Source organism: Equus caballus, chromosome 13 (assembly GCF_041296265.1).
Source record: "Equus caballus isolate H_3958 breed thoroughbred chromosome 13, TB-T2T, whole genome shotgun sequence".
In the NCBI taxonomy this organism is placed as follows: domain Eukaryota; kingdom Metazoa; phylum Chordata; class Mammalia; order Perissodactyla; family Equidae; genus Equus; species Equus caballus.
In genome coordinates, this window is record NC_091696.1 from 51,672,725 (window position 1) to 52,214,751 (window position 542,027).

The 542,027-nt window shown below is 54.1% G+C and overlaps 31 protein-coding genes, 6 long non-coding RNA genes and 6 other non-coding genes across 184 annotated transcripts; 22 read left to right on the top strand and 21 right to left on the bottom strand.

Annotated features, from left to right (window-relative positions):
* Nucleotides 1–1,405: 1,405 nt before the first annotated feature.
* Nucleotides 1,406–28,041, bottom strand: TBC1D24 (TBC1 domain family member 24). 21 transcript variants are annotated; one of them, XR_011424379.1, is made up of 11 exons: nucleotides 27,885–28,041; nucleotides 12,438–12,543; nucleotides 10,501–11,581; nucleotides 9,842–9,859; nucleotides 9,206–9,364; nucleotides 7,879–7,942; nucleotides 6,839–6,934; nucleotides 6,343–6,565; nucleotides 5,686–5,878; nucleotides 3,719–5,040; nucleotides 1,406–2,769 (listed from the first exon to the last, which is right to left on the bottom strand). XR_011424379.1 is itself a non-coding variant. In XM_023616538.2 (10 exons), the coding sequence occupies exons 3-9, from the start codon at nucleotides 11,463–11,465 to the stop codon at nucleotides 5,724–5,726; spliced, it is 1,680 nt and encodes a 559-aa protein (XP_023472306.1). In that variant the 5' UTR covers nucleotides 11,466–11,581; nucleotides 12,438–12,543; nucleotides 27,885–28,041; the 3' UTR covers nucleotides 1,406–5,040; nucleotides 5,686–5,723. The 21 variants fall into 21 exon arrangements, 11 of the variants coding, with proteins under 11 accessions (XP_023472306.1, XP_070087252.1, XP_023472307.1 ...); XR_011424378.1 differs by having other exon boundaries at nucleotides 3,533–5,040; XR_011424376.1 differs by having other exon boundaries at nucleotides 7,750–7,942.
* A 1,071-nt stretch (nucleotides 28,042–29,112) lies between these two features.
* On the bottom strand, nucleotides 29,113–31,799 carry NTN3 (netrin 3). The gene is made up of 6 exons (XM_023616537.2): nucleotides 30,744–31,799; nucleotides 30,485–30,673; nucleotides 30,250–30,399; nucleotides 30,065–30,115; nucleotides 29,883–29,957; nucleotides 29,113–29,580 (listed from the first exon to the last, which is right to left on the bottom strand). The coding sequence occupies exons 1-6, from the start codon at nucleotides 31,669–31,671 to the stop codon at nucleotides 29,231–29,233; spliced, it is 1,743 nt and encodes a 580-aa protein (XP_023472305.1). The 5' UTR covers nucleotides 31,672–31,799; the 3' UTR covers nucleotides 29,113–29,230.
* A 3,103-nt stretch (nucleotides 31,800–34,902) lies between these two features.
* Nucleotides 34,903–42,135, bottom strand: TEDC2 (tubulin epsilon and delta complex 2). Of its 5 annotated transcripts, none has more exons than XM_005599055.4 (11): nucleotides 42,006–42,135; nucleotides 41,819–41,917; nucleotides 41,541–41,611; nucleotides 41,021–41,426; nucleotides 40,466–40,519; nucleotides 39,725–39,812; nucleotides 39,452–39,563; nucleotides 39,243–39,344; nucleotides 38,602–38,792; nucleotides 38,167–38,269; nucleotides 34,903–35,157 (listed from the first exon to the last, which is right to left on the bottom strand). In XM_005599055.4, the coding sequence occupies exons 1-11, from the start codon at nucleotides 42,029–42,031 to the stop codon at nucleotides 34,922–34,924; spliced, it is 1,488 nt and encodes a 495-aa protein (XP_005599112.2). In that variant the 5' UTR covers nucleotides 42,032–42,135; the 3' UTR covers nucleotides 34,903–34,921. The 5 variants fall into 5 exon arrangements, with proteins under 5 accessions (XP_005599112.2, XP_005599113.2, XP_005599114.2 ...); XM_005599057.4 differs by lacking the exon at nucleotides 34,903–35,157 and adding an exon at nucleotides 37,731–37,775; XM_005599056.4 differs by lacking the exon at nucleotides 40,466–40,519 and having other exon boundaries at nucleotides 42,006–42,108.
* Nucleotides 42,136–42,208: 73 nt separating this feature from the next.
* LOC138917189 (uncharacterized) lies at nucleotides 42,209–51,728 on the top strand. The gene is made up of 3 exons (XR_011424885.1): nucleotides 42,209–42,557; nucleotides 50,517–50,948; nucleotides 51,069–51,728. It is a non-coding gene; the product is annotated as an uncharacterized lncRNA (long non-coding RNA).
* CCNF (cyclin F) lies at nucleotides 43,298–65,336 on the bottom strand. The gene is made up of 17 exons (XM_023616550.2): nucleotides 65,235–65,336; nucleotides 63,996–64,150; nucleotides 62,640–62,746; nucleotides 61,604–61,671; nucleotides 59,675–59,868; nucleotides 59,194–59,247; nucleotides 58,261–58,365; nucleotides 57,870–57,947; nucleotides 54,854–55,005; nucleotides 52,558–52,722; nucleotides 50,499–50,622; nucleotides 50,007–50,187; nucleotides 49,565–49,652; nucleotides 47,493–47,592; nucleotides 47,270–47,397; nucleotides 46,064–46,233; nucleotides 43,298–45,350 (listed from the first exon to the last, which is right to left on the bottom strand). The coding sequence occupies exons 1-17, from the start codon at nucleotides 65,248–65,250 to the stop codon at nucleotides 44,869–44,871; spliced, it is 2,367 nt and encodes a 788-aa protein (XP_023472318.1). The 5' UTR covers nucleotides 65,251–65,336; the 3' UTR covers nucleotides 43,298–44,868.
* Nucleotides 65,337–68,237: 2,901 nt separating this feature from the next.
* ABCA17 (ATP binding cassette subfamily A member 17) lies at nucleotides 68,238–181,481 on the bottom strand. 29 transcript variants are annotated; one of them, XM_070232403.1, is made up of 31 exons: nucleotides 180,666–180,832; nucleotides 163,086–163,171; nucleotides 162,446–162,707; nucleotides 155,469–155,596; nucleotides 154,098–154,257; nucleotides 152,340–152,599; nucleotides 147,942–148,058; nucleotides 146,900–147,017; nucleotides 136,891–137,064; nucleotides 128,609–128,781; nucleotides 127,239–127,382; nucleotides 124,938–125,067; nucleotides 121,755–121,909; nucleotides 120,288–120,443; nucleotides 119,838–120,048; nucleotides 117,700–117,850; nucleotides 104,006–104,104; nucleotides 95,873–96,035; nucleotides 93,938–94,241; nucleotides 91,753–92,026; nucleotides 91,381–91,585; nucleotides 90,295–90,514; nucleotides 84,426–84,584; nucleotides 81,820–81,998; nucleotides 81,032–81,157; nucleotides 79,991–80,185; nucleotides 71,359–71,546; nucleotides 70,090–70,260; nucleotides 69,620–69,810; nucleotides 69,404–69,477; nucleotides 68,238–68,899 (listed from the first exon to the last, which is right to left on the bottom strand). In XM_070232403.1, exons 2-31 carry the CDS (start codon nucleotides 163,137–163,139, stop codon nucleotides 68,606–68,608), a joined length of 5,235 nt encoding a protein of 1,744 aa, XP_070088504.1. In that variant the 5' UTR covers nucleotides 163,140–163,171; nucleotides 180,666–180,832; the 3' UTR covers nucleotides 68,238–68,605. The 29 variants fall into 29 exon arrangements, with proteins under 29 accessions (XP_070088504.1, XP_070088505.1, XP_070088507.1 ...); XM_070232404.1 differs by lacking the exon at nucleotides 180,666–180,832 and adding an exon at nucleotides 181,141–181,445 and having other exon boundaries at nucleotides 68,401–68,899; XM_070232406.1 differs by lacking the exon at nucleotides 180,666–180,832 and adding an exon at nucleotides 181,168–181,379 and having other exon boundaries at nucleotides 68,401–68,899; nucleotides 163,086–163,167.
* ABCA3 (ATP binding cassette subfamily A member 3) lies at nucleotides 181,438–234,037 on the top strand. 5 transcript variants are annotated; one of them, XM_070232423.1, is made up of 34 exons: nucleotides 181,471–181,729; nucleotides 183,030–183,183; nucleotides 188,078–188,282; nucleotides 189,271–189,505; nucleotides 190,435–190,506; nucleotides 190,690–190,954; nucleotides 191,930–192,057; nucleotides 192,754–192,919; nucleotides 195,859–196,118; nucleotides 198,156–198,272; nucleotides 198,567–198,687; nucleotides 205,224–205,397; nucleotides 207,679–207,860; nucleotides 209,799–209,942; nucleotides 210,485–210,614; nucleotides 210,803–210,957; nucleotides 211,230–211,385; nucleotides 211,625–211,835; nucleotides 212,780–212,930; nucleotides 215,493–215,591; nucleotides 216,726–216,912; nucleotides 217,755–218,058; nucleotides 221,851–222,124; nucleotides 225,250–225,454; nucleotides 225,812–226,031; nucleotides 226,417–226,575; nucleotides 228,042–228,214; nucleotides 228,838–228,966; nucleotides 229,082–229,276; nucleotides 231,071–231,258; nucleotides 231,753–231,923; nucleotides 232,203–232,393; nucleotides 232,549–232,622; nucleotides 233,107–234,037. In XM_070232423.1, the coding sequence occupies exons 5-34, from the start codon at nucleotides 190,453–190,455 to the stop codon at nucleotides 233,236–233,238; spliced, it is 5,115 nt and encodes a 1,704-aa protein (XP_070088524.1). In that variant the 5' UTR covers nucleotides 181,471–181,729; nucleotides 183,030–183,183; nucleotides 188,078–188,282; nucleotides 189,271–189,505; nucleotides 190,435–190,452; the 3' UTR covers nucleotides 233,239–234,037. The 5 variants fall into 5 exon arrangements, with proteins under 5 accessions (XP_023472319.2, XP_070088524.1, XP_023472320.2 ...); XM_023616552.2 differs by lacking the exon at nucleotides 183,030–183,183; XM_023616553.2 differs by lacking the exon at nucleotides 189,271–189,505 and having other exon boundaries at nucleotides 181,510–181,729.
* A 7,626-nt stretch (nucleotides 234,038–241,663) lies between these two features.
* RNPS1 (RNA binding protein with serine rich domain 1) lies at nucleotides 241,664–251,826 on the top strand. 8 transcript variants are annotated; one of them, XM_070232428.1, is made up of 9 exons: nucleotides 241,912–241,990; nucleotides 242,812–242,862; nucleotides 244,997–245,184; nucleotides 245,425–245,580; nucleotides 246,789–246,980; nucleotides 247,283–247,385; nucleotides 247,700–247,853; nucleotides 250,103–250,244; nucleotides 250,929–251,826. In XM_070232428.1, exons 3-9 carry the CDS (start codon nucleotides 245,114–245,116, stop codon nucleotides 251,026–251,028), a joined length of 918 nt encoding a protein of 305 aa, XP_070088529.1. In that variant the 5' UTR covers nucleotides 241,912–241,990; nucleotides 242,812–242,862; nucleotides 244,997–245,113; the 3' UTR covers nucleotides 251,029–251,826. The 8 variants fall into 8 exon arrangements, with proteins under 8 accessions (XP_023472335.1, XP_023472337.1, XP_070088529.1 ...); XM_070232431.1 differs by having other exon boundaries at nucleotides 241,933–241,990; nucleotides 242,812–242,837; XM_070232430.1 differs by lacking the exon at nucleotides 241,912–241,990 and adding an exon at nucleotides 242,167–242,380.
* A 1,361-nt stretch (nucleotides 251,827–253,187) lies between these two features.
* On the top strand, nucleotides 253,188–264,605 carry ECI1 (enoyl-CoA delta isomerase 1). Of its 3 annotated transcripts, none has more exons than XM_023616570.2 (7): nucleotides 253,188–253,437; nucleotides 253,521–253,634; nucleotides 257,302–257,429; nucleotides 261,053–261,199; nucleotides 262,192–262,313; nucleotides 262,412–262,590; nucleotides 263,861–264,605. In XM_023616570.2, exons 1-7 carry the CDS (start codon nucleotides 253,386–253,388, stop codon nucleotides 264,025–264,027), a joined length of 909 nt encoding a protein of 302 aa, XP_023472338.1. In that variant the 5' UTR covers nucleotides 253,188–253,385; the 3' UTR covers nucleotides 264,028–264,605. The 3 variants fall into 3 exon arrangements, with proteins under 3 accessions (XP_023472338.1, XP_070088534.1, XP_023472339.1); XM_070232433.1 differs by having other exon boundaries at nucleotides 253,295–253,339; XM_023616571.2 differs by lacking the exon at nucleotides 253,521–253,634 and having other exon boundaries at nucleotides 253,296–253,437.
* LOC138917190 (uncharacterized) lies at nucleotides 255,696–257,289 on the bottom strand. Its single transcript, XR_011424888.1, has 2 exons — nucleotides 257,186–257,289; nucleotides 255,696–255,729 (listed from the first exon to the last, which is right to left on the bottom strand). It is a non-coding gene; the product is annotated as an uncharacterized lncRNA (long non-coding RNA).
* Nucleotides 264,606–265,373: 768 nt separating the features above from the next.
* On the bottom strand, nucleotides 265,374–268,648 carry DNASE1L2 (deoxyribonuclease 1 like 2). Of its 3 annotated transcripts, XM_070232443.1 has the most exons (9): nucleotides 268,295–268,394; nucleotides 267,753–267,872; nucleotides 267,302–267,462; nucleotides 267,123–267,211; nucleotides 266,941–267,024; nucleotides 266,738–266,838; nucleotides 266,553–266,662; nucleotides 266,168–266,419; nucleotides 265,374–265,721 (listed from the first exon to the last, which is right to left on the bottom strand). In XM_070232443.1, exons 3-9 carry the CDS (start codon nucleotides 267,443–267,445, stop codon nucleotides 265,668–265,670), a joined length of 834 nt encoding a protein of 277 aa, XP_070088544.1. In that variant the 5' UTR covers nucleotides 267,446–267,462; nucleotides 267,753–267,872; nucleotides 268,295–268,394; the 3' UTR covers nucleotides 265,374–265,667. The 3 variants fall into 3 exon arrangements, with proteins under 3 accessions (XP_070088544.1, XP_023472325.2, XP_023472324.2); XM_023616557.2 differs by having other exon boundaries at nucleotides 267,753–268,648; XM_023616556.2 differs by lacking the exon at nucleotides 268,295–268,394 and having other exon boundaries at nucleotides 266,553–266,665; nucleotides 267,753–268,247.
* On the bottom strand, nucleotides 268,648–279,175 carry E4F1 (E4F transcription factor 1). Of its 2 annotated transcripts, none has more exons than XM_023616554.2 (14): nucleotides 278,973–279,175; nucleotides 276,118–276,269; nucleotides 274,951–275,053; nucleotides 272,314–272,507; nucleotides 272,060–272,180; nucleotides 271,727–271,879; nucleotides 271,453–271,622; nucleotides 270,809–271,018; nucleotides 270,429–270,537; nucleotides 270,056–270,273; nucleotides 269,625–269,823; nucleotides 269,411–269,553; nucleotides 269,276–269,338; nucleotides 268,648–269,187 (listed from the first exon to the last, which is right to left on the bottom strand). In XM_023616554.2, the coding sequence occupies exons 1-14, from the start codon at nucleotides 279,133–279,135 to the stop codon at nucleotides 268,831–268,833; spliced, it is 2,355 nt and encodes a 784-aa protein (XP_023472322.1). In that variant the 5' UTR covers nucleotides 279,136–279,175; the 3' UTR covers nucleotides 268,648–268,830. The 2 variants fall into 2 exon arrangements, with proteins under 2 accessions (XP_023472322.1, XP_023472323.1); XM_023616555.2 differs by having other exon boundaries at nucleotides 270,429–270,534; nucleotides 278,973–279,152.
* LOC106781578 (uncharacterized) lies at nucleotides 278,576–280,035 on the top strand. Its single transcript, XR_011424887.1, has 3 exons — nucleotides 278,576–278,750; nucleotides 278,894–279,249; nucleotides 279,599–280,035. It is a non-coding gene; the product is annotated as an uncharacterized lncRNA (long non-coding RNA).
* Nucleotides 280,036–283,550: 3,515 nt separating this feature from the next.
* On the top strand, nucleotides 283,551–286,450 carry PGP (phosphoglycolate phosphatase). Its single transcript, XM_023616560.2, has 2 exons — nucleotides 283,551–284,266; nucleotides 284,370–286,450. The coding sequence occupies exons 1-2, from the start codon at nucleotides 283,627–283,629 to the stop codon at nucleotides 284,693–284,695; spliced, it is 966 nt and encodes a 321-aa protein (XP_023472328.1). The 5' UTR covers nucleotides 283,551–283,626; the 3' UTR covers nucleotides 284,696–286,450.
* Nucleotides 286,244–286,303, top strand: MIR1842 (microRNA mir-1842). Its single transcript, NR_032927.1, has one exon. It is a non-coding gene; the product is annotated as a microRNA mir-1842 (primary transcript).
* A 139-nt stretch (nucleotides 286,451–286,589) lies between the features above and the next one.
* On the top strand, nucleotides 286,590–295,489 carry BRICD5 (BRICHOS domain containing 5). Of its 12 annotated transcripts, none has more exons than XM_070232437.1 (6): nucleotides 286,590–287,540; nucleotides 287,715–287,840; nucleotides 288,047–288,202; nucleotides 288,273–288,374; nucleotides 288,630–288,783; nucleotides 288,886–289,084. In XM_070232437.1, exons 1-6 carry the CDS (start codon nucleotides 287,490–287,492, stop codon nucleotides 288,978–288,980), a joined length of 684 nt encoding a protein of 227 aa, XP_070088538.1. In that variant the 5' UTR covers nucleotides 286,590–287,489; the 3' UTR covers nucleotides 288,981–289,084. The 12 variants fall into 12 exon arrangements, with proteins under 12 accessions (XP_070088538.1, XP_070088536.1, XP_070088535.1 ...); XM_070232435.1 differs by having other exon boundaries at nucleotides 286,618–287,540; nucleotides 287,688–287,840; XM_070232434.1 differs by having other exon boundaries at nucleotides 286,618–287,540; nucleotides 287,688–287,840; nucleotides 288,047–288,374.
* MLST8 (MTOR associated protein, LST8 homolog) lies at nucleotides 288,945–294,261 on the bottom strand. Of its 4 annotated transcripts, none has more exons than XM_023616558.2 (9): nucleotides 293,045–294,261; nucleotides 292,335–292,527; nucleotides 292,116–292,167; nucleotides 291,870–292,032; nucleotides 291,345–291,420; nucleotides 291,110–291,262; nucleotides 290,059–290,183; nucleotides 289,730–289,893; nucleotides 288,945–289,592 (listed from the first exon to the last, which is right to left on the bottom strand). In XM_023616558.2, exons 2-9 carry the CDS (start codon nucleotides 292,461–292,463, stop codon nucleotides 289,474–289,476), a joined length of 981 nt encoding a protein of 326 aa, XP_023472326.1. In that variant the 5' UTR covers nucleotides 292,464–292,527; nucleotides 293,045–294,261; the 3' UTR covers nucleotides 288,945–289,473. The 4 variants fall into 4 exon arrangements, with proteins under 4 accessions (XP_023472326.1, XP_070088527.1, XP_070088528.1 ...); XM_070232426.1 differs by having other exon boundaries at nucleotides 292,894–293,105; XM_070232427.1 differs by having other exon boundaries at nucleotides 292,755–293,082.
* Nucleotides 295,490–299,557: 4,068 nt separating the features above from the next.
* Nucleotides 299,558–315,987, top strand: CASKIN1 (CASK interacting protein 1). 3 transcript variants are annotated; one of them, XM_023616572.2, is made up of 20 exons: nucleotides 299,558–299,958; nucleotides 305,618–305,669; nucleotides 305,776–305,873; nucleotides 306,073–306,218; nucleotides 306,312–306,407; nucleotides 306,534–306,664; nucleotides 307,202–307,310; nucleotides 307,391–307,499; nucleotides 307,595–307,689; nucleotides 307,840–307,957; nucleotides 309,020–309,121; nucleotides 309,227–309,315; nucleotides 309,390–309,474; nucleotides 309,561–309,652; nucleotides 310,428–310,538; nucleotides 310,617–310,718; nucleotides 312,153–312,291; nucleotides 312,371–314,395; nucleotides 315,039–315,453; nucleotides 315,749–315,987. In XM_023616572.2, exons 1-20 carry the CDS (start codon nucleotides 299,865–299,867, stop codon nucleotides 315,846–315,848), a joined length of 4,308 nt encoding a protein of 1,435 aa, XP_023472340.1. In that variant the 5' UTR covers nucleotides 299,558–299,864; the 3' UTR covers nucleotides 315,849–315,987. The 3 variants fall into 3 exon arrangements, with proteins under 3 accessions (XP_023472340.1, XP_023472341.1, XP_023472343.1); XM_023616575.2 differs by lacking the exon at nucleotides 299,558–299,958 and adding an exon at nucleotides 304,930–305,244; XM_023616573.2 differs by lacking the exons at nucleotides 310,428–310,538; nucleotides 310,617–310,718 and having other exon boundaries at nucleotides 299,714–299,958.
* A 1,688-nt stretch (nucleotides 315,988–317,675) lies between these two features.
* On the bottom strand, nucleotides 317,676–337,325 carry TRAF7 (TNF receptor associated factor 7). 15 transcript variants are annotated; one of them, XM_023616578.2, is made up of 21 exons: nucleotides 336,969–337,325; nucleotides 329,033–329,148; nucleotides 328,764–328,821; nucleotides 326,637–326,728; nucleotides 323,774–323,890; nucleotides 323,229–323,321; nucleotides 322,995–323,028; nucleotides 322,172–322,355; nucleotides 321,938–322,072; nucleotides 320,980–321,197; nucleotides 320,833–320,906; nucleotides 320,554–320,602; nucleotides 320,346–320,473; nucleotides 320,063–320,145; nucleotides 319,331–319,370; nucleotides 319,081–319,197; nucleotides 318,878–319,000; nucleotides 318,613–318,732; nucleotides 318,394–318,525; nucleotides 318,168–318,287; nucleotides 317,676–317,997 (listed from the first exon to the last, which is right to left on the bottom strand). In XM_023616578.2, the coding sequence occupies exons 2-21, from the start codon at nucleotides 329,108–329,110 to the stop codon at nucleotides 317,983–317,985; spliced, it is 2,010 nt and encodes a 669-aa protein (XP_023472346.1). In that variant the 5' UTR covers nucleotides 329,111–329,148; nucleotides 336,969–337,325; the 3' UTR covers nucleotides 317,676–317,982. The 15 variants fall into 15 exon arrangements, with proteins under 15 accessions (XP_023472346.1, XP_070088546.1, XP_023472347.1 ...); XM_070232445.1 differs by having other exon boundaries at nucleotides 321,944–322,072; nucleotides 336,969–337,125; XM_023616579.2 differs by lacking the exon at nucleotides 336,969–337,325 and adding an exon at nucleotides 331,280–331,793.
* Nucleotides 337,326–337,472: 147 nt separating this feature from the next.
* LOC106781572 (uncharacterized) lies at nucleotides 337,473–338,056 on the top strand. Its single transcript, XR_001378230.3, has 2 exons — nucleotides 337,473–337,707; nucleotides 337,934–338,056. It is a non-coding gene; the product is annotated as an uncharacterized lncRNA (long non-coding RNA).
* LOC111767654 (small nucleolar RNA SNORD60) lies at nucleotides 337,748–337,830 on the top strand. The gene has a single exon (XR_002799466.1). It is a non-coding gene; the product is annotated as a small nucleolar RNA SNORD60 (small nucleolar RNA).
* A 735-nt stretch (nucleotides 338,057–338,791) lies between the features above and the next one.
* On the bottom strand, nucleotides 338,792–345,047 carry RAB26 (RAB26, member RAS oncogene family). Of its 2 annotated transcripts, XM_070232454.1 has the most exons (10): nucleotides 345,005–345,044; nucleotides 344,733–344,904; nucleotides 343,519–343,629; nucleotides 341,036–341,077; nucleotides 340,876–340,942; nucleotides 340,604–340,656; nucleotides 340,151–340,216; nucleotides 339,990–340,046; nucleotides 339,824–339,900; nucleotides 338,792–339,727 (listed from the first exon to the last, which is right to left on the bottom strand). In XM_070232454.1, the coding sequence occupies exons 1-10, from the start codon at nucleotides 345,037–345,039 to the stop codon at nucleotides 339,625–339,627; spliced, it is 783 nt and encodes a 260-aa protein (XP_070088555.1). In that variant the 5' UTR covers nucleotides 345,040–345,044; the 3' UTR covers nucleotides 338,792–339,624. The 2 variants fall into 2 exon arrangements, with proteins under 2 accessions (XP_070088555.1, XP_070088556.1); XM_070232455.1 differs by having other exon boundaries at nucleotides 339,824–339,921; nucleotides 344,733–345,047.
* A 12,191-nt stretch (nucleotides 345,048–357,238) lies between these two features.
* Nucleotides 357,239–403,682, top strand: PKD1 (polycystin 1, transient receptor potential channel interacting). Of its 6 annotated transcripts, none has more exons than XM_070232457.1 (46): nucleotides 357,239–357,591; nucleotides 372,209–372,280; nucleotides 372,380–372,451; nucleotides 372,787–372,956; nucleotides 373,307–373,978; nucleotides 374,107–374,290; nucleotides 375,429–375,649; nucleotides 376,070–376,185; nucleotides 376,618–376,744; nucleotides 377,077–377,324; nucleotides 377,905–378,660; nucleotides 379,581–379,712; nucleotides 379,904–380,079; nucleotides 380,323–380,456; nucleotides 380,805–384,421; nucleotides 384,630–384,779; nucleotides 385,956–386,099; nucleotides 386,260–386,539; nucleotides 386,658–386,871; nucleotides 386,953–387,124; nucleotides 387,533–387,685; nucleotides 388,358–388,502; nucleotides 388,590–389,210; nucleotides 389,492–389,648; nucleotides 389,973–390,225; nucleotides 390,328–390,523; nucleotides 391,795–391,965; nucleotides 392,046–392,189; nucleotides 392,269–392,479; nucleotides 392,579–392,705; nucleotides 393,669–393,785; nucleotides 393,878–393,927; nucleotides 394,182–394,366; nucleotides 394,470–394,563; nucleotides 398,074–398,192; nucleotides 398,270–398,472; nucleotides 398,548–398,742; nucleotides 399,077–399,327; nucleotides 399,726–399,838; nucleotides 400,078–400,225; nucleotides 400,330–400,455; nucleotides 400,701–400,875; nucleotides 401,164–401,454; nucleotides 401,536–401,670; nucleotides 401,744–402,049; nucleotides 402,145–403,682. In XM_070232457.1, exons 1-46 carry the CDS (start codon nucleotides 357,377–357,379, stop codon nucleotides 402,616–402,618), a joined length of 13,032 nt encoding a protein of 4,343 aa, XP_070088558.1. In that variant the 5' UTR covers nucleotides 357,239–357,376; the 3' UTR covers nucleotides 402,619–403,682. The 6 variants fall into 6 exon arrangements, 5 of the variants coding, with proteins under 5 accessions (XP_070088558.1, XP_023472351.2, XP_070088559.1 ...); XM_023616583.2 differs by having other exon boundaries at nucleotides 399,188–399,327; XR_011424889.1 differs by lacking the exon at nucleotides 400,701–400,875 and having other exon boundaries at nucleotides 399,188–399,327.
* MIR9141 (microRNA mir-9141) lies at nucleotides 384,431–384,575 on the top strand. The gene has a single exon (NR_128175.1). It is a non-coding gene; the product is annotated as a microRNA mir-9141 (primary transcript).
* On the bottom strand, nucleotides 403,676–442,469 carry TSC2 (TSC complex subunit 2). Of its 16 annotated transcripts, none has more exons than XM_005599062.4 (42): nucleotides 442,345–442,469; nucleotides 441,632–441,803; nucleotides 440,517–440,603; nucleotides 438,578–438,688; nucleotides 437,511–437,655; nucleotides 436,373–436,490; nucleotides 435,369–435,417; nucleotides 434,840–434,965; nucleotides 434,409–434,482; nucleotides 433,109–433,235; nucleotides 432,133–432,276; nucleotides 431,032–431,169; nucleotides 430,327–430,430; nucleotides 429,772–429,853; nucleotides 428,408–428,563; nucleotides 427,816–427,932; nucleotides 423,956–424,078; nucleotides 422,945–423,051; nucleotides 422,562–422,712; nucleotides 421,096–421,218; nucleotides 420,409–420,543; nucleotides 418,842–419,031; nucleotides 417,872–417,965; nucleotides 417,585–417,687; nucleotides 417,160–417,254; nucleotides 415,785–415,913; nucleotides 414,210–414,371; nucleotides 413,780–413,932; nucleotides 413,527–413,639; nucleotides 412,781–412,996; nucleotides 411,176–411,379; nucleotides 410,398–410,466; nucleotides 408,972–409,102; nucleotides 407,992–408,491; nucleotides 407,658–407,733; nucleotides 407,315–407,401; nucleotides 406,225–406,411; nucleotides 405,712–405,851; nucleotides 404,481–404,559; nucleotides 404,320–404,411; nucleotides 404,131–404,229; nucleotides 403,676–404,016 (listed from the first exon to the last, which is right to left on the bottom strand). In XM_005599062.4, exons 2-42 carry the CDS (start codon nucleotides 441,767–441,769, stop codon nucleotides 403,846–403,848), a joined length of 5,445 nt encoding a protein of 1,814 aa, XP_005599119.2. In that variant the 5' UTR covers nucleotides 441,770–441,803; nucleotides 442,345–442,469; the 3' UTR covers nucleotides 403,676–403,845. The 16 variants fall into 16 exon arrangements, with proteins under 16 accessions (XP_005599119.2, XP_005599124.2, XP_070088564.1 ...); XM_005599067.4 differs by having other exon boundaries at nucleotides 414,210–414,374; XM_070232463.1 differs by lacking the exon at nucleotides 440,517–440,603.
* Nucleotides 442,469–448,547, top strand: NTHL1 (nth like DNA glycosylase 1). Of its 5 annotated transcripts, none has more exons than XM_023616593.2 (7): nucleotides 442,545–442,696; nucleotides 443,118–443,221; nucleotides 443,694–443,932; nucleotides 444,682–444,852; nucleotides 445,734–445,893; nucleotides 448,138–448,243; nucleotides 448,321–448,547. In XM_023616593.2, exons 3-7 carry the CDS (start codon nucleotides 443,858–443,860, stop codon nucleotides 448,442–448,444), a joined length of 636 nt encoding a protein of 211 aa, XP_023472361.1. In that variant the 5' UTR covers nucleotides 442,545–442,696; nucleotides 443,118–443,221; nucleotides 443,694–443,857; the 3' UTR covers nucleotides 448,445–448,547. The 5 variants fall into 5 exon arrangements, with proteins under 5 accessions (XP_001915373.2, XP_070088572.1, XP_023472361.1 ...); XM_070232473.1 differs by having other exon boundaries at nucleotides 442,548–442,696; nucleotides 443,671–443,932; XM_001915338.5 differs by lacking the exon at nucleotides 443,118–443,221 and having other exon boundaries at nucleotides 442,469–442,696.
* Nucleotides 448,548–449,393: 846 nt separating this feature from the next.
* NHERF2 (NHERF family PDZ scaffold protein 2) lies at nucleotides 449,394–463,275 on the bottom strand. Of its 7 annotated transcripts, none has more exons than XM_070232475.1 (7): nucleotides 462,632–463,275; nucleotides 458,346–458,546; nucleotides 452,916–453,095; nucleotides 451,481–451,634; nucleotides 451,359–451,402; nucleotides 450,776–450,841; nucleotides 449,394–450,542 (listed from the first exon to the last, which is right to left on the bottom strand). In XM_070232475.1, exons 1-7 carry the CDS (start codon nucleotides 462,677–462,679, stop codon nucleotides 450,384–450,386), a joined length of 852 nt encoding a protein of 283 aa, XP_070088576.1. In that variant the 5' UTR covers nucleotides 462,680–463,275; the 3' UTR covers nucleotides 449,394–450,383. The 7 variants fall into 7 exon arrangements, with proteins under 7 accessions (XP_070088576.1, XP_070088577.1, XP_023472355.1 ...); XM_070232476.1 differs by having other exon boundaries at nucleotides 450,779–450,841; nucleotides 462,632–462,770; XM_023616587.2 differs by lacking the exon at nucleotides 462,632–463,275 and adding an exon at nucleotides 461,061–461,434.
* On the top strand, nucleotides 455,024–472,017 carry LOC138917192 (uncharacterized). The gene is made up of 4 exons (XR_011424891.1): nucleotides 455,024–455,186; nucleotides 463,269–463,429; nucleotides 464,304–464,431; nucleotides 471,881–472,017. It is a non-coding gene; the product is annotated as an uncharacterized lncRNA (long non-coding RNA).
* On the bottom strand, nucleotides 466,819–468,015 carry NPW (neuropeptide W). The gene is made up of 3 exons (XM_070232567.1): nucleotides 467,998–468,015; nucleotides 467,272–467,875; nucleotides 466,819–467,023 (listed from the first exon to the last, which is right to left on the bottom strand). The coding sequence occupies exons 1-3, from the start codon at nucleotides 468,013–468,015 to the stop codon at nucleotides 466,905–466,907; spliced, it is 741 nt and encodes a 246-aa protein (XP_070088668.1). The 3' UTR covers nucleotides 466,819–466,904.
* Nucleotides 472,018–474,791: 2,774 nt separating the features above from the next.
* ZNF598 (zinc finger protein 598, E3 ubiquitin ligase) lies at nucleotides 474,792–486,701 on the top strand. 2 transcript variants are annotated; one of them, XM_023616594.2, is made up of 12 exons: nucleotides 474,792–475,095; nucleotides 480,428–480,540; nucleotides 481,257–481,386; nucleotides 481,699–481,910; nucleotides 482,022–482,239; nucleotides 482,686–482,803; nucleotides 483,351–483,547; nucleotides 483,752–483,836; nucleotides 483,934–484,709; nucleotides 485,238–485,388; nucleotides 485,497–485,641; nucleotides 485,732–486,701. In XM_023616594.2, the coding sequence occupies exons 1-12, from the start codon at nucleotides 474,877–474,879 to the stop codon at nucleotides 486,083–486,085; spliced, it is 2,718 nt and encodes a 905-aa protein (XP_023472362.2). In that variant the 5' UTR covers nucleotides 474,792–474,876; the 3' UTR covers nucleotides 486,086–486,701. The 2 variants fall into 2 exon arrangements, with proteins under 2 accessions (XP_023472362.2, XP_023472363.2); XM_023616595.2 differs by having other exon boundaries at nucleotides 482,686–482,794.
* On the bottom strand, nucleotides 475,459–480,429 carry LOC111767588 (uncharacterized). The gene is made up of 3 exons (XR_002799412.2): nucleotides 478,449–480,429; nucleotides 477,212–477,317; nucleotides 475,459–476,025 (listed from the first exon to the last, which is right to left on the bottom strand). It is a non-coding gene; the product is annotated as an uncharacterized lncRNA (long non-coding RNA).
* Nucleotides 486,702–488,707: 2,006 nt separating the features above from the next.
* Nucleotides 488,708–493,373, bottom strand: SYNGR3 (synaptogyrin 3). Its single transcript, XM_001498185.7, has 4 exons — nucleotides 493,111–493,373; nucleotides 490,706–490,943; nucleotides 490,220–490,362; nucleotides 488,708–490,138 (listed from the first exon to the last, which is right to left on the bottom strand). The coding sequence occupies exons 1-4, from the start codon at nucleotides 493,207–493,209 to the stop codon at nucleotides 489,929–489,931; spliced, it is 690 nt and encodes a 229-aa protein (XP_001498235.1). The 5' UTR covers nucleotides 493,210–493,373; the 3' UTR covers nucleotides 488,708–489,928.
* A 2,832-nt stretch (nucleotides 493,374–496,205) lies between these two features.
* On the bottom strand, nucleotides 496,206–499,801 carry GFER (growth factor, augmenter of liver regeneration). 2 transcript variants are annotated; one of them, XR_011424892.1, is made up of 3 exons: nucleotides 498,559–499,669; nucleotides 498,197–498,393; nucleotides 496,206–497,283 (listed from the first exon to the last, which is right to left on the bottom strand). XR_011424892.1 is itself a non-coding variant. In XM_014730251.3 (3 exons), exons 1-3 carry the CDS (start codon nucleotides 499,526–499,528, stop codon nucleotides 497,121–497,123), a joined length of 1,140 nt encoding a protein of 379 aa, XP_014585737.3. In that variant the 5' UTR covers nucleotides 499,529–499,801; the 3' UTR covers nucleotides 496,206–497,120. The 2 variants fall into 2 exon arrangements, 1 of the variants encoding a protein (XP_014585737.3); XM_014730251.3 differs by having other exon boundaries at nucleotides 498,749–499,801.
* NOXO1 (NADPH oxidase organizer 1) lies at nucleotides 499,439–504,183 on the top strand. 6 transcript variants are annotated; one of them, XM_070232484.1, is made up of 13 exons: nucleotides 499,439–499,564; nucleotides 500,341–500,419; nucleotides 501,118–501,213; nucleotides 501,311–501,409; nucleotides 501,561–501,748; nucleotides 501,854–501,959; nucleotides 502,049–502,129; nucleotides 502,286–502,361; nucleotides 502,463–502,640; nucleotides 502,814–502,995; nucleotides 503,090–503,203; nucleotides 503,514–503,631; nucleotides 503,716–504,183. In XM_070232484.1, exons 6-13 carry the CDS (start codon nucleotides 501,894–501,896, stop codon nucleotides 503,981–503,983), a joined length of 1,083 nt encoding a protein of 360 aa, XP_070088585.1. In that variant the 5' UTR covers nucleotides 499,439–499,564; nucleotides 500,341–500,419; nucleotides 501,118–501,213; nucleotides 501,311–501,409; nucleotides 501,561–501,748; nucleotides 501,854–501,893; the 3' UTR covers nucleotides 503,984–504,183. The 6 variants fall into 6 exon arrangements, with proteins under 6 accessions (XP_070088585.1, XP_070088584.1, XP_023472371.1 ...); XM_070232483.1 differs by having other exon boundaries at nucleotides 501,118–501,409; XM_023616603.2 differs by lacking the exon at nucleotides 501,118–501,213.
* A 145-nt stretch (nucleotides 504,184–504,328) lies between these two features.
* Nucleotides 504,329–510,807, bottom strand: TBL3 (transducin beta like 3). Of its 3 annotated transcripts, XM_001498025.5 has the most exons (22): nucleotides 510,628–510,807; nucleotides 508,996–509,047; nucleotides 508,821–508,916; nucleotides 508,687–508,734; nucleotides 508,434–508,575; nucleotides 508,276–508,360; nucleotides 508,020–508,190; nucleotides 507,862–507,937; nucleotides 507,689–507,782; nucleotides 507,431–507,612; nucleotides 507,195–507,336; nucleotides 507,036–507,094; nucleotides 506,846–506,949; nucleotides 506,185–506,332; nucleotides 505,867–506,097; nucleotides 505,723–505,793; nucleotides 505,481–505,637; nucleotides 505,351–505,409; nucleotides 504,979–505,082; nucleotides 504,817–504,888; nucleotides 504,567–504,725; nucleotides 504,329–504,481 (listed from the first exon to the last, which is right to left on the bottom strand). In XM_001498025.5, exons 1-22 carry the CDS (start codon nucleotides 510,666–510,668, stop codon nucleotides 504,360–504,362), a joined length of 2,415 nt encoding a protein of 804 aa, XP_001498075.1. In that variant the 5' UTR covers nucleotides 510,669–510,807; the 3' UTR covers nucleotides 504,329–504,359. The 3 variants fall into 3 exon arrangements, with proteins under 3 accessions (XP_001498075.1, XP_070088580.1, XP_070088579.1); XM_070232479.1 differs by lacking the exon at nucleotides 508,996–509,047 and having other exon boundaries at nucleotides 510,628–510,737; XM_070232478.1 differs by lacking the exon at nucleotides 508,996–509,047 and having other exon boundaries at nucleotides 508,821–508,872; nucleotides 510,628–510,732.
* Nucleotides 510,808–510,848: 41 nt separating this feature from the next.
* Nucleotides 510,849–517,785, top strand: RPS2 (ribosomal protein S2). 4 transcript variants are annotated; one of them, XM_070232487.1, is made up of 9 exons: nucleotides 510,849–511,265; nucleotides 515,554–515,661; nucleotides 515,843–516,022; nucleotides 516,108–516,197; nucleotides 516,494–516,601; nucleotides 516,854–517,027; nucleotides 517,110–517,269; nucleotides 517,479–517,570; nucleotides 517,667–517,785. In XM_070232487.1, the coding sequence occupies exons 3-9, from the start codon at nucleotides 515,846–515,848 to the stop codon at nucleotides 517,745–517,747; spliced, it is 882 nt and encodes a 293-aa protein (XP_070088588.1). In that variant the 5' UTR covers nucleotides 510,849–511,265; nucleotides 515,554–515,661; nucleotides 515,843–515,845; the 3' UTR covers nucleotides 517,748–517,785. The 4 variants fall into 4 exon arrangements, with proteins under 4 accessions (XP_070088588.1, XP_070088587.1, XP_001498024.1 ...); XM_070232486.1 differs by having other exon boundaries at nucleotides 510,862–510,907; XM_001497974.5 differs by lacking the exon at nucleotides 510,849–511,265 and adding an exon at nucleotides 514,134–514,339.
* Nucleotides 511,882–514,181, bottom strand: RNF151 (ring finger protein 151). Its single transcript, XM_005599069.4, is given in 5 exon segments — nucleotides 511,882–511,970; nucleotides 511,972–512,423; nucleotides 513,066–513,162; nucleotides 513,490–513,635; nucleotides 514,027–514,181. Coding segments are annotated over 5 exon segments (813 nt in total). The 5' UTR covers nucleotides 514,108–514,181; the 3' UTR covers nucleotides 511,882–511,933.
* Nucleotides 515,233–515,359, bottom strand: LOC111767660 (small nucleolar RNA ACA64). The gene has a single exon (XR_002799471.1). It is a non-coding gene; the product is annotated as a small nucleolar RNA ACA64 (small nucleolar RNA).
* LOC111767652 (small nucleolar RNA SNORA64/SNORA10 family) lies at nucleotides 516,655–516,788 on the top strand. Its single transcript, XR_002799464.1, has one exon. It is a non-coding gene; the product is annotated as a small nucleolar RNA SNORA64/SNORA10 family (small nucleolar RNA).
* LOC111767653 (small nucleolar RNA SNORA64/SNORA10 family) lies at nucleotides 517,296–517,424 on the top strand. The gene has a single exon (XR_002799465.1). It is a non-coding gene; the product is annotated as a small nucleolar RNA SNORA64/SNORA10 family (small nucleolar RNA).
* A 118-nt stretch (nucleotides 517,786–517,903) lies between the features above and the next one.
* On the bottom strand, nucleotides 517,904–520,985 carry NDUFB10 (NADH:ubiquinone oxidoreductase subunit B10). The gene is made up of 4 exons (XM_001497957.5): nucleotides 520,393–520,985; nucleotides 518,883–519,021; nucleotides 518,490–518,629; nucleotides 517,904–518,062 (listed from the first exon to the last, which is right to left on the bottom strand). Exons 1-4 carry the CDS (start codon nucleotides 520,538–520,540, stop codon nucleotides 517,959–517,961), a joined length of 531 nt encoding a protein of 176 aa, XP_001498007.1. The 5' UTR covers nucleotides 520,541–520,985; the 3' UTR covers nucleotides 517,904–517,958.
* A 1,584-nt stretch (nucleotides 520,986–522,569) lies between these two features.
* On the top strand, nucleotides 522,570–529,993 carry RPL3L (ribosomal protein L3 like). The gene is made up of 10 exons (XM_001497904.6): nucleotides 522,570–522,771; nucleotides 523,270–523,462; nucleotides 524,795–524,963; nucleotides 526,166–526,301; nucleotides 527,833–528,019; nucleotides 528,114–528,274; nucleotides 528,479–528,580; nucleotides 529,125–529,220; nucleotides 529,437–529,556; nucleotides 529,851–529,993. Exons 1-10 carry the CDS (start codon nucleotides 522,769–522,771, stop codon nucleotides 529,905–529,907), a joined length of 1,224 nt encoding a protein of 407 aa, XP_001497954.1. The 5' UTR covers nucleotides 522,570–522,768; the 3' UTR covers nucleotides 529,908–529,993.
* A 402-nt stretch (nucleotides 529,994–530,395) lies between these two features.
* On the top strand, nucleotides 530,396–533,884 carry MSRB1 (methionine sulfoxide reductase B1). The gene is made up of 4 exons (NM_001170424.1): nucleotides 530,396–530,501; nucleotides 532,108–532,256; nucleotides 532,579–532,693; nucleotides 533,762–533,884. The coding sequence occupies exons 1-4, from the start codon at nucleotides 530,447–530,449 to the stop codon at nucleotides 533,791–533,793; spliced, it is 351 nt and encodes a 116-aa protein (NP_001163895.1). The 5' UTR covers nucleotides 530,396–530,446; the 3' UTR covers nucleotides 533,794–533,884.
* Nucleotides 533,885–542,027: the final 8,143 nt, after the last annotated feature.

The window sequence follows — 542,027 nt, forward strand, 5'->3', positions numbered from 1 at the left end:
ATGGTTAAATCCAGTGTTTACAACGACAATAAAACAAAGCACTCCCGTGGCTGGCTAGAGGTGGGGATGTAAGCTGGGACACGATTACCATGGAGCAGGCCCAAAAAGGGGCCCATGTGAGGTGGTGGTGGGAGCAGGAGAGGGGTGACACGTGGCCAACCCAGCCCACCCAGCCTGAGGGAGCCAGGCCTCTGAAATGGCAGACACAGCTCTGCACCTCCACTTCCCCGGGCCAGTGCATTCTCCACACCCCACTCAGAGAATGGGTCTTACCCAGTTCTAGCCTGTGTCACAGTGTCTTCATGTCAACCACAAGATGGTCCTAAGCACGCTTCTAGTAAGGAGTTACCACAGGGAATGTCGGGGACATCCCCAACTGTCTGCCCCAGAAATGTGCACTGCCACGTGAGACCAGTGCACCCATCTCTCATCCCTAGATGGACACCACAGCACAGGCAGGAGCATGTGGGGCTCCTGCTGTCATCAGCTGACAGTTGGGGACAGAGTGAGGGGTTATGGGGTGGGGAACAGCATCATCTCCCCTGGGGCCTCAGGGAGAGTCTCCTGGGGCAGGACTGCAGCCCACTGAGGGGTGGGCAATGGCCGAGCTCTTGGTTCCGAAGAGGAACTGAGAAACAGCCGGCCCCAGAGAGCCGGCAGTACTGGGGTCAAACCTCTGTTGCCCCTGGGCCAGGCCACCTGGGGCCAGCAGGAGGAGGAGGTGATGAATCACAAGCTCATCACAGGAGGCAGCCCAAAGGAAGAGGGAGCGCAAGAGCGTGTGTCCGCCAGAGTGGAGGAGAGCAGCGGGAGGAGGGAGCACGCAGCAGTGTCACAGGAGGGCGGCAAGCCGGCAGCAGCTGTAGGGAGGGCAGGAGGGCGCTCCAGCACGGCAGGGGCTGGATAACAGCGGCCTGTTTTACTTTTTATCATATAGGGACACCCAACTAAAATGCAAGGTGTTAGAAAAGACATTAGTGTTGACTGCTATAAACTTCCAGATAAAATACTCTCATTTTGAATATGCATGACTTGTTGATACTGAGTTTCACGTGTGACAGGGGCGCATGCAATTCTTAAGACACTTCGACCCCGATTCCTGACGCGGCTCCGCTCAATGCTCACATTCAGGGGCGTATCTGTATGATGGGGCGCTGCGAACAAGAGCTCGCCAGCCAAACTCAGAGGCGGGCACACGCAGTGGGTTGTCTGCTCAGACCGAGGGGCCTTTTCTCATCGTTCCAGTGGCTAATGCTGTCTTTCCAATTCTTCTTCAAGGGAGCACTCCTGCATGCCCAGTGCAGCCTTCTCCGCAGGTGGACGTTGTCAGGCCTGGAGATGACGCACCCTGGATTTCCCATCCCCCTGAAACACTTTCATACCAAATATTTCACAATCATGTTGCTCCATTAGTTCTCGTTAATTTTATTTAAGCACTTAACACTGAACAAACATAAACCACTTATTTTCACTTTTCCAAAGTTAGATTTTGCTACAAAGCCACACATTCACTCACTACACATTAGCATGTTTTCATACGGTCCTCGAAATTTTGTTTTTACATTCATTCAGATGCTCCAAAGCATCAGTCCAGTAATCCATTTTTCAGCCAATAACCATCCTATACAAGAATGGAAATGTAAAATTATTCATGCAACTTTTCCTCTTCAATCTTTAGCTCATAAGCTTTTGACAAAACGTGTCTTTCGCCAGTCAATGCACTTCAGTATGAAAGAGAACAGAGGTCTGCTCCTGTGTCTTCCCATGAAGATAGAAACAGGGGCCAGGACGGCTTGGATTACATAAGCTTCACCATGTCATTGAAGGCACCACAGGACCACATCAGACCTGCAGGCTCCCTCCGACCAGGGGTGCTTCTCGCCGATAAAACGGCTGCTGACTGGTGGGGCTAACTGAGCAGCCAGGTAACTCACCTGTGGATTCAGCAATCCAAACGGGAAGGTTTTTGTTAGTTGGTGTGTCTCTATGTCATGTCACAGGTCAGTGTCTGCATGACAGTGTGTCCACTAATTTGCTTCCTTGGTCCCAAGCGCAGTGGTGACAAATTCCACACAGGGGGTGGTAAAATTAGCATGCTTGCAAGGGTGTGAGGCATTTCATCTTTAGCAACTAATTCCCGATGCTGTACCTAACTTCTCCAGCACAATCTGACATCAACATAACAAAGATCATAATTTTTTTTTTAAACCACAGATTATTTTTAAAAATCCACACACTTTTCTGCCTTACTTAGATGTTGCAGGGTGAAGCACCTGTGAGCTGTGCTCGCTAGTCCTGCTTCACTTGGTAACTTCTCCATGCAAACTTGACATTTAGGCAGAGGACAAGAACAATCAAGATATACGAATACATGTTTGAGACAGTTGCTGTACTGCCTAATTAGTGGCAATTTTTTTTTTTTGACCAGTGTTAGTCTTGTGAATTTTATGACATTCTGGATTTAATAAAAATGTGGGTAAGTTAATATCCTTAAAAATTAAATCTAGGGGGGCCAGCCCCATGGCCAAGTGGTTAACTTCGCACACTCTGCTTCAGCGGCCCAGGGCCAGTTGGGATCTGGGCATGGACATGGCCCTGCTCACTGGGCCATGCTGAGGTGGTGTCCCACACGGCAGAGCCAGAGGGACCTACAACTAGAATCTACAACCACGTGCTGGGGGGCTTTGAGAAGAAGAAGAAGAAACAAGAGGAAGGTCGGCAACAGATGTAGCTCAGGTGCCAATCTTTAAAAGAAAATTAAATCCATTCCTGAAACAGAAAAAAAGACTGTAGAAAAACTGAATCTGAATAAAGACTGTAATTTAAGTTAACAGCATTATATCAACGTTAATCTCTCTGTTTCGATACACAACGTTAATACCGGGGAGCTGGGGAGGGCGTATGGGAACGCCACACCATCCCGTGGCTCCTCCGTGAATCTGAAGTTATTTCAAAGTAAAAAGTTACAAAAACTGAACCTATTAAATATAAAACACTTGAGGAGACTATAAAGGCTTTACGGCTTCAGAAAATGGATAAGAGAAATTTGAAGACCTTCTGAAATCTTCAGAATTTTCTAAAACAAATTGCCCAGAAAAATTTAAAACATAAGCATGCAGCTTACAAAAAATAGGAAAAATTGAAATACTAAGTTTAATTCAATAATTAAAACTCTGAAAAATTCATAAAATACAAATGACTTACTCTTAGATTACAAATTATTATTGAAAAACTGATTTTCTGAAGCCCTAAAGGCATACAGTCCACTTTAACGAATCATTTAATTTAATGAACTGATTTCAACTATGTCCAATTTTTTGTTTTTAAAATAAACCTTTACATATTTCTAGAAAAACAAATGATAATTCACTATGCAATTCATAAAACTTTGGCTAATTTTTAACGTCAAAAGCTAATAATAAATAATCATGAAGAAATAGTAGAGAACATTAACAAAATAAATTATGTTCTGTTTTGGAACACAATATGAGATAAGGACAATAATGAGAAATAAAAGAATAATCACACATACCTTTTGGTTTAGGATAAAAGGAAGGAGATATGAAATTCAAATAAACTGAATCTTTTGCATGCACACACAGGATCTCATGATATATAAATTGTGACTGAGTAGCAACTGCCGTCCCTGGGCTGGATCTTGGCAAAGGCCTGGCACGACTCTTGGGGCAGCCACAGAGAATCCTCCAGACTTACTCACCAGAAAAATAATCTCCCAGTTCACGAAGTTTGCAGAGGGAGCCATACAAATGGTGCTCGAATATACCTTCAGCTACTTCTAAAACACTGTTTTTAAAAGGCCTTCAAAGATCCAGTGACAAAGCATTGACAGGCATCGCGGGGGTGCAGCCTCCTGCACCCCATTTGGTGGCATGACTCAGGGGAGCCCTTGGAGGTCCCTCTGGTTGAAGAGACTGACTTGGACCCTTGGAGTTCATGGAATGAGACTGTGTTTAATGAACACCAAAGTACAGGCGAGGTCTGTGGAGGCAGAGAGGAAGGGGGAGCAACGAGGGCTGCAGTGGCCTGGGGGTGGTGAGCCGAACACTGCCTCCCAGCACCTCTCCCCTCGGTAGGGACTCACTCTGTCCCCCTCAGAGTCTCTTGATAGTCCCATAGGGGTGGGAACAGCAGAACGGGATGACTGGCTCCATTTTACAGTTGGGGAAACTGAGTTCGAGACAGGTTCATTGGCTTGCCCAAAGCCACACAAGGTTCCTGGTCCTTCCTTCTGTAGCACCGTGGCCTGGCTCAGAGGAGGTCTGAGTAGGTGGGCAGGGGAGGACGAATGCCCCATGGGAGGAGCAAGCAAAGTGTGCAGATGGGCAGGGGTGAGTGTGTGGGGACACGAGGGGGCTGGCAGGAGCCACGTGCCAATTGGGTTGGGGACACCGTGGCCCCAGCATGACTGCTAGGGTGTCTGTCTGCTTTTCCCTTCTTCCCTCCGGGGCGGCCAGGCCCTCAGGACCAGCTGAGGGAGGTCACAGGGCAGGAAGGCCACTCCCTGCAGTGTTCACAGGCCAGGCAAGGCAGGGAGGAAGGGGAGAGGTAGTGGCACAAGAAATCCATGCTATATGGCCAATCACGGTGCTGTGAGAGGGACGCAGAGGGAGGACACATGCCATGCAGAGGGGTGCGTGGTGAAGGTACCACCTGGGCAGGGAGCTGGGGAGGGTGCAGCCTGGCACCTGGGTGTGTGGGGCCCAACAGGGGAGGTGAGCAGGGCTGGATGCAACGAGCACGCCATGCTGAGGAGTCTGGACAGAAACTCAGGGGCCAGGTGACTGCAGTGACACGCAGGTGAAATGGGGCAGCTTGGGAGACTGCAGGGGAGCTAAGGAGGCCCCAGGCTGGCAAGGAGGAGGGCTGAAGAAGGCTCCATGGGTCCAGGCTTCTCTGGGCAGGCTCCTGAAAATGGAGCTGGCTGGTTTGGGGTTGGTCGCAGAGGGTCCCTCCCAGGGCTGCCCTGGGCAGCCTCTTCAGGTGTGAGCACACAACGAGGTCCAGCAGAAGCTTCAGGCGCTGCAGAAACACATGAACACACATGTCTCCTCCAGGCCTTGATCCTCCCTCAGGAGGGGCCCAGAGTTGAGCACAAATCCTGTCCTCTGCTCTTGCACCTTGACATTACTGTCCAAGAGGTGGCCCCAGGAGGCCAGAGCAGGGAGGAGAGAACTGGGTCAGAAGCCCCAGGTAGACCCACCTGCCAAGGAACAGTTCCCAGAGTATCTGTCTCTTCTCGGGACCAACACATGGCTGGGGAGCCGCCAGCAACAGGCCTGGCAGCCGGCTGCAGGACGCTGCTCAGGAGCCATGCTAAGAGGCACCAGCAGGGGGGGCCATGGACCCACACTCGGAGCAGGTTCCTTCTGCCTTTCTAGTCCCTTCTGCTGGCACCAAGGGACTAAGGCTCAGGGGGTGCATGATACAACCCCTCCCAGGTCTTGGGCACAGGATGCCTCCACAGAGGAGAGCCAGGCAGTACCAAGTCTGAGCAGGTTCCAGCAGGGTGAGGAGGAATAGGCCTGGCCAGCTAAGGTCCTAGCACCCTACCCAGCCCAGCACCAGAGCCCCAGCAGCATCCCGCACGTGGGGGGTCTTCATTCACTGCCTCCTCCCTGAAGACAAGGCCTGGTGACCGCCCCGCCCCTCCCCACCCCGCCCCACCTGACAGTGGCAGCTGGATCACCATGGGCGCAGCCCTGTTACTGGGTGTCAGGGTCTTGGAAGGCCCAGGCCTCCACGGCAGCGATGAGGAAGTTCTCAGAGCAGAGGGGCTGGTTGTTGAAAGTGTCACAGTGGCCCGTGCGGCCCCGGTTCAGGTCCCCGTCGATGTAGAGCGCCTGGCCACCCCCTCCGCCTGTGGGATGCTCAGTCAGTGGCTGCCCCTCTGTGAGCACTGCCCCCCGAGGCACTCTCTTCTGGCACCTGAGCATCTCCACTTGGAATGGGGCAAGTCTCGGAGCTGTGCCTGCCCCAGCCCTGCCAGAGGCCTTTCTAAAACCACAGGGCTGACCTTGGACCCTTCAAAGGCCCCTGGCAGGGTCCAAGCTCCAGGTAAGACCCCACTCCCCAGCCCGTTTCCCCAGCATGCACCCTCCTGTCCCCACTCCTGCCCCTCATGCCTACTCCACCCCCTAACAATCCCACTCTCTTCCTGTGCCATCAGGGGGGTCTGCCTGTCCCTCAGGGGAGGCGCCTGCCAACTGGGTCAGCAAGGACTGGCCCAGGGACTTCAGCTGCCTGTGACCCTGCACCCTCCTCCCAGGCTGAGTGACCAAGGGCAGGCAGAAGCCTGGCCTGAGGTGGAGGGGAGGTGCCCACCTACGATGAGGCAGTCATTGCCCCCGGCCATGAACATGGACTCGGTTTTGGATGGTAGGTTGAAGTGCCGAGCAGCCAGGAACGGTGAGAGGCGGTCAGCGGGGTCTGAAGACATGGAGTGGCAGTGTGGGGATGCGGCGGTGGTGGTCTCCAAGGACACTGGCTTGGTCAGCTCTGGGTGTTTGATGACCACCCACTCGTAGCGCTGGACCTCGGGCTGTAGCTGAGGGCAGAAGGTCTGTGTAAGGAGCTGGCATATGGTGCCCTGCAGTGCCCCTCCTGCCCACTTTCCCCCGCAAATCTTCACCAGAGCCCTGTGTGTGCCAGGCCCCATGCCAGGGGTGGCAAGATGGCACCACACACAGCAGACAGGGCCAGCCTGCTCACATGGAGCTGGTGGTCTAATGATCATAAACCAGAAGGAAACGGGAGAGTAAACAGGGTCACATGGCGGGGAGGGTGACAGGGCAGAGCTCCCGCAGGGAGACACACTCACCCTAAACACAAAGCACTCTCCAGTCCCAAAGAAGCCCAGTTTGCCTCCAAACTTATTTCTCTCACTCCAGTCTGTTGACAGGTAAGCTCCACACACCTGGGAAGAAAGGCCCGAGTGAGGCTGTGCCCTGCCTGCCTGCAGGGGCACCCCTGCTCTGAGCCTGCTGAGGGGCTGTGGGACGGTCACACACTCCCCGACTTGAGGGCAAGGGCAGCAGGTGGAGAGTGGTGTGGGGAGGTCAGAGTTCAGAGGGTGCAGGGCTGGCAGCAAGGTGGGGTGGTTGCCTTGCTGCCATCACTTTGTTTAGGATATTTCCATTTCCCTCCTTGGCCCCCGAGCATGGGAACAAGCCCCATGTGCACACTTTGATTTAGGACATCAGCCCCAGAGACGTCCCTCAGATGGAAGCTTCCAGGAGGTACTCCTACTCAAAAACATTCCCCAACCCCCCCATCAGTCAGCAGAGCACTTGATTTCACCATTAGAGAGTCAGTCTGTTGAGTGGCTGCAGGGTTTACTCAAAGTGTCTGACAATCAGTCACCTGCTATAACAGGCGCAGTCTGGAATGGGTGGAGGAGCCTAAAACTCCCATGGGGCAGGTTTGGGAGCCTCTGAACAAGGAGCCTCTACCGCATGCAGACGCCCCTAGGATGAGGGCACACAAGCTCTGACTTTTCCAGACGTCTCAGGTACTTCCTGGGTGACAGCTACTACAGAGGACAGGGCTCTGAGAACCAGCTGTCAGGGGGCGGAGGCTGGTGGGGACAGCTGACTCACCTGGCGCTGGCTCACTAGCCATTTCTGCAATGCTCCTGTAAGCTGCCAGGCTGTTTCTGCAGGGGCCTAGACCCCCCGGGGAAATGGGGAGGCCCTGGGTACTTGGGGAGGTCAGACGGGGCGCTGGATTCACCTCTCTGTGGAGAGCTGGCTTTGCGCTGTGCCCCGAAGCACAGGAAGCCTGGGTGGAGGCCGCAGGAGAGCAGACTCCCCAGAGCTCAGCATAGGCCAGGACCCCAGGCTCCCTCTGGGCCCTTCTCACCTCCTTTTGCGTGGTCTTGATGAGCAGGAGGGTGGGCTCATGTCCTTCACACTGGAAATAGAACCTGGGGGCAGAGACCACACGTGCCAGCCCTGACGGCAGCTGTCACCCCTGCAGCCCTCCCCTGCCACCTCTAGCCAGCCTCTGCTGACCAGTACCCATAGCATCTGAGAAATCTGGGCTGTCTGGGGGTGGACGGGCCTGGGAACTGTGTGTCCTTCTCTCCTGGGGACCAGGAACAGTGGCCAAGGACCTGGCATCGCCCAGCCTGAGCACTCTTCTCAGCCAAGATAGAGACCCAGCCAGGCAGCCTGCAGGCCAAGCAGTCAGGCACCTCAGGACTGTCTCCCTGTATGACGCAGGGGAGAAGGTGCACAGGAGATGGCCCCCAGCAGGCAGAGCCAGCCATGTGCCAGGTGCCACTGGGAAGCTAGAACCAGAGGAACAGGTCCCTGCTCTAGAAAAGTTCAGAACGTCCTTAGGAGCCCGAACACGTGGGAGCTGGGTGGCACTGGGAAGCGCATGAGGAGGCCTGAGGCTGCCACAGTGGCGGTGCCAGGTGTCCAGGGCTTGGCTGGCATCCCAGGTGGCCCTACTTGGCCGTCCCTCAGAAGGCCTCCCACATCGCACAGAGTGGGGGCTGAGTGAATGCAGCTCTGGCTATGCCATAATGCTTGTGGGGCTCAGACGGTGCCTGCCATGTGGGCTGGGCCAGTTCTGCCTGTGTCACCTCTGCCAGGTCACCTGTGACCCAAGCCAGAGCTTCTGAGGACACCTGCTGTCTAAGACTCAAGGGGGGCACTGCCCCTGGTACAGCTGCCTTGTGAGGCATAGTCTGGACACCAGCCAGGGCCCCGCACAGGCAGAGCCCCACAGAGCCAACGTGGACCTGGCTTGTGGACTGACAAGGTGGGGGAGGGGGAGGAGTGAACCAAGGCCTGTTCCTCGACTGGTCCTCTCCCACAGGTCTGGAAGCTCCTGGGTGGGAATTCTGCCTCCTGTGTCCTCACAACACCTACCCAGGGACCTGGAGCCATGGCATATACGGCAATGAGCCCTGAAGTTTGAGTGGCCTGGGAGTGAGAGAAGCCCAGAGAAGGGGCTCCTCATTCTAGGGCCCCCCAGAAAGAGGCAGGGCCTCGCCCAGGTGCCCATATTCAAAGGCCCATTTCCATCCACCACAGCGACTTCCCAGAAGAGCGGGCAGGACTTGAAGCTGGGCAACTCCACAGCTCGCTCTGCCCCTCCTTACAGTCTGGCCCTTGAAGCCCATGCCTTGGGGCATTGGGAGGGCAGGCCCAGCCTCTCCTGGCCTCCTGGGTGTTACCTGGTCAGGCTGTACCCGTGCTGCAGTGAGGAGAAGAGCAGGAGGGGCTGGCAGAGGGCAAACCGCTCAGGGACCCAGGACCAGATGTCTCTCATCTCCTTCACACTGACGATCTCCGAGTGGAAGTTCTCTGCGTGGACAGCCAGGTGCACAAACTGCCTAGGGAGAGTGGGGAGTGGGTCAGAGCTGGGCAGCCACCCCAGCCCTGACCACGCCCCCTAGCCCGGAGACCTGCAGAACCCCTGGTGGGAGCTAAGCTTGGAGGGAGCCTGTCACCTATTCAGGAAGGAACGGGGTGGAGCCGATCCCTGGAGCCCCATCCCCTTAAAAGAAGGGAGAGCACCCAGCCTGGGTGGAGACAAAAGCACCTTTTCTCTAAGAATGGGGACAGAGAGCAAGTCAGCTCTGGCAAAACAATGCTTTAGGGCTAGCCAAGCACCCGCAGACAGCACAATTGAGGCAGCTCAGCAGATAGACAGACAGACAGACAGAGAGATGGTGCCTGAATGTTGGCCAGGCTCAGAGGCAGCACTGCTGAAGCCAGCCCTGAGAGCCAGAGCAAGCAGCCAGGCCCTGGGAGAGCAAGGCTGGAAGGCAGAGAGAAGCCAGGTGTGGAGATGTGGTTTCCAGACCTACCTTTTAGAAAGTGAAACACTGAAAAACAGGAGGAAGCAATGGACACGGAGAAAAGGAAGAAAAATAAAACAGACATGGAGAGGTTAGTGGCAAATACTGATGCGCAGGACACACCTGCCTTTGGCCCAGGAAAAAGACCTCCCACCTATGGCATAGTCACAGTGTCCGCCCCAAGATGGTGTCAGGACACTGTGGGCCCTTCCCTGCTCCCCAGGGGGCTGTGCTCAGGGCAAGGGGGGGACACACCCAGCAGCCACAAAAATGGCCAGCAAGAGAGCCCAGAGCTGGAGGGGTGGAGCAGGGGCTGCTCTGAAATGACCCAAGGAGGCCAGCCTGGCCAAATGCCGGACCTTCTGACCTCACAGTATCCAGCTTCCACCTCAGCCATGGGCCTCATGCCTGAGGACAGGACCCTGTACCCTCTGTGTCCACAGTTGCCTTGGCAGCCTGTGGCTGTGGCCATGAAGGCTCTTTCTCCTTTTCTGGGGTTTTCTATCCATGCATGCACGGCTGGCTGGCTCAGACAGACCAAGAGGCTGGCAGGACAAGCTCATGCCCCAAGCCGCCAGAATGCATTCTACCAAAACCTCGCCCTACGTGGGCCCCTCACAACCTGCCTAGGGGCCAGCGACACCCACAGCCTCAAGGGACCTGCCCACCTCTTCTGCTTGACGGTAATACCCTTCTGCTTCAGAGCTTTCTCATTGGCCATCTGCAGGAGCTGAATCTCCTTCCGAGAGAAGAGACGGATGGCAAATGCTTTCTCCAGCAGCTTCTCGGGAGACACGGTCTTGGCGATGTCTTTGACAAAGGTGCGAATATCCTGCTTCACGTTGTCTGACTCGAGCGGCTGCCCAGCTCTCACCTTGTGGAAGAACTTGAGGATTGCCAGTGCGACTCGGTACAACACCTTGTAACCTTCCACCAGGAAGACATCAAAGACACGAGCAAAGTAGTTGAGGGGCAGCTCCCCGAACAGCCAGCGCTGCCAGTCCGCATAGACCTGCAGGACATCCTCTGACACAGCCACCATCAGCTTGTGGGCCGCCTGGCAGTACTTGTTCACCAGGTCCCCAAACGTCATGCAGGAAGACTCAAAGGCCAGGAAGCTCTGGTCGATCAGCTTCTTGCTGGGGTCGTTGCAGGCCAAGATGCGGCAGGCCTTCTCGAAGCACTCGGCCTCATCAATGCTGTAGTGGAGCAGCAGGGCCACAACGGAGGGCAGGGCGGGGCAGAAGGAAATGTCAGGGAACTGGTTGGCAATGCACAGCAGGATCTTACGCACAGCGCTCTCGCCTCGTGTGTTCAGGCAGTAACTGGGCACCTGCGTATTGTCCACAAATTCAGGCAAGGGCAGGCTGCTGCTGCTGTGCTTGCCCACAATCTTGCTCACGATGTCGCTGTACACGCTGGCATCGGGCGTCACCGTGCGGCAGGGGATGTCCCGGATCAGGCGCTGGTACACCTTTCCCCTCAGGGCATAGCTGCGGGCCCAGTAGCCCTGGCGTGCCAGCTGCTTCAGCTCCTGCAGCTCGGTGCAGCTCAGCTCCTTGGGCCCCAGGTCCTGGATGGCAGCATCCATTTTGTCTTTGTCCACAAAGCAGTTGTACCCCGGGGAGTCCATAGTGCAGGGCACACCCAGCAGGAAGGCCCTGGGCTGCCAGGAGGGCGCAAAGAGCAGCCAAATCCTCCAGCCCCTTCTTCGAGGCTTCTTTGCTAACCTGTTTGCACTCCCATACTCTGTAAGATTAAAAACCATGCTTAATACACATGTACGAAGGTTCCCATTTTAAAGAACATGTTTTGTTTTAACCTTTCTATAAAGTATTACAAGGCCTTCCATTTAAGATAAGTGGGTATTTTGAGAATTCACTATGAACTCTGGAATATAGCTTCTTTTCATGGGGCTTATGAAATTACTGGAATAGGTAATATGGATTCTGAGTAACAAGAGGCTAGAGATGAGTTTCCAGAAGGGCTTTGAGAGTCTGACCCTGCTGAAAACAACTCTTTGCTTGGGGTTGGGTGGCCCACCAAGTCCCCACATACCACCCTGCAGCCTGCCTGCTGGCCTTCTGAAAAGGAGCTGCTGGTCAAGAAGACCCCAGTAAGCCAAGAGACGCTGCCTTTCAGCTGGCCTTTAACCAGCTGCGTATCCTGAGAAAGACACACATCTATGTTGCCTCACTGTCCCTGGGCTGGAATCTAGAGGCCAGTTCTTAACTTTCTAGAAATACCAGCTAAGTTTCAGGCAGGCACTCCAGAGAAGAATCACTGGTGGGAGTAGATATGAGGACTGAGAAATAAATGGAAGGTGTTACAGGTTCAAAACTAGACATTTCTGGGTCCAAACGAGCCAGAAGTATTGAGGGGATTTGGTGCTCTCTCTCCATTATGGGCAACTATGGAGATTCAGGTAGACATAAAAAAAAAATGAGTAAGATATGCTATTTGAGACTCTCTAGCTGAAGTGTCACTGCATGTGGACAGCGAGGCAGAAGTCTACCATTCAGAATACCACAATTTAACATCTGTTTTTGCCAAAGGCTACCGTAGGCACAAACCACAATAGTCTGCCCGCATACCTCAGACTAACCTTTCCGCTTGGGGTGGGAAAAGTGTTTGGAGATGTCACAAGGGTTTGCTTCAGAGAGTTTTGGTAAATGACCAGATCACTCCAGTTTCTCTTGCATCTAGAACATCTGAAAATATAAAAAGCAAATAACACCTTAAGAACATTGAGTGGAAAGAATTACAGCGTAAAATCTGTATGTGTGTGAAGACGTCCTGAGAAAGTACCTTGATACAGTATTTTTTCTTATTTCAGTAAAATACGCATAACAAAATTTACCATCTTAACAGTTTTTAAGTGCACAGTTCAGTGGCATTAAGTACATTCATATATTGTGCAGCCATCACCACTGTCCCTCTGCAGAACCTTTTTGTCTTCCCCAATTGAAACTTTGTCCCCATTAAACTCCCTCTCCCCCTCCCCCAGGCCCTGGCACCCACCCTTCTACTTTCTGTCTCCATCAATTTGACTGCTCTAAGTACTCATATTAGTGGAACCATACAATATTCGTCCTTTTCTGTCTGGCTTATTTCACTGATCATAACGTCCTAAAGGTTCATCGATGTTTATAGCATGTATCAGAATATTTTTTTTAATTTAAGACTTTATTTTTTTAGAGCAGTTTTAGGTCCACAGAAAAACTGAGAGGAAGGTACAGAGATTTCCCATATACCCCCTGCCCCTACACAAGCACAGCCTCCCATTATCAACATTTCTCACCAGAGTGGTACATTTGTTACAATCGATTTACCTACATTGACACATCATAATCACCCAAAATCTAGAGATTAATGAGAGTTCACTCCTGGTGTTGTACATTCTGTGAATTTAGACAAATGTAAAGTGACATGTATCCTCATTACAGTATCATACAGAGTATTTCCACTGCCCTAAAAATCCTCTGTGCTCCACCTATTCATCCCTGCCCCCCCATTTACTAGAATTTAATTCCTTTTTTTTATTATTAATGTTAGAATTTAATTCCTTTTAATGGCTAAATAATATTCCATTGTGTGGGTAGACCACACGTTGTCTATTCACTCATCTGTCGATGGACGTTTGGGTTGTTTCCACTTTTTGGCTACTGTGTGCATCATGCTGCTGTGAACACGGCGTACAAGGGTCTGTTCAAGTCCCTGCTTCCGGTTCTTTGGGATATATATCCATTGATACTGTTCTTATAGGGGCTTCCTCGTGGAAAACATCAATTAAAATAAGGTTTTGTAAGAACATCCATTTAACATGTCTCACTGGAAAAGCCTTGCCCACAATAGGACCAGGCCGGCTGCAGTGCTGGAACCTTCTTCCTTGGAAGACAAGAAACTCTAATGGCAGTTGATCCATTTGCTCTGTCCTGGGAAGGAAAGCAGTGAGGGTTCCCCCTCCCCCAGGTTCTGAAGGCCAGGCCAATAGGCCCACTCACGTCGTCCCCACAGCTACACCCAGGCTGCACTCCACCATTTTCCCCGTGTCAACTTCCTACAGAGTTTAAATCCTTCATTCTAGGCTCTGAGCCCACTAATGTCTGGAGGGACCCCAGGCCCATCCTGTCTGCATGAAAAGAACCAGCTCCTTCTCAGGGCAATAAACTTGTTTATAAACAGAAAAGGAGCTGGACACGACAGTGCCAAGCCTCACTCAGCCGGCCTCCGATTCGGGTTGAACATTAAACTGGAGACTTGAAGAACGGCTGCTGCACCTGGAGAGTTCCTGCCGAAGGCCCTTCAGGGAGCAGCAGAACCACGGCTTTGTTTCTGCAGCAAGTCACCCAGGGCCGTGCTGGATTCGGAGGGACTCCAAGACAAGGACACGGGCAGGAGACCCTGAAGGAGCCCCCTGGCCCCCCACAGGCCTCCTTCCCAAGCCCCTCCTAGAAAGGTGTTTCTAGGGCTGAGGTGTCGATAAAACCAGCTTCAGGGGTTTTCTTAGGGTTTTGGTTTTTTTTAAGATTCCTTTTTTTTTTTTTTTTTTAAGATTTTATTTTTCCTTTTTCTCCCAAAGCCCCCCGGTACATAGTTGTGTATTTTTTAGTTGTAGGTCCTTCTAGTTGTGGCATGTGGGATGCCACCTCAGTATGGCTTAATGAGCCGTGGCATGTTGGTGCCCAGGATCCGAACCTGAGAAACCCTGGGCTGCCGAAGCAGAGCGCGCAAACTTAACCACTCAGCCACGGGGCCGGCCCCTCTTAGGGTTTTTTTAACATGAACGCATAATCACAAAAATGCCAAACAATACAAAATTAGAGAGTAAAACTGTAGAGTCCTGTTCAAGTTATCCCCTCAATCCTACTCCCTCTTCTGCCGACAACAGTCACTGTCCACATTTTAGTGCGCATCCTTCAAAACCTTTTTCTTGCATTTCCGTGCACACACATTCACAACCAAGTTAGACTGTTTAAGCTGGCTGTCAGGATGGGGAAGTCAGGGGGCAGGAAACAGATCAAAAACGTGCCAACCTGCAGGCAGACCCTCCCGCTCAGAGGTAGGCGGCAGAGCTGAAGCGACACTCCCTCCCAGTGATTCACCTGCAGCTCTCAGCCGTTGGGCATCGCTGTCCACACCACCTGCCCCCAGCAGGAAACAAGGCTTCACTTGTTCCCCACAGTCCCCCAGCTCCTGACAAAGGTGCCAAGCCCGAGGAAGGCCATGCTTTCTTGTCCACACTGGGCAGCTGGGGGTAGAGAAGGGAGACAGGAGCTGACGCAGGAAATGATCGAGTCCAAAGTCAGACGGGCCTGGCTTCAAAGTCCGGCTCTGCCACTTGTTTGCCCCAACCTCAGACAAGCCAGGTCTCTTCCTGAACAGCAGATGCCCGTCTGTAAAACACAGCATTAGTCCCCAAGCGACATCTGTGGGCTGAGCTCTTACTCTGGGCTCACTGACTGGGGTGTGGGTGACATGCCACGGCAGAAGGCCAGCAGGGCCCAGTCAGCAGGTGCCTTGGAAAACGACTTTCCCTTCGCCTCAGGAGGGGGAGAGAGGGAATAATTTCTCACCACAAATACTGCACTCACCTAAAAGCCAACCCCCTGCCCCGCAAGTTCACTGCAGAGGAATGGGGGTGGGGACAGGGCTGGCTCTCAGAGGTGGTACCTCCCCATCAGCTGTGGGAGGAGGCCAGCTCCAGCTGCTGGCAGCTCCGTGAATTTGGAACATAGGGAAGTACTTTGTGTCTTTCGTCCTCAGCTTTGGGCCTAGCCTGCAATTCCAGGAAAACAGGAAAAATTCCACTTAGCATCCTATTAGACTCACAAGAACTGCAGACAGGATCATTTTGGACAGCGGGGGACACCACACAGCACTCTGGAGGCTGGCAGCTATTTTAGCTAAGGTCGTCAGGGCAGACCTCTCCCAATTTGCGCTGAAGCGATGAGAGGGAAGCAGCCAAAAGGCTGAGGAAAGTCACTCCGGACAACGAGAAGAGCAAGTGCAAAGGCCATGAGGCAGGCCCGGCCTGGTGCGCTCCCAGAACAGAAGAGCGTCCAGCACGGCCAGGCCACGCAAAGGAGAGCAGTGGAGACGCCTGCAGGCCAGACTGCGCGTGGAAGAACGGAGTTGAGATTTTATTTGAAGGGAAGGGATGTGATCCAACGGATGTGTTTAAAAGCCAACTGTTGTGAGGATTAACTGAGACTGTTTATAGAAAGCACTCAGCCCAGCCTGGCACACCAGGGCAGCTCAGGTGTCCCAGGGGCATCTTGTTGTTACTGCTCCTCAGGGTCTCCTGACCTGGCACTGGCTCAGGGATGTCTCGGGAGTGACGGTTCCAGTGGGTCAATGCCCCATCCTGCCGAGGGGCCAGAGCACGTCTCCTCCTCATGGGGGAGGTGCAGCCACAGAAGGCCGTCTCCAAGGTTCTCCCACAGGCTCAAGCAGGTCCCCTGCTCTCTCTTCAGAGACAGTCCCTCCAGCAGCCTCTCTGACAGACCTGCTTCCTCTTCCTTGCTCATGCTGTAGCTTCCCCACCCCCTCAAGTCCCTTCCAGTGACCCTCATGTCATCCTTTTTCCTCACAAAGACTGTGCCTGTTTTGAGAGTTCAGGCTACCTGATGGGAAGCAAATATTTCTTTAAAAAAAAAAAAAATGTAAGTGGAAATGAGTGACCTCTATTTCCCCCAAAATGTTATCTTGCTATGTCAGTGATACTTTGGTCCAGCTCTCCGTTCTGTCTTGATGACCACTGTGCCCTCTGGCCAGAGTACACTGCCCTGAGTCCGCCAAGAGCAAGTCCACTGCAGGCTCTGCTGAGACCCAATGTGCAAGGGGCACCCTTCAGCAGCTCCAGGCCCGCAGTCATGGCCCCCTCCCGATGGGCCCGGGCCAAGGAAGCTTTTTCTGGGAAAGGGACTTCCTGTGACACAACACTTCGGCCAGGAACCCCGCACAGGAGCTCGAATAAACCACAACTCTGTCTGCCATGGTGAAGCCCCCAGGAGTGCCCACAGGAAGAGGGAAGCAGCCAGCTGGGGGAGGAGCCCAGGCCCCCGAATCCGCCAGCTCCACTCTATCAGGTGTGTAGCCCTCCAAGCAGATCTCTGACCAGGAAGGGGTGGGAGGAGAACACGGATATGGGAGGGAGGACAAGACCTCACTGTGGACAGTGGGACAGGCGACACCCAGGACCAAGCAGCTGGCATCTCCTATTCAAGCAGGACCACCTCCCACCCCCATCCTCAGGGACCACGGAATACAAGTTGCACAGTGGCTGGCTGCCTGGTGATTTAGCTTCACAGTCCTATTTCCTTTAATCCTGAGGACAACCCCACGACGCGGAGACTTGCTCCACTTTACAGACGAGGAAACGGGGATACAGAAAAGTACCTGGGGGTCCCAAGCACAAGGAGAACCAACCCAGGTCTGTGAGGCTCCAGAGCGCTCATGGCGACCCCTCTCCCACTGCAGGGACACAGGCACCCAGGACAGTCAGCTCTGCCCATGCTGCCTCTTCAGCAAGTTCAGGGCTGGCTTCTCAATGCCACTACTGTCCCAAAACATCGAGTGGGGTCTGATGAGTCACAAGATCTCTGCATTTCTCATCTCTTAAGTGGGGACACGGGAACATGATTTCCTCAAAACAACTGTATTTGAAAACAAACTCACTTTCATGTGACAAAAACAGACCTGCACATTAAGCCTGGGTGATTCCATCTTAATCACCTGCCAACACTGGGTGCTGCGTCCCCAGGCCACCTCTCCCAGGTGCCCAGCACACCATCATAGCTCCTCTTGCTCCAAACTTTTATTCACTTGACAAAGTTCTATTGAGCTGACTTTTCCGTGCCAGGTCCTGGGCAGGGCACCAGGGATAATAAGAGAGTAAAAGATGGCTCTGGAGAAGGCCAATGACCACAGCACATGAGATAAGTGCCTTGAGAAGCCAGGTAGGGTGGTGACAACACATGCGCACCACAGAAGGGGCAACAGTACCCCAAGTATATCAAGATGGGGAGTTGGCCCTGTGTCGGGGTGGGGACAAGTGCATGAAGGAGGGCACAACAGGTTGGGGAGCCTCAGGCAGGCGGTGTTGTGGCCAGAGGTAGGATAAGAGGGAACCAATGGCCTTGCATGCCAGCTGCTCTAGGAGATTGGATGTTGCCCCCATGCATGAGGGAGCAGGAGGAGAGTCCAAGCAGAAAGTGACATGATCAGATCTGCATTTTAGAAACATCTTCCTGGTGGCTGAGGAAGAAGGAGGGCAGAGTCCAGAAAAGGAGGCATGAGGAGGGCTGGGCTGGCCAGGGAAGATGGAGAAGACTGGGTGGACCCAAGAGATCGCCCAGGGGGTGGATTCTAACAGACAAGGTGACCCAAAACCGGGGACAGAGAATCAAGGAATGGACAGAGAATTCTGGCCCAGGGATGGGTTCTGGTAGGGCAGAGGTGGCACTCCACTGGGCAGTTTAAAGTGCTGTTACGACATAGACCTTCAGCCTCTCAGTCAAAGCCATGGCAGCTCAGGTTGGAGGCAGAACCCTGGGCTGCTGTGCTGAGGTCCTGCCCAAATGCCCAGCCCTCAGCCCACACTGGCTCCTGGACTTCCCTGTCACCTAGCCGGCCTCACAGACAGCACCCCCTACACACACCTAAACACCACCACAGGGCCAACTAGGGCCCCATCAGGCAAGACGCAGCCCTGTGCAGAGGGAGGCTGTCGCTCACCAGGACTCTGACCCATCCCTACTGGCCTGGCCTGACCACTGCCCCCACCCTGGCTGCAGGAACAGCTCACAGTCTGAGGACCCAGGGCTCAGCCTGGCCGGGCCTTAGTCACTGTGCCACAGGACAGGGTGCTGTGCTGTTGGTGTCAGCTGTCGTGTCTCAGCGCTTCCCCTGCAGTCTGAGCAATCCTCCGTCTGCTCCCCAGGAGCGGGACCAAGAAACAAAGAGCGAAGAGGAAGGAGGCTGCGGCTCCAGCCCAACGTGATGTGGGGGAGCCTCGACACCCGCCCACGCAGTAGGATGACCCGAGGGGGAAGGAGGACAGTGAGGTGCTCCGCTCTGGGCCTGAGGAAATCCATGCCACAGAGAAATGCACGCTCCTGTCAGACAGTATCCCCTGGAGTGCAATTCAGAACCTTTGGGTTCTCTAGGTAGCCCCTCAACCTTGCTAAAGGCTGTCAGCACAAAAAGGAAATAGACACCATCAGTCCCCAGTGAAGTGGAGCCTGTAGACAGGTCAAGAGGCAGCAGAATGACAAGTCCCTCGACACCTACTTGGCACCAGGACACAGGCAGGCAGAGGTAAAGCCCCACTCCAACCCTCAGGGTGTGCAAGGTTGGGATGAGAAAGATAGCAATTACAGGACACGTTCACTGCCTGATAAGGAGATGCTCAGAGTGCAAGGAACACGGGGCATTGGCCAGGAAGGAATAGGGCAGCAGGACAGGGACGGCGTGTGGGAGGGGAGGGTGCGCCTGGGTGGCTGAGAGTGCAGCTCAGCTTGTGGGGCATCTGGGTGGGGGCAGAGCCGGGGGCAGAGCCTCCAAGGGCGCCTGGGCTGACCAGTCAGGTAGGGCAGGTGGAGCTGTGAGGAAGACAAGATGGAGGGAGGTGGGGGGTCGGGAGATAGCTCAGAGGCCATCCACTTTGGACAACAGGAAGGGTCTGGGTGTTTGAGCAGGACACATTCCAAGGCAGGTGATGACCACCTTCTCCCATCAAGTCCGAGTCAAGTTTGATTTCCTCATGAGAGGCCTAGTCCTCTCACCTACCCCCCCAAGCCCCGGCGAGAGGCCAGGGAAATGCCCAATCCCCCCCAGCAATCTGCTGGAGGCCTCAGAGGCCCAGTTTCAGGACTTTGTCTGGAACCGTGGGTGGAGGACACTCCTTGCCCCACCCCAGGCCTCAGTTGTAGGACGATTCCCAACTCTTTGCGTGACCAGTGGTGACAGTGTCACTGACTGGGATGACCACCATCACTGAGCCCCACACTCCCCTACCTTGCTGCCCAGCTTTTTACCCACTTCACCCCCACTGCTGCCTGTCTTCTCGCTCTGGAACTTGTCTGTGGGAAACAATCCCCCAATCTCCTCATCCTCTCCCTCAATGCACTTTCCTCTTCCTGGGCAGACAGCAGCAGGCTCTCCTCAGGACCCGGCCCCCCCCCCCCAGCTCTCCTCAGGACCCTGACCCCACTCCAGGCTCTCCCTAGGACCCTGCCCCACCTCCAGGCTCTCCCCAGGTCCTGCACCCCTTCCAAGTTCTCATCAGGATCCAGCCTCCTCTCATTTCAGCTCTCAGCCTCCTTCTCTCACTGCCGTCACTGCAGGGCATTTAAGGGTAGAGTAGGCAGCCCTGGCTCGAAGCTCCCGGACTTTAGAAGCCTTTCCATCGCTACCACTGTATCTACCCCTGGTTATCCTGAGACCACTCTACCTGGAGGACGCATATCACAAATACCTCTCCTCACTCTTTCCTAACCCCTTCCTGGAGCTCTTTACTGCCTGTGCACCCCCCCACCCCCCGCCATCTTCCCTCACCTACTGCACCTTCAGAGCTTTCCTTCCTTGCCCGCTCAGCCTAGACCCGTCCCACTAAGCCCCAGCTCTGGCCCCTCCTGTGCTCATGTCTTGGCCACCCAGCAAAACCCGCAGGAGAAGCCAGCCTGAAAGCACACTTCCCCACACCCGAACACCAACCGCAGAGGGAAAAAATCGTGTTGCCCTGCTCACACCCTGGCAGCCCTTCTCAGCATGCCTTGACAGCACCCACTTCTATTCCTGGCGGCACTAGCTTACAGCTTCACACCTGCCCTCGGCCCTCACTCTCCCACTCTCCCCCAAGAACGGGGTGCCGAGCAGGAGCTTCCTCTCTTCTCTGACCATGACTTTGATCTGCACCCCCCACCCTTGGTCCCAGATCTCACCTCCTGGGGACCTCATCTCTCCTGTATTCTTTTTATTTTTTAAAGATTGGCACCTGAGCTAACATCTGTTGCCAATCTTCTTTTCTTCTTCTTCTCCCCTAAGCCCCTACGTACATAGTTGTATATTCTAGTTGTAGGTTCTTCTGGATGTGCTATGTGGGATGCCCCCTCAGCATGGCCCGATGAGCAGTGTGTTGTCTGCGCCCAGGATCCGAACCAGCGAACCCCCAGGTAGAGGAAGTGGAGCTCGAGCACCCAACCACTTGGCCACGGGGCTGGCCCCTCTCCTGTATTCTTTTTTTTTAAAGATTGTCACCTGAGCCAACAACTGCCGCCAATCTTTTTCTTTTTCTGCCTTATCTCCCCAATCTCCCCCAGCACACAGTTGCACATCTCAGCTGCAGGTCCCTCCAGCTGTGGCACGTGGGATGCCGCCCCAATGTGGCCCAACGAGCGGCACCACGTCCACGCCCAGGATCCCAACCGACGAAACACCGGGCCACCACAGTGGAGCGCGCGAACCCAACCACTCGGCCACGGGGCCAGCCCCTCTCCTGTATTCTTAATGCTCCCTCTCTGCTGTTATAGACAGACCTCGAAACAGCCACCAACAGAACTCAACGCTCCACCCAGCTCTGCCTCTCTACCCTTCTTCTTTCCTTCCTAGTCAAGCTCCTGGTGAGAGCAGGCTGCACCCGCCTCCCATCCCTCCCGCCTCCACTGCCTGGCAGCCAGCTCTAACCTTTGGGCCCTTATCCCCCTGAAGCACGCAGCTGACCACTCCTCTCAGCTCTCCTCTCCCTGGGCCTCCCCTGTGTCTGTCTGTCTCTTCACCTCTCTGGCTGCTTCTGCTCCTGCCCCTCCTCCTGTCTCTTAACTGTTGCTTTTGCAGGAGTCCATCCTCTCCTCAGCCTAGGATCTTCTTGTGAACTCAAGTCCCACACCTCCACGGCTCTCCCAAGCTCTGCATACTCCCTGGGCTTCAGTGCAGCTCAGCTCTGAGTCCCAGCGTGCTCTGCCACACTCTCCACAGAAACCCTTTCCTGCCCCCAACTCTCCCTTCAGGATCTGGCCCTACCTGCCCTCTAACAGCAGCTTCAGGAGCCTTGGCCACCAGCCGCAGCCACACACACAGGGGACGTCCACGGTTGGGAAGGAGAAGAGGCAGGGCACACCTGCTCTCTTTTCTCCTCCCGGTCCAATCTGCTTCAAGCCTAAACCCAAATGCTCCCTCCTTTGCTGGCCCTTCCGACCTCCCTCCTGGGCAGGGCTGCGGGCGCCCTCGCTGCACTCCACCTCTCCTTGTCCAAATCTGCTTTAACTCTTGGCATGCCATTGTGATGACCTGCTTAGGAGCCCAGCTCTTGTACTAGACTGTGACTTCTGAGTCCAGGTGTCTCACGCCGTACCCAGTGTAGCCAGGAAGGAGGAAACAGATGGAGACTCAGAAGAATCCCAAAGCACTTGGGCCCAAGAGGAAAATTTAATCCTAAATAATAACAACAGGGAGCATTTGCCAACTTGCTCTAGGCATGTCACTGTCCCAGCAGGCATCTTCACATGGCGGGAGGCAGGCGGTGCCCTGCCTCAGCCCTGAAGCAGAGCACAGGGATTTTTCAAATATTAATGACAACTGGCATTCCACAGTGACTACCAGGCAGTCGGTTACCGGGGAACTTGATAGTGGGCACTTTGCTGGTGGCACACAATGGAGGGCACGTGCCAGGTACAAAGGGGTGTAACCATTAACAAGACATTAGTCACAGCACCACAGGCCAGTTGGCTGGCCCATCTGCCTGCCACCCAGTTGGAAGTTCAAATGCAGGTCTTACCAGAGGCGCCTGAGCCTACGGCATGGCACCCCGAGCAGGGCAGAGCCCCAGCCTTTGTTAGCCACTCAGAACAGTTCCATGCATCCCTTCCTTGGGCTGAACACTTTTCCCCCAGCCTGGTCTGGCCTCCACACAGGCAGGGGCTGGGGTTGGAATGGGGCCCTGCTCACTCAGGATCTTTATCTTCCGAGCTCAGAGAGTGCACCCAACAGCAGGTCTGGGAAAACATCCCCCAGGGCACAGGATAAATCAGCTAGCTGCACAGAAAGAGAAGAAGAGGAAGAAAACTTGGCTGTCAGCAGCGTGAGAATTCTGACTGGTCTGAATTCCAAGCAAGGTACCTGCGACAGGTGTGCCTCAGAAGGCCAGGCACATAGCAGGCTCTCAGCAGCACTTCTAGACTTGATGACAGAGCCGGCCTAGGAGGGAGCCTTGTAGGTTTAATCATTTTAATAGGCATTTGAGACACTTCCTGAATGCCTGTGTGCCAAGTGCTGGAATACAGATGCAAGGCCCAGCCCCAGCTCTCAGTGAGCTTCTGGCTGTGGGGACACGGGGGTACTGACCATGCCAACTCAGGTGCAGGTGCATGAGAGGAAAGTACAGCGTGTCTGGGCCCCCAGCCCATGAGGAAAGAGGGGACAGGAAGGTTTCCCTGAGCCAGCGCCTGCCTCAGCTGGGCCCTGAGGACGAGGAGGCCTTTGCCCAGGAAGCAGCAGAAATAGCGTGGGCATGGGACAGGGCCTCAGAGAACACAGCCACTCAGGGGTTGGCGCGCCCTTCAGCTCTTTAAGGAGGCAGGCTGGTGAACGTCATTCATGGCTCAGATTAAAAGACAGTTCCACAGTCTAGCCTTATGGGCTCCAAGCAGCCAAAAGGCCTGAGACAGAGGCCTGGGCTTCACTGGGCTGCTGAAGAAGGAGAGTGCTCCTGTGTGCTGGGAGGTTGGGAGGGGACAGCTCAGAAGGCAGGGAAAGATACCAGAGGCAGGAGGGGATAACATATACACCTAGATCCTTCTAAGGCCCACAGGTTTACCAAGAGATGAAAGCTGGAATGACCCTGACTGGAAAAGGAATCACAGGAGATAATTAGGGAATGAGGACAAAAGGACTCAAGGAAAGGCTGAAGGGAGAGACGTGAGGGGAGCTTCTGGTGGGGCGCAGGTAATGAGCTGCATTTAGAACACTGCACAGCGGAAGGGCTTTTATTGGGAACAGAACTGCCCACTGGCAAACAACAACCCTCAATGTGTGTGGTATCCACTCAAAATTGTGTAACAATTAGGCAGACACACAGTTTCAGATTATGGGAAACAGGCCAAGCCATGCTCAGTGTGTTGTCAATCGCCCATAAAAGGAGGGCACCACTGGGTGGGATGGAGGGAGAAACCATGACTGCTCACACCTGATCCCTGCCAGCAGATCCTTGTGTAATATCCAGGGGAGACTGACAAGGCCCCATGGCCAGGCGGGGGACATAACTGCACAGGACAGAATGAGATCTTGTCTCACATGCCCCTGAGTAAGCAGGTTCCATCAGAGACAAAGATAACTGTTAAGAGCCCCTGGTGCACTTATCCAGAGGCCAGGCCAGCCCTGAGGGGCCATGTGCATCTGTGGGCAGATAGGGCCTCCTTCTGCAGTATCAGCATTTGCTCACCCTCTGACTCGTGGCCCCTCAGTGTGGGAGAAGACTGGGGAGTGGGCACACACACTTGGCCTCTGTGTCCTCAACAGTCTTCCCAAAGTCCTGCCTGCTGCCAATGCTGATGCATCACAGAGAAACTGGGGTCCAGAAAGGAGAGTGAGGGACCATGAAGATTCTGCAACCTTGGGTCTGTCTCTGGGTCTGAGAAGGCCTTTTTTCAGAGATCTAATTGTGAGAATACTCTGAGAGGACCAATCCTCAGTCCAGAGTGAAATGGGGTCCTTTGAGACGAATGACAATCTGGAAGTTCCCCCAAAAGGCAAATAAACACACGACAGGAAGGCCCCTGGGATCCATAGCGTGGTTTTGCACCTTTAGTGTCCTACATTTTGCTGTTTACTCTAACCAACAAACTGGGGTTCTGTGACAGAAATAAAAAGCCTACCATCCTGCCCCCATGCCGCACAGAGGCCAGGGTTATCAGACTTCTGTCACCTGACTTCCTTGGAGTTTTACGGACATAAGACATTAAGTGCCTCCAGGGCTCGGTCTTCTTTTTTTCACTCTATACATCCTCCTGGGAAGGCCCAACCCGCACCTTGGCTTCAGTGTCACACAGGAAGGAGTCCCCAAAATGCTCTCCAGCCCAGAATGCTCTCCCTGGCTCCAAGCCAATAAACATCCACCTACCTCCACAAAGTCTTACCGACCCTCAGCTCAGCAAACTCAAAGTCAGCACCTGCCCCCAAGCCTGCTCCCTTCCGGCACACTCTGTGTGGCATGGCGCTGCCAGCTGTCAGTCACCCAGTCTTGGAGTGTTCTCTAAGTCCTCCTTTCTCCGGGACCCTTCCCATCCCTTCAGCTACTTGTCCCATGGTCTTGCTCTGCTTTCTATCCCGTCACCCTTCCTCAGTGCTTGGCCTTCTGTCTTGTGATATGTGCTGCAGTGGTCCCTTAACCACCTCCGACTCAGTGCAGCCCTTCACCAACCCATCCCGGCCACCACTGCCCAGTGGAGAACACAATCCGATCAGTCACTCACAAACTGAAGATCTCTTGGTGGCTTCCCACCGCTCTCAGGGTAAAATTCAAACTCGGGCCTAGTACTCAAGGGCTCTCCCAATCTGCCACCAGTCTAGCTCCTTACCTTCATCTCCCTCTCTTCACCCCACTGCCCTTCTCCCAACAGCTGGTGGGTGGGTGGTAGCCAAGCCCTTGTTACTTCACACATGCTGTCCCTTTGCCTGGAAGTCTCTTTGCCTCATACGGTCTTGCCACTCCTATCCGTTCTTCAAACTTTAGCTCAAGCCCTTCTCAGAAGCCCCTCGTAAAGGCCAGCTGGATGCCACTCCTCTGTGCCCATAGCAAGCTCTGTCTGCCTCCACGGGGGTGCCTACCACAGGGCCACAGTTTGCTGGCCCGTCTCCTCGCTGCACTGGAAGCTCCTTAAGGGCAGAGACTCACTCCACTTTGTAGCCACAGACCACAGAGCGCAAGCCCTCCTCACGTGAAATAGGATTTCAACAAACTTGTGTTGAAAGAATAACGAAAATCATCAAATAATGAATTCAAGTTGATCCTTAGTAAAAAGCCTGAGGTTTTGTTTCTTTGATATTATCTTCATTTGGAAAGTGACACTTGAAACAGCCACTGAAATTGCTGCTTCCAGTTGAAAAGGGCTTTTTTTATTCCACGTACAGAGTTGTCATAACAGAAAAGGTATGCTCAAACAGGTAAAACATTGAACAGGGTAAATGTTAAGTGCTTTTTAATAACCTGATTCATTGTCCTTATGTATTTTAAACCAAAAGCAAACACTTAAATATGTCTTCTGAGGTTGGCTCAGACCATAATGAGAATTAGGAGCAATGCTGCATGCCCAAGGTCACTTGGCCTGCTGGACAGTCCTGGCAGGTGTGGTCAGTGAGAACTAGCGAGGCCCACCTGCAGGCGAACTTGCAGATCCAGGGGGTGAATTTTATTATTGTTATGAAAAGCCTGCCTAGATTACTAGATTACTTCTACATTCCCCGAAGGTCACCCTTAACCCAGATGAAAACCACTGCACTAGTTTTAGCACTTTGGTTCATTTTAACCACCATTCAGAGAGAACTCCTGGCCCACTCCATGCCCAGCAATGGGCGAACAAAGATGAATTCGACATGGCTCCAGCCCTGTTCACAGGGAGAGACGAGCTTCTAAACAGAGCACTCCCTAGATAAGTGATAAGCCTTCACATAAACGCTTTATCTGAGAGCTGAGAAGATTAAATGAGGACCAACCTTCAGAAGAAAAGGAAGCACACGGGGGTCATACCACCTGCTAGGAATGGTAACAGTAAAACCTTTGTGCAAGGTGTTGATCTTTTCTTAGCTGGGTTTGTTTCTCTCACCACACTTGTCTTCAAGACCATTAAGCAAACATTCGCAGGTGCCTACACTATGCCTGGGGATAGAAAATAAAGATGGAGCCCTCACCCTCAAGTGGAGGAAACAGCTACGTCTGCAGAAATTGCCTAGAAGTCCCGGCTGACTCCAAGCAAACATACAGCAAAATATGGAAAACCAACTTCGAATGCTTCTACTGGCCCTGGAAAGGCAGACAGACTCCTGCCTAGGAATAAGCAGCTGAGGAAAGACCAGAACACCAGCATCATACGCACAGCCACAAAGGCCACCAGGCCTGTGCCTCCCAGGCATAGAGCTGACTAACAGTCAGCCTGGGCCTCTGCACAGCCCAGTGGTCCTCAGACAACCTTTGACCTTTAATGTCAGCCCAGCAAGTAGTAATCCAGGAGGCCCACAGCACAGCTGTTTCCATACTGAGGTCACCAATGAAAACCTGTGGCCAGGCCACCAGCACCCCTGCCCAGAAAGGACGGTGACCAGGTGCAGCCCATCCCTGACCTCCAGCTGCGCCTACTCGAGGTTCCGACAGCCAGGGGCCCTATGCAAATGCTTCCGTCTCCCGGCCCGGCCTGGAGGACAGTTGCCACCTGGCACAGCGGCCAGGCCAAGGGGGCGCCAGCCAGCGGGCTCGGAGGCTGGCAGACACCTGGGCAGCAGGTGGGCAGGCGCGTCGTCGCGGGGCGAGCGCAGGGCTAGGTGCGGGGGGCGGGGGGGGGTTGCAGGTCTTCGAGGGCAGAACGGTATCAGAGAATCTCGCAATCCCGAGTGCAGAAGAGGATTTCCTACCCCGCAGAGACGGAAAGTGCCCCAAGGAAGGAGTGACACAGAGACAGCTCCTTCCGACGCCGCCTCGCCCTGCGCCGCCGGAGGGCGCGCGGACAGCGGCTGCTGGGGGCGCCGGCTCTGCCCCCGGGCTGGGTGTCTGGCGGGGCCGAGGTCGGCTTCGGTCGGCGGGGCCGCGCCGGGGGCGGCGGGCAGTGCCGGGCGGGTGGCCTCGGACCCCGGGCGCGCGGACCCCCGACACCCGACCCACGCCGCGGCGGCCCCCGCACCCCGCCTGGGACCGAGGCCCCGAGCCCGGCCCCGCGCCCCCCCTCAGCACGCCCCCGCCGCAGTGACAGCCGGCGACCCGGCCCCGCAGCCCCCGCAGCCCCGAAGCCCCAGCGCCAGGCGGTCACGCCCCCACCTCCACCAGCCGGGCCGGCCGCGCACCCACCTCCGCCCGCTGCGCCGCTGTGCCGCTGTCTCCTCAGCTCGCCGCGGGTCTGAGCGCGGGCCCTTCTGCGCACGCGCGCACGCGGCCCCGCCCCCGCCGAGCACGCGCTGCCGCTGCCCACCCCGGGCGCCCGCGGGTCTCCGCCGCAGCGGGTTCTGGGCATGCGCGCTGACGCCCCGCCGCGAGGCAGCGGGAGCCTGCGCCGGTCCGGGACAGGTCCCGGCGCGGAGGGGCCGGGGCTCGCGCGCGGCCCTATTGGGCGCGAGCTGAGCGGGCAGGGGGATGCGAGGCCCCGCCGAGCGCCCGGCCGGGAGCATCTGGAGCTGGGAAGGCTGCCCGCCGGAGTCGCCGCCGCCCCGCCGGGTCACGCGTAGGCCTGGGAACGCGCGTTCGCGTGGGCACGACGTCGGTTCCGAGCGGTCGGAGAAGGGGCACCGGGGGTCCTTGGGGCAGGACCAGAGCGGAGAAGCCCTGAGGCCGAGACAGCCGGACGGAGACAAGAGACAGGGACACAGCAGGCCAAGAAAAAGGCCAATCACAGGCAGAGCCGCAGCGAGGACAGGGACACGGACGCCGAACCGGCAGACAGGGCAGGCAGAGGTGACAGGCGGGACTGACGGGGTTCCAGAGGTCGCCGTCCTTGCTGGGAGAGGAGTCACAGCGCCCTCTGCGGGTCCTGGCGGGGGGCGGGGGAGCCAGTGTCACCGAGCCCTATGGGGGTCCACAGCTGTCTGTAGTGGCCACAGTGCCTCTTGGGGAGTCAGAGCGCTCTCTGGCGAGTCAGAGTCCCTGGGGGTGGGGGAGTCACAGCGGCCCTTAGGGTGTTCTCAGATTTCTGATGGGTCCTGGCGTCACAAGACGGTTCATAACTGTTGGGGGAGGGGGTCACCATGCCTTTTAGGAAGGTGAGAACACTGAGATCACAACATCACGGGGCGGGGGGGTCACAGCGACCCACGGGGTGTTCACAGAGCCCCGAAGTGTTCGGCCCCACAAGTGAGTTCACAGCCTTTCCGGGGTATCACGGTGTCCCTTGGACGGGGCAGACAGTGCGAGGGTGGGGGAACCGAGTCTTCGGGCATCACAACTGCTCAAGGGAGCCTCGAAGCAGCCCTGTGGGGATATCACATCCTTCTCTGTCGGGGCGGGGTGTCGCTGCGTCCGTCACACCCCATCTGGGCACAGGCGCCAGGCACCAAGGGAGGCGCCCGGCAGGGTCTGGGCGGGGGCCCAGATGGCGACACGCGCGACGCGAGCAAAGACTCCTCGGCAGGCGAATGCACTGGATGAACGTGCGCCTTGATGTGGGAGCAGCGCCCCGCCCGGACCCCGCCCGGCCTACGAGCTCATGCCGCCCCACAGCGCCCCCGCCGCTCGCGCCGCTGCAGCCTCCGAAGACGCCGCGTCCACGCGTCCCGCCATGGCAGCACGAGGCTCCCGCGGGCGGCGCTGAGCCCGGGCCCCCGGCCCCCAGGGTCCCCTGCCGCTGCCCCCGGCCCGCCCCCCAGCAGCAGGTAGCGGTGTCCCGGCAGTAGGCGCGGGCAGCCGCAGGCCGCGTCCCTCGCCGGCACCCACAGAGCGCTGCTCCCGCGCCGCGCGCGCTCCTCGCCACTCCGGAACACGGCGAGCACGGCCACCGGGAAGCGCGTCCACGAGCCGCGCGCCTCGCCGCGCGCGCCCACCGCCACCTGCACAGCTGTGGGAAGAGCGAGAAGGGGCGTGGTCAGGAGGGGCGTGGCCGGGAGGAGACGGGTCGCGCCGAGGAGCAGAGGGCCCCGCAGTGGTGGGTGGAGTGCAGAGAAGGGACACAGAGAGGACATCCACCCAAGAGGGGGGGCACAGAGAGGCTACCAGGGGCTGACGGGGAGGGCCCAGCGACAGCGGCGGTCCTGAGGGATGGGGGATGGCCTTGGGGACCAGCAAGGGTCAGGGTATCCAAAAGACAAGTGGGAAGGGCAAAGTGAGAAGGTGGGAGCAGGAGGCCTGAGGGCGGCCTACCGTAGTCCTTCCTGCAGAACTTCTTCAGGCTGATGCGGTAGCTGCCTCGGGCGGGTTTGCAGTGCAAGTCGCAGTCTGTGGGGGCAGGGTGGGAGGCTGACACAGACCCCACCTCCTTCCCCTGCCCGCCCCTCCTTGCCTCCGCGGACATGCCAGTCTGGGACTGTTCTGTGTCCACTCACTCTGGGGCTCCACAGGGTTGCTCTCCTCAGTGGGTCCAGGGACAGGGGTCTCTGCAGAGAAGGTGGGAGAATGGGCTGCATTTGAGGGGAACAGAGGGGTCTGCAGGGCTTAGGGGACAGTAGGCAGCAGCAGGGAGCTAGGGTGGCCTCGGCTGAGGCGGCTTAAGCAGGGCAGGGTCACTCACTAACGCAGGGTGCCACCGGAGAGCGGCTCTGCTGGAAGCCAGGGGCGCAGCGGTTGCAGGTGAGGCCGGTGACACCATCCTTGCAGGGACATTGGCCTGTTGTCTGGTTGCAGGTTTTGCCAGCGGCACCAACAGGGTGACAGTCACAGGCTGAGGACAGAGGTGAGATGGTCAGAAGCCCATCTGGGGATGTGGGAAACTGGAAGGGTGTGCAGGTGGCTGGTGGCAGGCTCACCCCTGCAAGCACGGCGGTCACTCAGGGCACGGCCCGGGTCTCGATAGAAGCCCTCTCGGCAGTAATGGCAGTGGCGGCCGGCGGTATTGTGCCGGCAGTTGAGGCAGACACCGCCACTGCGGCGGCCAGACAGTCGGTACAGCTCCATGTTGAAGCGGCAGCGGCGGGCATGGCCATTGCAGGAGCAAGCTGCAGGGAGGGATGGGTCAGGGGCAGGCTGGCCAGGTCCAAGATCCCCAGGCCACCCTCCAGGCCTCACCAAGGCAGGCGTGGGCTTCCCGAGCCGTGGCTCTCTGCCATGGCCTGTCACAGTAGAAGGGCTTGCAGCGGCCGCAGTCAGGGCCCTCGGTTCCATGTCGGCAGTCGCAGATCAGGTGACCCTGGGTGTCCAGCAGGCACCTGGAGGCATGCCCATTGCACTTGCAGCGCCCGCCCACCTGGAGCTCAGTGGCTGAGTAAGAGTAAGGGACCATGGTCTCAGAGTCCCTGGTGTCCCCCAGCATGGCAGGCCTTGTGAGCACTACTCGAATGTCTGTGGCGGTCACCCAGTCTTGGAGCACTGGGCTGCTGTCCAGATCCAGGCCTGGCGGGCTGCCATCCTGCACACTGAAGGCCAGAAGGCCACCACCATCAGGCTGGGCCTGGGGCTCAGGGAAGCAAAGAGCTTCAGGCCCGGGGCCAGCTGGGCCATCGGCAGGGGCAGGCAGGCGGCCATAGTCCAGGCCACAGTGGGAGGAAAAGAAGCCCAGCGGGGCCCAGCTGCGCCCATGATCCTGTGACTTGAGCAGGGCCACCGAGGCAGGGGGTGCTGAGCAGAAGCGCAAGCTCACGAACACCAGCTCAAAAGCCTTGCCCAGGGGCACTGTGAGGGTCACGTTGAGGGGCGCCTTCCTCAGCGAGTCGGAACGCCAGCACACAGGGTTTGCGGTGCTCCCTGCGGAGGTCAGGAGGGCGGCAGGGTGTGCCCGCCGCGGATCCGAGGCGTCGCAGACCCGCGTGGCCGGCCGCCCGCATGTGCTGGACGCCAGTACCTCGCGCCCCAAGGCCGCGTTCACCAGGCCGGGCACGCAGCTCCGGGGCGCGCCTCCCTGGTCATGGCAGGGGTCGGCGGGCGCTGGCGGCCCCGGGCTCAGCGCGGCCGAGAGCGTGCCTGCGGTCAGCAGGAGCCCCCAGGGCAAGCTGGGCATGGCCGGAGTCGCCGTGGGTCAGCCAGCCGGCCGGGGCCCCACGCCGCCGCCCTCGGGGAAAGAGAGCCCGGGTCCGAGGCTCTGCCCGCCAGCCCGTAACACCGAGCAACCAGAGCCCCCGGGCGGCCCCAGCCGGGGCCCAGAGGTGGGAGCAGCCGCGGGCACGCCCCGGGCCGAGCGCAGCAACGGAGATGTTGCCGCGTCCTGTCGCTGGGCCTGGAGCGATGACAGGCGTCGCCCCAGCTCCCGGCGCCTCCGCCCGCGGAGGCCCCACCCGCCACCCGCCGCTCCCACTCACCCACCGAGGGCCGGGTCGAGCAGGTCTCCCGGCCTCCCGGGAAGGGCCGAGGGCGGGCGGGGCCTGGGGCGCCGGGGCCGCCGCCTCCTCCCAGCTGCAGCGAGGGCGGGCGAACTGTGCCAGGAGGGGGTGGGGGGCGCAGCAGGCGCAAGCCTGGGCCCAGCCGGGGGCGGGGCTGCTCGGGCCGGGAAGAAGGGAGGGGAGGGGAGGGGGCCTCGTCGGCAGAGCCAGAATCAGAAGCAGATTCAGACACTGGCTGGGCCAGCGGGGGAGGGGGCTGGGAGGCCCGGGAGCCGGGGGAGGGGCCGTGGAGCCAGGAATGCGCTGGCAGGAGGGGTCTGGAGGGGGCGGCTCAGCCACGCAGCCCGTGGGGGACCACCCAGCAGGGTCCCCGGCCGGCAGCCAGGCCTTGACTGCTTCTGGGGCTGTTCCACGTGCTGGGCAGGGGTCTGGCCACCTCCTCCCTCAGGCCTATTAGGCAAGCTGCACCCTGGATCTGAGCGCTGGAACCCAGGCGCTCCCCTGAGTTCCTACAGGGCACACTCAGGGCAGGGGGAGCCAAGCAGGGCTGGTGGTTGTGGGGTACCCCAAACGCAGTGGTCTGTTCTAGTAGAAAGAACCCAGGATTGGGACCAGGTCTGATTTTTGAATCCAAGCTGCTCCAATTTCCAGCTGTGTGGTTCAGATTCCTTAACCTGCCGGAGCCTCAGTTTCTTTATTGGCCAGATGCCTGTTATTCAACTTTGATAAGTTGTTGGGGGGATTTGATGAGCTGCATAGGTATTGGATGTAGCCAGGGGCTCAACAGACTTGAGTCCCTCCTGCCCTGTGTTCAAGAAGGACTCCCCGTAGCCCCCCACTGGGGACTGGCCTGAGCTCACCTAAGGGTCGAGGCCAAACTCTTGTCCCAAAGCATCCCTGGGTCTCTGAGTGCAGTTGCATCACTGTGATGGTCCTGCTCTTCCAGAACTGGCAGGGAGGAAGTGGAAGCTGTGCATGTATGTGGGGGAGGTGAGTGGGTGGGTATAGCCCACTAGCTGTTAGGATCTCTTGGGTTCAGGGGCTTGGTCAGCTGTTGAAGACCTCTGGGGAATGATAGGGAATGGGGTTTGATCCATGGGGACGGCCTGGTTTCAGATGGCTCAGTGTCAGAACCCCTGAGCCTGGCTCACATACCAGCAGATTTGGGTAGGGAAATAGACAGAAGCCCAGCTGGGGAGCCTGGGCACCACCTGGGGATGAGGAAGCTACAGCTGAGAGTGGTTCCAGCCAAGAGGGGCCAGGAATCACTCTGGACAGAGACTACTTCCCCACCACCTTTAGGTCCTTGATGGGGCAGGCCAAGCCTCCTAGGAAGGGTTTTCCCCACACAGAGAGTGCAGGGAACTCGGGCATACAACCCATGTAAGAGCAGCTCTGAGGTCTGAAGTTTCAAAACGGAGGCTGACCCCAGGCCCGGCCCTGCAGCCAGTGAGGGACACCACGTGGTGTGTCTGTGTAGGCGGAGCTGCCACCCTCGGCTGAGGCACTGCAAGGACCAACAAGAGGTTAGAGAGGGGCAGAATCCTTGTGCCATTTAGGAGAGAAGGTGCCTCCCAGGGGAAAACAGAAGGAGAAGAGGAGGGAGCAGGAGGGCTGCTTGACCTCAGAGGAGCAGCAGGAAGGAAGACAGGGTGATGACACCCTCTGAGCCTCCTTTCCCAGGCCTGATGGGCACAAATGCAGGGGTGAGCGATGGAGGGACTGATGGGATGATGGGAGACTTTGAAAGGACTGAGCCAGGAGGACCAGAAGGGCTGCTGGCCTCTCCCTTCACCTTTGGCAGCAGCAGGAAGGCTGTGGGTACCCCTGCTCCACAGATCAGGTGCCATGGGGCCCCATATCTCAACTTTCCAATAAAGAGAACGTGTCTCTTATAACAAACAGCCGTGCATGAGTGAGGCCATTGGCAAGGTGCATGTTCTGCTCTGGGATGGGTCAAGTTCAGAAACAGCACCTTCCCAACCACCCTCTTCAAGGTTCTTCTGGTCGTCGGCCTCAAACTCGGCCTGGGATGAGAGGAGCCCTGGTGGGAGGATGGGGGCTGTGACAGATCCTTCTGGGACTATTAGAAGCAAGAAGGTGACCCACTGGCCACAGTGGGGATAAATGCCCAGGCCCAACACAGGGGTTCCACAGGGCCTGAGACAAGCGTCCAGGGAAACCCTGGCTGTCTGAACTTCAGGACTCCTGCCAGGAGGGAGGGAAGCGGGAGCAGTCTCTGCCCCCCTTGTCAGCTTTGCGGGCTTTGTCTGCAGCCTTGCCTCCTCGGGAGTTGGGGCTAGGGTCTGCAGAACATCTGGTGGCTTCTGGTGTGGGTGGAAGGAGGCCTCCGGGGCTCAGCCTGCTGCAAGTGTTCAGTGAGGTCAGCAGGCAGGGAGCCCAGGCCCTGGCACTCATTGCACCACCAGTTAGCTCCCCAGGGAGAAGGCTGCAGGTCTCTTCCCTGGAATGGCCTTCTGCACACATTCTCTTCTGGGCCCCAAGGCAGCTCTGGCAGATGGTGTGCTGGGTGTTAGGAAGGGCCTTCCTCCCAGCCCCCAGTCCAGGCTCATTGCTCCTTGTGGACTCATCACCTGGCCCCAGCCAGACTAGGGCCTCTCACACTTCCCATCTCTCTGCTGGGCCTGCCCCTCCTGGCATCTTAGAAGAGGCTCCGCGTCGCCGCCGCCGGCCCTACCTGCAACTCCTGATCCCCCACCCCCACTTAGAGTGACAGCCGCTAGCTTTAGGGCATGCAGGGAACCTATCTGGGGGAGAAAGGACAGAGGGGGCCTGACAGTTCCAGGCTTCAGAGAGCTGGGGTCTTACCCTTAAAAGGCTGACTGATCAAATACTCCCGGCCTAGCTAGCCCAGGACCTACTGTCCCCGACAGATGCTTGCAAGCCACCACTTGTTCACGGATCGCACATTTATTGAGCGCCTATTATGCCTCGTGGGGATTCCAACCCAGCGGGAAAGATGGACGAGTTGGGGAGAGGGACAAAGCAGGCTGAGCCTCGCCCAGGAGGGTGGCCACGCCGAGTTCGCAGCCCCTCGCCGCCCTGCACAGCCGGCAGGGCCTCGGTGCCGCGCAGACTGCCGCCCGCCCCGCGCTCAGCCAGGCCCGCTCTGCAGTCGCGACCAGCTCTGCGCGCCAAGCGAAACGCTGAAAAGCAACGTAGGGCGGAGAGAGGTGAGAGGAGAGCCAAGTCGGGGGAGGGGAGGGAAATGACTCGTAGCCCTCTCCACCCGGGTTTCCTGAGGGTTAGGAAAGGAACGGTTTGGGGAAGGAATCTGGGGAGGGGGCTTCCGCGACCCGGGCGCCGCACTGCGCTCGCCGGCCTGGGTGAGGTCCGTAGGGAGGAGGCGTCAGGCTCGCCGTGACCTCGCTGGGGAGGGGGCCTCGCGTGCCGGCTCAGGGCGTCCCCGGCTCGCGCCGCCCCGCGCGCGCGGCCCTCCGCCGCCGCCGCCGAGCGCGCCAGCACAGAAAGGCTGCGGCCAGGAGCCCGAGGCCCGCGCCGAGCACGGCCAGCGCCGAGCCCTGGGCCAGGTCCAGGCGGGGTCCGCGCAGCGAGAAGGTGATGGCCGTGGCGGCAGCGCCGGCCAGCAGGGCGACGACGCCGAACGGCAGGACGCAGCGCGGCCACGAGCCCCCCGCACCGCCGGTGGCCAAGAGCAGGGCGCGCAGGGCCCCAGGAGGCTCGGGGGGCGCAGGGGACTCGGCAGGCGCCGCGGGCGGGGGCTCAGGCGCGCTCATGTCGCGCTCGGGGTGGGTGTGGGGCACCCGCGCAGCTCCAACTCCAGTCCTCGCCCGCCACGCCAGAGCCGATTGGCGGGGATGCGGTGACGCCACCGGGAACGCCAGGGAGAGGAGTTTGCCGTCACCACCTCCTGGTTTGGCGCGGAATCGGGGGAGGTGGGCGCTAATCCTGAGGGGTTCTCCCTTTCCTGCTGTGGGCGGGTGTTTTGGGGCCTACCCAGAACTCCCCCGTCACGCTATCCGTGGCACCTCCCTGCCCAAGGCCCAGGGGTCCACAGCGGTCCGCAGGACATCACCAGTGCCCAGGACTGGCCCCGAATAGGTGGGTCACTGAGTCAATAACCTTTGGGTGCCCACCTGGGCCTCCCTAGGGATCAAGGTGGACAGCACCCCTGCTCTTGTGGGGCAAAGATCCAGTAGCGAAGGTGTACAATAAACCAAGTGAACCGGTGGATGAAATAATTCTGGAGACCACCTGCTATGAAAATGGAACCTGGGCTTCAGCAGGATGTTGGTGGGATTCACCCTGGGGATTAAGGGTTCCTTGAGACCTGAGCACCTGGAGGCAGCAGTGAGTGGCCAGGAGGGGGGTGGTTTTCGCCCAGGCTCCCCCTTTCCTATGGTTCCTGCCCTGGGCAGTGGATGGAGCTGTTTCACTCCCTGGAGGTCCCTCAGTGCAAGCAGGACCCTGGTTTTTCATGTCCTATTTTGGTCTCTCATCTGGTCCCTAGCAGCCCTCAAGACCCAGGACTCCATGTCCAAGGGTTCTAGCCAGCTGGACTGTGGAGCCCTTTATAAGTATAGTCTCCTGCCAGGGGCCTGGAGCCACCCTCAACATCGGCCAGTTCACCCTCATACCTGCAACACTTCACTTGGCCCTCAGCCTGGGCTTCTCCAGAAGCTACCTGCCTCCTGTGCCTGAGTCCCCTGCGGCAGAGGCTGGTGTTATTTCCTGTCCACACAAAGGCCAGTGCCCCAGGTCTGAGGATTGTGCTTGGTCCACATGGATGTTCAGGAAAGGTTCACTTAAAGAATGCCATAGCCAGGGCTGGCCCGGTGGCCGAGTGGCTAGGTTCGCACGCTCTGCTTTGGCAGCCCAGGGTTTTGCCAGTTCGGATTCTGGGTGCGGACATGGTACCACTCATCAGGCCATGCTGAGGTGGCATCCCACATAGCACAACCAGAAGGACCTACAACTAGAATATACAACTATGTACTGGGGGGCTTTGAGCAGAAGAAAAAGAGGAAAAAAAAGACTGGCAACAGATGTTACCTCAGGTGCCAATTTTTAAAAGAAAACAAAAACAATGAATGCCATAGCCTCCCAGCCTTCACCAGGGAGCAGCACAGCCCCCTACCCCACCCCCAGCCTCCTGGGGCCCTGCATGCACTGCTCTTGGCCACTGGGGACACACGGGGCTTGTGGCCACACTACACCCTGCCATTTGGCATAACTGTCCTGATGGCCAGCGCCACCACCATGGCCACCACCTTCTCACTGCGTGGACCCTGCCTGGACCTGGCCCAGCACGCGCCGCTGGTCGTGTTCAGCATGGGGCTTGAGCTCAGCATCTTCACACGTCTCATTCATTTTCACTCCAGCCCCAGGGGTAACAACCACTACACCCAGTATGACAGTAGGGACAACACTGGGAATTGAGGCTCAGAGCCCTCAAGAATCTTTCTCAAAGTCCCACAGCAGCAAACGGGTCACAGTGTAAACCCAAATCTGTGACTGTTGTAAACCCAGAGGCCAGGACCTTGACCTCTACATTTTCTTGCCTTCCATGAAGCAACTGATTCTCCTTCAGCAGCGGAGGGAGGAGTCTCGGAGGAGGTGACAGTGGAGCAGGTAAGGGGTGATGGGTCTGTTCCCTGGCAGCAGCTCAGATGAGGGGCCCACAGTGGCCAGAGCAATGACCCAGGAGAAGTTGGTGGGCATGGGTGACAGGAGAGATGTGGTATAGCTTAAATATGTATTACTTTCTAAAATAGTTTTAATGTCACACGAGCGGCTTTTAAATCTAAAGCGAGAAAAAAAAAGGTTGCTAAGAAATACCCGCCTTGGGCCTCTGGTCTCCTGGAGCCTGTGGAAGGCCAGGCTGAGCCAAGCCTTGCCCAGCAGGTTTAACAGCTGTCACAAGGGCCTTAGGTTCCTCAGGAAGAGCCAGGGAGCCATCCCCATCCCAACTCGGAAACATGGCTTCCCAGGGTACAGGCATCTCTGGTCCCACAGCACCACTGAAAATTTCCTCAATCCACATGTACTTAAACCTGACCAGGGAGGGTGGGGCTCTCCCCAACGGCTTGCTCTCACCCCAGGGACCTGAGGCCTGGGAGTAGGGCTGGGGGGGGCTGGCCATGGGAGGGCTCAGTCAGCAGGTTCATCTCGCAAGATGGTGAGGAAGTGCTCACCTCCCTCGCAGAGCAGGCTGTGCACAGCCCGGCACAGCGCCAGCCAGGGTGGCCCCAGAGGCTCCTGTGTGCTCACCAGGGGGAGGAGTTCAGCCATCAGGACCTGGGGGCATGGTGCAGGGTGAAGGTTTCAGGGGGCCCAGTCCTGGGTGGCTGGCCCAGGGACCCCACAGGGAGGGTGGGGCAATTCCAGGGCAGCTTCAAGGCTCCATACTCCAGCCCCTGTCTCCTCCCAAAGCTCCATGCTCTCTCCTGCTGCTCCTTGCTGGTGTTGTCTCCAGCACATGCACAAGCCCAGGGGCTCCCACCCTCCCGGTAGGTCCTAGGGGAAAGTGCGCAGACCGACTCTTGAGGCTGCGCCCTCATGAGGCTCCATACCCGGAGTCCTCCCCACAGCACCCAGTCACCCAATCCCCACTGCTACTCTTGAAGTACCTTTTCCAGGTGAATCTGCTCGTCCAGCATGGCTACCCGCAGCCTGAGGGACGCCAGGGTCTGCAGCTCCTGGGTGCTGGAGTAAAGAAGCAACTGGGGGCTCCAGATGGAGTCTGCTCCTCCTCCACAGGAAGATGGGGCACTGGGGAGTCTCCCCTCAGGCCATGGCGCCAGCTGGTGTTCCATCACAGCTGTGAGGACAGGGGGATGTGGCTTCATGAGGTGGGGGTCAGGCACCTCCTCCTCACTTGCCTTCAAGAGGGTGTAAACTCTGTCTTTGTCTCCTAGATAAAACCCTATTGTCCAAAAACAACCATCTCTTACAATACCAAGAGAGTCATCTGCCAGTACCTGTCTGATTCTCACATGCCACTTTTTCAACAACTGGATAAATAAGCAATCTACTCAGTGACAGGGTTCTGTATGTCAGCAGAGGGAATGGAGTCGGAGAGCTGTCTCAGCTGGTCCCACAAGGGCAGCTGGTGAGAACTCAGGATGAAGTGGGGTGACGTGGGGAAGGGTCTGACTGCCTCTGCTCTGGAGCTGCTGTTAAAGTCCCAACACTGCCGCATGGCTAGAGGACCTTGACCCCCGACTGGACTTCAGCACAGGTGTGGGTGTGCACAGGGTTGGGGTCTCACCCGCACGCAGTTCCTGTAGCCTGTGGAGACACTGCCCTGCAATGGCCTGCAGCCCCTCCAGGGTGAGCAGGCAGTGGTACTCCTGCATCCAGTCCACTGGGTCTGTGCAAGAGTCAGAGAGTACAGGCCGGGTGCATGCCGGTCCTGGTGCCCTCCCTGAGCCCAGCCCTTCCCATCCCGACTCGAGACCAGCATCAGGGCCCACTCACCTGCTGTGAGCTCTTCCCCCATTCGCTGCCTCAGCAGTGAGCAGGCCTTCCGCAGGCGCCCCACCTCTGCCTCCACCTCGGCAGCACAGAGCCTGGAGCTGGGCCAGCCTGACTGGACACAGGTCAGGAAAACTCCCCTGTAGCCAGGCCCTCCCCGGCCCCACCAAGGACAGGGTCCAGGAGTTGCTCCTCAGACTCACCAGGTTTAGAGCCAGAACCTCCCCCTACACTCCCTCCCCCAGGCTCCCTCAAGCCCAGCACGGATTTGGCCACCTGCATTTTCCGGAGGAACTGTGTCTTGGCGGTGGTAGTGGCATCCATGGAGTCACCGGTCTCTGTAGAGCTGAGTTGGGCCCACAGGCTGGGATGCACAGACGGGTACCCCGGGAACCAGAGAGGGACACGGTTATTCCGCCAGCTGGGCTGGGCCTCTGGAGGTAGGCAAGGGCCAGCCAGGGTAGGGGTCCCAGCCTGGGGTGTGTGGCTCTATTGAATGCCAGGAGGGGGCCTGCAGGCCTCCTGGGGAAGCGAGAGGACACTGACCATGAAAAGGGGACAGAGCTGATCCACTCTGGGGAATATCAGGAGAAAATTCAAGGAAGCAAAGGAGAGGGGTGGGTAGTGACTGGTAACTGGGACAACTGGTAAGAGCTCTGTGTGCTGGCTTGAAAGGCACCACCTCATTTAACCCTCAAAACACCTCTGCGAAGCTGGTACCATAATTTTCACCTCCACAGGGAAGAAAATTTGGGACTTGGAGACACCAAGTGAGACACCAAGTGGCTTGCTCAAGGTCTTGCAGCTCATGAGTAGCTAAGCCAGGGGACTCAAAGCCCACTGAGTCTAAGGTGCCTATGACAGTGCTAGCTGGACAGACTTTTAATGTGGAGAGTATCCTCACCCGGTAAAGAAAGCAGAGGGACCTGATGGACACCTTACCAACATGGCCCCAGCTGCTCTCCACATTCCCCTGGTCTCCCCTCGCCCCCACCCAGCTGCAAGATTCAGCCTCACCGGGAATTCTGGGAAGCCGCCTTCCTGAAGGCCATGGGCAGCCGCAGCAGAATCCTGCAAGGGAAGCTGGTACTCAGAGCAGCCTCACCTCACTTAGGGGCTGCAGGACCCGCTGCCTGCTCAGAACCCAATCAGGGAGGAGGCTTACCCCCCCCACCCCAAACCCCGGACGGGGCTTCCAGAGTGACCATGGGAGTCAGCCCAGGCTAGGTCCCCCATGGCTGAGTGAGGAGAGGGCACCAAGACCAGAGCCCAGGCCCTCAGGGCCCAGCTGGAGCCTCCAGGCTGGCTGGATACAAGGATAGGGCACTGGACAGTCAGGGAGGAAAGTGGGACAGGCACTAGCACATCAGACCCAGCACCTTCACAGTCAGCTCTTCCACTCTGCCAGCTTCTGGACATGGGCCTCATGAGGTGGCACCAGGGGATCCCCTGGCCCACATCCAGCTCAACACCCTGCCCTCCCTGTCACCCCAAATCCCAGACTCCTGCTGCTGGCTAGGGTCTTAGCAGGTAGAGAGAGCAGTTCCTGCAGTAAGGGTCTGGGAAACCTACCCCTTCTGCTTGAGTGTGAAAGCTTCTGGGGCCTGAGGAGCAGCTGATGGGGCCATTTCTTGGTCCCTGAGGCCTGGTTCAGGCTTGGCAGCTTGAGCCCCTCTCGCCTTACAGGTCTGATCCCCCACTGACAGAAGCCTGAGCTCAGGGAGGCCCTTGGCAGGCACAGTGGTCTGGCGAACGCCCCTGGGGGGTTTTGTCTCTGATGCTCGGCGGCCAGCCTGGCCTGAGGCCCGGGGTGGGACAGAGGCTGTGGTGGCAGGAGAGACAATGGACCGAGACTTCCGGCTGGGGGCCTCGTCTCTTCCTCCAGCCTTAGAGAGGCCTTTTCGCACTCGTACAGCCTTCTCCAGTGCCTGGGTCAGAAGCTCCAGCTCCTTGAGTTCTTGGGGGCTGGGTGTGCGTGCTGCAAAAGCCAAGAGTCATGGAGTGGGCCTCACCACTATCCCCAAGAGGAGTCCCTCTCCACTGCACGCCAGAAGACAGGCCAGGGCAGCAACTGGTGGTGGCCGGGGCTTACCTGGAGGCCGGGCCTCTTCATTAGTATCTGGTCCTGGAGTTGGCTCCAGAGCCGGGGTCTCGGCTGGTTCCCTGCGAAGACACAGGGCAGCCGCGGCTCGGCCAGGAGGACCCAACAGACCCCACGGGCCCCCTGGGTTCGGAGCCGACCCCAGCCTCGGGGCCTGCAGGGAAAGGCGGGTCACGGACGACCTGCAACTCGGAAGTGGGCGCGGCCTCCCGGCCCGGGGCTCTGAGTGAGGTCTGAGGGACGAGGGAGGGTGGCCGGGGTCCGCGTACCAGACCCGCAGCAGCCGCCGGGAGACGCGCAGACTCCGCTCCAGCTGTCGCTGTCGCTCGGCGCAGGCGTCCAGGGCGTCCCGCAGCTCGGCCAACAGCCTGGGAGGGACGCAGCGGCGGTCAACACCCCGCCGGCCTCGGGGCGCGCCCCCTCCCGCCCCCGCTCCCTCTGCCGCGCGAGCCTTACCGGCGCGAGCAGCCGGCGGGCAGCATGAAAGCGGCAAGCAGCTGCTCACAATTTGCCGCCCCCCCCCCCCCGGAAGGTCCCGCCCCTTCCTGGCTAGAAAACCGTCCCCTTCCGGCCTGGCTGCCCAATCCCGAGCTCAGAGCCCAGGGCCCGCCCCTCGATAGCCCAGCCCGTCCGACTGTGGCCCGCCCCGCCCCCGCCGCAGCTGAGAGCTGATCTGCGGGTGGGAGGCAGGGCCGGCGGAGGGACCTCGGGTGACACGCAGGTTTCTGGTGTGGACAATTGGGCAGATGGTAGCACCTGTGACCGCTTAACGATTGGCTTCGTCTTTGTCCTTACTGAAGACGCTCTAAAGCGGAGCCGAGTTGCCTTGCTGACCCCCCAGCCACCAAAGACAGCGGCGAGGCAAGTGGAGGCGCCCAACAGATGTTTACTGGGGGAACAGTCGCTAATAGTGAGGATGACTTGTGTGTTGCGAGCGGGGACAAGGAAAGAGGGAGTGTTGACTTGTGGACATGCTAATGAAGTGAGGACGTCCAGTGTAGGCACCAGGTAGGCACCTGGGCAGAGGGGTGAAGCCCAGGAGATGGAAGATGTGGCACATGAAGCAATGGGTCTGGGCACGATGGTCCAAGGTGGGGCAGGTGTGCATGGACAGGGACGGGTGAGGGATAGATATGGAAGGGGATGCTGGCTGGGAGCAGTGATGTGTACAGCAGGGCCCAATGTCATTGGAAGTAACAAGAATAGACACTAATGCAAACCTTGCAGGGGCTGAGAAATCTCAGGGGGTAGCTGGAGGGACAAAACACTCGGGGAGGGAGGTGGTGTTTAGATGGAGAGGTGTCCATTTCATAGTCACTAATAGGAAGGTGCTGAGGCACAGGGGACAGAGACATGAAGGAGGGAGTTGAAGGTGCAAGGCAGAGAAAGGGAAGGGGCTCGGTCGGGACCCAGGCAGCCTTAGGACTGCTCTTAGAATGGGCCCCTCCATGGGCAGTTGCCTCTTCATGCCTGGTGGGGGGAGGCTGATGGCATTCCCAACAAAAATGAGATTCTCTGAGATTCAGGGAGACCCCACACCACAGTCAGGGGGCACCAAGGTGACCATTAGGATTTGGAGAGATGCAGGGAGACTCCACACCACAGTCACACAGTATTAGGTCCCAACCGGGGTGGTTTGCTCCTATAGGTGCAAGCTGGGAGAAGGCAGAAAACTGGGTCCCTCCAGAGCTGAGATTTTGATGAGGGGCCGTGGACCAGGGATGAGGCAGTTCAGATATGCACATCACTTGGCTGCCACTTATCCTCATCACATTTAATCCTCACAACACCCCTGTGAGGTAGGTATTATTGTCTCATCTTATAGACAAGGAAACTGAGGCTCACACATGCCCAGGGGCACACAGTCGACAGGAGAGGTCTGCAATCCCACAGCCAGGGTCCCCTCACACCGCAACCATGCCCCACCCAGGGTGGTCAGAATTCTCTTACAGTAGCAAAAAGACAGCTCACACAGGGTCATCAACACACACAAAAAAAACACCCAGAAAATCTGCCATGGAGTCAGCATCTCCAAGTCCCTGTAGTTCTGGTTCAAGAGCATTTGGGGGACACTCCTGGCAGGCCAAGTGGTTCTTTCTGATATTTCAAGAGGAAACAAAAGCTATCACAGCAGGGTGAGTGTGTAGGTGGTCGACCCAACTGGGGAGAGGTCAGGGTCAGTCTTTGGCAGATCCCTCAGGTGCTTTGACCGCTGCCCCCACTGGGGAGCCTGAGTCTCTATGGCTCATTATTGTTGGGTACCCTCAGCAGATCCACCCTCACTCACAGGCAGGGACAGCTCCTCTGAATCTCGCTGTTCGGCATCTTGGCCAACTCAGATGTCACAGATGACGCTTATTTTTTTTTCTGGCTAACATCTCTGGGAAAATTCTTTTTGCATAAAGAGTGTCAGGATAGCAATGAGGGGTATGAATCAGATTTTCTTTTTTTAGTTAAGCCTAAATAATGTTAAGAATCTCTTGTTTTTTAATTTGATACCTTCTATTTTTAATTTTTCTTTTGTTTTCATCTCAGAAGAAGAATGAAGAATGGTAATAAAGACAGGTAAAGAAATGGCCCAGAAATTCAGTGCAAAGAGAGACGTTCCTACGAACACTATCTGTTGGAGACACAGACGAATCATTCTGGGAGGAGGGATAGATTCTAACACGAGCTGAGAGTGCAGAAGGGAGGGAACCTGTGGCCATGACATCAAGGCCCTGGCCTGCAAAAGGTCAGGGTCTTCACACCTGGCAGTCACACACAGTCCATACTGACGTGCAGGGCAGCACCCCTTCACCACGGGACCTGCCACCCAGTGAGGAAGGGAGCGGATGCCCAGGCAGGTGGACTCAGGGATGGTGGTGGGCTCAGAGCTATCAGCTCACCCTGGAACCCAAAGCGAGAGAGATGCGGGGAGGGGTAAGCTGTGCCAGGCTTCCTGGTCACACATGTTCTCCATTGTGAAAGCTGTTGGCTTCTGGGATAGGGATCAGTGGGACTGGGAAGATCAGGATGTGGGCTTAAGCTTCCTGGAGAAAGCAGGATGGACACAGGAGGGGACAGAGAAATAGGCTCCATGTGGTGTGACATGATTGCTTGGAGGCTAAACTTTCCAAAGAGAAGGATCTGAGGTTTTTGTTCTGATTCAGACATTCTAATGGCTCACATAGGACTCCCCTGGAGAAAGAAACTTAGTGCTCCAAGTTCTTCTCTCTGTTCCCTGTGCGATAGAACAAGTCTACAAGCCCCCACCACTTGCTAATGCAACGCAGCCCTCCTTCGGCAAACTTTCACTGCGGCAAAGGCTCTGACACACTCACAGCTTCAGGAAGCCCAAGTTCATCTCCTCCTCCCCCTCCATGCTGTGGGCGGATAGGTTTTTCCTCTTCACCTGTTGCTGGGGAATGCTGCTCTCTGGGGGGCTCGGGGGACGACACTGTAAACATGACTTCCTGGTGTGATGGTGGCAAGGCTGCGTGTTCGAGTCACTGCCTGGGGACAGCACTGAGGTAGATAGGGGAGGGCCCCCTGAGCTGCTGTCCACAGAGTTTGTGGGACTCGCACTGTTGACAGAGGAGTACCCTGAGGTCGTGATGTCCTTGCCTGGCTCCTTCCTGCTGCAGAGACGGGGCTCAGGCCCTGGGGTCGGAGGTGTCTGGGTTCCTGGCACCAAAGCCTGTGGATTCTGGTGTCCCTTGTCCTCTGGGCAGGCCTCTTCGTCACTCGATTCCTGGCAACAGTGCTGCTCTGGGTTCAGGTAGACCACCGTGACATCGAGAATGCCACTGGGAGCTGTCACTGTGGGAGATGTCAGAGGAGAGGTCAGGCCACAGCCCGAGCATCATGGTGACCCCCTGCCCGGTCAGGACCCCAGGGTCCAGCTCTCAGTCAGGACTGGTGTGGCTCTTGGTCACACATGCTGGACCTTGCTTGACAGTCCTGCTCCCCTTTGGGTAAGAAATTGAAGGTGAGGTGCCTCCTTCAAGCTTGGGGTGGCACTCAATGTGAATTGGGGGACAGTAGGAAATGACAACAAACTGGCCATCTAATAATCTGCCAAGTCGACACAGAAGCAAGCAATTGGAAAAATCGATAGAAACTGCTTGAGCTGGGCTTCCTGTGCAGAAGGCAGCCTGAGAACATGGGGACAGAGCCTCCGACAGCCTGCCCTGAGGGATGCATGAGGCACAGAGCCCAGCAGGGTGGTCAGGGCACATCTCGCACAATGTTCTGGAAAGATCTTATTGTGAATTCCAGACAAGATCTCTTCCTCTTCCCCTTTTCTGGCGAGGTCCTTCCATCAACACAGGCCTAGTTGGAGCAGGACACAGTTTTGGCCTAAATTCTCTCCTCCCTGTGGGCTGGGAGAACACCCCTCCTCCACCCCCACTGTGGTATTCCAGGATCTCTGTTCTCTCACGTCTACTTGTGTGGAATGTGTTCTTCTGCAGATAGAACACCTCACCCCTCCTGGCCCAGCACCTGGGTGGCAGTGTGGCCGTGGCACTCACCGTCACCCTCCTTCTCGCCCTCGCTCTCCTGGTCGCCCTCATAGCCAGAGCAGTAGTCCAGGCTCCAGTCCAGGAAGCTGCCTAGCAGCGTTTCCTCCTGGCTGGACAGCTCTGCAGTGGGCGTGGTGACGAAGCTGCCTCTGTCCTCCTGGAGGCTGTTCTCCCGCTTCCTGCGAGGTGGGAGAGCCAGGAATCTGGTCACAAGTGGCAGTGTTGGGAGGCTGGCCTGGTCCTTGGGACCTGCCCACCCTGCCCCAGTGTGCTGTGAGCAGGGACAACAGAGCCACCCAGTGCCTGCCCTTAGGAAGCTCACAGCACAGAGTCATGGAGGCACAGTTGGCAGCACAGTGAAGGTTCTGCTCACCTGGACTCTGCAGAATCAATAGGAGTTCTTCAGGTAGGTGAGGTTGAGAGGAGAAGTTATTTCAGATGGTACAGCCAGGAATTGAGATGGGAAAGACAGGAGTACATGGGATACACACAGGAGAGAGGGTGAAGATGAGAGTGGAGACAAGGGTGGAGCAAGGAAAGCTCTGAGGACACTAATCAGGTTACAGCTGGAATGGGGGGAGTGACAGCAACACCGAGGAGCAGGGCAGCCCAGGATGGCATAAAACTGGCATATGGCTGGGCCAGAGCCAGAGCTGGGTTCAACTTGTGCTCAAGACTATCCTCCCTCAAAGGGAGCCAGGTTAAAGCAAGACAGACAAACATGGGTGCCGGCCCTGTGGCCAAGTGGTTAAGTTCACGTGCTCTGCTTTGACGGCCCAGGGTTTTGCTGGCTCGAGTCCTGGGCATGGACATGGCACTGCTCATCAGGCCATGCTGGGGCGGCATCCCATATGCCACAGCCAGAAGGACCCACAACTAAAAGATACACAACTATGTGCTGGGAGGCTTTGGGAGAAAAAGGAAAATAAATAAAAATAAATAAAAATAGAACAAAAAAAGAGAGACAAACATGTGGGAGAAAGAGGACGGGGCTGTGGAGAGTGGAGCGCAGGCCCAGGTGCCTGAGGCCTGGATTCAACCCCAGCTTCAGTTTTCGTGGGATCTGCTGCTTCTCCCTGCTATGCTTTAGGAGTCCCTCGTGTAAAAGTGGGTAACGGAGCCCCTCAGATGGCTTCAGGGGTCACGAGGGAACCCAGGCCTGACACACAGGAGCCAACACGGCATCGTATCATCACAGACATGGGGCTTACTAACCGCTTGGTCCTCCTTCCAGAGGGAGAGCTGAGGAAGGCATGAATTTCCCCTGTGCTGAGGAAAGACGCAGGTTCTGGGCTTTCCTGTTTCACTCCGAGAGCTGTACACAACTGGCTGTAGCTCAGCACCTGCGAGGAAGCCAGGGTCAGAGGCGGGGAAGAGGCCCGAGGGGCAAGCAGGGCCCATCCCACCCCGGCACCCTGATTAGACCCCCGGGTGGCACCTCTTCCTGGCTGATTTCTTCATAGCGCTTGTCCTCGAATCGCTGCTTCACAGCAGTCAGAGAGACTTGCCTGTAGTCTTTGGGGGCGTCATCATGGAAGCTGCAAACAGAAGGACACGTTGTAAGGCACAGCGGGACACAGGCGGGGGCGAATGTGGAGCTCCAGGACAGGTGGCATCAGCACTCCAACCCCAAGATCCTCCCATTTGAGCCTCCGCTCACTGAAGTGAGAGGGGACAACACACTTCCAACAAAGCCCAGAGATGGGAGGTAAACAGGGCACCGCTGCAGAAAAGTCTGGTGGTTCCTCAGACAGTTAGACCCACAGGCACCCATGAGCCAGCACTTCCACTCCTGGGTGTTTTCTGAAGAGAAATGTGAACATACATCCACAGAAACTTGTACACAAATGTTCACAGCAGCATTATGCATAGCACCCAAAAGGGGGAAAAACCCCAATGTCTACCAGGGCATGAATGAATAAACAAAAGTGGTCCGTCCATACAGTGGACAATCATCACAGTGGAAAACACTATGTAGTGAAAGAGGCTGGTCACAAAAGCAACATCTTGTAGGATTCCATTTCTACGAAACGTCCAGAACAGGCAAATCCATAGAGACAGAAAGTAGATGGATATTTGCCTAGGGCTGGAGGGGAGGGGCTAATAGGTAAAGGGTGTGGGGTTTCTTTCGAAGGTGGGAAAAATCTTCTAAAATTAATTGTGGTGATGGTTGCAAAACCCTGAATATACTAAGAGCCTGTTGAATTAGACACTTAAAAAAAAAGTTTAATTTGTAAATAAATGTTTCTAATTTATCTGGTTTGAAAAAAAATAACTCCTCCAGGTGATAGGGAGACAGCCTGGCAACAACTTTTGGTAGCTAGCATCAGGGAACGACTATTTGCACTCCTAGAGTGAGCAGCTGTGGGGTCAGACACACGCTGACCCGTCGACCATCACCAGCGCTCTCCATCCATCAGCTACGAGGTTTGCGCACCACAGGAGAAAATAGGGTGGGTCAAAGCACACGCCAGCCCCCAAGCTGACAGGTCCCCATGGCTGGAGCACGGTGGGGGCAGGCAGAGGGAGAAGCAGCAGATGGGTCAGAGAAGGGGCTGGTCAGAGGGATTTGGGGCTGTGCCCAGAGAGTTCTGATCTCATTCCAGAAGGTATAAGCAGAAGGGACAGGTTTAGGCTCAGAGGCGGCTGGGGGAGGCCGAGGGGACCAGATCCTGAGATATGTGAAACAAGTGCATTGACCCTGAAAACTACTAGGGTTGGCCTGAGGTCTCTGCTAGGATGACCAGGGCCTCATCCACCAAGCACCAAATGCAGTCTAGGAGGAGGAATGGCCCAGGGAAGAGAGGGGATCCAGCTCGGACGAGCTAGCAGGGGCGTCTGGGGCTCAGGTCAGAGGTCGGGGTTTAGATGTGCTCTGAATCCTGGAAGTGGTTAAGTCTCCCAGTGCGTGTCTGGGAGAGGCAGAAAGCAGGATGACCAGATCCTCCTTCCCTCAGGCAGGGGAAGGGGATGCTAAGGCAGATGCTGAGGCAAGTGTGGCCTTAGGAGGAAGATGGAGGTCACTGGGGCCTTTACCAGATTGCATATGCTAAATGTGGGGGTGAGGGGAGCTGGGCCCAGAGTGAGTAGGACTGAGGAGTGGAACACGCCTGCCAGCCAAGCTGAGGTAGGAGGAGAGGAAAAGGGCTGCAGCAAGAAGCAGACTCAGTCCTGGTATGTGCCGACCTCTGAGCTAGAGGACAACCTGCCCCACACTGAAACCACCACCAGTCAGGGGCACGGCCTCATTTTCTCCATGATGTTCTGCCACCTGTGGAATTAGGTTTCGGTTGGGAGGGGCTGCTGCACACAGATTCAGTGTGAAAAACACATGAAATAAGCAACATGGACCTGGAAATTTTAAATGTCAACTCAGACATACAACTCACTGCAGGAAGGTCTGTGTGGACCGACAGCCCTCCGGTGAGAGCACAGTCCTCGTGGTACTTGAGAACACATCCTCTGTGGCAGAGGTTGGGTCAGGGGACTCACTTTCTTCTACAGACTTACCACTTTTGATGAAGGCTCAGGACACAGGGTATGAGGTCTTCACAGGAGAACCCGGTGAGGTCCCACAGCCGAGTGGTCCAGGGCTGAGCTGGAGAGAAAGGCAGGAATGGCAAGGCTGTTCTGACACCCACTCACATCCCACAGCCCTGATGGTTCTGTTGTGGAGTTTCCCAGAGCTCAGGGTTGAAAAGACCCCGTATATAAAGCATGCGTGCTCATTGTCAACAGTGTGGGAAATATTTAAGCTAGAACCATCTCTGACCTCACCCCAGAGAATGGCTTTTAGTCCATTCTGGTGTTTTCTTCTTGGGGAGGGAGGGGCACATTTCTTTTTCTCCCTTCATCCCTCTTGTATTTGAGCATCATCTCCAGACCCCGGGAACCTCCCAGGCCCCAGGCTCAGCCTGTGCTGAGTGGCTGGCTAGAAGGGTGGGCTCCTTACTCTGCCCGTGTGTCAGCCTTGCCAGGAGTAGGGCGGCTGCAGCCAGGCGGGCTGGGGCATAGGCGGCCAGGCTGGTGTGCAGCAGGGAGAGTTCACAGAGGAAGCTGCACAGGTGCTGGGTTCTTGGCGCCATGGGGACCAGTGTCAGCAGGACATCCTTGTAATCGACCACAGTGGGAACCTACACGGAACAGGGAGATGGACACGGTGTCTCAGCACACAGAGGGCTCTTGTACCCACTCAATGGGGAAGCTGGTTCTTGGAAACACCACTCCAAGGCATGGTCTAGTGCAGGGTCTGGCCCGAGTGATGTTCATGCTGGATGCCAGAGCATGCAGTGATGAGAAGCAGCTGTGGCCTAGTGTCCTCTGGGTCCAGGATGACTTCCCAGGGCTGGAAAGCTAACCGCCATGCGGATATGCACTTGGCTCCTCCCATCCCCTCACATGACCCCAACTTTGATTTAAAAGGAAAAAGCAAACAGCCACTTACTCGAATCTTCCCTTCCAGGGCAGAGATGATCTCTCCCATCATCCTCACCAGGTCCTCATACTTGTATGTGTTGTCCGTGAGCCACACAGCCTCTCGGATTGTCAGGATCTCTTTGCTGATGAACCTGAAATGTCAAGGAGCAGTTTGAGCACTGAGCCCACTTCCCTCAGTGACAGAGAGAGGTCAAAGAGTGGACCAGCTACCCACGGCTGCTGAGGGGAATTGAAAAGGTCATATGCCCCTGTCATAAGGGCCTGGAAAAGAAGAGGGATTAGTGCCACGGACCAGCAGCAGTGGGAGTGGCTGGACTGCCAGGCACACAGATGTTTCTGTAAAAGGCACCCGTGAATGATGCAACTGATCAAGCCTCTTAATGATCTGAGGAATGAGGGTTTGCCCTGCCTTGTGTCAGCTTCTACGGAACACATATAAAACCCACGTTTCATGCAGGTGAGCCAGCAGAACCAGAGCTGGAGGCTGTTAGGACTGAACAAAGCATGGGGTCTGGCCACAGGAATCTTGATTGTCCCTTAAGCAGGTGGTCACCCTGTTCTCTACTCTCTCCACCAGAGCCAACTACCAGGCACCATGCTGGTCCAGCAGGCTATAGAGGGCACCTCCCACAGCAAGCCTGGACTGGGGAAAAGCCGACAGCCACTCTGTCCTGACGACCCTGCAACTCCTATGTTTGCTGTTGGCTTGACCAAGAAAGAGGATGGGAGGCACAGGGACCACAGGTGCTGAAAGGATGAGATGCAAGTGGGGCTGATGAGAGCTCTGCGCTCGGAGTGGAGATGGGGGCATCCCAGCCTCTGAAATTTTTTTTGGCAATTATCTCACTGCTAGCCATTCTGTGGTCTGGTAACTCTGTCTCTGATTGCAAGAATGTAATTATGCCGTTTAGATCCAGGGAGGCAGGGGCTCTGTCTGTTCGGCCCTCTCTGGTGAGAGGACCTGGAGCGCTGGGTTCCAAGAGCACATTTGAGAGGGGGCTGGATAGTGTGCAGAGTCTGCTCGCTGACCCTGAGCCCATGCTTCTCCACCTGTGGTCATGCGACCCTGCTTCCACAGCCACCCAAAGAGACTACACTTCCCAGTTCCCGTCGTGGCCAAATGGCTGAGTTTACTGCAAAGGTGGACACTGTGGCCTCAGGGGTCATGGGGGTGGTGGTGGCAGAAAGTAAGACAGGAGCTGGAGCTCCTCTGTGACCTCATGAAACAGAGAAACTATCCCAGTGATGTGAGTCTGAAATCCCCGCCTCTGGATTACTGCGCATAAGACCAACCGGTCTCTCTGGTTCACACCACTGTGTCGAGGGCCTGCTCCTCACCCCCCAGCCTCACAGACAAGGGCAGTCGGTCTGGAAAGCACTGCCCAGGGGACATGGTGGACCATGCGGGGGACGTCAGGTTTAAGAAACAAGAAAATGCAAAATATATGGTGGGAATCACTGTCCATATTGTTTCCCAAGGCAAAACCGGAGCAGACAGGATTGATTGAAGGATGGCAGATTTAGGTAAAATGTAAGATGGTCCAGTTCGAAAAGTCAGAGCTGCCAGGGGTGCAGGCTGCCATGTGAGGAGGATGCACCCTGTCTGTGTGGTGGGAGTGGGGTCTTCAGGGTGTTGGGTGGGGAATATGAGATCCTTAACTGCAGGTCTCTGACAACACAGACAGAAGACCTTGACTGCCAGGAAGCGGTCTTTCTGTGATCTTGGGAGGACAAGGGAGGACGGCAGCCGACTGTGACCCTCCCTTGTCTCCACGTCGCTCTCAGGAGCGAGGGGTAGAGGGTCCAGCCTGAGCCTGCCCGAGCGAGACCACACTCTGGGTCCTGAGACCGCATGCCAGGACGAGTGGCCACCTACACACTGAGGTTCAGCTCTATTGTCCGCATGTGGGGAGGACTACTGGGCTTGAGCAGTCCCTAAAATTAAAACCTCTGTCTAATGAGGTGGGACACTGAAGGTTTATCTCACTGAAAAGCCAGCTGGTGAACTGGGCAGGGCCAGCACGCTCTGCGCTGTCCTGCAGGCCCAGCCTCGGGGGGCTTCTCACCGGGTGCAGATGACCATGCAGGCGATGCCCAGCAGCTGGAGCCTGTACCGGGGCACCAGCCTCCTCCGCAGGTACCGGTCCACACATTCCACAGTCAGGTGAAGGCACAAGCTCGTGAAGTCTTTCATGGTGGCAACTTCTACCAGCCAGTCGATCAGAATGTACCTGCGAAGAGTACCATCCCTGAAAACTAAGGGGAGCATTCACGAGTGTCCTGTCCCCCATTCCTGCCTGGCCTGTCTGTCCCAATGGTGTGAGCTGGCCATCTGAAGCATCATCGGATTACCCAGGAACCCATCCAAGGCTGAGATGTTTTGTCCAAGGAGGCCCCACATCTCCTTTGTTCCTGGGAGGCAGGTGGGCTCACACATTTATATACCCTATCTCCCCTCACCCCAGGGGCCCCCAGGCACTAGATGAACCTGGACCCTCACAGGTAAGGGGGCAAGGCTTGTCCACTCTGTAGGGCTGTGGACGGATCACAGGCAGAGAAAAGTCACTCACAGGTGGCAAGACCTCCGGCCCTCCTGCAAACCCATATTCTCCCTGCAGACCCCATCGGGGTCATTTATCACAACCCTTTGCATCAGATCAAAGAGCCAGGAACACAGCTAAAGCAGGATGCACAGAGCCCATGCACTGGCTTTCTCAGTCACCCAGCAACCCTGACAGAGGGCATGGCTGACAGAGCTGACAGACATGGGGTCCCTCCTTGAAGGGGCTAAAACCTGGGGCCAGGGACACAGCCTCATAAGGGAATGCTGTGTGCAACAGCCAGGACACCCGAGTACAGTAAATGCCTTTCTGAACAAAGGAGAGGAGACACTGATCCTTAAGCCAAGGGGATGGAGAAGACAGAAGCAGGAGAAAGAACCGTGATGCCGCAGGATTCTGCACAGACAGAAGGATTCCAGGTGTCAGCCCGGAGAGAAGCATCTTCCATAGGCGGAGGGAAGGAGGGAAAGATGGGGCCAAGGTGGTGGAATGGAGGGAAGGGAGGAACAAAGGTGTAAGGGATGGGGGAGAGGACGGGGAGAAAGATAGGCCTCTCTTTTCTTCCAGGAGGAGGAAGGCAGCGCAAGCATCAGGTGCTGGAGGTTTAAACCAGCCACTCTTGGGGACAGAAGAGGAAGTGCCTCTACCGAGACAGAATTAACAAGCTTAATGATCCGACTTATAAAAACAGACTAGCCAAATGGTACACTTTAAAATGGTTAAATCTGAAACTAATATAATGTCACATGTCAATTATACCTCAAAGAATAAGAGAAAGAAAAAGTTGGCTGTTGCCTGGCCTAGAGTAAAATGGAAAGATGCTCTACTCAAGGTTGAAATCATGTTAATATTTCAATAAGGTCACTTTAGTTCTTGAAAAGGAAGAAAAAAAGTTAAATTTATGTCAATCTCTGCCCACACCCACACACAAAAAGAAAAGCAACAATCCAAAACAAGGCAGACTGAGAGGGGCACAGGAACCATCAGCAGGTCCCTCCCAACAGGAAGGGGCTGCCACCACCACCGGCACAGGACTCAAAAGCACAATGGCTTGGTGACAGTTAATGTGAGAGCAAAGGACACTGCATCCCCGCACTGCATGTGAGAGAGACCAAGCTTCTCCACGGAAGGAACGATCATTTTAAAAACGAATGTTTACTGAGAACTTACCATGAGCTGGGCATTGTCTGCTGGAGCACAGCCAGAGCCTGCCCATTATAAATCCAAAATGCTTTGAAATCTCTTACGTAAGAATTAAGAAATTCTTCACATTTTCTAATTTACTTTCTAACACATTCTGTGATTGAGTGAAGAAGTGTGTTATCTCCAAACCTCGGAGGAAAACGGACCTGCAGCAAGTGGCAGGTCATGCTGGGGCCCCGAGGCTGCCGGGCACACTACAGCTGTCCCCGAGGGCTTGGCTTCCTCCATCCCGCCTGGCTCGGATGGCCATGGCATTTTACACACTGCACTCATGCTCATAGTGATGGTCATAAAGAAAAGGTGGTTTTTGGCTTCAGAAACTAGGGATATGAATCCTATCATTTCAGGAAGATGTTTAAGATGGTTTAACACGTTCTGAGACTTAAAATGGAAAACTGGAGAGATCAGACACTCATGTGGGATATTTCCAAAGCCTTGGATAGCTCACACACACACTTGAATGGGGGAACCTGGTGGGGCTGACAACACATGGGGCCCTGGGACAGGTAGCTCAGGTGAAACAGAACAGACAGCTCCCTTTGTCCCAGAGACCAGTTGTCACTCTTTCTCCTGATCAGTTCTGGCTCGAACCCCTCACCTCATTGTGTCGTTGAGTCCCTTCTGCACGGAGAAGACCTGCTGCTTACTGATGGCGTGGGAGGCCTGAAACAGCTGGCACACTATCTCGTTGGAAGCTTTTGCTTCTAGCCCAAGCTGGTGTGCATTTGCACAGGCTTTGGCTAAAGACAGCTGAGGAAGGAAAGACACCAGCATGAGCATGAAGCAGTGAGCTTTGGGAGCATTCTATTTCCAAATGCAAAGGGCTGTTGAGTAGAAGATGCGTGTATCCACGTTCACCCTACTCACACCTTCTAAGCCTTTTGGAACCGGTATGGCTAAGATTTTAATTATTCTTTTTGAAATAAGTAATATATCACATGATAAAAAATTCTTTGTTTCTCTGCCCCCTACCTCTACAGTAGTGAGAGCTAGCTGCTCAGGGGAAGCCAGAGAGCAAAGTGGCCAGAGCTAGCTGGGGGCTCAGATGCCCCGGCTTTAAAACCCAGGTCTGGGGCCGGCCCGGTGGCGCAGCAGTTAAGTGCACATGTTCTGCTTCGGCGGCCTGGGGTTTGCCGGTTCGGATCCCAGGTGTGGACATGGCACCGCTTGGCAAGCCATGCTGTGGTAGGCGTCCCACATATAAAGTAGAGGAAGATGGGCACAGATGTTAGCTCAGGGTCAGTCTTCCTCAGCAAAAAGAGGAGGATTGGCGATAGATGTTAGCTGAGGGCTGATCTTCCTCAGAAAAAAAAAACAAAACAAAAAACTCCAGGTCTGTGTGTGACCACAGGCAAGTTGAGGGCACTTCTCTGTACCTCAGTGTCCCTTTTTAGGAAATGGCATAACAGCACCTGCTTTGGCAGATGGATGTGAGGATTAACTGACATGTGTTGAGCACTTTGCTCAGGATCCCCTGGCACCCTCTAAGCCTTCAGATGGTTACTATCAACCATTTCTATGTATTTCCTTCCAGATTTTTCTATGCATTTGTAATAGTGTGTATAGCATTTGTAATCATGGCGTATATGCATTCTATTTTTCCTCTGCCCACCTAACCATAATGTGGTCCTTCTGATAGGAAACATCCGTAAGTGTGCTATAAGTGTGTTTCACCTGCACTGCCTTTTAGGGTGTTTCTTTTCTTTTCTTTTCTTTTTTTTTTTTTTGAGGAAGATTAGCCCTGAGCTAATATCCGCCACCAATTGTCCTCTTTTTGCTAAGGAAGACTGGCCCTGAGCTAACATCTGTGCCCATCTTCCTCTACTTTATATGTGGGATGCCTGCCACAGCATGGCTTGACAAGTGGTGTGTAGTCCATACCTGGGATCCAAAGTGGTGAACCCTGGGCCACCGAAGCAGAATGTGCAAACTTAACTGCTTTGCCACCGGGCTGGCCCCTAGGGTGTTTCTGATTAGTCATTTGGTGGAACATCTTAGTGCAGCCTTTTGGAACTGCGCCTGTCTGCTCACGTGCTCAATCCACAGGAGCCGCTGTGCTGAGTCTTGCTACCCATGCCCAAGTGCTTTCTGAGAGGCCTGCACTGACTTTCACATCCACTAATAGGAATACTCTTTTAGCACATCTTGGCCAGCAAAAACTGCTATCCTTAAAAATGTGCATTTTCAGGGCCAGCCCTGGTGGCCTGGTGGTTAAGTTTGGCGTACTCTGCTTCAGCGGCCCAGGTTTGGTTCCCAGGTGCAGACCTCCACCGCTGGTCTGTCAGTGGCCATGCTGTGGTGGCAGCTCACATACAAAAAGAGGAAGACTGGGAGCGGATGTTAGCTCAGTGCAAATATTCCTCAGCACAAAAAAAAAAAAAAAGGTGTATTTTCAGAAGTTATTAGCTATCCACTCAAAAACACACAGAGTGTATGCTTATATATAATTTGGTATATGTACTTGCTGAGCTATAATAGATATATAATTTGCTAACATGGTCAGTCACAATCTCGTTTAAATGTGTGCCCTTTCAACTAGCAGTGAGGTCTAACCTTGCCTGTGTTTCGACCAGGTGCATGTATTTCCTCTTTTCTGAGAGTGGACTGAGGCCGTCTGAATCCCTATCAGGGTCTTACTATTCTTTTTTTTTTAAGATTTTATTTTTTTCCCTTTTTCTCCCCAAAGCCCCCCGGTACATAGTTGTATATTCTTTGTTGTGGGTCCTTCTAGTTGTGGCATGTGGGACGCTGCCTCAGCATGGCTTGATGAGCAGTGCCATGTCCGCGCCCAGGATTCGAACCAACGAAACACTGGGCGCCTGCAGTGGAGCGCGAACTTAACCACTCGGCCACGGGGCCAGCCCCAGGGTCTTACTGTTCTTACCAATTAGCCTGAGTTTCAGATGGAACCACACTGCTCATTGTTATATTTCCCATAAGTTTGCTGACTGCCTTTTTGGACATTTATGTTAAATATAATTTAAACATTACAGTACTCTATGACATGTCAGGTGGGCCAGCTACTGCTCTGTGATTTTTTTCCCCACATGACTCTCAACCACCCTCTTGGTGGGGAGGCAAGAGTGAGCCTAAACCTGCTTGGATTTCTCTGATTTGTCTTGAAACCACGACTTAGAAATAGTAGAAAGGGGAGAGTGTATGGAGAACACCAACTACAAACCCCTGATGTCCTGGTTCTAACCCTGGAGAACCTGGTGAGCAGGTCAAATAGGAGACCAGGACAGCATTCCACAGGCCCATGTGCTCTAAGGAGCCTTAAGTTCTGCTGCTGAGACCAGTTTTACCTACAGGACAACTTTAGGGAGCAGTATGAAGTTTGATAGCAGATGTAGTCCACATGCACTTAGAAATCAAGAGGCTGGCTGGCTGGCTCAGGGGCAGTGGGCTTTGAGGCAGTGGGGTGGAGATGGGCAGACAGGAAGAAGCACTTCCAGGCCCTGCTCCCCGCATACCCCAGAGGTAAACTCCTTTAAGACCCAGCTCCAGCTGCGGGCCAATCTTACTGCCTCCTGAGTGGGAGCCCAAGCAGTGTCGCCCCCACGGTCCCCACAAGAGGAGATGTTAAGGAGAAAGGCCAGCTCCCCCCGCCTCACCTGTGCTTCCCAGCAGCCTTTGGCAGCGTAGTCCCTGAGTTTCCGGAAGCTGTGGAGGCATCGTCCGGGATCTGACATCTGCCAACAGGAGAAAGTCACCATGTCTTTATAGGCTTGTGTCTCTGGAGAAACTCAGAACTGACCCATGGGCTTCTTAAATGTCCCCCCAGCACCCCCAGAGGGTGCTTTCTTCCCAGCCCTTTATCCCCAAGGTGACAGTGGTAATTTTGGGGTAGTGCTGAGAATGGTTCGATGACCAGCGGCTCCCAGGGGCCCGGAAGCTATACGAGGACCCCCCTGGTGCTGAGAGAACCTTGTCCAAGGGCCAGTTTGGAGACTGTGCCCTTGGCCAACATAATTCCTCCTCCCAGCCAGATCTGGGTCCACTCACGTCCATCCTTCTGTCACTTTCCCAGAGGAAGTACGAGCTGGTTAAACATCCCTGATTAGCAGACTCTTCAAACAGGTCACGGGCCTGCTTCTTTTTCTCTTCATCCTAGAGGAAGTCCAAGCACAGTTTATTCTCTTCTTATTCTCTGCTTTCTGCTAAATCATTCTACTAACCATCTTCATCTCTCTCCATATCTCTAAGCAATCTCACGCATTGTTCTTATCTTTGATAAGATGAGTTAACTAAGTCTGAGTAGAAACCACTTCTCTAAAGATACAACTGGACAACTAATATGGAACATGAACTCATGAGCTCGGCCCTCCCAGGTCCGGCTTCTTCCTGCAGGAGGTTTGTGTTGGCTCGGCCTGCAGGCCCCCAGCTCGACTCTGGGCCACCCGAGGGCCAGCCCTCCACACTGAACCACCCAGATGACAGGTTGGAGGCTTTCCCAGGGCCCCCCAATCTCCTCCCTCATGCTCAGTGTCCCTCCCTGCTGCTGTCAGCACACCTGTCACCAGAAGCCACTACCTTCCCTTTGCTTGCTGTGGAGGGGATTCCTCACAAAGCTCCTTAAAGCTTTCTCAAGTGTCAGAGGTCTGCAAAAGGAGTGGGAGAGGCCCGCCAGTAGCACAGCTGTGAAACAAATAAGCGCGTGGTCTGGGGCGCACTCGGAGGCTCTGCCCAGCCCACATGGCCCTCATGGGAGGGGCTGACACCCTGCCGGCTCCTCTCACAGGCCTTGCTTTGGCTTTGAACCCTGGATGCTTCCTTCTGCAGCTTTTCACTTACTTCCTGGTTCTCAGTGTTTGCAGCTGCCAGAAAGGTGGATAGCACAGAAATGCAGAGCTGCTGCGCTCCCAGGCTCTGTGCTCACCTGGGTCAGGGACGCATCAAACAACGCAGAGTCCACGTGGGATGGACAACTGGACTCACCTCAAAGAGATTCAGCACTCTCCCCAAGCAGTGCAGTATGGACGCTCTGTGAGTCTAAAAAAAAGGGAGAAGAAGGAAGTGTGATTATCAGCAGAGAGAACTTCCAGGGGGCCACCCATGTCAGTCTGGGTGTCCTTGTGGCCCCTGCCCAGCCCCTCTGTACAAGGGACCACTCTCTGATCCCAGGCTTCAACTCTGACTACTTCTTGGAGCCTCGGTCCTGTCTTTCCAGCTGTCACCATGCCTGCAGTCCAGCTCTGCATCTGATTTCCCCGGCCCCGGCTCTGAGGCCGCCTCTCTTGCTGGTCGTTCCCAGAGGCTCCCACGTCCACACTCTCAATTTTCTATGCCTCCATTGCCCATAGGACCCTGACTTTACATGGTCCGCAAGGTCTCCCATCAAGGTTTTCTCACTTCCCAGGACCTAGGGAGCTGGCACTGCCCACAGCCTGCCCCACGGGCACTCCTCGCCAGGACTTACTTTCTGCAGCTGGCACTCTGCCCTGAGGCTCTCGTGAACCACAGCCTTGCAGCAGCTTCCAGACACTGACCACGGAGGGCGGATGAAGAGCCAGATGAAGGGTGCAGCGCTGACATTCAGTCGCTCAGTGAGACTGAAGAACTGAGAGGCCTTCAGGCCATTCACCTCTGCACGGGCCTCATCAGACACAGACACTGCGGAGACGGACAGAACGTAACCCAGGGATATCTCTGGAGGACAGATGTGGAAAGTTCTCCACGTTTTTTTGAAAGTCTAAAACCTTAAGCCCACTGCGGTGCAAAGTGAGAGGGAAGAGGCCTCTTCAGCCCAGGGGCTCCTCCCTTTCCTTCCGCTACTTTGTGGATCACCTGTTCCCGCCAGGGTCCTTCCACTCACCTGGATTCTGAAGGTCAGGGAAGGTGCTCCCCCCGGAGGCCTTATATGCCCACCCTCCCTTCTGCAGGGAACCGCTGTCTGACCTCCTGCTAATAGGTACAGTGGTTTCTTTTTTGGGGTGATGAGAATGTTCCAAAATTAGATGGTGGTGATGGCTGCACAACCCTGTGAATATACTAAAAACCGCTGGACTGTACACCTTAGATGGGCGAGGCGTATGGTTTGTGAATTCTGTCTGGGAACCACAGTCTGACAGGAGGACAGGGGCAGGACTGCTGCTCTCCTGAACCTGGAACAGGACTGCTCATCATCTCTATCAGTCACAGCAGTCCTGTCAACCAGTCACGTGCAGGGGCCACCTCTCAGCAAGATGCCAGATCTTTTAGAAGCAGAAAAATGGCAGTGATACCAGAGTCTGGGAGCCAGGCTAGACCATAGGCTGGTTCCTTGGTGCGCTAAGCAGACAAGTAGGAACTGAGAGAGGAAAAGGCCGCACGAGGTTCTTTCAAGGAACACCTGCCTCTTAGGGGTGAAGGAATCCAGGCACCAGGCCAGCTGTGACCCGCTGTACGTGCCTCCCATTTGGAGCCTTAGCTACCTGCAGCATCAACACCTTGTGGAATTAGGCATGCTTTGATGCTGCCCCAGAGTTCCACAGAGGAACTGTGGCCAAGGAGAGGAGCCAGCATTCACACATGGCTGCAGTGTTAACTGGACAGAGGGCAGGCAGCTGGCTCGCCTGAGTAGCACCATTCTGAGCCTCTGTTCAGAGTCATTCTTTGCAGATCGGAAATTAAAGTGTTCATTAAAAACAAGAGGTAAAGGTCAGCCCCGTGGCTGAGTCGTCAAGTTTGCATGCTCTGCTTCAGCAGCCCAGCATTTCCCCGGTTAGGATCCTGGGCGTGGACATGGCACTGCTCATCAGGCCAAGCTGTGGGGGCATCCCACATAGCACAACCAGAAGGACCTACAACTAGAATCTACAGCTATGTACTGGGGGGCTTTGGGGAGAAGAGGGAAAAACAAAAGAAGATTGGCAACAGATGTTAGCTCAGGTGCCAATCTTTAAAAAAAAAAAAAACAAGAACTAACACTCCCAGGGCCGGTCCCATGGGTGAGTGATTAGTTTGCGCACTCCACTTCAGCGGCCCAGGGTTTCGCCAGTTCACATCCTGGGTGCGGACATGGCACCGCTCATCAAGCCATGCTGAGGCAGCGTCCCACATGCCACAACTAGAAGGACCCACAACTAAAAATACACAACTATGTACCAGGGGGCTTTGGCAGAAAAAGGAAAAATAAAATCTTTTAAAAAAAACGAAGTTAACACTCCGAAGCTAATAAACTCAAAGTTCATCAATGGGTCCCTAGTAGGGCACCTCAGGGCACGAGCTCCCAAGAGGAGACGGTAAGGCAGACTGCCAGACATAGCAAGAATAGCAACTAAACCGCTAACACTGGGAAGGCTCATACTCATTGTAAAACATCCACACCGAGAGGAAGGAGACCAGACCCAGCCCTGCGAGGACTTACGGCCTTCATTGTAGAGGTAGGCTATGCCCAGCTTCACAGCAGCTTCAAAATTTCCCTTTTCAGCAGCCCTAGCACATTAACACAAAACATCACACAATTTTATTCCATAAAGGTTACGTTCCACTACAGCACTTGACAGTAGAATACTTGGGTTTTTTTTTTTTTTTTCGGTAATAGGCAGTCAAATATCAATTATCCATGATGTGCTACGACATGAGTGAACTTTGAAAACACGCTAAGTGAAAGCCAGTCACAAAGGCCACATGTTGTAGGACTTCACTTATATGAAATGTCTAGAAAAGGCAAATCCACAGAGACAGAAAGCAGACTAGTGGTTGCCTAGGGTTTGGGGTATTGCAGGGAAAATAGGGAGTGACTGCTAATGGATGTGGGGTTTCATTTTGGGGTAACGAGAATGTTCTCAAGTTAGTGTTGATGGTTGCACAGCTCTGTGAATGTATTAAAAACCAGAGTTGCACACTTTAAATAGGTGAATTGTATGGTATGTGGATTATGTCTCCGGCAGCCTGCCTGGGACCATTGGCACACATGGATGGTGGGTCTAGTCACTGGCACACTGAGGCTCCCGGGCCATGGGGCTCATGCCTGCTCTGGCCCTGCCTCTGGGTCCCAACTCCAGCAGGGGGGTGGGATCAGCCAGGGAGTGAAAACCAATAGGTTTTAACTCACATGGTTCTGACCAAAAGAGGGCTGAGTGAACTTTGCACATGCAGGTGACCTGCATTTGACTCATGTGGGACGGGTCACAGCCCAAGTGGGACCCTTCAGAAACACTGCTGTGACTAATGAGAGTCAGGCCTGTACTGTGGTGTGGATGACTGATGACTGTGCTGGAAGTTGTATGACTCAATGGGTGAGGCCAACAGCCCCCATCCCTCCCTGGGGGAATAAGGCATTGGAGGGGGCTACAGCAAGAGGAAAATCGTTCCCAGGTCAGGCCTTGGGACACAGGCCGGCATACCAGGGTGGCCCAAAGATGGGAGAAAACCAAGCCATTCTCAAGGTGCACAAATACCTTTCAAAGAGCTTCAGGTTCTTTGGAGAAGGCCACAGCTCCTGGAAGCTGGCACACGCCCACACGCTGGCATGGTTGTCCACCAGGTACTTCAGGTGGGAGTGTACCTGCAGAACAAAGGAAGTGGGGTGGGGTGAGGGAAGATTATCCAGGGACCTCCTGGAAGCCGCGTTCCTGGAGCTCTTCAAGACAGGACATAGACAGATGTAAGGTCTCCTGCCTCTCTCCACACCCCAGTAGTAAAGGCCCCTAGTCTCTGTGTATCAAAGTAACAGCTGCTTTGCATAGAGAAAAAAGCCCAGAAACAAGTTTCTCTGCAGCTCTAAAGGTGGGGATGGTGGTCCCGGGATGGGGAATAAGCTCTAGGCTGAGAAAGAGGGGATGACGCCTCTGCAAGGGTGTGTACCTGTGAGGGTCAGGAAACCAAGTCGAACTACAGCAGGTAGGACAGAAATCTGTTTTGTGCTTCTCTACCTGGGGCCTTGCTAGTGGGAGCACGGCTGGAGCCTGGAGGTCAATAGGGTCTCTTGGAAAAGACTGACACATGTGACAGCAGCCCCAGGTAGGAGCTGGAGCCTCTGTCCTGGGCAGAAGCAGGAAGTGCCTAGGCCAGGGCCTTAGCACAGGTGAGTATTTTAAGCCCTGAAGTTCCCACTGCCATTGAAGTCAGCGCCCCTGGATATTATGACCACAAAAGAGGTGGCTTTGGGAATCGGAGAAGCAGGTTCTTGTCGGAGTTTTCCCACTAATGTGCTGTATGCCCTCAGTTAAGTCACTCAAAGTGAGGCTGTAGTTCCAACATCTGCAAAATAACTCCCAGAGTCCCTTTCAATGCTAAATGTACATGGGATTTGTCCTCAAGAATATACTTCTCTTTTTTTCTTTTTGGTGAGGAAGAGCGGACTTGAGCTAACATCTGTACCTATCTTCCTAAATTTTGTATGTGGGATGCTGCCACAGCATGGCTTGATGTGTGGTACATAGGTCCGTGCCCAGGATATGAACCAGCAATCCAGGCCACTGAAGGGGAAAACTCGAACTTAACCACTACCTCACCAGGCCGGCTCCTAGTTTTATTCTTTTTAATACTATTTCTTAAGGGATGCAAATTTCACCACCATAAAGGGTAGTTTCGGTTCAAATAAATGTTGCAACAAGCAGACTCAAATCTTTGTGTGCTGCATTTCAGCTTTCTTCCCTGCAATCAAAACAACCTTAAACATCTATTGACAATACCGTCCTTATTTCCTCTGCCCCGTGTTGTAGCCAGAGTTTTGCTTGACATTTAAGAACATGAAGACTTGATGGTATAACGAACAACGCTTGGGCTGACACTATTTTCATCTGGTAACTTACAGCTCGGACAGCGAGGATGTCCCCAACAGAAAGCCATTTCAGGATATGAAAGAGCACATCTTCCGGGAGACTCAAGATGGTTAGGTTTCGGGGTCTCCTTCTTATTCTTCGCTTTAGAGGATAACAGAAACACTTGGCACACCTACAGTGGATCACTTAAGGAAAAAAAATCAGAATGGTCTAAGTGATGTGTTGGAAAGGATTTGTGATGACATGAAAAGTTACATCCGAAGGGTGACTTAACAGTTACTGTCCCCTACCTCACAAAAGGAACCAGCCATACTTCTAGCCTCAAACGAAGATTAAATAAAGGAGTAGTAGTATATGAATTAAAGAAAACATCTTCATTCATTCAAATATTCAATAAATATTTATCGCTATTGGGAAACTTTCTGAAGCAGAGCCCAGATGACAACCAGGAAGGGGAAAAAAGCAACCAACGCTGAGGATGGTTCTCCTCGCATTTCACTCTCAGGAGAGCCCGTCCGACACTTGATCTCTTTGCTTTTATTTGCACACATGACTAAAATGCATCTTGCTCAATAAGAATCTGTGGACCCAAAATGTCTGGTTTTCAAATCCAAACTAGGAGGGTCAGCCCTGCCGAGAAGCAAGAGGCTGCACTTGGAGGCCAGGCCAGGCCCAGCTCTGCGGATGTCAGAGCTGCCTAGCCGAGTCCCTCCACAGGCAGTCCTTCCAACTTCAGCTCCAGTAACTCCTTTCTCATCTAAGCAGACGACAGAGCAGCTCTCAGGCTGGAGCCTCTCACCTACAATTCAGCTGGTTTCCTCCCTCCAGTCTCGACAGGAGGCGGCTGCTCTGCGCCTCCATGACCCCCTCCGCAGGACTTCTTGCCCCCTCCCCTCGCTCTTCACCTGGGTCTTCCTATCAGCAATTAACGTGCTGCGAAAGCCAAATGTACAAGCAGGGCGACCAAGTCCCACAGATTACAGGAATTTTATCACATTTCCCTCATTCCTTTGCTCTAGGACAGACACGGAAATGCTTAACAGCCACGGTAAGAACCGCTGACACCACAGCCGCACTCGCGGCCCCCGGCAGGTGCGAGGTCCCGCGCGGGGCTTTCACACGGAACCCGGCACCGCCGGGCATTTAAACCGCGCGCCGGGCGGGCGCCGCCGCGACGACGCGCACCCCGGGCCGAGGGGCTCGAGCCGGCCCTGCTCAGTCTCGGGCCGCCCCCCTGCGCTGTCCCCGCCGCCCGCTCCCCGCGCTTACCGCCGCCACTCCCCATCGCCTCTCGCGCCGCCGCCGTCAAGGCCGCCGCCGCCGCCGCTGCCCGAGCCGCCCGCCGGCCCAGCGCACCGCCCCACGCAGGCGCAGACCCGCCCCGCCGCCCGCCCGAGTTTTCAAATGCACCCGGCGCTCCCATTGGCCGGCCCCGGGGGGCGCGCGCCGCTGGTCTGCCGCGCCCCGCCTCGGCCCCGCCCTCCCTGCCGGCTCCGGGCGCTCACAATTGGCCGCGCCAGGACGCGAATTCGAACGCAGGCCGCTGATTGGTGGAGCCCGCGCGGCCGCCCCGCCTCCTCGGCCGGGGCGGGGTCCCGGAGGAGCGCTGCTCGAGGCGGGCAGAGGAGTCTCGGGGTCTGCTCGGCCCGCGGGGGCTAGGGCTTGAACCTCGCCGCTGACTCGGCCGCAGAGGACCGGGCGGCTGGAACCCATGGCGCGCTGTGGGCTGTCAGTGAAGGTCTGTACGGCCCGGCCGCGCCTCCGGCCCCGAGGTCTCGCGGAAGGCGCGGAGCAGCGGAGGCCTCGACCGGCTCTTCTGTGTGGGCGCAGGCGAGCCGGCCCCCGCGGCTGGCGCCTCGCCAAGGCCTCACGGGACGTCTGGCACTCACCCCAAGGCCGCACGCCCTGCTTAGCGCCCGTGCTTCGGGCGAGGAGACCCCTGGTTCGGTGGCCGAGCCACTGTTGGCTTAGATGCTGAGGTAGAGAGTGGGGTGGCTCGAAATCTTCATTGACTCTGCCAGCATGTTGACTCTTTCTTCCTATGAAAAGTGGCTCACCCTGGACCCCCTCCTCCGTCCCTGCTCCAGGACAAGCCCTCACCCTCACTCGGACCCCTGTGCGTCCCAGTGTCTCCTCCTCACTGCCACCTGGGAGCCCTTCCTAAAATAGAAGTGCACACCTGCTTGATTTACTGGCCGCTGCCGGCACAACTGTGCATTCCGTTTCTTCAGGTATTGGGCAGTGCCCACCCAGCCTCTCTTCCAGGAACCAGCTCCAATCCCAACTCTTTCGTGAGACATTCTGATGAAGAAAGAAATGCAATCTTCTGGGAGAAGTGTTTGATGGAGGAGGACAGGATGGCTTTTCCCGGAGAAACCAGGAAATCTGGGTCAAAGCTCTCCTCCCCGCCTCCCCCTATGCCTCAATCAGCTGTCTTCTCTCCTCTGTCCCCCCATGCCTCGTGCTCACTGAACCCCTTCAGGTACTTGGTCTGTGCTTGGCACTGGGGCAAGGCTCCATGCCAGTCTGGAGCAGGAGACAGAGAAGTAAATGCATGATCACAACACGGGATATGAGTCTCAGTGGTCCCAAGGAAACAAGGGGCTGAGGCCCTGGAAGTTGGGAATGGAGGAGGGGGCAGGGGTGATGTACCCAGGAAGCAGGGTAGATAAAGCTGGGCAAGCTTGGGGCTTGCTCCCCAGATGTCCCATGTTCCAAGAAAAAAGGAGGGGGAGGAATCCACAGTGGATCCCTCAGATTTCTTATCCTGTCTCAGCCTTTGTTTCCATTGGTTACTGTTTCCCCATTTGTTACTTTGTTGTCTTCCTCCCCTGCAGTATTACTTTGTTACAGTACGCTCTGCCCCGTTAGATTTGGTACCTCTTGAAGGGACTAATAAACTGGACTCAAGAATGAGCCAGTTGTCATTCACCGCTCTCACTCCTGTGAGACTACGTTGTGGAGTCCAAAACAGCATCTCTGTTCACTCAAAGTCCCCCAGTTGTCCTCTGTCTTGTTCTTTATGTCCTTAGCACTCTTTTATTCATAGGTAAAGTTTTCTTATTTTTCAGGAAACAGCTGTTCTTCTTTTAGCTATGCTGCAGCATGCCTTCCCTCCTCCCCCGCCCCCGGACCCCCACCCCTGGCAGTAATAGCCCCTAGGGCCAGCCCAGTGATGAGCCACTCCCAGCAGGCGTGAGAAGAGCCCATTTCCCACTGGGTTTCAGGAAGGTGAGAGAACTCATTGGAAAAGTCTAGATTGTCAGGAATTTAGGAAGTCCCTGGCTGGAATAAGATGGCAGTTGAAGGCCTGAGGGTGAATGAGAAAGATATTCAAGGGTGGCAGGGTGCAGAGGGGAGAGTAAGGAAAAATGAAGTAGACTGGGATCCTGAGGCATGCCCCCATTCAGAGAGAAAGGAAGAGCAGCCTTCAGAGGAGGCAGAGAAAGGGCTGTGGAGGGACGAGAAGAGCCAGACACAGTGGGGAGGGGCTTTCATCAGAAGGGGGCAGAAAGCAGAGCAGTCACATGGAAAAGGGATGGAGAAATCAGCGCATGCGGCTGCCTAGGTTGTGGTAATGCTGTAATTTTGGGTGAGTGGTGACAGGAGGTAGGACGTGTGGGGAGGGACAGCTGACACCACTTTCTGAGAGCTTGGCTGAGAACAGAGGGAGAGAACTACCTGCAGAGGAGGAGCTGAGGCAACTTTAGAGGGGCCAGTGTGACCACACTGGACAAAGAAAGGCTATTTGACAGGGCACGTCTCAGAAGAGAGTCCTCATGACAAAAGTACACAGCCACATCCACACACACTCACAGGCTGGCCAGTGTGATGGTCTGGAGCACACAGGCCTTAGCTCAGTGCTTCTCACACCTGAGCTGCATCAGAAGTACCTATTAATATGGGGCTCATTAAAACACAGATCACTGGGCCTCACCCCCAAAATTTCTCATTCAACGGGTCTGGAGTGGGGTCCAAGAATCTGCATTTCTAACAAGTTTCTGGATGATACAGATGCTGCTGGTCAGGAACCCCACTTTGAGAACCTATGCCTCAGTCAAATCTTGGCTCTACCACCTGTTGATCGTGGACAGTTGCTGAATCTCTCTAAGTGTCAGCTTACTCATCTGGGAAATGGTGCTAAAAATCATGTCCACTTCATGGGTTGATGTAGGATCACATGCAGGCTCATGCCTAACATTTGCAGCCACCAGGGCAGAGAGCAAATGGAGCCCCACAAATACAAATATTTAAATATTGAAAAATTGTGACTTAGGCCAGCAAACTCATCAATTTGTTCTTTCCTACCTTCATAAGTATAGCATCATTACAACCACAGTCACCCCCAGGCCACTGCTCCTTGAGAGGACACAGCAGATATTTCTCTGAGGCTGCTTCCATGGTCAGGTCTCAGTGAAGCCACAGGCCACCCAGGTGGGATTCAACAGGATCTTTTTCCACAGAAACACACCTTGGTTTTTCACCAGGCCTCTAAGGCTAGTGGCCTCAATCTGGTGAGAGCCACTCTCACCCCTCTGCCCCTGAGCTGAGCTCACTGGGTCCACAAGTTGCCTCTGTGCTTCTTACAGCCCATGACAGGCTGTATGCATCTGGGTTAACCTGGCACTAGGAACTCTTTATTACAGCAAGACATTCTTTGAGGGAAGTAGGGAGGTAGGCCGGGAGTGAGGCCGGGAGGGAGGCCGGGAGGGAGGCCGGGAAGGAGGTCGGGAGGGAGGTCTGGAGGGAGATCTGGAGGGAGGAAGAGATGGTGATGAGGAGTCTGCCAGCTCTGTTTGCCCCTGTTTGTTTTCCCCTTGAGTTGGGGGCACAGGGCAGGTGAAGCTCAAGAAGATGTCCTCCAAAGAGATCTGGTTGACTGAGTAGTCATCCAACATATACTTGCTCTTGGCTTGCTCCAGAGTGCCAAACACCTGTGGGAAGGGAGGAGGCCGCTGTGGACAATGGGCACAGGGGAGGGGAGGGGAGAGGAGGCAGCAGAGGGTGGAAAGACAGAGGACCTCTGGGGTTGTGAGAAGGCCCCCAAAATGCCCATCCCTCTCTCAGCTGCCCCCAGAGCACCTCCCAAGAAGTCAGTTCTATGGAATTTAGCTGTCTGTGATCTCAGGGAAAGGGACCCTGAGTGGGAACAGTGCCAGACGGCAGAGGCCCTGCGTGGGTCCCTAGCTTGCTGTGTGATGCTGGGCATGTGCGTCCCCTCTCTGGCCCTGCTTCTCTCTGTGAAATGAGGGGGCGGGAGAAGCTGATCTCTGAGGTCCCTTCCAGCTCAAACATCTTAAGTTTTATGAAGTCCACATGAACGTTGCCATGGAGACGTCAGAGAGGAACTGCAGCAGCACTGACTGACTTCCACTCGAAAAGAGAACAAAGAGAAAGAACAGAGGTGTGCTCCCTCCGATGCCCAAGTATGTGCTCACCTTCGCCCAGCTGAGGTCATCACCGGGCAGGTGATAATGGACCATCCCTTGGTGCTCATCTTCCAGGACACTGCCTGTACAAAGGAGAGACTATGTCCCTGTGAGGGCCAGGGGAGGGTGGCCTGGGCCTACAGAATCTTGGCCCTCATCCCAGGGATCAGGGACATGGGACTTGCAGGGGTGGGGCACAGACACCCTCTGCTCAGCATCACACACCTGGGAAGGTCAGGTCCACAAATGCCTTGAATTCATCCAGCGCCTTCTGCTGCCCATCACTCTGGACCTTGGCCCGCAGGGCATAGCCGCTGCCAAACTTGCTCTTGAGATGCTGCGGGCTGCCCAGGCACTTGAACTGACCCTGTGCCATGATGGCCAGCCGGGTGCACAAGGCCTCACATTCCTCCATGCTGGGGAGAGAGGGTGCTGGCCTGACACAGGGCTGGGGGATGCTGATGCCTGCCTTCCATGGCAAAGCCCCGTGCAGATGGGAGGGTGTTGATGCCCAAATCAGGCTTTTCCCGACTCCCGAGCTCAGAGTGTAGCCCACATGGCAGAGCCTGGGGACTCTCCTCACAGACTCTGCACCAGCTGCTGACAGGTCTTCTGTCCAAGTAGCCCCTCCTAGCCCACCCCTCCCACAGCCTCATCTCAGCTCTTCCACTGACCTACAGAGACCCCGGTTCTACCTATGGGAGGTGATGACAATGGCCTTGCCAGACTTGCGGGCTCTTGCCACAGCGCCCCAGAGCAGGCGCCGGGCCACAGGGTCCATGCCAGTGGATGGCTCATCCAGGAAGATGACCGCAGGCTCTCCAAGCAGGGCAATGCCAGTGCTCAGCTTCCGCTTGTTGCCACCACTGCGGGCAGAGGGAGAAAATGTCAGGGTGAATAGCAATTGTCAATCTCCAATAGTCCAACCCTTCCCCACTTTTTGTTCTCTGTTCAGAAAGTGTTCCATCCCCCCTGGTGGTGCTTTTAGTAACATGGCCCACCATAGTCCCCCAGGGGGACATTGTGACTTGGCTGTCCAATCAGCATATAAACCATTCTGCTGGACCCAGGGATCAGTTCAGGGCGAGTACATGTTCACTGAGCCTTCTTTGAGGGCTCCTGTGGGTGTTGGGGATAAGGGCACAGGATCATTTTAGCTAACTTTCTTTTAACAAACGCATAGCATTTACAATGTGCAAGGCGCTGTTCTAAACTTTGCAAATGTTGACTCATTTAATCTTCAAAAGATGCAAGGAAAAAATTTCACAAGGTTGTAAACTATCATAATCTTAATAATATAAAAAGATGCAAGGAAACACAAAAACTTCCTTGAAACTGCAGTCAACAGAGAAGTAAGAGCAAAGCACAGCATCATCTGACCCTTGGGCACCTCGGACTGCCCAATCCTGGGAGCGGGGTACTGGCGCAAACCTCCAAGGGGCACTGTGCACCACTCGAGGGGAGTCCTGGGACTCCAGCAACGTGTGGTTTCGCTTTGTTTAAGCTAATTGGAGTTGGGTTACTATCACTAGCAACATAAGACAGGAATACTCCCAGGCTTCTGAGCAGAACAGCAGCAGCTCAAATGTCTCAGACACAGCAGGAAAAGGTAATGTGTGCTTCAAATTCAGGCCTACCAAAAATCAGAAGCCCTTTGTGAAGTGGCAGAAAGAAAGGTTTGTCCTTACTCTGCCAGGACAATAAACCTTGTGGTGCCCTCTGCTTGTCCTCAGCCACATAACTGCCCAGGACCAGAAGGAAGCAGTACCTCAGGGCAGCCTAGGCCATTGACCCATTCTTATGGGGCAGCGAGGCCACCTCCCTACTTTTCCACTCAGTGGCACGGACGGCACAGCTACCCCAAGTCCATAGCTGATGGGCCTTGCCCAACACCCCAGCACTGAGAAGTGTCAGCACACTCCTACTACTGGAGGTGGAAGGGCCAAGGGAGCCCCACATCTCACCTGTAGGTCTTCACCAGCTTATTCGCATACATGTACATGAGTAAGTCATCAAGAATTTGCTCCACATAGGCACTGATGTGGTGCTCAGGGATGCCCCGGAGCCGGGCATACATAATCAACATCTCCCGGCCCGTCATGTAGCCCAGCAGGGAATCAAACTGGGGGCAGTAGCCGACATGCTGCCGCACCTGGGGTTGGAACACAGCCAGAGAGGGAGGCACATCAGAAGGAAAACTACCAACTGGGCAGGGGCTCAGACACCTGCTCTGGCCTTGCCCCAGCCCAGGCTCCTGCCTTTGCTCTGTGCATACCCACATTTGCCATGTGAACAGACGTGCTGTGGGGGTGAGTGGGACGACAGCGACATTAGGGAGCCTGGGATATGGCGCTTGCTGGTGGTGTCTGTGAAAGGGTGTACATGGGGCTGGAGCACTTACTTGGCACCCTTCCTCCTGCCTGCCTAGCAAGAAACCTCAGTGCCCAGCACCTCCCTACCTCTTGTCACCTTCCAAGTGTCCAGTCAATAGAAGATGCTTTATTTTTTTCCTGTTTAAAAATATTTTCCATGAGACCTGTAATCCAGGAATAGATATTCTTTGTAAAATAGTCATACAAAGGTTACTGGAATCTCTCATCAGGGGCCTGCCCCAGGCCCAGTGTGGTCAGGTTGGTGTGCACCTCCAGACTTTTATTTTTTTAATGTTACTTTTTTTTTTTTAAGATTGGCACCTGAGCTAACATCTGTTGCCAATCTTTTTCTTCTTCTTCTTCTTCTTCTTCTTCTTCCTCTTCCTTTTCCCTTTCCCCCTCCCCCTCCCCTTCCTTTCCTCTCCTTCTCCTCCTTCTCCTCCTCCTCCTTCTTCTCCCCAAAGCCCCTCCAGTACATAGTTGTATATTCTAGTTATAGGTCCTTCTGGCTCTGTTACGTGGGACGCTGCCTCAGCATGGCTCGATGAGTGGTGCCATGTCTGTGCCCAGGATCTGAACCAGCAAAACCCTGGGCCGCCAAAGCAGAGCACGTGAACTTAACCACTCGGCCACTGGGCTGGCCCCCACCTAAAGACTTTTCTTGCTCCTCAGAGAGAACCAATTTTGGGTTGTTTTTGCCAGATAGTATCATACTGTATCTACTTTTCTGCAACTTGTTTTTCTAACACAACATTATGTCTTAAAGATCTTCCTTGGTCAGTAAATAGAGACCTACTCCAACTCAATTTAACTGCTACTTAGTCATCCAGGGACAGTTTCTAGATTTTACTTAGCTGTTCGGGCACATATGAGTTTTTTCCAAATTTTCGCCATTATCAAATTGTAGCAAAGCACCCTGGTTTGTGCCCATGTTCAAGTGCTCCCCTAGGGTGGATGATGGAGATGGTAGGGGACCATTTTTTAAAAATAATCAATGTTCTTCCTTCCCTTTTCCTCCTCTCCATTGAAGCAGCTGGACAGCTCTGGGTTCCACCATCTGGAGAGAGGGTGCAAACCGGAAAACCACTTGGAGTGTCTGCTTAGAGAAGAACGTTTGCAGGGACATCACACAATTAAGGGCATGGCTTTGGATTCCCAGACTGGGGCTTCCCCTGAAGACAGATGTCACCAGGCCAGAGGGAACTGGTGAGAAGAAAAACACAGATGACTTGCATAAAGATGCTTCAAATATTTCACTATTAAATATGATGATTTCTGGTAGACTGCCTTTATCAAGTGATTTTAACCTAATGTTTCTTCTATTTCCAGTTTGCTAAAAAGTTTTTTTAAATCATGAGTGGATACTGAGTTTTTATCAAATGGTCTTTCAGCATCCATTGGTAAATATTTTTTTCCTTTCATCTCTTAAGGTAGTGATTTATTTTGGTGGATTTTCTACTGTTGAACCTTACTTACATTTCTGGGTTAAACCTGACTTGATCATAATTTTTACTCTTTCAGTATACTGCTGAAGTTGTAATGTTAAAGTCTTATTTAGGGTACTTATGTTCCTACATGAAACTGGCCTCTGGCTCATTTCGGGTACTGTCCTTGACTGGTTTTACTATCACTTATGAGTTGGGTAACACTCCATCTTCTCTCCTATGCTCCTGAAGGGGTTATACGAGAAGGAAATTATCTTTTTGGTGGTGGTTGGTAGACTTGGCCATCAATCCCTTTCAGCCTAGACTCTTTCAAGAAGGAGTAGATCTTTGACCATTATTTCAATTTTATCTCCACTTTTGGTCTGTATAGGTTTCCTATTTCTTGAACCAATTTTTGGATAGAAGGCTTGAAAATGTTGTAATTTGACTCAACGAAAATGAAGAAATGTGACATTTCTTACACGCCTGAGTTTGGAGTAAATCTTTTGCCATGAGGACTCATCTAGGATGGCCAAGGAGCCCTGTTTAGCACATAGTGGCACCACGGACCAATGATGGCCCCACAGTAGAGCCAAATAATTCTGAGGCAGTGAGTGACTCTGACAGAAATGCATGTGGACTCTCAGAAATCACTGCTGATTCTTGGCATGTCAGCAGATTCTGATAAGAATGTATTTTAGAAAATACGAAAGAATGCTTAAAAATACTCATACAGACAAATGGTGGTGAGCAGAAATCTCACAAAGAGAGAGAGAACAAGGATGCAGTTTTGTTAGAGTTTTCTAATGAGACTAACTCATGTGAGATTTCTAGGAGAAAACAGAGAAACAGAGGAGCAGAGTTAACTATATTTAAATTCCGTATTTCTAACTATGAATTTTCACAGACTGCTGGGAGATAATGTGCAGATGGGTTTCAGGAAGACTGAAATCCAATTTCTTGCCAGCCTGGGCAGGATAAGGGCCTTGCAGGTGGATATTGTTTGATTTTAAATAATATAAAGAAATGTAACATTTCTTATCATCTGAGTCTATGGAATAGATTAATGCTTTCTTCCATGTAAGCCTCAGTAAACATCTGTTGGATGGATGACTGATGACAATAAGGCTGATGGAAGATCTGCCCAGGACCATTTGCTCTTGTCCTCTTTTTTCTTTTCTTTTCTTTCATTCATTTGTTCATTCATTCCTTCCTTTTTATCACAGCTTTATTGAGATACAGTTGACAAATTTACCACATTCACCCATTGAATGTGTACAATTCAATGTTTTTTAGCAAATTCGAAATGGTAGATCCATCGTCACAATCAATTTCAGAACATTTTATCACCCTCAAAAGAAATGCTGTATCTATTAACAGTTACTTCCCATTTCCCCCAATACTCCCAGCCCCTGGCAACTGCTAGTCTACTTCCTGTCTGCCTATTCTGGATATTTCATATAAATGGAATCATGTAATATGTGGCCTTTTGTGACTGGCATCTTCCACTTAGCATAATGTTTTTGAGGTCCATCATGTTGTGTCATGTATCAGTACTTCATTCCTTTTTATGGCTGAATAATGTTCCATTGTATGGACAGATCACATTTTGTTTATCCTTTCATTTGTTGATGAATATTTGGGTTGTTTCCACCTTTTGGCTATTATGAATAATGCTGCCATGAACATTCATGTACAAGTTTTTGTGTGAAAGTAGGTTTTCAATTCTCTTGGGTATACACCTAGGAGTGGAACTGCTGAGTCATTTGGTAACTCTATGTTTAATCTTTTGAGTATCTTCTCTGATAATCTTAATCTTTTAATTGGACTCTTTAGTACATTTATATTTAATTTAATTACTGATATACTTGGATTTGAATCTACCATCTCTTTTTTTTTGAGGAAGATTAACTCTGAGCTAACTACTGCCAATCCTCCTTTTTTTGCTGAGGAAGACTAGCCCTGAGCTAACATCCATGTCCATCTTCCTCTACTTTATGTGCAGGATGCCTACCACAGCATGGCGTTTGCCAAGCCATGCCAAGTCCGCACCTGGGATCCGAACTGGCAAACCCCGGGCCACCGAGAAGCGAAATGTGCGAACTTAATCACTGCACCACTGGGCCGGCCCCCAAGTCTACCATCTTATTCATCTATTTGTCCCATATGTTCTATGTTTCTTTTTCTCTCTCACTTCTTGTTTTATGTCACATTGATTATTTTTTTCATTTTTCTGTTGTCTCCCTCTATTGGCCTAAAAGGTATATATATCTCTCCCTCCTCCAATTCTTTCGGTTGTTCCCTTAGAGACTAAAACATGCATCTTTGAGTTAGCAATGTATAGTATTAACTGGAATTTTACTTTCTGCATGAGCAAGGTGAGGACCTTAAAATACCTTAACTTCATTTACCCACTCCTGACTTAAAACCATTATTGTTGTGTATTTTAATTTTATAAGTACTTTAAACCTCACAAGACATTATTGCTATAGCTTTGTTTAGTCAAAACTCACACATTTACCTTTATATTGCTCTTCATTTCTTTCCACATCTTTGAGCTTCCATCAGGGATAATTTTCCTTCTGCCTGAGGATTACTCTTTATTATTTCTTTTCATGCACATCTGCTTGCGATCAATTCTCCCAGTTTTTGTTTATCTGAAAAATGTCTCTTTTTTCATACCTTCTTTTTACAGTATAGTTTTACTGGATACATTATTCTAGGTTGGTTGTTATCTCTTATACCACTTGTGATGTGTCATTCTATTGTCTTTTGGCCTTTCATGTTTCTGTTAAGAAGTAAGCTGAAAGTCTAATTGTTGCTCCTTTGAAAGTGGGTCCTTTTAAGATTTTCTTTTTGGTTTATTTTTCAGCAGTTTTACTACAATGTTCTAAGGGATTTAATTCTTTTAATTTATCCTGCTTAGGGTTAATGGGGCTTTATTTATTTGTAATTCAATGTCTTTCACAAATTTGGGAAAGTTATGGCTATTAATTTTCGGGGTTTTTTTTCATTTTAAGTTGATTTTATTTGTAGGTGGCCTTTAAGTGTTTTCGATTATTGTGATGTATTTGGTAAGTCCTCTGCCTGGCCAGGAGCAATAGTGATCTCTTTTGTAAACTCTGTATGGTAGATTAAATTTAATTAATTAATTAATTAATTTTTAAATTGCAGTAACATTAGATTATAACATTATATAGCTTTTGGATGTACATCATAATATATTCCGAATTCTGTGTAGATTACACCATGTTCACCACCCAAAGACTAATTATAGCCCATCCCCATCCCCTCACATGTGAGCCTAATCACCCCTTTTGCCCTGCCCCCCCCCCATGTGGTAACCACCAATCCATTCTCCACGGTTATGTGTTTGATTGTCATTGTTTTTATCTTCTACTTATGAGCGAGATCATACAGTGTTTTACTTTCTCCCTCTGACTTATTTCACTCAGCAAAATACCCTCAAGGTCCATCCATGTTGTCACAAATGGCCGTATTTCATCATTTCTTATGGCTGAGTAGTATTCCATAGCATATAAATACCACATCTTCTTTATCCATTCGTCCCTTGATGGGCACCTAGGTTGCTTCCAAGTCTTGGCTATTGTGTATAATGCTGCAATGAACATAGGGGTGCAGGTATCTTTATGCCTTTGCGTTTTCAAGTTCTTTGGATAAATACCCAGCAGTGGAATAGCTGGATCATATGGTAGATCTATTCTTAATTTTCTAAGGAAACTCCATACTGCTTTCCATAGTGGCTGCACCAGTTTGCACTCCCACCAGCAGTGTACAAGGATTCCCAACTCTCCACATCCTCTCCAACATTTGTTGTTTCCTGTCTTGTTAATTATAGCCATTCTGACCGGAGTGAGGTGATACCTCATTTTAGTTTTGATTTGCATTTCCCTGATAACTAATGATGTTGAGCATCTTTTCATATGCCTGTTGGTCATCTGTATATGTTCTTTGGAGAAATCTCTGTTCAGATCTTTTGCCCATTTTTAAATTGGGTTGTTAGTTTTTTTGTTGTTGAGCTGTATGAGTTCTTTGTATAGTTTGGATATTAACCCCTTATCTGATTTTTGGTTTGCAAATATCTTCTCCCAATTGTTAGGTTCCCTTTTCATTTTGTTGATGGTTTCCTTTGCTGTGCAGGAAGCCATTAACTTTTCAAATACTGCTTTGCTTCATATTTGTCTCTTTTCCTCTGGGACTTCAATTATATATATATTAAACCTTCTCACAGTATCCTCTGTATCCAATTAGTTAAATATTGCTGCATAACAAATTGCTCCAAAATTTAGCTGTAATTTATTGTTTCATGCTTTCTCGGGGTCAGATCAGGAATCTGGGAGCAGCTTAGCTGGGTGGTCCCGGCCAGGGTTTCTCAGGAGGTTGCTCTTAACCTCTCAGCTGGTCCTGAAGTCTTTGCAGGCTGGAGGATCTGCTTCCAAGCTCACTCACGCGGTTGTCGGCAGGCCTCAGGTACTCGCTGACTGTTCCTCACCACATGGGCCCCTCCACAGGGCTGCCTGAGTATCTTCCTGACATGGCAGTGAGCTTCTCCCAGAGTGAGTGATGCGAGGGAGAGATTGTACCCAAAACAGAAGCTGCAGTGTCTTTTATAACCCAATCTCAGAAGTGACATACCATCTCTTCTACAGTATTCTGTTGGTCACACAGACCAACTTTCGTACAATATGGGAGGGGACTACTCAAGGGTGTGAATACTAAGACGTGGGTAAATTACTAAGGGCTGTCTTGAAGGTATACCACAATATTTCTTACCTCACTTTATGTATTTTATGCCCTTTAGACTCTCCACAATTCATTCTAAATTATTTGGGGGGGGGGGTGCAAATTTTGCAAAACTGTTTGTAGAAATCATTTGAGGCCTAGTATGATATCATCTTCCACCAGAGAAGATTTACATTTGCTTCTGCCAGGTGCCTGGAAGCATTAGCGATTTAGGATCACATCAGTTCCATTTTAGGGACTGATATGAGTCCAACCTGTTTTGCAATCTTTGTATGAGCTTGTGTAAGTATAGTTCATCCCTGTGGTACAGCCCTTAAGAGTCCCAACTCAAAGAAAGGATGCATTTGCCAGGCATCCCCCTGCCCAGGGCGCTCACCCTGAACTCCAGTGCCTGTCATTTCAGCATCAAGAGCAACACTCAGCTCTCAGCCACCCAGGCTTGAATTGGTCACCTCCCTGAGCCTGTCCCTCCAACCTCCTGGCTCATAAGTCTTCACTATCTTGTTAGCTCTCTGAAGTCTTCAAAGAGAGTCTTTAAAAATTGGTTTAAAAAATTTTTCTAGTTATTATCACTAGGAAGAGTGCCAGAGTCACTTAATTTGCCATTACTAGGATGCTTGTCCATAATTTTTTAAATAATAAAAAATTAAATTAACAGTAAGTGTTTCATAGCCTGAAGAGGCTTATATTGGTTATAACTGTTCAACCAAGCTATGTATACCAAAAGATCGTAGAAAATGGTAATTAAGAGGTTGGAACTAGCCTGTGTAGATTCTTGTGCTTTCTCTCTGAACATTATTTCACTCATGGACATTGAAGCTTGTTTGATAAACTTATTGGCAATAGTACGGTTTGTGCTGCAAATAGTACAACTTTGCTTATGCCTCTGTAGTGTGGTCTCTTCATATGCCTTTCATTGAATCTGCTGTATACTGACCACAACCTCTGTTATTACACTTTCCTCACTGCATGGCAATGGCTCATTCACAGGATCATGAGCTCCTTGCAAATGAGAATCACTAGGCCTCACACAATTGTTGGCACGTATCAGGTGTCCAGAAATTGTTTCATTGAGTTAGTGCTGCCAGTAATTGAAGTAGAGACTCCAGGAAGGTCAGGTTTGAGGGATACATAAGAAGTTCAATTTAAAATAGGAGATGTCTGAGTGAAGCCATCTAGAAGGTATGTATATGCAGGTCTGAAGCACAGGACTGGGGTTGAGCTGGGGACGTAGCTACTGGGGAGACATCAGTAAACAGAAGATAATGGGACTTGGAGTAACGAACAAGCTCAGGCAAGGATAGTGTGTGTACATAAGAAAGATGGTGGGCTCAGTTGCAGCCCTGAAGAACACCACAGTCTAATGGGCTAGATGAAGAAGATCTACCACAGGAGTCTGAGAAGAAGTGTTTGCGACAGAAAAGAGCCAGAAGAGGGGAAGCTGTAGAAGTAAGCAAAGGAAGGCTAGAGCTTGAAGGAGGGAAAGATCAGCATTATGAAATGCTGCAGAGATGGCAAGAAGATAAGCTCTGAAAATTAGGAACAGCCTCAGCTAGGGTGACTACAGTGGGAACAGAGCTGGGAAGAACAGATTCCTGGGCTATCTGGGAGGGAGCGTCCATGGACTATGGTTGTTGACTAGATGTCTTGGGTGGTGCCTTGGACAGCAGTGGATGTGTGCTCCTCCCTCCCCCAGCAAGCACAGGGAGACGGGGAGGAAGAGGTTGGGGGTTTGGGGACAGCTGATGGCTTTGGGGTTCCATTGAGTTTCAGGTACCTGTAGGACATTCAAGAGGCAACGTTGAGTAAGCAGCTCAACATATGCTCTGGAGCTCAGAGAAGAGGTCTGGGAAGGAGCTATGGATTTGGGAGTCACAGATGAACCTGATACGTGGAATTTTCAAAGATCAGGTCCATTCCAGTTCTTTTACCCCAAGCCGATGTAACACCCCCAGGTGTATTTCAGTGCCCTCTCTTCCCAACACACCCACCCTATCCCCAGGGTGGCGCCTCCTTTGTCCTAGGTCACACCCTACCTTCCCCAAGTGAGAGCTGAGGTTGAGGCCCTTGACAAAAGCGTCCCCAGAGGTGATGGGCTCTTCTCCTGTAAGCATTTTGAAAAGGGAAGTTTTCCCAGCTCCATTGAGGCCAAGAAGGCCAAAGCATTCCTCTGCTTGAACAGTGAAGGATATCTTGTTCACAGCCAGTGGGGGCACCTTCTTGGCATAGACCTGAGATACCCAAGACAGAAGACACACAGTGAGGAGGCCTGGAGTCAGCAATCAAGAGCTACCCTGTGCTCCCCACACACAGGTTCTGGCACAGGTCCCAGTGGCCTTCAGGGCCCAGGGGCTCTGATGGACCTAGGCTTGGATTTGCTTTCTCCTCCAGGTGCTGCTTCCAGCAGGGTGAGTGAGGTTTTCTCTCCTCCTTCTGTCTCTGCAAACTGAGCAACTAGTTTTCTAAGATAAGTCTCTTCCCTTCTGTCCTTGAAGCAAACAAAACCCCTTTGATGTTTCCTGAGTTGCTGTTGGTTTTTTTAACCACCAGTAACTATAGGGAAACAAAGAATAAGACTAATAGACTTGGAGAAAATGCTACAAAGTTCCTGGATGTTTGAAGAGTCTCTCAAAAAATTCTGGCTGGGGCTCAAGGAGACTAACCAGGTTTGTTTGAGCTTTTGGAGCATTTTCCCCCACCTCAACTCCTCCACAAACTGTCTTCTAGATCCGAGAGAGATTCAACCAGTCACGTCCAACCTTCGAGGCTTCCTTGCTTCCTGGGGTTCATGGTTTTGGTGCCCCTCCTATCCCAAACCCTCTTGTCTTACAGGGGATCCCAGAAAAGACAATGGAGGGCTGAGGCGCCCGCTTCTGTCTTTGGGCCTACAGACAGATTAAGATGTGACTCATCCACAGAGGAAACCTCCTGAGTCTGTCTCCACTGAAGCTCACCTGAGTCCTTTGCCAGCACTCCAAGCCAGCAGGCAGAGCCTGGAGCCCTCTGCTGGCTGCTTCCTTATGCAAAGGGCCCACAAGAGTAATGGTCTTTGCTTTTTAAGCCACATCTGACTTTACCTTTGACACTTCTTTAAGAACCAGTGGGTTCTTCTCACACAACTTTTCCAAATAAGTCTCAATCATTTTCGCCTCCTCTTCCACATCTTGGTCTCCAGGCACTGCAACTTCACTGTGCAACGCTACCTGCTTTCCCGAGACAAGGATGGAAATTGTGACTGCTTTTGCGAGGGTAGGAGAGAGAGACAGAGGGAACCACAGGGACTGGGTTCTCCCTGGGAAGGCCTTGAAAGTGCCCCAGCTGACCTACCACCCCTTTCTCAGTGGCAACTATAGGTATTCAAGACTGAATGCATATTGACTTGACCATGATATGGTAGATATGGAAACTTCACAAGGCATTGGCTTTTGAGGAAAATTAAAAGACTTGAAGCCTGGGGATGCCAAGGTATAACAAATGTCAGTTTCTACAGAGTTTCCTTGGGGGGCCTCAGTTCTGGAAGATATTCAGACCAAGAACGGACAGAACAGATCTTTCTCCTATTTGGCTCCTGGATGACTATAGGGAAGAGGTGTTCTAGAAAGGGGACTGGATTTAGGAAACCTAGGGTCTTATTTATACTCGGCTGACCAGAGCCACAGGAACCAAGCCGAAAATCTTCCTCCCTCATCCACCAGGTCCCTGGGGGTCCTGGGCATGAACTGTCACCTCTCTGCCTTCAGGATAGATTAGATGGTCTATAGGCTCTCTCGGATGCTGAGAATCAGGCCACTACAGACCACAGGAAGAAACCTATGGAACCAACCCTTTGACCTGTCCTTAGAGAGTTACACTCTGATCCACTCACCAATTTTCCCTTCTTGTAGAAGCCAGAAAACCTGGCTTTCAGTTCCCACAAGACATTGGTTTCAATGAGGAAAAGCAGGATAATGTACACAGGTCCCAAGATGGCAAGGGCTGTCACATACTTCCCTATCCCCAGAGACTCCCAGGCATAGATGTTCTTCTGGAATATATATCCCTCTACTAAAATGGGATAAACAGATGTTATCAAACCTTGGGTGATATTCCAAGCTTTTGCTCACCTGTTACATATAGTAGGTAAATTTCTATTAGAACAAATATCACTTAAAAGAAGCATTATTGTCATCAATGGCTATTACCACATCTCAACAGACGGTAAACATGAGTATTATTTTGTTTTCCTTGCTATAACCAATGTTCTATAAAAATAATGCAGTAAAGCAGAAGACTTCTTTTCTATATGACAGTTATTTGAAATGCAAAATATTTATACGTTTGGTTCTTCTATCAATCATTAATTGCCCTGCAACTTCAACTGACAACTCATGCAAAAACACTGGGGAGCCTCTATTCTCCTCTTTTTAATCCGATCTGCCTTGAAATTTTTCTTTTAAATACATGTATTTTAAAATGATACAATAAATATGCACTCAGTGGGAAAAAGAGAGGTAGAAAGTAAAGATACTTCTCTACTCCCCAAAACTATTGTTACAGTTTGTGTATAATCCTTCCATACTTTCCAGATATAATCTCTTTTTTTTTGGCTTGAGGAAGATTACCCCTGAGACAACATCTGTGCCAGTCTTCCTCTATTTTTCATGTGGGTTGCCACCACAGCATGGCTGATGAGTGGTGCAGGTCTGCACCTGGGATTGGGGCCCACAAACCCAGGCTGCTGAAGCAGAACACACTGAACCCAACCACTATGTCACAGGGCTGACCCCTAGATATAATCTTTTAAAATGCAAGTGGAATGATACTATGCATTATCTTTTCCAACTTACTTGTTTCATTTAATAATATATAGGGGACATTGACCATATCAGGACATAAAGATCAAAATAATAAAGATCTCTCACAAAGGTACATACATGGACAATTATGAAAGCCAGTATTGTTGTAATGTTGGTCTGTAACTCCATTTTTTGTTTTCTACATGATTTAAGAAAGCGGTGCATTAAAAAAACAATTATTAGTCAATGTTTCTGGAGTCACAATACATAAAAAATAAAAATGTATTGTTACTTCAATAACTGAAAGGGAGTGGGGGGCCAGCCCCGTGGCCAAGTGATTAAGTTCGTGCACTCTGCTTCGGTGGCCAAGGGTTTCACTGGTTCGGATCCTGGGCGCAGACATGGCACCGCTCATCAGGCCATGCTGAGGCAGCATCCCACATGACACAACTAGAAGGAACCACAACTAAAAATATGCAGCTATGTACCGGGGGGCTTTGGAGAAAAAAGGAAAAATAAAATCTTTAAAAAAAAAAAGAATCCTTTGAAAAGGAGTGGGGATGGGGCTGGATAGGAGTAGTTTTTATATGATATTGAAGTTAAGCTGGTATAAACTCAAATTAGAATGTTATAACTTTAGGATGTTAAATGTAATTCCCATGGTAACCACATAGAAAATAGCTATAGAATATACATAAAAGGAAATAAGAAAGGAATTTAAACATTTCACATGAGGTACCTAGAGTAGTCAAATCCACACAGACAGAAAGTGGAATGGCAGTCACCAGGGGATGGGGCAGGGGGAATAGGGAGTTAGTGTTTCATGGGGACAGTTTCCATTTTGTAGACGGAAAGGTTCTGGAGATGGATGATGACGATAGTTGCACAACAATGTGAATGTATGTAATGCCACTGAACTGTACACTTAAAAATAGTTAAAATGGTAAACTTTGTATATATTTCACCACAATTTTAAAAAGTAATTAATTTTAAAAGTTGTTAAAGAGGATGTAGACAAATTGCAACCCTCATACATTGCTGGTAAAATGTAAAATGGTGCAGCCACTATGGAAAACAGTTTGGTGGTTCCTCCAAAAGCTAAACATAGAATTACCATATTACCCAGCAATTCCACTCTTAGGTGTATACCCAAGAGAATTGAAAACACATTCACACAAAAACTTGCATATGAATGCTCATAGCAACATCATTCATAATAGCCAAAATGTAGAAACAACCCATATGTCCATCATCTGACGAACGGATAAACAAATTGTGGTCTATCCATGCAATGGAATATTATTCAGCTATAAAAAAGAATGAAGTAGTGACACATGCTACAACATGGATGAACCTTGGATACATTATTGTAGATGAAAGAAGCCAGACACAAAGGACCACATATTGTATGATGCCACTTACGTGAAATGTCCAAAACAGGCAAATCCACAGAGACAGAAAATAGATTATTGGTTGCCAGGGGTTCAGGGGAGAAGGGAATGGGGAGTGACTGTTAATAGATAGAGTGTTTCCTTTTGGGGTTATAAAAATGTTCTGGAATTAGGTAGTGGTGATGGTTGCACAACCTTCTAAATATACTAAAAACCACTGAATTGTATACTTTAAAAGGGTGAATTTCATGTGAATTATATCTCAATAAAAAATGTAATTAACAAATTCCATTTGCAATACTCACAAACTTCATTGCACTCAGTGTGACTCAGGTTCCTCATATTGCAAAATTTCCGTAGTTCAAAGTTGTAATATAAGTTGGAGAAAGCCATCCCCAGGCAGTGGCCTGGAAACAGTAGGAATGTGTGATCCAAGGACTCTGAGACTGCTTTGTAGCCTAGATCTGTGAGGGGAACAGAATATACTAATTCTACTTGCAGGAAGAAAAGTGCACATCCCTTACCATCTCTCTGAACCCACTGTGCCTGTTTATCCTGTATAAAAAGTATGTTATCTATATCTATCACTCCATCTATCTCTGCACCATCACACTCCCAGGGCCCAGATGAGATATCTTGTTCTTCCTGACTCCTGGTATTCCCTCTTCTGCTGTAGTCATTCAACTTCCAAGCCATAAGTATTTTTCTTTTGCAATACTTCTTGAACCTGTCATTTTATTTCTGTTCCAATTTTTTATGCAGATGCATCAGAAAGAGCTTGGTGTGTTTGGGAAACCCAGCAAGAGCAAGGCTGCAGGATGGGATACCTCTGTGGAAGTGGGGAATTTGAAGGCTAGAGGAAGATGAGGTTTACAAGGGAGCTCGGGCCAGGCGGGAGTGTCTCGTGGGCCAGTTGTGGAGTTGTTTGAGGGTCATCTGATAGACAGATAAGGAGGACATAGTCCCTGCCTATATAGTCTATGGAGAGAAAACCATCATTTTTTGAAGATACCATACATTATCATGTACCTGGAAAACCCGTGAGAATCAACCAAAGTACTATTAGAAATAAAAGACAAGTCAGTAAATTGGCTGGTTATAAAATAAATATACAGAAACCGGGGCCTCTTAGAGGTTAAGAGAAGCCAATTTTTAGGTTCATGTTACATTAAAAAGTGAAGAAATGCCAAACAGGTTATAAATAAATTGTGGTATATTTTAAATGTTTATTTCCAACAAAGAAACAAAATTGCTTTACAAATAATTATGCTACTCAGAAGCTTATTAATTTATAAGAGGATTAATTCATAGTCCCCTGTATGGGGAATGGCCCAGTAATGGGACCATGTTTATAGATCGCAGATGTAATTGAGCCTCACTCTCCCCACAGGCTGCTTCGTGCTTATCCCTAATGCCTCCATGTGCTGCCAGGTACCATCCTTCACAAACCTCAATATATCTTCAGTCACAAAAAGGAGAAACAAAGGGATGAGGACAGAAGCTCTGATTTCAGACTTCGTGACAACTCACAAAACCAGCTCCAAACCAATGGGTACTTCAGGGGAGAAAGCCCATGGGCATCTGACTTACAGTTATAATGGGGAGAGGCTGAACCAATTATAAAAAATGAACTCCACTCTCAGGACTTGGATTAAGAGCAGTATAGCTTTTGGGTACCAGTCTGTGAAATTCCTGTCAGTGGAGGCCACTGTGATGTAAGACGAGTTGACCTTGGCTATGAGGTCTCCCAACCAACATTTCCTGGGCCAGGACCATGAAACTGTGCAGCAGACCAAGGTCTACCCAAGGGGCATGAAGTGCAGCTTGGGGCAGAACTCACAAGTCGTGGTGCTCCACACGCTCACTGAGTTCTGGGCCCCAAGGCCTGAGAGTCACGGCTCTGGTGACCAGACATTGAGTTGTATCCGAGGAGATAATACCGCAGTAGGACAGCTGCAAAGCGGGCAGATGTACACTAGGAGGGAGCCATACTGGGTCCTACCCTCCTAATTTTCTCTCTTCAGAATTCTATATTTGGAAATCTAGCCTGGAGGCTGAGGTGGAGGGGAGAGGAAAAAACTACCAGAACATCAGCATTGCAGCTCTTATATGGGATAGAGAAAAACTTAACCACTAAACAGGGCTAAAGAGCCCAGCCTAGGAATTAACAGTCAGCCGTGGGCTCCCCCGAGACCACTCCTGCTCTGAGATCTCCAGGTCCTTAAGAAAGGAGTGATTGAAATCTGAGAGGGGACAATACCTCCTTCCCAGTGCACCCTAACCAGAATCAGAGAAAGTGTTCACCAACAATACATCTAATCAGAGGAACAGATATTTACATCTTCCACTTGTTTTCCTTCCTTCTTTCTGTCTGGATCCTATTCTAAAGTTGCTGAAAGACTGAAGAGAGGTCACAAACTATCAATATCTAGCCCTCCAAACAAAGGTGACATTTTTTTTGCTACACTCCTGGGTTGGATCCACTCTTTTCTGGATCTTGCATCTTCTTTCTTGCTTTACTCCTTCCCTTTGCTGGCCTTTATCCTTGATTACTTTCCAAGAAAGTGATATGGTAGGTAAAATTTCTGTTTGCCCATCTGAAGTTGTCTTTATTCTATCCTTCCACTTGATTGATAATTGAATTGAGTCTAGAACTTGTTGTCTTCTAGGAAGTTTAACGGTGTAGGTGTTTTTTCATTCACTGTTGGACATTTGAAGGATCCCTTCAATGTTCAGATTTGTTTTCTCAACTCTGGGAAATTTTCTTGTTTTATTTCTTTGTTATTTCCTCAGCTCCATGTCCTCTGTTTTCTTGTTCTGGAGTACTTGTCAATTGAATATAGTAACATCTCCAGGACGTACTCTCACATCACCTGCCTTTTCTCTTATCTTCTCTATTTCTCCTATCTTTTTACTTTATTTTCTGGGTGTTTAATTGACTTTATTTTCCAACTCTTCTGCTAAATTTTTATTTTGGCAATCAGCTCTTTCCTGTTCTCAAAGATTTTTTTCTTCATAGAATTCTATTGTTTAATAGATGCAATCTTTCCTAAAAATCTTTGTTTTGTTTTGTTTCCTGTGTTTCCGTAGCCCTGGGTTTCATTTTTGTTGGTTTGTTTTAGTCTCTGTCTTTTCTACAGCCACCATCCTCAAATATTCAGTGACCTTTGACTATTTATTCACAGGAACAAATGAGGCACCAGGAGGCAAATTGCTAGCTTGATGTATGGGGGGTGGGGCAGATACATTTTAGGGCAACCAGGCAGGGTATCAGTCAGATGTGTAGGTCTCTTCTGAGAGCAGTTTCAGTTCATCCAAAGGTGGGATCTCTGATTTCCGACGTGACTGCCTGTGTGTTCTATGCTTCCAGGTGGGAAAGTGGGAACAGGGACAGTGGAGACGGCAGACTGTTTTTAGTCCTGCCTTCACTCTCTTTCTTTGAGGTCCTAAGCCTCTTCAGAATTCTGTGGTGCTAAATTGGGTCCTTGCTCAGCCATTTCTCCCTTTGAATGCACTTCAGATGCTTCTTCACCATGAATTCATTCATTTTTATTTCCTTTGTTATAATGCTATTGGGGTCTCAGGGAAAAGAGAGCTCAGATTTAGCTTTTATGTTCTTTTTTTTTTTTTTTGGCAAGGAATTTTCGCTCTGAGCTAACATCTGTTGCCAATCTTCCTCTTCTTTTCCTTGAGGAAGATTACCTCCAGCTAACATCTGTGACAATCTTCCTCTATTTTGTATGTGGGTCATTGCCACAGCATGGCTGATGAGTGGTGGAGGTCCACACCCAGGATCCAAACCCATGAACCCGCCTGCCAAAGCAGAAGGCACTGGACCTAAACACCACGCCACAGGACCAGACCTTAGCTTTTATATTCTTCTTATATATTCCCTAGCTTTTATATTCCTCATTTTCTGTCCACTGCCATGGTAACAGCATCCTAATGAGGTTCCTAGGACGTGTGTACAGAGGCCAAGGTCCAGCCTCTAATGGTTTTCTTCTCAGGGAGAAGGGAAGGGGCCCATGGAGGCATCAGCATCCCTTTCCCCAGACTAGAGGTGGAGCTTCTTGCCTTGTGCCAGCCTCCCTACCCTGACTCCTCTGATTTCTACTTAGTTTTTTTTTTCTTCCAATGTTGGTTGTTTTTGTGTGTGTGTGTGTGTGAGAAAGATTGGCCCTTGAACTAACACTGTTGCCAATCTTCCTCTTTTTGCTCAAGGAAGATTGTCGCTGAGCAAACATCTGTGCCAATCTTCCTCTATTTTGTATGTGGGATGCCACCACAGCATGGCTTGATGAGTGGTGTGTAGGTCCATGCCCAGAATCTGAACCTGCAAATACCAGGCTGCCAAAGTGGAGCACTCAACTTAACCACTACACCACTGGCCAGCCCCTGAATTCTACTTAGTTTTTAAGTCAGAAGCTGCCTCCTGTTAAGTAGAAGAAGGTCCTTGGTCCTTGTTACTGCTGCATGGGAAGGAAAAGAAGAAATAGCATGAAGCAATCCATGAAGAAATGTATCCCAGAAAGGCCAAGGGATCCAGAGAGAATGTCCAGGGTCAAGCATGCTAGCTTGGTAATTCTCTCTGAAAGCTCTATCCTCTTCAGGGCTCCTCAGTGTCATTGGACTTGCAGTATTTGTCCCTCTGGGGCGGGGTTGGGCGGCAGAGGAAAGGAGAAAGGGAGGAATCCTTAGGTCCTTCCTGGAGATTAAAGCAGTGTTTCTGAGTGATTCCCTGGACCACCTATGTCGGGATCACCGGGATATGTCTTTCAATGCTGATCAGTGAATCTCAGATGAACACTACGGTTGAGAACCACTGGGTTAGGGTTCCCTTAGGACTTCCTTCGCTAATCCCTTTTTCTCTGCTTGAAGTATGCTTTTTGTTCTATTTCAACCATAAAGTCAAAAGCTGTCACTTTTCTGATCCTCTCAGATGAAAACAATTCTGACTCTAAAATTCCACAGGTGGTATGTGTGAAAACTAAAAAGGACACCACAAAACTCTGAGAGTTAGATTAGTAAAATAAATTCAAAATAGATAAGACTATATACATGTAAAGTCCTTTAAGATATAGAATGACTCCCAAGATGAAAGCAGAGGGAGCTGTTAGCATATTTTTAAGTAAAAAACCCCAACAAACCCAAAAGTCAATTTAAAGGAGGTGGTCAGCATAAAAATAAATGAAAAAGAGCATTACAGAGGTAAAATATGAATGTGTGTATCCAGCCCTGATCCAGAGGGATGGCAGCACCAACATGAAGATGTCGGTGTTAAGGTACACAGTGGGCAATGGCTCCTCTTCAGCTCCTTTTACTCTAATTACACAATCACCAAACAGCCTTCTCCCAACTTTGGCTTATTTATTTACTTATTACCATTTTTAAAACTGAGGAATAATTTATTTCAGAGGAATGCATGATGATAAGTGGACAATTTGGTGAATTTTGACAAATATTCATGCCCATATAACTACCACCTCTATCAAGATGGAGAACATTTCCATCATCGAGAAAGTTCTCTAAGATCTCTATTTAGTCAACCTAGCCTCCCCCTAACTCTGAGGCAACTGCTTTTCTTTTTTTTTTTTTTAGGAAGATCAGCCCTGAGCTAACATCTGCTGCCAATCCTCCTCTTTTTGCTGAGGAAGGCTGGCCCTGAGCTAACATCCGTGCCCATCTTCCTCTACTTTATATGTGGGACGCCTACCACAGCATGGCTTGCCAAGCGGTGCCATATCCGCACCCGGGATCTGAACTGGCAAACCCCGCGCCACCAAAGCGGAAAGTGTGCCCTTAACCGCTGCGCCACCGGGCCGGCCCCTGCTTTTCTGATTCTATCACCAGGACTCATTTTGCCTGTCAGTGGGATCAGAGCGTGCCCTCATCCGCTCAACACCATGTCTTCATATTCATCCATGCTCCTCCACGTGGGAAGCAGCTTGTTCCCTTTTTGTTGCTGAGCATAGTCCACTGGATGAATCTAACCACTATGTTTATCTGTTCTCCTGGAGATGTGTGTTTAGGACACTGTCAACTTGGGGCTCTTCAGACTACAGCTCATACTTTCATGTGACACACAGGAGACACACACTTTCATGAGTACAACTTCTGTGGCTGCTGGAGGAAGAATTAAATGTCTGGGTGATGTGTAGATATAACGGTCCTCACCTTTTTCACTTGTGACTGTGACAAGAATAAAGGGGCAAATGCTCAAGAAGATGAGCACTATGATGAGCTTAACAAAAGCACCACCTGCATTGTGAAAGCAGAAGCTGGTCAGGTAGATGAAGGGGATGATAGCCCAGCCATAGAGCATCAGTAAAAGAATGACAGCCAGGGCATTTTCTTGGTGTGTAAAAGCTTCTTCATTGTAGCACAGAAACACCACCTTAGAAAAGGGGGAAGAATTTGGAAAAGTCACTAAGAGTCAACCCCAAGCATTAGAGAAAGGATAAGATATTCTCAATTTTGAAAATAAGGTCTTAGCAACACTCCACAGGTAACTCCATTCACTTACGCATCCAACAGTACAGAGATAGCTGCTCTGGGCTCTGTTTTCAAGGAGCTCCCCTGGAAATCAGTGCAGTGAGATCAGGGGCTCAGAGATGTTTACAAAACACATAGGCAGAACAAAGGCGGACAGGATCCATTCTGCACAAATGACCAGGGAACCCTCAACCTGCACAACTCAGTCACAGCCAAGCCCTGCAGCCCTGAGTGCCTTGGTGAGCGACTGTTGGACTGTAAACACACGTTCCCAAGGCGCATGCTTGAGGCAGCAGTTCTGGGGATGCTGCCCATTGCAGACCTAGAGCAGCCCCTCTGCTCCTAATAATGCTGGGACCTGAATCATCTTTTTTTTTTAATTTTATTTTTCCTTTTTCTCCCCAAAGCCCCCTGGTACATAGTTGTATTATACATATATATTTTTTTTAGTTGTGGGTCCTTCTAGTTGTGGCACATGGGATGCTGCCCCAGCATGGCCTAATGAGCGGTACCATGTCTACGCCCGGGACCCGAACCGGCGAAACCCTGGGCTGCCGAAGCGGAGCGCATGAACTCAACCACTCAGCCACGGGGCCGGCCCCCTCAATCATCTTTTACTGAGGGTCAGCAGTGAAGGTGCTTTCACACTCTGGGTTGCCAATCAGGGGCTGAGCTGACAGCTTAGAATTCTGGTCTTTTTCACGGGGTCCCCAAGGCAAGCTCCCTGTGACCTGCTGGGGAAGGATCCCAGCACCATGCAGCCCTTACCAACAGCAGCAGAGTGGAGATAAGGAGGGAGACGAGGTCCCACAGCAGAGCAGAGAACCAGAAAATAGCCACATAAACTCCGCTGATGAACTGGACGTGCTTGGCCTTGACAGCTCTCTCTTTCACTGTCAAGATGGAAAAAGAGCTAGACAGGAAAGCTATTCCAAAAAGCAAGCTGATAACAAGATAATGTCCTCTAAGGCCCCTGTAAAAGATAGGACATGAGGAGAGAGGTAGCAGTTTAAGTAGACTGCCCACAGCAAATAAAAATTTGTAATTAAAACAAGACACAAGAAAGAAAGAAATATGTGGTAAAGGGAGAAGCACTGCAGATGGGAAAGCTTCAACCGAGAGAAGGGAAACTGCACGTACTGGTACAAGAAATCCTCTGTGGTCTCCACAAGTGACATAGGCTGAGGGTTGTTGACGACCACAATTGACGCCCTGGCACCAGAAAGCAACTTGAAGAGAACGTTGTCCACCAGCGCCAGCGCCACGGCAGGGGAATGGTATGCCTGGTTGTTGAACAGCGCTGTCACTATCGTGTTGTTCCCCACATCTTCAAAGGAGGCTGCCACTATGTAGTTCTGATCAAAGCCCTCAGGCTCCTCCTCTGCCTTTTTCAGTAGGAATGCTTCTACTGAACCTAGAAGAGAGCGAAACATCCAAGAACCTCACACCAGGCCCAGTGAGGCAGAGAGGACTCACCATTGGCCTGCCCCCAACCCTGCTTCCCCTGGGCATCTCATTACCAACCCCACCCACATCTGAAAGCAGCTTCTCCTGACATGGCCGTGCCCTTAATCCCAGTGATCTTTCCCCGCAGGGCTGCCTCCTGCCCCAGCCCCAGGGCTCTGGGGACTCAGTAAAGTTTCCCTTTCATTGACTGGGGCAGTAAGAAAAAAAAAAGCCTTGTCTAGTCACCTTTTAAATCTCTTTCAGCTCTGTCTACTCCCCTTCTCCCCCATGGCCTTGACGTGGCCTAGGCCCCACTACCTTTGCTGGGACTCTGTGGCCCTAATGAGCTCCTTGCTTTCTACCCAGTGCCTCCAGTCTCTGTGTGAAAGGACGCATCTGATCATGTTGCACCCCACCAGACAACTTCCAGTGACTCCCCACTGCCCTCCGGATAGAGCCAAACCCCTGCACGTGATCCACAGTGCCCAAACTCAGTTCACATCTTTACGTTCCAGCCATACCTAAGGACTGACCATTCCCCTCATTTACAAAGGCTCTTCTCATGGTTTGGGATATTTTTCTATGAGTCAATTCCCATTTATATCTCAGGCTCTTACTCAGGAGCCTACTCTGGCCCTCCAGGGCTGAGACACGTCTATGTGATCCTATAGCACTCCAATCATCATCATTATTGTCACTTTGTATTGTAACTACTGTCACTTATCCGTACGACCTCTGGGCTGGAAGCTCACCAAGGGCTGGTAGCAATATTGTTCGTCACTGTATTTTCAGCACACAGTGCCATGTAAAATATATGACTAACCTAGAATTCTGGAGTCTTTCATGCTGGAAGGGATCTTTAATCACAGCAACAACAATAATGACAATCCTACCACTGACTGAAGGCTCACTGAGTGCCAACTATGCAAAGCCCTTGATAGGCGCTCCCTCATGGAATCTTCCCACAGACACTGTAAGGCAAGGTTTATAATTCTCTCCGTTCTGCATATGAAGAAACCAAGGTTTGGAGAGGTAGGGTACTACGTACCTAACCATTTTGCTACATCACGTTCTGCATTTGATCTCTTTATTAAAATAATTCCTTTAAAATTTTATTTTTAATCAAAACAACACATGAACATAATTTTTAAACTAAAATAATTATACAAGACTTATAATGAGAAACGGCAGTGCCCTGGCCTACCCTTCACCACCCCTAGTGCCTGCTCACCAGAGGCAACCACTTTCAAATCTTTTAGCTGGTGTTTCTCCAGATGGCTAAATAGCACATTTATCTACTGATATCATACTATGGAAACGAGAATTTTGTTCTCTTAAAACTATCCCCAACCCATACGGTCTTCCTATACCCTCTTCTCACCCTAGATTTATATCATAAATTTGGTTAAATCAATAGTCAGTTTTGACATTATTATGACTAAGTAAAAATTATTCACAGCTGAGCCAAGTACTATATTACATATATATGTGTGTGTGTGTGTGTGTGTGTGTTTTGCACAAATTTCCTCTCAGGAGCTAATGTCTTCCTTTTCTCATTTGCTTAGTTTTTTCTACATCTATCACAAAGTCATCCACAAATTCCCTTGAAAGAGTGTAACTCTCCTCTCAATACATTCAAACCTATCAGATAATTTATCAATTTCACTTTTGAACATGCTTTAGTCCCTAGAAGGACACAACTTGGTCTCATCTAGGAACCCTCCCTTTCCTGTCATCTGGGGTTTGAAAGATGTTTTTCTGACATGTCTGACTATTCAGTCTGACTTCAGGGAGTATCACATGGCCTGGAAGGACACGGCTTTACTACAAGGAGCAACAGACCTGCTTCATGCCCTGTACTCCTGGGCCTGGTACTTACTCAGGATCTCCAGAGGAATCTGTTCCTCAGCTATAAGCATATCTGTAAAATGTTGTGAAAGCCGAGGACCCAGCCTGGAATTTGGGGAAATAAAAAATGGAACAGTAGTTTGACCATATGTTTTTAGGGTCAGCTCCAATGGGACATCGTCCACGTTTATTTGGAAGTTGAGGATTGTGAGGCTGAGCATAATGATTGCCAGAGGCACCAGGATCTGTAATGACAGCATCAACAGCCAGTTGCGCCAAGAAAATTTAGCCCTTTTCAGGAGCATGGCATAGAACTGTTGGCAGAGAAGATCAAACTACGATAAAGAAAAAAAAGGGAGATACACCATTAACACGGTCACAGACAGAAGCTGGCAGGCAGCTAAGTGGCCTCTGGCTCATGTCTAATTGTATTCTCTCATGTTATATCTAACATTTTGATTATGTTCAAAATTTGCTTCAAGTTAAAATTATTTGGCCTAATGATTTGATTGACATTTAATAGCAGAAAAAGAAAGCATAGATTAGAAAGAGTACCGGAGAACAGCCTAAACAGATACCAAATGCAAACATGATCAAATTTTTTTTTACCCACTAGATTGGCAAAAATTTTAAGTAGATGCGGATGTGGGGAAAATACCACTCCTGGGGTGTTAATTGGTACAACTCTTTTAGAAAACAAACTAGCTGAATGAATAAAGTTTAATTTAATATTCACAAAGTCTTTAACCTAGAAACTCCACTTCTAGTAATGCAGTATAGGTATACTTGTATAAGTATGACCCGTGCACAAAGATGTCCTCTGTGGCACTGATAGTAAATGTCAAAGTGCGTAGTCAAGTGCACTGAGATCCCAAGATCTAGAGTTGGGCCTGGGGGTGGGAGATCCTGGAGATTAGCACCGCATGCTCCCATCCAGCTTCTCTGTGGTGCTACACGAGCTGTGACAGGCAGGGGGGCCTTCAAGCCTCAGGTGCCAGTGTTCTTTGTGCACCACTTGTCACCCAAGAGCCTTTGTGGGAAGAGGCTTGGTGGTCAGGTTTGAGCCAGGCATTCCTAAGTTCCTGGCCCAAAACACCAAGGAAACCCTGAAAGTCTCTACCAAACACCCCCTAACTTTCCCACATTTGACATGATGGAGACTACATTCACCTCAAGCATTCATCAAAGGCAGTGCTATTGACTTGTTTGAGGTTTCACCCTGAGAAAAATGTCCAGGGAAGATTCCAAAAGCAAAGCTTGGCCAGATGGAGTCCGGATAACTCCTTGCTGGGGGTTGGAGAAGAGCCTCTTGTACAGGATAGGTGGCTGGTCTAGATGACTTGCAAGACCCTTTTCAACTTGGAGGCTCTCTGAATGACAGCTTCCCCTTTAACATGTGATTCAAGATTATGATACAATGAAACTAATCTCTTCACTAACCCATGAAAACCAGTCTCATTATTTTACAGTAATACCATGTAGATAGCTAAGTCAAGATCACTTTATAAAATGCACATCAATATTCTTTTTTTCAACATTAAAGGACATTACATGTTGTCCATATATTTCATAAAAATATATTAAAAAAATTTTAAATTCCAGGTGGTACAATACATGATCTGTTTCACAGTAAAAGATTGAAAAGAAAGATTACATATGCTTGTTGGCCGGGAGATTTGGTGATTTTATTCTTTCTTCCTCCTGGTGAGAGGAATGGTCAAGATGTTTTCTATGATCTTTTCTGATACTTTCTTCCGTTGGGTTAATCATGGTCAGAAAACATCAGCATTTTGCCTTCAAACTAGAATACAGAGCATGGTATTGCTGAAACCTAGCAGAGCCTAGCATTTGCACATTTTTTTAAGTCTCTGTAAAAGGATTATATACTTCTTGACAGAATAAGAGCAGAATTCCAAGGATTAAACCAAAATCGGCTTTCTTGCACACATTTGAAATATTTGCTCACCCCAGTGTTTGGTTGGATTGGCAGACCAGACTGTATTGAGAAGATCCTTGAATGAACACCTTTAATTCTGTTAACAGGCACTCTGTTGATCAGTTGTTGAGAGTGGACAGAGGAAAGCCTGATGGCTTGGATATCTGTGCTGGAATCTACCAACTTATTAACCCTAAACCAAACCAAAAACAAAAAGAAATACAAATTCTCAAAGTCACAACACATATCATTTTTTTTGGATTTAAAGAATAAAAGTCACGTAAAATTTGAAAAAAATAAGGAGTTAGGATAAGAATAATGAGAGGAAAAGGAGCTGCACCTAGATTATATACTGATAGTAAGTATATACTGGCCAGAAAGTTCTTAAATAGGCACTGAGTAAAAGTATTGAATTAACTGACTAATGGCTTTTCCAAACAACTGAGGCAACATTAGCATTAATAAATTTCATTATTTTCCTTAAAAGATACCACATGCAAATTAAAATAAAAAACAAAGCATCTATTTTATGAGCAAAAACTGTAAATTATAAAATGCAGCACTGCTGACACTCTAAGCTAGGGGTTGGTAAACTATGGCCAGTGGGCCAAATCCAGTCCAAGGCCTTCTTTTTGTATGACCATGAACTCAGGATAGATTTTACATTTTTAAACGATTACATGTTAGACGGTTATCTAAGTACCTACATAATATCCTTGACTACGTCACTAAGCCTACATAGCCTAAAATGTTTACTATCTGGCCCTTTAAGAAAAAGTTTGTCGAACCCTGCTCTAGGCAAAAAGATGTATTCACTGTTGGCAGCAAACCGTTAACAAGTCAAAACATATTTTTATTCATATTTTTGGACCTGTTATTCTACTCCTAGGAATTCATCACAACAAAATAATCCAGTAAATTGTGGCTCATTTGCCCTCCAGTACAATTCTGTAAAAGACAGTGTATTTGTTATCTATTGCTTGACACAGATTATCCCAAAATTTAGCAGTTTAAAACAACAGCCAACATTTATTATCTCACACACTTTCTGTGGGTCAGGAACTTGGGAGTGGCATAGGTAGGTAGTTGTCTCAAGGTCTCTCATGAGGTTGCACTCAAGCTATGAGCCAGGGCTGCAGTCAGCTGATGGCCTGACTGGGGCAGGAGGATCCACTTCCAAGATGCTGCCCTCATATGCAGCAGGCAGTGGTGTGCTACCTGGTCTAATAGCTAACTCTCTGAGTGTAGTTCAGATAAGAATGTTGGTTGATATTTTAAGTAACATTAATGATTAAGATAAAAGTGGAACAACAAATACAGAAGTCAGAACTTTACTCATTCATCTGTGAGGTGAGCAACATTTTTGTTGAACTGAATAATACTTTTACTGAGAGAATATTTCCTCAAATTTTTATGCTATTCTTAATGAAATGGGTCCAGATATGACACACTTTTAAGCTTAATTTGCATTATCTACATTTTCTCCATCACTTTCTTAATCTAAACAAATAACAAAACAATAAATTAAACCCTAATTTATAGTTTTCACCAATTTCCATGGTGAAAATACTCTTGCCATGGTTGATATCAAACTATCAATATAACACTTCCACTATACAGATCTAAGTAGATGTAAATAACCTCAAGAGCACTGATAACAGTAAATTGTAGCCAAATCACGAGGAAATGAAGTTTTGAGTATTACCATTGGTGATATTGTGATTTATAATAAGAAATACATATTTGGTCTTTGTCCCCAGTCCTGGCAAAGAACTCCTAAAACCCTTGTAACTTCCTAAGTGATGAGAGTGATAAAGGTGTCTTTGGTTATGTTAATTAGGTGGCTTTTGGAAAGCACCAAAGTATGGGGGCTGGTTGCCAGGAGAACCAACCATGTGATTAGAGAAGTGTAACTTTCAGTCCCATCTCCCAACCTCCTGGGAGAGAAGGGGGGCTGGAGATTGAGTTCAAGTGCTAATGGTCAATGAGTTAATCAATCATGCTTATGCAATAAAACCTCCATAAAAACCTAAATGGACGGGGCTCGGAGAGTTTCTGGGTTGGTGAACACATGGGGATGTGGAAGCTCCTTTCTCACAAACTTCACCCTATGTACTTCTTCATCTAGCTGTTCATCTGTCCCCTTCACCATACTCTTTATCATAAACTGGCCATGTAAGTCAACGTTTCTGAGTTCTGTGAGCCATTCTAGCAAATTAATCGAACCAGGAGAGGGGGTTGTGGGAACCTCCAATTTACAGCCAGTACATCAGAAGCACAGGTGACAACGTGGACTTGCGATTAGCATCTGAAGTGAGGTGGCTGGGGGGCCGTCTTGTGAGACTGAACCCTTAACCTGTGGGATCTGATGTTAGTCTCCAGGTAGATAGTGTCAGAATTGAGTTAATTGCTTGGTGGTGTGAAAACAAAAAACACTTTGGAAGTCGTATCGGAATCACACCACTGTTTTCACTGTGATTTATTTATTTATAAGTTTATGCAATTTAACTTTAAGTAATGGCTGTGTTTGACAACTGGCTCACAAAATTCTTGATAATTTAATACCTGGCTTTTGTGAGCCAATATGAGCCAGCTCCAGCATACCGCTGGCAGGAGGTTTCAGCTCTTTGTTAGCTGTTAGCAAAAGGCTTTAGTTCCTCGCCACATGAACTTCTCCCTAGGGCAGCCTGAGTATCATGAATGGCAGCTAGCTTCCTCCAGACTGACTCAGCCAAGAAAGAGCAAGACAGAAGCTACAATATCTTTCACGACCTAGCCTTATTAGTCACACACTGTTAATTCTGCAAAGTTCTATTGGTTATACAGGTCAGCCCTATTTACCGTGGCGGGGGTGCTACACAGGTGCTACTAGAAGTCAAGGATCACTGCAGCCATTTTAGGCCTGGCTCCCACAGATGGCAAGCCCTGGGTGCCCTTCTGCCTTTGTTGAGGCTCTGCTTTTGTCCTTGAGGGTTTCTCCCTGACTTTGCTAGGGTTCCTGCTCATCTCTTCTTTAGCTTTCCTGCAAATTGGGAGATATTACTGAGAATTATCATGACTATTGTTGCCTTCCTTCAATACTTCATCTGGTACCTGAGGTGGGTATGTAGGGATGGTTAGGAGCCACACAGTACTTCACCACAATATTTTCTCCCCAAATTTCATGACATAAGGTTGTATTTTCAGTTTTTTCCTCATTTGGTGTCTGCTAGTAGAATTTTTTTTTTTTTTTTTTTTTTTTGCTACTTCAAAAACAAGACTGTCATTTATTAAGGCTGAATTTCAGGAGGAAAGGAGGGGAGTTTTCAGTACTTTGGGAAAGCCTATCATTTGATACTTGAAGGAAGTGTGGTGAGGTTGGTGACCGCCACACCACAATTCCTTCAAACATCATAAGCTTTCCCAAAGTATAACCTAAGAGCTCCTCTGAGAGTTTCCTCACTGTGGTAGAGAGTCTCTAAGGTGGCCCCAATAATCCCCACCTCCTAGTATTCATACTCTGTCATTAACTCCTCCAATTTCCCTCAGTTTTAAGATATAACTGACATATAACATTGTATAAGTTTAAGGCGTACAACATAATGATCCAATATACATATATACGTGAAATGATTTCTACAAGTTTAGTTAACATTCATCACCTCATATAGTTACAAATTCTTTTCCTTGTGGTGAGAACTTTTAAGATTTACTCTCTTAGCAACTGTCAAATATGCAATACAGTATTGTTAACTACAGTCATCCTGCTGTACAGCCCCAGAACTTATTCATCTTATAACTGGAAGTTTGTACCTTTTGACCACCTTTACCTAATCGCCACCGCCCCCTGCAACTGCAAATCTGTTCTCTGTTTCTATGAGTTTGGCTTTTCAGATTCCCTATATAAGTGAGATCATACAGTATTTGTCTTTCTCTGACTTATGTCACTGAGCATAATGCCCTCAAGGTCCATCCATGTTGTTGCAAATGGCAGGCTTTCCTTCTTTTTTACGGCAGAAGAGTATTCCATAGTGTGTGTATGTGTGCGTATCACATTTTCTTTACCCATTATATGTCAGTGGACTGGACACTTAGGTTATTTCCACATCTTGGTCATTGTAAATAAAACTGCAATGAACATTGGGGTGCAGATATCTCTTCAGGACAGTGATTTCATTTCCTTCAGATATATACCCATAAGTGGAATTGCTGGATCATATGGTAGTTCTATTTTTAATTTTTTGAGGCATCTCCATACTGTTTTCCATAGTGGCTGCACTAGTTTACATTCCCATCAAGAGTGCACAAGGGTTCCCTTTTTTACCACATCCTCCCCAACACTTGTTATCCCTTATGTTTTTGATGCCACTCATTCTAATGGGTGTGAGATGATATCTCATTGTGTTTTGATTTGCATTTCACTGATGATTAGTGATGCTGAGCATCTTTTCATGTACTTGTTGGCCATTTGAATATATTCTTCGGAAAAATGTCTATTTAGATCCTTTGTCCATTTAAAAAGTGGATCATTTGGGTTTTTAAAATTTTTTTTTTAAAGATTTCATGTTTTTCCTTTTTCTCCCCCAAAGCCCTCCAGTACATAGTTGTATATTCTTAGTTGTGGGTCCTTCTAGTTGTGGTATGTGGGGCGCTGCCTCAGCGTGGTTCGATGAGCAGGGCCATGTCTGCGCCCAGGATTTGAACCAACGAAACATTGGGTCGCCTGCAGCAGAGCATGCGAACTTAACCACTTGGCCACTGGGCCAGCCCCATGGTTTTTTGATATTGAGTTATATGAGTTCTTTATATATTTTGGATATTAATCTCTCATCAGATGTGTGGTTTGCAAATATTTTCTCCATTCAGAAAGTTGCCTTTATTTTGTTGATGGTTTCCTTTGCTGTGCAGAAGTTTTTGGTTTGATGTAGTCCCACTTGTTGATCTGTGCTCTTGTTGCTTGTGTTAGTCTCCTCTCTTTGATTGTGAGCTAGACCTAGTGACTCACTTCTAACGAATAGAATTCAGCAAAAGTGATAAAATATCACTTCCAAGAAAAGTTACCAAATGACTATGGCTTCCATCTTGGTCACATTCTCTCTCTTTCTCTGATCACTTAGTGTGAGAGAAGCCAGTTGCCATATCATAAGGTCACTCTGCAACTTGGGAGGAGGCCCACATGATGAGGAACTGAGGCCAATAGACAACGAGGAACTGAGGCTGGCCAAGAATACAGGAGCGAGCTTAGGAGTGGATCCTCCCCTAGCTGAGCCTTTGGAGCCTGCAGCCCTGGCTAAGAGCTTGACTACAACCTCACAGGAGACCCTGAGCCAGAACCACCTATCTACCCGCTTCTGGACTGCTGACCAACAGAACTTGAAAGGTAATAAATGTTTGTTGTTTCAAGGCTGCTAAGTTTTAGGGTAATTTGTTATGTATCAATAGATAATGAATACAAGCAAAAAAAATATATAACAGGCATGTGACAGATGAAAGGTAAAAATCATGTATAATTAGTAGTCCCAGGAGAAGAGAAAGAGGATGGATCAGAAGCAATATGTGGAGAGATATTGGTTGAGAATTTTCCAAAGCTGGCCAATACCAGCAAACCACAGTGTAAAAAGTGCTAAAAATCCTAAGCAAATAAACACAAAGAAAACCGTACAAAGGCACATCATTGTAAAAATGCTGAAAACCTAAGGCAAAGAAAAAAGAATGTTAAAAGCAGCCAGAGGTAATGGACACAGTGCATTCAAAAATGACAATAATACTGGCAGCTGACATCTCAACAGACGTAAAGGAAGCCAGAAAACAACAGAATGGAATGGACAAGCAAAAAGAATATTATTTTACTACAATAAGATTGAATGCAAAAGGATGGACAAAGACAGACATAAAAATTTTAACCAAAACATAGCTAATATAACTAAATGAATGTTAAAATGTTCAACTTACCAGAAAAATATATAACAATTCTAAATTTGTAGGCACCTGATATAGGAGCTTGAAAATGTAAAGCAAAATTTGACAGAATTAAAATACAAAATATTAGCTCTCGGTAACACAGAGAATAAGCAGACAATTTTTTTTTAAACGACACTGAAAATTTGCCGAATACAGTTAACAAACTGGACCTAATTGCTATATACAAAATACTGCACCCAACAATTGAAGAATGCACATTCTTTCAAAAACATAAGAAGTTTTACACTGAATGTGGGCTGAGCCATAGACTCAAAAATTTTGAAGGAAAGAGACTATACAGAGTATGGGCTAGGACCACAGTGAAGTTAGGTTAGAAATCAATTACATAAACAAAACAAACAAGGCAAAATCAAACAAAAAACATTTTTTAGAAATATCCATTAATTTGGAAATTAAGAAATACAGTTCTGGGGCCGGCCAGTGGCATAGGTTAAGTTTACGTGCTCTGCTTCCGTGGCCTGGGGTTCGCATGTTGGGATCCTGGGTGCAGACCTAGCACCGCTCGTCAAGCCACACTGTGGCGGCATCCCACATAAAATAGAGGAAGATTGGAAGAGATGTTAGCTCAGCAACAATCTTCCTCACAAAAAAAAACAAGAAAAGAAAACAGAAATATAGTTCTAAATAAGCCATAGGTCAAAGTAGAAATTACCACAGAATACTGAAAATATTTCTAACTGAATGGTAATGAAAATACTACATACCAAAAAATTGTGAAATGCAAGTAAGCTAAGCTCAGAGGGAAATTTATATTAACACATATACATATGGCTAAATGTGAATATGTATATGGCTGAAAATAAACTATATAAAAATTTATCTTAGAAAGATAAGGGGGAAAAAAACCCAGCAAATTAAACTCAAAGAAAATAGAAAGAAGAAATGTGGTTAAATAGAATGAACTATTGGTTGTGATAAAACAACACTTTCCCCCTAACAACTCAAGGATATCCATTCTCACTACTTCTGCTCAACATTATACTGAAGCTCCCACCAGTGAAATAAGCAAGTAAAATGCATAAAGATTGGAAAATGAGAAGTAAAACTGTCTTTCAGATGACATGATAGTTACATACAAAATACTGAGGAATCAACCCAAAACTGTTTGAACTAATGATAAGTGAATTAAATATCTCTGGGTAAAAAGTTAATAATAAAAAATCAAATGCTTTATATGTATCAGCAATTAAGTGGAAAATGAAATTGAGAAATTTATTTCCATACCTTCAAAAACCATAAAATACTTAGAAATAGATTTAACAAAAGACATGCAAAACTTCTGAAAACTACAAAACATTGCTGATAGCAATTAGAAGTGACTTAAGTAGGGGCCGGCCCCGGGGCCGAGTGGTTAAGTTGGCACGCTCTGCTTCGGAGGCCCAGGGTTTCGCCGGTTGGGATCCTGGGGGTGGACACGGCACAGCTCATCGGGCCACGCTGAGGCGGCGTCCCACATGCCACAGCTAGAAGGACCCACAACTAAAAATATACAACTATGTACCAGAGGGCATTGGGGAGAAAAAGGAAAAATAAAACCTTTAAAGAAAAAAAAAGAAGTGACCTAAATAAATGAAGCTATATACACTATCTATGGACTGGAAGAATGAAAGTTCTAAAGACGTCTGTTGTCCTCAGATTGATCTATAGGTTCAACTTAATATCAGTTACACTCCCAACAGACTAAAAAAAATTATAGACTAGAACAGGTAAGTTTGTTGAATAATATTACATTCAACATTTTCTCCATTAACCAATATCTCTATTGTTGAAAGTACTACTAAGAGGCTGGAAGACCATTCAGTGAGGATATTATAGAAAGGATTCAGGGCCGGCCAGGCAGTGCAGCAGTTAAGTTCACACGTTCCGCCTCGGTGGGCTGGGGTTTGCTGGTTCAGATCCTAGGTGTGGACATGGCACTGCTTGGCCAGCCATGCTGTGGTAGGCATCCCACATATAAAGTAGAGGAAGATGGGCACAGATGTTAGCTCAGGGCCAGTCTTCTTCAGCAAAAAGAGGAGGATTGGCAGCAGATGTTAGCTCAGAGCTAATCTTCCTCAACAAAAAAAAAAAAGAAAGAAAAAGAAAAGAAAGAAAGAAAGAAAAAGAAAGGATTCAAGCACTGGGCAATGTTTAGATGGATGACCTTTTAAGATTCCTTCCAACCCTGAGATTCTTGGAGTCTACAGTTTTATACTTGCTTACCGAATGAAGACTTCTTCCATAGTAGTGACAGAGGCCCCAAAACTGGCGATGCCCAGGTCTACCTGCCTCAGTTCCAACTCAGTAAATAGAGATTCAAACCTGGAAGGGAAGAGCAGTTTTACTCCTCAGAGGTGGAAGGTGAATTCCTTATTATCACCCTTGGCTCCCTACAGGGGACAAAGCATGGGCTATGGAGTCAGGAAGATATTTGCTCAAATCTCAACTTTGTTACTCTCTAGCTTCATGACTCTGAACTTGAACAATGAGGGTAATAGCATTTACTTCAAAACATTTCTGTAGGGATAAATTTAATACACATCCAGCACATTGTAGGTGCAAAATGAACATTAATTCATCTCTCTTCTTTTGAGTAAAAAGAAATAACAGTACTATTTTTGGAATGCTTGCTAAATGCCAGAGGCCACTCTAAGCCCTTTTCCAAGTACTGAGTCTGTCAATCCTCTCTACAGCTCTCTGAGGACAGTGCTATGAGGTTCACACAGCGATAAGTAGCAGAGCCAGGACTCAAACTCATGCCGTCTCTCTCCAGGGACAGTGCTTTTTTTTCTTAACTGTTATGCTAAACGAGGAAAGGAGCTAAATTCTTAAGTCTGTTAACCTCGAACCCTTCCCTATACATGCCTTCCATTTATTTCTAATTGAATGAATCATGGCTGTTTGTGTGATATTAAAAAATCCATGACGATCTTCTACAATGGAGACTTCTATTCTTACACAACCCAGTGTCCAGCCCAACAAAGAGACTTTAAGAAACCCTATTCACACGCCGGATGCCCAGTAGAGGCCTGCACCATGTATGCCTCTGCAGGCAGGCGGTGGTTAAGGACTTGGATTGTGAATTGACTGGATTCGAGTCCAGATTCTGCCACTTACTAGTTGTGTGACTTTGGGTTAGTTATTTCACCTCTCTAAATCTTTCCTCGTCTATATGATAGATATTAACTCACAGAGTTGTTATAAAGATTAATTGAGATAATGTAAAAACATTTAGCAAAGTAGCCAGTCTGTTACAAATTCATTATTTATAACTTCAGTGTGTTCAATATCTTGCTCTTCATTCAGTTTCTAGTTACTGAAATTGTGTTCATGCAATTGCTACTGTCTTGCAATAAGGTCAATATGTCTGTTTTTTCAGACTTGAGGCAAAATTTACAGATAGTGAAATGCCTTGTTCTCACCCCAATCGAGATGTAGAACATGTCCCTCACCCAAGAAAGTGCCTTCATGCCCCTTTCAGATGATTCCGTCTCTCACCCTCGGACAACCACTGTCTTGATTTCTATCACCATAGGTTAGTTTTGCCTGTTCTTTATCTTCATGTCAATGGAATCATAAGTCTCTTCTGTATCTAGTTTTATCTATACAACATGTTTCTGAGGTTCAACCATGTTGTTGTTGCATGTCTTTCATTCTTGTTAATCGTGGAGTAATATTCAACGGAAGGAATATACCACAAATCGTCTATTGGTTCTCCTGTTGATTGACATTTGGATTGTTTTCAAGTCAGGATGCTTATGAATAAAGCAGCTATAAACATTCTTCTATATGTCCTTTGTCTGGACATATGCTTTCATTTATCTTGGGTAACATGGTGAATAAAAGATGGCTGTAAATTCTTTGCTACTTCTCCCATCGAGAGGTGGAGCTTAATTCCCATTCTCTTTAATCTGGGCTGGCCTTAGTGACTTGCTTGACTAAGAATGCAATGGAAATGATAGGGTTAGGTCAGAAGAAGCCTTCAGGCTCTGCCAAGGCTTCTCTGAGAGCCCTAAACCATCATGTAAAGCCTGAGTACCTTGAAACCACCATGGTGCAGAGGACTTGTGTAGATGCTCTGGTCAGCAGTCCCAGCTGGGCCCAGCCTTCCAGAAATCCCTGAGGAGGCACCAGACATGGGAATGAAGCCATCCTGGAACCTCCAGATAAATCTATTTGCCAGCTCACATTTTCTTAAATTCTATGTTCATGGGGACTATTACTCTGTAACTTTTTATTGTCATACTGTTTCCAGGTTTTGGTATCAGAGTTGTGCTGCCCTTAAAATGAGTTGGGAAGTGCTCTCTTCTCTGTTTTCTAAAAGATTAGCATTATTTATTTCTTCAATGTTTGATAGGACCTGGAATTTTTCTATTTGGATTCCCAAAATTTGTTACTGTAAATTCAATTTTATTAATAGATATATGGTTATTCAGGTTTTTCTCTTTCACTTTGTGTTAGTTTTGCTAAGTTGTATTTTTCAAGGAATCAGTCCATTTTATCTAAATTGTCCAATTTATTTATGATATTTTCTTATTATCCTTTTTTAACTCTATGCTCTGTATGCATAGCTATTATTTCATTCCTAATGCTGGCTACTTGTATTTTTTCTTTAATGACTTTGGTAGGTGTTTATCAATTTTATTAATGTTTTTAATAAACAACTTTTGCTGTTTTTTCCCCTCCAAGTTTTAATAAAATTTAATAGTTATTTTCTGCGTGTGTGTGAAGATTGGCCCTGAGCTAACATCTGTGCCAATCTTCCTCTATTTCATGTGGGATGCTGCCACAGCGTCGCTTGATGAGCAGTGCTAGGTCTGCACCTGGGATCTGAAACTGTGAACTCTGGGCTGCCAAAGCAGAGCGCATGAACTTAACCACTATGCCACCAGGCTGGTCCCAAAATTTAATAGTTTTTACTAATTCATCAAGCACATTGTTTTTTTAAATTGAGGTCATAATAGTTTATAACATTGTGAAATTTCAGTTGTACATTATTATTTGTCAGTCACCATATAACTGTGCCCCTTTACCCCTTATGTCCACCCCCAAACCCCATTCCCTTCTAGTAACCACTAATCTGTTCTCTTTGTTCATGTGTTTATTTCTCTTTCACATATGAGTGAGATCATATGGTGTTTGTCTTTCCCTGTCTGGCTTACTTCGCTTAACATAATACTCTCAAGGTCCGTCCATGTTGTTGCAAATGGGACGATTTTGTCTTTTTTATGGCTAAGTATTATTCCATTGTATATATATATACCACATCTTCTTTATCCATTCATCAGTTGATGTGCACCTGGGTTGCTTCCCTGTCTTGGCTATTGTGAATAGTGCTGTAATGAACATAGGGGTACATAAGTCTCTTTGAATTGTTTATTTCAAGTTCTTTGGATAAATACCCAGTAGTGGGATAGCTGGGTCATATGGTATTTCTATTTTTAATTTTTTAAGAAACCTCCTTACTGTTTTCCACAGAGGCTGTACCAGTTTGCATTCCTTCCTGCAGTGGATGAGGGTTCCGTTTTCTACACATCCTCTCCAACATTTGTTATTTTTTGTCTTGGTGATTATAGCCATTCTAACATATGTAAGGTGATATCTCAATGTAGTTTTGATTTACATTTCTCTGAAGATTAGTGATGCAGAACATCTTTTCATGTACCTATTGGCTGTCTGTATATCTTCTTTGTAAAGGTATCTGTTCACATCCTTTGCCCATTTTTTGGATTGAGTTGTTCGTTTTTTTTGTTGTTGAGTAGTATGAGTTCTGTATATATTTTGGAGATTAACCCCTTGTCAGATATATGATTTGCAAATATTTTGTCCCAGTTGGTGGGTTGTCTTTTCATTTTTTTTTCTAGTTTCCTTTGCTGTGCAGAAGCTCTTTAGTCTGATGAAGTCCCATTTGTTTATTTTTTCTTTTGTTTCCCTTGCCCGAGTAGACAATGGTATTTGAAAAAATCCTTCTAAGACTGATGTTAAAGAGTGTACTGCCTATATTTTCTTCTAGGAGTTTTATGGTTTCACATCTTAACTTCAAGTCTTTAATCCATTTTGAGTTAATTTTTGTGGATGGCGAGAGATAAAGATCTACTTTTATTCTTTTGCATATGGCTGCCCAGTTTTCCTAACACCATTTGTTGAAAAGACTTTCCTTTCTCCATTGTATATTTTTAGCTCCTTTGTTGAAGATTAGCTGTCTGTAGATGTGTGGTTTTATTTCTGGGCTTTCAATTCTGTTCCATTGATCTGTGTGTCTGTTTTTGTACCAGTACCATGCTGTTTTGATTACTATAGCTTTGTAGTATATTTTGAAGTCAGGGATTGTGATGCCTCTAGCTTTGTTCTTTTTTCTCAGGATTGCTTTAGCTATTTGGGGTCTTTTCTTGCCCTGTATGAATTATAGTACTCTTTATTCTATTTCTGTGAAGAATGTCACTGGGATTCTGAATGGGATTGCATTGAATCTGTAGATTGCTTTAGGTAGTATGGACATTTTAACTATGTTTATTCTTCCAATCCATGTGCATGGAATATCTTTCTATTTCTTTATGTCATCATCAATTTCTTTCACTAACGTCTTAAGTTTTCATTGTATAGGTCTTTCACCTCCTTGGTTAAATTTATTCCTAGACATTTTATTCTTTTTGTTGCGATTGTAAATGGGATTGTATTCTTGAGTTCTCTTTCTGTTGGTTTCCTATTAGAGTAAAGAAATGCAACTGATTTTTCTGAGTTGATTTTGTACCCAGTAACTTTGCTGTAGTTGTTGATTATTTCTAACAGTTTTCTGATGGATTCTTTAGGGTTTTCTATGTATAGAATCATGTCTTCTGCAAACAGTAAGAGTTTCACTTCTTCCTTGCCAATTTGGATACCTATTATTTCTTTTTCTTGCTTAATTACTCTGGCCAAAACCTCCAGTACAATGTTGAATGAGAGTGGTGAGAGTGGGCACCGTTGTCTTGTTCCTGTTCTCAGAGGGATGGTTTTCAGTTTTTCACTGTTGAGTATGATGTTGGCTGTGGGTTTGTCATATATGGCCTTTATTATGTTGAGGTACTTTCCTTCTATACCCATTTTATTGAGAGTTTTTATCTAAATGGATGCTGGATCTTCTCAAACGCTTTCTCTGCATCTATTGAGATCATTGTGTGTTTTTTATTCCTCATTTTGTTAACATGGTGCATCACATTGATTGATTTGTGGATGTTGAAACAGCCCTGTGTCCCTGGCATAAATCCCATTTGATCATGGTGCATGATCCTTTTAATGTATTGCTGTATTCAGTTTGCCAATACTTTGTTAAGGATTTTTGCATCTATGTTCATCAGCAATATTGGCCTGTAATTTTCCTTCTTTGTGTTGTCCTTTTCTGGCTTTGGGATCAGGGTGATGTTGGCTTCATAGAATGAATTAGGAAGTGTTCCGTCAACTACAGTTTTTTGGAATAGCTTGAGGAGAGGTATTAAATCTTCTTTGAATGTTTGGTAGAATTCTCCTGAGAAGCTATTTGGTCCTGGACTTTTTCTTTTTTTTTTTCAGGTATGATGGCCTTCTTGATCATTTCTTGTAGTCGGGGGTCTTGTGGCAATGAACTCCCTAAACTTTTGTTTATCTGGGAAAGTTTTTATTTCTCCATCATATCTGAAGGATAGTTTTGCTGGATAGAGTATTCTTGGCTGAAAGTTTTTGTCTTTCAGAAATTTGAATATATCATTCCACTCTCTCCTGGCCTGTAAGGTTTCTGTTGAGAAATCCACTAAAAGCCTGATAGGGGTTCCTTTGTAGGCTGTTTTCTTCTGCCTTGCTGCCTTTAATATTTTTTCTTTGTCATTGACTTTTGCCAGATTTACTAATATATGCCTCGGAGAAGGTCTTTTAAATTGATGTACTTAGGAGTTCTATTAGCTTCTTTTACTTGTAATTCCAAGGTTTGGGAAGTTCTTAGCTATTATTTCTTTGAACAAGCTCTCTGTTCCTTTCTCCTTCCCTTTTCCTTCTGGAATAACTATAATCCTTATGTTGCATTTCCTAATTGAATCGGATATTTCTTGGAGAATTTCTTCATTTCTTTTTAGTCTTAGCTCTCTCTCCTCATCCATCTGAATTACACCTATATTTCTGTCTTCTAAATTGTCAATTCTGTCCTCCATTATATTAGCTCTGTTATTCAAGGACTCCAGATTTTTCTTTATCTCATGCATTGTGTTTCTCATCTCCAAAATTTCTGACTGGTTTTCCTTTATAGTTTCTTTAAAAAAAATTTTTTTTGAGGAAGATTAGCCCTGAGCTAATATCTGCCACCAATCCTATTTTTTTTTTTTTTTTTGCTGAGGAAGATTGGCCCTGAGCTAACATCCATGCCCATCTTCCTCTACTTTATATGTGGGACACCTGCCACAGCATGGCTTGACAAGCAGTGCATAGGTCCATACCCAGGATCCGAACTGGTGAACTCCAGGCTGCCATAGCAGAGTGTGTGAACTTAACTGCTGTGCCACTGGGCCAGCCCCTTCTTTATAGTTTCAATCTCTCCTGTGAAGAAGTCCCTCTGTTCATGAATTTTATTCCTGATTTTATTGAAATGTCTTCCTGAATTTTCTTGTAACTCATTGAGGTTTTTTATGATAGCTATTTTGAATTCTCTATCATTTAGATTATAAATTTCTGTGCCTTCAGGATTGATTTCTGGGTGCTTGATATTTTTCTTCTGGTCTGGAGTGTTAATATACCTCTTCATACTATTTGATGGGGTGGATTTGTGCCTTTGCATAGTGGAGGTATCTCGTTGCAGATTCCATCTACCACTACTGGGTAGGGGGCAGGAACTACGTATTCTGAGCCTGCCACGATCCCTGGCAGCTGTGCCTGACCTTTGGTGGCTATGCTGACAGAGCCCATCTCTGTCTGCTCACCACCACTACTTTACACACTGTACGCACCAGCACTGTGGCAGGGGTCCTTCACTCTGGCCAACTGGCTGAGCTGGTGTGCTAGGAGGGGGAAGGGGTGCTTTCTTTTGCATGTGATCCTGGGGGCACTCCTGCTTTTCCCTCACTATCTGCCCTCCTGGGCTGCTTGGCCTAGTGAATACACCCCCATGATTGTTTTGCCTCCTCTGTGTGGAGCGTTCCCATGGGGTGTGAGGGAACTTGGAGAGTGAAGGTGTTTCCATGGAGGACTGCTCCCTCCTCCCTCTCTTCTCAGGGCCACGCATGGTCCTGTGTCCTAGGTCACTGCAGTTGGGGGAGGCAGAGGATATCCCCATACCTCCTTCCATTGTCTCCTGTAGGGTCCAGCACCTCCACCTTCAGACATATGGCTGCATGGGTCTCTCAGATATCTATTGTGTTGTGTGAATGTCCTCTCTTGGTTTATGAATGTCCTTTTTGTTGTATCTTAGTGGGGAGAGTCTAACAGAGGAGCTCACTCCACTGTGATACTAACATCAGTCCATAACTTTTTGCATTTTAAGTTTTCTATTACATTGTTTTCTCTCCTTATATTTATTATCTCTTCTCTTCTATATACTCTGAGCTTAACTTTCTCTTCTTTTTCTATCTTCTTCAGTTGGAAACTCAGTTAATTGATTTTAAGCCTTTCTTCTTTTCTAATGTAAGTTTTTAAAAGCTGTATATTTCCCTCTAAGTGAGACCAAGTTAGCATGAGGGCCTGCATGTCTAAACCCAGCCCCTCATCTTATTCTCACAGTGTGCTTTGGAGAAATGCTTAGAACTGTGCCTAGGCAAGCTAATCAGTAACCAGTAGAAAGAATGACTTGTTAACAGAAAACTTAAGTCCTCTGCCCAAACTGTTCCTTCTCTCCCTGATAAGAAAATAACTAAAGGTTTTTTAGATTCCTCAGGAATATCGCATTCAGCAGATACAAAACTTTTGTCTACAGAGAGGCACCAAATGGTCTGCAGTCATCCATCCTCTGACACTCCTGAGCCCCCTCCCCAACCCTATATGCCTTATGTAAGTTGTTTCCAAATCAGTTCCCCTTTAAGATGTTTTTTTAAGGACAATAATCTGCCATCTTCCAAGCAGCTGGCTCATTGCTTAATACAGTCCTTTCTCTCCGCCACCTTGCCTTGTGACAGACTGGCTTTTGTCTCACCGTGAGCAGATCGAGCCCTATTCAGTATCATAAGCATTGCTTCAGCACATCTGAAAATTTTTGATATGCTGTGTTTTCATCATCATTCAATTCAAAATATAAAGTGGAGGAAGATGAGCATGGATGTTAGCTCAGGGCCAGTCTTCCTTAGCAAAAAGAGGAGGATTGGCAGCAGATGTTAGCTCAGGGCTAATCTTCCTCAAAAAAATTTTTTTTTAAATTTCTCTTTGACCCATAAGTTATTCAGAAATATATTATTTAATTTCCAAGTATTTGTGGATATTCTAAGCATCTTTTTGTAATAAATTTCTAACTTAATTCCATTGTTGGTATGTTGAGGAGTCTGACTCCTGGTTAAAAACCTATGTGTGAGAGAGGAATCTGGGAAGACGGCAGAGAGGGAAGGATCAGGAATCTCTCTCTCCACCTAGACAACAACAACACTGGCAGAATCTGTGTGACGTAACTAGTATTGGAAGTTGTAGCCAGAGCAATTAGGCAAGAAAAAGAAATAAAAGGGCATCCAAATTGGAAAGGAAGAAGTAAAATTATTTGTTTGCTGATGATATGATCTTATATGTAGAAAACCCTAAAGATTCCACAATGAAGTCATTAGAACTAATAAATGAATTCAGCAAAGTAGAAGGATACAAACTCAACATACAAAAATAAGTTGCATTTCTATATACAAATAATGAACAATCTGAAAAGGAAATTACAAAACAATACCATTTATAATAGCATCATTCCCCCCCCACCCCCAGAATTAACTTAATCAAGAAAGTGAAAGACTTGTGCAATGAAAACTATAAAACATTGCTGAAGAAAATTAAAGAAGACATAAGTAAATTGAAACACATCCCATGTTCATGGACTGGAATACTTAATATTTTTAAAATGTCAGTACTACCCAAAGTGATCTACAGATTCAATGCAATCTCTATCAAAATCCCAATGACACTTTTTGCAGAACAGAAAAACTCAGCCTAAAATTCATATGGAATCTCAAGGGACCCCAAATAGCCAAAACAATCTTGAAAAAGAACAAAACTGGAAGACTCAGACTTCCTGATTTCAAAACTTACTACACAGCTACAGTAATCAAAACAGTTTTGTATTGGCATAGACAGACATATAGACCAATGCAAGAGATTAGAGAGCCCAGAAATAAATAAATAAATCACATATATGGTCAAATGATTTTTGACAAGAGTGCCAAGATCATTGAATGAAGAAGGACAATCTTTTCAACAAATGGTGCTGGGAAAATTGGATATCCACAGGCAACAGAATGAAGTTGGACCCTTATTTAACACCGTATACAAAAATTAATTCAAAATAGATCAAGGGCCTAGATGTAAGACCTAAAATAATAAAACTCTTAGAAGAAAATGTAGCACAAAAGCTTCATGACATTGGATTTGGCAATGATTTCTTAGATGTGAAATCACGCACACAGATAACAAAAGAAAAAATAGACAAATTGGACTTCATGAAAATTTAAAAATTTTGTGCATCAAGAGATATTATCAACAGAAGAAAAAGGCAACTCAGTGAATGAGAGAAAATATTTGCAAATCATATATCTGATTAGCGATTAATATCCTGAATATATAGAGAACTCCTAAAACTCAACAACAACAAAGAAATAACCCAATTCAAAAATGGGCAAAAGGCTTGAATAGACATTTCTCCAAAGAAGACATACAAATGGCCAATGGAATGGCATGTGAAAAGATGCTCAGCATCACTAACCATTAGGGAAATGCAATTCAAAACTACAATGAGATACCACCTCATACCCATTAGGAGGGTTACTATAAAAAAAAGAAAACAACAAGTGTTGGTGTGAATGGGGAGAAATTGGAACCCTTGTGCACTCTTGGTGGGCATGTAAAATGGTACAGCTTCTGTGGAAGACAGTGTGTCAGTTCTTCAAAAAATAGAATTACCATATGATGCAGCAATTCCACTTCTGGGTATATACTCAAAGGAATTGAAAGCAGGGTCTTTAAGAGATATTTGTACACCCATGTTCACAACAGCATTAGTCACAATAGCCAAAATGCGGAAGCAACTCAAGCGTCCATCTACAGATGAATGGATAAGCAAATGTGGTATATACATATAATGGAATATTATTCAGCCTTAAAAATGAAGAAAATTCTGCAATATGCTACAACATGGATGAACCTTGAGGACCTTATGTGAAGTGAAATAAGCCAGACACAAAAAGACAAACACTGTACGATTCCACTTATATGAGGCATTTAGAGTAGTCAAAATAGTACAAATAGAAAGCATAATGATTGTTGTCAGGCGCTGGTGGGGAGAGAAGGGCAAGGAGTTATTGTTTAATGGGTATAGAGTTTCAGTTTTACGAGATGAAAAGAGTTCTGGAGATGGATGGTGGTAATGGTTGCACAACAATATGAATGCATTTAATACCACTGAACTGTACACTTAAAAATGATTAAAATAGTAAATTTTATGTTATGAGTATTTAACCACAATTTTTAAAAAAACACACAAACCCTAGGGGCGATTTTTCAGACCTGACCACAGGCAATCACAAAGGCTTTACCTGGCAGGCCTCATAGGGAAATCTGCCCTCCGCCTCCCTAGACTTGGGGCACACCAGTGCACTGCAGTCTCTGAAGGGAATTTCAGTCAAGGACTCAGGCCCTCTAGCTGTTCATGCTGTCATTAGCATTCCTAGCCCCTTCATTCCCCGGTCTTTTTATCTGAAGTCTTGGGCTGAGGTCCTCTTCAGGCACCTCTAACCAAGCTTCCTTATCAGGGGAGGGGAGGGGAAACCTTGAAGATCCTTTCCCCACTGTGAAGTTGGTACTCAATACTTTTCCACTCATAGTCCTCCCCCCTCACCTTCCCACCAATCTCAGGGGTCATAACACTGCTGGAGACTTTTCTTTGGAGCTCCCTCAATAGTGAGAGGGCCCTCACATCTGTGCTGATCCACCTGACCCTTGACCAGTGGGACATTCTATGGGGAAAAATGGAATTGGAGGGGGAAGGGGAGGAGTCCACATTTTCTCCAGTTTCCTACTCTTCCTTATCTCAGTATAGGATTAAAGTAAAGGATTTACTCATCTCAGTAAAGGATTAAAGGCTTAACTCTTTGGCTCTTGCTTTAGTCATCTATGCCTATACCTTGCAGTTCAGCTCTCTCTCCACTCAGCTGAATTCCTGATGTTTGTGTGCTTTGCCATTCAGAAATTTAAAATCAATCAATCCATTCCTTTATGATTTTGGTCTTGGTGTCATTCCTATAAAATCCTTCCTCACTCCAGATTATAAAAATATTCTGTGGTATATTTTATAGTACTTATATAAATTAATTTTTAACATGAAAAAATTTAGATAATCTGAAATTTATTTTGGTGTGAGGTATTTTTAATCATGTTGAGAAAGTATCTTTCAAGGCTTATTATTATAACTTCAAAAAATAGCAATAGATGTAGAATTTTAGCAAATGTATCTTTCTCATTATGTGGATGATTACATGGTTATTTCCTTTTGACATACTAATATGTTAAATTATATTAATTAATCCTAATAACACATAATCCTTTCAACATGCTGTATTATTCTTTCAATGAACTGTTAAATTAAGCTGGATTAGTAAAACAAAGTGAGGAATTTCTATATTTTCTATTCTTTAGAAGAATTTAAATAGAAACAAAATTATCTTTTCCTTAAATATTTGGCAAAAATTAACAGATTTATGAAAAACCGTGGTACCTCCTGTGTTAATTTTAATAAAGTGATTTTTTTAGATAATTATCCACTTTATTCAGGTTTTCTAATGTATTCACTAAAATTCTGCAAAACACTGCCTTCTAGTTCTTTGTGGTTTTTTCCCAATTCTCAATTCTAATTTTATGTATTTATGTATTTACGTGCTTATTCTCCATTCATCTTCATGAGGCTATTCTTCCCTAGTGTTCTTTGCAGGGTCCTACTCCTTATTGGAACCTCAAAATTTAGGACTGCTTCAGGAATTGCTCATCAGCCCTATTTTATTGTCTACATTCTCTTTCTACATGACTTTAAATATCTCTATGCTGTTGACTCCGGAGTGCATTTCCAGGCTAAACCCTCCAGCTCTAGATTCATATACATCCAACTGCCCTCCTGATGGCTTCACCGGCGTGTCTCACGAGGCTTTCAAATGTAAAGATTCAAAACTGACCTTTTCATAATCACCCCTCCCAAATCTGTTTGTCTCCCAGTCCTTCCCATTGCCACTTGGGAGTAGCCAGAGGGGTAGAAATAAAACCAGCAACCAGTAAAATTTCCCAAGGAATCCAAAAGAGACGAGTGTTTCCTAAAGAAAGGAATGGTTAACTATGCAGTTATGTTTCAGGGTTAAGTATGATCAGAGTAAAAAGTCATTGCTATTTTAGTTCTTAGCTTCAACAGAGGGTTCACTAGTGCTCATTTTATTATTATACTTCATAACCTACAAATAAGAAATATATATTTGTTTGTAGGTATAAAATAGTACCAAATAATTATTTTTTATTTTTTTGAGGAAGATTAGCTCTGAGCTAACATCTGCGGCCAATCCTCCTCTTTTTGCTGAGGAAGACTGGCCCTGAGCTAACATCCATGCCCATCTTCCTCTACTTTATATGTGGGACGCCTGCCACAGCATGGCTTGACAAGCAGTGCGTAGGTCTGCATCTGGGATTCGAACCAGCAAACCCTGGGCCACCGAAGCAGAACGTGTGAACTTTACTGCTGCGCCATTAGGCCGGCCCCACCAAATAATTTTTTTTTTAAGAAAGAAGAAAAGTCTCTACTGCCTTTGGTATGATGGAGGCTGATGACGATCTTGAAAAGAGCAGTTTGGATGGAAGGGTCTGGGTTAAAGCCTCCATGAAGTGGACTGAGAAATGCATGGGTGATGAGAAAAAGGAGGCAACGTGCTTCGACCACATTTGGTGAAGTTGGGCTGTGGAGGTAATGGGGCCTGGAGTGGTAGCTGGAAAGAGGCAGCTCAAGAAGTTCCTTCTCCAGAGTACGCTAGTATGCGCACAGAAACAACCTGTAGAGAGACACACGGATGACAGGCCAGAGAGGGGATAATCAAACACAGGAATTCTTGAGAAGGTGAGGTGAATGGGATCTTGAGCTAGTGCTGAAGGACAAGAATTAGATAGGAAGAGTAACACGTCCTCAGCTGTAAAAAGATGGAAGAAAGAAAAAACAAGTGCAGAAGCAAGCAGGTTTGTAGGTTTGCAATAGTGATAAAATAGAGTTCTTGTTTGATGGTTTTTATCTTCTCAATGAAGTACAAGGTAAGATTCCTATCTGAGAGTGACATGGGGACTGAGTAGGAGGGGAGAAGGAAGTATTGTGAGCCAATCTGAGGTGTGAAGTAATTAATTTAAAGGAAAATCAAGTCAAATCTTCATCTGAGCTCAGTCATTTGAATGCAGGTAATAGAGTTCACACAATCAAGGGCCCCTATAAAGCCATATTAAAGAATTTGATTTTAACCTTAAGGCAATCGGGAGCCATCAAGGCCTTTTAAAGGAGGGAGCTGTCATGATCCGAATCCCTATTTTCAAATGTGCTCTCGCAGGGATGTGGTGTCTTTCCAGGAAATACCAAAGGCCTAGGGGTCTAGACCCTTACGGAATAGAATGCATAGGTCTGCGCCCAGGATCCGAACCGGCAAAACCCTGGGCCAGCGAAGTGGAGTGCGCGAACTTAACCACTCGGCAACAGGGCCGGCCCCAGTCCAGCCTTCTTAGGTCCATACCTGTGCACACTCTCTTTAGGAAGTATAAATGTTAATTCTTCTCCAATGCTGGACTGGAAAACTGCATTTGGTATGTGATGATAAATCAGATGAGAAATCTGCTCTGTGTTACAATGAGGTTTTTTCACTAAAGTCATATAATATCCTGCACCTGAAACAACATTTAAAAGACCATGAAACAACTCTGAATGAACTCTTATAGTCACATTTAGTTTTCTGTAGCTTACAATGGGACAGCTCCATGAGAAAGAGAAGCTGGAGAGCCCTGTGGGGTCAAACATAAACCACAATGAACTTGCCTCTGAAGGTCTATAATGCTATTCTTGAGAATCTTGCCTTCTACTCCATAATTGGGAGGTGATAATGGTGAATTTAGCAATGCTAGGCAAAATAAACAAGGGTTTCATTAAAGGCAACCCTCCCTTTAAATGATAACTAACTTGGGGAAGTGAAAATTTAGCAGGCAGAGGCCTTGAACATTAAAGTAGAGGATAAAGATTCTTCTATAATAATTAAATCATGTTTTTGAGGATACATACCTTATGGCATTCTAAACATTCTTTCAGAAATTAGTAACACTTGTTACTACTATGCTGGCAATATAGTCATTCAACAAACATTTCTTGAGCCCCTATGATGTGATAGGCACTGTTCTAGGTACTGAGGATATAGCAGCGGGCCGAATAGTCAAAAATGCCTACTCTCATGGGGCTTTCATTTCAGGGGCATGAGACAGATAATACGATAAAGAAGTAAAATTTATAGAATATCAGTGACACGTGCTAAGGAGAAAAATAAACAGAGGAGGGAATATGGAGTATCAGGGAGTGATTTTAAACAGGGTCATGAGGGAAGGCCTCACTAAGAATGTGACAGCTACATAAGGACTGCCATCTGTTGACTTGAGGAAGACCAGAAGGCATGGCAACACATGGGTCTGGAGGAAGGAGGGGGCCTGGCATGTTGGCTCAGCCAGGAGGCCCGTGTGGTTGGAGCAGAGCCAAGAAGTGGAAGGCAATAGAAAATGAGGTTGGGGTAATGGTACCAGGCCAAGCCAGGTCCCATGCCACTCCCAGGACTCTGGCTTTTACTCTCAGTGGGAGGGGAAGTCATTGGAGGACTGAGTAGAAGAGTGACATGTTCATTCTGACAACTGGGCAGAGGCCGAGGGTGGGTTAGGAGGCAACTACAATAATCCAGGTAGGGGGATGGTGGCCTGGATCAGGGCACTAGCAAGTGGTAGAGGTGAGAGGAAGGTAAGGCCACCAGAGTTTGCAGATGGATCAGATGTGGGCTGTGAGAGACAGAGGGGTCAGGGAGCCTACAAGGTTTTGGCCAAGCTCCTAGAAGAATGGGGCTGTCTTTACTGGGGGGCGTGGGTTTGGTGGGAGAGGCTTTGGACAAATCTGATAGATTAGTTCAACATCTATGCGGAGGTGTGGAATAGGCAGTTAGACACACAAATCTAGAGTTCAGGAGAGATATCCAGGCTAGAGACACACATTTTTCAGCACAGAGAGGGTATTTAATGCCAGGAGACTGGATAAGATCACTAAGTCATTGGGCAGAGAAAGAAAAGCGAAGCAACCGAGGCACTTCCATGTTTAGAGTTAGGACTGATGCAAAGGAGCAGCCAGAGACACGGGAGGGAAACCGAGAGAGGAAAACAAGGGGAGGATGGGACATTGATGAGGAGCACAACCAGTTGTGGGAATAACTTGCACTTATATAGCATGTTTGCACACACTATCTCACTCTTTGAAGACATAGTATCTTAATCTCCATTTTATAGATCAGAAAACAAACTGTAAAAAAGGATAAACTACTTGGCCACCCGGATGAAGAGGCAGTAAACTGGCAGAGTGGAACACAGGCACAGGGCTTCTGACTGCAAGTCTCAGAGACTCTTTTCACTTCATTCTCTCCTTATTCTCACAAGACCCTCTGCCAGGGTCCTCGGGTCTCCATCCAGAGGCAGCAGAACAGGAAGTCGAGGGACGGTCTCTCACTGCCTGATCTCAGGGTTCTTCGTGAAAAGTACACGGGCACTCTCTTCAGCACAATGGGCCAGTGATGCTGACCCCGTGATGGAACAGAGGTTTGGCTGCCTGCCCTGCTTCCCGCCCTCAGCTGCTCACCGTATTTCTGTTTGAGGAACAGCGATGACCCGCAGCACTGCAGCTCCCCCTTGGCCATGATGGCGATGCGGTCCCCCAGCAGGTCAGCCTCGTCCATGAAGTGGGTGGTCAGCAGGATGGTGCGATCACTTTTCTGCTGCTGAAGAAGGTCCCAGATGGCCCTCCTGGAGACAACATCCACGCCTGAGGTGGGCTCGTCCAACAACAGCACCTGGAGGGCAGAGGAACAGCCTCCTGACGATGGCAGAGCCACGTCCCAGGCCCAGGCTGGCTGTACTATAGGCCCTGTGTGGCTCGAGTTCCACAAAGATGCAGCACTACTGCCCAGGTCAGACTGCCCACCCAGGGCATCCAGTGTACTCTGGACCCTGCTGCCCCAAGTGTTTGTCCACTGTGTGTGGGGGCCCTGACCTGTGTCCTTCAGGAGGCTGGGCCACACTGCCCCCGTACCTTGGAGCCTGCTATAAGGGCGATGCCGATGGAGAGCTTGCGCTTCATGCCCCTGCTCAGGAACCTGCACCGCGAGTCCCGCTTGTCCTCCAGACCGAGCATGTGCAGCATCATTTTGACTTCTTCAGGGCACTTCTGGCGTGACAATCCTTTCAGCTGAAACAGCAGGGGACAGAGAGATCCGGCAGGGGCTTTGGACAGGAGGCTGACCCATCCAACAAGCATTTTGTTTGTATATACATAAACTATACAGAAGAAAGATACATAAGAACTGTACTGCCTTCAGGGAAGGGATGGACAAAAAGCTTTTGCATTTTGAACCATGTAAATATATGACTTATTAATACTAAATACAGCAGTATATGAAAAGGGTTACACACCATGACCAAGTGGGATTTATCCCAGGAATGAAAGGAGATTCAACATATGAAAAAAATCAATGTTAACTGTTGTATAATAAAGAAGTTGGCTGGCCTTTGTCCCAGACACTGGGAGGAGCCTCTAAATCCCTGGAGTAACAGGTGTCTTTGTTATTCATGGTAGCACCCTGGGCCACACCTGAGTTTGTGCTAATGAGGTGACTTAGGATCTGGAATGGTTCTTAGCAGCACTATTCACATAGCCAAAAGGTACCATCAACTGATGAATGGATAAACAAAATATGGAATGTAATTCCAATGGAATATTCTTCAGCCATTAAAAGAAATGAAGTATTGACATATGCTATGGATAAACCTTGAACACATTATGTTAAGTGAAAAAAGCCAGACACAAAAGGCCACATTTTGTATGATTCCATTTATATGAAATATTCAAAATAGTCAAATCCACAGAAACAAAAAGCAGATTAGTGGTTACCACGGGCTGGGGGGAAGGGGTGACTGCTAATAGATACAGGTTTCTTTTTGGGGTGATGAAAATGTCCTGCAGTTAGATAGTGGTGATGATTGTACAATATTGTGAATATACTAAAAACCATTTAATTTTATATTGTAAAATGAGCAAAACAGTGAATTTTATGTTATGTGAATTTAATCTCAATTTGAAAAATAAGGGGCGGGCCCTGTGCCCTAGTGGTTAAGTTCGGTGTGCTCTGCTTTGGTGGCCAGGGTTCAGTTCCCTGCTGCAGACCTACAGGACTCGTCGGTGGCCATGCTGAGGTGGTGACCCACATACAAAACAGAGGAAGATTGGCACAGATGTTAGCTGAGGGCAAACTTTCCTCAGCAAAAAAAAAAAAAAAAAAAGAAGTAAAAAGTAAATACATAAAATTAAAATAATAGTTTCTAGAAACACTTTTGGTCAAAAATCTTAAATGTTATGCCCCTCCTCCTTCCCAAATGTTTGGGGAGTAATATGCAGAATAGGTTTCAAGACTCTCTGAGGTTGAGTAAGAGGGCTGCATGCTATCTTACCATCCTTGCAGATAGATACAGATGAAACAAAGCCTGTCATCCTCTGACTCACCTGAGCGTAGAAATAAAGATGTTCTGATACTGTCAAGTTATCAAACAAGATATCATGTTGGGGGCACAAGCCCATGCTCTTCCAGATTTGAACCATGTCTTGTGAAATTTCATATCCATTGATATATACCTGTCCACTTGAAGGGGGAATAAGACCTAGAAACAAGTGGAAGAAATATCCCAAAGTTACCTCAATCAGAGCACACAGCAGTACAAAGGCTTAATGGTGCCCTCTGCTTTCTTTGCTTGTTCTTACACAGGCTACCCTATTCTTTGTCATAGTCAACCAGTAACATCCAAGGAGTGTATGTTCTGTGACGGTGTACGAGGATGTGTGGGGATAGTAGAGATAGGAGACGTCCTTCCTGCTTTGGAGGAGTTCCAATCTGGTTAAGTGAATAAAATACACATAGGTGTTTGTAAAGCAAATTACATTGCTTTAAGCATTAAGTAATAATGTGAATGCATAGTAAATACGGTTAAGGAGAAAAGTATTTTGGGCATCTAACAGTTTTGAATTCAGATCCTTGAAGGCAACATCCATGACTGATTCATGTCAGATTCCCACTAAGCCCCAGTGAATGTGTAAGCGATTGTACTCACTGCCCAGTGGACATCAGTGTAAAACTTTGCAACCTGTCCATCTGCATACTGTCTTTGTCTTTATTCTCATTTTCTCATTCTAAGTATATTTTTCAGATTGATAAAGGGCAACAAATGTCTATTGCAACAAGGTTAGGAGAAGAAGAAAGTAAAACAAAGGTTATACAAATCCCATCACAAAAGATAACTGCTGTGAACATTTTGCTATATAACTTTATGTATTTTTTATGCATATACTGACTCACACATTAATTTTTTGCAAAAATGGAAAATATAAATTCTGGGTTTTTTAACTAGCTTTTTCATATAACGATGTATTGAGGCCATTTGTCCTTATCAACAAAAATCTACATAATTTTTGAAGGCTAAAAGATTTCATTGTTATGGATAGACTCTATTTATTTATTCAATCCATACTGGTAGGTGTTTAGGTTATTTGCAACTTTCCACAAGTATAAACATGTGATACAACTTTGCTTGCTTCCCCAATTATTTCCTTTCTCTAAATCAATATAAGTAGATTTAGTAGGGAAAAGGGGACAAGATTTTAAAGGTATTTGATACTGCCAAAATACCCACTGATGGGGTTTTTAGATCTTCCATTTTGGTTGTGGATACTAAAGCATCCATGAGTTTTTGGGAAAAAAAGGAAAAAAGGTGATACTATTCTATAGTAAACATAAAAGTCAGGGCCGGCCCTGTGGCTGACTGGTTAAGTTCGTGCGCTCTGCTTCAGCGGCCCAGGGTTTCACCAGTTCGAATCCTGGGCGTGGACGTGACACCGCTCATCAGGCCATACTGAGGCTCTGTCCCACATACCACAACTAAAAGGATCCACAACTAAAAATACACAACTATGTACGAGGGGGCTTTGGGGAGAAAAAGGAAAAAAATAAAATCTTAAAAAAAAAACATAAAAGTCTTTTTTATGTATAGTCATAATAAGAGAATAACTCAATAGAAAAACTCACAGAAGAACCAAAAAACCACATAACTTCAGTGGGTAGAGAAACAGTGTCTAAAATTCAAAACATCCCTGTGCCAAGTTTTGGGCCCCTTTGCAAACAACATGATATAGAAGCCCTGTCATGGCTGATGTCCTGGGCAGTCAGTCAGATTTTCCCCTCCCAGCTTAGCATTTTCAGGGCTACTGAATCTCATTGTGCCTCTTTTAGTGGCGTCACTTTCTCCATGGCAGTGTTGGCCTTTTCCTATGATGTGTCACTGCTGGTAGAAATTGTGGCTGAACTTCTCTGATATATCATTCATGGTCTGCATTTTGGCAGAATCTGCAACTACATGAATTAATTAATTCAGTCATTCATTCAATGGTATTTACTGAGTGCCTATTCTTTGCCAGGCACTATTCCAGGTACTGTGGATCCAGAAGTAAAGAGTATAGATTCCTTGGGGAAAGGGATGGGGGGACAGAGAAGTGACACACATATACACAAACAAACCAGATAAGTACACACTGTGATGAATACTGGGAACAAAACAAAAGGGAACACAATGAGGAAGAGTCCGTGGGGTGCTGACATCAGTTGGTCTCCTTAAACAATGCTAGTACCTGACTTGTCTCCTTGATCACTTAGTCTGGGGGTCTAGCTGGATCATCTGTCAGGCACTGAGGACCTCACAAGGAGGAGAGGCCTTCCCTAAATGGTCACACTGTTAGGAATGGCAATGCCTATAGCTGACAGAGGATCACCTGTCTAGAAATGCCACTGCACTCCAGTCCAGGAAACCAGCCAGGCTCAGTCCCCAGTCCTGATGCACACAGAGTCTGTTTAGTTTGTATCTACTGGGCTAAAACTTGGTTTTTAAAGTCCCAATACCAGAGGAGTGGCCAAAAGCACCTCAGATGAGGTTTCACTATTTTGCTGCTCTTCCAATGTCTTCAATGGAAGGTGCATCAGCAACCTATAAGGAGAATCGTGGCAGCCTGACTTAGAAGTGCTAATAGCTTCCCAGCAGTTCGGTGTTCTGTGTGCAACAAAAAAGAACTGCTTGACTCTCAGAGCTCCTTGAAGTTTGGAAATGCATCTCATTGGTTTTGTACAGAGCTTTACACAAGTTAAGCCTTCAATAAATATATATTTCTTGAATGAATGAGTTTTCAAATATCACAGAATATTATTTTAGTTGATGGAATGTGAGAATTATTTAGGCATAAAAATTATTCTGAAATGGAAATAATTTTAGAATAATTCACCAGGTATCAATCTAAAAGAGCCCTTGGCAATCAAAAGCAAATGGACGACTTTTTTGGTTGAGAGATTAGTGGTGCCTCACTGTACCAGTAAGTTCTATCTGGAAAGAAACATGCTAAGCAGTGTTCACAGCTCCTAGATAGTGTATGAAATTAAGTTCCCCAGATTGACTGAAAGAGCCAAAGATTTCCTTTTCCTGGTACATGGTAATGTGAACAACCAGACACTACATAGATGGTAAAAAACAAACAAAAAATGCTTAATGTTAAAATGTCAGTGAAATCTAATGAGGGGAGATGGAGCCAAAAATCTAGATCTGTTCAGTGATTGCATAAAGCTTCCTTAGGAGGGCTGGCCTCACACAGTACCTGTGAGTATGGAGCAGGTGGTGGTTTTGCCTGCTCCGTTGTGTCCCAGGAGAACAGTGATCTGCCCCTGGTACAGATTCATGGTCAGATCTTTGACTGCTATGTGTTCATTCCTTCCTTTGTGAAACACCTGTGGAAAAGTCAAAGTGTGACTGACAGTGTAACATGTACACACATCTGGCATTTCTGAAGAACCTTTGACAGGTTGAGCACCCACATCAATTTCCCTTGAAGTTCATCAGTGGGAATCCAAGTGGAAATCTATATGGGGAGCCCCTTTTTTCCAGAGTTTAGCTGCCTGGAGCTACTGAGGAATCCAATGGAGCAATCCCTGGGGGATTTTCACTGGTTCCTGGAAACTGGTGGTACAGAACCTGAACCACAGAGGCCAGAGCTCAAAGAGGAAGGGCTCAGAGCTTGAACAGGGAATTTTATCCTTGCTTCTAGAGCCACAGTTTGCTGTGACTTACCTGGCTAAGCCCTTGAGAGAGGGCACCCTGCCTCTTGCGGGGGAGGTGTTGATCTAGGGAGAAAATCCCAGACAGAGCAGCCTACTTTCTAAATCAAATGTCTCCAGTATTTTCAATACCATTTATTTTTTCTTATTTTACAAGTAATTCATATGTAAGAGTATAAGGAAGAAAATAAAATCACTCATAATGCCACCCTCAGATATTATACCACATTTCAGTATATGCCTTAGTTGATTTCTGTCCTGTCTAATGGCATTTGGGCCAGACCTGGGGTCTGGAGTGCAGACATTATGGTTGAGTGGGACTCAGATGTCACTTCCTCCCACAATTTATCTAATTACATTTGGGAGCAGGGTGCTGCTGAAAGAATCTGGCAAATTTCCCCCGCCCCACCTCTGTTTGATGGTGATTGTTCTGAATCAAGTAGGACAGTCCTGTTCCCTGACTTCTCGGTCCCCCTTTTGCAGCAGAGGTGGACATGGGATGGAATTCTGGGCAATTAGAATAAGGGGTAATCTACTGAAGGGCAGGAAGAAAGGAAAGAAGGAAAGAAGGGAGGGAGGGAGGAAAAAGTCTTGTTTAAAGAAAGCCCTTTGCGGGCCAGACCCAGTGGGCTAGTGGTTAGGTTTGGTGTGCTCTGCTTTGGTGGCCTGGGTTTGGCTCCCGAGCGTGGACCTAAACCACTTGTTAGTGGCCATGCTGTGGTGGTGGCTCACACACAAAATAGAGGAAGAATGGCAACAGATGTTAGCTCAGGGAGAATCTTCCTCAGCAAAAAGAGGAAGATTGGCAGCAGAGTTAGCTCAGGGTGAATCTTCCTCAGAAAAAAAAAAAAAGAAAGAAAGCCCTTTGCTCTTATCTTTCCCTATAGACGAGTTACAGAAGTCATCTTGCAACCACAAAATGATAAGCACACAGATGAAAGCTAATATGCTTCAATGGCCCAGGGAAAACAAGTGAAAGCAAGCAAGCAGAAGGAACTGTGGGCTGGGATGGCTTTGCTGAGCAGCTGAAATCATGCTGGAACCATCTGCCTGCAGACTGCTTACATGAAAAAAGAAAAAAAAAAATCCCTGTTTCTTGAAGGCACAGTAAACTGGGTGAAGACTCAAACATTCCCAGCTGCTATTGCAGTACGTGAAGAAGTGGAACCATCACCTGTGGCCTGAATCCCCTGGGCTAGGATGTGAGCCACTTAATCCCACAGGCAGAAGAAGGCAACACAGAGTGTTGAGCTGGCCCCTCCACTGTGACAGCACTGCAGCATCAGTGGTACAGAGGATACTGCCTCTCCATAGGCTCATCATATTTGAAGAATGGAAGATTCCAAACAAAAAAAATAATAATGCTCTGAGGACACTCCAGGGCACAGAGCATATATCCAGGCCTCCTGTCCTGGGAGTCCTTAGTCAACACAGGGCCTGCATGTGTCAATGCTCGGCAAACACTGGGGAAAAGACAAGCATGTCTACACTTGGAAGGCAGCATGAAATCTGGCTCACCATTTGATTTGGTTATGTAAAAGTGCTGGTGGATCAAGTCAGCAGTCAAACGGCTGAGTTCCAGTGTCCCCAATGAGGAATGTTTGGCATTACGAGGATGGAGGGAGACTGTTGCAAGAGAGATCATCTGAACCCTCCATCCAGTCATTTAACTTTATGACAGGAAACAAGCCATTTTACATTATATTCCTAATTTTGAGGATAACATTAGAGAAGGGAATTAAAACTCTATCATGAAATGTACCTTGTAACCACTGTCAGAATAAAATGGAAGTCTCTATGAACTAATTTCTTAAGTTCTTAGAAGGAGATTTGTGAGCTGATACCTTGTGTAGATGTTGGATTTCAATTCCTTTCATCAAATTGGTAGGTTCTTCCTGAATGAACTTGTTTTTCGGAGCTTTCTCAGGATTCCCCACATCCAGTACTGACCGCGTAAGAGGTTTAGATTCTCCACGCCAGTAGGAGGGCTAGAGAGGAAGTCAATTTACATTAATATGTTTAGGTGAACTGATTGTCTTCTTTTGGAAAATAAATATTTTGGTAAATTAAAATCTGCCCCTCCCAAGTTTCCTGGTATCTAACATTTAATGGTGCCTGGAGAAGTCAAGCAGCTTGCTCATGGACTCACTACTAGTAAACTGCATTTCAACCTATAACCCATGGTCCTGAGGATGCAGCTACAAAAGACTCCTCATTTCCATGCCCCTGGTGTATGGGGAAGCCATCACGTCAGCAATCAGCATCCCTGTGGGCTGATGCCTGGAGAAATACTGGACTTGACAATCTACCCACTTCTCCACACTCCAAGAAGGGCAAGCATGGCAGCCTTTGCATAAGTTCAAAGTGAATACCTGTGCAATTCAGACAGAATCAGTCACTTTGCAAACCTGTGGGGCAGGGCCACCAGAGACTACTGCAGGAGGACTGACTCAGGTATGATGACCTCAGCTTTGTAAGAAAAATGTAGGAGAAAAGTGATTCTGAGAACTTCATGGGATTGTCAACGAAGCTGTGCCCCCTGCCAGCACCCAGGGGTCACAGAGGTCTCAAAGAGCTTCAGGGCCATCCCAATAGCCCAAAGAGGAAAGAAGCAATGGAGTCCTGAGGCCTTCAGTAGGTTGGGGGTTGTGTCCCGTGGGACAATGCGGGGCCTGACATTTGAGTGGGCGCATGTAAGACATCAGTAGGCTTTCTTGGGGGACTTTGCATAGGGCATCAGGGGTGGGGCAAGAGTCAGACAAACTGAGACTTGTGTTAATTATGCCTCCTTGGAAACCACAAGCTAGTAGGTTTGGGGTGAACCCAGGTTAGCGAACACAGCTTAGATTTCCTGGAGTTTGAGATTTTAATCAGGACACCACCAAGACGGGTAGGAATATTGACAACAAGCTATAAAAAGTCTAACATCAGGGCTGGCACAGTGGCACAGCGGTTAAGTGCACGTGTTCCACTTCGGTGGCCCAAGGTTCACCAGTTTGGATGCCGGGTGCAGACATGGCACCACTTGTCAAGCCCTGCTGTGGTAGGCGTCCCACATATAAAGTAGAGGAAGATGGGCATGGATGTTAGCTCAGGGCCAGTCTTCCTCAGCAAAAAGAGGAGGATTTGCAGCAGATGTTAGCTCAGGGCTAATCTTCCTCGGGAAAAAAAAAAGTCTAACATCAATCTATAAAACAGCAGCATCAGTACTCACCATGACAAAGAAATACCAAGGTTTGGGTGTGCCATACTCCCCTGGGAAGACAGACTCCACGTACCAGGCCACCAAACTGTATAAGAAAGAGTCTAGCAGGAGCATCAGCAGCACCTGAGTGAAGTTAAACTCTCCATTTACACTTCCCATGTTCCACCATTGGATGCCGGTGCCTGTTCCAAAGGAAGGAAAATAGTCACCACATCAAAGACAGAGAAAGTTTACCAGAACTTCCCAATCAAACAATTGGTGACCGGGCCAATGACAAGACTGGACTATTTGTGTCTGGGGCATGAAGGGACGAACGATAGGCACAGGAAAGGGGAAAGCTGGAGTTAGTTTCTCCCATTAGATAAAACATTTTTATTATTGCCAAAAGGTAGTAATACTTTCATGGGCACCAAGAAATAGAAATCTGGTCATCTGAGACATATCTCCATGCTTTTGCACATGCTGTGTGGAAAGCCCTTCCCACCCTTCTCCCACCTTCTTTGCCTGGCTAATTCTTACTCCAAAGGTCAGCACAGGTATTTCCTTACCCAGCAAGCATGTATACTCCCCTCTCCTTGTCTGAGTTATATGCCAAGCCCATGGGCATCCGGGGCACCCTATGCTACTTTTATCATAGAAAGTCTCGCTCTGCACTGGGAATCTGCTCACTTATCGCTGGTCCCCGGATGTGTGGTCTCTGGGGCCAGGGACTGTCTTTTACCTCAGTATCTCCAACATCTGACCCAGGGCCTCATATGCAGCAGGTAAACATACTTATTCCTATACATATTCCATGAATAAAGGAAGGAATTGAGGAAGGGCTTGGGGTGAATTTCTGGATGGAGATAAGTATCCCATGTGATGCCAAGTATCTAACCTGAATGCAAGTTGACTAAACTTTTCATGTAAAGCATTCAATATACTATGCATCTGCTGCTACACGGCAGGATTGAGAAGCTGGAAACTAGCAACACCACAGGAGAGATCTGAATACTGGTGAGCAGACAAGATGTGCTAGACGAGTACTCCTCAAATTTTAATGAGCTTACTAATCACCAGGGGATTTTGTGTTGATTAGGTGTGTCTGAGTGGGCCCAGGAGTCTATGTTTCTAACAAGCTCTCTGGAGGTGCAGATGCTGCTGGTCCACAGGCCATGGTGTGAGGGATGAGGGGCCACGTGACCTCTGAAGCCCCTCCTGGGATGAGAATCTAGGACTTGTGTCTGTCTACGTGCCATGCTTTCCACCGTGGCTTATAAACAGATCTTGCACACCTTAGGACTGATTCCAAAGTTGCAGGAAACATTAAATACACTCAGCTCATGAAAGCCAGGTACATCCTCATTCAATCCAAGTCTGCAGTGTCCAAATGGAAGAAAGAGACAAGGTTCCTTCCCCACTTCAGTAGACACTTGATTACTAGTTAACTTTATTTATTGTGAATATATATATATCAAAGAGTACATAAAACAGAGTTTAACAAGCAATTACAAAGAAAATACCTGTGTAAAACTACCATCCAAATCAATCACCCCAGAAACCCCAAATGAGCACACACCCATGACAACTTCATCCCTATCTTGATGTTTGTAGGTAGCATCTAGTTGAATTTTGCCTTTTGATCCAAGCTGATGGTCTCTTTTTAATTGGCATGTTCAGATCATTCACATTTAATGTGATTATTAATTGGATTAAAATCTACCATCTTGCCAGTTCTTTTCTATTTGTTCCAAACTTTTCTTTGTTTCTTTTTTCCTCTTTTTCTTCCTTTTCTTGATTAATGGGGAATTTTTCTTTCATTGAGGTTATGATAGTTTACAATATTGTGAAATTTCAGTTGTACATTATTATTTCTCAGTCATCCTATAGGTGCACCTCTTTACTCTTTGTGCCCACCCCCACCCCTCTTCCAATGGGGAATTTTTTTATGATTCTATTTTATTTCCACTATTGATTTATTATTTATACCTCTAAAATTTTTTTGCTGCTGTTCTAAGGTTTAAAATACACATGTTTAATTAGAAGACTCTAATTAAAGAGTCAATATTAAAGAGTCAATATTCAAACAATATTATACTACTTCACGTGTAGTGTAAGGAACTTACAACAAGAGATTCCCAATCCTTCCCTCCCACCCTTTGGTACTGTTGTCATACATTTTACTTTTATGTAAGCTATAAACACAATACATTGCTACCACGATTGCTTTAGACAGTCAGTTCTCTTTTAAAGATTTTTATTTTTCCCTTTTTCTCTCCAAAGCCCCCCAGTACATAGTTGTATATTCTTCCTTGTGGGTCCTTCTAGTTGTGGCATGTGGGACGCCGCCTCAGCGTGGTTTGATGAGCAGTGCCATGTCCGCGCCCAGGATTCGAACTGACGAAACACTGGGCCGCCTGCAGCCAAGCACGCGAACTTAACCACTCGGCCACGGGGCCAGCCCCTCAGTTCTCTTTTAGAGTAAAAAAATCCACAGAAGGCTAAATAAATTGTATTTTCCATATTCAGTGCTCTTAATTTCTTTGTGTAGATCCAAGTTTCTGTCTGATGATCATATTCTTTTTGCCTGAAGAATTCAACATTTCTTGTCATGTCTCCTAGCAATCAATCCTCTCAGCTTTTGTTTATTTGAGAAAGTATTTCTCTCTAATTTTTCACTGAGTATAGAATTCTGAGTTGACAGGGTTTTTCTTTCAGCAATTTAAGAATGTCAGTTTTTTTCTAACTTGCATATGTTTATTGGCTGTTTGGATATGCTTTTTCATGAAGAGCCTATTCAAGTCTTTTTGCCCCCCTTTTTTTTTTTACCACAAAGTCTGATGTTTAATTGATTTGTATGAATTCTTTAAATATTCTGGATACAAGGCTTTTGTAGGTTAAATATGTTTCAAGTATCTTTTCCCACTCTGTAGTTTCTCTTTTCATTCTCTTCATGGTATCTAAATTTTAATGTCAAATCAATCAGTCTTTTCCTTTATGGTTAGTTTGTTTTGCGTGTCTTGTTTAAGAAATCTTTTCTACTTCAAGTATATGAATGTAGTCTCCTCATTATCTCCAAAAAGCTTTATAGTTTTTGGACATTGGAATTGATTTCTGTGTTTGGTGTGAATTAGGAGTCCAATTTCAGTTTTTCCCATAGGGTCCTTCAATTGCTCCAGCACCATTTATTGAATCCCACTGCTCTGTAGCATCATCTTGGACATTTAACAGAGCATTTGTCTAGCCTTTCTTTCCTGTTCCATCAGCCTACTTGTCAATCATAGTCTTAATTACTATTGCTTTGTGATAAGTTCTTATATCCAGTAAAACAAGTTTTCCCATCTTATTCTTCCTTAAGAGTTCCTGGCTATTCTTGGTCCTTTATACTCCCATTTAAATTAGAGAATCAGCTCATCAAGTTCCATTAAAAAAAAACTGCTGGAGTTTGGATTGGCTAGGCATTAGATGTTACTTCCTTCCACAATTTATCTAATCATGTTTGGGAGCAGGGTGCTGCTGAAAGGAATTTGGCAAACTTTCCCTGCCCTACATCTGTTTGATCATGATTTTTCTAAATCAAGTAGGACATTCCTGTTCCCTGACTTCTCTGTCTTCTTTGCAGTAGAGGTGGACATGTGACAGAGTTCCTCTCCCCATCCCACTTCTTTCTGACTCAACCAATCTTTTGGTTATTGCATTTTCTATTAAGTTTGAAAGTTATACACTGTTTCTAGCCTTTCAGTGGTTGGCTCAGTAATGAATTGCCAGGTCCACTTTACGTAGGAAAGTCTAAAGTTAATCAATATCTTTTTTTTTTTTTTTGAGGAAGATTAGCCCTGAGATAACCACTGCCAATCCTCCTCTTTTTGCTGAGGAAGACAGGCCCTGAGCTAACATCCATGCCCATCTTCCTCTACTTTATACGTGGGACGCCTATCACAGCATGGCTTTTGCCAAGTGGTGCCATGTCCACACCCAGGATCCGAACCGGCAAATCCTGGGCAGCCAAGAAGTGGAACGTGCGAACTTAACCGCTGCGCCACAGGGCTGGCCCCAATCAATGTATTTTCTCTCCTTCCAGAAAGTATTTACCCCTTTGATTTCTGACTTTATTCCCTCAAAAACCCCTCTTATGTATTTTAATTCTACCTCTTTAAAAGAAACCATAAAGACATCTTTATTACTATTATTATTTTATATAGTCAATGTATAAAACCACTGTCTTCATGCTCCCACTGTTGACCCTTTGAAAAGCAATTTGTCTTCTTTTTCAGGCTACTTTTAAGATTTTTCTCTTGACTCTGGTGTGCTCAGTTTTAGTTGATATGTCTAGTGTAGATTTCTTGTTGTTAATCTTATTTGGGATTTTCTGGGCTTCCTGAAATCCAGTTTGGGAACAGGTTTGGCTGCTATCTCTTCAAATGTATTGCCTCTGCCCCATTCTTTCCTTTCCTATTGGAACTCTGCTTAAATGTATGTGAGCCCTTCTTATTCTTTTCTGCACTTCTTTTAAATTCTCTTGCATATTTTTTATCTTTTTAATTCTCAGTACTGCCTTCTAGATTATTTCTCCTAACCTACTTCCAGTTCGCCAATCCTCTTTTCAACTGTTTCAAATCTACTATTAACCCATCCACTAAGTTTTTAATTTTGTTGATTGTATTTTGCATTTTCAGAGAAGTATTTCATCCTTTTTCATACTCCTGGGTCACTTTTAACAGTTCACATTCCTGCAGATATTTTTAAGCTTGCCTTTATAAAAAACATATAATGAACATTATTGTTTTATAATCTCTGTTCTGATAATTCAAAAATGTGAGGCATTTGCAAATCTGTTTTTACTTTCTTCTATTTCTGTTGGTTCTCATTCATGGTGATTTATTGCCTTACGTTTTTAATTACTTTTTACCATGTTGCTTATTGCCCTTGAAAAACTATTTTTGAGGATTCATCATGATATAGGATGAAAGTGCTTCTGCCAGGCACCTGAGTTGGGGCTCAGTCATTCCAGGACCACCTTAAATCAGTTCACTGCTTGAGGTTACCTGGACTACTCATGTAAGATGAACCTGGACTGCAAATCCACCAAAGAATTAGCTTGCAACAATTTCTCAGAGGGAATTTTTTCCTTTTGTTTTTCTTCTATGATATGGTCAGCACTGGAGCAACTTTCCCCAAGGTCCTCTCAGTTATTATGGGTTGGTGTATGGACACAGAGATACTCCCCTGATTCCTTCAAGAAAGCTCTTGCCTCAGTTGTTGGGAGTGCCGTGGTTGAGGGCTTTCAGTTATCAGCTTCCTCAGGGATATCTCAGCTGCAGAGTTGCCTAGCCCAAGATCATGTCCTATCTTGGATGGCCCCCATCCAGTGACCAATGGAGGCAGAGGAATAAGGCCCGGCCATTTCAGCCCAGTGCAGGATGCTCAGACAGGCCATTTTAGCTCATAACTCTTCAACGCTCTCAGAACCATATTGTAGCTCTGCCTAATTTTGTTTCAATCTCTTCCCTTCCACAGGTGTGGTCTCAAGGGTATTCCCTAATAAACATATTGCATACTAAACTCCATCTTAGAGTCTGTCATAGAGAACCTAACCTGTAACTATAGAATTTATTTCTGGGTCATATTTATCCTAAAGATATAGCCCTCTGGGGCCTAGATTAATGTGGGAAGGGTCTCATATTATGCTCTCCAACTAGGTGGAAACTTGGGCCTTGATGTCAAACTCCCTTGCCCTGAAAGGCCATCCAGATGGCAGCCCAACATTTTCCTGTTAGTAAATGACCTCTGAGAAAAAGTGGCTTTGGTGCACTGTTCACCTTTTGGGGTCACGAATTTACCTAAGGCTTTGACCTAGTGGTTCTTTACTATCATGTGTTAACTCTTTGATTTTCTTAAGGGATGTTCTTAGATTAAAAATCTATGCCATATTTTTCATTATTTTCAACAGGAAGGATGATCTGAATAATTTAGACACAATTGTTAGAAATGGAAGACTAGATAATTTTCCTTGTAACGACTCCTGAGGAAGCACTTCCCATTTTTCCCTCTCCATAGAGCATTGACTAGCGCACTTACCTGCCAGAAAGCCAAGGAGTCCTATTTGTTCATTCACTTAACAAATACATACTGGGTGCCTACATTTTATCAGATCCTAGTCTAGACACTGGTGACAGAGAGTGGGAAACAAAATAGACCAGATTCCTGCTCTCACAGTTTACTGTCACCAGATGGTAATCCCTCCTCCCCACTCCTCTGCTTTCCATGAGGAGGGATTTTCTCTAAATCTGCTAGCCTCTTGCCCCACAGTTTACTCTCCCCACAGAAGTAGAATGGTAAAGGCCTAAACCAGGGGAGGGGTGAAATTGTGTTTCTTTCTTCTTTTCTTTCCATTCCAGAACAGTGAAAGGCAGCTAACTGAGCCAGTGTATCTGGTTTGTTGCCTCAAACTTTGTCTCAGATGGATTGTCCCAAGGAGGAAACTGGGAGGTGGGGAGTCAGTAAGTCCACCTGATTCTCACTCTAAGCTACATCATCCAAATTAGTTATAAAATGGATATTTTGGTATTAATACAATGACATCTTTGTTTATTTCTCAATTGATTCAGAAATTAAGAGAGAAGAAGGGTGCTATTTATTGGGCCTCTTCAAAACTAAAAACAATCTAGTAAATAATAAACTAATAAATAAATCAATAAATGAGAGCCTTGAGTGACAAACCCAGCTGCTCCACAAACATGCAGGTCCTGATTTTAAGAAGAGGCCAAATGTTCCTGCCACACAACCAGAGAGTGGGCCCATTAACTCCTAACCCAGAGCTCTGATTCATGTGGTATAGTGATTCCTGCTCAAGATTAGAACTGAAAGCTCTGCATGAGACTTACTGAGAAAGTGAACAGAGGAATTTCATCCGTTCACTCACTATAAGGCCTGCAATCTGATTTGAGCAGATCGCTCAGATGAACAGGAAAATCTAATCCAGCAAAGGTAGGAAGATTCTAAATAAGAAATCTTGTCCTTGGATTTCTACCATTTCATCAATTACATCCTTAGAGACTCCTACCTCCTTATGATCATGCGCATCTGAATTTCCTTCATTTATAACAGCAGACACAGCACTTGTGAGCCATCCTGTGCCTTTCACGAAGGAACACTGATCATAAGCTCAATGAGGGCAGAGTGCTTTCAAATCAAGAGAATCTTAGTGTGGGAACAAATCTAAGAGTTCATCCAGTCCAACCACTTGCCCAATTCTCTCAACTTCCAACAGATAGGCTCCATAAAGTACCCATTCATTCACTAACATGTAAAAATCAGATATACCACTTTAAATCTACTTTTTCCCCAAGAATATTTGTAAATTGTGGTCTCATAATTGCTATGCTAAAAAAAGCCAACTCACTTTCAATAAATTTTGGTTAACTTAACATCCTTTATTAAATTTTAAGCACCTTCAACCCATTTAGACCATCCCAACTTAACAAAGAAATTCATTGGTAGATGATGTCTCTAATCAGGTCATTGGAAATTATCCCAATCTCAGTAAGGGGACCCACAAACTAGATCCAACTTATGACTCCTATTCCTGCTATCTTCTGCTAACCCAAGCTGTGCCATTTGGAGCTAGGACTCTGATGATAAAAGTTAACATTGAGCAATGAAGGCGCTTGCTGGAGTGTTCACAGCAGATCATCTCAGTACCATTTCCATTCAGGAAGTACTAAAACCTCACAGAGGTCAATGGGTCCTACATTTTGATTGACATGTTGGCTGCAGTCTTCTGCAATGACTGTAGATGTTCTGAGGAATTCTTCAAACTCCAGAAACATGAGGCAAATGAAAACTTGGGGTTGTACTTCCAACTGTGGAAGTTGTAAGGGAGCCAGAACACCTCTGATGGAAGGTCCCCTAAACCAACCTGTGAAAGAAGACCAACTCCGAAGGTTATAAGAATAAAATATGATATATGTAAATAGCACTCAATTATATGTAAAGTTCTAAAGTGTTATCTGAACTTCTAATCATAAATCTATGTATTTTATATCTATATAATTATATAGGCATATAATTTCCTAAATCAGTAATATGTTTTAGTTTTTCTCCCAAATTACATTGCAAGTTATATAGTATGACCCATATCTTACATTTCTTTAGTGTTCCTTATAGTATCTTCCATAGTTGTAAGCATATTGTAAATGCACAGAACACTGAATGAAATGTGCCAGTTATGTTTATTTGGAAATGAAGTTCAGCTTTGCCTTCAGCTATGGCAAAGCATCAAGGCAGTTTACCTTGGGAAAGGTAAGGCTCACCTCTTATCTCAAACCTGGAGATTAGTCGGACTCCCAGTGCCATGGCAACATTTGAGAAGAGACAAAAGGCAATCTTTTCGAAGTGGCTCCTCTGGGTGTAGGTGAAAGCAAGGTACAGGTAGGGGAGATAGGTGAAGAAGAAGATGATGCCTCCTGCGGCAGTTGCAACGTGGGCTGCAAATTCAGAGGGAAGAAACAAAGAATTTCATCAGTAATACCCAAAGAAGTATGACACAAGTCCCTTTCCACCACCATGGTAAGGAAAGTGTCTCTGCACCTGTCTCAGCATTTCAGGAGGGAAGCAATCTTTTTAAAGAAATTTTGATAGAAACCTTTTATAGTTGCACTTTCACTATGGAAAGACTAAGAGCATTTGTGGCACTTAAAAAAATGAGTCAATCCTTATATAAAGACACAAATGTCTAACTACCTAAAACTTCCTCTGTCTAAAACTACATTAATAATATCTCCTACAACAAAAGCTCTCTTCTTCAAAGATGAGTGGTAGATTGTATAGCATCTATTAAGCATTGCCTAGTACTGTGGTAAGCACTTTATATACAGTATCTTATTTAATCTTCATAACCTCGCTGTTTGACAGAGGAGAAAACCAAGGCTTAGCTACATTAAATAAATTTGCTCAATGTCATGGAGCTAGTAAATTATGGGTTAAAGATTCAAGGTTTTCCAGGCTCTAAGCACAGTGGTTCCAGATTTGGAGATAAGGCCAATCCTACTGAAGTCTGGGAGATGAACTCAAATTAAATGCAAACATTTGACTTCCAGGAAGATAAGAGAATAAGGATTGCATTTATACAAAAGAAAGAGCTACAGTTAAGGTACCAGGCAGCCCTCTGCTGAACCTGGCCACATGAACTATGGCTACCTTAGATCTTCTATAACTTCTCTGAATTTCAGTTTCTTCCTTTGTAAAAGGTGATAGTAATTGCTAAAGTTTACTAAGTCTTACTATATACCAAGTATTATTCTCAGCATTTTAAATGTAACATCCCATTTAATCCTCATAACTAAGTTATAAGTACTATTATTTTCCAAATTCACAGAAGGGGAAATGAATGTACAGAGTCTATTAATTTGTTCAAGGTCAGGGTTCACATTGAGATGCAAAAAACAACACTCTTAGGCCAGAGTAAGAGCTTTTGACCTCATTGAGGAGGGGATAAAGGCTGCTGTCCATTTGAGGGGAAGGAAAAGGTTTGAAATAGCTGTCTCAGAGAGATGTGGGACAAATGGATAAGGGAATGTGGTTGGATTGCAAGGCAGTGTCAGAGGACTCCATTTGAGGATAAGAGGCCCAAATGAAAAGACCAGTCCACACAGTGGAGAGTTTTTCTCCAGCCAAGTTTTGCTGCTCAGATGTAGGTGCAGAGTAGGCAGGGATCTGAGTTTAACCAGAGTTGAGGTTTTGCAATAAAAGTTCAATGGAACAACCCAATTACAAAATGGGCAGGGGACATGAACAGACATTTCTCCAAAGAAGATATACGGATGGCCAATAGACACATGAAAAGATGCTCATCATCACTAATCATCAGCGAAATGCAAATCAAAACTACACTAAGATATCACCTTACACCTGTTAGAATGGCAAAAATATCCAAAACCAAGAGTGACAAATGTTGGAGAGGCTGTGGAGAAAAGGGAACCCTCATACACTGTTGGTGGGAATGCAAACTGGTGCAGCCACTATGGAAAACAGTATGGAGATTCCTCAAAAAGTTAAGAATAGAAATACCTTATGACCCAGCCATCCCACTACTGGGTATCTATCCTAAGAACCTGAAATCAGCAATTCCAAAAGTTCCATGCACCCCTATGTTCATTGCAGCATTATTCACAATAGCCAAGTCATGGAACCAACCTAAGTGCCCAGCAACTGATGATTGGATAAAGAAGATGTGGTATATATATACAATGGAATACTACTCAGCCATAAAAAGGACAAAGTCCTCCCATTCACAACAACATGGATAGACCTTGAGGGTATTATGTTGAGTGAAATAAGCCAGACAGAGAAAGATGAACTCTGTATGACTCCACTCATAGGTGGTAGTTAACATATGGACAAAGAGAACTGATCGGTGGTTGCCAGGGGAAAGGGGGCTGGGGGGAGGGCACTAGGGGTGAAGTGGTGTACCTACAACATGACTAATAATGATGTACAACTGTAATTTCACAAGGATGTTAACTTTCACAGCCTTAATAAAATAAAATTTTTTTTTTAATTTAAAAAAATTAAAAAATCAAAAAAAAAAGTTCAATGGATAGCTGACAGGTGTAATTTAAAGGAGTTATCATAGTAATGAACCATGGGATCTGAGATGGGTAAAGAAGCAAGTGAGGCAAATGATGAGACAATGGATGGTGAAAAAAAATGATAAGGCCAATGGGTTAGAGGTCTTGATGGAGGTCAAAGAATTACTGGAGGAGGCAGATACAAGAAGAAAGGAGCTAAAAAGAGACAGTGGGAGTCAAGAATGGGATGTTTGGGGCTGAGATTCTGGCTACCTTCAATTATTGGTAAGGCTAAGGTTTAGGGGATGATTGTGGGAGCACGGGATCACTAATATGGAGTGGGAAGAAAAGATCATTGGAATGAGCAGGTCAAGGATCTAAGAGGAGATGGAGCTAGACCACCAACAATGGTCACAACAGTAGTTAGTGAGAGAAACACAGTGAGCCAGGAACTAAAATTCTTCAGTGAATAAGGGGGAGCAACCAGGAGCCACAGATGATTTCAACAAAAAGTAGCACTTGGTTTAGTCAGCTGACACCCACTTCAAAGGGGCTGAGGTTTTTGAGCAAGAAAGGAAGAATGATTTGGAGGCAGAAATCAGGAGCAAGGCTACACCTTTGTACCTTTAGGCCTTGTGGTTGTCCAGGGTTAATGGATAAGTACCTTAGCAATCTTTAGTGATGACCAATGAGGTATTTTCTTGGGCATTGCTACAAATCATGGATTTTTACATAAATCATGGATTTTTGTATTTTAGATGTTTCAATCCATTGCAATCATTATTCTTTTTGATGCTCAAAATGTCTTATCTTAGGTGAATGGAAGCACCTTTAAGTTGGCTCTTTCATTCTTTAGACATTATCCCCATTGGTTTTGAGAGCTTCCTTGCGGTGGTACAAAATTTCCAATGTTCATATTATACTTTTCCTACCAAGATCTTGAATCAGCTATTTCTCCAAGGAGCTCTGGTTCCTCTTAGAGGCATTCAGAGGCCACAATCTGTGCACTAAAGGGTTTATTGCTAACGGGTTGTCATTGTTTTTAGGTCTTTTCAGTGGATATGGTGAGGAAATACATTTTTTAAAAAGAAAAACAGTGAGTTCATACTGATAATTCAAATTAATGTTTATGATTATAGGATTTTCCTTAACTTCTTGGGCATTTTTTCTGTATTTATTTTCTTTCTCAGAAAATCTTGGTTTCTAAGTTTTTTGCTTTATCTTCTGATATATCTGTATTAGTTTCAAAATAACAATACTACTACTACTACCAACAATAAGACTACTAAATACAGCTTAAGATGTCTTTAAAGTTCTTTCTACCTTTAAAATATTTCTCACAAAGGACATATAATTAAAATATTATGTTTTAAAGGCATTTGAAATAATTCTTTTCTTTGTGGTAATAAGCTCCCCACTTGAAAACATTTATTTCTGTTGGTTTTCAATTGTTACAAATTGCTTTTATAATTTCCTTTTTTTTTTTTTGGAGGAAGATAAGCCCTGAGCTAACATCTGCCACCAATCCTCCTCTTTTCGCTGAGGAAGACTGGCCCTGAGCTAACATCCATGCCCATCTTCCTCTACTTTATATGTGGGACGCCTATGGCAGCTTGGCTTGACAAGTGGTGCCATGTCTGCACCCAGGATCCAAACAGGCAAACCCTGGGCCGCCAAAGCGGAACATGAGCACTTAACCACTGCACCACTGGGACAGTCCATATAATTTCCTTTTTTATTTAAATTTTTCCCAATCATTTACATGGTGGTGTAGGCAGAATACAGATTTCCCAGAGACGTCCAATCCTAATCCCTGAAACTTGTGACTATGTTACTTTACATGGCAAAAGGGACTCTGTAGATGTGATTAAGTTAAGAATCTTGAGATGACGAGATTCTAAATTATCTGGCTGAGCCCAATGTAATCACAAGGGTCCTCATAAGGGGAGGTAGATGTGTCAGAGTAAGAGAGATATGATGGAAGCAGTTGTCAGAAAAATAGAGATTTGAAGATGATATGCTGCTGGCTTTGAAGACAGAGGAAGTGGCCATGAGCCAAAGAATGCAGGCATCTTCTAGAAGCTGGAAAAGGCAAAAGGAAGGATTCTCATTCTCCCTCAGTGTTTCCAGAAAGAACACAATCCTGATGATGCCTTGATTTTAGTCCAGAGAAACACACTTCAGACTTTGGCTATAAGATAATAAATATGTGTTGTTTTTAGCCACTAAGTATGTAGCAGGTCATCACAGCAGCAATAGGAAAGTAATACACGTGGTTTAGAAGTCAAAACTATACAATAATTAACATCTTAAACTTATAACAACCAAGTTTAAATAATACCACTTATCTTCAATATATACAAAGACTCTGCTCATATACAGCAGTGTTTCTCCCCCTTATATTGTTATTGTGACAGAGTCTGTCTTTGTATATTATGTGCCCATTAACATAGATTTATAAATAGTTTTATGCATTTGCCTTATAAATCATATAGGACAAAAGAGGAGCTACAAACCAAAAGTACAATAATACTGGCATTAGTTATCTTTACCAGTGGTCTTTATCTCTTCTTATGGCTTTGAGTTACTGTCTAGTGTCTTTTCATTTCAGCCTGAAGCATTTCTTGTAGGGCAGGGCTCCTGGTAATAAACTCTCTCAGGTTTTGTTTATCTGAAAAAGTCTTAATTTCTCCTTTCTTCTTGAGGGATAGTTTTGCTACATATAGAATTCTTGGTTGAGTTTTTTTTTCCCCTTCAAGATTTAAAATGTCATCTCACGATCTTCTGGACTCCATAGTTTCTGTAGAGAAATCAGCTGTTAGTCTTTTTGAGGATCATTTTTACGTGAGGAGTCTCTTCTTGCTTGCTGTTTTCAGAATGCTCTTCGTCTTTGGGTTTTGACAATTTGAACGATTCTTGGTGTGGATCTCTTTGATTTTATCCTGTTTGGAGTTCACTGAGCTTCTTGGGTTTGTGGATTCATGTCTTTCACCAAATATGGGTAAGTTTTCAACCATTGTTTCTTCAAATATTTTTTCTGCTTCTTTTCTCTCTCTTCTCATTCTGGAACTCCTATGATTTGTATGTTGGTATACTTGATGGTGTGCCACAGGTCTGTCAGGTTTTGTTCCAACAAGAAAAAGCCCAGGACAAGATGGCTTCACTGTTGAATTCCATCAAACATTTAAAAATGAATTAACACCAATCCTTCTCAAACTCTAGACATAAAAACCAATGGAATATAAAAGAATCTAGAAATAAACCCTCACATATATGATCAATTGATTTTCAGCAAGGGTGCCAAGACTAATTCAATGGAAGGACAGTCTTTCAATAAATGGTGCTGGGAAAACTAGATATCTACATGCAAAAGAATGAATTTGGACCCTTAGCTTATACCATATACAAAAATTAACTCAAAATGGATCAAAGATCTAAATTTAAGAGATAAATTATAAGACTCTTAGAAGAAAACTTGGGGGAAAATCTTCACAACCTTGAATTTGGCAATGCTGTCTTAAGTATAACACCAAAAGCACAGCATCAAAAGAAAAACTAGGCTTCAACAAAATTAAAAACTTTTGTGTATCAAAGAATCAAGAAAGTAAAAAGACAACCCACAGAATGAGAGAAAATATTTGCAAATCATAAAGGATTAATATACAAAATACATAAAGAACTACAACTCAACATTAACAAAACAAACAATGCAATTAAAAAATAGTTAAAGGACTTGAAAAGACATTTCTCCAGAGAAATTGGAACCCTCATGTACTGCTGGTGGTCAGATAAAGTGGTGCAGCTGCTGTGGAAAACAGTTTGCTGATTCCTCAAAAGTTAAACAGAATTACCATATGACCCAGCAATTACACTCCTATGTGTATACCCAAAGGAACTGAAAACAGAGACTCAGATACTTGCACGTGAATGTTCATAGCAGCATTACTCACAATAACCAAAAGGTGGAAACAACTCAGTGTTCATCAACAGATGAATGGATAAAGAAAACGTGGTATATCCATACAATGGAATATTATTCAGCCATCATAAGGAATGAAGTGAAGTAGGACTCCAAGTGGCTATCCAGTTGTCCCAGCACCATTTGTAGAAGAGACTATTCTTTCCCTCACTGAACGGTCTTGGCAACTTTGTCAAAAATCAATTGGCCGTTAGGTGTATGGATTTATTTCTAGACTCTCAATTCTATTCCATTGGTCTGTACGTCCATCCTTCTGCCAGGACCATACTGTTTTGATCCCTGTAGCTTTATAGTAAGTTTGAAATCAGGAAATGTGAGGCCTCCAACTTTGTTCTTCTTTTTCAAAATTGTTTTGGCTTTTTAAGGCCCCTTGCAATTGCATATGAATTTTAGGATTATTTTGTCCATTTCTGAGAAAAAGGTACCTGGGATTTTAATAGGGATTGAATTCAATCTGTAGATCAGTTTGGGGAATACTGACATCTTAATAATATTAATTCTTCCAATCCTTGAACATGAGATGTCTTTCCATTGATTTAAGTCTTATTTGATTTCTTTCAGCAGTGTTTTGTAATTTTCAGTGTACAAGTCTTGGTCAGATTTATTCCTAGGTATTTTATTTTGGATGCTGTTTTAGTGGAAGTGTTTTCTTGATTTCCTTTTCAGAATGTTCATTGCTAGTGTATAGAAATAGAACTGATTTTTGTGCATTGATCTTATATCATGCAAATTTGCTGCATTCACTTATTAGCTCTAATAGTTTCTTTTGTGGATTCTTTAGAGCTTTCTGTATATGAGATCCTATCATCTTTGAGTAGAGATGGTTTTACTTCTTCTTCTCTAATTGCATGTCTTTAATTTCTTTTTCTTTCTAATTGCTCGAGCAGACTAGAACTTCTAGTATAATGTCAAATAGGAGAGGGGAAAGTGGGCATCCTTGTCTTGTTCCTGATCTTGGGGAAAAACTTTAAATCTTTCACCACTGAATATGATGCTAGCTGTGGGGTTTTCATAAAGGCTCACTCTCAGGTTGAGGAAGTTCCTTCATGTCCTGGTTTGCTAAATGTTTTTATCATAAAAGATATTGGATTTCACTATCAATTGAGATGAATAAAACTATTCATCTTTTCCTTCATTCTATTACGTAGCGTATTACATTGAACACTTCATATGTTGATTCATTCTTGCGTTCTTGGGATAAATCCCACTTGGTATAGTGTATAATCTTTTTAATATGCTGCTGGATTTAGTTTGCTAGTATTTTGTTGGGGATTTTTCCATCTATATTCATATGGGATATTGCTCTGCAGTTTTATTTTGATGACTTTTCTTGCTTTAGTATCAAGGTAATGCTGGCCCATAGAATGAGTCAGGAATATTTGTGTTTTTATTTTTTACATTTTTTATTTATTCTTTTTTTTTTTTTTTTTTGCAGACGATTAGCACAGAGCTAACATCTGCTGCCAATCTTCCTCTTTTTTTGCTGAGGAAGACTGGCCCTGAGCTAACATCTGTGTACATCTCCCCCTACTTTTTATATGTGGGACGCCTGCCACAGCATGGCTTGACAAGCAGTGCATAGGTCCGCACCCAGGATCCAAACCAATGGACCTTAGGCCACCAAAGTGGAATGTGCAAATTAACTGCTGTGCCACCGGGCTGGCCCTTGTGTTTTTATTTTTGAATTGTAAAGTTTCTTTTATTTATTCTGGATACAAGTCCCTTATGATGTATATTACTTGCAGATGTTTTCTCCCAGTCTGTGGGTTGTCTTTCCACTGTCTTGATGGTATACTCTGAAGCACAAAAGTTTTTACTATTGATGAGGTCCAACTTATCAATCTTCTCTTTTATCACTTATGCTTTGGGTGTCATATCTAAGAAATCACTGTCTAATCCAAGATCACGAAGATTTACGCCTGTATTTTCTTTTAAAAGTTTTATAGTTTTTATATATAAAAGTTTTATATAAAAGTTTTTATATAAAAGTTTTATAGCTCTTACATTTAGGTTTGAGCTAATTTGTGTGTATGATGTGATGTAGAGGTCCAACTTCATTCTTTTGTACGTGGATGTCCAGTTGTTCCAGCACCATTTGTTGAAAAGACTATTCCTTGCCTATTGAGTTGTCTTGACCTCTTTGTCAAAAATCAGTTGATCATAAACTTTGCATTCAGTGGTATACTTTTGCTTTCACTTGGCACTCTTCCCTGCTATTTGCTTCCCTCTCTGGTCCTGATTTATTGTGCTTTTGACCTCATTGTTTTTGTCTTTTATTTCCAGCCGTGTGCTCATTTCTTGTACTTGACTGCAAGTTCAACTTGTCAGGTTTCAACTTTTAGCATTCCTTTAGCCCTGGGTTTCAGGCATCCTTTGATACTCATGCTCCAAGCTCCCCACATAACTCTCTTATTTGACCATCACCCCTGCCATGTTTACCCTAAAGCTATAGAGGGGGAAGTGGGAAATTAGGTATAGAGTTCAAATCAGAAGTCAATGTCCAGGCCCATTCACCCCTCAAAGAATCCATCCCCATCTTGTCAGAGCCAATATTTGCCAGGGCCCACATGTTAGAATATGCTATTTGACGTAAAATATTCACAAATGTAAATAATAAACTGCCAGGCTCCTTGATTTTTGCCCAAGTTCTCTTGAACCTTCTCTTTTTTTTTCTTATCATCAACTGCTGGACCTGTCCTCCATTAATGTTTCTGCCTATACTTCTCTAGGTTGAACCACAATTCAATTCTTCTGCACTCTGACTTTGACTCCACTTCGTATTATTTTTGCCCCTTGTGGTTCATCAATTCTACCAATAGTTTTAGAGTTAACACCCCTCTTGACAGAATCAAATTCCCAGGAATTCCTCTCTTACTATGGTATTTTAGAAGCCACCTTACTGTTATTCCCCAGCTTCACAATCAAGACCTAGAAAATTGGGGCTGGCCCCGTGGCCAAGTGGTTAAGTTCGTGTGCTCCGCTGCAGGCGGCCCAGTGTTTCGTTGGTTCGAATCTTGGGTGCGGACATGGCACTGCTCATCAAACCACGCTGAGGCAGCGTCCCACATGCCACAACTAGAAGGACCCACAACGAAGAATATACAACTATGTACTGGGGGGCTTTGGGGAGAAAAAGGAAAAAAATAAAATCTTAAAAAAAAAAAAAAAACTCTTCCTACCTTAAAAAAAAAAAAAAAAAAGACCTAGAAAATTATCTGCCTGGATGTCTTACCCCTCATTTCTTTCCAAATTGGGACTTACTTTCATCCATTTGAAATGATATTTAGAAGCCAAATAAAGCTTAAAAACACACAAATATGGAGGGGCTGGACCTGTGGCCTAGTGGGTAAGTTCAGTGTGCTCAGCTTTGGTGGCCTAGGTTCAGTTCCTGGGCGCCGAACTATGCCACTTCTCAGCAGCCACACTATGGTGGTAACCCACATACAAAATAGAGGAAGGTTGGCACAGATGTTAGCTGAGGGCAAATCTTCCTTAAGCCAAAATAGGAAGATTGGCAACGGATGTTAGCTCAGGGCAAATCTTCTTCACAAAACAAACAAAAAAACGACCACCAACAACAAAAATACACATATGGAGATGTTTCTATATGTGTTTAATGGGGAATAGAATTATTCCATTGCTAAAATAACCATAAAAGTGATAACTTGGCCATGGATAAATAATAATTAATGCCATAAGTAATGGGAATAGCAATGCTACCAGAGAAAGGAGTCATAAACACACTCCCTGACAGAAAATTGCATCAGGACTCACCTTTTTGGAAGAATGTGCTGACCATGAATGCAAATAAAATTGTAGCAATGGCAAAACACATTAGAAAAATAAATATCAAACTAGGGTCACTGTTTCTGAACACTGCCACATTTTTTACCTACAAAATAATCACAGGTGCACATAATTTTTACATGGAAAAACGAGAAGATGGCATAAAACACCCTTAAAACAATGCAGAAATATAAAAAAATTATCTTAAACTAAACAATATATATAGATTTTCAAGGCAGACCTTTGATTAAGCTTCCATTACTAGCTACAAATTATGCTCTGTACATGTATCTTTTTTAAGGAAAGCATAAGTTTGAATTCAATTTTTGACCCAATGTGAATTTTTTTTCTTTAATAAGGGAATTTATCCCATTTGTTATTATCATTATTACAGACAATTTTAGAATTCCTTTTGTATTTTATGGTCTCCTTTTTTTAGTTTTCTGGCCATTTTTTTTGTGTTATATATTTTTCTATATAGTCTGATTTTCTCCCCTTCCTTTGTCGAAATTGCCCCATTTTGGTAATTTAGAAGGTAAATTTTCACATACCCAAATAGCAAGCTATAATTTAGTCATTAAATGCAAGTTAGCAATTCGGAACACCAAATTCCATTGACAGGATAGAAGGAAAAATTAACAAGATACCATGGGCATAAAAGAATGTTCTTATGTTTTACAATAACTATTTTCAACTATTTATAGAGTATAAAATTTGTGATGTTTTAAAATTTATAAAATAATCTTTTGGAATTCCACTTTGCTAATGAAATTAACCACACTCATGTCCAGTACTTGAAGACCAGGGAACTGAAGGGAGGGCAAAGCTCTCCTGGATCCTAAAGTTTAAATGCTTAATCCCCCCAAATTTTAGCAAATACCACCACAAATCAACCTGTAGTTTTCCAAGTGTTCGATAATAATTGTGTTTTCATCATCTACTGAATCTCAGCACCACCACCCTCATTACACCAGATTTCTTTCCCATCTCTTCATAGCTTAGGATATCATGAAGGATGAGAGAGACGTACCTTTGTACAGAAGAGAATGGTCATGAAAGAAACAACAATGAAGGAAGAAATGAAGAAAATGATGAACCAAGCAACCCAGTGTTGCCAGTTGACCAGTCCCATTGCACACATGTACTCCTAGAAAAAGACAAAGAACCAGACATTACATATTCGAGTACTCAGCTCCAACTGGTCTGCTTTAGCTGTCTATTACGGAAACCCCGGCAGACTGGGATGAAGGGTCATACGTGTGTCCTGGGGAGAGGTGGCTGGTTGGGGCGATGGAGACTGAGTGGGTTGGAAAGAGACCTACAAACCAGTGAGTGGCATTTATCTGATCTAGATATGGTGGAGATAGTTAAAATTGTTCTTCTTTTGCAATGGTAAGTATACTGTTAGTTCATTCATTTATTGAATGCCTACCATAAGTGAATGGTTTCTATGGCCCTGAGGATAGAATCTAAACTCCTTGGTATCCTATGCTGTAATCACACAAAACTTCCTGCAATTCACTGAACATGCCATGATCTCTACGCCTGTTTTTCCTTCTTACACATGTTGTTCCGACTCTTTTTCTCTTCACCTAGCAAAATCCTACTTGATTTTCAAAACCTAGTTCAAGAGTTACCTGCTCTGTGAAACCTTCTCTGGTCAGCTTTCCCATCCTCCACATAGTCATAACATCTATACATTCCATTACCTTAGCACTGGGGATTCTTTTGTAACATTTGGCTTTATTGCCATGAATCACCTGAGGGAAAAGACTGTGTCATTTATATCCATATCTCTAATGCACATGCCTGGAAAATATAAGTCACTTAATAAATGTTTGATAAGTGAATAAATGCAAAGCACTGTGCTAAGTACCACACAAGAAAAGTGAAAAATATAAAAGGCAGAGCTACTGCCTTCCAAAAGTTCACAACTAGTACTGGAGATACATATATAATAATACATAGATAACACATAGATGACAACGCTGTCTACTCCACACTCTAAGTACAGGGATAGCCTTTTTAAGATAGGAACTGGTAGTAGGTTGATGAATCAAAAACAAGTTGGTTAAAGCAGGGAACCACAAAAATGATACACACATAACTTACAATTTTATTTTCACTTATAACATATAAATGTATAATATGTGCCAGTATTCTGACATCAGAGCACAAACTCTTCTCTTGATCCTCATTCTAGGATCACAGTCTTGAAAGTGAACCGAGGATATAAATACAGGTGTGAAGCAACCTAGTATAGACTCTGTTTGGGTTTTTATAATTTTTTCCCCAAATTTTACAGCAGTTTCACCCACATGAAATTTATAACATGTTTCTTAGAGAGCTGCCTTACTGAATCTTTCCAAAACAGTCAACTAAACTTTCAAAGGCAACTCCATTCCATTTCATCCATTTACATAATATTTAATTAAGTTAAAAATTATTAGAACAAGTACAGGTACAAAGAGATTTAGGAACAAACTCTGATAAGCATAGAACTCAGCAGATGAGAGGAGATAAGCCTCCGTGTACTAGAGGAAAGCTTACTAGCTGCAGTGTGCTAAGAGCTCCAATCAGAAAGCTTTACAGAGGTGATGGAGTGTCAGTTAATTTGGGAACTGATTACATGGAGATCAGTTAAGAAAGCTCCATCTATACTATGGAGGTGGAAACAAAATATTTTGGGAAGATGGATGAATTTAGAAAGGCTTCCTGAAGGAGGTGAACTGCAATATGAATTTTCAAGTGAAGGGCATTCCAGAGCAGCCCACCTACAGGAGGAATAGTTTCTAGCATCTATTTGAGGAACAGAAAAAGGACCTATTCAACTAGAGAGAAGAGCTTATGCTAGGGTCAGAGAAGAGGTCCAGGCGGCTTCTAAATTAAAGATAATCCATTTTAATCCTGTTTACCATTTACATAGTCAGAACACACCAAAAATAGATCTAAGTAGTGACTAGCTCTCAGAATCCTGGTTGTATTCTGTGTTCAGAGAAGAAAGTGACGCCAGTTGCTCCCTCCTCCTCCCAATTCTCCCACTTTGGTCCCAGGGACAAACACTGTCAGGGCATTCTCCCTTAGAGAACAGATCCCATATTAATGAGTCCTCCTGGAATATAACTTACCTGCTCCTGGGTCCTTACCAACGAAGAGTTGAAAGGCTTGGGTTGAGTCTCAGGCTATTATCTGAATAGAAAGGAAGAGCCAACCCCATCGATCCTATCAGCCTCCAAGGCTAAAGGCTTTTCTAGAACTCCCCAGTGGACTACCTTTTCCAGACAATTTGTCCAGCAGAAATAGAGCGTATTTCTCTCTGGCATATTTCATCTAAGATTCCACTTGGAAAAGCTGAGCTTAATTATCAGAAATCTGTTTTACTTTGCTTAGGGAGAGATATTCTTCACCTGAGAATACAAACTGTTTTTTGTTTTTTGGTCGTACTGTCCTGTATAAAGTCATCTTGACGTTATTAATCTCTCTGTGCCTCAGTCTACCTCCTCTGCTAAAAAAGAACAGTAGTAGTAGTTATCTCATAGAATTGTGCATCAGTCAGGGTCCCTAAAGGAAACAGATACTATGCTCAAATCAGAATAATTTGAGGAGAGCTTGTTTATAATATGCCTCATTACAAGTGCGTGCACAGGGATGGGAAAGCCTACAGGACAGTGCAGAAACCTAGGGTTAGTGGTTACAGAGTTATTACCACCCTTGGGCCCAAGGGTGAGAAGTAAGAGAGGTTACCAGAACCCAGGAAGGGAAAGAGTCTTGTAGAGCAAGGTACATTTGGAAAACAGTGACCTTCAGCTAAGGGACAAATCGAGCCCAAATATGACCTGTAGGGAGAGGGCCTGGGGATCAGGGGGAAAACCCTGATCTCAGCCTCCTACTTCCTTCCTCTGAGGTCCTGCCAGGCTCCCTCCAGTGGGAGCACGTTTTGGAATGCCTGCAGGTCAGCTTTCAGGGCAGAGAGCAAGGTGGAGAACAGTGAAGAGTGGATCTGGAAGGCCAAACATAGCGCAAGCTGCTAGGAGGGTGAAATGAATTAAAGGCCCAACAGTGTTTCAGAGAGTGCCCAGCATGTGGAAAGCACTACGTTCAAGTACTGTTAAGTCAGCTAACAACAGCATATTTATGTCATTTTGTTTTAGTTGGATTTTGTTTCTTGAAATATTCTAATTTCTTTCTTTTAAAAGGAGAAGTGATCATAGTCACATTTATTATTACAACTGCCATGTTTGGTCTTCTTCTATCTTGTTTAATATTATGCTCTCTCTTCTGTCTGCTTTTTTGTGATTTCTTTTGTTTTCTCTTTTGGTATATGGACTACATTTTTTAAAATTTTCTCCAGTGTTTTAGAAGTTATATGTCCTACTTTTAAATACTTTTAAATTGGTGGTTATTTTTAAGTTTTTAAAAAGTGTTCTTTAACTTATATTTGTCCAGAGCAGACTCAAGCATGACATGGGAAATACATGAATAATTCAACAACCCAAGTGCAAACATTTCCCTCCACCAATTTGTTGCTGAGACAATTTAACAAACAGGAAAGAGAAATCTCCCTCCTACATCTGGGCACTAAAAGGGAATTCCAACAACACACCAGAAGCTTCTAGTTTCCTAGGGGTTTTTCAGTTGGTGCAGAGCCAGGTGGAAAGGCCTGCCAGCTAGGCCACTGTCCCACTATCATCCATCGCAGCAGAAAGCCAGTTCCCCCTGCCTTTCCACCATGTTAACGTACTCCCACAGGCAGCCTCACCAGGCAGCATCAGTTAGACTGTTCCTTACGACTGAATACACAAGAAGACAGAGCAAACCAGACATCATTGGTAAGGCCACGCATGGCTAGGGAGACACTGGCAGTCTATTTTAATATATAGTCATAAGAATCAATAAAAGGAGAAGAAAAGCAAAGAGTGAGAAGATTTTTTTAAAAGAGCAAAAAGTGAGGAGAGAAGTAACAGGAGAGAGTAGGGAAACATGGGAGAACAGAAAGTAGAGTAACAGCAGGACCAACCTTGTCTTAAGTTGTCTCTTCCTAGAGAACACTTCCTGTCTACCTTACAGCAAAATGAGAGGGAGTTAATTTTGGATGATTATTCCCCTCCTGTGTGTTTATCAGTTAACCATTCCACAAGCATTTCTGAGCACCTGCCATGTGTGAGGCAGTGTGCTAGAATCGGGAACCACTAGGCTGGACATTCTCAATGCAAAGATTCATGTCATAACAACTGATGATGCACCTAAGTTGCAAGCAGCTTAAAACGATGAAAGAACATTCAAGTTTCAACTCACCTTGGAGGTTGCTCTGATACCTAAGCAACCTCTTACCTGCCTTGGCCTCATTCCTATTCTGGTCATTTTTCATTAGCAGCCTTCATACTTTCCTGTGCTGGGAGAGGCATACATCTGATGTAGATGGAGTTACCTTCAGTTTTCTCTCTTTCTCCAGAACAATGGAATTGATGATGATGAGCTCACTGCAAATGAAACTGAGCAGCAGGAAAAGAGGGAACTCATTCTGAAGGACCAGGAAGAAGTTGTCCTGGACATAGGCTCCATGCGGGAATCTCTTCACAAGCACACTGAGATTCTCAAACATCTTGGTCATCACATTGTGAGCATGGTACTGCATGATGGCTTTATCCACAGCATGCTGGATGGCCAGAAAGCCTTCTTTGTTGTATCCTGCATGAGAAAACAGTGGATATCAAGCATAAGAGATTAAGAAAGACTGAAGATGCAAAACAATTGATAATTCAGATGGATCATGGTTAGCCATTCATAAAGACATACAGACAGGGGTAGGAAAGGCATCCCTATAGTCCACATGCTACAATATGGACAAAAGAGCAGAAAGTCACAGTGGAATCCCTGTGGCTGAGTGATGGCATATTTTATTAGAAAATAGGGTAAAGAAGTCCTGGACAGACCTAACAAGGGATATCCAATACAACAATCTTCCAGGGTGGGGCCACATCTTCTCCCCTAAGTACTCAGGCTTCAGGGAAACAGTGCCTGTTCTGAAGTTTTGATCATCCAGCACATACAAGATGGTTAAATTCAAAGCACTCAGGAGACACAGCCCCTCTTACCTGCTGTGACCTGTCTCTGAGTTGTCACTACTGTAGTCTGAGGGTTATGGTCACTGTTTGCTGTCAAGCCTCAAAAGCAGTCTTTACCATAAGCAACCCTTGTTTCAATATAGCATAGGTGGTGTGCTGAGGTCAGTTTGGAGAAAATTAGGTTGAAAGGCAAAGATCCCTGGTTTGGGGATCTTCTAAGAGACAATGGCCCCACCTCCAAGCAAGGGTTACCAGCCCTCCATACAGGCAGAGCTCGGGTGGGGTATGTCGGCATTGTAGTATAGGTGACTAAGGTCTTCTGATGGTCTAGACCTAGGCAGACCCCTACATCTGTCAGGATGAAAAAGGGAGGAACAAATTGTTGATGATAAAACTCTGGGAACTATTACATATTCTTGATTGTATATAGGAGAATTTCCACCACAGAACTACTGATATCTTTTCTAGAATCACATGAAACTATAAACCCTTGGACTTGGATTTCCACTTGGTGGGCTTGCAGGCCCAAGGCTTCAAGTCAATTGTGTGGTCAATCTACAACAAGGTGCAGACTGTCAGCTTAATTTTCTAAGAGCAGTTAGTTCCCTACAGGGTGGTCACTATAAGCCCCTCATAAAGAAGGAGACTAAAAATTTACAGTGAAGTGCAGAGTGAGTCCCTCAGGAGAGGTTCATGGGCCTCAGTCAGGAAAATGACTCTTATTGTAATGGAAACAGGACAAGCAGGTCTCTTGTGTGGTCCCACTACTTACTCGTAGTCTGCAGAAAGTTAAAGGCATATATACATCTTTATAAACAGAAAAGTTAATACCTACAGAAACATAAAGAAGGGACTTGTACTTCTTGTTCCTGTAAAATGCTTCCATCTTTCCCTTAAACAATTCAATGTCATTACAAAATCAAATGCATAACTTCTGGTTTAACTTACTCTAGAATGTAAGCATTTTACTGAATGCCACTCTAAATGTAACTCCTTCAACCTCTTCTGAAATGTTAGTTTAGCAAGTGTTCAGACAGTAAAAACAACAAAAATGGCATCACAAATACATGCGGCAGGATGAAAGTGGCCTTGTTCATGGTAACACACATAGGCTTCCTCACCGGGGGATCCCCCATCCGAATAGTCAAAGTTCCGGGGTTCTGGGCTTGGATTAGGAGGATAAAGAAAGGATGTGCTCCAGCCTTTTACATCATCTTGGAATATTGCCATCGAGACTTGAAAATTCCTCTGAATGCTACTGAAGCGCAAGTAATACTTAACCTATGAAATATAAAGAGAAAACAAATTCGGTCGTGAGATCCTGAAACTCAGAAAAGGCACAGGACAGAGCAAAGGTGTGCTTGACATCAGCTGTGACTGGAGTAAAGGCACCCACACTGGCAGATGTCCCTCTGAGGGGCACACTGCAGCAGTGGTCTTCCCTGCATTCTGCTGCAACCTTCCCAGGAAAAAGACAAGGGCCTCCTAAGCCCCCTTCAGGAAGGGAGAGCTGCAGAATAGTTCTGAGCATGGGCTCTGGAGCCAGACCACCCAGATCCAAACCCCAAATCCAAATCTCCTACTGAACAGCCATGGCACTTTGGGCAAGTTCTTAATCATCTTGCCTCAGTTTCCTCATCAGTAAAATGCAGGTGATGTTAACAGTACCTACCTCAGAGGCACTGTAGGATCAAGTGAGATGGTCCCTGCAATGTGTCTGGCATTAGTAATTGCTTGCAAACTGTTGCTGCTTATTTTATTAACATATCTGTCTCCATCTACCAACATCTCATGCAAGTTCTAACAATTAATCATTAGATAGACTGTGTAGCACAAAAAAAAGCTATGTATTAGTGGTTTTCCCATCCCAAAACAGAAACCAAATATTCCTATGTTTAAAATACTGCCTTTCCTTAAACAAACAAGATCTGAACTACCAGGTCTGAAATCTGTGAGATTAGTAATAATGACAACAATAACTAATCCTTCTGGAAAATGTTTCTGTTCCCCAGGCTCTGTTCTAACCACTTTATAGCCCAAAACTCATTTAATCCTCACAAAAGCTCTCTGAGTTAGGAACTATATTATTAATCCCACTACACTGATAAGGAAACTGAGGCCCAAAAATGTTAGTAGCTGTCCCAAGGTTAGACAGCTAGTAAGTTCAGAGCTGGGATTCAAGTCTATGGAGTCTGGCATTGGAGCTTGCTTCTGTAATCAAGCAACTGAACAAATGCCATCCTCTACTCTCAGGATGGAGGCTTGCTCTGAACAAGTCTTCTCTTTAAAAGAATCTGAAAACTGGAAGGGACCTCAAAGTCCAAGTTGTAAGATGTGGAATCAGGAGCATTCTCTTATCTCCTCCAGAAGTAAGACGACAGTCAGCTAACACAGAGGAAAGAGATGGGCAGCTCACGTAAAAAACCTCCTTAATGAACTCATGCTCCAGGCTGGGTAGCACGATAAGCTTGTTATGGAAAAGACGTTCTTACCTCAAGTGGCAAAGGTTCCTTGCTGTCACTGAAACTATGATCAAAAACAATTCCAGCCAATGCATAGAAAGCTTTGGGATCCTCGATTATGAAACGTTCAAATGAAGGTACGGAAGAATAGCCTAAAACTACAGAGGGAAATATCTAATCAGTGAGTGGCTGGTGGGAAGGCAAATGCTGCCCAACCACCCCCTTTCTACCTAAGGAGATATGGGACTGCCAGCTTCTCACCTAAGGCGTGGCAAACCTCATTCACTCACTCATTCATTCTGCAAACACACGAGCACATACAAGATGCCCGGAGCTATGTGAGGCAGTGGGAATACAAAGTCAAATGCTAATGGTCTAAATTTCTGTGTGGTTCTGAGAGCTCTTGTGTTCCAGTTCTTCCTAGCTAGGCAGCACTTAGGGCTACAGTCGAGGGGACACAATAATTGCCCATGTTAATGAGGAAATATCTCCCGCTCCATTTCAGCCTTCTCCTCACAGTTATAACAAACAAAAGCGGAAAACAAAATCACAAAGAAATTCAGCTGCTTTGATGAGAGAAATAATTTCTACATCAACTGCCCTTACATTTGACTGATGATTTAACACAGGATCCTCCTTGAAAATAATTCTTCCTCAGAACGTTGAAGGTGTTACTCCATAATTTAGCATGCACTGTTGCTGAATGTAATGCCTAATTCTTTTGTAGGTAACCAGTTTTCCTTCTTTGAAAGCATGTAGGATTTCTGTTCCTTTATCCCTGGGTTCAGAAACATCACTAATTTGTGTCCAAGTTTGCCCTCTTTTGTTTTCCTGCTGGGAACTAGTGAGCTTGTTCAATCTGAAACGCAGGTGTTCTTTCAGAAATCTTTTCCATATTGCTTTGCTGTTCTCCCAAGTTGTCTCCTTTTCTTCCTTCTAGAAATCCCAGTAGATGAAGGTGGGACTTCCAGATCTGGTCTCCATGTCTATTACCTTGTCTTTCATATTTTCCATTTCTTTGTCCTTTTGCTTTACATCTCAGCGGTTTCCTTGACTTTATCATCTAGATCACCACTCGGACTTCAAACATGTCTATTCTACTACTTCCATGAAAGTTATTTTGATAATCATTTTTAATTTCCAAGTCCCCTTTCAGTTTCTGTCATTGTTTCCTTTTCATAGGAGTCTGGTTTTGCTTTGGAGTGGCAATATTTTCTCAGCTGTCTCTGAGAATACTAAGGAGAATTTTTTACGAACTAGATCTGAAAAAAATAGTGTATGCACATGGTAAAAGATTCGAATGATACTAAAAGTTAAATGCTGAAGAGTCATTCACCTACCACAGGTCCCCAATTTCCCCATCATGACACAATCTCTGTAAGCCAATTTTTTTGTATGTTAAAAAAATATATATATGGGGCCAGCCCAGTGGCGCAGCGGTTAAGTGCGCACGTTCCACTTTGGTGGCCCGGGGTTTGCTGGTTCCGATCCCGGGTGCAGACATGGCACCGCGTGGCAAGCCATGCTGTGGCAGGTGTCCCACATATAAAGTAGAGGAAGATGGGCACAGATGTTAGCTCAGGGCCAACCTTCCTCAGCAAAAAGAGGAGGATTGGCAGCAGTTAGCTCAGGGCTAATCTTCCTCCAAAAAAAAAAGTCTATGACTTATACTTCTCGCTATGATGGAGTAACAGAGACTGAATTTACCCTCCTACCATAAATAACAAGGAAATTGGACAAAAAAACTGAATCAAGTTTTTCAGACCATGGACAATAAGTAGCACAGCATTATGATTCTTGAGATTCAAGGTGATGACTAAGATTACCCTGGATTTCTGTCTGGAGGCACATTTCAGACCACAGAACAGGGCGGGGAATCCCATGCAGAACACAGCCATGCAGCTAAGCTGACAGACAGGGATTAGTGTTCAAAGAGTCTGAAGTGGCTGAATGTTGCAGGGCAGAGTTCCTAAGAGTAGAAGACTATGGAGAGAAATACCCCTAGAAATCAGCACAGAGGACCCCTTTAAAGAATACTAAGACATACCCCGCCTGGATGACCAGGGAGGTACGAACTAAATGGTGCCCTGAGCCTACCTAAGACCAGGAGGCAAGTTCTGACCAGCCAGTGTGGAGAGTCCTTGGTGATCACTTGAGGTACTCAGAAGAGAACCTAGAAGAATCACATCTTAGTAGTGGGATAAATTATCTTTAAAGTAAAAGCTGTTCTACATCTTCCCCCGCAAAAAGGTTGAAAGCTAATCTTGAAAGGCTTGTTGATGAAACTGAACTTTAACTTTCTACCAGAAAAAAAGCCCATTCATTAAACAAGAACAATCACTTGATCCACAACATTTGAGATTTGATCTTGGTTTCAAGTTGCGTGATCAAGACTTAAATTCTTTCTCTTCTTTCTTCAGCATTATTTCCGTGATGTCCTAAGACAGATGCTAGCAGTTCCTGGACTATAGACTTTCCAGTTAAAGTTTGAATTGAACAACGAGGGCCATGTCTCTTAACCTCTCTTCCATATTTTGTCTTTTTCTTTCTGTGAGTTGCATTCTCCAACTTTTCTTCAGATCCATCTTTCAGTTCACTAGTTTTATGTTCAGCTGAGTTTTACATTTTGATTATTTTTCATTTCTAGAAATTGTTTCATTTTTTCCCCCTCAAATCTGCTAGGTGACTCTTTATAGTGACATGCTATCTACAAATACTTTCCGGGTGTCTTTCATTTCTTTAAATCTAGTAAACATAGTGACTTTATAATGTGAGACTAACAATTCCACGATCTGAAACCTTTCTAGTTCTGTTTTTACTGTCTGTCTCAGTCCAAGTCTCACTCCATAGTATAAGAGGTTTTCTGTTTTTGGACAACCAGGTGATGTGAATTGGAGCTACAGATCTCAAGGATGGGAGCCCCTGCTGCTGTGCTCAGTTCTGAGGCAACTTTCCTTGCAGTCCCTCAGGAGTGGGATTGAGGCACGTTTTCTTCTGGCTCAACCTTACACTAAGGGTATAGGCATTTGGAGTTCCAGCTTTATGGGGAGATGGTCTCCCATGAGACATCCCACCTGGAATTGGCCTTGACTTTTTCTTCTTTCCCTCTGTGCCTTACAAGGCTATGAAAACTACAGCTCAGTTTCCCCTAGTATGATGTATGTTTCATCAATAGCAGTTGAGGGACTCCATTGGCTTCTTTGGGTTCTTTCTTTCACCTAGATTTTTTATTTAGGAAAATATCTAAGACTATGGAAATATGTTAACGACATAGTAAATAAAAAGCAGACTACAAAATAGTTTACACAAAATGATCCTATTTCTGTTTATTTACGTGGTTAGAAAAAGTGCAGGAAGGGTGTACACCAACATTTTAAATAGCACTTATATCTGGATGATAGGGTTATGAGTTAATTTTCCTTTTTTTCCTATATATGGGGTTTATTATTATTATCTTTTTTTTGGTTCTTTTGTTTCCTTAGCCTTATTTGGTTTCTTTTTATTTTATTTTATTTTAACTTTTTATTACGATTATGATAGTCTACAACCTTGTGAAATTTCAGTTGTACATTATTGTTAGTCATGTTGCACGACTTCACCCTTTGTGCCCTCCCCCCAACCCCCACCTTTCCCCTGGTAACCACCAATCACTTCTCTTTGTCTATCTGTTTAACTTCCACCTATGAGTGGAGTCATACAGAGTTCGTTTTTCTCTATCTGGCTTATTTCACTTAACATAATACCCTCAAGGTCCATCCATGTTGTTGTGAATGGGACGACTTTATCCTTTTAATGGCTGAGTAATATTCCATTGTATATATATATATATATATATTAGGTTCTTTTTAAACACACACACACACACACATGCACACACATTTGGTTAAATTGTGAAAAATAGCATACATACTGGAAGGTATACAAAACACAAATGTTCTATTTATGAACAGTTATGAAATTAACATCCAAGTAATTACTTCTTAGATCAAGAAATAAAATATTTTTACCCTAGATTTTTTTGTCTGATAGTTCCTTACTACCTAGCTAGTTCTTTAATGTTTTCAAGAACATGTTTTTAATATTTATCCAACATTTGTTTTTCAACAGGAGGGTTGGTCCAAATAACCTAGTCTGTCATATTACCAGAAATGGAACAGCAATAATCTCTTTCCCAGAAAGTCCCAGGAAAAATCTTAGTGGTTCTTTGACTCTTACTGAGTTAAGTGTCCTGCCTGGACAATCACCATAGCAAGGGGACTGCCAAGTGCAGACTGTGCAGACACAGGTTACACCTGCGCCCAGGGTGGAGTCATCACGGGCTGAGAGTGGGAGACAGATCAAGCCCCCAGGGAGAAATAGGCTGTGCACAAAAGGGTGAATAGATGCTGGGAAGAAAAAAAAAAAACAGATGTCTACCACAGTTTGGAAGGAATTTTCAAACTATTGTTCATTGTTACTTCTAGGGTATAGGATTTGCTTAGGGAAATGGCACGAAGATGGAGCTTTAATTTTTATTCCTTATTTTTTTATACTGTTTGAAAATTTTAATGCAAAGAATTCTTATATTTATTGTAAATTTTAAGGCTTTTTTTTTTTTAATTTAAATTTCAGAAAAATACATCCCAAATCATTAATAAAGGATGCTTCTGGGAAGTGGGATTTGGGATGGCAATTTAACTTTTTACTTTAAACAATGTATCATTTCATGTATCATTTTCTAGTATGGAGAAAGGGAAGAAAGGAAGGCAGGAAGCTGTTTGAGGACAAGAAGTGAGCAAATAAGACCACAATGGGAAAGCAGAAAGGCAGAAATAGATGAAGATTACAGTATCACAGGATTCAAAGCAAAAGAGAATTTCAAAGAGGAAGTGGTTGAAATAATCCCTGTTATAGTGAGGACAAACAGAATAAAGACTGGAAAGAAAGCACTGGATTTGGTAATTAGCAAGTCATCAATGACATTTTCTTAGCAGATATCAGTACAGTACTGAGGACAGAATATAGATTATGATGAGTTAAGAAGTGAGTGAGAAGTAATAAAATAGAAATAAACTTTCAAGACATTTATCAAGAAAATACATAGTCTGAGGCAGGATCTTAAAGAAAAGACACAAGAGGAAATATTTTCTCTTAAAATGGAGGTGATTGAGGTTCATTTGAGAGTGAGGTGGAAATTCAGCCCAGATGGAAAGACTGAATATTTAGAGAGACGGAGAAGCTACTAATTGAGAAAGTTCCAAAAGAGGCAGGAGGGCCTCGGATGAATCATTTCTCACTCCAAAATTTATCTTGAATTCACCTACATATCTCCGTCTCCCCAATTCAAGCCCTCATCATCTTTTTCCTCCCGAATGTCTGCAAATACCACCCGCTTCCAATCACTCTTCCAGAAAACAGCCATTGAAATCTCTTTTAAAACAAATTACATCACCTAAGCTTTCTTTAAACCCCTTCAACAGCTGCCTTTTGCACGTAGAAGAAAACCCTAACACTTTAACAAGGCCTGCAAGGCTCTGGATTATGTGGCTTCTACAGACATTTCAAACCTCATCTCAAATCACTCTCTCAACTTACTTCAGCCTCGCTTGATCACTTTCAGATCCTCAAACACCTCAGGGCCTGGCCACTTGCCCCCCTAACTGGATAGCCCCTGACTCCTGAAACCCATCATGCTTGCATTTTGCATGACTTGTTCTTTATCATCATGTCTTAACTACCTTATCACCTCCCCAGAGAAGATTTCTCTGTTTGTTTTTTTATTTCATAATCTTATATTTATAAAAGGTAACCGAATTAGAACAGTATTTTAGGATACTATGCAAGCACAAAGCATAACTTTCAAAACAGTGGTTCCCAAACATTTTACCACTGAGGGCCTTTAAAAGAATTGTCCCCATTGAGTGGCACTCAGAGCTGAGAGAGAACTCTTTTTTTTCACTTTGTACCTTATTATTAAAGTATTATGAGAATACTTTTTCAAAAGCGTGTGTGACAATTATAGTAATTCCGACAAATTACTCTGCATTTTGTAGACTCCACATTTTGAAATTTTTTATCTACCTAACTGCACGAATTCATTCAGTAACTATGTATTGAGCACCTACTGTGTGCCAGGCACTGTCACAGGCCCAGTGATGAACAAAACAGACAGGGTCCTCTGCCCTTAAGGAGGGGGAGCCTAGCAGGGAAAGGCAGACAGTGCACAGAAAGCAGGGAGTGGAGAAGTAATTACACATTTATCAAAATGCCACTAACATATCCAACAGGGTTCTGTGAGAGAGGAAAAGGCAGGGGTAATAAACCTTAAAGCGCTTTGGCTGCCTTCCTAAGCACCATTTCAGCGGAAACCTGAAGGCTAAGAAGGAGCAACCCACAGGAAGGGCTGGGGCAAAGCTTTGTGTCAGACGGGAGGAAAAGCTCACAGATTCTAGGAAGTGAATGGTGGCAACGTGCCCAGAGTGTGGAAGCACAAGGAAGACCGAAGTAGGTAAGAAAGTGGAGAACTCAGGGCCAGAGCCTGGAGAAGGGTCTGTTTATTCTCAGTACAATGGAGCCTGGCCAGATCCTACTGACCTTTTAAAGATCTTGCTGGCTCCACGTAGAAACTGGATTAGAAAAGGACAAGAGGAGATGGAGAGAAGACAGTTAGAAGGTTAATTCAGAATCTCTGAACGTTTTCCATTTTTCGTTAGAGACTTATTATAACCGAGAATCAGAGCTTCTGATTAATATGAGATAACCAGTGTCACTATAGTGAGTTAAAACAAATACTTAACATCTTAATTAGCCTCGAAGCCTCGTGACATAACTATACAAGTCTCCAGCGTGTTGCTTGAAATAATAAAAATGCCTTGTGGCTGCTTTTCCCCAACTACCACCTCTGCTGATTCTTTAGAATTTGGAGACCCCAGATTTGGAATCACTACAGTAAGAACTCTCAGGAAAAAACTTCAAACTATACTTTATAAAAATGCCCTCCCTATCCTTATCCCATGTTTATCTCTAACCTTCAAACTCAACATCAAAGGCTTGCTCCACCATCTCAATGATAGTCTTCAAAGTTTCACTTTGGGAAGGGATATAAATTAGTTGAAATTTATTTTCCACAGGAAAGTGATGGAAGAATTCTGGCAGTGAAGTGACATCAACTGCACGGTAATTGGTAGCAGGGTATTTTCTTGGCAAACTAGCGAAACGAAGATACATTATAATTGTAGAAAATAGTAACGGCATCAAGATTTCAAGGACTGTTACCAGAGTCTTCCGTTTCTAAAATAAAAATGAAAGCTATATGTTAATCCAAAATAGAACACAAGCATAAGCCGCTATGTGGCAAAAGTTCTTCCATTAAGAACCCTTTAATTTCTTCCAGCCTCCTTGCACAACACACAAAAAAGAAAAAATAGAATGAGAATTAGTTGGAAATATCTGCTTTTAACTTTTCTAACCTATATGGCTAGAAAGCAATAACAACGTCATCTTTAATAATTAGGGTTAACAAAATTACTATGGAAACATTTGCAGAAAAGGGCCCCTTTACAAGTAAAGTTCTTTTTTTCTTTAATCCACTATTAGCAACCAATTTAACTTCAACATTCAGCCCCTTCCAAGGAGACTCACATTTTCCCCACAGATAACTATACCCACCTTCAAGATAAAGTTCTTCCAGAGAAGAAGTTTTAAGTTCCTGAACATTGCCATTTTTATAACTGAAGAGGAGGGGTCACCACTAGCTGGGGAACAAATGGGGGAAACATTATGCATAATACAAAAATGTTGAGTTACCCTGTCAGCCTTGAAAAGCTTGAGTTTTCAGAGCATCATGCTGGATTACTTTTCCTCCTTCCTTTCTAGCAGTACCTTCTCAGTCTTTTTTGCTAATTCCCCCTCCTCTCCCCAACCTCTAAATATTTAAGTGCTCCAGGGCTCCATCTGTGGACTCTTCTCTTTTCCAATGACACTCACTCTATAGGTGACCTCACTCAGTCTTTTGGGTTTAAATCCATCTATACGCTGATGACTTCTAAATTTATATCTCCAACCTTGACCTTGCCTCTAACTCTAGACTCCAATATTCAATTGCCTGCTTGGCATCTCCATGTGACATATCCAAACTGAGCTACTCATATTTCTTCTAAAACAGATCATCTTACAGTCTTCCTCACCTCAATTAATGCCAGTTCCATTCTTCGAGCTATGCAGGGTTATTCTTGACTCGTCTCTTTCACATCCTGCACCCAGTTTGTCAGGAAACCCTATTGGCTCTACTTACAGAATATGCCCAGAATTCAATCCCTTTCACACCACCCTGCTCTCATCACACAGCCCCATCTCTTGCTTGGATTTCTGCGATAGACTCTCCAGTGGAATCAATGCTTCTGCCCCTGCCACCCTGTGATCCATTTATCATGCAGCAATAAGAGTGATCCTATTCAAGTCAGGTCACGCCCACTCCTCTGCTCAAAACTCTCTAATGGCTCCCATCTCACTCCAAGGAAGAGCCTTGCCTTGTGATGATCTACAAAGCTCTATGGGGTGTTTAGCTTTCTCGTCTCATCTCATCTCAGCTACTTTACTTCCCCCCCCCCCCCCCCCCCGTCTTCTGTCACAGGCCTAGCTGCTAACCTATAACAGACAAAACATAATTCTGCCTCAAAATCTTTGCACTTGCTGTTTCCTCTGCCAAGTGCACACCTCCCTCATGTATCAACATGGCTAGCTCTCCTACTTCTTTCAGATCTTTATTTAAAAGTCACTTTCTCAATGAGGTTTTTCTTGATCATCTTATATAAAATTTCAAAAACATTAAACATTTTGTATAAGTCTTCCCTGCTCATTTTTTCTTAGCACTTTTAAACTATTTAACATGGTATATATTTACTTATTTACCTTATTTAATCTGATTTCCCTACTAGGACGTATACTCCATGAAGGCAGGGAATTTTTTTTTCTTTTCTTTTTTTTTTTGTTTTTGCTGAGGAAGAGTTGCCCTGAGCTAACATTCATGCCAATCTTCCTCTATTTTTTAGTATGTAGACCACCAGCACAGCATGGCTGCTAACAGAGCAGTGTAGGTACACGCCAGGGAACCAAACCTGGGCTGCCAAAGTGGAGCATGTTGAATTTAACCACTAGACCACTGGGTCTGGCCCTGTTTTTTTTTTTTCCCACCACCACTAAGTCCCAGACATAAGAGAATGGCCAGCACATGATAGTCACTCAGTAAATATTGAATGAATAAATAATTAAAGGGTATGCAGTTTTTGTAGGGATGTGGTTGGAGCAGACATGATTCTAAGAAAAGAAAAATACTTTGGATAGTAGTCAATTCTCTTTTCATTCTTTGTTTCCCAAGTGAAATATACACTTTAATTTTCAGATACTACTACAATGAGATTTGCATTTCTAGAAAAACATTCTTCCAGTGAGGAAACAAAAATGCATATATTTTTACTCAGGTTAAAGCATCTCTGACATTGCATGTAAGAAACTAAAGAAACAGCATTGTGAATACACTAAATATCACTGAATTGTATACTTTAAAACGGCTAATCATATGTTACATGAATTTCACCTTAATAAACAAAAAGAGTTAGTGTAATGATACATTTATATTAGCCAGCTATTGCTGTTAAAATCTCAAATGACAAACGAGACCCAGTAGCCCACAACAACAGGCATTTATTTCCTGCTCATGAGTCTTTCAGCAAGTTGTGGCTCTGCTGGCCCCCTAGGATTAATTGCACTTGTCCTCAGGTCTTGTTATGGGGTGAATTGTATCCCTCCAAAATTCATGTTGAAGTCCTAACCCCTAGCACCTCAGAATGTGACTATATTTGGAGACAGGGCCTTTCAAGAGGTGATTCAGTTAAAATGAGGCTGTTAGGATGGGCCCTCATCCAGTCTGATTGGTGTCATAATGGGAAGAGGAAATCTGGACACACAAAGAGCACCAGGGATGCATGGGCACAGAGAAAAGACCATGTGAGGACACAGCAAGAAGGCAGGCACCTACAAGCTGAAGAGAGAGGCCTCAGAAGAAACCAAACCTGCTAACACCTTGATCTTGGACTTCCACCTTCCAGAACTGGGAGAAAATAAATTTCAGTTGTTTAAACCACCTGGTATTTTGTTACGGCAGCCCTAGCAAACCAATACAGGTCTGCTCCATGTGTCTCCTCATCCTCCTCAGACCAGCCACTAGCTGGAGCGTGTTGTTCTAATAGCAAGAGGTCAAGCCAAACCATACGAATAGGTTTAAAGCTTCTGCTCACACAACACTTACTAACCATTCCGCTGGCCAGAGCAAATCACACAGCCAAGCCCAATGTCAATGCAACAGGGAAAGAAACTCTTGACTACTCTAGTGGGAGGCACTGCAAAGTCACATAGCGAAGGGCATGGACATAAAATTTAACACAAAGAAAGAGTGAAGAACCAGGAACAATATCCATTGACCAAAACACTCAACATTTCATCCTTTAAAAAAATTTTTCGGGTTTTTTCTTGGTGAGGAAGATTCGCCCTGAGCTAACATCCATTGCCAATCTTCCTCTTTTTTTTCTCTTTTTTTGCTTGAGGAAGATTAGCCTTGAGCTAACATCTGTGCCAATCTCTCTCTATTTTGTATATGGGATGATTCCACAGTATGGCTGATGAGTGGAGTACGTCTACATATGGGATCCAAATCCACAAACCTGGGCCGCCGAAGCAGAGCGTGCAGCACTTTAACCAGTTGGCCACAGGGCTGGCCCCTCCATATTTAATTCTTTAGAAGTTGGTGTTAGAATTTGCCAACCTTAACCCTCACCATCTAGATGAGGAGGTATTTTGGCTCATTACTGGCCCAACACAGATGAAAAATAATAGCCAGAGACAATGAGAAGACATGGTTTTCTCCAACCACAGTCACAGTTCAGGGAAATGGGATAGGGAAAAAATAAAGAGCAGATGCAGGTTTTCATACTAAGCATCTTTTAAAATTTGTGATAATACAGATAGATTGCTCCTTTTAAAAGAAGTTTATTTAGATGCTTGTAATGTACAACAACCAGCAATTATGCATTCAAGTAATATCAGTATTGAAGGTGCTGTGTCTGGGCAAATGTTATCATAAAAAGATCGATCGGTAATGAAGCTCATCTTCATGGAACTCACTAGTGGAAAGTAATCCTCGTAAGAGAAAATAATATATACAAAGGAAAACATTATAGTACAAGGTAGAAAATGAGAATCAAAAGAGATACACTTAAGGATAAACAAACTGACCAACGAAACAGAACAAAAGCCCAGAAAGAGACCACAGATATATGATCACTTGATTTATAACAAAGCTGACATTGCAGGACATAGGGAAGCCGGGTTTTCTCAATAAATGGTTCAGGGTTGATTGGCTATCCATGTGGGAAACAACGTATATTGACTCCTGCCTCCCACCATACACAAAATATCAACTTCAGACATAATACAGATCTAAATGTGAAAGGTAAAGAAATGAAGCTTTTAGGAAAAAATAGGAAAACATATTCATGACTTTGAAGTAGGCAAAGATTTCTTAAACATGACTCCAAACCGCTAAACATAAAGAAAAAACTGATAAACTGAATTATATAAAAATTAAGGGGGACGGCCCAGTGGTGCAGTGGTTAAGTTCGCACGTTCCGCTTCGGTGGCCCTGGGTTCACTGGTTCGGATCCCGGGTGTGGACATGGCACCACTTGGCAAGCCATGCTGTGGTAGGCATCCCACATGTAAAGTAGAGGAAGATGGGCACAGATGTTAGCTCAGGACCACTCTTCCTCAGCAAAAAGAGGAAGATTGGCAGCAGATGTTAACTCAGGGCTAATCTTCCTCAAAAAATAAATAAATAAATAAAGTTTTAAAAAATAAAATAAATAAAAATTAAGAAGTTCTGTTGCACAGAAGACACGCATAAGAGAGAAAATGCAATCCAGAATGAGCAAAGATATTGACAATACATACATCTGACACAGGACTTGTATCTAGAATATTTAAAGTGTTCCTAAAAGTCACTAAGAAAAAGACAGACATCCCAATAGGAAAATAGGCAAGAGACTTGAACAGACAATTTCCAAAAGAGAGTACCCAAATGGCTAATAAACATATGAAAAAGTGCTCAATCTATCCGGTTATCAGGGAAATGCATTTTAAAACCAAAGTGCCAACACTGAGATGGAGATTTCTGCACAAGAAGTTTACTTGTTTATTTCAAGCACTCTCGAAATCAGTACTTTCGAAGAGTGAAAGAAGCAGGCCCGGGTAGAGAGAAAAGTTGGGCTGCAATGTAGTCAAAACAAAGGCTTCGGTCATTTCTACATGATCACAACAAAATACAAACTATGAATTATCAGCCGCAAGTTCAATTATAAAGACAGGATTCAAACAGATCCTGGATAAGCAGGGAGGGGATTAAGGAAAATCCATTTATGCTATATTCGGGAAAAACATGACTGTGATAGGAAAAAAAATGGGCTGAAAATAAGCAACACAGCAACTATTCAGAATTTCTACAAGAACATTATTGCTAGCCCTTGACCCAGCAATGCCACTTCTATGACTCTATTCTACAGACACACCTGCACAGGTATGAAGTGACATATGTACGAGGTTATTCACTGCAGCACTGTTCATACGAGCAAAGGATTGCAAACAGCCCAGTATCCATCAATAGGGGATTATTATATAAACTACTGCATATCTAAACAAGGAAGTAATATGCAATCTTCAAATGAAGGAAGAGCTCTATTACTGGCTTTCTTCTAGGATCTGCAGGATATACGTGAGAAAATAAATTTCTGTTGTTTAAGCCACCCAGTCTTTGGTATTTGTTATAGCAACCTGAACTGACTAACACACCATTCTTTATGTCAGGGATATGAATTATCTGCATCTTGGATATCTTTTTATCGTTTCTATCTATAATCTTATCTCTATTTCTTTTGTCCCTGTTCTTTTTCTAACTTATTTTCTCACATTTATTTTAAGTGAAAAACAGAAGGTACAGAAGAGTTATATACTTTGCTACTGTTTAAATAAAAAGGGAGAATAAGTATATGCATTCACATATTTTAAAAAACAAAACATTGGAAGGATAAGTAAGAAACTAGTAAAAGGGTTCCTAGGGTATAGGACCAGGGACATAAGCCCTTTCTTCTGATTTTCAATTATGCAAATGCATTACCTATTGACTTAGCTGAATTTCCACTAGAAGCATATCTGACCAGCATGGTAACTGCACTTTAATCCCTGGGAGTCAGTGTAGAACAGAAACCTGAAAGGTGTACCACCTGAGGGGTGAGGAAGCTGGGGTATTTATAGACTGACTCCTGCCTACAGCCATAACACATTAATTGAGGACTGCTCCCCCAGATGTTAATTCTCAGACACTTCTGGCCTGCCACATGTCCAGAAGACAAAGCCCTCAGGCAAAGACATAGAGGTATTGGCAGTGGAAATCTAGTGTTGCTATAATGATCAGATTGAGAGGATAAGGGCAGGGCCCCTACAGCATCTAAGTATTTTAAAAATTTCAGTAAATTAAAATACAGGCAATAGTGTTGAAGCAACAAAATGTTTCAAATCTGAAATGAGTTTTGAAAGAGAAATTAAGCTCTCATCCTAAGTGAGATGAAACTAGAGACTGAAGAACTAATCTATACGCTAGAAATAGTAAGGAATAAATCCAACGTTACAGAAGACAAACAATTAAATGGAAGACAGTTTTGAGGATATCGCATAAAAGGAAAAAAAAAAGGACAGAGACAAAAGAAATAGAGATACAGTTATAGATAGAAAAGATAAAAAGGTATCTAAAATGCAGATAATTAGTATTTCTGAAATAGAGAATGATGTATTAGTCTACATGGCCTGCTATAGCAAATATTTTAAACAACAGAACTTAAACAACAGAAACTTCTTTCTCACAGTACTGAGGGCTACAAGTCTGAGATCAGGGTGCCAGCATAGTCAGGTTCCAACGAGAGCTCTCTTCTTGGCTTGCAGGTGGCCACCTTCTCACTGCGTCCTCACATGGTGGAGAGAGAGAGAGAGCTTTCTCTTCTTCTTCTTATGGGACCACAGTCCTATTAGATTAGGGCCCCACCATTATGATCTCATTTAACCTCAATTATGTAAAGACTCTATCTCCAGATACAGTCACACTGGGGGCCAGGGCTTCAACATATGAATTTTAGGGGGAACACAATTCAGTCCATAGCAAACGGCATGAAAAAAAAAAAAGTCTATGTAAATGTGTTTGTATTAGAAGAAAACACATCTCAAATGAAGGAATAACTGAATCTGAAAAATTAAAAAAAAGATCCACATATACCAGTAAAAGCCTACATAGAAGTGTAAAACTAGAGACCATCCTGGTGAATCACTGAACTTCAAGAATAAAGAAAAATTCCTACAGGCAATCAAAGCAAAAAAAAAAAACACAAAATCACTGACCAGAGGGAGAAAATCAGGCCAGCCTCCCTCAGTCCTCTCCCCAGAGACCGTCGGTAGACAGTACAGAAATATCCTCAAAGGATGCAAAGAGCACAACTCTAGGGCATTATGATCAGCCAAGCCAACAGGCAAGCATTTTCAGGCATGCAAACATCTACAGACTCATAAAACCTTCTTGAAAAAAATTAGGATAAAATGAAATCAGTGCTGAAATTATTCCAAATAATGGGGCAACTTTCATAAGAACGCGCTGCAGTGGGCACTGAATCTAACAGGCATCTCAAACCTAATCACAAAGGTACTCTTGATTTTATTCTCCATGCCTTTTCTACTATCCAGCTCAGTGAGTCGTAAGTCTATACCAGGTGTTTAAGCCAAAAATCTTGTTCATCTCATTCCATTAACTATCATATCAAATCCATCAGTAAGTCCTGATGATTCTGTCTCTGAAATATATCTCAAAGCCATTCACTTCTTTCCTTATCTCTTCTACCAGCCTAGTCCAAGTCATGAAATTAAATTGAAATACCAGGTAGGAATTCTTTCAGTTATAAGTAATGGAAGTCCAACTCAACCTGGCTTAAGCCAAAAAAAAAGGGGGGGGGGATCTATTGCTCACATACACATAACCCAAAGTCCAAAGTGGAATAAACTATAGAACACAGCAGAATCCAAGTGTTCAAATAATGTAACCAGGGTTTGTCTCTCTCTATTCTACTATCCTCTTTATGTCCTCTTGTCAGGCAGTCTCTATACACATGGGAGCCAAGATGGACCCCAGGAGCTCTAGGCTTACAGCAAAAATCCCAGAGAGAAGAGTGTCTCCTTCCTCGTAGCTCCAGCTAATTTCCCAAGAGGACTCTGCTTGGCTTAGCTGGGGTCCCAGCAGGGTGGCAGGTGGGCAATGAAAATGAGGGAGGAGGGGTCAGCACCTCCTAAACCACATGGAATGGTTACTCCCCACAGACATAGACGCATACAAAGAAGGTTCCTATTACCAGCAGAAAGGGGGAGAGAAAGTATACCTCCTTTGCTGCCCAGAAAAGAAATCCTTCCTGCATATAAAATTTCAAAACTTCTCTGCTTAGTATAATAAGCCATTTATGTACAACATAAAACATACTTGCTCCCTCTCCAAAAAAGATCTACTAGGTTTTGTGCAGTTTCTGCATCCAGGATCAAGGCTAGGCTGTCTGGGCAATAAACATTCCTCTCACTCTGGTCTAGATGTGACTCCCCAGGGTCTGGCACTTTGGGCTAAAAAATGAGAATATGACCACCCAAGTCATCTAACATACAGTGGAAGAGGGAAAACTGTTTGTACCCACCATTTGTTATGGCCTTCATGAGAAGGGAACTAGAGTCAATGCCCTCTTCTGAGCAGCTGTGGCACCTCAGTAGCCTGCTTCCTATTGGGGTGGTTTGGGGAAATACCTAGGGATTACCTCAGGGGTTGAGCAATTACAGGACTTTGTTTATTAACTTTTTTCTCCCTTCTGAAAATAAAATTCCAGTAAAATATCAGTCAGCTGACAGTCAATTTACATTATGTTGGCTCCCTAGGCTAGAAACTAAAACCAGATACTCTGTCCAACTACAGGAATTGAGTCTTGATAGCAGCCATAGAGTTCTGTTTCTTACCACAGATAACGTCTCTCAGGTCCTCAGTTTACTGCTTCAAGAGCCTCGGCCCTTGACTCCAAACAATGACTGGGGTACTGATATGGTTCACTGCAATTAGCTTAGTGGAGTTCTTGTCGAAAATACTTTCTGGATGGAAATTCATCGTTGTTAGTATAATTCTGACTTAAAAGTGTGCACTCAAATCATCCTTGGGATCAAAATGTCCACCATATGAAAAGGAGGTCAATAGCAATCTAAAACTCCTCTAAAAAAATAAAGTCTATTTTAAAAAACTGTATTGACAAAACTGTATCAACAGGAAAATTCTTAATCCTAAACCCCTTCATTATTAAATTAGAAATAAAAAAACCCACATAAATTAAAAATCAATTAGAAATATGTGCAATTTTTTTATTACCCAGACCATAACTGGCTAAATGGGTTCAAGGAACTAGCTCTGTGCACACACAGCTGTAAGAGCTTCTTATAGGTCATTACCATCTTTATCACCCACTGTTACAGATGTTAAGGATGTATATGATGCTTTAGCTTAACAATAGTGCTGCTGATGACAGAAAAGAAAGGCGGTACCTCCTAAGCAGAAGCTAGATGTAATCAAATGCTCATTTTATATAGGCATATGTTTACAAACATTTTTAAAATACCATGGTTGAGATTCTGGCAAGAAAAAGATCACTGTTATATTACATGTGACTATCTTTAATCTGTGACAACCCCTCACCTTTGAAAGAATTGTTTCTTATTGTGTTTTCTCAACTCTAAATTTCTTAGAAACACAGATATGCTTGTATAGCAGAAAGTTTGAATTAGAACAGGGGAAGAAGAACTGATGGGGGGAAATACACCCCCCCTCTTTAATAGTGGATTAAATAAATAATCCACTATTACGCAGAATCAACACAAAAAGGGAGCCAACATAGTGACCATTAATTAAGAACAAAAAGGTAAAAATAACCAATGATGTATAGAAAATTAACCACTTGTATAACTTTCTGTTAATAAATTTGTCAACCTGTCTGGCTTGGATTTATTATCTAGAAAACAGAAATTACCAAGTTAATACAGGAAGAGTTTTTTTAAACCTAAATACTTCTTCAAATAAACTGAAGAAACTGAGAAAGTTGTCAAACAGCCCTCAAAGCAGTGCAAAAGCAAATAACGTAAATGGGTGAGTTGTTTCCAGCTACAAGCAACAGATCATTCTGATGTTATTTAAATTGATCCATAAACATAAAAATACAAAACTTCCAATTTTTAGAAATCAGTTTAGCATAACAGAGATATCAAAATCTCACAATGATAACATTTAAACAAACTAAAGTCCATTCTCACTGAAGAGAAGAAGACATGAAAATCCTTGATAACACAAAGAATCCAGAAGTGCATTAAAGGAATAATACATCATGAGTAAATGGGAAATTCATCATAGAAATATAGGAATGATTCACTATTTTCACTATTATGATATCTGATAAGGATTTTAGGCTGGTTAATTTTAAAACTGCAGATGAGAAGTAGGCTCCGAGGAGTGGAATTTGCTTGCCCTTTGTTGGGAGGCATTTGCATTTGTGGGGGGAACCTCCATCTGTGGAGATGCCTCCCTCTCTGTGCCAGGGGGAAGGGGGATGGCCTTGTCTCTGGAAACTCTTAATGGGGAAGGCAAGAACTTAAGTTGGTTACTGTCTGGCAACCTCATGTAACTGATTTAGGGTGGTGACTTCTGGCATTTACTTAATCTGATTTGATTCTTATCTAAAAGTTGTGGGACCACCCAATGGCCAGGCCCCCCCCCCCCCCCCCGCACTGATACCATTATAACTTTTTTACATGTTCTTTCCTTTGTCTTGTAAAGAGATGGCTCACATACCTATGCCTTAAATTTAGCCTTACTCTCCACCCATGTGGGCAGCAGAAGTGGCAGCAGCAGCAGCTCCTCCTGCCCGTGGGTTCTGTCCCCATGCCCACGGCAGCAGCAGCTCCCCATGCCAGCAGCAGCTCTGACTGCCCATGGTCCTGTCCCCATGCCAGCAGCAGCTCTGACTGCCCATGGTCCTGTCCCCATGCCAGCAGCAGCTCTGACTGCCCATGGTCCTGTCCCCATGCCAGCAGCAGCTCTGACTGCCCATGGTCCTGTCCCCATGCCAGCAGCAGCTCTGACTGCCCATGGTCCTGTCCCCATGCCAGCAGCAGCTCTGACTGCCCATGGTCCTGTCCCCATGCCAGCAGTAGCGGGGGCAGCAGCAGCAGCTCCTCCTGCCCGTGGGCCCTGTCCCCACGCAGCAGCCTGACTGCCATGGGTCCTGTCCCCATGCTATTCCACACTATTCTCTAAATAAAAGAGCACTACTGCCAGATCTTGAGAGTCCAAGAAATCTTTCTTTCAACTCCTCAGCTCACCGACCCCGCATCAATATCTATTAGTATAATTCACCATATTGATTAGTTGAAGGATTAAAAACATATTACTACGTCAATAAATTCCAAAAAGGCATTTGATAAAACTCACTACCTATTCCTGGACTTTTGTTTTAAATCTTAGAAAAAGATTGTCTACAATATACTAAAAAATATGTATCTCAAATCAAAAGTGAAGATATTTTGTGGTGACTACTATAAGAATTCACAGTTAAGACAGAACCAAGACCAGAATGCCAGCTGCAAAACTATTTTCTAACATTATTCTGGAAATGCTAACCCAGGTCAAGTTGTGAGGGCTGTTCCCCACATAGTGGCATGTGGCCAAGTGGATGAGATTGGGGGCTGAGATCTAGTCTGTGTTCCATTTACCCTGGCACAACGTTGGGTTAACTCGCAGAACGAGCACCCTTTGCTAATTGGTCCACTCAGAGGGGTACCTTTATCTAATCAGTCTTCACAGTTGGGATGCCTTTTTTTTCTTTCGTCTCCCCAAAGCCCCCTAGTACATAGTTGTATATCCTAGTTGTAGGTCCTTCTGGCTCTGCTATGTGGGATGCTGACCCAGCATAGCTTGATGAGCGGTACCAGGTCTGCACCCAGGATCCGAATCAGCGAAACCCCAGGCCACCAAAGCAGAGCATGCAAACCCCACCACTCAGCCACGGGGCCAGCTCCTTTTTTTTTGGCAGGGGTTGGGGGGAGGAATCCTTTAACTACTTGGTCCAACCACAGGAGGTGCCTTTATCTAATTGGTAGGTGTCACCTTTTGACAATTCCTCCACAGGCACAATATGCTATATGAGCTCTTGGTGGCCCTGTGCTACTACAGTTAGGAGATAGAATGAATCAAGAAGCATAAACATAGGTGAAGAGGGGACTAATTTGTGGTTATTCGTACTTTATAAAATTTTATACACAGAAAAGCCAAAAGAACAACTGAAAAACCATAAGAAAGAGGGAAAGTAAGGTAAGGTGACTGATTATAAAATTAGTATCAAAAAAACTCAATAGTGGGGCTGGCCCAGCAGTGTAGTGGTTAAGTTCACGTGCTCCACTTTGGCAGCCCAGGGTTCAGAGGTACATCAACCCATGCTGTGGCTATGTCCCACATACAAAATAGAGGAAGACTGCCACATATGTTAGCTCAGGGACAACCTTCCTCACGGAAAAAAAAAAAAAAAAAAAGCAACAATAGCTTTCCTACAAACAAATCAGCTGGGAAAATATATTCCAGGAAAAGATCACTTTCACCTAGTAACATCAAAAGAAAATATTTAGGAATAAATGTAAGGAGAAATATTCCTATATAACCTATACAAAGAAAACTGTAAAACTCTTATCAAGAGACATAAAATAAGGCTTGAGTAATGGAGAAACATATCTTTCCTTCCATAGGAAGAGTCAATATTGTTAAGATATTAAGTCTCCTAAAAAATCTACAAATTTTATATAACCCCAATAAAGATATCAACAAGATTTTAAAAACTGATTCCAAAGTCCTTATGAAGGATAAAGGTGTGAGATTAGCCAAGAAAATTCTGAAAGAGACACATAAGGACCAGACACTATCCAAATATTAAAACATGTTGTTATATAACTTCATTAATTAAAACAGTATTTACTAGGATAGTAATAGCTCAGTAAAAAAGTAGAAAGAATATATATACACACATACCCAAGTATATATGGGAATTTAGTACGTGATAAAGATACTGAAGAATATTCTGATATTGAAGAATATTTTCAAATAAACTGAAGAAATATGATCAATAACAGTACTGATGCCTATTTGTTCAACAATTTAGATGAAACAAATCAATTCCCTGAAAGACACAAACTACCAAAACCCACTCAAAAAGAAACAGTAACCTGAATAGTGCTATATCTACTAAAGAAATTATATTTGCAATTAAAAATCTTCCAAGAGGGGCTGGCCCCGTAGCCGAGCGGTTAAGTTTGTGCGCCCCGCTGCAGGCGGCCCAGTGTTTCGTTGGTTCAAATCCTGGGCGTGGACATGGCACTGCTCATCAAACCATGCTGAGGCAGTGTCCCACATGCCACAACTAGAAGGACCCACAACGAAGAATATACAGCTATGTACTGGGGGGCTTTGGGGAGAAAAAGGAACAAAAAATAAAATCTTTAAAAAACTTTTTAAAAAAATCTTCCAAGAAAGAAAACCCAGGCTCAGATGGCTTTATTGACAAATTCTAACATTTAAGGAAGAAATAATAATAATTCTACACAATCTCCTCCAGAAAATAGAAAAGGAGGGACTATGTCCCAACTCATTTTATGAGGTCAGCATTACCCTGATGCCAAAGCCAGACAAAAACATTACATGAAAGACATACAATAAAAAACATAAGGCAAGAAGAAATAAAAGTATCACTATTCTCAGATGACATGATTTTCTACGTAGAAAATCCCAAGAAATCTGCAAAAGAAATCTACAACTAACAAATGTGTTTAGCAAAGCCACAGGAGACAAGGTTTACGTACAAAAATCAATCGTATTTCTATACACTAGGTGAAGAACAAATGGAAGTCCAAAGGTTTTTTTTTTTTTTTAAGTACCTTTTGCAATGATACCAAAAAGATGAAATACTTAGGAATAAATCTAACAAAATATGTGCAGAATCCATATGCTGATGAAAGAACACTAATGAAAGTTTTAAAAAAAAGAAATGAAAAGGTATACCATAGTCATGGACTGGAAAAGTCAATATTAAGATATCAGTTCTCGTCAAACTGATTTATAGATTCAATGCAATCCCAATAAGAATCTCTGCAGTATCTTTTGTAGGTATCAAGAAGTTGACTAAAATTCACATGAAACGGCAAAGGGACTAGTATAGCAAAAATCATTTTGAAAAAGGAATAAAATTGGAAGACTCATACTACCTCATTTCAAGAGTTACTATAAGGCTACACTAATCAAGACAATATGGCATTAGCTGAAGCACAGGCAGACAAACAACAGCCCAGGGACCAAATCCAGCCCACTACCCATTTTTCTGCAGCCTGAAAACTCAGAATAGTTTTGAGTTTTGACACCTTTCAATGGTTGGAAGAACTGCCCTCAACAATTATTACTGAACACTGAATAGCTTCTCAAGTTACCTCGTACAGAGATTGTATGTGAAACTTATACTATGGTACAGTCATTTTGACGACAACCAATGTTGTTTGAATCACAAGTAATGGTCAGCTGCTTTATGCACTTCCCATGCTGTTGAAAGATAAAACAAGAAGTGGAATCTCCATTCCCACACAAATGTGCAGCAGATGTATCTTCCAAGCTCAAACTACAGTTCCAGTAGCATTTTTTCAGACTTCAATGTTAAGTGCAAAGGAAATTTTCATATTTCAAAATCCATTTAACTGTGCAATTGAGGAGCTTTCACCTAACCTTCAATTGGATGCAATTAATCTGTAATGTAATGACATGCAAAAAGGCAAAAATCAAGAGAAGAACCTAACAGAATTCTATTAATGTCTTTCAAGACATGAATGGGCTCAATTAAAAGTATATGTTCATGGTGAAATACACAAAATCTTGTTACACATCAGTATTAACAGATGAACATTTACAATCAATTTTGATGGTAGAGAACACTATCTTTGAATTCCAGCTAAGAAATGTTATCCCATAAAAAAGAACTTAATTTTTCTTATTAATAAATATACACTATTTTTTAAAAGTACTCAATTGTTATATTGAATTTCACTAATAAAAATTTTGTGGATTTTTTTGTCCCTAATATAACAAGTATCTATGATATATCCTCAATTTTGTCTCTTGGCATGCAAAACCTAAAAAATTTGCCTTTACAGAAAAAAGTCTGCCAAACCTTGAGCTAAAAGATCAAATATACACATACATCAATGGAATAGAAAAGAGAATCAAGAAAGACCTACACAAATATTGTCAAGTTTTGACAAAGGTGCTGTTCAATGGAAAAAAATAGTCTTTTTAACAAATGGTGGTAGAACAAATACATGTATGGGGGGAAAACCACTTTGATCTATATCTCAATCATTATACAAAGTTAATTCAAAATAGAGCACAGACCTAAATGTAAAACCTGAAACTACAAAACTTCTGGAAAAAAAACACAAGAGAGCATCTCTGTGACCTTGGCTTAACAAAAGCATAAAATAAAAATTGATGAATTGGACTTTATCAAAATTAAAAACTTTTCCTCTGCAAAAGACTGTTAATGGAATGAAAAGCCAAGCCAGAGACTGGGAGAAACTATTTGCAAATCACCTGTCTGACAAAGAAGCTGCACCCAGAATATATAAAACTGTCAAAACTCAACAATAAGAAAACAAACAATCCATTTTTTAAAGATGGGCAAAAAATTTTAAGATGCTTCACCAAAAACGATATATGTATGGCAAAAGAAGTCCATGAAAAGATGCTCAACATCATTAGTCATTAGGGAAATGCAAATCTGAATCAAAATAAAATACTACCACATAGCTACTAGAATGACTAAAATTTAAAAAAAAAAAGTGCTGGAAAAGTTACAGAGCAACTGGAACTCTTATATTGCCAGTGGCAACGTAAAATGGCACAGCCACTTAGGAAAATATTTTGGCAGTTTCTTATAAAGTTAAACATACACTTCCATACAACCCAACAATCCCATTCCTAAGTTTTTACCAAAGAAAAATGAACACTTTCAGAAGTAAAAATTTTATTTTTACACAAGAACCTGTACACACGATTATAGAAGGCTTTGCTCATAATCTCTCAAATATGGAAACTGAGCCCTTGCTAGGTGCTAAGCACTTTAAGTATTCTATGTTTTGATGTGTTGAATCCTTACAACAATCCCATGAAGTGGATACTATGAGATTCCCATTTTACACAAGGAAACCAAGGTACAGAAAGGTTAACCAAGATGTTAACAGCTGGAATTAAGTTGTAGGCTGTGTGGCCAGAGTCCATAACTGATTTTAACCACTACAATAAAATGGCTCTCAATCACTGAATGGAGTAGTGTACAGCCCTTGGTCTAGAATGCATCTAATTATAACATTGTTCCTATGGAAACAATTGGAGAAGCCTTATTCTAAAATTCTGCATTGAATACCAGGAACTTGGGCACTACTGTACAAAAAAATATACATAGGAGCTGATTGGCTCATTTTAAAAATGTATATACACTGTAGATATGTATTAATCTATACATATCAGCCAACTCGTGTAATGACTAAGTTTATTGCCTTTTGTAAAGCCATAAGGTTTATGAGTGTCATCATCCAGTTTAACTTTTGCCATCAATCTTGAGAAATGTCTGAGCCGTGGTAACCCCAATGGGTATACCAAGCAACCTTTCAGCACATGTTCATGGTATGTGAACGTGAGTAATTTACGTACCAGAGAGTGTTAGAGAGCCCAGGAACCTGAACACCTGGGTTCCAGTCTCCGCCCTACTGTGTGACTGTGAACAAATTATGACCCTTATCTGCCTCCACTTGCAGGGAGAACACTAGATGGAGTATCTAGGTTTGGTTTGTTTTTTCCATGGTGGGACTTGAGTAGAAACTCAATGAATTTTTCAGCAATTGTTGAGGAACATCAAAAGGGGCCAGCCCGCTGCGGACTGTTGTTTTTGTACAGGAGTCCAGAGCCTGCAATCTTCGCACATAACAATCTTCCTTTGCCAGGGACCTTCACACCCTCTCAGCTCACGGTTAGCATAATTAGTAATAACTACAACAGCAGTCACCCTAACATGTTCAAGAACAAAGATGCAAAATCAGTACTCTCTGCAGCTGTCTGTCTTCATCTGCGTGGGCCTTCTTCCAGGACCCCCACCCTCACCTTCCAGCTAGGGGAAATTCTGAGTCAGCCAGCTGCGACCCTGGATTTGGGTATGGAGAACGGGGATCAGGTTTAGAAAGGGTGGGAAAAAACTGCAAGGTGCAATGAATTCAAGTTGGACATGGCAAGGATTAGTTCTGGAAAGAAAAAAGCTCGAGTGAGGAAGAGGCAGGCTGAAGAGGACCAGTCAGAGTCTGCTGACAGGCACACGCGCAGGGAGGGAGGGAGCGCAGGAGGCACGACGGGGAGAGGGGGTTTCTAAGACGTCTGCAGCACACGAACAGCCCACTCCCCCAGGCAGCCTGGACCCGCCTTCAAGCGCCGTTTTTCTGCCCGCTCCTTACAGAGCCCAGGCTGTGTAAATCTCCAGCTGTACTCACGTTATACTCTCATTTATTTGGCATTTACGCGCCAGGCATTGTAAGGAGCACTTGTGCATTTTCTCCTTTGACCTTAAAAAGTACAATACTTTTGAGCTTGGAATTATTACTACCGTTTTAATTTTAGGGATAGAAAATTGAGGTTCAGAAAGGCAAAATGACACGTCTACACTAGCTAAGGAGTCCGGTCAAGATTTGAAGGCAGGTCTTCGTGACTCTTTCATTCAACCAATATTCAGCGAGTGCCGCCTCTGTGCCGGGCATTCTAGGCCCCCGGGACTAGACAAAGTCCCTTTCCTCATGGAGCCCACTTTCTGGTACGGGCAGAGGGAGCAAGAGCAAGCAGGCAAACACGCCGCCTCAGGCAATGAAAGGCGTCACGGAGGAGACAGAACGGCGCATGGAGACGCTCGCCCACTAATCCACAGGCCTCTCCGGGCGGCAGGACAACCAAGCCCCCGACTCGGTCATTACTTTACGGTTCCCTCAGCCGTGTCCTGATCCCGGAGGCTCGCTGGGAGCGGGGCCGCGGTCGGCCGCCAGCAGGCTGCGCACCAGTTGCGACCGCTGCCAGCAACCGCCACCGCCGGCCGGGGGCAGCCAAGTGCGTCGGGCGGCGGGGGGGGGGGGCGCCGCCGGCTGGGCTCGAGCCCCGGCGCTCTCGCGGACCTAGGGGCCGCCCCGCCCCCGCCCCAGACCCTCCCGCCCGGGGACCCCTGCCCGGCCTCGGGACCCTCGCTCCCTCAGGCGTCCCTGCCCCTGCTCCACGACCCTTCCATCCGAGGTGACCCCGACCGTAACCTGCGACCCTCCAGTCCAAGGTGACCCGACCCTAACCTGCGACCCTCCCGTCCGAGGTGACCCGACGCTAACTTGCCTGAGGAGACCCCAACCCGGCTTCGGGACCCCTGAAACCTCTCTGCCCTGCGCCCCGTGACCGTGGCCATACCCCGGGATGCCGGGCCTGCCTGCCCACCCCCACGGCTGGCCGTGTTCCAGAAAGTTCCTCGCCCATCACGGCGGCGGTCAAGGGAGCCAGCGCCCTCTCCGTGAGAAGAGGCCCCGCGGCGAACGAAAGACAGTGCTGAGGGGAACTGAACAGTCGGCCAACGCAGGTCGAGGTTCCAGCGACGGCTACTTCCGCGGCTCGGAAGCCCCTGTGTACCACACGACTCTCCTCACGGGTCCAAACCCTCGCCCAGGCCCGTGCGTCGCACGCCCCCTGCCGGCCGTGACGCTGGCGCGCGGGGCACTGCGCAGGCGCGGGCGGGGGCGGAGCGTCCTGGGGCGGGACGGGCACCCGCAGGGGCGGCCCACTGCGCACGCGCGAGCCGGCCGGCGCGCCCCCTGCAGGAGCCGGAGCTGCTGGGTCTGTCCGTCCGTCCGTAGCGGGTCGCAGGCGCCCCCTCCCCGCCTCGGCGGCTTAGCGGCTGTTAGCACCTGCCGCCGCGAGGCCTGAGCGGAGCCGGGGGCCGAGGGAGGGGAGCCCCCGCGAGAGGGCAGCACGCCGGCCACTGCCGCCCTGGCGCCGAGGGTCGGTGAGTGCCGCCGGGACCCGCCGCGCGCGCGCGCTCGTTCCCGGGGCTCGCGGCTCCGGGGCCGCCTCCCCACCCCGCTGCGGGCCGCCCCCAGCCCCGGCCAGCATGCCCCGGCCCCTCCTGCGGCCCTGCAGCGCCCCCGCCCCGCCCTGGCCGCGCCCTCCCGCGCCGGCCCAGCAGGTGCATCTCCCTCAGGGCAGGCCGCCCTGACTCAGGCTTCCCCTCCAGCCCGAGCCTCTGGGCGTGTCCCCTCCCCGCAGGCGACTCTCTAGAGCCGGCCCCCCTCGGAGAAACTTAACCTTCGCGGAGCTAGATTTCGCTGCGGAATCCTTTGTGGGGAGCCCAGAAGGGTGGACAGACATTTACCACATTAAGACCCGCTGGCATTCATCCAGCAGACACTTTGAGCACCTGCCTGCTAGAGCCACGCAGCGTCCCAGGCTGGGGAGCCCCGGCAGGGCCGCAAAGGATGCTGCTGGCTCATCTCTCCTTACGGAGATTCCCAGGGTGGATTGGAATGCTTCCCCATACCGGGGTCCGCCCTGCTCTCAATCCCTCATTCGCATGAGCCTGAGAATGGGGGTCCAGTGGTCCAGTGTTAATGGTGGAAAGTGGGGGACAGAAGGAAGGGAACTCCTTGTCTAGGCGGTGGGGTCCATGGTCAGTCTATGTTTAGTATGAATTCGTGTTTAGGCATTGGCTCTTTCTGGCAGTAGACTGTAAGCTTCTTGAGGGCAGGGACTGTCTCCTGCAGGAGGACTTAGGACAGATGTATATTTGTTGCATGAATGCGTGCCTCCTCCTCCCTTCCTTGGACGTTGACTCATTAAAGCAGTTTCCTCATAGGATTATTTCTGTTTGTTTGCCCCTTTTCCTCCTGAACTTCAAGCTCCCTGGAGGCAGGACTGGATCCTGTAGGGACTTGAATTCCCAGCACATAGCTAGCACCTGGCACATGACACACACTCAAGAAACACTGGTTACATGAGTGGCTGAGACCATGTAGCAGTGTGGAGACCCAGGCAATGTGCAAATGGGAGAGTTAGACTCATTTTCTCCCAAGCAACTGTATCATTAGATTTAGAACGTTTCTGTGCTGCCTTTTGTAAACTTGAAAAGATTAAGGCTGCTCTCCTTAAGAAAGTTTGTATCAAGGGAAATGTAAGAGAAAGAGAAAATAGGTAAAAAGGGACACCCGGGGCATCGCCTTCCCCTTTTCTTAACTTCTTAGAGAATTTTTAAAAATTGAATGCTTGCTTGTTATATTTGACAAAGAGGATGACACCGTTCTTTCTCTAAGGTGATCGATCTGCCACCGTTCTGACGAGACAGCCTTTTGGAACAAGAGAGGGTAGCTCAAGTTGTTGTTAAAAAGACACTAGTCTTCCACAGTGCATGTGCCAAGCAGTCTTGTGGGAACCTATTTTGACTTAGTCCCCACTGGGAAGGCCCAGGTAAGACTCCCTAGTTGACAGTTTCTTCTCCAGCCCTACTTCCTGAGATGACAGTAGCCTCCTCTCGTCAGGCCACGTTGAGGTGGCGTCCCACATCCCACAACTAGAAGGACCGGCAACTAAGATAAGATATACAACTGTGTACAGGGGGGGTTTGGAGAGATAAAGCAGGAAAAAAAAAAAAAAAAAGATTGGCAACAGTCGTTAGCCCAGGTGCCAATCCTTAAAAAAAACAAAAGAGCAGAACCTCTCGACCCTGGCTGCACATTAGAATCACCTGGGAACCCAGCCTCTCCATAGGTGGGCCTCTGACATCAGTTTCTATCTTAAAGCACCCCACAGGATTTCATTGTGCAGCCAAGACAAGAAATCCTGAACCAGGATTGTCAGTGGCTGCTTCACAGTGGGGTAGGACTGGGCTGGGAAATGATAGGTAGGATTTCAGAAAGTAGAGACAGGTCTGGTGGGTGATATTCCAAGAAGGCAAAACCACAGAAGGCCCAGGCACGTGTGGGAAAGTATAAGGTGTGTCACTGCCTGTCCCCCCAAGTGGCTCAGAGTTGTTTGCTGTGTTTGAAGAGATTTGGAGTCAACAGGCAGACAGGCATCTTTGCAGGAGCTGAGTAGTAGGCTTGCTGCTGCCTTGCTTCTGACAGAAGAGCCATGGTTACCTCTCCCCGGGGATTCTCCATTGCCTCATTACCTCATTTCCTGCACCTAGAGAGCCAGAGCAGCTAGCAGGATGTGGAATGGGACCGAGGCTGCAGCAGGGGTTAAGAAAGCCAGCAGCTCAGATTTTGTGGAACTCTCTCCTGATAGCCACCTTTGGACCACAGCTTTGACTTTAAAATATACCGCACCAACCCCTGCCTAGAGCTTCAGTGTGAACTCAGAGCCATGTGATCCTGAGGAGATGGCCAGCCGATGCTGGGCAGAGAGGGTGGTAGTGTTGAGTGTGAGACCAGCAAACTGCGTCTCCACCTGGGCCTCCCAATGCAGATGACCACAGCCTTGAACTCGGCCTCATGGGGCTCTCAGACAATGACTGAGGCTTGTGGATTTTAACCCACCTCGTCCACACAGGGGCCACTTGTGTAAATAAGTCATCCACAAGCTTTTTTCTTATGCACTGTTGTGTATGAAAGAATTTGAACATGCACCCCCGTGTATTTTATTTACTTATTTATAAAATATACAGCCATATACTACTGTCCTGAGTATTATGAACATAGAAATATACACAAATACAGACCTTTTAAAGGGATGTGAGGCAAAGTGAACATGATTAAATCTTCTCAGTGTATTAATGATACAAAATCTATTATATAGATGTGTGCTATTTCTAAAAGGAAGCCATGCGATCAAGTCTACATCCCATTTATAAATTCTTAGTGAAACAGGCCCAGCATTTGACGGTCTGGTTCTGAGTTCTGTTTCTTTTGGTTGCCAGTTCTTGAGGCGTTCGCAGGGAAGTGCAGTGCGCCTCATGAAGGCACATGGCCTCTGTTGTGACTCCGGGCACTTGTTTCTCAATCCCACTCACCAGTCATGCCAGGCGTCTTGAGGAATTTGGGCTGGTAAATGTTCTGGGGCTGTCAGCCAAGGTGGGAGTTCTGGATCCCAGAGCTTTTGGTGTGCAGGTGTCAGTGTTGGCGTAGACAGTGCTCTTGCAGCATCCTCGGCAACACAATCATACAACTGTGGAAACCTCTCTAAACACCCATTTTCATAAATGCTCGGTTCTTGGCACAGATTATTTTGAAAAGCCATAACTCTCACGCCTTGCCACCTTTTCTTTGAAGGAGAGATTTGAGTGCATTGGCTTAAAAGAAATAAGCTAGCTGACACACCGCTGCAGTCATTTGTCATTGAAAAAAAAGTCTCCAGATTTGGAACTTTTCATGAAAGAAAATATCTATTTCCTCCTTAAGTTCTAAGTCACTAGATAACCAGTGAACTGCCGTGTCACAAAAGGTATTTACAGTCCCTTTCCAAATCACTACAAAGTATTGTAAACCTTCGGCTATTTGAGTCTTTGTTTTTTTAATGGCCACAACCATGATATCTAGCAGCGTGTAAACTCCAACACATCTGAGAGGCTTAAAGCAAATGAGTGGGCGAGGGTCTGCCATCACCCCCGTGTCCTGGAGCCCATCCTCCTCTGTCAGGGGGCCATGACTGCTGACCACAGGCCAACAAGAATGCCACGCTCTGTCCATGTAGTCAGTATTAGTAAAGCCAATTTTTTCTCATTTTTAAAGAAAAATAGGTACAATTTCTCACCATTCCTTTATTCTAGCAGCTTGTCTTGCTCACCCCACTTGGAGACCAGTAGTGGGGTTTGGTGGCGGGGACCATACTCTATAAATGTGCCTGCTATTTCCAGCCTGTTTTTTACAGTGTTTATTGGTATTTGGACACTTCACCTGCAGAATCCATTGAATTAGATGTTTTCACATATTACTGTGCACCCCCCCCCCCCCGAAAAGAAAGATCATGTACTAGGTAAAAGATTAAGCAAAACAAACACTCCCAAGCAGCATTACTGCACATTTGGACACGCCCCCTTCCCCGCCCCAGCTCCCTTCTTGGCTCAGCATCCAAGACCTTGGGCAACTTCCCTTTCTGGCTCATTCCCTGCTGCTCCCTCCCCAGCCACTCAGAACTACTTGCTGTTCCCCACACACATTCTTTCACTTCTCCATGATCTTGTGATGCCCTCCCCACCCCAACTAACAAGAAACTCCAGACCAGTCTCCCATGTCATCACCTCCTCCCGGGTGCCTTCCCAGAACTCTCTGTCTTACACACACACACGCACACACACACACACACGCAATGATTTCCGATCTTCTCCAGAATCTCGTGATGCCTTATTTGGCTTCAGTCATAGCAGTTACAGTACATGCAAGCATTTTCAGACTGCAACCTCCTTGGATTGAGAACATTGTGATTTTCATTTCTAAATCCTTGGTACCTGGGACAAGTGCCCATCCTACAGTAAGCACTTGGCAAATGTTTGTTGGATGAATAAATGCTTTTTGTCTTGTGTATCCAAAAGGCCACAGATTCTACTGCAGACTTTAAGTACCTATCATGCCTTCTTTAGCGTCTACACACATAGACCATTAAGACCACTGACTCCTGTGGATTCCCCATGTCGATAAGGAAATGCCTTCCTAGCAGACACGGGTCCTCACCCACCTCGGTCCTCAGGAAAAGTGCCAAGTCCTGGCCAGTGCTGCCAACAAGGCCATTCTCTATTCACCCTTGTGCTAAAGAGGCAGAGCTGTGGTTGTCTGCTCTGTGTCACGTCAGGAGGTCCACCTGTGGCTTTATTGAGACCCCCCCCCCCCCCTTCCAACCCATGCCTTCTTCCAGGCTGTGCAGACTGAGGCTTCCGTGGAAGGAGATGCACCGAGCTCGGGATACGACAGGAATACATGATGTAACACGGTGTGTGCCTGGCACCAGGACCCTGTCCACTTCTGCTTGCTGGTCTTGAGGCCTGCTTGGCAGTGACCCCCCTAGAAGTGTTAACACCATTCTGTTCCACATGTGCAGAAATAAAAACTTCTTTTGCATGGGGACATAAAAATTGGAGGTCATATTCAAGCCCATAATGAAAAAGCCCACAGATAAACAAGTGGAGGTGTCTGGACGCCTCACGATGCCCTGAAGAGTGCCACTTGAGCGGTGGGCTCCTGGACAACCACGGCTGCCCGGGAGTGGCACAACCCATAGCTCTTAAACTAACAAAAGTTGCAGGAAAAACAATTTTTAGAGGAATCCTATGTACCATCAGGAGAGTTCTCAGAAATCAGTAGCCCACAGTATGCACTCACTCTGGACCAATTCAGCTTCTCACATAAAAAGCAAACATTGAAATACTCAATGATTTGTGTAACGTTTAATATTTTAACAGTAAGCAAACAAGTGTTTTAGTAGGAAAAAAAGCTTTCCCTTCCTTTCCTGGTGTGGGAGGAGTGAAGTGAGACTCTGCAGGGGAACGTTCTCAGATGTACCCTTGTAGGGCGGCGGTGGCAGCTTTGCAAGAGGCCCAAGCCCTAGTGTTTGTGTTAGAGTAGATCGCGCTTGGGCTGGTTCTGGATCTTAGCCATCTCCACTTCTGGGGACTCTCTGGGCTGCAATGTCAAGTGTTTTAAGGAACTTTAACTTCCTTTCCTCGTGTACATTTGCTTTCATAACCAGAAAGCTTTCCAAATTTTGTAATTCTGGGAATCTCCTCCTTTAAATTCCTTTTTGCTCAAACAGAACAGATGCAAGTATAGCATTTGGTGAGACTTCAGATAAAGCTGGGCATGCCCAAAGCAGCAAGCTGGGTGCTGCCGGGGGGGGGGGAGGGAGGGGGGAACAGAAATCAATAAAATACCTGTTAAGATGGTAGGTCTCCAGGGGTGTTTTTTCCTTTTGATTTCTAATGTTATGTTCTAGGAACAATATATACAAATTTTATAAAGATGTTTACCGCTTTTAGGATACACAAGGGTGTAGTGGTGTCATTGTAAAAACACGGACTTGGGAGTTCAAATCCTGGCTCTGCAGCTTTCTTGCTGTGTAATCCTGGGCCGGGTACTTCTTCCTGGTTTCTTCTTCCATAATAAGGTGATGATCCCAGAAGCCGGGGCTGGATTTGGAGGCTCTGTAGATATAAAAGTGTATAATGTGAAGGCTTCCTGTGTTTTAATGTCCCAGGAGAGAACAAAGAGCCACCCCTGCAGTCTCTCTTTTCCTAAATCCACGTTTCTTTCTTATCAGATCTGCTCTAAGTAACAGACTTGAGATCTATTTTGCTTTTTGATTTTCTGACTTGGTGAGAGGTGTTTTATGATTATTTTCAAATTATGCTCAAGCGTCCTCCATTTGCCTGAAGGTACCGGAGAGTCATGCCAGCGAGCCCCACGCTGCTCCTGATGTCCTGTGAGGCGTCAGTGCTCCAGAACCCCAAGGCCGCCCTGCTGCACTCGAGAGGCCTGCCGGCCCCACCTCTGAGCCCTCTGGGCAGGGCCGCCTCCTCCTGGCCAGTCCTCCCATAGCCCGGAGGGAGACTGCAGCCAGGAGCTTCTCCCAGGACTCAGGTCAGTCTCCAAATGCTGCCCTCCAGCCTCAGCCTCATGGGAAGGTAGACAGATGGTCTGTCTTTCTGCCCTCTCCCTACCCTGGGCCTAGAGAGACAGGATTAAGCATGAGATGTGTCCTTTCTTGGCCAGACTTTTCCAGGAAGGGAAGTTGTCTACTTCTGTGGCCAGAAGTCTTCTTTGAACTGTGACCCTTTACATTCCCCTCTTGGCAGAGGACGAACGTTCATCGCAGTCATCTTGGTCATCTCGGTCAGGCCAGGCACCCGTCCACCTATAGTGGGGGTGACCAGCCTCAGCTAGAGGCACTGCCTTCCCCTCTTAGACTAAACCACTTCCAGAAAGCTTCCATAAACCGCAGGCCTTTGTGGGTATCATTAAATCTCTGCTCGTTTATCAACTGTCTACAACTGATTTTAACAGTTTTTCCCCCTTGTTAATTTAAAAAGAATTTGGATAATTTATTAAGTTGCTGCTTAATAGAGCTTCATTATTTTAGCTTTAATTTCTTTACTTTTTTAACCAGGTGGTTAATTAAAAGCCGTATTTTACATTAACTTGTAAATAACCTCTTGCAGTTGTGTTTCCTGCAAATATTTATTGACTACCCTTTAAGGCATAAATTTTGAGTAAGTGTTATTAGACAGATATGGACAGACACATCTTTTTTTAAAAAGTAAGAGTTTAATTTCAAAAAGAAGTTTAATGGAAATGATCTGCAACTGACTGAAGCCAAAAGTAAAACTGGCTGTTTTAGAAAACAAATAAGCTCTCCCTCTGCGTGCGCTGGGTCTCAAGGTGGGCTCTTTGGACAGTAGTGTTAGCATGTGTTAACTGATGAATGACTTACTAGCCGCTCGTGTGAGTTTTCTGTGCTGGCTTAACCTGCCTAGTGGATGGTGTTGAGTCAGTATCAGCCTGAACATGGAGTCGATCCGTTGAACTCAGCTCCTCTCCTGTGAGTCACGGTGGCCTCTTCCCTTTGAAGGACTGTGAGCTGTGAAGGGCTCCTCTCGCTCCATCTGCATCCTTGGCCTGTGGACAGTGACCAGGAGCTCTCCGGGGCCTCCCCTCCTCCACCACCCTTGCTGCCCACCTTAGGTCGGAGCAACCTGATCTTCGCCTCGGCCTTCATGCCCACAGCTTCTGGAACGTGGTGCTTCCATGTTCTGGGCATCGTGGGGTCTTCCTGAGCTAATTCAGACCACCTCCTTTTCTAGCAGGTTAGCAGCTAATGAACTGTGGACTCAGTGTCTCTCCTTCTCACACTTGAAATCTAGTGAAATGGATTTTCTAAATTAAGGGAGACCTTCATAAACCTCCGCTCTTGTTTCTGCTGTCACTTATGTTTGGTAATCTCTCAGCAGACTTTCCCAGCCCTATGTGCCAGATTTAAATGTAACATTCGTACGTGACATGGGATAGTTTTCTTTGGAGGAGAATGACCCCTCTCACGTGGAGGCTCACATCACATACCAATACCCATAATTGAAGCAGGTAAAGCTGGTCCTTAGAGTTCAAGGCAGGAGAGCACATGCCATCATCTCACCCACCTGTCTGCCTGCCCACCCACTTGTCTTGCTCCCGGATAAGCAAGGCCAGTGAGGGCCCCTGAGGGGCAGTAGGCCTCCAACACAGGTCTCTCCTCCACCTGCCCCCTACGGTCCCCTCCAAGTCTTAGAAATCACCCCACAGCCAGGACACTAAGCTGAATTTCCTTCCAGTGCTTCCATGATGGTTGAGAGTAAACACAGTCAAGGAGGGGAATTCCATCAGCCTGAATATTTTGCTAAGAAATAGCACATTCATATGAGCTACAGAGAACATCTGAATACTGTTTATCAAATGATAAATACCCCTCCAGCTGTCATGTTGCATATAAAAGCCTGTTGTTGATCTTCCATTTCAGGAAGGAACAAAGTCAGTTTCCTAAAAGAGTGTATGTTCTTTGTACAGAATAGAACTGATGTCTTTCTCTCTAAGGTGCTGTTTTGAGTTAAGGTGGTACAAAGAAGGTGAGGAGAAACACAGAGAGGAGGGCACAATGCTCAGCAGAACATAATCTTCCACGCTTTCCCCTGCCCTCCCCCAAACACTCACAGTTTACGTTTTCATCACACACCCTAACTTTTTGTCTTTGGTCCATAACCAGCGTCCTTCCAGCGAGAAGATGGCAGTGCTCAGGCAGCTGGCACTCCTGCTGTGGAAGAACTACACTTTGCAGGTAGGTCTGACCCTCGGGGACACTGTGGGAAGGAGGGGGTGCCCATCGTGGGCACGGTGGGAGGCAGGGGCTCAGGGCAGAAGAGGAGGCTGGGGGAGGGGACAGCCCAGAGGGAGGGGGCTCTGTGAGCCTCGTGCCTCTGCCTCGCACTCCGTCAGCGTGTGCCTTCCATTTCTCTTTTAGAAGCGGAAGGTGCTGGTGACAGTCTTGGAACTCTTCCTGCCCTTGCTGTTTTCTGGGATCCTGATTTGGCTTCGCTTGAAGATCCAGTCAGAGAATGTGCCCAACGCCACCATATACCCTGGCCAGTCCATCCGGGAGCTGCCCCTGTTCTTCAGCTTCCCTCCTCCAGGAGATACCTGGGAACTTGCCTACATCCCATCCCAGAGTGTTGCTGTGAAGACTGTCACAGAGATGGCCAGAAGGACACTGGTGATCAACATGAGAGGTGAGGCGATATCACTGTGGGGTTCAAGGCCCAGGAGGCAGGGAGGAGCCCGGGTGAGGAGCCACACCAGCATCCAGACCCAGCATCTCCTGGCTGGCCATGTTGCTCTGGGGAAGTCCCTTGATTCCGTGTCATGTCTTATAAAACGAGGACCAGGGTTGTGAGGGCCGCGTGAAGTAAATGTGTGACAGCTTTAGCAGCACGGGGCTCTGGAATCTCACCTCATTGTGTGGAAATAGGCATCCATATTCCCAAGGAGAGCGCTTTAATTACAAGGGCAAAGTGCATTTTGAGTGCACAGTGCCAGGAACCTTTTCTGCAATGTGGTTTTGGGAGGACAGCTCTAAAAAAGTCGTTAGGAAACCTGTTGAGGGACACTCCCAGTAAACGTGCCAGTTGCCTTTTCTAGCTCTTTGCTTTCAGGATAAAAAATATTACCCCTCTTTTTCCCCCTCTTGATTTTGGCATATACTTCCTGTGACTGGTTTAATTCAGTGCAGCAAACACTTCAGGAAAGGTCCTCGGTCCCTCACTAAGTGATTACAGTAAAACCCTTTATGTCGAATGGTATCTGGGTGATAGAGAAACAGTTTAATAAACTATACTTTAGTGTTTACTTGAATTTTTAAAACACACTATTATGGTTGTGAGAAAGAGAGGCTGACCCTGACCGCAGAACTTAGTGTAGGGGGCCGCCTGCATGGAGGAGGGCTGTAGACTGGGCGTTGCCGCCAGCTCTGCTTCCAGCTCTCACCAGAAACCCAGGGCCAGCTGGGATGGCCAGGTTCTGCCCGTCCTCACAGCAGCCTGTCTCTCTGCCAAAACAAAAGCCTCCTCGAGTCTTAGGAAAGGTTTACAGAGCCCTAGAGAAACTTGTCAGTTTGCAGTCTTTTATCTGAAAATGACCTGAAACGTCCAGATTTTTCAAGTGGAGCAGACAATTGGGCAACGCACGGCTCTGCTGCTCTCCCACAGCTCGCGGCTTTCGCTCGGAGAAGGACTTTGAGGACTACATCAAGTACGACAACCACTCCTCCAACGTGCTGGCTGCCGTGGTGTTTGATCACGCCTTCAACCACAGCAGGGACCCCCTGCCGCTGGCGGTGAGGACCCTGGCTCCTTGACAAAGCCGCACGTCCTCCCCTCTGAACCAGTTCAGCCGGGAAAGTGCTCTGCTGGCCTGGGAGAGAATTCCCTACTTTTCTTTGGGACAAGTATCGCCATCTGGGTCCCCATGGAGGGAGCTTTGGTGACATTTTAGCCCATCAGGCCAGACAGTTTAGAAACCTCACCTGCCTGAAGAAAGTGGCCCTAGACTGTCACTGCAGGCCCCTTTATGTCCTCTCATATGAAAGGTACTCCTAGTCTCCAGGCCTCTTTGGATAGAGTCAGAGAGGATGGTTAGGAAAGTAGCAGATATTTGGGACTTGAATATGATGTGGCACTAAAATCTCTGTTAGGTATTTAAAACAAACAAAGAAAAAGAAAGTTATTTGCCTGCCAGATGACATTAAGACTGGGAAACTATCAAATCCCTCAGTGTTATTTTGGTCACCTTCCACCAATTATCACCAATGCCATGTTCTCAGAGTTCACATTGGCAAGAGAAGGGTGGCGAACAACACCCCAGAGGTGCCCTGTGGGGCTACCTGCCCCACTTACTCTGACATTCTGAGGCCCTGTAGACCTTGGTGGGGGCTGGGAGAGTGATGGGTTCTCAGTAATGAGAGTCCCCTGAACTCTCATTTGCTTTCTCTGTCAGGATCCCTCAGAGCAGTTGATTCTCTTTGTTTCCATAGGTGAAATACCACTTACGTTTCAGTTACACACGAAGAAATTACATGTGGACCCAAACAGGCTCGTCTTTTCTGAAAGAGACAGAGGGATGGCACACCTCTTCCCTTTTTCCACTTTTCCCAAACCCAGGACCACGGGAACCTGCATCCCCTGATGGCGGAGAACCTGGTGAGAAGCACGTTTAGTGGCCGCGTTACCACCTGAGGTGCTGACTGGTGATAATCACGTGGGGGGACCTGTCTTGCATTTCTCTGCAGAAATGCTTTTCAGGAATATTTGACCTTCTTCTTTGTAGGAGAAGGAAAAAAACATCCAGTAAAACTGGCTTCTGAAAGCCTAGTCTTTGAAAACGGCAGAGGCATTCTCCCTATTTCCTGGAAGACACGTGCTCTTGAATGAAACATTTGTATTTTGGTTTTTTGGAAGCTTCAGGTTGCACTGAGTCTTTTGAGCTTGGTCTTACATTTCGCTTCTCTCTCTGGCTGTCTCTGGGTACAGTTTCATAGGCTTTGTAAGCTCCATGGTCCTGGTGTAACTGTCATGGTTTAGTCGAGTCAATGGACGTTTGTGGAAGTTGGGTCTTGGCCAGCTGTGCCCTTGCAGTGCATGTTGGTCTGTCCCGTGTGACTTTGGCAGGCAGTTGGCATGTTTGTCTCCTTTGAGCTGTGGTTGCATCTTGGAACCGAGCTCAGAATGGCCAAAAAGTAACTGGGACCCAAGAGTAGACTTTGTCCTCAGGCCAAGACCCAACTGTGGGTTCTGGTGGTATCCAGGGTGTTGTGAAGAACACAGGATTCCACGGGCCTGCAGGAGGCAGAGCTTGTGTGAGGTTTAGATGGAAAGACACAGGAATGTCCCTAAACAGAACGCCAGGCAGGCAGTGGAATGTATCGCTAGTGCCAGGGCCTGTCACTAGCCTGTGTTCCAGGGCAAGGTTTTAAATCCAGAAGAGAGACTAAGGTGAGCAAGGTGAGGTGAGGTGTGCGAGGCCCCAGAATGAAGCCCTGGACAGGCCACCAACCGGGGACAGGAGAAGCCGCATCAGCTGTCATGCCTGCCACCTGTGGTCAGCAGCGAGAGAGATTGGCTACTGTGACCCGGGTGCTGGGCTGTCCCTTCTGTTTGTGGGGACAATTTCCTAAGCTTGGAAGGAACAGACAAAAGAAAAAGACCTTTTCTCAAAGGAAAGGACCAACAGATTTCGCTATGTACAAACTGGAAATTTACCAAAAAAGAAAAAAACATAACACTGATTTTTTTTTTTTTTTTTTAAAGATTTTATTTTTTCCTTTTTCTCCCCAAAGCCCCCCGGTACATAGTTGTGTATTCTTCGTTGTGGGTTCCTCTAGTTGTGGCATGTGGGACGCTGCCTCAGCGTGGTCTGACGAGCAGTGCCATGTCCGCGCCCAGGATTCGAACCGACGAAACACTGGGCCGCCTGCAGCGGAGCGCGCGAACTTAACCACTCGGCCACGGGGCCAGCCCCACATAACACTGATTTTAAAAGCAGGCAGGAGACTGGGGAACCATTTTGGCGAATGACAAAAGGTGACGATCCTCGTTCTTTAAAGGGCTGGTCAGTCTAGTCAGTTAGAAAAACACGAAGGCCCAAGAGGTGCGGCAAGGATGTGAGTGTGGCCCCCAGCAGGCACTGGGTAATGTAGCCTGGTGTTCTCCCCAGGCCACCCCTAATGTCCATACCTTAACACCCACTGCTTCCCCTGATAAGAACTTAGCCCCTGGGATAGTCTGAAAGATGGAGAAAAGCCACATGCACAAAGATGTTCACCATTGCTTTATTTATGGTCATAAAAATTTCAGCAATGGGAAATGATTGATTATAGAGTGATGGCTTCATTCCTCAGAGTATTGACAGCCACAGAAGTTGTGAGGATGAGGACCCTGCCGTAACTTGGCAAAGCCTCGTGAGAGAGCAGTGGGAGAGCAAGCAGGCAGGATATTTCATAGAGGAGGCAGTGCAATGTTATGAAAAGACACTGACGTTGAAGCCAAAGAGACCAGGGTCCCATCTTAGCTGTGCCCCCTCACCAGTTGTGTGGCTCAACTCCCTGGCCTCAGTGGCCCCACCTGTCTGATGGGGATATCATTAGCTACTCTGCAGGTTTATTCTGAACAGGAGAACTAAAGCTCCACCCAGCAGAACAGTAGGTAACGTTAATTGAGCACCTACTATCACAAACCATAAAGAGACTTAAACCAAAGGGACACAGTAGAAACACACAGACATGGTAACCCTGTGTTGGGGTGTGGTTGGCATATTGATTTTCTCTTTTCTAGAGGCTGGAACCCAGGCATCTGACAGTTCCATGTTAGAGGACATTAGATGTTCTAAACGTCACTGTATTTTATGAATGAGGGTGCCCACACCATCCAGACCTGCACTCCAAGTCCTACTCTGTCTTCTGGGCTCAGGCCTCAGGCACTCAGGCTGCCTTTTTCTCTCCTGAGGCTGTGCCTGCTCCTTCTTTAGGCTTGGTCTCTCCCAAGCGTAGTTCTGGACTGAAATACCATATCCCCAGTTTATCATCCCTCCCAGGCCCTTTCCACTTTAAGAATTTTGTTACAGACTACTTGGGGAGTCAAAAACGGCCCGCAGGGAGAACCACAAAGCACGTGAAGGTCTTACAGTAGGGGGCTTTGGGCTGTGGTGTCTGCCTCCCTGTGAGATGGTGACTCAAGGGTGGTTGGAATTAAAGTTCTAATCAGCTGGCCTCAAGATAGCAAAATTATTATTGATTATCCCAGTGGGCCCAGCGTAATCACAAGGGTCCTTAAAAGTAGACAAGGGAGGCGGAATAGGTCAGAGAAAGACGTGACAACAGAAGCAGGGTCAGAGAGATGCTGCTCAGCCGGCTTTGAAGGTGGAGGGAGGGACTGTGAGCCAAGGAATGAGGGCAACCCCTACAAACTAGAAGACTGAAGGAAACCTTAGGGGCATTAGATGATGTTGCACCATGGTCTTGATTACCAGGAGACCCTGGTACGGCTCAGGGCATGCAGCTCTCTGAGCAAGCAGCACTCGTGATGTTGCTTTTCCGACACACGTTGACCCCATGTGCTGCAATGTCTTCTGGTCCCGCACTCAGGGTACATCCGAGAAGGCTTCCTGGCCGTGCAGCACGCCGTGGACAGAGCCATCATGCAGTACCACGCGAACGCCTCCACGCGCCAGCTGTTTGAGAAGCTCACCGTGATCGCAAAGAGGTTCCCTTACCCGCCTTTCATTTCGGACCCCTTTCTCGTCGCCATCCAGTACCAGCTCCCCCTGCTGCTCATGCTGAGTTTCACTTACACCTCACTCACCATTATCCGGGCTGTCGTGCAGGAAAAAGAGAAGAAACTGAAGGTGACCTCTTTACCTTTGGCTTTAAAACAATTTGGCAAGTTGGTTCTAGGCACAGGGCTGCTGTGGAGTGGTTGGGTCTCATGTCCTGTTGTCAGGCAGGGGCAGCTCCTGGATGTTGGGGCCACAAGAGCCGCTGGGCATGGGGCAGACTCCCACCCTGGCTCCAGCCCATCTCAGGCTTCTGTGAAGTCAAGCCTGGTATATCCAGATTTTAAAAGCCCTGATAAAGCACCATACTTTGTGTGCTGTACACTAAGGACTGAACATTGAAAAGACAGCATTTGGGATATATTGGGTTAAGTAAAATGCATTGTTGAAATTAATTTCACTTGTTTCTTTTAACTTTTTTGATGTTGCTACTATAAAACCCTAAATTATATATGTGGCTTGCATTCTGTTTCTATTGAACAGAACCACTCTAGAGAGTAGGTCAACACAAAGTGTTTAAATACGTGGCTGAGCAGAAAGCTAACTAACTTTGCACATAGATCAAGGACAACTGTAGTTCTAGCCTGTTGGGCACAAGGTAGTGTGGAATTTAAAAATATCAAGTGTCACTCTAAGGGAAGATCATTGACTTATTGAGTACACCTGAACAAATAGTGTCACCTGTAAACTCATACCAATGACACTAGCAAAAGTATCCCAAATTTGTGTGAAATTCCTCCTTTGGCAGTGTCTGCAGTGCCAGTGACATGACAAAGTGTCTTCAGTGGCACCATATCTGTGATTCTGGAGCTTTTAAACTACTGCAAACAAGGGGCTGGGGGACTGATGAGAGGTGGCTGCTGTCTGCTGCAGCCTCTTAAATGACTTTGATCAAATGGTGCGATATTGGAGTGGACAATGAAGTGGTTCAGAAAAACAGTATTTGTGCACACACATGCCTACAGATAGGTTGATCAAACTGATGTGGCAAAATGGTAAGTGATTACTGAATCTAAGTGGTGAGTGTATGGGTGACCATTGTACCAATCTTCCCATTTTTCTGGAGGTTTGAAATTGTATATAAGCAGCTGGAAGATCAGCCCAGTTTGGCGCCTGGCATGTAGAAGACACTTAATCAACCCTGGTCCCCTCCCCTAGACCAGCACTGTCCAATGGAACATTCTGCCATGATAAACATATCCTGTGTCTGCTGTCCACTCGGGTCACCACTGGGCACTTGTTGTTAGCGTGACTGAGGAGCTGAATTTTTAGTTTTAATTAATTTCGGTTTAAATAACCACATATGACCTGTATTGGAAGGCACAGCTTTAGGTGTCCCGTCCCGTGTCCCCCCAACACTGGCGAGGAAGGCCTGTCCTTGGCATCACTAAACTCCCGTCCTTCCTTCAGGGGGTGCCCCTCACAGCAAAAGTCTAGACCCGTCATTTCAGAATAGCAGGAGGTGAGGCAGAGCCTCTGGCTTCTAGAGCGTTCCCACAGCATCTGTTGGTCCTGAAACAGCTCTGGGGCCACATTTCACAGCAAGGACATTAGTGTGGTTGGTAACCCGTAGAGTCTCTCTACTAGACAGTGGAGGGGCCGGGCTCTGCTCTCCTGACTCAGAACCCCAGTGCCAGTAGCCACACCACATGGCTTCTTGGGCACACTTGGGTACCTGGAGAAGACCAAGCACAGACCAAGAGTTTGGGATTGCTCCATAGAATGAAGAGTTCATTAGCTTCATCAGCACAGATTGAGCCCACGTCAGGCCCTGACTGAATCACAGAGGCAGTCATGGCTGGACCTCAGCTCCCTCCCTGGTGGGCCCAGTGGAGGAGACAGACGAAGTCTTAGCTCTAAGTGAGGGAGAGCAAGGCAGCTGCTGAGTAGAGGTCAAGGGAGCACACTAGGGTGATGGGGAGAGGTGGGCTATGCTGGCGGGGGAGCAGGGAAGGTGTCCTGCAGATGTACAACACCATGCATCTGCACAGACACCCACACACTCAAAGGCTTTAAGGAAAGTCAGTGGGAGGAAGGCGCCTGGTGTGGCAGGCAGTGGGCGCTCAACCGCAGCGGGAGTGTCAGAGCATGTGTCACTCTCTCCCCCAGGAGTATATGCGCATGATGGGGCTCAGCAGCTGGCTGCACTGGAGCGCTTGGTTCCTCCTTTTCTTCCTCTTCCTCCTCATTGCCGTCTCCTTCATGACCTTGCTTTTCTGCGTCAAGGTGAGTGTGGCTTCGAGAGAGGGTCTGATGTGAAGAGCATGGCGTTCAACAGGAGAGCCAGAGGCAGCTGTAACAGCACCAGGGCGCTCCCAAGACTCCATCTGTACGGATTTCAGGGGAAGTCTGCCCTTCAGTAGAGAGGACAGTGGCCTTCTCACTCACTCAGTGTAGCCCCATCTCCCATCCTTACCACTTTCATTTGTGGCCAGGAATGTTTAAGACTCTTCCTGGTTTTGTCTCCACCTTCCCTGCCACACCTGTCCATGCTGACTGATGGGATGGGACGCTGTGCAGGTGAAGAAGAATGTGGCAGTGCTCACACACAGTGACCCCTCACTGGTGCTGGTCTTCCTGGTGTGCTTTGCCATCTCCTCCATCTCCTTCAGCTTCATGGTCAGCACTTTCTTTAGCAAAGGTGAGTCATCCTGCCCCCCCCGGGAACAGAGGACAATGGGGTGATCCAAATCTCAGAAAACTGGGTGGTTTTGTTTGGGATGAGTAGAAATAACCCAGAGACTTTGAGGGGGAGGGGGTTGTACTCTGTGCTTTCCTTTGGATTCCATTTTCTGGGTGTTGAAGTACGTGCCTGAATAGTTCTGTTAAGAAAGCTCAATGAGTGATTAATTCTTTTTTACTTTATGTCTGTAGATATCTTTATTTTGCCCTCACTCCCGAGTAATATTTTGGTTGCATATAAAATTCTCCATGGATGGCTATTTCCCTTGGCAGTTTGATAATGTCTTACTACCATTGGATATCCATTATTGTTGGGGAGAAGTCTCCTGACAGTCTAGGTGTGATTTTTCTTTATGTATGAATGTTTTGATATGAGGAATCACGTCCTTTTTCAGTTCTACAAAATTTCAGTTAGATATCAGATTCTGCTGTACATTATTGCCATCGTTCTCTTCAATTAGATCTTTGTTGGAGCCTTCAGTATGTTCTTCATGTCTAACTTCTTTCTTTTTTTATTGCAATAAAATACACGTAACATAAAATTTACCACCTTAACCATTTTAAGTTTACAGTTCAGTAGTATCAAGCACATTTATATTGTGCAGCCATCGCCACCATCCATCTCCAGAACTATTTTCATCCTCCCACTGAAATTCTGTCTCCATTAAACAACAATTCCCAATTCACCCCTCCCTCTAGCCCCCTGGAAACTACCGTTATAGTTTCTATATAGCCTCTATAAATTTGACTCCTCTAGGTACCTCAGGTAAGTGGAATCATACAGTATACAGTATTTATCTTTTTGTGACTGGCTTATTTCAATTTGCATAATGTCTTCAGGGTTCATCCATGTTGTAGCATATGTCAGAATTTCCTTCCTTTTTAGGGCTGAATAATAATATTCCATTGTATGTATATACCACATCTTGGTTATCCATGCATCCATCGATGGACACTTGGGTTGCTTCCATGTTTTAGCTATTGTGAATAATGCTGCTATACAAATATCTTTTAGAGACCCTGCTTTCACTTCTTTTGGGTACATACCCAGAAGTTGAATTGCTGGATCATATGGTAATTCTATTTTTAATTTTTTGAGGAATAGCCATACTGTTTTCCATAGTGGCTTTGCCTTTTTATGCCAGAGTCCAGCTCCAGCAGAGTCCAGGTTCCTGAGGGAGAGACGGAGTCAGCGCAGTGAAGGAGGGGATGTGAGACTTGAGTCGGTGCAATCAAGTCTGTCTTTACTGTGCACAAGTGTCGTTTTTATATTTTTCAGGATTGGTACAGAAATAGCTCTACAAATATTCTCAGAGAGATAAAGAAGTACAAAGCAAGTCTGTCTTTACTGGTTTTTACAGCGTTTTTATATCTTTTTTAGCAGGGGATAAATATAGCAATACAGATGTTCTTGCAGAGTAAACCAAAAAGCAATTATTGATAAGTATAATCTTACAGGGAACAGAGTTAACTTTTAGGGGGGCAGAGGTTAACTACCTTTTCCTGCACAAAAGCAACTTCAGCAATTAAGAAAAGACTTCTACAATGTTCGCCGAACGCATGCAGGGGAACAATACACTTTTCAACAACTAACACATGGAGGAACACTCTAATCAACCACAGAGGAAGAGGTACATCCACTCCCACCAGGGAAACTGGGGGAAGAGCAAAACATCAACCAGAAGGAGGCAGCTGCTTTGATCTAAATACTCTCTTCAGTACGAACCCCTCATTAGGGAGAAAAGTTCTCCCACTATCTATGTGCATCAGGGGGAACTTGCCCCTTGCGATATTCTGAAGGCTATGCAGGTGGTCACGTATTTTTCTCAGTACCAACCCCGCGAGGGGAGCATGCTCTTTTCTCTAAAGCGGCCATCTGGAAAATTACAGCATGAGTAGGAAAATGGGGTATAAGACAAAGGGAAGAAAAACAAGTTTTTAAAGTTCAGCATAGCTTGGGGGAAGGCCAGCTTTTCATTTTCTTGCGGAGGGGCACCCTGCACCCCTCGGCTCTTCTTGATCGGCTGGACCCTGTCAAACAGCCTATCAAATGCTGCCTCGGCCCCCAGCATTTTTACATTCCCACCAGCAGTGTACAATGGTTCCAATTTCTCCACATCCTCACCAATGCTTGTTATTTTCTGGGTTTTTTTATAGTAAACATCTTATTGGGTGTGAGGTGGTATCTCTCAGTCTTTCCTTCATGTCCCTTGACTTCTTTTTCATACTTTAAAAAATCTCTTAGTGCTGAGTTCTCTGTGAATTCCTTGGAGTTGTCTTCCAATTCCCTAATTCTCTCTTTGACTGTGTATGTTCTAGAATGTATCTCATCAATTGAGATTTTTTTCTATGAATGTATTTATGTTTTATCAACTACCTAGTTGCTTCTTGTACGTATCCAGTTATTCTTGTTTCTTTATCCATTTTTGTGAGAAAAAATCCTTTTTTTTTTTGAGGAAGTTTAGCCTTGAGCTAGCATCTGCTGCCAATCCTCCTCTTTTTTGCTGAGCAAGACTGGCCCTGAGCTAACATCCATGCCCATCTTCCTCTGCTTTGTATGTGGGACACCTGCCACAGCATGGCTTGACAAGCAGTGTGTAGGTCTTCACCTGGGATCCACAGCAGCGAACTCTGGGCCGCTGAAACAGGACGTGCAAACTTAACTGCTGTGCCAGCAGGCCGGCCCCAAAGTCCTTCTTTTTTTAATGGAAGCATTTCTTCATTTACTCCTGAAAATCCTTGACATTCTTATTTTGAGGTCTTTCTCTTTTCTACTTACACTCATTCCCTTGGAGAGCTTTAACATGTGGTTAATTCCCAAATTTAGATCTCCAGCTTAGGCTTCTCTCCTAAAATTCAGAATCATACTCAACAATTTCCCTGAGATGCTCAATATGCACCTCAATCAGAGCATGTCCAAACCTGAATTCCTGATCTTATCCTCAAAACCTCATTCCTCCATCTCTGTTAGTGGCACTCCATCCTTCCAGTTGCTCACACTAAAAACCTTGGAATCATCCTCGACTCCTCTCTTCCTCTCTCATCCGGCTCCATGTCTGGTTCACAAGTCCTGTTGGCAATAATGTCAAGATACACCTGAACTGCAACCGCTTCTCACCTCCTCCACGGCCTGACCCTGGCCAAAGCCGCCATCATCATTGGCCTGGTTTATGGTGATGGTCTCATCACTGGTCTCCCTACTTCTGCCCTTGCCACCCTTCAGTTCTCAATGTAACCAGTAGTATGATCCTCTGGAAATGTAAGCCAGAGCCTGTCACTCTTCTGCTCAAATCCTCCTGTGACTGTGGGTCTCAGAGGAAAAGCTGAAGCCACTGCCCAGCCCAGGCCTCGCCTGCTGCTGCTCTCCACCCACTTGCTCCAGTCCCTGCACACTCCCTTCTCATGGCTCTTGCCTCTGCCTAGGTCTCAAAGTGCAGTCCATGGACTCTTGGGGGTCCCTAAGGCCCTTAAGGGGGTTCACAAAATCAAAACTATGTTTGTAATAAGACCAAGATGTCATTTGCCTTTTCTACCATGTTGACACATACCCTCACAGTACAAAAGCATCAGTGTAAAACCGCCAGCCGTGGGCACAAAGCCAGACAGGCCTCAAACTGTACCAGATGTCATGTTCTTCACCACCACACGCTCCAGGAAACAAGCAAAAAAATGCAAGTCTCCCTCAAGAATGTCCTTGATGGAGCAGTAAAAATTGATTTTATTAAACTTCAACTCTTAAGTATAGTTTTTAATATTCTGTGTGATGAAAGGGGATGTCCACATAGAGTTGCATGCTGAAGTAGTTTCATCGTAGTGTGATTATCTCCAGGGAAAGCACGTATGCGAGCAGTTGTTTGAGTTGTCAGCTAAACTAGCTGCTTTGTTCATGGAACACCATTTTTGCTCAAAAGAACAATTATCGGATTATAGTCTTTCATACTTGAGTATTTGCCAGACATTTTCTCACAGATGGGCTGTCTTTTAAGGAAAACAACTGACAGTATCTTATGTTAATTACAAAATTCGAGCTTTCAAGCAAAAAATAGAATTTTGTGAACTTGAATCTACTACTGTAAGCTTCCCAGTAGTTTTTTATGAGATTGGTGATAATATCCCCAATGTGAGTTTTTTAATGTTTAATGAAATGTGTCAGCATCTGGAAGATCTGCATTGCTCAACAAGCAGTGTTTTCCCAATGACCAACGCATCGTGTTACAAGATCACGCGAGAGTAATAACCCATTCACAGTGCAAGATAGACCAATGCATCGTGCTACAAAATCACGCGAGAGTAATAACCCATTCACAGTGCAAGATAGACCAATGCAGCATGCTACAAAATCACGCGAGAGTAATAACCCATTCACAGTGCAAGATAGACCAATGCATCGTGCTACAAAATCACGCGAGAGTAATAACCCATTCACAGTGCAAGACAGACCAATGGATTTTCATGTAACAGATTGTGAAAAGGTCCTTAGTTACTTTTATTCCACATGGCACCTAAACTAATCTTTAAGAAACTACCACTTAGTGAGTGGTAGTTGAGTGGTGTAGTATCAAAAAAGAATATCCACAAAGATCTGAAAAGGCTATTCAAATACCTCTCCCTTTTCCAACTACTCATCTTTGTGAAGCTGGATTTTCTTCATGTACTTCACCCAAAACAAGGTACAGTCATCCCTTGATATCCACAGTGTGTTGGTTCTGGGAGCCCCCAAGGATACTCAAGTCTTTCTTTTTTTTTTTGAGGAAGATTAGCCCTGAGCTAACGTCTACTGCCAATCCTCCTCTTTTTGCTGAGGAAGACTGGCCCTGAGCTAACATCCATGCCCATCTTCCTCTACTTTTGTACGTGGGATGCCTACCACAGCATGGCTTGCCAAGCGTGGCATGTCCACACCCAGGATCTGAACTGGTGAACCCCTGGGCCGCCGAAGTGGAACGTGCGCACTTAACCACTGTGCCAACTGCCGGCCCCTGAAGTCTCTCATATAAAATGGCATAGTATTTGCATAGAACCTACACACATCCTCCTATATACTTTAAATCATCTTTAGATTATTTATAGTACCTGATACAATGTAAATGCTACATAAATAGTTGTTATACTGTATTGGTATTTAGGTTTAGGGAATAATGACAAGACAAAAAAGTCTGTATGTGTTCGGTACAGACACAACCATCATAGGCCTTTCAGCACATGGTTGGTTGAATCTGAGGATGCGGAACTCACATATACAGAGGGCTGACTGTGATACAACAGAGTGAATGCAGAAGCAGATATGAGAATCCAGCTGTAATCTGTTTAATGAGATGTTACACAGTGCCACTCTTCTCACTAAATTGTGGGAAATATAGTTGTTTTCCATAAAAATATTTATGTTAACTTGTGATGGGTTTAAATTTTTTAGTATTTCTAATACTAAGAATATATACACACATATATGTGAATAAATAACTCACATCAACAAAAGTTCTTTAACATCCTTAAAAATTTTTAAGGGCAGGGGCCAGCCCCGTGGCGCAGCGGTTAAGTGCGCACGTTCCACTTCGGCAGCCCGTGGTTTACCAGTTCAGATCCCGGGTGCAGACATGGCACCGCTTGGCAAGCCATGCTGTGGCAGGCGTCCCACATATAAAGTGGAGGAAGATGGGCATGGATGTTAGCTCAGGGCCAGTCTTCCTCGGAAAAAAGAGGAGGATTGGCAGATGTTAGCTCAGGGCTAATCGTCCTCAAAAAGAAAAATTTTAAGGGCATAGAGGGGTCTTGAGACCAAAGCATTTGAGGGTTCAGCATGGACTAAAACCCCACAGTTCTCCCCACACCTCCACAACCCAGTCCTCACCTCTTTGAGGTCTTTCCCACGTGTCACCTTCTCATCAAAGCCTTCCTTGGCCACCTGGTTACAATCACATCCCCCAGCCCAGGGGACATCTTTTCCCACTCTTGTCCCCCTCATTGCTGTGCATGGGGCTGCCCCATCCAGCACATTCTCTTACTTGTTGTTTCCTGTCTGTGTCCCCACGGGATTATAAGCTCCAGGAGGGGAGGGGGTTTGTCTGTTTTGTTTGTGGCAGTCTCCCTGGGGCCTGGAACAGCTTGGTACAGAGTAGATGCTCAGCAAGTGAACGAGTGAATGAGATGGGGCAGACCAGGGAAGAAGGAGGGCTGGGGGAAGGGGGTATGTCAGGTACACAATATCAAGGCAACAGGGGCTGAAGTCTGCAGGAGAGGGCTGGAGAAAACACTGGGTTCCCCAGGACATGGAGGACATGTGCAGCCCCGGGCAGGGCCACATTCCCTAGGGCATGTGCCCCCATAACAAGGAAGAGGCAATGGGCTGAGCCTAGAGTCCCCCAGTACTGGGGCTTATGTCCCTGTGTTGATGGCTGATGCCTTTGTTTGGATGGAGCACAGGCTCCCTTGTGAACATGTTCTTGCAAATATTCTTACATGTTCTTAGCATACTTGTCTTCCTCTCTCCACCTGTAGCCAACATGGCAGCAGCCATAGGGGGCTTCCTCTACTTCTTCACCTACATCCCGTATTTCTTTGTTGCTCCTCGATACAACTGGATGACTCTTAGCCAGAAGCTCTTCTCCTGTCTCCTGTCCAATGTTGCCATGGCAATGGGAGCCCAGCTCATAGGAAAATTTGAAGCAAAAGGTGAGTATTTTCCTTTTCACAAGCTGCCCTTACTGTTTCAGTTACACTGAGAGAGTCTAAACAGAGATGCCTCCCACATTCAGACTCCAGCTTTGGTAACAAACAGGCACATCAGGACAGCTAAAGGAGCTGCACTTTTGGAAGACAGGTCCTCGGTGATCGTGCAGACCAGGAGGCATGACAGGAGCCATAGGGGAGGTGGGTCACAGACAGCACAGTTCGGGAGACAGAGGGTTAAAGGCCAGTCCAGTGTGACATCGGCCACCACTTGGCCAGAGTTAATCCCAGCTTTGGGTTCCACTTGAGGCCCTGCCTGGATGCCAGCTGTTACTGCAAGAAAACCCTAGACGTGAGGATCCACATCTGCCCATGGTGGGATTCAGCTTGATGACCTCTGAGTCTCTTCCTGCCTCTTGAGGCATTCTGAATTATGACACCAGAGGCCTCAAAGTCTGCAGGTTTTGATTCACTCCTAGCTCTTGGTAAAGTGGTAGAATTAGCATCTCCCCCTCTTCCTGCTCCCCAGTACCTCCTTCAGTAATTGGCAACCAGGGCAGGGAGGCCTGAGAGAGAAACAAGTGACAGATCAGATCATTATTTTCTTGATTTTTCTGAACTTTCCTGATTTTTAAAATATGATGAGGGTCGAATACACACTGCTTTGGGCTGGCTTTTGCCTGTGGACCCCCACTTTGCAAACTCCGCAGTAGCCACTCAGATTTCAATGGATGAGTCAAGCCTGCTCCTCTAAAGGGATGAGAGGGCACCTAACCCCTCACCCCCTGGGAAATCTCTGGAGAGGGAGAGCTCACCTCCTAGGAGAAGCCCTCATTCATTTCCTGATCACGCAAACCCTTCTCCAGGAAGGGCCTTGGAGAGGGGAATGGACTCAGGCCCAGCCCTGCCTCTCTCTCACTTGCTTTGGGTCTAAGAGGAGGCATAAGGGGTGAGGATGAGTTTCTGCGTGGCTGATGTGCTGGCATCCATCTCCCTGGAGCTTCTGCGGGTTGTTCTGGCCCTAGTAGCAAGAGGTGACATATAATCTCCCTTCTGAATGCCTCACCTGTGTGCATTTTAAGAGCATCTTGGCCCTGCCCCATTCAGATGGACCTTTTTTCAGGCTGAGTGCTGTCATTTGTTCCAGCCATGCAATTCCTAGCTGATGGAGCTTCCTAGTGATGGGGTATGGAAGAAGGTAGGTGGGTGGCCACAGGAACCTTCAGTGTGGCTTTATCTTTAGTTAGAATTTTTTCTTCAATTGGCAATGTCTTCTAACACTTTGGCTTTTAACTACATGTATTGCTGTGTTTGGTAGTGTGTGATAAAATGTAGACCTTTTAAATGCCCAGTCCCTTCCAGGATTCAAATACTTTTTAAAAAGCCACTTACAAAGAGGAATCTAACTATATGGCACCTTTGTTTTGCAAAGTTCTATACCAAATGTTCTTAAAACAGACAAATTTCTAGTTGTTTGAAAGAGAACACTGACCGAGGCCAGAGAGCAGCCATTTCCATGGGGGCCCTCGAGCCAACAGAGGGTGCTCCGGCCACACGGAATCCCCAGGCATCATTTAGATGTGATGTTACAAACCAGAGAGAAGACGGAGCACTACGAGTACCACTAAATAGAACGTTAGACGTGTCTGAAGTGTTTCTGTGTTTGTTATTTTTTTAAGATTGGCGCCTGAGCTAACATTTGTTGCCAATATTCTTTCTGGTTTTTTTCATCTTCCCAAAGCCCCCCAGTACATAGTTGTATATTCCAGCTGTAGATCCTTCTGGCTCTGCTATGTGGGATGCCGCTTCAGCATGGCTTGATGAGCAGTGCCATGTCTACGCCTGGGATCCGAACCAGTGAATCCCTGGGCCACCAAAGTGGAGCGCGCGAACTTAACCACTCAGCCATGGGGCCAGCCCCTGTGTTTCTGTGTTTTAAAAAGACTTATATGAAATGCATAGTGTTCCAGTGTTGGTCCTGCCCCGAATCATGTATATGTAGATGTGTATGTGTATATGTTGGTACGTGTATATGTATATGTGTGTATGGATGTGTATATGTGTTATAAATCAAAAGTGAGCCCGTCTAGTCTGTTAATGAGCTGTTGCTGGTTCTCCAACATCAATTTTGTAACTTGCTATTGTCTTAAAGCCTTAAAGAAAGTGATCAGGTTTGCTGCAAAAGCAGTAGGGGAGGAGTCATGCTGGCCTTGCAGTGACATGTACACGCATGCCATCAGGGGCTGTAGGTCCATCTCAGCCCATTTCCTGGTGTGTCTTCCAGGCACAGGCGTCCAATGGCGAGACCTCCTGAGTCCCGTCAATGTGGATGATGACTTCTCCTTTGGGCAAGTGCTGGGCATGCTGCTGCTGGACTCCATCCTCTACGGCCTGGTGACCTGGTACGTGGAGGCTGTGCTCCCAGGGCAGTTTGGCGTGCCCCAGCCCTGGTACTTCTTCATCATGGTGAGTTCTGACACCCCCGCTCTTCATGCTGGCCACCTCTGAGGGGGTAGAGGTGTCCCCAGCACTCACCTCGGGCCCCCTTCAGTCCCTGACACATGACACCTAGTTGGGCCTGGATAGAGGACTTGCCCTGTGCTCAGTCAGTGAGCAGTGTGTCCTAAAGGCCCTGAGACCCTCCACTGCCCGTGATGATCCCTGTGCTCCAGGGCCTGGGAGAAGGAGCTCGTGCTGGCCTACCATCCACAGGACCAGCCCACCTACACCTCCAGCCCCTTGCTTGAAACAATACTGGGTTTTCTGCCCATAAAGTAATACAGCTTCTTATAAAAATGATCATGTTGCTGGAATCTATAGCATAATCCCACCCCCCAAGAGATGAATGCTGCTGACACTTTGGTGTGTAGTTCTCCAGATGTTTTCTATGCTTCTGTTATCCCGTAGGACAGATGTATGTGTGTATAACATTTATAATTTGTTTTTAGAAAAAGGGGGCCATATTTTTTAAATGCTTGAAACTTGCTTTTTTTTTTTTACCTAACAGTACATCTTAGATATCTTAAGTACGTATGTGTGTGGATCTATTTATAAGTAAACTTTTAGATTTTTATCTATATATATATTTATAAATTTTGTTTTATTTATAAATGTATTTAAATTTATACATTTTTATGAATCAACTTCATTTTTTTTCTTTGATGATGAAGATTGTCGCTGAGCTAACATCTATGCCAGTCTTTCTCCATTTCGTATGTGGGATGCTGCCACTTCATGGCTTGATGAGCAGTGTGTAGGTCTGCACCCGGGATCCAAACTCGCGAACCCTGGGCCACTGAAGCAGAATGTGCGAGCTTAACCACTATGCCACTGATCTGGCCCCTCAACTTCATTTTTTAATGACTTCACAGTATTCCGTGTATGTGCCACCGTATATTTAACTAATTCCCTATTGATGGTTAGTTAGGTGGCTCTCCATTCATTGTTCATTCTTTGATTCAACAAATATTTATCCAGTGTCTACTATGTGTTTCATCAAATTTTAAATGCCAGTGATTCTTAGGGGTACCATTACTTTATCACTAAGAGAGAAAAATACAGTTAAACTATGGCATTCTGTGATTTGTAAGACACATTCTGGTTTCAGAGTCACTTAAAACGTGAGAGATGTGTTCCCTAAAATCAGTGGAATATGATGAGCCAGAATTATTCCAGGCACTGGGAACACACAGGGAATACAGGTTCACCCGCAGAGCTTATCTCCGGGGGCGGTTCTTCCAGGGCCCCATTGGCACCTTTCCCGTGACCCTACCCACAGCACTGTCTTACTGTGCCGCAGGCTGCCCTCAAGCTCGGGGAGCATGGGCGGTTTGTGGTTGTATTGTCACCCCTCACATAGCCTTTCACTGTGATGGCTACGCAGAGGGTGGAGGGTCGTCCTCTAGGCAGGGCAGGGAGAGGCCTCCTCAGAGCAGAGGGAGGCTTGGCCCTTTGTCTTCTCTTGCTTATTTCATGAGCTCCCCTGTAGTTGAGTAAGGACACAGTCAGGATGTGGAGGCACAGCCTCCTTCATTTTGACCCAAAGTCCCCCTGGACTAGAATATTCAGTAACCTCTCTTTGTATGCAATGTCATTGTTTACTTTTTCTCTGTGTCATGTCTGAGTTGATAGGCATAGTAAGCCTGTAAGTTACCATTATGCCCATATGGCAGATTGGGAATCTGAGCCTGAGAGCTTCCCCAGGGTAGAGGGGAGAGGAGTCATGCTGGATCTTGACCCCCACCCTGGGCCTCAAATCGGCATCTTCTCTGCAGCACCATGCAGGGAGACTGAGGGCTGGGTGTGTTGTCTATTTAGCATGTTGGTTCGTTGTTTCTCTGGTTGACACAAACAATATGAATTGATATGAATTGGTCTTTGAGCCCCATCTGGTTTCCATCCTAGCCCTCATACTGGTGTGGACGCCCAAGGACAGTGTTCGGGAAAGAGGAAGATGACGATGACCCTGAAAAAGCGCTCAGAACCGAGTACTTTGAGGCTGAGCCCGAGGACCTGGTGGCCGGGATCAAGATCAAGCATGTGTCCAAGGTGCCACACCCTGTGGGGACTGCGGGGTGGGGGACGGCAGGGCCCCAGGCAGCGAGCCCTGCTGCCTTGCCCAGGGCTCTCTGAGCTGGTGATGATCCTCCAGGCCTTGTTGCCTCCTGGATCCCTGCAGCTGCTCTCTGACCAGCTCTCCCAGGCAAAGTGTCCCCAGGGCCCAGTTCTGAGTCAAGTCGGCAACGCATGCCACCAGACTTAACCTGTCACCAGCCTTGCAGTGAACTCTTGCCATTCTCACTGCACTGCAGTGCCTTGGCCTCGTGGGCCTTCTTATCCTGCTGAGACAATGAGGGTGTTGGGGACCAGTCAGGGGTTGGGGAGGCCAGAGAGCAGTAGGAAGCAGCATGGCCTCCAGTCAGCGCTCTGCCCAGAACTTCTCATCTCTCTGTGCAATGATCGGTGACCCTGGGTATAGTCTTATTCTGAGACCCTTGGGTGCATATTCCAGAGGGGGTAGGAGGGGCCTGTCCAAGTGAGGTCCCTGAGGGGCCCCGGAAGTCCAGGGTGGCCCTCTGCCTTTCCTGCAGGTGTTCAAAGTGGGGAACAAGGGCAAGGCAGCTGTCAGAGACCTGAACCTGAACCTGTACGAGGGGCAGATCACTGTCCTGCTGGGCCATAATGGCGCAGGGAAGACCACCACCCTCTCCATGCTCACAGGTGAGGGGCCACCGCCTCTGTCTCCACCACAGCGGGGAACAGGGGTTACCGGCAAATTCACTCACAGGTGGGCTTCTCGGTAAAGCAAAGCGAGACCTTGGGAGCAAGACCACGGTCTCCCACCACGTGCTGACTGTCAGGGTGTGCGTGCTGGACTTAAGCCCCTGGGGTCTTCTGCTTGGCCCTAGGCCTCTTCCCCCCGACCAGTGGACGGGCGTATATCAGTGGGTACGAAATTTCGCAAGACATGGTTCAGATCCGGAAGAACTTGGGCCTGTGCCCGCAGCACGATGTCCTGTTTGACAACCTGACTGTTGCAGAACACCTGTACTTCTATGCTCAGGTGAGCTGGCGGGTGACACGATTCATAGGTGGTTGTGGTTGTTCAGTCGCCTTGGGTTCCTGAGGCAGCCAGGAGAGCCCTTAGCCTCCCAGCAAACTGAAACCTGTTCTGAGGAGCCCCAGATCTGGAGTAAAGGAGGCAGGGAGAGAAGTCAGGATGCCAAGTCCAACACATAAAGGGAGGGAGACAACGTGAAGGCCAAGTGGCTTGTGCAACAGGCCAGGCACCTGTCAGAAGCACCTGCCGGATCTCTCTGTCCCCTGCTGTTTCAGCTGAAGGGATTGTCACGCCAGAAGTGCCCTGAAGAAGTCAAAAGAATGCTGCACATCCTCGGTCTGGAGGACAAGCGGGACTCGCGGTGCAGGTTCCTGAGCGGGGGCATGAAGCGCAAGCTCTCCATCGGCATCGCCCTCATAGCAGGCTCCAAGGTACAGGGGCAGTGAGGCCCAGCCTCCTGAAGGACGCAGGTCAGAGCCCCCACGCGCAGTGGACAAACACTTTGCGTAGCAGGGTCCAGAGTACACTGGATGCCCTGGGTGGGCAGTCTGGCCTGGGCGGTACTGCTGCATCTTCTTGGAACTTGAGCCACACAGGGCCTATAGTACAGCCAGCCTGGGCCTGGCACATGGCTCAGTCATCATCAGGAGGCTGTTCCTCTGCCCTCCAGGTGCTGATGTTGGACGAGCCCACCTCAGGCATGGACGCCATCTCCAGGAGGGCCATCTGGGACCTTCTCCAGCAGCAGAAAAGTGATCGCACCATCCTGCTGACCACCCACTTCATGGACGAGGCTGACCTCCTGGGGGACCGCATCGCCATCATGGCCAAGGGGGAGCTGCAGTGCTGCGGGTCATCGCTGTTCCTCAAACAGAAATACGGTGAGCAGCTGAGGGCAGGAAGCAGGGCAGGCAGCCCAACCTCCGTCCCTTCACAGAGTTAGTGTCACTGGCCATTGTGTTGAAGAGAGTGCCCATGTACCTTTCATGAAGAACCCTGAGATCAGGCAGTGAGAGGCCGTCTCTAGACTTCCTGCTCTGCTGCCTCTGGATGGAGACCTGAAGCCCCAGGCAAAGGGGCTTGTGAGAAGAGGAGGGAGGGAAATGGAGCAGATAGTCTTGAGTTGATTAGCCTGACCAATGGAATAGCGGTTGAGTGCCAGGGCTACCAAGAAGAGCAGTGCCCTTGGAGAGGCCAAGCACACTCACCAGCGTTATCGCTCTCAAACAAGCAAGTGGCTCACCGAGAAGTCCAGGGCTGGTGGGTGGTGTGTGGAGTCAGCCCTCTCTTTGCTATGTGAGCATGGCGTCCCTTCTCTAGGTTAGCTCATGGTCCCACGTGGTGCTGGCATGGCGGGTCCCATCCATGTTCTGCCAGTGAGAAGGAGCAAAGATAGAACACAAGTGCCCCTCCGCTTAGACACCCTAGGAGTTGCACACCTTGCTTCTGTGGCTTCCCCTCACCAGCACATAGTCCCGTTGAGCAGATGGTGACCTAATATGGTTACCATCAAGCTGGGGGAAGGATAGAGAGGGCGACCTTCATCCTGGGATGCCATTAGGGAGAAGTGAGGAGAACAAGTCTTGGGGACAATTTCTGCCACAGCCTCTGAGAGTAGAAGTCTGAAGTCAGGCTCAGGCTTCACCTCTTTACCATGCCTAGCACCCATTGCCAGCTAGGGGGTGGAAAGCAAGACCCTCAGGTGAAGCACTCCAAGAGGCATTCCAAAGGTGTCCTGCTCTCCAGCCCATGTCCCATGAGCCAAAGCCCAGCTGGGCCAGGAGAAGTAGAAGACAGCCTCACATGGGGCTCCATGGTGTTCCAGGCGCAGGCTACCACATGACACTGGTGAAGGAGCCTCACTGCAACGCCGAGGGCATCTCCCGGCTGGTCCACCACCACGTCCCCACCGCCACCCTGGAGAGCAGTGCCGGAGCAGAGCTGTCATTTATTCTTCCCAAGGAGAGCACACACAGGTACGCGTCCCAGAGAGAGCACACAGGTCCGCGTCCCAGAGAGAGCACACAAGTATGGGTCCCAGAGAGAGTATACAGGTATGCGTCCCGGAGAGAGCATAGAGGTACGCGTCTCACAGAGAGCACACAGGTACGCTTCCCAGAGAGAGCACACAAGTATGGGTCCCAGAGAGAGTACACACGTATGCGTCCCAGAGAGAGCATACAGGTACGTGTCTCACAGAGAGCACACAGGTACGCTTCCCAGAGAGAGCACACAGGTACGCATCCCAGAGAGACCACGCAGGTGCGCTTCCCAGAGAGAGCACACAGGTACAGATCAGAGAAGGGGGCTCAGTGGGCCTTCAGGACTCCATGCCTAGTGTCACCTGTGACCTATCAGGCTTGACCAGTGGGCATCTCTCAGCTCCTGTGCCTGTGATGGTCAGTGCATGGTGAATCTGCTTGCTGGGTCCAGGGTGCTAGGCCTCCCTGTGCAGCGAGGCTGAGAGAGACCTAACTTGTACATAAGGAAAGAGTGTGACTCGTCAAAGGGGTGCTCACTGCGTTGGTGTCTTTCACACACAGCACGTGGCTCGCTCCTAACACGAGTTAAACGTACGCAGCAGTCCACTCAGAATTATTTGTGGAATTGTGAATTTGTATATCTTCTTGGCCTCAGACTTTGAGTCATGGACATGTGCCTCATAAACAGAGTAGGCTACCAGTGTGGGGAGATAAAAATCAAACTCTTGATTCACATTCAGAAACTTTGGGATGTAAATCTTAAAACTACATTTAATCTTCCTACAAACCCGATTGAGTAATGTGGTATCAATAACTGCATGGTGTTCCCTGACTCAGAGATACCATAGCTTATCTGAACATCTCCTCTGTTAGCATATGCGCACGTTTTCCAAAAAAAATATGCTAGTGAACATCCTTCTAGAAGACTCTGCCTAGATCTCCAGTGCCCCCTCAGAATAGATTCCCAAGCGTGGGGTAAACATTACCAAATTCCCTTCTAGAAAGGAGTTGTGTTGGGCTTCCCCATAGCAGGACAGGAGAGTGTCCATTTTACTCCACAGCGGCCAGCTTTGAGTAAATTTTTTTTTAATATTTATTTATCGAATGGGTGAGATGGCACACACTTGCTTAATTGGCATTTTGTATTTCTTCCATCTGCCAGTGGGAGCTTGACACTCCCAGTAGTTACTGCCCTTTAAGCATTGAGTCCTCTGGATACTGTGTGTTCATGTCTTTTACTCATTTATCAGTCAGAGTGTTTTATATATTAATATCAACCATTTTGCTAGCAACTTTTTCAAATTTGTTGTTGCCTAATTTCGTGGGATGTGTTTTCCATGCAGATATTTTACATTTAATGGGTCACATCTTTTCCTTTGTGGTTTCTTCTTAGAAAGTACTTCCCTTCTTTAGGATCAAATGAATATTCACCCATTTCTTTTGATTTGTGATGTCATGTAGGTGTCTACTATTAAATAATGCCTAACAGGCCAAAGTACTCACAAGATGCTATGTGGGAAAAAAAGGAAACAAAACCCAACTTTTTTTTTGTTGAGGTCACACTGGTTTATAACATTATATAAATTTTAGGTATACATCATTGTATTTCAAGTTCTGTGTAGACTGCATCATGTTCACCACCAAAAGTCTAGTTTCCATCCATCACCATATACATGTGCCCCTTCACCCCTTTTGCCATCCCCCCACCTCCTTCCCTTCTGGTAACCATCAGTCTGTTCTCTGTATCTGTTTGTTTGTTTATCTTCCACGTATGAGTGAAATCATACAGTATTTGTCTTTCTTTGTCTCACTTACTTTGCTTAGCATGATACTCTCAAGGTCCATCCGTGTTGTCACAAATGTCAAGATTTCATCTTTTTTATGGCTGAGTAGTATTTAATTGGGTATATATACCACATCTTCTTTATTCATTCATCTGTTCATGGGCATTTGTGTTGCTTCCAAGTCTTGGCTATTGTGAATAATGCTGCAGTGAATACAGGGGTGAAGATATCTTTTCAAATTAGTGTTTTTGTGTTCTTTGGCTAAATACCCAGTAGTGAAATAGCTTACAGTAGTTCTGTTTTTAATTTTTTGAGGAATCTCCATACTGTTTTCCATTATGGTTGCACCAAACCAAATAACCTGATCAAAAATTGGGCAGATGATCTGAACAGACGTTTTTTCAAAGAAGACAATACAGATGGACAGTAGGCACCTGATAAGATGTTCAACATCACTAATTATTAGGGAAATGCACATGAAAACTACAATGAGATACCACCTCATGCCCTTCTGAATGCTCTTTTTACCAAGGCAAGGAATAACAAGTGTTGGAGAGAATGTGGAGAAAAGGGAACCCTCGTACACTGCTGGTGGGAATGTAAATTGGTGCAGCCACTATGGAAAACCCAATTTTTATTTTTTTTGAAATGACATTTCAAGGAGCTAACCTTCCTTTGCCCTTCCTGCACTCTACATAGAGGTAACTATTTAGGAACGAATTATCTAGAAAGTAACTGAGAAGTGACTCATCATTCTGGGTCTTTTTTTCAGGTTTGAAAGTCTTTTTGCTAAACTGGAAAAGAAGCAGAAGGAGCTGGGCATCGCCAGCTTTGGGGCGTCTGTCACTACCATGGAAGAGGTCTTCCTTCGGTCAGTAAACATGTATTTCCATCAGTCTAGGACTCAGCCATGTGGATGATTTTTTTCAAAGTGTAATGATAAAACAGTCCCCTTGATTTTCATCTCAAACACCCATCTAAGGGTAGATGCAGACTGGGGTGGGAGCAGGGCAGTGGGTCGTCTGTCAGAGCCCTGTTCAGATCATGACTCTGTTAGTACCACTTGTACAAACTCAGCTAGGTGCCCAACACGCACAGCAGTTCAGAAAGCAGACAGCAGCTGTGCTCCGGTCACCAGACACTTCAGCCCGTCATTGGGAGTGTGTGCGTGCTTCCCGTGGGGTGCCACGCATCCTACCGGGCCACAGCAGCGACAGGCTTGCTGAGCTCCTCTCAGGTCTAGATGATAATGCCAGAGTGTGCCTCCAGCTATGGTGAAGATGTAGCTGTGTGGTGTAACATTCAGCATTCAGACCCTCAAAACTGCAGGGTGAGCTTGAGACAATTCACGCATTTATCAGACGTTTCTTGAATGCTTATTTGGCCAATATGGCATAAGAACTAGAAATACAAAAATAAATGTGAGGTAGATGTTTTCCCTTGAGGATCCCATGGCCTAGAGGAGACTGTAGACGCAGTGCCACACGAGTGAGGCTGCTGACCTGCTGCACTGTGGCCCCAGCACAGTCGCAGGACCCACCTGCCCTCCACAGACTCATCCCTGTCATGCCTTTTCCAAGGTTGTACCTCTGGGCTCAGCTTGGCAATGAGCACCCTAACCCATGGCTTCCTGCACTGGCTATGAGGTGGCCTCCCGGTGCTGCCATCATGCCCCAAGCCCCCTTCTGCCTCCCAATAGCCCCAGTTATAAATACTGGCTTAGATCAGTCTCCCTGTGTCACTGGGAGTCCTCATAGGCAGGGGCCCTGTCTGGTTGTCTCCCTCTCCTGGACTTCGCTTGGCTGCAATAGCTGGTATTCTGGAGATATTTACTAATGAGTGAATGAACAAGGGAATGAGCCAGCTGGTGAAGCCAACAGTATTCTGCTCTAGCACCTCTGACAGTTGCCCTCTTCCCACCTCACCGCCCTTCTCAGGGGAAGGACAGCTTAGCTTTCTCTCCAGGGAGCTGTGTTAAGACCAGGCCTTGTGTGTCTCGGCACAGGGTCGGTAAGCTAGTGGACACCAGCATGGACATCCAGGCCATCCAGCTCCCTGCCCTGCAGTACCAGCACGAGAGGCGGGCGAGCGATTGGGCAGTGGACAGCCACCTGTGCGGGACGATGGACCCGACCGATGGCATTGGCGCCCTCATTGAGGAGGAGTGCACCGCCGTCAAGCTCAACACTGGGGTGGGTGCTCGGGGCCTGCCCACCGGTGTGGGAATATTGGGAGGCCTCGGAACTCCACATGTCAGGGTCCACAAGAGCAGACATGGGCTTCGGGAGGGTCAGTGCACTGGGAAGAGGGCAGATTATAGCTCTCACTCCTAAGGGTTGGCGGGGAGTAGGAAAACCCAGAGCATTTTAATCAACCAGTTGTCATTTCTTGATATTCTAATTGGCCACTCACAAATAAGAGCAAATGTTTGCTTATGATGCTATCCGTGCTCTGTTTACTGGGAGCTTGCTTTGCACCCAGCACTTGAAGAGGTAGAGGGCAGCACTTGTCCCATATTACATACAGGAAACTGAGGCCTGGGCCAAGGTTGAATGGCCAGTACGTGGCAGAGCTGGGATCTGCGGGTCGGCCTGACTCTGGAGCCCTGTGCTCCCCACACTTAGAGGACAATGAAGGGTTGAGGTTGCAGAACACAGACAGCTGGGGAGAGGGTTGTCTGTCTGCTCCTGTGTGAGCAGGGCCAGGGTCCTCCTACCAGGAGCAAGAGGAAGGCAGAGGCAGAGGCTCCCCTGTGGGATCGCAGCTGCTCCCCTCACATCCTACAAAGACAAAACAGTCTGCCCTACCCGAGGCTGTTGTGAGACCCCAAGCCCACATCAGGACCTGCAGGGATGCTTACATGCCTGTCCTCCACATCATTGACTGAGCCCTGTGAGAGGCCCTGGGGCCCCAGGCCACAGATGTCAGCTGAAGGCCCCAGGCTCATGTGGGGACCACACCTGCTGCTGGTGAGCAGGGATCACATGCTGGCTCCTGAGTGCCACCCATGTCACCCTTATCCCTTCTGCTGCAGCTCGCCCTCCACTGCCAGCAGTTCTGGGCCATGTTCCTAAAGAAGGCCACATACAGCTGGAGGGAGTGGAAGATGGTAGCGGCCCAGGTCCTGGTCCCTCTGACGTGTGTCACCCTGGCCCTCCTGGCCATCAACTACTCCTCCGAGATCTTTGACGACCCCCTCCTGAAGCTGACCTTGGATGAGTACGGCAGAACCGTTGTGCCCTTCTCGGTTCCTGGGACCACTCGGCTGGATCAACAGCTCTCAGAGCATTTGAAAGACATGCTTCAGGCCCAGGGCCAGGAGCCTCGTGAGGTGCTGGGTAAGGGGCATCCCTGGGGGGCTTGGGGCCTGAGCGGTGCTGTCAGAGCCCCACTTCTAGTTGAAGGCACTGTGGACATTTGGGGCGGTTAGTTCTCTGCTGTCCTGTGCACAATAGGATGTTTAGCAGCATCCCTGGCATTTCCCCCACTCCCCTGCCTCGTCGTGACAACCAGTAATGCTTCCAGACATTGTCAGGTGTCCCCTGGGGGAGAAACTTGTTGCACTCAGAGAAAGACACAAGGCTTCATCTCTGGGGCTAAACTGTGCCCACGTGGTCACTTACTGAAATTGTATATTTCAGGACCATTCATAAATGAAATGTGAAACTTTCATGATTTTCTTTTGGTAATATTGGTTTATAACATTATATAAATTTTAGGTGTAAATTGTTAATATATTTTGAATTCTGTGTAGATTATATCATGTTCACCACCCAAAGACTAATTACCATCCATCACCACACACAGGTGCCTAATCACCCTTTTCGCCCTCCTCCCTCCCCCTTTCCCCCTAGTAACCACCAATCCAATCTCTGTTGCTATGTGTTTGTCATTTTTTTTAAAGATTGGCACTTGAACTAACAACTGTTGCCAATCTTTTTCTTTTACTTTTTTCTGCTTTTTCTCCCCAAATCCCCCCAGTACATAGTTGTATATTTTAGTTGTGGGTCCTTCTAGTTGTGGCATGTGGGATGCTGCCTCAGCATGGCCTAATGAGCGGTGCCAAGTCCGCGCCCAGGATCCGAACCAGCGAAACCCTGGGCCGCCAAAGGGAGCGTGCGAACTTAACCACTCGGTCATGGGGCCAGACCCCTTTGTTGTTTTTACCTTCTACTTATGAGAGATCATACGGTATTTGACTTTCTCCCTCTGACTTATTTCACTCAGCATAATATCCTCAAGGTCCGTCCATGTTGTTCACAAATGGCCAGATTTCATCATTTCGTATGGCTGAGTAGCATTCCATTCTGTATATATATCACATCTTCTTTATCCATTCATCACTTGATGGACACCTAGGTTGCTTTCAAGACTTGGCTATTGTGAATAATGTTGTGATGAACTTAGGGGTGCACATATCTTTATGCATTTGTGTTTTCATATTCTCTGGATAAATACCCAGCAGTGAAATAGCTGGATCATATGGTAGATCTATTGTTAATTTTTTGAGGAATCTCCATACTGTTTTCCATTGTGGCTGTACCAGTTTGCCCTCCCACCAGCAGTGTATGAGTGTTCCCTTCTCTCTGCATCCTCTCTAACACTTGTTTCCTGTCTTGTTAATTATAGCCATTCTGACAGGAGTGAGGTTATATCTCATTGTAGTTTTGATTTGCATTTCCTTGATAGTTAATGATGTTGAACATCTTTTCATGTGCCTCTTGGCCATTTATATATCTTCCTTGGAGAAATCTCTGTTCAGATCTTTTGCCCATTTTTGAATTGGGTTCTTAGGGGTTTTTTTGTTGAGATGTATGAGTTCTTTGTATATTTTGATATTAACTCCTTATCTGATATGTGGTTTGCAAATATCTTTTCCCAATTGTTAGGTTGTCTTTTCATTTTGTTGATGGTTTCCTTTGCTGTGCAGAAGCTTTTTAGTTGGTGTAGTCCCGTGTGTTTATTTTTTCTGTTGTTTCCCTTGCTCGGTCAGACATGGTATTTGAAGAAATGCTGCTAAACCAATGTCAAAGAGCATACTGCCTATGGAAACTTCGATGATTTTTATGTTACCTTTTCTTTGTTTACTAGGCTGGTCACAATATGCCTTAATGTGGCAAAGTGTTTTCTTCCAACATCCTAAAACCAAAACTGTCCCTGGCCCTGGCAGTTGGACACTGCCCTGGGTTTAGAGCAGGCATCGCACTCTGGTTAAAGGGAATGTGTTTGAAAATCTTCTCGTTTTCCTGCTTCCCTCCCATTTCCTGGCCAGCATCTTTGAAATTCGGCACACTGAATGGTCAGAAAATCCTGGCAGGAGTTAAATTCCTCTTTTGGAGAAGGTTGAATGTACCATCAGCCTAGAACGAGCTGGCACCGCAGTGGGCACTGCTGCCAGGAGGGAGCTCAGGCAGCCAGAGTCCTTGCTCATTGCCCCTGACAGCCATCATGACCCAGATTATCCCTACTGAGGCAGTAGCGGGCGCCCTTGTTTCTTGTTTGTCACCTCCGTGTGTCCCCCAGCCTTGTTTCCTGACTGTCACCCATCCTGCCCAAAGATCGCGGAGCTCTCATGGAGCAGGGTGGCTTTGGGGGATTCAGAATGCTGCTGCAGGCGCCCCAGCTGAGTCCATCTGAAAGGCCCAATTGCCTGCCCATCTCGTCAAGTGGGGCCTTTCTGTTCTGACGCCCTCACTGCGTAATTTTATTACACTATATTTAAGGACATCTGACCCTTTACCTTATGTAATGATAGCTATAGCGGGCCTTGGTGGAAGCCTTTGTGACTGTCAGTGTTAGGATTCACTGACACATCCCTGTCCCCTGAATGACCCTTGGGTCCTGCAGTGTAGGTGTCATTGCTGTCCCTGTGTTACAGCTGAGTGAGAGGTGCAGCCAGAGCAGTAAGGGTGTGTGAAGAATGCGTGTGCGATGCTGGCTCTGTGCAGCCACTCAGGCAGCTGTGGGCTGGCCAGTGTGTGTACATGCTCTAGTGGAACTGTACTTAATGTACCTAAGGTCACTTGGGAGCGTAGAGTGGACCCCAGCACCCCTCGTCAGAACTGGCATTCTCTTCACACCATAGTGAGAAGCGAAGTGAGAGGTAACAGGACTGTGCCGCCTGCAGGCGGAATTGGGATTTCTGCCATCACCCTTGGGTTACAGGAGAACATCGGGCATCTGGGCTGCCCAGAGCCCAAGGGCCCAGAGAATTTAAGGCCTGAAGTGAGAATTTGCTGGAGTTCACCCGGGCAGCAAGAAAATAGCTCTTCCTCCAGGGTCTCGCTCCCTCAGGCCACATTTTTTGAAAACTGTTTTTTCCCCGATTATAAAAGGGTACTTTTTTTTAAAAAAAAAGATTTTATTTTTCCTTTTTCTCCCAAAGCACCCTGGTACATAGTTGTGTATTTTAAATTGTGGGTCCTTCTAGTTGTGGCATGTGGGACGCTGCCTCAGCATAGCTTGATGAGCAGTGCCATGTCTGCGTCCGGGATCTGAACCGGCGAAACCCTGGGCCAACGAAGCAGAGCGCGCGAACTTATCCACTCGGCCATGGGGCCAGTCCCAAAAGGGTACTTATTCATTCTAGAAAAATTAGAAAAACAGACAACTAGAGGGGAAAGTCCTGTGTAATCGCACCTCTTGGAGGTAGCCCTTCAACCACTCACCTGGTCTTGAGGGCTGGTCCAAGCCCACCTGGGGCCACTCCTTGCCCTGTGCCTGACCAGCACCTCAGGGGCTTCGCCCAACCAGGCTGTCCCCTGGTTTCAACAGCTCTGCCTTGTAGAGCCTCACCCTCTCCTGAGCCAGCCCCCTCCCAGCCACGTTGACCCTGGTCTGAGTCCGGTCCCTATATCTCTGTGGCTCTCTTTAGCTTCAGGAGGTGTTTGTAGGACAGAAGGAAGAGCTTGCTCTGCCTGCTCAGCCTCCTGTGACTGCAGTAAGGTGCCCCCTCACCCAGGGCCTGCAGCCCCGCAACGTGGTTCCATGGCCAAGACATTGTCTGTGCGGCGGGAGGTGGCATGCCCTTCCCGTGGTTCTCCAGGCCTTCAGAGCGCCCCAGAGCTTGGGTCTTGAATGTGGGCCATGGGCCAGTCGTCTGCACTGCTGACTCTGCCATTGCCCCCCAGGTGACCTGGAGGAGTTCCTGATCTTCAGGGCCTCGGTGGAGGGGGGCGGCTTTAACGAGCGGTGCCTGGTGGCCGCATCCTTCAGAGATGTTGGCGAGCGGACAGTGGTCACTGCCATGTTCAACAACCAGGCCTACCACTCCCCAGCCACCGCGCTGGCCGTCATGGACAACCTTCTGTTCAAGCTGCTGTGTGGCCCTCAGGCCTCCATCGTGGTCTCCAACTACCCGCAGCCCCGGAGCGCCCTGCAGGCTGCAAAGGACCAGTTCAATGAGTATGTGCACAGCCCTACCACGCCCCCACCCCTCCTGTGCCCTGCCAGGACCCCACTTCCACCTGTCAGATCAGGGCCCCGCCCCCATCAGGTCAGGACCTCTCATCAGAACTGACCACCTCCAGCGCTGCCGCTGCCACCAAGGGCCACATAGGTGGATAAAGCATAGTTTCTGCCCTCAGCAAGTTTCCGGTTCTTGGTCAGGGAACCCCACGTCTTCCCCAGCCTTCCATACTCGTCCTTTCCTTGGATAGCAGAGAAGGTAGTGAGACCCCATCCCACTTACACCATGGTCCCCATGATGGACTCCTGAGGATTTGGAGAGTGGCAGTGCCTCTTCCCAAATCTGCACCTGGCTCCTGCTGGCCACTGTCCCCAGGGAGTCCCAGCACATGTTTGTGCCCAGGGCAGCACCCAGCTGTGTGTGTGAGCGACGACAGCAGAACACAGCGAGGTCAGGTGTCATTGCCCCTCAGTGGCCTCAAGTCAGGGAACCCATTGGGCATCTCTCTCCTTAGGTCTTATCATGCCATCATATGCATAGGACTTTCCCTCATCCTGGTCACAGAGCCCCCAAAACTCTGGGGACCATCCAGAGGAAGCCACAAAAATCAGTTAATTTCAGAACAGTCACTCCACTTCAGGGCAGTTAATTAATAGGGAGTGGTTTCATCTTCACCCTGATTCTAGACTGTGCCCTGTGCCTTACAGTGTCTCCTTCCCCTTCTGCCACCTTCCATGCCTACCCCAAAAGCAGAGACACAGCGACAGTCATCTGCTCTCCTTGCCATGCTAGGAACAGACTAGTACAAAGATAAATACTGCGATGGAGCAGACTGCAGGGCCTTGAAATGATGCACAAAGTGCTGGAGAAGGGCCTTCCCTCCGATTGAGACGTAAGGGAGAGACAGGCTTACAGGGCCTTCAAAACTGGGCACGGTCATTAGCAGCTGTAGGTGCGGGCCTGTGCTGGGAGTATCGAGAAGTGGCAGCCGCATCCTGGTGGGCTCTGGACTAGGAGACCCCAAAGTAAGGCTCAGGAGGTCGGGCGTAGTGTGGTGACTGTCACCAGGCAGCAGGACTTTGGGTTTTGTTTTAACAGGTTTAGGAGACAGAATTCACCTACCATACAGTTCACCTGTTTGTAGTGTACCATTGAATAGTTGTTAAGATATTCAGAGTCATGGAGCCATCACCGCCATATAATTTTTTTTAATTTAATTGACGTGTAACGTTATGTTAGTTTCAGGTGTAGAACATAATGATTTGATATATGTATGTATTGCCAGGTGATCACCGCAGTAAGTCTAGTTAACATGCGTCACCATACATAGTTAAACATTTTTTTTTCTTATGATGAGAAACTCTAAGATTTACTTTCTTAGCAGCTTTCAAATATGCAATACAGTATTATCAACTATAGTCACCATGCTGTACATGACATCCCCAGAACTTATTTATCTTATACCTAGAAGTTTGTACCTATTCACCCCCTTCACTCATTTTGCTTCCCCACCCACCAGTCTGTCCTCTGTATCCGTGAATTCAGTTTTGTTTTGTTTTTTAGATTTTATGTATAAGTGAGATCTTACAGTATTTGTCTTTATCTGTCTGATGTATTTCGCTTAGCATAATGCCGTCAAGGTTTATTCATTTGTTGTCACAAATGGCACACTTTCCTTCTTTTTTATGGCTGAATAATATTCCATTGTGTATATGTACCACATTTTCTTTATCCATTCATCCATCAGTGGACACTTAGGCTGTTTCCATAGCTTGGCTATTGTAAATAATGTTGCTATGAACATGAGGATGCATATACTTTTCGAGTTAGTGTTTTCATTTCCTTTAGATAAATACCCAATGGAATTGCTCGATCACATGGGAGCTCTATTTTTAACTTTTTGAGGAACCTCCACAGTTTTCCATAGTGGCTTCACCAATTTACATTCCCACCAACAGTACACAAGGGTTTCCCTTTCTCCACATCCTTGCCAACACTTATTTCTTGACTTTTTGATGACAGCCATTCTAACAGATGTGAGGCGATAGCTCATGGTTTCAATTTGCGTTTCTCTGATGATTAGTGATGTTGAGCACCTTTTCATGTACCTGTTGGATCACAATACAATTTTTTTATAGAGTACAAGAAATTTATTGATATGGTTTCAGATTTCACATTGCAACTAACCTTTAAGAAATGGCTATTTGCTGAGTTTTGGTATCAAAGAATAATATCCACGGTCATCTGAAAAGACTATTAAAATACACTTCCCTTTTCCAACTACATGTCTCTGTGAGGCCAGATTTTTTCCATGTACTTTGGACCACAATATAAGTTTATTGAACGTTTCATCACCCCTAAAAGAAACTCTGTGACCACTGGCAGTCGCTCTCCATTCCTTTCTACTCCATCTCTAAGTAGCCACTAGTCTACTTTCTGTCTCTGTGGATTTACCTGTTTGGGACATTTCATATAAATGGAATCATAAAATATGTGGCCTGTCATGACTGGCTTCTTTCACTTTCAAGGTTCAGCTACACTATAGCATGTATCAGTAGTTCATTCCCTTTTTTGTCGAAATAATATCGAGTTGTCCCAGCACCATTTGTTGAAACCATCAGGAAGTTTTTAAGCCACAAAATAATGCTATCAAAGCCGGTTCCTGGAAGCTGTTGCTGACAACTGAATGTAGAAGGCAGAATGCACTTGATGGGGGAATGAGCTCCTGCAGTGGCACAGGCACCCGACAGTCGGGGTCTGACTAGGGCAGTACAGAGAGAACCAGGCAGAGGGTCTTAGGAGATGTGGGAAAAGCAGATCGACAGGTGGTGCCATCACTTGAGTGTCTGTGGGGCGTGGGGGGCACAGGGGACAGATTGAAGGTGACTGGGAGAGTGGCCCTACCTTATGGGGACAGGAAGTCCAGAGGAGGAACTGTTCTCCAGGGAGGTGGGATTTTCCTGGTTCTGAGACCCCCACAGCTCCTGCAGTCTCTCTTAATCCCTTTTAGCGACTGGGCGACTGCACTGCATGCTTTGGATAGTAATGACCAAGGACCCCTCCTGCCTAGACATGCTGTGCTCTGTCCCTCACCTGCTCTGTCCCCACCACAACCCCACAGGGGCCGGAAGGGATTTGACATTGCCCTCAACTTGCTCTTCGCCATGGCATTCTTGGCCAGCACATTTTCCATCCTGGCAGTCAGCGAGAGGGCCATCCAGGCCAAGCACGTCCAGTTTGTGAGTGGAGTCCACGTGGCTACCTTCTGGCTCTCTGCTCTGCTGTGGGACCTCATGTCTTTCCTCGTCCCCAGTCTGCTGCTGCTGGTGAGGGCCCCATGGTGCCGGGATCCTTTGTCCAGGGGGCTTGCCTGGGGGCCCCTGCGCAGATAGCAGCCACCCTGGGCTCCATGCTGGCAGCTCAGCCCCCATTCCAGGAGGACAGTTGAGGACACCCTGGCAACCCCCCACCCCACCCCATCTGTCTCCTCTGGTAGATAGGGCCCTGGAGTGGGGTGCCCTGAGATAGCTCTGTCAGCAAAGGGGAGAAGGGGGACCTTCATCAGGGAGGGCCCTAGGGCTGAAAACCACCGCAGGAGATGGACCTGGCCTGTGGGCTGATGGGCCTGGGCTCATTGCATTGCTCTGTGGGCAAGAAGAGCTGCTGTCTCTGTGCTGCTGCAGGTGGTGTTCAAAGCCTTCGACGTGCACGCCTTTACCCGGGATGGCCACGTGGCTGACGCCCTGCTGTTGCTGCTGCTCTACGGCTGGGCCATCATCCCCCTCATGTACCTGATGAACTTCTTTTTTTCGGGGGCAGCCACTGCCTACACAAGGCTGACCATATTCAACATCCTGTCGGGCATTGCCACCTTCCTCATGGTCACCATCATGCGCATCCCAGGTGGGAGCCTGGAAACCACCCCCCTCCTCCCCCACACCCTGGGCACTCATGTTGCTGCTCCGCCCAGACCGGGGAAGGTGCCAACATGGGCTCCAGGCCAGGTCACACTCTAGTCCCTGTGTTCAAGGTGGCCCTGCTTGGCCAGCTGCCTTGGCATCTGCATGTCCTCTCCTGCAGCTCTGACAGTGGCTGGGGCCACCCCCCCAGGAAGTGCAGTCATGGCAAGGCCTGGTGGCTGATCAATGGGGGATGCCCAGCTGGGTGCCCCACCCCACACGCAGTGTATAGGCAACACCGGGAGCCTGCCTCCCCTGATTTGAGCTGTCCTTGGGGGCAGGCGTGGTATGTCTTCCAGCACTAATTGTTCTGTGCCTTCTCTCCACAGCGGTAAAGTTAGAAGAACTTTCCAGAACACTGGACCGTGTGTTCCTGGTGCTGCCCAACCACTGTCTGGGCATGGCAGTCAGCAGCTTCTACGAGAACTACGAGACAAGGAGGTACTGCACCTCCTCTGAGGTCGCGGCCCACTACTGCAAGAAATACAGTGAGTATCCTGGGCCCTCCCTCAGGGCAGCCCCTTCCTCTCCGCTTTCTCCCTGAGGACTGGCCAGAGCATCCCCACGACCCTCGTTACCACAAAGGGGCTCTCTTGGGGGGCTCTGGGCCCAAGGTGTGACTAAGTAGGTCCCTGGTCCCAGCACTGAGAGACCCTGGGTGTGGGCACCAGAAGGGTCTTCAGAAGACAGCGTTCACCACCCCGCCCAATGATATGTGCTCCCCCTTCCTGCTTAGCTGACCCTTAATCTCTGTGAGGTCAGCCCAGGCCCCACTCAAACCTGGGCTGGGCACCCCTCACTGCCTCCACAGCTCTCAGACACACAGGGCAGTCCCCACTTCCTTGACCAGCTTCCACCTGATCCCACCCACACCCACCCCTTCCAGCTTTCAGTGGCTCCCAGAATTCCTTGGCTTGTGGGGCGGCATCCCTGCAGTCTCCGTCTCTGTCTTTATGTGGCCTCCTCCTCTGTGTGCCTGTATCTCAAATGTCCCTCTGCCTTTCTCTTGTAAGGACATTTTTCATTGGATTTAGGGCCCACCCTAAATCCAGGATCTTCCCCCGAGAACCTTAACTCATTACATCCGCAAAGACCCTATTTCTAAGTAAGGCCATTCACAGGCTTCAGGGCTTAGGATGTGGACATGTCTTTCTGGGGCTCCCATTCAGCCCACCACATGCCCTTTCTGTGCCTGGAACAGTCTTCAGCAGGTGGTCAGCTGTCACCTCTGTGAGCCCTGTACGTCCCGCAGACAGGCTCAGTCTCTGCTCTGTTCCAGCCATTTCCTTACCTCATAGGACCTACTTGGGATTGCTTTGCTGCGTGCCCATCCCCTCTCTAAACCCTGACTACCTGAGGGGGGCACATCTTACCTGTCCTACTTCTCAGTGCAGTCCATGACACGAGGAAGCCAGTGTGTGAATGAGCGAGTGAGGGCATGACTCAGTCACTCATCATAGGTGCCCCTCAAAAGGCGGGAACTGCCCTGAAACGTGGGAAGTGCTTGGGGCTCCATGTGGCAGTGACAAACACGGGTCACACTCTCCAAAGATGAATGGACCCTGTGCCTTCTCAGCCTCTGTCAAGAGGGCCGGGGTGGGGGCCAGTCCCGTGGCCAAGTGGTAAAGTTCACGTGCTCCCCTTCAGCAGCCCAGGGTTCACAGGTTTGGATCTTGGGTGTGGACCTACACACCGGTCGTCAGGCCATGCTGTGGTGGCATCCCACTTAGAGGAACTAGAATGACTTACAGCTAGGACATACAACTATGTACTGGGGCTTTGGGGAGAAAAAAAAAGAGGAAGATTAGCAACAGATGTTAGCTCAGGGCTAATCTTCCTCACCAAAATTATACCTTAAAAAAAAGAAAAAAGAGGGGCAGGGTGCAGGCGCCTGGTGGGCCTAGACAGAGGCGCCTGGGGTGCAGGGTGCAGTGCCCTCTCCTTGCCCACACAGACATCCAGTACCAGGAGAACTTCTACGCATGGAACGCCCCTGGGGTAGGCAGGTTCGTGACCTCCATGGCTGCGTCAGGGTTTGCCTACCTCACCCTGCTCTTCCTCATTGAGACGGACCTGCTGTGGAGGCTGAAGACCTGCATCTGTGCCTTGCGGAGGCGGCGGGCGCTGGTGAGTGGCTCTCCTACCACAGTCCAGCTTCCTTGGGCCCACACGCAGGGAGGGCCTTGTCACCTGGCCATGGCCAGGGTGCACGTCCACCTCAGCATTCCCAGCCTAGGAAGGAGTCATGGTCCTCACGTCACCAGGTGCTCTTGAGTCCCAAGACCCTGAAGCTGTGGAGTTGGGGAGCCTGGGGCCTTGGGGTCCTCAGTCTCAGCAGAGGCAGTATGGGCCGGTGCCCTGTGTTTGTCACATGCATCGCATCCCACAAACACACATGCAAAACCTGCTGAGACTGCCCTGGATGTACAGATTAACCCTGGGCAAATGGGCTTCTCTAAAATATTAAGACTTCTCTAAGGAGTTTCTGGCCATGTTATTAAAATCTCCCACACCCCTCAGAGGAGTCTCCTAGTTTACCCCATGAGTCCTGCGCCGTCCTTGTTCCTCGGCAGTTTTTCTCTCCTTAATGTGAATTTCAGCCCCGAAGTCCACCCTGCTCTCCTTGTGAAAGGTCTGCGTTAGCACACGTGGGGCTGAGCTGGAGGGAGCAGTCCCGGTGACCTATTTCTCCCATGGAAAAGGAGCCCTCTGGCTGGAGTTCAGTCGTAGTCTTTTTTCACAACAATTAGATGGAAGTGTACACTCGGACGTCATTGCTTCCTGAAGACCAGGACGTGGTAGACGAGAGGAACCGAATCCTGGCCCCCAGCCTGGACTCTCTGCTGGATACACCTCTGATTATCAAGGAGCTCTCTAAGGTAAGGTGGGCCCTCACTCCACTGGGCCTCCTAGGGTCGGCCTGCACTGTCTGGAAGCTGGCTCTCTGCCATCTCCAGGCCTCCCCATTCCTCTTTTCTCCTGGGTACCTTGCAGGTGTACGAGCAGCGGGCACCCCTCCTTGCCGTGGACAAGATCTCCCTCGCAGTCCAGAAAGGGGAGTGCTTCGGCTTGCTAGGTTTCAACGGAGCTGGGAAAACGACGACTTTCAAAATGCTGACTGGGGAGGAGACCATCACTTCTGGGGACGCCTTTGTCGGGGGCTATAGCATCAGCTCTGACATCGGGAAGGTGGGTGCCACCAGGGAGATGGGAAGAGAGAGCACCCTGGAGGTAGGGATGGGGCTTGTTTCTGGCTCACAGTTCATGGACAGCTGGTCGAGGTAGTGACCAGGGGTCAGAGCTAAGCAAGCGATGGAGAGGAGAGAAAGGGTAGAAAGATAAGGGCCCCCTCGGCCAGAAGGGCCCAGACCTGCCTGGTGCCTGAGACTGGGGCCCTCCCAGAGAAGCCACTTCTCTGGACCTGGGGGTGTAGTGCTCACAGTACTGCCCCACTGCCCCAAAGAACAGGCTCTCTTTAGTGTGTGTGTGTAGACTCACAGTAATGAACAGCCCTGGACTGTTCAGACCGTGCATCTGCCAAGAACCAGAAGCTGGATAAAACATCAATGATAAACCACATCGGTAAGAGCGTCACAGAGCCCGCAGCATGGAGAGGAACTCTGGTCAAAATCTGTGAGCCCTGAGAGGCACTACTGCACAGAGGGCGCACTGTGTTCCAGGCAACTCAGGCTTGGGTTTAGGGGCCTTGTTGAGTGAAGGGGGCAGAAACAAAGGCCAGGGCCCCCCGGTGGCAGTGTAATAAGAGACTTTCCCCACGTGGGGCTGAACCCAAATGGCAACCCTGTAGGGTAAGGATGAACCAGGCTGCCCTCCTCTCCCACCAACCCTGGGGATTGCTTGGAAGGTTCCCTGTGTGCTGAGCAGAGCTGGGAAAAGGAACGAAGAAGAGCCCATTCCTGTGAGTGACAGCATCTCCTGAAATCTCCTGAACTGGCAGCTAGGGCTTCTAGTCTGCTGTGCCCCTAGACCGCAGCACACACCCTCTCTGGAGGAAGGCCTTCGTCCTAGACCTTGAAGAACCACCGACTAAATAGTGTTTCAAGGCCTATGAGCCATGCACAGCTAAAAATGAAGGAGACAGGGCCTCCCAACCAGAACCCGCAGACACAAGGGCCCCCAGGAGAAACAAGCCCACCACTGCAGATTTGCAATCACCAGACCCAGCTTATGAAACGGCTGTGTTTACTGTGTTTAAAGAAATAAGCAAGATTGAAAATATATGCAGGAAAGAGAAAACTATAAATGTGATCTAGAAAGTGGAGGAGAGAGTGAGAAGTTCTAAATAGACTTCATCTGAGCTCCAGCAGGAAAGGAGGGAATGTGGGAAGGTGATAACTGACCGGGCAATGGTGAAGAATGTTTCCAAACTGATTAAGCAAATTCTGGAAGCCTAAGAACCCCAAGGAGGGCAAAGAGAAAGAAACCCTATCTCTAGAATCCACAGAACCCAGGCTCCCCTGTCCCCTTCCAGTGGCTGAAGGTAGTCAGGGAGATGGCTGTGCAGCGTCCTGGCTCTGTTGAATGAACAGGACCACCTCAGAGACCAGCTGCCACGCTGTCTGACCAGGCAATGCCCCACTGCAACAGTGTTGCCAGCGAACATCTCTTTGACTAGAGGGAGAAGAAAGAAAAGACCTAGCGCACAGTAGGTGCTTGTTACACACCTGATGCGTAAATGAGGGGCGGTTCATCAGCAGACATTCACATGGTGATGATGACTTTGTATAATCAGTACGTTCTTGCACCAACCCTCCCTCATGCTGTCCATAGTGGACTAGTCTCTGGCATCTCTGACTCCTCAGTGTGGGCGGCATGGGAGCCCATGGACTCCCTGAGCTAGCCAAGCCCCTCCTGTGTCCAGCTTGTGCACCAGCTGATGGACCACCCTGGACAGATCCACTGTGAGAAACCTGGAGAAGCTTCCTCTGATCTTCTGCCTTCCGGGCTGTGTTCCAACTCCAGGTGCGGCAGCGGATCGGCTACTGCCCCCAGTTTGATGCTCTGCTGGACCACATGACGGGCCGGGAGACGCTGGTCATGTACGCCCGGCTCCGGGGCATCCCCGAGCGCCACATCGGTGCCTGCGTAGAGAACACGCTTCGGGGCCTGCTCCTGGAGCCGCATGCCAACAAGCTGGTCAGGACATACAGGTGCACCTGTGCCCCATCTCCCCCAGCCCCCGACCTGGTAATGCAGTGACCCCAGGAGTCTTCCAAGTGTGGAGTCGGGGTCTCTCTTACCATAGAGCTGGGGGCAGCCACATAGGTCAGGGCCGGGCTCCCACACATTGTTCTAGGATTGACCAGGGATTTGGTAGTATGACCCAGGCAGCACTAGGTAAGAGGGCTGCCCTGCCGGTTCCCACCACCTGGAGACAAGGCCAGCCAGCGGTGATATCAGGACCCTGTAAGGCCCCCGTAGGTGCAGACATGGTGTTACTGCTCTAGTTGGGGGCATGGACCAATGCCCTGGGCATGGCTTTCTCTGGGGCCTCCAACTCTGTGAGGTGGGCTTTGCAGGCATACTCACCTCATCCCTCCTCACCTGGGGCACTTTGTGACCATTGGCCCCGTCCTCTGCTGGGACCCGGGGAGCCCATGCTAATTAGCAGCCTTGCCTCTCCCCACGGCCCCTCGGCCCCCAGCGGTGGCAACAAGCGGAAGCTGAGCACTGGCATTGCCCTGCTTGGAGAGCCTGCAGTCATCTTCCTGGACGAGCCATCCACTGGCATGGACCCTGTGGCCCGGCGCCTGCTCTGGGACACCGTGGCAAGGGCCCGAGAGTCTGGCAAGGCTATTGTCATCACCTCCCATAGGTAGAGCCGGCATCTCTGTGGGTCTGTGGAAGAGCTGGGATAAGGCTGTGGGAGGGGTGGGCCAGGAGGGGCTACTTGGACAGAAGACCTGTCAGCAGCTGGTGCAGAGTCTGTGAGGAGAGTCCCCAGGCTCTGCCATGTGGGCTACACTCTGAGCTCGGGAGTCGGGAAGAGCCTGATTTGGGCATCAACACCCTCCCATCTGCACGGGGCTTTGCCATGGAAGGCAGGCATCAGCATCCCCCAGCCCTGTGTCAGGCCAGCACCCTCTCTCCCCAGCATGGAGGAATGTGAGGCCTTGTGCACCCGGCTGGCCATCATGGCACAGGGTCAGTTCAAGTGCCTGGGCAGCCCGCAGCATCTCAAGAGCAAGTTTGGCAGCGGCTACTCCCTGCAGGCCAAGGTCCGGAGTGACGGGCAGCAGAAGGTCCTAGAGGAGTTCAAGGCATTTGTGGACCTGACCTTCCCAGGTATGTGATGCTGAGCAGAGGGCGTCTGTGTCTCACCCCTGCAAGTCCCACATCCCTGATCCCTGGGATGAGGGCCGAGATTCCGTAGACCCAGGCCACCCTCTCCTGGCCCTCTGGCTAGGCCTTCACAGGGACACAGTCTCTCCTTTATGCAGGCAGCATCCTGGAAGATGAACACCGAGGGATGGTCCATTATCACCTGCCTGGCAATGACCTTAGCTGGGCGAAGGTGAGCACGAGCCCCACTGGGCCTCAGCTAGAGCTAGGGAAGGTCCCTTCAGTGGTCATGCCTTTTTTGGTAATTCTAGGTTCTTTCCAAGGAAGAATCACTTGCAGTTTCTGCTCTAACACTCACCCTAATACCTGCTGGGTTTGGAGTTTTACACCCAAAATATTTGAGTTGGGAAAAACTTGGTGCAAAAAAAGAAACAGGCCTAGAGAGGGAACACAGGTTGCCAGGGTCATACTCTGACCTGGGAAGAGTCAGGAGGAAACCCGGTTCCTGTGCCTGCTGGCCCTGCACAGCCCACCTCCTCCCTCTGGGAGTGTGGCTCACCCCTTGGGGCTGACTTCCTGAAGGTGCTTCACGGACCAGGCAGGGGCAGGAGTAGGATCTTTCAGGGCTTTACCACCCCTTACGGCCAAAAGACTCCCAGACTAGCCAAGGAACCAGGCCCTGGGCTTGTTAACAGCGGCTTTTCTGCTTCCCAAAGGTGTTTGGTATTCTGGAAAAGGCCAAGGAGAAGTACGGAGTGGACGACTACTCCGTGAGCCAGATCTCACTGGAGCAGGTCTTCCTGAGCTTTGCCCACTTGCAGCCGCCCACCGAGGACGAGGGGCCGTGAGGAGTCGGCACGGGTGGGGTGAGCGGTCACACAGGTGGGCGTCCTCTCCCTCTGAGTTCATCTTAATCTGCACCCTTATTTCTAATCACTGTTTTCTATGACGGATATGAGAATCAAGGCACAGTACGGACCAGGCATGTCAGTACTCTCATGCCAGGAATCAGCATGCCACCATCCACGTCTACAGCAGTCACCGCAGCCCGCTCTCCAGAACTCGAGATCCCAACCAAGAGCAGGTCGGGCAGTCCGTGCAGGCAAGCCTCAGGGTCTTTGGGCAGAGAGCCATGTAGGTAAAGGCCACAGCTGACCCCAGGATTGAATTTCCCCAAGTGCTTGCAAGGAGAGCACCCAGTGACATCTCCACGTTCGCACTTGGCACAGAGGTTCCCTGGGGGTGACACAGGAAGCCAGCGGGACAGTCGGCATCTGGGCTCACCAGGCTGCCCAGAATGGACAGAAGGTCGCCTGTCACCATCCATGAGGGAGATCCTGGCCATGATTTGGCGCTGAGGTCTTGGCTTTCTGTGCAGTTGGGGGCATCCTGGGAGTCCCTGCTTCTCAGTGTGGACACTACACCAGGCAGAGCCAAGCCTGTGCCCAGTATCATCCCACCAGCATCTTCCAGAGTCAGCTGGAGAGGGGAGGGATGGCAGTCCTTCGTTCCCAACACTGGCCTGCTGTGGAGTCACAGGCCGGGAGGCCAGTCAGGGATCACTGTCGGGCTGAGTGGCCATCTGTGGAGGATGCACCCAACAGGTGGTGACTTTGTCCAGAAAATAAAGGCTGGGAGGAAATGTGACCCGGGTCTGTGAGTCACACACAAGATGGGGGTCACAGAACCACTCACTCACCCACAGTCCTAACACAAGCCTCCTGTTCAAGTTTCAGACGCAAAAGCCTGAGCTCGTTGTTCCCACTCTCCAGTAAACTTACAGAACTCGCTGCTGTGGTACAAAGGAACAAACCCAAACTGCAAGGGGCAAAGCAGGTTAGAGAAACAACCAACTGACAGATCCTTCATCTGCAGTGAGGGGGGGTGTAGGGCTGGTGTAGGAGGGTGCAGACCTGGCAGGGCAGGAGGCCTTTGGCTCCAGGGCCACTCATGGGCTTTAAGCCATTTTCCAGAAGATGCTCCTTCAACGTCAGCTCACTTTTCATTTATGCACTTATTTTTTACAGCTTTCTAAATTTTTGTGATTCGAATCTCTGTGTCTTTTACATTCCTTTAGAATTCATAGTTTTAGAAAAGACTTGTTTTCATCACTTTGGTTCATTTGGGAGTTTCAAATTTGCATTTTTATCAGTATCAAAGTTTATGAATGCTGCAAATAGTTTCAGCAACTCCTTTAGTCCCTTTGAAGTTCTTGAAACTACCATCATTTAGTTCCATGTTATAAAAAATGAATGTAGGGGTGCCTTTGGTCCTAAACCTTGCCCAAGAGGTCAGTCTGAGCGGCCAACCTGCTGCCTGGTGGTTGCCGGTTTGCTGCACCTGGGCTGGATCTGCCATGTCGTGGGAGGAGGGTAGAGGCCATCACGGCCTGGCCATGTGTCCATGCCTGACAGCCCTCCTGCAGGGCAGCCTGGGCTTGTTTTTAAGCCCACATGTTAAAGATTGAGAAAGTTCTCATTTTCCTCCTTTGATGCCAGAAAAAAGGTCATGAGGAAAGGCATTCAGGACTGAAGGAACAGCATGTGTGAGGCACACCCACGCCAAACCAGACTGCGTCAGTGCAGGGAGAGGTGGGTTCACTGGTGGGTGACGAGGTGGAGAGATGAGTGCAGAGGAGACTGGCAGGACTAAAGTAGGAACTGTCATGGTCAGAGAGCCTTCTTAGGTGGACGACATGGCAGCTGTGGAGGAGGATATGGGCACAGGCGAGGCTGCAACAGTGGGGACAAGGGGCAGGCACACAGCACAGTCAGGGAGAGCCCAGAGGACTTGGGGTGTCCATGGGTGGGGTGCATGGCTGCACCCAAGCACAGAGCTTGGGCAACTGCAGGAATGACAGAGGGACCCTAGGAGCAGCAGAAGGGGCACAACTGTTAGGGTCCACCTGGCATCCCTGGGTCATCTGGAGGCTGCTGGAAAGCTGATGCTGGAGCTGAGAGTCCTTGAGGAGCCTGGAGTGAGGCCTCAGACACCACCTCCCACCGCCGGCCTTGGCTAGTTTGGTTTGTGCTGTGACAGCTCTAAGCCTGGGGGGTGGGAGGGGTGCGGAGCTGAACTCCCCATCAGGAGAGCCAGCCTGCTTCATGCCCCTGACTTCCTATTCCACTCTCCTCTAGACCTTCAGGCTCAGATGGTCCCTAGGGATGCTGGTCCCAAACAGCTGCTGCATCTGCCAGGCGCAGCCCTCCCCAGGACTCAACTCCTGCCCTGCCCCCAACAGCAGTTAGGAGACCCTACACAGCCTGGTCCAGGGCTCCCAAGGGGCAGACACCCACATCCGGGCTAAGAGCAAGGCCGTGGAAAAGTCCTGCCTGGGCCAACGGTGTGGCTCAACTGAAACCCAGATGGTGGACACAGGGACTGCCCTTCAGCCTGACAGCTGCACCCAGAACTTAGAGAGGGCCCTGACAAGGGAGGAGGGCAGCCACATGGGGAGGGAAGGGAGACCCTGCTAGGGGGAGGGCTGAGGTGAAGCCCCCCCCACTGCCTGCACGGTGGGGAAGGGTTCCCAGGCAGCAGGTCACAGGCTAAGGGAACCCCAGCCCCAGGCCATAGGAACAGCTGCTATGGAATAAAGACTCTCCAATAGGCTTGCTGCGCACATCAGAAAAGCCCAAATGACAGTCTTTCAAAAAAGAAAGGTGTTTATTTCTCTGCCAAGTAATAAGGCCAGAGAAGGCAGTCCGGGCATTCTGTCACCATCAAGGTCTCAGGGAACCAGACTCCATCTGCCTGCTCCATCCAGGTGCAGGCTACCCTCCTTAAGGTCACCTCTCAGGGTCCATGGTGCCACTGAGGCTTCCAGATGGAATCCGTGGGAAGCAGGGGGTGCAGCAGGAGAGCACAGCTCCCAGGTGTCATACACTTCTGTGTCCATTTTGTTGCCCAGAACACAGGCACACAGCAGCACCAGGTGCAAGGAGCTGGGACATGCAGTCCCTTATCTAGCTGGGCACGCCAGATAAAACCCAGATACCAGGACACAACCGCAGTCTCTGCCACGACTGTAGCAGGCAGGCTGGCATCCTCGAGGAGGTGGTCCCCCATGCATGCGTTAGTCATCCACCTGAGCCAATGAGACCTGCCCACCCACTCAGGAAGCCCTGAGGGTCCCTGCTGACCAGCAGAAGTGGTCATACCCTAGGCCCACCCACTCCTCTCTCCCCAACAGAGTGCCCTGACCCATTGGTTGCAGGGACTCAGAAAAGCAAAACAAACTGGATAGTTTCTTGCTTGACAAACTCCAGTCCCAGATCTTTCCCAGGACTCCAGGGGAAGCCAAGGTCACCTGAGTCCCGGGGACCCTGACCCAGTCTCACAAAGCAGCAGACAAGACCAAGGCAGGGAGACCAGCAAGATGGAGGTGTAAGCCAAGGCCAGCACTTGGAGGGGAGGCTGGAAGGCAGATCCAAGGGCAGCCACAAGCTGTCTGGGGATGACTACATACCCCAGGCGGAGGAGATGGCCAGGCCTTCCTGGCCTGAACTCAATCAATTTCTTGAATACCTGATGTCCCAAGACCCCAGGCCAGTCAGACCTGAGACCTGCAGGGCCAGAGTCTGGGGATGAGTGGGAGAGGGTTCCGAAAGGCTAGCCCAGGGCTAGGCTGCCAGCCAGAGCAGCTGATTCCTGCTGTCCCATCTGAGTGACACCTCATGCCAGCTGCTGTTCAGCTCACCTCTGGGGACCAGCACAGCACTCATGGTATAAGCTGGCCGGGCCCTCTGGGACCCTCATTCCCACACAGTCTCATCAGTGTGAAGGTGACTGCCGTCAGTGGCACTAAGGGCCAGAGTAAGAGGGACGTTCCTGGGTAGACAGCCCAGGCCCCACCTGGCCCAGAGGGGCTAAACTCCACCCACTCCTGCATGGAGGAGATGGCTCATAGGGGCTCCAAGAGGTACCCCCAATACCAAAGTCGGGGTTAGCCACTCACCCCACCCTACAGCTGAGGCCAGCAGGCTGAGTGTGCGATATCCCACCCTCCAGACATAAGGCCCCATTCCCTGAACCCTGGCTCAGGTCCAACCCCAAACCCTGGAATGTTCAAGATCCCGCAGCCCCTCTCCCTTCCCTAAGAGAGGGCAGGGCACCCTGGGGGCCCTGCATGAGGGGGCTCAGGGCGGGTGGGCCTGGAGGCTGCCTGAGAATGGGCAACAAGGCAGAGGTCCGAGTCCCCACCGGCCCCCCAGGAGAGGCAGCCAGGAAGCAGGACAGCCCTGGGCCCTGGAGTCCGATCTCCACTTGATGGGCCCATGTGGCCTGGGCAGGCAGGAGGAGGTGCTGAAGCTATGGGGTCGGGCCCAGGGAGCGGGGGCCCTGCCTTCCTTCCTCAACACACGGGGCTGCCCAGGCCCCACTCCTGGGGCCCGGCCCACACCCCACAGATGCCCGCCTCAGACGCCTCCAAAGTCAGAGAAGCTCCAAGTCAACTGGCTGTGGATGGCACAAGGGGGGACCAGGGGGCCGGGCTGGAGGCCAGGATGGCTCGGCCCCAGTGAGAGCCCCAGCAACACCGCAGCCTGCTCTGTATGCGGCTCTGGCTGGGCCCCACCCTGTACCCTATGACAGCCTCAGGGTGGGTAGCTCAGGTGTCACTATTCTTGACTTCCTTGGAGCAGAAATGGACACAGGGCTTTGGGCATGTGATAACCAGCACACGTTCCCAAGCCCACAGCACAGGCTCCCAAGCACACAGCTCAGCAGCCCCCCAGCCTTGCAGCCCCTCCAGAGAGCAGCCTGCACTTCCTAGCAGAGTCCAGAGGTGCCTGCTGGGGGGACCTCAGGACCTGAATCCCCCACACCTTAGAGACATGAACCTGGAGCCGGGGAGGCCTCACAACTCCAGACCCTCACTGGCTGGCTGGACCTTTCAGACCCAGCCTGGCCACCCAGGAGGACCGACCAGGACCTCCTCCTGGGCTCCTTCTTCCTAGGTTTCTTCAGGGGCTGCAGGCACCCACCCCCAGACAGGAGCCAGGCCTTGGGGACCTGACTCTTCCTCTAATGCCTCCCCTAAGGTCACCAAGACATCACAACCTCCCTGACCCCACCGAAACCCCTCTCTTCCACCTGGCTGGGCCACACCTGTCCTTGGCACAGAGATTGTCAGCAATGAGTAGAAGTGCTTCCTTGACATGGTTTACAAGGAGACACAATGCCTGCTCCAGGCTCCTGGGTGGCCCACTGTGACTTCCAGTATATCTCAGGCTATCCCTGACCCTCTCAGAGCCTGGGTCACCAGCCTCCAAGGGCAGACATCACAGAGGCCATCAGGCCCATAGAGGAAGGCAGAGGGAACATTCTGCCTTGACATGGGTACTCTCAAATGAGAGCAACCCCACATCGCCGACAGGTGGCCCTCAGCCCTGGGAGGACAGGGAGGAGGGCTCAGATACTGGTCAGAGCCTGCAGGATGCCTATGGCATAGAGCTCCAGGCCTGGGGCCCGTTACCAGATGCCCTGTTCACAGGAGCCCTGTCCCACCCCCTCCACCAAACCCAGGCCAGATACCTCCTGAAGTCCCCAAGGCCTCAGCCCCCTGGCCCTCAGCCCCCACGGGCTCAGAGGGTTGGCACTAGGGGCTGAGAGGGCAGAAAGCCAGGAATTCTGGAAGGCTGGGGGAAGCCTCCAGAGTTTTATTTTCTCATGTTTCTTCCAAACATTCTGCTGATCCTCAAAATGGCAAAAGCCAAGATGCTCAAATTTTAAAGCCCAACAGCTGATAACAAAAATCAGTAATATTTAGGGGCTGGCCCCATGGCCGAGTGGTTAAGTTCATGCCCTTTGCTTCGATGGCCTAGGCTTTCGCCAGTTCGGATCGTGGGCACAGACCTAGTACTGCTCATCAAGCCATGCTGAGGTGGCATCCCACATGCCACAACTAGAAGGACCCACAGCTAAAATATACAACTATGTACTGGGGGCTTTTGGGAAGAAAAAGGAAAAATAAAAAATAAAATATTTTTTAAAAAATCAGTAATTTAGAAACAAATTTTAGTAAATTCATGTGTCTGAATAAATCATGCTTTTAGATTTAACATAAAATGTGTTAACATTTATATGCATGCCAAATTGTATTACTTTAGAGCATTTAAAAAAAAAGCAGAGGGGTCTGTCAGCTAAGCTGGTGGTGTCCAAATTCTCCTTTCACCACAGTGGGGTCACTGGCCTGCCCCCCCCACCTAGGGTGTCAGTGTCACTTTTGGTTTGGGCACTTCAGGCAATACTGATGGTTGGTCCAGGATGTGTGGGGCTCCCATGTGCTGCCAAGGCCTCCTCACAGACCTCCATGTGCTGCGTACCCGGACCACCAAGGCCACCAGTCCCCCATGCCGACCCTCTGGGCCCCTTCACTGCTGCAGGGCCAGGGGCCCCCTTCTCTTCCACTTACCCTCCATGCCTGGGCATGGCAGATATGATAGTGTCACAGAGAATTTAACTTGCTCTAAAAAGCCCCCCACCCTCCCACCTCCAGTCAAATGTAAATCGAAAGGAAGGACCCAGACCCAGAATGACTGCCTGCCAACCCCACCCCCAGGAACATGTTGGTGCTTCAGTGGAGGGACTCAGGAGGCAGGCTGCTCCTCCTGGGCTGTCTTTTTCCCAGCTCCTCAGACACCCCTCAGCCCAGGGTGAGGTGTTAGGGGCACACTTGACTCCCCTGGACCAGGCCAGAGGGACTGGATGAGGGAAAGGAGTCACCACCCACTGGCTGGGAACACCACGTGAAGAGAGAGCAATGACTTGCAGACTGTATCCACAGCACCATCCATCCATCCCAAGTCACTAAGCCTGTCCTCCCCCGACATCTAATTCATCTCCAAACACACTGGTTCCTTCCTCCAAAATAGCAGCACCGTGGATCTGTTCCCTTCTCTTCCTTGCTGCACCTACCTGTTCAGACAACGTCTGGGGCCAAATGCACCTTCCCTCTGAGACAAGAACCAGCCTAATGAGACAGGGACATCTGCAAGGCCCCTGACCTAACAAGATAAGACCCCTAACCAATTGGTAAGCTAGGAGGATCAGATAGAGGCCATCAAGATCCACATTCTGCAACCTCTGGACTTTCCTGGGCTCACGCATGCACCCTAGCACCCAAGAGTCCACTGAGGGTGACCTTAGCCCCATTAGCATAGTAAAATTCACACCCAGGGGTGGAGAGCTAGCATGCTAATGATACATGCATCGCATGCAGTGGCATGCTACTGACAGTGCAGGCGCAAGCACAACCCCACCTCTACATGCCATGACAAGGCATTCCTCCCCAACCTTTGCCTAATAAAAAGCCTCACAATCTCGTTCCCTAACCAGCCAGTCACCTGCCCCTTTCTGCACTGGCTCCCTCGTGCCTCTCCTGTGCACAAGCTAATAAACTTTCATTTTGCTACTCTCGTTTGTTGTCTCTCTTGATTTCTATCCTGGGGGACAATAAGAACCCAGTGTGCCTTAACAGCTCCTCTCACTAATAGTCATGGAGCAGCGACTGCCTGCCAGGCACAGGTGGGGACGCGGGAGGCACAGCGGTGAACAAACCCGGCAAGCTTTGGGCCTCTCAGCGCCGGGTTTTACTCCAATGGCCTTCTGCCCGGGCCCGGCACCCTCACCCCTCCTTCTGCCTTTGCCAGAGGCTCTGACAGTGCCTCCTTGCCTGCACCGTCTACCGGCCGGGGGATGAAGCTGACGCCGTATCTTGCGCATCCTCCATGTCCTCCCACTGCTGAACTCCACCTTCCTCGCCCTGGCCTGCGAGCCACCGCACTGGCTGCACTGGCTTCCCTTTGCTTCTTCCAACGAGCCTCCACGCCTTTGCACCTGCTGTTTCCTCTGCTGGGCTCGCCCTTCAACTCGGAGCTCAGATACAGTGTCACCTCCTCGGAGATGCCTCCCCTTCTGCACCTTGTCTTCTACCCCGACTTTTGTTCCCCGCTTTCTGGCCGCAGTGCCGCCTGTATTGTCGACCTGGCCAAGCTCCGCCGGAGCAGAAGCCGCATCCATACGGTCACCCCGCACACCAAGCTTGGTTAAACCGCACGAACCCATCCCCGCGCTGGCCCTGCCCGCAGAGCCGCCTCCGCCTGGCGGGCCCCCACGGCAGGCCGCCAAAGGCCGCAGCGCCCGCGCGACCCTCCTCTGCCACCGCCCTGCCGCCCTGGGCGCGAAGCAGCCGAGTCAGGAACTTCCCGACCCGGCTGCAGCCAGGCCAGCGACGAGGCCAGAACGCCCGCGCACGGAGAGGGGCGGGGCCGCGTTAACCCTCTCCACGCCTGCCGAGAGCCGCCCACGCGGCGCGCCCCTCCCGGCCCGAGCGAGCCCCACGAGTTTGCCGACCCCCTAAGGCGCGCGGCCAGCCCGGGGCAGCCCTAGACCTCCCTGCCAGAGTACACGCCCTCGACACCGCTCGCCACAAACCGCCTTGGCCCTTTAACACTCTCCTCGCTCGCGCCCATTGGCTGAGGCGCTACGTCATCGCTGCGCGCCGCCAGCGGCGCCTTCCCGCTCCCTAACCCTGACGACAGAGCGGCGCCGGCCTCAGCGGCTGAGGAAAGCGGGAGGAGTTCGCGGCGGCGGGAAGATGTAAGTTGGGAGAATCCGACCCCATCCGAGCTACGGGGGCCGCCTGCCAGGCTTGGCGGGACGCACCGTGAAGCTGACCCGCTCCCTGACTCGGCGGTGGGGGCGGCGCCCCGGCGGCGCGGCGCGGGGTCTGAGAAGAAAGAGTGTGGCCCGGGGCGGGAGGAGTGGGAGGCGCCGAGGCCGCGGCCCGGAAGTGGTCGGGGCGGCGGCGGGCGGAAGGGCGCCCTCGCTTCGTCCGCTCTGCGGCGGGCCCAGTAAGGCCCGCGGGACTCGGAGCAGCGGCGCTCGGCTTCCGCCCTCGGGGTTCTCTCACCGGGCTGGAGACCCAGGCCCGCAACGCCAGGCCCCGCCCTGGAAGCGCCCGCGGCCCGGCGCCTGGACGGGGGAGTTGTGAGTGAACGCGGACCGGGGTGCGAGGTCGCGTGCGGGGCCCGTGCCGGTGGGTGCGGAGTTGCTTTGTGGGATGGCTGCCGTGGAAGACCGGCTGATCCTCCTTTCGGGCCATTAATTCACACGCTCACTCCCCGAACGTTTGCCGGGCCCCTGAGTGCCGTTCTCGGTGCTAGTCGTCAGGGACACGGCCCCTAATGTCGCGGAGCTCAGTGTGACGGGCTGCCCCAGAAGGGAGGAGGCGGCAAGGTTCAAATCAGTGGAGGAGAGACGTGGCTTGTTCTCTCTCTGTTATTTCGCATGAACTGTGCCTAGAGTGTACTTTTACGTGGGGAAGGTGCTGTGAAGATGTGGGCTGCAACGCCATCTGCTCGAGATTTAACTCTTTGTTCTCTCCTCTCTCTGGCTGTTGGACGCGCACCTTTCCGGAGGATGGGGGAGGTAACCAATAACCAAGGTCCGGTGCTGTTACGTGAACTTGTGTGAGCAGAGAGCCTCAACCTTTGCTTTCTAGCCCTCGGCCCCACCCGGCAAAGTGTTCGCTTGCTTCGTGGTTCTTAATTTGTAGAGTGTTTAAGAATAACCGGGGGTGCTTGTTTTCACAAAGTACATTCAGGCAGATCATTACGACTGGGGTGGGGGGCCCAGGAGTCTGCACTGTAGGTCAGCACTGTTCAATGAGGTAGCCATAGGCCCCCTGTGGCTACTGAGCCCTGGAAATACACCTAGCCCAGAGAGAGGTTTAGAAGACTTGGTATGGGGGGGCGGGGGGGGTAAATATTTTGTAAATAAGTTTTTGTACTGATTATATTTTGAAAAGGTATTTGGGGTATAGTGTGGCAAATAAATACATTACTAAAAGTTCATTTGATCTGTTGACTTCTACTTTTTGTAATGTGACTACTAGAAAACTTTAGGATGTCCTCTATTCCTATTGGACAGTGGTGCTCTTGGTGCTCCTAATAAGGGCGGTCCAGGGACTCCAGATGAGCATTCAAAGATCATGTGTGACTTTGGAGGCAAGAGTTTCTGTGGGGAAAGAGTCTCCAAACATGGAAAAACATCCTTTTATTCCAATGTTAGCTGATATTTATTGAGCCTTAACTATGTGCCAGATCTCTTTCGTGGGTTAATTTGGTTAATGTCCTCGATAATTATAAAGTGTAGGAGCTGTAATTGTCACCATAATGCTGCTGGTGAGAAATTGAGGCTCAGAAAGATTAAGATTGAAATTATCCAAGGTCACACAGTGAAGCCTTGAATCAAACCCAGGCATGCTGACTCCAGACTCCTAACCACTGGCTTGTACTCACTGATTGTCCAACGACGCTAAATTTTATCAGGTGTTGCCTGGTCGGTGTCTGTAGTACCTTATTATTTTAAGGTAAACATCTTAAAAGATTTTACAGCCCTGCAAAAGAGCAGCAAAAATGCTGTTCTTCTTTCATCCAGTCTCATGTGATTGTCCAAAGCTGGGTGCTTTTTGTTGAGTCAGAACGTTCATTCAGCATTTTGGGCATGCCTACCAACATGGAAACAAGATCCCCATTGGCATGCTGTGTCCAGGTTGCTTACGGGCTATGGAGAAGGTGAGGCAGAAGTCTTTGAGGCTAATATCCTGAGGTCTTTGCTTACAACTCAGGCAATTTGTACAGGATCTCATGGGAAATACTGAAGGCAGGCTGTGCCCAGGAAACACGGGGCATGTAGCGAGTAGTTGGTTCTTGTATTTACTAATGACCATTTATTGTGCACTTGCTGCGGTCCAGGCACTTTACTAAACCCTGACGTGCACTGTCTCATCCAATTCCAGTACCTACTTTTTCCTCCAACATTTTATTTTTGAAAAAGTGTAAACATGCAGAAAAGTTGAAAGAATTGTACAGTGAATACCCACATAACCACCACCTGGATTCTACAAGGCATATTTCTGCCATATTTGCTTTATTATATATCTAGCCTCCCATCAATCTTATTTTCATTTCAAAGTAAATTGCAGACTTTGGTATACTTCCCCCATTACACATCCATGTACATATTATTAAAGTTGAATATTTGCAATGACTATTTTTTAACACCTTATTTTGCTGCTTTTCAAAAGTTCATATACTATATCTTACCTGTCTGCTTTGGATATTAAGTGTTTTAATGCTGGTACCAGTTACTTTTGAAATGGTTTTTGCTTCTAGTCATATCGTATATCCAAAGTATCCTACAAGGAAATTCCAGCAATGAAACAAGAGGTCTGATCCTTTCAGTGGTCCTGTCGGGGAGCCACACACAAATTTTTCTCTGTCCTGCATGAGTATGTGCTACAGTATTTCTAAGGGACTAGAGTGCTTATCGTCAAACTTAGGAGTGAAAGACGGGTATTGTATCACATGTAAAATACCAGTGATGGGTACCACCACCATGTCCTTCAGAAAAATACAAGATGAGTTCTACCTGTGTGTCCTGTGCGGGGCGGGGGGGGCTCCCTAATGTTCCTGGCTTTGTGGACACTTGCTGCTTAGTGTACTCCTTGCCACCTTCTCATGTGCTCAGCGTTTGACTGCAAAGTAGATTTGTTGCCTTGCCAATTCATTCACTCTGTAAATCCTTTTATCTTGTTATTAGGCTGCACTTTGGCGTAAATTGCAATCGATTAGGGATCGTTTCTCAGACTCGAGTTAGAAGTGAGAGTTCAGATAAGTGAGGCCGCCATTGCTGCTTTGAACACCTCAGAAGGGGAGAATGGATTTATCAGGAGTGAAAAAGAAGAGCTTGCTAGGAGTCAAAGAAAATAATAAAAAGTCCAGCACTAGGTAATCCTTCTGTCAGATTTTTCTAGTGCTACTTTGGGGGTGCTCATTCCAAAGACCCTCAGAAAGGGGAAGATTGGAAATGTCTTGCATTCTACAGTGAAAGGGTCCTAAGCCACAGATCATTTTGCTCTGTGATCACCTGGGATCCCTATAGCCCTTTGGATCCCCTCTTGGGTTGTCCTGTTGTTTCAGGGTTCAGTCAAAGGGGCATGCGATCTCATACTCTTCCTCACCATCCAGGGCTCCTTCTCCTACCAAACGCAAAGACCGCTCTGATGAGAAGTCCAAGGATCGCTCCAAAGATAAAGGGGCCACCAAGGAGTCAAGCGAGAAGGATCGTGGCAGGGATAAAACTCGAAAGAGGCGCAGCGCTTCCAGTGGTAGCAGCAGCACCAGGTGGGGCTGGTAGGGTAGAGGTTGAGAGGGCCTCGCGTCCACAGCCACACCCCGCTGCCTTCCCAAAGAGCCCGCGGACTGCTCTGTCTTAATTTTTTTTTTTCCCCCTTAAGATTTTAGGGTCGGCTCCATGGCTGAGTGGTTAAGTTCGCGCGCTCCACTTCGGCGGTCCAGGGTTCAGATCCTGGGCGCAGACATGGCACCACTCGTCAGGCCATGTTGAGGCGGCGGCCTACATCCCACAACTAGAAGAATATGCAACTAAGATATACAACTGTGTACAGAGGGGGTTTGGGGAGATAAAGCAGAAAAAAAAAAGATTGGCAACAGTTGTTAGCCCAGGTGCCAATCTTTGGGAAAATAAAGGGGGGGGAGATTGGCAACAGTTGTTAGCCCAGGTGCCAGTCTTTAAAAAAAAAATGATTTAATTTTTCCTTTTTCTCCCCAAAGCCCCCTGGTACATAGTTGTATATTTTAGTTGTGGGTCCTTCTAGTTGTGGCATGTGGAACGCCACCTCAGCGTGGCCTGATGAGCAGTGCCATGTTTGCGCCCAGGGTCCGAACCAGTGAAACCCTGGGCCGCTGCAGTGGAGCACATGAACTTAACCACTCAGCCACGGGACCGACCCCTGTCTTAATTATTTATTTATTTAAAAAAACACCCTCTGATTGTTCATAGAGATCCTAATTTATGGCAAACTGGCTTGGGGTTTGCTCTGATTATGTATAAAAGATGGTGTCTGGGTTTTCTTTTCTAGAGATATTAAGGAATGGGACATCTTGGGGTATGTTTTTCTCTCCAGTGCTTCTCAGAATTGTAACTGGATTGCCTTAGCCAAGAGCTTGTTTTTCCTTTGGTTGAAAACCAGCCTGCGTCAGTCAGTAGCCGCCTTCCAAGCTGAGTTGGTTCTAACTTGTCAGGCTCCTCCTTTACCTCCCGGTAGGCAAGGCTTCTGCATAGGTGGAAAGCAGCTCATTCCTCCTTTCCTGTCACTGTGCCATGTGAATGCTGTTTTCTGTCCCCACGTAGGGCTTTGGCTTGGGAGGGACAGGTTGAATGTTTTCCCCACTGGGGAAGGCAGTGAGGCTTGAAAATATGAGGACAGTGGTTTCCTCTTCTTGGGAGCATGTGCAAGCTTGTTCCGTACTGTGAAGAAATGCTGCTCCCACTTGCTCTTGTCCGTGACCCCCTCCATCTCGCCCCTCAGGTCTCGGTCCAGCTCTACCTCCAGCTCGGGCTCCAGCACCAGCACAGGCTCGAGCAGTGGCTCTAGCTCCTCTTCGGCATCAAGCCGCTCAGGAAGTTCCAGCACATCCCGCAGCTCCAGCTCCAGCAGCTCCTCTGGTTCTCCAAGTCCTTCTCGGCGCCGACATGACAACAGGCGGCGCTCCCGCTCCAAGTAAGCTCTCCTCCAGCACTGCTTCTCTGCCCAGCGTGGCTTGTTTCAGAGGGATCTCCCCCAAAACTGGTGCATTATCTGGGAACTTAATGGGGGCTGTAAAGTTAGCACAGTTATTATATAAGTAGCCCAAAGAAGAAGCCTTTCTGTCAAATAGGATTTCTGAGACAGTGATAATGTACGTGAACTGGCAGGAAAAGCTTCCTTATAAAAAGCTGTCACACTAGCAGTTAACATCACTACTAAAAAAATTTTGACTTGGCAGAAATTGATTGTTTCCGGTGTTTTGTTTTTTCAATCAGATCCAAACCACCCAAAAGAGACGAAAAGGAAAGGAAAAGGCGGAGCCCTTCCCCTAAACCCACCAAAGTGCACATCGGGAGACTCACCAGGAATGTGACCAAGGTGGGAATCTCGAATCTATCCAGTAGAAGGGGTAGGGAAGACGGGTGTCTTTTGCAGATTTTTAGAATAGCAAAGTGTGGAAAAGCAGGCCCCTCTGCCAGAAAGTGAACTTTATAGCCTTTTGCAGCACTGACATCATAGTTTGTGATTCAAGTAGGGCACTGATTAATTCCTTTTAATGGAATAGACTATATATTTGTCCAGGAGATTGACGCCAAATGCCGAGATTGTAGTCAGTATGTGGTGAATTCTCTTTGACTCTTAACGTAAGTGATTGCTGAGTGAGCGTTAGAGTGACCCTTCTTTCCCTCTAGGATCACATCATGGAGATATTCTCTACTTACGGGAAGATTAAAATGATTGACATGCCTGTAGAAAGGATGCACCCCCACCTGTCTAAAGGCTATGCATACGTGGAGTTTGAGAATCCAGATGAAGCCGAGAAGGCGCTGAAGCACATGGACGGAGGTGGGTGCCCCTGCCAGCACTCCTCTGTCCCCTGTCCAAGACCAGCTGCCCGCCACACGTAGGGACCTTTAGAACCAATTTCCAACCTGGCTGCACGTCAGAATCTCCCTGGTGCTCTTTCAGGATCCAGTTCTTATTCACTGTGTGTGTGTTCACCAAAAACATGTTTTGTGGAACGTTGTTCTTGGGGAAAAAAGTTGAGGAAATATAAAGATATTAGCATTTTAAGAATTTTTAAATCTATTATAAGCTTAAGGATCAAATGAAGGTTTTTTTAATAAGAAATATATTATGGACATAATGAAGCATTTGGCTTTTATATGGGAATGTTTCCTTTAATCCTCTCTGAGAGTCATTTTCTGTTTTGCTAAGATTTCAGCATTTTTAGGATTGCTTTGTGAATTCACAAATTTTACCCATTTCCCAAAAGTTTGTGACTTAACTATTTATGACATTTATAGCCATTTGTATTGGGCAGAATGGTTCTAACAACATTTGAATATTTGTGAATAGTTTGCGTGGCCAGTTTTCATTTTGTCTTCAAGTCCACATTTTAAGGAGCGTGGTGTTTCTCTCGGCCCCAGCTCGCTGCCTGCTGTAATTCAGGCAGCTGGGACTGGGAGCCAGGACTACCTACCCACAGCACTGTGGGGGCTGCCGCGCCAAGTAGGGAAGAGAATCTAAACACCTCAGAACCTTGGACTCCTTGGAGGCCCTGTTATACACTTGACAAATAGCTTGACAGTTTTTTGGGTAATTGCCCTCAAGCCCTGGTAGAGTTTGGATACTAGGAAATTTTCCTTCATACTTCGGTAACTGTTTGAATCTACTTAAATCCCTCGGAAGTGTTTTAGGAGCTCAGCATAAACTACAGTCCGTCACGTTGCACACATCAGCTCTGAGTCTTGTGAATGACTTCTTCGTTTCAGAGTCTGTTGCTCATGTGTATTTGAGCACTTGCTAAAAATTCAGGAGACTGGGACACATCTAGGGTGTGCGTGATTATAAATATCTCACATTTTCTCAAGTTTCTGGTGGGAACTTCATGTGTGTCCCCATGTTGTGCTGTGCACCATCGAATGAAATGGCTCCACACTGTCTTTAGGACAGTGGAAGAGCTCGGCCTTTCCTAGCAGCTGGCCAGGAGATGGATTTGTCTCATTTGTTGTATAGTCAGTCAGTGCCGTGAATGCCTAATTGGGGCTGGCTTTGGCAGTGGGCCGGGGGCCACCTTCAGCTGTGTTTACTTAAGTTAACCTTTCAGTAGGTTCTGAACACAGGTCCACATGCCTTAGTTATCCCCTCTACCTTTGAAGTTCCCTTGAAGGTAGGAGCTGAGAAGATAAAAGAGCCCTCTATCCTTTGGGGGCACACAAGGGCTGTGCTTGGTCCCCTAAGCAGTCCCTGGACTGAGGTCAGGGTGCATGCTCCCCGGGGGTTCCTGGGTCTGTGCTTCGCTTTCCTTTACTCTTTCCCTGAAACCTTGCAGGTTCCTCCGGCCTCCAGCCCATGCTACCTCCCCTCACTGTTCTCATGTGATTTCATTCCCACAGGTGGATTTTTAGTACTGGCTACGTGCAGTCACCTCTCTGAGGCGCTTTTTCCAAACTCTTAAGACAAACGTGACATCTGAACCTTGTTTCATTTTGTTCCCCACCCTAGAAGTCTCTTCCTCCTCCTGAGCCCCACTTCTCAGGAGATCATAGTTCATCCAGAAACTTGGTACTCCTCAGCCTGCGGCTCCCCACCCAGTCCATCCCCACATTCTGGTGATTCTGCATCCCAGTTACCCCTTGAGTTTTTACATTTCACCCCATCTCTGTCCTGCCAAAGCCCTAGTGGATCTCCCCACTGCTCTTGCCGAGCCCCTTCCAGTTGTTCTAGAGAAGGATGCTCAAGGGCTCATACCACCTTCCAGCTCAGTCTCAGGGCTGGGACACAACCCTACCCCTCGCTTAGTGGTTTCCAGCATGTTCTTTAGGTGTTGGCTTGGGTGGCACTTCCTCTGGGAGGCCATCCTAGTGCATCAAGATAGAGTCCTCCATTAGGTGCCGTGCTCCCTTATAGATTCTTGATGACGCCTCCAATAATAGTAATTATGTGGTTATTTCTGACACAAGCTTAGTTCTTCCCCGTTCCCCTAGACCCCTGTCTGTCTTGCTCTCTGTGGTATGCCCACCATGACACAGGCCCTGGCCGAGGGTAGGTACTTGTTAGATATTTTCTGATTTGATCCTTTTTGTCAACAGGACAAATCGATGGCCAGGAGATCACTGCCACAGCTGTGCTGGCCCCCTGGCCTAGGCCGCCCCCAAGGCGTTTCAGCCCTCCCAGGAGAATGCTGCCACCACCTCCCATGTGGCGCCGATCACCCCCACGGATGAGGAGAAGGTGAGTCGATTTGGGGTCTCATGGAGGACTGATTAGGGGCAGTTTGGGTTTGTTTTATTTACAATACAAAGTGGCAACATGATTTCGGGACCTTATTTGTCCTGCTGATGTATGTTCCTCTCCTAACCCCCACCCCATGCTTCGTGCCTCATGATGGGAGTGGGAACGTGGTGTTGGTACAGGTGGCCTTCGGAGTGCATTGTGTTCTTCCAGCTGGGGAAGGGAAGAGAAGGGCAACTACTGGAGTGAGGGATAGGCAGAAGAGGCACCTGCAGGCTGCACGAGTATTCCCAGGAGACTCCGGGTCCTGTATGACTAGGGGCAGGCCCCTCTCCCCCTCCTAGCTGAGAAAATGGGTCAGGGCAGGGAGGTGGGGTGGCTAATTCACTTGGAGAGGCAGCGTTTGGCTGGCCTCTGCTAGTGGTGTCAAACTGCTCTTTCCATAGCCCTCAGAAAAGGGGAGGGAGCCTGGGGTTGTGCCTTTGGTCTCCAGAACATCTATTTCCTTCTTAAGGGCTCCGTGTCAGCATCTCCAAAGGGCGCTGTCCTGACTTGGAGTCCTGAGACGTGAAGCTTTAAGAATTGTTCCTGAAAGAAGCCAGCTTTTCCCCTGCAGTCCGCGATGCAGAGCTGCATGTGTGGCATTTGCTTCTGTGTCTGATGTGACTTCTCCTCTTCCCACAGGTCACGTTCCCCGCGGCGCAGGTCCCCCGTGCGCCGGCGCTCTCGCTCCCCCGGCCGCCGCCGCCACAGGAGCCGTTCCAGCTCCAACTCCTCCCGATAAGCAGGGCCACCGAAGCTCTGCCCCCTGTAACTTATATCCTCTCTAACACAGTTTTGTCACTTTTCTAGCCGAAGGAGGGTCGGTAGGAAAGAAATCCCTCACTCAGGGGCAGGCTTCAAAGGCAACAATTGAGACATTTCCCCTGAAGGCCAAGTTCCAGCTGCAGAAGTGTTGTTGGTTTGGGGTTGTGCCTATAAAGATGCCCTCCAGTTTTCTGGCTAGAAAGCTCCCACGTTTCCAGTCCCTGAGAGAGTCAGTTCACTGGCAAAGCCAGCAGGGACGAGCAGGGCTCCAGGAGGCAGCGTGGCCCGGGTCTGGGAGTATGTTTTTCCATTCCACAGACGACCTGGAGCTGTCTCGTGGCCTGCGGGATCCTTCAGGAAAGGGTGGTCTTCATGCAGCTGCTGTTCCTGTTAGCCTGGCCCTGCTCCCCTGCTTGAGTCCTCTCTGACCTCCAGGGTCAAACGCCCCATGGTTGTTCCCGTAAATGGTTCTGTTTTTACATGTCCTCATACACACGCACACACCCCCGTCTCCTTTTCTCTGAAATGGTGAACAAGCTGAGAGCCAGCTCTGCAGGGTCATCACAGACCCCTTGTTGTGGCTCTTATTCATGGTAGTCTTGCAGGTTACCTTGGCAAGGTGTACATTGCTTTTTTGGCTTTTATTGTACAGTCGTACTATAAATTTTCTGTTTTGAGTTTTGTAACTTTGTAGCATTTTAGATAATGTTGTGTTTGTACTTCGTTGTGTAAAATGAAAGGACTGTGTCAAATAAACCTAGGATTGGACTGCAAATTGAGTGGTGGGTTTGCTGCCTCCTTCCTGTCCCTTGGGCCTAAAGAAAGCTTCAGTTGTCAGAGGATTAAAACACATGACTGCCTAAGAACTGGATTTTGATTTTATTTCCAAAGTCACCCCTCCAAAATCTGTCAACCAGGAGAACACCAGTCAGCTCCGTGGGTGTTGGGTTGCTCCTGTGGGTCAACAGATCAGAGAAAGGGGTGTTTCATCATCTCGTGTTCCCAGGAGCTTCAAATTCCAGCTGACCAAAAACATGAGTCTCATGCTGCTGCACTGACAGGTAACTGGAAAAACTATTTTTCCACCTCAGAAATTGGTTTGTGCCACAAGGAAGATTTGGACGCACTCGTAATGAACAAAAGTTTCCATTGCCCAAAACTGCTTGGCCCTCAGCAGTGTCCAGCGTTCAAATCGAATGGGCAGAAGCCGACTGTGTGCTGCTGGGCAGTTTGAAGACTGGCTGCCTCCCTCAGCCTCGTTCCCCCTGCCTGGCAGGCCACCACCTTTGTTCTTGGATATCTTTTCAGTGGTGATCCATGCAGGATCAAGCAAATAAAAAAGTCTCCTGTCCCTTTCTTGCCAAGGAGGTGAGGTGGCACTGCAGTCCTGCCAGTAGTATGAGGGTGCCTGCGTGCACACTGCCCAGCTGTCTACACTTGCCATTCTGAAGGGGGAGGTGGCTGGTCTGTCCTCAGCCACCAGGCTGTGCTGCCCCCACTCTAAACTACCAACTTTGATTCCTCTTATCCCTGAGGGCAGGATGCAGAGCCCGCACTTGAGGCAGCCCTGTCCCCCACTGGCGCCCCCTCGAGCATCCTTTTTGGTACCTGCGTCTGCAGGGTGGAAGGGTTTGAGAAACGGGCCCTGGTGTGATCTGGTTACCTTCGTTACTCGGTGCTCTGGTAGCTGAGTCTGAGCAAGGAGTTTGCCAGGTTCCCCAAAGTGCCTAATTACCACTTGAGCCCAGAGCCTCCTCTGAGACTCAAATGTACTGTGACTTATGTGCAGTCACCCCCCGTCTCAACACTCTGCTACCTGGGTGACTTGATCTTTCTCTACTTGGTGGATAGCATGCCAGCCTCCCATGGGGACAGCTGTGGGTGGAGGCAGGAAGGACGGCGTCCGTCCTGCGGGGTTTGTCCAGGACCTCTCCTGGACAGGGACCCACACCAGGCCTCCCGACCTGGCAACCCTCCACCCTGCAGCCCCAGTGTCCTGCTCAGTAAGGCCGGCGGCTCTGCCGCCTCGGGCCTCCCGACTGTGGCCTCGGCTGGCCCGGCGCTCATTGCACCCGGAAGCCAAGCGGGGTCGGGCTGCTCCGCCCCCGGCCTCCAGGGGGAGTGGCCTGAGGCCTCGTGGGGCGGGGAGGTTTGCGTCGGGTGGACGTGATGGAGGCACGGAGGGGGAGCGGGGGCGGGGGCTGAGTGCACTGGGCCCGGACTGGAGTGGACGGGGCCGGAGGTGGGGCCAGCAGGGGGCGGGTACCGGCCCCGCGCCGCCCCGGGAGGTAAAACCACAGCCCGGGGCCCCGATTCCGAACCAGCCGGGTCAAGATGGCGCTGGCAAGTGGGATGCGGCTCTCGGCGCGCGCCCTGCTCCGCCCGTGTACGTGACCTCCGGTGGGCGGGGGTCGCGGCGGCGGGCGGGGCCGGGCGGCGGGTTAACGGGCCTCGCGCTGTCGTCCGCAGGGAGCCCGCTCCGGGGCAAGGCCCTCGGGTGCACGGAGCCTGCGGCCGGCGGCGGGAACGGCGCGCGGCTCTTCGGGAGCCAGCGGGTGCTGGTGGAGCCGGACCCGGCCGCAGGTAGGCGCCCCCGACGTCCCTCGCCCCTCGGGTGGGCCACTCCGTGCCGCGCGCACGGGGTCAGAGGTTCGGGCTACGGTGCCGCCGCCTGGCCGCCTGAGTCACCGCGCGGGCTTGCTAACGGCGCCCGCTGCGCAGGGGAGAGGCGGCGGAGCCCGCGCCGGGGCTGCCTCGATTTGTTATTCCCCCAACTCTGAGTCCAGACCTGGAATTCGGATTCATGTGAAAGCTATTGAGGGGCCGGCCCTGGGGCCGAGTAGTTAAGTTCGCGCGCTCCCTTCGGGGGCCCACAGTTTCGCCGGTTCGGATCCTGGGCGCGGACATGGCACCGCTCATCAAGCCATGCTGAGGCGGCGTCCCACATACCACAACTAGAAGGACCCACAGCTAAGATATGCAACTATGTACTGGGGGGCTTTGGGGAGAAAAAGCAGAAAAAAAACCTCTTGAATTTCTAAAGGCCACAAGATAAAGCTCAAGTTTAAAGTCAGGTTCTGTTGAGTTTAGAGCTTAAGGGTCATCAATCTAGGTGGTTTAAATGGGTTTTTTCCTCCCCCAGTTCATTATGAAGATAAAACAGTTTCTGTTTTTAAAGTTTGGGGGATGTGCTCCTTTATCTAAGCTATTAATTGGAAATTGAAAATAATTGGAAGTATTTCGGAATAAAATATTTTAGCTTCTCTTAATACTCCCACATGACACAGAACCCAGCAGATGTTTTACTAATTAAAGCCAGGAGCTGCAAGTGGAATCACTCCTGACGCCCTCCCCCGCCCCCCATCAGAGCACCTCTTACAACTCTCCACAGGGATACAAAAGGTGGAAAAACCTCAGAAAGAGAAACCTGTGCTTTCTCTACCACAGAGCACTCCAGAGCTGCGTCCTGACAGGGCTTGGGGGCAGAGATGGGTAAAGTTTGGGATTTGGGGACATGCTGTTCTATGACCTCCCAGCTCCAGGCCTCAACCTTTTTCAAGTGGTTTGGACAGAAGCCCTCCTCCCCCGCAAATCCCCCTGCAGCCTTGGCTCTGGAGCTGGTGCAAGGCACCGTCCCCCTTGGTTCAGTGCTCTTGTTTAGTTCCTTGCTAGGTTGGGGCTGCCTGAGCCAAGTAGTGAGGGGCCTCAGGGGAGGCCCAACTACCAGTCCAACCAAAACCTGAGTTTCTGAAAGGATCGTTTCTGTGGCAGATTTGAATATGTATCAGAAATTGCAAAACACATATTTAAAAATATTGGACTGGATAGTGGTGATGGTTGCACAACATTGTGACTATACTTAAAACCACCAGATTATACACTTAAAAATGGTTTAAATGGTAAATTTTATGAAACAAGGAAGACAGAAAAGTATCAGTGAGATAGCAGTTTTTTTACCAAAGTGCTCTCCCACAACACCACGCAGGCAGAGCGTAGTAGAGAGTTTGGGGTCAAGGAAGCCAGGCCTGGTTCTGTCCTCGCTGCCACACACAGTCAGCCTTCAGGCAGCTTGAGGCTTAGATGAAGTCATGCAGCAGAAGTACTTTAAAAAGGTTTTCAGGGGCCGGCCCCGTGGCCGAGTGGTTAAGGTCACGCACTCCTTTTGGCAGCCCAGGTTTTGCCGGTTTGGATCCTGGGCGTGGACCTGGCACCGCTCATCAGGCCATGCTGAGGTGGCGTCCCACATAGACCACCAGAAGGACCTACAACTAGAATATACAACTATATATACTTGGGGGTTGGGGGAGAAGAAAAAGAAGAAGGAAAAAAAAAGAAGATTGGCAGCAGATGTTACCTCAGGTGCCAGTCTTTAAAAAAAAAATGTTTTCATCTAAGTGCTGTTACTGAAGCTGATCTTAGATTCTGTTCAACATTCCATTAGAGAAATGTTTGTTTAGGGGCCGGCCCAGTGGCGCAGCAGTTAAGTTCGCACGTTCCGTTTCGGGGGCGTGGGTTCACTGGTTCACATCCCAGGAGCGGACATGACACCTCTTGGCAAACCATGCTGTCGCGGGCATCCCACATATAAAGTAGAGGAAGATGGGCGTGGATGTTAGCTCAGGGCGTCTTCCTCAGCAAAAAGAGGAGGATTGGCAGCAGATGTTAGCTCAGGGCTAATCTTCCTCAAAAAAAAAAGAAAAGAAAGGAACGTTTATTTAGTACCTACCCTGTGCCAAAGATGTGGTTACTTAACTCACAATGTCCAAGTTCATCCAAATTCCTCTTTGTTGACTTGTGTTCACCTTTGGTCTCTTTACTTTTGCCCCAGTGTCCTCAATTCTGTCTCACCAGGCTCTGAAAAAGTCAAGTTAGCTTCAGAAACTTCCCTTTGAACCAAGTTTGGGGAGCTCGCTTCTGGAAGTTTTGATTGCTTCTTATATGTACATACTTGTAGCCAGTTAGCAATTACCTCTTCTTCATAAATGAGAGGTATCAAAAGAGCCCACTTGGGGCCTGGCCCCGTGGCTGAGTGGTTGGGTTCGCGCGCTCCGCTGCAGGCAGCCCAGTGTTTTGTTGGTTCGAATCCTGGGCGCGGACATGGCACTGCTCATCAGGCCACGCTGAGGCAGCGTCCCACATGCCACAACTAGAAGGACCCACAACGAAGAATATACAACTATGTACCGGGGGGCTTTGGGGAGAAAAAAGAAAAAAAATAAAGTCTTTAAAAAAAAAAAAAAAGAAGAAGAAGAAGGGCCCATTTGCCCTCAGCACTTAGTTCTCCTAGGGAATGGTCTGTGTTGACCATCCCAAGATTTCCAAGGTCCTGAATGAACCTTGGCGCTTCTGAAGCCCTTAGGGTCTGCACTTGGGCGGGCAGTGAGAACAGAAGGCCCAGGCCAGCAGCTGCGCTGCCTACAAGGGCAGGCCCATCCCGCCTGCCTCCCCTGCTGCTGGCAGAATGAAGGAATGGGTCATGGAGAGTCTAAGGACATCTGACCCTGATATTTTTAGTCTCTATCCTTGAACAGGCATGAACCAGAGCGCCCCTCTAGAGTTCCTTCTTGCATATCTAGTTCCTAGAGTTTGCTCACTCACTCCTCAAGAAACTAAGGCCTTTTCCTACTCCCATGAGGATGGAGGACTTGTGTCTGGAAGAAAAAGATCAACAAAAATTTGTACACGAGTTCACAGCAGCATTATTCACAATAGCCAAAAGGTGGAACCAACCCAAGTGTTCACCAGCACATGAATGGATAAACAAAATGTGATATCCACATACAATGGGATATTATTCAGCCTTGAAAAGCAATGAAGCACTGGCACACACTACAACATGGGCGAACCTTGAAGATGTTCTGTTAAATGAAAGAAGCCAGACACAAAAGGGCACGTAGTGTGTGATTCCATTTATAGGAAATGTCCACAATAGGCAAATCCATCGGGATAGAAAGGAGATGAGTGGTGGCCAGGGGCCCGAGTGGGAGGCATGGTGACTGCTGATGGGTCTGGAGTTTCCTTTTTGGGTATGGAAATGTTCTGGAACTAGATAGTGGTGGTTGTACAACATTGTGAATGTACTTAATGAACCCAAATTGTTCACTTTTAAATGGCTTATTTTATGTGAATCTCACCTCCATTAAAAAACCCAGAACCGTGTAGTTTGCTGTGGCCGGGCTGAGCCTGCAGTATGACTGGGGGCACTTTTCCAATGCTGGGTGCGAGCTTTCTCCTCTTCATTTCAAACTAGGGGTTGCTGTGATGAAGTTCAAGAATCCCCCGGTGAACAGCCTCAGCCTGGAGCTGCTGACGGAGTTTGTCATCAGCCTGGAGAAACTAGAAAACGACAAGACCTTCCGAGGCGTCATCCTAAGTTCGGTGAGTACTCATTAGCTCCCCCAAGGCCCCAAGTCCTCTGATCAAAGTGTGAACCGGTTAGCAGATCAAAGTCCAAACTCGGGGACCATCTGCATGTCACCTGATGTAGAAGAACCAGGCAGCCCCGGATGCAGGTGCCACCACGAGAGGCTTCCAGGGATCGTGGTCCTGGGCAGGTGACGTTTTTGCAGGGATAACCTTGAGCCCGCGCGGGTTCATGCAGGGAGGACCCTGCACACACTTGGCAGTGGACTCCTAGGGCGCCCTCCCCGTGTGGCCCCAGTAACAGTGCGCATCCTGAAAGCCGTTCTTTTCGTCCTCTTTGGGCAGGTCTTAGAGTCCAGTTCTTAAAGGGCAAGTTTTTCCTTCTGAATTCTCAAGGGGAACCTCAGCATTGTCCCCAAGAGCTGGCAAAGGCATTTGTGGGAGCAGTGTCATTGCTGGGGCCAGAGAAGGGCAATAGGCAGCATCTGTTGGGTGCAGGATGGTGGGGCAGAGTGTGACCCTGAGGGGAGGGGTTGCGCTGACTGAGAAGAAGGGGAGCTGGGTGGTCCTCAGAGCCTGGGCTGGTTTTAAGACTCAGACCGGCAGGACTGGGGGCCTCATTTGTTCCTGCCTCCCTCCAGCGGGCATCAGGCCCACCTGCTCTGCCAGGCGCTGGGGGTGCCGAGAGAAGAAACAGACAAGACCAGCTGGGGAGGTGGAGTATGGAGCTTTTGCTGGGTCAGGAGAGGCACTGGGCTCACCTTTCAAGTTAGAAAGAGCCACAGACAGCATGAGTGTCCCCCAAAGCTCAGTGCCACCATATTACAAAGATCAGTGGGAACGTCTTAGCCCTGCCATAGTTCAAGGTGCAGGAAGCTGACGGTCACGGCCTGTTTGGCAGAGGTTTGGAGCATCCACAGTGGGCGTGCAGCTGCTTTCTTTAACCCTCAGTTTGTCCCCAGGTGGCCTGGTGGTGTTGCAGCCCTGAAGAGCCTGGCTGCCTCTGATGGCGGGGCCATCCGTGTGCCAGAGGCAGAGGCCAACAGGGCATTCTCAGGAGCTGGGTCCCATGTGTACAGCCAGTGGGTCCTGTGATGCAGGGGCTTGCAGAGCAAAGCCTCACCCATCCCATGGAAGAGAGATTATTCTGTGTTGCTCTGAGGGCAGGACTGATCCTCATGGGTGTAGATTGTTGAGGGGCTGGTGACAGCTAAAATCCCAGGGAACGTTCTGACAGTTACAGCTGACCTGCCTGGAGATGCTGAAATTGCTTGACTCCATTTAAGGTGTCATTCATAGCATGACATTTTATTTATTGTACTTTAAAAATGAGGGAGGGGCTGGCCAGTCAAGTTCACACCCTCCACTTCTGCAGCCTGGGGTTCACAGGTTCACATCCTGGGTGTGGACCTAGAATGGCTCGTCAAGCCATGCTGTGGCAGCGTCCCGCATAAAATAGAGGAAGATTGGCACAGATGTTAGCTCAGGGCCAATCTTCCTCACAAAAAAGAGAGAGAGAGTGAACTGCATGTCACCAAATATAGGACCTTCAGAATGAAAGAGAGGAAGACCCAGCACTTAGCAAGGCTCCAGCCTGTGTGCACGTAGGCACTGGGCGCTGCCGAGGAGGTCCCTGAGCCCCCCTCAAGGTTGCACAGCTCAGGGGCAGGGGGCCAGCATTTGTCCCTCCAAAGCCCACTTTCTCCCCACTGCGGCGTCCTCTCCCCACAAACGTGTCTATGCATTGTGTTCTGTGTTGAGTGCCTACTGTGTCTGTAGCACAACGCCTGGCCCAAAGTGGGTCCTCAGCAAATGACTGGAATGACATCATTCTTGTGTCCTGTGGTCAACACAAAGGAACAACAAACAAGGTGGCTTAAGACAACTCGTGTATTCCCTCCTGGTTCTGGAGGCCCGAGGGGAGAATCCTTCTCTGCTTCTGATCTCAGGCGTTCCTGGTGTTCCCGTGCTCGTTCCACCACTCCAGTGTCTCCCCCTGATTTCACACAGCCATCTGCCCTGTGTCTCTGTGTCCACGTTTCCCTCTCCTTAGGACCAGTCACGGGATTCAGGGCCCCCTCCTCGAATATGACCTCGTCTTAACTTGATCACATCTGCAAAGACCCTATTTCCAAATATGGTCACGTTCACGGGTACTGGGGGTGAGGACTTGACCTTGTCTTTTTCGAGGACACGGTTTAGCCCACTATAGACATGTTGCTGAGTCACAGACACAGGCTGCCCTGCGCCTCTTCCCGTCTGTCTGGCAAAGGCCGCCCCCAGTTAGGATCACTGTGGTTTCCTTCTCTCATCCAGAGGCTTCTCCACCGCTGCTTCCTCAGGCACCAGGACTGTGGGCAAGTGACGTTAATCTGTCCCACTCCTGTGGTGATAAAATGTATTGGATTTGGGGTGGGAGTTGGTGGGGGGCCGGTGACGGGAGAAGGATAAGGAAGAAGGTAGAAAAGCTGAAGGTGAAGTCCACCCACATCCTCAGCAAGAGCAGCCCTGTCCCAGCCACCGTCACGCCTGCCCCTGGGGCTGGGTGTCAGGAGTGTGCATCTGGCCATCTCTGTCAGGTCTTTTTAAGTCATAGGAGCAGGACACATTCCGTGGAAACAAAAGGGGTCAGCCTCCAACTATGGTGCACACACAGCACGTGTGTACAAGAAAAATGGAATCACGTTCCACACCCTGCACAGCAACTTGCTTTTGTCACTTAATAGAAGGATGTAGAGTGACTATCCCATACTTCATTTTATCCACCCACTGCTCCCAGACCGCAGGTGGTCATCAGTCGTGGTTAGAGCATCAGCGCAGACCACTTCCGCCTCAGGCGCCCAGCTGTGGGAGCAGCTCGTTGGCTCAGAGGTGCACTGACCACACACGAGCCCCAGGTGTGGGTGTTTCTGAGTGATAGCTACTGGGCATCCCTCCCCTTCTGTGTTCTTGGCCAGCAGTCCTATGAGCGCCCAGAACTTGGTGTCCACCACTGGAACGCCCCCTTGTGCTGGCAGCCCCCATCCCAGCCTGTCATTCCTCTTCTGTCTTTGCTCCCCCTCCCTTCCCTGGCACCTGTGTCAGGACCTGGGGCATCCACACAGGACACACGTGCCTTCCAGGCCATTCCCCAGGCTCTGTCTCACATGTGACAACCCAGGGCAGAGGTCTGGCTTCTCGACTGACCATCGCCCCTTCCTTCCCTGTCTGTGTTCTGACAGCTGCCCTCCTCGAGTCTGCAGCTTGCTTGACCTTTGAGGGTAAATCACTGTGCGCCCCCTCCAGACTCAGTCAGGAGTCCTCCCCACACCTCTGAGCTCCTCTGCCTGGGACACTGAACACAGAGCCAGGCGTGCACAGAGCCTGGTATATTTATGTCCTGGGGAGCACTGGACTCTGCCTGCCTATTCTGCCTTTTCTGGTTTGAAGCTGGAAAAGGAAGAACATCCCAGGACGCAGAGGGAACTGAGTCCAAGGGAGGTCCAGGCTGAGTCCCTGGAGCCCCAAGCTCTGCTGCCCTGAGCATGACCTTGGCCCCACTGCCCGTTGGGCACCTCTGGGCTCCCCAGGCCCGGGAGGGGTGTGTTGCCACCAGGAGGAGGGCTCTGACGGGGCCCCTGGCTCCTGTACTCCCCCAGGATTGCCCTGGGGTCTTCTCAGCTGGCCTGGACCTGACAGAGATGTGCGGGAGGAACCCAGCACACTACGCAGAGTACTGGAAGGCTGTGCAGGAGCTGTGGCTGCGGCTCTACCTGTCCAACCTGGTGCTGATTGCTGCCATCAGCGTAAGTGTCCCCATTCCTGAGTGGCCTCAGTGACTCACTGGGGACCAGCCTGGGGGGAGAGGGAGTAGACATGGCCATGCCCTCGGGGAAGCCCTCGTTGAGCAAGGGGCCTGGAGAAGACTCAGAAGTGCACAGGTAAGCGTGCCCTCACAGACCAGTGTGACATGGTGACAAGGGGGGCCACTAGAGGTCAACTCGCTCACTGGGATGGGGGCAGGGACCAGGGCCCACAGGTCAACACAGCCCAACAAGAGGGCTGTAGGGGGTAGGGGAGCAGATGAGGAGCAGATCCACATTTTGGAAACATCACTTTGGCCCGACGTGGGAACGCAGGTGCCGGGTGGCTGAGGCAAGGGCGTGGGGCTAAGGCTTGGAAACCAGTGTGCCCAGAAGAGCCCGTTGTGACAACCAATTAAGGTGCAAGGAGGGCCAAACTGGCAGAGGGGAGGGATGGCAAGAGTCAGGAAGACTCCAACGGGGTGTGGTGGCCACTGACAGCATGTGGGGGGCCCAGAGGGAAGGAACAGCGACAAAGACCTGCCGTCTCTGATTGGGGCAGTGGGGTGCGTGAATGAGGATAGTGTGAGTTTGGGGTTCCCAGGACATCCTGCTGGGTATGGCAGCGGGCCCCTTGGGGCATGGCATGAAATGACAGCTCTAGCTAAATGGTTGTTTGGCATTTTAGCATCCGGACAAAAGCTGTGCAAGGAAAGGCAACTTGCTACCCTGGCCAGAGGGTTAAGAGTGATTTTCTGGCCCCTGAGACCTGATGGCCCTGCCAGTGCCTGGGACCCTTGGGCTGATGGGCTACCCTGAGTCCCCACTGTGCACACCCAGCCCAGACAGTGTTGGTATGGCGCCCAGGGGGGCTAGGGGCACCCCGGGAGCTCACACCCACCTGTAGGCCTTTCCTCCAGACCCCGGCCCTCTAGAATGTGACTAGGATCAGCTGCAGCAGCACCCAGAGCCCAGTGGTCTTGCTTCCCCTGCAGGGAGCCTGCCCAGCTGGGGGCTGCCTGATCTCCCTCACCTGCGACTACCGGGTCCTGGCTGACAACCCCAAGTGCCTCATAGGGCTGAACGAGACCCTGCTGGGCATCATTGCCCCCTTCTGGTAAGGCCAGGGCCTGCACCCACCCTCCACTTGGCCCTGGGACAAGCTGACCCACCTGGGAATCCCCAGCTGGTGGTGAGTGGGTGTGTGCATTCCAGGTTCAGAGACACCCTTGTGAACACCATCGGGCACCGCGCCGCGGAGCGCGCTCTGCAGCTGGGGCTGCTCTTTCCGCCAGCGGAGGCCCTCCAGGTGGGCATGGTGGACCAGGTGGTGCCTGAGGACCAGGTGCAGAGCACAGCACTCTCAGTGATGGCCCAGTGGATGGCCATTCCAGGTGAGGAGCACAGAGAGGGGCAGCAGCTGTGGGTACTGGTGGGTGAGCAAAGCCCCCTCCCTCCCCAGCCTGACGCTCCTGGTGAGACCAGAAAGTTCTAATGTAAAGGTGCTCTGTGCACATCACCAACGTGCAGGTCATAGTAGCAGACTGATTTAGTGTCCAGAGGCTGCCGTAACAAATCACCACAGGCAGGGGAGGCAGGCTTAAAACAAGAGAAACGCATTCTCTTGCAGATGGGAGGCCAGAAGTCCAAAATCAAGGTGTGGGCGCTCCCTGGCTTCCTCCAGAGGCTGTAGGGGAGGATCCTTCCTGCCTCTTCCAGCTCTGGTGGCTCTGGGTGTTCCTGGGCTTGTGACCACATCACCCCACCCACTGCCTCCATCTTCACATGGCCTTCTCCCTCTGTGTCTCTGTGTCTCAAATCTCCCTCTCCTCTCTCTTATAAGGACACCTGTCATTGGATCTAGGGCCAACGCTACATCCAAGATTATTTCATCTTAATTACATCTGCAAAGACCCTTTTTCCCGACAAGGCCATATGAGGCACAGGTTCTAGAGGGGCGGTTAGGACTTGTACATATCTTTGTGGGGTTCACTGTTTAGACCACTACACAGGCAACTGGAAACAGCCTGCATGTATGTTTATAGAAATAGGGCTGGTTATATCACTACAATAGAGACCAGGATCAACAGACCATCTCTGAAAGGCCAGGTGGATGTTTAGCTTTGTGGGTTACTTGGTCTCTGCCACAACTGTGGCGTTGGAGCATGGAGGCAGCAAGAGTCCGTGAACTAATGAGCATGTCTGTGGTCTGATAAAAGTGAGGGCCACTGAAATTTGAATTTCGTATAATTTTCACATGTCACAAAATATTACCCTTTTTTCAACTATCTAATAAAGTAAAAACCATTCTTAGCTCAAGGGCCATGGTCGGGGGCCAGGTTTGCCAACCCCTGACAGGGACGAATGACTGAATGCTGTGCAGCCATTATTACATCGTAAAAGAATATTTAGTGACATGCAAAATATTCTCCATAACATAATTAAACATAATTAAAGTAACAGGTTAAGAATGCAATTTTCACAGCATCCTATATGTTTTTAAAAGAAACAGATGGGCAGTGGAGAACAGGTGATTTTCTCCTCTTTGCTTACTTGGATTTTCTAAGTTTTCTAGCAGAGTTTCTGTTGGAACTCTCTTGGAAAGGTTGGGAATGCCACTGTCTCAGACAGTGAGTTTTCACATGTGGACTCCGTTTTCTTTAGACCACGCTCGACAGCTGACCAAGAATATGATGCGAAAGCCCACAGTGGACCGCCTGCTGAAACAGCGCGACGCAGACATCCAGAACTTCGTCAGCTTCATCTCCAGAGACTCCATCCAGAAGTCCCTGCAGATGTACTTAGAAAAGCTCAAACAGAAAAAGGGCTGAGGGCTGCGCTGCCCACACAGGGTTTAGCCACACACGCCCTCCTGGGGGCCCTCTGGTTCCGAGGGGTTTTAAACGAGGTGTTCTCCAACTTAAAAGTACTTTCAGCTCTTTGCTTTGCTGATCTTCCTAAAAGGCCCTGTTCCTTGTAGCCAGTGTCCCAAGGCCCACAACTACCCATGAACACCTTTTCTACCTGGCGGGCAGGCAGGGGAGTGCTGGTGGGTAGTATCTCGATTTGGGAATCATGAATTGGCAGGACCTTGGCGATGTCACCACTGAGTGTCTCCTTTCCCAAAGCCGATTCTGCATAAAGTCCTTGGGCCTCTAGGCTGCCTGATTGCTATAGGCATAAGGCTAGGTGGTCATGGGCCCTGAAGATCCACACAAGCCCCCAGAGAAAAGCCCTCTGGTCACCACCCCTGTTTGTTTAGATGGAGGGAGCCTACAAGGGTTCAGAGAAAGCGGGGGAGCTTGGTGAGGGACGAGGGAGGCATTACTGGTTGTGAGGCATTCTACACTGCGAGTGTCCTAAATCTTATTTTAGATTTTGCAAGAAAAACTTGTCCAAGTTTTTGAAACAATTGTTTTTCCTCCCGTACAATTCAGGCCAGTTCCCAAATCTTGCCAAAGGTGAGATGTTTGGAAAACTAGAAACCTCACTGGGTCCTCGTCAGTTACACCATGTACCCCAGTTCCGCGTGTTCCTGATCCTCAGGTGATGGGCTCACCCGGGACGCAGGCCACTGTCCTGACAAGTCCTTACCCAGCCCAGGGCTCCTGAGCAGGAACCTAGCCAGGAAGGCACCGTTGAAGGGGCTGTACCACCGTGAGGCATGTGGCTTCTGTGGACACAACCTGAACCCTACCCACCTTCCTGGGCTGAGCGAGGGGTGCGGCCTGCTTGCCACCGAGGGACTCCCCAAATGTCCAAGGGCTGCTGACTGGCTGGGGGCAGGGGGCCAAGGGCAGGCCTTCCTGACCAGACCACCCTCACCCCTGCAGGACCTAGGAAGCGGGCTGCAGGAGGGACATCCGGCCTTGCCAGTTGGCACTTTACCTGCGTGTAAGCGCTTAATCCCCAGCTGCACTTAGTACAAGTTCTTGGAAGCCTTTACAGTTTGCGCAAAGCAAGAGCAAGGAGCTTCTGCTAGTGAGCACAGGAGCTGCCTTCTGGAACCAGCCTAGTGTGGAGGTGGTCACTTCCCAGCGGGATGTGACATAAGCATGCCAAGTCATCCCTGTCCCCTACAGGGGCTGCGATCAGGGACCCACTGGGCTGCAGGACTGAGGTTTGTGCCCTAGAGGGCTGAGTCCTAAGAAAGGATACGGAGGCTTCGGAGCCGACCTGTGTGTGGCACCAACTGAGCAATTGCTTGTGTTTATTGAGCACAGCCGCGTGCCCAGTGCTCCACGGGTGCCCCTCACACCCTTATGAGGTGGGTGGTGGTAGCCCATTTTACAGATGGGGAAGCAGGCTCCAAATCGTCCCATAAGGTGTCTATGGCCACTTGTCCAGGCCCAGCTGACCTTCCTGCGGCCTCACTGGGGATTGGCCATCCACCCTGAAGGAGCCCTGCGGGGCTGTTCCTTGTGGCCAGAGTCTGCAGGCAGCATGCCCTTGGCAGGCCTCCTCAGGGCTGTCAGTGGGACTTCAGGGTCACCTCCACAGGAAAATGGTCACTGATGGCAAGGGCCTGGAGGGAGAGGGGCCAAGCCTCAGAGGCCTTGTTAAGCAGCCTGTCCTCCTTCAGGCTCCACCTCAGAACTGCCCCCACCCAGGATGGAGCCCACTGGGTATCTACAAACCGCTGCATCTGTGGGGAGCCTGCAAGTGAGGCCTGTGCTGTCCCCCCTGCTGCTACCTGCTTCAGGTGGGGTGGGCGTCTCGATGGGGACCTGGCTTCCAGAGAGGCAAAGGGCATCCTATCACCATCCCAGACTTGGTCCATGCAGCCAGAACTGAACCTCTAAGGGCCTTTTCTAGAAATGCTATGCAGGGAGGGGAGTGCCAGGTGCGCTGAGGTTGAGCTAGCCTTGGGCAGCGGGGAGATGGCGCTTCCTGCCTGCCTGTGCCCGTGGCCTGGGGACCCCAGGACAGTCGCTGCCCCCGTCCCCCACCCCTGCCAGGCCCAGCACTCACCTGAGTCTGGTCCAGGCCGAATTCCTCCTGGAAGTCGTGCACAGCTGCCGACTGGGGCTTCAGGCTCCTGCGCAGGCGGGCGCCGCAGACTACGATGCGGTCATAGGCGCAGTCCGAGTTGCCCACCGTGGTGTCGGCGCTGTCCGGGATGAGCCACTTGAAGACCTCGCTGCTGCGCAGGCGGATGGCCGCCCAGTCCTCCTCCCGCACGTAGCTGCAGTCGGCGTTGAAGTCGCCGAGGAACAAGATGTCCTGCGGGAGACCGCGGAGCCGGGTCTGAGCCCGCCGACGGGCCGCACCGACCCCCACCTCCCCAGGGCGCGCCTTCGGGGACCCTGGGCCTTGGGGGCCAGAGGGACGGGGCCGTGTGGACGCGGGGGCTTACGTCGGTGCCCCACTTGTCGATCACGTCCAGGTACACGTCGTAGAGAGCGTCGATCTCCACCACGGCGTGGTGCGGCGCCGCGTGCAGCGGGATCAGCACCAACTCCTTGGCTGCTGGGGTAGCGGGTGGGTGTCAGTGGCGGGGGTGGGGAGGGGAGGCGGGGAGCTTTGGGGGCGGGGCCTCACCGGAGCTGGGGGCTGAGAACTTGACCACGAAAGGTTCACGGCTGAAGGCGTCCTCCGGGTCCGGGTACTGGTATGTGTCCACGACCGACACCGCGTCCTTCCTGGGGGAGAGGGCAGTGGGCTCGCTGAGCTAGCCACCTCCTGCCAGCGCGCCGCGGCCCCGCGGCCCCGCGGCCCCGCGGCCCCGCGGCCCCGCCCCTCACCTGTAGACGAATAGATACATTTCCTTGTACTGGTCCCGACCCAGGGGCTCGCTGCTCACGAAGCTGTACTCGTGCCTGGACACGCTGCGGAGATACGGGCCAGGCCCGGGTCAAGGCGCCGCACCGAGGCCTGGCCTGGGATCCCGGCCCGGGCTTCCGCCGCTGGGCCCTGCCCACCGCACCTGTTGATCTGCTCCATGAGTGCAGACACGGCGCTCAGGTCCGGGTCTCGCACCTCCTGCACCAGCGCGACGTCATAGCCGGCCAGGATCTGGGGGAGGGGCCGGCAGGTGCGGGGTCAAGCGCGGCAGATTCGCCCGCAGAGCCCAGCGGCGGCCCCGCCCCCGGTCCCCGGCCTCACTTGCGCGATGACGCCGCCGCAGGCCGGGTCTGACACTTTGCTGTCCCCGAAGCTCTGGATGTTGAAGGCTCCAATGCGCAGCCCCGCGGCCCCGATGTCCCCCAGCGCCCAGAGAGCAGCCAGTAGGGCCCAGGGCCCGCCCATGATGCCGAGTGGGCTTTCTGGGAGGGACAGACACGGCCCGCGTGAGCGCGGACCTAGAGTCAGACACAGGGACCCACCTCTCTCCGCCCCAGCCGCGGGGGCGCCGGGGCGCGCGGGGGACGCAGGGCCGGGCCAAAGCTGGCCGGCGCGAAGGCGCATCCTCCCGCTGCCCTCTCCAGGTCTCCCCAGGGTGGTGCGCTCGGCTCAAGGCCCACGGTCGGTCTCTTACACCGTGGGGAAACTGAGGCCCAAATAGAGAGACCCCCACTCTCATGCAGCCACCCGCTTACCACGCCGCTAGACTCACCTGGGACGTGGACGGGGCAGAGTCAGAGACTCAATATCTGGGTCGGAGTGGAGGTCTGAGGTCCAAGCTGGGGGTGTGTGCGTGGCATCGGACAGACGCCGGCTTGGTCAAGCAGCAGCTCTGGTGCCCAAGCAGGACGGGTATTTGAGGTCCTGGCCCAGGGAGGGGCCGGACTGCGCTGGGTCCCGCCCCCTCATTGAAGTTGGAAGCCGGAATTCCTGGCTCCCATTCTCACCATAGACCCCCGAGGGCAAGGCGGCAGGGGATCCGCCCTGAGCCTGCTCTGGCGCCCCCAAGCCTGTCAGAACCGGGCCTTCGGGGCCCGTGACAGCCACCCAAGACCTGCATCAGGACTAGGGGAGAGGATCAGCCATGCCCATGGCTCAGGCCTTGTTCTTGTCCCCACCCCCCCAGAAACTACGTTACTCAGAATCTCCCTCCTTGAGCTGCATCCCCTTGGGAAAATTAAGGCAGCACAATCAGGAAACACCAGCCCCATTCCCAGCCCCATGTCTCCTGCTGCTTCTCCTACACATTGTCACCTCAGGGTAAAAAGCTGAGGCTGCTGGGTCTCCGATCTTGGTCCCCTGCCCCAGGACAGCCCCAGGGTTGGAGGCGGTGAGGCAGCACCCACTTCCATCCACCTCAGGAGGCCTCGGGAAGTTGGGGCCACAGCTCCAGGTGGGCAGGGCAACAGCAGGAGGCTGTCTGTCCACATGCCAGGGACACCCACGCGCCGCCAATGTGCTGCCAGCCCCACCAGAAGCCCTGGGCGGGGTAGCCAGGCACAAGAGTCTAGAGGGTGGCCTGGGCAGGCAGGTGCTGCTGTGGGGGGACCTGCCAGGGTAGTGGTGCCAGCCCTCCAGGCTGCCACTGCCGCAACATCACAAGCGGCGGGTTTTCATGTTTTATTGTAAAGCAACAAAAAACTCTGTAAATTTACACTCCCATATGTCCTCTGAGCACCTGAATTCTGTGCCCCATCTTCTCTGCGCAGGCCAGGCAGGCATCGGCAGGGTGCTCAGGGTCCTTGCCCCCTGCGCCAGACCAGCCCACTGGGACTCTGCAGGCATCCAGGCTAGACGATGACCGTCTGCACCTCCAGCTGGCCCTCTGGCGAGGCGATGACCAGCTCGCCAGCGTGCTCCAGAATCTCAATGTCCTCTGACGAAACCATGGTCACAGTGGCCTGCTCTGCGCCATTTGTGCCTGCCCGGGCTGTGAGCACAGTGCCCTCGCTGATGGCCGAGGCCAGTGTCATGGCCACCTGCTCTGTTAGGCTCTCAGGGGTGGCAATGGTGATGGTGTCGGCAGCAGCTGCCTCCGGGCCCAGCCCCGCCTCCTGGTCCATGGTCACATTCTGCACGATGATCTGGTGCCCAGCGCTGGCCTGGTGCACGATCTGCTGCACCACCTTCATGATGTGGCTGTCCACCTGTGGGTGGCTCACGGTTCAGCCCACGAGTCTTACCACAGGTAAGGGTGCCTGGTCTCCCCTCACCGGCCCTCCCTAAGCTTCTCACCTCCGTCTGGGTGCCCTCGATGATCTCTGTGGCTTCACTGGTCTCCGCATCGTCCGCGGTGGCCTGGATGGAGGGTCAGAGGTCAGCTTTGCCCACCCCTGGGCCCCACCCCAGCCCCAGCGGCCCCACATCCACCTCAATGATGTACTCCTGGGTGTCAGCCACCACTGACGAGAACTCAACCAACACAGTATGCGGGTCCTCAGTGAGGACAGTGGCAGCTGCTGCAGGGCTCTCCTCGGACACCAGCAACTCCTCCACCTCCAGCAGGCAGCCCCCTGCAGTGGGGAGCTCAGTCAGGGGTGCCCAACTGCGCCCCTCGCATCCTCCCGCCGCCTGCCAGCCCAACCTTTAGTGCGCAGGTGCCGGTTGAGCGTGCCGTGCTCGGCAAAGCCACGGCCACACTTGTAGCACTTGAAGGGCTTCTCGCCCGTGTGGTGCCGCACATGCCGCACCAGCGAGCCCTTCTCCCGGAAGCCTCGGCTGCAAAACGGGCACACATGTGGTTTCTCCTCCAGGTGTGTCCGGAAGTGCACCTGCTGGGCATTCTGTGGAGACCCACTGTCAGAGTCAACCTGGCCTCAGCCACGGCTTTCCCCGCCTCCCTCTGGGGCCAAGGGAGGGCATCCATGGGCCCGGGGTGAGGGACAGGACCAAGACTGAGCAAGCTGGCGGCGGGGGTGACGAGGAAGGGCTGGGGGCAGGGAACAAGGGACAGATCTGGCCCAGGGAATGGGGAGCCCACGGATGAGGGGGCAGGTGTCAGGGTCCAGGGCCCACCTTGGTCTTGTAGCGCTTGCCACACTCGGGACAGGGATAGGGCCGCTCATCTGAGTGGACACGTCGGTGGCCACGGACGTGGGCAATGGTCTTGTAGAGCTTCCCGCAGTCCCCGCAGCGGAAGCGGCGCTCGTGCACGTGCACCTCCTGATGCTTCTTGAGCAGGTAGGCCTTGGGGAAGGCCTTGCCACACTGCACGCACGTGAACGGCCTTGGCCCTGGGGCCGCACACCATGTCAGGCAGGTCCACCACCCAGGGGCCCCACCACAGCTGCCAGGACAGGCCATCCTGACTGGCCACTGCACGCTTGAGGGTCCATCCTGGTCACCCACAGGCTATGCATGGCCTGGTGCCCCCCCCCTTGCCACCTACCTGCGTGGCCCCTTTTATGGGCCTCCAGGGTGGCCGCCGTTGGGAAGGTCTCACTGCACTGAGGGCACGGGTGGGTCCTGGGCACAGCTGAGGCCTCACTGGCCACCTGCTGGGGGACCACAGCATGCCTCCAGCACCCACTGCAGGCTGGGCCTCAGCAGCACCAACGAGGACAGCCCTGCAGCACCCCACCCTGGTAGGCTCCATTATGGGCCCAGGGAGGGCAGTAAACAGATCAGGGAACAAAGTCACTGCAGAAAGTGACACAATTTTCCACTGAAGGGAGCACAGCAAGGAGGCTGGCGGCCAGGCCAGCATGGTGACCTTGTACCCAAGGTCTAGCCCCCCAGATGGAGCATGCTGGCAGCGCAGGCACCTACTGTGTCCACCTGCTCCACCTCCAGCAGTGGCAGTTCTGAGGGACCGCCTCCCAGGGGCTGGGGACTGGACGCAGCAGGAGGGGCTGGCTCCAGGGCCCCCTCCTCCCCAGCAACCCGCTCAAGGACGATGCCAGAGTTCTGCATGGCCTGGTGTAGCAGGTTCTCACGGCTGCCCTCGCTGGAACAAGGAAGCTCCTCAGGGCCCGGGGGCTGTGGGGGAGGCAGAGGGAGAGAGGCTGGCCAGGTGGCGTGGGACATGGCACCCACCTGTACCCACCACACAAGGCAGACCCAAAGGGCCTGGGGCCACTGTGCACACCCAGTATCTTCACTCAGGAATGATCCTGGGGGCCCCAGAGCCTCTCCACCTGCCCTCTTCTGCCCCACCTCGCCCCTCTCTGCCCTCTAGCATGCCACTGGTCTCCCATGTCCCATGCAATCAGATTGAGCACTAGGAAGGCAGGTCCAGGTCAGCCCTGTTCCCACTGGAGCCAGTGCCCAGAAGAGAGCCTGGTGTGAGCGGACAGAGGCTGCCCCCACCTCCGGGGCCAGGGCTCTCCCCCAACAGCCCCACCTCCGGGGCCAGGGCATCCCCCACAGCTGCCCCCACCTCCAGGACAGAGCTACCCCCGAGCTGCACCCACCTCTGGGGCCAGGGCTTTCATGCCCAGGGGAAGCTCTTGCATCTGGACATGGACTTCATGGATGACTGTGCCCTTGGCATCTGTCACCAGGTGAATCACAGGCGACGTCTCCATGGGCTCACCTGTCACTGATGACGATGTAATGGTCCCCACAGTGGAGGCACCAGACCCTTTAAGGCATAACCAAGAGAGTCCTTGAAGAAACCTCCTTGACCAGGGCAGTGCCCGGGCCAGCAGCCAGGGGCAGGGCAGGGAGCTCCCCTGCCACGCTGACCTGCAGGTGTCTCCTCTTTGCCAATAACCATGTCCTTGCTCATGCTGAAGCGGATTTTTTCTGTGCACGGGGTGAGAGACTTGAGGTGTCGGGTCAGTGCACCCGACTCCCGGAAGCTCTTCCCACACTTGGCACACTTATAGGGGCGCTCATCTGTGGAGAGAACAGTCAGCCTCAGGCAGGGACGAGACACAGGCACATCCACAGGCCCAGAGACACAGCCACATCAGCCACACCCTGCAGGGTGTGATAGGTGTCACAAAGCTGAAGGCCAGGGCACCCCCAGGGGCAGCAGCCATGTGCTGTGCGGCTCCTGGCCCTAGGCTGGCTCACCTGTGTGCCGCCGGTGGTGCCGGATGAGTGAGCCCTTAGTCCGGAAGGAGGCCCCACACAGCTTGCACTCGTGGTCCTTGCGGCTGCTGTGGGTGACCATGTGGGCCTTGAGGATGCTGCCCTGTGGGGGAGGGGCAGCGAGGCTCAGGCTCCGCCCCAGGCAGGAATGGGCAGGAGGCCTGGCACCACCAGCCAGACTGCCCCAAGCACGACAGGCCATGCAGCCTGGCCAGCCCGAGGCCCCAGAGGCTCACCGTCTTGAAGGTCTTGTGGCAGAGCATGCACACATAGCGGCCGTCCTTGTTCACCAGCAGCTTGACCTGGGCCTGCTCGCCTTCCCCAGTGAGCCCAGGCCCCTGATGGCTGGGGCTGCCTGGGGCCTCTGCCATCTCACTGTCCCCCGGCTCCGCCTCAGCGGCCACGATGACCTCTTTGATGTGTCCACTGCCTGAGGAGAGGGGGGTCAGCCTGAGCCTTAGGATGCCACAGGCCCTGATGCCTCCCCGGATCCCAGCCTGGGGACACTGCTGGGGGCGGTGGAGCTGTCTCGACCACCCCCTAGCCCCAGCACACAGCACCTGCTCAGCCTGACAGGGTGGGAGGCACACCCCTCCGACTCTGTGGAGCTGCCTGGAGGAGCTCCAGGCCCCCAGGATGTGTCCATCAGGGAGACCCACCATGAGCACAGATGCCCCCTCCCCTAAGCCAAGAGGAACGCAGGACTAGATGTGCATGGGCGTCCTGCCACCTCCAAGGGCGACAGAGTGCCAGGTGCAGAGAGAATAGCCGGCTCAGCTCACTGCCATCTTCCCTGCTTGCTGGCCCAGCTCCCACTAACAGAAGGAGGAAATGACTCCAGGGCTGCCCACTGCCGTCTGTTTCCAGGCCAGCAGGCTAGGGACCCGGCCTGGGAAACTGAGCGCTCTCAAGACACCTGGGACGGCCTGAGGAAGGAGCTGAGCTTTTGCACCTCCCATGGGTGTTGAAGAAACGTGACAATGTGCAAAGCTGAGCTGTAAACACACTTCGCAATTTCTGCCCATAAAAATGACATGTGGGAAAGGGTTGTGAAGCTTCTTAGAAACCATCTCAATCAGGCTGGCGTGTGTTTTGACAAGCTATTCTCTAGAAAGAGAATGGAAGCTCCGTGACTCATAAACCATTCAGGGCTTCTCGCTGGTGCCCTGGCTGACATGCCTGACACTTTATCTTTCCTCGGCCTCAGAAGCAAACTGCCAAAAGGACAGGGACTTCTGCCGGGCTAGGACTTGAGTTTGAGCATGGCACAGCAGACCAGCGTGTCAGAGAAGGGGGAACATGGCTGCCCTGAGTCCAGAGATGAAATGCTACTTGGTTTCCAGGGAAGAGGCAGGAGGGCGGAAGTGGTATCAAGTTCCATGCAGTCCCCTGCAGCCCCCACTGACCATGCCCCCTGACCCAGCAAGGACTGAGCGCCCCCAGGCCTGGGACGCTGGCAGCTGGCAATTTAGGACTCTGGCCGACTCTGGGCTCTGGACCACTGAGCAGCTGACACCAAGGGGACATGAGGGGCACCCAGGATGCCTGCAAAGGGGGAAACTCCCCAAGGTGTCCAGAGAGGAGCCCCAGGAGCACGAGGAGTTGCCAAGCAACAGGTTGGGCCAGATGGAGGTTGTGGCAGTGGGCAGGGGCCTGTAGATGCCGCCCAATCCCAGGGAACTTGTTTTCCTATATGCATCTCCCACCCCAGAAACCAAACACCACACCTGGGCCAGACTATGGCCCCGCCTCCCAGAGGACAACATTCCTATTCCTGAGTGGCAACAGGTGAACACCCTTGTCCGCAGGAATGTCAGGGGGAAAGACAGCATGGAGACAAGGACAGGTGTCCTGCCACCTCCCTGAGGTGGGACTTTGGTGGAACAGATTCGCTCAGGTCTCCTCCACCCCCTCTTCCTGCTCCACCTGGTTCCAGGGACTTCCCAAGGCCAAGTTCTACCTGTTGCCCAAACCTGCTTCCTGTCCAGCCACCCACTCACCCACCTGCCAAGGCCCCTGCCCAGCAGGCCCCCCAGATAACGACCATTCCCTTCCCGACTTCCCACGGCATCAGGCTGTGCTCCCCTAGGGAGGACGTGCGCACAGCCAGCCCCAGCTCCCTCCACCTGTCCCAGCCCTGGGCTTCCCTTCAATGTCCCCCCTGCACACTCATCTGTCCCCAATTAATGAGCATATGACTCAGTCCTGACTTCTCAACACCCCCTCCCTGACTGCACGTTGGCAAGGCATTTGAACTTAAAAAAAGACATTAAAGAGGCTGGCTTGGCATTGTATGCTCATAAAAGCTGTGTGAGAATCAGGGCAGGAGTCGCCACCCCCAAGCAGGAGTGAGCACTGGGGAGGTAAAGGCCAACTTCAGGCATCAGGTCAGGGCCGAGCTGGAGGAGCAGGTGCACCTCATGCATACCTCACCCCAACTCTCCAGAGCTGACTATGAGGCAGGAAGCAAGAATGGGGTGGGAGTGGGGGGGAGGGGAGAAAAGTGGGGAAGATTCTAGAAAGACCAGAGCAGAGATAGTCCTGAGAAGCAGCAGGAGAGAGCAGCCAGCTCGTGATCATACACTAAGTGAGGACTCCCTGAGGCCCAGGAGTGCCCCAGGTCTGCCCAGGCTGCATGCTTCCCCTTTCCAGACAGGGCAGGGCCTGGGGTCCAGTGCCTACTCCTCCTGCAGGCCTGGCCCTGGGGGAGGTGTGCACCAGGCCTCAGCCAGGCCTTGCTCTTGGGAGAGCAGAGGGGCATGGGCAGCAGAGGTCCCCAGCCTCCAGCCCTGACCAGATGGCTACTAGGTCAGCGACACCTGTGGGCTAAGAGAACCATGCACGGACAGCCACAGCGGGGGCGAGCAGCTTACTGACGATGTCGGGCGCATGGCTGATGTCTGCTGTTAGAGCGGCCGCCTCCACCACAATGTGGGCCACAGTGATGGGCTCTTCTGGGCCTGCCGCTGGCACCACCTACCGAAGGAGAAAGGGGACAGAGGGGACTCATCCTTGGGGCTCCAGAGCTCCCTTGGCTTGGAGAGTGCAGGCTTGGGTTTATGTCCATGTAGGATGGCAGGGATGGGACTCTCGTCTCTCCCAACAGGACCACTGCTCTGAGCCCAACTCCTAGCCTGGCCCCTCCAAATCAGGCCCAGGGGGTCAGCCCCATCACTCTAATGCCTCCGGCCACTGTAGGCTATAGGCTGAACATAGAGCAGCGAGTGCCCTCGGGGGGGACTCCAGGAGGAAGGGGCCAGCAGCTCCAGCTTGAAGCTCGGCTGGCTGTGCAGGGCTAAAGGTGAGTACCTTTACCCACCAGCCCCAGGCAGGGGGTCAGAGGAAAGGGGCTGGAGGTGTGGCACCAGGGGCCTTCCTGGAGAAGAGGGCATGTCCAGGAGGGGCAGATAAAGAACACAGGGTCAGAGTGAGACAACTTTGGGCCCACTGTCCTCTGGGCCACTCCCAATGGTGACCTGAGGCAACTGATGGCTCTTGGAGCCTCCCTTCCCACTTCCATACGCTGAGTATGACGAGACTGCCCTATGGTCCTTGAGAAGACTATGTGTGGACAGCCCCAAGCACGCATGGGGAGCAACCAAGTTGGCCATTTTCATGCTGAGGTGGCAGGACTCATGGAGCTATGCTTCGTTTGGGGGATCCCAAGGAACTATGTGTAGAGAACCAGAGATAAGCCAAAAGGACAAAAGCCCCCATGATATCCCTGAGCCAAGACAGGCCCTTGGGCTCCAAGATAGGAGGGACCCTGGGTCCCAACTGTGCAGGTTGCAGCCAGAGGCTGCTGAGAAGGGCAGGCCATCCTGAGCTATCCAGGAAACCCCAAGCACCTGTAGGCTCTTGCTGGCAGGGCCCTGACCCTCCCTCACCCACAACCAGATGCCTCACATGGAACCAGCTGCACAGGTCCATCCCAGTGCACCGCTGCCTCCTCCTGCTGTCAGATGAGCCCAGGGAGGAGGGGAGCACAAGTGTGCGTGTGTGTGTGTGTATGTGTGTGGTGGCAGCGGGCGGGGGCTCACCTCCTGGCCCAGCAGTGCAGTGGCGGCAGGGGTGGCGGGCAGGGCCTCCTGCGGGGCCCGCTGGCAGATCTTCTGGAGCTTGTGCTGGACGAAGTCCTCCAAGGCAGTGAACTCCGCCTGGCAGCGGCCACATCTGTGCACGTCGTCCTCATCTGCAACGAGCCTGTGGTCAGCGAGGCTTGGGAGGGCCTCCAGCCCCCCGCCGAATCCACCCAAGGGTGGCATCAGAACCAGAGGCACCTTCCCCAGCCCTCCCACAGCAGCCGAGAACACTCTCAAAGCCTAGGGTGCCAGCTCCCATCCTCTGGAGGTCTGCAGAAGTGACGCCCCACCCCAGGGAGAGCAGCATCCAGCGGAGGGTGGCCCCGACCACATACTTAGGCTGCAAGAATCCACTGAGGCTGCTGTGCCCAAACCTCCACTTCAGAAATGATAGGGAGGGGCCGGCCCTGTGGCCAAGTAGTTAAGTTCGCGTGCTCCGCTTCAGCGGCCCGGGGTTTCGCCGGTTTGGATCCTGGGCACAGACATGGTGTTGCTCGTCGGGCCATGCTGGGGCAGCATCCCACATGCCACAACTAGAAGGACCCACAACTAAAAATACACAACTATATACCGGGGGGCTTTGGGGAGAAAAAGGAAAAATAAAATCTTTAAAAAAGAAAAAAAAAAGAAAGAAAGAAATGATGGGGATCCAGTGAGTAGCTGGTGGGGGGTAGAGGGATTTGCCCAAGCCAGGCTGGGGATGATGGAGGCCCAGAATCTAAGATGCTGGTGATCGCATGTGCCCTTGGGCACTGCAGTGACCATGTTTGGGTCCATTTCTTTATCTGTAAAATGGGCCAATCCACTGTGTGTGTGCAGAGTACAACAGGGGTCAGTGGGCTGGTGCCCACAGGGCTCCAGCTGAGAGGCCAGCCCCAGCAAACATGGAGAGGCGGGTGCCCTGACCTGTGACCACTCTTTTCTCACTCTGACTTCCAAACAGGCAGTACCTCCCTGCTCTGGTAAAGATGCCTAGGGTGGAACTTCACAGAGGGACTCCACGTCCCAGAGCCATCGCACTTGAGTCCCGCACCATCTGGCCTGACCAGCCAGTGTCTGCCCCAGGTCCTGCAGGAGAAACTACCCGCTCCCTGAGTCCCTACTGTGTGCCAGGCACTGCACTGAGATGTCACCAAATCCAGTCAGCACCCGGGGGAAATGGAGATGACTATTCCCATTCTAGAAAAACAACTTGAGATTCAAGGCCACCCTGGTGAGCACTGGGGCCAGCATGTGAAGCTGAGGGTCTACTCCAGATGCCCTGCCGTTTGCACAGAGGGAAAGGGAGGTGTTCCTCCGCTTCCGGAAAAGACCGCCAGTTCCCATCACCTCACACGCAGTCCTACATCAAAGTCAAACCCAGGCCTGGCGCATAGAAGGAGCCCGAACAATGTCTGTTTAATTAATGAGCAAACAAAGGGCCAAAACACAGCCATGACTCGCCCATGAAGGCCACCTGACAGAGGGTGGGCCCCTCCACATGGCTCACAGTCACAAGTCAAGCACTGAGGTGCCCACCACGCTCTTAATCCTCCCACTCCACTCGCCGAGTGTGACTCGGCAAAAGGGTGTTGCTGTCGAAGGAACCCCCACCACAGAACGGGACACACCCAGTCCCATATAACACTGGGACAAGGCCATGGGCAAGCCCAGCAGGGCACAGGAAATTCCAAAGAGACTCTCGCCCAGGTTGGCTATGCCTCGGGCGGTACTGCCCCTCCCCAAGCTGGAATAAGGAACAAGAAAAAAATGTACCAAGAATACGAATCCTCTGGGGCCACAGGCCACCACTCCAATATCACTAGCCAACTCCCTCCTGTCTGGTTCAGGCTACAGCCTCATGGGACAAGGGCAGAGGGCAGAGACCCAAGTTCTGTGTTCAAAAGCTATCAGTGCCCCTGTGAATGAGCCCTCCACCTGTCCCAGCACTGTTCTCAGCAATTTATGTACATGCTCTATTCTCATTCTCACCTCGGCCTCAGAACCCAGAAGTGAAGGGAGTGGGGTGAGGAGTCACACAGTTCTGGGATCCAATCCAGTCCTTGCTACTTACTACCTGGGTGACCTGGTCACTTTCACATCTTTGAACCTCGATTTTCCTCATCCACAAAATGGGAATAACAATAATAATAGCATCCGGGGTTGGTCTGAGGATGAAAAATCGGATGCAGGGTGAGTGTTTGATACATGATTATCAGCTGCAGCATGTCCATTCTGTAAGGGGAAATAAAGGCTCAGAGAGTGTGCGGTGACCTGCTCAGGTCTAGTAGCTAGAAAGCAGCAGGTCAGGGACGGAGCCCGCAGGCTGGCTGCAGTGCATCAGCTCTTGCCCCCTGGGCTCTGCTGCTTCCCCGAGGGCCAGCCCAGAGCCCAGAGCCCGGAGAGACCGAGGCCCCGCCCTCCTGGAGCCTCCAGCCACACCCGGGCCCGGGACCCAGTGACCCGTCAGGTGCAGTGGGAGGGGGCCCACAGGAGGGCAGGGCCGTGCCCGGACAGGGAAGCAGGGGCCGGGCCGCGGGCCTGAGAGTGCAGGGCTGGCGATGGAGGCGTCGGCGGACGTCTACACGGACAGCTCCAGAGACTTGGCATCTGTGAGTATCCATAAGGGGGCGCCCCGCAGGAGCGGCCCGAGGGTCTGAGGAAACCTGGGGCCTCGTGGAGGGCTCTGAGGCCCCGCGCGATCCCACGAGGTCCGCAAGGATTCCAGGTCGCGGAGGGTCTGTCCCTCCCGCAGCTCAGACCATCGGGGCATCCGCCAGCCTGGGCTGAGCCGCCCCCACCCCGGCCGCGCCCTGCCCGTTCGGCCCGGTTACCTTCCTCGCTAAAGGGCGCTGGGAGACCGAGGAAGCCGCCGGGGGCCAAGGACGCCGCCGCCGCCGCCGCCGCGACCCCGCCCTCGCCTGCTTCCCGCCCAGCTTCGGCCCGGGCTTCTGCCGTATGCGCGGCCGTCACCTGCACTGCCATCGCGCCCTCCATGTCGCAACGCGCCGCAGGAAGATGGCGGATTTACGACCGTGTCGTCATAACAACGGGCCGCGCCGAGGAGAGCGAGAGAGAACGATAGGAGGAAGACGACGGGGCGGGGCCAGGGTGAGTTTGACGGACAGGCGGCGGGGCGGGGCCTGGGGTGTGGCCTTGAACTGCAGAGGCGGGGCCAGGCTCGCTGAAGGAAGAGTTGCGGCGGGGCTGCTGGGAGGGGCGTGGGAACGCGGAAGCGAGCTGACAGGCGGCGGGGCGGAGCCAGAGGAGAGCCGTGGGGCGTGGCTTGGCGCTGCCGGGACGTGGCCAGGCTCGAGGAACAGCTGACTGGGGCCGGGCCCCAGGAGGCTGGGCTGGGTTCTGGGCTGCATCAAGGCTTGAGAGTCCGAGGAGAGAGGCGAGCGGCCTGGCAGTGTCACCTGGCCAGCTCTGAGTTACTGCTGTGGCTGCGGCCCCCCAGAATCGGAGCTCAGGAGAGCCGCTACCAGGACATCGCCCCAGCTGGGACCAGTAGTGTGGTGCTCGGTGCCCTCCGACCCCCTCGGGTGTCAGAATCTCCTTTGATGGTTGCCCGGATCCCGGGAGAAGAACTCAAGCTGGGGATGGCTCACGAGTAGCTTCACTAAGCCTTTTATTCTTTTGTGTATTTTTTAAGTTGTGATAAATACACATAAAAATTTACCTTAGTGACATTTAGTACATCCACAATGTGTAACCATCACCATCATCTAGTTCCAGAACATTGTCGTCATTCCTAAAGGAATGTACCTTTATGTACCCATTAGCAGTCACTCCCCATTCTCCCCTGCCCCAACCCCTGGCAACCACTTTCTGTCTCAAGGGATTGCTTTTTCTGGACATTTCGTATAAGTGGAATTACACATGTGGTCTTTTTCATCTGGCTTCTTTTGCTTAGCATAATGTTTTTGAGATTCATCTGGGTTGTAGCATGTGTCAGTGCTTCATTCCTTTTTATGACTGAATAACACTGCATCATATGGATGGACTGAGGACCCTTGGCCCGGCAGGAGCTGGGATGTGTGAGGCACAGATCATACCACCGGAGGTCAGGCTGGGGTAATGAAAGGGCTGCTTTCTGCAGGGGGCTTGCTCACCACTGCAGAGTTTTAAGCAGAAGGAGTGACAGTGTTTCAGAAGGATCCCTCTGACTGTTGTGCAGAAAAAGGACCTCAGGGCCACAGCAGAGACAGGAAGATCTAGAAAAGATGATCTCTGAGAGGGACAAATAGGAGGAGGAGCAGGTGGCGGCTTATGGAGCATGAGAGATCTGGGGGACTTCTGTGAAGGGAGGACCAGTAGGACACCTCACTTGAGGATGTGCTGAGGAGTAATGGGGAGGCCAGCATCAGAGACAGAGGAAGTTCCCCAGAGGAATAGAGTAGGGAAGGATTTCAAAGACAGAGGACAGCCTGGGTGTGTGTGGACATGAGGAGGAGCTGGCCCAGGGGACACGGAGAGCCTGCTCTGCTGTGTGCACCAGAGCCTGTGGGACAGAGTTGTCAGGGGAATGCCAGGGCTCCTCCCTTGTTACTCCCTAGGGATCAGAAAAGGTCATCCTAACCCAGTGCACTCTATGACCTGCCTCAGCTGGAGCCCAGGCAGACTAGCGGGTAGAGGAGAGGACAGGTCTGAGGTCACTAGGGGGCAGAGTGGCCAGGGGCAAGCAGGGACACCAGAGACCCCCTTCTCACAGGTGGCTGCCTTTCCCATCCTGTCCTCAGCATGGCTTCCAACTGCACACTGTGTTTTACAGTCAAAACTGTGTTCACTTTCTGTGGCCAGAGCCTGACGGGAACTCCATCATCTTTTATGATGGCTGCTCAATCTCCATTCCTTGGATGTACTTTATTTAACCAATCCCATGTTGAAGAATATTTAGGTTGCATCCAAATTAGTTTGCCACTCAAGTCCTTTTTCAATGACCCCCCTTTTGGCTTAGCTCATTGGAAATGATAACATCTGTGAAAACAGATCCAATAGCTGCTTGTATTTTCTAATACAATTTAAATCCATGCAATACTATTAAGGTTAAATAGTGTCTGTCCTTGTACCACCTAAATTCATGCCGTGTTCTGCCTGCAGTAGGGCTTCCTCGCTTGGGGGACCCTGGGACCATCCATTTGCGGGTATATACTGAGTACCTGCTGTGTGTCTGGAGTGCGTGATCATGATGTCCTCCTCTCCCATCCAGACGCAGGGCACCTCACCCAAGGTCAGTCCTCCCCAATAAAGGGCATCATCCCTTCCAGACAACTCCAGGACCTTGTCTGCAACCATCCCCTCTCTCAATACTGACTGTTCCATTCTTCCCACTACGCCACCTCAGTCCCTAAAACCTACAGGGGATGTTAAACCAAACGGATGCAGCAGAGCTTGGCTTTGGGGTCAACTGAATTTAATCCCAACTCTTTGTTGTCCAGCTGGTGACTCTCTGTGGCTCAGTTTCCTCTTCTGTAAAAGAGGAGACTAACAATCCCTGCCTCTCAGGGCTCTCCTGTGATTCCAACAGGGTAATGCAGGTAAGAAGCAGCATTCAGTGCCTAGATGCTTACTGAGTGCCCAGGAAATCAAAGCACTGGGCAAGTATTCTACGAGCAGGCACAGGCCAGACAGCAACAGCGTTTCCCATTCTGGCCAGTGTACGACATACACTGGATGTTTCCAGGTGGTTAAAGCAGGGTTTGTGATCATCTGTCAAATCCAGTTTTTCCCAGGTTCAGCTCCACCACCAAAACTGAGTGACACAGGCAGGAAGCTCTGGGTGGTGGGTGCACCAGGCAGGAACACTTCGCATGCCCCGCCCTTGTGGGCCACGGCCCCTGTCCTCCTTGAGTTCCCAGGCCAGCAGAGACCAACAGAAACAGGCCGTATGGAAACAAACAGGGCCCTAAGGGAACTGAGGTCACTGGCTTTACCTTGTGGTCTTGGGGATGGGGGGGAAGTCCAGAAGACTATGTGGAGACCTGGGGCCCAAGAGAGGAGCAGGGGTTTGACACTCTAGGAGGTGGGGTTCTGGATCCCCTGGCACAGGGTAGGTTCTCAGGAAACTGGGGCCCGTTATTCTGCCACCCCACCCTATTGAAAGTAATAACAATGAACATACATCTATCCTATGAACCAGCAATTCCACTCCCAAGTATATGATACCCAAGAGAAATGGGTGCCCATGTCCACAAATGAGTGTGTAGGAATAAGAACGTTCACAGGGGCATTATTTACAATAGTCCAAAACTGGAAACAACCCAAATGTCCATCACTTGGAGAACAGATAAAGGAGGGTATATTGTTACCGTGGCGCATGCAGCAATTAAAAAAAAACCAGAAGGATGGATTTCACAGACATGTTGATGCAAAGAAGCACGACTCATAAGAGTACACGGTAAGATCTCATTATAAGATGGTCTAGAACAGGCAAAGGAGGTTATGACTCACTCTATGGTGACAGAAGTCCGAAAGATGATTGGGGGAGGGGTATCTGCTATTGACTGGATAGGAACGGGAGGGAACTTTCTGCAGTGATGGAAATATTCTGCATCTTGCTCAGTTGTGTTTACACAGGCGTATAGGTATGTAAAATTTCCATCAACTTGCACACTTAAGATTTATGCACTTTATGTTACGCCTCAGTAAAAGTTAATAATATCCAATAATAATGATGACGTAGCGACCAATTACTGAGTGCTGTGTTCTAGGCAGTGTCCTTCTCTTAAAGATTCCAATCCCACTGTCTTGTAATTACTTGTTCACATGACCACTAAGGCACAGAGAAAGCGTTTTTGCAAAGGACTGGAAACGAGAACGCCAGGCTTGTTGGGAAGAAGGCACGGGCTGGCTGTCAGGACTGGCCGTAATCGGCCCATGCGCCGACATCGTGTGCGGAGCGTGTCCCGCGCGGAGGCCACCGCCTGGCGCCGCCCAGGCAAAGGTGCGGACGTGACTCTAGCCCAAAGGAGACAGCAGCCCCCGCGCCACGCTCCTGCGGAGAACCCCGCCCGCCCAACCGGAGAGAAGCCAGCCAATCAGCAGCCGGCCCGGCCCGGGGTCACTCGATTGAGGGCCTCCGTCACCTAGGCTGACCACGCGCCTCCAATGGGCGAGCTGCCCTGCGACCGCCAATGAACAGCAGCCTTACGTCCTGCGCCGGCTCTAGGCTCTTCCGCAGAGTTTCCGCAGTGAACGCTCCACTCCGAAAGCCGGTTGGCTCGCTGCCAGCCAATCAGCGGGGCGCCCCGAGCCGGCAGCCAATGGCCGCCCGCCTCTCCGCGCCGGGCCGCGACGGTTGGCCCTTAGCTCCCGCAGCCAGCGGAGGCGGGGGCGGATTGGCGCAGGCGGCGTCCAATGGGCGGCGCGAACGAAGCGCAGGGCCAATGAGCGCGCCGGGGGCGGGGCGGGCGCAGCGGCGGGCGGCTGCGAGGAGCGGCCGGTGGCGGCGGCGGCGACGGCGGCCACGGGCGGCGGCGGGCGGCCATGGCTGCGGCGGAGGCTGGCGGCGACGACGCCCGCTGCGTGCGGCTGAGCGCCGAGCGGGCCCAGGCGCTGCTGGCCGACGTGGACACGCTGCTGTTCGACTGCGACGGCGTGCTGTGGCGCGGCGAGACGGCCGTGCCCGGCGCGCCCGAGGCCTTGAAGGCCCTGCGGGCCCGCGGCAAGCGCCTCGGTTTCATCACCAACAACAGCAGCAAGACCCGGCAGGCCTACGCCGAGAAGCTGCGGCGCCTGGGCTTCGGCGGCCCGGCGGGGTCCGGCGCCGGCCTCGAGGTCTTCGGCACGGCCTACTGCACTGCGCTCTACCTGCGCCAGCGTCTGGCCGGCGCGCCGGCCCCCAAAGCCTACGTGCTGGGCGGCGAGGCCCTGAAGGCTGAGCTTGAGGCCGTGGGCGTCGCCTGCGTGGGCGTGGGGCCCGAGCCGCTGCAGGGCGAGGGCCCCCGCGCCTGGCTGGACGCGCCGCTGGAGCCCGATGTGCGCGCCGTCGTGGTGGGCTTTGACCCGCACTTCAGCTACATGAAGCTCACCAAGGCCGTGCGATACCTGCAGCAGCCCGGCTGCCTGCTCGTGGGCACCAACATGGACAACCGGCTCCCGCTCGAGAACGGCCGCTTCATCGCGGGTCCGTGCGCCCCGGGGACGGGAGGCTGGAGGGCGGGCGGCCGGCCGGCCCCTCCTGTCCTCTGACCCTGGGAGCTCTCCTCCCCTCCCTCTCCGCCCCGCAGGTACCGGCTGTCTGGTCCGAGCCGTGGAGATGGCCTCCCAGCGCCAGGCAGACATCATAGGGAAGCCCAGCCGCTTCATCTTCGACTGCGTGTCCCAGGAGTACGGCATCAACCCGGAGCGCACCGTCATGGTGGGAGATCGCCTGGACACGGACATCCTCCTGGGAGTCACGTGTGGCCTGAAGACCATCCTGACCCTCACTGGAGTCTCCACTCTAGGGGATGTGAAGAGTAATCAGGAAAGTGACTGCATGTCTAAGAAGACAGTGGTCCCTGACTTCTATGTTGACAGCATAGCCGACTTTTTGCCCGCCCTTCAAGGTTAAAGATTTAGTGTCTTTAATCTCCAGAATAAAAAAAATTGAAAATCACTTACCCAAATTAATAGGTGGGGCTTAAGCATCTGCTCAACTAAGCGGCTTCAAAGAGTAGACTTGGAGTTAAGCAAAGGCACTAGTTGTTAACCTTGTACGTGAACGTTTGGGGGGCAGTTTTGTTTACAGATGCTTCTATTTCAAGATGCTCTTTTAAGCTTGGAGGGTATTGTGGGGGTCCTAGACCTTGGGTGCCTTTGGCAAGGGCTGGCTTAGCATCTGTCCAGGATTCAGGTAACCTCAGGGCCTGCTGCTGGGACTGAGGCAGGTCTGGGGGTGTCACGTATTTTATTGAGAATTTCATTCAGGGATCAAGCTCCCTTGCAGGGCAAAGGGAAGGAGGGGCTGATTATTTTGACTGTTGTGAGAAACTTGTACAAACCGTCTCCAGGGCCCCATCAGTGGTCAGCAGGGGAGACTGCTGCTGCATCCCAGCCCCTCACCTGCAGGGTGGGAGTGGAGGACGGGGCTGCTCCCAGGTGTTGTCTCCCTGTCCTTTGGGTGCAGAGTTCTGCCCTCACCACCACCACCCCACACTTCCTTAAAAACCACTCTGATGTCACAATTCAGTGTTCCGTTTCAGATACCCAGGGCTGCCGCTCCGCACACATGGTTGCGCAGTTCCGTAAGCTCAGCCCAGCTTGGCTTTCTCAAATGTGCATTTAAACCCGGATGACTTGGACTGAGCAGCCAAGGCCGTGCATGGATGCCTTCGCTGAACTCTGGGCTGCCTTGCAGGGAGCTCAGAGCAGCATTGGTACAAAAAAATTTTTTTTAACTTTTGAACAACTTTGTCAAGTGGTGGATTGAATCTTAAGTGTGTTGATTAATAGCTGTGCTCTGTCTCATAGGGAAAATCCCACTGAAGAAGTCTCCGTGCCCTGCAGCCAGCAGCATGGCTAAAGGCGTGTGCTAGCCAAGGAATGCCTGTCACCCAGGGTGCCCTCTGGGTCGGGGAGGAAAGAGGTGTCCCCAAGAACAGGAAGTCCTTTTACAAAGCATCCGATCTCTTTCTGTCCTCTTGTTACCCTTGGTTGGGGTGGGGTTAGATGTCAGTGGTGCATGAGGCCACCTATCTTGGCCCTGGAGTCCCTTGTCGGTGGCCAGTAGGAGGACTGGCAGGGTCCGCTGGCTAGCCAAGGGTTCTTGGCAGGGGACCTTGGCCTTTTCAGTCTGTTCCCTCAGTTGCTGACCTTTGGGAACAAGCCTGATAAGCAGACTCTGGCCACACTTGTAGGGTGGGGTCAGGGAAGCTGTTCCTTTTGGCCGACTCCTTCCCAGTGCCTCGCCCTGCACCCAGTGGCATCTGCCCACAGCCTGTAGCTTCTCTTCTCACCCCAGGATCCCAGTGCTCCTTCACTCATTCTCTAAGAGTTCTCAGAGCAATAAAGGCTATCCCAAACCTTCATCTCCTCCCAGGCCTGGGGTGTCTGGGGTTTAGACTCTGCCATGGGGCAGCACAAGGGCAGCCGGCGCCTGTGAGGTTGGTGGTGCTGACGTTGGCTCTGTGAGGTCGGCTCAAGGTGGGTCTGGATATTGAGCAGGCCTGTCAGGGCGTTGTCACCCACACCAGGAGCACGTGGCCGGTGCAGCAGCCAGTGACAACTCCCCTCTTCTGCTGGGCAGTGGCCCAGGAGCCTGTGTGTGCCCCATCTCTGCCCCTGTTGCACTGTGTGAACCCAAATGCATATTAAACTCTCAAACCCACGCTGGCTCTGGCGTTCCTTGCTCTCGCCTAGACAGCGGCCTTTCACAGAGGCTGCAGCTGTCTAACTGCAGCATGGGGGTAGGGTGGGAGCACTCCAAGCAGAAGGCCTTTCTGGGATTCCAGTTCCAGAGCTGGAACACAGACCACTGCAGTTCCACCCCATTTCAGGCCCACTAGAAGGTGATGCTGAAGAGTCAGGAAAAACAAGGCACAAAGGAAAACCAGAGGGAGAAAGGGCCATGGGGTGCAGCTGGTGGAGGCCACACCCGTCCTGAGGGCTGCTAATACAGGGGGAGCCCTGACTGTCACAGTCCATGGTGTCAAGTGGCTGAGAACACAAGCTAGGAGCCAGGGTGGTAGCACAGTCCAGTTAGAGAAAGCCATGCGGGCAGGGTGGGGCTAACAGACATGAGGCTGCCCTAGCCATCCCCGGGGCCGCGGGAGGTTTGAATAGGCTGCCTTTAAGGCGGTGGAGCCTTCTGGAAGCCATCTGGCCTCAGGCCTGCACTCTGGAATGCTCGTCAGCCCATGCTGTGCTGGGTATGGGGAACAGCTGGGGTACATGGGGAGGGAAGGGAGGTGGCACAGAGTTCCATACCAATTCTTTAGTGATGGTCTCTTAGGTGCCCTGGCCTGAGAGACTAGAAACAAACAGTCCTCTTTAAGAAAAAGTAAATCTGCTCCCGACAAGACTCTAAAATTGTTCTGGCCCAGCCTGGGCTGTCCTCTGTGCCAGCCAGGGGACTTGATTTCCACAACGACCGTGCTCTCATGACCTCCCAGGCCCATATGCTCTCCAGTCTGCACAGGCCAGGTGTCAGGAGAGCCAGGCATGGTGACAAGCACCCCCTAGGTGGGAGGGAGGGGGCTGTCCTGGCTCCGACGCAGATATCAGGTAGCTGGGCTGGCGAGGAAGCAGTGGGGTCAGGAGAGGAGGGGGCTAGGACGGTGGTTTGGCTCATCAGAGCCAGCCTGAGACTTCCCTGGCTGACTCCAAGGGGCAGCTGACAATCAGCGCATTGTCACCAGGGCTGCAGCATGGAGCAGGGAAGCTGCCGTGCGGAGAGCCCCGGGCCTGGGTCTGTTGGGGTGAGTGCCTTCCATCAACCAGTGTCCTCTCCTGGGACAAAGACCCAGGGCATGCCCTGGGCAGGTGACAGGAGTGTGGCACTCACCTCCCAGCCTCCTCAGCCCCTACCTTCCCTGAGCCAGCCTGCTCTCTGGTCTCTGCTCCAGGCTCCACTGACTGCAATATGCCCCCAGGTGAAGACCAAGCCCTGCCATGGGGGCTGGGGAGCTGCTGGCCTGCTGCTGCTGCTGCTGCTGGCACTGGCCACTGCAGGGGCTGTGGCTGGGGGGCTTCTTGGCTTTGCTCCCAGCCCTCCCAAGGTGAGCCCCTCCTCAGAACGCGGGCAGAGGCACGGACAGTGGAAGGGGGAGGAAAGGCCAACATACTGCAGCTTGGGTGGAGCCAGCGCCTGGAGCTGAGGGCGGGAGGGCCAGAGCGGTGGAGGGGTCAAAAGGCTTGAAGCAGGGGTGGGGGAGTGTTGGGGCTGCCCCACACTGCCCAGCTGAGCTCCACTGCCCACTCTCAGCCACTGCTGCAGATGCTCCGTCTGACTCTCCTGAGCCCCAGTGTGCCCCAGCCCAACCAAACTGCCCAGGTGGACGTGGCCCAGAACGTGGCGACCATCAGGGTGACTCCAGCTCAGAGCAATCGCAGCTGGGCAGTGCTGTTCGACGGGCAGAGTGTGAGTGGGCTGGGGGGGATCACCGCCCAGGGGGCTCAGGCGGCCCTGCCTCACCTGGCTGCCTCTCCAGGGCCACGTCTGTTACCGACCCCCCGAGCACCAGGCCTGCTTCCTCCACCTGATGGAGGCACGAGACCGAGAGACCCTGCAGCTGCTGGTGAACACCTCAGAGGTAAGCAGCCCCCACACGGCCAGGCTCCCAGGCCAGAGGCCAGACAAAGGGTCCTGTGTACAGCCCGGGCCTGGGGCGGGCAGGGGCTCCAATTTCAGGGGAACAGAAGCTCTATCTTGCCTTGGCTGAGGCTGCTGACAAGAGTCAAGGCGGGGCTGGCACCCGTGCCAGCATGTCCAGAGACCCATGGGCCCTGCCCACCAAGGGACAGTGCAAGTGTCCCTGTCCTGTGGCCCACCAGAGCCTTCTCTGCAGGCCCAAGAGTCTCGCAGCCCCAGCCAGCACACCCACCGTGCCCAGGAGCTGCTGGCAGTGCTTGGGAGCCACGAGGTGGACCCTGCCCAAGTTGGGGCTTCGGTGCAGCACCTCTGCGCAAAGACCCCCATTTACTGGGCCCGTCGAGCAGAGGGTGAGTTGGGGCAGGCTGTGTGGAGAGGCCTGGGCTCCTGCAGGACAGTCTGGGGACAGGGGAGGAGGAGCCCTTTGGGTTCACGAAGGCCCCTCCCCCCAGGGCCCCCGAGGCAGCGGCTGATCTACCTGTGCATTGACATCTGCTTCCCAAGCAACATCTGTATCTCCGTCTGCTTTTATTATCTCCCAGACTGAGCCCCTAGCCTGGCCCAGCCCCACAGGCCAGCCAGCTGGTGGGCCCCATCACCAGCACCACAGAGGGCAGCTGCTGGCGGGGCTAATAAACCCCTCCACCTGGCCATGATGGTGCTGTCTGTGGCCTCGGGACATGAAACGGGCAGGGTGGGGCAGGGGGAAGCACTGGCTTGGGCGTGGGCGCCAGCCTCAGGTCCCCCTCAGCGGCTCTAGGCCGTGTGGGTCCAGCATTTCCGAGGGGAGGGCAGGCTGGCTCAGGGAGGTCTCCTGAGCTCTTTCACACCAAGATAAGCCACTGGGCGCCAAGAGAGCCCCAGAGTGGACGAGCCTGGCCAGTCTAGGCTGGCTGAGAGGGCCAGGGAAGGTCAGTCAGGTCCAGGAGCCTAGGCTGGTAGAGGCTAGCCCATAGGGGTTCACTCTGACCTGGGCAGCTGAACAGGCACATGCAGCCGGTGCACCCAGAAGGCTGCCTGCAATCCTGAGGAGGCATAGGCTAGCCCAGCACGCTGTCGTTGAAGGCCAGGCAGACGACAGCTTTCTGGTGGCCGCCGTACTCTCTCTTGATCTCTCCTGTCTCCACGCACCAGAGCCGGGCCAGGTTGTCAGAGGAGGCTGCAAGGAGGGAGGGCGTGGGCAGCAGCTCAGGGCACAACCCGCAGCTGGGCACACTGGAGGCCGGCTCCCAGGAAGCAAGGAGCAGCAGCCGTGACCAGGCTGGCAGGGTGGGAGGCAGGGCGGGCAGGGCTCACCAGTGACGATGTACTGGGAGTCCCCTGAGAAGGCGCAGCCCCACATCCAGCCTCGGGATGACTCTCCGGGGTTGCTGCTCTTGATGCTCAGCTCTGTCATCAGAGAGAAGTTGGATGTCCTCCAAATCTTGCACGTCTGGTCAGCAGAGCAGGTGGCAAGGAGCCTGGGGGTGGGGTGAGCATGGCAGGGTGTCATCAGCAGCCACTCCCACCCTGCACCCCCTTGCTGTCCACCAGACAGGCCCCGACCCATCAAGCCCCCAGCCCCAGGCAGGTCCCCTCCACCCTACAGCCACCAAGGGCTCCCAGTCCCCAGCCCCGGCACACACGTGGAGTCAGGGCTGAAGCGGCACTGCAAGGCATAGCGGGTGTGCGCTGGGATCTTGGTCTTGGGGATGAGCTGTGTCACCTCATCGCCAATGCCCCCGGTCAGATTCCAGACATAGCAATTCCCCTGTGGGGTAAGAGGGAAGTTATGGGAGGCCTGGAGCCACCAGTGTGACACATAGGGAAGGATGCCCTGGCTACTAGATCCAGATCCAGGGACTGCCATCCAACACTGTGGCTGTGCCCAGGGGTCTGGGGGCAGGGGATGTGTGGCAGACACATCTGCTCCTACCTGGAGGACCTGGTAGACCTAGCCCCAACCAGGGCTATACCTGGAAGGCCAAGAGCAGGAGGCAATGCTTGGCCTTCCTGGAGGATGCTCCTGGCCAACGGGAATGTGAGGACTGAAGTAGGAGACACCCCAGACGGAGGGACCAGCAGGGCAAAGGCTCAGAGGAGGGCAGTGTGGGGACACTGTGGGACAAGTGACTTGCTGAAATTTAATGGACGTTAAAGGGAGAAAATGAGGCTGGACAGGAGATCAGAGGCCAAGCTGCAGCATCCTGAGGCCATGGTAAGGAGCCAGAGGCATCGTGGGTATATGCAGGGGAACAATGTAATCAGGCTGGTACTGCTGAAGGATGCTCTGGCGGCAGAGGGAAAATGGATTGGGGGCAGGGGGGAGGTCAGAAAGGAGGGAGGGAGGTCAGAGAGAGGCTGCAGCCACCATTGAGGGATACAGGAAACTTGGATCAGGAGGTGACAGGGAAGAGAGTGGGAAGTGGACAGACTTGAGAGATTCTGGAGATGGAAGTGACTGGCCTGCTATGGGCTATGGCAGCTAGTGGAGGTGGCATCAGAAGCAACACCCAGGTTTCTGGCTTTGGTGGCTGGGTTGGAGCTGGAGCCCAGGATGGGGAAGCAGGACTGGGAGGGGGAGGAGAAAGGCCTGAGAGACATTGGGGGAATAAGCCCACCTGCAGGGAATAAGGGAGCTCAGGGGCTAGGTGCTGCTGAGCCAGCCTCCCCCACTGCGCCCATCCCAGGACTCACAGTACTATTGACTGCGGCCATGTAGCTGGCATCAGGGTCGATGTGGGCAGATGTGATGGAGACCTCGGCTTCAGGGATCAGCTGCTCGTTGTGGTCAGTCTTCAAGTCCCAAATGTGGATGGCTCCGCTCTGGTCACCCACAATGAGTTCTGCCTGGGGTGCAGGGAGGGTGAGGTAGGGTAGGACCCCGGTCCTCCAGAACCCCAGGGTGTCCAGCCCCGTGCATACCCCTCACCTGGTTGGGGTGCAGGCACACGCAGTTAATGGGCGCATTCACCTGGAAGATCCTCTGACACTGCAGGTTCCGGGACCTTCGGGGTGGGGGACATGCACAGTCTGTAGTGAATGCTGTTGGTGCCCCACCCAGATGCCCTTTCCCTGGGCATTTGCCTTTATCCCTTTGCTGAAAGGAGCTACCTCATAAGAAATACTTGGGAGGTTGGCCCTCCCCAAGGGCAGCCTGCAGCCAATGACTGACTTAGAAGGGACATAAAGGCCAGCCCCTTGCCTCCAGGTGGGACTCGCTCTTTCATGCAATTCACTCTCCAAATCTCCCTTTGGAATCAGGCTGAGGCTGGACTGGCCTTTGTGTGGCTTCATCCCTGCCCTATCCTGCTTTCCTCACTGCCCTCAATAAATCACCCACACAGAAACCCTCATCTCAGCTTCTGCTTAGAGGGGACCCACCTAAGACAGTCTCCTGGCCTGGCCCTCATGACCATACCAAGGCGGGAGGCCCTCCCTGCCCAGCACCCCACACCTGAGGTCCCAGATCCGAGCAGTACAGTCCTCCCCACCCGTGTACATCCAGCGGCCATCCTCATGGAAGCCCACAGACGCGATGTTCTTGTTGACCCCGTCATAGCTGATGATGGGGTTGGGGTTATTGGAGTTGAGATCATACATGCGAATGTGCTGGTAACCTAGGGGCACAGGTCAAACTGAAGTTGGGCTGTGCCTAGATGGACCACCAGAGATCAGGGGTTGGGGTCGAGGGTGCAGGTACCTGCAGCAGCAATCATGCTGCGGTCAGGCGTGATCTCGAGCGCATTCACCTGCTGGGTCTGTCAAGGATGATGAACAGAGCCCTGGGGCCGGGGCCCTCAAGGCCTCCAGCATCCGGCTCAGCTGCTGCATCCTTCCCACCTCAGGCCGTTGCCCAGGCTGTTATCCCCACCAGGCGTCCTACCTAGCACCACCCTCCCCACCTCCCAGTGGAGGATACAGAGTCCTGGTGCTGCACAGTGCGGGTGCAGATCCCGCTGTGGGCCTGCCAGAACCGCACCGTGTGGTCATAGCCCGCTGTGGCCAAGATGACTGGGTCACTGCCCACCGTGCCTGGGGATGTGTTCATGGTGCGGCTGCTTGGAAGGCCCGGGCCAGAGATATGATCAACAATGGGTCAGAGGTCAGAGCATCTGGAGGAGAGAGGAGTGCAGTATTTTGGGAATACCCTCTAGGTCCTAAGTGGATTACAGGTCCACTAGATGCTGAGGGTTAGGTATTATCACCCTCATTTCAGATGGGGAAACTGAGGCTTAGAGAGGTTCAGGGACACGCATGACAACAGGCGAGGGACAGCTCCGAGCTCCAAGACGCATGCGCCATTCCCCGCCCCAAGGACCGGGCCGGGACGCCACCCCACCTACGGCCGGCAGGGGGCAGTCACACCCGGGGCGCCGCTCTGCCGCAGGGGCGGGCCGCGCGTGCGCAGGGCGGCGGACCGGCGGGAGAGGAAAGCCGAGTGCTGCGGCTGCGCATGCGTAGCAGGCCGGCGGCTGGACCTGATGGGAGGGGGCGCTCTCTGGCTGGACCCTCGAGCTCCCTGGTGCTCCGCTGACGGCCCTGGCTCCGTCCCGCTGGGCCAGCTTCCCCTGGGCGCGCTCTCCCGACCACCGGCAGCCGCTTTCCGGCCCTCGTCCCGCGGCCTCGTACCTTACATGCGGCTCTGCGCTCCGCCGCGGTCCAGGACTGGGGAGCGGAGCTGGAGCGAGTCGATGGAGGCCGAGGCCGAGCGTAGAATTATCGATGAGCCATTAGGGCGACACCATGGGACATACGGGGCGGGGGAGCGGGGTGTGGGGGAGGTGAATGGGACAAGACCAAAGTTCTGGGGCAGGGGTCCCCTCCTGCCGGGCAAGAAGCAGGAGAGGCCTGCACCCTGCTTCGCGGCGCGGGGACTGGGGTGAACGAAAGCAGCAGTCCCAGTCTTTTTCCCACTCGGGCACCGCACCCTTCTGACACGGCTACCCATTTCCAGGCTTGGGTCCCAAGGCGGCGTGGCGCCATCCCCTACTCCCCTCTCCTGGCTAGGATTCCCAGGTAAATTACAGATAAATTAACCAGGTTAAATCACAGGTAAATTTCACATAAGCAACAATAATTTTTGTGTGTGTAAGTATATCCCAAATATTGCATGGGATATACTTATACTAAAAAAAGTTATTCATTGCTTACATGAAATTCAAACGTAACTAGCCTTCCTTTAGTTTTATTTGCTAGATCAGGCAACCCTAGTTCAGGCACTTTCAGGCCTGTCCAGTCCCGGCCAGCCTGACCCTCGGGTCCCTCCACTCAGCCTAGCAACCACTCAAAAACTGGGGTTGCTCATACCTCCTTTTCCATTCCAGCCCTCCCACACTCCACACACGCAGCCTCACCCTCTGTCACAGAAAAAAGAGAGCCCTTGAGACAGGCTGTCCCACAGTTTCTTCCTACCGCGCTTACAATCATAGCTGCACACCTCCCCCACCCTTCCTTTCTCTGGCCCCTTGACCAAGGCCATGTCCCCTGCCCATTCCTCCAGGCCCCAGGTCCCAGAAACCTTCCTTCCTGTACCTTTCCCACCTCTCCTCCTTCCTTCTCCTGAGGCTTTAAACACCATAAAACAACCCAAAACTCTCCTAGCAGCTGGCACCCTCTCCAAAGAGCCGTCCTCTCAGCCTTGCTGGCTCCATGTCCTCGCTTCCCACTCACTCCTCTACCCGCTGTCCTGTCTTTGACCCCAGCTCTCCAATGAAAATGTCACCAGGTCACTGGCCATCTCACACTGCCAAACCCAGCGGATACTTTTCCTTCTGCATCTTGAGACGTCTTTGCAGTGGTCGGCAGCTCTGCTCCTAAGAAGCTCCCGTCACCTAGCTTCTTGCATTGGCACCCAGTCTCTTTCTCTGCCTTCTAAAGGCTGGTGCCCTCCAGAGTTCTTGTCTCTGCACGCCACATTGTCACTGGGGGCTCTCGTCCACTCTCAGGGCTTCCAATACCATCCCTGCCCCAGGAGTTTCCAACCTGTCTCCAGCTGAGATCCAGCTCCCTGTTAGATGTTGTCCCTCGAAGGCCACACGGACACTTCCACTTTCTGTGGGCAAAACAATTTATCATAGACCAAAGGGCTTCCCCTTCTGTGTTCCAGTGCCCACCATGTGTTACAGCCTCGCGTGATCCGGATGCATCTGCCACTCCCTGTCCCTTGACAGCATCCTGACCCGCCTCTCCATACCCATTCCAGCCCCTCTCCAGGCTGTCCTTCACATTGCATAGTAGTCTATTAAAAACCTGTGTGACCCCTGTTAGAAGCCTTCAGGGGTCCCCTGTCACCCCCCGGACTCCTGGGCCTGGCCCCTGCCAACCCTGTGGCTTTCTCCCGCTCTCTGCTTCACAGGCCACGTGCTCCGTCCAGCCAGAGTGGAGTACAGTCTCAGAATTCGCCACCACACTCTCTCCTCTGAACCCTTGCCTGCTCCAAGGAGGCTTTTCTACCTCTTTGCCTGTTGAGCCCTTGGTTTTCAACACCTTTCATAGCATTTTGAGGGCTTATTCTGTGTGAGGTGTTATGCAGGTGTTTGTTTTATTTGTTGAAGTGCGATTCACATAATATGAAATTAACCTTTTTATTTATTTATTTATTTTGAGGAAGATTAGTCCTGAGCTAACATTCGCCACCAATTCTCCTCTTTTTGCTGAGAAAGATCGGCTCTGAGCTTACATTCGTGCCCATCTTCCTCTGCTTTATGTGTGGGATGCCTGCCACAGCGTGGCTTGACAAGCGGTGCATAGGTCTGCACCCGGGATCTGAACCGACGAACCCCGGGCCGCGGAAGCAGAACGTGCCAACTTAACCACTGTGCAACCAGGCCAGCCCCCCGAAATTAACCTTTTTAAAGTGAATGATTCAGTGGTACTTAGCACATTCACAATCTTGAGCAACCACCACCTCTATCTAATTCCAGAACATTTTCATCACCTCCAAAGGAAACCCTGTACCCATTATGCAGTGCCTACCCCACTCCCTCAACCTCCCCATCCCCCAGCAATCATCAATCTGCTGTCTGTCTCCGTGGATTTGCCTATTCTGGATATTTCATATAAATGGAATCATACAATATATGGTCTTTTGTGTCCTGCTTCTTTCACTGAGCATAATGTTTTCGAGGTTCATCCAAGTTGTAACACGTCAGTACGTCATTCCTTTTTATGGCTGAATAATATTCCATTTTGTGGCTGGACCACATTTTGTTTATCCATTCATTAGTTGATGGACACTTGAGTTATTTCCACTTTTTAGCTATTATGAATAAAGCTGCTATAAAAATTCCTATACAAGTATCTTTTTTAGTACAGGTCTCCATTTCTCTATACACTAGGAGTGGAATCGCTGGGTCACATGGTAACTCTATGTTTAACTTTTTGAGGAACCGCCAAACCATGCTAAGCGTTTTACCTACATTATCTTTACAGTGGCTCTGCCGAGGAGGAAGTACCCCCATTTTGGAGACAAGAAAACTGAGGCTCAGAGATGTAGAGTCACATGTCCAAAGGCACACAGCTAGAACATGACAGAGCTCATCCTGCTGGGCTCAGCTCTCCCCTGATCTCACCCTTTCTGGCTGAGGTGACTACTCCTCGGGCAGCCCCACACCTCATATGTCCTGCTCATCTTCCTCTCTAAGCTTCCCCAGTGCAGCTCCACCAGGCTCAGGGCAGCTCTGGGAGTGACAGATGAATACGTGGGCTCGGAAGGCCGGGAGGGAAGAGCCCTGTGAACCCCAGAGACTGAAGGATGTCCAGAGCAGGATAAACCCTCCAAAGAGCCTGAGAGCAGGAGAGAGGGGTGGGGCCGAGGGAGGGCTGGAAGACTCCGCCGGATGTCTGTGGGGTCCCACTTGTGACCCAGGGAACAGGGCTTGAGCTGTTGGCCTTTTCTGTAGGGGTTCTGGGTGGAGCCTGGGGGTGCACAAGTCCAATGCCTAAGGGTAACTGACAGACAGGACCAGGCTCCCTACCCAGCCTGAGCAGCTCCAGCATCTCTGCTGGGCAGGAAGGAGGAACGGGGTGGATGGTTGTTGATCCCTTCTTATGTACCAGCTGGGCACTTACAGAGTTGGCACCTATGAGAATGATAGAAACCACAGCAGCTAACATATGCTGCGTGCTCCCAGCAGCCCATGGGGAGGGTACGTTTGTCGTCCCCATTTCATACATAAGGGGCCAGGCACCAGGGCTCTGGGGGGCTGGGAGGGGCACCAGGGAAGAGCGCCTGAGCAGGCGCACAGCTGGTGGGCAGGAGCTGTGCTGCCGGTGGAGGCTGCCGCGCAGCTGGGAAGGGGGCCAGCCCGGGCTGCAGCGAAGCGACCGCCAGCTCTACTCCAAGCTGAGCCTCAGCAATTCTGCTGGCTCAGCGGCCCCTCCTCCAGGGATCGTCCTCGGAGGCCTGACTTGCTGGAGGGCTGCCCAAGTCCCACGCCTCTGCATCCTCATCCCCCAGTGGCCTGCTGTGCTGCCCCACCCCCAGGCTGGGAGGACCCAAGGCAGACACATCTCTGTTGTCATGTGGACCCTCCCATCAGCCCTGTGCCTCAGGCAGAGCTGCTGGCCCATTTTACAGATGAGGTAGCTGAGCGTTGGGAGTTTGTCCAAGGTCACTGGGCTGATCGGTAGCAGATCTAGGACTTCCTGACCCCTCCTTGGACATTAGCCTCAGTTAGCAGGGTGAATTCAGCAGAATCTGTACAGCTCTCTTCCCAGACCTGTCCTCCTGAAGGTGGACCACACAGCAAGATGCCCACCCCCAGGTCTGAGGAGTGACTAAGGGGTGCCTGTTTGTGGGGTACAGGCGGAGCTGGAGCTGGGCAGACAACGGAGGGGCAGCTGCAGGCAGGGACCAGCTCATTACCCAGAGGAATCCGAGAATTCTAAATTGGAACTTGGCCTTTCAGGTATATTTGTCAAGGTAGGAGGATAGAACATATTTTATTTAGCAGGTTATTAGCATGGTTGATAACATTTAAATATTTAGACATTTGGCGTGTGGGCCTCTGTTTGTACCCTTGCCCCAAATCCTGCAATTAGCCTCAGACCAGAGTGGTTTGCCTTAGCCAGCCAAAACATAAAAATAATGGTAAGAGTGAGAGCTATCTTTTTATTTTTACTTTTTGTCACGCTTCCTGTGTGCTAGGCACACTGCTAGGCTCTGCAGATACAAAGATGAATAAAATACAGTCGCTACCCAGACAGCCCAGATAGGGAGACCCAAGAATACCATAAGACCCACAGAGGCCATTTGTTGAGCCCTTACTAAGTTCTACTGTGAAGTGCTTCATGGATAGCATCACAATTAATCCTCAAATAACCTAAGGGGAGGTATCATTCTTATCCCCATTTTACAGAGGGCAAACCGAGACTCAGAAAGACAAAGTGACTGGAAAAACAAACTCAGTAAGAATCAGAACTAGGGGGCTGACCTGGTGGCCAGGCGGTTAAGTTCACAGGCTCCACTTTGGGAGCCCAGGGTTTGCAGGTTCAGATCCCTGGTGTGGACCTAGTACCACTCATCAAGCCACGCTGTGGTGGCATCCCACATAATGTAGATGAATTGGCACAGATGTTAGCTTGGTGTGACAATCTTCCTCAAGCAAAAAGAGGAAGATTGGCAACAGATGTTAGCTCAGGGCCAATCTTCCTCACAAAGAAAGAAAGAAAGAAAAAAAGAGACAAAAAGCAGCAGAATTGGGACAAGTGTGGAGGCCAATGTGGATTCGAAGCTCAGACGCATGACCTCAAGACTCTGGGACATCCAGTGAGTCATTAGGCTTCTCTGAGCCTCAGTTTCTTCGTCTGTAAAATGAGCACAGTAAGCCCAAGTTCTTCTTTGAAGTGAACAGCACTGTGCCTGACCCAGCAGGTGCCCAGGAATTGGCCGCCATAAAGGGTGAGGGGAAGGGCCCTTGTATTTAAGGACCGCTCTGGGAGCCCAGCAGATACCAGGAGACCTAGGCTTGCTCCCTAAACTTCACTGGAGACCTCATGGGGCGGGGGGGGGGGGGGGGGGGGGGGGGGAGCTGTCTAGCTGCCCTGATCAGGGGATCCTGGTGCCTGCTGCTTCCCCTCCATCACCCTCTGGCTGGACCCACTTGATGCCATGGACCATAGGAAGACCGGTGTCAGGCCACCATATTGCAAACCTTGCCAAATGCTCCTAATAGCCCTGCCCAGTTGGGGCAATGATCTGCCCCTCCCTGAAAATGAGGAAACCCAACCTGAACCAGGACGCAGACCCCAACCGATCTGTCTCTATAGAATGCTGCAGGCATGACAAGGTGAGGGCCGGGGCCTAGGAGGTCAGAAGGGTGAGACCTGTGGCGGCGGGAGCTGGAGAGGGGGGTTGTCAGTGTCTGTCAAGTGGGACTATCCTGCCTGGGGCTGCCAGAGTTTGTAGCTGGAAGCTGGAGGGTAAGCAGCTTGGGTCCAGGCTCAGATTGGTGCTGGGGAAGCCGGGACTGAGGCCCCCCTGGTGACAGATCTGGAGGGTTATACCCCAGTTGGTGCTGGGGATGAGGGGTTGAGCCCCTTTTGGCAGTAGGTGGGGGGTTGGACCCCAGTTGATGCTGGGGGTCTGCAATGGGATTGGGGTTCAGATTGAAGCTGAGGGGGCTGTTGTCTGCATTGTTTGTAGAGAGAGAACAGAGGCTGCAGGGGAATAAGGTGCAGTTGCGAGGGGAGGGGGGGTGCGAGTTCCCTGACACCGAATTCATTATTGGGAGATTCCTCTCCACAATCCCTCGACACCTCCCACGGGAACCACGGGCCAGAAACGTCTGACAGCCTCTGGCGGGCCGGCTCGCGTGCTGCCGGCGCCCAGGTCTCTCCGTACCCGGTCCCCGCCCGCCCACTGCCTCTGAGTCCCTCCCCACTTGGATCCCGCAGCCTCTGGAAGCCTCTCAGGCTCAGCCTCGCGCCGCCGCCGAGTCGGGGCTCAGTGTCCGGCCCCCCGGCAGCTGCTGTCCCCAGCCCCTGGCGGTCGCCCGGGGCCGCCGGGTGTCCGCAGAGGCCGGGCCTGACCCGCGCGGCCCGCACGTGGGGAGGGGGCGTCTCGGGAGGCCGGGGCCTGATGTAGGGGCGGAGCCAAGGAGCCGGGCGCGCGGCCGGCGCGGGCGGACGGAGGTCAGCGGCCGCAGGAGCTGGACCCAGGCGTCCGGGAGGCGGCGCCAGGTGGCGCGCCCCCGCCCCGCGCCCGCCGCCGCCGGCCCCCGCCCCCGGGCCGCCCCCCGCCCGTGACGCGCTCCCCGCCCCCTCCGCGCCGGGAGCCGGAGCCGGAGCCGGAGCCCGAGCCCGAGGACGGCGAGGGGCGCGGGCGGCGGAGGAGGCGGCGGGGGAGGGCGGAGGATGCGGCCGGTGCCGCGGGGCCGCCGCCGCCGCCGCCTCTGAACCGCGCCGAGCGCACGGAGCGCAGCCGCGTCGCTGCGGCCCCGGCCGCGCCATGGGGAAGGAGCAGGAGCTGGTGCAGGCGGTGAAGGCGGAGGACGTGGGGACCGCGCAGAGGCTGCTGCAGAGGCCGCGGCCCGGGAAGGCCAGTGAGTGCGGGGGGCGCGGGGGGCGCGGGTGGGAGCCGCGGCGCGCCGGGGGGCCCTCTCCAGCGCGGAGCCCCCCACTCCTCCCGGCGTAGGGCGGGGAGGGGGATGCTGTCGGGTCCCCGGGGGCGGGGCGGGGCCAGCAGCGCCCAGACCCTTGGTCCGCGTCCCCTGTTCCCAGCGCTGAAGGAGGGGCGGCGCCGAGCGCCGCGCCGTCACCCCCAGCCCCCCAGCGGGCACCTGGCGGCACCCACCTCCCTGAGCGCAGGCGTTCGCATCCCTCCCTCCGTCCCCCTCCCTTCCCGGGCTGCGGGCTGACAGCTGGAGGTCTCTACTGGGCCTTTAAAGGGCGAGGCGGATGCCCCCCCAACCATGGAGAGAGAGAGGGGGCCCTTGCGGTGAGGGGAAACCACAGGGCTGACAGTCCGTCAGACCCCCTCCCTGCCCCGTGTTTAATAACACGCTTTGCAGAAAAGGGGGGGCTGGACCATGCTGGGGGTGTGGCTGCCCAGGCATGGCCGGTTGGAGGCCATTTACTAATGGGGGAGCAGAGGTCCAAAGTCGCCCAGCCCAGGGCAGGCTGAGCTCTGGGCAAGTGGGGACACTGCAACAGACCCTAGTCCTCTCTGGTTTCCCTGCTGGGAAAGGGGGCTGTGGGAGGGAGGGGGGCTCCCGCTGGCCATCCTGAGCATGTGCTCTGGGGGCTCCAGGGAGGGGTTGGAGCTTGGATCCTTGATCCCAGCACTCATCCCAGCTCAGCCTGGAGCCTCCCCCGGGGCCACGGGAGATGGATGGATGGGCGTGTGGACCAGCTGCGTGTGCGGCTGCGCACGTATGGCTGTGTCAGTGTGTCAGGGCACCTGTGCGGGCGCGGGCAGGGCTCTGCGGGGTGGCACGTGGGGTCTGGGTTCCTCCTCCCCACACCACCCCCAGGGACTGTATGTAAGCCAAGGAGGCTCCCTCCTCTCTCTCCAGGGGGGATGCTGAGAACTGAGACTGCCTCTGGTGCGGGTGAGGGGTAGGTCCTTGAGCCCCGGGAAGACCCTCTGCTGCAGCCCCGCCTGGCCAGCTCCTGTCTGCTCTGTGCAATTAGAGAGCCACACATCCGTGCCTTGTAGACACACATACACAGGCTGGCCCTGCTTTCTACACCCGAGGCCCAGGGATGGTCTCCCACTTGAGGCTGGCTTCAGGGCTTCAGGGCTCAGAAAAGCAGAGGCAGCTTCCGCAGAGCCCGGAAAGCCGGTCGAGGGATTGAGAGGTGGAAGGCAAGGTAAAGGCTTCCACCTAGTGGCCGTGCGACCTTGGGCACAGACAGCGCTGGTTCTCCCGGTCTCAGTCTGCTCACCTGTAGGATGGGGACATCTGTGGTCCCTGCCTCGTAGCAGGGATGTAAGAACTGTGAGAGAGCGCACCTGAAGCCCAGGCACTCAGTAAGTGCTCAGTGAGTGCTATGACCAACCCTTAGATAGTCCAGGGCAGGCAGGCAGGGAAGTGGGGGCATCAGATTTGGGGGTTCCTCCTCCTTTCTATTCTGGCCACCCGGGGAAGGTGTGGGGATTCTTACCTCGACCTGGGTCTCCACCCAGATCTCTGCATTTGCCCCTGCTGAGTCTGGTCTGGGCAGGAGAGACACCTGCCCTGGCCCCCTTAGCCGGGCTCTCTGACTCAGAGGGGCGGGTGTAATAAATCAGACAGAGAAATCCCTCCATGAATTAGCTCGGTTGTCATGACAACACTGGCCTGCTTTGGAGTAAGATATATTTTGATTCAGCAAAGTACAAGTACAGCTGGAGTTTGGGCCATTGCTGGGCAGGGGACATCCAGTAGTGCTCCCTAGGGCCCCTCGACTCCAGAGGTGTTCTCCCAGGACTCTGTTTCCATGGTCTCCTCCCTGTGTGGCACCTTCCTTCCGCCGTAGGCTCTGCCAGCCTCCCCATCCCACCTCAAAGGGACCCTCCCTTTGCATGCACAGACACCGGCACCTAGCAGTCGTCCTTGAGGGGAAGAAGAGACTGCACTGGAGGGAAAATGCTGGGGTGGGGGCTGGCCTTCTGCTAGGGGTGGGGGGACACCCTGCCCTTCCTCCAGGCCCAACCTCCCCTCCCCTGGATTCTCTGGAGCCCACAGGCCAGTGCTCCTGGGCTCTCACTTGGCTACTGATAGTTCCCTTCCAGCCTCTGACCTGGAGCTCCCGCCTGCAGGGAGCTGGGAGGAGACTGTACTGGTCCTGCCTGCCCTGCGGGAGGCCACAGGGCTCAGCCGCTCTGAGATGGGTCCCAAGGAGGCCAGGACCACATCCCTGTAGAGGACAGATGTGACTCTGTGGGGTGGCCTGTGAGTGGCTTCTGTGATTGGAGGAGCATCTGGCCAGAGGGGTAGAGGGGCCAGTAGGGTAGGGTAGGGTGGGAGAGGGGCCAGGGCTGGTTCCTCCATGGCCTCTGCAGCCTGGAGTTTGGAGCTGGCCTCCAAGGTAGGGATGGTCCCAGGGGCGCAGTTAGAGGGCTGGCTGACACGAGATGGGAGAGCCCAGGTCTTGGGGTGGGCTGGGGGCGAAGTTTATGCACTCTTGCTGATGTGGAATCTGTAGGACTTAGTGCCCTTGTGGAAAATGGAAAGGGAGCTCCTGGGACTTAGCTTGGTCCCCCTTGCCCCCTTCCCCCCACCCACTTGGCCCTCCAGCTGTGCTGTGCTCCAGCTTCATTCAGAGCACCCGTCTGTGTGAGGCGCAGCCTCCTCAGCCCCAGGCAGGCTTCAGTTCTGGGACCTTCCCGGATGCCCAGTAGCCCTTACAGGAGTTGGAGCATGCTCCAAGACCTCAAGCTCTTCTCCATCCAGTTCCAGCTGTTTTCCTCTTTGAAGAGACAGGGCAGGGAGAGGGGTGAATGACCTCAGCAAGATGCCCTCCTCATGTGGGAGTGGTCCCCTTCTGGATGGAGACTCCCCCTCCCCCTTGGTTTCTGTGTCACTTCCTGGGCCTTGACCTCCAGCCCCTCTGAAATTTCAGTGCCTGCAATCGTGGCCAGGTGAGCAGGTGAGCCTGGCTCTGGGTTCCACTCTGAGCACCTGGCTCAGCAGCTGCCTGGGAGGCCCTGGCTATGGGAGGGAGGAGAGGGCCCCAGCCTGGGAAGTCTTGGAGGAGAAGCTGGGAACTGGCTACACTGGGACTCAGAAGAGTGGGGGCAGCAAACACTGAGGTTGGGCCAAGTGTTCCAGGGGGAGGACCTCCTAAGTGAGGCCCTGGGCAGGTGTGTGTGTGTGGGGGTCGTTATGGGACAGCGATGTCTGTGCTCCCTTCAGCTTAATGACAAGGGATTCTGGCAGGTCTGGCTGCATAATTCACAGAGCCCAGTGCAAAATGAAAATGTAGGGTGCCTTAGTCCAAAAGTTAAGAATTTCATGATGGCAACAGCAGAGCGTCCAACTAGACGTGGGGTCCTTCTGAGTGACTGCACGGTCACACGCCTGAAGGTGGCCCTGGCAGGCAGGCAGAGGGTGTGAGATGGGGATATCAGTTCAGTTGCCAATTTTCCGAGCACCTCATCTATGCCTGGCACTGTGTTAGCCACTGAGGATATGGCAGTGGGCAAAACAGACAAAAACCCGTGTCCTCTTGGAGCTGTAGGCCAGGGATAGAGATGGACAATAACCAAGATTAGTGGTGGTGATGGGGCTGAAAAGAAAAATACAACATACAGGGCATGGGAAGGGGGTTACTGTTTTGGATGGGGAGGCCAGGGAGGCTTTGCCGAGCAGGTGACACTTGGGTAAAAACTTGAAGGGGAAGGGAGTCATGGGGCTAATGGGGGAAGAAACAGCCTACACCCATATACGTAGCATATGCAAAGGCCCTGTGGAGTGCCATCAAGGAGGCTCGTGTGGCTGAGACAGAGGTGATGAGGGAGTCAAAGCAAAAGCAGGAGGGGCTGCATTACGAGGAGCCATCGTCCAGCTTCGGCCTCCAAGCGCAGTGAGACGGGACTGTGGGAGGGTCTTCAGGAAGCAGCAACAAGATCAGAGTCATGTTCTAAGAGGGTCCCCTGAGCTCGGCGGGTGTGGAGGATAGACTGAAAGGGGTGGGGTAGAAGTGGGGATGCCAGTGGGAGGGGACGGCAGTGAGCCTTCGCGAGATGCTGGCCTGGCCCGGTGTGGTGACAGTGGCGGGGGCAAAGATTCTGAGTGTACTTTGAGTGTCTTGAAAGATTTACTGATGGAGAAGGTACCAGGTTCTCAAGAAAGGGCCCAGGGCTGACTCCAAGGTTTTGGCCTGGACCATGGAGAGGAAGAGTGGCATTGCTGCCAACTTAGGTGGTCATTAGCGCCAGCAAAGTGTCTGAGCAGAGGCGGAGGGCAGGGAGTGGAGCCGCCGCTCTTCCCGGAGGCTTCACCTTTGCAGGAGAAGCCCCTGCCCTGCCGGAGAGGGTGGGGGTGGGATTCCTATGGAGCTAATGTTAGTAATTGCCACTTACGGAGCCGACTCCATGCCAGACCCTTCATGCTTTATGTCTGGAAAAGCCCTTAGGCCTGCAAGGCTGGCCCTGTTAGCTTCCTTTGGGCTCAGGGCCAAGGCCATAGGGCTAGGAAGGGGCCGATTGTGAGGAGCAGAGTGAGGACCCGAATTCAGCCCTGTCTGACTTTAGGGGCTTCATGGGCCACTGGGGCGCACACCCTGCATCCAGCGGCTGTGGGTCACTGAGTGGGCCTGCAGCAGCCCCTCTGTGACTCGACGCCCTCGGGCCCCCCACCCCCACCTCTGTCCTGGGCCTGCACAAAGGGGCTTCTGTCCTGCCAGCCCCTCCCTCAGAGAGCAACTGACCCACAAATGGGTTATGTAACCATGGCCCAGACAGGCAGGGGCTTGGCTGCAGTCCGGCTGGACCTGCGCCTACGGGGAGGGTACCGGTGGGCTCCCCTCCTCTGGCAGGCGACTGGTGGAGGCCAGGACCCAGGAGTCCCTGGGAGGAGACTGAGGCTGAAGGGAGGGCTCAGGCCCCTTAGGCTTCAGGCAGGGTGGTCTTGTGGCCTGAGTGTGCCCCTGTAGATGAGGTGGCCATTCTGGTGTGGTCACTCAGAGGCATCGGCGGCCTCCGCTGCCTGCTCTGCTGGATGGGGCTCGTGTACACTGGCCTGGCCGCGGCTGGGAGTGGGGAGAGGCTAATCCCTGGAAATGCAGATCTTCTCAGAGATACCCCCATTTCCGGGTGTTCCAGCCTTCCCGGGCCACCCCCGGCCCCATCTGGGTCCTTCTGAGAGACAGATTGGGTGGCTCTCTCCCTCCCACATCAGCAGGTGCTCAGCCAGCGTCCCAAGGGAGGGGGGACTTGTGCACATGTGTGTGCTCGTGTGGGTGCACAGCACTGGCTTCTGTCCCCAGGCAGGGCTAGGCCTGGAGCCCTTGGCCCTGTGAACCTCCCCCCGTCTTAGTTTAGTGGAAAACCGAGGTCCAAGAGCTGGTACCTGGGGCTGAGTGCAGGGAACAGAGTTAAATGAATGAGTGAATTTTTCTAGACTAAGGACCTAGATAGCTTTGGCTCTGAGCCTGCCAGGGAGCTAAGCAGAGCCCTCTGGCGGCTCTTAGGCTGCCTAGAGGGGGATGGGACCCCGGCAGGCCTCAGCAGGGGCAGTCAGAGCCTCCCTCATGGTGTCTCCTTCCCACCCCCAGAGCTCCTGGGCTCCACCAAGAAGATCAATGTCAACTTCCAGGACCCAGATGGGTGAGTTTTCAGCCAAGGAGATGCCAGTCTGGAATAGGGGTCAGGGGCTCCTGGGAAGGCTAGGGTGCCAGGGTCCTTGCCCATATATGCCTGTTGCCCACCTCAGCTTCTCTGCCCTGCACCACGCGGCACTGAATGGCAACACGGAATTGATCACCCTGCTGCTGGAGGCCCAGGCTGCTGTGGACATCAAGGACAACAAAGGCAAGCCCTGTCAGTGACCTCAGAGCCAGGGGCAGGGGGCTGATGTCAGGGATGGTGTCCACGGAGACCTGGACAGTTCCTTGATTGAGGCCTCAGTCTGGGTCCTCATGAGGCATGTCCTCGTGGGATCAGTGTCCTGGAGGTCAGGGTTGGGTGCAGGGTCAGGTGCTAGCTCCCAACAGCCCCCACCTGCCCCCAGGCATGCGGCCACTGCACTACGCAGCCTGGCAGGGCCGGAAGGAGCCCATGAAGCTGGTGCTGAAAGCGGGCTCAGCAGTGAACATCCCCTCTGATGAGGGCCACATCCCTCTGCACCTGGCAGCCCAGCATGGTCACTACGATGTGGTAAGGCCCACCTCGGGGGTGGCAGGGCACCTGGGGTGGCTTGAGCCCGGAGGACGCCGTGGGCCTGACTGGGTCCCGTGGCGGTCCCCACAGTCCGAGATGCTGCTCCAGCACCAATCCAACCCATGCATGGTGGACAACTCGGGGAAGACTCCCCTAGACCTGGCCTGTGAGTTCGGTCGCGTCGGGGTAAGTCTCCTCAGGGAGCCGAGCAGGACTCCACCTGTTCCATCCTCCTCTCCTGGGGTGGGAGTGGGTGACTGACCTGCACCCCCGCCCCATTTCCCGACCCCTGACTCTGACCCCTCCCTCAAGGTGGTCCAGCTGCTCCTGAGCAGCAACATGTGTGCGGCCCTGCTGGAACCCCGGCCCGGTGACACCACCGACCCCAATGGCACCAGCCCCCTGCACCTGGCAGCCAAGAATGGCCACATTGACATCATCAGGTATGGCCGTGGGGGCAGAGGAGGGGGACCCAGCCTCAAGGTGCCTGCTCCTGGCTCAGTGATGAGACAGGAACAGCCAGGGAGCTGCAGAGATGAGGTCAGGCCTCTGGATGCGAAAGACACTTCCAGCTGTCCACATAAAGGATGTGCCAAAGGGGGCTGGGGAGGGGGCTTCTACACCCCCACAGACCAGACCCTACGGCAACGTGCCACTTGCATGGTGAACTTGTGGAGACACTTAACTTCTCTGAGCCTGTTTCCCCATCTGTAAAGTGGGCATCACAACTAGGATGAGACAAGCTGTAGAGTGGGCATCACAACTAGGATGAGACGAGACCACAGCTCTGAAGGGTTGGCATGGGGCGGGGCATTTCTACCAGCACTCCATCACTGTCAGATACTGTGTTGTCATGGAGGTGGTGCAGGGCTGGCTCATCCTTGGGCCCCTGGGAATTGGGGCCCAGCTTGGGGGTGCTGGCCTGGAGGGCTCCTATAAGCCCTCCTATAAGCCCTACCTGCTCCCCGGCTTCCTGCCAGACTCCTCCTCCAAGCTGGCATTGACATTAACCGCCAGACCAAGTCCGGCACGGCCCTGCACGAGGCTGCACTCTGTGGGAAGACAGAAGTGGTTCGGCTGCTGCTGGACGTGAGTTAAGGAACCAGGGGGAGCTGGGGCCGGGCAGGGGCGGGGGCCTCCTGACAGGCCTTGCCCTCTGGCACATGCAGAACGGGATCAATGCCCACGTGAGAAACACCTACAGCCAGACGGCCCTGGACATTGTGCACCAGTTCACCACATCCCAGGCCAGCAAAGAGATCAAGCAGCTGCTGCGAGGTGGGCCCCAGGGTTAGGGGAGCACAGGGGGCCTGGGCGGGTCCTGGGCCAGGCTGGCTCTCAGGACTGGGTGGGTCTGCCTCCTCTGTCCCCAGAGGCCTCGGCTGCACTGCAGGTCCGGGCAACCAAGGATTATTGCAACAATTACGACCTGACCAGCCTCAATGTGAAAGCTGGGGACATCATCACAGTAAGGATGGCCTGGGGCAGCTGGAGCAGGGACTGTGGGACCCACAGCAGTTGGGGGGTCAGGGGATCTGGGCAGGAGGCCCAGGCCACCCACCTGCCTGACTTGGTGGGGTGTCCCCCTGAGGGTGCTCCCCCTACCTCATCTGGCCAGGTCCTTGAGCAGCATCCAGATGGCCGGTGGAAGGGCTGTATCCATGACAACCGGACAGGCAACGACCGAGTGGGCTATTTCCCGTCTTCCCTGGGCGAGGCCATTGTCAAACGAGCAGGCAAGTCTCACTTGGGCCAGGGCTCAGGGCCAGAAGGAGGCAGTGTGCGTGTGTGTTGGGCAGCAAGGCAAGAACCAAGCTCTAGCCATCGCTAGATGTGGGGTCCAGAGTGGGTACAGCAGCGTGTCCTGCCGGCTGTCTCCTCATCAGTGTCCCCATGCCCATTCTTTCATTTATTCAATAGACATTGCATGCCAGCCACTAGGAATAGATGGTGACACAGATGGGCATTATTCCTGCTCTCGAGGAGCTTGTCCCCCAGGACGGAAGGGCGCAGGGGACAGGGAAGTAAACATGGAAGGAAATGTACCAACCAATGACACAGAGAATGTGTGTGGAGACCTGCTTTAGACAGGGTGCTCAGAGAAGGCCCTGAGAAATGGGAGGGGCCAGCCACAGGCACAGCCTTTCAGGCAGGGGGAACCACATATGCAAAGGCACTGAGGCAGGAAAGAGTGTGACATGTAAGGATCCAAAGGAGGCCAGCGTGGCTGTTGCCGAATGAGGGAGAGGGAAAAGGGAGCAGGACAAGGCCACAGGGCCATGGAACAGTTTCAGATAGGAGACTGGTGAGTAAGTTTACCTCACACAGAGGACATGGAGATTGACAGGTGGGGTGAGAGGGTATAAGCGGGACACTTAAGAGGTGTGGCCAGCCCACTCATAGTCATCTAATTCCCTGAGGTGGGGAGCCTTGCCCCAGGCTCCTGGGGGCCTCTTCCTTGCCCAAGCTCCCCTGACAGAGGTTGCACCCTCCAACAATTCCCCCCACCTGCAGGACCACGGGGCCACTGTCATGACAGCCTGGCTTGGGCCCCTCTCTGCCACGTTCTCCTGCCCTCAAATGTCCAGGGTGGGGAGGGATCTTCTGAGGGTCTCTCAGCTCCTTGGAGACAGCCAGGGCAGGAGGAGGCTGTGGTGCTGACCCCCAAGGTATGTGTGTCCAGCCTCTGCTCTGCCCAGGCTCGGGGACCAGGCCAGGGGATGCCTGCCTGTCTCTTGGTGTCAGGCCCCTGGACCTGGGCTGGCCCAGGACTCAGCAAGGCTGTGCTCGGCCCGCAGGTTCCCGAGCAGGCGCCGAACCAGGCCCACCCCAGGGAGGCGGCTCGTCGGGGTCGTCTGCACCCTCCGAGGAGATCTGGGTGCTAAGGAAGCCTTTTGCAGGTAGGTGGGGGGCCTCAGGAGGACAGGGGCGGTGGCACTTAGGCAAGGCAGCACCTGGGCTAGGCAGGGCCAGGACTGGCTGATGATGCTCCCTCCTGCTGGCAGGTGGGGACCGCAGCGGCAGCTTGAGCAGTGTGGCTGGTGGCCGGAGCAGTGGGGGCCACACCCTGCACGCAGGCTCTGAAGGGGTCAAGGTAGGTGGGTGGTGGCAGGGCTGGGGTGGCCTGCGCCTGGAGCAGCACTGGCCAGCGGCCTGTCTGGGTTGCAGCTCCTGGCAACCGTGCTCTCCCAGAAGTCCGTCTCTGAGTCCAGCCCCGGGGACAGCCCCGTCAAACCTCCGGAAGGCTCCACAGGTAAGAGCGAGGACAGATGTCCACTGGCCCGGCAGGGAGGTGGCCCCTGAGCAGCCCTTGCCTCACCATGCCCTCTTGTCCCCCAGGTGTGGCCCGGTCCCAGCCTCCAGTGGCCCATGCCGGGCAAGTCTATGGGGAGCAGCCGCCCAAGAAGCTGGAGCCAGCGTCGGAGGGCAAGGTACAGGGCCCGGCCCAGCTGCAGGGAGGGGCGCCCGGGCAGCCTGCCTGGCCTGGCCACAGCACAGCCAGGGCTCTTGACAGACCAGGCCCGTCCTTCTGTCTGTCTGTCAGTCTGTGTGTGTAGGTGTTGTCTATTGTGCAGGCTGTGTGTGTGAGCTAACGTGTCTAGGAAGTGTGACGCAGGCATAAGGTGAGTGGGGAGAGTGCGCGTGAGTGGACGGTGTGACTGCAAGCTGGGCACGTGTGTGCGTGTGTGGAAGGGCACGGGTGTGATTCGAGACAAGGTGTGTGGGGGTGAGACGGGTCCTGTGTGCATGCCCCCATGTGCTGGGGAAGGTGTGAGCTGCTGGCTGAGTCCTGCACACCTCTGGGCAGAGCCCACCTTCTAGGGAGTTGGGGGGGAGCAGCGCTAAGTGGTCCTGCCTGAGGCCCCATTCCCAGAGCCCCTCCCATGGGGCCACACTGCAGGGTATTCCTGATGCAGGAATGGGGTGGGGGGCACGGTCAGGGAGGCCTGTGACACAGACAGCACCTGGACCCTCCTGGTGGAGATCATGGAAGGAGGCCGAAGTGCTGGACAATGCTCGAGACGGTGGCATCCAGAATCTGAGTGAGGAGGAGCGGGGCCTGGCTGCAGACGGACCAGTGGACAGCGGACCAAGTAGCTGCGTGGCCTGCAGCCGAGCAGCGAAGGAGGCACTGCAATGGCTGGGGTGCACGCCTGGAGGGCGGGTGGGCAGGCGAGCCTGCAGCGGGTGCCCTGTGTCTTCCAGAGCGCCGAGGCTGTCAGCCAGTGGCTTGCCACGTTCCAGCTGCAGCTCTACGCCCCTAACTTCATCAGCGCGGGCTATGACCTGCCCACCATCAGCCGCATGACCCCTGAGGTGAGCCACCTGCAGGCTGGACATCAGCTGTGACCCAGAGACATTAGCCTCCTGCTAATGGGCCTCTCCTCCTCCTAGGACCTCACGGCCATCGGGGTCACCAAGCCAGGCCACCGGAAGAAGATCACTGCAGAGATCAGCGGCTTGAACATCCCCGACTGGCTGCCTGAGCACAAACCCGTAAGGCCCCCTGCACCCCAGTGGCCGGGCCCAGGATGGGCAGACAGACAGACAGCCTGCCTCCTTGGCTACAGCCCTCATGTGTCCTCTGGGGCTCCAGGGAGTGGAGAGCAGAGGATAGCCCCCCAGCAGTGACCTGCCTGGATGGCTTCTGTTGGTCTGTCACAGGCACTGGGGCCAGCCTCCCTGGGACAGGGGTGACAGCCTCTGAGCTGAAAGGGAGAGGGGAACCTGAAGCCAGGAGAGTCCCCCTCTCCACTACATGCTCCTGCAAAGACCCCCTCCACACTCAGGCAGTCACAAAGGGACCCCACAGCACTGCCATTGCAAGCCACCCAGAGACGGAAGGGGGGCCTGCGTTGATGGGTGTGCTTGCACACACCCAGGCACATGTGTGGGGAAGATGTATGTGCATGTGTGTGCTTTGTGTATACAGACAGCACGTGTGCACTAAATACATTCAAGGTGCCCATTGAGGAGTGCATGCGCACACCCACATGCTCAACTGCACTTGCCAGCTGTGCTGACAGCTGACACCCACACCAACCTGGGGCCCGTGCTGTTACTAACAGGCACCCACATGGTAGGATAGGTCCTGGGCCAGGGGAAGGTGGGCCTGGGGCCTGTCCCATCCATGCTACCTCTCTGAGCCTCACATTGAGCTTCGGGCTTCCATTCATTGATGGGGGAGAGGCCATGGCCACCAGAAGCCCCCAGAGCCCTGGGCTGGTGACAGACAGTTCCATGCTCATCCGCCCTGCCTTGCCCCACACAGTCAGTGGCTCAGGGGCCTTCCAGTAAGCACAGCTGGGTCCCCTAGACCTCACTTTGCTCTGCACCCAGGGGGTGACCGAGTGTGCTGCGTGTTAGTGTGTGAGTGACGTCCAGCTGCGAGTGTGGACAGGTGGATGCCGTTCATGGAGCGACCAAGTGGTTCTGGGTGAAGACCCTTGTGGATATTTGCACGCATGTGTGATGTGGCCATGTGATAACGGCCTGATGCGGGCAGGGAAATGGTGAGAGGGCGTGTGACATGGAGGGGTGTCAGTGCCTGTGTACGGCTGAGACGCAGGGTGTGTGTGTACATGTATCTGGTTGGTGGCACTGTGTGTCTGTGTCCATGACGTGCAGGATGTGTCCCCATGGGTGCCTGGGCAAGCACAGAAGTGCGTTCTTCCTCCTCCCGTAAATGGTGTCCTGAAGACAGGGTCACTCCGTGTGTATGTGTGTGCATGTGTTCGCATGTGCGTGTCAGCTGGCCTCAGGCTCCAGTTGAGGCTGCGCTGTCTCCAAAGCTGATACTTCTGGCCTGTCCATTTGTCCTTCTGTCTGTCTGTGCTGGGCCGGCCCGGTGTCCCCTCCCCCAACGCTCTGAGTAGTGGGCAGGATGTGGGCAGCCAGCGTGTGCTGCCCTCTGCATCCCCTGCTCCATAGGCTAACCTGGCCATGTGGCTGTCCATGATCGGCCTGGCTCAGTACTACAAGGTGCTGGTGGACAACGGCTACGAGAACATCGACTTCATCACCGACATCACCTGGGAGGACCTGCAGGAGATCGGCATCACCAAGCTGGGTGAGGCCCCCGCCCTGGGCCCCTCTGCCTCCTATTGTTGACATCCTCCCTAGTCTGACCTGTCCTGTGTCTCACTCAGGACACCAAAAAAAGCTGATGTTGGCTGTGAGGAAACTGGCTGAGCTGCAGAAAGCAGAGTATGCTAAATATGAGGGGGGACCCCTGCGCCGGAAGGCACCCCAGTCTCTTGAAGTGATGGCCATTGAGTCGCCACCCGCGCCTGAGCCTGCCCCGGCTGACTGCCAGTCTCCTAAGATGACCACCTTCCAGGACAGTGAGCTCAGTGGCGAGCTGCAGGCTGCCATGACTGGCCCTGCTGAGGGGGCTGCTGCCACCGCTGCCACTGCTGAGAAGCCCTCCAACCACCTGCCGCCCACCCCAAGGGCCTCCATGCGGCAGGAGCCCAGCCTGGGCGGGCGGGCACGGCACATGAGCAGCTCTCAGGAGCTGCTGGGCGATGGGCCCCCCGGGCCTGGCAGCCCCATGTCACGAAGCCAGGAATACCTGCTGGATGACGGGCCAGCCCCTGGAACCCCACCCAAGGAGGCCCGGCCGAGCCGCCATGGCCATAGCGTCAAGCGGGCCAGTGTGCCCCCAGTGCCTGGAAAGCCACGGCAGGTCCTTCCACCAGGTGCCAGCCACTTCACACCCCCTCAGACGCCCACGAAAGCCCGGCCAGCCTCCCCCCAGGCCCTGGGGGGACCTCATGGTCCAGCCCCAGCCACAGCCAAGGTGAAGCCCACCCCACAGCTGCTGCCACCAACAGAGCGACCCATGTCACCCCGCTCACTGCCTCAGTCACCCACACACCGCGGCTTTGCCTACGTGCTGCCCCAGCCTGTGGAGGGCGAGGCAGGGCCAGCTGCTCCGGGGCCTGTGCCCGTGCCCACGCTGTGCCTGCCCCCCGAGGCCGACGTGGAGCCGGAGCGGCCCAAGAAGCGCGCCCACAGCCTGAACCGCTACGCAGCATCTGACAGCGAGCCAGAGCGGGACGAGCTGCTGGTGCCGGCTGCCGGAGGGCCCTATGCCACAGTCCAGAGACGTGTGGGCCGCAGCCACTCGGTACGAGCACCCGCCGGTGCCGACAAGAACGTCAACCGCAGCCAGTCATTCGCTGTGCGGCCTCGAAAGAAAGGGCCCCCGCCGCCCCCGCCCAAGCGCTCCAGCTCAGCCATGGCCAGTGCCAACCTGGCTGATGAGTCGGTGCCAGATGCTGAGACTGAGGGGGCTGCACCTGAGGACGGCCGGCTGGGGGTCCGGGCACAGCGCCGGCGGGCTAGCGACCTGGCAGGCAGCGTGGACACAGGCAGTGCCGGCAGTGTGAAGAGCATCGCAGCCATGCTTGAGCTGTCATCCATTGGGGGTGGGGGCCGAGTAGCCCGCAGGCCCCCGGAGGGCCACCCCACGCCTCGCCCTGCCAGCCCAGAGCCAGGCCGGGTGGCCACGGTGCTGGCCTCAGTGAAGCACAAGGAGGCCATTGGGCCTGACGGTGAGGTGGTCAACCGGCGCCGCACGCTCAGTGGGCCTGTCACAGGACTTCTGGCCACTGCCCGCCGGGGCCCTGGGGAGCCGGCGGGGCCTGCAGATCATGGCCACCTTGTAGAGGATGGCGCTGCCCGGCAGCGGCCTCGAGGTCCAGCCAAGGGTGAGGCAAGCGGGGAGGGCCCGCCTCTGGCCAGGGTAGAGGCCAGCGCCACCCTCAAGAGGCGCATCCGAGCCAAGCAGAATCAGCAGGAGAGCATCAAGTTCATCCTGACTGAGTCCGACACAGTCAAGCGCCGGCCCAAGGCCAAGGAGCGGGAGGCAGGTCCCGAGCTGCCCCCACCGCTGTCTGTGTACCAGAATGGCACAGGCACTGTGCGCCGCCGACCTGCCTCAGAGCAGGCCGGGCCCCCGGAGCTGCCCCCACCGCCCCCACCTGCTGAGCCACCCCCCTCCGACCTGATGCACCTGCCCCCGCTGCCCCCACCCGACAATGATGCCCGGAAACCGGCCAAGCCGCCTGTCTCTCCCAAGCCTGTCCTGGCTCAGCCTGTGTCCAAGATCCAGGGCTCGCCCACACCTGCCTCCAAGAAGGTGCCGCTGCCAGGCCCCAGCAGCCCAGGTAGGTGCAGGGAACCAGCTGGGGAAGGGCCCCACCCCACCTCCCCATCCATGGTCTGGGGGCTTTCCTCTTCTTGGATTTGATGAAGGCCACATGGAGTGAGGTGGGAAAGTGTCCCCAGACTCTCTCATCCATCAATCCATCAGACAACTCTTCTAGCCCAGAGCTGGGAGGATGGTGGATGGTCCTCAGGTTGCTCAGTGAAAGAGGCACAGAAACCCACAAATAGTAGCACCTGTGGAGGGAGGACTCTGACCCCGCTGGAGAGTGACCCCAGCACAGAAGGGGGGAAGAGACTTCCAGGCAGAAGGATCAGAGGTGCAAAGGCCCTGTGGCATTCAAGCAACAGAAGGGTCAGTGGCTGCAGCACGCCGCACCTGGAAGGAGATGGAAGTCTCCTTCCGGGCAGGGCTTGGAAGCAGTGAAGCCAGCAGGTTTGCACGGGGAAGAGCGCCTCCTAGCGGCTGCGGGGAAGCTGGGTCAGAGGGGTAGCGGAGGGCCGGGGCCGGGACCCGCAGGGCAGAGGGCAGTATCTCCTCTCCCCGGCGCCGAGGCGGGGCGCTGCCGCAGGGCCTCTGCCGGGAAAGGCAGCGCGCGCCCAGAGCAGCCTTCCGCCCCGGTGCGAGCCGCCTCCTCCCCGCAGAGGTGAAGCGCGCCCACGGCACGCCGCCGCCCGTGTCTCCCAAGCCGCCGCCGCCGCCCACGGCGCCCAAGCCGGCCAAGGCCGCGGCAGGGCTGCAGTCGGGCAGCGCCAGCCCGTCACCTGCGCCTTCGCCGGCGCGCCAGCCGCCCGCCGCCCTCGCCAAGCCGGCCAGCACGCCGCCCTCGCTGAGCGCCAGCCCCGCCAAGCCCCCGTCGCCCGGCGCGCCCGTGCTGCACGTGCCCGCCAAGCCGCCCCGCGCCGCCGCTGCCGCCGCCGCCGGACCCCCCGCCGCGGCCGACGGCGCCTCGCCCGGCGACAGCGCCCGACAGAAGCTGGAGGAGACGAGCGCGTGCCTCGCGGCGGCGCTGCAAGCTGTAGAAGAGAAGATCCGGCAGGAGGACGCGCAGGGCCAGCGGTAGGCGCCTGGCGGGGTCTGCGCGCCGCCTCGGCCCGTGCACACTCGGAGGCTGCCGTGCGCGGGCTGGGGACAAGTCCTGCTGGGAGGGGCGTGGTCTGGAGCCGTGCTGAGCACGGGGGGGCGTGGTCGACGTCGTGGGGCGGGCGCTGGCCACGCCCTTTTGCTCTGTGGGGCGTCGAGGCGTGGCCTCCGCCAGGGGCGGGGGCGGGCGGGGCCGGGCGGGGCCGGGGGCGGGCGGGGCCAGGCGGGGGGTGCGTGCCGGCTCCGCCCGCTCACGCCGCGCCGCCCCCAGCCCCGCGGCGGCCGAGGAGAAGAGCACCGGCAGCATCCTGGACGACATCGGCAGCATGTTCGACGACCTGGCCGACCAGCTGGACGCCATGCTGGAGTGACGCGGCCGCACATGGCGGGCCCACCCGCGCCGCCCGGGCTCCGGCCCGCACACTGACCTTTACCTCAGGATGGGCACCTCTGGGCAGGGCGCCAGCGGGCAGGGCGGACCGGGGGCGGCCGCGGGCACGAGGCGGGGCGGGCCGAGCTGCCCAGCCCCTGCACAAGCACAACTCCTGCCCCTGGGCCAGGCCGCTGAGGCCAGACGCCCAGCCTGGAGGACTGCCTGGCCGGGAGACCCAAGGGCTCTGGGCAGATGCTGCTGCCCCGCAGGTGCCCGTCCCTGTCTGCTGCTCCCTGTGCAATAACTGCTGGGCCACCCGCCCACCCGCCGCCAGGCTCTGCCTGCTGTGGGTGGAGGAGGGGCGGCCCCCGGCCTCCCTGCCCTGGGTCCAGGCTGGGCCCACCCTGGGAGGTGGCGGGAGGGGGGCACCAATGTAGCCCCCTCCCCAATCTGTGGCAGAGCACAGGCCTATGCCCAGCACAGAACTGCCCAGTGGGGACCTGTCAGCCGCTCCGGCGCAGCACAAGGGGCTGGGGCTGGGGTCAGGCCCCCTGCCCCACTGTACCCCCCAGAATATAAGCTATCGAGAGTATTAATTTATTGGGAATGAGCTAAGGCAGATTCCCCCAGAGAAACAAAAAAGGTATAACTTTAACAAATATATATTTAAAGAAAGAAAAAATATTATTGATTCTATAGAAAACCATTTACCAACTGCAAGGACACTGGAGTCTAGCTCAAGACAAAAGCTGTTAGAGGCCCCGGCTCTCTGTCTGTCTGTCCGTCCTTCCCTCTCTCCATTCAGGAATGGCCAGACCCCTGGCCCAGTAGCACAAACAGGAGGCTGGGGTCCGCGGAGGGGTCCGTGCTCCGCCAGGGCCTCCCCGCTGCTCTCTCCTAACTTTCTGCATCTGAAGAACTCGAAGGATGTGCCTTGCTTGCTGCTGGGCTGTGTCCTCCACGCCCTGGAGATGGTGGGGGGGGCTCCCTCCACTCCTGGGGTGGCTGGGCTTCAGGGGAGCTGTGCACACAGCATGGTGAACGTGGCTGTGTCAGCTGGGTGACAGCAGTGGGTAGGGTGCGTGCATGCCAGGCTGGGTGTGGCGAGTCCGAGGGTGTGCCTGACCCTCCCTCCCCAGGGCCTCAACCTGGCCCTGCCCAGGCAGCCCGCCCACCCCCACTCAAGTTCCCACGGACGCTTCTGCTCGTGGTCCAAGGCCGTGTTGTGTGGTCCTTCTCGCCCTCTCTCTTTTCCTCTCTCTCCCCCCACTTCCAAAAAGTACTGACTGGCCTCCTCTGTTGTGTTTGCTGATCCACTTGTGTTGGGCACAACTTTGACATTTCTTAAAAAAAGAAAGAATTAAAAAAATGCCGAAAACCAGCGATTGTGATACGGGCAGGTGGAGGGGGCCGACCAAGGTGGTATCTGGGCATGTGGGGCCCCTTCTAGCTGTCAAGCCCTGATGCTTCCCCGAGAGTGGACGTGCCTGGCCCTCCGCCTGGCCTCTCCTCAGTGGGCAGCCAAGGCTGGGCTTGAGGAGGCGGGGAGGGGGTTCCGGGCAGGGAGCTACTGTCGGCTGTCAATAAACAGCAGAAAATGAAGCTGCCTGGCTCGCTTTTTGGGGGCGTGTGTGTTGGGAAGAGAAGGAGGCCAGCCTGTTTCTGGCAGGGAAGGGAAGGCACAGGGAAGGCCACGTCCTGGGGTCAAAAAAAGGAGCCCCTTTGTGGCCCCTGCCTAGTCTCCCTCCCACTGGCTGCTGATGCCTGTGCACACCAACAATCTCAGGCGGCCTCTCCCTTACCCTGAGGACTGTCCCCACTCACATTCACAGTCTGTGCAGCTTTTATTTCAATCAGGAAGTAATCAAATCTATATACAGTCTAAAAACAGTAGAAAAGGTGAGTAAAAAGGCCTGCAGTCCGTCTGGAGTGTGAATTGAGGTGGGCCGGGCGAGCTTCGTACCTGGCACCCAGAGAGGGGCTGGGCGCTATCCTGGTAGGGACAGTGATGGGGCCAGAGGGAGGCTGACTAGGCGCAGGGCAGGCAGAGAGCCCGAGGCCACCCGTGTGGCCAGCCTGGCGTGGACAGGCCTAGGGCGGGCCCAGCGGAAGCCAAGACCCGCATGCACGTGTCAGCAAGTCCAAACCTGCAGAGGAAGGGCTCTGTTTCAGGGTCCCCTTTTGGTCATCCCCACCCAACACCACCTGCCGTCCATACCTGCCCTGTCACCTGTCCAGGGGCACTCGCTCCTCAGTCCCCACCCCCTTTAGTTCCATGTTTGCACCCCCTTTAGATGGCCTGAGCCAAGGCACTGACCTTCACAGTGCTGTCCACAGCCCCTGAGAAGAGCCGGCCCCGGGACACAGCCAGCGCAGTCACACTGCCCTGGTGACGCAGAAGGGTCTGCGTGCAGATCATGTTGTCCATACTCCAGACCTAGGGGGCACACAGGATGTGAAGGACTAACCCCACTTGCAGCCACAGTCTGCCCAGGCCCAGCCACCTGCCCTGAGCTTCCCGCCATCGATAGGCCAGCACGCACCCTGAGGGATCGGTCATAGGATGCACTGAAGACTTTGGTCTGGTCTGGTGTCGAGATGACGGCCAGGGCATACACGGTGCCTACGTGGCCTGTCAGGGTCCGCACCTGCTCCTTGGACTCAATGTCCCACACCTGAGAGGGCGGCACAGGCAGGTCAGAGATAGACCGGAAAGGAGAGGGACCCAGAGTCAAGCCCTGCCCCTAGGTGTCCACCCTTACGTGGATGAGGTTCTCGTAGGTGCCACAGACAATGTGGTGATTCGTCACGGCGATAGAGTAGACGCTGCCACCAGACGTCTGCAGGACGTGGATACAGTCGAGGGTCCGGATGTCCCAAATCTATGGGCAAGAGTGGGCCACTTTGTCTCAGGCCAGATGCCTCACCCCCAGGGCTTCTCGGTTTTGGACGCTGTGGGCAGCCCACCCACCACCCAGGGTGTGAGGGTCTCCCTGCCCCAGCAGGGTGGGGCATAGGAAGGCCTGCCTTGATTGTCTGGTAGGAGCCGCTGTACAGGTAGCTCTGGGCGGCCACCAGGGCCCGCACCCAGTGGTTGAGGCCCGTGAGCTCCTTCTTCAGCTTCAGCTCAGTGCCCACGATGTCCCAGACCTGTGGGGAGGGTGAGTGTGGGCATGCAGGCATCTGACACCCAGATGGCCCACACATGCAAGCACATCGCCTTGCCTGACCTTGATGGCCTTCAGGGAGCCACTGAAGAGCATGTTGTGTGAGGAGACCAGCGTGCACACCGGGTTGTCGTGGGCCCGGATCGTGTTCACCTTCTGCAGGTTCTGGATGTCCCACACCTGGCAGGAAGGAGGATGGGAGGCTACAAGCTCCAGCTCTGTCACCCTGAGCCCAAGCCCCAGTGACAGAGGACACCCAGGGCTCCCAGATACTGGTGAGGCCAGGCCCTGCCTGCCCGCGAGCCCCACTCACAATGATGGTGCAGTCTGCTGAGCCGCTGTACAACTTGCACCTAGGGGAGCAAAGCCGACACGTCAGAGCGGGAAAAGCCACCATCCTTGCTGACACTGCCCTGGCCAAGCGAGGCAGCACTGGCACCAGGAACCAGCAGCTTGGGCCAGTGCCAGGGCCACTGCTGCTTCCTTGGGCCCAGGCTGTTATCCCATCTCAGCAAGGGGACCTTGGAAGTGGTGGCCCAGCCCCCGGCACCCGCCTGGCAAGTGTCTGGCGGCTGAGCTGGGAAGTCATTATCCCTGTTAGCACTGCTGGCAGTCAAGCTGCTGCTTCTTGTGAGTGAGCATCTCTCTCTCTCTCTCTCGCACACACACGCCCACGACACAAAGCCTCATGACACAAGACAGGAGGGAAAGCCTAGAAGGGGTCACTCCAGGAGCGAGGGGGTGGCCCGGCCAGCTGGTCTGTGGTCCTGTCCTCAAGCTCTGCCCAAGGCTCTGGCTATAGGCCAGCTGAGCTCCTGCCTCGATTCTCTGATGGTCCCACCCACCTCTGTCCTCTGGCCGCCTGAGGCACTCCAGGGCTAGGCCAAGGCCAGCACTGTGCTTTATGAACGTAACCTTCAGAGGCAGAGGGCCCACATGCCACCATCCAGCGACCCGGCCTTGCTCCAGGTCCAGGGTGTCCCAAAGGGGCAGATACAGCCATGAGGGGGCCCTGTGGTCAGTGGACACATGCGCCTGCACTCACCCCTGGATGCAGAGCGCCAGCACAATGCCGTCATGGCCCTCCAGTGTCTTCTGGCACTTGTAGGTGGTACACGTGTCCCACACCTGCAGAGACCAGGGTCAGGGCGGCTCCCTGCAGGGTCAACCCAGTGCCGGGGACAGTATGGCAGGAATGAGGAAGCAAGCCAACAGGGGCAGGGGAGCCCTGTCCCACCCAGCGGCAGGCCTGGAGCTGGCAGAGGCTGGGTGCAGTGCCCACCCCGTCCTACCAGGCTGCAGAGCCCCCTAGGCAGGACCCCACCCACTTTGATGGTCTTGTCAGAGGAGCCGCTGAAGAGGAGGTCCCCCATGGAGTAGACGCAGAGACACCAGACGGGGCCCTGGTGGCCCACGAAAGTTCCTTTGCACTTGAAGATCTGCTGCGGGTCATAGGCTGCAGAGGGCGGGGAGAACTGGTGAGGGACCCGCGGGGCTCGGGGACAGCACTGGGAGCAACAGCGCGCCCATACTCACATCCTAGGATGCCCGTGTTCAGCCGTGCATTGATGTGGGACAGTTCGTCCTGCAAGGCCAAGAGCAGAGTGGAGTGGGCGGGGCTCCACGGCCCTCTGTCCCCAGACCCCGGCTCGGCAGGGGCAGGGCAGGGGCAGCAGCAGCCCTCTCCAGCACAGACACCTCATCCTGAGTGGGAGCAAGCCTCCTGCTGGAGCCCAAGCTGAGGGACGGTCCTGTGTCCCCTCTGCCACCCAACCTCCCTGCCTCTGGCCCCTGCCCCAGGCCCGGCCTGCTCACGTTCAACATGGACGCGTCCCTCCGGAACTCCATGAGGTCCTCACTGAGCTTGCTCTGGTTTTCATCCAGGACGTCTGAGCGGCGGGGGAGAGGGTGTCAGGGACCAGAAGAGGCTGCTCCCCCGTCCCCTCTGGGCCGAGCCCTTACCAAACTTAAGCTCCAGACTCTTCTCCAGCTGGTCAATCTTCTCAGAGAGCTTGCCCAGCATGGAGCGTAAGAAGGCGATCTCCTGGTCCTTCTGGGCCAAGGCCACATGCATCTCGTGGAAGCGGTCGTCCGTCTGCTGCAGAAACTCCTTCAGGCCCTCGAAGCGGCAGGTCTCCAGGTGTGTCTCATACGTGTCCTGGTTGCCAATGAACGTGCACCTGGAGGGACAGGACACAAGCCCTGCCCACCTGCTCACCCACCCACCTGGTGGGACGCTTTACTCCACCTCCCAACCCGAGAGTCTCTCTCAAATCCCACTTCTGTGCCCACTGCACCCAGATAGACCATGGTTCTCTCCACATCTGCCTTCCCACCCATCCACCCTGTTCCCACCCAGCACCCAGCAGGCCACGCTGCAAGGGAAACCCAATCCTTCACTCCTGCTCAAAGCTCTTCAAGGGCTCCCCACTCCCCTCATCAGCTTCGCCCTGAAGAGCCAGCTCCTGCCTCCTCTCCCACCCCCACCTCTCCCCTCTGCTCTCACCTCCAGCCATTTGCTCAAGTCCACCCGTGCTGGTCCAGCTGCTGGAAGCCCTTGCCCTGGTCTATGCCCAGCTCATGCCCATGCATGCGTTAGCTCTCAGCTCACGGCTGCCCTGACGCCCCCCAGCTCCCCGACAGCTCCGTCCCCTTTGTGTTCCCATGGGGCTCAGGTCTCTCCTTCGCAGAACCTGTACCTCAGTTTGTAATTACATAGTCGACGGTGTGGCTCCCGCTAAGGTCCGTCTCCCTGGGGACCCTGGCTGTCTCCCCAGCGCCCAGCACACAGGTGGATCTCAACAAAGGTTTGCTGAAGGAGGGACTGTGAATGCCAGCCCAGGCCTGCCCGCCCACCCACCCTTCTGCTCGCCCACCTCCACCCTGGGGCAGCCCCACGCGCCCACCCCCGCCCACTCACCCGTACTTGGAGTGGGGACACTTGATGTGCTCGCACTCCTTGAGGTGGGCTTCCAGGTTCATCTTGAGGAGGGGTGGGCAGCTGGGGTTGTTGGGGCACCGCACAGGCCTGTAGTCACAGCTGCCCTCATGCTCCCTGTGGGAGGCAGGACACGGCAGGCAGTTGAGTCCCCAGAGGTACTGGGTCTCAGCACCCGTGGGGGATGGGGAGCCATGGGCTGAGGGTGGCACTTACTTCCGGGCACTGAGCTTGATGGTGAAGGGGCAACCTCGGGGGTCCACCTCGAAGACGGTGGGCTTCCCGCCCCCTGCCACCCGACAGCCGTGCCTGCAGTGGATGAAGAGCTCCCCGATCTGCTCAGCCACCGCGATGTTGTTCACCACCACGGTCAGCTTGGCGTTGTCCACAGGACACTTCTCTGGAGGGGAAGGCATGCTGACCCCACAGCCCGCCTGGCCACCCTCCCAACAGCTCTGCCCAGGGCACTGTGGCCAGGCTGTACCGGGGAAGATTGTTCCCTGGTGAGCGGCAGGTGGGAAACTGAGTCCTGGTGCAGCTGGGAGGGCTAAGCCTCTGTCGGGGGCCTGATTCACCTGTCTACCTGCCCCTCTGAGGTGCCCAGAACAGGAAGGGGTGCATGGCTGGGCCACCAAAAATGACCACTGGGTGAGAAAGTGGTAACAGAAGTCTGGAGCAGGGCCAAGAGGGGACAAGCCGTGGAGAGGAGCTAGCCCCGACACCTCTGCTGGGCCAGCCACTGAGGCCCAAGACTGTGAGGCGGGCAGCCTTGACAGGGAAGGTGGCCTCCGCTAGAGTGCAGGTGTTGAGCCCAGGTGGCCTGAGCTGCGGGTCTTATTGCACCGTCTGTCAAGGTCCTGAGGCTGGCCCAAGAGCCCATTCAGGGGCTGCAGCTGCCCGCAGCAGAGACCCCGGGGCAAGACTAAGGAGAAGCCGCCATGCAGCCAGGGGCATAATTGGTGCTGGGCCTGGACCGGGACCTCCCCACAGGGACCCCCCCCAACAAGCTGAGGAACAAGGTGGCCTGGGAGGGCCCTACCTGACTTCAAGGCGCATCTTCGACAGAACGTGTGCTGTGGAGACAACAGGAGGACTTGGGGCACAGCCACAGTCGCCCCTGCCCCATGCCCACTGCGGAGGGCACCTGCTGGGCAGCCAGACCAGGCCTGTGACCAAGGCCAAGGCTCCACGTGAAAGGGGCTGCCAGCCCATTTGGCCTCTCAATGGTGCACAGGTCAGGGAGGGGCACGCAAGGAGGGGAGGGCGGCCTCACCCCGCACGTGGTGATCACAGGGTCCTTGAACACACTGCAGCAGAGCTGGCAGCAGAGCTTCACCGAGGGCTGCTCGGCAAACACCAGTGGCTCCTAGAAGCAGGCAGGGCAGGGTGAGGGTGGGGCCTAGGGGTGCTCACACGGGTTGGGGGCATGCAGGGCGCCCAGCCCCTCCCCCTGCAGGTCTGCGCGGCCCTCTTGGGGTGGGTGCACCTCGGGAAGCGCATGTCCCGGGAGGAGCCTGCTGAGGCCCAGGGCTAGGCCTGAGCTTGAGGGGACTAGAGCGGGGAAGACCCCTCCAGCCTATCCTCTACCTGTGATGGAAACGAAAAAGGGACCCACCTTCGTTTCCCTGGGGTAGAGAGTGGGAAGAGCATGCCTCTGGGACCCAGCCTGGCCCCTTGAGTCCCTGACATGGACCAGTAAGGACCGGGGGCCCGGACCGGGGGCCCTGCCCGAGGGGAAGATGCCCCCCACTGCCACAGCACAGTAAGGGTCCCTTGGAGTCGCCTGCGCTGAGCCCACCCTGTGGCCACCATACCTACCGGCTCCTCTTCCTCCTCGGGCAGTGAGAATGTGGAGCGCAGGGACATGCTGGACTCGGAGTGCAGGGAGCGGACGGAGATGGCAGAGTCGGAGCGGAGTGGAGTGCTGATGGGGGGCTGCGGCACAGAGACAGGCAGCCCGTCAGCCAGCAGGGCAGGCAGGGCTGAGCCCCTGTGCACACTGAGGGCAGCGGGGTCCCCCGGGGCCACCCTGTCCTAGCGGGCACTCCCTCAGCCTGCAGGGGCTGCCGTGTGTGTGCAGAGCCGGTGCAGCACCCAGGGCCCTGCCTTCCCGGCGGTCCCGGCCCTGTTGTTGGGCCGCCCGCTCACGTCTGCCAACTTTCTTTGTGTAAATGGAGAGACTTCCTGCTATTCAATTCTACGAGGACACGCTCAGCCTGCTTCCGGCTTCCCGTAAGGGAATGTGGGCCACAGAGGGGCACCTCCACCAGCCAATCCTGGGGCGGCTGCAGCCCCCGGGGTGCCGGGAATGGAGGGCTGACCAGGAGAGGCTGCAGGGCTCCAGGTGCCTGCTGGGCTCGGCCGCCTGCCTGGCCTCCCTGGCTGGGGACACTAAACCAGAGCAGTGAGGCTCCCAGGGAAGGTGGGGACACCCGCACTGAACCTTGGCTAAGCTTCTGACAGCAGGACAGAGAGCTAGGTGTGCCTGCCTCTGCTGAGCCACCAAAGACAAGCATTTGGGGGGAGTCCTGTGGTGGGGGGCACTGTCCCTTCCTTCCCTCTGGGCCTAGAACCCACCAGAAGAGATCCTACAAGAGCCACTGCCCCCCCCTTCCCTTCCCACCCAGAAGCCCCATTCAAGAGCCGCAAACCTCCTGCTTCCACATGCAGCCCACTGGCCCCTGCTGGTCCCATCTGCCCTGGGGTCCAGCTGCCTCTGCCTGAGCCTCTGTGGGATGTGGGGGCCGTCAGAACAATCCTTCCCCAGCAGCCCAGGGTTTGGGTCCCACTGGGGACAGAGGGAGGCTGGGGTGGGCAGTGCCAGCTCTGCACAGAGGCCCAGCAGTTCCAGGGCCTGGCTTCCCCGAGCGGGGGTGGCAAAGATCCCTGTGTCCCTGGCATGCCCACAGACAGGCACCTCCCTTACCAGGGCAGTGCCCACCTCCCTTCACAACATCCCAAGTGACGCGTTTGCATGGAAACGCCATGTGCGGAACGAGAGGGGAAAGTCAGAGGAAGTGAGTCAAATCATCCCCACAGGCAGTGATGGAAACCAGAGGGCGAAAGCAGGGCTAGCCAGGGCACCCTGCCCACCTGCCTGCCCACCCCTCGTGGGGCTCCTACCCTCCTCAGCCAGGGGGCTGATGACGCCAGGCAAGGGTGTGGGACGAGGTAGCAACCCTAAGCTGTAGGGGCTGTAGGAAGGGTCAGCTCCCCGGGGGCAGGTGGAGTGGGTGGCCTGGGGGGTCTAACACCCAAGTGAGAAGGTGCCCCGGGGCCACAGCCTTGGGGCCCTCATACCACATTTCCACCTCCTTAAAGCCACCAAGACCTGGGGATTACAGAAACCACAGGCATGGGGGATTCACTTCTGTTCCCAGCCACACTCCCGTGGGCGGGTCAGAGGTAGTGGAGTGAGATAGGCAGAGCCCAAGGGCATGGGGCACAAGACCCACGCCAGTGCTCAGGGGGGCCCAGTGCACAGCTGTTCAAATAATTAAGAAAACTTTTTTCTTCCTATTAAATAGGAAACAAGGCCTGGCTGCCCTGCTTGAGGAGAAGCCTCTGGGGCTGGGAGGCTGGGAGGCAGGAGAAGCGGTGGAGTCTGTCGGGAGCTGTTACCACAGTGAGCAAGCAGAGCCGGGAGCCAAGGTAAGGCAGAAAGCAAGGCACAGGAGAGGTCAGTGGTGGGAGGGCCCAGCTGTGCCTGTGCCCCACCCCTCGGCCAGGGCTGGTCCTCGCTTCCCCTGACAGAGCCCGGCCACGAGCGCCAATGGCCAGATGGGCAGGGAATGGCCACTAGGACCCTGGCCACATGGCCTGGGCACTGACGGCCAGCCCCAAATCCCTTCCTCACTCTGCAGGGCCAACGGCAGGGAATTCTCCAGCTCCCCTACAGTCAGCATAGGCCTCACAGGCCCCCTCTGCTGACCCCCAGAGTGGGTCCGGCCACCTTTGCCCACCTGAGGGGGGCCCATCTCCCTCGTCAGGACCCCCTTGCTCAGGCCTCCTGCCTCTAACCAGCAACCCACCCACTCATCCTCTACTCAGCAGGAGCTTTAAAAATGGGGATCTGGGGGCCGGCCCAGTGGCATAGTAGTTAAGTTCACACGCTCAACTTTGGCGGCCCAGGGTTTGTGGGTTTGGAACCCAGGCGTGGACCTAGTACCACTCTTTAAGCCAGGCTGTGGCGACATCCCACATAAAATAGAGGAAGACTAACACAGATGTTAGCTCAGTGACAATCTTCCTTGAGCAAAAAGGGGGGATTAGCAACAGATGTTAACTCAGGGCCAATCTTCCTCAAAAAAAAAACCCAAGAAAAAAAAAACGGGGACCTGATCTTGTTATTCTTCTGACTGAACCTTCTCTGGCTCCCATCCCCCTCAAGGGGGGTCCCGGCCTGCAGGCACCACACCCTCTGGCCCAGCCACCCTCACTGGCCGCCTCTCCCCTACAATCCAGCCATAGGTGCTCAGGCCTCAGGGCGTCCACACATGCTGGCCCCCTGCCTCAGCAGCTCATTGTACCCTGCAGACCTTAGTTCACGGTGCTTCTCAAGGTGGGGCTTCCACCTTCAGCTCCTCCTAGGACCTGGCCCCAGGGAGGGAGGGCATGGCGGGAGGCTGCAGCTCATGCCGGCTCCTCCGGCGTGGGGACGGGTGAGCGTGGCACAACCTACCATGCTGTCCTCCTCGTCCCGCGGGGAGTAGGCAAGGGTGCTGGAGGAGGAGGGAGTCCTGCGGTGTTGTTTATACGTGCTGGTCCCATCGGCTGCCAAGAAAAGAGGGCCAGGATGCCGTGAGCCATGCGGCAAGCCTGACCCACTTGGTGGGTGGCGGGCTCCTTTGGCAGATGGGCCAGGCAGGGGCGGAGGCTGGGCTGGACATCAGACTATTCCACACCGGGAAGTCTCCCTGCCCCCACTCACTCCCCTGCCTCCTTCTGGATTTGAGGGTCATTCAGCCAGTGCAGGGTTCGGCAGGTGGGAACCCCTCTCCCTACCACAGGTGCCCAGGCAGGGCCAGGGCAAGAGCGTGAATCGGCCTCACGCCCCAGTAAGAGCCCCAGCCTGCCCAGTGGGCATCCCCAGCTGCCCGTCTCCAGGGCCAAGCCAGCCGGGAGGGCACAGGGATGGGTTGGGGGCTCAGGCCGCCTCCTCAGGCCTAACCAGTGCTGGGAGATGGGCCTGCCCTCAACCGTCCCAGCACTGGCCCAGAAGCCCCCAGGCCCCAGCCTGCCGCCCCCAGGCAGGCTGAGGGTGGGGTGGAGGGGTTGTCTCAGCTTCTACAAGGTCCTGGCCCCCAGCCTGACCTGGGGCTGCTCTGTGCCCAGCCGAGGTGCGAGGCCAACACTCGAGTGGTTACACGTAAGGTCGCCTGGTAGGAGCTGGGTGACTGCCTTGCTTGACCCTCAAGGCAACCCAGCCAGGTGGGTCCCCTGAAAGCCTCAGTCTACTGAGAGGGAAACTGAGGCATAGAGAGGTCCGAGGCCCCCCGGCTAATACATTGTGGGGCCAGGACAGCTGCTTGGTGGTCTCATCTCCCACCTCTTCCCCTGGTGTGGCCAGACCAGGAACCCACCACAGGCCTTCTCTGCCTCCTCCAGGGAAGGCGTGGGTCAGGGGTCTGCATAGGAGTCAGAAAGCCTCCCTCATGGGCCCTGCAGGCAGCAGCCAGAAGCCCTGGAGTGGCCCTGACCTCAGGCCCCAGCCAGGCCCAGATGTCATAAAAACCAGCTCCAGAGGCCTGGGTTCAGGATCCAGGCTTCGACTGGCTGCCCTGCGATTGGGCCTCAGTTTTTCCATCTGTAATGAAAGGACCAGGTGAGGCAACTGTTCATGCCTGGTCACCAGCTCTGAGCCATCTCTGACACCAAGGGGGTTGATGAATGGGACAAGGGCGACAGGTCCCTGTCCTTCTCTGACCCGGAAGCCTTTGACCGCCATGACATCCTATGCAGCTTCTAAAGGTAGGCAAGGAATTAATAACAATTACTTAGGTGGTGGGATTGGGGGGATGTTTATCTTCTTTTTCCTCAGAAAAGAACATCTAAGAAGAAAACAAGGCTCTTTCAGAGCCCTTGGGGGTTCACCTAGCAGCAAACAGGAGCTGACGTGAGCAGGTGTGCGCGGAGGCCCTGTGGCCCTTCCACCAAGTGTATCCAGAGGAAACCACGGAAAAGCAATTAAAAAACTCATTAGCGGCTGGTATACTCCTACAACGGGCAGAATGCCAAAACGGCAAAAGATCCACCTCCATCCCCGGAACGCACAGCCCTGACGGGGGGCCACACGCCCTGGCAACTTTGGGAAGGAAAGCTGTGCCCTCGTGTGCCAGTTTCTCACGAGCTCCTGGAACACAAAGCGCTGGGGCCGCGGCTGTGGGACCAGACTCAAGAAAGGACCCCGTGAGTATTTCTTATCACCTCCCCCTGCCCAGCTGGTCCCCAATCCAGACCTTTTGGAGGCTGCTAAGAGCCTGGGGCAGGGACGAACTGGGGGTCATTGTGACAAGGGACAGGTGTGCGTGGGGGTGCTGAGGAAGTCAAGGCAGCCCTCCCTGGAGAGGTGACAGACAAGGCACCAGGAGGAAGGGGCAGGGGGATGCCAGGGTGGGGAGAAGGACACGGCAGCAGAAGGGGAGCGGCAGGGAGCGGGACGGTGGCTCCTGCCCAGCCAGGGCCTCAGACCGAGCTGCTCACTGTCCGACCACAGTGCCCCGCCGCACTGGGAGTGCCAGCAGGCCCCGGTGGGAGTGAGGGGGCCCAGATATGGCCCCGCCAGGCTGGCCTGGGCTCACAGGCTCACCTTTCGTGATGGTGGTGACAGCCGAAAAGGCAGGCCCAAAGGTCGTTTCCATTCTGGTCTGAAGAGAGAACAGATGAGACTTGGCCTCGATCCCCGGAGAAGACGTGGGCACACACTGACACTTTCGCACTGACTCGCCCATGTGCATGTGTATACACGGACACAACACCACACATGGCATGGCCTGCCCACGGTCCTCCAGGTGTGGAGGGGCAGACTGTTCTGGGAGTGTGTGCAGGGGACAGAGCCCTACCAGCGGTGTCCCTTACCCCGGTGGCGGCGTCTGGGGCAGGGAGGCTGGGCCCCCCGGAGAAGCGGCTGCCACGGGCACTCTTGCCCGAGCTCATGCTCTAGAGAAGCATCTAGGGTCCTCGGGCGGCGTCCCCTGTTGGTAGAGTGCAAATGATGGGCTTTAGAGATGGTGGCCAGGCCATCCACTGCGCAGGCTCCACCACAGGGTGTGCCTCGGCCTCTCTCCACCGCCAGCACCAACTAAGGCGGGGCCATGCGGGCAAAGTCCCTTCCCTCCCTCCAGCCCCAGGTGACAGAGGCCTGAGGAGGAGAGGAGGCCCTGGTGCAAGCGGGCAGCTGGCACAAAATCTGACCTTCCTTCAAGCCTTGGCCCTTAGCAAGAGCCCACCAGCTCCACCCTAGAGACGGAGGGCCCCCCACCCCTGCTCTGTCTGCTCAGCTGGGTCACAAGGCTGAATGTCCCTAAGGCCAAGGCTGGGCACACACAGGAGGGTCACATGCCTGCTTCCTGCCAGGGCAGATGCGGTCAGGCCCTGGACAGCCCCAGTCTGCAGGAAGGTGGGGATGCTGGCCACACCCAAGAGAACCTATCAGTGATGTACCTGGAGCCCAACCCCTCACAAGTCTCATCACACAGAGGAAGTCCCTTTGGGGCAGGGGAGGGGAGAGACAAACTCCAAAGGTTGATCTTGTGCAGTTCACCCACCACAGGAACAAAGGATGCCCCTTCACCCCCCAACTGTGTGACTCAGGTCTCATGGGCTGGGGTACCAGGGAGAGGGCATGGTGGGGATCATCCCAGGCCTCCAATGACTCCCACCCCTACAGAAGAGAGGGGCTGGGTTGGGCTCTGGGAGTGCTGGGTGCCTGGGTGCAGCCGCAGGCGAGGGAAGAGATTAGGGAAAACGGGAGACACAGTGGCAGCTCACGCTGCAGACGGCCCAGGGAGAGCCACTCCACTGCCGAGACAGTGTCCAAACTCTGGTGGCTCTATCAGCAAGCACCCCCGGCAAGGGGTCTTCCCACCGTCACAACCCACAGTGGTCTGCAGCCAGGAGCCCCGACTCCCATTGCAGCAGAGTCGGCCGCATTTAAATCCATGAGGCCCCAGCTTGAAGCCGGGCTCCCCAGGGGCAGGAAGGCCACACCTCCAAGACCACCACTACCAGGCCCACTTGGCCTCAGGAGACCCCAGCAGCATCCCCTGGACACCACACCATGGGCTCATCACTTGCCGCCCAGCCCAGCCATCTGAGCTGGTGGCGGGAGCTCCTTGGGGTAGCCAGCTCGTCTTGCTCCTGGGGGCAGCACGGCAGACCTCCGGCACGGAGGCCCCGGGGGACTGCGATAGGCTCCAGGTGGAAAGGGCTGCAGAGCCCCCACACTGTAGGAGAAGGCAGCATCTTGCCCCACTGGACATGAGAACAGCACAGAGGGCAACTGCACAGTCCAGCTGGTTCCAGCACCTTCTCTATCAAGCCCTCCTGACCTGGCCCATCTGGTGACAGCCACCCCCTACACACACACACCATGGCCACATGGTGAGACCTAGGGTCCACTGAGTGGTCCCGTAAGCTGGCCTGCAGGTCTGCAGGGAGGGAGCTGGCTCTTGAGCCTTGTGTCCCCGCACTGTGCTGGTGAGCTGTCCACAGCTCCGGCTGTCTCCTCGTCCCTCTCTCCCTGCCCCTTCAAATGTCACCTGCAATGCCACCCTCCCAGCCTTCAAGACTCAGGCCTCCCTGGGGCAGCTCTCAGTGCCTGCAGCTGGCACTGACACGAGGCACCCCCCACCCGTGCTCTGAGTGCCCTGTGGGTCCGGCTGGATAGGGGGTTCCAAGAGCTTAGCCCAAACCTCCCCCTCCTGCCCACTGCTCCCCCTGCGGTGACTCGAGGGGCTTGGCCGCGGGCCCTAGAGCAGGCTCTCCAGTGGTTTGTCCTCTGGGAGAGGGCTGGGATCCTGAGAATGGGCAGCACCAGGCCCTTAGGCAGAAGGGTGAGTGTGGCATGTCTGGAAGCCCCACCTCTAGCTCTAGCAACACGACTGCTCTCTGTGCTAAGCAGGAAGTCTTGGGGGCCACGCTGCTTGGGTAAGGACACCTCGGCCTGGGTGACGCCCAGACAGCAGAATGTAGGAACTCCAGGAGTCGCCTCGCCAGCATGAAAAGCTCCACCCTTTCGGGAAACCCAAGGTTGGCTCCTGCCTCAGCACTGGGGGCGCAGGGAGGAGGGGGGGGGTGACTGGGAGGCGGCTGGCGGACACTGACCTGGATTTCACAGTCCATCTGCTTCCTCCACTGCGAGCTCCCAGGGCCCAGAGGCCAGCTGCTGGCTCCAGCGAGCAGCACCCGGGACCCCAGCAGGCACTTCCCCCCAGGACCAAGACCGTGGCCAGCCAGCCAGCCCCAAGAGCCTGGCGCTGCAGTCTGGGAGTGCAGGCGTCCGGCTGTCCCTCGCGCTGAGGTGAAGTAAACAGAAAGGCATGCAGACTCGCCGGGCAACATGCAAATCGCCCGGAAAGTCCCGGATGGCCAATCGCAGCCAGGCCCGCAGCGATCCACGGACCACAAGAGCCGTGAGAGCCGTACAAGACTGGCTGAGCGAGAGAAGGAGGGAGGGAACCGTTTCCCAGTTCACACGGGTTTGCTGGCTTGTAGCCCCAGACAGGGATCCGGGGAGGGCTGGACCCGGGCTGCAAGCCAGCGCCCCCCATCTGTATACCCCACCCGGAACACAGCGACCGCACGACCGCATCCTAAGCATCTCGGAATTGAGCAAGATGCCCTCAGCCCGCCCTCAGCCCGGTCCCCCAGGGACTGCATTTTGCAATAACAGTCTTCCCCAGTAGCCTCGGGCCAAAATCCCGGAAACACAACAGCGCAGCTCAGTACCCCCACTGGCTTGGGGACAGAGAGGCTGGGCCCAGCTGTCCTGGGGTGTGCCCTTGCCCCCCAGGGGGTAGGCCTCTTCCCCACCCCCCCAAGTCAGCCTGAGGCTGTCAGGCAGAGGGGAAGTTCCCAACTAGAGCAAGAATCTCTGTCTGGGAAAAGCCCTAGGCTGTGGGCTAGGGAGCCCTGGGCTGGGGGAGGGAGAGAAAGGGCTTTCCCCTCAGATCCTCAGGGCCCCCACCCTGCCTGTTCCCCTGCAGAGCCCAGGGGAGAGACCCAGGACTCTATCCCTTATAGAGAAAAGACAAACACCAGGTCCTAATGAAACTGGGGCTGTGCGCCTTGGTGAGAGAGGGGGACCCAAGGGTGCTCAGGGTCAGTGCAGGAGCAGCCCCCTGCAGCCCTCGTTTGCCTTGCGTGAGCCTGGGGTCAAGACCCAGTGGTCTTTGTCCACCCACATCCACAGGGCTCCCAGGCCCCAGGGTTTGCTGACTGCCTAGTGAGGACCCAGAGCTCCCCTATCAGGCCCCAGCTTGTACTTTCCCACCCCAGCCCCTGGTCAGGAAAGCCCCCAGGCCTGTATGGGAGGGCAGGCCAGCTCCATCAGGAACCTCTCCCCAGCCCGCCCCCTGGAGGGAGCCCAAAGGGATCTGCTGGGGCCTCACCCTCGGGAATGTGAGACACAGCCCCCCTTTCCCTTGGGAAGCACCAGAGCGGGTGTGGGTCAGGCATGGCCAGGGGCCACGCCCACTTGGGCCCTGTGGCTGGCAGCCAGTGGAGTGGGCTGCATGGGCTGGCCATGCTGGAGTTGGGGACAGAGGGGTGGCTAGACACAGGTCCCGCTAGGGCCAAGCACCCCCTCAAGGCAGCTCCTCCAGCTGCCCCAGGGAGTGGGCATGGTGGGGTCCCCTGAACAGCACATGCTGAGCCAGTGAGGGTGAGGGCACATCCTGGAATCCCCATCAGGCAACACGTTTGGCAGGCACTGCCCCAGGGAGGAGCATGGGTGGCTCCAGACACTCAGCCCGCCTGCCTCAGAGCTGTGAGTGGCTGACTGGCTGGACTGTGGCCAGAGCTCCAAGCAGCCCCCAGCAACACCTGCAGACTGCCCAGCCCCTAGTCAGCCCCTGCCCCAAGGCTCCTGGCCCGAGCCCAGATTGGGCTGCCAAATTCTATAGAAAAAGGCCTGGTTGCCATAGCAAAACCAGACACACTTCCCCCAGCTATGCCCTGGCGTCCCCTTAGCACATCTTTTCCATCCCAAACAAGCAGGGTGTGACGTCGGGGATCCCCTCAGCACCTAAGCAAGCCTTGGTCTGAGGCTGGCCTGCCTTCCTTCCGAGCACCCAGCCGGGGCCTCTGCCCTTACCTCACTGTCCTTCTCTCTGCACCCACAGCCCCGACTCCACGGAGGCCTCATGGCTGTCTGAGTGGGTGCCTGCCGTGCCCTCCCCTCCCCAGGGCTCTGCTCCCTCGCATCCCCCACCCAGCCTCCTGGCCTTTCCTGTCCAGGTCCAGCCTCTCCAGCATCCACAGCCCCCTCTGCTACAGGGAGGGGGTCTCTCTGCTCACTGGCCCAGCTTTAAACCCTTACTTGGCAATGAGAATGCCTTCACTTCCCCACCTGCCCCTTGGGGCCAACCTCATCTCCCCATCCTTATCTGACGGCCTTGTATGGGATGGAGGCCTGGCCCAGCCTGGTGGATGTCCAGAGGGCTTCCTGGAGGAAGGGGCTGGTCAGATCCAGAGCAAGGAGAGTATGTTCTGGGGAGAGAGTATTCTGGGAAAAGGTGGCATTTATCCTCCTATCTCAGTGCCCAGCTGTAGGGGCCACTTTTTCCTGCTCATACCCTCTCCAACTCAGTGCAGAGCCCAGCCCCAGCTGCAGGGGCAGAGCTCAGAAGCACGTCCTTAGCTGTCTTAAATTAGTTTATCTAAACTCATGGAAACAAGATCTGGGCCTTCACCCAAGAGCCTAGTGGCAGCAACGCCGCAGGCTCAGTCAACACCTCCAGGCCCCCTTGGTAGTTTTCACACAGCTCCCTGTGTGGCTTCCATCTCCCTGGCTTCCTTCTTCTTGCTTCCCTGCAGAGTCAGGGAGCGTACGCAAAGTCCCCAGGACAGATGGGTCTGAAGGTGCACCTGGGATCACAGAGGCAGAGATCTGCCTGGCCCACCCCACCACCCACCCCAGGCTCTTCCAGCCCACGCTGCAGCACCAGCACTCCTGGCACAGCCCTTCAGTCTTGGGTTTCTGCCAGGCTGCACCTGGGTGCCCTCCCTAGGTGCTCGTAGGATTGGTTCACCACCCGCACCAAAAGTCTTCCAGATAGCCCGCCCCCTCCACCTCCTGCGCAGGGCGGTCCAGTACCAGGTTCACAGTGACTTCAGCACAGCCCCTGGTGCTCATTTCCTCCTTTGCGTCACCTGAATCCATGCTCCTCCAGGGAGCAACCACATCTTTTCTGCCCTAGGGTCAGGGCATGGGGGATACCAGGGGCATCTGTCAAAAGTCGAGGGGTTAGTGGGCCCCTCTCCAAGGGTCCTCCTGCGTGAGCCAACTGGGGGGCCTGGTGAAGTCCCCCTACCATTGAGACAAGCAGTGGGGACCCAGGTTCAGAGCAAGTCACATCCTACTGACACCTCTCAAGGCTGGCCGTGTGCTGGCACTTCACACACATGTTCACACTGGCCCTTCCAAGTGTCCGTTACAGAGATGGAACGGTCTAGTGGTCAGGGCCACAAGTGCTGGACTCAGACACAGACTCAGTCCTGGGTTCCAAACCCACCTCTGCCACTTAACAGCTGTGTGACTTAGGGCAAGTTGCTTGCCCGCCTGGGCCTCAGATTTCTCACCCATAAAATGAAGCAGATGTACCTACATCTGGAAGGAATTGTGAGAGATGACGCATGAGTCAACAGTGAGGCTCCACCAACAGCAACCCCTCTTTGAGAGCTGAAAAGGAAGGCTGAGAGGCCTTCCCAGGGACATACAGCTAGCGAGAGGTCATGCTGACCAAAGTCCTGTTCCTTCTGCTTCCTCTGTAGCCACCAGCAAACCAAGGAGCCCCATCGCGCACTGAAGCCAGCCCCACCTCAAGCCATGCCAGGGAGTGGCCGAATCACAGCATCTGGGACACCTGAAGCCTCCTGACCACCTCAGGCCCTTCAACTGCATCCTCTTCCATTTCCCAAACTGTTCATTCCTTTGTCCAGCCAGCTGGCCAAGGTTCACACCCTCTGCGTGCCAGGCCCTACACTGGAGAGCGGGGACATGGGGATGGGTAAATGTGAGTCTGACCCTGGAGAAGCTAGGAGCCTGGTGGGCGAGGCAGACAGAGAGTTGGGAGTACCACTAAGCTCCATTCAACCTGCAAAGGCACTTTTCTGTGGGCTCCTGTCCCAACTAAGTCAATACTGAAGACCCTGATCTTTTCCATTCATTTCCAGAAACACTGCACATACAGCCCCAGTGGGAGTTAGTCCAGTGGGACCCCTCAAGTTTGGTCCATCCTTGTCCGCCGGTCACCTCCCTCAGCCCATATCAGCAGGCTGCCCACATCTCTGCTCTCTCTCAGAAGAAAGTCCTAGGTTCCTGGAGATAGAGCAGCTATAGGATGTAGGAACCTCGAGACACAGGGCCTGGGGTTTCTATGGAGAAACTTGAATGCCCAGAGAAGTGAAAGTGGGGATTTATAACAGAGAGGCAGTGCCTGCGACACAGGCCTTCAGGGAAGGAGTGTGCCCTTCAGGGAAGGAGAAGTAGGAAGAGAGAGGCCCAAAGAGAAGGAATGAAGCAGGGGGAGGTCACACGCTTGGTGAAGGCCAGAGGGTGGGCTATCCCCATGAGAGGGGGCCTGTATGTACATGGGGAGGGGTCTGAGGGATGGGGAGAGGGGTGGACAGACAAGCTGGGCAGCACCGAGCTCTATGCAAGGGAGGCAGCAAAGGAGGGTGGGACCTCTCCCCCCAGAGCAGGATGGGATCCAGCAGGACCCCAGACTCAGCCCCAGCTGACCACCCTGGCCCAGCTCAAGACAACCAGGTCTGGAGAGCCAGACCCAGTGAGGACTAGGAAATGAGGGCCCCCCCCCCCAACTCTCCTCTGCACACAGGCCAGCCTCCTCACTCTCTCCTCCTGCTTTCCCACTGAAGCCTGGGGTCCATCCTCCACACACAACCAGACGCTCTTTACTGGAGAGAGATCTGATGCCCGCTCTCCTGTGCTTGAGTCCTCCAACAGCTTCCCTTGCAAGCAGAATACAATCCCTGCCCTGCGCCCCGGTGACTTTGCCTCTCACCACTTTGCCAGTACTCACTGGTGTACGCCAAGCCCTTTCTCACTCCAGGGCTTTGCACATCTTGCTCCCTCTGCCCGGCATACTCTTCCAGCAACTTCCCGGGACAAGTTGCTTGCTGTAAATCGCCACCCCCGACGCGGCCCCCCGCCATTCAGGAACCCCCACTACACTCTTTCTCAGCGCCCTGTTTCTTTCGTCCATAACACCTAGCACAATTCCGCATGATTTTGTCTGTGTATTGTCAATCCCTCCCCCCTCTCTAGATCACCCGCTCTCAAGGAGGGAGGATTTTGTCCCCCACGAGACAGTTGGCAATGTCTGGAGACATTTTTGATTGTCACAATGGGAGTGGGGGAGGTTACTGGAATCTAGTGGGTGGAGACCAGGGATGCTGCTCAACATCCTACAAGGCATAGTGGAGGATGATGGGCGTGAAGTGTCAACAGTGGCGAGGTTAAGAAACCTGCACGAAAGAGCCTACGAGAACTGGGATCATGCTCCCCGCAGTCTCCCGGCGCCTACGATAGTGCCGGGCATCCTGCTCAAAGCGCAGAAAGAAGGAATGAATAAAGAAGGAGAGAATGGAGGAACAGAGCGAGCGACGGACCAGCTGACAGGCAAACAGACAGATGGACGCGGAGATCCTGGCCTGTCTCAGCCCCGCCCCCGGGCCCGATCCCTCCCGCGGCCCCGACCCCCCGCCCCCCGCCCCACAGCCCGGCTCCCTGGCGCGAGCCTAGAGCCCAGCGCGCCGCTCGAAAACTCACCCGCCCGTGGCCGCCCGGGAGCGGCAGCACTACCCTCTCGCTCCATCGTGCCCACTCGGCCGCCGGCCGGGAAAGGGATAGAACGCACGAGCCGGAAGCGCTCAAGCGCTGAGCCCGTCGGGACTTGTAGTTCCCCGACGCTCGGGGTTCCGGGGGCGGGGGGAGCTTCACACTCGGCTATTAGGAAACCACGACTTCCGGCGGCTCCGACGTCTCGGGGTGGGATTGGCGCCTTCAGAATCACTCTATGTTGCAGATCGAAGTCTGATTGGCTTTGTGCATCCGTCGCTCACGGTTAGGCTCAATAGCCTCTGCAAAAGGGAGGAGCTTGGGTGTCGGGCCCAGGATACCGCCCCCAAAAGAAATACCATGGTGCGATTGGTGGAAACAACAGGGGTAGAGAGCGGAGCGTATCAGCGGTGAGGGGGGCAGGTACTTCCGCTAGGATTGTCCAATCACAGGGGTTTGGCAGTTGCTATAAAAGTTCGAACCTCGCAGGTTCTCCTCCTCTCGGATGAAGTACGACGTTGCGGTGTTTTATTGTGCGGCTTCTGTGCTCCGCGGGCCGGGGGCGGACTTGGGCGCCGAGTGGAACTAAGGGCGTCGGCCAACCCCACAGGCCGGCCTAGCCTCGAGGTCCAACTTCGGCCTGAGGTTCACCTTGGTCCTCAGCGTTGTACACGTTGCCCCCAGTTCCGCCGAGGAAGTCCTAAACGTCCAGACCTACGTCTCTCTAGAGGTAAGGCTGAGCCGGCCCTGGTTTCCTCGATACAGCTCAAAGCCTGTGATGAATTGCTTTAGTTTCTGACACCTCGTATGAAAACTGCGCGCGCAGTCTGATTATTTTGCAAGACTGAGGCTTCAGGGTGCGCCCTTTCGGCGGGAGGGGCCGGGGGTGAAAGCAGATCTTGCCTGTTCTGTCGGGGGTGGCATCTGTCTACATTATGGCGCTGTCTGACTTTCAGGGCCATCGGTGACCCGGCTGGAGACCTTGAACGTAAGTCAGCATCAGTCCAGGGGCCTCGTGGTAAGGCGGGAGTCCATGTTTGTGTCTGAAGCGCTTAGTAATAAAGCGAAGGTGGTGAGTGGATGGGAGCACGAGTGTCTTTATTTTCTCAAGCCTTTTGCACCCCAGAGGACTCCGTGGGAGGACTGGCTCATCCCTGGGCAGTCTTAGGAAGGGGTAGAGACATGAAAATGGAAGTTCCTACCAGTTATTTCCCATATATTTGGACTGCCTTCACCAGTTTTGCCTGTAAGACCAAAAAAGACTTGTGCCTCTGCGCTGAGGTGGGGCATGAACTTTTTTTTTTTTTTAAGATTGGCACCTGAGCTAACAACTGTTGCCAATCTTTTTTTTTCTTAGTTCTTTCTGCTTTTTCTCCCCAAATCCCCCCAGTACATAGTTGTATATTTTAGTTGTGGGTCCTTGTAGTTGTGGCATGTGGGACGCCTTCTCAGCGTGGCCTGACAAGTGGTGCCATGTCCACGCCCAGGATCTGAACCATCGAAACCCTGGGCTGCCGAAGCAGAGTGCACGAACTTAACCACTTGGCCATGGGGCCGGCCCCAAGTCACGAACTCTTAATTCTTCACTAACAGGCCCCTGAGTGCCAATTTCTTTGTTGTTTGGTCTTCAGGAGGGAAGTTGGCGTTAACCATCTAGGTTCCCTCATGCTTCCTGGACGGTGCTGGGGTTCCAGGCAGCCCCGCTGTGCTTTCTCTGCCAACCTGGGTATGAGGGAGTGCCACCCTCTTGATGTTCAAGTCAGGCCTTCCCGAGGGTGGTAAAGGGTAATTTCTTTCAATGGATGAGACAGGCACTCCAGAAACACTTTATTCACTAGGACTGAAAACAAGGGCTGTCAATCAAAAGATTGACTTGAAGATTTTAGTGCAAAGGTGAGCACACTACCAGCCCACTGGCTTGACCTCGCCACGCGCTGGCCTCTGCTGAGGGCAGGCCATGGTCCAGTCCACCCAGATGGCTCCCTGACATTTCTCTTATTTTCCACATGCTATTCGCTGTATTACAAGACACAGCCCTGGCATTCTCCAAGGTAACAGGAGAAGAGAATCCTGTTGTTTGAACTACAGCCTCCTCGTGGGTGTGCTGGGAGCAGGTCCTCAGCACAGACACATGCTGTGATGAGTTGTGAAGCCCTCCGCCCCAGGCACAGAGGGAATTCTGCCTTTCCCTGCATGGGCAGCGTGCGCAGCTGAAGACATGGCTTTCTAAGGGGTTAGGCACTGTATGTCCTTGAAGCTGGCTGCCCAGGAGGGGGCAGCAGAGTGCTGTGGCAAGCAGCAGACCAGGCACCCAGCACTGCCTGTACATTGCCGGGTGCCCTCCTGTACAGAAGACGGTTGCTTTTCTGTGAAGGCCTTGGGGGCAAGGCCCTCAGGCAGCGGCTGGTGAAGGGGCTGCAGACCTACTCGCTCTCTAAAGCCCATTTGTTGGGCCCTAGGCTCTAGATTGCCACTCAGACAAGGGAAGGGCAAGGCTCAGCCTGGGAGACCTGGAAACCAATACCCTGGGATTGACCGCTGGGTGATGGAAATCAGAGGGGCCTGTGGACCCTCTATCCAGCCTTCCAAGGGCTGAGCTGAGCCTGGGGCTCCCAGAAGGAAGCCCAGTGGCCACGCCCAGGCAGGTTCAGGGTCTGCAGCAGGAGGCCCCACGGCCCTCCCTCTTGACATAGTCGTGCAGCCGGAATTGGGGCTCGCCGGGGGCCTTCATGGAGCGTTGCTTCAATTCCCTGTAGGGCAAGAGTAACCATGAAACAGGGCTGCCTGTGCTCCCAACAATGGGATTCAGACCCTGGGTGTGGGATCTTCCTGGTGCTGGGACTTACTTTGCTATGGCCATGAAAGCCAAGTCCACGTTGAGGCCTGTCTTGGCGCTGGTCTCCATGAAGGGCAGCCCGTACTCCTGCAAACAGCCGCTGCCAGCCTGGTGGGGCAGCCCAGACCCTGCAGCCCCAGAGGCACCCCCTGGCCACCCACCCTACCCCGACTCACCTTGGCCAGCTTCTCTCCGTCCTCCCTCTTCACCACACGCTCCTGGGCAGAGTCCACCTGGCACAAGGGTCTTGTGAGACCCAGGGCTCGGCCCCCCCCACCCCCCGGCCACCCTCACTCCCCTGCAGAGCCAGGGTGGAGAGGACAGGCTGGGTGCCCACCTTGTTCCCCAGCAGCATGAGCACCACGTTGTGCTGGGCATACTCCTGGATCTCAGTCAGCCAGGCCTGTGTGGGGAGAGCAAGACCAGGCTGAATCCTGGCACTCTGCACCCCTGCCCCTCCAGGCCACACCACACAGAATGCCTGTGGGGCTCTGGTTAACAGGAGGGGATGGAAGTAGTGCTCCCAGGGTGCCATGCCAAGGTGCCCCAGACCAGGTACCTTATCCAAGGTGTTGGGCTGATGGAGCTGGAAGGTCACCCAGGTCCCCTTCAGCTCATCCTCTCAACTTGGGCCACCAGGAGCCCAGAGGGGCTGTCTTTCCCCTCCCTGCTGTCAGGAGGGTGCTCAGAACCCTCTGGGACCCTGATGCCATCTGTGCCTGAGGGAGGTTGGGGATGGGGTCAGGCCCCATCATGGCCTGTCCCCCACACCAGGAAGGGAGCCACTGACCTGAATGTTGTCAAAGGAGGCCTTGTTGGTGACATCATACAGCAGCAGCAGTGCTGGGGGCAGAGGGCCGGTGAGGACACCTCCAGGTCCCTGTCACCCACACCCTCATGTATCACACCCTCCTCGTCACCCATGCCCACACCCTCGTGCCTCACACCCTCCACACTTCCTGCCCTGCTCAAGTCTGGGGCACCCTCTAGCCAACAGAGCAGGGCAGCCATAGAGCACCGCCCTCTCTCCCTGGAGCTGGGACCCCATGCCCAGGAGCTCACCATGAGCATCACGGTAGTAAGCATGGGTGACACTGCGGAACCGCTCCTGGCCAGCTGTGTCCCAAATCTGCAGTGACAGGCACACTCCAGCAGTCAGGGCTACCCAGTCCCTCCCAGGCGTCCCCTGCCCTCAGCTCACCCACCTCGAGTCACCTCTTACCTGCAGCTTCACTTTCATGCCATCCACGTCCAAAACTTTGTTCTGAAACACAGCCAACCAGCTCCAGCGAGGGCCCAGCGCCAAATGCACTGTCCCAGGCAGCAGCTAGACAGGTGCCACTCTCCAGTGGGGGTGGGGGACTCCCAAAGGTAGGGTAGGGGAGGGTAAGCAGGCAGTGATTGAGGGACCCCTGGCATGCCCCTGAATTCATTCTTATCCTCTGTGCCCCTCAGCTGGTTAGGCTCTGCCCCCAATGCCCACCTCCTGGTTCTCTGTCTGACACCTCAACCTCCCTCTACCTGCAGATAATGCTTCTTCTTGAACCTAAGTCCTGGGCTCCACCCAGCTCTCCCCCGTGCCTCCTACACCTCCCTGCTGTGAGCCCCTCATGGTGACCTGCACACAGAGGGGACTCGGGCTCCTCTCTGCCTCAGCTGGCTGTCCTGATGGACTTGCAGGTTGCCGTCCTCCATGGCCAGCTGTGTCCAGTTCTGGGCCGGGTAGTTCTTGCTCTGCCCACCCTGGAGGCCTGGCACATGGCCCCACCAGCTCCACTGCCCTCAAGGGCCCCTTGTGGCCACCCACCCCAGTCAGTCACTGAGTCCTGTTGCTCTGGCCCCTGCTCACCCCTTTACCCCAGCCTTGCCCAGCCACCCTCCTCTGGTGCCTGGCTCAGATCCCTAGCCAGCCGGCTGCCCTGTGTCTACTTGGCAATTCAGCCTTGCCCACATGCGTCTCTCCTGCACTCTCACGTGCAGACCACTGCCCCCAACCCCTCTCGTGGGCCACCAGCACCTGTCACAGCTCTGCACATGCTGCTCCTTTTGCTTAGAGCCAGTTGCATGACTTACTTGAAGTCACCCATAGTGTTACCCCTCAGGACCATTACTAACACTCTGCCTTAGTTTCCTCATCCACAAATGGGGATAACCAGGGTGCCGATACCATGACTGCTTCAATGACTTTATGAGTTACTGTGTGCAAAGCACTGAGAACCATGGCTGGCCCAGCGTGGGGTTAAAAGCCTTTGTTCTAATTTAGAAGCCTCTCTCCCCACTGGGACAGCAGCTTCCTGACCACAGAGTCCAGAGCTCGGCCTGGTACATAGTTGGTGCTCATTATGTGTTTGCTGGCTAGTGAGGCTCCCTAGCTGGGCCTCCCAGCTCAGGACTAGAGGCAGGGAGTGGCCCAACCCCAGTTCTCATCTGCTGGGGCGGGGGTGGGCGCTGCAACGTCATCGCTTCCCTCTTCCCCAAGCTCCTGCTGTCAGGGTGCTTCTGGGTCTCCGGGGAACCAAGCGCAGCCATCTGCCAGGCTGGGGGAAGCCAGGAGGACACCCTGCCTTCCCTAGCACCCGGAATAGGGGTGTGAACCACTTGGCCTCACCTCCCTCCCCACCTGCCCCAGAACTGACACCTGGATGAGGAGGAGGGAGGTGGGACCAGGACAGGCAAAGGACCTCCTGCCCCAGGCCTAAACCACCCCCTCTGGCACCTCAACCCTACTTCATCCCAGAGGACTTGAGGGGACCTGGACCCCTACAACAGGGTAGAGAATGGCTCCCCAGGCTGGAGGAAGCCTCTCTTTCCTGTCCTTAGAATGCCCCCCACCCCCAGCCTCCCACCAACAGGATCTAATTAAAGGGTGAGAAAAATGCAAATTCGGGATTTGCCGAGCACACCAGCACCTCGGCACTTGGAATTTAGACTGGTGAGCAGAGGTTGGGGGCTCTGATGCCGGAGCCCCTCAGGCCTAAGGCTGTGCCCCCCATCATTCCCTGCTGACTCCACAGGCTGCCTGGGTGCTGGAGGGGCTCATGGAGCCAAGCGTCCAGGAGCATCTGCCCCAGAAGAACCCCAGGACACAGCCCTCTGGCTGGGGGTGAGGGTGAGGGGCTCTGGCAGGGGAGAGCAGCCAAGCAGGAGCATTTGCGTGAGCCTCCTCACTCAAGGGCAGGGACTTCTCCACAGCTCCGGGACAGGGTCTGTGCTCCAGTGCCACAGCTGCCTGTCTTGTAGGTCCTGGGTGGGTCACCTGGCACCTCAGGGCCCCCTCTGTACAACAGGGCAGCAATGCTGGCCTCCCAAGTGGACGTGGGCCTTGAGTTCCCTCTGACAGCAACCACCGTAGGGGTGCCAGTGCCCACCTCCCCTGAGGCAGAGGCTACAACCCTGCAGGGTCATGCCGGCCCTGGGCACAGGGGTACCATCTCTGCTTCGGTTGGATGCAGCCACCACCTGTCTCCAGGACCCTTGGGGTGTCGGGAGGTGGGCATCTTTGTGGTTAAAGGGTACCACCTCAACCACCCTGATCCTGGGAGCCAGGAAGTCCAGCCAGGAGCCCCACTTTGTGAGCCTGTCAGTGCCACGGGGATAATGAAGAACCAGCTGTGCAGGGGTGCTGTGAGACTCAGTGAGCTGGGGTTGGGGGCCAAGGCAGGGCTGGGACCGGTCAGTGCTCAGGACATCAGCCTCTACTCTCACCCGGAAGTCGATGCCCACGGTGGAGATGAAGGTCCCCGCCAGGAAAGCCCCATCCTTGAAGCGCACGAGCAGGCAGGTCTTCCCCACGCCCGAGTCCCCCACCAGCATGACCTGGAGTGAGCAGGAAGGTCAGAGGGGACCAGTGTGCTGCTGGCCCGCCCAGAGGTGTGTATGGTTTTTCCTGAACTGCCTTGGTCAAAGAGCTGTGGCTGTGGGTGAGGGGCAGGAGTGGAGGGAGGCATCCCAGGCCCACAGGTTCAGTAGGGCCTGGGGGAGACACAGCAACTATGGTCCTGGCTGGCTTGGACCTCCACCTTCCACCTCTGAAAGGTTCTGTGCCCTCTCTCTCGAACAGTGGCCCATCTCAATCAGCAGGGAGTGGGGGCAGCTGCCTCCATCCACCGCCCTACCTAAGCCCACCCCCAGGCCCTGGACACCATGCTTGATCTGGAAGGAGAGCATTTGGGGCTTGGTGGGGAGCAGAGCCTGGCAGTTGGTGGCTGGGGACCTCCTGAGAGGCCTGTGGGGGCCACCGTGCCAGGGGGCTTCTTCCAATTCCAGCAAGACTCTGGAGGAATTTGCCACATGAGGGTCAGATCTTGGCATCAGGAGCGGTCTGGCCAGGTCTGTGGACAGGGAGGGTCAGGCCTCCCCCTCCTCCTCCCCATCCCCCAGCCTGCTGCCAAAGGCTCTGAAACCCCACGATGGTCCTGCCAACCCCCCCAATTCACAAGATTCTGCCTTGGCCTGGAGGAGGCCGCAGTGCTCCCCACCCTACTGGCAATCCTCTCACTAGTCTCCCCCGTAAAAAAAGAGGAGACCCGCAGACCCTGGGTGTGAGGGAAGGCAGCATATGGAAATACAGAGACGGGCGGGGGCGGTGGCACTAGGGAGCTGGGAGAGGACACCTGCCAGGCTCTGACTTCCCCGGAACCCCTTGTCTGGCCCTGCCAGCTGGGGGCTAGGGGGCAGGCCTTGCCAGCTGTTGAGTATCCTAAACCCGGGTCTGACAGCTGTGTGTGTGTGTGCGCGCGCGCGATGCACCATGCCAGCCGTGCCAGCTGCGGGGTGCCGCTCGGGTCGGCTCCGTGCCCAGAGTCCGCAGGGCCCTGTACCCGCTCCCTGGACCCCCTCCCCGCTGGGTTCCGGCCGGACGCCACCTGCTGCACTCGCTTGGGCGCGGGGGAGGGGGGCAGAGGGGGTGCCCGGCTCACCTTGAAGGCGACGTCGTAGAAGTCGCCGCCGCCGCCAAGCGAGGGCCGGCCGGGCTGCGGGGGCCCGTTGCGCGGCGCCTCGGGGCCGGGGCGCGCCGGCCGGGGCCCGTTGGCAGCGGGCAGCGCGGAGGCAGCGGTCGCGCTGGCCCCCTTGCTCTTGGGGGTCTTCTTCCTGGACATGTCGGGCGGGCGCTCAGTGTGCTCCCGCTGCAGCCGCCGCTCCCCGGGCCGCCCTGCTCCCCGAGCCCGCGGAGCCCGACCCGGACCCGAACCTGTCCCGAGGCGGCAGCGGCGGCGGCGGCGGCATCCCGGGCGCCAGGCTCCCCGCCGCCCCGCCCCCGCCGCCCCACAGCCCGGCAGCCACTCAGGCCCGGCCTCCCGCCGCCGCCGCCAATGGCCGCGCTGGGGCGGGGCCATGCAAATAAGCTGGCCGACCCGGGGGCGGGGTCAGGAGGCCGGGGCACTGTCCTGGGTGCTCCAGGTCGGTGCGCCTCTGCCTAGTGGGGGGCGCTCACCCTCACCCCAGGCACAGTGACCCCCGACTCTGGGGCCGCCTCTGGGCTTAGGCGGGGGTGTGGGGCACTGGGCCCGGGAGAAGGAGCACCCGGAATCTTGTTGCTCCCCTACCTGCTGTGCACCACCCCGCCGCGTGCTGCCCCTTGCCCAGTCACCCCCACTGGACCTTTTCCGGGCCTAGAAGAAGGGGAGTGCCTGAAATGGGGGTGCTGGGGGAGTGGGCCTGCATCAGTGGACACCCTGGGATTCTGTCCCTTCTCAGCCAGAGATGGCACCTGGCCTGCTGTGGGCTCCCCCTCCCCTCCAGGGCAGGCGGGCCCAGGAAGCTCCAACAGTCGGTCTTGGCAAACAAACCTGGGTGCGCCGAGTGCTGGGGCTCAGCTGGCAGCTGGTTACAGAGGCAGGATATAGCGGGCACAGCAGAGTGGCAGGGCTGAGCCGGCATGGCGCTCTCCCCCACAGCTTCTGCCTGCTGGGCTGAAGCCTCCGGGTCCTCAGGAAAAGGGAAGTCAGTGTCACAGCCAGCAGCAGGCCCTCTGAGGGTCCCCTCCCGTGGGGCTGTGCCCTCAGGGGTCTGGGAGGTGAAGGAGGGGGGAGGCCCCTCCCCCAGGCTATGGCTGCCCTTTGGCCTTCCAGTGCCAGGTTCTGGCCCCAAGGGGGCCAAGTGCTGGTTGTCCCCATTGGTCCCTGACAGATCCCTATCCTGGTCCTGAGAGCTCCTCCCCACCCAGGCTGCCTGAGGCTGTTTCCCAGGACCCCCACCCAAGATGCTCTGGGTCTTGAGGATGGGGTCATGGAATCCTAGGAGTGGTGTCCCTCGCCCAGGGCTTGAGAGCAGTGAGTGCAGACAGAAGGGCAGCGCTTCTGGGATCAGTCTCTGCTCCATGCTCCTCTGGGAGCTGGAGAGATGGCCTGGCTGTCTCCAGAGACATAACAGCTGTCACCAGGAGGCCTGAACCTCCTCAACTGGCAGTGCCCAGAACCCAAATGATTATAATGAGCAGAAGCTGCCTCTCAGGCTCAGAGGTCTGAGAAAACACAAGTGGAGCATGCTGCCCAGCAGAGCGATTCCTCCAGAGGGCCTGGCAAGGTCTTGCACGAGAGAGGCTGTGGAAATCTGCCCTTCACTGAGTGTCATCGTGTGCCAGGCACATGTCATCTTCAAAACTATCCCGCAGGTGGGTGCTGCTATGATCCTAATGTTCAGAGGGGGAGACGAAGGCTCAGAGAGGGGAAGGGAGCTGTCCAAGGTCACCAGGCTAAGAAGTGGCAGAGCTAAGATGTGCACCTGTGAACTCTGGCTCCAGAGAGCATAAACTGTCCCATGGCAGGGTTGGCCCAGGGGTTCCCTGGAGATTCGTCCCTCAGGGGCCTGTCGGAGCTAGGGGACAAGCCTGAAGAAGCCCTCTGAGGGCCCCCTGGCCTCCTTTCCTGTCTTGCTCCTCTGGCTGCCATTTCTTTCAGGCCAATGTCCAGATGTATGGGTAGTGGGGCCTGGGGTCGGGGTGTTGAGCTCCAACTGCTGTGGCCCTGGGGACTCCAGGTATCCCACTCTTATGAGGTCAACATCAGAGTGGCTGACCCGGGGTCTCAGCTACCAATGCCAACTGGCCCCAAGGTCCTAGGCAGTGAGCTCCCTACCTCCTCCTCCCAGCTGCTTCCCAGAGTGTGCCTGGCATGGAAGCCACAGAGGAGTCTTTGTTCCCTACAGGTGGGGGCTGCAGGTAGGACAGCCTAAGTTGGAGTGGGGGTAGTGCTGATGGGGTGACCGGGAAGAGGGAAGGAGGCAAACGTGCCAGAGAGGGTGAGAAGCCAGGAGGGGAGGGATGCTGAGAGCAGCAGAGGAGAAAGGCTTCACCTTGCAACCTTTAAAATCAGGAGAGTGTATGTGAAAATCCAGGCCTCTGGTTTCTCTTGAGAAGAGGAGCTCTGGGCCCCTGCATCACGGCACCCCTCCTGCCTCTCTGATCTTCCAGCAGGCCTCATCTTTGATCGTTGTGTCCCTTGATTCCTCTGTTTGCCATCTGTCTCACCCTCTGGAATGTAAGCTCTCTGGGCACAGGAAGCAGCTTGTCTCGGTCACTGCCATATCCCTGGCAGTCGGCTCCAGGCCTCAATAAACAGTTATTAAATTGGTGAAAGAAATATGAGTTAGAAACGCAGGCCCCACCTCAGGAGGACGCATCATTGCTATCAAGGATTTAAGGCAGAATGTGCCTCCACGTGTGATGAGAGCAAGACTAATGTGATCAAGTAGGGAGAGCAAGGCTTTGTGGAGGAGGGACATTTGCACTGGGCTTTGGAGGTTGAGCAGGAGTCCAACAGGAGAGGAGACAGAGAAACTTGCTAGATGGAGGGAGTGAATATATGTGTGGGCTCAGAGTGCCAGCAGGAGGGCACTTTGAGCAGAAAAGGCCAACCTGTGGTCCTGTTGCTTAGAGGAAATGGGAGGTCATCCAGCAGGTAACGTAGGAGAGGGCAAGATCATAAGGAGAATTTAAATGTTTTGCTAGGAGCTTGGAAATTGTTCAACAAGAAGTAGGGACCACGCCTGGTTTCTGAGCAGAGCCACAGAGAGAGGATACTGCTCCAGGAATACAGGGAGTGGAGAGGAGGGGATGGGCAGTGCAGCCTGTGGACAGGGAGATGATTTTGAAGGGGATTGCAGGAGCCCATGGGGAGGTGATGGGACACAGGGGACCTCTAGGAGAGACAGAATCTGCAGGCCTGGAGGTGAGGCAAGGAAGAGTCATAGCCCATGGGGCAGAGATGGGGGCGGGGGGTGAGGTGGGTGAAAGATGGCAAATTCTTTGCTACTCCTCCCAGTGAGGGGGGAGAGTCGCCTGCCCTGGGGTCTGGGCAGGAGCTATGATCGCTCTGATTGGCAAATATGGCAGAAGTGACCATGTGTCCATTTCTGGACCCAGACCTTACAGACTGGCAGCTCCCCACTTTCTGTCTCCTGAAACCCTCAATCTTGGACCCCAGCTGCCACCCTGTGAGAAGCCTAGGTCGCCTTGCGGAGAAGCCTGGGTGGAGAGGAGCCCACCTGCGTGCCAAGTGAGTGAAGAAGGCGTCCTGGCAGACTCTGTGCAGAGCAGAGGGAAGCGTCTCCCTTGAGCCCTGCCAAACTGCAGATTCATGAGCCTTTGGGGATGATTGTTACGCAGCAATAGGTAACCAGAACAGCCTGTCAGCAAGGGGAAGGAAAGGGGGCAGTTTGGTGGGGATGGCTGGACCTGGGGATGCCCAGATTCTTGAGACCTTCAGATCTAGAGAAGAGAAGATGCCCTGCAGGCCAGGGCAGGTCCCTGAGGCAGGGTTTAGAGTTAGGGTGAGCCCTGGGGCTGAGCTTGAGGTAGAGAGTGAGGACTGTGTTCCCCTGGGGAGGGGTGCCTACAGCCCTCAACCCCTGGGCCACAGGGCTGGCTTTGCTGGGCAGGGGAGGGTCCGTGTGTGTCTGTGCCCAGCAAAGGGACAGAGCAACCCTACGTCTGCTCCAGCCTCCTTGAGGCCTCACTCCTGGACCCTTACCCGCAGCACCATCCAACAGCCCGGTTCCTGCCCCCTCATATCAGAGTCTCTAGCTCCTTGGCCTCTGCCCTCTGCCTTGCCCTTCTGGGTGTCTGACCCCCTGTCCTGGAGTGACATGTGCCATAGTCCCCAGACGTGACAACTCCTTGGGATCTCTGGCCTGGGGCAGCCCTCCGGCTTCACCTCCGCATACCACTCACCCACAGGGTGTGGCCCTCAAGCCAGGCAGGCTCAGACAGGAATAAGAGCCCTCCTCCACTTTCCAGGCTCTGCTTGGAGCCCCATCCTCCAGGCAGACTTCCCTGGCTCCTCCCACCCCTACTTCCTGCTCCGTGGACACTCACGTGGACACGTAAATTTGCTCTCCAGTGGTTCCCCAGGGGGCTGTGCTGCCTCTGCACCAGCCTGTGAGCTGCCTGAGAACAGCGCCCATCCTGCCTGCTCCTGCCGCCACCAAGCACTGAATGCCGAGCTCCATGACTGAGCAGAGCAGAGCCAAGCTGGACTTCAGGAGTCCCTTAGCAAGGGGGCGTGTGGCAAAGCCCCCAAAGTTTGTGTCCTCAGAGCACCTCAGAAGAAGTCAATCCTGTGCCATCTCAGGGAAAAGAATCCTGGCTGGGAATAGTGCCAGAAGGCAGAGGCCCTGGCTGGGCCCCTCGCTTGCTGTGTGACCTTGAGCGTGTGGCATCCCCTCTCTGGACCTGCTCTCCTTTCTGTGAAATGAGGGGGCGGGAGGAGCTGATCTCTAAGGTGCCTTCCAGCTCAAACACCTTATGTTCTCTGAAATCCGTGTGAACGTTGCCATGGAGACGTCAGAGAGGAACTGCAGCAGCACTGACTGACTTCCACCCCAAAGAGAGAAGAACTGAGTCACCCCAGAAAGCAGCTGATGTCAGAGGTGTAGTCCTCCCTGCCCCCCAATGCCCAGGTGCACCGGGACCGCACTGAGTGTCCTGCCCCTGAGGTGACACTCGCCGTTGTTGCATGTGGCCCTGCTGGGCAGGCAGTAAGGGGCAGGTGTCCCTCCCTGCCCGAGCAGGCGGAGAAAGGACTGTTCGGAGTGACGGCTGGAGTAGGGGGCTGTTTCCTTACAGTGTGAATGCAAGGACCGCCCCATGTCATTGCTTCCCACGCAGCTCAGGTACTCACACCTAAGTGCTCTTGGCCGTCCCAGGATGCAAAATGGGCCAGCTGCAGAGCGGGGGTTCAGGGAGAGGCCTCACTCTGATCCAGGCCCTGTGCTGAGGCCCCACGTGGGCGAGACCTCTGGGCTTGGGCAGCCCAGAACCCTCCCGGCTGCCTCTGAGCGCCACGCGTGGCCTTGTGGCAGGGGAGGCATGGGTGGACCCGGGGTAACCATGGCAAACACTGAAGTCTGAAGTCTGAGCACCGGCTGCCCCTGCAGTGGGCCAAGCACTTCACTTGCATTGTCTCTTCTTGTTTCTTAATTATAAAAATAACATATGATTTTTGCAGGCATGTCAACAATACAAAAAGTAAAGACAAGAATACAAGTTCTCATTCCCCCCAGATCCTACCCTCCGGGGGTAACCACTGTTCGGTTTGGTAATGAGATCTGTGTGAGATTCCTGTTGCCGCTGTGACAAAGTTCCACAAACACAGCAGCACAAAACGACCCAAATTTATTATCCTGCACTCAGGAGGCCAGAGTGCGAAATGAGTCTTATGAGGCTAAAGTCAAGACGTCAGCAAGGCTGGCTCCTTCTGGGGGCTCCAGGGGGGAATCCTTGCCTCTTCAGCTTCTCAGGGTTTCCAGCTTTCCTTGGCTTGTGGCCACATCACTCCAGTTTCCATTTCCGTAGTCACCTGGCCTTCTATTCTTCTGCTGTCACAGCTCCCTCTTATAAGGACACTTAGGATTCCATTTAGGGCCCACCTGGATAATCCTCCATGTCAAGATTCTTAATTTAATCACGTCTGAAAGGTCCCTTTTGCCATATAAGGTGACATTCACAGGTCTAGGGGATTAGGACCTGGATGTCTTTGGACTCCATTATCCAGCTTACCCAGTGCCATTCGAATTTTCTATTTTGGGATTTTGTTTGAAACAAGGGTTCTGTGGCTGAGACAGACCTAAAAATCGCTGGGCTATGGATTTCTTTTTCTGTGCCACCTTTGTCTAGTTTGTTTTGGTATCCAAATTATGCTGCTAAATACATTGAATATTGATGATAGATATGCGTAAAATACATTGAGATGTGACCCTTGTTTTCTAAGAGTATAAATAAAATCACATTATTATCTGGGCTTTTCACATTTGATAGGATTTGCCCATAAAAAGATCTGGATTAAGTGTCTTTTCCTGGCATGGCTCTGATATGTTTTTAATTACTTCCTTTATTATTGGTCTGTTTGGACTTTTTATTTCTCCTTAAGTCAGTTTTTGTAGTTTGTATTGTTCTAATATGTAATGATCTTATCTAGATTTCAAAAGTTTAGACAAACAATTGTGTATAATTTTCTCTTGTAATTTTTAGCTCTTTGTTTCTGTGAATAAACCTTCACTCTTAATCCTAATATTCTGCATTTTATTTTTCTCTCTCTCTTTCAGCCATACTTGCTGGCAGGTTTTTTTTTTTTTTTAATTTTAATACCCTTATATATTAAAAATAGCTCTTGATTTTATTAATCAATTTTAGCCCTTTCTTTTAAAATAACTAATTTATGCTCGTAGCTTTCTAATTTCTTTCCTTCTACTTTGTTTTGGTTTATTTTACAGTTGTTTTTCTAGAATGTTGACATGAATGCTTAGTTCGTATCCTAGTTTGATTTTTCATGCTTAATAATAATAAGGTGATGTTATCAGTTTCTCTCCATGTGTACTTTTGCATCTCGCAGGTTTGGAAAGATGTATGCTCATTGCTATTAATTTCTTTATAATCTGATTTTAATTTTGATTTTTTTGGGCCAAAGAGTTATTTAAAAGAAGGTATTTCAATTTCCACATGGTTAGCTTTTTAAAAATCAGCTTTATTGAGGTGTAATTTCCATACAATAACATCCCCCAATTTTAACTATACAATTGGGTGAGTTTTGACAATTATAGAGTCATTTAACCATCACCATACTCATGATTTAAAACATTTTTGTCACCCCAAGAATTCCCTCATGCCCCTTTGAGATAATTCCCTCCCCTCACTTCTAGTCCCTGGCTACCACTGACCTGCTTTTTGGTTAGATATTTAAGAAGGGCTTTATTGAGATCTCGTTGACATCCAATAACTGCACATACTCCAGTGTACAATTTGTGAAGTTTTGACATATGTGTACACCCATGAGACCACCACCGCCATCAAGATAATGGAGATATCTCTCACTTTCACATTTACCTTCTAATTACCTGGATTGCCAGGATGTCCAGCTACGTCCTAAGATCCTCTGTGGGTGGTTCTTCAGGCCTATACTCAGGTAGGTGTCCATGGATTAGTGCGGACTTGGGGGAGCCTCAGCTGTGGGCTGGAGTCAAGATGTGGTGGGGTGAGCAGGTGAAAGGACCCAGAGCACCCCTAGGGGGCGGTGTTGCCTAAGGTCACTTTCTTGCCTTATCATTTTCCTCGATCTCACCAAAATACTGTTACATAAAACAGAACTTAGTAACTGTGCTGTTCAAATTCTCTGTATCTTTACTGACTGTTAAAAAATTGGTCTACTTGCTTTGTAAAATTCAAAACAAGGTGTACTAAAGTCTGCCACAATGATTTTGTGTATTTCTAACAACTTAGCTTTGTGTGTTGACGTTCTGTTTTAGAGAACACAGCAGTTCATTATATATTCTACACAGATTGTACCTTTAATTTGTGTAAAAAAAAAGGCTCTTTTCCGATTTATTATCTTTTGCTTTAAGGCTCTATTTTTCTGGTATTAATACTGCCACCTCACCTTCTTTATGTCTTCATTTTCCTGTCTCTTTATTCTCAGCTTTCTGGGTTGTCTTAACTGTGTCCCTATAAATAGCATTTACCTGGATTTAGTGTCTCTTCTCATTATGATAATCCTTGTCCTTTAACAGGACACTTTAACTCATTTACATTTATTATGATCACCCACGTGCTTGGCCTTACTTTGTGTGTTCTGATTAATACACTGATCCATTGTTTCCTTTTTTAATTCTCTCCCGGGATGATCAAGTTTTCTTGTTTTTCCCCTCTGCCTGCCCTGTAGTTTCCCCCTTTCTTTTATGCTAATAGTTATCATTAACTGTTAGTAAAAGCCTTAAAATCTATGTTTTATCAAGAATTAGACATTTTCCCAATGTCCCCCTCCCTGAATCTAACAAGTTCTCTGGCATATTTTATTTTCTCTGTTTCACCACAGGGTTTGTTGAAATAGTCTAGAATTTCATTTTCAGATAATTTCTTCTTTAAACATTTGTCTTTTCTATTTCAAAAATCCTTTCCAAACAATTGCATTTACTCCACAACCACCTTCAAACAATCATTTAGACCTGATTAATCTGTTTTGCTCATTTTGCACCACTCTCTCTTATGGATGTATCTTCCCATATCTTGAGTCCTTGAATCTTATCAATTTGTCATCTGGTTAGAATTAAAAGCTTGGGTTTGGAATATAATCCCAGTCCTGCCACTTACCTGCTGTGTGACTAGGCAAATTTCTTACCCTCTCCGTGCCTTAGTTACCTCATTTAATAAAGGGAATAATAATAGTACCTAGAGTACTAGAGGTATGAAGATGCAATGGAATAAGGCAATGAATGAGTGGATGGAGAACCGAAGGCTGTGAGCTGCCTCCCTACTATCACTCAAGAGGCTCTCAGCACGAATCCTCCCACTCCTCAGGAGTGCTCTCTCTCTGTCCGCTTCTCCCTCTCTGCTGGCATTCTTCCCTTAGCCCGGAAACTCATTCAAGTCTCTCCCATATTAGGAAACGACCTTTGCCACTGCTCTGTGCCATCTCTTGGCCCCTGCCTCTCTCTTCCCTTTCACACTTGAGCTTTTAGAAACCTTGGGCCACATGTCACGTCTACACTGTCTCACTTGCTACCGACCTGATGCATCTGGCTTCCTACCGAGCCCTCCGCCTAATGTGCCCTCAGTAAGGATCATTGGTGAGCACCGTGCCTTCAGCTTTGTGCAGGTGACATGGCAGGGTTGAGGGACAGGATGACCTGAGGATCCCTGTCCAGTAGAGACACCAACATGCACAAGGACAAATGCTCTGCCTGAAGTAGATAGCTCATAAATATGTGTCCCCTGAATGGCTGTGTGATGCAAATGAGCACACGAGACAGGGGCTGGGAGGCTTCCTGGAGGAGGAGGCATGTCAGCTGAGTCTGCAAGCAGAAGTATTCATGGGATGGGATGGAAAGCATTCCAGGCAAAGGGAACAATATGGGGAAAGGCCAGGAGGTGGGAGGCTGTAGAGAGTTCTGGAAACCCCAAGTGGGAGTCCACGTGGGCCTGTGCAGTGTGGGGGGACCGAGGGGGAACTTGCAGCTGCCTCATCCCCAGCCCCCGCTCTGTTCCTGCAGCACAAGCCCCTGCTGACTTCTCCTCTGTAGACTTTCCCACACCGTGCCTCAGTTTCCTCCTACTTTAGCCCTCTCGCTCAGACTCCCCCAAGCCTCTCTCCTCCCCACTCTGGGTTGGTGTCCCCTATCTCTGGAGTCTTTCACCTGCCCCAGGTGCTCTTGCCTCCCTCCCAGCTTCACAACCCCCTCCCAGCTGCACTCTAGGCACCTTCTCAAGTGGTCTGTGGTGGCATCTCCACCCACCCTGGCCCCCAACACCAGGCAGGGCATCATCTGAGCCTCCTCCTTCTCCACCACCCCCTCCATCCAGTGCTGAGGCTCCTTCCCACCTGGACTCCCTGGCCCTGCCCCCCTCCCCTGCCTCATCCTATCAACCCCATCTTGGCTGAGGCCCTCATGGCAGTGTTTTCAGACTGGGTTCCCAAGCACTCCCTCTGCGATTCTGTGTTAAAAGGTTCCTGAAGGCCCAGCCCTGTGGCTAAGCGGTTAAAGTTCCCAGCACCCCACTTCAATGGCTCAGGTTCACGGGTTCGGATCCTGGGTACAGACCTACTCCACTCATCAGCCATGCTGTGGAGGTGAACCACACACCAAATAGAGGAAGATTGGCACAGATGTTAGTTCAGCGCTGGTCTTCCTCAAGCCAAAAAAGATGAGGATTGGGGCCAGCCTGGTGGTGCAGTGGTTAACTTCACACCTTCTGCTTCGGCAGCCCAGGGTTCACTGGTTTGGATCCTGGGTGCTGACCTAAGCACTATTTGTTAAGCCATGCTGTGGCAGGTGTCCCACATATAAAGTAGAGGAAGATGGGCACGGATGTTAGCTCAGGGCCAGTCTTCCTCAGCAAAAAGAGGAGGATTGGCAGTAGATGTTAGCTCAGGGCTAATCTTGCAAAAAAAAAAAAAAAAAGAGAAGGATTGGCAATGGATGTTAGCTCAGGGTGAATCTTTCTCAGCAAAAAAAAAAAAAAAAAAAAAAAGTTCCTGAGGCCTAGAATGTTTGCAGGCTCTACAATCTCTCCTTGTAACAATGGAAGTTCCCTGTCATGTCTAACTTAAGTCCCTCCCCCAACTTGCTCCAAGATATTCTGAGTTGGAGACAAAGGGGCTTGTGGGAGTTGAGCCCTGAGAATGGACCACAGCAGTCAGAGCTGGACTCTCCCCAGCCCAGCGCAGGCTTTGGGACATGGCAGGCTATGCGTTCCCTGTTATTCCCTGGCCTCTGCCTGTGCCAGGGGCCCACCTGTCCTTCCTTGGGCCTTTCCTCGGAGATGGCTCTGGGCTGAATGTGACCCTCCTGAAGCCCTGAAACTTAGGCTTGCTATTTCCATTGCACAGATGAGCAAAGGGAGGCATCTGGGCGCCCTTTCATTCCCAGGAGAATAGCAGGGCTTCGGTGTGCCCCACAGTGGTCCTGCTTGGGCTCCCCCAGCGAGTGGCAGCAGGACATGGGCCCAGCGTGGGTTAGTCGAGCTTTCCAGCTAGTTTAAGCAGAGACACAGAGCACAGAAAGAAAGCTGGGAAGCCTCAGGGTGCAGCCTGGTGCCAGTCTTGGGACAGGGGCCTCACCTATGTGGGACTCTGGGTTCCCCCTCCCTGTGACCACTCATCCTCTGTCCAGGCTCCCAGGGGACAGACCCAATTGGCCAGGTTGGGTCAGGCATCCACCTATGGCCCAATGGGCCATAAATTAACAATTTTATTATTTCTTCACTGTTTAAAAAGTTGAGATATAACTCACACACCACAAAATTCACCCTTTTAAGAGGAGAATTCAGTGATTTTTAGTACATTTTCAAGGCTGTGCAGCCATCACCACTACCTAATTCTAGAACATCCTTGTCATCCCCAAAAGAAACTCCATATAGTCAGCATCACTCCCCAGCCCCTGGAGCCGCTAATCTATTGCCTGTCTTTATAGCTTTGCCTATTTTGGACATTTCCTATAAATGGCATCATAAACATATGTAGTCCTTTTTGTCTGGCTTCTAACATGTTTTCAGGGTTCATCCACGTTTTTCGGCTTGGATTCGTCCTACTACATGCGTTAGTTCCTTAACTAAATCCTCTGTGCGCACACGGAGGAAGCAAAGCTCCGTCGGCAGAGCCACAGCACGGGGTACTTCGTCGCCAGGAAAAGAGTGGGCAAGTGGCGGCCACAGAGGGAGGACGCGGGCGCCCTGGCACGCAGACCGCAGCCTCCCACGCTCTGGCCGGCAGGTAGGCGGCAGCAGGGATGCTGCGCTTCACCTGCCCAGGGGAGGCCCACCTTAGGCGTCACCTCCGTGACAGCGGAGACTAGCCGCTACACCTCGCCGGCGCTCTGGCGGAACTCCACGAGAGGACGCGATGCGTATTTACTGAGCGCCTACTGTGTGCCAGGCGCTCGGGATACGGCGGAGATCGAGAGGGACAAAGGCGCTGGGAGTGGGTGCACACGCAGGCCGCGGGAGTTAACGTTGCTGGTGTTTTCAGGGCTGTGACTTATGACAGCGGACTGCTGGGAGGTAGGGACGTGGCGGGAAACCGAGGCGCGGCAGGAGCTGGGAAGGGAGCAGATGAAAGGCCGCGAGCAGGCGGGGCGGGACCTCCGGACGCCCCGCCCCCACCGCTCCTGCGGGAAAGGGAGCCGGCCGCCGAGCCCACAGCGCCGCGCGAGGGGCGGAGCCTCCACTCGCTCCGCCCACATGGCCTTGTGCCCTCCCCCCGTGCGGCCGCGCCACGGCAGAGGGGAGGGCGGAGCCTCCAGACTCCCCGCCCCTAACCCGACTCTGCGGCGCAGGGGGCGGGGCCTGCGGACGCCCCGCCCGCCCCGCCCGCCCCGCCCGGCGCCGCGCCTGGGGGAGGAGGAGCCGGCGGCGGCCCGCACTGCAGCGCGAGCGCGCGAGCGGGCGGCGGCGGGAGCTGATCGCCGCCGGGCCGAACGCCGAGCGAGCGTCGCGCAGGCAGACAGGCCGCGGCCGCCGCCGGATCCCGCCCCGCGCCCTGCCATGCTGTCTGCGGGCCCCGCCTGAGCCGCGGCCGCCGGTGCCGGGCGGGCTCGGGGCCTCGGGGCCGTCCGTGGCCATGCGCGCGCTGCCCTGACGATGCCGCCCGCCGCGCCCGCCCGCCTGGTGCTCGCCCTGGGCCTGGGCCTGTGGCTCGGGGCGCTGGCGGGGGGCCCCGGGCGCGGCTGCGGGCCGTGCGGGCACCCCTGCCTCTGCGGCCCGGCGCCCGGCGCCGCCTGCCGCGTCAACTGCTCCGGCCGCGGACTGCAGACGCTCGGGCCCGCGCTGCGCATCCCCGCGGACGCCACCGCGCTGTGAGTAACCCGCCGCCCCGAGACGCGGCCCGGGCGGTTGCCATGGCGCCGGCCGGGCGCGAGGAGTCGGGCGGCCCGGGCCTGGCGGGGCGCGGGCGCCTGCACCCTCCGGGAGAGGCCCGGCCGGGCAGGCCGCCGGTCTGGCGGGCCTCGCAGGGCGTGGGCGCGTCCTCAGCCTCCAGAAGGGGAAACGGAGCGCGGGCCAGGCCTCTCCCAGGGCGAGGCTCCAGCGCAGTGAGGTCGGCCCGACTAAATAAGGAAAACCTGGGACCGCGGCCGGCTCTCAGCGCGCCTGGCCCAGGCCAGAGGAACACAGAAAAATCCCGGTTTCTGTGAAAGCAAGAGACATCCCCCCCGGTGGGGCTCTGCAAACGCGAGCTGATGGGGGGCCTGTGGCAGCGTGCGGGGGCGGAGTGGGGAGGTCTCCGAACAGAGACGACAAACACTTAAACGCTAATTGAAGACTAATAGAATGCGGCCTGGCCTGGGGCATTCCCAGCACCTGGGCGCCCCGCAGAAGGAGGCTAGGAGGTGGAGAGCTCTGTCTGGGATGACAGGAAAGGTTGGACAAGGATTTGATGGATGTATAAGAATTGGCCCCATACTTCGGATGGGGCAGGAAGCTGGATCCAGGGGAAGGGAGGAGGGAGCCATGAGTGGTAAGGACTGGAGGCCGGACTTGGTCGTGTGTGGGTGTAGGGTGCACCCCCAGTGTGGCAACTGCAGCATAGGTGTTAGGGAGTAGGGGCAGGTTGGGAGTGGGCTGGGGTCATGAAGGGCCTCAAGCGTCCTGTCTAGTGCTCTCATGTTATCCTGGAAACAGTGGGTGGGTGGAGTTGCCAGGAACGGCTTTAAAACACTGAAGAGTCTGTTGTCAGATTTGCATTTTGGAAGTAATAACAGGCAGCCCTCGTGAAGAGCTTGCCTGGAGTGAGGTCCTGTGCCAATATTGGTTTTATAATATTCTCTGGGTGACTCGAGCATGTAGCCACCTTTAATTAGGGGGCCCTGTGGTCATTGTTCAGATAAGTTTGGATGTTGAGGGGGTGGGTGCTTCTCCTGGGTGGTCCGGATGTCCTTGGGGCTTTGCTGGGCAGACTTGGGGATGGGGGAAGAGCAGGGCCGGCTGGGAGCTGTGGGGGCCGCTCTGGGCCTGTCATCTTGCTCTCTGACCACTGAAGCATTTGCCGTCTCGGCTGTCTCTGTGGAGATGGGCGTCCTGTCTGCTGCCAGTGCCTGCATAATTGCATCGTACCCACCCCACCCGTTTCTGGATGCTGTGGGTGAGCTTACCTCCATTTCTGGTCGGCTGGGAGCTGCTGGGGGTCAGGCCTGGCTCCTGCTGCTTATTTTCTGCTTCCCCAGCACTTGGTGCCGAGCCGGCCTCCAGGAGCTGTCCAGGAAATAAGCGATGCCAGTGGGTTGGCTGGGGGCCTCTGGAGGCTCTGGGGCACAGCGCTGGAGCCCGAGCCTCTTGCCTTGTGTGTGTCCCGTTAGGCTCTCCTCCTGGGTTTTGGAAGTCCTAGGACTGGCGGCCTCCCCCTGAGCTGGCAGGATTCCCAGAGTCGCTGGCCCCTCTAAACATGTGATGGGACCTTGGGAGGCAGGTGGGTGTGGAATGGAGGAGACTGGTGCCCTTCTTTATACCCCGAAACTACCTCTGGGAGATTTCCAGAGGGCTGGGGGCAAGGAGCTCACTGCAAACCAGACCTTTGGGTGCAGATGTAAAGGCTCCCCACTGCCCCCAGGCCACCCTCTGCGCTCTGAGGGCTGCCCTAGCCATTCGGCCTATCAGTCCTGCAAACCTCTCCTCGGGGGGAGGGAGATAGGTGAGTCTTCTCTTCTCCAGGGGAGAGGGGCCGAGCGTGGACAGGCCAGGCAGCCTTCTGGGCAAGGGTGTATGTGCCCAGGGGCCCCAGCGGCCCTGCCTTCTGGGTCTCACCAGCAGCTTTTCTGGAGGGCTCAGGCCTGGTGTCTCTGTCATCAGCATCTTGCAGCCACCTCTTCCTCTGAGGCTCCTTGGCCAGCCTGAGGTGCGGCAGGACAACCGTGTCCAGACCCGGGTGGGAGGTCTGCAGCCAGCCTGTTGGGGACTCTGGGCTCCCGGGCCTTGGCATGCTGGATGGCTCAGGGTTCCAGAATGCCAGGCTTTTTTGGGTTAAACGATGCTGCTGGGAGGTGGCAGCCTGAAAAAGATGACGTTACTCAGCAAAATGTTGCTTCTCCCCTATTTCTAAAGCTTGGTAGTGGAGAATATGCGTGTGCACACAAGTGGGCAGAATAATGTGATGACCCTCATGGACCCACCGCCCTGTGGCCTGCCCTGCCCTGCCCCTCCACACCCCACCCCCACCCATTTTTGAACCAAATTCCAGCCATGCTAATCTTTGATCTGTAAGCGTTTTGGGGTATATGGCACCAGCATGGTCACACCTAAAACAGTGAGTAATCCCTGATCTCATTATTTGTCCAGTGTGTTCAAGTTTTTGGTTGTCTCAGTTTTTTTTAGTAGTTTGAATTAGGGTCCAAATAAAGTCCACACAGCGCAATTAGTTGATGTCTTTTGATCTCTCTTAATATATAGGCTTCCCCTCCATCTCTTTTGGTGCTTGTGTAATTTGTTGTAGAAACCGGCTCTGATGGCACCTGCGTTTGGATTGCGTCTCTGTGTCACCTCCATGGTGTCATCTAACATGTCCCTCTGCTTCCTGTAGATTGATAGTTGGGTCCAGAGCTGCGTCATGTGGCGAGCCACGTTCCAAGTGCTCTGGAGACACTTGTGGCTGGTGGCTACCGTGTTGGACAGGACAGCACAGGGATAGAACGTTCCTCACTGCGGAAAGTTCTGGATGTGACAGCGCTACTCCAGATGCGGTCTGTTGATCAGTTTCAGGTGTGGTCGCTTTTGGCGGACGACTTCTCAGGTGACACATGCTGCTAATTTCAGTTAGGGGCCCATACAGGGCCTTGTCTGTCGTGTCATTATTTTGGGCCTAAAACTAGTCTCGGAGCAGGGACTTGAGAGGGACTTGGTTTGCTGATTAAAGTGTTGGGGTCTTAGTGTCTTTTGTTGGCTGAGAGCACCCAGGGCCTTGCACTTCCCTGCCTTTGCCCCTGAATGACAGGAGAGTGTGGGGAAGACCGGTGGAGGCTCAGTCCCTGGGGTCTGCACAGGACACGGATGTGAGGGCAGCGAGGAACAGACCCCTGGGCTTAGTGTAAGCCTGATGTGTGCGTGACATATTAGACTGCCACGTGCATTGCTAGCTTAAGGGCAGGCCTGGCAGCAGAGGGTCCCCTCCACGAGTCCTCACCAGATGGAGGGCCTGGCTGCTATGTGCCCAGCCCTGTGCTGGGGGTCTTAGAGGCCCACCTCTCTGAGACTCAGTTATCATGAGAAAGCCAGTGTTAAACCAAAGACACAGATGATGGAGAGGCGGCCACTTTGGAGGGGCTGCCCAGAAGAACCCCCTGAATAGGTGACGTTGAAGCCAAAACAGTGCTTGCACAGGAGTCGTCCAGGGGCTGGGAGAGAGCGTCCCAGACAAAGGGGACAGCCTGGTGGAGACTCCGAGGCTCCAAGTGTTGGGAGGTGGGGTGGCATTGAAGGGTCCAGGAGGGAAATGGTGTGGGTGGTGTCTTCTAGAAAGAACATGGGCTGCTGTGTGGAGACACTGGGTATCAGGAGGACCCAGGCATCCTGCATGCTCTGGCCTCGCCCTCACGTTCCCTCAGCTGCACACGACAGCTGTCACTTGGGAATTCAGAAGATAAATGCCTGTGGCATTAGTCTCCTGATGAGACGCAGAATGCAGATTTGCTAGAACTGTGGACAGGAGGTCGCGGGCTGCCTTCTGTACCTGGCCCCCTGGCAGGGCAGGGAGGCGAATGGGGAGGCTTCAGCTGCATCTGCAGCACTTGGGGACGTGGAGGGACCAACACCAGAGTGCCGGTAGTGCCAGTGACCCCCAGGAGCTGGGCGGTGCCAGGGAGCAGTGAGGACGGCACCACCCAGGGGGGCGAGCACCCCTGCCAAATGGCTGCAGGGTGGGGGACGCGTGCACGTTGTCTCTCCCACGAGGGGCTTGTAGCAGAATAGGTAAAGAACTGTGTGACGCGGTGCTCAAAGGACAAATGACCCATTTACAAAACAGGCAAGGGATCCGAGCAGACATTTCTCCACAGAAGAGATACAAATGGCCAATGAGCACCTGAAGAGATGCTGAGCATCCAGCTTTCAGGGAAACACAAGTCAGCCACAGTGAGATGTTATGTCACCCCACTGGGGTGGCTGTCACCAGAAAGACAAACATTGCTGGTGAGCATGTGGGAAAATGGGAATCCTCTACTGCTGGTAGGGATGTGGAAGGGGCAGCACTTTGGAAAACAGTCTGGCAGTTCCTCAGAAGGTTAAACAGAAAGGCACCCCAGGACCCAGCAATTCCACTCCTGGGTGTCTGCCCAGGAGAAATGAAACACACGTCCACGTGGAAACTTGTACACAGGCGTTCACGGCAGCGTTGTTCACAGTAGCTAAAAGCTGGAAACACCCCAAATGCCCATCAGCAGATGGATAATAAGCAGAATGTGGTCTGTCCACATGGTAGAATATTATTCAGCCATGAAAAGGAATGAAGCACTAATCTGTGCTACAGTGGGGATGAGCCTTGAAAACATGCCAAGTGAAAGAAGCCAGACATAAAAGGCCACATGTTGAATGATTCCACTGATGAAATGTCCGGAACGGGTAGATCCATGGAGGCAGGAAGTAGACTAGTATAGTCTACAGCTGGGGTGGGGGATGGGATTGGGGGATGATGGCCGACGAGTGTGGGGTTTCTGTTTGGGGTGGTGGAAGTGTTCTGGAATTAGTGGTGATGGTTGCACAACCTTGAGACCATACTAAAAACCGCTGAACTGTGTACTTTGGAAGGGTGAACTTTATAGTATGTGAATTATATCTGAATTAAAAAACAAATCTGTGAAGAAAATACCCAGGGGGGTGCACCCCCTCCCTCCACGGTTGTCACGTGCCAGGCCCATGTTAAGCCTTTTCCGGTTTTTTTTCTATGGTGCCTCCCCACGGTGCATTGAGGTTGGAACCACTCTTAGGCCCATTTTATAGACGAGGAAACTGAGGCTCCCAGACTTCTTAGGGTCACATGGCTGGTGAGTTGTGGCAGAGAGGTGATTTCATCAGCACGCTCTGGGGCATACCCCTGGAACTGCACGAGGCGGGCTGGTTCATCAGCAGACAGACGGGTGGCAGTGGGGGCATCCCCGAGTCAGACCAGGTGGGCTCTGGGCTCAGGCCCCAGCTGCTTGCTCAGCCCAGCTTAGCCCTTCCCACCAGCTCTCTTCTCAGTCCTCCCTGGCTGGTCCTTCCCACCGACTTCCTGTTTGGTTCAAGGAGGAAGGCATGAGAACGCAGGAGTAAGGGACTCAGGCCCTGGGTCAGACCTGGTTCACATCCCAGCTCCTCCACTTCCTGTGTGACCTTGGCCCAGTCACTCAGCCTCTCTGAGCTTCAGTTTCCTCACCTGTGAAACGGGCACCATGAGTGCATGCACCTTACAGGGCTGTAGGACCTTAGCGGTGAGGGTGTGTGGTGCATCCACAGGGCTCTGCTGCTGGTGGCCACAGCGATGTCATTGTTACCAAAGTGGAGCCCTCAGTCCCATTCTCTCCACATTCTCAGAGCCCATTACCTTTTCCCCAAGCACTGGCCACCAGGAGATGGGCCCCGAGGACCTGCTCTGCTACAGAGCAGACAGCACAAGTGACTGCGTCACTCAGACCCAACACCACAGCTTATGGGAGAAGCACAGATGAGCCTGAGCGAGCAGACTCCTACACACCCCTCAGTACCCTGTGCAGGGAGGCCTGCTGTCCAGAAGCCTTGCTGCCTCCTCTGGTCTTACCTCGGAGGTGCCTTCCACAAGGGCCATGCAGCTCTTTGGATTTGTGACCCTGGCATGATCCTCTCCTGTTTGTATCTCAGTTTTGTATGCGTGTGTTTTGGGTGCATTGGAGACTACATATGTAACACAGTCAAGTGTGAGGCGTAAACAGAGCGCCCTGAGCTCTCACGTTCAGCTTGTTCGGGGACCTAAGACGACGATGTGGCGCTGCGGGGCTCCCCGTGCTCACACCAGCTGCTCGGCTCCTCCACGGCGCCGACACAGTGCATTCCCTCGTGGTTGCACTAGAGGAGCTGACTGCCGCACAGGTGCGCTCGGAGAAGGTGTGCCTTGGTCTCCCTTTCCCAGTGTCCCCCTGAGGCCCAAGAACAGGACGTCTCCTCGTAGGTCTCCCGTCAGGGCCTTCTTAGCCTCTTCTGCTCTACCTTGGCCCGGAGTGACAAGTCACTGGCTTCCACCTTGTGGCATCTGGCTGGGGGCACTGCCAGACGTGGGTCCCACCCCGCAAGCCCCTCCTGGCTGCCCCTGGGGCGTGGGGAGACCCTGCCTGGGGTTTGCTTTCAAGTGAGGAAGCCATTTTGGATGGAGATGCACATTTTCCTTTTCGGAACCCTCTGCGGTGGCCAGCACCAGCAGCAGGAACCCAGGCGGGCCCAGCCTGCTGAGCACTCTGGGATGAAAACATCTCGATGTTTCTCCTGCTGCTGTCTGGGGTGGCGGCGGCCATCTGGGGTCGGGCACACTGGGGCCTGGCCCTTTGCTCTGGGGTGCCTGCGCGTCTCCAGCTGGCCAAGGTAGGGGCCATCCACGGGGTGGGCCGCGGGAGGCAGGGGTGCTGGCCAAGCGCGCCTGCAGTCTTGCTGCCGAATGAGGCCCAGCTGGAAAATGCAGCTCACGTCCTTTTTTCCCGGAACACCTCGTTCTTTATGGCTTGGCAGTAGTCTCCGCCAAGGGGCCCAGTGGTGCCCAGCCGCCGATGCCGGGGAGGGGCTGCATTTGGGGGCCAAGGTGAGCAGGGCTCTTTCTCTCCCTGAGCTACCCGTGGTCCCAGGCCTGGGAGAGTGTGGTGTCTCCGATTTTAGCCACCCCCATGCCCTGAAGCCATGGAGCCCACTCTGGGATCCAGTGGGGCTGCCCTGGAAAGGGCCTTGTCCCGAGGCAGGGCAGAAGCCAGCTTTTCCTTTTGGTCTGGTGGGGAATGAGGGCCAGTACTCAGGGCATGGCTAATAGCAGTGGGAGCCCCCAGGATCCTGTGCCTCCAAACTGCTCTGTGGCCCTGGCATCAGGCTGGTTCATGCCATTGGCCATGCCCAGCAGCCGAGTGGGTGATGGGATTGCCAGCCACGCTGGACCGTGTTTCTGCCCCTGGAAAGCTGAAGGCCACATGCCGGCTCCCCAGCCAGGATGAAGGAGAGCGCCGGCTGCCTTTCTCTTTCACTCTTCAAACCCTGGGGAGGCGACGCTGGTGGAAGGAGGGTGGCCTCCCCAAGCCTCAGCACTCCCATCCGTAGAAGGCATGGCGCAGCCCCTGCCCTGGCTGGCTGTGCCAGGTCAGAGTGCAGAGGGACAGCTGCTGAGTGCGGTGACTGGGCACCAGGAGGATCTGGAGGGAGCCCAAGTGCCCCCAGTGGCTGGTCCTCCTCCTCCCTTTGCCCTGAAGGGTGGCCCCAAATCCCCAGCTGCAGGTGGAGGGCAAGCTGGGCCCTCTCCTGGCCGGGTCCCTCCTCTGCAGCCCGTTGCCCCACCTGGTCTTGATGCTCTGGCCGTGGCTGCCTCTGGGTGGGCTGATCTCAGGGCCCCTCCTCAGGGCTGTGTTTCTGTCCCTTCCTGCAGCTCTGAGGCCCGAGACTCCCCTCCCTGTCCCGGGCTGTGGTCCCCGGGGATTCTAGGAGGCAGTGTCACCACATGAGATGCCTGAGTCTCATCCTGGTGACAGTTCAATCATGGGATGGCAAAGCTCCCGTGAGGGACCACCATAAACATCCTGTGAAATGTGGGCTGCCTCCTACCCAACGCCCTGGGGCCTGGGGCTAGGAGGCTGCTGAGGGGCTCTCACGCCAGTCTTCCCTTCTCATCTTTGAGGCCAAGATCCCTGCTTCTTGCTGGTCCCCCAGGCCCTGGTTTGGAGCCAGGTGGGTGTGGGGGCCTTGGGTACATAGCTGAAGTGGGTCCGACTGGGCCCTCCCTGTCCCCTGCCCTCCTCCCCAGCTTGTCCTCTCTCCCTGTCTGTTTTTCTTCAAATCAGCTCTCTCTCCTAAACTTGAATTCATTAATTTAAACCTCATCATTTCCGGCCCTGGAAGCCAGCCTCGCTTGCCACAAATAGAACGGAGTGAAAACAATGAGGTTATTAGACTCAGACTGGCTCTGGTGCTGGCCTCCCGGCGCGGAAAGGAGCCATTAGCGAGGTGGCGAGGGGGTGACACCACTGCACTGAGGGCCGAGGGGGCAGGGAGTGGCCCAGAGTGGCCTGGGACCAGCACTGTGGCCTCTCTTCCCTTCTGCCTGGGCCTGGCTCCCAAGGGGACGTGTTGGGGGTCCCCTTTGCTGGGCTGAGGGGCCTCTGGGGAGGGGATGGGCCAGCTCAGCCTGCAGTAACAGGACTGACTGAGGCTGCATGTCCAGGACGCTGGGGACAGAGGGAGGAGCACGGGGCACTGGGCTTTGGATGGGGAGCGGGGTGCCTTCTCCCGCCCTGTGCTGTCCTGTCCTGTCCTGCCAGAGGGAGGAGGCAGCTGCTGGCTTGGGAGGAGCGGCTTACATAACATCTGCAGGCGGCCCCTCAGGAGCCCATTCCCCCCAAGCCCAGTTTCCAGCGCGGCGGCCAGCGCCCGGGTGGGGGTGCTGGGCTGGGCCTGGCCCTCGCCCCGCCGCTGACCACACACGTCTGGAATGTGCAGATGGTTCCTTGGGGGCTCTGGCTGCCCCCAGACCCCGCCTACATCTGGACTGGGGAGCGGGCACCCTGGCCACTCCCCTTCTTAGCAGAAGAGGAAACTGAGGCTGCTCAAGGCGCCAGGGCAGGGTCCCTGCTTGTCTGGGGCCTCTGTTTCCTCAGCTCTAGAAAGGGACTGTCCTGGAAGCCACCCTGGGCTCCATGAACATTCTAGACCTGCTGTTTGTGGCGACCCTCTCCTTGGTCCTCCACCTGTGCACACCATGTTCCACGCCACTCACCTTTATAAGCATGGCCCCAGTCCCATCTCTCCCTGCTGGGGCCCTGAGACGTGCCCCCCACCCCTCCTCTCCTCTCTGCAAGGCCTGGGATTGAGCAGGCACAGAACGCAGGGCTGAGCCCTGTGGGGAAGGCAGGGAGCCACTGGTGTCTGTCACGTGGGGGCCCTCAGCAGCTTCTGCTGGGCCCCTCCAGCTTGGTGCTGGAAGCAGGGACCCCTGCCCCTGCTTGGAGCAGGAGGGATCAGAGCCAGATGCACAGGGCCGTGCAGTTGGGTGCCTGAGTCCTGAGGACACATGGCCAGGGGAACTGGGGCCCCTCCCCATGAGAACATCTGTCTGGAAGGCAGAGGGAGTCAGGACCACCCGGCGTGGGGGACAGACGGCCCTGCAGTGACTGCTGGGGCAATGTGGGGCGAGGAGAAGGAAGACCAGGTGTGTGAGCAGAGCAGTGGTCTTCACTCTCTCCCAGCACGCTTGCCCATCTTAGAGCAAGAGAGGGAACAGCAGAGGGGTCAAGCGAGGTGTGGAACCCCCATCTCGGACCGTGGGGTTCATGTCCAGTGCTGTGGGCAATGGGGGCCAGCTTCCCAGGGTCCCTAGGTCACCCCCTCCCCTGAGCTGGCCTGACCCCTCCAACCTTGGCCTGGGAGGGTCCAGCTGGCTCAGAGGGTGGGCCCTGCTTGGCCCGGGACATCTCAGGGATAGTGTCCAGCCAGACCACTGGCTCTCCTCCCAGTGAGCGCCGGCTGCTGCACTGCTGGCCAGCTTCTGCCGGCTGTGCAGGGCTCCTATAGGCGGCTCCCTGGGCCAGCTGCCCCACCTCCCCTGCTTCCCCCGCTTTGCATGACATGGGGAACCCAAGCATGGGGGAGGGCATCAGACTGCAATGACGTCACCCCGGGGATGCAGAGGAAGCCCAAGGGGCTGGAGGGAGGATGGAGCTGGCCCACAGCCACCTTTGCATTCCCCCAAAACAGTGATGGCAAAAGCAGATGGAGGTGTAGAAAAGTGGCTGTTCAGGGCCTCGGGGCTGTGGGCAGTAGGGCTGGGTGAGGACTCTACTAATGTCCCATTCCATTGTCACCTTTCAGTGTCCTCCTCCAGAGACACCCCTCCCATGACCCTGCCAGTGACTGACCCCTCCAGTGATTCTCTCTCCGGTGACCCCGCCGTGACCCTCCCCCTGTGACTCCCCCCTCCAGTGATACCTCTTCCAGTGACCCTCCATCCCCCCAAGTGTTACTGTCACCCATGGCCTGCCCCATGCAGATGTTCCCGCACCCTGAGGCAGGCTGGGGCCTGTGGGCCGGCTCTGGCTCTTGGCCTGGTTCTGCCCTGAGCTGCAGGAGCCCCCTGAGCAGGGTCCCCACGGCCCTTTGTTGTTTTCTCTTCACCATGGGCCGGGGCCAGGCCCAGGTGAGTGTTGGGGAGAAGGGGCTCAGCCACCTGGGCCCGGAGTGCAGGGAGCACATGGCCGTGTCCATGACAAGGTGGGGCCGTCTGTGCATGTAGCGGGAGCCTCGATGGGGCTGCTGGGCCAGACAGAGCTGGATGGAGAACTTAGCCAGGCTGAGGATGGCCTGGAGCTATAGGCCAGTGAGGCCAGGATGGCAGTGTCCCAGCGGGCAGGGGTGAGTGCTGGCTGAGTGGCCGGGACACCGAAGGTGACTTGCCTCCCACCCCTGCTCTGGTTTCTCAGGCACCATAGGCAGCTCCCAACAGCTGCCACACATGATGGATTTATCAGAAAACAGGATGTGGAAAAACATTTTAGGGATTTTCCTTCTTTCTTTCCTCTTTTGCTTGAGGCCCGGGCTGGGAAGCTCTCCCTGGCACCCCTGGTGTGTCCCACTGTCCCCCAGGCCCCGTCTCTCTGGATCATCTTACCTCCCCAAGCTTGTTGCTGTTTGGGCCCCTGCAGCCCGATTTCTCCTCAGAGACACAGATTCCACTGCCATCCTCAATTCAGCCACGAGGAAGTCCCTACTTAGGTCTCACTGAAGTTTCTCGTGGCCAGCCATTGCTACTCCAGAGCATTGTGCTTGACCAGTGGGTGGGAGTCTGGCTGCCTCTCCTTGGTCCCTCGGCTTGTCCCATCCCACCCCGGGGATGGTTTGGACACCCAGCAGCCCGGCTGTGGGCGCACATCGTTGGGTGTGGTGGAGGGCCTTGGCCTGCACTGGGAGAGACCGTGTATCCCTTTTTTTCCTTGGAGTAGACGTGGCTGTCGCGAATTGCTTACTGGTAAGAGTTTACAAACATTGCTTTTGCGAGCAGAACTGAAGCTGGAGACCCGGGTGCCCTCTCCAGGCCACGGCAAGACCAGCAGCGGTGGGTGGGTCTTGCTGTCCCGAGGCACAGCACCTGCAGTCTAGCAGCCAGCCCCGCGGCCCTTGTGTGTGGACTGGCTCTGTGAGCCACTGGGTGTCAGGATTTCTTCTCGTCACTTTATGGGATGGCTCAGTGAGGATGACCTCAAAGAATGTGTGCACGGAGTCTTCAGCAACCTAGTGAGGACCCAGGGCAGCGGAGGCCGGCTTGCTCCTCAGCCCAGACTGGAGCCTCTGAGCGGCCACCAGCCGGCTAACGCTGTGACAGATGGGCCTGCTGTGTGGAGCGCCTGGATTCCAATCTGATGTGACCCGTGTGGCCTTGTCTCCACTCTGTGTGTGATTGCATCCTGCCGCCCTGCCCCATCGGCTGCGTGGTCAGAGCAGGGGTGGGGCTTTGGGTCCTCTAGGCAGAAACCACCGCCCTTCTGCTCTCAGCAGGAGCTCTAGCCCCACCCACTGCCCTGTGGGACCCCTCCAGTCCCTCAGAGGTCCCAGGGCGCAGAGGGCCCCGCCCCCTGTTTGCCAGCCCGTCTGATCGTGTTCGAGGATCCACATGTAAACGTTTTTGTGGAAGCCCTCCACTCGCTGGAGGACTGTGCTCGTGCCCACCCACTGCCCCCCCTCCTGACTGAGCCCATCTCACGGGGAGGCCGCCCGGGCCCGCTCCCTCCCCAGGCAGGCTGGAGCCAGCGTCAGCTGAGCACCTTGTGTCTGTGTGCTGGCCACTCAGTACCTGGTCTGCCGGTGGCCACCCTACTTTGTCAGGGTGGAGATTGCACACCCTGGGGTTAGGTGACTGTGTCCACAGTCCATCTCTTTAGTTAGGACCAGAAGGGACCAGGAGCCACTGTGGGCCTGGCTCCCATCAGTCACCTACAGGCCGGTCACGCCCCTCCAGAAGTCCCCCAGGTTGCCCCCTGGCTGTGCTGGAAGCCAGGATAGCAGGAGCAGCCCCCAGCCCTTCGCAGGCCACCAGCATTTGGGTATTGGTCACCATGAGGCCAGCAGGTCTCCAGGGAGGAGCAGTGATCAGGGGCTGGGATGGGGGTCATTTCCTGAGCCTTGTTCCAGAGGCTGTCCTAGATGTTGTGAGCCAGGCCAGGGCACTGTGCCAGGCATCCCAGCCTACCAAGCCCTGGGACCCCCACCCCACCCATCTCCAGCTGTGTCCTCGGGGCCCCAATGTGGAGGCCCAGGGGCCTGAGCTGGCAGCAGAGCCAAGGTCTGGCGTCTCTCAGTGCCTTGGCTCCTAGGAGGACCTCGTTTTCACACCAGGCTGTTCTTATTAAGCTCCTACTGTATTCGGAGCAGGCTGGAGAAAGCAGGACCCATTCCAGAGGGTTGCTGACAGAAGCTGGTCCTCAGGACACCTCCCAGGCTGCCCGGGGAGCTCAGATAGGGGCTGTGGGGGCCAGGCCAGTGCCCAGGATAGGGGTCTGGAGCAGGCTGTGGCCGGGGTAGGGTGGAGGAGTCTGAAGTGTTTTAGGAGCTGAGTTGGCAGGACTTGGAGAGCGATAGGCCTGGAGGAGGCAGTGATGATTCCCTGGCCTCTCCATGGCAGAGTGGTCGTTGGCGGGAAGAGCAGGGCTGGTGAGACGTATTCTGGGGACACTGGAGGGCAAGGGGTAACGTCTGGAAGGGCAGAGGCTCTGCAGTGGGGGGCCCAGGCCTCATCAGTTTGGAGACTGTGGTGGAGGGGGGTGCACAGAGCTGTGGGAGCCTGGGTGGGGGGCAAGGAGGATGGGGGAACAGGAGACTAGAGGTCTCCACTGAGTCAGAGCGGTCCTAGGTCCCTGTCCCAGGAGGTGGATGGGCAGGGACGTCTGTGACCTCCACCTCCAAGCTGTGAGGGAAAGTGGAGTTGTTGGCTAGAGTGTGTGGCCTCTGAGAGGCTTTGACAGTAGCAGAGGGGCTGGGGTAGTGACACGAGGAGTATCAGTGCCTGTTTCCCCACCACTGAGGGTCATGACTTTTAAAACATTCACAGTTCTGGTAAATAAAAAGTTCTGTTCTGCTGTTTTCCAATTGTTACTGAAGTGGACTGTTTTTTCCATACATCCAAGGCATTTATATTTCTATCGTTAATTGCCTATTTTTGTCTTTGGCCTTTTTTTTTTTTTTACTGGGGTAGATGTCTTTTTCTTTGTGGTTTGTTAGCTGCATGTGTAGAAAGGGTACTATGGGCTTTCAATCCACCATCTACATTGCTACTGTTTTTCCCAGCTTTAGTTTGTTTCCTGATTTTATTTATGGTGTTTTGTATGGAAGTTGCATGTTTTCATGTAGTTGGGTCTTTTGGTTTTTGGTCTTTGACTTCTGTTCGTAGTTTCATGATTTCAAAGATATGTGGCCCTTCCCCCGCGTGCTCTCGGTGCGCCTGGCTCTGCGGGGTCATCACATTTAACTTGGAACCCCTGGTTTATCGAGCTCCAGCTACAGCCCTGCTGCCTGGAGCTCCTGGTCGGTTGTGTCTTTTACGAGTCAGTCTCGTCTTCCCCTGTGTAGGTTCCTGGGGGCTCAGTCTGTTTCAGGAGGATCCTTTGTTCTCATTGGTCAGTCCATCCACTCTAACACACGTAACTCAGTTTAATGTATAAATCCATGTTTCAACCTTTCTTGATGATTCTTGCCTGGTTATGCTTCCTCTTGAACCTGTGGGTGATCTTGTTGACCATGCTGGAGTTTTTAATTGGGGTCGTGTTAACCTTGAGGTTTAATATGGTCGCTGTGGTGTGGGGTCGTCCACCAAGGCCTCCTCCCTGTCTGTCTGGTCTTTGTGCCCCACTGTGTCTCAGGAACAGAGGGCCCCCCCCCCCCAGCAGCTGGGTCCCTGGCTCTGGAGACCCCTGGGCTGCCTTCCCATGCTCCAAACCCCCTGTGGACGGGGGATGAAGTGATATGGGACAACTCTGCTGGGCCAGTGGACCAGTGGGGGCTTCGCTCTGTGCAGGGGAAGGGAGTCGGGTGGGGCATGGATGGAGTGCTGAGGGGCCCCACCTGTCTCCTGCCCTGGTTTCCCCGGGTGAGAGTTCATGTGGATCCTCCATCCTGGCCCTGGGAATACAGAGCTTGGAGAGTGGGAGGCCACAGCCTGGGGGTGCTGGGGAGCTTCTGGGGTGGGCTTGGGGTCAGCTTTGTGCCCTGCCTGGGGCTCGAGTGCTGACCTGCGGTCACTTTGCCCCCCAGAGATGTCTCCCACAACCTGCTCCAGGCGCTGGACGTCGGGCTTCTGGCGAACCTCTCGGTGCTGACGGAGCTGTAAGTGTTCCCTTCACAGGGGGGCAGGTGGTGGCTGCCTGTCACCATTGTGGCTATGAGGGCTTCCATCAGACCCTGCCAAATCCCCCTTTCTTCCAGGGACATAAGCAACAACAAGATTTCTACATTAGAAGAAGGAATATTTGCTAATTTATTTAATTTAAGTGAAATGTAAGTTGTGTTATTTCGGTGGGTGTCAGTGGCTGGGCCCGTGGCCCCCCAACAACCCCCTGCCCTCCTCACCTGGCCTCCATACCTGCTCCCTAGTTTGAGACAAGACCCTGGGGGGCCATTTGCTTACCTGCTGGAGCCCCCCTTCAGGGCCTGGCAGGCTGCCACATGGGTAGTAGGACACTGTACTGTCAGGTGGGCCCAGGCTCCGGCTGCCCTTGGGGGACCCTGCCCTCCCTGGGGTGAGGCTGGCACAGACCTTTCTTTGAGGCCAGGCTGGGTACCCCACATCTGCCCCACTGCTTGCTGAGCGCCTGGCCCTGCCCCTCCTGCAGAAACCTGAGCGGGAACCCGTTGGAGTGTGACTGCGGTCTGGCGTGGCTGCCTCGCTGGGCGGAGGAGCAGCGGGTCCGTGTGGTGCGGCCCGAGGCAGCCACGTGCGCTGGGCCCGGCCCCCTGGCTGGCCGGCCTCTCCTCGGTGTCCCCTTGTTGGACGGAGGCTGTGGTGAGTGTGAGTGGGCGCGGCCAGGTCAGTCCCCTGCTGGGCGCAACCCCAGCCAAGAGGGGACCCACAGGTATGCTCAGGGTCACCAGCCTGGTCGGGAGGTGGAAGATGGGGATCCAGGGAACAGATGCATGTGGGGAATAGTTCTATTGGACAGACTGACCGGGTTGGGGGTCAGGAAGGCTCTGTGGACCAGGGGAACGGTGCAGGCCTGAGGGAGGCCAGCCAGGGGTTGGGGGTGTGCCATGCAGCTGTTAGTGAGGGGCGATGTGATCTGGGATCTAGAATGGGGGCAGAGAGGCTGCAGAAGTGGGGCATGCTTGCGGGACCAGCTGCTCTGTCCCTTGCAGGTGAGAAGTACATCGCCTGCCTCCCTGACAACAGCACGGGTGCCGTGGCACTGGCAGCCTTCTCAGCTGCCCATGAGGGCCTGCTGGCACCTGAGGCCTGCAGCGCCTTCTGCTTCGCGGCTGGCCAGGGCCTTGCAGCCCTTTCAGAGCAGGGCTGGTGCCTGTGTGGGGCGGCCCAGGACCCCAACGTCTCCTCGGCCTGCTTACCCTTCTGCTCCGACCCCCTGCTGCCCCCGGCCCCTGCCTGCAGGGGCCCTACCCTCCTCCAGAATGTCTTCCCTGCCTCCCCAGGGGCTGCCCTGGTGGGGCCCCAAGGACCCCTGGCCTCTGGCCAGCCAGCATCCTTCCACGTCACCGCCTTGCTGCCTGTCAGTACCACACGCTGGGACTTTGGTGACGACTCCCCCGAGGTGGACGTTGCTGGTCCGGCCACCACTCACCGCTATGTGCTGCCCGGGCGCTATCACGTGACAGCTGTGCTGGCCCTGGGGGCCGGCTCAGCCCGGCTAGGGGCAGAGGTGCAGGTGGAGTCAGCTCCTGCTGCCCTGGAGCTTGTGTGTCTGGCCTCAGTGCGCAGTGATGAGACCCTCAAGCTCAGTGTCCGAAATCGTGGTGGCTCAGGCTTGGAGGCCACATACAGCATCATGGCCCTGGGCGAGGAGCCTGCCCAAGGTGTGTGCCTCCCCACCGCTGGACCTGGGTTCCCTCCCCTTCCTCACTTCCAGGGTTTGGGTTGGGTGGGGCAGAGCCCCTGGTGGGCACACATTGATGCCCTTTCTGTCTGCCCACCGATCCCCCAGTTGTGCATCCACTGTGCCCCTCAGACACTGAGATCTTCCCTGGAAACGGGCACTGCTACCGCCTGGTACCGGAGAAGGCAGCCTGGCTGCAAGCGCAGGAGCAGTGCCGGGCCTGGGCCGGGGCTGCCCTGGCCATGGTGGACAGTCCCGCCGTCCAGCACTTCTTGATCTCCCGGGTCACCAGGTGCCTGCCCCCACCCCCAAAGAGGCTGGGAGGGTGGGGGTCCCCAGAACACTGGGGTAGGGGCAGAGCCTGAGGCGGGTCAGGAGGAGAGGGGCTGCTGGAGGGTCTGTGTCCAGCTGGCCTGCCTGACTCTGGGGACGAGGAGCCATGTTGTGCCCAGCTGATGGCCATCCTCATCAGCTCCCTGGACAGAGATGTGGACTTGGGGCTGGGGGATGGGCCAGCTGTGAGGTGCACCCAGACCCAGTTTCCTGCTGCTGTCTGTCCCGTGTAGGCCCCTCCAGGCAGGGGCAGGCATGTTCTGATGTGGCCGCGGGGGCTGCACTGCTTCCTGCCCCTCGTCCCTGCTCCCTCTCCTGGGCAAGCAGCACTGCCAAGTGCCGCCCATACACAGGGATGCTCCTGGGCAGCTCGGCCCCTGGCCTGAGGGGAAATGCGCTTCTTCAGAGCAGACAGTGGGGGCGGCCTGCCTGGTCTTGCCTTGGCACCTCGCACCTGCCGTGGCTGGGGCTGGGGAGGCCAGACCTCCCCCTCTCCCAGGGTCGCTGTGTGGGAAGGGGCCACACCCTGGACATCCTAAGTGTCCAGAAGGGGAAATTGAGGCCCAGAACAGCCAAGGATGTTGCCCAAGGTCACCCAGTTAACAAGCAGTAGCTGGGCCCCAGTGCCCAGCTCTGACCACAGCACCTCACTCCCCTGCCTGTGTCTGTCCCTGTCCCTGGGTCTATCCCTGTCCCTGTGTTTTTCCTCCATGTGTCTGCAAGCCCCGCCTCCAGGAGGATGTTCCTACCTTGGCAGAGCTGTGGAGAGCAGCCCATTTGGGGTCTGATATGTGGGTGTCTCGGTCCCCAGATGCCGCCATCTGCAAGCCCCATGGCTGTGGGTGTGCATGGCCGTTGGCCAGGTTGAAGTGGAGCCCTTGGCTGGGCCCCTGGCGGTATGGGCATAGGCAGATGGTTGGGCACTGCCGTGGGCCTTGCTCACCAGGTCATGTCTGAGCCTCAGTGTCTCCATCTGGAAAATGGGGACAGGACAGGGCCTGCCTGTCGGAGTATGCCCCCAGATAGAGGGTGGGAGGAGGGGCTTCTTTCTTTGAGGAGCCCCCTGAGCGACCATCCTCCCTCCCGCCTGCCTGCAGGAGCCTGGATGTGTGGATTGGCTTCTCAGCCGTGGATGGGGCAGAGGCAGGCCTGGCACCGCAGGGCGAGGCCTTCAGCCTGGAGAGCTGCCAGAACTGGCTACCTGGGGAGCCGCACCCTGCCACAGCTGAGCGCTGTGTGCGGCTTGGGCCTGCTGGGCAGTGCAACACGGACCTGTGCTCGGTGCCGCATAGCTATGTCTGTGAGCTGCGGCCTGGAGGTGCGTTGGGGCCGCTGGGCGCCTAGGGAGCGCTTTCTGCCACGGCCAGGACAGCTGCCTCCCCAGAAAACACACAGGGTCTCCCCACTGCCCCGAGAGCTCTTCCTGTTCCAGCCCAGGACAGCTACCCTCCCCAAAACACATAGCCTCTCCCAGTGGCCATGGGAGCTCCTGTCCCAGCCTAGGACAGCCCCCCCACCCCGCCAGTTGTGTTCCTCAGCCACTCAGTATCTATTAGGTGTTTGCTGAACACCCAACGTCGGCCTGGGCTGAGCCTGTGCCAAACAAAAGTGACAAAGGTAGAGGGAGCTGAGGGGCTGCTGCCAGGTGGCTCAGTCCCAGGGCTGGCCTGACCCTGGGTCCCCGACACTCTCCTCCTTGGCCTGGGACTAGCACCTCATTGCACACCTGCCACCCCAGGCCCTGTGTGGGATGCGGAGAACTTCCTCGTGGGAGCACCCAGCGGGGATCTACAGGGACCCCTGAGCCCCCTGGCACACCAGGAGGCCCTCTCAGCCGCCCAGGAGCCGGTCGAGGTAGGCTGGCCCCACGACCCTCCAGGACGCAGTCTGGAGATTGCACCTTATCTTGGCTGCTGTCTGTCTTTAAAAAATAAGCTGCTTTTTTGGGGGTCTTTTTAACATCATATGTGTCCTGCGGAGACAGTTGAGAAAGCCCGCTGATGTGTGAAGGGAATCACCCGTCGTGGTGTCCGGAAGGGTTCTGAATGCCCCAATCCTCTTCTCTGGGTGTCTGGATTTTTCTAAAGACCAAGGAGGCTGTCCCGCTGCTCACAGATGGTTTCAGCCTGGCTTTTCCTCCTGAGTGACGGCGTTTCCCGCTCTGTGAAATGAGCTTCATCTGGTGGCTCCTTCCCCTCTGACCTGGAGGGCGTTTGGGCCTCCAGGTGGGGCTGAGCTGGGAGGCCGAGGGCTGCGCAGCTGACTGCCCGCCCCCACCCCCCCCAGGTGATGGTGTTCCCTGGCCTGGGCCTGAGCCGCGAAGCCTTCCTCACCACTGCCGAGTTTGGGACCCAGGAGCTCGGCCGGCCTGCCCAGCTGCGGCTGCAGGTGTACCGGCCCTTGGGAGGAGCAGGTGGGCCCCCATCCCAGCTGTGGCAGTTGAGGGGCTTGGGCAGCCTCTCTGCACTGTCATGTCCACTGGTCCCTTGGCCACTGGACTGGTCTCTAGCCTCGAGGTGGACAGAGTGGAGTCCACAGAGACCCCGACTGAAGCTTGAGATCCCAAGGACAGATTGGGTGGGGCCTGCCTGGGTCGGGGGCTCACCGGGTCAACCAGCTGGCTCAGTGTGGGGAGGGGTAGGGGAGTGATGGTGGGAGCTGGGATGCTGCTTGGAAGACCTTGAATCATAGTGGTGTATCCCCGCCTGTGGCTTGTTAGCAAATTGGGTTCCCCCCTCCTTGCAGGGGCCTCAGAAAACAGCAGCGAGCCCGAGAGCAGGTCCCTGGAGAACAGGACTGAGCCTGCCCCTGTGTGCACACCGGAGGGCCGCTGGTGCCCCAGATCCAACATCTGCCTGCCGCTGGATGCCCCTTGCCACCCTCAGACCTGTGCCAATGGGTCCACGTCAGGGCCGGGGCTCCCTGGAGTCTCCTATGCACTGTGGAGGGAGTTCCTCTTCTCTGTGCCTGCGGGTCCCCCTGCCCAGTACTCGGTATGTGTCACTGGCCTGAGTCCCTTCTGCCTCCCCCTCAGCTGCTTGAGATCTGGGTCTCCCCATCAAACACAGACAAAATGCAGATTCTTCTGCATAGCCCACTGGGTCCCTCAGCCACCCATGCCGCTGCCTACCTCAGGCCTGGTCTGCCCTTGCTCATCTCCAGACATGAAAAACTCCTGCCCCAGGGCCTTTATACTTGCCGCTCCTTCTAAGGACTCTCCTCCTCTCTTTGTGGCTCACTTCTTTCTGTCCTTCAAGTCTTGCCTGCAGTGTGCCTCAGAGGTCCCTTCCCTGTCCGGGGAAGCCCCACCTCTGGCTGTGTCCTCTCTGCCCTGTGCATGTCCCGTTTGTCTGAGGCTGTCCTGTCTGTCCCTGCCATGAGTACCTGGGGGCCCCTGTGGAGTCTGGTGGAGTATGAGTGACTGTTGAGACCCCTGTGAGGAAGTGACTCTGGGTTACCCCAGGAGGATCCTGCCTGCCCACGGGAGCCCCTGGCCCAGTGCTCCCCTACAGGCCCCTGACTGGCGGTGGCCCACTGTGAGGACCTGACACAGCCTACTTCCCTCTCCTGTAGGTCACCTTCCACGGCCAAGATGGCCCCGTGCTCCCTGGTGACCTCATCAGCTTGCAGCATGATGCTGGCCCAGGCGCCCTCCTGCACTGTCCCCCAGCACTTGGCCACCCTGGCCCCGAGGCCCCATACTTCTCCACCAATGCCTCAGCCTGGCTGACCCGCCTGCCCGCCCAGCTGGAGGTGGCCTCGGCCAGCCCTGCCTGCGCCCTGCGGCTCTTTGCTGCCACAGAGCGGCTCACCCCGCTGCTGGGTCTGAGGCCCAACCCGGGGCTGCGGCGGCCAGGGCGCTATGAGGTCCGGGCCATGGTGGGCAACAGTGTATCCAGGCACAACCTGTCCTGTAGCTTCGACGTGCTCTCCCCGGTGGTCGGGCTGCAGGTGGTCCACCCCATCCCCCATGACGGCCGCCTCTATGTGCCCACCAATGGCTCGGCCTTGGTGCTCCAGGTGGACTCTGGTGCCAACGCCACAGCCACAGCACGCTGGCCTGGAGGCAACGTCAGTGCACCCTTCGAGGCCACCTGTCCCCCCATGGTGGCTGCCCTGGTGCCCAGTTGTACCCGTGAGGCCAACGACACCCTGTTCTCGGTGCTGGTGCTGCCCAGGCTCAGCGAGGGCGAGCACGCAGTGGAGGTTGTGGTGGAGAACAGTGCCGGCCAGGTCAGCCTTCGCCTGCAGGTGAAGGCTGAGGAGCCCATCTGCGGCCTCCGCGCCACGCCCAGCCCCGAGGCCCGCGTGCTGCAGGGCGTCCTCGTGGTGAGTGTGGCTGCCCCTCTGCCCTGATCCCTCCTGAGACCAGGTGCCTGTGAGGAGAGGGCTTGGCTGCCGGGTCAGTGGGCCCAGTGGTCGGTTTCTGGGCAGGTCCTGCCAGGTGGCCCTCAGACCGCTTGTTACTTCCTCAATCACCGAGAAGTCTCTGCCAAAGCGGCGGCTCTGACGATGCTTCTTCCTCCTCTCACGTTTCATGAAACAAATTGTCCCACTCTTCGCCCACCTCTGACCTCATCAAGCCTGAGCGGGTTTTCGGGGCCCCTGCTGGGTTCCCATGTGGCTAAAGCGAGTGCTTTTTGAAGTGGGGTCTGATGCCACCCAGCTCCTCCAGGAAGGGGCTGTCCCTGTCCTGCGATGCCCACCCTGCACAAGGCAGCCAGCAGCTTTGCAGCCTTTGCCAAGGGCCATTGCTGATGGTCCTACCACTTGTGCAGTCATGTCCCTTGCTTCCCCTGGTCACACCTGTTCCATCAGGTGACGCACATAAACATCCCAGACCATAAGGCCCATTGAGACCCCTGTGCCTTCCCAAACGGCTCTGCTGTCAACCAAGGGCCTGAGCGGGAACCCTGGGATGAGAGAGCGCAGAGTCTCAGGGATGGGTTGACTCTGTTACTGGTACTAGGTCATTTTACAGATGGGGAAATTGAGGCACAGAGAGGTCAAGGTGTAGCTGTGCCCAAGCTCAGCCTTGTCCCACATGGCCTCCCTAGCTGAGGGCAGGCCCTGGGGCCTTCCTCCCCCTCCCCCACTGTCTTGAAGTCCTGTCCGGGGAAACCAAAAGGGAGGTGTGCCCGGGTGGGCGGACGGACCTGGGCCGACGTGGGCCGAGGGCAGAGTGGGTTCTCCACAGACCCTGGGCTTGGGCAGGGTCACGGCCGGCTGATACTCTGCCTTCCCCACAGAGGTACAGCCCCCTGGTGGAGGCTGGCTCAGATGTGGTCTTCCGCTGGACCATCGATGACAAGCAGTCCCTGACCTTCCACAACGTGGTCTTCAACGTCATCTACCAGAGTGCTGCCATCTTCAAGCTCTCGGTGGGCAGGCGCGGGCTAGGGGCGTGGGGGGCGGGGGAGGGGATGGGCCGGTGTCCAGTGCTCACTTTTGCCTTCTGTTCTGCTTTGCTCCCGAGGACCCCACGACGGCCGTGGGTGAGTGTGGGCTGGGGCTCTGTCCATGCTGCCTGGCAGCCTGCTGGCAGCCCACTCACAGCCATCTGTCTCCACAGCTGACAGCCTCCAACCACGTGAGCAATGTCACCGTGAACTACAACGTCACCGTGGAGCGGATGCACAGGATGCGCGGCCTGCGGGTGTCTGCGGTGCCGCCTGTGCTGCCCCCCAACACCACACTGGTACTGGCGGCCGACGTGCTGGTGGACTCGGCTGTGGAGGTGGCCTTCCTGTGAGTGTGCCGGCTGGCTGGAGCCAGGGCGGGCTGAGCTGGGCCAGGTTCTCCGGCAGCCTTCACCTCCTCATCTGTCAGGAGGTGCTGCTTGCATGGGCCCCTGGGAGCCGATGGGGGGCTGCAGCAGGGCTGGGTGGTGCCCCGAACTGAGGGGAAAGGAAAGAGTGACTGCGGTGCCCCCCATGGGAGCCACCAGCCCCTCCCCCCAGCCCACTCACTGCCTGCCTGCTGCCCTGGCAGGTGGACCTTTGGGGACGGGGAGCAAGTGATCGGTCAGTTCAAGCCTCCATACAACGACTCCTTCCGGGTCCCGGACCCCACGGTGGCCCAGGTGCTGGTGGAGCACAATACCACGCACACCTATGCCGTCCCAGGTAGGAGGAGGGCCCGCCGTCCCGCCGTCCCGCCGGCCACTAGCTTAGGCAGGCCCTGCCCTGGAGACAGCCCCTCCCTGGGGGACAGCCCCCCTCGATCCAGCCTCCATTGATGGCCTGGGGCCTTTACTCTTGGGTGAAGGAGGGGTGTCCAGGGCTGAGGGGTGGCCTGGGCCGCTTAGCCCTGTGATTCGAGTCTGCTGGCCAGAAACGACCCTCCACTGCTTTTTGAGCAGGGCCACCTTTGCCCTCCCCAGAGGCACGTGAGCAGCAGCATGGGGTTAGGTAGGGATTTTGTTGAGCAGGTGGTGGAGGTGGCCCCGTCCCCATTCCATGCCTGTCCTCTAGGTGAGTACAACCTGACCCTGCTTGTTTCCAACGCCTTCGAGAACCTGACGCAGCAGGTGCCTATCAGTGTGCGCGCCGCCTTGCCCGCAGTGGCCGTGGCCGTGAGCAGCCAAGTCTTGGTGGCTGGCCATCCTGTCACCTTCTCTCTGCACCCACTGCCCTCACCCGGGGGTGTCCTATACACATGGGACTTTGGGGACGGTTCCCCGGCTATGATGCAGCATCAGCCAGAGGTCAACCACACGTACGCCTGGAGGGGCACATACCGCATCCGCCTGGAAGTCAACAACACAGTGAGCAGCGCAGTGACATGCACCAGTGTCCGCGTCTTCGAGGAGCTCCGAGGCCTGAGCGTGAGCCTGAGCCCGGCTGTGGAGCAGGGTGCACCTGTGGTGGTCAGTGCCACCCTGGAGTCGGGTGACAATGTCACGTGGACTTTTGACATGGGGGATGGCACGGTGCTCATGGGCCCTGAGGCCACAGTGGAGCATGTGTACCTGCGGGCACAGAACTGCACGGTGACCGTGGGCGCATCTAGCCCTGCTGGCCACCTGGCCCAGAGCGTGCCTGTGCAGGTCTTCGTGCTGGAGGTGCTGCGCATCGACCCAGCGGCCTGCATCCCTACCCAGCCCTATGCCCGGCTCACGGCCCACGTTACCGGGGACCCTTCCCACTACGTCTTCGACTGGACCTTTGGAGATGGCTCATCCAACACAACCATCCAGGGGGACCCGACGGTGACGCACAACTTCACACGGAGTGGCACCTTCCCGCTGGTGCTGGTCCTGTCAAGCCGTGTGAACAAGGCGCATTACTTTACCAGCATCTGCGTGGAGCCTGAAGTGGGCAATGTCACCCTGCATCCGGAGAGGCAGTTTGTGCGGCTCGGGGACGAGGCCCAGCTGGTGGCCCGCGCCTGGCCCCTGTTCTCCTACCGCTACACCTGGGACTTTGGCACTAAGGACGTTGCCCGCGTTGGGGGCCCTGAGGCCACGTTCACCTACTGGGACTTGGGCTCCTACGTGGTGACGGTCTCCGTGTCCAACAATATCTCAGCCGTGAACGACTCGGCGCTCGTGGAGGTGCAGGAGCCTGTGGGGCTCACGGGCATCAGGGTCAACGGCTCCCGCGTGCTGGAGCTGCAGCAGCCGTACCTGTTCTCTGCCATGGGCCACGGGCGCCCTGCCACCTACCTGTGGGAGCTGGGGGATGGCGGGCGGCTCGAGGGCCCTGCAGTCCTCCATGCTTACAACAGCACGGGCCACTTCACCATAAGGGTGGCTGCCTGGAATGAGGTGAGCCGTGGCGAGGCCCAGCTGAACGTCACGGTGCAGCAGCGTGTGCGGGGGCTCAGCGTCAACGCCAGCCGCACGGTGGTGCCCCTGAACGGCAGCGTGAGCTTCAGCACCTCCCTGGAGGCAGGCAGCGACGTGCGCTACTCCTGGGTGCTCTGTGACCGCTGCACGCCCATCCCTGGGGGTCCCACCATCTCCTACACCTTCCGCTCAGTGGGCACCTTCAACATCATCGTCACGGCCGAGAACGAGGTGAGCAGTGCCCAGGACAGCATCTTCATCTACGTCCTGCAGCACATCGAGGGGCTGCAGGTGGTGGGTGGTGGCGGCAGCTGCTGCTTCCCCACCAACCGCACGCTGCAGCTGCAGGCTGTGGTCAAGGATGGCACCAACATCTCCTACAGCTGGACTGCCCAGCGGGATGGCGGCCCAGTCCTGGCCGGCAGCGGCAAAGCCTTTTTGCTCACTATTTTTGAGGCCGGCACCTACCACATCCAGCTACGGGCCACCAACATGCTTGGCAGTGCCTCAGCCAACCGCACTGTGGACTTTGTGGAGCCCGTGGGGTGGCTGGCTGCACATGCCTCCCCAAACCCGGCTGCTGTCAATGCAAGTGTCACCCTGCATGCTGAGCTGGCTGGTGGCAGTGGTGTCCTTTACATCTGGTCCCTGGAGGAAGGGCTGAGCTGGGAGACCCCAGAATCATTCACCACCTATGCTTTTCCTACCCCCGGCCTGCACCTCGTCACGGTCACAGCCAAGAATCAACTGGGCTCAGCCAATGCCACCATTGAGGTGGCTTTGCAGGTGCCTGTGAGTGGCCTTTGCATCAGGACCAGTGAGCTGAACTATGGCTTCGTGGCAACTGGCTCCATCGTGCCCTTCTGGGGGCAGCTCACCTCGGGCACCAACGTGAGCTGGTGCTGGGCTGTGCCAGGTGGCAGCAGGCACAAACAGCACATTGCTATGGTCTTCCCTGATGCTGGCACCTTCTCCGTTCAGCTCAATGCCTCCAATGCAGTCAGCTGGGTCATAGCTACACACAACCTCACAGTGGAGGAGCCTGTTGCAGGCCTGGTGCTGCGGGCCAGCAGCACGGTGGTGGAGCCCGGGCAACTGGTCCACTTTCAGATCCTGCTGACCTCCGGCTCGGCTGTCAGCTTCCGCCTACAGGTCAGCGGGGCTGGCCCTGAGGTGCTTCCCGGGCCCCACTTCTCGCGCAGCTTCCCCCGGGTCGGGGACTACATGGTGAGCATCCAGGCTGAGAACCACGTGAGCCAGGCCCTGGCGCAGGTGCGCGTCTTGGTGCTGGAGGCTGTGGGTGGGCTCCAGGTGCCCAACTGCTGCGAGCCGGGCATTGCCACAGGCACCGAGAGGAACTTCACAGCCCGGGTGCAGAAGGGGTCCCGCGTCGCCTATGCTTGGTACTTCTCATTGCAGAAGGTCCAGGGGGACTCTCTGGTCATCTTGTCGGGCCGCGATGTCACCTACACCCCCGTGGCTGCAGGGTTGCTGGAGATCCATGTGCGAGCCTTCAATGAGCTGGGTGGTGTGAACCACACACTCATGGTCGAGGTCCAAGACATCATCCAGCACGTGGTACTGCACAGTGGCCGCTGCTTCACCAACCGCTCGGCCCGGTTCGAGGCTGCCACAGACCCAAGTCCCTGGCATGTGGCCTACCTCTGGGACTTTGGGGATGGGTCCCCAGCAGAGGACACGGAGGAGCCCTGGGCCGACCACTCCTACCTGCAGCCTGGGGACTATCGTGTGGAGGTAAATGCCTCCAACCTGGTGAGCTTCTTCGTGGCACAGGCCACGGTCACCGTCCACGTGCTGGCCTGCAGGGAGCCCGAGGTAGATGTGGCCCTGCCCCCCCAGGTGTTGATGCGGCGCTCCCAGCGCAACTACCTCGAGGCTCACGTCAACCTGCGTGACTGTGTCACCTACCAGACCGAGTACCGCTGGGAGGTATACCGCACCACCAGCTGCCAGCGGCCCGGGCGCATGGCCCGTGTGGCCCTGCCCAGTGTGGACATGAGCCGGCCTCAGCTGGTGGTGCCACGGCTGGCGCTGCCTGTGGGCCACTACTGTTTTGTGTTTGTGGTGTCATTTGGGGACACACCACTGGCACGGAGCATTCAGGCCAACGTGACAGTGGCCCCCGAGCGCCTGGTGCCCATTGTCGAGGGTGGCTCATACCGCGTGTGGTCAGACACTCAGGACTTGGTGCTGGATGGGAGCAAGTCCTACGACCCCAACCTGGAGGATGGTGACCAGACGCCACTGAGCTTCCACTGGGCCTGCGTGGCCTCAACACAGGTCAGCTGTGTGGCAGCACAGGGGGCTGTCCTCCCTCCCCTCAGTCATTGGACTAATGAGCCCAGCAGGGTCCTGGGGTCCACCTGATGTCTGAGTGCTTTGTGGGCTTGGTCCCAGCAGGAGGAGGGGGTCTCCCCAGCTGTCCCCTGGCCAGGCTCTGCTTTGAGGCCAGGCTGGCTTCTCACCACCCCCTTGTTGTGGGCTGCAGAGTGAGGCTGGCGGGTGTGCGCTGAACTTCGGGCCCCGCGGGAGCAGTGTGGTCACCATCCCTCGGGAGCGCCTGCAGGCTGGCGTGGAGTACACCTTCAACCTGACCGTGTGGAAGGCAGGCCGGAAGGAGGAGGCCACCAACCAGACGGTGGGTCTGGCCCACCCTCAGCCCTACCCTGGCAAGATGGAGCCCGAGGCCCCAGGGTGGGGTGGGGTGTGCCAAGGAGAGCAAAGCACATAGGGCCACCCGCCCACAGATAGCATGAAACACCCTTTTTTAAGGTTTTCTATGTTTTAGTGCTCCTAGGGGCTGTTGGTTCTCTTCTAAGTTATTGCTTTTGATACAAACTCTATCTAAGGGAACGTCCTACTCCAGCCTTGCTTCCTTCCAAACGGGCTACAGCTGCCCACCGAGTGCTAGGGGGTAGCACGGGCTCTAGGGACTTGTGAGAAATACACGGTCCCAACAGCACCAGAGGCCGACAGTGAGGAAACACGTCCCCTCCCCAGAGGGTGTGCTTGTTTCTGACAGGGATGGCCTCTTCTCACCCCTACATGAGCACACACTTGCACTCCCCTCCCCAGGACCAGCCAGGTAGGTCAGGACCACCATGCAGACAACCCCATGGCAGCCACTCCTGCTGCTGTTGGTCAGGGCATGCTGATGGGGGCAGGTGTGCCAGGTCTGGTGCCTGGGATGGGGGTGTGCGTCCCCAATGTGGGCCTCTCCCAACTCCCTACCTGGGGATGGGGGTCTGCCCAGAGGGGCCACATGGGGAGGTGGGAGCCCGGAGCAGGGTCCAGCCTGGCTCTGCTTTCTGAGGTGGGCTCCACCTCCCCAGCCCGGGCATCGGAAACCTCAGATAGGGTGTGTAGAGCACAGCTGTCCTCACCCGTGTGTTCCTTCACTCCTCCGTCCCTTCATGCCTTCATTCACCTGTCCGTTCACAGGGTGGCACTTATCGAGTGCCTCCTGTCTACCTGGCCAAGGTGGGCCCTGGATGCTGCAGAAAATAAACCCTTCGCCATTCCTGCTCCTGCAGATGACTCCCCCACCCGATTGGGAGTCACAAAATCAGATGGATACACTAGGCAAGGCTGAGCCCACTGTCCCTTGGGAATCTGGACTTTGGGCTGAGTAGGAGTTAGCAAGGCCTAGAGAGGAGCTTTCCCAGCTGGGAGAACGGCATGTGTGAAGGGCAGAGGCCCAGCTCCTCCATGGGGCCCCCACCACCCCACCGCACTAGGCATCCTCGGGTCTGGACCTCAGGACTGGAGGCCCCATCTCAGGGCTTGACCTCCCTGTAATCCCATCCTATCCCAGGTGCTGATCCGGAGCGGCCGGGTGCCCATTGTGTCCTTGGAGTGTGTGTCCTGCAAGGCGCAGGCAGTGTACGCAGTGAGCCGCAGCTCCTATGTGTACCTGGAGGGCCGCTGTGACAATTGCAGCGCGGGCTCCAAGAGAGGGGTGAGCCGGCGGGCGGCCTGGGGGTGGGGCCCGAGTGGGTGGGGCGTGGAGACCCAGCCCGGGTGGGTGGGGCGTGGAGGCGGGACCCAACGGCGGGGGCGTGTCCGGGCTGGCAGAGCGCCAGGCCCGCCTGAGCTGCTGGTTCGTCCCTGCCCCGCAGCGCTGGGCCGCGCGCACCTTCAGCAACGAGACGTTGGTGCTGGACGAGACAACCACGTCCACGGGCAGCTCGGGCATGCGGCTGGTGGTGCGGCGCGGCGTGCTGAGGGACGGCGAGGGCTACACGTTCACGCTCACGGTGCTGGGTCGCTCGGGCGAGGAGGAGGGCTGCGCCTCCATCCGCCTCTCCCCCAACCGCCCTCCGCTGGGGGGCTCCTGCCGCCTCTTCCCGCTCGACGCCGTGCGCGCCCTCACCACCGAGGTGCGCTTCGAGTGCACGGGTGAGTGCGGCTCGCGGCCGGGGCGGGGAGGCGCGGTGGGCTCGCCACGGGGATGGGGGTCAGGGGAGGCCACTGTGACCCACGAGGGGGCCCCAGTGACGCTGTGGAGGGCCCGCAGGCTGGCAGGATGCGGAGGACGTGGGCGCCCCACTGGTGTACTCCTTGCTGCTACGGCGCTGTCGCCAGGGCCACTGTGAGGAGTTCTGTGTCTACAAGGGCAGCCTCGCTGCCTACGGGGCTGTGCTGCCGCCTGGTTTCACGCCCCATTTCGAGGTTGGCCTGGCTGTGGTCGTACAGGACCAGCTGGGTGCCTCTGTGGTGGCCCTCAACAGGTGAGCCTGGGTCCGTGGGAACAGGGCCTAAGCGGGGTGGGAGTGGGACTGCTGCATGTTCACTCTCAGCTCTGCACGCAGGTCTCTGGCCATCATTCTGCCAGAGCCCCTCGGCTCCCCCGGGGACAGCCCCCTGGACCTCACTCTCTGGCTGTACAGCCTCACGGAGAGCATGCTGCCCCGGCTGCTGAGACAGGCTGACCCCCAGCACGTCATCGAGTACTCACTGGCCCTCATCACTGTGCTCAACGAGGTCAGTGTGGGGGGCTAGGAAGGCTCCTCCCTGTGTCTGCCCTCAGTGGGTGGGGGCCAGCCAGGCCAGTACTCCTGACTGGATTCTGGATCCTTGTAAAGGGCTTGTCCCCTGGCTCCCTATGGACTGACAGAATGCTTAACCTCCTTGTGATTCCTGCTCTCAGGAGCGCACCCCTCGGGGCCCTCCCGAGGGCCCGGCTTTCCTGCCTCACCTCACCTCTTCTTGTGCTCCTAGACCCAAAGGGGATCCTGGGAAAGCCCCCTTTTGCCTTTGAAGATACGGGGCTCCCATTGCTGCCTGTGTTATTTGTGGCAGCTGAGACAGCTCACATGGCGCCTGCCTTCCGGCGCTGCTAGTGGGCTGCCTGTCGGCCACTGATGGCTCCTCTGTGCCCACTGCCCGCAGTATGAGCAGGCCCTGGCCATGGCGGCACAGCCGGACCTCAGGCAGCAGCTTCGAGCCCAGATACGCAAGAACATCACGGAGACTTTGGTCTCCCTGCGAGTTGACACTGTGGACGACATCCAGCAGATCGCGGCAGCACTGGCCCAGTGCACGGTAGGATACCACCTTGCGAGCTTTTCTGGCCATCTGCCCGGCCATGTGCCCAACCTTGGTCCCAGTGTGAGCCACAGGTGTCACCCTGCAGGCTGGCCCAGGGTATAAGTAGCAGCCAAGGTGTTGGGAGGGCTAACATGAAGAGGCTGTTCTGTGCCCGTCAGGCCCCTGGTGTGGTCACCCCTGACCTGGCCTCTCCCACCCTGAGAGGCAGCCCACTACCCTTCTTGCCCAGGACTCAGCAATCAGTGGGGCTAGGCGTGGTCTTGATGGGGGGTGCTGTGTCCAGTGTGGCAGGGGATTGCTGCAGAGGCCCCAGCAGGGCAGACGGGAGGGGAGAGCCTTGCGGATGGGGTTGCCTTGTCTGCCACATGGTTTTCATGGCTGTGTGCATGGTCAAGGGTGGTTGGTGGGGCCATGTTACCTTAGACTTTGCCTGTGGGTGGGCAGGAGCCACGGAAGACCTCTCAGCAGGCAGGCACATGGGTGGAGCCACATCTGTGGTGGTTTCTCCAGCTGCAGCACAAAAGGGTGGTTTGGAAAGGCCTGATAGAGCTGGGGAGGCCATCCCAGAATCACGGCGAGTGTGACGGTGCCACTGAGCAGCCCCTCAGCCTGGCTCTGGTCAGCCAGGCTGGAGTGGGGTGGACACAGTGCCTGGGCTCCCTGCAGGTCTCCAGCAGGGAGCTCGTGTGCCGCTCGTGCCTGAAGAAGACGCTGCATAAGCTGGAGGACATGGTGCACATCTTGCAGGCTGAGACCACTGCAGGCACTAGGACGCCCACCACCATCGCCGACAGCATCCTCAACATCACAGGTGCGGCCAGGTGGGTGCGTGGGGCTCCTCTGACCTCTTCCACAATGTCCCCCCCGATCTCTCCTGGATCTCTTCCCCCATCCACAGGTGACCTCATCCACCTGGCCAGCTTGGATATGCAGGGCCCGCAGCCCTCAGAGCTGGGAGCCCAGCCGCCATCACTGATGGTGGCATCCAAGGCCTACCACCTCTCGTCGGACCTCATGTGCATCCTCATGCGCTCCCGGGTGCTCAACGAGGAGCCTCTGACCCTGGCAGGCGAGGAGATCACGGCACAGGGCAAGCGTTCAGACCCGCTGAGCCTGCTGTGCCAGGGCAACGCCTCAGGCCCTGGCTGCCACTTCTCCATCCCCGCGGCCTTCAGCGGGGCCCTGTCCAACCTTAGCGACGTGGTGCAGCTCATCTTCCTCGTGGACTCCAACCCCTTCCCCTTCGGCTACATCAGCAACTACACTGTCTCCACCAAGGTGGCATCTATGGCCTTCCAGACGCAGGCTGGCACTCAGATCCCTATTGGGCAGCTGGCCTCGGAGCGTGCCATCACTGTGAAGGTGCCCAACAACTCAGACCAGGCTGCCCAGGGCCACCGCGTCCCTGCCGGCTCCACCATCGTCCAGCCCCAGGCCTCGGTCAGCGTTGTGGTCGCCCCCGAGAACAGCAACCCCGAGGCTGGGCTGCACCTGCAGCTCACCTACACGGTGCTGAATGGTGGGTGCCGTGGGCTGGCACTCAGCGGCTGCGTCCTCCCCCTAGCCTCGGCCGGCCTGTGTGGGCGCAGCCAGGGGGTGGCCTGGGCGAGCAGGTGTTTCTTACAGACGAGCTGATTCATGGCCTTTGGTAAAGTCTGTCACCTGCTTCACAGGGTCCTAGGGCCTGGCCGGGGAGCAGTGGGGGGACCAGGCGCTGCCTCCAGCATGGAGGTTCCTCTGGCCCCATGCGGCAGGGAGGGCTCCCGGGCAGGTGTCCGACCCTGCACATTCCACCTGCAGAGCACTACCTGCCCAGGGAGCCCGAGCCCTACCTCGCTGTCTACCTGCACTCGGCACCCTGGCCCAACGAACACAACTGCTCGGCCAGCAGGAGGATCAGCCTGGAGGCGCTGGCAGGCAACGACCACAGGCCCTACACTTTCTTCATCGCCCCGGGGTAAGCATGTCCCCTGGCCTGGGAGGCCAGAGCCGGCCCACGGAAGGCCCGGGCATGGGCTGGTGCGCTGGGCTGGACGAGCTGACCCAGGCTTGGGTGTGGCTGGCGTCTGGGGGCAGGTGGACATGATCAGATCCGTATGTGCCAAGGCCACCAGGGCTCCCTGTGGGAGCAGGTGTGGCAACAGGATGACCAAGGAGCAGGCTGGGCCTGGCTACCCGCAGTGAGTGAGGCTGCAGCCGAGAGGTCTTTGGGCTGGAACTCCCCCTGACTCCGAACCTCGAGTTGGCGGGTCTGGCATGATGCTCCTCCCGTTCCTCCCAGGACCAGAGACCCAGGCGGGAGTTACTACCTGAACCTGACCAGCCACTTCCACTGGTCAGCGCTGGATGTGGCTGTGGGCCTGTACACGTCCCTGTGCCAGTACTTTAGCGAGAAAGAGATGATGTGGAGGACGGAGGGGCTTGTGCCCCTGGAGGAGACTTCGCCCAGCCAGGCTGTCTGCCTCACCCGCCACCTCACCGCCTTCGGCGCCAGTCTCTTCGTGCCCCCCAGCCACATCCACTTCATCTTCCCCGTGAGTGCTGCTGTGTTCCTGGGTGGCTCAGGGTCCCCGGCTCCGTTGTTGGAGGGGGCGGGTGGACTGTGCCTCCTGGGCCTGATAGCTCTCTGCCCCCAGGAGCCAGTGTTGGGCATGAACTACATCGTCCTGCTGACGTGTGCTGTGTGCCTGGTGACCTATGCAGTGATGGCCGTGGTCCTGCGTAAGCTGGACCAGCTAGACGTGAGCCGGGTTCGCATCATCCCTTTCTGCGGGAAGGGGGGCCACTTCAAGTACGAGATCTTGGTCAAGACTGGCTGGGCCCGAGGCTCAGGTGAGGGGACAGGCCACCCCATCCAGGTCCCCTGGCCGCTCTTGTCTGCTCTGTCTGGCCCCGCCCCCCGCATAGTGGTTATGATGATGAATGACACGGAGGAAGGGCTCGCTCTACCAGGTGCCGTGTGAAGTGGTAGCTTGTTAATCTTTGCAGCGCCATGTGCACATGCTGCTGTCCCTGAGCACGAGAGCGGCCCTGCGTGCATAAAGTAGGTGTGCAGTCACGCCGGCCGTCTCACTTTGCACCGTAGAGCAGGACCGACTAGCATGTGCACACTATGCAAAAGTGAACTTGATCATTAACGGGGGAATAATTATTACATGATAAGTTGTTATTGTGAAAACAATAGATTGTTTTCAAGACATCAAACCCATGTCGGTTATAAATGTGTAGAGAAACACTGACACTGAGTACAACGTAACTTAAAACATCGGACACACTGAGAATTAAAGTGTTTCTTTCCTTTGTGAAAAACTCGCCAGGAATGGTTTGAACAGCACACGATGTGGAGTAGGTGTCTGTTCTGTGCCGGGGTGGACAGACGTCCTCCTTCCAGTGCTTTACCATTTGCACTCTCTAGATCACGAAACACCCCCGAGAATTCTTTTCATGTGAAGTTTTTTGCCAGCATCACTTGCTCTCCGGCATCCTCATTCTTTTTGTCTCGACCACTGTCCTTGTTTACATCGGTAAGGTTGTTGTCACCAACGGCTCTCCAGCGTCCTTGTGTCCGTGCTGCCTGTTTCCTCAGTGGTCCACTTCCCTTTGATTCAGTTTACTTACCATTTTTCATTTCTTTGCTGTGCTTTCGACTTAGTCAGCCAGTGCCCTCTTTCAGTGGCCCATTTTTGTAAAACTGCTTGTGGCTTTGTGACTGGGAGACAAGGAGGCAACACCCCCCTGGTTGGCAGTCTGTGGGGGAGGTGCTAGATGCACAGTGACTCGTCACCAGTGAGCTTTGGAAGAAGTGACCTAATGGGTCACTGATCAGGATGTGCCTTTGTTGTTTACGTGGCAGACTGAAGAGCTAGCGGCCAAGTTTATATTTTACGCAGTTACTCAGAGTGAACATACCACACGACGGACGTCTGACTCGTGCTGTTGGGGGCTGTGTGTAACGACCCGGGTAGCGAGATCTGTGTGTGTCAGAGCTGTGCAGGCAAGGACGGCTACACTTGTTGAGTGAAGATCAGCAGAGGAGAAGACTTGCCTGGGGACATGTCTGGTGGGCAGCAAACAGTCCTGTCACCTCTCCTTCCGTCCTCCAGGGACCACGGCCCACGTGGGCATCATGCTGTATGGGGCCGACAGCCGGAGTGGCCACCGGCACCTGGATGGGGAGGGAGCCTTCCAGCGCAACAGCCTGGACATCTTCCAGATCGCCACCCCGCACAGCCTGGGCAGCGTGTGGAAGATCCGTGTGTGGCACGACAACAAAGGTCCGGGCTGCCCCTGCTGCCCCTGCACCCCGCCACCCACCCGCGCCCCGCAGCCCTCACCCGGCTCCCACCCCCCGCAGGGCTCAGCCCCGCCTGGTTCCTGCAGCACGTCATCGTCAGGGACCTGCAGACGGCCCGCACCACCTTCTTCTTGGTCAATGACTGGCTGTCGGTGGAGACTGAGGCCAACGGGGGACTGGTGGAGAAGGAGGTGCTGGCTGCAAGTAAGGCCCCGCCCCTGGCGGCCGGATAGGGGGCCCCGCCCCTCGGGCCTCCTGAAGCCCCTGCTGTGCCCTTCGCCAGGTGATGCAGCCCTGCGGCGGTTCCGGCGCCTCCTAGTGGCTGAGCTGCAGCGTGGCTTCTTTGACAAGCACATCTGGCTCTCCGTCTGGGACCGGCCACCTCGAAGCCGCTTCACCCGCGTCCAGCGGGCCACCTGCTGTGTCCTCCTCCTGTGCCTCTTCCTGGGCGCCAATGCTGTGTGGTATGGGGTCGTGGGAGACACTGCCTACAGGTGGGTGCCTTTGGGGAGCAGGATGACTCCCCTCTGCCCAACCTCTCCTGCCCCCTCCTGGCCTAACCCAGCCCCTGCCTCCTCTCTCCTGCCACACAGCACGGGGCCTGTGTCCAGGCTGATCCCCCTGAGTGTTGACACAGTCGCTGTCGGCCTGGTGTCCAGTGTGGTTGTCTACCCTGTCTACCTGGTCATCCTGTTCCTCTTCCGGATGTCCCGGAGCAAGGTGGGCAGGGGTTGGGGGCCATGGAGCTCCCGGAGGTGACGCGTGGCCTTGTTGCGTCTGCCGAGGTCTGTGCTGTTCAGTATGGCAGCCAAAGAGGGCAAGATCAGTGAAGTCAACATGACAAGCCTTTTAGTTCGACTGGCCCAGGGAAAAAGAGAGAAACAGACTGCTGACACGACAAGTGAAGGAGGGGACGTCACTGTCACCCCCACAGAAATACACACCCTGATCACAGGTGATCAGGGACAGCAGCGTGTTAGATGACATAGGAGAAATGGACAAGCTCCTAGAAAGACAAACTACCAAAACTGACTCAAGAAGAAAGAAATCTGAGCAAACCTAGAGCGAGTAAAGAGGTTGACTTAGTGATTTAAAACCTCCCACAAAGAAAAACCCAGAAGGCCTCACTAGTGAGTAGGCCGAGCAGCTGCCGAAGCATCAACACCAGCCCTTGACAAACTCAAACACAGACGGTGGAGGCAGCACTTCCTGACCCATCCCATGGGGCCAGTGCTGTCCTGCCACCAGCATCAAAGACGTCACAAGAAGGGGTCACTGCAGACCGCCGTCCTTTTGAATACACAGCAAAAATCCCCCACAAGACGTGGCAAATCAAATCCAGCAACTCATGAGAAGGGCTCACACGCCATGACCAAGAGGGACTTACCGCAGGAATCCAGTGCAGTCATTGTTAGTCATAGGCGGCTGTTTGTATTTAAATTAATTAAAATTAAATAAGATGAAAACTTTAGTTCTAAAGTTGCACGAGCCACACTTCAAGTGCTCCACGGCAGCACATAGCTAGTTGGTCCTGTAATGGACAGTGCAGATACAGAATGCATTGTTCCAGAATATTCTCTGGGATAGCACTAGTCTAGACTCTGGCTGCTCTGGCTGAGGTAGCATGTCTCCCCAGAGCAGGAGCCAGAGCTGCCCCTTGCTGACTGCCCGCCTCTCCTGCAGGTGGCTGGGGGCGCGAGCTCCACCCCCGTGGGGCAGCAGGCACTGGACATCGACAGTTACCTGGACTCGTCCGTGCTAGACAGCTCCTTCCTCACCTTCCCAGGGCTCCGTGCTGAGGTGGGGGCTCCTCCGGGGCCCTGCCTGGGCTAGGGGGTCCTGCTGCCTCTGGGCAGCCCAGAGTGTGAGGCTCTCTCTGCAATTCCCAACAGGCCTTTGCTGGACAAATAAAAAGTGACTTATTTCTGGATGATTCTAAAAGGTGAGGGTCCCTAGAGAAAATGTGAGCCTTGGCGTAGGTCAGCCACACCTTGAGTGTGCCGAGGTATGGGTATCCGTGCTGCATGTACCTTGTTGTGTGTCCTCATCTGATGTTTGCTGGCCCTGTATGTTGTCACACACTGTCTGGGGGGTGTGCTGGATCAGAAGCCCTGTGTGTCCATGTGTGACTGGTCTTGGGGTACATATGCAGACGTGTCCCCCTGGGCTCCCCTTGCTGACCTGTGTCACCTATAGCCTGGTGTGCTGGCCATCCAGCGAAGGCACGCTCAGTTGGCCAGACTTGCTGAGTGACCCATCCATCGTGGGCAGCACCCTGCAGCGGCTGGCGCGGGGCCGGATGGGCCGCATGCTGGGCCCTGAGGAGGACGCTCTCTCCCTGGTCAGCCCCTCCTCACCTGCCAAATATTTCTCAGCTTCAGGTGAGCAGAGGCGGGGAGGGTGTACCCCCAGGTCCCCTGGGAAGGCTCCAAGGCTCGGGGTGGGAGGAGCCCATGCCCCCCCGACACGTTCTGCTCCCTCTAGATGAAGACCTGATCCGGCAGATCCTGGCTGAAGGGACCAGCAGCCTGGCCCCTACCCAGGACACTCAAGTGGAAACGGATCTGCTCACTGGCCTGTGAGTGCCTGGCTGCTGGGGGTGGGGGCGGTGGGGAGCCCAGGCCATGAAGCCCTCTCCCCGCCTGGGAGTGGCCTCGTGCTCTCCGGCCCTTGTCCCCCTGTGTGGGGCTGGGGCGACGTTGTCTGACCTCTGAGCCCCTCATCTGTTGAAAGGACTTTGTGGGGTCGTCCGGGGCACAGTGAACTTTCCCTTTAGGGTGGCAGGAATGAAGGACATTTGAGGAGCAGAAAGGCAACCAATGTGGAGCTGGCAGGGCCTGGCCGTGATGAGGAATCACTGGCAGGTTTTTAAACATCCCATTTTTTCTTTTGAGACTATTCTGATTTTGTGTTTTTCAGAAGTTCTCAATTTCTTGGCTGGTTTCCAGTCTGGTAACACGGTTCCTATAGAATGACTCGTTCTCTTCCTCTCCTCTCTATGTGAACATCCACGTTTCCATTCCTTTTAACTCTCCTAATTTTCAAACAACCAAAAACTACTGAGATACGTGAACTGTCCCAGAACACAGAGAAAAGGGGAAAGTGTCTCAAATCGCTTTACAGAGTTAACCTTGACGTGATGGCATTTTTATGAAGAAATTGGCAATTGGGGGGCCGGCCCCGTGGCTGAGTGGTTAAGTTCGCGCGCTCTGCTTCAGCGGCCCAGGGTTTCACTGGTTCGGATCCTGGGCACGAACATGGCACCACTCATCAAGGCTTGCTGAGGTGGTGTCCCACATGCCACAACTAGAAGGACCCACAGCTAAAAATATGCAACTATGTACTGGGGGGCTTTGGGGAGAAAAAGGAAAAATAAAATCTTTAAAAAAGAAAAAGAAAGAAATTGGCAATCGGTTAAAAAAATCTGTAATGTAGGGAAGTCCCGGAGTAGGATGACCACCCCCACACATCTCCAGCCCAGAGCCCTTCCTGAAGCCCAGGTTCAGATGTCTCATGGCCTGCTCGCCAGCTTCTCCTTGTGTGTGTTGAGTGCGCTGCGCAGACTGGACAGCAACAGAGGTGCATGGTTTCCCCTCCCCTGCCACCCCTGTCTCAGAGAAGGGCAAGTGCACTCTCACTGATCAAGACAAAAGCCTTGGATTCATTCTTCTCTTTCTTTTTTAGGTGAATAAGATTGGCCCTGAACTAACATCTGTGCCAATCTTCCTCTATTTTGTATGTGGGACGCCGCCACAGCATGGCCTGATGAGTGGTGTGCAGGTCCATGCCCAGGATCCGAATATCCAAACCCCGGGCTAATGAAGTGGAGTGTGTGAACCACACTAACCACTATGCCACCAGGCTGGCCCCTGATTCCTCTCTTTCTGTCTCCTTCCTCACACAAAAGCCTTCAGATTCTTTCAGCTACTTTTCATATCCAGAGTCTGACCCTTCTCTGCACCTGTCCTTGCACCTTCCATTCAGATGTCATCTTCTGCCTCGAACATTCAGGGCCAGCTCAGCGGAGTCTGTTCTGGGCTGGAGAGAGCCTGCTCCCTGCGGCAGGTGCTGTCCTGTCCTCCTGGGGCACTGGTTAGCTATCCCTGCATAAGGGGTTATCCCAAAACTCAGTGCTTACAACTCAGGTGGCAGGCACATTGGCACTGGCTGCTGGTGGGACCTCTCTGCTCCTCCCTATCTGGACCTCACCACTGGGCTGTTTGAGCATCCTCACAACTTGACACCTGCTGTCCCCAGAGTGACTGGTCCAAGAGAGCAAGGCAGAAGTCACAGTGTCCTTTATGGCCCAGCCCTCTTAGCCACACACTGTCATTTCCACAAATATCGTCTTGGTTACACTGTGGGAAGGGACTCTGCAGGAGTGTGATGCCAGGAGGGAAGTGTCATTGGGGCTATCTTGGAGGCGGCCCACCGCACTGGGCGCACTCCTTACACTGCTCCACCAGTCCAACCCCACCCTCCCTCTGCCACCCACTTCCCTTGGGCGGCAGCCTCCTCACTCCTCCACCTTGTCTTTCATTTCTGCTGCTCCCTCTGCCCAGTGTTCCTCCCCAAGACACGTCCTTCAGGTCTCCAGTGAAATGCTGCCTAATCCGAGCCCTCCCGCCTGCCTTATATAAACAGTAAGGGTGGCAACGGGGCCCACGCACGTGCACACAGGCCTCAGTCTCCCTGTCTTCTGCTTCCTGCACGTTGCTTTGTTCATGCTTGTCATCTGCTGTCCCCCCAGCACGGACACATTACAAGTGCACGGGCTGTTCCCTTTACTCAGAGCCTAGAACAGGGCCTGGCATTGAGCAGGGGCTCAGCACCCATGTTGAGAGACTGAAGGAATCAGTGAGCACTGTGCACTCACAGCCTTTGCGCTCATGCACCCTAGAGTCCAGTGTAAAAGTCTGTCTTCTGTGCTGTGTCTTCCATGTGATCCTAATACGGCATGTTTACATCCACGTGTAAAAGGTAAACACACGCACACATGGGAGACTGCAGATAACCAGTAACTGCTGTTCCTCGCGTGATGGACATGCTGATATGAAATCTCCCTTCTCGATGTATCATTACCCTACTTCCTAGTGATTGCTTACGCTACTTTTATAATCAGAAAAGCCAATTTCGAGAAAAAATATGCATTCATTTGCTCTCGTACCTGTGATCTCCGACCTCCATAAGTGGTGGTGCCTTTATTCTCCAGCAGATGCACAAACCAGGCCCAGCGAAGGCGGCCCAGCGGCGGGCACACGCTGCGGTCTGCGCTGTCGTCATCAGTGGACGTGATGAGGGCGCAGCCGCGCAGGCAGGACCCCTCCTCAGCGGTGCCTGTCCTTGGCTTGCTTCCCTCTCGGCCTTCTCCCTGCTTGTTTCCTCTGGCTCCTGCAGCTCCCCTTTCTTTGGAGCAGCTCTGGAGCCGGAGGCTTGGTGGCACCGTGAGAGACAAGCACATGTCTGGGCTGTACAGAGCGCTGTGTACTCTTGGAATTTGAAAGACATACACACATTTCCTTGTCTGGAAGTTAGTCTGAGGTTATACAACTGCATCAGAGCATGGTCCTTTGTGTAACGTGTGTGCCCGCGTAACTGCATGCATGCATAACGTGTGTGCGTGAGGGGACATGGGGAAAGCTGTGAGGCACAGGGAGTGCTTGTGGGTATGACTTCAGACCTAGTCATAGTTTCCTGGCATGAAGAGCAGGCAGGGGGATGAGGCTGGAGGCTGCCAGAGTCGCACTGTGAGAGGCGATGGCCGCTGGAGTGGAGGCTGGACAGGACAGGGATGGAACAGGTCACAGAGATGTGGGGCGAGGACTTTGTGATGGAGAGAGCAGGAAGTGAGGGGGAGAGGAACAGAGACTTCCTGGTCTGAGGAGCAGTGTGGGTGTTGGGGCCCCTCCCTGGAGCTACTGGTAGTGGTCTGAGCCCCAGCACCACATCCACCCTGGTTTGGGGCAGTGTCCTCTCTCTCCACAGATGGGGGGGCCCTGCACAGATGAGCTGGGCTGCACAGCACACCCTCAGGACAGCGTGTGGGCTGAGGAGTGAGTGCTGGTCGCTTCCCTCTCCTGTGCTTCAGGTCCAGCGCTCCTGGGGAGAGGACTGAGGCGTTGATGCTGCAGAGGCTGGGGGAGAGGGGGCTGCCCAGCCCAGGCCTGACCTGGGAACAGCCCCAATGGGCAAAGCTCTCTAGGACAGGTGCGCTTGTGTGTCCCCAGGACGCCCGTCCCTGCCCCTCCTTCTGGGCCACTGGTCACCTGTCTGTCTTTCCCCAGGGCTGGTGGAGGGTCTGCGGAAGCGACTGCTGCCGGCCTGGTGTGCGCCTCTGGCCCACGGACTCAGCCTGCTCCTGGTGGTTGTGGCTGTGGGGGTCTCGGGATGGGTTGGTGCCACCTTCCCCCCTGGCGTGAGTGTCATGTGGCTTCTCTCAAGCAGCTCTAGTTTCCTGGCTTCATTCCTCGGCTGGGAGCCACTCAAGGTGAGTGGGATGCAGGGGGGCCAGGCTGCCAGTCTCTGGCACTCTCAGGCCCCTCTGATGCCACCCCTGGTCCAGGTCCTGCTGGAAGCCCTGTATTTCTCACTGGTGGCCAAGCGGCTGCACCCTGATGAGGATGACACCCTGGTGGAAAGCCCAGCCGTGACACCCGTGAGTGAGCGTGTGCCCCGTGTGCGGCCCCCCCACGGCTTCGCACTCTTCCTGGCAAAGGAGGAGGCCCGAAAGGTCAAGAGGCTGCACAGGATGCTAAGGGTGAGCTCAGGCAGCGGCCAGCGCCTCCCCTCCGTCTCCTGACTCCTGGCCAGTGCAGCATCTTCCTAGAGGTCCCACCTTCCTCACACACCTCACACACACCCCTTCCTGACCCCGGAAGGCCCTCCCCGCTGCAGCCCCTGCCCCAGCTCCCTCCCATCACCCCAATTCCTACTGCCCTACTCCTTGCTGTGCCCCTTCTCATGCCCAGCTCAAATGCCACTCCTGCCTGGCCTCACAGCGCCCTGGGCCTGGCTTCCTTGGCCTTCGGTGGACTGCGTGAAGCCCCCAAGCAGAACACTGGCCCTAAGGTGTCTGTGCTGCCCTCCCTTAGCGCCAGGCACCTTGGCCGTGGGCAGTTTGCTGCCCAGTTGTCCGGAAGTCCTGTTCTGTTATGATGGGCCAGGCGATACTGGCTCACCCCAGGGCCGTTCCTGCCCCCCAGAGCCTCCTGGTATACATGCTTTTCCTGCTGGTGACGCTGCTGGCCAACTATGGGGATGCCTCATGCCACAGCCACGCCTACCGCCTGCAGAGTGCCATCAAGCAGGAGCTGGACAGCCAGGCCTTCCTGGCCATCACTCGGTATGGATGCCCCTCTACACATGCACACATCTGTCTGCTGGGCCAGGGCAGTGCTGATGCCAACCTGGGCCCACCTTGATCCTGCCTTTGGTCCCACCCAGCCCCCAGGGGACACTGGGAAGCCTCTCCATACATTTTTGGTCACTGTAAGTGGAGTGGGTGCTGCTGGCAATGTGTAGAGACCAGAGATACCGCTGAACATTCTAGTGCCCAGGACAGCCTGAGAAAAGAGTTGTCTGCCCCCAGATGTCAGTAGGCGGCGGCTGAGGCACCCGAGTCTTGCCTCGCCCCCGTGGGCTGGGCTGGGGCTGTGGTAGCAGTGCTCTTTCTGGGCACTGACGCCCCCTGGGCGCGGTGAGCTCAGAGGTGGAGCATGTGACTTTGTCTGGTGTGGGCAGGTCTGAGGAGTTCTGGCCGTGGATGTCCCACGTGCTGCTGCCCTACATCCACGGGAACCAGTCCAGCCCAGAGCTGGGGCCCCCTCGACTGCGGCAGGTGCGGCTGCAGGAAGGTAAGCTGGGGAGGGGCGCTCTGGTGCTTATCCCGCTCTTTTCCAAAGAAGCCTTTGGCTGGGTTCTGGTTCCAGTTTGCTAGCTGTGTAACCTTTGCTCTCTCTCTGCCTCGGTTTCCTTATCTGTGAGACAATGACATCTATCTTCTGGGTTCTGGGAGCATTTGGTGAGAATGTGTAGAGCCCGGCCCAGGTGCTCCTGGGATGGTGGTGCTTATTCCTGGCCCCTCTGCTTTCAGCCCTCTGCCCGGACCCTCCTGGCTCAGGGGCACATCTGTGCTCAGCAGCCTCAGGCGGCTTCAGCACCGGTGACTACGGCATTGGCTGGGGGACTGTTGCCCACAATGACTCTGAGACGTGGGCCTACTCGGTGCCTGACCTGCTGGGGTGAGCACAGGGGGCCCAGGGTTCTAGGGAGGCAGGGAGAGGGGAGTTCTCCAGAGGCGCCCTGGTTCCTGCTGGGCTGGCTGTCAGTGTCCCCTCACCTTCAGCGTCTGGTACTGGGGCTCGTGCGCCGTGTACGACAGCGGGGGCTACGTGCAGGAGCTGGGGCTGAGCCTGGAGGAGAGCCGCGCGCAGCTGGGCTTCCTGCAGCTGCACAACTGGATCGACAACAGGTGGGCGCTCAGTCCCCTCCCGGCCACATGCACATCAGTCACACCGGCCCTCGGCGACCCCTCTCGGCAGTGGTCACAGTTCACACCCACCCCCAGCTTTGCCGCTCCGGATCATTCCGCGAAGTGGTCTAACGAGGCTCACTCACTCCTCACCACGCCGCGGCCTCCCGTCCTCCCAGCCCGCGCAGCTCCCGCCCCTTCCTCCGTGAAGGCGCACTCCCCGCTTCCCCGTGCCCTCCACGCAGGAGCCGCGCCGTGTTCGTGGAGCTCACGCGCTACAGCCCGGCCGTGGGGCTGCATGCCGCCATCACGCTGCGCCTCGAGTTCCCCGCCGCCGGACACGCCGTGGCCGCCCTCAGCGTCCACCCCTTCGCGCTGCGGCGCCTGAGCGCCGGCCTCTCGCTCCCGCTGCTCACCTCGGTAGGTCCCGGCCCGCCCTGCCGCCCCGGGCTGCCTCGCCGCGCCACGCCAAGCCACGCCCACTCCTGGCTGCCCCGCCCACCTCTGACTGCCCCGCCCACTCCGCGTTGCCCCGCCCACCTCTGACTGCCCCGCCCCAGCGCGGCGCCGCGCCTGCCCCGCCCATTCCGGCTGCCACGCCCTCCTCTGACTGCCCCCGCCCCCACGTGGTTCCGCCCTGGCCCCGCGCACCCCTGGCCGCCTCGCCCCTCCGCCTACGTCCTTCCTTGACCCCGCCCCGGCCCGCAGGTGAGCCTGCTGCTGTTCGCGCTGCACTTCGCTGTGGTCGAGGCGCGCGCCTGGCGCAGGGAGGGGCGCGTACGCGCAGCGCGGCCCGGGGCCTGGGCGCGGTGGCTGCTGGTGGCGCTGACGGCGGCTGCAGCGCTCGTGCGTCTGGCCCAGCTGGGCGCCGCCGACCGCCAGTGGACCCGCTTCGTGCGCCGCCGCCCGCGCCGCTTCACCAGCTTCGAGCAGGTGGCGCAGCTGAGCGCTGCAGCCCGAGGGCTGGCTGCATCGCTGCTCTTCCTGCTCTTGGTCAAGGTGAGGAGGGCTGGGCCGGCGGGCGGGCCGGCGGGCGGGCGGCCGGCCGGGGGTGGGTCGGCTGACGCCTGTTGCCCACAGGCCGCCCAACAGCTGCGCTTCGTGCGCCAGTGGTCGGTATTCGGGAAGACGCTGTGCCGGGCCGTGCCGGAGATGGTGGGGGCAGCCTTAGGCCTGGTGGCACTGGCCGTGGCCTACGTCCAGCTCACCGTTCTGGTAAGTGACTGTGGGGCCGTCGGAGGGCGGCTTAGCCCGGGTCGCACCCCTCACTGTACCACCTTCCCCGCAGCTGGTCTCCTCCTGCGTGGACTCGCTTCGGAGCACCGCCCAGGCCCTCTTGGTGTTGTGTCCTGGGCCTGGGGGCCCCGCCCTGTGCCCTGCCGAGTCCTGGCGCCTGTCCCCCCTGCTGTGTGCAGGACTCTGGGCCCTGCGGCTATGGGGTGCCCTGAGGCTGGGAGCCATCCTTCTGAGGTGGCGGTACCACGCTCTGCGAGGCGAGCTCTACCGCCCCGCCTGGGAGCCGCAGGACTACGAGATGGTGGAACTGTTCTTGCGCAGGCTGCGCCTCTGGATGGGCTTTAGCAAGGTCAAGGAGGTGGGTACGGCCCAGTGGGGGGGAGAGGGACACGCCCTGGGCTCAGGTGAGCCCAGGGTGCAGCCGGACTGACTGAGCCCCTGTGCCGCCCCCAGTTCCGCCACAAAGTCCGCTTTGAAGGGATGGAGCCACTGCCCTCCCGCTCATCCAGGGGCTCCAAGTCGACCCCGGACGTGCCCCCACCCAGCGGTGGCTCCGATGCCTCACGCCCCTCCACCTCTTCCAGCCAGCTGGATGGGCTAAGCGTGGGCCTGGGTCGATTGGGGCCCCGAGGGGAGCCGGAGCCCGAGCCCTCCCGCCTCCATGCTGTGTTCGAGGCCCTGCTTGCCCAGTTTGACCGACTCAACGAGGCCACAGAGGATGTCTACCAGCTGGAGCGGCGGCTGCAGAGCTTGCAGGGCCGCAGGAGCGGTGGGCCCCTAGCCTCGCTGCCTCCTGGCCCCTCCCCAGTCCTGCAGCCACCCCTGCCCAGCCGCCTTGCCCGGGCCAGTCGAGGCATTGGCTTGGCTACAGGTCCTAACAGGGCATCCCTGCGGGCCAAAAACAAGGTCCACCCCAGCATCCCTTAGCTCCAGGGGACCTGGGCTCATGCCCCTTCTCTGGGGCGGGCCTGTGGCTTTACTCTGGCCCCTTGGAGCTGGAGCAGACACCGCTCAGTATTACCTTCTGCTGCTCTCAAGGGCTCAGGCCGGGCAGAGCAGCTGCACGCAGGTCCCCCAGAGATGGGCAGCACTTGTCTGTGTCTCTCTGTGGGCTTCAGCACTTTAAAGAGGCCACGAGGCCAGCCAGGACCCAGGATCCCCTCCCCGGCTCCCTGGGGAGGACACAGCAGTATTGGACTGAGTGCCCAGCCTCTGAGATGCTAATTTATTTCCCGAGTCCTCAGGTACAGCGGGCTGTGCCCGGCCCCACCTCCTGGGCAGACATCTCTCTCTTGCTAAGGATCCAAGCTACAGGGAGGGACCTGCACCTCCCATTATTCTGCCCCTAAATTATTACCTCTCCTGTCCCCTGCTGAGTGCACTCGCCTCCAGCTGCCATCTGTGTGTCTACCGTCAGTAATTTATACGGGGTTCAGATGTATCTATTTTTGTACGTCGCTTTTTCACCAGGGCCGAGGGGCCTGGTGGCTGAAGTGGCCCCATGCCCGCGCCAAGGGGGAACTGGGGCTGCAGAGCTGGCCTCCCTCCCCAGACACCTGCCTGCAGGCTGCCTCTCAGATCCGAGTCCAGGTTTGGGCTGGGGCTGGGCTGGGAGGTCTGAAGGGGCACAGCGCCCGCAGGCACTTCTGTCACCGCCATGGCCTTGTTCTCCTGCTTCACCCAAGGCTAGGCCTCGAGAAGGAGCCCGGGCCTGCTGGCATCAGGTCTGGGTGAGGAGCAGGACTCGTGTGTGGCAGAGGACCCCAGGGTGGTTAGGGGGAAGACCCCTCCCCAGGAGCTGGCTCCCAGGGCTGGGGCAGTGAGTGTGACCGTGTACATGAGAACACGTGTGTGAGGCTTTCCCGAAGGGCAAGGCCCTGACCACAGCCCGGCAGGCCCCCAGCCCACTTGTATGGGCATGGCCGAAGCTACAGCCTTCATCCCTCCCCACCCCCACCAGACGAAGTCAAATAAACGAGTTGGCTGACTGCTCCCTGTGTCTGTGTCCGAGGGCCGTGGGCACAGCAGCAGGCTTGGGCTGCACCACCACTTTATTTGAACAAATAAATACTGCTTGGCACCTTGCGGGGGCCAGGGAGGGTTTGACAGCCACAGGGAGCCCCAACAGGACCTGGTGCTGTTCCAGGCACAGCCTCACACAAACTCTGTGAAGTCGTCCACGGAAGAGATGAGGCGCTTCCGCTGGCCCGTCTCGTAGGTGGGCATGGGCTCGGCTGGAGCCTGTGCTGGGGCTTTGGCGTGGCCCGGAGGGTGCGTCTGCATCAGGGTCAGGCTGGAGTTCGAGTACTGGGCTTCCTCCCGGATCTGAGGGAGGGGGCAATTTCAACAGCATGCTCTCCCCGAGCTGGATGCCACACCTACCCTGGTTGGCCATCACATCTCTGAAGGAGCCCCCCTTGTGCCCATGGCCCATCCTACCCGGTGGCGGAGCCGCTTGATGTGGCGGAGCCTGGCAATCCACTTGGAGGGATAGATGTCAGTGGGGTTGGAGCGGCTGTGGTGTACCTGCGAGGCCATCTGGGCAGGGAGGGCAGAGTGGTAAGCCCTCCAGGGGTGGCCCCTGTGGGCCTCTGTCCTCCCCCCACCCCCCATGTTGCCTCTGCTCACATTTGCATGCAGGGCCATCTGGCGGGCCACAAAAGGGAGGTTGCGGTCAGACACGATCTTGGCCACGCTGGTGTCCACGAGGCCCTCCATGTCTGGGGAGACACAGCGCTCACACAGGGCTCAGGGCCCTGTGGGCCTCCCCGCCCAGCCCTGGGCCTCACCTTTCCTGCACTGCAGCGACACCAGGTTGCACTCGTAGTCCAGGGGGGTGATAATCACATGGACAAAGTTGAACTGGCCCTGCATGGACAAAAGCAGGGGTCAGCCTGGCACCAACGGTCACTTTCTGCCACTTGCTCACTTCGGAGGACAGTGGGCTTAGCAGTGGGAGCCACTCGCTAACTCAACAAGCAGCCTACACTCTGCATGGTTATGCACTCACACTTCCTGCTCATCCAGCCCTGGGATCAGCTGCCACTGCGTCTGCCTGCAACCACCAGTTCCTAAACCTAACCTGCACCTGGATCCCAACACCTGAATCTGCCGAAGTTTAAGTTCATAGTCAGGACCCCAAATAGGCACACAGCCCCACAGACCCCTCACGCTGCCCAGGGTTCCTGTTGCCACCCAGCTGACACCACCTCTGCGTCAACTGAGAGCAGCACCAGGTTCCCAGCCCGCAGCTCTGCCCTCCATGCGCTGACCACTCCCCAGTGCCTCTCCAGCCCGCACGTCCGCGTCCGAGTTCACCACACCGTGACAGCACGTGAGCACCCACACCTCAGGCCGCCCCGGTTTCCTCCTGGTGGACTGTCCACGTGCACCCCCCAGCCTCCCGCAGGCACCCCTGCTCACTGCGATCCTCTGCCAGCCTGGGGGTCTGTTCAGTGACCTCCTCCGAGGCCTCCTATCATGTTTACAATAAACCAAACACCTCTCGCACCAGCACCTCAGCTCCCGAGCTGCGCTGGGCTCCCGCCCTGCCTGGCCTCAGCTATCTTCCCACCACCACCCATGACAGTGCCTGGACTGGGCTGGCCTCCTTCCCATGGGACCTCCAGCCCCAGCGTCCTCGTCTAGACATGGTCACCCAAACCGCTGTGCGATATGATATGAGGGAGGGAGCGGGAGGAGGCTCGGAGACGCTAGGAGCAGACACGAGGCACCTGCTACACGGCCTGCTAAGCGCACATGCACATTAAGCCAGTCATTTCTCACCAAGACCACGGTGCAGGTGGGGCTGTCATTGTCCTCGTTGCAGAGGAGGGGACAGGCTCAGGGGGGGACACTGGAGTGGGTCAGCACTCCCGCTGGTCACCACACACCCTGATGACACTTGCTGCCTCCACTCAACATGCACAAGTGGGTGCTTCCCCAGAGAGACGCGGCCTCCAGCCAAGGGCCTGGGAGGCCCAGACCCACAGCTGCCCACCCTGAGAGCCCCTTGCTCACTTTGATGGTGCCCAGCTTGAAGTCCTCGCCAGAGTCGTTGTAGACAATGGACACGAAATCATTGCCCAGGTGGCGCTTCTTGTCGCAACGGTGCTTGTCCACGTCCTTGGTGGGCATCAGGGTGGCGATGTGGAAGACGGCTGCAAGGCAGAGCAGGGCCACGCTGAGCAGGGCTGGGCACGGCCCAGGAGGGGTGCCAGCAAGGGCGTCTCGGGCAGCGTCTGTGGAGCCGAGGTCAGGTGGCAGCGGGCAAGACCCCCTGAGCCTCCGGTCAGGAGCACCTCTTGGTTTCCCCAGAGGCTCAAGGGCCTGCAGGAGCCGTGTCCTCTGGCCCCCAGCCGACGGCACTTGGCTCCTCTCTCTGAGGGCACAGCTTCCGGAAGCAGAGCTGCCCGCTCAACCACAACCTCGATGCCCAGGCTGGTGAACTCAGGCCGTTGGACACCTCTGCTGCTCCCCCAGGGGTGGGCCAATAGGAATGGGGGAGGGCACGTGCCACGAGAAGACCTGCACCTTGCATGATGTCGTCGTGCCAGCAGTAGGTGAACTGGCCATCCTCGCCACACACATCCAGGCCGCCCAGGTACACCTTATCTGGCTGGCAGTCCTTGAGCTCGATGAGCTTGCCCAGGCCTGTCAGGAATTCCGTGTACCTGTAGGAGCCGTGCTCATTGGACAGGATGGCGAGCTCACTGGTGCTCTGTGGGGGAGAGGAGGAGCATGGTGGCATCTACTCCCAGGCTGCCACCCCCTAGCCACACCCTGCCCCCCCTCAGGCACTGTTCTTCAAGGCCCCGAGGGCCACACTTCTGCCACCCACCCCGACTCAGCACAAGGCACCTCCATCCCAGCAGTTGCCCAGGTGCGTCATCCTTGACCTCCCCTCTCTCTTGCTCTTAGTCCACCAGCACATTTGGTCAGCTCCATCTTCAGAATGCACCCAGAACCCTAGCATTCCTCAGCACCGAAGCCCCTCTCCTCAATCCTGCTCCTCTCTCACTGGGACCATCCCCGCCCAACTTCCACCACTTCACACAGCAGCCCTCCCACCTCACTGGGAATGAAAGCGCAGTCTTCCAGCGGCCTCTGTCCACAATCAGCACCGCCCCCCATTATTGCACCGCCCCCCATTATTTCCCCGCCCTCGCCTCTTATCCCCTGCCCAGTGTTCTCTGCGCTGCCCTTGAGCACATGTGTGCCCCACCCCAGGGCCTCTGCATCTACTGTTCCTGCATAGGACGCTCCCCCACACACCTGCACGCACACTCATCTCCCTCACTGCCTTCACATCGCTGCTCAGTGTCACGTCCCTTGGATCACCGATGTGAACAGTACTCTGCTCACACCTGCACAATCTTGGACCTGCCACTTTCACCATGGTCCTCAGCACTCTCTGGTAAACCATGTGCTCACACACTGATCTGTCTTTCTCTTTCCCATGTCCCTGGCACAGAGCTCAATGAGCACTTGATGCTCCAGTAGCTCCTGCAGCGGTTGAGCTCTGTGGAGGATGAGGGCCCAGGCCCCAACCCCCGCCCCAGGCAAGGAGGCCACCCAGCTCTGCCCCACCGCCAGGTGGCCCCTGCCAGCCCAGTAGCCTCACCTGGCCTTCTCCCACGTACAGGACGGCAATCTTGTGTGTGTCGTAGGACGGGATCTGGTCAAGGAGCTGCACCGATCGCTCGAAGGACTGTGGCCACAGAGCGCTCTGAGCCCAGGGTGGAGGCTGTCCTCTGCCACCAGCCCTGCCCAACCAGTCCCCACCAGATGCCTGTCGGGGGAGGGCTCTCCTTTCCCCGGTAGACTACGCAGGCTGCCACCAGGAGCTGAGGCTGGAGCCCTCTGCAAGCCTGGGCTACAGCCACTACTGCCCAGAGCCAGGGCATCCCGCTGTGCCCACCCCCCAAGCTCCAGGGGGCTCCTGCAGGGGAGAGAAGGCATGCTACCTCGTTAGGCAAAAGGATTGGCTTGTTGGACTCGTCGCCGAAGAAAGGCGAATGGTAGAGCTGCAGGAACACGAAGCTGCAGAAGGAGAGAGGATGAGGGCTGGGCTTGGAGCCATAGGCCCCAGCTCAGGGAAATGGCCAGTGTGGTCACAGCCCACGTGGGGAGAAGCAGGGCCTTAGACCCTCCCTGAAGGAAGTGCCCCCTCCTATGGCCCCGAAGAGCCACAGGGCAGAGGACACATGGACGTGCACTCCAGCCTGCTCTGCCCAGATGGCTAAGGCGCCATGTCCCCGCGCGGAGCATCCAGCTCTAGCCCGGGAGGGCAAGGCTCACCTGGGGTTGATGCCCGGCACCTTCTCAGTATTAGAGGCCCCAGCTCTGCTCTTGAAGGCTTCCCTCTCCACCCTCTTGCCCCTGCGTGAAGGGGCTGAATCAGAGATGGTGTAGCCTCGGGGCCGCAGGCCACTGGGGGAGCGGGGGCAGCTGGAAGGCAAGGGACTCTCGGGCTGAGCAGGGCTCTGGCCCTGGCTCTCTTCGCCTGGGGCTGACCAAGCAGCGCCTTCCCCATCCAGGATCCCAGACTGTGACCGGGCCTTGACCTCGGGGCTCAGCCGGCCAACGTCAGCCTTGTCCCCAGGGTCCCCAAGGATGTCCTGCAGGGTCTGCAGTTCAGGTGAGGAGCTGGACTTGCTTAGGGGCTGTGAGGGCTGGAAGGAGAGGTCCACAGAGGGCCGGGCTCCCTCAGAGGAGACGGCCCGCTCGATGGGGATCCCCCCAACAGCCAACTCCTCTCCACGGAATGACTTCTCCTCCTGGCTGGAGGTTGAAGACGACTGGAAAGAACGTATCCAAAAAGAACCTTCATGAGGAGGCGCCGCTGAGCCCAGCTGGGTTTACCTGGAGGTGATGAGGCCCCACCTGTCCTCCAGCCCAGGGCCAGAGAGCCACCCAACACCAAGCTGACGACCCCATCTCACTCAGGACAGCACCCGCCTGTGCCCCACTCTGAGCAGAGGAGCCAAGCGCCCCAGAAACCAGAGGATGCCAGAGCTGGGGAGCTACCCTAGAGGGATCACTGGGAAACCCCAGAACGTCTGCGCAAGAAGGACTTGGAAGAACATCCAGCCATTTTTCAGATGAAAAGAGGGAGCAAAAGACTTGCCCAAGTTCAGAACAAGCCAGCACTGTTCCACAAAGCCTGCCCCTCTGCCTGACTCAGCCCTTCCCTCTCGTCCAGCCGCACCCCTCCTCCCCCTACCAGTGGCAGCACCCACAGGGCCCCTCGGGCTGGCTCTCGCTCTTGCTGCACTCACCCTGCTGTAAGCTTCAGTGCGCGGACAGCGCCTGTCTGTGCCGAGTGTTGCCTCGAAGTCCTCTAAGTTGGGGGGTTCCACTGGCACATTAGCCTCGCCTGGACTTCCCTCCTCCAGAACCACCGCAGAGTCTGGGAGGACAGACGGGGCTGCTGGGTGATGACCCGGCCTCCGGGAGCTCACATGACCTCAGAGGCACCGGCCTCTCCCCCAGGAGAGGGAGCGGCGGCTCCCCACAGAGCCTCCCCTAAGGCTCTCCTAGCCTGTGGCTCTAAGCCGCCCCACCTGCCGGGCCCACTGGAGGAGGGGGCTCTGGGGGCCCGGGTGTGAGCCCTGACACAGTGGCTCCTACACAGGCTCCTGGAGGTTGGGACGAGGGGGCATCTGGCTCCTCTAATCCCCACCCGCCCATCCCAGTGTCCACAGAAGCCACCTCTGCTCCTCCAGCAAGGTAGCTAAGCAAGGGCAAGACAGACCCCGGTGAGAAAGGAGCCCCTGCCTGACACCGGGCCTCCGTTCAGGGGGAGGACCATGCCCAGACCAGCCCCCGATGATGGGGACAGAGGCCAGAGTTCCTCCCTGACTGGACCCGAGGAAGACTGACGTGGGAGAAGTCCCTGTGTGCAAACACGGACTTGGGAGCCTGTTCTGGAAAGTGGAGGCTCGCCTTCTGAGTCTAAGCCATACCCAGAGCCGGGCACACTAAGGAGAGGGCACAACACCCCAAAGCAGCATTTCCTGCGCCAGCATCGGGGCGGGGGTGAGAAGAAGCAACCGAGGGTTAGCGCAGCCTGCGGTTGCCCTGCACGCAGCCCCTGCACACGCGTAGTCTGTTAGCTGCCCGCCAGAACCCGTCTGCATACTGCCCTTTCCTAACTGGCTGCTGCCCACACGCAGGCACCGAGGCGAGCCGCAGTGCCACGCAGGTCAAACTCTCCCTGCCAGGGCCTGAGGGCAGCAGGCCAGAGGCTGGTCTGCAGGGCCCTCGGCCAGCCCATAATGAAAGGCAGACGCAGCTCAATGTGAGGGTTCACAAAGCCAATGAGACCATCAGAGGCCAGGGCAAAATCAGCGTGGCTGAGCCCCAGGGCCAGACTTGTCCCCCAAGAGCTGTCCCCCATGGGCATCCGCAGCTCAGCTGCCTGATGTCACCTCCTCAGGCCTGGAGAAGGGGCTGGGAGGGCCCGTCTGGCTTGGGAACAGAACTCAGCCACAAAGGCGCGAGGCAGAGGGGTTCCTGCCAGCAAAGCAAAGGCATTCTGCACAGACGTCCTCATGCGAGTCGGGGCCCTGCTCCCGGAGGGCGATGAGAGGCTCAGCCGGGCTCATGGAGGGATGAGCAGATGAGGGCGATGAGAACAGCATCTATGATGCAGAGCGGTGCTCTGCGGCAAACACTGCTTTCCTTACAGAGACGGATGAATACCTGCCCAGGAAATGCTCCTGTGCAGCTTTCCTTGGCAACTGGACTGGTACAGGGAGAAGAAAGAGGCCACTGCAGGGAAACCGTGAGCGGCCAGTCAGCAGAAGGAGAGACTACGGACAGGTCGAGCAGAGAGGACAGCACCGCTAGTCCTGCACAGACCCCGAGCCTGGAGAGAGAGAGGGGAGGGCCAGCAGTGGCTGGCCACCGGTGGGGGGCGGGGGGGCGGTCGTGCTGCACGCAGGTCCCGGCTCTCCAACCTGCCTGAGTGGACATCTGGGGAGGGGAGTGCATCCCTCCTCCTCATGAATGGAGGTCCTCAGCCTCTAAGCACCATCTGTGGCCACAGGGACGGCCAGAGAGTGGCCTGGAAGGACAGCGCCAGCCCAGCAGGGCAGAGGCACGAGAACGCGCAGGCAGGCTCAGGCAGTGTGCTCGGTGCATCCAAACCCAAACCCAAGCAGAAGTGTGGCCGCCTCTGGAGTCCCGCGTGCAGACACCTGAGGAGGGCGCAGGGCAGAGGCTTCGCACAGCTCTGCCGCATCTGTCCTGAGTGGGGCCAGCTGAGAGGGGCCTCAAGCCTGCCCCTCCACAGGGACTGCGTCTCCAAAGAAGGGGGTCCTCTGCAGGAGTGCTTCCTGCTCACAAACGTCAGGTCCAGAGCACGGGCGTCCTCCCACAGGCCAGCCTCCTCCCAACGCCCGAGGCTGGCAGTGCCAAGGGGGGGACCCATGCTGCCATCAGACAGTGTGCACCCGGTGGGAGCAGGACCAGTGCTCACCTGTGTTAGACCGTGGGGGTGGGGAAGGCTTGGCTGAGCCAGCTGCTGGCACTGACAGTGACTTGTACAGGGCCGTGTCGCGGCGCTCCTTGAAGCGCTCAGCGGCCATCAGGGCGTTGGAGAGCTCCTGCAGAGGCATGTTGTTGATGTCCGAGGAGAAGGGGCTGAGCGGGTTCTCCAGGCTCATCAGCCAGCTGGTGTTCCCTGGGGAGGGGTGGCAGCACCCCTCAGGCCTCACATCCAATGCATCCACCCAGCCACCCCGTCCCATCCCTCCCTGGGCAGCCCCCTGGGGCACCATCCTCAAAAGTGTGGACCTGGGGCCTGCAAGGCTCCTCACGCTCAACCAGGGTGTGACAGCAAGGAGGGGACCAGGCCCCACACAAGGCACACCCCTGGCCTTGGCCTGATGTTCCCCCACAAGACCCCCAGGCCCCTAGGTCAGGGCACCTGTCCAGCAGTCCCCGGCCTCAGTGATGAGCACAAGGGGCCCTCAGCTCACAGCACTCTGCTGCCCCAGGTCAGCTCCCGCACCCAGGCCAGGCTCGGCCAGGTTTGGGGCCACACTGTGGGCCAGGGAGGCATCTCAAAGTATCAGACTCCTCCTCACAAAGGCACCTGGGCGAAGCACAGCCAGGGAGGCTTCTGGGCTCTGTCCCCCTGCCCACAAAGCCCAGGGCCCATGCTTTGACTCGACCTTCCTCAGTGAGCGTTCTCACATCCTGAGCATCTCACCTTATCCTGACCGCCTCGTCATGCCCCACCTGGGCCTTCCTGCCTGGCCTCCTCCTCCACCTCGCCCTCTCCCTGACAGGAACCAGGAGGACTGGGATAGAACATGCATGAGGAGCCTCTCCCGCTCCCCTGACGGCCTCACAGCAGGGCACTCAGGCCTCTGTGGGCCCACACCTGGTTCCTCTCCTCTTAGCACTCTGCTACCACTTGTCCCGCAACACCCGAAGTGCCTCTTGAGCCCTGGGCCTTGGCTTAAGTCCTTCCTTTTGCCTGAAATATCCCTGTTATGTGCTGACTTGTGTCCCCCAAGATTCACATGTTGAAGCCCTGGGCCCGGGGACCTCAGAAGGTAACTGTATTTGGAAATAGGGTCTTTAAAGAGGTGATTGAGGTAAAATGAGGTCATTAGAGTGGCCCTCATCCAGTATGACTGGTGTCTCCACAACAAGTGATTAGGACATAGACGCAAAGGGAACACCATGTGAGGACACACACAGGGAGGAGATGGCCATCTACACGCCAAGGACAGAGGACTCAGAAGGAATCAGCCCTGCCAACACCCTGACCTCAGACCTCCAGCCTCCAGGATGGGGAGGAAACACACATGTGTGCTTTAAACCGCCTGGTTTATGGTGCTTTGTCACGGTGGCCCGAGCACACTAGCACAGCCCCTCTCCCACTCAGCCACCTGCATCTCCCCTGCACCATTCACCTCTGGTGACAAGCTCACAAGGCACCTCCCAAATGCTCCTGTGGCCCACTCTGCTTGCCACTCACTCCTGTGTGTCCAGAGCCCTTATGGGTACCTGTCCCACACTATGTGGTGACAGAGGCCCAGGACAGCTGAACACAGGGCCATCCCCTCGGTACCTGTGGGCCTCCGGACCAAGATCTCAGCCCAGCCCTGGGTCAGCAAGGGCACATAGGCTGCCAGGTTCGTCTTCTCCTTCTGCGCTGGGAGCTGGGTGCCAGCTGAGGCCTTCTCAGGCTTGCTGGCTGGTGTGGTCTGTGGGCCCGGGGAAGTGAGGCCGCCTGGGAAGTGGGAGGCTGAAGCATCCAGGGCACCAACGCGAAGGCCATGGCCCCCTGAGAAGGAGAGTAGGAGGGCTGGTGACCACCACCTGCCTAGTGCAAAGCCATGAACATAGACCCCCAGCTGCTCAACCCAGGGCCCAGTTGGCCAAGAAGCCCCAGGCCAAGGCCCAGAGGCAGCTCAGCCCTCCCTGGGCAAGACCATCTTATGGTGTCGGCCTCGGTGGACCCAGGGCAGCAGGAAGGAGCCCCAGCATCTGCCCCACAGTTGGACCACAGCTCATTCCAGCTGCAGCAGAGAAAAGCTCCAGGGGTGAGCTGGGCTGACCCAGAGCTGCTGAGGGCTTGCAGGAAACACTGGCCCTGAGAACAGACCCTCAGAAGCAAGAGGGCCCCATGCCACAGCTGTGCAGAAGGTACACCCCCACCCGCTGTGATGAGGGCTCAGAAAAACAGCACCCCAGTTACTCAGGAACCAGGCCAGGTCTAAATGCATCCGCTTCATCCCTTGGCTCCCAGCGGCCTTCCTGAGCACAGGGACCCACAGAGGCACCCGTGAGGGAGGGGGCAGGGCAGAGGCTCACCAGACATGGAGCGGACCCGGTCCCGGGCCCCGCGGCACACCTGCTGCCCAGCCTGGGACTCCAGCTTGGCTGGCGCCTCCTTTGTCTGTCTCACGTGCACACTGGGGTCGGAGCTAAGGACAAAAGGGTCCATGTGGAGTGTGACTGAGGTGTCCCATGAGCTCCAGGCCAGCATGGCACCTTCCTACGCAGGCCTGGGCTCAGGAAAGCCACTGTGGAGTCCAGGCAGGCAGGGGACGGAAACTGCAGTCACCTTAACTCTGGGCAGCCCTGCAGCTCTCCTGAGTCCAGGCCCAGCAGTGACCGGGTACCAGTCCCCACACTCGTTGTCACGGTGACAAGCTTGTTCCCAACCAGCCAGGTTTTGGTCCTGCCGCCAGCCAGGAGGAACTCTCCCACGGGGGACCTGAAAGCACAGGAGTGTCACCCAACACTGCCTGGTGAGGGCTCTGGACGGACATCTCCACTTCCAAAGGCCCTGACCACGGCATGCGGTGGGCCCATGGCCCGGGTGCAGCAGGAGCCTCAGGGTGCAGAGCCACAGGCCCAGGGCCGGCCTGCAGGAAGGAGCCCTGCACGCTGCGCCTGCTGCCACCGCTGTGACCAAGTGCAGTCACAGAAAAAGACAAGCTGGGCCCTGTGCCTCCTGCCCTGCCCTGGCGCAGTCCCGGAGACTGGCGCACCTCTTGGGGACCGCTGTGAAGTTGGAGAACACATATCTGGCCATCATGTCCAGACACGTTTCTGTGAGCTCCAAGTGGAGATTTTTCAAGTTGTCATCAGCCTGGGCCATTGAGTTCTCATCTGCAGACCCCAAGCTGGCACTCGTGAGGGATGTCTGGATCCTGCTGGAGGAAGGGAACATGGCGAGGTCAGGGCACCGGGTGGGGCCAAGTCATCTACCACCGAGGGCCAAAGCTCGAGGCATGCATGTGCTGAGAGGGCTGCCCCCAGAAAGACCGCGCCAGGGCGTGTGGCCAGTTGAGCCACAGCTTGGCAAACCAAGTAGACACATCATCCCAGAGAGAGGAGGGGCAGGGGCTCAGGGAGAGACCCAAGCCTGCTTGTCGGAGCAGAGGCTCAGGGGACGAGAGAGAGATGGGATGTCCCCTCACCAAAGCACAGAAAAGTTAGGGGCTGACTTCATGGCAGAACAGTTTAGTCATGCAGAGACAAAGACCACGGGACACACGGACAAAGATTGCATTCTGCCCGCAGGGCCACCTCCCGTCAGGGACAGGGAGGGTTTGTGCGCGGTTCTTCAACCTCACACTCGGGCCCCCCGGCCTCCACACGCACCCCAGTGACCGGGAGGAGGGACTTATGCAGGTTTAATTCTGACACAAATTTAATAGCCCCTTTGCCATCTTTTGCTCATGATAAAGAATGTGCTGGAAAAGAACCGAGAGGGGAGCCTCACTGACCATTCCGCTCCCCCAGCCAAATGCCACTCAGCAGAGGCCAGCCCAAGGCTGGCGCCCAAGCCAGGCATCGGCGAAGAGGTGGGTCTCCAAGCTGTAGCAAACTGAGGCCTGAAGGGGCTTCCAGAGGGGGGAGACAGGTACCCCCCCGTTCGGTGCAGCCTGACCTGGTCAGCATGAAGCAGTGCCCCCGAGAGCCCACACCTGCACCTGGACACAGCAGGGAGAAGTGACCGAGGCCGTACGCCTCAGCGTCCAGGCTTCCCCGGCCTGGCTCCTCACAGGCTGCCCCCGTCCCATTGCCTTACACAAAGCCCCCATTCCCTTTCAGCTCCAACAGAAAGCAGACCTTTTCTAGAAGATAGCTCAAGAAGAAAGTCCACTCGAGAAGATACGTAAAGCCAAACCCTAGAGAGTGTTCCCACCTGACCTGCGTGGGCACTGAGTTAACGTGCCAAGGCCCTGGCCTCCGGGGACAGGTCTGTGGGTGGTTACCACTGAATGCCAGACTTCCTCACAGCAGTCACCCTGGTTTGGGCACCCAGGCTGGCCTCTGAGGACACCATGCAGCCAGCCCGGGCTCGTACGAGGCTTGGGGACAGAATGCAACCTTTCCACCTCTCACCACCAGGCTCCCCTGGACCGAGGGCTGGGCTCAGCCGGACAGGCCCCCGTGGCCCAAGGGCTGCCACTCAGCTCCGGCCAGGGAGGGCACGGGCAGGTGACGAGGTCATGCAAGCAGCCCCATGCACCGCCACCCGGGTGCTCCCGCCTGGCAGCGCCAGTTCATGGGACAAGCTCCAGGGTCTGAGCACCCCCCCCAACAAAGCCCACTACCTGCGGACCACATGTTCAGACACACTGATGCTGCGGCACCGGAAGGCATCGGCTGCAGAGCTCTCCTTGAATTCTTTCACAGGTGGAGAGTTATTCAAGCCTTGTTTGGGGGGTCTGGCTATCCTCAAACTACCAGGTGAGGAAGGAAGGCCCAAGCCCCAGAGAGCCCGCTCCCGGGAGGGGAGAACAAGCCATTGGAGGGATGAGGAGGAAAGGTCACAGGCCACAGGGTCAGGATGGAGAGCCCGCGGGTGAGATGAACAAAAACCATGCCAGAGGCCAGTTAGCAGGGGAAGAAACAGAAAACAAAAACGCATGAAAATACAGCTTGTAAACATGACCAAGAAAAAGTAAGGTTTGACACGTGATACCAAAACAAAGACCATTAGTGCAAATTAAATGTGTGTGGATCGCGCCGCACGGCAGATTCCAGGCTGTGCTGACCAGGCGTCCCACCCGCCCCACAGAAGGCCACCACCAGCTCAGGGACCAGGAGGCGCTGAGACCCTGAAGGTCACTGCTCAAAGAGGCCAATTCTCAGCTCGAGGCCCCTGGCCCCCAGCCACCAGGGGCTGGAGAGAACAGCTTCTGACTTTAGGTCACACCGACCTGGTCATTCTGGAAAATGCCGTATTCCCACCTAGTGAAGAGCCAAAAAAGCTTGGGTGGGAAGGGAGGGGACAGGAGAGGGGGCAGCCGTTCAAATGAAATGCAAACAAGAACACAAGGCCTCGCACTGCGCTTTTTCAGATGTGGCAAAAGCAGCTGTGATGGTAAAGGAGCGTGTCCCCTGATCAGGATGGGCTGGGGTGAGCTCTGGAGGAAGGGGCAACCCTGGCCCAAGGCCGGGCTAACCAGAGGCCAAGGGCCACATGGGGAGGGCATCTGCAGGCCCTGGGGCTCCTCCTAATCCAGGCCAGGTGTTCAGATTCCGAGGAGTCACAGATGCCCTGACACCAACCCTGGGCTCATTCAGAGGAGTCAGACCCAGATCCAGACGCCCCACAGCTAGCACTCTGATGCCCAACTCAGTGCATCTGCACTCGCCGCCAGGCAGGCCAGGACCAGCCATGACCCAGCACGCAGGCTATGTGACACTAAATGCCACAACAGCCAGCTCAGTGAGGAGCAGCACTGGGTTCTCCAGCCGAGTGTGGGGCATCAGCAGCTTTCACAGGCTGTTTCACAACTCCAAGGCACCTTAGTGCCCAGCGACCAGCACAGGGACACACCCTTAGCCACAGCCATTTCCACTCAGTAGCCTGGGGGCAGCCGGTCAGCCCCAGGCCCTGTATGCACCATGCTGGTCACAGGTCAGAGCTCACAGGCCTGCCCCCAACTCCGACACGAGGCACGCCCACGGCAGGTCCCGCACCTCTTCGGCCTCTCGTTGAGACTGGTGCTCCGTGCTCTGAAGCTGTCCTTCTCAGGGGTGTCATCAAAAGACAGGAGGACATTGGAGCGCAGGCCCTGGTGGAGTAGAGCATAACTGAGCTGTATGCCAAGGGGAACTAGCCCTCGAGGCACCCGCATGCTTCCTCGCTCTGCATCTGTCAGCCCCACCCTGGCACACAGAGCCTGGGACGCGCTGCAGGCCCAGGACGAAGGCAGCAGCTCCTGCCATACACGCCACAGCAAGTCGTGTCTCAGTGGGCCAGGCTCAGGAGAGGCCCTGGGCTCTGCGAGCACAGCACCAACGACACCCCACCTCCCTCCCCGGTCCCTCACCCTGCTCCCCACCGACAGCCAATGGCAAAGCAGGTCCCAGCCCTCACACGGATGCGGCCCCCACCGGCTTACCTTAGTGATGTAAGGAACAAAATCTTTCCGGAAGGGCAGGCGGCACCTAATGAACCACATGGCTATGACATGATGGGCCAGGCACACAATGTACTGGTTGAACCTGTGATGAGAAGGGAAGCTGGAGCTCCACCCTGGCACATGAGGGAAACGTGCCAAGAGCTGGATGTGCAGATCAAAGTTCTAGAACAGGCCACAGGTTGATTCTAGGGCACAGAGGCCTCAGGCAGGCCTGGGCCATGACCCGGGGGGCAGGACCTCCCGAAGAAGACACAGGCAGCACTTACTTAGAGGGGTTGGTATACGGCAGGGAGATGGCGAACACGCTCGCGTACTGCTCTGCGGCGAAGTTCCTGTAGAGGTGAGGCAGCCTGGCCAGAGCTGCGACACAAGGAGACAGCCGGTAAGGGAGCCCAGGCTAGCCTGACAGACGGGCCCGTGGCCGCGGCAGGGGCTGGTGTCACTAGGGTCCTATTCTGCGTTTCTGAAAGCCAGTGCAGCCACCCTGACCCAAGAGGGCTGTAAAGGAGTGAAGCTCGCAGCCCACCCAAACGTGACCTTCCCCTGACCCTTGGCCTCAGTTCTCTCTCTCGAGGGCTGGCAAACTATGGTCCCCAAGCTAAATCTGGCCAGTGGTTTGCATCTGTATGACCTATGAGCTATGAATGGTTTCTACATTTTCAAAAAAACATATGCAGCAGTATGTGGCCCTTTACAGAAGGGCTGGCCCTGCTCTCCACCTGCTGTCCCCACACCTGAGGGTCTACTGAGGGCCAGACACACACTAGGGTACTGGGAATGAAGCAGCAAGTAAGGCATCCTGCGCCCCTGGAAGTCACAATCTAAGGAGTGAGTGAGCAAAACCCGCCAAGTTCTGGTGTGTGCGTTGAGGGAATAAACAGGGAGCTCTGAGAGCCAGGCTGAGTGCAGGGACTGACATCAGGTTACGGGAGGCTTCTGTGCCATTTAAACTGACAGTGAGAAGAAAGAAGCCAGCCACTCGAAGGCCAGGAAGGGAAGCATTCATGGTACACGGGCAGGAGGTACAAAGGCCCTGAGGCAGCAGAGGGTAGCACGTCCAGGTGCCCCAGGGAGGACAGTGTGCCTACATGTGGCCAAAGAGAGGTACCAAGATGAGGTCAGAGAAGCCAACATGAGTTATTCTGGGCAAGGCACAGCCTCAAATTCAAGGGTCCACCCCCCCCACACACACACATGTGCATATAAATACACACACGTTGAGCCACAGATACTCACTTGACAGGAACTCGAGGAGCGGAATGGCCATGCTGGCTGTGGCCGAGATGTGCGTGAGTTTCACGACCAAGACAGGCAATGCTTTGATGATGATGTCTGGCATCTCCACGCTGCAGATGGCCAGGGCCACCACACACTGGCTGGCGCAGCGGTAGATGAGGCCTTGCTCCAGGCAGTACACCATCTCCCGCTGTGGGACAGCCCGAGGCCTCAGGCTCGGCCCCCCATGCCCCTGCCACCGCCCACAGCCAGCCTTCTGGCGAGCCAGGGCCTCATCTCCCCTCAACCCAGTATAGGATGTTATACAGAGGAGGCCAAGGCTTAGGAAGGTTAAGTGCCTTGTCCCAGGTCCGAGTGCCTAAGCAGCAGTGTCACTGGCAGCTGACCTCCTTGAGCCACCTGGATGGCAGGGCTGCTGCAGTCAGGCGCTTCCTGACACCTCCCCACCGGCCAGCACTGGCAGGACCCTGGCTCCCCAGACCACCCCTGTGCTTCTGGGACCCCTAACTGCTTGGCCTTATTACAAGGAAAGACTCTGCCTGACACAGCAATGCCACCAGGCCCACAGCAACCCTGGGCAGCGTCCTCTGTGAAGACAGTGTGGCTATGCCCAGCAGGAGGCAGGTGCCACTCAGGTCCTGGCCTCAGGGCAAACTGCCTGGTCACACAAGGCCGCATTGGATGATTCCGATTTCCTGCAGCTGGCCTCACCCCTTAGAAACACTTCGGGCCTCCAAGATTCTCGGGGAACCTTTAGCCCAGCAGGGCCAGCTGCCCCTTTGGGTCACGGCCAAGCCACCCAGGAGGAGCTGGAGCTCAGCCTTTCTCAGGAGTCGGGGTGGGAAGCAGGGCAGGAGGTCAGGGGATAGGACGTGGAGTGTGAGCTCCTGACAGTGCTGTGATCCGAAGCGCAGAGCCAGGGCTGAGATAGGCCCGAGCCTGAGTCTAGGCCCCTCTCCTTGTTGGCCGTGACCTTGAACAGGCTATCTGACCTAAGACTTCAGTACCCTCATCAAAGAAGGCAGAATGACAGAGAGGCGCCCAGAATGTAAAGGAGATAGTAAAAGTGACGCCCAGCAGAGGCCTTGCAGCCAGCAGTGTGGAACAAAGGAGACAGTGCTGCTTTCTGCATCTGATGACAGATGTGGAAGGAGATGGAAGTTGGGGGGACCTCAGCCCAGCTGCCCTGCTTCTCAAAACAGGCCCACTCCACTGAGCGGCTTGGCCACCTGTCCTAAAGCTGTAGCAAGGACAATCTAGGCAATGCTTCTCAGAAAGAAAAAATGCTGTGTGTGGAAGTGGGGGACACTCAAGCGCTGCATTAAGCCCACACCCCCTGTGACTCAGGAGTGCCAGTGCATTCAGATGCCTGCGCTTGCAGGTGGGGCCCGCCAGCAGGCGTCCAGCAGCCACATGGAGGAGCAAAGCCGGCTCCCATTGCCCTGGCCTAGCAGCCACCCAGGGTGTGAGGAAAATGTCGGGCCCATGTGGCTGAAGCAGACATCCTGGGGACCAGGCTTCAAACTCCAGGTACCACAAAGCTCAACTGTCCTCTCCCGTCTGGTACCTGTCTGGTTTTATCCAGGTAGTTGTGGTAAGAGATTAGCGCCGTCAGCACGGGAACCACAGCCAAATGCAGGTCGGTTCTAGAGAACCCTTCTGGGGTGCCTCGGAGCCGCTCGAGGGTCTTGGGACCTGAAAGCTAATGACCAAGGCCCAGATATGAGGCCCTTCCCAGTGGCTAGGTCAACTGCTGAGTGGCCAGAGTGTGCTGGGATGGTCCTGTGTCTTGGGCCCAGCGGGAGGAGGGGTCAAGAGCCCGTGGGGCCTTCCTACTTCCTTTTCTAGTCAAGAGTCTGCCCTTTCAGAGAAGTGGGGTGGGTGCCCACCCTGATACGCTAGGGAGAGACAGGAGAAGTGATGCACACATCACAGGAGCCCCAGTGAAGAAGAGAAGGGAGAGGAGACAACACGCTCAGTACCATAAGTTTGAGCCCTTCACTGGGGCATCTGGTTTTCTGCCCCATAAGCTGGGGATGGAAGGACAGGGGTCCCAGAGGCATGCTCTGCCCTCCTGACAGGGTGGCATCTGAAGGAAATGGCCTCTTGTGTTTTACCAGTTTGCCTCCCAGGGCCTTGCAATCCTTGGGACAAGGAGGAACTATGCTGCAGCCTCACCCCTAACACCAGACCCCCCAGACCCCCATGAACACTACAGGAAGGGGCGGCACAGGCCCAAAGCAGAAGGCGTTACCATAGAGCAGAGGGCGGAGGACAGCTGGTCCACACTGCATGGAGAGTTGAAAATGAGGACCTTATAGCGCAGTGACTCAGGGAGCTTGCTGAGCACAAGCTTCAGCACCTTCCAGTCGGTCTCCTGCAGAAAGAGGAGTTGGTCAGGGGGAAGCCGGGGCTGTCTGGAGCCTGGAGAGGGAAGTTGGAGTTTCAGAGTCTGAAGCTCTGTTTCAAGCTGGACGGCTAGGGGGCCTCCGGACGCACGAGCCTTGGCCCTCTGTCCATGCAACCTGCAGAAGATGCTGCTCAGAGAAAGTCACTACTGGACGACAGCAGCTGCCCTCCAAAAGCCCAGCTGAGTGGGAGGCCCAGCGTGGAACCTTGCTCCTCTTAGCTGGACCTGGAACTTCCTCATACCTGGCTCCATCCTCCCCATTCACCCAAACGTGACCCGGGGACTGCCCGCCTAGGGCACTGTACTCAAGGGACGCCAACAGATGCCTGCCCAGAACACAATAAAGATGCAGCAGGAAAAAGCTATCATACTAGCTCAAACGGAAAAGCAGCAAGTGTTCCTCAACAATCCGCAAACCCAGATACCTGCCTTAAGACCAAAGTGGACCCAGGGTCACAGCAATGAGGACGACATAGTTCGGGCCCCCACCAAACTTCCCTGGTAAGTCCTCCCAACCCCCATCAGGAGCGACCACTGCCCGTAAGCTACACCAATGGTCACAAGTCCCGAAAGCCTTTCCCCAGATGCCACCTGTGACACGGAGGCCTTGAGATACTCAAGGAAATCTCCAACAATCCCCTTTAGTGCCAACGCCTGGCGCCCCCAGGGAACCTGGTCCTGCCTCTCCATCCAGCCCTGATTCTGTGCCCATGGCCCTTGGGAGCGCCCCTGGCCCCTTCCAGGCTGCTCAGCCCTGCCTTGTGGCACACTGCAGACCAGTTCTCTCGCTGGTCCCCGTCAAGGACCAGGCCTAAACTCTCCTGCCTCGACATCTCGGCCCCAGCTATGTCTCCTGCCAGCAGGACGGCACCTACCCTACTTGCTGCCTGCTTACTCCCGCCACTGGATACTCCCCCATCAAAGACTAACCTAACATGCTCCTCCAGGCGCCCCCAATTAGATGCGACTACCCCCTTTTCAGTCCCACACAGCCCGTCTATGTCTCCTTCTGAGGCAGGCCCTGTTCTGTGATTCCAGTTATTTGTCTGTACATCTTAACCTTGTACCAAAACCACCTCCCGGAGGCAGGAATGTCTCCTCGGCTCCACGCCCAGCTCCACGTGATGCAGTGCACACAGCAGGTGCTCAACACATGGTGACAGAACTGCCAGGAACCTGGGGGCAGACAACCTGAAACAAGCAGCAAATCTCCCCAGGTCACTGATACAGGGGAAGGAACTGTGCCCTCTGGGCAGCACCCATCGCCGCTCAGTCTGACCTAATGCAGCTCTAGGGCCCAGCTGTCTCACCTGCTTCAAGCACTGCAGCAGGACACGGAAGAGGAGAGAGTAGGGCAGAGAGCCGGGCCGTGTGGCGGGGCCTGGAGACGCTGGGCCAGGCGGCCCGGTGGGAGGTGACAAGGGACCACTGGCCTTCTTCTCAGAGCCTCTCTCCGGCTCCCTGTGGAAGCAAGTCAAGTGGGAGAAGCACTGAGCCTGAAGCTCCCACCCCACAGGGTCAGAACAGACCCGGGGTTACCACCAGGATCCCTCTGGGACTGTCCCTCAGACACACTACCCCCTGAGGTGGAGAGCAGCTGGTTCCACCCACCCGCCCCATAAACCTAACCCCCCGGAACCGGGGGAAACAGGGCTGACAGCGGTGGTAGGGAAGGATGCCGTCCCACACGTACATGTAGTCACAGAGGCAATAGGGGCTGAACCTCACAACCCCGTCCTTGTTGGGCAGACCGAGGCGGTGCAACGAGTCGGCCCGCAGCAGCAGCAGGAAATCGAAGGCCTGCAGAGAAAAGGCACAATCCATAGAGCAGGAACATGCCTGGCCTCCCACTCACACCCACGCGTCTCTCAGAAAAGGCTGCTGCCACCAACGGCAAACATGCCCCAGCTTCACTACACAGACAACAGCACTGGGTGGAGAGCTGTGAGCATTCACGGCCTGCTCCAGCAGAGCCCACAGAGGCCATGACATCCCACAGCAGCTGAACAATGCAGTGGCCTCTCCTACTAGGGGCAGCTGGGCCTGCTTCCAGGATGGAGGGGACAGATACCTTGCACACTAGCTGGGCAGCAACACATGGCTCCCAGTGCCAGAAAGCAGAGCTCAATGAATGATAGGTCACTTAACTGGGCTCCCCAAATGACAGAGGGCTGCCCCATTGGGCAGATGCTCTGGAAGGGATCAGGGCTTCCGCCCCAGTGACCTCTGCTCAGCCCGGTGACAGCATCCATAGTGGACTCAAAGCAGTTTGTTCTGCCCAGCCCCACCCAGCCCACCCTACCCAGCGCTGCCTACAATCCTCTGCTGCAGGTTGCTGACAGACTCAGCAGCACCAGGAATAAGGGGGCTACGAACCACCCTTTAACTCGGTATAATATCCTTTCTCTGCCCCCATCCCAAGCCACCGTGTGACTCAAACTGCCATGCTGGTGAGGCACACGGACTGCAGGCAAAAAGAAGGGCAGCAGATCCTGGGGAGGCTACAGCCAGAGCTGGTACAAAGAAGGAAAACAGTGTGTTAAAGACCTCTCTTGAGCCATCTATCACCTCTCCAGTCTGTAGTCACAGCATCCGCCAAGACTAAAGCAGCTGCTAGGACCCTTAGGGAATCCACCCATGGCCAGCCCTGAGGTGCAGCCAGGCTCCGCCACAGCCACTGACCGCCAGCCTGGCCCCATCATACCTGTAGCCGGATGCTGCTGGCAATGGGCAGGGTGTAGCTGTGCTTGTAGTGGAGCTGGATGTGGCTGACGAGCGTCTCGTACACACGCATTGCGTGGCTGGCAGGCAAGGTGTACAGCTTGGTCTGCAGAGAGAGTATGCTGGTCACTGTGAGGGCAGGAGGCCGCAATGCGCCTGCTGGAGGCTGGCACCCCGGTGCCCAGAGGAGAGGAAGTAGGACAGCATCTACCATTCTTTAAAACACACAAACCCTTCAAGCCACCAATTCCATTCTAGGGCTTCCTCCCATGGGTACGCCCCCATGCATGCACCTTTGGTAATGGCAAAAAATCAGAATCCACCACATGTTCATGACATCAATAAAGAATCAATTAAGATGGGGAAAATCCGGGGCTGGCCCCCTGGCCGAGTGGTTGAGTTCACGTGCTCTGCTTCAGCAGCCCAGGGTTTCGTCGGTTCGGATCATGGGCGGGGACATGGCACCACTCATCAAGCCATGCTGAGGTGGCATCCCACATGCCACAACTAGAAGGACCCACAACTAAAAATACACAACTATGTACCGGGGGGGTTTAGGGAGAAAAAGGAAAAATAAAATCTTAAAAAAGAAAAAAAAAGATGGGGAAAATATGTCCAAGGGCTCACAGTGCAGCAATGTATGAAACGTGTGCTCAAAGAGTGCGCCACAAAGCCAAGCAGAGTGAACCAGGGGCAGAGCAAAGCACGAGACGCTCTCTGAGGGATTTTTAAAGGGAGACATTCCCCCAGTTGCTGGGGATCATCCCCACTGCGAGCCCCTCCCCGCCTACCTTGGCAAGGCCAAGGGCACCTCCCCGAAAGGGGAGCCCAGGTGTGAGAGCCCTCTGTGCCACCAGCAATCTCGGGGTATGGGAGGGGGCTGCTGGGCAGGACAGGACCAGCGAGGGGCAGGAGGGATCCCTTTGTGGAACCCTGAGCCTTGGAGGAGCAGTGGGTGCTTAAAAAAACATATCACTGGGGGCCAGCCCGGTGGTACAGCGAGTAAGTTCACATGTTCCGCTTTGGCGGCCCAGGGTTCACTGGTTCGGATCCCAGGTGAGGACATGGCATTGCTTGGCATGCCATGCTGTGGTAGGCGTCCCACATATAAAGTAGAGGAAGATGGGCATGGATGTTAGCTCAGGGCCAGTCTTCCTCAGCAAAAAGAGGAGGATTGGCAGCAGTTAGCTCAGGGCTAATCTTCCTCAAAAAAAATAAAACAACACACAAACGTATCACTGTTATTCTTTTTAAAGAAAGATGATTAATAAAGCTATCTCTCCTTGTTTCAGAAAACATAACATAAAAGCATATCCCTTCCTTGCACAAAAGAGGGAGAGGAGAGAGAGCTCGACACAATGCTTGACAGCACACAGGCCATTTGGGGAAGGATCCCTGAGGACTCTGCTGCCCATTTTGGCAGGAAGGAGGGAGGGAATCTAACTTTTTGCTATGTTTATGCTGCCTATGTGTTTTAATGGGATGCATATGTTACTTTTTAACTATAGAAAAAGAGAAATGAAAACAACCTGGCCAAGGACTTTGCCTCAATTAGGAAACAGCTCTGTTCTGTGGCCCCTGGCCCTTGGGTCTCCCGGGCTGGATTTCCAAGTGAGGACAAGGGACCACCTTCTTCCTTCTCTGTAGTAGGGTTCTGGATTCGTCCAGGCCACAGGGCCCCCCAGCAGCCCAGCAAGCTGCCTTACAAGTCAGAGCAGTAAAGAGCACAGGGCTCCTGTGGACGGGACACTAAGGAGGTGCTGTCCAGCTTTTATCAAACACACTTTTAACTTCTACACCAGAAAATAAAAATCCATCCCATACAAAAGTTACAGTAAACTGTTCTATCATCTGACATCTTATAAACCAGAAGTTTTTAAGTCAACTGATTCAAACATTACATTTGACACAATACTCACACTGGCAAATTAAAGTGAGTGACACCACGGTGCTCTGGAAATTGGTGATGGAGGCACAGTGGCCAGCAGAAGGGCCTGATGGCACCCTGCTAGGCAGAGGCTGCCCAGGATTGTAAAGGGATGAGGCTACAGCAGTGCACCCTCAGGAGCTGGGCCGTGCCTGGGAGTATGTGAGGAGAGCCACCACCCAGGAGAGCAAGCACAAGGCTGCCAAATGACGGGATGGAGAACATGCAAGTCCTCTGATGAACGGCATCTAACAGCATCCAGAATACAAAAAGAACTCTTATAATTCAATAAAAAGACAAACGACCCAATTTAAAAATGGGTAAAGGATCTGAACAGGCATTTCTCTCCAAAGAAGACATACAGATGGCCAACAGGCACACCAGAGGATGTTCAACATCATTGGTCTCTAGAGAAATGCACATCAGAGCCACCACGAGACACCATTCCACACTCACTAGGACGGCTGTAATCAAAAAACCAGAAAGTAACGAGTGTTGGTGAGGATGTGGAGAAACTGGAACCCTCATCCACCACCGCTGGGAATATAAAATGGAGCAGACCCTGCGGAAAATAGTCTGGTAGTTCCTCAAATAAGTAAGCACAGAATTACCATATGACCCAGCATTTTGACTTCTAGGTATATACCTAAGAGAAATGAAAACATACGTCCACATGGAAACTTGTACAAGAACATTGACTGCAGTATGATTCACAAAAGCCAAAAGGTAGAAACCTAAACGTCCACTAACTGATGAATAGATAAGTAAAATACAGTCATGCGTCACTTAACAATGGGGATATGTTCCCAGAAATGCATTGTTAGGTGATTTCATCATTGTGTGAACATCACAGAGTACACCTACACAAACCCAGATGGCATAGCCTACTATGGACCTGGGCTAAATGGCACCGATCTTATGGGACCCACCATCATATACGTGGTCCATCATTGATTGAAACATTGTTATGCAGCACATGACTGCATCGTCTATCTGTACAATGGAATATTACTCAGCCATAAAAAGGAACAAAGTACTGACACACGCTACAATGTACACAAACTTTGAAGACACTGTGCTCAGTGAAAGACGCCAGACACAAAAGGTCACACACTGTATGATTCCATTTCTATGAAAAGTCCAGAATATGCAAATCCACAAAGACAAAAATCAGATTACAGGGCCGACCCTGTGGCACAGCGGTTAAGTCTGTGTGCTGTGCTGCAGCGGCCCGGTGTTCGCCAGTTCAGATCCTGGGTGCGGACCTACACACCACTTACCAAGCCATGCTGTGGCAGGCGTCCCACATATAAAGTAGAGGAAGATGAGTACAGATGTTAGCTCAGAGCTAATTTTCCTCAAATAAATAAGTAAATAAAATTTTTTTAAAAAGCAGATTAGTGGTTGCCAGGGACTGAAGGTAATGACAGGAGAATGGGGAGTGACTGCTAGTAGGTATGGGCTTTCTTTCGGGGTGATGAAGATGTTCTAAAATTGTGGTGATGACTGTCTAACTCTGTGAACATACCAAAAACCACAGAATCATACACTTTAAATGGACAAGTTGTATGGGACGTAAAGCGCATCTCAATAAGACTGTTAAACAAAGGCCAAGAAACTATAGAGCCAGAATGCATGCAGCCCTTCCCTCCTCGGGTGTTATGCTAACAGCTATGGGCATGGTCCCAGCACTGACTCGGAAGCGTCTCCATGCAGACTAGCTCTTGCCAGCCTCGTCCACCCCTCCCTGAGGGCTCTCACCCGGTCCCTCCTGTGACAAGGAGTCAGGATCATACCAGGCGGCCATCTGCAACCCCCAGGGAGTACCTGAATCTCCCAGGAGATGTGTTGCTAAAGAGCAGCACTCCAACACAACGCAGCTGGTCACCCACCCTCCCAGAAGAGCAGAGGCCCACCTGAAGGATGACCAGGAGCCCCAGGACCGCGGTCTTCACATCTTCCAAGGAGGCTGAGTATGCCTCCAGGTCTCTTTCCTCCAGCTCGGGGGGCGGGGAGAGGGAGCGGGCAATCACCTTTAGAGAGAAGATCTCTATTTAAATCCCCCGCTCCAGGCTCCCTGCAGCAGCAACCATCAGATCCGGTACTTTCTCCTTCATTTCTCAAAAGGAAAGATGCACTTTACACACCTGAGGGACCATTCAGAAATTGCGATGTATTTCAAAATTAAAAGAAAAAGATGTTGGCTGTGCAAGAGGACAACAGACCCAAGTCCCACCCCCAGCCCAGTTCCTGTGGAGCAACATCACAGCCATTTCCCAGGACCCTGGGGCAGCAGGACACTGCTGAGCAGAAACAAGCCCAGCTGAGCTCCTGACACCATCCATCACTGCTGGGAGGGAAGCCCTGCTTCTGAGAGACCAAGCCAGTCACTAGGGAGAGAACAGGGACACAGGGTCAGAGGACGTTGCTGCCTGCAGAGCTTTGCCACAAACAGGGGTCCCTCTGGTAGGCCAGGTACCCGGAGCCCTGGCCTGGAGCAGCTCTCACTTTCTCGATGATGTCCAACAGGCTGTTGAAGTGGTGGGTATGGCAGCCTTCGGCCAGGTCCACCAGCAGCTGGGTGGCCAGCTTTCGGACCTGGTGGTCTTTATCCTCAGGGATGTGGGAGAGCTGTGAGATGACCACTGAGTTGATCAGCTCCTCCTGCACCAAGCACAAGTGGAGTGAGGTGAGCCATCTGCAACAGAGGCCGAAAAGCAGCTAACGCGTCATTCAAGACTCAGAAAAACCAGCAGCATGGATGCGTCAGTGCCTGAGGGGCCCAGGGCCTCTTCCAGGGAGCTCAGCACAGCCCTTCAGTTCAGGACGGTGGTGACAGCTGCACGACAGCCTGGCACAGCCCCAGGTCCAATGGCTCAGACATGATGCAACCAGTGAACGTCCCCACTTGCTCTTTGTCATCCAATGTCACAATTAAGAAAGATCCTATGTGGAGGACCCTCTGTGTGCACGCACCGGGGGTAGGAAGACCTTGCCCTGACATCACGGCATCCACTGTAATGCAGAGGTGCAAGGAGAGCTTTAGCAGAGGCAGATACAAAGTGCCACAGGAATAGAGAGCAGAAGAAGACTGACTCTGACCTGAGAGGCCCGAGAACCCAGAGAGGCTTCCAGGAAGAGGTGGCCCTGAGCTGGACTTGGAAAGAGGGTGGAATTCCAAGGGACAGAGATACAGGGAACGGGAAGGCTGAGAGAGTAAGAGGGGGCAGGCAGGTCCTAGGAACACCGGGAATCCCAGCGAGGCCACCATGAGGAGGTACGCTGGGAAGTAAGGGAAGACGTGCAGAGCCTGAGGCGCCTCTCTCGGAGGAAGGGCATGGCAGGCAGGCACACCCTAATGCATCTGGAGGAAGGACGGGCTCCAGACACAAACACAGCGAAGGACGGGCTCTGGGGAAGAGATCGGCAGTAGGGCGACAGGCAGGGCCTGGCACCACACAGCAGCTGATTGGGCCGGGGCTAGGGGTGAATGTGACTATAAAAACAAAAAAGTCCCCAAGCAAGACGGTTTGGAATTCTTCTGTGTTCTGGTGACAGCAGCCTCAGCTCCCTGAGAGTGGAAACTGTCCCTCCTGGCTGCTGGGCCACATCTCCAGGCCCAGCTCAGGCCTAATGGGCGCACCGTGGGATAAACAGATGAATGAGGAAGGAAGGCGTAAACAGACAAATCCTGCTGAGAAAGCCTGCCACAAGCAGCGCGTGCGGACCCCAAGTCCCAGGCAGGCCCCAGGAGGCTCGCAGCGTCCAGCGAGGGCCACGCTGTGCTTCTTGGGAGAGCACTGCACTGCACCCTTCATGGACCACCCTCACACCCGCCGAGCCCAGGGCTCCCGTCAGCCCAGGACACACACCTCGTAGAACTGCCTGTTGATGAGCAACACGAAGGACAGGACATCCAGCACCTTGATGCGCACAGCGCTGCGAGATTCGTTCCTGTGGGCAGAGGCACATCTGCTAGGCCCAGCAGGAGCACCAGCTACCAGCCTCCCACTCCGCCAGGCCCCGGCTGGCCCGGCAGCCCAAGCTCCAAGGGCTCCCCAGAGGACCGAGCCCCCAGGCCCACCACAGGACACCAAAGCCCCCAACCTTGGTGGCAGGCAAGACTGACTCTGGATTCTCCCTGCGTGGGGCCCAGCTCATCAACATCCAGACCAAGAACTGAGCAAAGGGGCAGAGAGCTGGGCCCTGAGAGATGGCGTTTTTCTAGACAACCACTCCACAGCAAGAAGTAAGCGCAGAGGCCTCAGAGGACTCTGTCTTACTGGAAAACAAACCTTTTCCTGCCCAGCAAGAACCGTTACTTTCAAGAATCAGAAAGCCCTGACTCTGGGTGTCCTAGACTGGGCCCAGAGCACAGACGCAGGGTCAGAGCCCGGGGGCCAGGCAGGCCTCCAGAGGCTCCCCACCTGAAGAATCTCTCCATCAGTAACTGTAGGTTGTGAATCCAGCCGTCCTTTGCAGGATGGATTGACTGAGCCCTGTAGGTTATTAAGTTTAAGAGGGAGGACTCCTGTCAAAAGAAGAAAGACCTGGCGTTAGTTAATGAGCCACTCTGCCCTCCTAAAGGTTTTCTTATCAACATGGCCGCATGCTGCTGGCCCAGGAGAAGAATTTGCTCAGGGAGACCAGCCACTTTGGGGCCCAGGTGGGAAGCCCGCAGGACAAAGGCTCTGCTGGCAGTGGTGAAAATTCATTTTAAAATCCACGTAAAAGCCTTGGCATCAAGCTGAGAGTTTCTGGCACAAGGACTGCCTGCTGCCTGGGGAGCAGACATGCCGAACAACAAGTCTCTGTGGAGCCGGCCGGCACCCTCCTCTGCACAGGTGGGAGGAAAGCGATGGTTAGGCTAGCGCTGTGCTCTCTGACAGACTTGCACGCGTTCGGCTTGATGACGCCCTGGCAGACTCCCCCGCTGGAGCACAAACCCGGGAAAGCAGAAGCCTGCTCAGCCCTTTATTGCAAATTCACAGAAAACTTGGTTTCAGACCTAACAGCCAGGGCTCCCAGAGTCGAGCTATGCTGCATCTCCCCCAGCAGCCTGACCTAACCAGCCTTCTGCCCAAGCACCAAGGTCCCCCAAGGTTGGGGGAAGAGGGGAGAGGTGGTCTTACAGGCCTCTGGTCTGCACATCTCTCAACAAGCTCAAAGTATCTCTCCTGGGAGCCGTGGAACTCATTCTGATCACACAGTTCTTCCACCGTGGTCAGCAGGTCATGGACGATGGTCCTGAGTTCCGGGCTGTCCAGGCTCTACAACACGGAAGTGCAGTTACGCAGGAGTCACTTTAGCTTCCCTCAAGGAGTCGGCATCAAAGTCCTCATCTCAGATGAGCTACATTCAGACAGTCCCTCACCTCAGGCCCTCTTGCTGCACAGGGGGCATGCCCCCACCACACTGGTACATGTGGGGCAGCCAGGTTGTTCCTGCTCATTTGGGGAATGGTAGCCGCAAGGAGTCCTGGCTGTACCCCCACAGCAGGCCTCAAAGGGAACAACTACAAGTGCTTTCATGACTCCTCCAGGCTCAAGCATCTTCTGGAGGCCCAGGGGTACAGCCTCCTAGTCCGCCACTCCAGAACAAAGCACTGCCCGGCCAGCTGGTCAGTGACAGAGGTCTGGCAGCATCCAGGCCCTGAGGGTCTATTCCCGGCTGAGTCCCACTTCTTCCTCTTGCTGGCCTGGCCACCTAGGCATCACCTACCCCAGTCCCCTAGGAGGCCCAAGCCTGAGCCCATGCTAGACGAGGCCTCATCTCCTCTGTGGCCCCAGCATCAGCATGTCCTCCTTACTGCTGTGGTCAACGCTGTCCTCCAGTTACACCAAACTGGTGGCCAGCATTCTAGACACTTTGAGAACTGTCTTCAGCTTCTATTTACAGGCCATGGATGGGACCTGGAGTGTTATTCTGTCAATCCTGATCAACACCAGCCACACACCCTTGCTCACCCGCTACGTATTCCTGTTTGGGGGCCAAAATGATGGAAGAGCTTTGGAAAAACTGACCATCTTCAGTAGATGGTGAGGTTGACACCACTGAGAACCATCAGAGAACACAGCCCCAGAAGATTCGGAGGGAGGGTCCCAGATGCACAGGGAGCCATCTTCCAGGTAAGACAAACCTGCCGCCCCCATAGGTCTAAGGCCCCCAAGGAAGGGCTGCCTAGTTCATGCTCTTGGTCCTCCCTGTGCCCACAGCCTTCTCGCCCACCTCACCTGGAGCTGCTGAAGCAGGCGTTCAATAATGTTCAGCAGGATGTCCCACGTCACAGCCTGAAGCTCCCTCTTGTACTTCTTGATGAGTCTTGTTATGGAGAGGACAATCTCATAGGACACCACCTCATTCGGACAGGTCATGGCCTGGAACACGAGGCCCAGGGAGCAGGCTGTAGCCAGCTGCTTCTCACTCACGCTTGGGAAGCCCCCTGCCCTTGGAACCGGCATAAGATGCCTGAGAGGGCCACTCTGCGCACGCACGTCTCATGGGCCACAGAAGTATCTTAGAGCCAAGAAGTGTGCTTTCTACACTGGCTCCAGAGGGCCTGACTTAGCCGGACAGTTAACTTCGAATTCTGAGGCCCTAACTTCTGGCCTAGCAGAACCTGAGAGTTACGCTGATGCAAGCCATGCGCAAAGACCACACCCTGCGCAGCCCCGTGAGGTGGGGCACGGCAGAAAGACGAGCCACTCAGGAGACTCTGTGTAACCCTGGATGCAACACAGCTTGTCTGAGCTGCTCTCCTCATGGTAGGATAAGGATGGCATGACGTTCCAGCTGATGGCTGCCGTGACGACTCAGTGAGAATATACACAGCAAGTGCTCTGAACACCACTGGGCACCACGGAAACAGAAGCTGTCTCACTGGCCTCATTCTAGAGGAGAGTGAGAATACCACTTGACAAAATGAAGCCATCAACAGCAGGAGTGTCACTACCCCTGGGGGAATCTCAACAGTTCTAATGCTAATTTTCAGGAGACGCAATTCGCAAGATATAATGTTGGCTTGAGGATAAAACCATCAAATGGTCCAAATCTCATCCTCAATTACAAAGCAAGTGATTGGAAGTGCCACCTCAGCTGCTACAGCAGACGCCCTGTCTAAGGGGCCTGTTTTGGCTGAGCAGCGGGAGGCCTGACCGAGGGAACCTCTCCTGCTCTCCCCAGCTCACTGTGGCACAGAAACCAAGCTACCTCATAGAACGATGGCAGCACGGACGTCGGGGAGTTCTTGAGAGTATAGAGCCGGTGGGCTCCCCATAGAGCCATGCCAACAAAGAACACAGCTCCTCTCAGCAGCGGGGCGTCCTCCATGTAGGCTCTGAAAGTGTTCCACAGAAAGACAGAATGTGAGCAGAGCCTGGACCCAGCATCTGCCCGCTGGGGGAACCAAGGGTGGGCCTAGGGGTGGGCCCAGGCTCCTGGCAGCCTCCCCGGGGTCCCTGCACTTATGGGGCAGAAGCAAAGCTAGGGAAGGAGCACTGATAAGAGAACACAGAGGCCAGCAGCAAACACTTGATTCATTCATGCATTTGCTCAACAGTCGTCACTGCTGACCATGGAGCTATGCTAGATGCCAGGGCTCAGAGATGAAAGAGAGAAGGCCTCAGCCTCACGAAGCTTACAGTCTACGGGACACAGACATAAACCAAAGGGACACGTGAGTAAACGCCAAGTTTCTATCTCAAATTACAGCTAAGAAGAAAAGCCACAGGCTATGAAAGCAACACGTGCTCAGGACAGTCAAGGAACCAATGACCATGCTAAGACGTCAAGAAATACTCAGAGAAACTCGACCAAGGCGGAAGGGCCTTCTGGCACAAGGAAAGAGATGCAAAAGCCGTGGGCAGGTGGGAGAACGGCAAGATGGAAGGACAAGAGGCCCCTGGAGTGAGCACAGCCGGACCACCCAGGCCTTGCCATAGTGGGGAGTTTGGTTTTTATCCTGAGAGCACTGGGAGACACTGTGGCTTCAAGCGAAGGGTGACACGGTGAGATCTGTTTTGGACAAAGGGCTGCTGAGTGGAGGAATGGATTTCAGGAGGCCAAGAGTGGGTGTAGGAGATGAGCGAGGAGGTGAGAGCTGAGGAGGTGGGGGTGGAGGCCCCAGGAGTGGACAGATTTGAGCCACGTCTCAGGGACAGAAACAACAGGACTTGTGATGGTGTGCTGTGGGAGGTGAGGGCAAGGGCCTTGTAACAGGGTTATATGGTGAGGCAGCCATGCTGGAGGAAATCCCAGTGTGGGAGGAAGGTGACAAGCTCCGTTTGTACCGTTCTGATTTTACTGATAGAAGCAGGATAGGAGGAGCGATCAGGAGCACAAGATGCTTTACTGCCGGCTTCTGGAGCAGCCCCCAAAAGGAACAGGAAACCTCTCGGTTAGCCAAGGCTAAGCAAGAGCCCACAAAGCGAGCCTCCTCGGGAAGGCCCTGCGGCCACTGATCAAGCCACTTCACCATCACCCGTCCACCCCAGGCCCTGCCCACACTCGCCTGTTCTCCATGAGGCGGCACATGTTGTAGATGGCACTGTGGCCCAGGTGGGTGCCCAGGAGGTTCCGCATCAGCTGGGAAACAAAATGCACCATTATTAAGGATTGGTAGATACAAGCACCAGGGCCCCAGACTGTATGCCCGTGCTGGCCTTGCACAGCCACTGCTCCAAAGCCTTCCATGTCCAGCCAGCTCTCCACTCTCTCCTCCCAAACACAGAGGCAGCAGAGTTCTCAAAAGGCTGCCAAAACCCTGACCTCAGCTCAACCGCCTGGGAAAACGCCACTGGATTCCCCTCAACAGACCATTGTCTGCCACCCCAAGAATCAGATGGCCATTCATTGAAGACAAGATGGCCCTTGTCCTGTCCATGTGCTGCCCTATAACTTCATCCAGGGAGGAACTCTCCAGGGCAACAGTTCAGACCCCACCTTCCAGCAAGGCTCACAGAGCTCCTTGACATTGATGGTGCGGCAGAGGGTGACGATGAAGAGGGGGAGGCTCTCGGCCGGCAGGCAGTTGTAGCAGACCACGGCATCCAGCACCTGCAGAGAGACCTGTGGGGTGGGGAGAGGGGTCACCCTGGCCCTACCCTGACTCCAGCCCACAGGGAGGTGACTCCCAAGCTTCTTTCTCACCCTCCTTCAGTCAGTGACTATCACCCCTCCCCACCGCCAAAGCAGGCCTCCTGGAAACCACAGAGCACGTCCAAGCAGCACTTCTACATCCCAGTCACTGAGGGCTGTCCCACGCCAAAGTAGGACCCCACAGTGGAGGTCATCCTACTGGCCTTATTTACAAGAGAGAGTCCTGAGACTCAGCAGCTCACCCAGGGCTACACAGCCAGAGAGGGGCAGCAGAGGACTTGACCCCAGAGCCTGAGGTCTCAACTACAATGCCACCCAGCCTGCCTGGAAGGAGGACGAAAGGAATTATCCCTGGAGAGGGACAGCTACTGACCTCTATGTCCACAGAGGACACGGTCTGGACGCACAGCAGGCAGATCATGCTGTCGGAGGAAGCACAACGTCACCTGGAAGACACTTCCCAGAGGCTGAGTGGCTCCATCCTACTTTCTAGTGACTCTACAAAGTCAGTTAAACACATGGCTCATCCTCCTTTAGGGCACCCTCACCCACAAACAGGCAGAGCCTGCTCTGTGCCACCACTGCTCAGCACTGGACGCATACACCAACAAGACCAGGCCCTGCCCTCACAGAGTTCACAAGGTGTTTGAAAAGAAACAAAAATAATAATAAATAAAACATCAGGTTGGGGCCGGCCTGGTGGCGCAGTGGTTAAGCTGACACGTTCCACTTCTCGGCGGCCTGGGGTTCACCAGTTCCAATCCCGGGTGCAGACATGGCACTGCTTGGCAAAAAGCCATGCTGTGGTAGGCATCCCATGTATAGACTAGAGGAAGATGGGCATGGATGTTAGCTCAGGGCCAGTCTTCTTCAGCAAAAAGAGGAGGATTGGCAGTAGTTAGCTCAGGGCTAATCTTCCTCAAAAAAATTAAAAATCAGGTAATATTACATATCTGTTAAAAGTAAAATATAGGGGCCGGCCCCATGGCCAAGTGGTTAGGTTCGCGCACTCTGTTTCAGCAGCCCAGGGTTTCGCCAGTTCGAATCCTGGGCGCGGACATGGCACCGCTCATCAAGCCATGCTGAGGCAGCATCCCACATGCCACAACTAGAAGGACCCACAACTAAAAATACACAACTATGTACCGGGGGACTTTGGGAGAAAAAGGAAAAATAAAATCTTTAAAAATAAATAAATAAATAAAATGCAGGTCAAGCCTCAAAATGTCAACTTAAGTGGAAGGTGGCTATGGCCACTTCCAACTTCTCCATTTACTGATGATTTCAACAGCTTTATTCACCCTGCAGAGCTAAAGTGAAGGCCCAAGACAGTGAGAATATATAATCAGAGTAACATTACTGGAATTCTTTTCTTACTGGACCATCGATGCGATGTATTCATCAAGGTAACAGCTGTTGAATTTGACCAAGTTCACAAGCACCAGCAGGAATTCTGAGGACAGGCCGATGTCCATCCACTGCAGGACAAACTCAGCTAGGGGAGAAGAGGACGAGAGCCTGTGCTTCCTACTCATCTCCTTCCCAAGGAACGAGCCCAGGCCCCATTCACTGCTGGAACATATCATCCGTCCCCAAGCAACAGCAGGCTAGCCGTGCACGGGGCCCATGGGGGCTCAGCTGGAGCCTGAGCAGGTCAGCACGTCATTGACTCTGGAATTCACCAACCCCCATGATACAATAAGGGGGTCTGGGCTGAAAGGCAGTAGCGGTGTTTGTGCCTCTGAAGCCCACAGCCCTGACCCCTGCCCCATGCTTGGGTGCAAGCATCATCGGGGTGTGCCTAGGAGGCAGAGTGCTGGCCCCCAATCCCCACAGAGACTCTCTCAAAGGAGAGACAAGCAATGCTTGGCTGCTGGCCAAATAAACATAGACAAGAAACCTGACCACAGGCCCATCATCACCCATCCTAGAGGCAGATCGACAGCGGAGGCCCATTTCCGGGCAAGAGAACTGCAAGACCTGAGTCAGATTTACTTCTTCCTCCTTCCTCTGCTCCCCAGAGCAGTGATAAGACATCTCAAGACTCACAGAAACCTCACACCATCAGGACAACAGGGAGGAAGGCCAGCAAAGGAGAGCCAACAGGTGAGGCCTGGGGCATAGAGAGGGTGAGGAGGAAGATGCAGCAAGGTGGCCCTGGCCTCAGAAACCTCAGGGCACTCTGGATAAGATGTGGCAGCACGCTCTCCCTACGACAGATCTCAGACCACCTCCTACACACCTAAAACGCACACCAAGGCCCCACTCCCCAGGGGTTCTGAGCCAGCAGGTCTGAGGTGAAGCCCAGAACTCTGCATTTTTAACAAGCTCCCCAGGAGATGGACGTTGCTGATCCAGGTTGAGCACAGGTAAGCAGAGCTGCGTGACGCAGCGCCCTCTGTAGGCCATCCCAGTGAACTGCAGCACTCCCTCAGGGCCCAAGCACCCTTCCAACATCCCAGATTAAATCTGATCACCCAGGACAGAGAAACCTCACACCCAATGTGGCACCCACCCAGTTCTTCTTCCAAGTAGGTGATGTGTTTCCCATTGTCCGTGAGGGCCTTGAAAACTTCCAGTCTTTCGTGGAGGTCTTCATTAGAGGGGTAATCCTTGATGACTTTAAAGAAGAGGGCCCTGAGAATGCCCAAGCGGTCCCCCTGAGGACAAAACCACGGGGTCAACAGTCCTTCCAGGATCCCCCGGCCACCTAGGTTTCTGAAGCAGCTGTAAGAAGTCCAATAAGTGCAGTGGGCTCCAAGACTCCCGACCCTGGGCCCTTTCTCCTTCCCACAGGAACAGGCCATGAGGGATGAATTGAGAACACCAGAGCAGCTCAGGGTAGGGAACCAGATGCACTGCTCATCAACTGACCGCTGTGTGTGGAGCACCTCCCCCGTGTCCAGCTCTGGGCACAGTGGTGGGCCCACAGCAGAGGACAATGCAGTCCCAGCCCTCCAGGGGTTCACATCCCAGGATAGACACATTTGCACCCACATAATGATGACGACAGTCTAACCCCGCTGAGAGTGGAGGGGTCCTCTCCAAGCAGCTGGGGTGTGAAGGAGTAGAGGAAATGGGCAAAGTGGGGACGGGACCTTCCAGGCAAGAATGGCAAGAGGTGGCCTGGGTGTGCCAGGAAGAGCAGAGACTCCAGTGTGGCTGGAGTATGGTGAGCAAGTGGCAATGGCCCAGGGCAAGGGGGACAGGGTCAGCGGCATCAAGATAACAACAGTCACTCATGCCAAATGCCACTCTCATCATTTTGCAGGAATTGCCTCATTTACTCCCTAAAATATCCCAGAGGAGAAAGGAACAATGAGCATCCCCATTTTACAGGACAGGAGGCTCAGGGGACTCCCGTGACTTGCCCAGGGTCACATGGATAAGAGAGGTAATGACGGGATGCCCACTCTGGCAGTCTAGCTGCAGAGCCCCTGGCAACCAGCAGACCGTGTGCCCGGTGCCCTCACTAAAGGCAAGAGTCCAAGCATGGCACAGTGGGAGCAGTCAGTGGAGGGCCTGACATCATCCCACACACCCGTCCCAGCTCCACCTGGGCACAGACCTGACACCCCTTACCTGCCCCTGCACGATGGCCTTCAGCAGAGCCAGCACTGCGTGCCGGGCTTCAGGTGGCCGCTCAGGCTGCAGCAGGTCTGCGACGGCCTTCCAGAGTGCTTCCACTGCGTGCTGCCAGCAGCAAAGATGGGACAGCGATCAGGGTGTGCTGGCCCCCTCAACTCAAGGGACAGTTCCATGAGCAAAGGACAGAGTAGAACAACAGGGTCTTCTGACTTAGGACTCATTCCTCTAAAGCCCGCATCTCGTGTACCTGTCACAGTGACCATGAGTTTCACAAGGGGAATAGCTCCAAGCTCCTTCAAACCCCACAGGTCCCTTCAACCCTCACCAGGCCACAGGCTATGGAGAGGGAGGAGAGCAGGCAGGCCAGTGGAGCCGTCCTGGCTGTCCCCAGAGATCGGCAGGGAGTCCCCCTTAGAGCTTGCTCAGACTCTCGAGGGGAAAGTCACTGGAAGAGTCTTAGAACCAGAAGTGCCACAGCAGGCCCTAGGCTGCAGCCTGACCCAGAAATCCTGCTCCCTGGCTTCCTTCTGTGTAAATGCACCAGCCCAGCTGCACGCCACTCAGGACCACAGCCCTGCCCCGCCTCTGCTGCCTGGCTTGACCTGCCAAGAACTCTGTGTAGGTTTCTGGAATCCACCTCCTCTAAGTCCCAGCCAGCCCATGGGGGAGCTGGGTCCTGTTCCCCACAGCTACCCAGAATCAGTCTCTCATGTCACTTTCCCTTCTCCAGGTTAACCGTGCCAGGTTCCCTTCAATCAGGATTTTAGGGTCACTCACCCTTTCCTGGGCTCACTCCTCTTAGGAGAGAGACCATAACATCTTTCAGATGTTGTCTGATCAACATTGTGACCAACCCAGGATACACTCGAACTTCTACCTCCTTTGTCTGTTCCCAATACTCCTACTGATGCACCTTGAGCTGCAACAACACACAGACACTAAGCCTAGTGACTATCCCAACCTTTTAGGCCTATCTCTCTATTCATATGATAGCAGCTCAGCCACAGCTCCCCTTTCCGTACATACACAGGCAACTTTACGAACACTTATCACATTTTCACATTTATTCTCAGTAGTATGCAGCTTCCATGTTTCAGATAACCCGCTGAGGATGTAGTGGTCACTCTCCCCCCTAGCAGATCTGATCTGCTGGGTGTGAGGTTCACGTCTCCTCCCAAGTCACTCACACAAACACAGAACAAGGCTGGAGCAGAGCCCTTGAGATGTTCTAACGACAATTTCCCACTCTGTCCACAGGACATCTGAAAAGAGCCTGGAAACACTTGGCTGAAATAAATATGCCTATGTTGGGAGGCTGCTCGATATCACCAACCAGACACCTCTCCCAAAAAGACACTGAGACTGGTGTGCCTGGAATTGTTCTCCGTGAAACCACACTCTTCTTCAAGTTCCTCTGTTCTCCCCGCCCCTGAATCTGTAACATGAGAGGACAAGTAAGTATGTGTTTCTGTAAGCCACTACACACCCTTTCTTGGATCTGCTAGAAAAGCCTTAATGTCTTTGCTTCCCATCTAAGCACATGATTGGCCCCCTCAGGGTTGGGCTCAGGGCATTTCCAGAAGCTTCCCCATCACTAACATGAAAGTTCAATTTCCCTGGGCTGTCCCGGTGGCCTAGCCGTTAAGTTCAGTGTGCTCCACTTTGGCAGCCTGGGGGTCTGGGTGCAGACCTGCACCACTTATCTGTCAGTGGCCATGCTGTGGTGGCAGCCCACGTACAAAAAAGAGGAAGATTGGCAGCAGGTGTTAACTCAGGGTAACCTTCCTCAGCAAAAAAAAGTTAAATTTCCCTAAAGTGTGGGTATCAGTTCATTAGCAAAGTTAGCCGTCGACTCTGCTCCCAGAAAGAGCCAAATCAGGCTTCTAAGAGGCTCACACTCATCTCTTCGGTAGCCCAACTGGGACAGACCCACCTCTTCAAATTTCTTCGTTTTTGCGACTTCACAGATCTGCCCTATCACCCGGATACGATTGTTGAGGCCACATTCAACACTCAGTTCCTGGAGAGGGATGAAAGAAGGACAAGGAGCCAGTGTTCAGGCAACAGATCTCCTTAATTGCCCATCACAGACCACTTAGGAACTGTACCACCATTCCCACACCAGAGACTTGTGGCAGATCCTTCTGGAATCAAGAAGCACCAGAGTTTACTACTCCATCTCAGTGGAGTGACGACAGACAACTTCTTTTTTCAAGACTGCATTTTATTCTATTGAGATAAAACTCACCACTTTAACAATTTTAAACTGTACAATTCAGTTTTTAGTATATTTGCAGTGCTTGCGACCACCTCCACTAATTCCAGAATATTTTCATCACCTAAAAAGGAAACTTCATACCCACTAGCAATCACTCTCCATCCCTACCTCCCCCCAGGCCCTGGCAAATGCTAATCTACTTTCCCTCTACGGACTTGCCTATTCTGGACATTTGTATTAATGGGATTATATACTATCTGGGCCTTTGTGACCGGCTTCTTTCACTCAGGATAATCTTTTCAAGGTTCATCCATATTGTAGCATTTATCAGTACTTCATCATCGCTTTTTTTGGCAAATCGTATTTCACTGCAGGGATGTATCGCATTTTACTTACACATTCACCAGCTGATGATGTTTTGGTTGTTTCCGAACGGGAAACTTTACAAGTGCAAAAATTCAACATTTATTTACAGGCAAACCATGGTGCCAGGCATGTGGTAGGGGGATTCAAACACACACAAGAAAATAAAGACCCACTTCTCCCAGGAACTCACAAATTACGAGTTGACACCTGGCCATAGCCTAATTATCTGTGGAACCCTCCAGTAAAATAGATTTTCCTGCCCTGACCTGTGAATGCTACTTCAAGCGTGCTGGACCAAGTCACCAAGATCCTAACTTCCTGGATCTCCAGAGGAAGCACATGGATGCCTCCAGAGTCCTGGGGACAGCAGCCCGAGCCGAGGTCACCAGCAGCCCATCTCCCATAGACCTGGAGACACACCAAACCCCACTTGGCTAGCAGAAAGACACAGGCAGCTCACTCACTCTCAGGATTTCCGCCGTGATGATGAACTCTGTCTGTCTGCCCTCTGCAGTCCTGGGATTTGGCCTCGGAGTTCCCAGTCCCAGCAGAGTCTTGAACTTCTCCTTCAAGCCTGAATCTTTGCTTGCTGGCTTGGCCATGGTGGGCAGGGGCGCCCGGAGGACTCCTCTGTGCCTAGGAAACAGGCCGAGCCCTCAGGAACAGCTCCACCCACCCGCCCCGTGCAGACCTGCAGCCGCCGAGACTCTAAGTCTCCGCCGGGAACGCCCCTTCCTCCCAAGGCTCCTGGGGAGGTCTCAACCGCAGCCAGGCGGGCCCGGCCAGAAATAAGCCTGGGAAACGCAGGCCGGCCGCCCGCGCCGCCCGGGTCGGTGCATGGGGGTGAGGGAGGTGGGTCGGGGGTGGGGGCGGCCGCCGCGGGCCCAAGGAGCCCGATATTTGCATCTCTCTTCTCCCCGCGAGGAGGACTGTCGGGGGACGCCGGAAGCAGGGACCCCTCGACCCGGTCATGACTTAAAACCAAGGAGTGCTCGGAGCTCCCGGGTCACGCTGCAGTGGACGCGGCCAAGGCCCGGGGCCCAGACACCGCGGGGTTCGCCCCCGCCGCCTCAGCGCTGAGCAGGCCCGGCGCGGCCGCCGCTCCCCTGCCCCGTCAGGGCCTGGCCACACCACGGTCCCGGCCGGCCCAGGGGTCGAGAAGCCCAGAGCCACTCACCCCGCGCCGCGCCAGCCGCCCCGGCCGCCCCTACGGAGAGATGGGGAGACCCCGGCCCAAGGCCACCGCCGGAAGCGGGACCCGCACTTCCGGCAGCGGGGCGACACCAAGGGCCGCCGCAGGGCTTGCTGGGAGTCGTAGTTCTGGGCCACCCTCTGACCGAAAGACTGAGCGAGGGTCGAGTCACGTGACCGGGCCGCGGGGGCCGCCGGGATGTGTAGTCCGTAGGAGTCAGGCATGAACGCCGCGAGCGTGAGGATGGTGACCCGCAGCCGGAGCCGGGGATCCGGGTCCCGGCAGCGGGCGGTTGGGGAGGAGGCCGCGCCACTCCAGAGGGGAGAAGCGGCTGCAGGTATCGCCGCGAAAGGGCTGGGACGGGAGGAGAAGCGGGGGAAGGGGCCTGCAAGGGCCTGCAAGAACGCGGCGGACCCGGCGGCCGCGAGCGAGTTCCCCGGCCCCACGTGCGGCGCTGGGTTCCCACGCTGTGCCCTGTTCCGAGGGGTAGGGGTCCACAGGGGCTGGGTTCCGGGCGGTCCCACCTCCCCACTCTGGTCCTGAACAAGAATGTTCTCTGCGTCCCACTAGCCTACTCTGGGATACTCCCCTTATGCCAGGCTATTTGTGGGGCAGACCGGCCCCGTCCTCATAGCTGCTTCTCTCTCAAAGAAGTTGGGTGCTGAGGACACCCGAGTCAGAAGTCCTCTTCCCCTTCCAGAGGGTACTTCTGAGAGGAAACAGGAAAGGGCATGGCCTTCATTGTGTTTACCCTGTAGGCATTAAGCACGGCAGTCAGCACTGAGGAGATTGAAGGGCCTCTGCAACTTGTCCTGCGGGATTGGCCAGAGGGGGATTCCCACAGGCCCCAAGGACCCCAGGGGTAGGTGGACAAGGAGATCCACTGGGACAGAAGCATGGCAGGAGGAACTGGGGTGGAGGGAACAAGCAGGTGACAGTGCCAGCCAGGTAGGCAGGAGCTTTGATGCCAAGATGAAGTTTGGAGTTTATCATGAGTATAAGGAGAAAACAATAAGGAGTTTTAAACAGGAAGTGACACAATTCTGTTTGGGTCTTAGAAAGTTCTCTTTGACACAGTGTGGAGACTAGATCAGGGGGCACTGCAGTGGAGGCTATCACTGGAGTCCTCATGCGCTGATGCAGACTTGGTCAGGAGGGCAGTGGCATAAAGAAGGCTGACCTGCCCTCTATAGAGGACAGAGCCCCCCCGGCTGTAGTAGATGACGGGTGATTGTTGAATGAATGATAAGGGGTGAGATAACAGGTAGGGCAGCACCCACACTCCACCCTCACCTGTGGCCCCCGCTCAAGGGACCGAGTGGCACTTTTTGCAGAAAGAAGGAAAAGCCACAGCTGTGTGAGGCGTCAGCAGAAGGCACAAAGACTGAATGTGGCCTATGAGGCCTCAGATGGTGAGAAAGGAGAGAACACTGAGCCCCTCAGGGCGCCAGGCTGGGAGCCCCAGGACTGGCGACAGCAGTTGGCGAACATCCGCACCATGAGGAGTGGGAAGGATGCGCCTGTGGACCAGCTGGGGGCTGAGCACTGCTATGACCCCAGTGCACCCCCAAAGGTAGGCAGGGACCCCATCTGCCTGGTGACCCCCTTCTGAACCAGAGGCTTGCTTCCTTTCGGGCCTCTGGCAGGGGACAACCTAACATCTGGTGGCTCTTGGCTGGCACCCTCCCCTGCAGACAGCCCCTTGAGAGGATGCACATCTGGGACCCAGAGCACTGGGCAGCATCACCTGTGTCATTGTGGCCACTCAGCAGGTCAGGGGTACCTGTCGCTTGGTACTCAAGCTCTCCCATCTGCTAGCACAGTGCTGGCACATCAGGGCATTAAGTAACATTTGTTGAGAGAGAGTTCCTTCCACTTCACTGGCCTGGAGCCTGGTCCTTAGACCAACAGGATTCTAATCCCAACTCTGCTACCAGAGACTTGGGTGCATACCTCTTGGGGTCTCAGTTTGCTTGTCTGTGAAATGGGTAGTCATTTTCACAAAGCAGTAACAATAACAGTGGTAATCAGTGGCTACTGAGCACTAACACGGTTCAAAGCGCTGTGATGATGCATTTAAGCCTTACAGTGATCCTGTCAGGCAGATACTGTTCCTGTCCCCATGTTATAGATGTGAGGAAACAGACCCAGGCCAGACCCCACCCACACACCATTGGCTGGGGCAGGTGGGATGCTGATGTCTCATACCCAGGGTATGTTGCCCAGAATAACAAGAAGACGTGGGTAAAGGGCTTGGCTGGTGCCCAGCCCACAGTGACACCCAGGACCTGCCACCACTCTGGTCCCTGTCACTGCAAGCAGGTGCGGAGGTATCAGGTGCTGCTGTCGCTGATGCTCTCCAGCCAGACCAAAGACCAGGTGACAGCGGGCGCCATGCAGCGGCTACGAGCCCGGGGCCTGACGGTGGACAGCATCCTGCAGACAGATGACAGTACACTGGGCATGCTCATTTACCCCGTGGGCTTCTGGAGGGTGAGCTCAGGCTAAGGCAACCGGGCCAGGGGTGCCACTAGCCCGGGAAAGACATGAGGAGGCTGTGGGGGTGTGGGAGGCCGGGTCAGGCATCTCTGGCCACAGGGGCCTGGATGTGAGTTCCCACTGGACCCCCCTGCCACTCTGACAGGCCTACAGGGGGCCTGGCTGTGAGGCCTTGAGTCCAGGTCCTGGAGCTCCTTGGCCTTTCCTGTTTGCAGCCTGCCCCTTCCTTCCTCCACCTCCCCGCCCAGCCGCCTGGCCCTTCCTTTCCTCGGGGAGGCTGCCCGCCCACCTTTCCCTTTGTTTACTCCAAGCCTCCCTGGAGGGTGTTCCCCACCACCACCGCCCTGGAGCCCCAGCAGGCTGCAGAGCACTGGGTGGCGGGTGGGGCTGCTTCCCTTGGCATTGGCGTGGGCTGCAGTTTATCAAATGAGTTTTAAATAGTCTTCTCTGCTCAGGCACAGGATGGGAACCGCCCGGCTGGCCTGGCGGCTGGCGGGGGAGCCCCAGGCTCCAGCCTTCCTTCCTGAAGGCCCAGGTGCTGCTGAGCCCAGCTCTTGGCGTTGCTGGCCCAGCCTAGCCTGCCTGAGCTCTGGGGAAAATGATGGGGCAGGGGGCCTGAGCCAGACCTTACACACGTCATTGGCCCAGACAGGTCGGAGGCAGGGGTCCAGGCCTGTGTTAGGTTTCCCTCAGGCTCCCTGCTGCGTTTGGCTCATTCCCTCTTCTGGGGGGACAGGCAGGCAGGTTCCTCTGACTGTGTCCTGGGCAGGTGACAGGCACCTCTGGGCACCTGTGGGTCTCCCTCAGGCCTCGTCTTCCCAGGTCAGGCTACACACCCCACCTCCAGGACTGACCTCCCCCACCCCATCTTTCAGAACAAGGTGAAGTACATCAAGCAGACCAGTGCCATCCTGCAGCAGCGCTATGATGGGGACATTCCAGCCTCTGTGGCAGAGCTGGTGGCACTGCCAGGCGTTGGGCCCAAGATGGCACACTTGGCCATGGCCGTGGCCTGGGGCACCGTGTCCGGCATCGGTGAGCAGCACACACCCATGGGGAGCGGGAGACAGCTCTGGGCTTGCTAGCTGCTGTTGGGGTTCCTCACACCCTTGTGATCTGTGACCATGGCTCAGGTCTGCTCATCCAGGATTCAGGGGGTCGGAAGGAGTTCCCAGCGCTGAGCTAGGCCTTCCCTGCTGAGAGACGGGAAGAATGGGAGGAGGTCACATTTGCTGACCACCAACCATGTGCTGGGCTCTGTGAAAGGCCCCTGGGTGGATGCAAAGTCTGGACTGTGCATGGGAGAGAGACATCAAACCAATAATTCCTTACTAGTGGGGTAGGAACACTGAGCGGGGCAGGGCACTGTGGGAGCTGGCCCGGTCTGGGGCATCTGGGAAGACTTCCTAAAGAGGTGAGAATTCAGCTGAGAGCTGAAGGGTGAGGCGGGGCCGGCCAGGCCAAGAGGAGGAAGTACGTTCCAGGCAGAATGGTCTGCAAAGCCATGAAGTGGGAGAGGGCCAGAAGCAGAAGGCTCCAGAATAACATGGGCAGACTGGGGAGGCATGATGAAGGCAGGGGGACCCAGTGGCGGGGAGGAGGGGATTGGGGGCATGAAGAAGAGCTGGGAAGTGGGGGAGCCCCTTCCTATAATCCCTTTCCTGGTCCAGGTGTCACGTTCTGGCATCAGAGCACCTCTTTGTGGAGGCAGACCTCTGGTCGGATGCAGCAGCTTCCTCAGATCTTTGCCCAGAGAGTTGGGGCTTCTGAGGCCACACAGCAGCAGGTCCAGCCAGCCCCAAAACCAGGGCTTGACCCACCATCTCTCTGTGTGCCCTGACCCCAGTGCTCCTCTGGGACTCCTGTAGTGGCATGGGAGAGGGCATGGGAATCCCCCAGCACTTCCATGGCTTATGAAGGCTGCACCGTGGGGTGGGGGTCACTTCCCAGCACTGCCCACCGCAGGAGGGCAGCTAGGGGTTGAGGGCTCTGACGGCACAGTGAAGCTGGAGGGCAGCAGCCCCAAAGAGGCAGAGCAGGGCCAGGTGGGGGCTAGGGCAGAGCCTCGCCCCACACTAGGGCTCCTGCAGCTGCCAGCCTCTCAGCAGATACTTGAGCTGATCTGGGCGGCTGTCCTCAACTGCTGGTATCCCAGGAGTGATCTGGCAGGTCTGTGGAGGAAGGCCCCCGCCCACGTCAGACAGAGGACAGGGCTTTGGGAACAGCAGACACAGCCGGCAGGTGTGTAGGAATGTCACCCTTTCTGGTTGTCTGTAGGCCTGGCCACCCACAGGGAGACCGTAGGGAGGGTGAGCCCCATCTCTCAGGGGCATCCCTAAGAGAAGCCCCCTTGATTAGAACGCCAGAGCTGTGGTATACAGCAGCTGCTCTCAGCTCTGCGCTCCCAGCTGGGTGACTCTGGGCAAAGCACTTGGCCTCTTTGAGCTTCGGCCACAAAGCACAGGAAGCAGTCACCCTCATTAGCAGCACAAGTGTGCAGAGCCCTCCAGGGCCTGCGCACAGAAGGCTCACGTGGTGTGCTGTGGCCGGAGACTGGGCCCTTGGGTGACTTAGGGAGCATGGTCACTTCTGTGTTACAGAGGAGGAAACAGGCTCAGTGACCCAAGGGTGCAATGCCTCCACTTGCATGCTCTCCGCATGCCCCCAGGGTGCCCTCCATCGGTGTCTGGGGAGGCCCAAGTCTCTTTCCAAGCACTTAGCAGCAGGGGAAAGGAGCTGGTGCAGTGACTTGCTTTCTCTTTGGCAAACATGGTGGTGGGGTAGGGGTTGGGGGTGGCATAGGGACTGCAGCTGGCTAGGGGAAAGGCCCCAGTGAGCTGGTGCCCAGGCCAAGCCCTGGGGTAGCTGGGCAAAGGGAGGAGGGGCTGCGGCCCAGGTGGACAACAGCTGCACTCCCCATTCTGTTCCTTGATGGTGCCGTGGCAGGTGCTGGCTCTGCGGGCAGTGCCCTCATGCCTGGTGCCCGCAGCCAGTGCCTGGGCCAGGAGCCATTGCTCCCTGTACTCCAGAGGCCCAGCCTTCTGGGTTCTGGCTCCAGCCCCTGCACAGCAGCAGAAGTGACCTGGTGACTCGCTCTCAGACCTGCAGCCAGCACTGTGCAGTTCTGGCCCTCCAAGGAAGCCTGGTTTTGGGAGGCGAGGGAGACTCACGCTGCAGGCACAGCCCCCCACCAACCTGGGCTTGAGGCTGTGGGCAGGGCCTGGAGCAGTCTGGGCCAGTGAGCATGCCCCATGTGCACCCCACCCTGTCTCCGAGCAGCAGTGGACACACACGTGCACAGGATCGCCAACAGACTCAGGTGGACCAAGAAGACGACCAAGTCCCCAGAGGAGACCCGCACTGCCTTGGAGGAGTGGCTGCCCAGGTGGGGCATGGTGGGATCTGGGCAGGATGGGCTCCCCTCCCAAACTCCTTCCACACTGACAGCTCCCACCCCCACAGGGAGCTGTGGAGGGAGATCAACGGACTGTTGGTGGGCTTCGGCCAGCAGACCTGTCTGCCTGTCCGCCCACGCTGCCAGGCCTGCCTCAACCGGGCCCTGTGCCCAGCCGCACAGGGGCTCTGAGGGCCGTGGGCCTCGGCCCCGGGCACCACCGTGGCCACTATCTGTTACATGCCTCTGCTAGGGAGCTGCAGCCTGTTTATAATAAAGCTTGGGGTTGTTCATAGTTAGGATCTGGCTGACTTCTACTCCTGGGGGGTGGGGGTGGGCTGGGAAGCACGTGGGTGAGCTCTGCGTGTGTCTGTGATCACGTGTGTCTGGAACGGGGTTGTCTGGGAGGCCAGGATGGGGACATGACAATCTGGGCTGTATACTGGGGGCGGGGGTGTGTGTGCAGGAGTCCGGGAACGAGGAGATGGATCGTGGGAGCCAGCTGTAGCCAGCTGCTGGGAAGCCCGCTGGGGACGCCGGAGGCCTGAGCCTCCTCCCTCCTTGACAGCTGGCTGGGGACCCGGAAACACCCCTCCTCTCCTGAACTTGTGCACCGTGAGAGCGCCGCCTCTGCCAGGAGGCCACCCCCCGCCCCGCCGTGTTTACAGAGCCACCTGGCCTCCAAAGGAACACCAGTAGGCCCAGGCCCAACACCACAGCACGTGGCCTGACCTGCATATACCTGCTGGGGGCTGCACCTAGGCAGAGGGTAGCCCATGGGGTGCCAGGGGCTCAGAAGCCATCTCTGGCGAGGTGTTGGCAGGGGGCCTGGGTCTCACCAGGCAAAGGAGGTAGGCAAGGGCCCCACAGTGTGCCAGAGAGGGCAAGAAAAGGGCAGGGCTCCAAGATACAGGGGTCCCAAGTGGGCTGGGGAGGGGAGAGGGAAGGGAGGAGGGAGCAGGAGCTGAGAGGGGTCTGGGCTTGGATGCCAGGCATATGGATTGGGGGAGGGGAAGCTTAGGAATGAGCCCCATTTCCAGCGGTAGAGATTCAGCAGCTGCCCGGGCTGCTGCCTTCCTGCCCGGCCCACGGTCCCCCAGCCCCCAACTAAGGGCTCAGGAAGGACAGAGGCAGCCAAGGGTGCGAGGAAGGCCTGTTTATTCCGAGGGCGCGCATGCGCTATGGCTTACAGGGCAGACAGCAGTGTCGGTTGGGTTCAGGGCAGGGAGGAAAGGCAGTCAGTGGGGTCTCCTGAGGGTAGAGTTCTAGGCATGGGCTGAGCCCAGAAGCCTGGGGTCCCTCCTGATAGGTTAGGCTCTCACACAGCCACACTCCCCAGGCCTGGGGGCTGCCGCACAGGGACAAGGGGCCTGTCCAGAGGATGCCCTCTTGGGGGCCACGTGGCCTTCATCCTCAGGCCCTGGACCCCAGACCCCTCTGGGCCTGGCCTAGTGACCACCCATGCCAGGAAAGGCAAGGATGAGGCAGAGGGGCAGCTCCTGCAACCACATCTGGCCCCTACAAGCACACTCTGGAGCGCCCGCCCCCATCCCCGCCTCTGTCCCTGGAAGTCCTTGGGACTCACGGGATGACTGCTGCTGAGGGGGTGGAAAGGAACCGGTTTGTGGAGAAAGGTTTGTTTTATTGCAATTATTTAGAGAGTGCGTCCTGGCGGGGGCGGGGGCTCTGGATTAAGTGGAAACATGTGTGGAGCTGGAGCTCTTTTTGGAAAAAAAGCAAAAACACAAATTCCTTTAAGTCAGCAGGCCCAGGCAGAGCAGCCGGCCCTGCGGTCACCACTGCCGCTCCTCCCTCTCCCTTCCACCCCGTCTCCCTCTCTCCCTGTCTCCCTCTCCTTCTCTTCCTTGTCTCTCTCACATCTCAGGGGCTCCTTCTCCAGGATCTTGCTGCCACACTCCCCCAGCACCCAGCAGGAAGGGGACAGGAGGGGGGCTCACTGGGACACGGGTTGGTTCCTGGGTGGTGGTGGGACCACCACACCCTCTGGGCGTGAGGAAGGCACCCCCTCCAGTCCACTGAGGCTTGGGAAGCTCTGGGCCGGGCCCGTGGAGCAAGGCCCGAGGTCCATGCGGGGAGGAGGCCTGGGCCCGGCAAACAGGCAGGGAGGGGCTCAGAAGTTGCTGAAGATCTCGCGCTTCCGGTTCCAGTCCATCTGGGGCGCCCGCTTGTTGACCCGGGTGGCTCTTGCCTTCTCCTTGGCCTCGGCCGCTGTAGGGCTCAGGTGGAGGCCACTCTCCTGAAAGGGATCGCGCTTCCAGGTGCTGCCATCCTAGGGGCGGGCAGATGGCCAGAGTGAGCCCTGGACTCAAGCCCCCAGAGAGGTAACCCTTCCCAGGGAGCTCATACCAGAGGCCACCTGGTGGGGCTGGGGCAGCAGGCCCAGGAGGGCTTCCTGGAGGCGGTGGCCCCACTGCCCAGGCTGATAGCTCCACAAACACCCACCCCCAAGGCCTCTGGCCCCGCAGTGTGTGAGCACAGCAGTGGAGGTGGGTGGGCACTCGCTACCTCAGTGTCCTTGTCTAAGCCAGGCAGATCGCTTCGGGATGAACATGTTGAGCCACCATTGAGCTGGGAAACCAAGGGCAAGGCTTCAGGGGTCCTGCCCAGGAGCCACCAGTACACACACACACACACACACACACACCCCAATGGAGCAGCATTTATTCCTCCACTCAGCAGTGGGCACCAAGCCTCCACTAGGCTCCAGGCCCATCCTGGGCAGGACACGGGACACCCAGCAGTGAGCAGACAGGTGGCCCGGCCCTGGCCAGTTTTGATGTATGAATCACCCACAGGAGCATCACCTGGGGCAAAGCCAGGGACAGCTTCCTGAGGAGAGACTGAGGACTGCTCCAGGTAGCCAGGCAGAGGGAACAGGGAGGCCAGCAGCCCTGTGGGACTGCAGTGTGGCTGACGCAGGACAGGGTCCAGAGGGGCATTAAAGCTGGGAGCAACTGGGCCAGATTGAGTCTCACAACTGTGCCCACACAAGGACAAGATCTCAGTGGGGCTCTGTCAGTCCTGGGACCCCCAAAGGAGCCTCTATGGTCTCCTGGGCCCACCCTGTCCATTCCCACCCTCTCACCTGGGCAGGGCTGGTCCCATTGGTGACTGGTGATGGCAGTGGACCTGTGGGGACACTGTGTCAGTGACTGCCCAGCCCCCTACCCTCCACCCCAGCCCCAGGCCCGCAGGGCAGTGGCCCACCTTCCACATGCTCCTCGGTGGGTGTGACCCGCAGTCGCTTGAAGTACTCATCTGTGTCAGGGTCTACCACCAGCAGCCGGGCCTCGTCCTCCCGCGCCTTGATGCTGGCGACCACCTCTGCATGGCGCAGCCCCTCCACATTCTGTCCATTCACCTACCACAAGTAGCATGAGGTCAGCACTGCCTGAGGGCACACCCCACCAGCCCCCCAGCCAGGCGTGGCATCAAATATTCATCAGCGTTGTCACCAGCCGCGGCAGCAAAAGGATGGCCAGCTCAAGTTCCCAGCATCTCCCTCCTCCCAGAGAGGACCTGGAGCCCAGACACATACACAGACAGGGCACAGAGACAAGGACATAGACACATGGGGACAGGGGACAGGGACACAGACAAATGGGGACAGGAACAACACACAGGGAACAAGAATACAGACACACATGGGGACAGGAACACGGACACACAGGGTACACAGACACGGGCCCAGACACATGGGGACAGGGACACAAATATGGGACAGGGAACAGGGCACAGACACACACATGGGACAAGACACACGGGGACAAGAACACAGACACATGGGGAACAGGGATACAGACACACGGGACAGGGGCCCAGACACATACATGGGACAGGGGCCCAGGCACATACAGGGAACAGGGGCACAGACACACACATGGGACAGGGGCGCACACACACAGGGGACAGGGACACAGATACACGGGGGACAAGAACACAGACACGTGGGGAACAGGAATACAGACACACAGGAGATGGGGCACAGACACACAGGGGACAGGGACAAAGACACACACAGGGGACAGGGGCACAGACACACAGGGGACAGGGGCACAGACACACGGGACAGGGGCACAGACACAGCGGACAGGGACACAGACACACAGGGGACAGGTACAAAGACATGGGGACAGGGACACAGACACACAGGGGACAAGAAAGACACATGGGGAACAAGGATACAGACACAGGACAGGGGCACAGACACAGGGGACAGGGACACAGACACAGGGAACAAGAACACAGACACACGGGGAACAGGGCTACAGACACACGGGACAGGGACAAAGATACATGAGGACAGGGACATAGACACAGAGGGGACAAGAACACAGACACATAGGGAACAGGAACACAAACATACAGAGGACAGGGGCCCAGACACACACACAGGGGACAGACAGACTCAAGGGACAGGGACACGGACACACAGGGAATAGGGGCACAGCCACACATGGACAGGGGCACAGACACAGAGGACAGAGACAAAGACCTACAGGGGACGAGACACAGACACACGGGATGGGGACACACAGGGTTAGGCACAAAGACACAGAGGGGACAGGGTGACAGACACACACAGGGACAGAGACAGACACACACAGAACACTCAGCTCCCTGAAGCCTTGGTGACAGGTACCTCAATGAGTCGGTCCTGGGCGAGGAGGCCAGAGTGGGCAGCAGGTGAGCCTGGGTCCACAGAACGGATGTACTGTCCGGGCCGGGATTTGTCACTGTGCAGGTTGAACCCATAGCCTTGGGGGCCCTTTCTCAGGTGGCAGAGCCGAGGGCGCAGCTCCCTCGGTGGCCCATTGACATCCTGCAGCCACAAGGGACTCAGGGTCAGGCTCCAGCTCTGATCTCCCACCCCCAGAGGCTGTGACACCAGCCTGAGGCCTCAGGCCCCAGGTGTACGAGCACAGCAGTGGAGGTGGGCAGTGTGAGCCCCAACCCCACACTCAGCATCACGCCTGTCTGGCAGCGGCCCCAGGTCTCAGAAACAAACACCATGTGCTCTTGCCCCAGGGGCCCCATTATGCTGCCTGTGACCGAGCTCCAGCTGTGACCAAGCTCCAGCTGTGGGATCTTGGGCAAAGGCTGTTTCCAAACCCAAAAATGACTTCTGATGGGGCCTTACAGGGTGTTGGGAGAATCAGCTGGCTTAAGGACAACACTGAGCACAGACCAGGGTCCTGGGAGAGGCCAGGCAAGATGAGCTGCCACTGATCGTGGGGTCCCGGGCTGGCTGTCCCTGCGGGCTCTGCCTGTGACCCCCGCTCCCCGGGCCTCCCTCTCTGAATGTGGGGATGGAAGCGTCCTCGGCCCCAGCAGTTTTGTTTTCTCCCCTAGTGGCCTCCGCAGGCCTGGTGGCAGTGCGGCTGTGTTTGCTTTCACATTCCAGAGCAAGCTGGAGCCGCCTCCACCCCCACAGGGCCCAGAGACACAGGGACACACCGGCTGGGGCTGGGGCCGAGGGAGAGGACCGAGGGTAGGGCCTGCCCTCCCACACCCCTGGTGGGACCCGGAAGGCCCACAGTGCCGTGAGCATCCCCCCATCGACACCCCAGGGCCCTGCCTGGCTTTACCTCTGGCATCCTGCAGTAGGGCTCTGGGCCAAACCCCAGGACCCTCACCAGCTGGGACCTGGGGCAGTGACCACGGTGCTGAGGGGCCAGTGGCTGCTGGTGCTCAATTAAATATGGCGGGTGGCCGGAGTGAGCGGGCGGGCAGCAGCTCAGGTTTCTTGGGACGCTCGGGGCTCAAGTGCGCGTGCAGGTGAGAGTTCGGGGTGGGGGTGCTCACTGAGGCCCTTCCCTCACCCTCCACCTCCCTGCATGTATCCGAGGGACCCTGCGCCAGGCTGGGGCTTGGGGTGGCACTGAGGGAGGGGCCCTACGCCCTCAGGGAAGGTCTCCAGGCCTCAGGCACCTGTCCCCCTGCAGCCCCCAGGCCTGTGACCCCATCCCAAACCCCAAATCTGACTGCATGCTCTGGCCTGCCGGGCAGGGGCTGCCCAGCTGTGGGACCAAGTGTGTCTTTCCCCACAGGGCAGGTGCCTTGCCCTGGGCTCTGGGCCTTCCCACCTGTCGGGAACACCCTCCTCCTGTCCAGCCTGCACCCCTTCTCCAGGACCACTTTCCTGACCCCCAAAGCCTGCCCAGAACCCCTGAGAACCCCTGCTGCAGACCACCATCTGGCCACATGACCTCAGGAATTCCAGGGACAGGGTTGCTGCTCCTTGGGAGTCTGCTGGTCCCTCAGGGCTCAGCCAGGCAACGTGGGCCAAACTGAGGGGTGTGAGACCCCCAAGTTCTCCAGAGTCCCACTGCATAGACCACCCCCGCTCCTTGACACACCTGGAGGTACAGGTATGCAGCTTTATGGCCGGCCCACACCTCCCCACAGAGGTGCTCTCAGGTACAGGCTGCCAGAGCACAGGCCCCGAGGCAGGCAGGCTGTGCCTGGAATGCAGAAGTGTGACATGACCACGCCTGGCATGTGGACATGGGCCCAGGTGGCACAGGCACATCACGTGATCACAGAGACCAGACATCCAAACACACTCACAGACACGCTACACGGACACACACAGTGACCCACATATGCAAAAGGACAACCCCATGGCACCAGACCCGGCAGCCTCTTCCCACGCCCTCCACAGTGGCCTCCAGGGTGGGGCCTCTCAAGATCCCCAAATGGGAAGCAGGATTTGGAGGGGCATCCGGGGCCATGAGGCCAGGCTGAAGTCACATCCGGGTCTGGGACCATACTGGCCATCCTCCTGCCTCAACTCAGCACGGCCATCTCCCACCACATCAGCCAAGAGGTTTCTCCTAACGTCTAGCCTGAATCCCTCATTACGATCAGGATCCAAGGAGCTCCAATCTCGGCACTAGACCCTCGAGTTCAGGTGAGGGCCAAGGCTGGTGACCTAGTAGGGTGGCCCAGTGGGGAGGCCGAGAGAGCAGGCGAGCAGTGGGTGGGAGGGGGTGCAGGCCCGGCCCAGCACATTGCTTACATTCCTTGCTCCCTGCCCTGGCTCAGAGCACTTCCTGCTGCCTCCCAGCCAGGCCCTTGGGCTCCTATGGGCTCCCAGCTGGGCAGCCCCAGAGCCAGACAAACCCTGGTCTCCCAGCCATGCCTGTAACCAGACAAAGAGGCTGGCATGGGGGTACCCCGGGAGCCAGGCTGTGCCTCCCCAGATGGTGACTCACCATCCTTGGCACCCTGGCAGAAAAAGGCCCCCATTGTTGCTCAGGGTCTGGCCTACTCACACCAGGGTCCCCAGAGTCCCTTCTCCTGACCCTAGGGGACACAGGCTAAGCCAGCTCCTGGGGTCCTCACCACCCACCCTGCCCCCACCCCACCTGACCTGCACAAGCCCCCGTGATGGTCTCCGTGAAGAGGCTCCTGGGGCCGGGGCAGCTGACGTGGCATTCCCAGAGCGGGCCATGGGAGGTGGGACAGAAGTGGCAGGCAGCGAGTGTCCAGCTGGAGTGGCCTGAGTTCTCCGGCCAGCCCAGGCTGCCACCCCATTTATCCACCTCCCACTGTGGCCCAGGCTCCCCAGGGATGGGTGGGGATTTAGGGCTGAGTCACTTTGGGGAACAGGGTGGTGGCTAAGTCCCCCTCCCCTGCTCAGGCTCCAGCCCGGAGCCCCCCAGCGGCTGAGTTTCCGTCCTAAGAAAGGAAGGAAGGAAGCTGCCAGGAGGCCCTGCCCTGGTCCCAGGACCTGCTCCCGGGGCTGGGAGACAGAGAGGCATGGGAGGGGACCCCACCCCAGAACTGAAGACAATCCTGCTATGGATCACTGGGAGCAGAGCGGGGCAGGAGCCAGGGAGCCCCAGAACCCTCTTGTAGGCACTGGGTCCTCTACCAGGTGGTCACCCCCTGCAGGACTCTGTCACCTCTCTCATTCTCAGCCCCTAAGGGTCTCCCAAACTGTGGTGGGGGCACGGGCTGGGTCCATTACTGCCCCCATGGCCCTGGCACTGCTAGCTGCCCCATCTCCGTTTAGGGGCCACCCCCTCTTGTCACTGTCAGGATCAGCTGCACTGCAGCTGCAGCCACCCCCAGCCGGGTCTGGCCCAGGGCTGAGTCACCACTGATGAGGCCTTGACAGCCCCCAAAGGGAGGGGTGGCCACATGAGTGTCTTCCCCTGCCCCACCTCCCCCATCCCTGTCCCCCAGGACAGGAGGAAAATGAGGCTGAGGGGACCTGAGTGGCCCACAGGGCCCTGACTCCCACTTTGACCTTTGCCCTCCACAGGGCACCAGGGATGGGTCCCTTCATCCTGCACCAAAGCCAGCCTCACACTTCCCACCCTGGTTCTCCCGTCCCATTACAGCACATACATTACTACCTGTAAGCATCACCCTCTGCGGGGGGCGGGAGCTGAGCCTGGTCAGCCAGGCCCAGCTCCTCCTTCCCATGCTCTGAGCTCAGCCAATTAAACATCGGGTCTCTGGCGAGGACGGGGAGGGGAGACCCTGTCCCCCGGGCCCCTCCCCGGACTTTCTGGGGTCCTTGTCCCAGGCCAGCCCCAACCACAGAGGAACTAACTAGTTCGGCCCCACTTTGTTCCTCTAAAAATATGCCCAGAGGAAGCCCCCTCCTAGGGCTTCCTGCAGCCCCCAGAGCCTGAAATAGCTGAGGGGGAAGGTCCCACCCAAGGACAAGGTGCCTCGGCCACCCCACCCTCCAGATAAGGCCTGAGGGTGGATTTTTCCGCAGGAAGGTGAACTCAGCCATTTGTGTCTAAATCAATGGACGAACGTGTAGGGGGAGGGGCGCTTCCTCCAGGGGCAAGCCGCCCAGGAAGGAGGGAGACTTCAGCCCTCAGGCCGGGGAGGGGGCCCAGGCAGCGCACCATCCCAGGGCCACCCTGAAATCACAAATCTGACCCTAACACCCCCTGCTCTGGCCTTTGCGGCCCCGGGGCAAAGGGCAGACTCCAGGGCTTGGCACCATGGCCCTGCCCACCCCCGCGGTCCTCTGCCCTCCAGCCACCAAGAACAAAAAGCGGCCCATGGGTTTCCACGCAGGCCCGTGCCCAGGCTACTCCCACCTGGAACACCGTCTCCCCCCAGGACAGGCCCCTCAGGGTCGGGCTCACAGGCACGGCCAGCTCACACGGGAGACATTCAGGAAAGGGATATGGCAAATGTCTGGGTCCCCTGTACACCCGGAAACTTTAGCTTTCCTGCCTCTACTAGCCTTAGGCCAGTGGTCCTCAAAGTGAGATCTGCAGAACCCTGGGCTTGAATCCCAGGGTTTTTCTTTAAAAGGGAAAAAAAAGGGAGTGAGGACATGAGAGACATTAACATGGGGCTTCCAGGAAGGCAGAGAGCAAGCAGCCTTGGCCCCTCCTCCCGGCCTCCAGGTGCTGCCCAGGTAGGGCCACCCCTAGGTCCTGCTCCCTAGAAGGAGGTGGAACAGCAGCCCCCACACACGCTTTTCCAGCTCTTCTGGCCTGGAGGCGGGGCAGGCAGAAGGGGGAGGTACCCCAACCCCTGTAGACCCCACTCTGAGGACCCAGCTTTGAGTCTCCTGGGCTGCCCCCAACCACTAACTGCCCGCAGAGGAGAGCCAGCCTCCTCCAAGACCTTCATAGCACAAGCAAGCACCTCAGACAGACACAGGGACAGAGCCAAAGACAGACAGACACCTGACCAGGCACAGACCTGGGCACACTCAGCACAGGATGTCCCAGCAGCCCCTCCCCAACTTCGTTAGCCCCTAGGCCAGGGAGGTGGTTTGTCACAGGGACCTTCCCCAGGCCAGGTGGCTCCGATGGCTTCCATCCTGCGGAAGCAGGCCAGGAACCAGGGCCAGGCTGCCCTGGACCCCACCTGGCTTAGGACACAGGCTGAAAGCTGAAGGCAGAAAGAGTGGCCCGAACTAGCCAAGAGGGTAGTCATCAGGGGCAGAGAAGGTGCCCCCCGAGAAGCAGAAGGGATGGAGACAGAGACTTCCGGGGCTGAGCAGAAGCACAGACTGCTGTCAAAAGGCCGAGATGGTGGTTCTAGGAGCAACCATGGTGGTCCCTGTGGGCAGAGCCCGCCATACCTTCTGGCCAGCCTCAGAGCCGAGGCTGCCTGCACGTGCCCAGTCTGGCTTTGGCTCCCAGGGGTCGTGGGCAGGCGGAAGCCCTCGCTGGGCCATCTCCTCGGTGCAGGTCAGCTGTCGCCGGTGGAGCTCCTCGTCCGTCTCCTTGTCCACCACCAGCAGCCGAGTCTGCCCCTCCACAGCCTTGATCCTCTGCACCACCTGGGGCAGGCAGGTGGCAAGAGCAGTCAGCGGCCAGCACCCTGGGCAGCATATGGACAGTGGCACCACCCAGGGCTGGCCCGGGCTGGCGGGCAGGCGGCTGGCCTACCAGAGGTGGGCGGCTGGACCGAGAGGCCCGCTGGCTCCACCCCCCACCCCCAGGCTCCAGCCGCTCCCTCCCTCCCTCCTCTTCCGGGGCCCCTGACACTTGGGCCCAGCCTGCCAGGGCTGCAGGGTCATCGCCTCAGCCAAGGGTCTTCTCCAGGAGGGACCAGGAAGCTGGGGGAGGCAGTGGTCTGGAAGTGAGAAAGATGGTGCACGGCTGAGCTTCAGGTTTTCAGTGTGCGTGTGTGTGCACGCGCGCACGCACCTGCGCACAGGCATACATTCATGTGTTTCAGGGTCTCTCTTGGTCTGGGTTTGAGGGAGAGAGGTGTCTCCCTGGGTCCCAGTCTGAGTGTCTGTGCCCATTTCTGTCCTTGTCAGTGGTGGAGCACAGAAGCCTAAACCCCTGCCTCTAGGCCTTCTGTTTGCCCCCAGGCCATGATAAGACCTGGGTTCCTGTGGCAAGGCACCTACGTGAGCACCTACACACAAGCCAGTAAGCAGGATTCAGACCCAGCAGGCAGGGTGGGGAGGGACAGGTCCACCTGTAGGACAAGTGTGGCATTATGGCCATCTGTGTGTCTCTGCAGGTACGTGTGGGGGCCGTGGAGCACACATGCCACTGTGCGCCCTGCAGGGAGAAGGGGCAGTGCCCACTGGGCTTTGGGGTAGCAAAGGCAACACCCACACTCCAAGGCCTGGGGGAGGGCAGATGGGGCCCCCATCAGCTGCTTGGCAGAAGTCATCCTCAGATGGGAGGGTCTGAACCAGGCCCATCTTCCCCCTACCCACCCCTGCCCCTCCTCTGTCCTTCCTCTCTCCCCGGGACCCAGAGAGCTGCAGGAAGACCCCAGCACCCTGCTGCATCCTGACTGTGGGACCCAGACAAGTCACCCAATATCTCCAAGCATCAGTTTCCTCAACTGTAAAATGGGAGCCATAACTGCACCTCCTCCTTCCTGGGGCAGTGGGAGGGTCCCACATGGTCCTGTGTGTGAAGTTCTCGGAGACCAGCACCCGGAGGCCTGGAATAAGCAGGCGCTCCTGGGGCAAGGATGACAGTGACTGCTACACAGAGGCCAGGTGCCAGCTCTACCAGCCCCTCCCCGTGGCCTGTCAGGCCAAGTCTTCTGGCCCTGACCCCTACCCTCCTTCAGCAAACAGTTTTATCCAGTTGACACTCTGGGTGGAAGACAGAAGGACTACAGACAGATGGATAGAGAAGGGCCCCAGGGGTAGAAAAGAAGCTTAGCTCCCAGCCCAGCCAAGAACCAGTTTACTCTTCTCTAGGCCTCAGGGCTGGCCATGCAGACGGGTCACAAACTCATAGTTCTGGGAGGACACAGAGGACCCTAAGAACAGGTGAAAGGAGGCTGGACCCAAGCCAGGTGAGTCCCTGGCCAGTGGAGATGGACCCCCTCCAGGGGTCCAAACCTGCCCTCCCTCTGGCCTTCAATCTCCAGCTGCAGGAGGCAGGGTCTGCAGCCAGAGAGCCTGGCAGGGCCGGCAGCCACCATGGAAAGCAATGTGCTGCCACCAGTAGCGACTCCTATCGGGACCCAGACACCATCAGCCAGGGCACACACTAGGACACCAGCCTGCCAAGACACACTAACGACTACACACAGCCAGGTGGGCAGACACACACACACACAGCCCAGCTCACACACACATCCAGGCATGCAGACCTGTATGTTGACACACGCACAATCCGACACACACACAGAGCCCTGCTCTCACACACAAGTCCAGGCATGAGGATCTATCCACACACACACAGCTAGGGGTGCAGACCTATATATTCACCCACATAGTCCAGTGCACACACACACAAACTCACTGATACAGGCTCATACAGGTGTGCCCTTACTGTGACACCACCCCCCCCAGTACACACAGGCAGATGTGTGCACACATGGGTGATCCCCAGAGGCACCTGCACACTCACATACATTGTGTGTGTACACACGCACATATGTACACACTCATAGAAAAGCATCCAGGGCACCCACTTGCGTGGAGACCCCACAAGGTGCCCTACACCTCCACACATTGTACAGGGAGGCCAAAACAGGACTAAAGAGCGAGGGCCAAGGGCCCAAGAGCCGCAGTGCGGGGCCCTCCCTGCCAGGATCCCTCCCGCCTCCGCGGTGCAGGACTGAGCTTCCTGGGGGAGGAGGCTAGGAAGGAGGACGGCGGCCGCTGCCTCCGTGGCCACGTCCCCCACCTCCCCCGGGGAGCCCACGCAGGCCCTTGTGCAACCCGGTCCTGGCCCCCGCGCAGGGAGCTGGAGGCCCGGGCTCAGGCGGTGCCGAGCCAGGTGGTCCTTGGCGCCCCCCGCGCGCGCGGCACAGGGCGCGCTCCCCGGGGAGGGGCCCGGAGGGCGGCGGGCGGGGCGCGGGCACCCACCTGGTGGTGCGTCTCGCCCTCCACGTTGACGCCGTTGACCTCGACCAGGCGGTCTCCGGCGCGCAGCGCGGCCGCCTCGGCTGGGGAGCCGGGCTCCACGCGCCGGATGAACTGCCCGCGGCGGCCCTTCTCGCCGTGCAGGTGGAAGCCGTAGCCGTGCTCGCCGCGCACCAGGCGGCACAGGCGCGGCCGCAGCGGCTCCGGCGCGGCCATGGCGCCGGCTGCCCACCCGCCGGCCACGGGCTGGCCACGGCGCTCACGCCCGCCGCCGGCAGGCAGGGGCTCGGGGACGGCGCGGCGGCGGTGGCGCTGGGGACCCGGCGGCGGCCTCGGCGGCTCCCGCTCGGCTCCAGTCGCCTCGGGCTCCGGCTCGGGCTCCGGCTGCGGCGCCGCCCCCGCGCCCGCCCCTTCCCCGCCCCCTCCGCCCGGCCGCCCCCTCCGCCCAGGGCCCAAGCGGCCGTGTCCTTGCTTCGGCGCCCCGCCAGCCCAGGGCAGCGCGCGGGGAGCGGGGTCTGCAGGGCCAGGGGATCCCGAATCACCAGAACCCTCTGTCTCGCCCCTACACTGGGCAGCCTCCTTGGCGCCAGCACCTTTGCCTCCTAGTCTAGGAACTTTTATTGAGCACCTACTGTATGCGTGGCACTAGCAAGGAGGCAGCTCTTGAGGTGGGAGAGGGTGTGGAGAAGGGTCCTCAGGTAGAGGGACCCCACACAGGGGCCAGAGGGTAAGAACAAAGGTCACAGCTCTGCCAACCCTCCTGGGAAGCCCCTTCACCACCGCTAGCCAGCTGTCCCTGTATCTGGATCCCTCCTGTGCCCAGAGCTGCCCTGGCCTAGCGCAGAGTCCCAGGACCGTCCAGGTGGCAAAAGGGGGATTTGAAAGTGACATGGCAGCAGCCCTCCCCTCTATCCTGGAGGCCAGTGACTGGGTGACTCCCCAGCTCGCTCAGCAGTGTTTGTGCCTATCTGTGATGCAGACATCCATTAAACATCCCCCCACATCCCTTCCCTTTGCCAAGGCCCCTCACTGTACCCCCCGTTCCATCCCAGGCCTGGTCTGTGACTGCAAAGAGTCGGGGGAGGAAATGCACTTGTCTGGCTGGGACAAGAGGGTCTTTGCTACCCTCCTCCTGACCTGGGATGAAACGTGCTGAGGACTGGCCTCTGAGCTCTCAGGCCCCTTCGGATCTCCCCTCCCCTGCCCTAGCCCCACCTTCCCTCTACCCTCCCCTTCCCCTGGCCTCTACCCCGACCCCAGCATGACTGCCCCCTTCCCCCAACTGGACAATAACAATCACAATGGAGAATCATTTATGCTTTGTTGCGCCTCTCTGAGTACATTTTACCTGGAACAACATAGGGGGCTCAGGACATTTTACAGATCAGAAGACTGAGGCGAGGAAAGACACCCAGGCAAGGTTCCCCAGCTCCTCCTGGGCCCAGGGCTGTGAGATTCCAAGTCCACGCTCTTCACCATAGAGCTCTTTCTCAGCCTCAGACACAGGAAGAGAGTTGAGCAGCAGGTTCACCCTCAGCCTGCCCCTCCCCAGCCCTGCCCCCCACCCCACATACCTGGTCCCCGCAGGGGGGCAGGTACAGCCAGCCCAGACAGTTCCCCATGAGGGCAGAAGCAGGCTCAGCTCAGGCAGAATGCTTGCTGCTCCTTCTCCCCTCTCCGGCGCCCTCAGCCTGGGCTCCTAGCCCCGGCCAAGCACAGGGCCCGCCTCTGGACGGCTTCCTGGGCCGCAGCCCCTTGGGTGTCCACACCCTAGCTGCTGCCCCTAAAAGCTACTTAGGCTGAAGCTGCATGGCTGCTCCCCCACCCCCACCTCTGAGTTCCTGGCCGATGCTGCCAAAGACTCCAGCCTGGCTGGCCACCTCCGTCTGTCTGTTTGCCTGTCCAGAGGCTGCGTGTCTGGCCTGTGACTGGCCTCCCTGGACGCAACTTGATGCTGGTGCCACTGGAGGCTGTGAGGATGGGTGTGGGCAATGCAGTCGCACCATATAGCACTGTAAGTGGGGTCACCCCATAGCAACTAGAACCACCTAGGACATGCCAAGCTGTAGCTTCAGGGCCACACCAGGGTCGAGGGATGGGAGACCCCCAGGCTGGGGGCCCCTGGTTCCCTGGGTCGGGAGGCTTGGAGACCTGCTCCCCACTCCGTAGGACAGACGCTCATCAGCCTTGGGCCCCCACTGCTTTCTGCAGCCCAGGACTCAGCCTGTATGTGAACATGGATGGGAACAGAACACCACTGGAAGGAGCGGTGCGAGGGACATGTGGTCACAGCTAGTGGCCAGGAACACTGCATCCCAGAATAACAAAGGAGGCCCCCAAACAGAAAAGGAGCTGAGGAAGTACCACGGAAGGTAACAGAGTAACAAAGGCAACATCACAGAGTAACAAGAGGGGGTAGCAAAGGAAGTAGGTGACAGCAACAGAATAAATAATGGGCAGCCAGGGAAGAGCTGCAGGTCACTGTTCCAAAGGGGGGGCAGGAATGAGAGGGAGGGAACTGGGTGGCTATGGAGGGCCTGGAGTAACAGAGGTGAGGAAAGGAGGCCCAGTGGCTCTCCTGGGCAAACTCCTCCTCCCACCCCCCCCCACTCCCCCCTCCTCTTTGTCTGGCCTCGGCCTTAGGCATGGGGCGCTGTGATGGCTGCGAGAGGAGCAGAGAAAAGGGCAAAGGCCCAGAGTGTGGGCAGAAAGGTGTTGGGGGCTGTAGGCTGTTCAGGATCGCTGGGGACTGGGCTAGGGAGCTGACCAGTGAGGCCAGGAGCCAGCATACGGAGGTCAGGTCGGAGGTGATTAGAGGTCAGGGGGATCACCACCCCCCACACCCTCATCCGTCTCCTGCCACCTTGCTGCGCAGGCAGGCCTTGCGACAAAGGGAGAGTGGACTTTTCAGTGCTTCTCTCCCCGGGGCTGTCCCTGGGGCTGTGGGAGGGTCCACCGGAGATGGGGCTTGCCCTAGTGCTCCCGTTGTGGGGAGGGGGTTTTCCTCTGACCTTGAACCTACCTCCCTGCTCCGACGCCCCAGCTGTGGGGCGGAGCCTGGCCGGGACACTGGGGTTTGGTGGTAGACAGAGGCCTGGTCACAGCCAGAGGAATGGCTGGGGGCCGGGCTCGGGGGTGGAGCCATTAGTCTGACGCCCCAGAGCTTCCCAGGCCGGCACCTCTTCCCTAATGTGCGTTAATGGCCCCACGGGATGGCCAGGCCTCGCTAACGGCCTCCTCCCTCAGACTACACCAGGCCTCTCTTCAGAGAGCGAAATCGGAGCAGGCGGGACTAAAGCGACGGGAAGAAATGAGAACAAGAGACCCAGAGACCAGAGGAAGAGAGGAGAACGCGAAGACCAAAGAGCCAAGAGGTGCAGGAGCCGGGCCCAGGGACCCCCGGGTCTGCCCCGCCCATCCCCACGGCCCCGCCCATGACCCGCCCCTAGCCCCGCCCACCGCCGGAGGCGGGGAGCGGCGACTGTAGCCGGAAAGGGCAGCCGCGCAGCGCCACCTGCCGGCTCTGGGTGGGATGGCATCGTCCGAGGGGCTCCCCAGGCCCCGCCTCTCTGGCTCCGACGCGGCTGAGCTCTGCTGGGCCGGGCGATGATTGGGGTGAGGCCGGTGCCCTCGGGCTGCTTGCACTGCAGGGGCGTAGGAGTGCCAAGAAGGTGGTAGGCAGAGAAGACGGGCCTCTGCCGAGCCCCTAATCGGCTCTGCTCCCTCACCTTGGACCTGGCACTAACCTATCTAGACTGGGGTACCTCCAGGCAACGTGAAACCTAGCCCCTCGCCAAGTATCCCCGCACCTGAGACCAAACGTTTGCGGGCCACTTGGCGCCAAGTGCTGGAGAGCACTGGGGAAACATCCGCTGAGATCCATGGAAACAGATCCGTGTACCTTGGCCAGGGGAGGCACAGGGCTGGGGCAGCGAGGAGGGACATTTAACCCAACCTGGGGCCCTGGAGTCCTCCTTCAGGGTGGACCACAGGGCTGTTCTGGAATCTGCCCATAGTTCCTGCAGGCTGTTCAGGGAAAGGGAGGGAGCAACGAGACTAGGGGACTGGGCCCCCTGTCCCTGTGGCCCTGCCCCAGAGCATAGATTTCATCCCGTCAGCAGGGGGGAGCCCTTGAGGCGTTGTATACTGGGAGTGACAAAGTCAGGACACCCATGTTTTGGGGGGGGTCTTTTTTGAGGAAGATTAGCCCTGAGCTAACATCCCCTGCCAATCCTCCTCTCTTTGCTGAGGAAGATTGGCCCTGACCTAATATCTGTGCCCATCTTCCTTTATTTTGTATGTGGGACACCTGCATAGGTTCACACGTAGGATCCAAACCAGCAAACCATGGGCCTCCAGAGCAGAGCACACGAACTTAACTGCTCTGCCACTGGGCCAGGCCCAGGACACTCATGTTTTGAAAGGCCAAGTTCAGTGAGGAGAAGGAGCAGGAGTGGGCTCGAAGGGAGGAGAATGGGTTGCCGTGAGGGGTTTGTGACCACCCCTTCCCCCAGTGCAGATGCTGGGGGGAAAAAAACTAGGTGGGATCAGGGTAAATAAATTCAGGGGTCAGTAGAGTAAAAAAGATCACCCAGATTACGGGACCACATGGAGAGAAGGATGCACTCTCTTGGAGAGGAGAAGGAATCGCCAGTGAGGAGAAGTGGGGGCTTCCAGAGGCCAAGGTGGGGATTGTGGGAGCTGGTTCCACATGGGCATCCCAAAGCCAGCTGTGTAGACAGACATTGGACCGCCCCTCCTCCATTCTTTGCTGGGTGCCCCCAAGAGGAGACCCTGCCACATGGCCAAGGAGGGCTCCAAGGGTAGACAGCATCAGGGCACAGTGACCAGGAGCTTCAAGGTCCAGGACAGCTGTGGGAGTCAGAACCCACGTTGAAGAGATAGCAGGAGGGTGGTAGGGCCCAGACACTTGTGACAGGGGAGCTGGAAGGGGGCCCAGGTGGAGGGAGGTCCCTGTTATTCAAGATGGCAGAGTACATTTACATTGGGGGCTGGAGCCAATAACTGGAAATGAAGAGGGGTAAGAAGTGGGGGCCCTTCCTCCCTAGGAGGAGAGCAGGGCCCTGAAGAAAGGGGCCGGGGCCGGGGGGGGGGGGGGGGGGGGCGGGTCCTCCTTCCTCCTTGGAAGCCTTTGGCTGAGGGATTCCAAGGAGATCCAGGTTTGAAATGAATGCTGGGAGATGGGGGGAATGCTAGGTAGGCTGCCAGGTCTTGAGGTCCCACCCCCGTGGGGAGGATATTCTCTTTAGCCTGGCCCGGAGGCACAGTGAGGGGGCGCACTGTGGGGCTCCTGGGAGGCTGGGATCCCAGCTCCAGTTCCACAGATAGGGTAGAGCCACGGCTTTCCTCCTCCTGCACACGTTGGTGGATGGCCGCAGGATCCACAGCTGACTTGCCCCTTGCCCCATGGGAGGCCCCTCCCCTCTTAGGGGCCCCTGAGACCTGGTCTGACGACCCCACCCCGGAATAGGAGAGGCAGCACTGGCAGAGAAGGCAGAAGCCCTGGTGTGCCTCTTTCCCACCTTCTGCCGGGAAAGGACATACAAATCTCGGCAGCGCACAGAGTGGCGGGGTACCGGGCGGGGTAAAGTGATAGGTTGGGAGGAGGGGGCCGCTGGGGGAGCGTTTCCTGGCCAGCGCGAGGGCTCCTGACATTTGCCAGGGCGTAGGCGCGGCTGTTTGTGCCCCGAAGCTAGATGGCAAAGTACACATCCTGGAGGAAAAGTGTCGCACGCGGGGGCGCAGGAACCAGGCGGGTTTTATTGACCAGACAGCCTGGCATGGCAGGAGCTGCGCGCCCTGGAGGCCGAAGGGACCGCACCTGGGTCAGGCGCGGGGGCGCCGCGGGCAGAGGCTGTGCTCATGACGGCCCTGCGGCGAGGTGGGGGCCGGCGAAGGCAGTTCGCTGTGCAGACCATGGCTGTGCGGGAGGCTCTCCGAAGGCTCTAGAAAGAACAGAACAGGACCGTGGGGAAAGGGCTGTGGGCCCTCTACTCCCGCCCCCAGGAATGTTTCCCAATGAGGAAACAATGAGGAAGGGTAGAGGCTGCTCCGGGAAAGCCTTTCTCGGCGCGGAGTGAGGATGAAAAGGTGGCCGGGTGCCCCACGGGCACGCAGACTTACCTTCCGAGCTCAGATCTCCCGGGATCCCCTCGCCCGCTGCGTTCCCGGCCCCCTTCCTCTCCCCACGTACCTGGCCCGCTCCGCTGAGGTCCAGAAATCGGCGCCCAGTCGCGGCTCCGGTTCCGGCGCGGGCTCCGGGGCGCACTGACGGGGAGCCCTGCGCAGGAGCTCCTGCGTCGCGCCTCCCACAATGCCTGAACCCCGGAGGGAAACAGGAGAGCGTCTCGGACGGCGGGCGTCGGGGAGAGGGTGTCTCTAGCAGACGGCCCCTGGGGAGACGCGCCCAGGCCGAGGGTGTCCCAGGCAAGAGGTCCGACAGGGGCGCGCAGCGCACGGCGCCACGTGTAGGGCGAACTGCGCAGCCCCATGAGCAGGCCCGCGGCGCGGCCCACCGTGTGGTAGCGGGGACTCGCCACGTGCTTGTACCAGGCGCCGGTGGGCAGCGGCAGCAGCAGCAGAAGCAGCAGCAATGCGAACAGCGGTCGGCTTGCAGGGGCTCCCCGCCATGGGCCCCGTACCCCCGAGCCCCGCGCCAGGGTGCTCACGTTGACGGCCGCCCGGCGGGGCGGGCCAGGAGTTGGCTCGACTGGGTCTGGCTCGTGGCGGAATCGGGGCGTCGGGGAGTCGGAGCGCAGGAGGCTGCAGGCGAGGAATCGGTCCCCTGGAAGGTCCAACTATAACTGCTCGGTGGCTCCGCCCCTGCTCGCCCCCGCGGTACCGGCTGGGCTCCCCAAGGATGGGGGAGGGATGGAGAGAGAAGTGGAGCCCAGGCTCCTGGGTCAGGGAGGTGGGTTACCAGAGCACTGGAACTCATCTTGACGCTCCACTGGGGGCGCCCCTGCTCCTCTCTTCTCAGGCTGCTCCGCCCCCGACCCCCGGGAGAGGGACTGCGAGGGCTGGGGAGATTTCCCCTTAGCCAGAGCTCTTGCAGGGGGAGCACCAGCAGAGCAAAGACAGGGAGGCTGGCAGAGCCACGGTGGGGTAAAGCAGGAGAGCTGATGGGTGGGGGTCCTCTGCACCGTTCCAGACCCCTGTGTGTATCTCCTCCCCTGAGGGCTGTCCCTTAGCTGTCAGCTAACACAGCTCTCAAATCTGTCCCCACACTTCTATCCTCTCCCACTGCTAGCTTCTCCCCACCAACTCCCTTCCCAGCTGCGACAGGCCGGATGCTTGCAACCACAAGTTTAGCCACATCAAGCCCTCCCTGAGGTGGTTAGTGGTTCCCCAAGGCTTCCAGAATAAAGAGTCAGCCCCTCCTCATACCCCTAGCCCTGGCCTGGGCAGCATAAGGCCCTGATGACCTCCAGTCTCCTGTCTGGTTGTGGTCCCCTTAAGACGACTTTCTCTGGCCAGCCTCAGTTTGGGAGGCTTACCCAACAATCCATGATTATACCCTCTTCTGTGCTTCTGTGCCTGGAATGTCCTTTCCTTCCTTCTCAACCTGGAGAGCTCCTACTCATCCTTCAAGATCCCACTTAAATGGCCCTTGTCTGAATAATCCCCTAGAGTATTCCTCTGTGATTGTCTAGCTTTAACAACCCCCTTCCAGAGGATAGGGTCTGACCCATTCTTGCCTGAGTCTCAGCCCAGGGAGGATTCAGCCCTCAAAATAATTGAACCTCACCCCACCTCTCAGCAACCACACCACGCATGGGGCATCTTCTAGATCTCAGACACCAGGGATCCTGAAATCTTATTTTGACTCCCAAACAATGCCAAAGGTGGGACAATTATTGATTCCATTTACCAATGAGGAAACAAAGGCGTGGGGAAAATTGACTTGTCCCAGATGACCTGTGGGGTTGGCAGTGGGGAGGGGGGTGTCTAACCTCCCCCAGCCGGAGAGTCCCAGTTTGGGGACCTCAGCTGCAGTTCTCCCTGCAAACCTCCCATGGTCCTCTGCCTGTCTCTTCAGCCAAAAGGAATGGGCGATTCTAGGGGTGGGGGGAATGCAGTCTGGGTCTGCCCTTCCTCCCAGGACTCTGTGTTGAAAGGGGAACAGAGGAGTTGGGGATGCAGAGGATGGCCCCTGCTCCTGAGGCCTGAGGGCCCCATAGGTTCTGGCACTCCCCTAGTGAGGTTTAGGAGCAGCCCCAGCCTTCCCCTCAAAGGCCCCGCAGAACCGGTGAGAAGCCGGCCTCGGAGCCCAGTGCCCCGTGCTCAATGGGGTGGCTCTGTGGGGAGGGTACATGCCTTGACCTCTCCTGCCTCAGTGTCCTCATTTGTAAACAGCATAATAATAGTTGCCACCCCATCAGCTTGCTGTATTAATAATCCAGGCGTGGGTCTTGGCACTGTGCCTGGTACACAGTAGGCACTCAATAAATCATTGTGGCTGCCATCTATTGCTGTTGCTCTCCCAGAGGCTGACCAGCCCCCTAAACTATCAGTGAAAACACTTTGATGGAGGGGTGACGGCAGGGACTGGGGGGGCGGGTAGCAGGTGCAGAGGGAGCTGCCTGCATGCCTGCAGGGGCCTGGAGGGGCCTGGAGGACCGCAGGGACCAGGGGGCCACGTGGAAAGCTGCCTCCCCCGCCGGCCTTGCCATGCTCCCTCGGGGCCCCTTGGCCTCAAGAGCTGCCTGGAGTGTGTGGTGGGCAGGCAGCAAGTCACGACGCCAGCTGCCGGGGTCCCCTGGCGCTGCTGCCCACTCCCTGCTAAGGGAACACAGACACTCCTGGAACCCGGAGGGACTGCAGCCTGGTCCAGGGCAGGGGGAGGGTCTAGGGAGCCCCTGGAAGTGGCCCAAGGAGCTTCTGTGGGGAGAATGTCATCAATACAAGAACTGATCAACTGCGGTCTGCTGTAGTGGAGCTCTCTGTGGCAGTTAGGAAATTGAAGAGAGCTACAAGTGGCAGTGTGGATAAATCTCGAAAACGCAATGCTGAGCAAAGCAAAAAATGCCCTGCACAGTGATGCATTCAGCATCTGAAGGTTAAATACCAGCCACCGTCTGGCTTCTTTATGCTGTGGACCATGGGAGTGAAAGTGTCAGGGTGCAGGCAGAGGATAAAGGCCGCAGTTGGGGTGCCTGTCAGGTGAAGCTGTGCAGAAGGCAGGCTGGGAGGAACCCTGGGCTGAGTTAGGGGAGCAGAGTACAGAATAGCTTGATAGTCCCTGGGGGCTCCCAATTTGGGGTGCAGAGGAGAAGGGCTCTGTGCCCCGCCTAGCCCTGAACCCGGGGGCCCAGTGACGACCGCCTGTGCGCACCCGCCCTCCGCCAGGGTCTGGAGCCAACGCTGTGTGGTGGGCAGAGGTGAAAATCTCACTTGCCCATGAGAATGGACTCTCCTCTCCTGGGCTCACTTCTTTCATCCACAGCCCCTCCTAGAAGCCAACTGGTTAGGGCTTTGGGCTATTTGCATACCACCTTGCCCGACATGGAACCAAGCTGTCCATGGGCTGGGACCATGTCTGCTTCGTCTTCATGGCGGACCCCCCCCCCCCCCCCCGGCTGCCAGGCACAGAGCCTGGCTCCCAACAGGAACTCTGTCCTAAGGAAGCAGTGAATGAACACATCTCCCTGTTTTTCTTTTTTTTTAGTTGTTAATTTTTATCAAGGGAACATAAATTATAAATTAAGTGCTAGAATAAGGGAAAATAAAACTGTCATTCCTCACTCCGTCACACCCTAGTCATGCTTTTGACAGGCAACTGCTGCTGACACCTTGAGCTGTTCCTCCTAGTATCTACCCCCAATCTTAAAATCATAAATTTCACTGCTTTTCTAAAAATTGGTGGTCTGTTTTAAGGCGGTATAACATACTTTGAGTAAAGTGTGCACATCTTAACAATTACATCTGTTACATATGCATTCACCTGTGTGCCCATTCCCCAGACCAAGATAGAAAAGGTTTCACCTCCGCAGGGGGCTCCCATTGCCCCCTGATGAAATTAGGGATGCTAATCAGCTGACCTTAATATAAACAGAGCAGCCTGAATTATCCAGGTGGACCCAATGTAATCACAAATATTCTTAAGTGTGGAGGAGGGAGGCAGAGTCAGAGAAGGACCGGTGACAATGGAAATAGAGGTTGGAAACAGTGATGTACCTTATAGATGGAGGAAGGGGCCACGAGCCACGGAAGGCAGGCAGCCTCTAGAAGCTGGCAAAGGCAAAGAAATGGGTCCTTCCCTGGAGCCTCCAGAAGGAATGCAGCCCAGCTAAACCTTGATTTTTAGCCCACTGAGACCCATTTTGAACTTCTGAATCCCTGAACTGTAAGTTAAGAAATGCGTGTTGTTTTAAGCCATTAAGTTTGTGGTAATTTGCTACAGCAGCAATGGGAAACTAATGCACCAGTAGATGCCCAGAACATGCCCACCCAGCTATGACAACCGAAAACATCTGCTTGGGGGCAAAATCACCCTTGACTGAGAACCACTGACTTAGATTATCAATGACTATTTCCTTAATGTACCTGTTTTAGGCAGCGTCAAATGGCTTCCTACTGATGTAGATGAAGCTTTGACTCTCTTGCACCCCAATCACCCCACTTCTCATCTCTCCAACCTCCTAATATAACTTGGTCATAATTTTTGGCTAAATCCCTAGTCAGTGTTAACAGCATTGTGATCATGTATTGTTCTCTGTTGAGCCAAGTAGTGTACTATGGTTACGTTTCTTCTCTCATTGACGGCTGTCTTACTATTTTCCTTTGCTTGTTTTTCTATGTAGGCAGACCTCGTTTCATTGACCTTCGCAGACACTGCGTTTTGTACAAGATCCTCCACCAGTAAAAAAAAAGTACGACTCACTGAAGCCTCAGAGGATGGGTAGCATTTTTTTAGCAATAAAATATTTTTTGGATTAAAGTATGCACATTTTTTAGACAGAATGCTACTGTACACTTAATCGACCACAGTATAGTGTAAACAGAACTTTTTTTTTTTCTGAGGAAGATTCACCCTGAGCTAACATCTGTGCCAATCATCCTCTATTTTTTAGTATGTGGGCTGCGAGCACAGCATGGCTGCTAACAGAGTGTTGTAGGTCCATGCCTGGGAACCGAACCTGGGCCGCCGAAGTAGAGTGTGCTGAACTTAACCACTAGGCCACCAGGGCTGGCCAAACATAACTTTTATATGCACTGGGAAAACAAAACATTTGTGTGACTTGCTTTATTGTGGTATTTGCTTTATTGTGGTGGTCTGGAACTGAATTCTCAGCATCTCCAAGGTATGCCTGTATACTTATTTTGCTATTTTCCCCCTAAATGCTCCAAGAGATATGTCAAGTTCCTTGCAATAACTTTTCCCGATTCTCAACCACATGCAGTCACCCACTATCGATTCCGTATCTCCTCGGGCGATTTCCCTTGGGGAGCTGGTGGCCTCCTACTCCGATCTGGACATCCACTTTCTCACACATCCACTCTCTATGCCTCTACACAGGCATCATCTATCCCACACTTTCCTGTGGCTTTCGTCTGAGTTGGAGCCCCTGTTTCCTGGATTCCAGGTTTCCTTCCAGCTTGTACTCCCTAAAATTTTGGAGATAGCTTCACGTGAATGGGGACATGGGAGCTAAGTAATTTGTCCTTTTTATGCCAGTGGCTTTATGCTTGATGGAACATTTTTCTGGGTACAGAATTTGTGGATGGAAATCATATTCTCTCCGAAATTTTCCCTGTTCTCTCTGAAATTCCTATTAATTAGATATTGTACCTTCTGGATTCAAACTTCTATCTTTTTATCTTCTCCATTTTCTATCTTTGTCTTTTTGTTCTGCTTGCTGGGAGATTTCTTCAACTTTATCTCCCATTTTGCTATTGAACTTTTGCTGGTCATATTTTGAATTTCTAACAGTTCTTTCTTGTTCTGATTGTTTTGCGGTTGTTATTGTTGTTCAAGGCATCTTACTCTCATTTCATGGAAGCAATACCATTTCTGTGAATATCAAATACGGCTCTTTCTAAAGTTTCCTTCTGCTCTCGTGGGGCCGCTTGCTCTGGTCCCTGTCCTTTGCGCCGCGGGCTTTCCTCACCGGTCTGGAGATGCTGGGCTGCCTGTCCGCATTTGTGAGTGAGATGCAGCAACACAGACTAGATGCTCTTTTTGTGGGGGCATGGCTTGCTGGGCGGTGGGCTTCACTCTAGGGTGGCTGGGCAGCAGGATAGCTTTTCATTCCCTAATGGGGCAGGAAGATCTTTTGTCTGGAGCCGGGCAATCTCCAGGGAAAAAACCTTCAGTCTCCTGCTGAGGGTGACTTGGGGGTGGATTGGACACAGGGATCAGGGCAGGTGGGGAGGGCCCAGACCCCTCAGTTCAATGCGTGGGTTTCCTGCACTCCTGTTTTCAGTCCCCTGCCTCAGCCCACCCTCAGATTCTGAGTGAAACTTCTCATCGGGGTTCTCCCGAAAGTCTTAAGGATGCTTTGTAAAATGAGTCACCCTCCATCTTCTCCCTCTCATTCCAAAATTTGTTTACATCTTTCACCAGCTGCTTCTTCCCCTCCCATTCTCTTTGAGCTTGTGGATTAATAGTCTTATTCCTTGGCTGTCCTTTCAGCGGGGCTTTGTGAGAGTGAGATGACATCTGCATGCAGCCTGTCCACTAGGTGTAATGGTATGATGATCCTTGTTGTGCAAATGAGGAAGCTAATGGCTCAGTGAGCTGACCAAGGTCACCAGTGGCTGGACAGGGGTTTTAAGTCCATTTCTGTCTGATTTGAGCCCACTTCTGATTCTAAAGTCCAGGCTCATCCCCCACAACACAGTGCTTCTTTTCCAGAAGGGTTCGAGTTTGTACTGGCTTCCCTTGATGGCAGAAGAGAGATCTGAGTGTGCCTGGCCCCCAAGGGTAGGTAGGAGGCTCCCCACGCCTCCAGAGACCTGGCGCCCCAGGACTCACTACCATCCATTCAACAAACCTGCCCTGATGCTTCTCTGCGCCATGACCCCGAGCTCAGCTGGATGTGCCAGCCATGAAGAGGACAAGTTCCCTGCCTGACTATTCTATCAGGATTAGGGGAGATTGACTTGGAGATTATGTTACCATGTATTGTCTCTTCTGATAAGGATTTGAAAAAGTTCTTATGGGGGGGGTGGGGGACAACGACATGGACATTGCCTGGTGACTAGACCCGTGTGTTCCAAATACAAGAGAGAGGTCTGGGCTGGAGAGAGATTTTGGTTTCCTGACATGGTTGTGATATTTAGCAAATAAAAATACAAGACGTCCAGTTAAATTTGAATTTCACATAAACAACGAATAACAACTTAGTATAAGTAGGGCCCGTCAATATTTGGGGCATACTTACACTAAAACATTATTCCTTGTTCCTCTGAAATTCAAATTAAATTGGGGGTCCTGTGTTTCATCTGGCGGGCAACCAGACTCGATGGAGCCCCGGGGATCGAACGCCCGGAGGCGAGGCCTGGCCAGAGACGAGGGTCCATAGGGATGAGAGCCCGGGGTTGGACGCCTGGCGAGTCTGGCGAGCCAGCTGCGCCGGACCTCCGAGCCGTCTGCTCCGGCTAGAGCGCCCGGGGCCGGCGGCGCCGCTCTGGCCGGCGCCTCGCTGGGCTGGAAGTCGCGCGTGCACTTCCGCCGGGCGGGCCCGTTGCTGGGCGGGGCGGTGACGTCGTCCCGGAAGGGGCGGGCCCGCCGGGAGCCAGGCCGCGCCGCGCCGCGCCGCGCCGCGCCGGCCGGGAGGGGCCGGGAGCCCGGACCATGGCGGCGGCGGCGGGCACCGAGGGGCGGCGCGCGGCCCTGGAGGCTGCGGCGGCGGTGCCCGAACGGGGCGGCGGGAGCTGCGTGCTGTGCTGCGGGGACCTGGAGGCTACGGCGCTGGGCCGCTGCGACCACCCGGTGTGCTACCGCTGCTCCACCAAGATGCGGGTGCTGTGCGAGCAGCGCTACTGCGCCGTGTGCCGCGAGGAGCTGCGCCAGGTGCGCCGCGCCGGCCGGGCCGCGCGTTCGGGGCGCCGGGGCGGGGGCGCGGCCGGGCAGGGCGGCCCCGGGGCGGCGAGGCACCCGGTGGCCGGAAAGGGACTTTGCCTTCCTGGTGTCCGGCCGCGGGCCTGGCGGCGCCAGCTTCCAAAAATGAGGCCTGGCGGGGCCACCCGTGGTCGGGTCCCGCCCGTGGGGCAGATTGTGGGGCATCTGGGGGCGCCAGGCAGGAGGTGGCCGAGCTGGGTGGCAGAGGGATCGGTCCCTGTGGGGACAGAGCCTGGGGACTTTCCTCCTGTGTCCTGGGAATTCTTGCCGGGCCACAGGAAGGGGCATGATCAGAGCAAGAACTCCTCGACCTGCTCGTCTTTGGGAGTTTAATTCTCAGAGGTCTCCGCTCTGTTGGATGAGACAGGGTAAGGGGCATGTCTAGAGGCAATCTGTCTTGGAAGCAGAGGGTCAAACTGGGCATTTGCAGCCCAGCTGCCTTTCTGGGCTCCCCTGGGTGACTTGGAGCAAACTTCCTTCTCAGACTGGCGTTTTCGTCTATGGAGTGGTAGAGGTACTCAGACCTGCCCACCAGAGGGAAGGCAGAACCATTGAGGTCTCTACAGGGCGCTTGGTGGCTGGAGAGAAAAGTGCTACTGAGTTTTCCTCCTTCTTGCCACTTCTGACTCGGGGGCTCAGCTCCAGAGTGAAGGGGGAACTGTTTCTCATCTGTCCAGACTTGGAATCCCTGGAAGGGTCAGGGGGCACCTGGAGCTTTCCTCCCCTCTCCCAACGCCAGCTGCTTGCTAAGAGCACCTAGCCAGAGCTCCCTTGGTTTGCTGTGCTTTGAGATGTTTGCTTCCAACGCTGAGGAATTCCTCTGGTTTGTTCATGCAAATCTTCAGCTGGCGACATCTGTCAGAGAATCTGACTTTCCTCTTCCTAGAAGTGATGCAGAAATGGCATTGTTGAGGGATAGATTTCTTCATTTTTCTTTTTTAAAAGTAGACCCTTATGTTAAAGGAGCCAAGGAGATGCTGTAATCCCAAGAGCACTCCGTGGGCACCTACTCTGTACCTTACTGGAAAAAAGACACTTGGAGATGCTGTCAGTCTGTAATGGGGTGGACAGAGGTAGCCCTGGACCCGGGAGAGATCTGGGGTGCGGAAATAGCCGGAAGAACCTTGGGCCTGCGGCTTACTCAGAGGGCACCTCCTAGCTTTGCCAGAGCCTGCCTTGCCGACCAGTCTTTCATGGCATGACCGACCCATCTTTCATGACATGACGTAACTCCGGAACGGCCAGGTTTCCCAGCACACCTGTAGCTTCCTTCCAAGAAGGAAGGTGCTGCAGAGCCTCCAGCCCAGGGCACCACAGGTCTCACTCAGGAAGCCAGCAGACCCCTGTGTGTGGCATCTACGGCCAGCGTCTGGCCTCTGTCACTGCATGTGGGTCCCACACCCTCCGAGTGCTCTGTGGCAAGGGGGTGTTGACACGAGCTGTCAGCAGGTTCCAGCTGGGGTGTGGTTTGGAATCGGGTGCCCATGGCCAAGTCTGGCCTTCCTCTCGGGCCTGCCCCATGTTGCTGGGCAGTAGGAGGGTGTCCTGGGAAGTTTGAGGAGATGATGCACGTCTCCATTCGTCCTGCTGCCCTCCCACTCTTGGACTTGCGGCTCCACCCTAGCGTTTCCTGTTCCCCTGCTGAGTCCTCCACTGTCCTCTGAATATGTCCTGTGTTCCATGCCTGCTCAAAAATCCCACGGTGACCCAGTCCCTGAACCCTGCCTCTGTTCTGCCATCCCTTATGGGACTAAGTCTTTGTAGAAAATTGGGAGGAAAGCGTGCTAAGATGCTGTGTGGAACAGGCCAGTTCCGTTTGCTGGTTAATTCCTACACCTTGACTGAGTGCCTCCCTGTGCTGGCCCACAGGGGCAGGCATTGGGACGAGCAGAACAGCCCTGCAGCTGCTGGTCAGGCCAGGAGCCAGATCAATCTAGATTCCCTGGCAGGTGCTCAGGGTGGAGGCCGAGGCAGGCTCCCAGCGGATGGGCAGTGGAGTCGCTGGTCTCAGGGCATGTGGTGCTGGTGGAGACTGATGGCAGGTCCCCAGGTTCCCATCTCCTCTTACCTCGTCGCATCTTTCCCATAGGCCACTTTCTTCTGAAAGGTGATTCTTGTCTTGCTCTCCACCTTGCTCTGATCCCCAGTGATGCTGAAGAGGCTTGATGTGGCTGCTGTACAAAGTGAGATGTGTCTGAGCTGGGGGGGCCCTGCAGGCCACCTACTGCAGCCCACCCCCCATTTCACGGGCAGGAAGTGGGAGACGAGGCTGAGGCAGGTCAGGATGTGGTGCCTGCTGACTCAGGTCATGCCTTTCTGTTGTCAGTGCCCCGTCCCCACCACCCTGGTCCTCGCTCCCCTCCTCTAAGATCGGCCCTGCTCTGTCCTCATCTGGGTTCCTATACTCTAGGTGGGGTGACCCCCAGGCTCCCACCCCGTATTCCTTCCCCTGCCCCAGGCCCACCCCTCACCATCCAGCTCACTCTTGCTGGCACCACCCTCCTCTCACACACTCACTCTTCATGAGTGCCCGCTGCATACCGGGAGTGGGGAGCAGTGAGGCCTCAGGCAGAAACTCACACTCATCTCTGTGGGGGGCCCGAAAGGGGCTCTGTCACCTCGGTCTCCCTCTCACTCTCCTCAGGGACTGGCCTGGCCATCCTGGGGCCCACCCAGGAGCGCCCTTTCCCCCTTGGTCATTTACTGCCTGACGCACCCAGTGGCTACCGAGGATGGTCCATCCTCCAGTGTCTAGGCCTGGCCTGTGTCTCTGTCCTCAGACCTGTGATCCTTCTCATCAGGGTGATCACCGGGGTAGGTGGGTCTCAGGCCATACTAGTTGGACCCCTGGTGGGTTCCTGCCCATCCCTAACTGAGCTGCCACACCCGCATCTTTGTCCAGCCGCTTGGTCTTGCCGCTTGCCTCACCCTCTGCTAGGGGCAGGGACTCAGGCTGCCCTGTCATTCCTGCATTGTCTGCTCATCGCCGGCCTCTGGTACAGGCCTGGGGGTGCTCCAGTCCTGGTCTCTACTTCACTACTTCCGCGCCCTGGCTCCCAACCCACTCACCCTCATTCTCAAACAAAGCCAGCTTTGAGCCTGCATGTCCACGGCCACTTTCCTTTCCTAAACCTCTTTCCCAAGCCTCTTCCTGTGGTTCCAGGCCCTTCCTCAGCCATCCAGTGTCCCCCTTCTCCTGGCCTGGCTCAGGTGTGCCTAGCCTGGGCTGCCCCACCAAACTGCTCAAGAGGGTCAGACACCCCACCGAAGCAGCCAGGCACTCGTTCTTGAGACCCATACCCTACCTCTGTCCAGGGCGAGGGTGCCTGCAGCCTGAGGAGACACCCACTGTGGTGGATCAGAGAGACATTTGAGAGGAGGGCACCCGAGCGGGGTGAGGTGGTAGTGATGGTGGCGTCCCGGAGCGGGTTTCCTCTGGGAAAGGAAGTCATTCCTCTGCTGAGTTTGTTGGACTCAGATGCTTTTTGGCAGCCTGGGAGGTTCCCTCGCAGGCAGATGCTGGGACTCCCAAATCTGCCACCTTGTGTTGCCTCAGCGGAGCTAGGATGCTGAGTCCCGGCTGTCAGTTCCACAAGAGACTTTGCGCTCTGTGCTCTTCCAGCAGCATCCTGAGCAGCTCATGGCCCTTCACCCCCAGGTCATCTCTGTTATCCTCAGGCAGAAGGCAGTAGGAACTGGGGTCGGGGCTGGAGAGGCACCTTTGGGAGTGGTTGGAAGGCAGGGCTAGGCATGGGCTTGCCCTTGGAGGGCAGATTCCATGGGAAGAGGCCAGGTGAGGCCTGGGGAGAAAGCTGGGGGAGGGAGTGTAGAGGCGGAGCTGCCACTCCTCTTTGAAGACAGGACATGGGAGCGCAGCTAGGATGAGGTGTCCACCAGAGCTCAAGCTCAGCGTGTGGCAGGTGGCCACGTTCATCCTGCCAAGCCTTGCCAGATGTGACAACAAAGGGGAGAAAGGCCTGTTGGGGTGCTATTCATCCCCACGGCCCCCCAGAATGGGTGCGACTGGACCCTGACACCTCCCCTGGGCTCCTGTGGGGGCAGACTTGGGTGTCAGCTCCTCTTCCCTCAGATCCCCTCCCCCTCGCCCCAGGGAGCCAGTTTGAACTACCCTGCTGCAGGGGGACAGTATGACCACCCACTCTCCCCACCCAGTCCTACGCGTTCCCGAGTTCATGACCATTCTGATCCCAGACATCTTCCTTAGCTCAGCCTAAATATAACAGGGATGACCTTGACATGACCTTTCCCAAGGTGACAATGTCCCCCGGGTATGCTGGTGAGGGCTCTGAGCTAAGGCAAGTGACCAGCTCCAGGCTAGGAGGACACTGGTGGACTGGGAAGGGGAAAAGAGAGGAGGTGATGGGCCAGTGTGGTCTTGATCTGAGGGAGGAGAGTGGGGCCAGAGAGAATGGGGCTGTAGGACGAGGGTGCAGTGCCCTTGTTGGTTCAGAGGGGAGGCCTGAGCCTGTAAGAGGGCCCCAGGAGCCATGCTGAGGGTGCTGGGGCAAGGAGTCTGTCATCGTACAGTGCCCGGGTCTGTGGAGGGGCAGAGCAGGCCGCCAGGCCCAGCAGGCCTTCCCTGAGGGTGCAGAGACCCCTGAGAACGGCCCCTGCTGAGGCACACCAGCTCGTCGGGCACCCACACACAGCCCGGGTAACAGGCAGGAAGCTGACGGAGAGCGGCCAGGGGCTGTGACCGAGTCCTTTGGGGGAGCCCCTCTCCTGTGGCATCATGGAAACATCATGGGTGGATGGAGGGTGGCCTGGCCTTGATGCATGGTCACCTGACTCGTCCTGGCCTGTCAGCGTTAGTTATTTCCTTAGCTGCTTCTTGGACTGCGTCTCTCCTCTCTCCCTGTGAAAGCTGTCCTGTGCTCAACATCCATGTGATGAAGCACTGGTTTGCAGGGTCATTTGGTCCCTGTCACTGCCCCTGGGGGTCACTGCCCCTGGGGGTCACTGCCCCTGGGGTGGCATCATCTGTCAGCAGGTGTGGGTTTGGCTGTGGATGAGTGGGAGCCAGCCGCCCCCTGGTGGTGAGGCCTGGCGTTGTATCTCTGTCCTGGCACCCCCAGGTGGGTGGATGCCAGTAAAGAGGAGGCAGCCTGGGCTAGCCCAGGGCAGTGGAGGGGGCTGCCTGCTGAGGCCTGCCTCAGGCCTCCCAGGAGGGACCCTGAATACCTCCCTTTCTCCTTAGCCTGACGGCATCCTCCAGTGGGTGTCCACAGCCCTGCTCACCAGTCCCTCTTACTTTCGGTTCCAGGTGGTCTTCGGGAAGAAGCTTCCCGCCTTTGCCACCATCCCCATCCACCAGCTGCAACACGAGAAGAAGTATGACATCTACTTTGCTGATGGGAAAGTGTTTGCCTTGTACAGGTGAGAAAGGAATCCTCAGCCCGGGATTCCGAGGGTCTGCAGCCAGCCTGTGTCTGCGGGCACTTTGTGGTGGGGACAGGCGCATCCCCATCACCTCCTGTGCTCCTCACAATCCTCAGGTGGGTGGAGGCACTTGGTGTGGCATAAACATCAGGGCCAGGTAGCTGCGTTCCTGTCCTCGGTTCCCTCTCCTGTAACGGGGGATGCGCACAGCATTGCTCCTAGGGTGGTGATAGAGACGGGGTGGGGGGAATTCAGGGGAGCACTCCTAGTGTGGCACACAGCACCTGCTTTCTGGGGCTCTCTGAGGTGCATGCGAGCTCCTGCAAGTCAGGCTCTTAGCCCATAGTGGGAAAACCCCATAAAGGGGTACAGCTGTTATGGGGGTAGTCCTCATCTTCCAGGTGAGGGGTGGCCCCCTGGCTCGGCTAGAACCTAGGCTGTTAACCTCCGTCCCCTGTCTGGCCTCAGTCATCATGTCCACCTGACACAGGGTTAGTCTCCTGGATCATGGACCCGCCCCATCATGTGGCCCCAGGCCCAGCACCACCTGACTCAGTGGCTGAAGTGATGGAGGACACGGGTGGGAGTGCCTGTCCTCCTGGCTCCTGCTTCCATGTCTGCAGGGGTGTGGAGCCAGGGGCCGTGGGGAGGCACCAGTGCTTGCTGTGGACAGTGATGCTGAATGCCCCTGGGGGTTCCTGGTGTCTCCCCAGGCAGCTGCTGCAGCACGAGTGCCCACGGTGCCCTGAGTTGCCACCTTTCGGTCTCTTTGGGGACCTGGAGCAGCACATGCGGAAGCAGCATGAGCTCTTCTGCTGCAAGCTGTGCCTCAAACACCTCAAGGTGCGCCCCACCCCCACAGCACCTGCCTGAGGCTCTCGGGGACCCAAGCAGAGCCCTGGGCAGTGGTAGATGGTGGCCAGGCCCTGTAGACGGGGTGGTTTGGGAGCAGGGGGCTCAGTCAAACAGCTGTGAGGGGTTTGTTGCTGTCACTGACCCTGGACAGGTTGCACACTGCCTAGGCAGGGAGGGGCTCCTGGTCTGGGGGCTCTGGGGCAGAAGGGCACCCCAGGATCCTTCTCTGTTCTTGGGCAGTGGGGAGGGCTGGGAGGCCTGGGAGCCACCACCATGTGCCCAGCCCCCTGTTCCCTGCAGATCTTCACATATGAGCGCAAGTGGTACTCGCGCAAGGACCTGGCACGGCACCGCATGCAGGGGGACCCTGACGACACATCGCACCGTGGGCACCCGCTCTGTAAGTTCTGCGACGAGCGCTACCTGGACAACGACGAGCTGCTCAAGCACCTACGCCGTGACCACTACTTCTGCCATTTCTGTGACTCGGATGGGGCCCAAGACTACTACAGGTGGGTGCGGGCGGCACAGGGGACCCCCAGGACACCCCAAGTGGGCTGGGCACAGGCTGCTGGTTGGAGTGGTGGGGCCAACAACACCTGCTGACACCCCGCCTCTGCCAGTGACTACGCCTACCTGCGCGAGCACTTCCGGGAGAAGCACTTCCTGTGCGAGGAGGGCCGCTGCAGCACTGAACAGTTCACCCATGCCTTCCGCACGGAGATCGACCTCAAGGCGCACAGAACAGCCTGCCACAGCCGGAGCCGAGCCGAGGCCCGCCAGAACCGCCAGATCGACCTGCAGTTCAGCTACACGCCACGGCACTCTCGCCGGAACGAGGGTGAGCAAGGCCTCCAGCCCAGTGCCCTGCTCTGGAGGCCTCAGACCTAGGTCCTGATCTGCCCCCTGTTGTGTCAGCGGGGAGAAGGGACACACCTGCTGACCCTCGTCTCTTCGCCCATGGGACAAGCCTCGAGCGCTTGAGCACACTATGACTACAGGGAGCTCTCTGCTCCAGCCAGCTCTGTGGTGTCTTGAATCTGCTGTTCTGGGGCCCTCAGGGGTCAGGAGCATTACTGAGTGCCTGCTCTGTGTGGGCCTGCCAGCCCAGGCCCCTCTCCCAGCCCACTTCATGCTCTGACTGGTGCCCAGGCTGTGGAGGCCATGAGGTATCTGAGCCTGTCCCCAGCTCACATGCCGCGGGGGGCTGGGGAGCCACTGCTCTTGATGCCAGAGCACTGGCCTCGGGATGGCCCGGGCCCATAACAGGCTGTGTGCTGGCCACAGGGGTCGTTGGTGGCGAGGACTACGAGGAGGTGGACAGGTACAACCGCCAGGGCCGCGTGGGCCGGGCTAGCGGTCGCGGAGCCCAGCAGAGCCGCCGAGGAAGCTGGAGGTACAAGAGGTGGGAGGATTTGCATGCCACTGACATTCTCCTGGCACCGCCTGATGCGGTGGCAGTGGCCGGCAGCTGGCGGGGAACAGTCACAGGGGTCAGGGGACTTTGGCCTTCTGGCATCTGGTGTCCTGGGCATGGCAGCAGGGTCTGTTCAGTGTCCCCAGCGAGCAGGAGTTTCCTCTTCCTTCTAATTTCCACCAGAGACGCCAGGACCCTGCGGGTTGGGGCGAGTGAGAGGGGTGTGTGTCACTTGGGGGTTCAGAGCAGTTGTGTCCTGAAGCACCGGTGTGGCAGGCACACACTCAGGTTGGGGGTGGACCCCAGATGCTCTCTCAGAACCCTGGGCCCAGGTGCTGCCCAGGGAGCCACAGCCCGAGGCTGGCAGGCCGTTGTGTCCTGCTGCCTCCACAGCGCCCTCTGCTGGCCGCAGGCCTGGCTCCTGGCAGCCTCCTGGTGTCCAGGCTTCCCAGGGGCAAGGCCCCTCCCAGGCCCCTTGCCTTGCACACCACTGTAGTCCTGAGCCTTGCCCAGCCTGAAGTCCTCCCCATCCCAGGGAAGAAGAGGACCGAGAAGTGGCGGCTGCCATCCGGGCCTCAGTGGCTGCACAGCAGCAGCAGCAGCAGCAGGAGGCACGTAGGAGCGAGGACCGAGAAGAGGGTGGCAGGCTCAAGAAGGAGGAGGCAGGGGCACGAGGGACCGAGGAGCCCCGTGGCCCCCGGCGCCCACCCCGGACTCAAGGCGAAGGCCCGGGTGAGCAGACCCTACCTGCAGGCAGTTCTGCCCAGGCCTCGAAGCACCTGGGAGGTGAGAGAGAGGTTCCTGACGAGCAAGGTGCCTAGGACTGGCCGGGCCCCACCCTTGAGGTCAACAAGAATCCATACTCTGCCTGGTCACCCCAAAGGGTCTGTTCCCACCCTGGTCAGCCCTGACAGAGGGTCTTTTGGCATCTTGTAGTTCCCAAGGAAGCCACAGCAAATGGTCCTGTAAGCCAAGAGGCCTTCCCAGCAAACAGCCTGGCCTCAGGGGCCACACTTCCGAGGTACACATGCACGAGCTGGGGTGAGGGTGCAGGGATCCTGGAGGGTGGGTGTGGGGCAGGCCAAGGTCACTGACTCTTCTCCTGTCCCCGGGCTCAGCACCCTCCCACCCCCGACTTCAGAGCTCAAGGACGAAGACTTCCCCAGTCTCTGTGCCTCCACTTCCTCTTCTTGCTCTGCGGCGGCAGCCCTGGGCCCTGTGGGGCTGGCACTGGTGTACCCTGTTCCCACCAGGGGCAGGAGCACCTTCCAGGAGGACGACTTCCCTGCCTTGGTGTCCTCTGCCTCCAAGCCCAGCACTGCCCCCACCAGCCTCATCTCTGCTTGGAACAGCAGCAGTAGCAAGAAGGTGGCACATCCCACCCTAGGGGCCCAGGCTGCCAGCGGGGGCAGCCAGCCCCCCAGAAAAGCTGGGAAGGGGGGCAAGGGTGGCAAGAAGGGCGGGCCACCTCCCGTAGAGGAGGAGGAGGATGGGGAGGAGGACGGCCATGCCGGCCGCACCACCCAGGAGCTGCGCAGCGTGCCCACCACGGTCGCCGTCTCCTCCCTGCTGGCACTGGCCTCCACCCAGACCGTCACCAAGGTCGGCAAGAAGAAGAAGGTGGGCTCTGAGAAGCCGGGTGCCACACCACCCCCACCACTGCCCCCTGACAAAGACGGGCCCCCTGGAGCTGAGCAGGCCCCCACGGGTAGAGCTGAGGGGCCAGTTGCTGTCATCGTCAATGGACACACAGAGGGGCCGGCACCGGCTCGGAACATCCCCAAGGAACCCCCTGGGCTCCCGCGGCCCCTGGGGCCCCTCCCCTGCCCCACACCCCAGGAAGACTTCCCAGCACTTGGCGGCCCCTGCCCGCCCAGGATGCCCCCTCCCCCAGGTACGTACACCTGGCTTGGGCCTGCTTTGGGCATCTGGAAGGGGCCAGGGTCGCAGAGTTGGGCTAGAGCTTCTGGGCCCGAGAGGAACACAGCCTGAGGTTGTGGGGTGCAGGGCAGTCACAGGCCTGCACTGGGGAGAGGTGAGCCTCTGTGGTGGTTTCTAGCTGCCTCGAAAGCCTAGTGTCCAAGTTTGGATGCAGGTGCCACGATGTGTGAACGGTGTGACCATGGTCTGCCACTTAACCTCTTTGTGTCCCTTTGCTCCCTATAAAACAAGGCAGTCCTAGTGCCCCTCAAGATGGGGGCACATGAGTTAATTTAGGCCAGGATTTGCTGTGAGGGAGTGCAGCCAGTGTGCTGGCTCTTGGCATCCCTAGGCCCTGGATCTGCTGTGCAGGGGAGGTGTGGCCTAGGGACGAAGCCTGACCTGGCTGAGCTGGGCAACCTGTGGGAAGTGGGGGACTGAGGCCTGGCTGTGCTCAGCCAACGAGGGCCACATTCTGGGTCTTGCTGTGCCACCCCCACAGGCTTCAACACTGTGGTGCTCCTGAAGGGCACTCCACCCCCACCTCCACCAGGTTTGGTGCCTGCCGTCAGCAAGCCACCCCCTGGCTTCTCCAGCCTCTTGCCCAGCCCCCACTCGGCCTGCATCCCCACCACTGCCACCACCACAAAAGTGTAAGTGTGGGTGGGCCTCCTGGCCTTGCGCCCCTGGGAACCGGGAGGGAGTGCACCCCAAAGGCTGAAGCCGCCACCTCCTCCCCATTTCCCGTCCCCTGAACCCAGGCTGACCCCTGCGCCAAGGGCCTACTTGGTCCCTGAGAACTTCCGGGAGAGGAATCTGCAGCTCATCCAGTCCATCAAGGACTTCCTGCAGAGCGATGAGGCCCGCTTCAGCGAGTTCAAGAGCCACTCGGGGGAGTTCAGACAGGTCAGGCGGGGCGAGAGTTCGGGGGGCCAGCCTGGCGACCTGGGGCCCAGGCCTGGGCCGGGTGTGACCAGGTCTGGCTCTGGGTGGCAGGGCATGATCTCCGCAGCCCAGTATTACAAGAGCTGCCGGGACCTGCTCGGGGAGAACTTCCAGAAGATTTTCAACGAGCTGCTGGTGCTCCTGCCTGACACGACCAAGCAGCAGGAGCTGCTGTCCGCGCACACAGACTTCTGCGGCCGCGAGAGGCCTCCTGGCACCAAGGCCAAGAAGAACAAGAAGAGTGCGTGGCAGACCAGCACCCGGCAGATGGGCCTAGACTGCTGTGTGTGCCCCGCCTGCCAGCAGGTGCTTGCGCATGGCGACGTCAGCAGCCACCAGGCGCTGCATGCTGCCCGGGACGACGACTTCCCCTCCCTGCAAGCCATTACCAGGATCCTCACGTAGCTCCCGCCAGTGTAGGCAGAAGCTGCCATACCCATGAGCCTCCTTTCTCCTTCCTCCTCCTCCTGGGCTGCCAGGCAGCCAGGTAGGGCCCCGGTGAGGCCGCCTGCTCAGGCCCCTCGGCCTGCTAGCCTGCCAGGGGTCGCTGGGAAGGCCCCCCTGCCCCATCAGCACACCGTCATGCAGGAGTCCATTCGGTTTCCTCCTGGGAACTGGGCAGAGGCCCCTGCCTCGGCAGCGGGCCAGTGTTGGTTTGTACTCTCATGCTTTTGGAAGCTGCCAGGGGAGGGAAGGGCCGGCATGCCAGGACCTGTCCATGCTGTCAGAGCCAGTGGCCACAGCGGCCTGATCTGGGACCTCCTGAGCCTGAGGGCAATGGCACTGCGGCCCTCGAGCTGGAAGCTGTGGGTCCACTGCTGCTGGAGTCAGATGTTGAGTGTGTTGTGTAAACAGTTGGCTGTTTCGTGATTCAAGAATGTTCAGGATTAAAAGCAGACAAGAAATTGTGCTACTTGAAGTTGAATCTTTTTACGAAACAAGCTGAATCTGGGATCGCAAATTGCCTCTGACCTTTTATAAGACAGTTTATCTTCAAATAAATTTATTTTGCAATAATGCACAGAGCTGGTGTTCTGAGCTTCTCTGCCTTCTGAGGTCACCCTGCAGCCAGGGCGACTCTGAGAATTGTCAGACGCTCCAGCTCGGGCGGTTGGCCAGTGCGCACTGGGGTGGAGGAAGGCCCGTGGGGAGAGCTGGCCAACAGGGCTTTGCTGCTCACAGGCAGCGACAGCCAACCGTGGGCCCCGGTCCTGGAGGTCTGGCACTGCCCAAGCCTTCCAGGAACAGACGCAGCCACGCATGACCTATACTCGTGCACTGAGTAAAGTTGTCCGTCCAGAATGTGGGAGTCCTAACAGACGCACAGTCCACATCCACAGACTGGTGAAAGAGCTGCTGAAGATAAACTCTAACAAGAACCATTTAGAAACAGTGGAGGCCATGTCTGAAATACTGTAAGAAAATCATTTGTGTTTAGTTATTTGGATCTAGTATTTTGGGAGGGGACCAGACACATGTTGAAATCATACAGTCGTGTCGCTTCACAACGGGGATACGTTCTGAGAAATGTGTCCTTAGGCGATGTCGTCACTGTGTGAAGATCATCGAGTTGACTTTACAAACCTAGATGGCATAGCCTACTGCACACCAGGCTCTAGAGTACTGATGGGCCACTGCCGCACACGCGGTGTTGGTGACTGAAATGTCGTTATGCAGCACGTGACTAAACGTATAGCCACAGCCAAGTAAGGCAAAGGAAGTGTCCTTAGATGAGCACAAACAGGGATCTCTTTCTAGAACCTCAGCCCAAAGCCGAGGACGAGGATGGTGCTGCCTGCCTGCCTGTGGCTGGGACTGGAGCATGTCCCTGGGTGGTGGCCATGCTCAGGGCCCCTAGGAAACGAGTCCTCACCCTCTTCACCCTGCATCGGGCTGCGCAGAGGCCACCTGCTTGCCCCAGCATAAGCCCCTCCTAGCTGATGCCCTTTGCAGATCTGAGCACAACCAACCCCACAGAAAGGTAATCTAGAAAATGGGATATCTCATTAATGATACTGAAAATACTCCTAAAGAAGCAAGAACCATAATAATAGGCAACACTTAAGTAGCAGTGCTGTGTGACAGCTGCTACTCTGAGTCGTTCCATGTGTTAACATTAACCCCCGCCCCACAATGTGGTAGGAACTATTCTTCTCCTTTTATAGATGGGAAACCTGAGGCAGAGACAAGTCAAGAGATGCTCAAGATGCCGAAGCTTGAACGTGGCGAAGCCAGCATCCAGCTGCAGAGCTGGTTCCTAACTGCCTCGCTCAACCAGGACGTTACTAAGCAATTAGAAATCTCAGAAAAACTGTGATAAAAATCCCAATAGGTGGGTTCGAAAGTCAACGAGCAAGCTGGGGAAATCAGGGCAGTTGGCCTTGGATTGTGGCTCTGGAAGCTGCCTGGTACACCTGATGAGGGTCCCAGGAGCAGGAGGTGGTGAGTAGCGGGGAACGTTTGGAGAAATGAGGACTGCTTTTGCCAGCACTAAAGAAAGATAAACAAGCACTGAGCAGGATAAGTTTTTAAAAAGCCACATCTAGACACAACAGAGCTTAAAGAGAAAAAAGTCCTAAAATTACCACCAAAAAGATCACCTACAAAGGATTGCAAATCATACTGTGATCACCTCTCTCGTCAGCAGTACGGGACCCTAAAAGATAAGAGAAATACCTTCAAAGTACTGAGGAAAACTGTCTTTTAAGAACGTGGGAGTAATTCAAAGGCTGAAGGTTTAGGTCCACAGGCTGATGAAAGAAATGCTGAAGATGGGCTCCGATAAGAAGTACTTGGTACTCCTGCTATTATAAGAAAGATAAAAGAGATGGAGTCTCCCCAGCGTTTCAGAGAGCTGCTCTGAGCAGCGCAGTTCTAGAGCAGCATGAGGTGTGGTGGGGGCTCCTGGGCCTGGGGCCTGGCCTCCACCTCCCTGACCCTTCCTGGATTCTGAGCCCCGTGCCCTTCAGACCCCAACCCCTGACACCAGGAAGGGCAGGGGAGAAATGACTCCAAGAGCTTCTGGGCCACGGTAAACTCACTTACAGTCTTTATTGTAAAGAAGTTGCAGTTGGAACCTGGGACACTGAAAATACACAATCACGGATTGTTCTTTCGGAAGGGGAAAGGAGAGATCCATATGTACAAAAATTGTAAACATGTTCACTTAAATATCCACACGTAATTGGTCTATGCTACAATGTACAGGTTGTCATTCAACTGCAACTCCAGAGGGAGGCGTCTGTCTGTAAGAGTGAAATGTAGCAACCGCATTTGGTGTTGACATAACGTGAAAAGCCAGCTTTGAGCAATGCATGAGTAGTCAGCTACACACAGGAACCCCAACCTCAGGCTGGGCCTTAAAACGGGGTGCAGGGTGGGAGTTGAGGGACTGGTCCAGGAAGCCAATGTAAAGGGGCTTGCACGGAATGGCCATCTCTGGGGCACTGTGGGCAGATGGAGCTTCTAGGCCACTCCTGTGGTGCTTGTCCCCCCAGGAACCCAGGTGTCCCGAGTCCCCCTCAGGCAAGGAAGGTCTTACTGAAGGGCAGCTGCCATGTTGCACCTTCGTGGCCAGAACTACCCACACCTGGGCAGGGGCCTGGGCCAAGGCAGGTAGGGGCTGGAGCAGGGGCTGCAGACAGAGGGGCTGCTTGTGGGAAACTAGAAGGTGGAATCTGAAGACTTGACCACAATCACAACATCGACAGGGCCAGGCTACCCTAGTGAGCCTGTGAGAGGAACTGGAGGGAGGCTCCAGACAGAGTGCATGGCCCAACAGGTGAGCCACCATGACAGGAGCAAGGACCATCAAGGACACAGGATGGGGAACAGTGGCCATGTTCCCCAGGCCACGGGATGGGGGTGGGGCGGGAGCAGCTCCTGCACCTGGCTATGGAGGGCTGCAGGACCCCTGACCCCAGAGTGAACAAGTGAGCCCCAGGTTGGCTGGCTCACGAGGGGACCTACCCAGGCTGGTTCACTGGAGGCTGGAGGGCACATGCCCAGGGTTGTACTGCCCCCTCTCAGGACCTCAGGCCTGGGGGCCAGGGACTAAGGGGATAGAGGAACTTGCAGGGGACAGCTCAGGAACCCTGGGGGCTACCCTCTCTTGGCCCCAGACAGCCCACAGTGGCCACTGGCTCTGTTCCTGGTGCTGTGCCAGGAGGACCTGAGGGAGCTCCCAGGAGACTCCGGGCCCTACATCAGTGGGGCGGCCTTCGAGCCCTGGTCTAGGCCTGCCGGCCACTAGTAGGCGGGCACCTGGTACCCTTTGGGGTTTGTGTCCAGGGTCTCGGTGAAGGGTGGGCTCTGGTAGGTCTCGGTGCCCTCCACGCCGCTGCCCACTGGATAACCGGGGTAGCCCTGGCCCGCCCCAGCGCCCAGCTGTTCGGTGGCAAAGAGCGACATGTCGGTGCCCAGGCGGAACCGCTGCAGGGCCTTCACGGTGAGCGCCGCCTGAGGGGGGGGAGCCCGGGATTAGCCAGGGCCGACCCGCCGCCGGCCCCGCCCCGGCCCTACCCGGCCGGCCGCACTCACCCAGCTGAAGATGGAAAAGAAGCTGAAGGCGATGGCTGCCCGCGCCGCGTCTCCCGCCTGCATCGTGCCCTGCCCGGGCGCCGTGCGCTGCCACTGGTTGGTGAGAAAGCAGAAGCCCACGAACCACAGAAAGGACCAGAGCCCTGTGGGCGAGCGAGCGGCCGGGTCAGCGGGCGCGGCACCGGAGGCTGCACCCGCCCGGCCCAACCACGCCGGGAAGGAGCGTCAGACCGCACGGGAGCCCCGCCCACCGCCGGGCTGCGCCTCACTGCGGCCAGAGCAAGCCCGGCTCGCCCGCACCTGTGCCTCTCCAAGCACCTGACAATCACAACGCCCTCTTCCTGGCCCCGCCCCGGCCCCGCCCCGCGAAGCCCGGAGGCCCCGCCCTATCTCGGCCCGGCCCCGCCCCCGAGACGCCCACAGGCGCTACCAGGCCCCGCCCCCTCTCCGTCCTGCCCCGCCCCCTGCGGACTTGACCACGCCCACCTGAGAAGCCCAGGTCGAGGAGCACCGCGCGGCGGCGGTCGCGGACGCTGCTGATCTGCTGGAAGCGCACGTCGAGCAGCAGGAAGGCGGCGCAGGCGAGGAAGGCCCCGAGGCCAAGCACGACGCCGAAGCGGCAGGCGCCCGCGTTCCCGTTGAAGACGCAGCGCAGCTCCGGACCGCTGTCGGCGTTCACGTAGCCTTCGTTGATAATGGGCCCGAAGACGGCGATGGAGAACACCTGCAGGCGGCGGGCAGCGCTCACCGCGATGGGCCCCCTCCCGGCCGCGCCCCGAGATCTGTTGCCCCCCGCGAGCACCCGTGCCCTTGGGCCTGTCCCTGAGTTCCCCTGCAGCACAGGGTCCAGATCTGGGTTGGGGGTCTTCGGGTACCTCTCCCTTCATACCTCCCTCGGGTATTTAGTGATTACGGACAACGTGTACCATTTAGTGAGCATCCACTATGCCCAAGCACTGTGCTTAAAACTGCTACTTTAGGGCTGGCCCTGTGGCGGAGTGGTTAAGTTTGCGCGCTGCGCTTCCGCGACCCAGCGTTTCACCGGGTCGGATCCTGGCGCGGACATGGCACCGCTCATCAAGCCATGCTTAGGCGGCATCCCACATGCCACGGCTAGAAGGACCCACAACTAAAAATATACAACTGCGTACCAGGGGCTTTGGGGAAAAAAACGAAAAATAAAAAAATCTTTAAAAAACTGCTACTTTACATGAGTTCCCTCATAAGAATCCTCCCAAAAAGCCACGAGGGTGGCATTGTTCTTATTTCCTTTTTAGATGGGGAAATTGGGGCTCCAACAGGTGAAGTGACTTGTCTAGGGTCGCACTGCTGTTAAGAGCTGGGGCTGACATTTAAGCTGGGTCCTCCGTGCCGCATGGGGCTGTGGTGTCGACCCACCCTAGAGTGTGGGAACAAGAGCCTTCACCTGAACCAGCGATTCCTAGCCTTGAGCCAGGGGGTGCTAGGGAAGGTAGATGTGGATCGGGGAGAGAGGGGTTGGAGGGTAGTGGGGGCAGTGGAGGGACAGCCAGGCCCTGTGTGAAACCCGCTCTCAGCATTTGGGAGCTGTGCCGCCCTGTTTCCTAGCATGCCAACTGTAGTAACGGGCAAAGCTCATGGGGTGTTGGGAAAAGAAAAATAATGGCCACCCAGCCTTCTGCACTTGGTGGGCACTTGAGGGATGACGGCCCCACGTGACTATGATTAATTATTAATACCACCCATAAGTGTTTGGGCTCCAAAGGCAATACCATTGACCTCTGGGCTTCAGTCAGACGTCAGAGCCTCGTGCCTAATAGGGCTGGAAGGCAGGCAGGAGGTGAACCACGGTCATTTAAAACTAGATGCTGCTCTTTTAGCTCTGGGCAGCCCTATGTTTCTAAAACAAAAAAAAGACCTCCAATTTCAACTTTCAACTTCATTTCTTTCCTTTCCCTTTCGGGTAGTCTTAGAGACCAAGTGAAGAGGGGAACCAAGGCACAGGACATGGACGTGTACCCCCAGAGTGGTCCACAAGTCGGACCAGAGCTGGGACCAGAACGTAGGGTTCCTGCTTCCCGGTCTGGCGAGAGTCACTCCACCAGGAAGGCCGAGGCCTCATGCCCCACCCTGGACACCCTCCTCCTTGAAGATGGCCGAGTAGGTGCCGCCGATAGCAGCCGCGACCGGCTGGACAAAACCCAGAACTCGGCACCTCCCCTCCCCTCTCTCCTGCCTGGAAGGGTGGGAGGAGGAGTACTTGGCCTAGAGACGCCCTGTACAGCAGGCTAGGCTGGCCCCAAATCCTCCCCTCTCGCACCACCTCCAGGCAGCCCTTCCAGTGCAGAGCCCCTTCCCGCTGCCCCACCCAGAGGGATCCCAGAGCATCCCTCCAACTCACAGTTGCAACTGGGGGGCCTGGGAAGGGCCAGCTCCCTTCGAAGGAGCCTGGAGGATGTTTGTACGGGAGAAGCAGGGGGAGGCTCTGCCTGATCCTCTCGGCTCCCCCCCGTAGTCCCGTCCTCGCGGTGAAGCTGAGTGCCCCAGCCCCTCCGCGAATCCCGGTCCCACCCCTGTGCCCGCTTCCAGATCGTGAGAACAGGAAAAACGGAGCAAGGGCTGAAGAAGGGGATTGAGTTAGACCTGAGGAGGAATTGGGGGGCGGCAGGCGGTGACCTCTCAAGGTCCCCGGCGGTCGCCGCTGGTCCCTCCCCCGCCCGCAGGTGGGCGCGCCCAGCCGGGTGACGTCACCCCAACCTGGGGCCGGAGGGGGAGGGGCCGGCAAGGAGAGGATGGGGGCGAGGGGCGAGGGGCAGTGGGGAGGGACGAGGGATGAGAGGCGAGGCGGGATCCGGTTCTGGGGCGGGGGCGGGGGCTGGGGCCGGGTTGGAGCCCGGGCTGGGGCCACTCACCCAGGACGCGACCCGCAGCAGGGTCTGGGGCCGCCTCGCGAAGCTCACGGGGTCCAGGGCGGCCCCCGCGCGACCCGCGCCAAACGAGGCTCCCTCCATGGCTGGCCCGGGCGGGCCACGCGCCCCCGGCGCCCTCTGTTGGTCTGTCCGTCCGTCCGGCCCCGCCCGAGGCCGCCCGGGGCTGCTGCTGATGATGCTGGTGCAGCCGCTGCCGCTGCCGCCTCCCGGGAGCGCGCGCCGGCCGTGGCGAGGGCGCGCCGGGCGGGGCCGAGCCCGCGGCCCCCCACTGGTCCAAGAGCGCGGGGCTGGAGCCCTCCCTTCCCTCCGCCCCGCCCACCTTCCACCCTCCACCCTCCACTCTCACCTGCATGACCCGGGTCAAGATGGAGACCACGAGCCAGGGCCCCGTCAGGGGCAGGGGCAAGGGGCTGGGTCCCCCACTGCCCCTCACAGATAGTCAGGAGTCAGCAGGGCAGGCGGACACTGGGCTCAGCCTTCGCTGAAGCCAGGCGGATGGACAGATGGACCTGACCCCGCTGTGTGTGCAGCGCCCTTTTGTGAGTAAGGGGGTAACTGAGACCCAAGGGCTCCAGCGTCTTCCCTTCAGTCCTCATGGAAGGAGAACCTGGCTCCCTGGCCCTGATGGATCAGAGATAGGTTACTGGGGCCTTTCCCATGACCCACTGCCCCCTGGCTTCTCCTTCAGAGGGTTCTAGCCTCCTTGACAGAGGAGGAGGATGACTTCTGCCCCCAGGGGCACTTGTCCAGGGGGCAGAGCCCACAGGCCAGCTTGGGTGGGTGTTGGGGCATCTCTGCTCCTTTCCTGTGGCCGGATGTTCTCATTCCGAGGATGCTCACCGAGCCGTCCACACTCCCAGGTCTCTGGGACTGACTTTTGGCTGACATATTTACTTTGGGGCCGAAGGGTGGGAAGAAGCATCAGAGATGGGGAGTTTGGTCAAGCTCAGGGCTAGCAGCTCTGGGCCCCTGCTGGGTCTCTTCCACAGATCCCCCAGCCCCGGGTTAGACAGGGTCCCTTCTGTCGTGTTCCTTCCAGGCCAGCCTGGTAGGGGCCTGGATGACTGCTGTGTTTCTGTCCAGGGCATTGATAAGAAAAGTCTGTACTTTTGGGCATTGACGGTGCCCAGCATGTCACGAAGACCTGTGGAGGTGCGGACTATTATTACCCCATTGTTCAGATGGTAAATAGGCAGGCCACTTCAGTTCTTGGATCACAGAAAGAGCTGGGATTCAAACCCGGGTCCCTACCATGCCATCTGTGTGGACAGACCGTGATGCCTGGCCCAGCCCCCTGGGGAACCCATCCCAGGGCAGGTGTAGCCAGAGGTGCTGCCCACCAGTCTTACTGTCAAGTCCATTACACTGTGGGTCCAATCCCGTCACCTCTCACCTGTTGGCGACAGTTCACCCTCTGTCTCACGCATCATCCTTTTACTTGATCATTTGCATTAGCACCCAAACATGCTACGCTTTCTTCTGTCTTCAAAATAAACCTCCACTCTTGACCTCCCTTCCTCTCCAGCTGTCCCAAGTCACTGCTCCCTTTAGTTCCAGGGGCGACTCAGGCACTGCTGTCCCCACCTTTCTGGAAATGCTTCTGATGTCACCCTCTCCTTGTGTTCTTCCTACTTCATGGGCCCTTTCTTGTCACCCATTCTGATCCCCTCCTCTTGTCCCACCTGTGACCTTGAGGCCAGGGCGTGGTCCAGGGGCTCTTCTCTTCCCTCTATGCTCTCCTTTGGGCCTCGTGCTGACAGCTCAAGCCAGAACCTGCCCTTGAACTAGAGCCCTACTGTCTTAGCCTGGATGCCCTGGCAAACAGTCTGTGGCAAAGTTGAGAGTTTCATGGGGAGTGAAACTTTGGGGAAGTCAGAGTTGGGGAAGAAGAGAAGTGAGGAGGTAGAACAAATACTGATGGCGTGTTCCTGAGCAGACCACAGCTTGGGCTCAGGGAAGGCCGGGGAAGCCTTGTGCTGGAGACAGTCCATCTAGGGGAGGAAAGAGGAGTGACTTCCCTGCCGGCTGCTCCCCACAGGAGCTTTTTTTTTGGTGAGGAAGATTGGCCCTAAACTAACATCTGTGCTGCTCTCCCCCTATTTTGTATGTGGGACGCCACTGCAGCGTGGCTTGATGAAATGGTGTGTAGGTCTGAGCCCAGGATCTGAACCCAGACCACTGAAACGGAGCGTGCAAATTTAACCACTACACCACCGGGCCAGGCCCTCCCGCCTCCTATTTGTGTCACTCAGCTCCTGTGGGCAGCTCCTGCAAAAGCCAGCACTCCTGCAGGGCCAGTTGGGTGAAGGTGCTGAAGAGGCCATGCCAAAGGCTGGCCCTTGCCTAGGGAGAGGCCAAGGCACCGGCAATGTAGGTGACCAGAGCTTTATGACCACAGGGACGGGGCAGTGTTGCTGGGCCATTTCGGCTGGGAGTCAAGGCCTGGGAGCAGGTATAGCTGAGCAGATCCAGGAAAGCCCAAAAGCTGGGTCCAAGTCACCCCCAAACCTGCTCCACTCACAGCCTTCTCCATCTCACTGATACACAGAGCAACTCCATTCTTCCAGCTGCTCGGGCTAGAAATCCAAAGTGACTTTGGCTCCTTTCTCTTGGCTCTACCTTCAGAGTCTATCCAGCGTCTTCTCCCACCCACCCTGGGGCAAGCTTCCCTCTCAGCTGCCGCATGGGTGCCTGGCCTCCTTGCTCCCACCCACACCTGCCTCATCCTGGCTCAGCAGCCAGAGAGACCTTTCAAGTCACATCTCACCATTCCTTGGCTCCAAGTCCTCCAAGACCTTCCTGTGATAGGAGCCGGATGTGAAAACCATCTCCTTGCTGGGTCCTTGAAGACCCTGTGCCATCTGACCGTCCTCACCTCTGACCCTCCCTCGGCACCAGCAACTCAGCCTCCTTGCTGTTCCTGGAATATCCTGGCCCACTCTTGCTGTGGGACCGCTCCTTCCTCCTAAGAAGCTGGAACCCGGACAAGAGGAAGCAGCTGACCACAGAAGGGCGAGGGCAGACCCTGTCCATTACTGCGAGTCCCAGCACAAAACACACTGAAGCCAGGTCCTCAGTCACTTTTCCAGCACTTTATTTTGGTCTCAAGCTCTGAGGAGGCTAGCCCCACGAAGCCGCGGATTAGTGCAGCTATTGAAGGCCACATGCTAGACAGGAGGCGGGCAGCAGGGGAGGTGGACCCTCGGGGAAGAGCCCTGCCTGTGCTTTCCCTGTGAGACTGAGCAGGGTACAGAGCTCAGCCCCCAGGCCTCTTTCCTTTTTTGTTTTTTCCTGACCTAACAACTCTTGCTAATATTTTTTTCCTGCTTTTTCTCCCCAAATCCCCACAGTACATAGTTGCATATTTTAATTGTGGGTCCTTCTAGCTGCGGCATGTGGGATGCCTCCTCAGCGTGGCCTGATGAGCAGTGCCATGTCCGTGCCCAGGATCCGAACCAGCGAAACCGTGGGCCGCCGAAGCGGAGCGTGGGAACGTAACCGCCCAGCCACGGGGCCGCCCCCTAGGCCTCTTTCTTGAAATGCAGACAGCATACAGCCTCTGGGGCTACAGTCACTGCAGCTGTCCCCAGCTACACAGGTTAGGAGACAATGGCCAGGCCTTGCAGGGCAGGACAGGGGAGCCCAGCCAGGCCTGTCATCTTCCTGTGTGGGAAAGTGGGCACCAGGGTGTGGGGTGAGCAGGAGGCCACATCCTGAATGGAAGGGCCAGTCTGGGTTACTCCTGCCTCCTTCACCTGTAGCCCAACCGGGCCTCAGCTGAGGAGGAGGCCATCAGGGTCCCTGCAGCGATACTTCCACTTCTACTCCAAACCTGAGGAAAAGGACCCCATGGGCAGTGTCTGGGGACCACCCAACTGAGACACGACAGGCTCTGGCTCTGACGGACTTTAATTATGAGTGCTCTGTCCTTCTCCAGCCAGGGGGCCCACAGGCCCTGGCTGGCTGCCCCATGGGCTCCCGCTGGCCGCCGTCTAGTCGCAGGAGCCGTCCTTCCAGCCGTCACGCCAGCGCTCATCCACCTGTGAGCAGTCGAAGTCGGGCTTGCCTAGCTTGCGGTTCACCTCATTGTGCAGGCGGCACAGCCACTGGGTGAAGCATGCCCGCGTACGCGTGTCTGGCTGGTTCCTGCGTATCCTGCATGGGGGGAGCAATGGAGGATGGGGGAGGCAGTGGGCCCACTGCCCCTGCCCCACTAGCTCCTTGCCTGCTCCACCCAGAGAGGAGAGCAGGAGCCAGTGAGCTACACCCAGGAGTGCCCTCGTGCTCAGAGGAACAGGCATTCCCAAAACTGGGCTGACCCTGCAGCACCTAGCATTGTGGACTCCTAGGCCTGCTCAAACACCCACCTGGGGAGCTTGGCAACCCTGACAAGAGCCCAGGGCGAGTCATTAAGGCACAGACCAGACAACTTTACAATCTCATAACCATCAAGAAGACTCACCCCAGGATCCTTGGCCCCAGGCAGTGCGTGGAAGGGGTGAGGCCAGCACAAAGGGAAACTGAAAACCACACCCTTTCTTAGCACCTGGGGCCCTGCCTCAGCTCAGCGAGAGACCTCATTCTAATTGCTTCAAATGGCAAGGGCTGTCCTGCCCACACATCCAGCCCAGAAACACCGAAGGGTGGCAAACAACGGCTCTTGGGCTCCTCAGAGAAAAAGGTGGCTCTTGGAAGCAAAAGGGGTGGGTTCTCAAGGTCTTGAAACCGGCAGTCCTGCTCCAGAAGTCAGGCAAAGTGGAGTCCTCCTTAACCTGCCGGAGCCTCCATCAGTGCTAAGCAAGAGACCTCGTGGGGGAAGCCCTCCCTGGGAGCCTGGGAGCCGCAAAAAACAGCAGTGCCCAGCAGCAGACCCAGGCAGCTTGGCCTCCGCGGGGAAAGGAGATGGCTCAGATGATCCCACTCTGTTGGTGGTCCCTGCTCTCGGCAGCCCTCTGCCACCTCTGCACCTGTTTCTCTAGGTTTCCCCTTATGACATCAGCCAGAGGCCCCAGGCCCAGACTCCAGGTGGCAGGCTCTGCTGCCTGCAAACGATGCAGACATAACTTACCTCTTTCTTATGTCTTCAGCACACTCCTCACACGGGTAAAACTTAGAGAATAAATGTATGAACTGGGCCATGTCTTGCTGCTGTTCTGGGGTGGGCAGGTCGGGGTAGTAAGCGGCCAGGGTGTGGAGGACAGCCCAGCTGTGGCGGCCCAGTTCCTCGCGATCCTGAGGACAATCTTCTCTAAACTTGCTGTCCCTCTGCGGAAGGAGGCCGACCAAGGGTCAGTTCATTCTCCCCCGACCAGAAGCCCACAAAGCTCCCCTTCTCCCCGCGCCTCCCAGTTGGAGGCCCATTGACTCCAGACAGAAGTGCTGCAGCCGATCCGATCCCCCTGTGGCTGAAAGTTGAAAGGCTGGGCCTACCTTGGGGGCAGGACTTAGGGACGGCCAAACCTGGGAGGCAAAAGTCCGCAGGCATAGGGCCTCTGGCACCGCTCGGCCTGGGCCTTGGGAGGCCGGCCAGGGGCGCCTGAGAACAAGGTGTGGGGCCGGGACTACGGGTCGGCAGGGCTCGCAGGCCTCTGCGGGAGGTGGCGCCCCCGGGCACGTGCACCTTCTGCTGCGTCCGCATCCACGTCTTGAAGTCCACGCAGGCCCGGCAGGGCCGCCTCTGGGAGGTATCCTTGGCGACCTCAGAATCGGTCGGCGCCTGGGCTGGGGTCGGGGCCGAGGCTGCGGCGTCTCTCCGCCCCGCGCCCCGGCCGCGCGCGTCCGTCACCAGGTCGTCCGTCACCTCGGAGCGCGCGCCGCCGGGCAGGAAGGAGAAGAGGCTCCCGCCGGAGGAGCGACTCCGCTCGCCGGGCGCCGCCATGTTACCCGCGCAATGCCTGCCGGGCCAGCTGGGCCTCCACACGGGCCTCCAAGTCGGCCTCCAGGCCAGCGCGCGCGCCGCCGCTAAGGCGCGGCCATAGGGACTGGGCGCAGGCGCGGAGGCCGGGCCCGGGCTGGGGCTGGGGGCGGGGGCGGGGGCGGGGCCCGGGGCCGAGTCCGGGGCGGGGACCGGCGTGGAGGTGGAGCCGGGGGCCGCGGCCCGCGCCCGGGAGGAGGCGGAGCCGGAGCCCCGGGTTCGGGCGAGGGGCGCGCCGCATGCCCGGGCCAGGGTAGAGGCGAGGCCGGTGGCCCGGGCCGGGGCGGAGGCGGGGCCAGAGGCCCGGGTCCTGGCCGCGCCCCTGGGCCTCGTTCTGCGGCCCGAGCCCGGGTTGCGTCGTCCCTGGCGGCTCTCCCGCTTCCTCCAGTAGAAGATCAGCGTGTGGTGGAAGCCGCGCCGCTGCCGCGCCGAGGACTCGGGCTGCGGCTGAGGCGAAGTCCGTGTTGCAGTCCGCGACGCGCCCATCACTCCGCTCTGACCGGTCCGCGTGCCCGCGGCCAGGTTCTGTGCCCTCGGCTGGGGGTGCGCCGGGCGGCAGGCCGCGCGGCGCCTTGGCAACGCGGGCGGGGCCCTGAGCGCACAGAGGATCGCGGGCGCTAGGGCCTAGGTCCCACGGATCCGCTCTGGCGACCGGCGCCATGGCACCGGGCGCCTGGCAACGCGGGGCGGGGCCGTGTCTGCAGAGAACGTGGCGCGTGTCTTCGCTCCCGCGGACACGTAGCTGCCCGGATGGTTAACCTGCATGAAGGGGTTAAACCCACGTCGGGAGTGGCCTCAGGGATACCTCTGCTTCCATACGTACATTCATTCATTTCGCAAATATTTGTGTAGTGTCTAATCTGTTCCAAGCACTGTTCCAGGCGCTGCGCAGGGCGGGCACAAGACCTGCTCAGTTCATAGTCCAGTGGTCAAGACGGAAAAAAAAAAAAAAATAGGAGTCACCATAATAAATGTTCACTTACGAAGTGTGGTGAGGGCCATGAACAGGGTGTGGTGAACCGGGGAGGCTTCCCTGAGGATGAGGAATCAGCTGAGGAGGGCAGTCAAGGCCAAGGCTGGAGGTGGGAGGACCTTGGCCTCTTGCATGGGCGGAAAGGCCAGTGGGACAGGACCTGGGGAGAACCTGGGGTGGTGGGAGGGGAGGTCCAGAGGTGGGCAGGGGCCCACCAAGGACCTCATAGGCTGCCATAGGAGCTGGGAATTTATTCTAAGGACGGTAAGAAGGGGCTGGACAGTTTCAGTCAGGGCTACGCCAACCTGCAAAATCTGTTTTGCAGATTCCTCTGGAGGATGGATTTCATGGAACCAAGTGAGGAGCACAGGCATTGGGGGCAGAGAGCTGTTGTAGTTGTTTAGGTGAGAGATGGGGGTGGGGACTATGGAGAGGGTAAGAGTGGAAAGGACCCAGGGTTGCTGAGGTTGTGGAGCAGGGGCTGCCTGTTAGGGGAGGGAGAGGACCTCAGCATCCTTCTAGGTCCCTGGCTGTGAGCAAACTGGCCCTTCCCCAGCTTCTCTCTGTTTTCCAGCGGAGCAGTGTCTGTCCCACCCTGGACCCTGCCAGGCCAGCAGAGCCCTCAGGCCCCCAGTGTAGCTCCTCTGAAATTGGGGAGAGTGTGACAGCTGGGCAAGACGCACTCTGCAAATCAGACCCATGTCAGCAGGTGTTCACTGCCTGGTCTTAGGCAAGGTTTGAGGGTTCAGAGAGAGCCACTGGTCCGATAGACACACAAAAGCCCTCTCTCAAGGCCTGAGTGGTTTCCTTGAGGGATGCCCTAGCGTCTGACCCCTCCCGGAGGGCTTGGGGTAAGGGAAGTCCTAACACAAAGCTGGTGGCCCAAAGAGCGGGAAGAACCATCGTGTGCCAGGGTTGGGTGGGACTCGGGAAATCTCTTCTATAAGGAAGCAGCCCAGAGAGGTGAGGCACCTGGACACGCCCTCTTTGGGGATTCCAGGGTATTGCCCTCACCACCCAACTTAGTGGGGGAATGGTCACTCCTGATCTCAGAGGCAGTGTTTGCAGGAAATTGTGAATTCAGCAGTGACTTTCAAAACAGTCCTAGTCACCACCTCCCCGACCTCCCAAGTGTGGGTGACGGCAGAGACGGACCCTCTTCATCCTGCCTCGTCTGCACCACAGGGGAACCTCTGGGGTGAGCCTCTGAGGTCTGCCCCTCCCCAACACAGAAAAACTGACATTAACTATCCATTTAACATGAATTTCCACCTCTGTGACTTGGGGACACCAAGGGACTTTTCCTCCAACATGATGATTGAGCCAAATAAAGCACTTGAAGCCCTTAGCACTGAGCTATTGGTTCCTGATGACAACTGCAGTCAGCTCCCCAGGTGAGTTCAAAGACAGAGCCAGCCAGGGGCGTACCCTGGCAGGTGGCTCTCACCAGCCACAACACTACACAGAGTGTGGGACAGCCGGGAGGGGGGTGGACCAGGCTTTGCGGCCCTTTGATGGCTCTTCCTTCTCCTCCTCCCTTGGCAGATGAGCAAGAGGGCCTCAGGCAGCAGTCCGAGCACCTCCACCACCTCTTCCCTGCCCCTCCCATCAGCTCTGCTTTGGGCACCCCCAAGCCCTGTGCTCCTGACCCTCCACCCAGATCTTTGGCTTGGGGCGCAGTGAGGAAGCTGCGAAGAACCCAGGGGCAGGGCTGCGCTGCAATAACCTGGCAGGTCTGGGGCGTTGCGGGGAAATTCCAACCAGTCTTCCTGGTGCTGGGTATCCCCCCGCCTCTGACAGGGCAGGGAGGTAGTGGGACTCTTGGCCCCTCCCTGCAGGTTCTAGAAGCTTGCAACCAGGACACAAGAGAGCACAACGATGGCAGGCCCCCGGCACCCCGTGTCTGTGCGTGCTGCAGCCTTGTTGCAGACGGAGCGGTTCCAGGTACAACCCAGTGGGGCCCCTGCCAGCTCCAGTGGGGGGAAGGAGTTGCTGGCCAGCCCCTTGGAGCTGCCCCAACCTTTCTCCAACAGAGGTTCACCTTCTCCGTGCACTGGTCAGATGACAGTGACACCTTCGTGTGCAGGAGCTGGGACGAGTTCAGGAGGCTTAATGTGAGTGATCCTGGGGCGACCCCAGTTCCCCCTCACAGGCCTCCTAGTGCCTGATCTCGGAGGCTTCTATGCCCTAAGATCCCTGTAAAGAACCCCCACCCTCCCAAGGGAATCCGCCGGGCTCTTGGAGACCAGTATGCCTGTTCTCACCCTCAGAAGACACTCAAGGAGACCTTCCCGGAGGAGGCAGGCCTGCTGCGGAGATCCCACCGTGTTATCCCCAAGCTTCCGGGTCAGGCCGGCAGGGGTCCCGGGAGGGAGGGGGGGCGGAAGCGGCCCTGTTAGGGGAGCCCTGGGGTGGGTTCCCATGGTCTCTCCCTGTTATGCCCACAGACGCATCGCTTTTGGTGCGCAGTGGGCGCACAGGCCGCGGCCTGGCGCACCTGAGGCAGCTGGACACCTATTTGCGGACGCTGCTGGCAGCGCCGGAGCATGTGTCCCGGAGCCCAACGCTCACCAGCTTCTTTGAGCCGCAACCCTCAGACCTGGATCCCACGCTGCCACCTGGCAGGTGTCTGACCCTCCCCCAACCCCCTGCCTGCAGAAGCACTGGGAGGACTGGAGAGGCATGATGGAGGAAGGGCCTGATGAGGAGCGAAGGCTGAGAGGCTGGGCCGACTTGTGGGAGGGGGACAGGCCACTCTCCGCCACCCACTTCTCACCTGCGCACACTACCCTTCCCAGCCTAGTGATCCTGCCGGCCCCTGAAGAGCCCCTTCACCGCCCTGCGGGCAGCCTTGCCATCCGCAGCCTGAAAGCTCAGAGCCTGCGCTGCCTGCAGCCCTTTCACACTCAGGACACACGGGGTCAGCCCTTCCATGCGCAGGCCCACGAGGCCCTGAATGTGCTGCTGCGACACCCCTCAGGTGGGGCTGGGTGGGAGTCAAGGAACTTGCCCTTCTGCCCCAGGGTTCCCAGCCAGACTCCAGGTCTGAACCCCCGCCCACCTCTTGTGCACAGGCTGGTGGCTGGTGGAGAATGAAGACCGGCAGACAGCATGGTTTCCTGCTCCTTACCTGGAGGCGGCGGCCCTGGGCCAGGGGCGAGAGAGGGGAGTGCCCCTAGGGAATAGTGGTACGAAACTAACCCTCCTCCCCACACCCACTACCACCGTTGGGAAGTATGCGAAAGGCTAGGTGGCCCACAGGCAGCACCTGAGCCAGGGGAGTGAGGCAGAGAACAGCTAGGTGATGGCGTGGCCCCGTAGTGTATGTGCTTGCTCCCCACAGCAAGGGGAAGCCCCAGTGGGTTTTAGAGAGGTCCCTGACATCTTCGGAGATCCAGAGGAGAGCCGGGAGGTGGTGATTCAGCAGATGATGAGGGGACCAAGTGGTGGGGGTCCTGGCCTCTGCAGCCCCAGTGACTCCCAAGCACCCACTCCTAGGGTCCCAGTTCTGTGCTTCTTGTGCCTATGAGAGCAGCCAGGCTGATGAGCTGTCAGTGCCGGCAGGGGCGCGTGTGCACGTGCTGAAAACATCTGACCGTGGCTGGTGGCTGTGCAGGTGTGTGGGCATGGGGCTTTGGCTGGGGCCCAGGCTAGCCCAGACCAGGCACGCACTAACCAAACCCTGCCTCCTCCTCCGCAGGTTCCGCGGGCGTGCTGGTCTTCTCCCTGCTGTGCTGCTGAGGCCTGACGGGCTGGGCGCACTCCTGAGTGGCCCAGGGCTCCACTGTGGGGCCAACAGTGGGGAGGATGGTGCAGGGGAGGCCCGAAGCTCCCCTGAACCTTTCCAGACCATGACCATTCCCCCTACTGTGCCGGCCCGACCCCCACTGAGTGCCATACAGAGCCGCTGCTGCACCATCACCCGTAGGGCACTGGGGCAGGACCGAAGGGATCAGGGACACCCTTGAGGGTATGTGGAACTGCGTGGAGAGCTGTGCCATGCACCCCACAGCTGGAGCGGCAGGCCAGAGGCTCCAGACCCGCAGGATGACTGATGGCAGCCACACCACCCCTAGGGCTGGGGGAGGAGCATTTGAGAGTGGGTCTCCCTGGCTGGCAGGGCCAAAAGGTTACTTCCTCTGAGTAAAGCTCTTCTGGTTAACCCACACCCTGTGTCTGTGCTGAAGGGCAGGCCCTGCTGGATCTCCGCCAGGCCAGGGCACAGGGATGGGGCTGGCAGGTGGCCTGCTAAGGCTGGACAGGGCTGTGCCTAGGACCTGAGGTGAGACAAAGCCCAGACAGAAACAGGGAGCTGGGGTAGAAAAGGACACCTTTCTGCGTGTTTCAGAGGGTGGAGGGGGGCACAGGAGGGGCCGCAGGGAGGGTGGGCAGCTTCATGTTGTGCCATAAGAAGTCCAAGAAGGTAGCTGCCTGCAGCGTCCGGCTGAGCCGCTGAAAGTGTCGCTCTGGGGGAGGACACAGGGTTGTCAGGGGGTCAGTGGAGTCTGGCTGGGCTGCTCCCTGCCCCGACCCGGGGCGATGCCCACATACCAGTGTAAGGCAGCAGGGCCTCAAGAGAGGCCCGCACGCCCTCGTAGGCCAGCAGCTCTTCCGGGGCCTCATGCCGCAGGAGCACACCCAGCACAGCCTGGGCCTCATGGCAGTGCCTCGAGTTGGTGTTCCACGTGACACAGAAACGCAGCAAGGCCTCTGTGGGTCACAGGGACGGTCAAACCTGTCCGCCAGGCCACTCCACCCTTACTAGTCATTGTCCAGCCCCCGCCCGCCCGCCCGCCTGGACCTTTCTGGTCTCGCCGCAGCTGGAACACTGTGGCTTCCAGCTTCTCGCAGGCCTCAGGGTCCCTCCGGATGGCTGTGGGAGGAGGGCAGACTGAGCCCCAGGGAAGGGGCAGGATGGACCCAAGAGACCCCCCCGCCGTCTGGCCCCTGAGGCAGCACTGACCCTGGATAACAGTCAGCACGGTGTGGGGCCGGTCCAGGGAGATGGCCAGGCCCAGCGCCCGCAGGTATCGCTTCTCTTGGAGCAAGTTGTCCAGTTCTTGCTGCCTGGTGGGAAGGAGACAGGACAGGGCCACTGGGGGACCTGGCTGGGGCAGAGCCATCAGGGAGCTGGCTCAGGAGCCAGCAGCCCAGGCCTGAACACCGACTAGTGCTGAGCTGTATCACTGCTCCGAGCTTCAGTTTCCCCATGCCATAAAGCAGGAGTAATGCTGATACACCCTACCCTGAGAGAGGGGCTGACGCTGATGCGTGGGATGTGCCAGACACGTGGGTGATACTCACAGGGAGGCTGCGTGGGGACCACCAGACTTACTTGACCACCTGCTCCTCCCGCTTGGCCTGCTCCTCTGCCTGCTCTACCTCGGTCACATCCTAGGGTCAAGACTGGAGTCAGACTGGCACCCCTACACTGCCCCACCTGCTCCACCCCCAAGGCTACAAACCTTCCAGAGGATGACACAGGAGTCGCTGGCGCCAGTGAGGGCATGGTCATCTAGTCGGCTGCAATGCAGTCCCCAGACCTTGTCCTCATGGGCGTCCAGCGTCCGCACACACTCGTTGTTCTTGATGGTCCAGAGCTTCAAGAGCCCATCAGAGCCGCTGGGTTTGGAAATGGGAGGAGGCTCAGAGCTGGGGACTGTCCCTCAGCTCTCTCCAACCCCCGCCCTGCCCCGAGCCCACTCACCTAGACAGCAGCTGCGTGCCACGGCTCACAAAGGCCACCTTCAGTACGGAAGCATCATGCCCCTCGAACGTCTGTAGGGTGGGGAGAGGGAGGGTATGAGATGTCACCGAGTGGGGAGTCAGGCCTGGGGTGAGGGCAGCTTACCTTGAGGCAGCTGAAGTCCTGCAGTGCCCAGAGCTTGACGGTGCCATCAGCTGAGGCTGTGGCCAGCACCTGGTCCATGGGCGAGAACTGGACACACCAGAGGCCGCGCCGGTGGCCCAAGAAGACGCCCAGCAGCTGGCACTGTGGCAGGGCCCAGAGCTTGGCTGTGCGATCCTGTGAGCCTGTGGCTAGCAGCTTGTCATTGGGGGCAACAGCCACACTGTTAATGTCCTGTTGATGGGAGCAGGCAGCAGCTTGGACCCTCATCCCAGCAAGGGCCCTGCTACACCCCCGCCCCAGTGTGCTGTGTGTGGTCACCTTCTCATGGCAGCGCTGCGTGGCCTGGGCCTGTAGGAGGACAGGTCCACCGTCTGGGACTGTGCTCTTGGACAGCAGGGCTTCGGGGAGGGGCCACAGCTTCACAGTGCAGTCCTGGCTGCCTGTCACCAGGAAGGTCTCCTTCAGCCTGAGGTCCAATTTGGGGAAGAGGGAGACATCTGCTGAGCCCCAGCCAGCCGTGTCTGCCAGTGCACCACAACTCAGGCCTACCAGACCACGGGCCAGACCAGAAGAACTATCCCAGAACGTAGACAGCCCATGTCACCCCCCACACACCTCTAGGACCACGTGCCTGCACCCAAGCCTGTGCCATCCACCTCGGTGCCACCACATCTGATGACTTGGTTCCAAGAATAAGACTCCCAGCCCTAGATGTAGGGAGCACCTTCTCCACCTGAGCCTTGTTCAACATTAAACTCTCTGTCCTGAGGCCCCTCTCATTTTATCCACTCAGTCTCAAGGCCACTTCCAAGGAACCCCCCACTGGCGCCTGGGTTTTCTGTCCCACATCCCTGGACTGGAGCCTCAAAGAGCAAGACCAAAGCCGCCTCCTCCTCCTGTCTCCCTGAGCTGCAGCCCCAGCAGCAGGGCCTGGGCCTCCGCCTCCACGACACCCTGAACCCAAGCCCTGACCAACTACCTGGAGCAGCAGATGGTGCCCACGCCATGTGTGTGCCCGGAGCCCTGAGCCACACAGGCCACCTTGCCCGCCTTGTTCATCCTCCAGATGCGGATGCTCTGATCCTGGGGACAGGAGGGGTGAGGACAGAGGCTGGGTTAGGGTTTCCCACCTGGGGACGGGTACCTCCACACCTCTTGGGGTGCCTCACCTTGGCACAGCTGGCAAAGAGCCACCCTTTCCGGAAAACATCTAAGGCCAGGACGATGTCTGGGAGAAAGTGGAGAGGGAATGGACAGAGATCAGTTCTGGCAACAGGTGGCGATCCATCCAGCATGGGGTCCTGGGGGCATCAGCTTGACACCCTCACCTGTGTGGCCATGGAGAATCTGGCAGGCCGATGTCTGCAGCTCAAACACTTTCAGGCAGGGGCTGTTGGAGGCCACGACAACGTGGGAGTCCTCAGGCCCAAGGAACCGGACATCCAACACCTCCTCGCTGTAGCCAGCAAACTGCAGGGACAGGAGGGGTACACACCAAAGCCCGCGTGACGGAGAGTGGGAGGCAGTGTCCCCAGGCCGTGGGCTGAGCAGGGGCAGTGCTCACCTGTTTCTGCAGCTGCAGGGAGCATGCCTCGTAGAGCAGCAGGTTGTGGTCAGCAGTAACACTGAGGAGCAGGCCGGCAGCGCGGGCCAGGGCGCAGTGGGTCAGCTCCCGCCCGGGGCCTGGCAGCTGCGGCTGGGTGTACACACACTGCCCAGAGGCTGCCTCCCACACGCGCAGCATGCCTGTGCGGGGACAGGGGCTGCTGGGACTCACAGGTCCGTGGGACTCCCCCAGCCCCTGCTGCCTGCCCTCACACACCTTGGTCGCCAGCTGTCAGGAAGTGCAGGCCTGTGGACTTCACACCCAGCTCAGGCGCTGGCTCCTCTGGCAATGTCACTGCGGCCTCCACGCTCTAAAGACGAGCGAGTCAGAGGTGGCAGTCTCATCCTGCCCCGCCCCCCTCACTGGCCCTGGCCCCCTGGCTTCCCTACCTCAAACACTGGCACAGTCTTTGTGGCCTGGCAGCTCTGCAGGTCCCAGACAATGCAGATTTTGTCTCGGCCTGAGCTGGGGGAAATAGCCACTTCAGTTCCTGGGTCGAGCTGTGGCCCTCCCCTTCCTGCCGAAGCCTGGGTGGCTGGCCACTGACCTGAGCATGGTGTGGCCATCGGCACTAAAGGTCAGTGAGGTGACAGCGCTGTAGTGGGCAGTCAGCATAGCCAGGCACGACCGTTCCTGCAGTGACCACATGCGGATGGTGGCGTCTGCGGCTGAGGAGAAGAGCAGCAGGCGTGCGGGGTCCGGATGGAAGGCCACCAAACTGCAGGCAGGTGGGGCACAGTGGCTGAGTCGTGCCACCCCGATCATGATGCCCCGCACACCCACCCTCTGCTGCCCCTACTCACTGAACGACACCCGGCGATCCCCGGAAGTGGTGTGTCCCATAGTGCCGCATGATGTCCCAGACACGCACGGCCCCATCACAGCCGCCTGTGGGGACATGTTTGCGGTGACGGAGCTCGTGTGCCCTCCAGCCGGCCTACCCACCCAGTCAGGGCCTTACCTGTAGCTAGCAGCGTGGAGGTGGGGTCGAAGGCCATGGTAGCCACAGGCGCTGTGTGTATCGCTTTCCACAGGCGGATGACACTGCCCTCTCGCCAGGCCCACTGAGCCAGTAGCAGTGCCCGACTGGCTGTCACCAGCACCTGGGGGAAGATACAGCTCAGCCAAGGGTAGAGGCACAGCCACCCGTCTTCATCGACTCAAAATTTGGTTGGGAGATACCAGAGCCCACCTTCTGTCCCTGCCCCATATACCTCATCGTCAGGGCTGAGGTCAAAGGCAGTGATGTCCTCCTGGTCCTCCTAGGGGCAAGAGTGGGCACACAAAATGCCATGAGAATAGGCTGTCCTCCACACTAGCACCTCCCCCTGGCTCTCCCTGCCCTCACCTGCTCCAGGCTCCGCAGCACAGCCCCTGAGGCCACATCCAGAATGTTGACTCTGGTACCACAGACACAGAAGAGGTGCTGTCCAGTCTGGTCCAGCTAGTGACAAAGGGGTCTCAGCCAAGGTAACTCTGCAGCCCCTTCCTGCCCCCCAACTCTGCCCCTCCCTGGGCTGTACCTGCACCTTCCCGCCCTTGTAGAAAGGCTCGATCTTGCGCTCGACAGCATAGCTGGAGGGAGGACACAGGGAGAGAGTGAATCACTCACCCTCAGTCCCCAGTGCCCAGCCCTGTGCTGGGTGCTCTCCCAAAGGTCAATGAATAGGCCCCTATCCTTGAGGAGTTCCTGGGCAGCAGCAAGGATGCAGAGGGGTGGGAAGTGATGAGCTCTTCTCTCTGTTATCTTCTTTAACCCTCTCAGCAGCGCTGAGGTGGGTGTCAGTACCCCCATGTCACAGAGAATTTGAGACCCAGAGCTGGTCAGTGATCTACACAGGGTCCCGGAGCAGCACAGGCAGTCCCAACACCCAGAGATGCCCCAGTGGGAGCAGGCCAGGCCTTGGGGGCCCCCTGCTGGCCGTGGGAAGCCAGGCCTGGGTACCAGCCCAGAGCAACATCCTCTTCAACATCTTCATCCCTGAGGTCCAACCTGCCCCTTCCCCAACCCTGGCTCCTTCCTCCATCCCCAGCTTGGCCTCATCCCACTCCCCAGGCAGCCCTCATTTCTGTGGCCTCATACTGTCCTCTTCCCTCCCTCTGGGTTGCCACCATGCTGGTCCACGCCACTGCACTCTCCCCTCTGGGCAGCTGCCCAAGCCTCTTCACCAGGCCCCTACCCACTCTCTCAAACTCTGCTGCCAGAGAAGCCTTTTAGAACATAACTCTGTTTATGTCACCATCCTGCCTTAAAACTCTCGACTCGCCTTACATGTTTCCAAGGCTCTGCCCAGAGGAGCCTCTGCTGACTTTCCCAGTTTCACACAGGCTGTTTCCTCTATGCAGCCTGGGCCTCTCTTCTGGGATTTCAGTGTCACCTGGCTAGTTCCAATGGGGGAAGCCTGATTGCCAAGATGAAACAGAGCCCCCACCTCCCGCCCCCCCCCCGCCCCGCCCCCAAGTCCTGAATCCAGCCAACCATGCAGGAGAGGTGCTCTCAGGACCCGGGGATTCCCTTCGCTAGTGCTTGTCACAGCCACTGATGGAAATGAGTTGCTTTATACGTTTATCCCACCAGGCGCTCCACATGGCAGGTCTGAGTCTGGCCCATCCCCGGCACTAAGCACTTAGATGTTCAGCAGAGGCTTGGGGATTGAAGATGCACAGGATTCAGGGCCTCCTGGGCCACTGAGGACCCCCCACCTCCTGACCTCTCTTTCTGCTCCCCGGAGAAAAGGGACAGCAAGTGAAAGCTCCCCAGGCCAACTGCCCCAGATGTGGCTCTTCCTCCGCTACCTGAGGGGTGAGGGGTCCTGCTCCCGTCCAGGACCAGCCTCGACTTGTGCTCAGTCCGCCCGTTCCTCCTCCTTTGGGATTTCTCGTCCCCGTCCCAGCCCCAACTGGCTCCTAGTTTAATTAACCGCGGCTGGCTGCGTCCGGCCGGGCTCCAGTGCCCGCCCTGCCCGAGAGCAGTCAGGGTCGGCTCTCCCACCTTACAATACCGCACCGACACGACCCCGCGGGCCGGTCCCGTACACCCCCTCCCCAGACCCGCATGGGCGCCCGGGCCACCGTCCACGGTGGGAAACTTCGCTACTCCGGCTGCGAACCCGCCTCCCTCCCCAGGCGGCGCCCGCAGCCACGTCCTGACTCACTTGGCTTTAAAGCGGCTCCCTCCGGCCGCGGCCTCCGCCATGTCGCCACCGCCGCCACGGCCGCGTGAGGGAGAGCGGTGCGACACTCCGCCCCGCCGGCGCGCTGTGATGACACCACCACCGCGACTACCGTGGCGTCATCGGAACTGCGCGCTCGGCGCCATCTTTGCTATGGGCAGTGGCTGCCGCGTCAGGATGCGGAAACTGGCAAAGGCGTTCCCGGACTGGAGGGTGGGGCGTAGAAGGGCTTGGAAGCGACTCCGGCCCGCGGGGTAGATTGGTAGGTGACTGGGTTTGTCAGCTGTCCGGCCTTTTAATGGAAATTTAAAAAGGCATTCGTAGGAAATGCTTACTACAATAATCCCAAGACTCCTGTCTCCTGAGCATCCTGGGATTTGGGGGTGCGCTCCGTGAGTAGATGGAGCCGTGAACCCTGCCTCGGGGCTCACGGTCTGGTATGAGAAAGAACCCAAGTAAATGAACAGATCGAGTAATTTCAGAGTCGTTCAGATATTTATTGAGCACATTCTGTGTGCAAAGTACTGTTGTAGGCACTTGGGCGACACCAGAGAGGAAAACAAAACCCCTGCTTGCCTCACGCGCCAGTGGGGTGAGGGCTGGGGGCTGGGCGGAGGAAGGTGAGTGATTAGTGCTGTGGGAAGAATAGATCTGGGTAAGGGATGGAGTGGGGCAGGAGGTGCAATTTTAAATGCGGTATTGGAGGAGGCTTCGTTGAGAAGGTGACGCCTGAGCAAAAACCTGAAGCGGGAGCCTGTGGTTATCTGAGGGAACGGTGCTTCAGGCTGAGGGACGGCCAGTGCCAGGCCTGGCGTTCAGGAGGAGCGACAGAAGCCTGTGCGGCTGCAGGGAGTGAGGAGGGAAGCGAATAGAAGGGCAGCGGGTCAGAGACAGTCCTTGTGAGGAGTCGGCTTATACTCCCAGTTCAGAGTTTTGAGCCATTTGTGCTATTGACTGTGAAGCTGGTAAACAGATTGATAGAAAGTCACTGGGAGAGGATGATTGGGGAAAACCTCTGCAAGGAGGAGACATTTGAGTGGAAAGAAGAAACCAGGCAGATGGAGAGCGGGAGAGGGAGGGGAAGAGCCTTCAGGCGGGGGGAATAGCCAGGGCGAAGACCCAGTGGTGCGAAAGAGCTTGCAGAGGTCCAGGGGAAAGGCCGAAGTGTCCCTGCGGGCTGCAAGTAGTGCCTGGAGAGGTGGGGGGCGCAAATGTGATAAGGCTGAGGCCAGCAAGCACAGTGGTGGCCGGGGCGGGCCAGGCCTGGGCTCCGCATTTATTTACCCCTCTATTTACAAGGTAGCTTGGCCCTGGGTCCCCCACCCCTCAGCCTCAGTGCTGCCTTCTGGGGTTGCCTCGGCCTCCTCTTGGGGGCCGCCCAGGAGCAGGGCATCATCCTCCTCCAGGAAGTCCCCCAGCTGGGCCAGCTGCCGGCGGATGAGGCTGGTGGTGCGGTACACCTTGCGCATGCGCCGCAGCAGGCCCAGCACCAGGGTCCGGCTGCGCTCCTGCCGCTGAGTCCAGGCGTTGCGCAGCTCGCGGTAGCAGTTGTGGCGTACACGCTCGGCTGGGCCCAGGGTGGCTCCACAGCCCAGGGTGCAACGCTGCTGGGCACCATGCGGGCAGTGCTGCCGGTGCTCGGCCAGGGCCCCACGAGGCACTCGTGCCGTGCAGTCCTCGTTGGGGCAGGCCATCAGCTCGAAAGGGCATGAGTCCTGGTGCCCCTTGCGATGGACCAGGGGACACGTGACCACACAGCCAGCTTCAGCGTTCTTGCACTGGGGGTAGGGGAGAGCACCGTGTGAGCCAAACCAGATCGGGATTGCCATCCCATGAGCTGCGCACACCCCACAGAATCCCACGTCCATGACATTCCACTGACCATGAACCAGTGAACTGGAAGTCCCCCAAACTCTCCCCAGTGATGTAGTGGATAGAGGGTAGCAGTTGGGCAAATGCTTGGAGGTGGGAAGAATCTAGATCTCTGAGAGGAGAGGGGTAAGGCCTGAGGCTTGGAAAACAGGGAGGTTCATGGCTGGTTGTTCTGGCCGGTTGTATGGGTTGTACATATGCCAGACTTTTTTTGGACCTCAGTTTCCCCATCTATAAAATTAGGGGGCTGGAGAGTAATGGCCAGCGCAGCAGACACTTCTTCCTCTAAAATCCATCTCTAATCTCCACTTTACAGTTGCAGCCTTAGGGGCTCGAAAAGCTTAAGTAACTTGCCCAAAGTCACACAGCAAGTAAGTGGTAGAGAGGTGACAAACTCAGCCAGGTCTGGTGACCCACAGGCTGCAGTGTGTGTTGGTGGAGCAGAAACCCTCAGTTCTGAGGATGGGATTCTCCTCACCCCCTCTCCTGGCCCTGCCCGACCCCCAGCAGGGGCCAGGAGGGAGGTGGGAGTGGGCCCTTCCGGCTACCTTGACTTCCAGGCGGCCGATGGTCTTCCGGAGTTTATTCACATGGACCATCTTTTTCCGCTTCACATCTTTCCTGCAGCATGGACAGGTCTTTTGTCTAGAAGGAGGCATGAGTTGGGGTGATGTTGGGAGTGGGAAGGGAGTAAGGGGCAGCAACATGCCTCCCCTAGTGGTCCTTTTTCTCTAGCTAGAAGAGGCATGAGAGGACTTTATAGGGAACTCTTGGCTTTAAGGCTGGAGCCATGATCTGCAGATACCACAGGGTGAGGGGACCCACATATTTTAGTGTCCCAGGAGATTTGGCAGCTGAGTCTTAGGGCCATGATGACTCAGTGCTTGGCAGACCTTCCTCTCTGCTCTGGGCCACTGGAATGGACACGAGCCCGGCCCCTGCTGTCCCAGCCTCTTGGGTGCCCAGTAATACCTGGCTAGCCACTGGAGGATGCACTTCTTGCAGAAGACGTGGCTACATGGCAACCTCACTGGCCTCTTGAGAACCCCGTGGCAGACGGAGCACAGGAAGTTGCAGTCAGGAGGGCTGGCGAAGAGGTTGAGATCATAGCCGCCACTCTGCAAAGGCCAGGCCAACATCAGGACCTGGCTGGGACCAGGATCCGGCCCCCCCCCCTCCCGCCCCCGACTCCACACACTCAGAGGGAGACCCCAGGAAGCTTTGAGTGGGGAGGTGGGCCACATGAGAGCTCCCAGCAGGGGGTTGGGGCAGCACTCACTTGGAGGGGGCAGCTGTGAGGGTCAAGACTCTGCACGACTACCAATCCCCAGCTGGGGAAGCTAGACTTGGCCTGACGTTAGACCTGCTCAGAGCCCTCAGTGTCCCATTTAGGAACCTGTAAGCCACTGTCCACCCTTTCTCAGAGTGAGGGATGGGGGCCAGCTCTGGGTAGGTCTCTGGAGTTAGGCACAAATCTAAGGGCCAGAGGTAAGAGGGTCCCAGGCTCACCATGATCTGTGTCTGGACAGCTGCTCCACTGACCCCCAGGGGCTGAGGAGCCTCCATTTCACAGCAGGAGTGGGCTGACATCACAGTGGTATTGTCCAGCTCAGGCCAATCACAGCCCTCGTCCAGGGCCCACTGGGACCCTACAGCACCTGGCACTTGTTCCCCTCTGTAAAGGGTCACAGAGGGGTAGGGGAGCCCGGACCCGGGACATGTCCCTGGAGCACCTGCCTTGGGGGTGGCTGACAGCTCATACCCAAGCAGCACTAGGCCAGGAACCAAGCTTCTGGGGGCTGCGACTTCAGCAGGAGTACAGGTTGTTCCCTTCTCCTTTCTCAGTGCTGCCCAGGTGGCCAGATCTCCAACAGCTTCAGACACCCATTATCAGGTCTCTTAGGATGGAAGACCAGTGGTGGTAGCTCCAGGATATAGACCGGGGAAATGAGGACCAGATACCCATGCAACCTGCAGTACCACAGCAGGGGGGCCTAGCCTGTGGGAGAACCTCCCAGAGCAGGTAGACTCTGACCATGTGGGTCAGAAAATCTTGGGGAAAAGAATTCCAACCTGGAAAACTAGCATGTGCTCACACATCAGAGAACTGCAGGTTCGGTACCCGAGCATTAAGCTTATCAAATCCTGAAGACCCTAACCATGTCCTGAGAGCAATAGGGAGCCACCGCAAGCCTTTGAGCTGTGAATCTTACACTCCCATCTTGGCTCCTGGGTTGCAGGCCCAGCCCAATCAGCTCAAGTTCAAGGTACTTTATCTGATGTGGAAGCTATGGGGTGTGGATAGACCCATCAGTTTCAAACCTGGCTCTGCCACTTACGGAGTGTGGGACCTTAGGAGTCACCTGACAACCCCCGAGACCCAAGTTCTCCCCTGGAGTGGTATCCACAGCGAATTGGGCTGGCTGGAAAAGAAGGAGTCCTAATAGGGTCTCTCCTCCACTGCACATTGTGGTCTGAGGGTCAATAGATGCATTTCCCAGGCTGACGGGCAGAGGAACAAAGATATCCAGACACAGATAAGTCAAACTCACACTTTTATTGAAAGAGGAGAGCAGAGCCCCCTCCCCCGCCCCCCCGCAGTACTGGCGGCGTAGTCCTCAGGCTCGGCATCCGGGTGTCCTGCAGGCAGAAGACAGGGTCAGGGGTCAGAGGCCAGAGCACGCGAGCAGCTGCGCCGGGAGCGGGAGCGGCGACTCGTGTCGGGGCCTGGGTTTCACCTCCCCACACTGAGAAGTGGGCGGTGAGCTGAGGCCTCCGGTGGCTCTGGGCGCCGAATCTCACCCACGGCCACAGCCAAAGCCGCAGGTGATTTTCAACCAACGCCGATCTCCCGACCACCACCCAGCGGACAGACCCACAAGCTCCCGAAAACCGGACATACCTGCAGCCCGAGAGGCTAATCTGCCGCTGCGCGGGCATTTATAGCCGGTCCCACGTCACGCAGATCCCGGGGCTGCGGACCCGCAGGCACGCAGGCGCGCGCCCCCACGGAGCCAATCACATGCTGTTTTATAGGCTCTCGCGTACTCGTAATCGGGGCGGGGCAGCCGAGATCTCGCGGCACTTGGTGTGACATAAAAGGTTCTTCCCGGGCGCCGTCGTTCTTCTTCTCCGAGAAAACACGTGAGTGTTTTTTCCGTCCTGTTTGCGTTGTGCAGGCCTGGGCGGCGGGAATCCGCGGGCATCGGGCGGGGCCCAGGCTTGGTGCGCCCGCGTTCCCGGGTGGGAGCCGCGATCTGGGCGCCCCGGGCGGCTGCGGATGCCAGTGCCTCACTGACTGGCTGGTTTTTGTCGTTTTCTTTAGCAAATGGCGGATGACGCCGGTGCTGCGGGAGGGCCTGGAGGCCCCGGGGGCCCTGGACTGGGAAGCCGCGGAGGCTTCCGCGGAGGCTTCGGCAGTGGCGTCCGGGGCCGGGGTCGCGGTCGTGGTCGGGGCCGGGGCCGAGGCCGCGGAGCTCGCGGAGGCAAGGCCGAGGACAAGGAGGTAGGTCCGGGCCGTGCTCGTGAGACGGGCCCGTGGGTGGCGCCTGGCGGGCGGCCGTGGTGACAGGCGCTTTCTCCTCCTCCAGTGGATCCCCGTCACCAAGCTGGGTCGCCTGGTGAAAGACATGAAGATCAAGTCCCTGGAGGAAATCTACCTCTTCTCCCTGCCCATTAAGGTAACGCGAGGGTCCTTTTTCCCTGGGCGGGTCGGTCTCTGGGAGACTCTTCTGGCGTCGGGTCGAGGGGTGCCATTGAGGGGCCCCAGGCTCCGCGTTTGAGAGGTCGCGTGAGTGCGTGGGGGGTGTCCCATCTGACAGCTGGTATTCAAGCTGGGGAGAAAAGGCCGGGCACCCGAAGACCAGTTCTCCTGTTAGGAAGCCGCGTGAAGGCTCCCAGTGATGAACATTCAGAGGGGGTGGTATTTGCGTTAAACTTATCACTGAACGTTTTTGTCAAATCTTTTTTCTCGCAGGAGTCTGAGATCATTGACTTTTTCCTGGGGGCATCTCTCAAGGACGAGGTTTTGAAGATTATGCCGGTGCAAAAACAGACCCGTGCTGGCCAGCGGACCAGGTTCAAGGTAGCCCAACCATCGTGTCCTCCTGGGCTGTTTCTGCCAAGGCGCTTTGTCAGACTCTCTCAGCTCTGCATGGTTACACTTGTTTGCACGCGTGTGACTTTCGTAATGGGGAGAGAGAGAAAGGATCTCCTCGGGATCTCAGATTGGCCTTGTGGTGGCCTCTCTTTCCTTGAGGGGCGCGACAGGCCCTGGGCTGTGGTTACTAATGCTGTGTGAGCCACTGGACCATTAGCCATCTCAGTCTCTTTACAGGCATTTGTTGCCATCGGGGATTACAATGGACATGTCGGTCTGGGTGTGAAGTGCTCCAAGGAGGTAGCTACTGCCATCCGTGGGGCCATCATCCTTGCCAAGCTCTCCATTGTCCCCGTGCGACGAGGCTACTGGGGGAACAAGATTGGCAAGCCCCATACTGTTCCTTGCAAGGTAGGTTGGGCGCTTTTGAGTGATAGGGCCTACAGTGGTGCAGACTCCAGCTTCAGTCTCCTGACTTCCTCCTTTTCCTTAGGTGACAGGTCGCTGTGGCTCTGTGCTGGTGCGCCTCATCCCTGCCCCCAGAGGCACTGGCATTGTGTCAGCCCCTGTGCCCAAGAAGCTCTTGATGATGGCTGGTATTGACGACTGCTACACCTCGGCCAGGGGCTGTACTGCCACCCTTGGCAACTTTGGTAAGTGGCCCACACATGAGCTGTGGCCTCTCTCAGCTCCACTTAGTCACACTCAGTGTGTGGTTGGTGTATTTTCAGAGAGAGAGAGGAAGGCCCTCCTAATGCACGACAGACTGGCCCACAGTGGCCTCTCTGTTCCTAGGAGTGCAACAGCTTTGGTCTTCATCTGGGATCTCAGATGAATCCATCAACTTTCTGGTCTTTTCCAGCTAAGGCCACCTTTGATGCCATCTCTAAGACCTACAGCTATCTCACCCCCGACCTCTGGAAAGAGACCGTGTTCACCAAGTCTCCCTATCAGGTACTAACTGCCTGACCACCTTGTCAGTCTAGGCAAATGTGGGGGCGTGGGGTGGCGGCAGCAGGCTTGGCTATAACGAACGCTTTGTCTGTTTAGGAGTTCACTGACCATCTTGTAAAGAATCACACCAGAGTCTCCGTGCAGAGGACCCAGGCTCCAGCTGTGGCTACCACATAGTTTTATACAAGAAAAATAAAGTGAATTAAGCCTGTTAACAGTTGTCTTGTTTAGTGGTGTTTGAATTTGGAAGGGAGATGGGGCCAATTAAGAATCAGAATAAAGGCTCATGGGTTTGTTAAGGTCAAGGGCTGAAGGTGACACCAGAACCACAAACAGCTTTTGTTACTCTTTATTTTAGTAATGGCCGTAGTCGTGTGAGGGGGCTGCCTCAGGCAGCAGCTGCCTCTTTAGCGGCTTTTCTCTCTGCTAGCATCCTCTGCTTCTGTTTTGCCAGGCACTTCCTGGCAGAATAATGGGCCCCAAGGTCGTGATCTGCAAGAGATGGGAGGAGAGGGGAATCATGGACCACTTCTGTCATGGGGACAGGAGTCTTCACTACATGTAGAGGGAAGAAAGGCAGGCAGCTAAGATGGATTGAGCAGAAAGGGGACTCTAAGCATGGTGATTTTATGTGGGACGTCACCACAGTGTGGTTTGATACCGGGTGTGGAGGTCTGTGCCCTGGATCGAAACTTGCCCCAGGCCACCTAAGCTGAGTGTGTGAACTTAACCATTACGCCACCAGGCTGGCTGCAGCATGGTGATTGTTAATGTCTGTAGAAACTGTCACAGATGCAGAGCTGAGAACCACTGTTTTAGCAGAATTTTTAGCCCATAGTCGTGTGGAGATTGGATATAGGGTTGGGGAGGCAGGAGGACCCTGAAGGCAGGGGTCAGGCCGGGGTGGGGGCTCACTCACAGCGGTCCTGGTAGGCCTTGGCCACCTGGGTGAACTGCTCCAGCTCCTTGGCACAGTTCTGCTTGTAGCTCTCACCTTCCCTCTGCTGACAGGCCTTCAGCCTTTCCTGGATAATGTTGACAATTTCTTGATCGACTTTGCTGAAAGAAAAAGGAACGAGAGAGAGAGAGAGCATATAAGGAGTCCTTTCCTTGTACCCAAGAAGAAGAGAATGAAAGGACATTGGAGCCCTACAGTCTGGCCCCTCTACCCCAAAGATCTGGCCCAGCAGGTGTCGTTTCTGGCTGACCACCATCCCATGGTACTCCCGGGGAATGATGGCCCAGCAGGATATGCTCGCGGCGCTGGGCTCTATTCCCCCACTCAGAGCGAAAGCCCAAGGGCAGGACGTACTAGTCTCTTCTCCATTGCATTTCTGCTTCAAACATGCACAAGATGTCCTTTTCCTTGCACTCGGTGATGTCTGGCACGCGGCGGAACTCCCGGTGGTAGTAGTAAGACCTGTTCTTTGCATGCTGCCGCTCTATAAACTCTGCAAAGAGAAGACCCAGGACTACTGGTTTGGGCAGGCCATGGCTGGGATGGGCTCTTAGTTTTGTTTCTCAAGCTGTGGAAGGAGCGGATTCCCCAAACGTTCTCAGCTTTACAGACTGGCAGTTGAACTCTCAAAAAGATGTGGCTGGCACAGACAGACTGGGCTACAAAAGGTGATGTCTGCCGTTTATGGAGAGCTTCCTGAGAGCCAGGCATCATCCCGTGTGCATTATCTCACTTTGTCCCCACAACCCTATGGGGCAGGTCCTTATTTACAGACAGGGGACTGAGGCCCAGAGAGACAGCAGGATTCAGAGCCCATGCTCTGCAAGCCTGCAGGCGCTACAGGTGCCACTCAACTCCCCCACAGCACAGGGACGCCACTGTGTAGGCCGATGCCTAAGAGGGAGCCGCCAGCAGGGAGTCTAGTCCCAGTTCTGCCACTGCTGACCTTCGGCCTCAGCTTCCCCATTGGTAAATTAGCAAGTTAGACCTGGTGAGCTCTCAACCGTCCAGATATTTAAGACACTTTCCAAGAAACTGCTATAAAAAAGAGGGAGCCAGTCCACTGCTGTGCCTTTTCCAGATCTTGGGGGTCTGGTTTGCCAACTTTATCCCCCCTAATGAAAGAGTCACTAGAGCATGCTATGCACCCCGAATGTTTTGTTGTTGTTGAACAAATGACCTGATTAATTAAGTGCCTGGATGAATCGCCTGGAACTAGTGACTGAGGGCAGAGCACGCTCCTGCTGCTGCCCCATGAAGCTGGCTGAACCATAAACTGGGCAACAAGGAACCGTTTTAAACCCTTGCCTCGTTGGGACCAGAGATGGGGGGAACTTGGGCAGCTCTCAAGCATGAGCACACACGGAGGACAACCCACAGCACATTTGGGTTGAGGAGGCCTCGGCCAACACCTAACCGTCTGGGTCATTTGGCAGGCGTGCAGAGGATCAGGGGAGAACCCCTTCATTTCAACTGCCCCTTGCTGACCGCCTCCTGTGCACACCGCAGGATGCAAAGCGTGCAGGGAGACGGGTCTAACAGCCTCAGGACACAGACGCTTGCGATCCGCAAAAATCCCTATCATCTGGGGGAGGCTGGAAACCAGGGGTGCGCGTGGGGGGTTCCCCAGGCGACGGGGGCCGGAGATCAGTTAGGGGTCCTGGGGTAGGAGGGGGGCCGCCCCGGGAAGCGAGTCCTGGGGTGCAGCGGGGGGCGCAAGGAGGCGACGGGGACAGCAGGTCTCCGGGAAGGGGCCCCGGGGTGCGGCGGGGGGGTGGTCACGGGGGCGAAGCCCGGGGTACGGGGGACTCCGAGGGGCGGCCGGGGGCCCCGGGGAGCGGTGGGGCCCGGGTGGGGCCGGTACCTCTCACGAGGGTCACGGGCCGGTCCACGAGGAGGTCGAAGGCCTTAGTCAAGTAGGTGATGGGGTTGGGCAGCGAGGTCTGCGGCGACGGCGCTGGTGTGCGGCGCGGGGGCTCGGGGTACACGTCCTTGTCCCAGCTATCCGGCATGGCGGCGCTCGACGGGCTCCGCTGTCGGACGCGCTGCCCCGGCCTCCGCCTGGGTCCCGGGGCCTAGCTCGCCCGCAGCAGAGGACGACCGAGGGCGGCCGCGCCTGCGCAGGGCGGCCGGCGGCCGCGAGGCACCATGGGACTTGTAGTTCGCCCGGCCGGCCACGTGTGGGTCAGGGAAACGCTCGCAGCGCGGGCGCCCCCACGTGGGACCGCGGCGCCATTGCACACGCAGGCCCCTCCGTCGATCTCTGTCCGGAGCGTCTACCGTGGGCTGGCGGCCCCGCTCCGTGCTTGGGATCCAGCGGTGAAGGATACGGAGATCCCTGCTTGCGTTCTAAGAGGAAACAGACACGGGAATAAGTAAACGATTCCTTCAGATCCGACGGCGTGCGGGCACGTGCCGAGTGCAGCAGGGAGCGTATGAACAGAGCTGGGCTCTTCTGGAGAACTCGGGCCAGTAAAGCAAATAAATAACACAACAAAGTCAACAAATAACACAAACGCCCTACTCTTCCAGGAAGCCTTCTCGGATTGCCCATTCCCTACAGACCTCTCTGGTCTCTGCTGTGTCTGCCTGGGCCCCTCATGGGACCAGCTAATACTAGTGAGCTTGAGGGGACTGTCTAGGGCAAAGCAGGAGGTAGGGGTTGCCCTTGGGGCTCTCACCCACAAGGAGAGGTGGCTCCTATCCTGGGTGCAGGGTGCTCTGCTCCGGTTCTGGTGGTTCCACCCTGGGCTTGAGCACTGTTGTGCCCCCAAGGCAGCCCCACTGACCAGGGCCCTTCTGGCCACCTTCTGTGATCTCCAACCTGGCATAGCCCCCGGGGGGACTAAGGAGGGTGGTGGTCACTTCCTGCCCAGAGGCTGGACCCAGAGACACATAGCCATCAACTCTACGGACATACAGAATCTGGAATCACAGAAACATCAAATCTTCAAGTCATGAACTCTTAGAAACATACACGGTCAGACCCAAAGAATCGTAACATTGTCCTGCAACCTTGGCCTGAACTAGGGGACCTGATGGCTGCAGGCCAGAGCCGCTCCTGTCGCCATGACCCTCGGTAGCCAGCATGAGCTCGCTCACCAGAGAGTGTGAGCAAGCAGAGGAATATGGGATATGGGAAAGCGCCGAGGTGACGCTTTCTGCCTTGCCCGCCTGGTAGCACAGGGACTGGAGATCATGCGGCAGAAGCAGAAAAAGACAAACGAGAGGGAGGACCCAAGCGGCTTTGTGGCTTCGTGTCCAGCCCTCTGGCCCTTGGCCCATGTGCCTGGAGCCAGCCCCACGGCACCTGCGTCCTGTAGCGCTTGTGGTCCCAGCACCCATGGTGGTCCCTCTGCCCTGAGTCTGCCGGCCCTTCTGTCCTCCCTTCCCTCAGGCAGCCTCTGTCCTCCTGGGCCACAAACGGGGCTGTGGGCTGACCCTTCCCAAGGATTGATTCTGGGGGGGCTTAGTCTATAGTATTAAAGCAGCTTTGTAATTCAAAAGCAACCACAAAAACACAGAATCGTAACGTTAGCAGCATAGAATCTCAGCATCGCACAGTGCAAAATCCACAGGCCCTCAGAGGCATCTGAGGCCTAGAAAACTCTGATTCTACAGCTGCAGAACTTTGTAATCACAGAATCTCTGAATCAAAAACTAAGGGATTTTAATCCCCTTTTCATTCAAAACTTAAGTTCAGAATTTAAGTTCATAAAAGTGTCCAAATGTTCTTGGCTCTTCGCTGTTAAAGTCAAGGATCTCGACACCGAACAGCCCTGGTGGTCCTTCGGGCACACAGTCAACCCCCCCGCCACCCCATCCCCCTCTGCCTCAAGGCCAGCAAACTGGACCCAGACCCTCCTCCCCCCAAGAGAAGCCCCCGAGCTGGTGTTCCTCAACCCCCTCCCACGCCAAGTTCTTCCTGTCTTGGGAGGGTCACATGAGGCAGAAAGCAAAGTGAGTGTGACCCAGTGTCAGGGTCCCTAAAGAAAGGAGTGCCAGCCCTGGCTCCAGGTGTCCCCACCCCAGGCTGCCCATGTGATGCCCCCCCTCTGCGCGGTCCCAGGCCAGGCCTGCTCCTGGCACCAGAGCCCATGCCCGCCTCGGGAGATGACCAAGCTCTCCTGCCAGGGGCTAAATCTGGGATCTGGCTGCTGTGCGTCCTGGCCCTGCCACTCGACTTCCAGAGCCTGGCAGGGAGGCCCCTTCCCTTCCTGACCTGCAGGGACCGGCCGCCATGGTCAGTGGGCTGGGGGGGCTGGAACAGGAGCAATCTGGCTTCCTGGGGAGGGGCAGGTGGGCTTCTGGAGTCTCTCCCAGCAGAGACAGTCCTTGGGCCTGTGAGGGAGTAGGTGACTACAGGGGACAGCAGGGGCTAGAGCTCAGGTTGCCAGGCCTAGAACAGGCGAGGAGATGGACAGATGGCAGTGCCCCCTGCATCCGTAGCCCTCGGCCACAGTGTGGGCCTGCCCCTCCTGGGCCCAGCCTGGCTGAGCCCCCTGAGGCAGGTAGCCTGTGCCCGAGGAGCCTTGGTGCTGGCTCCTTCCTGAGACAGCGCCCCTGGCAAACGACCCCTCCTTCCCTGTAGATGGCTGGGGGAGGCACTGAAGACCACCAGGCCTGCATCCGGGGTCTCTAGCTCACTTCTGTGGGTCTGGGCTCAGGGACTGTCCAGCTGCCAGGGACACATCCCCATCACCGAGCCCCAGCTCTGCCCTCCCTCCCCTCCTGCCCCCAGTCCCATCGGAAGTTCTCGGCCCCTCGGCATGGACACCTGGGCTTCCTGCCCCACAAGAGGAGCCGCCGGCACCGGGGCAAAGTGAAGACGTGGCCTCGGGATGACCCCAGCCAGCCCGTGCACCTGACAGCTTTCCTGGGCTACAAGGCTGGCATGACACACACTCTGCGGGAGGTGCACCGGCCGGGGCTCAGTGAGTGGCCGCAGGGGACACGTAGCGGGGTGGGGGGTGAGGTGGCGAGGGGAGCATCTCTGACTTCTGGAAATCTGGAGAAACTTCCAGATGTTAGGAGCCAGAACTGGGCTCCGGGAGGGGAAATAGCCCCAAAAGGGTGAGGCCCTGACTGCTGGCCACTCTGGGGGTGGGTTCTGTCGTTGCCCCCAGTTTACCGATGGGACAATCGAGCAGTTCTGAAGCTTGCCAGCCGCCCAGTTAATAAGCAGAGGAGCTGGGATTCAGAGGCGGGCACCCTGATATGCTTTTCATTTTGAGATCATTGTAGATTCACACATGGTTATAAGAAATAATACAGAGACCCACGTACCTTTCACTCAGTTTCCCCCAATGGAAACATCTTGTAAAACTGTGGTAACATGTCACAACTGGATACGACGTGGATACATCCTACCACCTTGTTGTGGTTTCTCCAGTTGTGTGGGGGTGTGTATTTAGTTCTAAGAGGTTCTGTCGTGCATAAATGTGTGCACCCACCGCCTCAGAACATCCCATCCCTAGGCGGCTCCCTCCTGTTGCCCTTTTTAGCCACAGCCGCCCAACCTTCTGGTAACCACTCATCTGGTCTTCATCTCTCCTAATACTTTTTTTTTTTTTGCTTTTTCTCCCCAAATCCCTCCAGTACATAGTTGTATATTTTAGTTGTGGGTCCCTCTAGTTGTGGCATGTGGGACACCGCCTCAACATAGCCTGACCAGCGGTGCCACGTCTGCACCCAGGATCTGAACCAGCAAAACCCTGGGCCACCAAAGCGGAGGGCGAAAATGTAACCACTCGGCCATGAGGCCGGCCCCTTTCCTAAGACATTTTTTAAACATACTTCTTTTACTTTGCATCAGCCTCAATAATAACATCTATAAAATCATGCATTTTGGACAAGTTGTAGGTTTTTTCTGGAATTCTTCAACATACATTCACAACTATTAAAATAAAAAATGCTCATTTGTGCTCCATTAAAGGGGCTCAACCCTACCTTCTGGAGGACGCTTCCCTGGCTGTTGTTTTCCTATCCCATTCCTGAAGTATCTTATGGGGAAACTGAGGCAGACAGCAGGTCAGATCTTGCCTGAGATCTTAGTCAGAGCTAGCAAGGACCACCCGTGGAGCCCTGACCAGCGGCTGCTCCACGCCCCCGTGCAGAGCAGGGAGAGAAGGGGCAGGGAGCAGGCCGGCTGAGGGCTGGGGGTCAGCCTGGGCTCTGCTCCATCCTCCCTGGGGCAGGAAGGGGTCTTCCCCTCCATCCTCCGTGGAGGAGGCCCCTCTCCATCCCCGTCTCTGGGTCTCGTGCAGAAATTTCCAAGCGGGAGGAGGTGGAGGCGGTGACGATTGTGGAGACGCCGCCTCTGGTGGTGGTGGGCGTCGTGGGCTACGTGGCCACGCCCCGAGGCCTGCGGAGCTTCAAGACCATCTTCGCGGAGCACCTCAGCGATGAGTGCCGCCGCCGCTTCTACAAGGACTGGTGAGGGCTGCCCTGAGGGGCACCACACAGGCTGGTGGGACCACAGGGGCTGGGCGGGCCCTTCACTCCCCGGCCCTGTGCTGGAACGATGCAGGTGGGTGGGCAGGAGAAGGGTGTGGAAGGGAGGAAAGTGTACGGTGGGGGGAGGGGAGTGCCTTCACCTCAATAAAAGATGAGTACTGGAGGGCTGGAGAGGAAACTGGGATAGGGAAAAAGAAGAAGCGAGTGTTCTAATGCTCAGGGTTAATTAAGGTACTAATGTGATGGAATGTCAGAGTTGGCTCTGAGCTTCCTAGCAGCCAGGGTGAAAAGGGAAGCAGCTAACAGGCAAGCTCTTCTCATCAGAAAGAAAGGCATCCTCAGGCCTCATATCTCGCCCGGCACTAAGTCCTGAAAGGGAAGCCCCACCTGCCTGAGGAAACTTGCAGACAGCCACCTCCTTACAGAGGCAGAGGCACAGACAGCCCAGCCTTGGTCCTCTATGGGAGGTGACGAGCGTGGGCCCCAGAGTCAGAGCAGGCTGCATGACCAGGCCAGCTGGCTGATCTCTTGGAGTCTTGTATCACCCCTCTACACACTGTGGATGCCGTCAAATGGAGACGGGAGTAGTCCCTGCATCATGGGGCTGCTATGAGGTTAGGTGAATGTGTGTCAAGGTTCAGAAAAAGTCCTCAGCAAATGCCGCCAGCCCTGTTCTCGCTGTTTCTGTTGTTACCAACCTGCCCCTTACCCAGAGGCTCTGCCCTCTGTGACGCTTGGTTTCTTCATCTGTAGAATGGGGATAATAATGTCCACCTTCCAGAGTTCTGGCGAGGGTGAGGAACCACGGGGCACGGTGCCTAGCCAGTGCCGGCTGTTTGCTCTAGAAGTGGGGTCGGCAGCCATGGCAATGTGGGCAGGTGGCCATGGGCCGGTCGGCACGCCCCTTCCCCCAGCTCCTGCATGACTGCCACTTGCTCTCAGGCTCTGGGGAGGCAGCAAGGGTGGAGGAAACTGAGGCCTGGAGAGGAAGGGATGGTGTGTCTGGACCCAGCGCAGGGACCCTGGGGTGGGGGCCTAGCAGTGGCCTTCCCCAGGAAGGAAAGGAGGGGGAGGCGGCATTTACTGTCCTAAGACCCCTGCCGGGGGCTGTGGGTATGGGGGTGGCACGGGCCTGGGTAGCGGCTCAGCTTCCCTCTGAGTACGCACCGTGCATGGCTCAGGCACAAGAGCAAGAAGAAAGCCTTCACCAAGGCCTGCAGGAGGTGGCGCGATGCCAGCGGCAAGAAGCAGCTCCAGAAGGACTTCGCTGCCATGAAGAAGTACTGCAAGGTCATTCGGGTCATTGTCCACACCCAGGTCAGCCCCACCCCTTGTTCACACCCAGCCAGCCCCACCCCCCTGTCCACACCCAGTCAGCCCCCACCCCTTTGTCCACACCTGGTCAGCCCCCACCCCTTTGTCCACATCCAGGTCAGCCCCACACCCTTGTCCACACCTGGTCAGCCCCACCCCATGTCCATACCTGGTCAGCCCCCACCCCCTTGTCCACACCTGGTCAGCCCCCACCCCCATGTCCATACCTGGTCAGCCCTCACCCCCTTGTCCACACCTGGTCAGCCCCCACCCCCTTGTCCACACCTGGTTAGGCAGTCTGCCCCTGTGCACCTCCCCCCACCATGCCAGCTTCCTGGAGCCCTGGCAAATGTCAGCCTAAAAATATCAGGAACCCGGGCACAGGCCCAGAGGGTCGGCTGACACCCGCAGCCCCACGGATGGGACGCTGGGCCTTGGCCCTACCCGGCGGCCAACCCAGGCCCTGAAAGGCCCTGAGGGCCTGCGTCTCCTGCCAGATGTCCTATGTAGAGGCTGGTTGCCTCCCTTTGGGTTCTGGCACAGTGTGTGTGTGAATCAACATTCGGACATGGGCTGATGTGGGCTGACAGGTTACCCACACCCTCCGGCTTATTCTGGAACATTCCTTAGTATCTTGTCCTCAGGGAAGCTTCCTCTAGGCCTGGAGCAACCCCCCTGCCCCTCCCCTGTTATTCTCACATGTGTGGCTCCTGGTCACTTGTGTCACTGGTTAATGTCCGTCCCCTGAGACAGACTTGAGCTCGGCAGGGCAGAGGCCACAGCTGCCTGCTCAGCACTGTGCCCCAGCACCCACCAGAGCCTTGTATGCAGCAGGTTCTCCATAAGCACTTGCTGTTGAGCACTGTGCTGTGACCTAACCTTGTCCCTATTTCCCCCTGTGCAGCCCCACAGCCTGTGCCTCACACATAGCAGCCAGAGATGTTTAAAAATATGAATCAGATCGTGTCACACCCCACACTTCGAATAAAACCTGAGCTCATCCCAGCAAGACTTGCCTGGCCAGGCCCTGCTCACCTCTGACTCCATCCTGCTCAACATGGTCTAGACACTTCGATCTGCTTTCTGTCCCACCAGTTCCCTGGATCTTCCCTGCCACAGGGCCTTTGCACACGTGATTCCTTCTGCCCAAAAGACACTCTCAGATCTTCACCTAGTGGCTCCTTGTTATTGGCGTCGCTTCCTCAGAGAAGCCCTCCCTGACCACCCCACGTGCAATAACTGTCCTCTCCACCCCATCAGAACACTTAGCCCTCTCCAAGAGTTTACGTGCCTTCTGTCCCCCAACTAGATGGTGGCTCCACGAGGGCCGGGACCCTGTCTGCCTCCTTCCATGCTGTATCCCCAGTGCTTAGCACAGAACATGGCACGTAGCCAGACCAGAGCATGGGAACATCTGTTGAATGAATGCATGCTTGAAAGCCTGTCAGGGTCACCAGCTGGTCATGTTATGTCTGCAAATGGGAGGTGGGAGGTGTGATCCTCTGGGAACTGACTGGCTGTGCCGTGTGTGCAGATGAAGCTGCTGCCCTTCCGGCAGAAGAAGGCCCACATCATGGAGATCCAGCTGAATGGCGGCACGGTGGCTGAGAAGGTGGCCTGGGCCCAGGCCCGGCTGGAGAAGCAGGTGCCAGTGCACAGCGTGTTCAGCCAGAGTGAGGTCATTGATGTCATTGCTGTCACCAAGGGCCGGGGTGTCAAAGGTAGGGCCAGGTGGGAGTAGTGGCTCAGGGAAGGCTGCCTGGAGGTGGTGGGGGCCAGAGTGGCCTCTCAGCCACCAGCCCCTCCCTCCTGCAGGGGTCACAAGTCGCTGGCATACCAAGAAGCTGCCTCGGAAGACCCACAAGGGGCTGCGCAAGGTGGCCTGCATTGGTGCCTGGCACCCAGCCCGAGTGGGCTGCTCCATCGCCCGGGCTGGGCAGAAGGGCTACCACCACCGCACGGAGCTCAACAAGAAGGTACGTCCGCGGTCCTAGGGGTAGGGGGATGCCCTGACCAGGCCCCCGTCGGGGGGATGCATGACCCAGACCCTGCCTTGTGCTCGGAAGGCACTGAAGTGCCCCCACCAGTGCCTAGTTCTAAGCACACGTGCTGATGGTACAGACATACCACTGGCCCCAGGGGCCACCTGCTGCCCTCAATGCACCCTGTTCTCCTTGCAGATCTACCGCATTGGCCGGGGGCTGCACATGGAGGACGGGAAGGTGGTCAAGAACAATGCGTCCACCAGCTACGACGTGACTGACAAGTCCATCACACCGCTGGTGAGGGTGGGAGGCCAGTTTGGCTGAGGGAGCCTGGCGTGCATGTGCGGGGCAGGCGTGTTGGGTGCTGACCTGCCCCCAGAGCTCAGGCATCAGCAAGCAGCTGCCTGGGTGGAACAAACCCCTGCCATTCCCACATCCTCTGAGCCTCCTCTGCAGACGGCTTACACTCCAGCTGCTGTCACAGGGTGCAGAGTGCAGCAGCTCCAACTGTGGTCTCGGAGTCAGGCCGCCTGGGCTGGAACCCCAGCTGCAGTATGTAGCCCCCATGGGGCCTGGAGCAAGTGACTTCACCTCTCTGAGCTCAACTCAGTTTCTCCCTCTGTAAAATGCAGATTGTTAGATGAGATAATGACAGAAAGGACTTGGGTTGTGGCTCAGACGCTGCCCTGATTAGTGATCGAGGGTGTCACCCCCAGGCCACGGGGCCAGTACTGGCTCCTTCCCATCACAGCTGCATGTGGGGAGTCCTCTTAGGGTTCCCAGCTGCCCCCCAACTCAGCAGCCCCTCTCCTGGCCTGGATCCTGACCCACCTCCCCGCAGGGCGGTTTCCCCCACTATGGGGAAGTCAACAATGACTTCGTGATGCTGAAGGGTTGCATCGCGGGCACCAAGAAGCGGGTCATCACGCTGAGGAAGGTCAGCCTGGTGGCGGGCTGGGGAGCAGCAGCCCCATGGGCTGTGGGAGGTTTGGGGGGCTGGCCTGCCCTGTCCTGGGAGGGGCGGGGAGAGCAACAAGGGAGGGGTTCTGGCAGGAGCTGGGTGAGTGACACCTTCTGGGTGTGGACTGGGGTGATGGGAGGGGGTGGGTGGGGACCTCCCATCTTGAAGCTCTCTTCTCCCGTGGATCCCCAGTCCCTCCTGGTGCACCACAGCCGCGGGGCCCTGGAGAATATTGAACTCAAGTTCATCGACACCACCTCCAAGTTTGGCCATGGCCGCTTCCAGACAGCCCAAGAAAAGAGGGTCTTCATGGTGAGCCCACCCGCCTTGTTCTCTGGGGCTCTGGCCCCATATCCCACCTGCCCCAGAGTGGGGAAGCTGGGGCAGGTAGGGGTGGAAGGGACGCCCCCTGCATTCTTCCATGGCGGGGTCTTTTAGGAGTCCAGCCCTGGGCACTGATTCTTGCTGGAAAAGAGGGGAGGGGAGGGACGGGCGGTGGGAGGCCGGGGCAGGGCCAGCTTTAGGGGACCCCGGCGGCTGGCCAGCGGCAGTATTCCAGGCTGGACCCTGGGACTAATGCTCCTCCTGTCCTCTCCATCCTCGCAGGGTCCCCAGAAGAAGCATCTTGAGAAGGAAAAGCCAGAGACCTCGGGAGACTTGTAGGCGGCACAGGGATCAAGGGAGCCTGAAAGAAGCAGAGCGCGACCCCTGCCAGTCCCCCGTTCTAATAAAGGCCGGAGGCAACTTTTCCCGCGGTGTCTCAGAGTTCGGGGAATGGAAAGGCCGGCCGACGGCCAGTGGCCGGGGACTTAGCACCGGGGCAGGTGGAGCGGACTCGGCTCTGAGGGTGCGGCGTGGAGGCCACCCCAAAAGCAGCGCAGCTCAGCGGCGCCCGGGGCGCTCGGGGCGGGGCGGGGCCTCGGGGATGCGGCACCGGAGTGGTCCTGAGGAGGCTTGATGGGCGGGGCCTGCTGGGAAGGGGGAGAGGGCGTGTCCTCGGGGGCGGGGCCTACTAGAGGCGGAAGCGGAACCCTCGTTCTGGGTCGTGATTGGTCCCCTGGAGGGGCGGGGCCTGGGGGCGGGCTCCGGGGAGTCATTGGTCTTCGGGGGAGGGCCGGGAGGCGGGCGCAGGCTCCCGGGTCCGCGGTCGGTGGCCTCGGGTCTCTCGGCGGCACTCAGCGTGCGGCAGTCCCCGCGGCGCCATGTCGTTCTGCAGCTTCTTCGGGGGCGAGATTTTCCAGAACCACTTCGAGCCGGGTACGACCTGTGACCTGGAGGGCAGCGGGGCGGGGACACTCATTAGAGGGGCCTGCGGGAAACGGGGATCACAAGGAGGGAGGGGTCTGGGGGCCCGGAGAGGGGTACCTGAGGGGAGGGACACGTTAGAGAGAGGTGTCGCTGCCCTCGAGGAGAACGGGCCTTGAGTGTGAGCATGGCTGTTTCCAGGGGCATCTGTGGGGTGAGGGTGCATGAGGGTAGTGACGCCGGTGGGGGGGATCCGAGTCAGGATCTGGCCTTTAGAGGGGCACGAGGAAGGTCTTGTCCAGGGGCAGCCCCCTGATGTTACCCCTGTCCTCTTCCCTCCCGGTTCCCGTGACCCGCCGAGTACACCGGCAAGTACAGGACAACCCTTCCGATCGATCGGATTGTGCCTTCCTGGTGCCTCCCCCACCTGCTCAGGGTCCTGGGGTTGGTAGCCAGGAGTGCCCCAGGCTACCAGGGAGTGAAGTTTGACCAGTGAAGTTTCACCCGACAGCCTGGGCAGGGGTGGGAGGAGTGGGGTTGGTTTGAGGCATGGCCAACCTTTAGCCCTTGCCCTGGGCTTTGAGAGGCACTGGTGAGTCCTCTTCTGGGCTGTGCTGCCTGGTAATGGACTAATTTGGTAAAACTATGCCCACAGGCAAGACTAGGGGAGTGACCCACCTAGGGCGGGATCTGTTGAGTGTCAGCCCTCTAGGGGACTGCGCTGTGACACTGGGCATCTATGGCTGGCAGCTGTGACATAGGACCCTCTGGGCAAAGCCCTCCCCTGAGACCTTCTGGCTGTGGAACCCCGGGTTGTCAGCAGGCTGCTCTGCCAAAGGCAGAAACTCCACTTCCGCAGCACCTCTTGGTTCCTCTTTGCTTCCTCCTCCAGTTCCCAGAAAAGGCTGAGTTCACCCACTCCGGGGGAGGCTGTCCCCAGGCGGGGCTGGGTGAGGAGTTTCCTCACTCCCAAGCACTGTTCTGCAAGTCAGTCTTGCAGCCTTTTTTTTCCCCCCTCAAAGTAATCTTTTGGGGATAGGTTAAAACCTGTCGTCCTCCCTGGCCCTCTGTCTTTCTGGGCCACCTCTGTGGCCTGGAGGCCTTTTTGCGGGCACCGTTCTTTTCCTGGGTGGAGAGCAGGCTCACGGCTGGGTGTCCAGCTCAAGGCTTGGGAAGGGAGGGGGGCTAGGTGGTGGTGCTGGCCTTATCGGAGTCCCCACTGTGTGGGACCTGCTGGGGGTGGGAGTGCCGTGTCCTCCTTGGGCTGCCTGCCTTCCTTCCTGGCTGCACGCCCTCTAGCTGACCTTTTTTCCCCGAGCCTCAGCTTTCTCATCTGTAAAGTGGAAAGGTCTAAACACAGGGCTATTGAGAAGAGTCAGTGAGATAAGTGTGAAAAGTGGGTCTCCTGGTCTCTGGCACATGCTTAGAACCACTAAATGTGAGCTCAGTGGTGTGTCTCCCTGACAGAGCCAACACCTAGAGCTGTGGATGGCCAGTGGGGGTGTGGGGACAGTGTGCAGCCCACTCGGCCAAGGGGGATGGCGCTGTGTCTCCTGGGTCCGAGGATTTGGGAGCTCATCTCAGAGACATCTGCTTTTGCCTCGCCTTCTGCCCGCAGGCATCTATGTGTGCGCCAAGTGTGGTTATGAGCTCTTCTCCAGTCGCTCAAAGTATGCACACTCCTCCCCATGGCCGGCCTTCACTGAGACCATCCATGCTGACAGCGTGGCCAAGCGTCCAGAGCACAATCGGCCCGAAGCCTTAAAGGTGAGTGGCAGCAGCAGGGGGTGGGGAGGGGATGTTGGCCAGGGAGGGCCTGAGAGCTGGCCACCCCTTCCTTCCTTCTGCTCCCCGACAGCTCCAGGGGCTTAGCGTCTGTCTATCCCAGCCAGGGGAGCTGCACTCCAAACTATTGGGCAAGCCTGGGGTCCTGGTGGGCAAAGGGAAGCAGGGTGGCTTTCCTGTGAGGGCTCCAGGACAAAGGTCAGCCTTGCCTGCCAGCAGTTACCTTGAGAAAAGGGCGTGGGGAGGACACCGTCTGCTGGTGGCAGGAAGGGCCATTGTTTCAGCTGTTTGGTGGTCTTCCCAGGTGTCCTGTGGCAAGTGTGGCAACGGGCTGGGCCATGAGTTTCTGAATGATGGCCCCAAGCGGGGGCAGTCCCGCTTCTGAATATTCAGCAGCTCGCTGAAGTTCGTCCCTAAAGGTGAGCTTGTCCTGCCAAGGGGCACAGGCCTTGTGTACACAGGTGTACATTTCAGGGGCCCAGGGGCAGGGGACACACTGTTCTTGTCCACTCACAGTGACAAAGCATGGGGGCACCAAAGCACACTGCCCAGGACCTGCCCAGGGCCACCCCAAAAAGTGGCGGTGGGGCAGGGACAAGGGGGCAGGTGTCCTGCCTCCTGTGCCTGGTTGATCATCTGTGCCTTGAAAGGGGGCATCTGGGGGTGGATGTGGCGAAGGGTTTTCTCCAGAGGCCTGGCCCTTCCCTGTGCCTGGAGTGGGAGGCAGAACTGGATAGAGCCTGGGGCCCAGGGCTGTGTGGCTTCGGGCTTGCTCCTCAGCCTCTCTGAGCCCACCTCCTCCCTACACTGGGGGGGCAATCACAGAGCCTCCGTCACAGGCCTTTGAGGACAGCTGCGTAACGCGGTGCACCTGGGCTCTGGCATGTAGCGATGGCTCCAGTGTGCTCTCCTGGGGGCCGGATTCTTGTTCTGGTAGTTCATCTGGGGAGCTGCTGTCGTCTGTGTGCCCTTTCTCTGGGCTCGGCCTCCTCTCTGGCCCCTCGCTCTCTTGCTCTCACAGAGCCTCACAATCACCCATTCTGTCTGCACACCCAGCCGCCCTGTAGATTCCCCTGCACGCTTTGTAGCTCAAATCCCGGCTCCTTGCTTGCCGCCTGCAGGACCGTGGCCGGGCCCTAATCTTGGTTTTGTCCTGTGTAAGATGGGGCTGCTGACAGCACCTGCTTGCTGCTGTCACCCCGGGGCTAAGCGAGGGTGTCCCTCAGGGCCCGCACAAGGTGAGGGTGCGAGAATGCTTTTGTCCTTTTGTGCTTATTCGTGCTCCGTCCGTGTGGAAGAAGAGACTCAGGGTTTTCCTGTGGATCTCGAGGAACAAAACGGCATCCAGCCTCCCCCAGGCTGGGCGTCTGGGTCCTCCCGGCCCCCCGCCTGCAGGCTAGAGCGGGAGTGGGCTAGCTCAGGCAACCGTGTCTGAGGCATAAATTAGCAGTGACTTGTTTTTCTCTCCCCTCCCTCCTTTCTTTCAGGCAAAGAAAGTTCTGCCTCCCAGGGGCAGTAGGCGGGCAGCCCACACCCATCCCAGATGGACACAGCACCGTGGCTACAGTCCGGCCATCCCACCTTGGAACTGGAACCCCAGACGTTCAGACAGGGGAGTGGGAGTAGCTGAAACATCAGGAAAGTGCCCGAGGCCTTGGCCCTGCACAGGTCCCCCTTGGGAAAAGCACGGGTTTGCCGTGAATGGCCTGTACCCCGCTGCCAGGACGGGCCTGTGAGGCCCCGTGCAGGCTCGTCTTAGCCTTCCGCTCACACAGGAGTCTCGGGGTGGGCCCCAGGCCTACCTTGTCTCTGAATGACTGTGCGCCCCCACCTTCTCTGTCTGCACCCACCCCCTGGGGTCCAGCTCTGAGCTGGACTCCGGCCCTCAGCAAAGCTCATGTCCACCTCCCCAGGCTGTTCCAGGAGACAGAATGCAAACGGAGGCAGCCCCAGCCGGCTGCTCCAGCCCAGTCACTGCATGATTCACTCTGGTGAAACCCTTCGGGGTGGCCAGAGTGGTGAGGACCTGTGACCCGCTGGAGGAGCAGGGAGGGGCAGATTCCTGATCTCTCAGTTACAAAAGGAGAAACCCTGCCCCCATTTCACAATCTGGGCAGGTGCAACTTGTCTCCTTCCGGCTCAGGAAAGCAGCTATTGCTCCATTTCCTCCGCTGCACAAGGCTGGGGACGCTGGAGCTCACAGGCGACAGGTCACACCTTCCCAGGATACGGTGACCGTACCTTACCGCACATGCTCTGAAGCCCTTACCGCCTGGGAGGGTGGGTGACGTGAAGCTTCCCCACCCCCATCTTGAATCCTCTCTGGAGTAGTCAGGAGACGGTCAATAAACAAACGAAGCCCAGGCCTGCTGTCTGTATTAACAGCATCAGGAATGCTTGGCCACAAGCAGCAGGCTTTGCGTGTTGTTTCATTTGTTCCAGAAATATTTATGGAGCGTCTGCTCTGTGCCAGGTGCCAGCCTCGGTGCCGGGGATGCAGCTGTGAGCAAGACAGAGAGGGCCTGCCCTCAAGGTCCTACGGCATAGTTGGGACAGTCAGTTCATGTCAGTGATGATGAAGGCCATGAGTCACCACTGCAGAAGAGTGACGCTAGAATGTGGGGAGGGGGCGATTATGGGGCTGGTGCTTTGGCCCCAGTGATCAGGGAGGAGGATGCCAAGGAAGGGTCGTCAGAGAAGCAAAGAGAAACAAGGTGAGAGAAACAAGGAGAAGAGCTTCCCAGGTAGCACACAGCATGTGCAAAAGCCCTGAGGCAGCATGCCCCAGGCCCTGCAGGGGGAGGTGCGAAACGTGACCAACGAGAATGTGTGCTGTGCTCCAAAAGAACATGGTTTCCCCAGTTTATATTGACAGAAACCTGGGGAATATGTGTGGGAATGGATATAAGGGCTGGGATAATGGTGGAAGGAAGGTAAAGTTGGGTCAGGTGGAATTTACTGATCGAGCCTCGCTCAGCAGAGATTCGGGCTCTGCTTTGGGCCACCTGAGTGCCGTGGGGGGTCATTAGATCCCCAGGCAGCAGGGCCAAGCGGCAGCACTTGGCTGGCAAAGGCACGGTGGGTGTGGTGACCGTGATGCACCACAGAGTCAGCAGCAGGCAGGACAGTCCTGTGGCAGGGGCTGGTTGATCATGGCGCTCCTACAAGTGACATGGATGGGATGCTGCTCGTCTGTATGAGCAGAAGAGTTCTAGGTCAAGTGAACAAAAGTCTAACTTGAATCATAAAGGCAGAAAGCCATGACCCCTCGATCAATTCCCAGACATGAGTTCATTTACAGACCCAGAACTCCTGAAGGAACTGGAAGCGGGGACCCCTGGAGGAAGGACCTGGCTGTAGCGCCCAAAATGTATATTGTTAATCTCTCCCAGCCTTTCCCAAAGGGACCTCCGCCAGGGTGACTGTGCCCTGGGGAAAGTGAGCAGATGTTTCGGGCTTATGGGACCCGGGCTCTGGACTCATACAGATTCCAGGAGACGCGAATGTCACTGTGGGGTCAGGAAGGATGCTGGGGTTGAGGAGAAGACCCACCACGGCTCCCCGTGCTTCAGCGAAACCCCAGCTGCGTGGCCTTCTGGCCAAGTGTCTGCGCTTTCATATTGTGGGAGCATCCGTTGTATCTCTGGGGGAAGCAGCTTTCTAAGTTTGCTGTGGCTGAACCAGGAAAGAATGCATGTGCAGATTTCCACAGAATTATGGTTCCATGAAAGATTCTGAGGAGATGAGGAAGGCTGCTATCTTTCAGAGTGACTTTGGAATGTAAAGAATTTCTTTGGGTTGAGTTCCATGGAAGTTTGTCATTCATTGACCTGTATTCCTGAAATATGAAACATGAATATTTGGGCTAAGGAATAGTTTCTCTTGATAAATAAACACTTTAGAAAAAGAAAAGTCACTGTCTTAGAGTAGGGCTGGTGGAAGTGGGCTCATGGAGTGGGTCCAGTGGGTCCCCAAACCCATTCTGTGGTCATCTCCCCAGTTCCGGATGCATAATTGGAATAGACATACTCAGCGGTTGGGTGCGTCTGCACAGCAGGAGGAGGGGCCTGCAGGTGTGGGGGCAAAGGTGGCCAGATGAGGTTGGAGGCTGGGGAGGGAGGAAGGGGAGAGGTTGGCCTGTTTGGCCTACTCTCTCCTCAGTGATGGGACTCTGCCCTCCGTTGATCCCAGCACAGGCCAGGGGTCCTTGATCTGGTGTGGGGTCACTGGCCTGTGCAGGGGCTGCTGGCTCACTTGCTGGGTCTTGGCGGGCCTCCGGCTCACTGTGCGATCTCTGGCAGAGCACTTAAATCTCCTCTGTCTGTGGAACCAGTCTGTCTCCTTGTTGGGTGAGGGCAGCGAGAGCCATGGGGGGCAGGGGGTGACAGATGCACGGATTCTGAGAGCACTTTGCTCTGTGGGGTAGATCCCAGACACGAGGCTGCGTTGGCCAGTGTGCAGAGGAAGGCGTGCGGTGGGTGGGAGGGGTCAGCACTGATGAAATGCACCAAGGAGGCCCATGCAGAAGAATCCCACCCTCAGGAGGCACCTGCTGCCGCCGCTTGCCTGCTCCCCGCAGTGTGGCAGCCACCTTAGCTAGAAATCATCTCCATCCTGCCCTGCCGTGGGCCAGCACTGATGGCAGCTGCTAGAAAATACCCTTGGGGCTGCAGAGGATGGGTCCTCCACCCCATGACCAGTTCCTACTTATGTGCAGCTTCTTCCTTCTGGACCCCTCTGTGTCCTAAGCTGGTCACCGGCTAAAGTGGAGCCCGGCTCTAGGGCTGCCTTAGTCACCTGGGGTCATCAGTGGCCCTGGGGCACTGTCCCAGCCCAGCCTGTGGCCCACCCACGCCGAATCTAGCAGCCAGCCTTGGCCAAGGGCAAGCCCACTGTAGATGAGCCATGACCCAGTGCTCAGTGTGTCTTCACAGGCATCACCACCCTGAGTGTCTGCCCTAACCCTAGTGGGGCAGGTGCTTGTTCTGCAGGGCAGGAACGAGGCTCAGAGAGGGGGAAGGACTTGCCTGAGGCCACAGGGTCAGGAAAAGCCTCTGGTCCTCTCTGCTCACACCTGTCCCTTTCCTCACTTCTTCACCCAGATGAGAAACAGTGGCTCTGGGAAAGCTGCGACCCGCTTTTGAGTAGAGCCTGAGGGCAACAAGCAAGTTGAAGGTGGTGAGGGGTGGGGAGGGAGCCAGCTGAGTGGTCAGCAGGAATCTCTTGGCCCTAGCCAGAATGGACCTTGGGATTTACTCACCTCTCTCAGCATTCCTGGCTCTGCGTCCTGGCCCAGTGTGTCCCTAAGAGTGAACTTGGCCCAAGAGCAGACTGGCCTCCTCCGCAAACTGGGCCAACGTGTCCAGGCTGTGTCCCTGGGGCTGTCTCTCTGGGTTCAGAGCCAGGGTGGGCTAGAGGACCTGCTAGTGCCTAGGTGGGCCGGTGCTGGGGATGGTGAGGCTAGTACCATTGCTGGGAGGTTCAGTGCCTGGCTGCCTGCACCCTAGGGACCCCACATCGTGCTGGCCCACGGCAGGCCAGGATGGAGAAGATTTCTAGATATGGTGGCTGGCAAGCAATGTCCTTGGAGGTGTGGAGAGAGAAGGGTGAGCCCCAGGACCCTGAGGTCCCCTCACAAGGAGAGCCCGAAGATGGATGGCCACAGGCAGGGTCTGCCTGTCAGGGGCCGGGTTGGGGATGGGTGTCTCATGTGGAATCATAAATCATAAACCAGCCTCCCACCCTGCTGGGTTACACCATAACCATCCCCCTGCCCGTCCCCCCCCCCTCCCGCCACAAAACACTCTCTGAGAGCCCCGCCCCCTCTGCCCCTGACCGGTGCCCTCTTCCTCGTCAGGTGGAGGCTCCAGGGTGCAGCCTTGCGAGCCAAGGGTTCTGTGCAGGGGCAGACAGTTCCTGGTGCTCTGCCAACACCAGCTAACAGCAGCTGGCAGGCCTGGGCACTACATGGCAGGGCACCCCGGGCAAGGGGATGGTGGAGACTGAAGAAATCTGTCTGGGACCTGATTGATCCCCAGCCGGGAGGGCCCAGGGCCCAGCTCAGAGGCGGGCTCAATAAACACTGTCAGAATGGATGAGTGAATTGACAATGGTTGGGACTTTTGCTCACCCACGGCTTTCCTTTCTTCTGAGTGACAAATGCCAGGGAGAGCTGTGATCCTGGTGGGGGTTGGCCTGTGGGTAGGTCCCAGGAACCCCCATCCCATGCACGCTTGTGGGCAGGGCCTGCAAGCGGGAGGGGGCTCCTGGAGAGGTCAACCAAGCCAGATACCTTGCCTTCACCCCCATATGAGGCCCTGGTAGGAGGCCCAGCGCGATGACCCTCTTCCGAGTCCCTCCGTCCTCAGGGCCGCCTTCCCGCGGAGTGGGCGCAGGGACCGTGTGCAGGATAGGCCGGCAGGGGGCGCGCTCGCTCCGTGATGTGTGTGCGCGGGTCGGGGCTGGGGGCGCCGGGGGCTGGGGGGAGCAGCGCTGCAGTTCCCCGAGGCGCCGCTGGGGCCGCGGCAGCAGCTCCGACACACGGGAGGGTCCCTGGCCCCCAGCGCCCACTGCTGCATCCAGTGGTCAGCGTCGCCCTTCCCTGTCCCCCTGGGTCACGCCCGGTAGTGCCGGGGGGCCGGTGATGGTTGGGCCCCATTCGGAGGACTTCAAGAAAGTGACTGGTGCAGGGAGACTTGTCGAGGCCCGGGGTGCCCCTTCCCCAGTCAGCTGGAGCGGGACAGAGCTGGGGGTGGGGGGAAGGAACAAGTTGTGGACGACGGTGGGGGGACACGGGTGGAGGCAGGAGCTCCCAGCCCCGGCCAAGCCTCAGCCCCTTCTCCAGGGCGACTGGGTGGGACCCACCTGCACTGATGCCCCCACCCACCTCTCCGTGGCCCTTCCACATCCTCAGGTTGCACCTGCACCACCCTGGCCCACTCAGGGGCACCAGGTCCTGGGGTTCCACCTCCCACGCATCTTTGTCCACTTGTCTCCCCCACAATAGTGACAGCTCCTAGCTGGCCTCCCCAACCGGTGAGATCTTTGCACAATAATGATCAGACCAGGTAGCTTCCCTTAGTGGTTCCCACAGGCCCTGCTTGCTCTGGTCCCGCAGACCCCACCTCTCCAGCTTGATTTCCCACTCCATAAATGATAGCGGTGCTGTTTATCATAGCTAGGTTGCTTTCATTACCCACACACCTGCACCCAAACCCCTGCACCTCAGCCTCCAGGCCAGCCAGACTCCATTCTAGAAACATGTGCCTGTGTTCCTGCCTCCTAGAATTTCCTGTTCCTTCTTCTTCCTCATCCCCTCCCCATAGGCCAGAATCCTTCGAGAAGCCTTTCCTGGTGGCTCTCTCCTTCCTCCGCACTGCAGGGGCCCTGGGCTGGTCTGCGAGATGCTGCGCAGACTGGGCTTCTTGCTCTCCCTTTGCCGGTCTCCCTCCCCTCCCCCCAGGTCAAAGAGCTCCTCAAAGCCAGTGACCACAGGGCATTCATCCATTCCTGTCCCCAAATGCCGAGCTCCGTGGGAGGTGGCACGTGGTAGCATGAGATGAATGTAGTCAAACTGCACCGCTTCTGCCTGCTCCCTCTGCAGGGCTGCACAGTCTCAGGATGCATGGGCTGCACATCTGCATGAATGTGTCTGGGGGATGCAGGGACCCCAGGACCACCTATCCCTCTACCCTGGACCTGAGCACTAGGGCTCTGCTTAAGGGAGCTCAGGGGCAAGAAGCACAGGGAAGACTCTTCGTGGGGCTCTGGTGGCAGACGGGAGGGGAGGCTGGGGAGGGGGCGGAGGGTTACCTGCCGATAAGCTCCCTCCACCCCCACCCCTCACCACCCCCAGTGCTTGTCTCCAGGCTAGATTTGTTCCTCGTAAAAAGTAAAAACCGCAGAGACTATCCAAGGTTCAGGCCCTGGCTTCATGTCTTATCATGTTTCATCTCCAACCAGGGCATTTACGAGCTGCCATTGGCTTCAAAGGGCTTGGCAGCTGTGTTGCCGGAGAAGGAGCAGAGAGGAGATTGGGTGTGGGGTCTGCCCCCCGCGGAGCCATCTACCTCTGGCCCTGGGCGCCCCTTCCACCTCTGACTCTGTGGCTTTTTGGTGTCTTGGTCTCGGGAGGGTGGTTTTGGGTTGGGCCCCATCTCTGAGCCCAGGAGCCCCTGGGGTGTGTGTGAAGGTGGGTGGAGGTCAGGGAAGCTAGAGTCAGAGGGAGGACAGCAATGACCGGTATAGGGGTCAAGGATGGAGTCACTGTTCTCGGAGGAGGTGGTAGGGTCAATTTTGAAGGTCCTGTTGTCGGCTTAGGGAAGGGCCTGCCAGGGGTTGCGGGGGGAGGTCGAGGCCCCGGCCCCAGGCTCTGGGTTCTGGGTCTTCTGAGTGCTTAGCCGGACAAGACTGGCCGCATGCTGGTCTGTCTGTCTGTCTGGCCAGCTGTGGGGGTGGGATGCTTCCCTTGGAAGTGAGGGTGATGGAGTGTAGCCCTTCCTGGGGTCCTGTCTGCTGGCCAGCCGGACTTGCTGCCGGGAGTAGGTCACCGGTGTGTGGGAAGAAGCAAATTTAGAGCTTCCCACACTGGGGGGTGGTGGCTGGGGAACGGCGGCAGGCTTCCAAGTGCCCCCTCCCACTGTGCACACATGCCCGTGCACGTGTACACACAGGACATGAACACACGGTCCTGGGCCCTCTGTGTAGCACGGGGTTCCTGAGCTTGCATCAGGCCGCTTGCTCCTGACGGAATGTGCTCCCAGGCACCTTCCAGTCTGTGGGGACCCTCGACAGGGCATGAATGGACAGAACTGGCCACAGAGCCCCAGTGGCCTGATATGGGGCCACTTGGATGATCCCTAGCCTTCCATGATGCTGAGGGGCTTCCAGAGGCCTGGCTTGGGGCTGTGAAACTGGAGGAAGTGGGGATGGGGTGGGGGCGGAGAGAGTCTTGTTTCTGTGGGACCCTCCTCTCTTCCCCTTTTAGTCTCACCCGGAGTACAGGCTGTTACCTGCCCTCCCCTCTTCCAGAGCTGGGATTGCCAGCCTAGAAGGATTGCTACACTGTTATATACTGAGCTGGGCCAGGCTGGTGGACCAGAAGCAATTTGCAGGGTCCAGATACGCATTCTGGGAACCTGTATCCCTGCCATCTTCTGGAGAAGCAGGGGCCAGTGAAGAATGACCCTTTGTGCTGATTCCTCCAGGAAGACCCCAGGGAAGGGCGTGAGGGTGGCGGGAAGTCAGCTGGGGGCTGTCCCTGCACGGCAGAGGGGTCTGGCTCCTCTTGGTGAACCATGTGGCCCTAGGCGGGCTCCTGGCAGGTGTGTGACCGCTTGGGGTGGCTACTGAGCTGGGGAAGCCCTCGCTCCTCCCCACTCCTGGGGAGATCCCTCCTGACACTGGGCATCTTGTCTGCCCTGCAAACCATTTTGTGCCACAGTGTCCTCAGGTCTAGTGGGTCACCCCAGCTGGCTGGCCACCCTGAGACCTGAGAAGCCTTTCCTCTCTGGCCTTGTCCACAAGGAGGACACATTATGAAGTGCTCAGGTCTCCCAGGTGGGAGCAGCTTCAGGGCACCCCTTCTTGTGCTGGAGTCACTGTCACATGTCCACTGCCTCCTTATCATAAAGAGCTCTGGAGCCAGACACCCAGAGAGCTGGGGGCTAGCATCACCTTTGTTTTATAAAGTGGGAAAGTGAGGTTCAGAGAGACTGGACACCCGCCAAGGGCACCTGCTAGGAGGGAGCAGAG

What these genes read in the sequence shown, in the direction of transcription:
- TBC1D24 (XM_070231151.1), bottom strand. Translation starts at nt 11,465, where the DNA reads ATGGACTCCCCGGGGTACAACTGCTTTGTGGACAAAGACAAAATGGAT. An exon ending in CACGGGTACAGCCTGACCAG is followed by an intron (nt 7,943 to 9,205) that starts GTAACACCCAGG and finishes CTCTGCCCCCAG; the next exon opens with GTTCTATTTCCAGTGTGAAG. An exon ending in CAATGACTGCCTCATCGTAG is followed by an intron (nt 5,879 to 6,342) that starts GTGGGCACCTCC and finishes AGCATCCCACAG; the next exon opens with GCGGAGGGGGTGGCCAGGCG.
- NTN3 (XM_023616537.2), bottom strand. Translation starts at nt 31,671, where the DNA reads ATGCCCAGCTTGCCCTGGGGGCTCCTGCTGACCGCAGGCACGCTCTCG. An exon ending in TGACCGCCGTGCTTGCAGGG is followed by an intron (nt 30,400 to 30,484) that starts GTGAGCCTGCCA and finishes CTCTGTCCTCAG; the next exon opens with CCTGTGACTGTCACCCTGTT. An exon ending in GTTCTGCAGGAAGGACTACG is followed by an intron (nt 29,581 to 29,882) that starts GTAGGCCGCCCT and finishes CTCTTCCCACAG; the next exon opens with CTGTGCAGGTGGCGGTGGGC.
- TEDC2 (XM_005599055.4), bottom strand. Translation starts at nt 42,031, where the DNA reads ATGCTGCCCGCCGGCTGCTCGCGCCG. An exon ending in AGTTCCTCCGGAAAATGCAG is followed by an intron (nt 39,564 to 39,724) that starts GTGGCCAAATCC and finishes ACCTGTGTCCAG; the next exon opens with TCAGGCTGGCCCAGCTCCAG. An exon ending in CAGCCTGCTCTGCGAGGGAG is followed by an intron (nt 35,158 to 38,166) that starts GTGAGCACTTCC and finishes GTTGCTTTTCAG; the next exon opens with CGTTTCGCTTGGCGCGCAGA.
- CCNF (XM_023616550.2), bottom strand. An exon ending in CAGAGTGCCAGCTGCAGAAA is followed by an intron (nt 59,248 to 59,674) that starts GTAAGTCCTGGC and finishes CCTTTTTTTTAG; the next exon opens with ACTCACAGAGCGTCCATACT. An exon ending in TCTGGAAGGAGGACCAAGCG is followed by an intron (nt 46,234 to 47,269) that starts GTTAGTAAGCCC and finishes CCCACCTCGCAG; the next exon opens with GAAGCGGGAGAACAGCCTCC.
- ABCA17 (XM_023616541.2), bottom strand. Translation starts at nt 163,202, where the DNA reads ATGCATAATGTTTCCCCCATTTGTTCCCCAGCTAGTGGTGACCCCTCC. An exon ending in CCTAAAGAGAGTGTGCACAG is followed by an intron (nt 104,105 to 117,699) that starts GTATGGACCTAA and finishes CTTCCCTTCCAG; the next exon opens with GTTTGAATCTCTATTTACTG. An exon ending in AAGCTGGTGAAGACCTACAG is followed by an intron (nt 70,261 to 71,358) that starts GTGAGATGTGGG and finishes CTCTGCCCGCAG; the next exon opens with TGGTGGCAACAAGCGGAAGC.
- ABCA3 (XM_023616551.2), top strand. Translation starts at nt 190,453, where the DNA reads ATGGCAGTGCTCAGGCAGCTGGCACTCCTGCTGTGGAAGAACTACACT. An exon ending in ATGGAAGAGGTCTTCCTTCG is followed by an intron (nt 215,592 to 216,725) that starts GTCAGTAAACAT and finishes GTCTCGGCACAG; the next exon opens with GGTCGGTAAGCTAGTGGACA. An exon ending in CCGTCAAGCTCAACACTGGG is followed by an intron (nt 216,913 to 217,754) that starts GTGGGTGCTCGG and finishes CTTCTGCTGCAG; the next exon opens with CTCGCCCTCCACTGCCAGCA.
- RNPS1 (XM_023616567.2), top strand. Translation starts at nt 245,114, where the DNA reads ATGGATTTATCAGGAGTGAAAAAGAAGAGCTTGCTAGGAGTCAAAGAA. An exon ending in AATAAAAAGTCCAGCACTAG is followed by an intron (nt 245,185 to 245,424) that starts GTAATCCTTCTG and finishes CTCACCATCCAG; the next exon opens with GGCTCCTTCTCCTACCAAAC. An exon ending in CCCCCACGGATGAGGAGAAG is followed by an intron (nt 250,245 to 250,928) that starts GTGAGTCGATTT and finishes CTCTTCCCACAG; the next exon opens with GTCACGTTCCCCGCGGCGCA.
- ECI1 (XM_023616570.2), top strand. Translation starts at nt 253,386, where the DNA reads ATGGCGCTGGCAAGTGGGATGCGGCTCTCGGCGCGCGCCCTGCTCCGC. An exon ending in GAGGCGTCATCCTAAGTTCG is followed by an intron (nt 257,430 to 261,052) that starts GTGAGTACTCAT and finishes GTACTCCCCCAG; the next exon opens with GATTGCCCTGGGGTCTTCTC. An exon ending in CCAGTGGATGGCCATTCCAG is followed by an intron (nt 262,591 to 263,860) that starts GTGAGGAGCACA and finishes CGTTTTCTTTAG; the next exon opens with ACCACGCTCGACAGCTGACC.
- DNASE1L2 (XM_023616556.2), bottom strand. Translation starts at nt 267,445, where the DNA reads ATGGGCGGGCCCTGGGCCCTACTGGCTGCTCTCTGGGCGCTGGGGGAC. An exon ending in ATGTATCTATTCGTCTACAG is followed by an intron (nt 266,839 to 266,940) that starts GTGAGGGGCGGG and finishes CCTCTCCCCCAG; the next exon opens with GAAGGACGCGGTGTCGGTCG. An exon ending in TCGGCCTGGACCAGACTCAG is followed by an intron (nt 265,722 to 266,167) that starts GTGAGTGCTGGG and finishes CTCTCCCTCCAG; the next exon opens with GCCCTTGCCATCAGTGACCA.
- E4F1 (XM_023616554.2), bottom strand. Translation starts at nt 279,135, where the DNA reads ATGGAGGGCGCGATGGCAGTGCAGGTGACGGCCGCGCATACGGCAGAA. An exon ending in CCATGCGCCCGACATCGTCA is followed by an intron (nt 272,508 to 274,950) that starts GTAAGCTGCTCG and finishes CCCTCTCCTCAG; the next exon opens with GCAGTGGACACATCAAAGAG. An exon ending in GCACCACCGGCGGCACACAG is followed by an intron (nt 271,880 to 272,059) that starts GTGAGCCAGCCT and finishes TTCTCTCCACAG; the next exon opens with ATGAGCGCCCCTATAAGTGT.
- PGP (XM_023616560.2), top strand. Translation starts at nt 283,627, where the DNA reads ATGGCTGCGGCGGAGGCTGGCGGCGACGACGCCCGCTGCGTGCGGCTG. An exon ending in GAACGGCCGCTTCATCGCGG is followed by an intron (nt 284,267 to 284,369) that starts GTCCGTGCGCCC and finishes TCCGCCCCGCAG; the next exon opens with GTACCGGCTGTCTGGTCCGA.
- BRICD5 (XM_014728338.3), top strand. Translation starts at nt 287,592, where the DNA reads ATGCCCTGGGCAGGTGACAGGAGTGTGGCACTCACCTCCCAGCCTCCT. An exon ending in TTGCTCCCAGCCCTCCCAAG is followed by an intron (nt 287,841 to 288,046) that starts GTGAGCCCCTCC and finishes GCCCACTCTCAG; the next exon opens with CCACTGCTGCAGATGCTCCG. An exon ending in TGCTGGTGAACACCTCAGAG is followed by an intron (nt 288,375 to 288,629) that starts GTAAGCAGCCCC and finishes CCTTCTCTGCAG; the next exon opens with GCCCAAGAGTCTCGCAGCCC.
- MLST8 (XM_023616558.2), bottom strand. Translation starts at nt 292,463, where the DNA reads ATGAACACATCCCCAGGCACGGTGGGCAGTGACCCAGTCATCTTGGCC. An exon ending in CAGCATGATTGCTGCTGCAG is followed by an intron (nt 292,033 to 292,115) that starts GTACCTGCACCC and finishes CTGTGCCCCTAG; the next exon opens with GTTACCAGCACATTCGCATG. An exon ending in GCTCGGATCTGGGACCTCAG is followed by an intron (nt 291,421 to 291,869) that starts GTGTGGGGTGCT and finishes CCCACCCCGAAG; the next exon opens with GTCCCGGAACCTGCAGTGTC.
- CASKIN1 (XM_023616572.2), top strand. Translation starts at nt 299,865, where the DNA reads ATGGGGAAGGAGCAGGAGCTGGTGCAGGCGGTGAAGGCGGAGGACGTG. An exon ending in AGCATGGTCACTACGATGTG is followed by an intron (nt 306,219 to 306,311) that starts GTAAGGCCCACC and finishes CGGTCCCCACAG; the next exon opens with TCCGAGATGCTGCTCCAGCA. An exon ending in GCCAGGCCCCAGCAGCCCAG is followed by an intron (nt 314,396 to 315,038) that starts GTAGGTGCAGGG and finishes TCCTCCCCGCAG; the next exon opens with AGGTGAAGCGCGCCCACGGC.
- TRAF7 (XM_023616576.2), bottom strand. Translation starts at nt 331,725, where the DNA reads ATGGGGGGCGCTGGCTTGCAGCCCGGGTCCAGCCCTCCCCGGATCCCT. An exon ending in CTGTGATCACCACGTGCGGG is followed by an intron (nt 323,029 to 323,228) that starts GTGAGGCCGCCC and finishes TTGTCTCCACAG; the next exon opens with CACACGTTCTGTCGAAGATG. An exon ending in CAGCAGACTGCACCATCATT is followed by an intron (nt 319,198 to 319,330) that starts GTGAGTGGGGCT and finishes CCTTCCTGCCAG; the next exon opens with GTGTGGGACATCCAGAACCT.
- RAB26 (XM_070232454.1), bottom strand. Translation starts at nt 345,039, where the DNA reads ATGCCGCCGCCGCCGCCGCTGCCGCCTCGGGACAG. An exon ending in ACGGAGAGAAGCTGGCCAAG is followed by an intron (nt 339,901 to 339,989) that starts GTGAGTCGGGGT and finishes GGCTGTTTGCAG; the next exon opens with GAGTACGGGCTGCCCTTCAT. An exon ending in GCTTTCATGGCCATAGCAAA is followed by an intron (nt 339,728 to 339,823) that starts GTAAGTCCCAGC and finishes CTTGCCCTACAG; the next exon opens with GGAATTGAAGCAACGCTCCA.
- PKD1 (XM_070232457.1), top strand. Translation starts at nt 357,377, where the DNA reads ATGCCGCCCGCCGCGCCCGCCCGCCTGGTGCTCGCCCTGGGCCTGGGC. An exon ending in CTGTGAGCTGCGGCCTGGAG is followed by an intron (nt 375,650 to 376,069) that starts GTGCGTTGGGGC and finishes CTGCCACCCCAG; the next exon opens with GCCCTGTGTGGGATGCGGAG. An exon ending in GCACACCTATGCCGTCCCAG is followed by an intron (nt 380,457 to 380,804) that starts GTAGGAGGAGGG and finishes CCTGTCCTCTAG; the next exon opens with GTGAGTACAACCTGACCCTG.
- TSC2 (XM_005599067.4), bottom strand. Translation starts at nt 441,769, where the DNA reads ATGGCCAAGCCAGCAAGCAAAGATTCAGGCTTGAAGGAGAAGTTCAAG. An exon ending in TATTGCCTCTGTGACTACAT is followed by an intron (nt 422,713 to 422,944) that starts GTACGTGTGGGA and finishes TTGCTTCCACAG; the next exon opens with GGAGCCGGAGAGAGGCTCTG. An exon ending in TTGTTCCTTACATCACTAAG is followed by an intron (nt 417,255 to 417,584) that starts GTAAGCCGGTGG and finishes CTACTCCACCAG; the next exon opens with GGCCTGCGCTCCAATGTCCT.
- NTHL1 (XM_001915338.5), top strand. Translation starts at nt 442,582, where the DNA reads ATGAACGCCGCGAGCGTGAGGATGGTGACCCGCAGCCGGAGCCGGGGA. An exon ending in ACCCCAGTGCACCCCCAAAG is followed by an intron (nt 443,933 to 444,681) that starts GTAGGCAGGGAC and finishes CACTGCAAGCAG; the next exon opens with GTGCGGAGGTATCAGGTGCT. An exon ending in GGGCACCGTGTCCGGCATCG is followed by an intron (nt 445,894 to 448,137) that starts GTGAGCAGCACA and finishes GTCTCCGAGCAG; the next exon opens with CAGTGGACACACACGTGCAC.
- NHERF2 (XM_023616587.2), bottom strand. Translation starts at nt 461,273, where the DNA reads ATGGCCGCGCCGGAGCCGCTGCGGCCGCGCCTGTGCCGCCTGGTGCGC. An exon ending in AGGGCGAGACGCACCACCAG is followed by an intron (nt 458,547 to 461,060) that starts GTGGGTGCCCGC and finishes TGCCTGCCCCAG; the next exon opens with GTGGTGCAGAGGATCAAGGC. An exon ending in GCTCTGAGGCTGGCCAGAAG is followed by an intron (nt 453,096 to 458,345) that starts GTATGGCGGGCT and finishes TTGTGGCTGCAG; the next exon opens with GATGTCAATGGGCCACCGAG.
- NPW (XM_070232567.1), bottom strand. An exon ending in ACCTCAGCGGAGCGGGCCAG is followed by an intron (nt 467,024 to 467,271) that starts GTACGTGGGGAG and finishes TGTTCTTTCTAG; the next exon opens with AGCCTTCGGAGAGCCTCCCG.
- ZNF598 (XM_023616594.2), top strand. Translation starts at nt 474,877, where the DNA reads ATGGCGGCGGCGGCGGGCACCGAGGGGCGGCGCGCGGCCCTGGAGGCT. An exon ending in GCCGCGAGGAGCTGCGCCAG is followed by an intron (nt 475,096 to 480,427) that starts GTGCGCCGCGCC and finishes TTTCGGTTCCAG; the next exon opens with GTGGTCTTCGGGAAGAAGCT. An exon ending in TGTGCCTCAAACACCTCAAG is followed by an intron (nt 481,387 to 481,698) that starts GTGCGCCCCACC and finishes TGTTCCCTGCAG; the next exon opens with ATCTTCACATATGAGCGCAA.
- SYNGR3 (XM_001498185.7), bottom strand. Translation starts at nt 493,209, where the DNA reads ATGGAGGGAGCCTCGTTTGGCGCGGGTCGCGCGGGGGCCGCCCTGGAC. An exon ending in TGCTGCGGGTCGCGTCCTGG is followed by an intron (nt 490,944 to 493,110) that starts GTGAGTGGCCCC and finishes CGCCGCCTGCAG; the next exon opens with GTGTTCTCCATCGCCGTCTT. An exon ending in TCTTTTCCATCTTCAGCTGG is followed by an intron (nt 490,139 to 490,219) that starts GTGAGTGCGGCC and finishes CCCCCCCCTCAG; the next exon opens with GCGGCGCTCACCGTGAAGGC.
- GFER (XM_014730251.3), bottom strand. Translation starts at nt 499,528, where the DNA reads ATGGGCGCGTCGCGGACTGCAACACGGACTTCGCCTCAGCCGCAGCCC. An exon ending in GGATGCGGACGCAGCAGAAG is followed by an intron (nt 498,394 to 498,748) that starts GTGCACGTGCCC and finishes CTCCTTCCGCAG; the next exon opens with AGGGACAGCAAGTTTAGAGA. An exon ending in GCTGAAGACATAAGAAAGAG is followed by an intron (nt 497,284 to 498,196) that starts GTAAGTTATGTC and finishes CCCCCCATGCAG; the next exon opens with GATACGCAGGAACCAGCCAG.
- NOXO1 (XM_070232483.1), top strand. Translation starts at nt 501,894, where the DNA reads ATGGCAGGCCCCCGGCACCCCGTGTCTGTGCGTGCTGCAGCCTTGTTG. An exon ending in ACGAGTTCAGGAGGCTTAAT is followed by an intron (nt 502,130 to 502,285) that starts GTGAGTGATCCT and finishes TCTCACCCTCAG; the next exon opens with AAGACACTCAAGGAGACCTT. An exon ending in CGTGGCTGGTGGCTGTGCAG is followed by an intron (nt 503,632 to 503,715) that starts GTGTGTGGGCAT and finishes CCTCCTCCGCAG; the next exon opens with GTTCCGCGGGCGTGCTGGTC.
- TBL3 (XM_001498025.5), bottom strand. Translation starts at nt 510,668, where the DNA reads ATGGCGGAGGCCGCGGCCGGAGGGAGCCGCTTTAAAGCCAA. An exon ending in ACAAGGGCGGGAAGGTGCAG is followed by an intron (nt 508,917 to 508,995) that starts GTACAGCCCAGG and finishes CTTTGTCACTAG; the next exon opens with CTGGACCAGACTGGACAGCA. An exon ending in CGGGAGGAGCAGGTGGTCAA is followed by an intron (nt 505,083 to 505,350) that starts GTAAGTCTGGTG and finishes CCTTCCCACCAG; the next exon opens with GCAGCAAGAACTGGACAACT.
- RPS2 (XM_070232487.1), top strand. Translation starts at nt 515,846, where the DNA reads ATGGCGGATGACGCCGGTGCTGCGGGAGGGCCTGGAGGCCCCGGGGGC. An exon ending in GCCAGCGGACCAGGTTCAAG is followed by an intron (nt 516,602 to 516,853) that starts GTAGCCCAACCA and finishes GTCTCTTTACAG; the next exon opens with GCATTTGTTGCCATCGGGGA. An exon ending in CCCATACTGTTCCTTGCAAG is followed by an intron (nt 517,028 to 517,109) that starts GTAGGTTGGGCG and finishes CCTTTTCCTTAG; the next exon opens with GTGACAGGTCGCTGTGGCTC.
- NDUFB10 (XM_001497957.5), bottom strand. Translation starts at nt 520,540, where the DNA reads ATGCCGGATAGCTGGGACAAGGACGTGTACCCCGAGCCCCCGCGCCGC. An exon ending in GCCCGTGACCCTCGTGAGAG is followed by an intron (nt 519,022 to 520,392) that starts GTACCGGCCCCA and finishes TTCTCTTTGCAG; the next exon opens with AGTTTATAGAGCGGCAGCAT. An exon ending in ATGCAATGGAGAAGAGACTA is followed by an intron (nt 518,630 to 518,882) that starts GTACGTCCTGCC and finishes TTTTTCTTTCAG; the next exon opens with CAAAGTCGATCAAGAAATTG.
- RPL3L (XM_001497904.6), top strand. An exon ending in GGTGCACCGGCCGGGGCTCA is followed by an intron (nt 523,463 to 524,794) that starts GTGAGTGGCCGC and finishes GGTCTCGTGCAG; the next exon opens with AAATTTCCAAGCGGGAGGAG. An exon ending in GCACGGAGCTCAACAAGAAG is followed by an intron (nt 528,275 to 528,478) that starts GTACGTCCGCGG and finishes TTCTCCTTGCAG; the next exon opens with ATCTACCGCATTGGCCGGGG.